A 576,716-nucleotide genomic window follows, 5' to 3' on the forward strand; every position below is an offset into this window, starting at 1 on the left:
GAAGACAGAAATAGGGGTAAGGAGTGAGAATCAGTCCAAGAAGCATTCTTGGAGAAATCTGGAATAATCTTTAAATGAGGGATCATTAAGTGAGTTCTGAGAAGACAACTACACTTGTAACAGTAATTGTAATTGTAATAATACCATTCCTTTCTTCCAGGCTTCCTTCTGACAAATTTCCGAATTGCATGTTATCCTGACATACTTGTAGAAACACGGCATAAAGATGCCAAGTGGTTAATCTTGCATTGAATAAGCCAGCAATGGACCCAGATTTTGATCCCCATATGCAGGATTCCCTGTGACACTACTGCACTACTGATGTTCTTCTATCAAGAAGAAAAGGTCCAGCAAGTCTTTACTTCAATTAGTAAAGAACTCCTTAAAAGTAGTAATGAAACATTCCTTAAAAGTATCTGCCCTGAATCTAGGAAGTGCTGAAGCAGAAGGTAGTATTTTTCTCAGAAGGAGCTGAAAGTGCTGCACGGGTCTCAGTGGCTCCAGATGAAGTACAGCGATACAAAAAGCATGTGGCACCTCCAACTACTTGATGACAGATACTCTCTTGTGTTTGGCCATACACTTAGAATACATTTATTCTTGGGATTATGTCATTGAGCATGAACTGCTTTCAGGCATTAGATCATATACCTGGTCCTTCCCCAAATGCTGTTGTAACCATTTGCTGAAAGCACCAGTTGAAAGAATGATTTGGCTAAGTGACTAATTTGACTGAATGCCTATAACACTTGTAAACTACTTTTAAGCCATTTAAAGGGCTTTCTCAGATACATTTGTGCAAAAGCTGCATAAATTGTGAGTCAATACAAAGCAGCAATTCACAGATGGGCCTCTGTAAAAATAAAAATAATAAAATAAAAGTCAGTTTTTTGAGGTATTTGCTCCTGTACCAACTCCAGCTAGTACTATACCCTTTCTTTGCTTTCATGTATAGAATAGGCAACACTTTCAAAAGAAAATACATTAGGAAATTAGGTTCGAATGGGAGGTTTGCAAAGATACAAAGGAGAGTTATGCCTTTATAGGGAATTTAATACTTATATTATCTCCTTTTTTAACCACTGTGTAAATAATACACATAGTAACCTGGATAAAAATGTTTGAATGGTTCTAAGTAACAGTTATTCCTGTGCAGCCACTCATTACTGCTTTCCTTTGCCTGAAATAAATGTCACCCCATTTTTAACTTGGAGTAGTCATATTCTGCTGGTGCCACTATCCGTTTAGCATCCACATTGATTACACAGATGCTAATACCTGACAGCCATGTTCCATTGATTCTGTGGGGTTTATATAACAAAGTATGTGGCACCCAGGGGATCAGGCCCAGCCAGCATGGGTTCATGAAAGGCAGGTCACGCTTGACCAACCTCATCTCCTTCTACGACTGGGTGACCAGTGTGGTAAACAAGGGGAAGGATGGATCGCTGGGCTGAGGTGAATGGGATGAGGTTCAACAAGGCCAAGTGCAGGATTCTGCACTTTGGCCACAACAACCCCATGCAGCGCTACAGGCTTGGGGACGAGTGGCTGGATGAATGTGAAGAGGAAAGGGACAGAGGGCATTGATTGATGTTCAGCTTAACATGAGCCGACAGTGTGCCCAGGTGGCCAAGAGGGCCAACGGCATCCTGGCCTGCATTAGAAATAGTGTGGCCAGCAGGAGCAAGGAGGTGATCATCCCTCTGTACTCAGCACTGGTGAGGCCGCACCTCGAGTACTGTGTTCAGTTTTGGGCCCCTCACTACAAAAAAGACATTGAGGCCCTGGAGCGTGTCCAGAGAAGGGCAACGAAACTGGTGAGGGGTCTGGAGCACAAGTCTTATAAGGAGCGGCTGAGGGAGCTGGGACGTTTAGTTTGGAAGAGGAGGCTCAGGGGAGACCTCATTGCACTCTACAACTTCCTGAAGGGAGGTTGTGGTGACGAGGGGTTTGGCCTCTTCTCCCAGGCAACAAGCAGGACCCAGGGAAATGGCCGCAAGTTGTGCCAGAGGAGGTTTAGGTTAGACATAAGGAAGAACGTTTTCTCTCAGAGAGTGGTCAGGCCCTGCCCAGGCAGGTGGCGGATTCACCGTCCCTGGCAGCGTTCAGGAGGCATCTGGATGAAGAGCTATGAGACATGGTTTAGTGCTTGTGGTAGCAATGGTAATGAGAAGACGGTTGGACTAGATGATCTTGTCATTTTCAACCTTGTGATTCTATGATTCTGTAAGGGAGACATGGAGTAACAAACAACCAGTTGCTTTAAAAACAGGTACTTGATTTCTAGCAGTGGGCAGGATAGCAAGAAAGCCTTTCATTTGAGCCTTTGAATATATCCATGAGACTTAAAGTACCAGCCCGAGAGGAATGTGCTGACAGTTCTGCATTATCTTTAACAGCCCTGAGATGCCACAAGAAAGAAAATCTAAGCGCATGTCCATTTTAATGGAGAACCTTCCCATTACATCCACTGAAGCTGCCCTTCTGGATGCTGGTCCAGGGAACCCTTTCTGAATGGCCGGTTTCCACAGTAAGAGAGAACCTGTACTACCTAAACTGTGTGTTATTTATACTGCAGTTTTGCACAAAGAAATTCAGAATGGTTTTACATGCTTGTGTAAGCAGAATGACGAGTGACTCAAATGCAGAAACTGATTGTACTACAGAAACATCACCAAGTAAAATGCAAAGTGTCTATCTTTAGGGATCTGACATGGAACAAGTTACAGACAGTCAAACGACATGGATTGTGAAGTGACTGCAGGAAATTTCTAGAAATTTATTAATACCATCTCTAGATATAAAATAAAGAAATAGAAATAAACTAGAAATAAACTTTCCAGACCAAACTGTGCAGAGAAGAACAAGCACATGCATTCAGCTCAGAGCTTATTCTTTTTGAGGAATTCCGTATTTTCAAGAGGTAGGGGATGCACCTTACATACCACAGAAGCAGCTATGGGGCAATTGCAGCTCTATATTTATGTTCACTGGGATGCAAAATACAGGGAGCTTTTATTTTTCCATTATTTCTCATTTTCAGAAGCAATCTAGAATGAAAACGGCAGATTTTATTCTTCATGCAGGGGACACTTGGGGAAATCCCGGTCTAAGCAGACAGCTTAAACAGCTGTGTTAGTTTCTGAAGTGACTGTTACTCCCAAGCAAGACACAAGAGAGAAAAAATTAGGTCCCGACAATACATGAAGTAGATTTCTAAAAGGTTTTTCCTTCCAGCTCAAATATTTTATGGAACTGAAGAAATATCAGACTCAACTTGTAAAAAGAATAAAATAAGAGGATAATGTGAGGAACAGAGAGAAAGACTACAATGAGACCATGTCAGAAGAAAGATCTGAAAGAAGGAGAAGCGTCCCAGATTAACCCATCCATTATCTTCAAGATTCCACAAGCCCCGAGGTTAGGCAGTTACCCTCTACCAACAGTAAGCAGCAATATTAATTTACCAGCTTTATTGCTCACTCAAACCATTAATCACTACAAATAGGCTTCAAAAATATGGAGGACATTGAGACTCATGAAAGGGCACAGATCGTCTCAATATACAAGTGACTGCTTTTTGTTTACCTGGCACCCTAGGTCCTTGTTTTATCAGCTGCTTCAGAGAGTAAGTGGGCTTAGATTCTTGATGTAGTTGTACAAATCAGATTTTGTTTGGGTATTGTTTCCAGATGAAAGCCTCTTCTTTATTCCAGTGGTAGGAGACTTTCTTCCTATTAAATGCTTCAATGGCGGATTTAAATATTTAGAGGATCCACATTACAGGAGGACTGTCTGAGAGCATCACAAAGAAACCATTAGTTAAATCCATTAAGGATCTACTTAAGTGGAATTCCCTGCTGTTATCTACATGATAGCCACATAAAAAGATACTGTGCAGAGAAAATGTTGGGGAAAATATTCCTCCTCTTACATTTTATCTCTGAAAAATCAAATCCAACTGAAGGATCCTTTTTTGATCCTCTCAAGATTTCAGCTGGGAACTGACATTCTTTCAGCTGAATTAGAGTAGGGGGAACAATATGGCTTGGTTTCAGTTGTGCTTTTGCCCCTCTCCTTTTCAAGTACACTCAGTTCAGACAAATTCTTTTGTTGGAGCAGAACGTATGGGAACTCTTTGTTTTGGACACTGCATAAACGATCAAAGTTGTATTCACTGTGCAAGACACATAAGGAATACACAGAGTCTTTGTGTTGTCTATTTTTAAATACACGTAAGTGGTAGCGGTATGGATAAGATGTTCTTTCCTCCAACTCCTGGAGAAAGGCACATGAGCTGTTTACGTTTTAAAACTTACACTGTCTTTCAGGATGCTCTCGTTTTTACAAAGCAGAAAAACTTGAACTCCATGAACTTGTTTTTCCATTCCCTACAATCATGGGTTTGAAACACGCCCAAGAAGGCAGTCATATTCTTCAGAATCTTTCTGTTCTTCATCAGTTATGTAACATTTCCTATTTTAAAATGCTCGGGAATCTCTGATGTGATTTAGGCTTATGGATAAGATGAAGGCACTAAAGGCAGTACATACAATGCATAAACATCCATATTGGTTGTAATATTTATATCCCTAATCTATCTGTAAATCAGCATATAGTGTCTCTGATCATTGATTTTCTCTCTGGCCCCCATTCTGAGTACATTTTATAAAACCCAAGAGAGAAAGCCCTGTTCTTTAGTCAGAATAACATAGAGCTATTCTATAGACATAGGAAATTTGTTTCTAAGTCCTTTAAGTATTTTGTATTGGAGGATAAGATGCTCAGAAGTTGTGCTCCATGCATAAATGTAGATGCACAGAGAATCATGCAGTAACCCCACTTTGTCCTCTCACTTTGTCTGTACCTCATAGGTACATTCTAAGAAGAACCACCTCAGCAGATCGCTCACTACAGAGTCAGTAACCTACAGAAGGGTGGAAACATCACACAGGCTGCTCGCGACTGGCACAAAGAGAGGACAGCAGTGTGAGCCACAGTGATTTGAGAAAGATGTCCATGACAGGTTCCTGGCATCAGAAGCCTGGACACTGGGAGAGCAGTGCGTTGTCACTCACACTACGTGCCTGTCCACACAAAGTCAGTAAATCAAGACATACTCCAGTGTTAGGTACTACTGTCAAACAAATGGCATAACCAGGAATCAGATCCCTTCTTAAGTCCAATATGGAAGCAGTAACTGTAAGCACCTCCTGACACTCCAGCCATTGAAAAATGTACTTCAGCAATTTCATATCTACAAACACAGAAATTTCTTAATATTTTTTTTTTTTTCCCAAGACTGCAGAACAGTGGGTTGCTATGAAGCATCACCCATCTAGACTGTTGTTGTAACTTTACCAGTAAAGTCATACAACAGTGGCAACATAAGACAAGGCTGCCCTGTGGAGCTGTGGGATCACAGCTTCTTCCTCATCTCTCCCAGGAGAAACATCAGGAAGTAATCTCCATCAGGTGGGGAAGTGAGCAGTGAGACACCACAGCCCTTTGAGGTCTTGGGACAAAATTGTTTCATTGCCACAGGGCCACACATTGTTCTGAGAATGCTGGTTAGCAAGGGTCTTGCTGTATACTTACAAACTTTGCATTCAAGATGTGATGAAACCAACACTCTTGTTTAATATCTCTATTGATTTTGCACTGGGGTTTACAACCCTTTGAAAATTTCACTTCTGTGCTCTTTATACCCTATAGAAAATAACTCTTTTGCTATTTTCTCCTTTTATATTCCTTCAGAGTAACTGGGTGATGTATAATAACTCCTACAGGTATTTCCCTGCTGACATTAAATTTGCTAAGCTTGCTGGGTCCCATTACACAGAACTCAAATGGCAAATCTGTTATAAAAACATTTACTTTTGAGATGACTAAGAGGTGCAGGCACGGGTGAGGAGGAAGATGTTATGAAAATAAAAATTAAAAAACCTGGAGGGCAGTGTCACCAGGTGAGCAGGCGGCACAAGGCACTGCACATCCATCCACTAGCGGTAACCTGGGACACCAGATACTCTGAATATAGAAAGAGGGCAATCATGTAACATGTGTGAAGTGTTTCATCTCTGGTCCAGCGCGATTACGACAGGACAAGCACGCGTATAGAGACTTAGCGCCCAGCCCCCACAAGCGGGACGAGGCGGGAACAAGCACCTCCTGGCCCGGCCCGCACCCTGCGGTGCGCGACATGGCTGCCGCTCCCGGCAGGCACCGCGGCGCTCCTCCGCGAGGCACGGGCTGCCACCACGGGGCGGGCGGCCACAAGATGGCGCTCGGCAGAGCTGCTCCGGGGCCTGTGGGTGTCTGGCGCTGGCGCGGCGTTTTCCTCGGTTAATTTATTGTTGTGTGTAGAGTGCGCTGGGCTCGGAGTAAACACCACCAGATCCGGGGCAGCCTTGTCGCGGTGGATTGAATTAGTTTAAAGATGCACGCTTATTTGCCCACTAAACTCAGGACTGCTGCACATACTATGTGTATTATGATAGTCTGGGATCTATGTTGTTCACACTCCCCAAACCTTTGTGTTAAAATGACGTTTTTTGTAGAGGAAATTTACAACACAAGGGTCTATGTGATACTTGAATTCACTGTTTCAGCTTGTGGCTTGTTCTATTAATCATGATCTCATATTGCAGTGAAAGCAAACACAGCTCCAGCAGAGCAGCACTTTGGCTTCTGACAGAGATCCTTGCAAATGCCCAGAAACCCATTCACGGCCCAGGTGTCCCAACGCAGCCGCGTGGAGCTGGCAGCCTGAGCCTGAAGCCGCTCACCCACGGAGCCACCCAGCACAGCCCTGCCAGGGTCTGCTCCCTCACCTTCAGGATTTGGCTCTGCTGGGTCTCCGGGCTGCCTCCAGTCAGAGCTGTGGGGCTGGGAACAGGGAGAAGTGAACCACTGTGATGGGTGAGTGCTGCTCCGCAAGGTGCTGAGGGGTCAGCAGCAAAGGAGTGAGATGCAAGAAGCAGTGAGAGCAGCAAGGGTGCTGCGTTTCCCCCATGCCATCACACCTAGCTCTATACACGTGTTCCCCAGCTTGAAAATGCATCCCCAGGCTTGAAAACACATTCCTAATCGTTCCATGATCATCTCTGAATTGTTTCTGGATCCCCTGAGGTCTGGCCTTTGAGTCTTGTTCCTTCCTGCCAAGTGCTGAGGAAGGAGAACGAAACTCCAGAGGTGAGGGTGACAGCTCTAGGCAGCCAGGCACCGTTTTGGCCAGAGGAATCGCCGCTACAAGCTCTAGAAGCGGTGAAGGAGAAAAGCTGTGTCAGAGAACCAGGAGGCTTAAAGAATTTTATTGAGAAGAAAAAAAAAAAAAAAAGTAAGGACATGGAACGTTGTAAAATGCTGTTAATATAGAGTAAAGGTTGATTAGTGGTCATGCCCTTCCAAAATAAGCACTGCCTAGACATGAACTGTGAAAAGCAAGAACTGCGCTTACGCATGCCAGCTCCATACACTGCATCTGCCAGGCTGGTGCCAGAGCTGCATGCCATATCCTGGGGGCCCTCTGGAAGTGGAGCCCACGAGCACAGCTGAGTGAAGAGCAGCACCTGTGCAAACAAGGCTTGTGAGCAGGTCATACAGTCTGACCAGGACCAGTTCATCTGGCCTACACAAAAAGACCAAAGTTTTTACATTCCTTCTTCATCCCCTGCTCCTGGATAGTGCGCTGTTGACACCCTTCACCTTTTCCCCTTGGGTCTCTTCTGAGAGCTAATTTACACCACAAGAGATTTTCTATATACATATAGCTGTAATTACTGAAACTATGAAGGCAGTGCAATTTATTCTATTGTCATTTTTGCTGGTATTGACAAACCTGTGCTCCAAATGACAGAATCTATTATAGAAAAATAACTTTTTCATTACACATTGTTTCTTCTGCCTATATTCAGTCTGATCTTTTCACAGTACTCCATGACATAACTTTTTGGCAAACAGATTTAGCCCGGTCTTCTCCTGAAACTCTCTCTGCATTCTCCCAGTATGTAATGCTTTCACATGTGGTACCTCAAAGCTGACAGTAACCAGGGCCAGTTTCATGCCCTGTTTCTAACAATACCAACAAAATTGATTGGTTTAGGAATTGCTGAAGGGAGTGCTTTGCTGTGAATAATAAAATCCTAGGCAGTTTAGTGTGGATACTTCTATTAGTAGCGAAACAATATTTTCTGCTAGTAGAATAAAACTATCTCCCACCGCTGGCATAAAATATTATTGGTAAAAATATAGTTTTACTGGCACAACTGTGTCTATACCAGAGGCTTCTGTTGAACAGCTATGCCTGTCAGGGCTGGCATATCTTTACAGATATGCTAGATGTCAGGCCTGTAAACATGGTCTCGGTTTCTCAGAACCCACGTTCACCTCTTCTCAGCTCAGTGACAACCCTGTCCCACAACTGTGTTCAGTACAGTTACTTGTAAGACAGTAAATGCAAATAAAGATGCAAATGCATGTTGTAATTCAAATTAGTGAGACAACATTCTATTCTGTCATTCCTTCCTTACAGCTACTTAATGTAGATTGTAGATTCATCAAATTTAAGGTCAGAAGATACCTTTAGGTCATACAAATGGAGGTATGACACAGGTCAGGCAATTTTATGCAATTAACCTTAATGATTCATAGATGAGCAAGCATCTTCCAGAAACCATTTTTAAGTCAAAGATACCAAGTGAAGAAATCAGCATTTTCCTTACTAGCCTATTAACTTTTGCCTCACATTACCAAATCCAGGGTCATAATAAGACATTTTGACACCTGTGATGCCCTCTTCTGTGAGCGTACCTCTCCTTGGAGCTCCTCCTCTCTCTGATCCTTTCCTTGATCATTCTTACACCCTTTCTAGCTGCAGTCCTCTAGGTAACATTGCATTATCTTTTCCAGCAGCAAACCTGCAATGCCCCCCCCCCACCCCAGAGCAGCAAAAAAACAGCCAGTTGAAGCACAGACAGACAACTAATCCAACACTTTCTTTTATCTTCTGCAGTGAGTGGGTGAACTCCCTAGTGAAAGAATCATTCTCAGTGGGTACCATCAGCTCTGTGAGGAAGGTTGGAATACCATCAGTTGGGTGGTGCTTATTTCTATTTTATATTTTCTGGTGGCCAAGTATGCATAATGCACTGATTTCTATGCTCTGTAAAGGTAATAAGCATGCCTGGGCAATAATATTTGTTAGGGCTGGGGATATTTCACAGATATAAATCTTAATAAGTTTATTTTAAAATAGAGAGTTAGGGTTTTGACTGATGTGTATTTGTAGGTACAAATGTACACTTCATATTAAATTCATATTATTAAAGCACTTACAAGAGAATCAGCCAAGCAGAAGATGACAAGCTTAAAAGAGATACCATTGCTATGACAGAAACAAGAAAAACAAACAAAATTCCCCTTTTACTTTCATTCTTTCTATCCCATAAAGTGTTTATGAGCGTCTCAGTTTAACTATTCCTATCTTCTCTGAAGTAATCAATAAAGGAATACCTTGTGTAGAGAAGCATGCACTTTTGCATTTCCAGCTAAACAGTACAGATCTGAACAAATTCCTCAGGATACACTTTTATTACTAGAGAAGAGGCTGAATTTTTTTGCTTTGCGAATAACCAGCTGAATAGCCTGTAACTCGATTTTTATTAACATCCAGTTGTCTGTCACATACCTCAGTGTCCAAGTGCCCCTCTGTATAGTGTTCATGAGTACTTGACATCAGACAGCTGGTAATTTTCTCAATATGATGTATAACAAGAGACTTTATTGTGATAATTTAGGACAGACCCTTTAGAACATGTAAAAGAGTTCTTGGCTGGGAGCTGTTTCTCCAAATCTATCTGAGAAATGGCTTGCAATCTTACTCATCTTCACAGGTGTTTGATGCTATTGATTTACAATTTTATATTGCAATTCTAGCAGGTTTGCTGAAATAGAACATACACGTACAAAGGACATTAAAGAGTCCAATATCTCCAGCTCAAGAGAATGAGATAGTTCCCTTTCCCATTTAATCATAAATGTTTCTTTAGTGGGCAATAAAGAAAAAGCAATGGCTTTATACAATCACCCTACAATGTTCGGAGATTCGTTGCGAAGGAATAAGATTTGTTCAGATAAAAAGGATTCTCTAATACAAGTGAGTTTAACGTCAGGCTGAATAAAGGAACTCCTGAACTGGAAGTAAAGAAACAAAAAGAGAAGTCTAGCATGTTACACCTCAGTTGTATGTCTAAGTGAAACATGAATTTGTTTTTAATGAATAATTGAGATAAATATTTCAAAACGCTGATATCAGTCGGTTTTGTGGTCTTCAAAGAAAATAGGCACAAAATGTATGCAAACACACATACAAGCACACATACAAAGAAAAAAAAAGCAGGTTACTTTTAAGCTGGTACAGTCGTCACCCTATGAACAGAGATCTTGGATTCAGGTCTGTTCCATAAGAACAGAAGTTTCACACCAGCCAGCTCATGATTCCTCTGCTTTCAAAATTTAGAAAATCATTTCCCTTAGCTAAGTAGTAAGCTGGATTTATAATTTGTAATAGAATCGACTGTACTCAAGAGGTTGCATAGTGCTTTTAATGATTCCCTTTCCTGCCCAAGTAAAGTTAGTAATAAGCCTTTTAAGCAGGATGAAGCACTGAATGGGGTGAAGATCACAATAGTGAACTTCAAAACAGACATAAAATAGAGATGACCTAATTCATTCATACTGATCCAACCCAATTAATCAGGAGTGCTTTTCAAATACATGGCTCAACAGAGCTGTGCAAATAGGATCCCTGTATAAAAACGATACATATTAAAATTAAATCAGAAAAGTGTTTAGTATTGGCCTCACTTCACTCCTGCTGAACTCTAATTCTGCTGTCACGAGGTACTTTGAAAATGCCTGTTCAGTAGGACCAGCCTCTCAGGGAAAAGCAAAAAGAAAACAATTTTGATGATTTTATGTATTGTGTCCTTTTCTGAGAATGAGTGCAGTCCCTGATTTCTATCTGGTGAGAATCACCATGGATAGCACTTCCCAAATTAGGCTCCTTTCTTCTTGGACATATGCACAGTAAGTTTACACCCAGCGTAGAATGGTGTGGCAATTTAAATTTAAATGTAGTTAAATGAAAACCACGTTTGTCCAATCCTCTGGGTGAGAAGAAAAACAGCTGTAACATGGCAAAAAGATCTGCACACATTTCATTTTTTATGAAGTCCGCTGAAAAGACAAAATTGAGATTAGAAAAATCTTAATAAAATTTGTCTATTACTTTTTAAAGAGAGAAGCTGGTATTTTGTCGTTCACCTACAATGTCCCTAACATCCACCAAGAGAGATAAAATGATAGGGATGGCCTGTTTGGAATGAAAAACAAATAGCAGAAAATTAATTAGTATACAAAGCAAGCTTTATGTCAGTCCCTGAGTCTTTGCTGCCTCTGACTATAGCATCTGGATTTGTTAATGCAGATGACTCATGTTGTTAAGCCTTTGTTAAATAAGTAGTTGATATTTTGGATTAATGAAATGGTCGTTCTAATTTTAATAACATTGCTTTTTAAATTTACACAAGAAGAAACAGATGTTTTAAACAGACCAGTCCTCACCACATGATTTGGTCACTAAATGTTATAGTTTAACAGGAGCAAGGACTCCAGGAATCACTAAGCATTGGGGATCAGACCCTGCACAGGTAACACGCTGAGATTTTATAGAGATGTGTATCTTGAAGTGGTTTACATCCACTCTTCTCTCAGCACAGTTCATCTCTCAGCTGGAGCAGGGAACCAACCATGGGAGTTGCTCTCATAGCAAGGACTTGGCTGTGGCTTTGGCAGTCAGATGTGTTGTGGCAGAGAGGATGTGAAAGCAAAGCACTCGGATGGCAGTTGGTGGTGACGTCCTGTCTGCTGGGACAGGAGGCCTTGGGGAAGGTCTGTATAACTGACAACAGGTATTTTAGCTGCCGCCTGATGGTCCAGCAGGATGCCTTACGTGCACCCTACTCTGCATCGCCATGGTCAACATTTAAAGCCTAGAGGGATGCACTCTCCATAAACATTGTGCTTACTGCCACATATCAGCCATTTTTTGTCCCTCTGCCAGAGTCAGCTGTCTCCTCAGATCTGCTGGTTGACTTATCCTAATCTTATTTGGGCAAATGGGTCTGAGGTAATGCAGAGTAAGTCCAGTAACCTGGCTCGTTTAATCTGAGATGTGCTTGGGAACACACATAATAGCACCTGCACTGCCAGATGCGAGGAGCATTCGTATTTGGTTGGGGTAATGCTGGCAAAAAAAAAAAAAAAGGGGGGGGACAGTAATTTTTACTGGCTCTGCTGGGCTTTGGGAGAGAGTGGCTTTTAATAATATTAGGACATCACATATCCTTTGGCCATATTGCTGGTTGGACAGGCCCTATTTATCTCTCCCTGCCTCCGGGCCTCCTCACAGTGCCAGGCAGAAAGAAACAGGTAACGTCATGTGTGTTTGGTCCCATCTCGTCCCCCTTCCTGTTATGCTGAAGCTGAGCCATTGGGTGAGTCAGTGCAAGGATCTGGATAAAAATAAATTATTTCTACCTCCTTGAGTAACTGGCACAGGTGCAGCTGCATCACAGTTGCTCCAGCAGCCCAAAAGTCCATGCCAGAAGGGTACAGCAGTCACTTGGAGCTGCTGGAGCTGAGAGAAATGTTGGTGCACCCAGCCTTCCTCCCACCTGGTCTCAGTTCCTCAATGGTGAAGTAGGGACAACTGGAATTATCAGTATGATGGTGTGCTTAAAGCATAAATGTGTCAAAGCTGGAACTCTCAAGCCAGGATGTGGTTCACTTGGGAAATCAAGGGGTGGCTGGGATGGAGAAGTCTTGAGGAAGCTTTATCTGGGCTTTCCCTCCTCCTCTTCCAGCCTTTGCAGTGCCTCCCTCTCTTAATTTGGCGTCTCCTGTGTATAGAGGCCACAGGAAAATGGCACCGGGAGTAGCTTTGCTGAAACTCGAAAGGTAGGACTCATTCAGAGAGAAAGCAACAGCATGAGTAACTTGTCTAGCAATTAAGGGAGGTTGAGACAATCAAAAATCAGCCTTCTGGAATATGGGGTTATCCAGAGTGTGAATGTGCATGTACATGCAAAAGAGTGAGGACTGAAGATAGGTGTGGGAAGGAGGGAATTAATAACCATTGCAAAAGGGGAAGGTGGGGCTCCACCTAAAGGACTTAGAGGTGTTGGAATAGAGATTGTGAATGGTCAACTACTACAGAAATGGGTTAGAAATACAGTACATCAGGCAAAAATTTTACTTTTTACTCCCTTCCTCCTCAGAATTGCATATCAGCTATGAAACATAGGAAAGGAAATTCAGTTTGCAAAGGAAAAAAAAAAGTGCTATCTCCTACTGAAATCCATGCATTTCCAACTGTACATACAAATATTCTACAAAAACTTATTTTTCTTGGTGAAGACATAGAAGCCACTGTAATCCGGTCCTAGAAACAGCAGTTGATAAATATTATAGACTATAGATAATGCTTGCATTGTGCCATATAAAAAACGCTCCAGAAAAAGGTTAGGAAAAGACTACTTCTTTAGTCCTGGAAGATGCAACTTATTTACAACTAAGTTACTAATCTTGTTTATTTTATGCATCTGAAAACTGTGTGTTAAGAGTCTGACTGTTTCTTCTATGCATCAGCCAGGCCAGCCCGCTACAGCTGGCAAAAGAAAGAATGTCTGACCAATGTGCAGCTAATGGCAAATATTTTTTTTGCTTTCCCAATGGGTTAGTTCTGTCTCTTGCACATCAGCAAAGAAAAGATTCATAAAAGACAGAAAAATTAGAAAAAAAAAATAGCAGAGAACTCTGTGATAACCACTGCACTGAATCTTGCTTAAGATTTCCCCTTTAAACGTGAACAAGACCATCCATTTTTCATTTAAAGGAAGGCTGCCCTTTTCCTAGGCTTCCCCAGAATTCACTATTCTCAGACAATGACAAAAGATCCAGAAATGTTGATGAAATTCAGTTTAAAGGCTCAAATTTCAGCAGTGGGTAAAGGCAGAAATCAACACCACCTCCTCTCTCACTGCCAAGTAGATTTTGGTTTGATTTAGAAAAGCACTTGGGCTGCTATCTCACCAAAGTAGACTCTGGAGCTGTTGTTCCTGGAGGCCTTGGTCTGCAGAAGCACTTAATCAGGGCTTAACTTTAAGGAAGTGAGTGATCTTATTGACTTCAATGGATGATGTGCATTTGTAAAACTGCGGGATTTAAACATTCTGTTCAAGTGGTCCAAATCCTGCAAGGTGAAAAATGGCTAATGTTGCATTTCCTTAATAAAATCATGTGTGACATTCTTGAGATGGAGATGGTGGTGTTTTGAAGTCCTTTTGTTTTCACATTGACAGAAGAAAAAAAATTAATTAAATTGCCTGGGATTAGTGGCTGCTAAAGAATGGATTTTAATTAAATGGTAGAATGTGTCACTCTGTACACGTTTTAGGCCACAATCTGTTGGCATAAACTGTGTTTTTTCCAAGTGCATTATGACCAGCCGAAATAAAATGATTACACTTCACAAGCAGCCTTTACACCTAACAGATTCTTGCTTATCAGCTGGGTATCAACTGCAATAGTTTACATATTCCATTTGCGACTGAAATGTAAATATTACATAATAAAGAAAATACTGCTATGTTACATTTATGTGTGTGTCGACCACATAAAGGTTCTCTTAAGGGGAAAATCCCATTACTGGAGCTCAAATACCGAGCTAAAGCATAAAGTTAGAGCTTGGAGCTGGCTGCTTACTTTTCTGTGATCTGATTTATGGGTTATTGAAATCAATTAAAAGATTTGCACTGACTTCGGAACAATTTGAATTGGGTGCTTAACTAGTAAAAGAAGCGATAGTTTAATAAAAGCCCACATATTTCTTTCTTTTTTGCTCATTAACTCTAATGCCAGTCTAAAGGAGGAAATTGAGAATTACAGTGAATTTGACAACTGTTTCATCTAACCGCACAGTGGATTTAAACAGAAAGCAAAACAAGAACCAAACAATAAGGGATAAAGGGATTTTTAAGGCTCTTGTAGATACTCAGATCAGATGCAACAGGCTCCTAAACCTCTGCCTGTGTTCTCACATGACACATATATGTATGCACAACACATAAATATAAATTAAGCAGCTCAACAATGCTGTTTCTTCTAGTGTCTCCAAAATAACACCTTGGAGCTCTTAAACCACTGGTTTGCATTCTGTATCTCTCTTTGCTGTCACAATGTGTGACTTAAAAGCTACTACAATGACCCAACAGGGACACTGTGCTAACTTTCACCAGGGCTCAGGGGCCTGTGCAGACATGACAGCCAATGTTGCACACCAATGGCCAACAACACGTTCAGAAAATTTTACTGTTTATCCTGGAAAATGATCCCAGAGCACAGGAGTTTGTAATTCATCAGGGAAGAAATTGAGAAAGGAATCCATGCCTGGACAACGTTGGTGTATAGAAAATAATTACATTGAAGAAACAATGAAAACAGAATGAAAGTTGAAACTGCTTGTGGTATCAAATATCAACGCAATCATTTTGCAGCAGATAATATGCATGGCAATTAGAGCTTTCTTACATTATAATAAATTCATAATTCATGCATACAACGAGAGCTTTTGGAAAGGAGGCTTTGAATTTAACAAACACTACCACTCATCATCTGAGCAAAGATGGCAAAAGGAATTTCAACATTATTTGTGATCTTCAAAATCGAACCATCGCTGCTTTGTGTTGTGCTTCCCGTGCACAGACTGCAGTGCCTTCTGTCTGCTTGAGGGTGTGGCATCTGCCATTGGGGAGGAAAACTGGCATGTGTTGCCTTTTATAGCAGCCTGATTGCTTTGTGCTGGGGGCCTCTATTTCAGAGGCTCTTCGTTCCAATCCTGCAGCCGAGTTGCTGAAACACATGGAAGGAACAGGAGTGGTACCAACTCCTTGGTTTAAAGCATCTTTTTTTATTTTTTTTTTTTTTTTACTGGAGAGAACATTTCAAAGTAAATCTCTGTTAAACTTTGTGGGTTATTTTCCTGATTGTGAGTTGGGGAGCACATTGGGAAGTTCTGAGCCACTGCTGAGGTGCTATCAGTAGATGTTATCGGGGCTTAAATGTATATATTTTTGCTCAGCTAAAATTGTGTATAAATGTGTAGTCCATTTAAAATTTTATTTTAGAGCACACATGTAAATAAATGCACACAAGTAGACATCTATATTTGTATTTGCATATGAAAGGCTACAAAAAATCAGTGTATGCGATTTAATGTGTATAATTAGCGAGCATTTGAATGTAAAAAAGAAGAAAATCCAGGAGAAAATGTCAAAAAGGCTCGCTAACAAAGATGTAGTATTCTCCTGGCAAAAGCTGATGAATGATCTGGCATGAATTCACCATACAGTTCTGTTATTCTCTCTCCTACAAAGATGATATACCCCTTTCGAGCAGTTTGCATAGAACTGCAATTTGTTGTCGTTACTGGCCATAATGACCCCTGGGTACACACCTGATTCCCCCCGCTACAGTCACTCACCATTTTTTCGCCACTCTCTTTTCTAGTAGCTGTATAACGTCTTGGCACTTGCAAACTTGCTTTCTTTGCAAAAGCAAGCAAAAAATACGGTTCTAACAGATGTGTGAGTGCGATGTGCTTGATGAACATTGAGACTTTTCAAACCTGGCTCCATAATGGAGTATTTCTGAGTACTTCTGACTTTTCAGACAGAACTGAAATTAATAAGAGATTGGAACACTGTTCGTACTGGATCAATAATCACAGCATGTTACTCAATGTCAGGGCATGATGCTTCTGTTCTTTAATGCTTTCACAATGGGAATGATAAAGTCCACCTGCAGTCCACCTGCTCGTGACAGCATCTTCCATGACATGCTGCATTTCTCTACCAGTATCACTGAGTTTCCTATTTATCTACTCTGAAATTTGAAAATGTGATGATCATAAACAGTATGCATAGAAATATTCATTTAAAACAGTGCTCTTAGGCCCTAGCTACACTGAAAACACTGCTAACATCTCAGTTTGTTAGGTGCTTCCTTAGTAGAGTATTTGACCTCGAGATGCTTTCATTAGTTTAATGTAGTGTGTAACATTTACTTTTTCTTATGCTGGGGTACTTTTTGTATCAGAATAGTTATAAAAAATCCCCCAAACCATTCTGAAGGATGCTTTAAAAATGTAGGTCATCTGCAACAACTTTTCATGTGCTATTTGGATGACATATTTGGATTTTTGTTCTGGTACTGCTGTGTTTTCACGAGTGTCCTGTGCATACGGGAAATTACATTGTTTGGGGAAACAATTACGAGACTATATGCCTCTCTCTTCTTGATCATCTCCCATTATCTGCAAATAAGTACAGAGAACATATTGAGAACAGCCCTATATATAAAAGCATCATCAGCGCAAATGACCATTAGAATTTGGAGACAGCTGGGCAATGTGGACAATGGCACCAATGGTACAGCTGCAGAATTTAAGTTACATTTTATAGATGTCAGCACTGAAAATTTCGGGGGGGGGGGGGGGGGAAAGAAAGAAAAAGGCAGGGGGTTGGGGGGGGGAAGGGAAAAATAAAATAAGAAAAAGAGAGAAGAGAAAGCAGAGCTTTTCTGCGAAACAGCAAGCATTTCTCTGCCAGAGGAACGGAACGGAGCTCCTTTCCAGACCTCCGAACTCTGACCGCCGCCTGAGGAGCCCCGAGGCCGGGCGCGGGGCAGCGCGCTAGGGGCCGCCCGCTCCTTTCCTCCCTTCCCTCGGGACAGCGCCCGCGGGCGGCCACGGCCCGGCCGCTCCGCCGCCGGCCCCGTCCCTGCAGCGCCGAGCGGCCGCGGGGCAGCGCGATCCGCGGCCCCGCGTCGCTCCAGGTGCCGGCGCGGAGAGCGGGCGCCGGGGCCGGCAGAGTCCAGTCCGCGTTTTGCGAGTGCGCTGGGCGCGGAGCGCGGAGGGGGCGATGTGGCTGCCGGGGCTCGCCTACCCGCCCGCCCGCCGCTGCCATGCTGGGCCAGCGCGGCTCAGCCAGACGTGCGCGTACCCATATCCGGGTTAGAGAGGAAAGGAGGAAAAAAAAAAAAAAAAAAAAAAAAAAAAAAAGTTTCATTTAAACCCGAACAAAAAACTTCCAACATGAAGTCACACAGCGGGAGCGGGCGCGCAGCGTAAGGCGCTCTTACCATTTCTCGGCCACGGACTCGAGGAGGGGATTTTTGCGGAGCGGAGCGGCCCGCAGGGACGCCCCGGCCCGGCCGAGCCCTCTCGCCCCGCTCGTCTCCCCCTCCCCCCGGCTCTCCCCCCTCTCTGAGCGCGGGGGCCGAACTCCGTCTGTTTTTTTGCCCGATTTTTGGTCTTTTCGGTCCCAACGCCAGTCCCTCCAACCTCGCGATGTGGCGGTGATCATGGCCGCGCAAGTGGCGGCGGCTCCGGCGGGGGCGAACAACAACCAGGGCAAGGCGCCGGGCCCGCCGGAGCGCGGCCCGGGGGGGGGGCCCTCCGCCGAGCAGCAGCACCCCGCGCCGGCCCGGCGGCAGCACGGCGAGCCGGCCATGGCCCACCGCGCCGCTCCCAGCGGCGGCAGCACGGCCGGCGGCCCCTCCTCGGAGCCGGCGCTGAAGGAGGCCGGCGGCGGCTCCGCGGCGCGCTCCTCGTCGTCCTCGCCGCCTTCCTCCTCCTCCTCCTCCTCCTCCTCCTCCTCCTCCACCCCGAGCTCGGCCATGGAGACGGGGCTGCTCCCCAACCACAAGCTGAAGAGCGTCGGAGGCGATCGCCCCGCCGCGCCGCCCCACCACCACCGTGCCCACCACCCGCACCACCATGCCCACCACCACCATGCCCACCGCCCGCACCACCGCCACCACGCTCCGCCGCAGCCGCTGAACCCCTTCCCGCCGCCGCCGCCGCAGCAGCCGCCGCCTCAGCACCATCCCGCGCAGAATAGCAGCGGCAGCCTCGGCGGCGGCGGCGGCGGCAACAACAACGGCGGCGGCGGTGGCGGCGCTGCGCAGCCCGGCGCAGACATGGAGCAGCAGCAACATGGAGGAAAAGACGGCGTCCTGGGCGCTCCGGCCGAGCCGCCGCAGCAGCCGCCGCAGCAGATGCTGAATAAAGGCGCCGACGAGGAGGAGATGCCCGGCAAAATGGGCGAGCCCATCGGCGGCCGCTACGAGCACCCCGGCTTGGGACCCCTGGGCGGACAGCAGCAGCCCCAGCAGCCGCCCCCGAGCGCCGGGAGCGGCGGCGGCCTCGGCGGCGGTGGCGGCGGGGGAGGCGGTGGCGGCGGCCCCTCCGCGGTGGGTGTCTCGGAGTTCAACAGCTATTATGGCAACGCTGCCCCTGCCGCTGCCAGCAGCGCTACGGCGAGCCGCGCCGGGCCTTGCTTTGATCAACATGGCGGACAACAAAGCCCCGGGATGGGGATAATGCACCCCGCGGCGGCCCCCAACAGCATGGACCCCCTGCAGAACTCGCACGAAGGGTACCCCAACAGCCAGTACAACCACTACCCGCCCTACGGCCGCGGGCCCGGCGGCGGCGGCGGCGGCGCGGGCGGCGGCGGCGCGGGAGCCGTGGCGGCGGCGGCGGCGGGAGCCGTGGCGGGCGGCGGCGGCGGCTACGGGGGCTCGGCGGCGGGCTACGGGGTACTGGGTTCGCCCCGGCAGCCGGGCGGCGGCATGATGATGGGCCCCGGCGGCGGGGCCGGCCTCGGCAAGGCTGCCTCCGGCGCGGCGGCGGCGGCCGGCGGCTTCGCGCGGTTCTCGGGGCAGAACCAGCACCCGTCCGGGGCCACCCCGACCCTCAACCAGCTGCTCACGTCGCCCAGCCCCATGATGCGGAGCTACGGCGGCGGATACCCCGACTACGGCGGCCCCGGCGCCCCGCCGCAGCCCCAGCCCCAGCCCCAGGCGGCGCCGGCCGCCCCGGGCAGCCAGCAGGCAGCGGGCATGGGCATGGGCAAGGACATGGGCGCGCAGTACGGGGCGGCCAGCCCGGCCTGGGCTGCGGCGCAACAAAGGAACCATCCGGCGATGAGCCCCGGCAGCACCGCGCAGCCCATCGGCAGGACGCAGGTAAGCCCCGCGGCGCCCGCTTCGGGGCCCGCGCACCGCTCGCGGGTCCCCACGCCGCTTTTTGCTTTCTTTATTTTTATTTGGATTTTATTTCTCCCCTCTCTCCTCCCCCCCACCCCCCTCCCCGTGGGTCGCTCCCGCTGCTCGCTGCCCCCCTCCCGGCACCCGCCGTGCTGCGGGCACGGGCTCCAGCCGGGCCTCACCGCGCCGCGCGGCTCTGGGGCCGCGTCGCTCCTCGGAGCGGCGGCGGAGGGCCCGGCAGGAGCGGCCCGGCCGAGCGGGCGCCGCGCGGCCGCGTTGTGCGGGGTCAGTGCGTTCCCGTGGGGCTTTCCGTTGCGCTTCTCTCTCTCTTTGTAACAGCCCGGGGTTTATTTTTATTTCCGAACAGAGCGAGTTGTCCGCAAATTAGTTTGTCATTAACGCGGAGTTACCGCAGTGCACACCGCTCAGCGCAGCTCGGGTGTGTGTGTGTGCTGGTTTTTTTCCCCCCCCCCTTTTTTTTTTTTTTTTTTTTTTTTTTTTTTTTTTTTTCTCCTCTCTCTCTCTCTCTCTGTGGGAAGAGCGCGTGTGTGCGCGCTGCTGTGCGCCTGACTCACGGCGCTTCGCCCCGGCCCCAGCGCCGCGCTTCGCCCCTCGCACCCTCAGGGCGCTGGGCCCGTCCCGGCGGGTCGGGGCCTGGGGGGGGGCGTTAAGGCACGGGGCGCTGCTGAGAGCCGCCCCTCCGCCCTCGTTCCGGTGGGGAACCGCCGAGCGTCGCCGCCGGGGCCGAAGCTCGTTGGCGAGGAGCGGCTCCGCTTCTCCTCCGCAAGGTTTGGAATTTGAATTGTGGAGGTAAACGGGCTGCAACAGTCTCCAGACAGCTGCCTCCGAGTTGACATCTAATCTGCCATCTGATTGGCTCCCCGCTCGCCATTGGGCACTTCGCGCCGCTGATGTAAATAGCAGCGCCGAGCAGCGATGCCGGCACCCACGGCCCCGCCGCCACGGAGCGGCCGCGCGGGCGGGGTGGGGGGTGCGGCTGCGCGGGAGCGAGCGAGGAGGGGGGAAAGTGCGCCGCGCGGGACCGGGGGCGAGGAGGCCCTCCCGCCCTCCGTCGTCCTTCCCGTTGCCGGCCCTACGTGGGTTTCGGTGGTCTTTGGGCTCCGCGCTAACGGGACGTGCTGGGGAGGCGGCCCCTGAGAGCCGCTTTCGAGTTGCGCGCGTGGAAGCTTTGTGCTCCTGAAGCGCTTCGCAGCGCTGCGGGTGTTATGCAAGGGGTGAGGGCTGTGCGAAAACAGAATACGTACTTTGTTTTTATACATCTAGGTGGGTATTAAAACCCTATCGTAAACTTGACGCCGTCGGTGTGGGCTCTTGCCCGGCTCAGGCTCCCGTTGCACCCCTCGCTGTGCGCAGCGGTGCCGTGAGGGGACGGCGGGCGCCGTACAAAGGAGCGAGCGGCGCCGTGCCTCCGCGTGGCATGAGCGGGGCCGGAGTGCTGCGGGAACGGCGGGAGGAGCCCCTCGTGCTGCTCCGCTGGGAGGCCACGCTCCAGTTCCCTACAGGACGGCGAATGGTGTTAGGTGGAGCAGTGCGCTAGGACGTCGTGGCTTGCTTTTCCCTTCAGCGAGACCTTGCAGTTAAAGAGCTGTTAAATCCGGTAATAGCTTTTAGCAGAGAGCACCGGCGAGAGCGAACGCGGGCGTACATGTTTGGGCGCTCCGACGGCGGGGCGTGCCCGTACAGGGCGTTCTTCAAGCAACAGAACACGGAGAAAAGACGGGGTGATACTGTGGGAGAGGCGTGGAGCATAAAAAATAGTAGCAGAAGCCCGGGCTGCGTCTGCCTGCTGCCTCCTGAGCGCTCTTTTCTGTCTGCAGGTCTCATTCCACCTCCTTTTATTTTTTTCCACAGAAATCAGATGCCTTTTGAAGCGTCGATTCTTACCTGATTTTTGCACTGATAAAAGGGTCCCTGGGAGCCACAGGGGAATGAGGCTCCTTGTGCATACTCTTTTGTAATTTGTGTAAGGACACCGCGTTGTTTGCTTGCTTTTAAACACAGGCAGTTTGGAATCCATGGCTTTTAAAGCTGGGAAAATCGTGATCTGAGCGGCACAGCGCATGGCTCTTCAGAGTGCTATTTCTTATGGCACGAATTGTTAAAAGTATTTTATTTTTATTGGCATGAGAGTAAATTCATTATGTCCTCAGTATGACCCTTAGAAATACTTCCTTATATTTATGGGTTTATGTCCCCTTTCACAGATTTTTTTTTCCCCTAGTACCATAGGAAATAAGATGCAGCTCACAAAGAGCTGCCTGCCAAGGATGCTATTCTTTCTATTTTTATTTTTTTCTCAAAATAACAGTAATAAAGGCAGCTCGTCAGTTCTTTGTACTGAGATTTTTTTCCATCTAAGCATTCCGGTTGAAATAAGAATTTTTCTTAGCTTTTAGATGAATATTTTTAACATAGAAAATGGGTTGTATCAAATATTTTAAAAAAAAAAAAAAAAAAAATACTTGCCGTTAGCTTACAGAACACAGTTATTTCTGTCGTTACCTTTTACTGTTAATTCCCAAGCGTCCATCTCCAGGTGCACTTGATCAGTAGAGAAATGGAGGCTTTTTAAAAGAGCAGAAGGTAAGATCCAGTCCAGCAGTTGAACATGAGGCTTCTCTTATTTTTTTTTTTTTTTTTAATAGTCACCTGTGCGTAAGCTGTGTGCATGTACTCATGCATTAGAAAACACTCAGTTGTCATGTGTCTTTGCAAAGCAGGCGGTGATTGGCCCCCACACCTATAGGAACTGCTGTGCCTTGAGCAGAGAGCTGGGCTGCCAGGGGCACCTAGCACCGAGATGCTCATGCAGGGGGTTCCTGCCTCAGTGAGCAGCTTGGTGGCTGTGGAGCCCCATTCTGCACTGAGTTCTGTGTTTGTACAGCCTATTAAATTATTTAAGGAAATTTTGCTTCAGTTTCATTTAATCTCCATACCCAATAGTGAGAGGAAATGTCAGCTGGAAGAAGAGGCTGCCTGTTTCTGAAGAAATGCATGCTTCCAAAGCAGATTGTTGCTGCTGTGTGCTGCAGCTGTGGAGGGGTTTTGTGGTGCCAGCACAAAGCCTGGTGACCCCGCTATTTGGGTTGCTAGTGGACTAGTCAGCAATGCACAAATAGTACCATCCTGAGGCTCCTGTCATTCTCCTGCTCCGATGCGTGCTGCAGCAGCTGAGCTCATCGGGCTGTCTGTGCCGTATGTACCTCTTCTCCTTTGTGCGTGTGTGTGATGTTCACGCACACCTCCGCTCACACAGAACGTGGGTCTCTCTGGGAATGCCTGCGGGGCATGGGCTGCTGACCGGTGTTGGAGAAAATCTGCCGAGCTGCTCTGAGTTGGTGTGCACATGGCTCAGCCGTCTGTTTTGCAACAGGGAAACTGAGTATGCCCCATCATTCTGTAGCTCTCTTTGTGCCAAACTGGCTGCCTGTGCTGGGAGCTCTGGTTAAGGGCTGCGGAGCCCCGACCTGTGTGTATCTGAAGGCCGTTAGCAGCTGTTGGTGTGGCAAATAGATTCTTGATGTCTCGGTGGGAGAATGAAATTTTTTTCCTGTGTGTTTTTGAATAAACAGCTTACTACTCACATAGCCTCCATTTAGAAGCAAATAGTTTTCTCAGTCATTAGCATCTCTCTCTCTATATATACATATATATAATGACTGTGTTTGACATGTTGCGGTTTGGTGCTCAGTCCTGGGTTTCTGTAGTAGCACTTGTGCCTACATGTCAAACAGCAGGACCCTGTCTGAAAGGTACGGTGAGGGAAGGGAGATGCAGGCTTGCCTGCTGTCCTGCCAGCTCTGCCATGGAACAGTTCTGCCACCAAGTTGTCGGCAACAGGCTTTTGGCATTCTGATCCAAATCCACAGGGAGAAAAACTAACTTGCTTGATCTGCTGCTATCTCTTTCAGTTGCACATATAAAATTTTCAAAATTACTCAGCATGCTCTGTTAGGTGTTTGTGTTTCATTCTGAAATACTGTCTTACCTAAAACTAGATGAAATTCATGCAATGAAAACAAGTTACAGCTGCTGTTGGATCTTTTTCTTTCTTACATTTGTGCCTCAAACATTTTATCATAGGTATTTGAGATTCCCATTGCCTGTGTGAGGATGGCAGTCGTTTATTTATCGTTGTGTCCTTAGGATTGTACCTGTGTCCTAGCAAGTTACATTTCATTACTTTTTCAAAACGTGCCATTTATCAGGAGGCTTGGAGGATTCTCTGTGGATATGTAAAGCAGTGTTGCCACACTCGCTGTGCATGCATGCTCAAGGCTTTACAATCTCAGCAGCATGTGTTTGTGGTAGGCTTGCTTGCTGGAATGTATTTTAGAATTGTGATTATTAAGGTACTTGGGAAAAAAAACCTTTTTTTTTCTTTCAATTTTGGGGCTATTTACACAGTGCTAAATACATGTTTTGGTAGGATTGAATGAGGACTTTAATTAAACTTAAATTAGAAGTATACCTTAGTGGTTTTCGAATTTGTTTTGAAAACCAGTTGTAGAGAAGTGGTATTGAGCAGCAATTGTTTTTATATTGCAGAGAGAGGCAAATACATTTAATACATGAAAATCTTGTGGAGGCAATCATATCCGGATAAAAATTATTTTACAGAAGCCTCACCTGTAAGTCTAAATGTTTTTCTGTAAAACTGGAAAGTTTCTGTCCATCAGATTTGTATTTTGGTGTTCTGATTGTAAGGTTACCCTCTGAATTCCTGTAATGTGTTCCTGCTGCCTAATGGTGCACATCTTCATTCAGCATTACATGGCAGGGCTGGCACAGTGCTGCGATGCAGGAGGTGCAGGTGGGCTGGGGGTTGATTTCCTTTTCCCTCCAGTTCTGAAGCTGTGACCCACTGGGAGCAGGTTGGGTCCAAAAGAGCCCACCTGCCTGAGATGGTGTTCCCCTGTTGCCAGTTCCTCAGGAACTGGGTTGTGTCAGGATACTCATGCAGCGCTGGACACAGGAGACCCCTGGTGCTTACAGAACTCTGCTGACTTTGGTTCCTCAGTAACAGCAGAGATCCCGCCTGACCCACTGAGCATGGCGGCACAGCGCGGTGCTCCATGTGCAGGGCGGGACATGGGGCCTTGCAAGATGCACTTTCAGGTGGGCGGATGCACCTTGGTGCAGCTGCAGGCTGGGGTAAACAGGGCTTTGGCGCTGTGAGTGTTAGCTTTGAGTACATGCAGTCTTGCTGCAGTTGAGTTCTGTTCTGGGGGATGTCAGCATTACAGGCATTTATGTAGTTTCTTTGTACAGATGGCTGAAAAGGCTGAGTGCAGCTGAGGATTGGCCTGTAGTGTCAGTGCAGGCTCCCCTGCAACCAGGCACTGGCACCTGAAATACTGGCATTCCTTGTGTTCAGAAGAACCCTACAGCAGTGCAGTGTCATCTCTGTAAAGCCACTGGATTTCTCACAGAATTAATCTCTAAGCAAAAGGGGGTTGAACACGTGCTGGGTGTGGGGAAGGTTCTGCAGAGAGTGGCTCCGATGAGCGCGGTATGAGAACACCCTGTGCATGGGGTTTCCCCTGCCATCAGGGCTGCGTGCTTTACTCACAGGCAGTCTGCCGTCCTTAAAGGGAGCAGTCCCGGGCCAGAGTGTTTGGGATGTGATGAATGCACAGCACAAGAACGTGATAAACAACTTCTCAAAGCAAAGCTGCACTTTATCAGAGGTGCTACTAATCTTCTGACTGGGAAATTACGAGAAGGTGTCCTCCTGTGCTGTGTTGCGTGTATGGCCTTTTTAAAGAGAAATTCTGCTGACTGTGCCTGTGGAAAAAGCTCAAAGGGACCTTGTGTTTTCAACCCTGTCATGTAGGGGACAACACCGAGTGTCTGCTAGTCCCCCTCCAGTTCTGATCTTTCAGAAGAGGCAGGGTTTTCGTTCATAGATGAGTTTCTTTGTCTTGCCTAAGGATTGTTTTTCACCTGTGAATTGTCCTTACTGTGATGGTACAGTACCTTTTAGCTTCATCTGGAGGGCCCCTGCAACTATTTGGAAGATAGTGTAGTAAAGGATCATTATCCTGATGCTGGTATCAAAACGTTTCATTTATGTGTTTATTAAAACAGAAATGGAATCTGTGTAAGAGTGTTCAGCAAATGCGGTTTGGAAGAGTACTGATACACAGTGCTCCTAGTCTGGTGGAAATATTTGTTCTCTGACAACTACTGTGCCACATCGTGGGGCCGCAGTTCCTGAATGGCAGCAGCCCATCTGGGGTTGTGCAGTGGAGCTGGATGGCTCTGCAGGGCATGCTGCTTTCAGTACGGAGCTATCAGGGTTTGATCTACTTTCATATTGCTTCTTGCATTTGAGTCATGGTGGGTTTGGTAGCCGTGTCAAAGGGGTGGAGCATGCATAGAGGTGTGTAATCTATTTATTCCTATCCTTTTTGCAATTTCAAGAGCTATCAGTCAGTTGTCTTTTGCACCTGGACTTGCCGAACTGCCCAATGGTGCTCTGCCTTTAAGAGCTCGCTGTTGCCTTGGGCACGTGCCTGCCCTGGGGCCTCCTCAGGCTCAGAGGCACTGTGTGTGGGTTGGTGATGTTGCGGCTGTGTGAGACACTGCTGTAAGCCACAGCCCCTCTGAGCCCATTGCTCTCCCTGCCATCCCAGCGGCCCTCTCTCTGACCTGTGGAGCCACTGTTGAGCTGGGGGGAAGAAATCTCTTGTCTTTTTTCTGCCTTTTTTTTTTTTTTTTTTTTTCTTTTTAAATAGATCAGATAGCTGTGGGATTTTTGCTTGTTACTTGTATCCTTCAAAGTGTTTGCTTAGAGGGGGGGGGGAACAAGAAAACAAACCTGGGTAAAACTCTCAATGTAAAACTACAGATAGGGTCTTGTAAACTACTGCTCCAAACTGTTACACAAAGAATTTTTTCCTTGAGAACTTTGTTTGGAATTTATTTTAGTTATCTGCTTACTCAGAAGCCATTCTGTGGCAGGTTATTGTTGAATGACATTGGTTTTTTTTTTTGCCTGCGTTAGTTACAAAACCGTGTTGCTTATGCAAGGTTATTGTATAGGGTTACTTGCCTGTTGAAGGCCATGTGGCCGAGTTGCACTGCTGCACTTGGGCTTAGGGCACTGAGGGCACCCTTGGCTGCCAGCACAGCCCTTTCATTTTGGGGTGCTGGCTCTGCCCTGGGTAATGTTTGCCTTCCGTAATAGCTAGGAGTCAGTGTGCTGAAATGATCAGTGCCACGTGGGATAGTGAAGTGCCCAAATGCTGCATGTGGGGCTGTGGGTGTCCCACTGCCTTCCCGCTGTCTGGGTGGATCTGGGCAGCGCTTGGATGCGCCTGCTGGTGGGTGGGCACTGAGGTGTCAGCTCTGAGCATCTCCTTGGGGAGCAAACGGACAGGATTCATGGTTCTTACGTTTTATTCTTTTGAAGTTAAAAATGAAGATAGGGAGGTTTGTTTTGACAGCCTGAAAGGCACAGGCTGCTTTATTTGCAGCTTTTGATTTAGACAGAATTTAAATTCTGTATTTATTTATTTCTTCTGTGTAGCAATTTGTGTTGTGAATATCTTGGACATTCTGTTTATATGAAATACTGATGTTGATACCTTGCTTTCAGGTATCATTTACGGGAAAATAACTACCTTTGCGATACGTATATAAATTCACCATGCAGCAGTTACTTGAAATTTCTCTGTCAAGAAGAAGGAGCTGCTCCCGCGTTGGGACTCTTGAAGGTGGCGGCGGGCACCGCTGACCAGAAGGCGCACCCGGACAAACGCGGGGGGCGGGGCGGGGCGCGGCGCTCTGCAGCGGGCGGGGGTGGGGACGAGAGTCGGCGCGGCCGCTGCGGTTCCGCTCGGTCCGCGCCCTTCGCCCCGCGGGTTGCGCTGCTCCGCCGCAGGAGATGAGGCCGCTCTGAGGAGCCGGGTATAAACGCGATATTTGTAGCGTCTGTAAAAGTTTCCCACGTGCGGCAAACTAGTCCGTTTGTGTCGCGTCACATGATCAAAATATTCCACCCTTCCCCCCTCCCCCCCGGCCGTTACCAGCAGCGTTCTATCGCTGCTCCACCATCGCGCTGCCGGGCGGCTCGCCAGGACGCGGGCACGGCTCCGAACCGCGCCGTTCCCCGGCCGCGCTGCGGGACAGCGCTGCGCCCAGGTGCCTGCGGCAGGTGCTGCGGGCCGGAGGCGCTGCCCGTTGTCTGCGAGGGGCGCCGCTTCCATGCTTGCACTGTGCTTCGGTTACGGTGTGTATATTTTCTGCAGTAAGGAGACTATCGTGTATCACTTGCCGTCCCCCTCCCGGCGCAGAGGCAGTTTTTCTGCGAGGGAACCCTCAGAGCTGCTATTTCCGTGATAGCTCTGAAATTTTGACTTTCTGTGAAATGCTGTTTGTTGTTGTTGTTGAACATGTGGTATGCAAATACAGGGAAAGAGCAACTGCAAAGTATTTTGTTGTGGTTCTTTTAAGTATTAAAAACACATTTTGTTTTTCTAATAAACCCCATAACCAGACCTTTTAATGTTTTGATATAAATAGCAATTACACTAACTGAGATCCAACCACAAAGAGAAAGAAGACATTTAAAATCATTCAGAAGAAGAATTCCTGCCTTAATTGAGCTCTTCCTTTGATGAGGGGACTGATGGCACATCTGTAGCGAGCTCTCTGGTGTTTTGGAGCAGCGTCTGCTGTGCTCTCCAACATTTGAGTGGAAAAAAGCTATTTCACAGGTTAGGAAGGGCTCCGAGTGTGCTGCAGCCTGAGCTGTCAGGAGTTCTGTGTGCAAGGACCGCTGACAGCCAGAGCTTCGTGAGGCCCTCTGCAAGGTTGGGGTTTAGATACACAGGTTGGTTGGCTCATAGGTTAGGGATTGGGTTGTATGTGAGGGACTGCCTGCCCCATGGAAATCTTGCATTGCCCCCGTTCCTATGTTCAATTCTTCAGAGCTCATTTCTTGTAATGGAGGGGGGAAGGGCCACAGGAGGCTGTGGGCAGCAGCAGGGCCCTGGGTGCCTGTTCTTCCCTTTTGCTGAGGATGCCACGCTGCTTTATGTCAGCTGCACTATGGAATACAGTTGCTCAGGGCTTTTCCTGCTTTGTGTTCTGCAAGGAGAGTGAAGTGTGTTTGTCAAGTACTTTCTTCTATCTCATTTCGTTCCTTACCAAAGATTTCTTTTGTCCGAACATTGTGATTGTTGTTCTTGTTGTTCCTTTGTCTTGTTTGATGCGTCTTTAAAAATGTAATGTTACCTTTGAATTCATCTTTCTCGCTTTCTAACCCATCAGGGTGATGGAAGACATCCCATTGGAAGTCTTCTCCCATTTTACAGTTGTGCGAGAGCAAGAAGTGTGAGCACACATCTCAATAGAGATGGCTTTTGAGCCATCCTGATACCCATCGCCACCTGTGACTTGTGTTGCTTCTCTCTTCTCGAGGGGATCTCTCACAGTTGTTAGGGGAAGGATGGCAGCAGGGAAGGTGTTGGCCAGGCAGTTCCCCATGTAGGCTGCTTTCCTTGCGCGTTATGTGGTGTTTGTGGAAAAAAACCAAACCCTAATAGGATTAGGAGGAATCAAACATCTGAAGGTTAGGGCGTAGAAAGAAGCAAGCTGCCAGTGATGTTTGCCTGTTATTCCCCCATGCCGTATTTTCTCAGGGGATGCAGCTCATTAAGATGGTGAATAAAGCTGTTCTTCTAGGAAGATACCTTAACAATTCAAATAGGAGCAGAGGCCAATTCCTCCTTGTGTGGTGATTTCTAAGTTCTGCTTTGCCCCTAAAGTACTGAGATATAAGTTCACAACACTTGTTTGTTAGAAAAATCTCAGGTTTGCCTGTGGTAGTTACTGGTCTTTTGGCTTTGAAAAAGCTGAACTTGACTCATCCTGTTTGCTCCTGCTCTATGCTCTTGCTTTGGTTTGACTTTTTTCTTTGCTTTGGGTCAATGCATTCCCTTGAAGTGATGGAGAAGGAAAGTAGATACTTTTCTGTTTAAGACTACAGCTGGTCATGGTAGCATGACAGAAGATCTAAACAATTCAGATTTCAGGTGGTGTATTTCCTTTTTAGAAGTCCTTGAACTCACATGTAGTTGCACTACTATAGCAAGTTGCCTCAGACAGGGTGCCAAGAGTAGGCAGAACTGTAATTATTCTTGAAAATAGAAGAGTTATGTCTAACTTTTTAGATGGTGGGAGACAATATACTGTTTGTTTGTTTGTTTTATTTTTCCCCTCCAAGTCCACATCTGATCTAGAGCATTCAGTGGCATGATTTGCCTGTCACTTTAGATTCATGCTTGGAAATAAGCAAGGAATTTTTCTTTTTAATAGAGTTCAATCTTTAGATACTTATCAGAAGATCCAGTGGATATTCCTCAAAAAGAAGGCTTTTTGTTCCTTTTGACTTTCAAGGATCAGGGGCTGAAAGTAAGAGCAAATAAGCAGATGAAAGACTGATGCACATAAGTGTATTGAACAAAGCAGGCATGTGCCTTTTGTGTGGATATCAAGCCAGAATTTTATTTTATTTTTTCTTTCCCCAAAGATGGTAATTGGAGAGAATGTATTGACTGTAGTGGCTGAATGAGCATTCAGAATCTTTGAAAAAGCCAGCTTCGAAGGTTGGGACTCATCTGACTGTATGTATTGCAGGCATTTATATCTGATCTTATTGTGAGGGCTTGTCTTGTCTTAGGTGCAGGGAAACAGTCATTTCTGGGTAAGAATTGTCTCATCTTAAAGCAGATGTGGTGTGTGGGTCTGATGAGTTGCACCTCTAATTTCCACCTTATCCCACTCACTGTAAAGAAAGTATTGAGCAGACAGACTTAAGTGTTGGTGTTAAAGGGCAGGCAAAATTAATTCGTTCCGCTGTTTGTAGTGTTTTCAAATCATACAGGCAAGTGAACCCAGCTTTCTGTTTGGAGTTCTGGACTAACCTTTCTCATCATCGTCCTGGTAAAACTAATGTTTTAATAGTAATTTCTTGCTAAGCTTGTTAAGATACATTTCTTCTTGTTCTTTTTATAATACCTGGTCAGGGTTTTTACTGTTGCTTTTCTTACGTTATGTTACATTTTTTCATGTAAGAACTGTCAACGCTTCTTTTGAAGCACATCTGTAGACAGGAGTCATACTGGCAGATTTGAAAACAGTAGAATGAATTTTCAGAGTAGTTGACCTGAACGCTTAGGGATGCTGTTCCTGTGCACAGGTGCCAGCTTTGGAAAAAGGATCTTGTCAGGCAGGTGTTGCTTCATGATCCATTGCAAAGCTCTGTGTGGTTGCAACTAGACAGCCCCTTCTCTGCAGGCGCTGCCCACATTGGTGCTCCTGCTCTCCAGCCCTTCCAACAGAGCTCCATTTTTAAGAGATCTTTCTGATAAAGAGAGAATTTGTTTTAAACTTGAGTTTTTTGAGCTCTATATACTCTGAAAAGTTGAATATTTTTCGAAAGAGGCTTTTACAGTTAGAAGTTCAACTGGTGGCACACTTTTTTTAGATGTACTTTCTTCCTTCCCCCATGAATGAGGGTAGGAGGAAGCATGGCCTCCTCAGGGTTGGCTGAAATGCTTTAACTTCTACAGCAAGGAAGGTGAGAATGGAATTGTCAAAAGAATGGGACTAAATTACTGAAACACTGACTGTTTAAAGTAGCTTCAGTGTGCTATAAAAGGCATGATTCTTAACAGTTAGATGGATAAACAGCACCACGTTCTCTCCTTGAACCTGATTTCTCACCACTCGCTTTATGTTATGGGAGCCTGAATCAGTATGGGAGAGATCACAGCCATTCTCAGAGTGTTAGTTTACGATGCCTCTGCCAGAAGAATAATCTGTCACCATATAGGATAGTAGAGAGAGAGGCACTTACAGGGAAGATTAATTGAAGTAATTCATCACTTTAAAATGAAGAAGGTTCATCACACAAAAATAAAAGCTAAGTATTTCATGTGCCTCTATTGGAATTTGATAACCATTTGTTTTGCTACGAAATCTATGTGAACTGGGCACCTAATGCTTGTCTACAGAAGGAAATTTACCAGTACAACTACATGCTATAATTATATGCTATAATTATACCAGTATAACTCCCTACGGAGACCCTCTTACTCCAGAATAAGAGTTTTTGTGGTTTATCTCATTCTGCTTCCAAAGCACGTAGGCTTCAGTGGAGAAGGGTACTCTTACACCGGAGTAAGTTTCCACTCTGAGTTAGTTATATTGGTATAATTATGCATATGTAGACAAGCCCCTAGTGTCTTTTCAGCTTTGAACTTTAGTTAAGAATTTCTTGGTCATGATAAGTGTCTAAGCATTTACTTAGTACATTTTTGTGATGGAGCTTGGGTTTTTAACCAATTACTTAGGCCAATTAACAGGTTCCTGGGTCGTGGATAACAATAGGATATAAAAAGGGATCAAAATTCATGTTCCTTGCTGCTTGGATATATCTGCAGTTTTTCCCCTTCTGTGGTTTTACAAGTACTTGGCGTACAGCACAACAGGTGGAGTTGTCTGTGGCTGAATAATGAGTTCTGCGTTGGACACTTTTTGTCTCCTGTTCCTCATTATTCCTTGAGCTCTGTTGTGCTGCGCCTCTAATTGCATGCATCTCTGTGGATCTCTGAAAGTGGCTTCCTTGATGAAGTTGAAAAAAACGCTCCCAAAAATGTTAATTGTTTGGAGAATTAGTGAAATTTACTGATCTTCACACAAGGCAGATAGGACCATAATTGATGCGCTAGGCACAAGCTGTGCAAGGGCCCCTCAAACTGGATGCAGAGGGAAGGCAGGGTGTAGATACTCTTCTGGATGTGATGCGCTCCAAGGAAGGGTGGAGATGTGCAGAAGGTGTCTGATAGGGTTGGTCTCTCTCTAGAAGCGGGTACCTAGAGCTGGGCACTGATGTGGATACCGCTTTGACGCTAGCTGCGTGCTCTGGCTCTCTTCTGCCAATGTCTTCATTACTGCCTAGAACGCACCTCACTCATCTTCATCTGCACGCCTCCCTCAGAGTAGAATAATGAACTCTTCTTATTTAAGCAGTTTCTGCAAACAGCAACGTCAGTGTTTTAGAAGTGTCTTTTTAACCTTTTTTACTTCTTAGGAAATAACTAGTTTGAAAACATACTTTCTTTTCATCCCCTTAACTTTCTTTTATCAATATTTCTAGTATGCTGGTAGCGTTATAAATTCCGTGTTGTCTCATTATGCCAGAAGTTGAAGTTTATGACTTCAAATGAAAAGCAAATTGCAGAAGCAGGAGAAGCCTTAAAATAAAGATGATGTAATAATCACCAAATCATAGAATAGCATGACTGGAAGGGACATCAAGAGGTCATTTAATCCTTCCCTCTGCTCTGAGGCAGAATGAGGCAGACATAAACCGCTCATGACAGATGTTGCTGTATCCTGTTGTCATGTAGTAGTAAAACACTGATCAAAAAGGAATGCTGAAAATTATTTATATGTATGCTTTTACCCCCTCGAAGCTCAGTGTGAGATGAACTTGCCATAGAATTAGTGTGAGAGGATATGGAGATTCATACAGGATTATTTTAAGTATACGAGTTGTTTTTCTGGTTTTTGGAAACAATTCTTTCTGTCAGAATAGTCTAATTATGTTTGTGTAGTGTTGAATATAATACCCATTTCTAAAAATAAGCAGTGCTGTGCTTTTCAGGTGTATTTCTTGCTGAAATTGCTCTTGTTCTGTGTTGGCTTTAACTGATGTCTCATCTTCTTGGGCACTAGGAGATTTACTTTAAAAATGTGTAACATTTTCTTTTCATATTTGACAGTACTTCTGGTGTATAATTAGTTTTGGTTTTCCTTCTTTATTCATTTTCTTGTGTGAAAGAGATGAGCAAAAAAACCCCAACAACTCAGGGTAGGAGTGTAATGGGAGAAGAGCAAGTGCTGGGCTTAGCTAGAATGCCAGGTTAGATATGAAGTGGATAATGTGGCTTTAAGAAACAATTTTTTTTTTCCTTGAAGAAAAAATAGAATGTACGTTTCAGGATTTTACACATGGTATCTGTATCCCTTTAATCCCAAATTGAAGTTTGCAAATGAGTGTCAGATGAATAATATCTTTCTAAATTGAACAATACGTAAAATTGGAATTGCAGATACCCTGTTGATAAAATGAGTCTTCGGGCTTGTTTGCTCTGTGTTTCCTTCCAGTTATATCGGCTGAGAAACATCTGTCTCTGCTGCTAAATGACCTGCTCTGACTAGGCCAAGTGGTTCTGACAGGATGAGCCATCTCCAGCCCTCATCAGCTGCAGGAGGAGATGGCTGTACGTTGCAGCCTTGGAGAAGGGAGAAAGATTAGATGTAAATGCACTCAAATTGCCGTTTCCCTCAGAAATTGCTTACTCAGACACACAGGAGAGATTCCCTGCACGTGTGCTGCCTCGGTGTTTTGAAAGCAGTCATTTCTTTATGTTTAATTTGGTTGTTGATTGCTAACTTCATTTGGGATTTGGTAATTTTTAAGAAGCTGCAAATACATTATCTTGGGTTGTGGCCGAACGGGACTCATTAGCTCTGGGTATCCTCTCTGGCAAGAAAAGGACTTTCTCTGAAGTGCCAATAGGAAATCTGCATTGGTATTTTCACACTATGGCTGCTGTGGGCTCTCGTAAAGACTGGGAAATAAGAGATGGGCGTAGAGGTGGACAGAAGCCAAGAGTTTTCAGGCAGACAAAATCTGTAAATAATGGTTTCTACTGTGGGACAGAGAAGGAAATCCTATCAATATGGCTTATTCAGATTTCCTTTTAAGGTGTTTTTTTTTTTTTTAATGACAAATACCGGCAAACTGGATCAGCTGTTCTGTTTTTACACTTCTCAAACCATATATGACTTGCATGTTGATTTCTCATGTAATGTGGTGTGATATTAGAAGTGGATTATGTTTTTGGAAAATACATCATTTTTGTACATACGTGAATTTTTTTGATTGTAGGTACACTAAAACCACATTTAATTTGGATCATCTGGGATGACTTACTGCAGAGTTGTTCATATCTCTGATGAGTTCCACTTCCCTGTTTCTACTCTTATCCATATGTATGTGCTGTATGTATGTGCTTCCTTGTGCTGAGGTGCTCTAAATGATTTCGTAGTCTGCTCGTGGTTATGAAGGAATCATCTGTCCCTTCTGGAGAGACGGCAGAAAGCACTGAGGACCTGCTGAGCAGCCTGTGAAGTCACCAGGGTTAAAGGAGAGTGGTCTCTTTTAAACCCAGCTCAGAATTTTTTCCAAAGTAAGCCACAGGGAACTTTGTGTTAATATGCAAATAAGTTTTTGGAGGTCTTTTCTGTACAGTTCTCTGGAAGTGCTTCTCAAACCTCTGAGAATTTTTTGTAAGTTCAGAACCTGTGAGTTTTGGAGCTGGTAATCTTTTAAACCAGCAAAGCTTTATTTATTTTTTTTTCAAGTTATTTATTTTGCTTACAGAGTATGTTTCAACAAATACATCTACATTAATCTAAAGATCTGTATTGTTGGTTTTTGTTTTGTTTTGTTTTTTCTTCCCCTTGAGGAATTCAAAGTTTGAGTCTGTGAACAGAATATCTGCATTTGCGACTTGCTGTGTGCATCTTGGTAGGGCTGCCACATGGTGAGGTGCGCTCCTCTTTCTGTTCAGATTTACAGTGCTGCAGGCAGTTCTCCCACCACCACCTTTAAAGGGAAATTTATAACTCCTGTAATATCTGTCCTTTTAATTCTAAAATCCAGATGAAGCATAATCCCAGGAGTGCCGTTTCCCTGTTGCAATGTAATCTTTTTCAGATGATACATGATTTACTCAGGAACAAATTAGCAGCTATGCATGCCTAAAGAAAGCAATTTAATAAACAAGATTTTTGTAAGACCTAATCAGAATTGTAAAATGATACTTGGGAATCAGTTACATTATACAAAAGAGCTGGTGTGAATTCATGGTTTCCAATCACATTGTTCTCTCAAGTAGTACAGAGGCTTTGACCTTCATTCTGCTGTTTCGTCTGATTTATTACTTAACTATTAAATGTTTTCAATCAATGATGAAAACTTCCGCTCATAACTGTGGTTTGTTCTGGTGATTTTTTTTTTTTATTTATTTTTTTTTTTTTGTAAGCTACTGAAAAGAGCTATTTCCTTTTCTAATGATTTAAATCACCTGCTGCTGTTGAATGTGTTTGTTCTGCTTCTTCACAGAAAGTTAGTTCCGTGCTCCTGACAGTGCCTGTGTTGATGAGGACGATCATTATAAATGCAAAATAGTCCCAGGCAGAACTGAGCAGAATGGCATTGCTGCAGCTCCACAGTTAGGGTGCCGGGCCCCAGGCTTGCTGCCTCTCTCTGGCTGACCCTTGGACTGAGAGCTGCTGGCATGTTTCTGCCTAGGACGGGGATTTTGTGGCATTCCACCAGTGTGATACAGATCCATTGTGGCACAAAAGATATTTTAAAAAACAGAACCGGTTAGTTTCCAGATAATTATTAATGTTTTGTGCTATTTACAACAAGTTTTTCCAGTCTCTGCAGGAAGCAGTTTTAACATAGAAAATATGTTACAGGAGCAACAGTTTCTTGGCATTTGGAGAAGTGACAGGGCTTCTGTTATAGATCCGAATTTGCCTTCTAATTATCCCCATCCTAAATATATCCTTCAAGAATTTTGTGTGTATTGGCTCTGGCTAGGGGCTTTCCCCTGATTTCTTACTTAATTAAAACAATTTCTTACATAATGGAGGGAAAAAAAAAAAGCCTTGAAAAGAGGAAAAGCTGGTTTAATATTTAAGCTACCTGCTAAGAGGCTAGAAACAAGTGAATACATGAAGCCAATGCTTTACGCTTCTTTTTAACATCCCAGTCTATCAATGCAAGCTGGGCAGCTGATTTTTCTTTTTCTGATCTTCTCTTCCTGGTGTGTCAGAGGGATGTAACTCTCTGGTAACCATTTCTCAGTGGGGGCAGAACTTTCTGAACTTCCTCCAGCTGCAATCTTACCTTACTGTTGTGAACGAGGAGTGCAATTTACTGCTGTGTTTGCCTGGTAGAGTCTTCCTTTCTGTTATCCTGTGATGCCTCTTTATCTCAATATCCTTTCTATTTTGCAAATTTGATACTGTTTTTGTTTGTTCTTTTTTTTTTCTTTCTGATTTCATTCATCATGTACTCAGAGACCTGCAAAAAGAGATGGGAATTGCATCATTCTGCTTGTATCAAAGCAACCTGCACTGTGTGCGTGGCAGGGCACTGCAGAGAGCTGTGCCAGGTGATCTTTGCCAGCAGTCAGGGATAAGAGTAGGAGCTTGGGGGTGTGGGTTGTGTTTTCTGGAATATCCAGAATGGATATTCCAGTGTTATCTAGTCTGTCAGTTATCCTGGTGAAGTCCATTGCAAAAGCCAACAGTATGTACAATTCATTTTGGAAGAGCTGTCATTTGCTTTTTTCTGTATAATACTGTAGTCTCAGAGCATGGCATTCTTACATTTTACATTTGTTTCATTGAGGAATACTTGAAGCAGTCTAATACATATGGTTGAATCTGAGAAGTCGAGGAGCTTATTTTTGGAGTTACCTCAGAAATGGCTTTGTCTCTCAAAGGCATTAATAGCATTCTAGCTGAAGCTTAAACTTTCTTTAATACAAGTAGAGACCTTTTTCCTTTTGGAGGTACTTTTCCGAAAGTCTGGAGCGTGTTGTTAGAGCCCATGGTGTGATTTCTCCTTTTAAAACCTTTCAGAGGTATTTTTCTCCCATAGCCTACCCATTCCTGACTCCTAAGCCTGTTTCTTGTTGACGATAACTGACATCAGCCTCCTCAAAATCTTAAAAATCTTCACATCTTGTTCCCTGTTCAGAGCGCATATAGTACTTGCTATAACGAGAGTGCAAACCCAGTCACAGAAAGGTGAAGTTGTGCCTGTGTTTGCATAGCAGGTCAGCTGCTGAGCCAGGAATAGCAGCCCAGTCTCATGACTCAGTGCCCCAGCCGCTGGCCCGTACGGCCGCCCTGCAGCAGCAGCCTTCTCCAGGAATGCGGCCCTATGGGCGAAGAGGCGGCTGTGGTGAGGGCAGGAGCTGTGCTTCCAGATCCTGCGGGGCTTCAGGTCTCCTGCATGAACTAAAATACTGAGGAAGGGAAAAAAAAAACAACAAAACACTGTACTGGAGGCCCTAGATAAGAAGCTCTGTGAAGGTATGGTTTGTTTTGCTCCATTCAGAAGCACAACATCTAGCTGAAAATAACTTTCCAGAAGGTTGTGGATGGGGAAGAAGTTTCATGCGTTTCAAAGTCAAACTCTGTTCCATAAACAACCTTGGAGTGGCATGTGATTAAATCTCGTGTATATTCAACAACAAACTCATTTTATGCAACCACTGATAAAATTGAATTAAATGGACGTGCTTCTAAGAAAAGAGGCTGAATAGCTGAGTGCTGCATTATTCAATGAATGGAAAACGAGGAGGCTGTCTGAAACTCATAGGAAATGGTTTTAACATTCTATCAGGCTAGAGAGCAATTCGGTGAAATCACTGTATTTGTTTTCTCCCCCCCCCACCTCCCCGCCCTCAATTTTTAAATAGCAGTGCTCTTCATACTGTCAGAATTCTGTGTTGTGACACCCCTACTCAAAAGTTATGACAGCAGTGTAATGACAGCTACTGCCTCTTGAGAATCAATCAGGCAATTAATTTTGTAAATGAAATGCTGATTATACAAAGCTTCACATGAGAGGCCCAGTGATTAAAATCAATTTAACAAATTGTTTCAGGTGGGACTTGATTAATAATTTGCCATAAATGCTGAGGATATATGACCAGCATACCTTTTTTTGTGTGTGTGCTAGTGTAAAACTATATATAATGCTCAGAACAGAAAAAACAACCTGTGCCTACCTGCAGTAAGTACTTCTGCCTTCTGACCTACTTGTTACGGGCTGCACATTTTTGGGAGTCCACTGTTTCCCCCAGTGTTGGTAATGTCACTTTCTCAGCTAGTGCTCACCCCAGCAATTAGATGCGTCTAACCTGTAATTATTATGATTATTTTTATTGAAAAGACCAAGTAACTGAGAAAGTCTGTTCAAATCCATTTGGATATTTGTTAGGCATAGGAAGATTTTTCCTTAAAATCTGAAGTTGATGTGGATTTATTTTATTTTCTATTTTTTGTCACTTACTGGACTTTGCTTTTTCCCCTCCTACTTCAGGACATCTCTGCAGGGAGCCTTCCATTCGAGGCTGCTTGCTGTTCCTTGCCTGACAGACACTATTTTTAGTACATCCTTTTCTGTCCATCTAACCCTGTGTTTGTGTAAGAGCTGTACAAAGTAGGTAAGGGAATTTTTTTTTTTTTTTTTTTTTTTGAGTTCCAGATGGCAGCCGTGCACAGAGAGTGAAGGTGTTTACTTGTCTAGGAAGCTGAGAACCTCATTGCCAGACAAAATAGAAGTAACTGGTATTCTGGGTGGAGTTCTGCTTTTTTTAACCTACAATTTTCTGGGTTTATGAATGGATTTCCTCTTCCCTGTTGAGCTGCAACATTGGCTGCTGAGGAGGCCTTAGGGCTGTGATGCCTCCTCTGATGAATCTAGCCTGAAAACTTCAAGATACCATTTCTCCTGGCTATCTGCCTTGCTCTCCTGCCAAGGGTTGCAATTTCAGTAGTAGAAATGTTAGAATGAGTAGTAGAAATGTTAGCAGTAGAAATGTTAGTACCCGTGTCTCACGCACAAAGCTGTGCCAAAGCTGTTGATTTGGTGCAAACCCACCCTGTGATGCTGATTTTAAATTCAGATGCTGGACTGTGAATGGAAGTGGCTAACACCTGGCTGTGATCTGGCAGCAGATGGGACAGGCAGTTGGAAGTGATGGCGTGTTGGGTGGTTGCAGATGGCTTCTCTGAAAGACATCTGTGAAGCCTCATAAGTTCTGCTGCAGTAGAAATTACCAATATGTTGTTATAGAGTGCTTTTACAGCAGGAAATGAGAACTTCTGCATGCCTGAAGGAAGGTGGTCTCCATTTAGGAACATTCAAGGGGATGGGATGGGGGTGGGGAGGTGGGAAAATAGTTCCCAAATCCTTCTGGAAGAAGTTTGGAATTGGGAAAGTAGGTTATAGAAGAGGATGAGGCTGTGGGTGTAGTGGGGAAGGATGATGCGTCTTGAGTTGACCTGTATGTCAGCAGCTGGCAATGGCAAAAATGAGTTGAAGGGCAGCACTTCTGAGTTGTATAACCATGTGAACTTGTCGGTGACAAGGGATTGTTTTGGTCTTCAGGTGTGATAAATGTGTATAATGACTTTTTGATGTTGTCTTAACCTTTTTTTGCACTCATAGTGGCAACATGAAGAGATTACTTGTGCGTTGTTCATTAAAAACAGATTTATTTGCCTTGTTTTTGTTCTTTCAGTCGTCGTTTTAGGTTTATCTGTCCACAAAACAATAACCAGAGGATGGTTGTCTCTTTGACCTTTCAGTTTTTAAGCTAAGGGGAGCCAGGAGGAAAACTGGGTAGTAAGCATACATATGTCCTTCTTCCTGGTCACGCAGAGACGCTTGTGTGTATTAATTTTTTTGTGAAAGTTCTAATGGAGAAGTAGCTGATTTTTTGGTGGGGCACAGCTTTGCTTTTCTCCTTTACCTCTTTTTAATTATATACTTTCTGTTCTGAGTGGAAATTCTTTCTGCTGTCTCCTTGCATCTGAAATAATATACAGCACCTTCGAGACAATGGCAAAATTTCTGTTAAATCTCCACTAGTAAATGCTTCTTCATTGACTGATTTTCCTTGTTCCTTGCTGTATTTGTGCAACTGACTTCTTCTGAAGTTTTTCTGAATCACAGGTAGTACGTTTCCTGTTTGAAAAAGAAACAGGAAGCGTATTTGCCAGTCACCTCTCAGATTTTAATGCTAACATAAGGAAGATTTTAATAATGTGCATACATCTTGTTGTTTGCATCTTTTTTTAAAAATAGTTACTTGAAATATGTAGCAAGAGTTGTGTTTTGATACTCATGCTTTTGTTGTGTAAAAATGTTGGCTGAGGAGCCCTTGTACGTGTTCATACAAATGATGGCATTATCTAGGAATGGATTATCTTTTCCCCAGTTGCGACCTCATGCCAGCTGTGTCATTGTGTTATGGTGAATACTCGTGATTATCTCTAGCGATAAATTTGTAACTGGGTACCTGACCTGGAGCTGCGAGCTCCATGCCCATCTTTTTTGGAATGTTGGTAGCTGATTGTCAGCTGTCTTTATTATGAGGTCTCAAAGCTTCAGTATTTAAAAAAAAAAAAAAAAAAAAAAAGCTTCTTTATTATTTATTTATTTTGTAACGCAGAGACAGAAGCTTTGGCTGTAGATCAATGAATAAACAAAGAGTTATTGTGTTCAGTAGCCCTAGGAGTTTGAGGGCAAGCTTATTTGAGAGTGTTGAGTTCACGTCAGACACAAATGATGTAGCACTAGTTGTTGGGATGCGGCGTGGCTTATAGGCGCTTTATGTTGCCGCATTTGCTGCTGTCAGCCAAACTGGTGCTTCTTTCACTTATTTTATTTCTTTAAACAAAAAATAATGCACACCTTCTTTCTGCAGAGTAGTTGTAGCTCGTGTGAATACTCTCGTCTTGCAGTGAATTGCTGTATCTTCTGAATGTGACCTTTGTAATGTCTCCTGCTCTTCCCTGCCCTAAGACTTCACTGGCGGGGTTCTTTGTGACATCTTTAAATAATTAAGTTCTATTTTGGGACTGTGACCAATGTTGTTCATATTTGTAAATGTCTTTCAAATAAAAACTGTGGCATTAGAAGTGAAACACACAGTGGTGACTCAGTAGTATATTTAATGCTTAATGTAAAAGAAAGAGCCAATGTATCTTGATCAGCCAGCTGCTGAAGTTACTCTAGTATGCACTGTACTTTAGAGCTGAGATATCTGGGAAAACACTGGTTAAATGGCAAAGAGAACAGTAACTTTTTCTCTTACTGTAGAAGAGGTAAAACTGAATCCCCAGATACTTTGTGGAGAAGGAGATTTATTTGATATGTTTTGCCTAGGAGGTGAGTGGAAGTGGTGGTAATACTGAGTTTACAACTGTAGATACTAATTTTTCCACTTGTGCTTACAGCAGTGATGCGGAGTTGATGCTTTCCTTTGTGCAAAACACTGAAGGAAGGAACGTGTTACAGAAAAGGTTTGTTGGTTACTGTCTGTAGGCAGTGTAAGCTTTTCTTCTTGTCTTAATGGTGACACTATCAATCCAAAGAGTAGGAATGAAACCTTGGCCCTGTTGAAATCATTAGCAAAGCTTCTTTTCAGTGTTTTAATGTGCTCACAAGGCGCACAATGGGCAAGGTCTTTTATGAAGCACTCTGTTTTCACAAAGCCTGGTAGTACGTGTGCAAATGAATCCGATAGTGATGTAAGATAGGCACTGCAATAAAGAAGGTACGAATTGTATTACTGCAGACCGAAGCAAAGAGCAAAACTGAGGTATTTTGAGGAACTACAGATCTGTGCAAAGTTTAAATGAAATGCAGCAAGTTGGAAAGGAGGTGCAGAGTCAGAATCAAAATGCCAAATCTGCTCAGGCTTGTGTGGCGGAATATGGCAGTAGAAATTAGGGTGAGCAAACTAAATTGGCCGCAAGTTAGTGTCAGGGAAAGAGACGGATACTGATAGTTGCAATGAAACTAAAATAATTATATTAAATGCTATATTTTAGTTTTATTTACTTATCAGTTTTAAGTAAATGCGTAGAAGGTGTGGAAAAAATAAACAACATCCATTCAGGATAATATAAGTCCACTGGGGTGTAGGAAAATTCACTGAATGTCAGCAGCACTCGTTCTGAAAAGCATTTGTGTGCAGGTGTGGGGTGGTTGGTTGTTGATCCCTAGAACATGCAGATTGACACTTTCATCGTGATTCTGTTGCCCTAAAGTTGTCTTTGAAAACTTTCAAAACTAATGCGAAAAAGAAAATATTCAAACTTAACAAATGTTAAAGGAACCTTCGTGTAGGAAGATGTAAGATGTATTTCTGAAATAAGAACTTTAACTTTTCAAAACATTGTGAGTGAGAAAAACTCCTTCTCTAAAGAAGAAACTTTAAAAGAATGCTGAAGCTGAAAACTGTGCACATGATAAAGTTAGAAAAAGTTATAATTAAATTTCTAACTCCGCTGTACAGTACACTCGATACTCAGTGAGCACCGTTTCCTTTGTTAAGCGTATGGCTCCAGGTCTTTCTTACCATACGATGTTCTGAAGACAAAATCTGCTCTTTATTGAGAGAGTTTTGTATGGTATTGATCACTGTCATATTAAATTTTAAAATCACCTCTCTAGTGAAGATGTAATGATTTTATTTTTTTCCCCACTTTTGCAGTTAGGAAACTGAGGCATTACAGTAGGAAGTTTGAGTAGCTTGTAAGTGATCTGTCTGTGATGGCTGTAGGTCCAATTTTCTGCAATGCATAACTTCTCAAAAGGTCTCCAAATCATATCTCATCAAGTTCAAAAGTAGTTCAGTTGGTAAATATGAAGCATTTCTACATGTAAAATCCTATGACTTCAAGACAGGGAATGAGGGATGCCTTAAACTGATATATGTTGAAAATTCATTGTTTTAGTAAGTTTATTCAGCTTTAAGTAAAAACCATGATAGATGGAGGGTAGGATGCTTCCTCCATAGGGACCAGCCAGCACAAAGAGTGACTTGTGTCTTCATTGGGTTACATGTAGCAGTTCTCTGCTAGAAGATTCCTGGGAGTTTGCTTACACTTAAGTTTCTTTTCAGGCTATGGTTTTTTGTGTGGTATTTCCAATAGTGTGTTCCCCACCTGTGGGAGAGGCCTCCCTGTCTATACCTGAGCGTGCTCAAGTGTTCACAGTGCTGAGTTGGTCTTAGTATCTCCTTTATGACCGTCTGCCTCCTCATGCTTCTCAGGACAAGAAATCAAGATGGCTAAAATGGACCATCCTTCTCTTCCATGGCTTTGAATACTTAATACCAGAGTCTTACTTCTCCGCCTAATGATGATCCAGAGGACTTTATTGTACTATTTCTTACCATTTCCCCGAGGCTATGAAGGGAGCAAGCAGCATTAGCACCAAGGGCAGGTATCTCTGGCTTGTCCTGCCCTTTGATTCTGGTGCATCACTGGCAGGGTCCAGTGTAAGCTCTGAGTATGCCCAGGTCCCTCTTCACCCGTGCCGTTGTTACTTGTGTCTGGTGATCACAGCATGGCATAGGTCACCTATAGGCCCCAGTGACTGGAGCTCTTTCTCAGTCTTTATCTCACCAGAGGGAAGGAGAGTAGGGTCTCCAGGGTAGGACAGGGAGAAGTGAGAGCTAAAGGGAGACAGTGGGCTGGGGAGAGGAAAGGAGAGAAGGATGGAATGTCAGGGAAGCTCACTCCCAAACCACCTAATGAACAAGCAGAAAACCTCCACTGCTTGGAGGTCACTGGTTCCAGTGGATGAAGACTATTTAGCCTGTATTAATTTAACCTCCTGACCTTTTTTTCTCCTCTTCCTTCTACCTCTTCTGCCCCAGTTCTGTCTCCACTGCTTTTTTTAACCTGTTGTCCTTTCTTTGTCTGGTAAATTTCAGGCCACCTCTTTACACCTCATAACTCCTTTGATCCGGTCTCGCTGTGCTCTGCAGCTTGCACTCTCTGTTTTTCCTCCACTCCTAGGAAGCCGTGAAGTTCAGGGATTCTTAGGGCTACACATCTTGTATTTCTCTAAAATCCATTGTCACTCTGGCAAATTAAAATCCTCCACCCCAAAGCATGGTATTCAAGCAGTATTTTTAAGTATTTTATGTAAGAACATAAATGATGTATTCTTCTGTGACCTCATTCTAAGACATAGCTGAACTGCTTCAGTTGAATTTTCCAGAGAATTTCAGCCTCAGGCATACATATGGCCTGGAAAATTTCAGCCTAAATGCTTGAAGTTTGGCAAGGTTTATATGCACCTGAAAATAGTCTTCCTAATGGAAAGTATCAAACTGTTTTAGATGTAATTATCCACATTGTTTTGTAGTTCTATTTAAGTATTGGATGGGGAGCAGAAAATATTAAGCTCAAAATTAATGAGAATTTGAGTAAATGTTGTTATAGGAAGTGAGACTAAGAAACAGTGCTCTGGATCAGAAGATGGTGCAATAAGCAGTGCTGTTAGGCTTCATGAGCATCTCATGAAGGAAACCCAAAACTTTCATTAAGCAAGGATTTATATTTGAGGAGAGGAATACAACAGGTGGTATGCAAGAATGAACATTAAAACACAGAAATAAACACAGAGAAAGTATCTTGGCCTGCAGAAAGGGAATTTAACTTGTCCCCTGTGAGCCTATAATACGGCGTCTCTGGTTCATCTTCTGAGCCCTTACATGGGTCTGTTTTCAGTTAAGAGTGTGATGACAGTGCTTGATGGTCGAAGAAAAACTGAGTGTGTTGCTAGGGATCAGGTGGCCTAACGTGGTTTGGGAACCATCGATTTTTAAAAGTGTGAAATATAAATAGTAAATTATCCAGGGATGTTTAGTGGTGAAAAAATAGAAACTTCAAATCCGGCCACGAAAAAAGCCAAATAATAAAGAGAAAATTGCTGAGTAATAGTTAGCCAAAATTAGAATTGAATGTGCAGTTTGCTGCGGTGGCAAAAAAAAAAAAAAAAAGAGAGAGAGAGAGAGAAAAAAAAAAAGGGAAAAAGGGCAGCCCACTGAAATGAATGGAGCTGTCATATGAGAATGAGGTTACGGTTTCCACCAACGCATTGACTGCATTTGGAAAACTGTGCTCTTTTTGGTCACATTGCTCACAAATAGGTATTGGTAGAGATGGGGGAAACGGATGGAAAAAATAAGAAGCTTTGAGTTCTTCACTTTCAAGGAAGAAATAGTAAGAACAACATATTGTTTGTTGAGCATGACTAGAGGGGGGGCACATCTGTCTGTACTGGTAGGAAGAATAGCGTTTTAGGAGTACAAACTAACAACAAAAAGAAATACGGACGGGGAGAAAAAGTAATTTGTTCTCACAAGAGCTGTTATGTCAGAATATAGTATCCAAAAAGGCCTTGTAGAAGTGTGCTACGTAGGAGACTTAAAAATGAAGTTTTCTGTAGGAAAACAAGTACCAAGTATTCCATGAGAAAGACTCCTGGAGTGGGGGTAGGTGAGGTTCTTTTGGGAGGAGGAATATCTCATTCAGATGAGATTCTGATAGACTCCTTAAGTTTTCTTGTTTGAATATAACTGTTTGTCAGTCAGGAGTTAAGAAATGGTTGCCATATAAGCAATACAGTACTTCTGCTATTGGAGTAGTATGGTGTTTTTTTCTAGTTCAGTTCTCAGTAATAAAACGGGAGAGTAATGGCACACGATGGTTGACACCCATCTTGAAACTGTTAAGGTGCTTGGTAAGTCCTGCCAAAAAGTCTAAAAGTAAAACTTCCCCTCCCCCCTGCATAAGTGATTTCAGTTTGGATTTTCTGAAGTCTGTTAAAAAGGCAAATAGCCATCCATGTAAATTGTGGGTTATGACTTACCTTATGATCTGGAAGCTTATTAAAGCACGTGCTAGCGATACGAGAGCACTGAAATACAGCACTCTGTAAGCATTGCACTTGTTGGGAAGTTCCTTTTCTTCACGTTTTCCTGATTTTTATTTATTTATTTATTTATTTTTTCCTGAAAGAAAGCAAACAGACACTTTCTCAAGTTTGAATTACTTGCCCATTAGTTATATCTCTCTTGGCAGACATTCTTCTATGCATGTTTACACACTGAAGGCAGTGTACAACAGTCTATTCACTTGTTTTGTAAGCTGGAACTTGCTGGGAAATTACTATACCTGTCTTTTTGTACGTGACAGATATAGTCTAAATTTGACTGTAGTTTACTTATTTCTAAATGTAGTGGAAGTCTCAAACTTACCATTCAGAAACTCATCCAATTAATGGAAGCCATAATATGGTACTGTGCCTGTTTTTATGTCAGATCTATTTTTGATGAGTTTGTAAAAATGTTGTAAAAGCATTGAGAAGATACCTGCATGCTTTGCTCGTGATGAGCGTGACTGTTCTGACCTGTTTCTTGCAGCATTTCTTAATGAGTTCTTTGTTTGTGTTCATTAACAGGGCAGCCCAATGGATCCAATGGTCATGAAGAGACCCCAGCTATATGGCATGGGCAATAACCCTCACTCCCAGGCGCAGCAGAGCAGCCCCTACCCTGGGCAGTCCTACGGCCCTCCCGGCCCCCAGCGCTACCCAGTGGGGATGCAGGGACGAGCCCCGGCAGCCATGGGAGGAATGCAGTATCCACAGCAACAGGTTTGTGGAGGGCTTTTCTCTGTTCCTTTCGGTTCTCTGCTTTCAGACATTGTGGTAGTGCCGAGGGGTGCAAGAACAAAATTCATAGATAAGCATGCCTCCTCTACAAAGAGGGTGAGAGACTGTTTTAAAAGTAAATGTCTTGTGTTGACAGCGTAAATGTTTTCTGAAACTCCATACAGTCACAAAAGAGCTTAGTGTCTTGCTAGTATCTTTTTGGAGAGAGAAATGTGTCAAACACCATCCATTTTCTTTTTTCTCAATTGACGTCACTTAGCCTTGTGTATTTACTTTATATGTTTTTAATTCTCTCTGGTTCAGGTTTACTTATCTGTAAGATGAAAACCTAAAGCTGCCATTAGCACAGTAAGACTAGTGTTGTCCAGAGCATACACATCTATATAAACATATTTGCATATTGATATCAACAGTTTTTTCTTTTTTTTTCCCTTTCTCCTTTTGATAGAAGTTTTCTTTAATTTTTCCTATTTTTTTTTCCCCTGATCAGCTCTCAAAGGTCAGCCTGGTTTTTGGCTATCAGAGGACATGAGAATGTCCTCCAATTCCAATGGGAATCTCTGTTAATCTAGTTGGGCTTCGTTGTTGATGACAGTCTTGTCCGCATTTTTTCCAGCCCTTTTAAAACAAAGTCAGTTACAGTGTTCATAATGTGTATACAAAGTAACACAGTATCTTTCTAGAAAAGAAAGAAATTTCTCCAGGAATGATGTTGTCAAATTTCTACTATATTTTTTATTTAGAGTTGTGAATGTTGGCAGTTGGAGTTGCAGACTTTGTTGTGAGCATTGCAAGCTAGTAACTTGATGGTGGATGGAAAGCAGAGTTTTGTTTTGTGCTACAGAATAACTGCAGATCAGTTTCTTTTTATGTCATTTGTTGTCAAATTTAGAGAAGAAAAGAAAGTTATGGAGTCCCAGACAGATAGGTGCTTGGCTAATTACTACTCACCCTCCAGTGCAGGATCTTCATCAAGTGATCGGTTAACTAACAGTTTCAGATAGTTGAGCAAATAGTACCTTTATGAACAGTTTCCAGTTTTGATCTTTCCTGTTGTTAAATATTTTCTTGCAAGGGAGAGGCCGTTTTTGCTAAGAAGTATAAAATGATAGATCTGGTTGCTATCTGAAGACAGCAGAGCATTTTATCAGTCGTGTATGGGAGGAAAAACTGGAAGAAGATGGCTGTCTGTGTGGCTGTTTGGCTGTGTGGCCAAATAAAGTTATTAAAACATATTTTTAATTTTAAAATGAGTTATTCTATGCTCTGTGGAGATGAGTGTTGAATTTTCACTTCATTTGCTAATTGCTTGATAATTGTGAATTATCCATCAGCAGGCAGTGACCTGGCATAGTGATTGGCTGCCGGCCCTATCTGTCTTCTAACAGCATTAATGTAATTGGCTGAGCAGTGGCACAGTTCTGAGCACTAATGCTCTTTGGGGAAAAAGTGAGAGGATAATTATGACATTGAATTTTTATTGAACGGACATCACCACCTAGGCATGATTTTGTTTTGGACTGCCTCCAAAGACTCGCGTGTTCAGTTTGTGAACCTCTAATGATCTGAATCCAGTTCTTTTCATATTGCTCATACATTACCACCTTTCTACAAAGGATTAAAATGCAGGAATGCAGGTTTGTAAATTGAATTGCCAACTTACCAGCTGAGTGGTAAGTTGTCTTTGGCACAGGATGCCACAGTTTGATTCCTGGCTGGATTTTTACTCCTGTGACATGAATATTAAATAAGGAGAGCCTAGCTATGCTTGTTAAAATCAGCTGCATAGCATGTGCCTACTTCTAGGTGTAATATATACAAAATAAATAATATTGCAAAAGTTTCAAAAGATGAATCTCAGCACATTTTGAAAATCGTAGTCTTTTACAGAGTCACATTGAGTTAATGAAAACCACAAGGGACTTCTGAAAATGTGATTGGTTAATAAAAATACTAGGCCTGCTTAAAATATATCTTTTTTATTTATTTTTTTAAACTGAAGTATCATGCAGAAAGGGCATTGGGTAGGTGGATTATGAGAGTGGAAGTGCCACACTGTAGGAAGGCAGGGAAACATTTACGAGGGAGGTTATTATTTTAAGCTGTAGTTTGCTGTTGCCCGAAGACAGCTGGGATTGTCAGTTCTGTTTCCTTGGATGAAACTAGCAGGCTATGTTAGGTTGTGAAGATATCTGCATTTTGAAGACTTTAAAATGTTAAGTCTGGCTCTTTGTCAGTCAGTTCCACTGCTTGAGGTTAGTACTATGGGACTTGACAGATTTTAACTTGCAGGTTCTGCTGCAGGACAATGCAAATGGAGAAGCAGATGAAAAACAACACCCTAGTGATCCATCTAAAATTAAGGAAATGTTGAAAATGAAGTTAATTGCCTAGATGAAGGTAGCTGGTGTATGTCATGCTGCAAGAGGGAATAGTGTATTCCTGTTGGAAGCCCAGTGCTGCAGCCCAGAGGTGCAGGAGAGACTCATGAAGAAGGGAGGCCTCTGGCATAAGAACAATTAAATAGACATGGAAAAGACAAAGTGTTGTCAGGTGCAGTCATCCTGTCTGCCTGCAGTATGAGTGTTAGCATAGCCTGCTAACCTGTTGAGAAAGCCATCTCCATGTAGTGCTGTAAGCATTCTCCTAAAACTTCTTCTATGTCTCCTAATCACAGAATCATACAATCATTAAGGTTGGAAAAGGCCACTAAGGTCATCTAGTCCAACTGTCACCCCGTCATCATCATACCACTGAACTATGTTCTAGGCATGCTTGGTGCCAAACAGGAAGGTTCAAATAAGACACAAATTTCCTTAGAATTCTGTGTCAAGTTGTTGAAGAAAGTGTGGTAAGTACATATGGGATATATTCTATGTAGTAGTTACAAACAGTGCTATGAAGAGAAAAAACAGAGCTTCAAAAGGATTTGAACTTGGAACGTGTCTCTCAGGAGTTAATCAATACAAGCCACAGTAACAAAACACTAAACTGTATTTGAAATGTGGATGATTTTTTTTTTTTCATTACTAACATAACTAAGGATAAAAGGCTGGTGTGTGTGTGTGTGTGTGTGTGTGTGTATATGTGTGTATATACATATATACACACATAAGCATGTAGGAAGGAGAAGGAAAGCTGTTACAGTAACTTGGTTATCTCTTTCTTCCTAATGCTTGACAGCAGGGATCCATAATGAGCATGTGAAGATGCATGGTAGCCTGTTGCAACACAGTGCTTAGCAATTTGGAGAATGCCACAGCATTTTGTCAGATGTTAAGGGAACATCCAGTTAATTCAGTATCAGTAAATATGTAAAGCATTTGGACTGATTTCTGTAAGATTGTCTCAATGGCTAAGGAGATTAAAAATCAAATGATTTTCTAAGAGTGTGTGCGTAAGAAGGCAAGTGTAAGAAGGGAAGATATTACTGGAAGAATCATGTATTTTATTTATAGGATACAGACTTGACAGCGTGTCTCTCCTTTGGCAGTAGGCAGTACTTGTGGTCAATGAATTACTTAACGAATATGACTTCTTGATGTTATTTGGAAGCTTAGTTTTTCTTCCCTCTATATTCAATAGGTGAAGAAGGAAAAGGGGAGGCAAGGAAGAGCTGGCAGCAAGTTCATCTGTGTCTATGTTGTCAGTTTTCAACATGATAGAAACACAAGTTGCAACAAGGCCAGCATTGGTATCTCAGGGTTTTAAAATGCTGGTTTTGCATTTAAATCTCAGTGTTACTACCTCATGTACTCTTTCTCCTGTTTTGCATAGGAGGAATGTGGTTTTCAGGATTCATAGCACTCCTTTCCCAGAACATCAGAGAGATAATAGTACATACATAAAAACAGAACACAAAAACATCCTTTCAGGTTTAACTTTCTAAACTTTCAGATGTTTCTTGGTATTATAAAGGGGTGATGTGAAAATTAAGAAGCTTAGTGTGTAGGAATACTTAGCATCAGCATACTGTGCAATGTGTTTTGTTCCAGAGTGAATAAGATTGAAGTATAAAGATAGTAATTTCCTTTTTATTTATATTCCCCACCTTTTGTACCTTTAGCTGAGCCAGCTGTGATGCCCTAATCATTCAGCTCTCCGTTTTTAAAATTCTGATGCCCTTTGAAAGTGTTTCTGTGCTCCTGTGCTGTGTGTTTTGGGAAGTTTTCTGATATTTCATAAAAACGTTTGTGAGAGGAATAAAAACTCCTAAGTCTATCTTCAAAAACAAAAGTTTTCAGCTGTTGTCTGAGATGTTAGTGTTTCATGTTAATAGCATGTAACATTTCAGTTTGTGCAGAATTTCATTAAGGTTAAAAATCAGTTCCTTGAAATATGAGTGGATAGGTTTTGGATGTTTGCAGCGAAGTCTGAAGGCTTCGATTTACGAATATGCTTGAAAGAATTGAGTAGCACAATGTGTCTGTTTAATCAGATGATCGATGCCTGATCAATCTTTTTTTTTTTTTTTTTTTTTTGGATGCATTAAAAATTCTTGTATACTTGATGGACTGGAACAACAGATCATTGTGTAAATAGGATTGTGTTGCTATAACACATAATAAATTCCTTTATGAAGGATAGTTGCATGGATTTGTACAATAGCCGTTCCTAATAGCTATTTTAAATGCAATATATCAATACTTTTCCAATACTGATTGTGTGCTGGTCTGAGAGGTTTGAGCCTGACTGTACTAAGGTTTGAGCATCGGTCTTTTTTTCTTTTTTGCTGTATAAATATGTAGAGTCAAAGTGTGCTACTTGTCCTTTCACATTTCTTGTATTCTTGATCTGCAGAATGTAAACTTGTACAAGTTTTTTTGAGGATTAAGTATGGAAAACTTGCTGCTTCTTTTTTTTTTTTTTTTTTTTTTTTTGTCTTATATGACAGGTTTCAACTTGGAGTAACTTTTTTTTGAAGGTGCAAGAAAGTTTTATAAAACCTCCGGGAATGTGCTGCAAAGATTTATTGTAATGGAAACTGCAAGTCAACCAGAACTATAGCAGCACCAATGTGATTACCTCATTTAGGAATGGGTTTACAGTCCTCATATTGGGTAATGTCCCAGATTGGAAATGTCGACTTTACGCCAAGGCAATCAATTGACTGTTGGCTTGGCAGGTAGTTTTAAAGCTAGCAAGTACGAATGTGTTTACTGTTTGGTGGCTGGTTGTATGTGGTCCTTTCTGAAATTGTTTTTATTCTAGAAGATTGAAATATGCCAAGAAAATGAGGCCGACTGTTTCGCGGTGAACTATTAACGTCAGTGTAGTGCATGTGTACAGTGAGCGCTAGTCAAGTGATACATTTGTTGTCTTGTGCGTGTAATTGCCCTCACATGCTAAAGCTAAAGAATACTGAATAGATTGCAGTTTTTTGTGCTCCTCAGTAGCTTTCAGCACAGACAATGTTGCTATTGGTTAAGGGAGCAGATACACAAAATAAGCAGGATTTTTGTTTTTTAGCCTATTTATTTTGCAAAGATGGAGAATGAATCTCAAGAACAGCCAGCAGAGGACAAAATAGTAAGATGTGTTGCCTTCTACAGACTGATAGCTGCATTTCATACATGTACATAAAAAATGATTGTAAACCTTTGATCATCATACACTTCAGAATATTCCCCTCTTCCCCCCCCCCCCCCAGGATTTTTGTTTGATTTGCTGTAGGTGTGGTTTTATTGTTTGTTTATTTTGTTTTGCTTTTTTTCTTGGTATTTAGTTGAGGCTCCCATTAGGAGCTTAAGAGCCTTCTTAGAAATTCCTGAGAAGCAGAGGCTGAAACTCTTAACAGTGAATCTTGTTCCAGTTTCTTCATCTATTAAAAACATGTAAATATTTTAAATTAAAGATAATTTCTCGTAGTATTTTCTTTAATGATGTATCTGCTGTTCTGTCAGATAAACTTGCTGCAAAAAAAGCCGTAGATAAAGTGAATCCTTCCTTTTATGAATTAGAGAGAGGGACAAGAAGTCACGGCTATTTGTTTTCCTTGTAAGGTCATCTTTAAGAACGGGTCTTGTGATGATCAGGTGTTAATAATGGCAAAGAACAGTTGGTTCTCTTTGTCATGTAATGAAACAGGGTTTTAAAATAATAGATTTCAGAAAATACTAAATACTATGCCTGTGCAGACTGTAGGAAGATGTTTAGTGTGGTTCTTTCTTTTGGATATACTAAGCCTCATTGAGTAAATTGAAAAAAGGAGGCAGCTGCTTTAGTTTGTGGCAGCATAGGGCTTTATGTTGTATTGTTTCCATTAGAATTATCCCTTCCATTGAGTGTGATTCACTCTATAGAGGGAGGTGAGCACAGATTACAGATAATCACAGAATCAAATTTGACATAAGTTTCGGGTCTTTATGGTAGCTTAGCTCTTCATCTTAATGCTGGTCATCTGAGATTGTTTACTGAAGAAAATCCCTGAAGTAGCGGAATTGCATTATTATGGTAAATAGAAACATTTCAGTAGCTTCTATCATTTCTTTGAAATGGTTCTGAAAAAACATAGGTTGAAAAGGAAAAAAGAACTGATGCTTCCTCTGCTGATAGACTGCCTGGAAATGAGACGGGGTCAACATTTTTGTCTCTTCGCTTACTGATGTTCAGTAAATGCTAATTTTTACATCTGTCCTGGAGTAAATGGCTATGTTTGGTCTACGTTTATATAGAAAGCATGTCACAATCATTGACGCACTACGGCAAATAGAAATTCATTTTTGTTACTGCTAAATGATTGTACTTCACGTTGAATGCTTAATAGCTGTAATCACATCTGCTGTTCTGCTTGGAAGTGGGGCCATGAGAGAGGAAAAGCAAAGCCTGTGGGTTGGTCCTTTGAAAATAGTTGCTGTTACGGAAGCACTGGTTGTTCTGTTATTGAGAAATTTGTTTGCTGAAAGTATTAGCTGTCAGCCTAAATTGGATTTGGAGAGGAAATAAATTTTGGTCATCAGAAGTGAGAGAACAGAGAGGGTATTTGCATTTGCACCAGCAAGATACAAAACCATTTACTTGTGAACAGTTCGTTTTACATGGCAGCACGAGACATGAGTTTATTTACATTTGAAATAAAATAAGCATTATGCTTTAAGAAGAGTCTGCTGCATTACTCTATTCAACAGCTGCCGTGCAGTGACTGTGCCAGGAGGAATAATTAACTGTTTCTCTTGATAGTATATTCATAGCAGTTTTCTGTTAATAATATTCATCAAATAATACACTCATAATGAAATAATAATTTGCACCCCGAACTACCAAAATTACATCCAAAACCCATCGTGCACACATTAGGATTTTTGTAACCATACTTTCTGTAGCATCCCTGGGGGGCAACTCAGCATTTCTTGGGAAGTCCTGATATAAGTTTCTCAGAAGATAGTATCAGTTGCCCATGAATTTGATCTTGCTTAGAGGATGCAAGGGAGGCAGTAGAATTTCCCTTTTAAAAATAGGGAGTATGTTTCCCACTGCTGAAAATAGGGCTGAAGATAAGGTGAAACTTAACTGAAGTCAGTGAGAAATTTCCTGTGACTTCAGCGGAGCCATGATTTCCTCAGTTTCTGCATAGTTGGGGTTATAGGTGAGCAGTCTTTGGTTGATAGCAGCGTAGGCAGAGTCGGCCCCTTAAGTGTAGCACTTAACACTGTTTCACAATGGAACACAGGTCAGCATCCTTCACTTGGTGACTGTGGGATGGAACCAGGTAACTTTCTTCTTGGGATAACTGACCTTTCAGGAATACCTGATGTTTCAGGAGTTCAAAATAAGACTCTCAGTGCTTCCACCAATTTTTTTGTTGTTGTTCTTTTTTAAAAATAAACTGAAATTTGTTACATTTACCTTCAGATAAAACTATGTAAAATGCTACTCTAAGTGTACCATTTTTTTGAGTGTCCCGAAAAATGGAAAGCATTTTCCATGCCTTTTTTTGTGTGTCCATTTTAAATAACATGGATCTCATGTTAGTATAATCAAAGCTTGTTCATTAACATGTTTCAGTGTTTTATTTTTTATCACTTAAAACATTAAGCTTTTTTTGAGGACAGATGAACTATAAAATTTATTATTATTAAAAAAAAAACCACAAACTTCAATGTGTTCAAACTGCTAACATACTCCTTAGGTCACTATTTTTAAAACCAATTGTATTGCTTCTTATGACAATACTAACTAGAGGCATATAAAGATCCTAGGGTGAATATTTTAATCTTTTGGTCTTTTACTGTTTTTCAAGAACAATGAAAGAAGACTTTAAGAACTTAAGGAATAACTTAAAGCTACAGATCATTCCATTTCTGTAGGCTTTTATTCTTCTCTTACCTTGTGTGACCCCGTTTTTAGGTGCTTCTCTAGTACTTGGGCTTTTTATTCCTTGCTTTGCTTGGAATAGAAAAACGTGTTAAATGTTCACGTTGTTAAATGCTGGCATTCTAGCTGGTAAGTGTTTGATCTCTGAAGCTTATAATGCATTTTGGAGGTGTGGAAAAGGAGTGAGGAGGAAATCAGTGTCTGTTCTATTTTTTGTGAGCTTGATCCTTTTCCTCTTCTGAATATTGTTACCTAATGCCTTTTGCATTCACGTGTTAAGAGCAAATGCATAACATAGTAATTTAGTGAGCGAGCAATATTAAAAAGCATATTTGCATCTTATATTCAAACATGCCTTTGGGAAAGTGTGAATTTGGCTTTGTTGTGTATGTCAAAGGGACAAATTACACTTGGTATTAGTATGTTTCACAAAGCAATGATGAAGAGATTTCTGCTTATTTCTTGGCAAACTGTAATATAACTTGTCTTTTGAGACACAAATCCAATCAAAATAAACAAGGTTTATATAGCCACTAAGGAAGATGTTGTTTTAATTACAGAAGAGACATTACTTATCTTGAGTCTACGTACATGTTTGTTTTACAGGCCTGATTTGGCAAATGCGGGCTTTACAGGACAGGTTAACAAAACTGCCTTGTTCTTTGCAGTGGGTCACCTCTATCTCTAAACTCTGTTAATTCTGTGCAAGTGCTGTTCAGTGAAAAATAAGGAGGTGAGAATTGATGCCAAGAACACATTGAATCTGTGCCTGGAGGAAGAAGAATGGAGTTCCTTGGGAAGCAGCTGTGCTGCTTGGAGCAGTTTGTAGAATCACAGAATCATAGAAGTTGAAGCCTAGGTTGAAAAGGACCAGAATGCTCATCTAGTTTCAACTCCTGCTATGTGCAGGGTCACCAACCACCAGAGCAGGCTGCCCAGAGCCACATCCAGCCTGGCCGTGAATGCCTCCAGGGATGGGGCATCCACAGCCTCCTTGGACAACCTGTTGCAGAGCGTCACCGACCTCTGTTTGAAAATCGTCATCCTAATATTTAACCTAAACCTCCCCTGTCTCAGTTTAAAACCATTCCCCCTTTTTACTATCCCTATCCACCCCCATAAACAGTGGTTCCCCTTCCTGTTTATATTCAGTTCAGGGATGCCACTGCATGTCTCTGCTCCTGCTCCTAACTTTCTCATCTGGCAGAACTGAATTTGATGTTTTCTAACTCTTCCAACTTTCTAGTGAGTATTTAAATGACGTGTATTGACTGGCTGATATTTTTTTTCATTCGTTTTGTTTTATTACTGGTTGGCAAAACTGAAGAGTATCAGAGGCCAACGTATCCCTCCACAGATTTGAGAAGTGTGTATTTAATAGATTTATGGTCTTTTTATGTTTGAAAAGTTGTCCTAGAGAGGAAACTATCATTTTTAAAACCAACCTTCAGTTTTGCAGAAAAGTATACTTCAGACTTTGTGGAAAACGTTCCTGATATTAGAGAGCATGCAAGTGGTTTTTCAGTCCTTTGGGGTGATGCTGGGAGAAATCCCATGTATCCTTCTCAAACGGAAGATTGTTTTATGACCTGAGTAAATGGTGAAGAGTAGATTCAGTAAATGCCAAGTCTGTGTGGATACTTGGCCTTCCTTTTTCACATTACAGGAAAAGTAATGTTTTCTAACGTCACTTTAGGCCTATAACTCAGGAGTTACAAGCGGAATATAACCGCAAAAAGTAATTTAAGAATAACCGGGAAAAGATTATATATTCTTCGGGTGTAGGCTTTTCTTTGTTCTTTCTCTTTCTGGTTCTGTCATCTCTTTTTTATCTTTCATATATATATAAGTGTCTATAAATATGCCCCTTTCCTTGGCATGCATTCTGATTCATGATCAAAATAAAAACCTGACTAAATATCACAGCCCTGTGTACATATGAGTTGCTTTAGATTTGTCTGCAGGAACTCTGAAACTTCTGCGCTCTGTCAAACTGGTTTAAAAAAAAAAAATAGCCCAGAGGATAAAAATTAGTTATTGTTACGAAACCTGGTTGTAAGGCTGTTGTTTATAAGAACATGGGAAGATGCACACTGTGCAGTGTTTTGCTTAGTGAGGAAAACATGTTTTTACTTGAGAAGTATTTCTTAAATGTGGGCTTGATCTCATGTATTCAGCTTGCTGTCATAGGCAGAAATGGTTGTGCCCTAAATCTTTGCGTCTAATAAAGTTGTGTCCTCAAGATTTATAAAATATTTGCTGAAAGAAAGGATGAAACATTTTGACATTTGTTAATCCTGTAGTAATAAAATGCTATCGATATCTTTTTACTGCATCATCTTGCTGAGCACTCTTTATTGTCTCCGAGAGGCAAAATTTCACTGGATGGTACTGGAAGTCTCTGAAGTAGGGGGTGCTGTGTCTTAAACAGCAGATTTGGGAGAAAATCAAAAGGGGAAAGGGGCCAGTGGGTGAGCAGTGTCAGCAGCGCTAGCACCGATTATGTAAGGAATGATCACCTGCTCTGTGCGTGTGTGTCAATAAAAATGCAGGAGAGCACCTTTCTTGACACAGAGGTTGCTGAAACATCACTGCTGTCTCTTTTTGTAATACTCTTGTGGATGTTTTTGCACAAAGTGGTATCTGTCAGAGCTTGAAACCTTGTGCAGCTCCCTTTGAACAGGTAGCGCGGGACAAGTTCCAGCACATCGTTACCTGACAGTTGGGCCGCCTACTGTGGGCAGGGAGTGCCTTGTGAGCCTACGTCTGAGCTGGTGTGCTGAGAGCTTTGCCTGACACTTTGCTGTGCAAATATTGGCCTGCTAATAATTACTGAACTTCCATTTTGAATCATGGTTTTCTTCTTTTTTTCCTCCTCTGTTAAAGGGAGACAGTAGTAGTGGGAAACAGTGAGGGTACAGGAAGAGTCTGTGATTAGCCTGGAGACATTTTTGCACTGAATAATGAGATAAATCTGTATGTTTTCATTGCCATGCTGTCTTTGTTTTTGAAACACGCTATTTGTTGTTTCCAGTAGTAAGTACAGTTAATCTAGTAATGCACATGGTGTGGAGTATGTCAAATTACAGATGAAAACAGATGTTGGGAGTGACTCACCTAAAGGATGCAGTAGGAGTATTATGACTGAGTATTTTTCATCAGAGATAACTTTTATTTGTTATGTTCGTGCACCGGGTGAAAGATTGTGGCTGGTATTTGAGCAGTGGCTGAATAAAGCTTGGTCTTGTTTTAGCTCATTTGTGGAGTTCTTTATCTCTGCTTTACCATCTTCTTTTGCAAATTGAGATATTCAGACTCTGGAATGGGATATTCTGTGGAGATCCCAGTTGTGCTGAAAAAGGAAGAATGAATTGGGTGACAGAGGCCTCCAAAAGAACATCCCGTAATTTTTCCTACAACCGAAGTCAGCATAACTGCTTATTGGAAACAAGGCACGATGGTGTATTTGCATGCCATTACCTTGATGGACTTTTCACATCTTTTTTTTTTCTTCAAGTTACTCTGACTTGGGGCAACTTTCTCCATTTAGTTGCAGGTGGAATTAGCCTTGCAAATCTATTTATCAGCTGAGGCAGAGGTTTACTTATTTACCCTTACTGCAATGTTAATATTGTTAGTTACACTCTGTTTACTTGTGGAGGAAAATGTAAGCAAATCCTGAACGTCTGCAACCACCTTCTGCACAGAGTTGTGGGCACTTTGTCAGTGCTGTGTTTGCTCTCCCCTCTGCGTGAGGAATGGTGATTGCTGGGGGCAGGGGGGAATAACCCTGTGAAGCCCTCATTGTGCTGGGGAATGCCACCCTTCAGCCCTTGGTTTCCATGGCTTCCAATGAAATTTGCCTAAGGTTGTGTGATTCCTGTCAGTTTTGTCTTTGTGACTTCAGTTCAACCAGTTGCACTGGAGGCTTTCTGTGTTCACAGGCATTGGGGGAGAGGCTGCCATTGCCTACACTTCCTGTGGCAATCTGCTTTTGGGGTTACTCAGTTAAAGTTAAAGCTGTGTTTGTTGTCAGCTGATGCATCCCAAAGGGCTGCGCATCCCCTTCTGCGTGTGGCAGTCTAGGTAACATGGTGACAGTAGGATGTGGGAAAAATAGAAACCTGCATTACAAGAAATGCATCTCCATGCAGACGTAGAACGGCAGTCATTTTGATGGAGCTGGAGTTTGATAGCTATTCAGAAAAAGGACTACTGTGTGAAGATAAGTATGGGAATCTAGATCTTAGAGAAAAGATTAGTGATAATCCTCCTGAATGAAGCTGGTGTCAGCATATGGCTTTCTGGACACTGAAGTTCATTCTCTTCATCTGGATTTGACTCTGTGTCCCATCTTCAGATACAGTGCTGTACTGCTGATGCGGAGTATTAAATCTCCTGAGACCATGCGATATATCGAGGCAGTGACTTCTTATTCCTGGTACAGAAAAAGGGTGGAGTACTTCAGGCAATTTTCAAGGCAGAAGAAATAAGTGGATGAAATCCATGTTGAGGGATTACAGGGCTTTGTAGGAGTGAACTGCTTTCAAATTGCCCCATTGAGCAGAAAATACACCTAGCCAGGCTTTTTCTGACTTAAGGAAAGTACGGCTCACACTCTGGAGAACTGGTGGGATTTCCAGAAGATTATGTTCAAGGGACATTCCCAAGTCTCAGAATGTCACATGAAATGGAAGAAAATCAACTTCTCCCCGTAGGTGGAAGAAACTTAAGCAACAACCCTAATCCCCATCTTCAGAAGCTGCTTTTGATGGTCTAGTCTGTCAGCTCTTTGGATGAATTCACATCAGGAAGGTAGGTTTGTGGTGCTAGTTGTCTGGAAGCAGAAGGTTTTTTTAAGAGAATTTATCCAACTGTGCTTGAAAAACCTTTTAAATAGAGTAGAAACCAAGATGAAAGATTCTGGAGTTGACCCACTGGTAGGGTAAACCAAGCAGCTGAGAAACCGTGGGGGGTTTGGAGAAGCTAGTTACCATCTGTAAGAAGGGAGTGTGCTGGTCTGGGACCCTCCTGTAGGTGGAAGGGCCTTTGCAGAGGCCTCAGCAGGTGGAAGAACTCCAGACTGGAGCAATAAGAGTGGAGGGTAAAACTAAAGCAGAGGTAGAAAAACACACATTGAAATCTACATCATGGCTTTATGAGCAAAAGTGATCAAGGTACTCAGACATGACAGGGAGGGAAAAAACGTACTTAATTGCTTATATTCTAATGCTAGCAGCCAGGGTAATAAACAAGGGGAGCTGAAATTTCTCATTCGCGATTATAAATTTCATCTACTTGGTATTACTTGAAATCTAGTGGGAAGGTTCACAGGATTGGAATGTTAAAATAAATGGTTATAACCTATTTAGAGAGAATTGAATGTGTAGAAGTGGAGGGAAAGTGGTACTCTATATCCAGAGTGATATTATGTATTTCTGAATCACTGAGTACTCAAAAGCAAATGATCTTAAATGTGTCTGAGTTATTGTCCTGGCAAAGAAGGCATGAGATCAGAGTGCTAGCTACTAGCAGCAGATGCAGGATGACCAGACTTGTGTTGGGGAGGGCAGGGGAAGCAGGGACTGAACCCCTTGTGCTGCCGCTATTGAAGCCTTAACTGATTTTTTATAAAAATGGTGTGTGTAAAGGCAGGTGACAGCTTACTTTAAAATACTGCTTTCAGTGCTGAAAGGCTTAAAGTCAAATGAAGAACTTGTTACAGAGCTTCCTTAATTAAGGACCACAGATTGATTCAGCTGTGCTGTATGCAGAAAGAATTGAGCTTAAAAAAGCAAAAAAATAAATAAATTAAAAGAAAATAAAGATCATTGTTGCATGTAGATTGGTAGATACATTCTGTACACATGCCAACATGTCTATTAGTTTCAGAGCAACAGCTACACAAAGATGAGAAATATAAGCTGTTTATAAGCTAAATCAGTTGGGAGGAAGTTTTTTGTTCAAATTCTATAGGCATCGCTTGGAAATGGCTTAAAAGTATTTTACTAAAAAGAATAATTGAGGAAAAACTTAATTTTTTCCCGCTGTTTCTGTCTTCAGTGTTTGGCAGAATTTTAAAACTAGTAGGAAAAAATACTGTCAGTCCTTGAAGCTATTTCTTGTTTTGTTTAAAGATATTTTGAATGTGGATCAAGTTTATTTTAAAGTGGTTTCTTTAGTAATGAAGATCCGTTTTTAAAGAGAGTCAAATTGCTTCAACTGAATGAGCAATAATTGTGAATGAAAAAAATGACCTGCTAAGAAATGTTATGTTTACCATTTTTCTAATGTAATAAGTGTGTTAAGCTTAAGATCTGAATAAATATTTGTCTTAGTGCATAATTGCTTAAATAAGTGTGTGCGGACACTTGAATGTGTTTTTCTGGTTAGCAAAAAAGCCTGCTGAGCATAGTGGGAAAGCTATAGCTAATAATAAAACAAAATCCAATATTTATCAACCAGCGCTACTAAACCTTCCTTTAAAAGGGTAACCAAAAAAAAATTAATGCAAAACAAGATTAGAATATATGACTCATGCCAGATTTTCCTGCTTGCCAATTTAAATAAGACTGGACGAATACCCAATACCTTGATTTGAATCAGCCCTCTGTGATCTAGGAACTGAACCACAGGTCTCGCTTACCTCAGGATATCTCTTTCCTCAGGAAAGCAGTGACAGAGAAAGCTTTGAAGGTCATGGTAGATAATCCGTTGAATGCAGGTTTCTTCTTGCACAATCCTGCAGTTTAAAAGCATTAATATGAGATATTTGGCTGAGTAAAAAGAAAGTGATACCAGAAAACTGAATCTAGTTTTGGATCCTTCATAGTGGCTGTTGGAGATGGAACGCAGACAAAAAGCTACAATGGCTTCAGTGAACGGGGCAACATTGTCCATCATTTAGAGATTACAAGAATCGTTAAGAGACATCCTTTTAGATTGGGAAATGGGTGATTCGGATCTGTTGGCCCAAATTTTTGTATGTCTAAATCTGTGGAACAGAAATTATTAAGAAGAATTATTCAGTCCAACTTTCAAGTATGCAGCATGCATACTGTACTTTCACAGGAAAGGAAAGCACATTGATTGGAGAACTGTGGTCACATGCAGGAGCTGCATGAGGCATGCTGTCTTCATCAAATATTACAGGATATCTCCATGTGATCAAAAATAACTCCAGAAGATCTGAAAATTAGCTTGGCCTTCAAAGTGTTAAGTGATGTATATGTGAAATCACTTTCTTTCTACATTATTGCAGTCAGAGTGTGTGAATCTCACATTCCAGTAGTGTGGTCAGTTTATTAAATGTGTAACACGTTGTTATGCCTTGAGAAACCAGGAACTTTAATTACTGAAAATAACGTAAAGTGGTTGTTAATTTTGCAGAGGAAAAGGGAGTACTTTTTATGCAGTCTGCTTCTCTGTGCTTGAGATGTTTGCCATCAGGCAAGGATTTTATTTTAAAATGCATGTAGACGGTATGAAAATCCTGGGGATTTAATACATTTTTACTTGTTTTAAAATACTCCATGTACATTAGAGGAATTCAGAAGGCATAGGAATGCTGTTTTGTGGCTCGCTTGAAATCATGAGCAGATTAATATCTGCATCACTTAGGAGAAAAAACAGCTTGATTCTCCATGCTTGGTAAGCTAGGAAGAGAAGCACACGCACACACACAAAAGGACAAACACAAGCTTACTTTACCAAGGGTGTATGTAAGAATGTAGGCGAATGTGCACATGCTGAGTATTCTCTGTACCTGTTCTTATCTGTTGTCACATACACTGGAGTAGTTCACTTAATACTGTTTGAGCGACAATTTGCTTTCCAAAGCTGACCACAAGGAAGCAAGTTAAACAAATTCATGGAACTGTACAGTAGATTAAGCTATGATTTAATCATATCAGTTTAGTCTGGTTCTATTAATAGCTAATAAATTGTTTTATATTTTTTTAATGCCTGGGAGCCATGTTACAAAATACTCAAGTTATTATTTCAGATAATAATGTCTAGTTCTAGTAGGCAGTGAATAGGCAGTTATTACTGTTTTTTTTTTAATATTAAAAGTAATTCTTCATTTTGAACTTTTTCCCCCAGTATTTTAGAGAATAAATTAAGTGTAATATGCAATTTATTACAAATTTACATGTAAGTTTTGTTCTTAGCAGTTCAGTTTCCTTTCAAATGTCTGTAAATCTAATAAAAATGTAACTGTAGTTATATATTTATGATAATTTCATTTGCTTGTGCTTTTAGAGATGCATGTATACTAAATACTAATGAGCAAATGAGATAACACATTAGAGATGGAATATAGAAAGAATCCTGGTAATTAGGGTGCTTGGGTACAAATTTTGACTCTGCTGCTGAACTGTTATGCTAATTTATTATAAAATGCATGATACTTGCAAATAAATGATGAAATAGCTACCTGGTGCTGCATATTCAGTAACATTTTATTCAAATAATGTTTACTGAGCAAAAATCATGTTCTCGCCAACTATGGAACTGAAATACAACTTCAAAACATGCTGGAATTCTACCACGCTTTGGAGAAGTGTGCTTTTATATATTAGGTGGAAACACTTGTGTTGTAGATGGAAGAAAAAAAATTAATTACTTTTATCACAGCAGTTAATTTGGGGTGTGTGTGTGTGTGTGTGTGTGTGTGTGTGCATGCAGTCTTGCTTTGAACTCTTCTCAGCCTCAGCTGACATGATGGGCAAAAATGTGCCTGTTTCCTATCAAGAGGAACTGCCCCTGTCCAGCACCAGGGTTCTGCATTGGCTTTCAGAGCAGCTTGGTTTTGTTGTGCTGCATACAAGTTCATCCTTAACCTCATAGCGGTAAAGGAGGGCATCTGGAGATGAGCTGAGGAGACCTTTTAAGATGCGTGCATGTGCTTGTAATGTGTTAGAGCAGTATGTGTAAAAAGAAGTTTTACAAGTTATATTTAGTTAAGTAGTGTTGATTGTTTTTATGGCTGTTTAAGGAAGAAAAAAACCACAAAACAGTCTGAGAAGCGAAAGGGTGGCTTAAGCATAAAATTTCAAGCAGGTTCCAATTAGTTGTCAGCAAGTAAGTTACTTGTGCACCTTTTGAATAGGTAGTAATCCTAAAAGCTGACAAGCAGAAAGCCATCTTGGAAAGAAGGATAGATAGGAAAAGGTTGGGATGAGGGAGAAGGCATCTCCTTCAAGCAGTACTGTTGATCAGTAGTTCCCTAAGAACAATTTATCATGTATTTCTATCTTATCAACTGGTCCCAGTTTTGCTACATTTCGTCTTTAATGTTACATTATAGCACTGGCTGTTCTTGGCTCCGCAGCAGGCTGGGTGATGCTTTAAATCAGGGATTTGCTGTCACAATTAAATACAGACCATGTACAGCTCACAAATCCACCTCTTCCGTAACCCCAGATATTGATTTATTTGATGGGACAGTTGGGGAATGATTCAGCATTTTCTGTGGAGCCAGCAGCATTTTGAAATCAGTCATTATTAGCGTTGAAATGATTTATTGCTTCTTATCTTCAAAATCGTTTGGAGTTTGAGGGTTCCTCTGACATTGCATAAATCTCTAGGTAGCGGTGGGTGTTTAAACAAATTTTATGCAGTCTGCTTATTCGTTTTAAATTTTCAAAACAAGTGTTCAGAAGCCGCTTCATTCGAAAGGACAGAGTGGAGTTTTCACAGCTTACCAGGCTACAGATTTAATACCAATGAGCTTCAGAGAGGCTTTTGCCAGGACAAGCGCTTGCATCTTTGCATTCTTACACAATTTGGTGGTTTAGCTTAGGAATAAATTGTAAATGTCAGATCTGAAGAAGGGTTCGTGTGACTGTACATTTGTATGTGGTTTTTTTCCCAGGGTTAGCCTAGTAAGACATCTCTCCCTACACACGCTTTGCTTTATTTATTCCATGTGAGCTGTTATTTGTTTATTTATGTATTTATTTTTAAGTATCGTTTATATTCCGGTCTAAATGTGCTTGAAAATTACCATCTGCTCCCCTGCTATTTAGATAGGGCATACTACAACCGAGGTGAAGAGCTGTCACATCAAATATTTTCACTTTAGCTTTCACACCTTTGATATCTGGTTACGCGTCTGCAGAGCAGGACGGTTTCCAGGGATTCCTTCTTTCTTTTTTAACCCTCCCCTGACTCCCCCTAGTCTTCAGTGAGTTTTGTTGCCTTTTTCCAGTGAGGATGTAAGTCTTCCTGCAAGTCTTGGGGTGGCAGACGCCGGGACTCTGTATACAGCCCTGCTGCTTCTGGTGACATGCTGAAACTCAGCAGAATAAGCAGGAATAGAAGAACAGAATATGCCTGTTGACGGTACAAGAAGTTTATATGCAAATAAACATAAAACATTCTAGATTGGAGTGGAATGATGTATGTGGCATTTTTGTTTGTTAGCTTGTTGGTTTTCTCCCCTCCCCCCCTTAATTCTTCGTCCTAAAGTAACATAAAGCAGTTCCATTAAACACCATGCGCTGGATGCATTGTCTAATGCCAAGGTGAGGCTGCTCATGTTTCTTCCAGTTCTGAGTTTTGTTAGTCTTCTGAGTTCAAATAGGAGGGGAGGTGGGAACTACTGCCAGCAGTAGATTATTATAAAAACGAACAGATCATCTGTATTCACACTGACAGTCGCTTTGGGTGGAATTGGAATAAGCTGACAGAAGATGGTGTTTGGAAATGAAACATGATGGAGAGCAGTTAGCGTAAGCTGCCCAATAATTTCTCATGGTCAGGAAAAGAACACCGTTAGGAAGTGGGGCTTGTGCCAATAAAAAGGCAGTAAGGTAAATTAATGGCCATACAGTATGGAGCAATAATGTCAGAGCGCGTCATCGGTTGTCCTCCTTCCCTCCCACCCCGACTGACTCTGCAGTACCATACCATGGTTGTAACCATTTAGTAGGCACAGACCTGGGAGAAAGTAAGCAGCCGGTGTGTGAGCTCCAACTTGTAGGTGTTTTTCTCCTGGAGGTGGGAGTTTATTTTTCCAGTGTTTAAGCATTCTGTTTTCCAGATGCTGCATATCTATCTTGTTGGGCCTGCTGGCACTCTGTCAGTCGGCATTATTCTGTAGGAGCATAGTGGCCATCCAGTACCATAGCCCCGTGTCCTGAGGCTGCTGTGTCAATGCCACGTGCAGTTGTGTTCAAGGCATTGCTGAAATCTGTTCCCAGAGCAGTTATATATTTGCAGTACTACCTTGAGATTGGTCTTTCACTGGAAAACAAAAGCATTATTCAGCCTCTCTCCGCTGATTAATTCTCTTTTTCTGCAAGAGGAATTGAGCGTGGGGAAAACATGTGCCTAACCACTAGGAGCTAGGTCTGTTCCCTTAAATCTAATCCTCCTCCTTCTAGCAAGGACTGCGCTTGTGGTAATGGAATGGGCTGCAGGGTACATCGGGAGTTGTAGTCTTTCAGTGTTCAGTGCTCTGAAGATTAATAATCTTGCAGCCCTCTGAGGGAGACAAAGAGAAGATGTTCTCTGACAAATTGTTATCTTGTATTTCAGAAATGTGCTTTGAGCACAGAGCGTACCTTCAATTCATCCCTTCAGTTTTTACCTTGATATCCTTAGCAATGGCAATATATTAAACATCCAAGCTTGTCTTCCTCCTTCATTCCTCCTTGTTTTCTGCCACTGCTGTGGATTGTTTTGGAGACGTTTCACCTACGAGACAGTTGCATCTTTCACAAAACTGCTCTTGAAACGGGAAAATGTTAAGCATGCTGCTGAGTTTTGTAACCGTGTAGACACACAAGGCTCTGATTGGATAAATTACATGCCAGCCTTTTATTTCTGAAGGGCAATATCTCAGTTGAAGGGTTTCAAAGAACAGTTTCTCTCTGACTTTCAGATCATTTTTGGCTTTCCTCTGCCAGTGGTTTTGGCAGGCTTTTGTTACGAAGTTTTTGGGTTTGTTAAATTTTTGGGTTTGGTTCAGTTGCTGGAATAAGCTGTTGCTGAATAGCTGGTGCCAACCGAATGCCGAGTTCAGGGAGCAGCCAGGAGGTGACCATTGGGCTTCCTTGGCTGCAGTGGGCTGCAGAGATTTGCAGGGTTTACAGAAAAGCTACAAATTCTGTATTGTTTCTGTTCTTCAAATGCATACTTAAAAGTGTCTAGGAATGCGTGCAAGTGCTTGGTACAATGTAACTTCAGGCTGGTAGGCTGAACCAAGAGCTCTTAAAGCCTTATTTGTTTTTCTTAGCACCTTTCTATATCCGGTAAGGTACTTCGTGACTTTGGATTATATATGTGCGTTGACTACTTAAGTGTGTCAAAAACGACTGAGTGCTAGGTGTGCTGCAGTGTATGTGGAAGAAAGGAAATGGGGAAAAATATTTAGTCAACTGTATCATTAGAAAATGAACAGGCAAAATGTAATTCTGTATAGGAGAGCTTGTTCTTTAACACTTGGAGTAAGGGTCGAGTTTTATAGCTCTGCCACAGGTTTCAAGGCAAAATCTATTATGTTGTCTTCTGAAGTGCTAACACTGGCTTCACCAGTATGTTTTGTGGTTTGTTATGCATTACTGAAGATTTTACAGAAGAAAGACTAATCACTAAGAAAACAACATGATGTCTGTGTTAAGCATACGTGTGTATATAATATGTAATATATTTTGGATATTGGGGTATTTTTTTGTTTCTGAGATTTTCTTATGCGCCTTGTCCTTTGCATGATGCAAAGTACAGCATGCTCCAGTCACGTTGCTGTTGCATGGCATTTTGATGGCGTTACTAATCTGACTCAGAGTCTGGGTGCTATGGGAAGCAGCCTTCTATATTTTGGACAGTTTTCTCTTCTGTACTGAACACGTTGATTGAGTTTGGATCTCTTGCCTTCCGTGTGGATGATGCATAGAGGTACAGTGCCTAATATGAGTAAAGTTTAGCAGTGCTTTGCTGAACTGACAGGAGACTTGGCTTTTTTGGTGGGGAAGGAAGGGAGGATGTTCAGTTTTCTGCTGGTTATGCATGCTGAAATGGCTCAGGCTGGTGCCAGGATGGCACAGAAAGATGAAGAGGGAGGTGAGCCTGTGGCACCTGGCAGTCAGATCAGCGTGCCTTGCTGCATTTCCACAGTCAGAACAATTTGAAAGAAGCAGTAATTTGCTAGTTAGAGTTCAAGTCCTTGTGTAAAGCTGTGGGTGGGTCTGCCAAAGCTGTACGGTGATGCCATGTGTTCTTCTGTCCAGAAATTCCATTCAGGACCTAATGAATGTTTAAAAGAAATTGATGTTTTTCTGTTATTTTTTTAAATGTTCTTACAGAACAGCATTTTGTAAAGATGCTTTGTCCGACTGTTCTCAGACCAGATGTATTCAGAGGGATGACTGACTGATAGCTATTATAAAATACATTAGCATAGGACTTCTGTTTGACAGTCCCGTTTCAGAAGCAGTGAGGTCACTGCAGAGTTTTGGCTATAATTTGGCATGTTTTGGCAGGCTGCTATAGAAGCATTCTTTAGATAGGCATTCCTTGCAGTTAAACTAGTAGATTTCCTTTGTGTCATCTGTGCACTCTCACATTTCAGTAACACTCAGCTTGCAAACCTGTCTCTGTACAGGGGATACACTTAAAAGTTTTCTGCCCCGTCTGCCTATTCGAAATGTTTTTCTCTCCTTAATTTTGAGAAGAATCTGTGCAACGTTTATCACAGAGGTAAAATAACGAGGGTAAAAATCCTAGTAGTTGGCTCTCCTGTTGCAGTCTTTGTAGACAAGTAGTGGCTATCCTACACCAAAAGGAAAAATTGTTGACTGTATGCTAACTGCATCAGCATGCGGTCTGGTGTCTGTTACAAAAGCGGGCAAATAAAGTCCTTAAAAATCATGTATGTGTTCATTTTCTCATAATGTGCAACATGCGTTAGCATATTAAGTTCCTCAAGAGTGTTTGGAAAACTTGATTTCTTTTTATTGCGTTTCCTAAATAATGAGACTAAACATCAAGCAGACTGTTATTTGACATGAATTTGTTGTCATATTCCATATCTGCTTTGGATTGCAGAAGAATCGATTTCATGAAAGCTCTTCGTACTTCTCATTTCTCTCTTTTTAAATGGCACTCCATCAAATGTTGTCCAAAATCTGACTCACTGCTGAAGAAAGTCGTAAAAAAAAGACAGATGGAGAAAGCAAATGTTGTTAAAAATGTTGTCTGCAGTATTATAGCTGTACTAATAGTCACTTTTTTGTCATAATCGGTGCACAGTTTTTTTAAAATCTGCTTCTCGTTCCTCACTGTTTCTTAGGGGAGAGGTAGCATACAGCTCTACAGTACTACTGTTATGGCCATGCAATAGCCAATACATTGCTGTGGGATTTCTTAGTTAACCAATATAAAATGAGAGATTCTGCATCGCAGGAGAACAGATGTAAAACATTTCTTCAAAGAGAGATTGCAGTTTGCCTCCTAGAGTTTTTACTGTTCTTCTTTTTAAACTGCCAGCCTGTAATGAAATTTGTGGATAACCTTAAACATCTAAAAATTCTTAATTAGAGTATCTCATAGATGTACACAGTGTGATTTCTTATTAAATTCACAGTACTGTGGGGAAATGTATAATTGAGATTTAAAGTGTGTGTGGGGGGGGGGCAATTGGTAACACTGTTCTGTTGCAGTTAGTTTATTAGTTGTTACAGATTCTGCACATCTGTCTTACTCTATTGATTTTTAAAAGAACAGCAGTAGGATCTTTCTTTTATTCACACAGATAGTGTTTTCAGTCAGGAATATTTCTCGACTGTGATGTTCTTTTCAATTATAAAATAGTATTCTACTTTTATAGCTGAGCATTAAATAAATTTAAAAATAGAATCACCGTGACTGAAATAAGATCTTTTTGTCAAGATTTATGTGTGTGCATACAGAAATACTGCATTTCTGAATATGGAAAATATTTCAAATCCGAGCCACAAAATCAGAATGTAGATGGATCCCTGCAGTGCATGTATTTCATTGTTACTTTCCCAGTGATTTCTCTTTCACATAGATTGACATAAAGACAAATATGTACTTTGCTATAGATATCAAACCCTCTATCTCACCTGCAAGGGACTGTAAAATTATATCTCTTTAAAAGAGGAGACATCAATCTACAAAAAAATTGCATTTTCAAGACAAAGTCTTCCTTATTTCTCTGTTCTTAAGCATATTCAGAAACAAAGAGAAAGATAAAGATTTAAGTCAGTCTGAAGATGGCATCAAATACCAGGAGCCCTTCAGTTTTGCTGTGCAGTCATGTAGTATATTCACTTTTTTCCACTCTTCTTTGGCCCATAAAGCAAAGAGACATTTGTTTTGTGAGTATCTATTCAACTAGTGTGAGTTTTTTGTTTTTCTTTCTTAAAGGACCTACATCAGTGGTTTTTAGCACAAACTTAAAAAGATGTGATGCGATACCGCATTTTATTAAATAAAGAGTAGAAGAAGCAGCTTCTAGCATTGGGTCTTTTTGGTGGGGAAAAATGTTTAACTTGAAGATGTAGCTAGTAGTTCTTAACGGTAATTTACTACTATTCTAGTAAGGGTTTACACAGGGTGTTAATTGAAGTAACTCAGCGCAGACTTTGCAGTAATAGGCAGTAACTGCCGTCTATTCATGGGGTTTTTTTGTGTATGTGTTTTTGTTTTTTCTTCTTTTTTTTTTTTTTAAACAAATTAATTCTATCTATCGTTAATTCACCGCCTAGCATGCATTTGCAGAACATCCTAAAACCTGAAACATTCCTTGTGGTAGCTGAATGCCTAGGACTGGCTTAGTTTTTCAGTGATACCCTTAATCTAGAAACAGTTTTATGGCTTAATATTACAGTTTTCTATAAATGAAATAACTTTTTTGAGTTGCAAGCGCTGTAGCCTTGTCACTGACTCCATTCTCCCACACCATTGGAGCCATTGCCTTTCTGTCATACCATTAATGAAAGCAAGGTCATAGCATGGAAGGCAGTGACTCCAGTGTGTCTCAACTGGGTTAGGTACACACTGAGGACAGCCATTCCCTTCTACAGCTGCTCACCGCAGTGGAGCTCTTAGTAGCCCAGCCCATTGCACAGATTAGGTTAGGGGAGGGTACAGGGTCGGGAGCTTCTGGATACTGTCCTTACAGCTTGAAATCCTTCCGTGTGTAGGCATGTGTGGATTAGAAGCACCGTATCTGGGTATTGTAACACCTGATTGGCCAGGTGTTCAGGGGATATTCTAGAGGCGGTTTTGTGGCTGTGGGACGGGAGAAACAGTGGCTTTTGAGGCTTTGTTCTGCTCAGTGCTCACAGTTCAGCTGAAATCTCCTCTGTGAAAAACCCATCAGCTCTGCTGCCCAAATATCGAGTGTCAGGCTGCATGATTTCTGATCTAAAAACAGTTTTCACCAGTGCCACTCGAGGCTTGCCTTTGATTTCAGAGTTTTTTTGGGCAGAGAGGGTGCCAGATCTGTAGTGTAATCATAACTTGGTTTCCATTAACTTTGTGAGAACGATTCCTTCAATTAATATTACTGATGTCTAAGTGCCTGAAATGGAAAGAAATGGTGTTAGAACAGGCCTATGAACGTGGAGCTGCTGCAGACAGGAAATGTGTTTTCCCATGTTACGATTGTAACGTCAAAGAAAGTCACGTTCCACTCGGACACAGTTCATTGTCTGTCTGCAGGTTTACAGAGACACCTTTAAACTACTGTGAGGTCTGTGAATTTAAGTCAGCGTGCTTAGTTTCGTGCTGCTTGCTGTATATCATGAGCCTGTATTAATTTTATCTGTATTAAGTGCTTATTCATTTTGAATATAGCTGAATTTTACTTAAGTAGGATGGTGCACAGTGGTACATCAAAAGGAATGCTTGTAAACTGCTGTAAAAATGTAGACAGTTCATTTTCTGTCAGACAGCAATTTTTTGTCAAATGACCTTTGAAAGAAAATTTATTTTCAGAAGAAATATTTGGAGTGGAAGGAAGTTGAAAAGTTTCTGGTTTTTGTTTTTTCTCCAGAACATATTTTTGGTGATTCTTTTCAGTCATAATGTATAAGTTGTTTGTTCTTGACAATTATGGTCGAATCTAAATATTCATTTTTTTCTAACTTCTTCAGATTTTTTTTGGCAGACTTTATGGGTTGGTTTTTTTTATATATATACCTAGGATTCGCATTAATTTCTGTGTGAAATCTTCCCAAAACTCCATTAGTAATTTCTGCCATGCTTTCATAATGCACATTTAAAAAAAAAAACAAAAAAAACCCAAAAAAAACCAAAAAAAAACAAACAACCCTCGGCAGTTCTCATGTCTGCATATCAGACACTGAAATCTGCATCCATGCAACTTAAAATTTTAATTTCTAGGAAAAGTGTTATTTGCATTTTTTTTTTAATCTTGACATGTCAAGGTATCTTTTCCTGTACCCCCATCCCCTATTTGTCATGCACTTTGCATTGCTCTGAAGGTATTATTACTTTTCAGTGGTGTTTTTCACATTTCCTAAGCCTCTGTGAAAGCTCCTGCATTTTTGAATTGGGATTCCTATCTCTTTTTGCCAACTTTCTTTAATGTGGTCAAGTGGGGAGAGAGAATGGCAAAAGGAGAGTGGCTCTGCCTACGGCTCACAGGGATTCTCTCCAGTAGCTGTGCTGCGTTCCCCTCCCTGTCTGAGGCAAGGCAGGATGTGATAGATCTGCTAATATGAGCATCATCTTCCAACATAGAGCATGGGAATGGATTAGCCTAGAGGGTACAAGAGTAATTCTCTAAGACAGCATTTTAAGGAGGACGTTGCTCGATTTCTCCTTCAGATTCAGTTCTCTTGTGTTTTTCCACTACTGTTCTGTATATGTATTTGGATCTTTTAAACAATTTCCTACTGTTAGATGTTAAAATAACTTAAGAATACATTTATTCATTTTTGATTTGCTCTTAATCTAATCCTTTCAGATGACGTACTGCCTGCTTATATGAAAAACAATTAGGGAACAATTTAAATGGATTTGTTTGGGTTTTTTCCCTGAGTCAGAGGAGCTTTCTTCTGGTATTTTGGTGTCCATAGTTCTGAAATAAATTCTTAGTAATTAACCACAAAAAGAAGGCAGGAGGTTAGTAATTGTGTGTCTTCAACTGGAAGTTGTGCTGGAATATGAAGTTCTCAGGCAAAACAAATTCAGAAGTAAAAATATGCCTCTGGAGCAGAGCTTAGTCTGTAGTACAGCTTACAGAAGTCTTGCATCTGAAGTGCTTGGAGACACTGAAAAGAAGTGAAGGGTGGGAGATTGTAATGTGCTGGAATTCTTAAGGAAAAAAATGGTTTATTGCTTTTTTTCTGAAAATTCTTCATTGCCATAAAAAATATCTAATTTTTTTTTTTTAAAGAAAGAAAAACAAAGCAACTTTTAGTTAGTGAAATGCAAATTCTGTTACGTAAAACATAAATTATGTGTGATTAAATAAATCTTTACAAGCAAATCATATTATGAATTGCTGCTCTGGCTGGTAGTTATTTCTCAGTGGGGAAGAAATTGTCACTGACTGAGCTGCAGTGTCTGATCAGGACCCTTGACCTAGCAGCTATTTTGAATGGCTGCCTAATGATAATCTCCCCTTCTTGTTGAGTCTGTTGTTGCGGAAGGCTGCAGATCATAGGGAGGTCTTCTAAGTATTTTTTTATTTTTTTTTTTTAATTAATAAACATGTAAATGGAAGAGTAAAACAAATGAGAAGAGGAGAATACGATACCAGAGAAGCTATGGATGCCCATCCATGGAAGTGCTCAAAGCTCAAAGCCAGATTGGATAGGGCTCTGGGCAGCTTGAGCTGGTGGAGGGCAGAGCATTGGAACTGGATGGTCTTTTAAGGTCCCTTCCAACCCAAGCTGTTCTGTGACTACAAAATAAATTGAAGGAGACCATGTCCAGAGACCTGCAGAATGACGAGAACAGAGAGATGAGTAGAGGAGCTGCCTTAAAGTCAGCAGTGGGCACCTTCTGTCCCAGCAGTGCCCTGCACTGATGGGCTGCAGCTGGGTGGTGGCACGCAGCATGCTGGGTCAGGCCAGCACTCCTCAGCAGAGAGCTTCTGTCTGGGCACTGATCAGCTGAAGCCTGCAAGAGGAAGCTAGACTTCCTTGGCTCCATGTTAGCTTGTGGCTGTGCCTGCTGCACTGCCAGACTGCACTGGGCAGGCCAAGCAGCCCTGCTGTGGCCATAGGTGAGCTGCCTGTGGAGTGGGGCCCATGCCCTCTGCGTGCGCTCCCCCAGTGCTCTCTGGTATTCTCAGTTCTTCTTTTTGGGATATAGGTCACCGTTGTTCTGTGTAACTCCTTTTCCCTTCAAGAAGTGCAATAAAAGCACTGCTTTTATTAATATTTCTGAGGTGTTTTAGTGCACTGGTGGCAGTGGTTACAAGACTACTGTGTTTTGACCAACAAATGCAATAAATGTGATGAAAATTCCCCCGTGTTTTACATTTCACTGCATAACGTGTTTATATAACGTGTTAAACACTTCTGCCTAAAGAATGGCTTTCTGCAAAGGTAAAACGTATTTTCCATGGTGCCTTTTAGAATTACTGTGGGAAGCGGTAATTCCTCCTCGCTTCCCTTTCTCTCCGCGTATCTAAATCTCCATTTTCCAGTATTTGAAAATACACGTTTCCTTATTCTGCTGTCTCCCTTTGAAGTTGGATGTTTCAGCGTCTCTGGGTTTTACGAGGTGTGAGGCCACTGCCCAGAGGATACGGCATTGGCGGCACCGGGCGATTGCAAACACGCCGTGCCGAGCGCGCCGCGTGCGGTTGTGCGAGTGCTAATTTGGCTTTTTGTATTCTTGTCCTGTCCTGTTTGTGGTATTTAATGCTCTAACATCTCTCTGGTTGGGTGAGCCCATATGTCATTCAGATGGGAACCTGTGCGCTGCCATTGGCCTGACAGCCAGTCAGCCATGGAGTACAATGATAAAATTATGAAAACTGTGTCTCTGTTCATTGGACCAGGGGAATTTACAAGCGTTTTTTCCTAGATGTGCCTAAACACTGTATTGCCATGCCTTGGCTCACGTGGCAGTTTTTTCTGGATTATAAGCCTTGCTAATAGTATGAAAGCTCACTTGTGTCTTCCCCAGCCTCCCCCTTCTTCTTCCTCTTTATTTATAGATTCGTGCTCCTTATAGATGAAATCAGAAGTCAGCTGCCAGAATTCTTTGATGGTTACAAAAATAGCAATTTTGTTTGTATATTTAAAATAAAAGCAGGGATATTTTTACGATAAGCAGCATTTTGCTGCTGCTTGGTTCTGTCAGTGTATTTAACAGTCAATATGAGAAATGTTATTTATACACTGTTTACTTCAGCATTATTTATAAAGCGGTTCTGTGTGATGGTAAAGGCATGTCTGTAAGGTCATGTTTTGCTTCGTGTCTTCCTTCTTGTTGTATGGTACACATTACACATACGTAATTCAAACATAAATGTTATTTGACATAAGGGAATAAAACTATTTTCAGATCATGAAAAAAAATCCCTTTACTATGAACTTGAAAAGCTATTTCTCAAAATCACCACCGTCAAACTCATAGAAAATTTCTGCTGTAGTGTGGCTTTGCTTTCTCGCATGTGGTTAAAATGTCATGTTAATAATCAGTTCAGCTTCTTAAAGTTGCTGATATGCTTGCTAATACGTGGCAGTCAATCCAAACTCTACAATCCTCACGTGTTAGCAAGGTATAAATTTTGTTGAAAGTGCTTTGATTTTTGTTTCCGTGTACCTTGCTTGCTTTGTGTACCTCATTATTGGTTCAGTTCAGAAATCCGTGACCAGAGTGCCAATAATTATAATTATCAAGACAGAATTTGCTGTGCTCTTTGTAAATGAGGAACAAACTTACTCAAGACTGGAAATGGTCTTGAATGTCTACTGCAGTATATATGCTGAAATTTCAGAAAAAAAAAACCCAAGATTGCTTTATTACTTTTTTCCTGGATAGTGCCTTTGTTTTTTCCCCTCCTTATATTAAATGAATAAGCCTGAAAGTAGGAAAAATGTAAGCAAAGAATAGTTAGTGTTGTTGTCTTTTTTTTTTTAGTAGTAGTATAGTTGCTTTTATGTTATTGGAATCACCTTGCTTTCATCAAAAGCAGGAAAAAACACTTGAGAATGGCTAGCAGGGAAAAAGATGGTTCCTGCTTCATCTTCCAAATAATTGCAAATGTCTTGTATTGTAGCTCATGTAGTGCCATTCCTGACTTCCTCATCATCACAGGAAATAATTGTGAAGATTCTTGTAACCTGATTCATGACAGAGCTTATTCTGGGCTTTCTCATATACCTCTTGGGCTCACTGATAGGAGTGTATTGGTGGCTTTCTTTCGCATCCATGATCTGTGAATATTTTAAAACTGAAATCTTTGTTTATGTGCTCTTTGCTGACAGAATCATGTGTGCTTCTTTGTGAAATGTAAACAACTCCATATTCCTTGCCCCAAGGATATTGCAGCATAAATCCTCGGTTCATACATTTGTGTGTGCATCACCAGTTGTGCTAGTATTATGGGCACCATTGAGCTCCATGGCACCATTAGTACAATTAAAATTTAAAAATGTATAGCAGTTTATTGAATAATGTGTAAGGAAAATAAATAAGGATGTGGGTGTCAGAGATGTATAGGAAAGGTTTTAGATTGCACTGAGTTTGTAGGACTTCTTTGGAAACCTACGCATTTCACCTGGGATTTCCTTGATGGTTTTCCTTATATTATAAACTTTAATAAATTATAAGACCTACAGAGCGACTGCTTTGAGTTCATTCGTTTCGTGAATCCAGCTGTAATGTGCTCTGTGCGGTTCTGCAAAGCACTGCTCTACGTTGTGTTCCTGCCCTGTTGATGTACTGAATTTCTTTCCTACTCCTTTTATATTACTGCACTTGAGAGAGTTTTCACTTGCTTGTTGGAACAGAAGCTGAAGGGGATCTTTAGGAAAGCACAGTCAAGCAGACATAATAAATTTTGAAAGGCATAAAAACCTGCCTCCCAATTGAGGGAGGTAAAGATTTACAGTACATCATAGAAGTAGGTTTTTTTTGGTGGAGCAAAAATTTCTGACTTTGCCAAGCTTTTCTCGTAGAAAGACACTGGAAGAGCCACTCACAATGTTGCAAGTTGCTTTCTTTTTTGACTTGACGATGAAATTTATTTTCAGATCATGAGCAACAAAGTGCTTTTAAATTGGTGCCCCTTTTATATGCAGAACGGTTGGATTGGGTGCTAATTATTTGATTATATTCCTTTTCTTCTGAAAAGATGCTGCACTAAAACAAACTGTCTTTTCTCAAGTGAGCAGACCCACAATGAAGTGCTCCTCAGGAAGAAGAAAAACACTGAACCAACTAAACTCCTAAACTCACACACGTTTTAAGATTGCGTCTACTATCACTTCTCTTATGCTGTGAGACTGTAAATTTGAGTTGTGTTAAGAGTCCTAGTTAATAGCTTCCTTAAAAAGAATAAACAAACAAAGCTCCCCCAAAACCTAACTCAAAATATTGAGAATGCTTTTTCTTAATATTTCCGAATTTCTAATCTAAACAGAACACACACATTTTAAGTTTGAAGTCAGCTTCTTTTTGTAGGTTTATAACTTAAGGGCATTCATCAATCACTAATCAGAACTGTTGAGAGAATTGAATTATAAAGATTTGTAGATCACTTTTAACAACTTAGACTATGAATTTATTTTACCTTTTTAACATTCCTGTTCATTTTAAAGAGCTATTATATTTTATCATAAAGCATTCCTGCTTTCTCTGCAAAAGTATATTTATTACTGCTTCTCTGTGGTGACATCATCTTTTCCCGTCAATTTTAGCTGTAGTAGAACAGATTCATTTTGCAAGCACGCTGCTGCTGTATGTGAAGAGATGAAAAAAAAAAAAAGGTTGTCATAAAAATAAATGAATAGTTTTGTAGTAGTTTCTTATGCAATAGAGACTTCCTTTACTGTCCTTACTGTAATGTAGCCAGAAATGTACTTGTCTCATCTAAGTAAAAAAAAATCCCAATTTTAAATCCTCAGTTAAAATTCTTCTAAAATTCTTCTGAAGTTATTCCTCGGTAGTAGTATTTTTATTAACCACTGAGGGTGTTTGTGTTCATTGTCTTTGTGGGTTGGTTCAGTTATTACTGTTTTGAATGTTGATCTTGGTTTTAAATCACAATTGTTTTACACATTTCTTAGCTTAGTAAATCTCCTCAGATATCATGACCTTGGTGAGTAAATAGTATCACACGTCATAGATTTTTACTTTTATCTGTTCTTTGTAAAATTGCAGCATTTGAAAGACTCTTGATAATTTTAAACTGAGGAGATTTCGTTTTGCCTTTTTTTTTTAACCTATTGAGAAGACAAAAGCTGAAGAGAAGTTGAAAAACTAGACTGTGAAAAAGCATAGGCTTTGTTATGTATTTGTTGATCTTTGTTGTTGTTTATTTGTCTTTAAATTTCCAGTGTTCCTGTTCCTCTCCCTTTTGTTTCGCTGCTCAGTCCTTGCCTCCCCCCAGCTCCTGTGCTGAATATTTAAACTGGAGGTCAGTTTGGCTCCGTGCGTTGTTTAAAATACACTGCAACTGAACTGTTAAATGAAACGATGGTATCAGCATAAAATGCACAGAGTGTATTCGGTCTGAGAAGACGGCAGTGAGCATAGGTTATCAACAAATACTGAAATCAAAGTAAGCTTTCTCTATAGATGTATTTTTTCATAGTGAAATAACAGTGGTTTTGAGCTCCAGTCCCCTTCTCATCACAGAGTAATGATCCCAGTTTACGCTGCTCGTGTTTTCTCCTTTTCTTTCTTCCAACTCCCATAGCACAGCTTTTTCAATCCAGCATTCACTGCACATGTTCCAGTCATGAGGTTACAAAGCTGACATTGCAGTCTCAGCAGAGGTTATCTCTTTAAAATTCCCTAAAATTCCCCTTTGGCACATCCAGTTCGGCAGCTGGGTTTCTGTAGGAAACTGATGGAGCCACCCCCTCCCCTTATGTCCTTTATAAAAATAGAAATCTATTAAATCTCTGGCCAGAAGGGCAGATGGGTAAGTACTCCCTCCAAAACAGACAGTGCTTCTTCCTCAGCTTTTCTCCCCAGTTTTATACTCTCAAAAATCAGCTTTACATATTTCAGAGCCAGCAAAGTCATGAAAATATCTGCTTTTAAAATTAAAATGCAACTTGCCTCTTATCGTTTGGAGCACGTGAACTCTCTGCTCTGAAGCTATGTACAGCCACTGAAAAATATTGACCTGTTGTTTGAAATATTTGGAATAGGTACACAGTGTCAAAATCAGAAGCTTGATTTAAACTTACAAACTCATTCCTGAACAGTGTTGCAGCCAGCAAGAAAACGTTGCTGAACCAAATGATACCTACATCTCTAACTGCCAACATGCAGTTGTGATCACTATACAAAAACTAATTAAAACGGGTATTATCTACTCACATTTTTAAAGTGGCTTTACTGTCATGATAAAAATGTCCCTGAAATGCATTAATTATTTGTTTCTTCTTTCTGCAAGGCAGGAGAGAAGAGTTATGTGTGCGTGTCCCTCCCCTTGGGTGCCATCCTTGGTGAGAGCTGCAATGACTGCTCTGCTGCATAAAATGGGCTGTATTTTATTGCAGAATGGCTGTGTCTGAGTTTGAGGATACCTGAAAAGCCAATGTCCTTCTTAAAAGCCAAGGAGAGAGGCTTCTCCTGCAGCTTAGCTTTGAATTGCAATGTTCTTGTGGCACGGCATCTCTCTTCTGGTGCTGGAAGATGTTATGTTGTGCTTTTTTTGGAAAGTGAAAGTTGTGGATTTGGATGCGCAGGATCAGGAGAGCCCAGGAAAACCAAAACTAAGGACTCCGCAGTTCAGTAGCAACCAAAACCAACCCACCTGGTAGCTGCAGCGCCACTTCTCTTGTGTCACCTCTGGGTTCGGCAGACCATGTTGAGTTGTCTCTGTGCTCTAAGCCAGCAAAGCAGAAGGCTGTCCATAACTTTTCCGCTCAAAGCTGTAAGTGTGATACAGTGACTTGGTAGGAGAATTGGACAAATTCTAGGGCCAGCCATGGGAGACTGATGGGCTGGGGGAAAAAAAGAAGGCAGCAGGCCCTCTGGAGCCACAGTTGGGTTAGTCTACTGCTGTAGGCCAGGTGTCTCAGTGTTCCAGTCTCTGATGTGCTGTACAAAAGCTGGACAACCCTTGCTGCATCTTGTTGTGTTTTCAGAAGAGGTGTCCTGCATTTTGTGGTGCCACCTTGCCTGTCAGGCATCACCTTTCTGCTTTGGGCCACCATGCGTTTTGGTGGGCAGGAGGTATTCCTGAGGTGGGAACTCATGCTGTGGGGTGGGTGTAGAGCTCAGGGACATTTCTGCATCCAGCTGCTTACTGTGCTGTGGCTTTGAATGGCTCTCTCCTGAGAATGTGGGCTTTTTTAATTACTTCTGGAAGAGTTTACCACCCAGACCCTGAGAAGAAATACAAGAGCAACTTCTGTATTTTGGCTGGTGCTTGGGACTGTGGCTCTACTGTAGGCTCTCCTCATCTCTTTGGTCATCTCCCATGTGATTTGTGCAGAGCACCAATTTTTTTCTCCGTAGTTGCCATGTGCATTTTCTTCTTTCCACTGAGGAAAGTGTTTGCTAATGTGGCTCAACCACATCATCATCTTCGTATCATCCTGAAGCTCTTTTCTTTGTATTTTGTTCCTTAATGCAGTGAAGTATCTACTTTATAGTTATGTTTGCAATTTTTGTAATTCCAACTTTCCCAACCTCTTACTTCTTAAGAACTTGATATTACGTTTATCATAAGAAACAACTAAAATCATGTTGTCTCTATCTTCCTCTCTGTTCCTGGGAGTTTGTATTTAAAAACAAACAAACAAACTAGAATTCACAGAGTAAACTAAACAGTGCAGGAATTTGTGCATTTAAATCGATCTGGATGAAAAAGCATGGCACATCATGTCAGCACTTGCAATGCATATCTGTGCGAAGTCATATGGGTTTTGTTTCCTTTGTTTACCACATACACAGAGAAATGTGTTTATGCAACAAACAAACAAAAAGTCACCTCATGCAGCCTTGTTTTTGTTTTTTCTTAATAAGCTTCTTTTAACACACTCAAAGAATACATGGGGGGGTTAAGATCATTTTGGGAGTGAAATGAGGAAGATGCAGAGTCCTCGCTGGAACGGTACAGACATCCTTAAGCACTTTACTGAACCAGCTTAGTGTGGGTCCCTTTTGTAGTAAGCAGTGTAAGACAAAGCTACCCGGGACACCTTTATTACACAAAAGTAAAATGAACTTCTTGTTTTCCTGCTTAGCTGTTACTCTTGGTGAAGTGCACTGCACCAGACGGCTTCCACTGTTCCTTACAATCTGGATGTTTTGGAATAAAAAGCCAAAGTTGATGTAGTTTTTTTCATTTTTAAGTGAAAAATTTCCCCTTAATGCAGCAGTTTTGACAGAAGATGCTCTTTCAGACTTTGTAGTTTGGAGGTATTGACTGCTCCTAATAAATCCGTTAAAATGTTTTAAAGTGCATAATTGGGGCACTTGAGCATAAAACTACAATTATACACTTGTGTATTAATCTTGTTTACGGATATGTACGACTTCAGCCTGGCCATAAATGAGAAGGAAGCATTTTACTTTTCATGTAAGAATTTGTTTTGTGAACGCTCAAAAACAAAAACAGGTGTTCAGATAGCGGCACGAAATGACCAGACTTGCTTGGGTTTTTTTTAAGCTTCCATGAAAGGGAAGGAGCATGTGTAGGTACACTGGAGGTGCTTGAATGTCTAGAAAGAACAGTAGATATTATAAAGATTGACTGATAAAATGTAACATTTGAGTTGAGGTTGATCAAGAAAAAAAAAAAAGAATTTAAGTAGCTTGGCACAAGGAATGAACTGGATGGTTGATTCTTAAGTGGGCAGTTTCCAGTCTGTCAGAACTCGTCCTTTGGTGAGTGATGTTGCAGTTACAAAGTTTCTTGTTTGTTTTTCTGTTCCATTTTGAGGACAATGTTACATGAATTGGATTATCTGTAATCAGATACTTATATTTAGCAGATGTTTCTAAGACTTACTTGTGATAACAGATAGGAGGAATAATTTACAATAATCATCTTATTCTGAGTATAATAAAAATGTAATTATTTAAGGAATTATTATGTGCTATATGGTTTCAACTGTGAATTTATAAGATTGATGTCTTTGATGTTTCTGTCAGGGTTCTTTTGATGTTTTCCAGTGCTAAGTAATAGGTCAAATTAAATAATAGAAGTAGAATAATTCAAATATCTGAACTCTTTGAGCACAGGGAAGAGGCTGAAAATTTTCTTTTAAAAATACTTCCAGCAATATTTGAAGTCATAGCTGTATTATAATTTTAAGATGTAGCGTTCAGGCCATTATGTAAGTGATCTTATTTAAGAGACTGACTTGTTTTTTATCTGTTCCCAATAGAAAGGGGAAGAAAAAAAAAAAAAAAAAAGCACAAAGATTTACATCTTTGAATCTTCCTCTGCATATGAAGGTTTTGGGATAGAGGCTTTTTTTGCCTTTCTTTCCTTTTTTTTTTTTTTTTTTTCTTCCAAAAAAGCATTAGTACTTCAGAGTTTTTGCCAATATTGGTAGGAATATCGGTGCTAAGGGATAGTACTGTAGGAATAAAATCCTGATCTTAGGCAGTTAATTTATCATCATTCCACAGAGCATTATACCAGGCTGGTAGAGACATAATCAAATTTTCTTTTCCAGTTGGTTCAGCCAATCGTTCTGTTTGCCTCAGAATTCCTTGCTGTGGGGAATTTTTAGTGTCCACATGGCAAGTATGATTTTGATCTTGCTTTAGTGAAGGAACTAGCAGAACTTGGACTGTACAAATAACTGCGTTTGTCACAGAAATTGCTAAAACTAAATTATAGCTTTGGGAGGTTATGTCTTTCGTGTTGACCTCCTATGCTGTGAACACTATTTGGGGATTGATATCCATAATGAGAACAAAAAAGGTTGTAAATCTTTTCTCCTGCTGCATGGACATAGCAAGTTTTTCATGTTTAGAAGGCTGATATCCCGTAGAAAAGTGAACTGGCAATGACAACAACCTGCTGCTCCAGAGGCTGGCCCAGGAGACAGAGCTAACCCAAACATGTCGATCTCATTAAAAGAAACTGGGCCCAAACCAGAGGAATTCTCTGTTCAACACCAAAAACTGGATGTCTCTTTTGGAATTTCATACCAGTACACTAAATTGAGGTATATTAAGGGCAGCTTCACACCATTAAATCAGAATCTTAGAGTGGTTGAGGTAGGAGGGGATCTCTGGAGGTCATCTGGTCCAACAGTCCTGCAGGGTCACTTAGAACAGGATGGAGATTCAACAATGTTTCTGATGTTCAGAGAGAACCTCCTGTGTTTCAGTTTGTGTCAACTCCACTTGTCCTGGCACTGGCCATCACTGAAAAGAGCCTTAGCGTGTTGTCTTTGCACCTTTCTGATACTTACATTGATGAGCTTCTCTCTGAGACTTCTCTTCTCCAGGCTGAACAGTCTCAACTGCAGTCTCTTCATAATCCTTATGGCCCTTTGTTGATCTCTTTCTAGTAGCTTTGTGTTTCTTATCCTGAGGAGCCCAGAACTGATGTGACATCACTTGTGCCGGATAGATAGAACACAGAATTTCAGACTGGTTGAGGTGGAAAGAGACTTCTGTGTCCATTTGGTCCCATCTCTGCTCAAACAGGGCTACTCAGAGCAGGGTGCCCAGAACCATATCCAGTTGACTTCTGATATCTGCAAGGATGAAGATTCTGTAATATCTCTGGACAGCTTGTACCAGTGATCTGTCATCCGCACAGTATAGAAGTGTTTCTTGATGTTAAGATGGAATCTCCCTTGTGTTCCAATTCATTCCCATTGCTTCTTGTCCTGGGATGGGGCTTAGTTGAAAATAGCCTAGCTCACTTTGTCTTTGCATCATCTGTTGCATCTTTCATGGTCCCCAAGGCTACCTTCAATCTTCACATCATCAGCAAGCCCCTTCTCATTGATGAGCATGAGATCTAGCAGAGGACCTCTACTTTTTGTCAAGATGTTGTCACTAATGCTGTCACCCATACTGGTCCGATATTCAGTCTTTGCCCCTCATTATCCATTTTCGGGCAGAGCTCCATACTTTTTTCAGCTGTTCTCTCAAATAAAGGTCAGCTTTCTCTCCTCACCTTCCCACCCTGCCCTTCCTAAAAAGTCTGTGTCCTTCCTTTGCAATCATTGGAGCCATACCCCCACTTATCCATGATGTCAACACATGCAGCTGCACCAACATCTCTTATCTGATCATATTTTTTTCCACGTGCTGCATGCATTTGTGTGCAGGCACTTGAGAGAGGCACCCTGGCATGATGATTTCCCAGAACTGATCTGTGGATTTTTAATGTTACATTCAACTTACCTTTCAAGGAACTTGGAGCCCCAGGAGGATGGAAACTGAAGTTCTGGAACATCAAAAGTGAGATATTAGAATAAGCAAACACATCCATCACCACAGATCTACTCAAATGGACCAGAGTGGAGTAGGGGAGTAGAGAGACAGAGGAATAAATAAAGGAGATAATAAGCAGCTGTAGGAGGGCGAGTGCATGCACTGTGAAGGTCCATGACACCCCATAGTGTAGTGAAACTCAACAATTTTGGGTAGGAAGAGAAGAAGGGCGTGAATTGCTAAAGATTCACTGTATCACTCCCCGTGGAAAACATTTTATATGCTTCTCTTGCTGTTTTTAAGAGGTACAGTGAAGGGCTCTAAATGATTTCAGATGATTTAGCTCTGATAGCCATTGAACTTCGATATGGCGAGGACAATATTCATCAAGATGGAGAAGCACGTAAGTGAATTAGAAAGCACTCTTCTTCAATCTTGAAAGAGACGGGAAGAAAGAAGGGAAACTCGAGGGTGTGCAAGATGCTGGGGAAGCAGTGGTAAACAAGGCGTGTGCGTTTCTCCTTTTTTCACTGCTGCAATTAAGTAATAGTATTTGCATTTCTTCCAGCTACCAAGATTGTGTATGAGAAGAAATGTAGAAAGAAAGAGATTTTTCAGTTTCCAATACCTGTGTCGGGCCTCTGTATAAATGTATAAAAATGGAAAATTACTCATGCAGTTAGATTACCTGCTATTCAGATTCAACCCATACCTCTCATTTGTGTTCTTTGCTTTAGAAGATTTGAATGGCACTGCACAGCTTGTCTGAAGAAAAAATTTCAATGCGTGTGTATTTTTTTAAACTCATTTATTTAACCATCAGTTATGAAATAGTGGTCTAGCTGTTGCTGCATTCTGTCCTGCAAAATAAATGGCAAATAGTGGATTTGGGAACCAAAGATTGCTGGATAGTTTGTACATGTGCGAGAATTTCCATAAAATATTCTGTATATGATTAAAAATTAGGTTGAACACAAGCTTTTGTGTTTCTCTTTAGCTAATGGCTGACACTTCATAGGTGAGTTTCACGCTATTAATGCTGTGAGGAATAAGGTTTCTTTACGCTTATTAATGAAGCACCGTTGGAGACACTGTAGAGATCAGGAAGGCTGGCACTGGTTGCGGCAGTTCTGATGTGCTCTTTTAATGTTGATTTGTAAAATGGAAACTTAAGCAGATTACATGATCCCATTTGTTTTTATCATTTAAAAAAAAAAAAAAAAAGGGGGAAAAGGAAAGCAGTTATAAGAATAGATATGTGACTCATTTAACTGTGTGTGTGTGTATATAGATGCTATGATTTCGCTGTACTTATAATACAACACACCAAAATAGCTCTTCTGAAAAAAAAAATACTGCCAAGTTTTAATATTCTCTGTGGTATTGGTCCGAAGGGATGGATATAATGATATGGAATTCTGTTGCTAGAGATCATCATATTTTCATCTCTTCCTTTACAAAAAGGACCAAATGTTGTATTAGTACCAACTAAATTAGTGTACAAATCAGCAATATCAATCTCTTAAGTAAGAAAAAAATCTTCCTATTTTTTTTAGATTCAGCTGTTTACTTCTCCCTTGAAACTAATTTTAGCTCATCTAAAACATGCAGACTTTTTTTTTTTTTTTGCTTTTGTTTGTTTGCTGTTTTTAGGGGAAGGTAGGGGCAGGAGGTGGTTCTGATAGTGGCATAGATTTAGCATTTACAGCAGAGGTAGTTTTCATCAATTTCTGACAAGGGAATCAAAGTGTTCTTTTTTGGAAGGCGAGATATTGCTTTTCCTTATAAATGATTGAGTATTTTGTGGTGGTAGTCTTTATTTATTTGGCTCTCATCGTGAAGAATAGCAAACTTATTCAAAACCTCAGTACATCAAAAATATGTCAATACATAAAACATAAGTACTATTCCATACTACAGTCTATGCAAAAAGCTATGTTAATAAGATGTGAAGGTTGCACAGCTAAGAAGTCAGAAAACATAAATGATAAGATTCCAGCGGCCACATTAACTGAGCCACATTTCACATCCTCTATATTTTATGAAATGTCTTTGACAACATAAATCAGAAATAGAAGGTGCTATATACGTGCAGCATGGCTCAGTTAATGTTGCTTTTGGAACCGTAACTTCTGTATTTTCTGACTGGAGAAATTTTTAATCATGTAATCTTAGTAGTTTTTTACATTCTGTTTTTTTTATAGTTTCTCTTTTTTTTTTTTTTGATAGAGAGGAAAATTGCCTGTACTAATAAGGATTAGCTCACGTTGCTTTTATTTAAACTACAGTATAAGATGGTATATAGAGAGCACCTCGTGACAAGTGTGTATTTGATGGCGTGTACACTGCTCTGACAGCTGGTGTAATCGCATGCTGCTGGGCACCTTTTGAAGAAAAGGGAACTATAGACACGTGTTTGAAGTCCTGTCCTTTCCGTCCTGCACATTACAGTAGTACAGGCTGTGACTGCATTGCAGACTGCAGCGCAGTGTGAAGACACTCGAGCTGCCTTTTTAAACTAAGTGGCTTGTGTACAGGAAGCATCCTGTCTGCAAGAGCGTGATCCTCCTCATGACCTATTTCACCCTTCAGCAGAGGAAGGTGAATTAACGTAGCGTGGATTTTGGTATAGGCTTCTTCCTGTATCTGAGCTGGTTTGCAGATCGGCATACTGCACTGCAGTCTTCGACATAGACTTACATTTAATGACTCAGCAAAATCTGCTCCCTTGCGCATTCTGGAGTCAGGATTATTGTGCTGTGACATAAATGTGATTTCTACCCCTTTGTTTTCTGCTTCTGGGTCAGGGTAGGCTCCTTTCAGACCTGATGTTAATATTTTAAAGTCTCTAATATGATCTTTAAGTTCACACAGAAATGTGAAGGCAGGTAGTCTAGGAAAGGCAGTAACGTGAGTGAGTGTTGTAACCAATATCTTGTCAGAGGTCAAAGATATAAGTGATAAGTAGTAATAGAATTTGCAGACTGTTGAATAAAATGCCTTAGCATCAGGGTTTCTTACATACTTCTCATTAATAATCCTGACATTAACACAGCTTCTTACTTGATTTCCTTGTAGATTTTTTTTTGCCGTTGTGAGAAAAATTTGTATGTGCACAAGCACAGTAGGGTTGGATGCAGTTCTACAGTGTACTAACTGTGCTAGAGTCTTCACTGCCACTGAATGTGTGCCAGAGGATTTTCCTGTGCTGCAAGCGTGTTCTATTCTCCTCTTACTGTAATGCAGCTAAATGCACTATTCAGCCTTGTGCTTATGTGAACTTGAAAGTTCTAGATAGGAACGGAATTTGTATAAGTGTGTGAAAGGGAAATTTTCCTTATGACTATTCCTATTCAAATGTAAGGAGAAATGCCTGGTTTAAATTTATGGGGGAAAATTCTTACATTTTGGTGGATGCTCGACTTTGGACTTTTAAGATTGAAGGGGCAGATATTTCAGAAGGTGACCAGAGTTTTATTTGATGTTTTAATGGGAACTGTGTAACAACTGCTTTATAGTTAGTACTGAAGTCACCCCTGTAAAATTAAGATAATTAAAAATAAATTTGGATATGACATTTTCTTGGCTGCACAAATGTACTACTTCAGTTCTTAGAGTGAATTATAGGGTGTACCTCCCTGGGAATCCCAATTGCTAACCATTTTGTATTTTACCTTCTACGTGATTACAGTGTTACAGTTAATAGGAAAGTGGAATGTTAGTGATGATTGCTTCTGAAAACAGTACTTATTTCACAGTGTTGGAGTTTGTTTCACTGTTTCTCAGCAAAGCACGTTGTTGCATCAAGTGCAGTCACTACAGTCGCCCTTTCCTCTGACTATCTCCTTTCCTATTGGAGTTCTCTTTCTGTAAATGTGGCTTAATGCCACCCTTTGTTCACATTTTTATATTATGAATGTACACTTCAAGTCTAATGAGCTGTGCTGATGCCTGCTACTGAAGTTGAGCAGGGCCTGCCTTCCTATTTTGAGCACCAGAGAGACTGCAGGTAGAAGCATTGCAATGGCCAGTGCTGCCAGGGCTGTTTCCTTGGTATGTGCATTTCATGTTCATGTTCATGTTCAGGCGAGACCCAAAGTGGCTTGGTGGAGCTGTTTGTCATAGGGAACATATGTAGTCCCTTCCGTTATTGACTGGACCTAGCCATTAGGATGGCTTAGAAGTGCAGTAGCTGCGTATTGCTGGTATTATGAGTGTACTTGTGCTAACACACTAATTCTGTTACATTTTAATTTTAAAAATTATGAGGACTGTAATGTCATCTAACGGTCCTTCTCCTATGACATTAGCTATGGATTATGCATGCAAAAATTGCTTAAAACTTCCATTACTATGAAGGCATTTCCTGGACAAAGAATATCTGCCACAAGATCCCTTTTTCAAGCAAGAGTTAAAGATAATGGGATAAGTTGTAGGTTTAATTGGGTTTCACTCACCTCCTCATTCTGTCTGCCATTTTTATTCTTCCTTTCTTCTACTCCTTTCTTTCTTGGCCATCAGACTAGCTTAATCACAGTGGTCAGTCATACTTCTCCCAGAATAATGCTACTTGTACTCTGCAAGTCCAATAGGACAGAAAACAATTATTACAGTTTCTGTGCTTGCACAGAGATATATTCAAACTCATTCTCACTGTACTGTCCCAAGAACTATGTCTTACCACAGGTATGCTGAAGTTTCCCAAATCCTGGTCTGCTGTACTGTGTACATCATAACAAATGTGGGTGTAAGGCAGAAAGGGAGGGAACTATTACCTTAAGAAGAAAGATGATGCTTGGGTCATTCACTCCAGGCATTGTAAGTAATTGGCTTCAGATTTGTTTTGTTCTGGGGAGATTTTAATTAAGCTTCTTTATATGCTGTTTAATAAACATTTGTCCATAAGCGGTATCTTGTGATCCACATCAATAAAGCAGGAGGATTAATTTGCATGTTGTTGTTCGTTATTTATTTAAATAGCCACAGAAATTATACGGAGTGTTCCACTATGGCATTAGTGATGGGTCGCTGCACTGTCTGTATGACATCCAAAAGTATCAGGATTGTTGTGTGTGAGGTTTTGTTGTTCTTGTTGTATTGTTGTTGTTGTTTTTCTTAAAAACAAAACAAAAACCAAAAAGCAAAACATAAACAAAAACTTAGATTGAAAGAATATGGAGGAAAAATTTAATGTAAGTGAGTGATACCTAAGGTCAGAAGGAGAATCCAGTACCGTATTTTATATCACTGTCTGGAAGCAGAACGCTAGAGAAAATATTTATAAACTTGGAGCGGTCCCCCAGCTGTTGGCAGTGAAGGTGTTATTTCCCCTTCAGGTTACTTAATTTATTACTGAGGTATCCTGCAGGTCAATGTTCCCTTGCTTTTTTCCCCCTTGCAGGAGAGAAACGCGCTTTGCAAAGAGACGGGTAGAACATGGGGATGGCTGCACTGGGTCAGATCAAGGTTTCATGTAGCCTGTATCCCATCTCCAGCAGACGCTCTAATTGGATGCCCGGAGAAGAGTTGGAACAAAGCAAGCATATGATACTTCCCCCAGCACTTTTCAAGCCTCCAGCTCTTTTCAGCTCAGAATCTTCCTGAGCCAGATGTGGCTCTGTATATTTGGTAACCCTCCGAGGATGTATCTTCTCTGAAATTGTCCAGTCTTTGCTGCAGTCCGCGTAAACTTTGATCTTTCAAAACATTGTTTGGCAAGAAGTTTAAAACATCACCTACCCCTGTGATTAGAGAACCTTCCTGTATCTCATTCTGAAGTTTGCTTTTTCTAGCTTCATCTAATACCTTCTAGTTGTGGTGGATGCAATGATTTTGTAACTTTCCATTATATTCTCATTTCCTGCTGTCTTTTCTAGTCTTGAAGGGTTCTAGCTTTGTACCCCCTGTTCCACGTCTTTGATCATTCTCGTTGCATTTCTTGGAACCCTTGCATTTGATCCTTTCTAATAAATCTAAGAAGTCTGAAGAGAGAGATTCTTCCTTTGGAAAGTCATGTTTGTTAATTCGCATCTTCATTCTTGCTTGTACTGGATAAATGAGTGCAAGCCATCAATTCTTTGCAGTCTTAATTTTCTTTTTAAACTGTTCTTCATTTCTTGCATACCAAAGCATCTCTGAATGAGAGGTTACATACCACCATTTATAATTCAGATATTTCGTTCTTGAGTCCATTTAGATCTATGGAGTGCGTCATCTTTAGCAGTACTTACTGTTCATTTGTCAGTTTGCTCCATGATTAGTTCCATCATAGTCAGACTCATTCTTTGAGTCACTCATGAAGAGGGATTCCAGCGACTCCCAAGGTTTTTCCACAGTGCATGCTAATGCAAAGCAAAAATAAATAAATTAAAAAAAAAAAATCATTAAGCTTTTCTGTGATATCCCTGTTTTCTCTAATCTCCTTGTATACCTTGACCATCACTTGGCACTTCAGACTCTCTGGCAGACCTTCTGCTCCTGACTTGTTTGAAGAAATGACTCACTGCTCCTTTGTTTCCCTTTTCTAGCTGTTCTTCCAATTCCTTCTGTCCTGCCTTATTACATTTGAAGTGCCAGAGTTTACAGTCTTTTTTGTTTTCTACATTTGGGCTTGGTGTTGACTTACCAAAGGATGCCTTTTAATTGTGGAAACCAACTATGAGCCATGCTGATGTCCCTTTGCTCTTCTTGGGTCTTTAATAGGTTGTGAATATTGGTTCTCTGCTTTCCATGTGGTTATTGTTAAGCAGCTTTGATGCTGCCAGTCAGATTTTAGTTCTCCTAGCTGTCTGTTCGAGCTTCCTTTTAACAAGCTTTCTCCTTTTTATGTGTAGGTAGACTCTTTGAAGTTAAGAACAACAACAGGAGACTCCTGAGTTTTCATCGTTCCTGTAGGGATGCTCAATTTAGCTGTGTTGTGGTCACTGATACCTTGTGGTTCTGCAGCTGTAGACTTGGAACAAGATGATTCCTGCAGCTCAGGACTCAGCCAAAAGCATTGGCTCTTTGTGCGGCCTTTCTTAGCCGCAGCTCTGTGGAACAGCCTTCAGCACTGATCTCATACTTCAGGCTCTGCGCTGTATTCCGCTTGTTCAGTTTACAGGCAAGAAGTTGAAATCCATCTTCCATTTGCCTGTGATCCTTCATAGCACAATGTTGTCAGTGTAGCCATAGTCTGTCCATGCCTGGCAGTCCCAACACTTGTTCTTCCTGATGAGAACAAACTCCAGGCCCCTGCTACTTCAAGAGGTGGAGTTCTGTTTTCCTTAATGTCTGACTTTGTCATCAGCTGTCTTTCATTTGTATTTGTTTCCTGGGATGATGCAAAAGTGTCCTGCTAATTGACTTCATTTTTGGGATTTGCCATAGGACTTTGGTTGGTGCTTTAGTCTGAGGCTTAATATTCCAGTGATCCAGTTTCTCTACCACTTTCACCCTTTGTGTAGAAGGCAATTTATTGTTGGGTTTACTACTCATCACCCTGATCAATCTACATCCTGTGTGCCTGTTTTCATTATTTCATTCTTCTCACCAGCTTCGCTCAATAACCCTGAATCTTCATGTCTTCATTTGCAGTAGCATGGTTCATGCTTTTGAACCACGTAGTCTTCTTAAGTCATCCCTTCAGTTTAAAAATATTCATTGAAAGGTTTAACATGGTAACACAAACATTTTGGTGAAGTAGTGCCAAAGGAACTGATGTGCAAGGAGAAAAAGTTGGGTTCAAGTGTTGAGTTTAGAAGCTACCAAGATGTAGGACTACCAGCTCCTGGCAAAAGTTGTAAAAACAGATGAAGTTGTGATAGTTTAAATAAACCAAACAGCTAAACATGTGTTTAAATTTGACTTTATATTATTATTATTATTGCCCAGTAAATATCACTGTATTGTTGAGTGAATATAGTAAGCTAACTTTAGGTAGAATAGGTATGTATTTATGTGTTGAGTAAACAGATTTATCAGAGTATCAGAGACTCAGTGGGAACAATTATAAGATCAAAGCATTTCACAGGCACTCAGGTATTCGAGATATTTGCTTAAGGCAGAGATGTGCAGGACCAATTGGAGATCTATTTCAGTTAGGAGAAATCCTGTGTTGCATGTAGCATTCATGTAAAATAATATAAATAATACTATTGTCTGTGGGAGAGAACAAATACCTAAAATGGGTAATACAGACAGAATTGGGCTTGTTGCATGTCTGCTCTTTTAAATATCTCAAGAAATGTCAATATCTATTGATAGAAAGCTTACCACCTAAACTGCTATAGAAAATTCATATAACAAAATGTAATTGACTTGATTTTGTTTATAACTTTAATTCTCTGTGTGGGGAGGATTTCTCAATGTATAATACATGCACATATTTGTCCATTCATAGGACTTTTAATGGTTTACTTTATGCTGTGCTCTTTTTGGGTTTGTTTGTTGTTAAAAATGATTTATCGTAGTAGGTGTAGGAGAAAGAGATCAAACTTTCTAAAAACTAAGTCTCTCCAAACCCTAAGTTTTTCCTGTAAAGCTTAAATGCTCTCGTACATCTGAAAGCTAAAAACCTGAGGGTTACGGACAGAAAAAAAAAAAAATTCACAAAGATGAGTACTTTCTTGCTCTGGAAAAGATGGTATTTCTCTTTCATTGTCTGTTTTCGAGTTGTGCTGCTACATCCAGTTCTGCTTTTGGGTCATTGCAGCAGAATGATTCTTCTGTAGATGTGCCTCAATAGTGTGCCTATGGAGAGCAAACATTTAAAATAACTGCCTGTGTGTTTTAAGCTTGAACATTATGGGATTGTGATGTTCAGAAGGATGGCGTTTTCCTTAGAAGTCCTCCCTGAAATGGGAGACTAGAGAGAGTGCTCTAGCTTGCTTCTCTTGCTTAGGCAGGAGGATCTAAGAGCTGATGTTGACTGTTGAGTATGAGATTGGTACGGGGGGTGAGGGCTGTAGCTGAGGATTATGCCTCCAGGCTGGTTAGCCTACAGATACAACTAAACTCAGCGCTGTGTCTTGACTCACCATTTGCTTTGCTTGGCTCTCCTAACAGATACCGCCGCAGTATGGTCAGCAAGGCGTGAGTGGCTACTGCCAGCAGGGCCAGCAGCCGTACTACAACCAGCAGCCGCAGCACCTGCCGCCCCAGGCACAGTATCTGTCACAGGCCCAGCAGAGATACCAGGCCCAGCAGGTAAGCCCTGTCCTGGAGCATGAAACGTTCTGTGCGTGGCGAGCAGAGCCTGCCTGACCTCTTTTCAGGATTATGCTGGTGCAAACAAAATGAAATACACGGAGTCACTCAACATCCTTCCAAAAAGTCTTGGAGGATATGCACATGGATGCACACTTTTGGGGTTTTTTAGTATCAGCTTTTTTGAGCGTGGCTGGTATTCATACTCCGGAAACTACTAATTCTGTATTCAAAAACGAGTATGGATCAGATGATGGTGGAGCTTGAGGGAGTTTTCTTTTGTTTCGTTTTGTTTTCCCTCACAAAACAGATGTCCTGCACCTAACATGGTCAGTGTTGTTTTGTTCTTAGTGTTGGTTCATTTTTTAGGACAGATGATTTGAGGGCATTTTGCAGCTGCATTATCACTGGGAGTTTTCTAAGAAATATTTTTATAATTGATATTACAGCTTTTACTTTGATTATTTACTTTGCCCAACAGGTTAGTAAAAACCCATAATTCAATATGCATTTCAGTTCTTGAATTCTATCTTATGTGCTAGCTATTAGAATTCATTTTAAATGATTCTGTTTTTAACTAAGATCAGAAGTGGCAGTGTCCTAGAGCTTGAGAAATACTTGGATTTTAGATACTGAACAAAATGGACGTTTGTAGCCGATAAAGCTGCATGTGTAAGCTGAGGTCTGTCTGCAGCCTCTGCTCTGTTAATCACAGAGAGCTGGTCTGGAAAGGAAGGATGAAGCTAAAGCTTGCTTGCCATTCTGGGAAATATAAGAAAAGTGAGTTGTGCTCAAGACTGGTATTAATGAAAGCATCAGCACTTGCTTCAGATCACTAGGAGAAATTCAGTCAGGTGTGGTTGATTAATTTTTTGAATAATGCTGGTACAATGTAGAAATCTCAGTTTGGAATAAAAATATTATGCAAAGTAAACTTAACAAAAGATGTTGTAAGTAGCAGTGATGCAGGAGACTCCTCTCCTTTGATTTTAAAATTAAACTGAGGTGATTTCACTGTGTAATTACATGTTAATTTTGCTTCATCTACTTTTTAAAATTCCATTGAGAGTGTTAACTTGTTTTTCATTAAAATGCTGGATCATTTATTAAATAGAATTTTTAATTGTATTTGTGATATTCTTGTAAATGTTATATCTTTTCATCTCTTGTTGTAGGAGTCAGCTATAGGTAACTGACTTCAAGTTATAATGGACTCAGTTATAGGCAACTGACTTCAAATATTGTACTTGACTTCAATTTTCTCCATTCTTAGTTTGGCATTAAATGCTTGAATTGTCTATAACTTGAAAGTAATGTTCATAGGCATCTTGGTAAAATTTTAGTAGATGAATTCTTAGTAATACAGCCTGTGAGAGAGAAGAAAAACAGCTCTTCTGGTCTACATATCACAGTTTGTGAAATTGAAGTAGGTTTGCTGCCTTGGACACTTCTTCATATTTTAAATACTGTCAGTTGAATGGATTGAGTATTCTAGTTTAGAGGTATAGAATACATGCTGACTATACAGGACTTATGAAATAACAAGATACTGATAAATCTGCTGATATTCATCCCAACTTTTGTTGTTGTTGTTATCCTAGACTGTGAAGTGAGAGTTTGTGAAGCGGAGAGTATTGTAGAAGAGCAGGAATCATAGAAGAGGGTAAAGGCAAAATGGGAATAAAACCTCCCATATAGTACAGACTTCAGGGATATTAGATGAAGAAGAAAGCAGGGAGAGATTCACAGGTAGAAGATAGCAGCCTTGTTGTATCCAAACTACTACTCTGAGGATCTGGTTGTCTAAATCCAGGCACCAAGCATGAAACTGTGGTCTCTGCATTTTTGCCTGAATCTGCAAATGCAGATTGTTGGTAAGGAGTAATGACACAGCATTGCATTTGGTAATCTTCAGTCTCGGAATTACACCTGAAATTTTTCATGGCATGCAAATGGCTTTGATTATCCTGTTCAACTTCCTGTTCAACAGTAATGTTCAACTTCCTTTAAATGCTGGACTTCAATCCCTGAATTACACAGGCTTCTCCAGGAGTTTTTATGTGTAGATGCAACTATTTCATATAAAAGTAAAAATCTAATATAGTTATTTCACAGAATCACAGAATGGCCAAGGTTGGAAGGGACCTCAAGAATCATGAATCTCCAACCCCCTCCCACATGCAGGGCCACCAACCTCCCCATTTAATACTAGACCAGGCTGCCCAGGGCCCCATCCAATCTGGCCTTGAACACCTCTAGGAATGGGGCATCCACAACCTCTCTGGGCAGCCTGTCTCCTGTTCCTTGTTGTTGAGCCTCATGAGAGATAAAAGCAGTAGTTTGTAACACCTTTGGTCTTGCTTCTTTTCTTTTCCCTATCTCCAGATTGGCTTCATGGCTGTTTTAATATTAGTTTCATATATTCTAATTTAAAAATAAACTATAAAACCATACAATGTCAGTTGCACCAGTTAGTGTATTTTGATTTCTCTCCCCGCTCTTAAAACACCATTTCCTGTTTATCTAATACTGTCAATTAGAAAATGCGAGGCAATCTCAATCTTACAAGGACTAATTATTAGTTCTTAACATTAGTTCTTAACATCCTTAGTTCTATTCTTCTTTTTGGCTTGCAAATGAATTTAATTCCTGTCTTCTGTACTCTGCTAACCGCTTTTAAAAAATCTTGGTTCTTGTTGCTGTGATCAAAATTGGCATTAGCAAGTCCTACTACTGAATTTTACCAATTCTGAGGAATGTACAAGTTGATACTTTCAGCATGTTGGCCTGGAGAAGGGAACGTGGCCTCTGAAGACATTTTTGCTACATACTGGCTAGTCGGAATCATAGGTAAGCTGTAAACTACAAGTATTCATCCTAGAGAGTATGACCAATAATAAAGAAGTAGCTCCTGGGAGCCTCATCTGTGGCTTAGTACATTATTATCCAAAGTGTACTACAAAACAACAAAAAAGGTTGTCTTTTCCTCCAAAACGTTTACAGCTTAAATATTAAATATGGCAACAGATGAAGTTATATCAGTAAGGAGATATGAATAAAAGGACAGTGCTGCTCAAGGTAGCTAGTAACATGAAAGGCATTCATTTAGTTGACTGTCATATTAGGATATTCCTTTCATTCTGTTGCTACAGTGGAAAACTGAATTTGAAGACCATTTACGTGGTTCATGATCCATTCCTTGAATGATGCCCAAATGCTCATTAACTTTAAAATGAGGTATTCTTTTATTTCCCAGTCTTGGAAAATGCTTACTGTGATTGCCTGCCTTCTTGACAAGGAAAATGATTTTGAAGAGGAAAAAAAAAAAAAAGTATTAATTTAGGAAAAAGAATACAATTATTGTGAACGATTATTGAAATTTGGGTGGCACAAAGTCTCCCAGTTAGAAACAGGTAAACAGAAATTATTTTTCACTCCACTTTATGGTCAGGGAGAAACACGATTTGTTTACTTGTAGGTACTGAGGTAGGAGAAAATGCCTAAGAGGATCCTTCTCATTCACTTGCTGTCAGAAAAAAAAGTTGCACACTCTACTCTCCTCAAGACATGTAGATTGACTGAGCTGATTAGAAAATTCAATTCCGAAACTTTTAATAAGTCTTAACTGATATTGAAGTATTCTCAAATGCAAATAAGAGTATGCCCTGTGCAATTTGATCAGCTTTCCTGACTCAGTCTGTGTAGGCATCTGTGAATCCTATTCAGTTCCTTACAGACTGAAACTTGCTTGTAACAGGAGCAGTTGTGAGTTGCAGAAGTTTAATGTCCTATTTCAGGGTAAATAAGCCATCCCCGTGACTACATACTTTGTGATGGAAGTGTAATTCAGCAGGTTTTATTTCCAGATAACAGAGTCCAGACTAGAGAAAGGGGACTGCTCAGTAATTTGCCTTCTTTTTCCTACTGTATTTTCTGTTTCCCTTGTAGGCTTATGCCAGTGTGTTTGTTTTGGAGACCATCAAACTGGAAGTAGGGTTTATTCTGGGTTGATGGTGGGCTTTTATGTGCCACCAGTTTCATTTTATGTGAAATCCTGCAGTGTGTTGAATTGACTATTTTATTATGTGAAGAAAACTGATACCAACTTTCATACAGATAATGTTGTATTTTTGCACTATTAGAATGTGAGTGAGCTGCTGCAGTCAGGTATAATTCTTTGTGTTGTGCCTTTGAATTGGTTCTCATCTCCATTTCTCACGTATTGTGGATGTATGAGGCTATTGCTCCTTTTCTTTGACTCACTTGGATGCAATATGCAATCTTGTCAATAAAAGTAAACGGATAAAATAATTTCTGGGTCTGCTCCAGCGACTAGTGGCTTCTCATTCTTGAGATAAATATAGAGAGGAAGAAGGAGAATGGAATTTATTTGAATGTTTAAACTATAAGTTGTTCAGATCTTTGTAAAATGGATCGCTTGGTGGCAGAAAGGAAGTTTCTTAAGGGATGATTTGATACTAATACTGGCATAGTTTATTACAGAGCTGTATTGTAAGCCAGACTCAGTCATCTCCTCTTCAAATCAGGACCTGCTGTGTAAAACACATTAAAGGAAGAGCTTTATTTTTAAGCATATTTATTGAAGGAGCATCAGATTCATTGATCATTAGATATTGCCAGTAGATGTAGGTATTTCCGTGCTTTTTAACACTTTTTTTTTTAGCCTTTAGTGCTCTTTAAAAGAAAAAAAAGAGAAGGATGTGTTATACTACTAGAGTGTTGCCCTTGGCAGGGTTTTTCATCTTGAAATAGCATATAAATGAATAAACGCTTCAGCTGTTTTCGCAGTTTTAAATCTTTTGCCATAACTAGTAGTGCTGTTTTTTTCTCAAGGATGTAATGTAATCGCAAGCTTAAACTGTCATCATTAAACATTATTTTGTTAAGATAGTTTGATGTATATTTTGGGTTATTATACTTTCCAAGTAGCTTTGAAATAGCTGTGTTATATATTGTTTTATGTAGCATGTATTTGTATGTATTGAGAAAGGATCATACCTTACAGATTTAATATGTTGTTCTATGAGTTGGGACCCTATCATTTATTTTTTTTTGACAGAAAAAGCAGAACTGAAAAAATAATTATGATCTCAACCTTGTTACAACAAAAATGGTGATTTTATTCTACATCCATTACTGTTACCCTGAAGTCATCTTTTGTTTGAAGCATTCCTGGAAGTTTTCTTCTCACTGATTTTCAGGTTGGAGCAAAAATTATGCTGATCCTTGTTCTCAGAGGCAAGTATCAGACTGAAAGGAGAAAAAGGTGTGGCAGATCCTTAACGTGGATCAGGTGCTTGAACCTTTATGCAGCATTGCTCTTCCTGGTTAAGTGTGCACAAAGAGCTATGTGTGTGTCGTTTTAAACCATTCCTTTGTGGTTACTGTGACTTTTAAAAAATGCCTTAAAGGAACAGCCAGGTCCTTCAGGCTCATTTTAAATAAAAGGATAAAATGTTTTATAAACAAGCAAACAAACAAGATGCCCTTGCTAACACATTTTATTTAAATAAGTTCTAAAAGCTGACCCAAACCCTAGAGCTTATAGTGGAGAGCCGTCTTTCCCATCTGTGTTAACTCAATGCTCATGTCCACTGGGCAAAGGGAAGAGAAATCATAGAATTGCAGAATGATTTAGGCTGCAAGGGACCTTAAAGTCCGCCCAGTCCCAACCGCACTGCCATGGGCAGGGCTGTCCCCCCACCAGCTCAGGCTGCCCATCCAACCCGGCCCTGAGCACCTTCAGGGGTGGGGCACCACAGCTTCTCTGAACAGCCTGTGCTGGTGCCTCACTGCCCTCTGAGTAAAGAATTTGCCCTTAACAGCTAACTTAAATCTCCTCTCTCTTAGTTTAAAGCCATTTTCCCATGCCCTATCACTGTTTGCCCATGTAAATGCATTAACACACACGTGCCTTGCTTGGGCACTACCCCAGAGACTCTCCAGAAGGAAGCTCTATCCTGTGGGGTCGCAGATATTCTGTGATGTGGTATCCTGTGTGGATCAGCACATTCTTCCAGTGCCCTACAGACAGCTTTCTGCACATAGAAAGCAGGAGTCAGAGCAGGATGGGGACTGCTGTCTTCTGCTGAGGCCTGCACGCGACAGACCTCTGTTCTATTCAGGTGTAACCCTGTGCAGAAAGCCCAGGCTTAGGGCCACAGGGGTGGGAAAACAGCGATGGGGTGATGCTCTGCAGGCTGCTACGAGAGGACATACATTGGACAGATCTCTTGTAGGAGCCATGTTGTTCTTCATAAAATGTTTGTTTCAGTACTAATGACTGGAATAAATTGACTTGGTTCTGTTCAGGGGGCTCTGAGAGCCATAAATCTCAGGTCTGTTTCTGAACTGGCAGCATGGTTTGAGCTGGTCTCAGTCGGCAGCCTGAGACTGTTGTGGAAATGTTCCCTGCGGACATCTGTTTGTAGCGCTGAGTCAGTGCAAGGTGGGACAGAGACAGCATTACCCCCGTTTGAAACAGTCTTTGAAAATGTGAACAAAATGTGAAACTAATTAATCTGTTTTCATGTCCAAGCTGTATGACTGTCATGAAAACAGAACAAACTGTATTGTGGCAAAATGCGTCAAATTATTGAAGTGATTTTGGTACCATGAGGCTGAAGTTTTGTTTTCCAATTTCACACGAGCTGCTAAAGTTCCTGTAACAGTGAAATAAGCAGCACAGTAATTAATGCTGGCAAGCTGTTTTGGGGTGTAATAGTACAAAAAATGCCATTGTTGTAAGTTAGGAGTAATAGCGTGGCATGCAAATATCAAAATACATTAGTATTTTTTATGTATAGTAAGAACACAGATAGTTCTCAACGAGTACAAATTAAAGCTATATACCTAAACTCAATTATTCTTCTTAATAAAATCCCCACTCTTTTATTAGAAACTGACACAAAATTAGCATTCGACTGTACCATAGTTCAGTTTGACCTCCTGCAGAATTTAGACGTGGGGCTTACATGTAACATGCAGCTGCCCAAGGCTTAAAGTTATAATAAGGATTGTTTGTCCTTCTGTCCTCTAACTCTTGTGTTGTACTCATCCACCACTAGATGAGTGGCTGCTCTTAGCATTTGTTGTGTTATGAACCACAGGAAATCTGGAAAAGATCACGCCTGTGTGTTAAATTGACGTTTGCTGCCAACCATGTAGGAAAGCATTCTTTGTGAATGTTGGCTATTATAGTTATATGAGAACCCATAAGCAAGTTTAATGTTCAGAAGAGATTGGTGCCTGCCATCATGAACAGCAAGTGGCAACTGCTTCTTGTGCACCATAAATCCTTCATGGCTTCCGTTCTCTTCACAGCAGAGGTGTCTAGTGCCTCTTCGCATGCTGTTCTGAAACGCTGGGCTTATTTTCTGTTTAAAAGTAATAATTTTCTTGCCAATGTAGAAAAAAAAGTACAAGGAAGTTATTCCTTTAAACTATTCAACTCCAAATCTGTAGCTTTAAGAACTCTTATTTCTGTTGGATCTTTGTTGGTTGGCTTGTACAAGATAGATCTGAGAGTGCATAGCAAGCAGAGAAATCTTGGACAAGCAAGTGGCTGGGTCGAAGTCATCATACATTACTATTCTATAACTACTTCTCCTTTCTTTTCCAGCTTCCTCTCCATGGGGCCTGAATTTAGAGTCATGGAAAAAAAAACAGTATAAGTTCTTTTTTTTTAATAAAGACATCTGCCTTGGTACACTGAGCACTTTGTTGCTAATCTGCTTTAGGGATATCAGACAGATATCAAAAATCGGGATACAGCTTTGATTTTTGTATCTGTAATGAAACTTGGATAGACCTGTGAGGAGGAAGGAGTGGAGAAGCAGGATTTCAGCGATAGGCTTCCAAACTCACACACCAGCATTCAAATCTTGACTTCCAGGCAAGCTAGCAATGGCCAAACCTCCAAAAAAAAGTAGCCTCTTTACCTTGCTAAACAGTGCTGTGATTTAAAAAAAAAAAAAGGAAAAAGAGAGAGAAAAATTTAGGAACAGTATTTGTACATAAAGTTAATTTTTACCTTTTTATTTTTTTTATTTTTATTTTTTTCCTTTCTTAAGTATGTAATGTTTTCGGGGAACGGCAAATGACGTTTGAACTGGTATGCATTCAGTGAATGCTCAACTGATATCTTTGCCAGCTAGTCTAATTTTTGCTTTTGTAAAGTCTTATCTTGTAAGCATGATGCTATAGTAACACCAAGTTAGTGCTGAGCCTGTGACTGTTTATCTCTGGCTGAGCTTACTTAATCAGCCCAGGAGTTTGGTGAAACTGTGACTCCTGCTGAGCTACATCTTCTCCCATTGGTGGGAATAGCTGCTTGTTGTCCATCTGGGGAAGGTGCTGTTTGTTCTGTGCAGTTTGTCTCATTCCAGGAAGAGTGTCAAAACCCTCTCTTTTTTTCCCTAGTGGTTTGTATCTCGATTTATAATTGGTGTTAATTTTTCAGACTTGGAGAATTTTTTTATTTTTTGTAGTTCTGAACTTGGTAAGCATGTATCACAGCTCATTGGCTTTTAAGATGAATGATACAGAGGCCCTAGTCCTGATCAGGGATTTTTTTTGTTCTTGTACTGAAATGAAGTTAGTGCACAGTATCGTCAAGAACCACAGGCAATATGAGCCTCCTCTTTGCTAAACTGGGAAAAGAGCAAATTAGTCTGGGGGAAGAGGGAAGTCTTAACTCCTGTTCTCTACTTCTTTGTAAGCAGCCAATTGCTTGCATGCAACGAGTTTGTAGGTTCAGTGAACAGTAACAAAAAATCTCTGCAGCTCAAAAGCAGCTCCTATTTTTTACCAACTCAAGAGAATAGTATTTATAAGTAAATAATCCTGAATGGAAAGACTTCTCACCTCAGCTACAAAAACTTATGTGAAATCTGTCAGGGATGTGGTATGTTCTGTGTAGAAAAGTGTGTTCTGTCTTTTTCAAGGTTACAAATATAGTGAGGTGCACATGCGTAAATGTGCTTTTCAGTGTTCTCACATCAGTTAGTGGTTTGGCTTTGATCCACAGAATGGTAGTATTGTTGTTGTTACAATGGTATTGTTTAAAGTTTCTAAATTCTGATTTCTTTCAGTATTTAAATCACAGAAGGTTAATTAAAGCAGTTCTTTATTCTACAACTGCTTGGGAATATTAACCTCACAAAGCCTGCATTAAATCATTGAAGTGATAGAATTGCATTTGCTTTATAAAATAACCTTACAAGAGCAAAGACAAAGCCATTTATAGTTCAATGCCATTAACTGCTTGGCATTTAGATATTAGTGTAGGAGTCTATTAATTAACTTGATAGTAAAACTCTTGGAATGCAGACTGATAAAAAAAACTATTTTGTTTTAGGAGATGAGTGATCATGACTAGTGTTGTTCCTCTTATAACTCTCCTTATTATTAAATGAGTATTTTACTGTTATTCTAAGATCAAAATTAATATCCCAGAAATAATTTTATCTGTACCTTTGAAACTTGGTTGTAAGTTAACCAGAATAGTACGTTTTTCAAAAGTTACCTGATCACATAATAACCATTTACTTTATGATCCATTAATCTAATGGGTGTTCATAGACAAGTGTGCATATGCAAATATTTTATAATGTAAGTGCGCAAACCCTGTTCTAAGAAAAAAATTGAAATATAATTGAGACAGTACAGTGAATTAAGTAATGAAGTTATGAAGTCTGAAAATCTAGATGATTTATTTTTCTATAAGAGCAATGTATATTCCAAATTTTAGTGGTCTTGTAAATCATACCTTACGGTCAGTTGCAATGCAGCAGTGTTCTTTTATGGTCTTTAAATTAACACATATTATTTTCCTCAGAGGTGGGGAAAATAAGTGTGTTAATATTTCCTGGCATAAAACTTACTACCGTATTTCTTCACTGCTCATATTTTCTCTAGTATGCAAATATGTTTGCAGTACATACATTTGGTTTATTTTTTGCATTTTGAGTTGGGATTCTGCTGCTAAGACAATGTTATCTGAATATAGGTCAGCATTTATGTTATGTACAGACACAGGGAAGGAAGTCCATTCCAGTACTTCCCTTTTACTGCATTTCTATTACAGTGCAATTTAGAACAGCTTTTGGAATGCTGTTCCTCAGTAATCAGGCGACGGAAAAGTCCAGCCTCATCCTCACACTTCTCCCTGATGGCTGAGTGCCCATCTTCAGCCTGTCTTTTGCATACATATTTTTAGATAAAAAATGAAATGTAGGTATAAAGGGTTTATGTTTTTTGGCTCTCTGCCTACAGAGTTCACAAAGGTCTTGCTTTGTCATTTTCACAAAGAGAGATTCTTGTTCTTATATTTCCTAGAAATCCTTTGCCAACATTTAGTGAATGTCACAGTTTTGGTTTGATTTTTTTTGCTTTGTTTTTCATTGATGTGTTAAAGACCAGTGGTCTGGTCACAGAAGAGGTTTAAGTTTTCACAGTTTGCTCTCCACATCCTCCCATTCTTGGCTACTCCCAACAGCAGCCCACTTGGGAATACTCTGTCTTGAAAACACTGTGGTTGTGGTGATGGTGTTGAAGGCTTTTCTATCATAAAGATGAAAGAAATAGTTTGCTTGTGCTGGCCTATACTGTTGTGTTGTGCAGTCCATTGAATTGCTTCTGTTGCTAGATGCTTCCACCTTTAAACTGTTGTTCTCTTTCTGCAAGTTTCTGCACACTTTCTACTCCTTGGAGTAGAACTGTTCCATGTGGTGGCTGGATTTAAGGGTTCTTGTGTTCGTATGGTCCTCTTTTTCCACAGTCTGCAGAGCTAGAGAGGACAGTAATGTAGTTAATGCTCTGCTTCCAGCAGCCCCAAATGTGCCATGCTAACCCTCTTACATTTCAACAATTTCAGTCAACCCAGATAGTAGGTTTGGGCTGAGAAAACCCTGCATGCCAAAATTACTACAGGCTTTTCTTCATCTTAATTTCGGTTCCGTTTCTTAGGATTCTTCTGTTGTTGAACAGTAGTCAAACCTCACGCCAGTCATTTCTTTTAAGAGGCTCTGTGGTGGAGTACTGGGGAAAAACCCGATGCACTAACTAGTGTTAGACAGGTGTTGCCTGTAACATAATATAGGCGTATATTTAGGGAAGGAAAACAAACAAAAGAACAGACAAACAACCAGAGCTCTTCATCATTCCCTGTTTGATGTGACCACAGTGTAATGTTGTCAGTGCTGCTCGCAACTCTTCCTTACAGAGTCGCAGGTTTTCATGAGCCTTCGGGTAAAGTCTTGGTTCATAAAGATAGGCCCCAAAGAAAATGCTGCAAAGATGTTTCTCAGCCTGAAGCACGGAAGTCCTTTCTCTGGGTCCCTCGCTCTGTTCGCCTGGAGGTAGCAGCTGCTCTCAGTGCAGCTTTTCTCTTTATTCCGTAAGCTGGCTGCAGGATTTCAGCTTGCGGTAAGCTGCGGGCAGTCCCCTGACCTGGTTTCTGCCAGCCAGCCGTATGCTCCCAGAGCCTCCTCCACCCCAACAGGCGTCTGGGGATGACTCTTGCCCACTTCAGCCCTCCATTTGCTCCACTTGCTGCTCCACTTCAGCCCTCTATTGCTTTCAGCTCGGTCTTGGGTTCACTGCACTCCTCTGGGGCTGGCAACCCCCTTCAGTGCCTTGGGCCTGCTGAAGAGCTCAGAGCATTAGGAAGGGCAGGGCAGGACACCAAGTGGCACGAGAGCTTGTGTGGTGGTTCATCCTGAAAGAAAGAATAGGACACATGAAAGTTGCCAGCACTCTTTTCTTTGTTCATTCTTCTTTTAAGTATAGCTTTGTCACTTAAAGGATGGGCAGGGAAAGGAAATAGTGGGTGTAGAAAATGAAAGCGTGATTGCATGGTCTGGTCTTGTATGGTTTTTTAGGAAAAGTTCAAAAAGCTCTGTAAACATGAGAAAATTCGTGGAAATAAAATACTTGCTTTACCCAAGTTATATTTGTATTTCCCAGATCACATCTTCAGGTTTGCTATCATCTCTTTATTCACGCTTGAATTTTACGTCTGTAGAAAAAGGAGAAGCTCTACTGTTGTGTTTTTTTTGCCTGTAAATTAAAAATTGAAAGCCATTTATCAGGCTGTGCAATGTGAAAGTCACATTCTAATACAAACATCAAACTTGGGGTGTTTTTTTTTCATGTGGAATGTTACAAGTATGAGAGAAGAAAACTAGAAGAAATGTCTTGTTTCTGATTAAATCCACTACTGATATGCTCTGTGATCCGTGGAATGCAGCAGTGGGGGAAGGAGAATAGCAAGATAAGGGTTTCAGAGAATGATTTCATCTTCGAGCTCTTCCTGCATCACTAGCTTAATGTGGCTCCTGGAGGCCATATAGACAAGACGTATGTAAAAATGGACTAGAATGTTTAGGAAGAGGGACTCATCTTTCATGTTAGTTGTCTCAGATTACCTGATATGTGACTTAAACTAATCTGTCCAAACAAATAACTTCCTTCCTCTAGGATGAGGGACGCTATTTTTGACCCTGTGTGTGTTCGGTGCATTTTCAGTGTATTCTACTGGGAAAAAACCTTCCATAGTTAAATAGTCTGAGTTTCTAATAGCTTCTTGAGTAGATGGCATATGGACTTAGCCTTAATCATGTATTTGCTTAATTAAGGTAACTATAATTTGTAACAGTTGAGGCAAGAAGTACTTTTTTTTTTTTTCTTTTTCCCTCCTGTGTCTTGAGGCTTAGCTTGGTTGTCATTCTGTGGTAACAGGGATCATGAAGGGAAAAAAATAATGTTCCCATTGTAGGTTATATGTGAATTAGCTTAAAAAAGTGATCTAGGAAACAGTAAGTTGTCAGAATGCAAGTGAAGATATCCTAGAAGAGATGGCATTAAGTACATTGGGGAAGATTGGGAAGCTGTCTTTCTGATGATGACTGGTCTGCATCTCAAGTATCCAAAGTAGCAGGTTTTCCAAATTTCTTCAGGTACTCAGTGTACCTCAGGACAACTGTCTCCATTCTGGTGGTGGTAGCAGTTTGGCTTGAAAAGATCTAGGTATTCTGATAATGAGCAGAGTTTATTTCAGCACCTAAATATGCACTGTTACGCTGAAGGAGATTACTGTTTTGCACTTGTAATCAACCTACAGTGTGGCACCTACCAAGCCTTTCTTTCCTGGCATCACCTGTTTATTCTGTGCAGTTAAGAGACTTGGTTGCTGACTTGAACACAGTGCTCTTCAGCTGCAAGATACCAGTTTCCTTTTCTCTAAGGCTTTAGTTGTTTTCTATTTTTCCCCCCCTTTCTGACTCATTAACTTCAAAGTTCAAGGCACATGGATGTATTTCTTCTTGACCCAGGATCTTCTGCAGGAATCCATCTATGCCCCGTAGGACCTCTGCAGACCATCTGCCTGGCATTCAGGTGAAGTTCTCTACTTCTTTGTCCTTTGTGGACCATTTCTCACAGGGCTGCATTCTGTTGCCTGCTTCCATGAACTTCAGTGTTGCATGTGCCCCAGGCATAACATTTTTTCCTGAGTGCAGTGCAGCCTTACCTGCAGTATTCCTCTAACAGGTTGGCTGTCCTTTGCTGCTTTTCTTGTGCTGTCAAACAGTGAGCAACTTGGGAGTTGATGTTTTAGGTATTAGGATTGAGCTCAAGGTTGGTTGTATGGGGATATAGTACCATTTAGGTGAGGAATATTTTTTTTATTGTAGCTTTTTGCATGAGGATGAAAATAAAGAGAAATGTCTTGATCTTTATTTAATGACACAGCACACAAGGATACTTTGGTAAGTGATAACAAGGTACGTCTTTCTATAGCCATTAACATATCACTTGCCTTTTTTTCTATTCCATAGTGTCACATCAGAGATGAGTAAAATAATCTTATATGGTAGAGCTGTATATTTATCTTGAGTGTTTAACTGAGCCCTGAGCTCCATTCTCAGGTGGTGTGGGAGAAAAAAAAAACACATTTGGTTTCAATTTTGCTGTTGTCACATTGCTGTAGAATTCAGTGCTCTCATAGTTGAAGTCTTCTACGGATAAACTAACTAAAACAAGAATACAAGCACTAGCATAGTTTTTAATGAGCTTTTGAAATGTAAAGAGTACTATATATATTCCATAAATTATTTTGCTTCAATTTAACCGTCGTGGTACGTACCTTCCTGAGTGGCCATGTTATTCCTCTGCAGTTTGCTGCAATAGAAGTGGATGAAGCCTGAGTGATATTTCTCACTCAGCCTTTCTTTAAATGTGGTTTCCCTAAAGCGTTAATGATTTTACTATGTTTTCATTACCCATTTTAAAAAAATTCAAACTGTATCATAATTAGATCTTATCTCTTTATCAGAACTTAAAACAAGTGTGTGTTTCATCTACATGGCTTTGCACATTCCTAGTGCTACATTCATTCAGTTTTGCAGAGAAAACATAGATGTGTACAGATTCAGTTTTTTTAAACTAGGTCCAGCTAGAGATCAAAAGCATTATACTAATTTTGCTCATCACAAAGGGAAAGGTTGTCTATCTGTGGCTGTCTCCAGAAGGTTGCTGTGCAGTTGACTTGAGCTGCAATTTGGTGACTGGTAGAAACACCCAACTTTCCCAGGCCAGTCCTGCTCAATGAACAAAGCTGGGAGGCAGGGAGTTTATCTTTGGCAAGCTTTAAGTTGCGCCTTTTCACAGAGTGACCGTGTGAAGACCCAGCACAGTAAGATGTTGGTACCCAGCTACAAGACTGGGGAAAGTAAGAACAGGAGTCTTTGACGTCCCTGCAACCCAGTTTTTTCACTTGAAACCTCTGGCTTAGTGACACTCCATACCAGAACTAAAGACAGAAAGTTTAAAAAATAAATACAATATCAGAGAGCAAGAGCTAAGAAAATACCTTTCTCTTTCTTCTTCATCATGAGGATACACATCATGAGCTCCATACACCACTGCAATATGTAGCCAAGCTAAAAATACATGTGAGCAAGAGGTAAATAACTGGCTCTGTGGATGATAAGGAGTTGGTTATTGTTATTGTCCATAATCATACAGTGATTATTAATGATTGATATCTGGACAACTTAACCAATATGTAGGTTTTAGGCTGTGTATACACAGGCATATTCATTTTTTTCCTTCTTCCTTTTTTTGGCTTACCTATTTCACAGTATAAAGATTTTTTTAAACACAGGTTATACTTCAGATATTGTAGAGTACATGTTTATGACTTGCTGATTATTTCTCCCAGCGCCTTTTATAAAATCTGATGGGGGAAACCCTGCTTTTAGTTATTTTACAACTCTGTTGACAGTTTGCACTATACCAGCTATGATATGATTGGATTGGTGCCAGTTTGGGAAGTTCTGAGTGGAAACTTGTAGCCTTCTGTTTATGAAAGCTTGGATTCCTCTATGTTGTACTCATACATACTTGTCTTCCATGGGCAGAAGGATTTTCTGTGATTGATTAAAAAAAAATCACAGCTTTGAAAGATGGTATCACTGATGGATAAAATACTGGAAGTCAAAGGAAAAAATCAGGGATCTTGGGAGAAGATGAGTTCTGATATCAGTAGGGGACTTTTAGCCATGTCTGTAGCACACATAGCATTATGTTCCCTGTTCCCTTAATTTCCCTCCCGTCATTTGCTGATAAATCCATCCCTAGATGCTAGAAAGAAAAATGACCTTTCTAAACTGAAAGAGAGAATGTGCATTTCTTCAGTGATGGACAATTTACCCTAACACCTCTGTCCTTATGTTTTATTTCTTTCTCAAAATCCATTTTATCTATTCAGTAATATGCTGCATGTTAACGTTTTCCAACATGAAGAACTGAAGGAAAGCACTAGGGATTTTCTCTCTCCTGTTTTTCAGAGGGGATGAAACTAAACACTACATTGGTTATGAAACCAACCTCTTAGTGTAACGTGCTATGATTTAACTGTCATCATGTTTATTATGTAAGTTGACTGTTTTTATTGGACAGCACATATGTATAAACACAGAAAGCTGTACACACAATCCCATGCACATTTCCTCAGGAAGATTCCTGTGCCTCAAGCTTAGAGAGCAAACCAGTTTTTCATTTCTCAAGAGCCACTTCCCAAGTTTGCAGTCATCAAAGCATCTAGTGGCGTTACAGTGAGTGTGGGCAGTAGTTGTGTGGTCTCAGTCTCGTTTGGAGCGCGCAGGTATCCTCATCATAACAACCACTGCAGTATTTGCTTCCAAACCTAATCTAGAACTGAGCAAATCAATTTGATTTTTTGACAGTCAGAAAGAAAGGCATTATGGAAGTTGTGCAATTAAAAAGACAAAGGCTGTAATGTTCACATTCTTTTATGTGCACTTCAGTATGTGGAAAGACATCTCAAAGCGTTCAGTACTCAGGTAAAAGTAAATTCCATTCAACGTGTGATATTTCTTATGAAAAACTGTGCTCTTTACTCTCCTCTTCCTCTCCCGTGGAAATTTAAGTAGGGAGTGAGGTTTCAAGTAAAATTTAGCAAATGGGAAATCCATGCTTGGTACTTGGTGAGGAATTAAAGGCTCCTCGCTTTTCTTTTCATTCTCAGAAAAACTGTCCTAAGCCTGTAGTGGCTCTTTAGAAAAAGGAGTAATTGTGTTTCCAGAATGATGTCTCCCAAGCAAATATTACATTTATCTTTTTTTTGTTAACCGCTTCTGTTGTTTCTGGATAATTTTTGCTTTTGTTTCTGTTGCTGTTCCAAGAAATGGTTCTTGTTCGGTGTTTTTTCATCTGTAAAGAATTAGAGAAGCGCACAGAAAGGTGACCTGGAAGCCTGGATCTCCGTGGTGGGGTTTGTTACAGGCATCTGCACAGGGACAACAGCCGTGCGCGTGTGCGCGAGTGCGCGCGTGTGTTTTGAAATGAGGGGGAAAGCAGAGGTTTGCTCATTTGTTTGCCTATTGTGAAGCTGTCCTGCACCTTTCTCCTCCTTTGTGGCAGGGTGAAGGCTGCTGAATGGCGGCCTTGTGCCGTTTGTTGGTTTTAAACCTCGCCACTAATCCACAGGAACCTGCTGGTGCGCGCAGCAGGAGAGCTGTGTGACAAGTGGCGGTCTGGGCGGAGGGCATGCGGGGGGTCACAGGGGATAATCATCATTCAGCCATCAGCCTTTGTCACCCCTAAGCCTAATTGTTACCCTCTGCTGGTAACCACATTGAAGTGCTGGCCTTTTAAGTGCTTCTTGATTTGGCTTGGCACAGGCTTGCGGATCGGATCTCTCGTTGTTGGGTTTACATCCGACCAGCTTTGCTGGGTTTTGTTTTATGAGCCTCGCTGAGTTTTCTGCATCCCTTGAAGTAACTCAGGAGAGCTCAAAGCAATGGAAGGAGCTGAATGGAAGCAGTGTGGCTGTTAACAAATGTCTCTGTCAGCAGCGGGGCTCAGAATGAGACGGAACGCTTTCCTGCTCTTCAAGGCGACTGGTCTGTGCAGGCTGTGTGCGAGCAATGACTTGTGTGGATGCGGACACCTGACTGCAAGAGCAGCCTCTGCAAGCAGCAGCAGTGTGATCGCATGGTGCAGGTGGGGGTGGCACAGAGAAAGCTCCTTGTCCCTTCCTGTTCTCCCCTGCCTGGCCTCTTGTGGGCGTCAATAGAAGCATTAGATGCAAGGGGATGACTGGAGCAAATTAACCTCCAGTGTGCTTGGGAAGGGGAAAAGAGAATCGAAAAACTTAGAAACAACAAAGAGAAACCTTTAAGGTGTGATATCTTTTTCTAGCAGTCAAGAACTGGTTTTTCAGCTTTCCCTGCCAGTTACCCATGCTGAAGGAGGTACTGTGCTTTCAGTTGTTTTCCTTGCTCAGTTAGTGTAGAAGCTGCCAATGTGAAATATAGCAGCTACAATGAAGCCTGAATCTAGGGCTTTGTAATAGGCAACTATCTTGCATGTCAAGTAAGTTTGTGCTGTGGGATATGGGGTGGGAGAGGGTTTTTTGGCCCCCACTGGCCCCTTTGCAGCAAGGCTGGTGCCAGACCATTACCTAAGACTGCTTGGGCTTGCACTGGGAGGAAGATCCCTCAGTTGCTGGTACAGGCTTTGGAGCGGCTTTCAATTAAATATTTCCTTCTAAGCCATTGGATGCAACACATCTCCAGCAGATGTGATCTTTACCACCACTTGATAGGCAGCTTTTGAAAGCCATCTCAGTCATAGTGTTGGTAAATCCAGGATTGTTACAGGCATCTGATGACACAGCAGGGTTACAACTTTATTTGCAGTCTAGTCCTTCTACCTGGCTCAGTATTTCATCAGAAGGCTTGGTAACTCATCTAAGAGTAGGATGAAAGTTTTGACTACTTTGTGCTCATGCCTCTTTTGCAGTATAGCGGGTCATTGGTTGAGAAGGTTTGTTGTTTTTTTGGCATGTGTTAGTCTGCCTACCAGTGGTCTGATTCCATGCCACCTGTAGGCACATCTGTCTGCCACTCTATCAGTTTTCTTCAAAAACTGTGTTAGTTATACTGGTACCTGTGGATATTTTCCAAGGAGATTTAACTACCAAAAACTTGGTGTTTATTTTTTGATTTTTTCATTGCAGCATTATATTTTCACCCTTATGTGAAGTTAATTTAATTGTAATTACTGAATCAAGTTAATAATTCTTTTACAACTATTTTTGCAGGACATGTCTCAGGAAGGCTATGGAACCAGATCTCAACCCCCTATGGCCCCAGGAAAGCCTAACCATGAAGACTTGAACCTAATCCAGCAAGAACGACCATCGAGCTTACCAGTAAGAAATTAATGTTTTTCTTTGAGTTCAGTATTTTTAAATTATAAACAAGGTTGTTCACAAGCTGATGAGAACCTGTATATGAGTGGTGGACTTAGCTTAGGGGTTGTACTGATTCAAAATGTCACTATCCACATCCATGTTTTGTATTTGTGCACATTTATATCTGCACAGAGGAAATAGATCAATATTTCTTTTGGGCTTTAGGAATTCTGTACTTGCACGAAACAATCTGATGAGGAAGAGGCTTTTTTCTGTGCAGTTTTCCAAGGATTTCAGTATATTTTGATTTAGAATGCTGACACCATGAGTTATTTGTTCCAAACCTTAAGCATAAATAATGAGTTTGACATGTTAATTCTGCAGTGGTCTACTACCACAGACAGAAGTGTAGTAGTGGGTATGGTAGTGATACTTGGGCAAGGTTGATTGTTTGGTTGGGAGATTATTGTGGAATAACCTTTCTTTGTTTTCTGAGCTCTCTGCATTCTGCTGTGGGGGAAAACAGCACACATTAATACACTTTACAGAGATACTGCAGCTACTTGTGTTATTGAAGGTCTTATTTTACTGTAATTGCCAAAGTGCTCTGGCTCTGTATTCTGTTGCTGGTTTGGAGATTTTCTTGTTTGTTGTTAGAACAACAGCCTGAATTTCAACCAACAAGAAGACATTGCATTCAGCTTAAAAGGTGGAAACTGTTTATATGCTCTGTGACATTTAGCTTGGAATAATGTACTGCAAACCTACAGAATGTTTTCGCAGGTTTACTGGGTATTAATTTCCAGTTAGCAGAGAGATTCTTCTGAAGAGTTTACCTATCAAAACACCAAATGTATGTGTGAAGTCTGGCAGTTTGTTGTGTATTTTTCCTCTGACACATGGCGCTATTGTCAGTTCTTAAAAGTAGGGTAATAAACATCTTCACAGCATTTAAAGTTATATCTTAGGCACCCAGGAGAGTACATACGCCACAAATTCTTTACATGATGTTTGAGACATGCCTGCTTCAGGAGAACTATGAAAACCGGTGTGAGAAGAGCTATCTGTTTACTTTGAACCAGTGTTAATTTGACAGGAAAACTTTTTTTAAGAAGACCAGTTTCTCTGAACTCGTCTCAAAAATGAGTGCTGGCAATTACTTTAAAAATAGGAGGCAACTGCTATTTAAACTCTTTAGGCAGCAGCTATTTAAAAAAAAAAAAACAAAAAACAATTAAATTAAAATGAACTTCTTACCTCAATTTTTCATGAACAGTGTTTATTAGGATAGATAGAACTAGTTATTTATTAAATAATGTTCTAATTTGCCAGCAATTTTTCTTAAACAATCGTCCTACTTTTAATCCATGCTCTGTCCTACCTCTGTCACCACAGTATCTAAGCAGACTGTTGGGTATTATCTGTGTCCCTAAGTGTTCGGTATATTTAGTAGCTCATTATTATTCTAGGTATGAGTAAGCTGGTGGTATTAACAATGAATGTTAACCATTGTGGCAATGTAGCTTATACTGTAGTTTTGTTGTAAATGCTGTTGTTCAGAGCCTTCGCTTCTGGAAAGCTTACATACCGAACACCCCAACCTCCATTTGGATAGGGAGGAGAATGTGAGGCAGTATAGTTTGCCAAATTGAAGACCATCTGGAACCTTTCATATATTGTGACATTGTCTTTGTGGTACTGTGAGCAAACTCACCTACTTCCAAAGGAAATGCCTTAGAATTGAGGAATGGCCCATGCATTCGAAGTACAGTGAGCGTGATGAAGACCTGAATGCTTAGTACTGGGGGTAAGGACAGCTTGACCATTTAAACAATTTTTTCCCCTTGAGCAAGAGGCCTGCATTCAATTTTCAGCTGGTTATGAAATTCAGTGATCACTATTTCTCATTTAGTATTCCTAGTTATAGTGTCATTTTGGGATGCTAAATGTGGCTTCCTAAGCTTGTTTTCAAGATAATGCTGTTCTCGAGGGTAGTCAGTAAGTCTTTGTATATTAAAGCTTGAAATGAGAGCAGTGGTGTTACGCTTTTAATAAAATTTGGGTATGTTTTGTTTCATGGTATTCTGATATTTATACAGTTTGCCCGTTATCTTTTTATTTCTTAAGGGCATTGTGTAAAATCACAGCAGCTACATAGCAAGCTTATACGAATCTCTAAAAACAACAAAAGAGATGTAATACTAAATGCTGAATGGTGTTCTCTGATGTGGCTTTGAAAAAAAGAGTTTCCCTTTGATGGATTTGAAGAGGAGCTGGCCACTTTTTGCAGCACTGAATGCTGACTTGTGTCATCCTTTTAGAGAGTTTTTTCAGCAGGTTTGTGTCACAGTAAGCACAGCTAAACAGCTCAATGGTTGTTCCGTTTCCTTCACACGTTGTATATAAAAGTCCTGGCATGAATGTTCCCATAAAGTTCAAAGCAGACAAATTTGTAATGTGGGTTGGTAACAAATGGCTACAAACAAAATATGGCTTTATTAGCTACTTCTAATGGCCTGTCAGATTCTATACAATGCTTCCTTTCCTTCTCCTAAATGCTCTGATATCTGAAGGGTTTGACCCGGAGGTCTTTTACCATGTGGAGTCACCGAGAGCCCAAATGAAAAGTTGCATAGAATAGTGCTCTGAGCACTTTTGTTGGGGTCACAATTAGAAGGAAATCTCAAGCTTTTGAGAAAACATGGGAGTTGGGTACTCTGTGAAGGAAAGGAAGTAATAAACAGAAACTGTTCCCTATTAGAGTGGAAGAATAAAGGGGGAGAAGCCTGAATGCAATTGTCTGGAGAACAGCTTCTACAGAATATATTTACTGAGGTTTAAGGGATAATACAAAATACACACTTCTGCTGTTGTGGGAAAGATAGAGCAGACTTGCAGGAAAAATCTTCTGAACAATGTATCTGCAAGTTTGCTCTCGCAAGAAAGGAGCTTATGTCAGCACTGGTTGTGTGTGTGTGCCTGCAAAGACAAATACTTTGTTTTGCCATAATGAGTAATTTGGTCCATGTTCATGTTGGATTGTGGTGGTAGAATGAAGAAGACATGGATGAATTTAGTTTTTACTGGTATCACTACGAAAGTCATTTCAGATAGATGTTGGGGTTTTTTAGTTTGTTCTGTTTTAATATAGTCCTTTTTTTTCTTTCTTTCTTTCTTTCTTTGCTCAGTGCTAGTTGTGCTTGTTGTTTGATGTGTGAGGTCAAATGGCCTACCCAAGGTTGCCGAGTTTCTGAAACCAGTGTTTCTGCTGATTTCTTCTGGTTGCTGCCTATAGGTGAGGTCCTGCAGCTGCTTGGCTTTGCTGTAAGTTAGTTTGGTTGCAGCCCTGCCATGTGCCCACAGCGTGCCATCTGCGCCTTCTCACATCCTCCGCTGTCAGCGCTGTGACTCAGGGAGCCGACCTAGCTAAGAAATAATTCTTTTTATTTCTGGGTTAGTTTGGGGCTGAATCACTGCGTAATTGCTCATGTGATACTGAAGGCAGAAAGTTGTATCTGAAGTGGAGGGAACTGGTGCCTTGGTAGATCGCTCACACTTGGAGCGCTTACACATTAATTCTACGTCGTCACTTTTTCACTGCGTCTTCACATGGAGGCACAAGAATTTTCATGTGAAGCAAAACAATAGCTGGCACAGAGGTAGAACACTCTTTGTATCACGTGCAGTACTATGACTTGTCAAGTTTCACTCTAGCTGGCTCTGGTTTGGTGTATGAGCTTCAAAGTAAGGTGGGCCTCAAATAGTACGTACTGTTGTTTGAAACCTTTTAAGATGTGTTGTTTCGTTATGCTTGGCACTGTGGGAAGCGGTACTTCAGCAATTCCTACCCAACTTCATTAGCCACTTCACAGTTGTGTTTCACATCATTTTTAGAGAGCCTTTGTAGGATGTATGGAGTGCTGGATGTTCATTCTTCTGTGCGGCATGCTTTTCTCATTGTAGATTTCAGAAGGCCTCTGTTGAGAACTAGTGATGAGCTATAAATACAAGACTAGATATACTTGGCTCATGGATCAACATCATTTTGGATGTATCTTAATAGTTGCTGGCTGTGAGGAAAAGCATGGAATGGTTTGACAATTCACATTCCTTGTGTAACTTCTAGAATACAGAGTAGCTTGGAAAATCATCTCCAGCCAGGGGAGTTCTCCCTGAACAAGTGTTGTTTATGGTTGAAGTCTTAAGCCAGGAAAAGAATTCCCAGCATAGTTTGAGAAACTGTAGCTGACAGTTAGGAAATACCTCCTCTTTTCCTGGGACAAGGGACTCTGGTGACATTCATGAAAAGCTTAGCTCAGAATCCTTGATGGTTGAGGATGTGGGCACAACCACAGTGTAAATATTAATGAGGACTGTAACCCTTTCGGTAAGGAAAAATGAGTATTAAAGGAGAGATGGTGCAGCAGCCCTCTCATTTTATAGACAGTGTTGGATTGTTTGCAGATAAGCAAATTAGAAAATTCAAACTGAAGTGGTGTTGTAAAATTCAGGATGTTGTTTCCAGTTTAAGAAAAAAGGAGGTTTGTGTGGACATGGAAACCTGTAAATGAATTCCTGGTAATTCTTGGGAGGTAAAAGCAGTGGGCAGTTCATAGATGTATGTGTAAGTTCTGTCCTGTGGTTACTTGTTTCTGTGCATGTCTCCATCTGCAAATAACTGGGAGTAGGTTAAATATGAACAAAAAGGAAATGTAAGTAATACTTGTGAATTAAATTTTCCATTGTTTTTCCATCAAGTAGAGTAAGACTAGTATGCCTCTTTCCCACTTACTTTTCTTCTTCTGCCGTGTTGTAAAATAACTGAATGATCTTGTTTTCCTTTGTTTGGGTCAAGAAATTTTAGCTGAAAATTGTTACTCTCTGAAAGAAGATTATTGACTCAACAAGCCTTCAATTTTCAGTGAATAACACTCCCACCCTCTAGCTTCAGGAACATGTGGTGCATGCATTCTATTTTAAAGTACAGACTGTAATTTAAGACTGAGGCAGTTTGATGCCCCACTGAACTTTGTTTAAGCCTGGAATAAAAGGAAAAAAGCTTCAAGTTGCAAAGAAGTGACTAAGCTTTCTCAAATGCTTTTCTTAGCCATTATGCATAGAGTTGGAAAAAGTTGCTGTTCTCTCCAAGTCATTTTAATTCTGGATCAAGTGCAGTTGCTAGCTTGTTTCTTTTTTTGTCTTGTCATTCCATGTAATAAACCTGTAGTGCAAATAAGTTTCATGCAACTCATATGTATAGAGGTATTGAGTGTATGTATTTCTGAGGTGCAAAGCATTGGTTGGTACTTGTGTTCATACAGATTCTGTATCTAACAATCTGTTTATGGCCCGGAGTGGGTCTGCATAGTGAGACAGATCCTTTATGAGCCACTGAAGCTCCTCTGAAATAATATCCCTTCTGTGATATCATTGGAGGAATGACTTTACATGTAATGTTGTGGTATTGAAGATCCTGGCCCACTCAACATACATGTATTTTTACATTTGATTTCAGTGGGGCCAAGTTTTCACATAGGTGATCAGATGGATTCCCTGAGAAAGTCAACTTTTACATTCACTTTGGAGCAAAAGTGTGATTAAAGTAGTGCCATGCTGCCCTGAGCACGTGCTGTGTGTGTAGGGATGAACTGATGCAGTGAATCAAAGTTGTTGATTCTTGAATTGACTATCTTGCTATTAAAATTAAGCTTTGTAATGTGAAAAGAAAGTCCTGTTGTTAATCACTTGTGTTTTGAGCTTTACAGAATTGCTTGGTTTTCCTTGCTGGAATGATGATATTTATATTAAAAATGGTGTTGAGGCTGCTACTGATGTATTAAAACTGATTTTATTAGATACTGTTAAAAAAGAAAAAAAAAAGATGCTTGGTTATTCCATAAAGTTTTCCATTTTCAAAATACTTCAGAGTGTATTTAGTATACTTGTAATAACAAAATCACTCATTTAGGATCTAGAAAAATTTAGAAATGTGAAAAGAAATACTTAGCTTGACCTCTATGTGAAATTTACTTGGGAAACCTGATAAGAGATTATAGATCCCAGTAGTGGATAACGTTGCAAAAACTTGTGTTTAAATAGGCCAATATTGTCTTGGGTGGAATATTAAGGTCTTAGTAGTTTTTTCCTGCAGTGTCTTTTGAAGCCATTAGCAATTGCCTCAATGTACTTTGCAGCTCCAAATGCCAGAACAGTATTGGTGTTGACTTGAGAACTGAAGAAACAAGGTTGAATTTGGGTGGTTGAAGCATTTTTCCCCTCTAGCTGTTGCCCCTCTGGAGGCTGCTGTCCCCTCAGAAGGGGCAACCAACTGTGCTTGAAGGGGCACTAGCTGTCCTTGTAGTCTGCCTCCACTTCCAAGTCAGCACTTTTAGGTTATGCATTTGAGAAACTAATTCTAAACTGGTTCAGACTTTTGAATTCCTGGAGGGTGGTTGTTTTTGTTTTTTTTTTGGATTTGGGGAATATTTTATTTTTATTTTTTTGAACATTTTGCGCACCATGTGTAGATACATACAGCATTTTAAAAGGCGCATAAACCTCAAAATGGGTTTGGCTGTTTGTAAAGTTTGAGTTGATAGCATACTATAAATTGCAAAATGTGATATATTCACTGGTCCATATCTTTGTTCATATCTGTTGGAACCTTGGGGTCCTTTGTGTCCTTTGGCACACAAAATAAGACAAAAGACTGTTTGTTGTTTAGTCGGATACCATTTCAGGAAGTACTTGAGACACTGTAAATGTTTTTTCTTTACTTTATTTTTACCTGAAGTATTCCTGTAAGATAGGATATATTTTTTTCCCAGAATGGCTCCTTTACACGGGTACACCAGCCATCCTGAAAGGTGACCTTGGCTTCATAATCTTGACTAAACACAGCACCTCCCTACAGCCAGCAACATCTGAAGCCTAGCAGTAGATCCCTTCTTTTTTCTTCTAGCGTCCATTCCTGCTTGCTTGGGAATGTGCTGGCTTCTGGTGCTATTAATACAACTTTCCTTTTTTAAAAGAAAAAACAAAACAAAACAAAAAACCAACCAAACAAGACCATGATTAGTCTTTATTAGAAACTGGCTTCTAGTGGTCCTGTTGCTGTGTAAGCAGATGTCCATGCGGTCACTGCTCACAGCATTAAGCTTAGGCCAGGTTTCACAATGCTTTGTCTGATTGTTTATGGTCCATCCGTTATTGCTGGGGATTCTGCACCATCGTAGCACAAGTGCTAAGCGTCTGTTGTGTGTTGCTTGTTTTGTAGTGCTATGCTGGAATCCCAGTGAAGTCAGGCCTGTAGTGTGGGAGGCTATTCTGGTTTTCCTTTCTTGAAGTTTGAAACAGTTTCAAAAATTTCTCTCAGATATTAGATTGCAAGAAAACATCTTCTGTAATGCTTAATTCTCTGAAACCTTCCTTCCCTGGCTGGAGCTGTGTGTTAGATTCACTGTGAAGTCTTCCCTTGAAGAAGACAAATCATGATGGCTTTTGTAGAATTTGTGCATATGAAAAGTGCTTCTGATGTGTGTTTGCTACGTGTAAATAAGCTACTGCTATCAATTTACCTTGAACATATATAGACAGATAAAAATACCGAGTGAAGGCCTTTTTCTTCATTTGTCTTTGTTAACGCTGTAACTCATTGCATTGGTTTTCCTGAACGCCATGCAAATCAATATGTGCCATTTCCTCCATAATGCCAAATACGGTTCCAGTCTCACAGGACTTGGTACAAGAGGGTCTTGTTTGAATTGGCAATGTAATTTCAGGGGGTGAAGCATCGTAGAGGGTTGAAATCAAGATAGAAAAGCTGGTAACATCAGGAAAAGGCTACTTGCAGAGCCCCAGTGTTTAGGCTTTTGATCTCTTTCCTTCCAGGCAAACAATTGCAGCTGACCCTCTTAATCATCTCGACCTATGAAATGAGACCTACTGTGCTAAATTAGAACTAGGGCCTGAATTTTGAGGCACGTTTGAAGAACTGCATTAGTATAGGAAAATATGTCATTCTGGATCATTTATTTCACATCTTAGTTAAGTGGCATGAATTTATAAATGAACATGCTATTTTTTTTCCCCTCGACAGAGAAATTCACTTCATAGTGCGTCTTCCACCATGTTATTTAAGCTAACATTTGGGGAAGTAATATAAAGATAAGCAAACATGAGAGTATAAGTTTATGTGTTTGCTTGTAGTAATACTTTATGCATCCGTAAGCTTTAGTACGGTTTGCTGAATGCACAGTTGTGGACCTAGTTAGGAGAACAAAGCTTGTTTCATGTCATAGCACTGGAAAGGGGGAGCTTGCATTTACATTTATAGTATCATAGATGACAAATTTTGCCAACGCACGTTGCACTACAAGTAATGAAAGAAGTTTAAAACATTCTTGCTGTTATTTAACTGCAAATAGACTCTGGCCAGCACTAGTTTTCAGGAAATAAAGGAATTGCAAACATAGATTTACTTGTAAAATCACAGTAACTTCACAAGATTATATAGGTAAACGGTGTATGGATTACGTGCAGACAGTAGCCTTATTCAACTAATTCATTATGATATGGAAGGTAGCTTAATTCCAAATGTTACCCTTCCATTTTGACTTTTATAATTAACTGAAAGCCTTACCAGTTTTTCATAGAGTACTGCAGTGGAGACAGAAGAAAAACTCCAGATCTCTCTTTCCCTTGTTTAATTTACAGACTGTGTCAGGATTTTAATAATAGTGCTTAATGAAAACTTCATAAAAGCTTTTTTTTTCCCTCATCCTCTTTGTTTATTGTATCATTAGATGCCTACATGAAAGCAGGGAAAAAAAAGGAAAGTTGTTCAGTGCAATTTTCAGCACAGTTCTTCAAGATTTATTGAAACAGGGCTATAAAATTTTAGGATCTGTGTTTTGGTTTTTTTTTAATAACGTCTCATAGTTGTTGCTTCATTTGGATCGTCTTATAGTCCATTTTTCCTCTGTCCTCACTCTTCCTTTGTTTTGTTTGTGCTTTTAAAGAAGGTTTAGGAAGGCTGCATACACACCATACTGTTGTTTTTAAATGACTGCTGATTCTTCCAGCATGGCTCGTTAGACATTTTGTCTTGCTGAAAATCACAGTAACAGCCTTTTTGTTCCTTTTCTGAGGTATGACAAAGTAGAGAATATTTTTGGCTCTAAGTCTTCCTCTGCCTCTGGCCAGAGGGCTCTTTAGTGCTCTGTCAGCAGCTTGGAGTGCAAGTGGCCATTTGGGCTGCCATGGAGCGATCTTCCTCAGCTGCAAAGAGGCAGAGGTCGCATACCAGATCCCATGAAAGGCACTTCTTACATGCACTTTAGCTCTTCTGTTTTTACTGGTTAGTTTACAGAAGAACCTGTCACAAAAACAAAACAAACAAAACAAAAACCCAATAAGTGCCTGCTTTTTAAAGCCTATTTTCACAGCAGTACAGGCCAGACTGAAGTAAATCCTGCAGAACCTTTACCTTATTTTTGCCAGAAAAACGACGAACTTTCACCTCTTGTATAATAATGTTGATTGCTTGACCTCCATTTCCATGGAGATGTGGTCAGAGGGCTGCAGTCAGCTAGCCACGCAGAGTGAGCGCTGTCTTCTGTCACTTACAGTCTGCAGTGACACTATGGGTTTGAAGAGTAATTAAGAGCACCTATAGACTGACACTTTTTTTTTCTCACCACCCACATCCATGTAAAGTGTAATTTGGAAACAAAACACCATCAGCTATATGTTCAAGTTTAAAAAAAAAAAAAACAAACAAAAACAAACAGAATCCCAACCCTGTTTATATTTAGTCTTTTAAAAGAATTGTTTTCCTAGCAGTCTAAGACATTTTGCGTACCTTTTGTGTGCATCTGAATGTCTCACTGGCTCTAGATTCCAGCATACTCTGGTATAGACGCCATGGGCTCAGTTTTGTCAAAAGCTGGATTTTTGTAGCCCACAACCCACATACACTTGTGATCAACCAAGAGCAGATCAGGCTGCTGCTGCCCCTCCAAACTCAGTTGGGTACTTGCTTAGTCTCGAGCACTGGACTCAGCTCAAGCATGTGTGTGTGACAGCCTTAAAGGGGTAGGTGGCAAAAGCTAACAGCAAGCGCTGCCTTGGATTGTGCCTTAGCTGGGAAGAGTTGCGTGGTTCAACCACGCAGTGTGCTGTGCTCCAGTGGCAAAAAGGAGCAGGTGTGCTCCTTATGGTGCTGTTAGGGATGTGGATGACCGAACAGGGCCCTGTCAGAGGGAATCTGCCTTTCTGGTGAGGGCAGGAACGTCAGGGTGGTGGAGAAGGACGCGAAGGGGCTGATTCCTGCACTCCCTGGTTGAGATGAGCAGCAGCGGTTCCAAGGGAAGCAGGCCAAGGGACGAGAGCTGCACCACCCGATGGAGGGCAGGCAAGGCGGGCTGGCAGCAGCCATAACCAAGCTGGTGGCTGCCAGGCAGCATGCCCTCCTGCTGCTGGGTTGCAGGGCCACTCCACACGTTGATTTCTAAGTATGTAGTGATGTCGTGCTTGGTAAGAGCGTGTTGATGAGGCAAGAGTGCATGAGCTGAGGCAATCTCTCTCTATTACTGTTTGTCTTTACTGCTGGGATCTGCACAGCGGCAAAATCTGAAGGCCAGCTTCCTCGTTCCCTGCGACAGTTTTCTCCTAATCAGTATTGCTCTTTGAATCTGGAACAAAAAAGTGAAGACTACTTTCCCTCTCCTTTGCTGACTCGCCGCTAGCCCGCAGGACGGCGGAACTGCCCCGAGAGCCGTCCGTGTATTTTTGTCGCTGGGGCCGCCCGGGCAGGTCCCCTTACCGCTCCCTCTGGCTGCTGGCAGGCTGACATTACAGCCGTGCCTTTGAAGTCGGGCTCACTGTTAGCGTCGCCATGACGACGGGGCGGGTAATGGCCTCCGCTGAGCCGGGCTGGTATGTAGCGCCCGGCAGCAGCGCGGCTCGGGGGCCGCGGGGCCGACACCGGGCGGGCAGCGCTCCGGGCCGCGCTGCTGCGAGGTGTCGCGGATTGATAGCCACGGCGTGTTTCGTTCGAACTGCGGGGATAAAGCGCCATTCCATTAAACGAGGAGCTCCCCCCCTCCTCCCCCCTTTGGTTTATGCATTATTAACACAAGCTTTCCTGTTTTGCTTGTAACATTTTATAGGCTTTTTCAAACGTGTAGTCAGATTTGCTGTTGCTCTTTTATTTTTGGGGATTAACCCTTTCTCTGCTCGATCTTCAAAAAACTTGGAGGGAAACCTTGAGCACTTCCCACAGCTCCCATTTAAAATTTTAAGAACTGAAATTTTTCAAGGCTTTCTTTTTTCTTCTTTTTAACTGTTGTTTGTTTGTTTGGTTGTTTTTTCTTCAAGAATTCGTGTTTTTGAAGCATTCTAGAATGCAGCACAGCTTGCTGTGGTGCCATCATGTCACTGAAGCAAATACCAAAGTCAGCACGTGAGCTGTGGTACAGCTGCAAAGGTTTTGAGTCAAGGACGCTTTCTGGGATCGTGTTTTAATGTGCATGCCCATTTTATCTTCTCCTCTCAGTGGTGTTGTCCCATTCTCTGCATACATGGAGTTTTGTTAGCAGCCTTAAAACAAGATGCACCTCCAGGACAAATAAATCTGGAACAATCCTGAGGATACAGAGTTTACCTTCCTCTTTAATGCAGAGCTGGTGAAGTACATCTAGATAGGTAGAAATATTATTATAAACACAAGCTGTGGGCTTTGTTTTGCTTTTCCAGAACTGTAAAATATAGCTTTCATTTTAGCTTCTAGTAGGAGGCATATATCCAAGTGCCGTCAAGTGCTGTGTCTGCAGTTGTCCCTGCAGACACAGTCTCTGTATAAAAACTTAAAGGCTAATAAGTAAACACAGCACTGATAATTCCCCCTAACGCCCTTGGTTTCAGGTTTTGGAGTTGCGGATTTGTTGTTCTGAGAGGTACTTACGAATATCTAAGGACCTTACGTTGTTCCTCTGAATCTAGCACGAATCCTGCTTGCTCAAGCACTTCCAAGCACTTCTCAGGAAAAGGAAGTCCTCAGTTTTTGTCCCTTTTCAATGATATTTTGTAGTGATTGTGGTGTAAACAATACTTCCACCTTCAATGCTCACTGTCTCAAAGAACGGCGTTGGTTGCCGCATTTGTTCCCATTCGGCTGTGTGAAGCCAGCAGGCATCTTCAGTAAATGCCGGCTGGAAAAACTCAAGCAAAATACATTTCCTAGCTAAGGGGAGCAGTGGGGGAGATAAAGGATGGATGGTCGCCTGCAACCAGCACAAAGCCTGTCCCCACTCTTGGCCTATAGCAGCTGTGGGCTGTGTTGTGGCGCAGCTTGGAGTTAATGTTATGTAGTGTTGAAGAATGTGGCGATGACATGTTTTCAAAAGCTTTTCTTTTATATACCTGGGTTTGTTTTGTTTTTAAAAAAAGTCTTTTAAATCCACTCCATGTGGTTATTGTACAACTGCATATGTTAAGTAGGCTGGACTAGATTTGTACTCTCATTTCCAGGTATTGTGGAGATAAATTTCATCCTTTGAGTTACATTCCCCTTGAATGTGTGAATTTTAGGAAAATTGGAGAAAACAGTTTACATTCCATTAAGAAGAAATTACTAATTGCTTATAAAACAGGTGTATCTTTATCTGCACAGGGCTTTTCAAAGTTGCTGCTTAATCTTTTTTCTATTTTAATCACTAAACAAACATGTCTCAGCAGTTGCCGCATGTGAAACCAAAACCTAGACGTGGACAAAAAGCAAACACACTACACTCATTTTCATCAGCATCTCCTATCTCCTAGAGCATTTATTTTTTCATCTCCTTGTAAATTGATTTTTCACATGCTTGTGACTGATATTTGAACCGTGTGTTTGTAGTAACTGCTAGGTCCTGGTCTCCCAACATGCATATATTATGGAAGTGACCTGGCGAATCCACAGTTAAGGCTGCGTAGAGATTTCACTTACAGCAATGTTTAAATCCCTTAATTAAACATTAAGACTCGCACAAATTCTCAAACATGGACTGTTTCAATAAAGAGGATAAACTTTAATTATTTAGGTACTCGATGTTCTTCTTAGTGCTGTATTTGCAGAATTCAGAACAACTTAAAATTATTCTTGCCTCAGATTTTTCCAGAATTCCTAGTATTTTCATTTTCTTTGTTCTCTTAACTGTTTTGGCTAAGACTCTGATTGATACAAGTTTTCATATCTTTGCTGACTTCATGGAACTGTAACAGTTTACCTAAAATTACTTGAATAAAACTGGATTGTTTTTAATTATAGTAATTCATAGTACAGAAGAATGTGTAGAAGATATGAGAACAGCATATTGGTTATTTGTAACCGATACTAGTCTTTGAGACCTAGTGATTTGGAGTCAAAAGAACAGACTGGGGAGCCTATTTAAAAGAGAAATACCACATGGAGTCAAGATCCAGACTTGTACTTAAAATAATTATTTCTAAATCAGCCAACAAACAACTATAGTAGTACCAATCTGGTGTATGCTTCCCTCTGCTTTCCTCTATCTATTTATTCCTTGATGTCCCAGTTCAAACTTCATTGAAATCAGCCTTTTCCTTGAGTTCTGGATTAGGCCCATTAATTCTTATGTTCATGCTGCCCAGTTCTTACCTTGCTCCTCTGCATTAACATCTGTTCTGGGCTTTTTTCTTTGGGCAGGGTCTGTAAACCTGGTTTCCTGCTGCACGTGTTATACCTGTAGTGACCAGCAAGTGCAGCTCCCATTTGTTCTTAACACTTGAGCCTTCTGGCTGAGCTATAATCGCACTCCTCAGCGCAGGTGGAAGTCCTGCTGCAAACAGTATATTTTCAAACCATTCATAAATGAAGAATTCCTTTAGAAACCAGTATTACCTATATAAGTAGTGTCTGTATTCAGACTCCTTAGCCTCCAGCAATTTTTCTAACTAGCTGGAAGTACAGACAAAATGGAGAGGAAAAAACTGTCCTCATTAGCTTGCAGTCTGTGGGAAGTTTTTTTGTTTAAGTCTTTTAGGCCAAGATGTCTGTTTTCCCATCATTTTTAGCTCACTGCCACTGTGGTCACACATGCTTATTAGTTCAGGTCTCCTGTCCATTAAAACACTGCAGCTAGTACTTATTTTTTGAACAAATTCTTGCCCTCTTACCAGCAGCAAATATCGTCTGCAAAAATACTTACTTGAGAAAAAATTGTTTCAGAGAGTATGCTAGTTCTTGAATTTTGGAAAATGCAAGTGCTGTATTGTGAGATTTCTCACCAATAGCATAAAAAATTCAAAATTATGGAGTGACTTGAGGAATTGCTTATTACTTCAGGCACTAGATGAAGAGTGAAATTCACTGGAAGTGCTTGTTGTCTTCAGCATATGAGTAGATTCTCAAGTTCCTCCAGAGTAGGGATTGAAGTGTTGGAAGTGAAGAGGGCCGCGCGTTGCAAGGTTTGTGTAGAAAGGCAAGTGAAAGAAGGTGCTGGGCCTGAAATGTTCCTGCTTTTAACTGACTATTCTATGTGTGGGTAGCCTGAAACAAAGTATGTAGAAGGATATATGAGGGCACCTACAACTGAAATAATGTGGATAGTTTTAATTTTCATGGGTTAGAATTTTTGGCACTGTTTCCATATCAGCTCCGTTAGCCTGTGCACGTTCTTCTCATCGTTTTGTGGTAGGGGATGTTTAAAAACTGGATCCAAGCACAGTGTATGCTTTGTGAGAGCAAGGGGTTAAAGAGACGTAATTGTGCATTCTTCAGGAAGTGCTCTGCAGTCAGCAATACAGCAAGGATTTTATAGAAGCTTTAAAAAAAATAAAAAGAAAAGAGATGACGGAGGGAGAATGTGGAGAGAAGGTCAGATCCAAGGATTCTCCTAGGGTTTTCTCATGTTTGCTCTTCCTTTGCGCCTCATTATGCTCTCTCCTGGTAGAAGCAGAAGAAAGCATTATGGCCTGTTGGTTCCTCCTACTGATAATGTACATTTGATCTTTTTGCTTTGTGATACTGGTGGAGGTGAATTTATGGATTTAGTTTTTGAAGGAGTTCTGAGCCATCCTGGTGCCTGCCATGATCCTTTGTATATTCCTCAGCTCTTTTTTATTGTAAGAAGAGCATTGCAGTCCTGTGAACACCAAATTATTTCTTGGCTGTGATTTCCCCATTTTTAGAGGATTTGAATTTTCAGCAAATCTATCTACTGGAAACAGTTTGTTTTGCACTCTTTGGGGGTGATTCAGCTGGGTGAATGGAAGTTCTTGCAGTCAGTATTTCACACTGACCTGACTAGTGAAGGTAAGCTTTCATTACTGATGACTAAGCCTTTGAGGTACGTGGTTAAGACTTTTTTTTCCCTACAGCCCACAATCCTGCTGTTATTCTTCCAGGTGGAATAGGAGGTTGTGGGTTGCTCTGGAATGGTTGAAGCAGCAAAGCTGCACAGCACTCAGAGCAGACAGGACAGGGTGCTTGGGACGTGGGCTGCCTCGCACTCTGTCCTGGGAGCCAGCCCGAGCTCTGGCATGCTGAGTCACTCAGTGCACCAGATCCTTCCTTAATATTGAAATGACTTGATTTGCAGTTGGATTTCAACATAGCAGGAAGGCCTTTCTGTGTGATATTTGTGTGTTTGGTTAAACGGTTGTCTGACAGACTTTCCTTTTTTTCTTCTTTTCCTTTTTTTTTTTCCTGCTTTTACTTAATGCATTTTTTCCTTTGTGTACTACTTTTCCCATTTAATTTTATGGGGAGAACTGCAAGCAGTTAAATGAACAGGATTTCTTGCTTCATCCTTCCCTGAGAAAAAAGAAAAACGTAGCAATCCCTTCCTCCCCCCCCCCCCCCCCCCCAACAGTTGCTCTTCCGGGTTAAGGAGCCGTAGACTTGCCATTGACCTTACTGGGATGGGCCCTCCTTGGGTCCTCCTTAGTGAGGCCAGGGAGAGTTTGTAAGGGTGTGGAGTGCCTGGCAGTGAGAGCTGCTAGGTTAAGTTAGTTGCAAGGATCTTCTGCAACCTAGCATTAGCAGTCGACCCTTAATGACAAAGGAAACTTTTCTTCCCACCCTTGTTAAATGCTGGTTTGAAGCCATCGATTTCTTTCCCCTAGAAAAATAAAAGTTAACTCTCATCTCATGCTTTTCCTCTCCTGTGTCTTTATCATTTTAACACTTCAAAATTCTGAAAAGATTGCTGTGAGGAGGAAGGATAGCCTGATAAGTGTATTTTCTAAAGCTTTTGGTCTTTCAAGGCTTCTCTTACGGTAAGGTTGAACCGTGCCTACATCTTGGATTGAGACGACAGGGGAGTAGTGTGTAATACTTTCTGTTTCCGATAGCTCTTTGTTGATCTAAGAGGGAGCACTTAGAGAGTGGTAGGTCATTTATGTGATTATGAAGAGCACTTGGTTCTCTCTTATTCAAGATGGAAAAATAATAGTTTTCGAATAAGAGGTCGCTGTCAAGATGACATTGAATGTGACTTCCCTTCCCTCTTCATTCCCTCCCCCATTAAAAGAAAAGCAGTGCTGAGTAGTGCTGAGGGTAGCGCCCTGATTTTTCTAACTCTTTGTGACTTTTTGCTTTTCTTATGTTCTTTTTTTTTTCATTTTATTCCTTACCATTTCCTCTATTTGTACTTTTTGGTGCCTGGATATTTATGGGATCTAGAAATATACAAATAAATGTAACGCATGTAAGATTTTATGTGTTGTTATAAGTCCTGTTTTTCCACATGCGGAATTAAGCAGTGAATGTGTGATGTGGTATCTGCTCGGGTGACAGATGTCCATTCCTGAATGATGCTGTGCTCCCTTTGTGCTTTATTTATGGAGTAATTTGCTTCTAAAATAATCTCTTAATCTTTTCCAAACTACATTTCTGTATATGCTCTTTTTACATATGCCATCATTTAGGATAACAGGCTGAAAACTGAAATTACTTCTAAATGCTTCATTTCTAAAGCTAATAATAGTGATATAACATTGTCATTTTGGTTTGATGTGTCCTTTCAGAAGTAGGTTAAGTGTGTAGTTTGGTTTTGCTTTGGTGTTTTTTGTGCATTTGTTTGCTCTAGCACTGCCATAATGAAATTGTATTTTAATTTCACTCAGTTACCAAATGAAAAGACAACGCTAATTTGTCTCTTTTTCATGTTAGTTTTGCTTTTATACCTCAGAAAAGAAGCTGTAACCCCAAATTAGGATGAAATTGCTCAGAGTACAGAACAAAATAGATATTTTATGAAACTGATTAACAGTTACTCAAGGGTTCATTTACTTAAGCAGGTGTTGAACATCTGTAAATGTTCCATTTCAACACAGATTTCCTTTTAGTAAAATTCATGAAACATGGTTTAAGCTTGGAGGAGGGCTTTGCATGAAAGACCTTTTTACTTTCTCTTATTTGCAGCCTAAAATCAGTCTGCATACAGTGTGTTGAGATGTTTATCTGTTGACACAACAAAAAGAACTCAGCTGTATTTTTGAAATTCTGTGATTTGGAAAACCGAAACAGTTTTAGAACCAATCTGGTGAAAGACAACACTGGGTGCTTCCTTATGTTTTCTTGCTGAACGAATACTTTTGCATAGCATATTTTTGAACAAATGCAGGCATTAGAAATGAAACACAATTTGAATTTCTGATCAAGACGTGTCAGTTAAATGAGAAGTGTTGAGAACATCAGTCAAAAACCAAAAAATGGCAGGAAATTGTGTGAAAGCCTGAAGAAGAAGAGTGGTGCCATTGGTGCTGGGTTCAGATGGTTGGTATTGAGCTACGGGCACCGAACAGGCTGCAGCACATCACTTCTTTCTGGACTGCTGGCTATGCTGTGGAGGCTGAAATGAACCATCTTGTTTGCAGTATTTCTGGAAATCTGTTTGGCTCCTTGAAGACCTTCCCTCCCAAAAGCTGGCCTTGCCCTGTCACTGGCGGCTGGATCTGTTTGATTTGTGTCGGTGTTGGAGTGCAGCTGGATGAACCTCTCACTTGTATCAGAGCAGGCTTTTGAAGAGGCTCTCTCAGTTGAGCCCTGCTACCAGGTGTCAATCCGTCTAAGCCAGCGGCCCGGTGCACACCCAGTTCCTTCTGGATGAAACGAAACTACAAGAACGTGCCCTGGAGTCTTCCTAGCTTGCTATGGGTGCTCGGTCTCTGGACCTGTGCCAGGGCTCTGGGATGGCGTGAGTAGCAGCCACCTCCGTGGCCAGCGTGGCACGGCCTTCCCTCTGCACCAGAGGTGCCGACAGGCTGCCGCTCAGCATTGCACCTCGCGTCTGGATCCAAGTCCTTTGAAGTCTTTGAGTGACTTGCATTGACTTTAATAGGTTTTGTGGCAGGCCCTAATGATTTGGTTGTGATCTGAAAAGGGATGTGTGGAGGCTTTCATAGAATGAGAAAATGTTACTTCTAAAGAGCCAGGTTCAAACAGGCTGATCGGTTCTCGAGTGGAAGTGAGCTCCTTCCTGTCTCCTGGAATCCTTTTGTCCCTTTCAAAAAAGCGTCAGAAAATTAGTACTCATTTCGCAAGTAAGGTCCAGGGTTGGAATTAGTGGAGGAGGTTTAAGTCATGGGTTGAACAGCGCTGACAAGCAGTGGAGGGATTTGCACAGTACAGCTGTGTGCAGCTCTCAGAATTGTGCGCTAAGCCCCTCGATCTCGTGAGCGGTCGCTTTGTTGGCGGTTTTGAAGTAAAAAAGGCAGGAGAGAGGAAGGAAATAACCGTGCTGAACGTTCATTTGCACTGATGCTGCTCTAAGTGATGCCATAGGACTAAACATCGTGACTAATTAAAAATCACAAGTTTGTCTTTAGAGGAAAGGATGAAGCGGAAGACGTTTCTCTGTCCTACCAACACTGTAACAAGAATACCACTTCTTTCTATTCCCTGCATCTCGCAGATTCATCCGTTAATTCTTTTCAAGAAAAGTTTCTCAAATTATTTTGTTTAGTTACATTTTTTTTTTTAATGTCAGGTATTCTGTTTGATCAATATCCAGGAAAGCTTTCCATTCAGCTTCCTCAGAATCCTTTCATGTGAGCTAGGAAATCAATGTGTGGCTCTAATGAATGTGGGCAGCTTGGATCTGTTGAACTTCTGTTTCTTTATTTACTGTTTTGTTTATGAAATCTTTGTCTCCTCTAAATTAAAAGATCTGTCCCTTTTTTTTTCTCCTTTCTGTCGTAATCACATTTAAACAATCTAATAGTAAATGGTCGGGAACAAAGCATGGCTCCATTTGGTCACTGGGCACAGAGATCTAGTGGAATATGTATTTACAATTATATGCAATTGTGTGCGTCTTCCTATAATTTCTGTCTTAATGTTTTTATTTGTACGTGTTTTGAGGCATGGAAGAGTTCCTCTGGATTTGCACCGGGACTGATTTATTGCAGTGATCATCCTTGTTTTACATCTGTGTAATTGCTTTGAAATCACTGAACTTACGCTGATACAAAATTGCAGGAATGGTGAATTAGGGTGGCTCTTTTGATAGTGCCTTTTATTCTGGTTGAAATGTTTTACGGATCCAGGTGAGGATGAAATGTTGTACTGAGCTGCAAGACATTTTCCTGATTGGATTCATGCTGCTTATCTGTCAGCACTTCCGTTCTTAGAAGCTGTATTTAATGCGGTTGTTGCTGCGTGCCTTGGAAATGCAAAGGGGGAGGGAAGTTAAATCAAGATCCCTTGGTTTTCTACCATTTGTGCCCTAGCTGTAGCTGAGCTAGGTGGTCCTGCCCTGAGTTTTTTGGTAGTGGTACTCTTCCATCCTGCGTCTGGAATACAGTGGTGAGTTAACTGTAATAAAATAAAAAGCCAGAGACCTTTGTTAAACTCCTCTCATTTTTCGCATGTCTTGAAGCCATGAATTAGCTTGTTAATAGCAAGGTATCAGCCAGCATTATCAGAAGGTGGAGAGGGGCACTCAGAATGAATAAATGCGCTGTGTGCCCAGGAAATGGGGCATCTGAGCCGTTTGCGGTGCTCCTCTCTTGTCCTTGAACCTTGATGGAAGGAGGCTGGCTGCCAGCCCTGAGCCAGCCCTGCCGCCCACCCCGGTCCGCTCCCCAGCTCCCTGTGTTGCACATGGCCGTGCAGGCCTGAGCTGCGTTGCTGGGTGCTGTGGCCTGGTGCTGTGGAGGCCTGTAGCGGTGCTGTCAGCTCCAGGTGGGACCTCTGGCTGCTAGGCCAGCCTTCCCTGTTCCGCCAGGCCCAGGAAAGTTGGTGCTGAGTCTCATTGGCAGAATTTATTGTTGGCTCTTGCTGGTGCTTTAGAGACCACTCTGCTTACCCACCTAATAGCCAAATGCGAGCTAATAGTCTGTACAGGCCATTGAAGCCTAAAATCCTGCTAATTCCTTCCTCTAATGAATAATCCTTGATCTCGGTGTGTGCCTTGACTGCGGAAGGGCTGATTATGAAATTCATTGTAAGGAAAACTTGGAACTCATGCTTTCCGTGACTGGGATTTATAAAGTAAATAATGTCTGCGTGTGTACGGTGTACAAAGTATAGCATTTGCATGAAAAATTAGATATCCCCAAAATACTCAATGAAAATAAGTGGGATTGTGTTGCTCTTCGCTGTTTACTGAATGAATCGTTCCTAGTTTAGGGAACGGGCTGGCAGTTCTGTCTGGAAAGGTCACTTGTCCTAATCCTGAGGAGAGACATTGGACCTGCTGCTGCTGAGCAAATGTATGGATCACTGTGGAGAGCAAAGCTGGTGAGCAGGAGGATTCTGAGTGGGACCTGGGAAGTCACTTCTCTGGTTTCGGAGGGCTTTTGCTCTCCCCTGCAGATTATTCAGAACAGATGTTACCGTGGCATGTTTGGAAGCCTTGGAGGATGGTAAATCTGGTTCTTTGGGTTTAAGGAATGCTTCTAAGAAACAGTGATTTTCATTTGAGTGTTAGAAATGGGAGGAAAATATCTAAGCAACGAAAGTACTGGGGTAGAGTTTGTTGCATAAATTATAATGAGCACCAGAGGACACAGGATGTGCTCATTCCCAAGCTGCATGATTATTTCGTGTTGCGAAGGGTTAGCTTTTCAATTGCAAAGCTTAATCACTTTTCAGATGAATATTTCATAACAGTTATTTTTTCATCAAATATACAACGACATGCTTATTTTGTGCCTCATGTGGTAGACATTAGGTTTCTGCAGCTTTAAATTCCTTTTATTTTCCCTTTCTTGTTTCCAGCCATGGATGGGCTGAAAACTGTTCTTTAGTATGTCCTGACGAGTGGCCAATCTTATGTCTAGTAGATAGGGAAAGCCCAGAAAACAAATATCTTAAGAATTCTAATGTAATTGGTGCTGAGAGCAGCCTTTGTGACTTATGTAAAATATTTTAAACTTAATTTACAATGAAAACACAACTATTGGAGATCTCTGCTTCTGTTGGTAAATGCTGTTCAGTGATACATCACAGCTGTAGTACTCATTAGCTTTTGTTCCTGCACAATGAAAGTTATCATAAAAAGGCAAATGGCTGATTACTCTTAGTACAGCTTCTTCTTTCTTGAGGAGCTGCATGAAGTATGTGTAATGGGCTGTATGGGTATTTGAGAATTGTGCTGGTTTAGGGCATATTTTGGATAGCAAAGCAGCGATGTGCTTGCTCTACTACATTTCTGTTACATACAGACTGGAGGGAGTTTCTGTAGCGGTGTTATGTTGTCTCATGGCTGCTTTCTAGACTTCCTGGGTGCTTTGGCAGATAGGTGAAAAATACATAATCTTGGAAGTTTTAAATTACAGTAATGGGCCGAGCTGGCTCAGAAATCGGAGATACGCAAAGCTGACCTAAGGCACCCTCACTGCTTTTTCTATTCCTGTATTCAAGAATTCTTTGGTACTCACCTGTCCAGCCTGCTGCTGAAAATGAAAATGCGTTTTTCTTTGAAGTACGCAATAAAAGAAATATTTATAAAAATATCAAGTGTTGTTTTGACTAGACAGAATACTTATTCTTTTTGTCTAGCTAGTTTATTCGCATGCCTTACATTGTATTTCATTGTGCACTTTGAAGCATGGAAAACAAAGTATTTCTGGTTCTTCCTTCAAAACAGAAAGAATAAAGCAGACTTATTGTATCGTTTATATAAGGGACAAGATAGCCTGGAATGAAGAGTAGTGAAGTGCACTGCGTCTGCACCTGTGTATACTGAAACCAGTGGCCTGAATGTAAGACTGAAGCCCTCAAAGCTACATTCAGTTGATGTTCTTTATGGAAAGGGGATTTTCAGCTGGTCTGGATGGAGCAGTTATGTTTGAAATTGAAGTTTGTTCAAGCCTTTCAGATCTTGGATGGTCTATTCGATGGCTGTCAGATCAAAGTTGTCTTCCTGCACTTCCTTGTGTTCTGCCTCCTTCCCCTGCACACATAGTGGAGCCGTGTTTGCCTGCATGGCCTGCATTAGTCTTCTTTAGGTGAGTGCAGGACCTATAAACTCATGGTGAAGTCACTCTCTTCTGTGTTCCTGTAAGCAGGAGGCATTTCCTTCTGTCCATGGGGTTGAAGTTGGCAGTGGGACCATCTTAAAAAGCAATCGTTTTTTTTTCCTGTTCAATTCTCAGTTAATATAGAAACCTGTGAAAAATTGGCTACTTTTTTGATCAGTTTACAGCCCCATACTGTTAAACTTTGTTGCTATAGGCCTGCTTTAGAAGAACTTCTCTTTAACTTTGATTTACAGATTATTGTAGCAGCCACTCCCCTTGTCTTTCAGTGAATGTAGGCAGATATCTTGTATGCTAAGTCCATTTGTGATCTCCATTTTTTTTCCGTACGTTATGCTGTCTCGTTCTCTAAATTCTTTCTCTTCTCTGTTAGTTTTGAATTTTGTGTTATTTTTGGTTGTGTATATACTTAAACATTTTCTGCATGTGAAATAAGTATCTTGTAGATGCCACAGATGCAAATACTTTTCTAGTCAAGCACACAGATATCTGATAAAGGCTTAGGAATTACTGGTGCTTTCAGCTTTGCATTATGTAGGATGGTCATAAGCTCAAGTACGTAATGTACCCTTACTGTACTTTGTCATGCAATTAATTCAGGTTTCTTTAGAATTTCAGGTTCTTCAGTGTATAAAACAATCTGTAAAATAGCTGCCCTGCTATTTAGGAATTAGTGTCATTAGTGCTCTGGAATTGTGAAAAAGTAGACAGTGATCTGTATGGCCTAAGAGGTGGGGAGCTGGCCTCACAAGCACTAGTGAATTTCTTCTCACAACAGTTCTGGGAGGTAGGAACTTGTATTATTATGTCTGTTATTACCATCCCTGCTGAGTATCTGTGGCACAAAAAAATGAATTGATTTGCCCAAGGTCAAAGAGGAAGCCTGAGGCAGAGGTGGAATTGTATCGAGATACTCCCCATCCCGGTCAGACGCCTGAATCACATGCCTGTGACTGTGCTTGTTTGGCTGCCTGTCTTATAGTGGTTCTGAAAGCCTCATTCTGCCTCAGTGCAATCCTTACCTGGTGCGTGCTTTGTCCTGAATGGAGACACAGTAAAAAATGGTTTTTAGGGACCCCAGGTTTAAGTGCTGTCTATTCTTTTATATATATGGCTTTTAAAATTATAGGTAGCCATGCTTTGTTCCATTGAGTAAGTCAGACTGCTGAACATGCAATATAAGCAAAATAGATATTTTTTTAAATTAATATATTTCCTCCCCTGTGTTTCTGTGGGAGAGAATTCATCATAATAAATGATTAAACTGTCAAAAGAATATTAGCTGGTAGTAGCCAGCTGATCCATTATGTGCCTTCATGTGCTCGGCGTCATTGTGCTCCACGGCAAGCAGGGGATGCGGCTGTCCGAGGGGAGCACCACAGTGACCATTAGCAGCTGATTAAAAGGGAATCGTATGCAGCGAGGAGCTGCTCGTAAATTGTTGTTCCAGCTGGAGTTTATCTGTGTAACAGGGCTGCCAGCATCCTTATTTGTTCATTTGGCACCTGAAAATGTGTATGTAGTGCAAAGCAGTTGGTCATGCTCTGTAATAAATGGCTGCATGCATGCTCACCTTGCATATACTGAGCGTACATGCGCTGCTTATGAGGAGCCCTGTCCCTCGGTGAGTCCTTGGAGACCGGCACGCAGAGCAGCTGCATGCGAGCACATATCTTGGCTTGCCCCAAGCTCTAACTGTTCGTGGGCTCAAAGAAGAGGCTTGGTCTTTCCTATTTAGGCCGTGAGTGATTTGGCTGTGGGGAAATCTGCATGAAGGCTTTGCAGCTCGTGGTCAAAGTAGGTTTTCAATCACTAGCCCAAGGCACGCGCTTAATATATGAAGGGCCTTGATGTGGTGCCCTGCTTTGCCACAGATGCTTTTGAACCTCAAAGAAATCTCCTAACGCTATAGATGTTAGAGAACAATAATGTTGAATGATTTTTTTTTCCTTCATTCAGTATTTATATTCAGTTTCCCTTTAGACTAAAAAGAAAGGACTGAAAAGTTACATGAAGTGAATTCCAGTCAAAGGTGCTTAACGTATGTGAAGGAAATGAAGCTTAGATTTCAAGCAGTGATCAATGAAGTATAGTATTGTATGATCATTACCAAGCAATAAAGCAGGGAAGGAATTATCACAAGGATGTATGTGCCATTCATCATACCTTTTTAATACCTCTTCTTCTTGCTTGCTTTCTTTTTATTGTCTCCAGTGTTTCATATTCTTTGATCCTATATTTGGTACCAAGTTCCCTCCTCCTTTCTGACATTTTCACCTACTGTTACACAATGCAAGCTCAGAAAGGTACTTAGGGATAGAAAGTCTATATACTATGTGCTTTAAAACTTAGGGTAGAATTAAAATACCTTATGCTTCAGGTTTTGCAAATTTTATGAGAAATACTGCTGTGCTGCCTTTATTCTGTGTGCTGTCAGAAAGTTAGTGGCTTTGCTGAAGAACAAACGTATTGAAAACAATAAAATGTCAGCATCATATGGTTGCTCTAGATAGTGAAAAATTACACGGTGTCAAAACATGTTGTACCTTATTTGCTATGGAAGGACAATGGAGGAATGCATCGGGGTTTCTTTTATTCTGTTTTCCAGCTTTTTCACTGCAGTTCTTAGTGCCAAGATAGCCTAATGTTTATCACTGTACGTCATGTGAAAGTTGTTTTGAGCCGTGTATATAAAGAGGCTTGAGAGCTTGAGATGAAAAAACGGATGCTATAATGTCTTCCTACGGCCTCGTAGGCCAGTTTTCCCCAAAGATTTATTTTGGCACGCTTCTCTCAGATCTGATGCTGGTATCGTCCATCATCGGTCAGTATCATGGCAACCCTTCTGCAGAGGCCGTGTAGCTAACAGTCATCAATTTAGGGCTTGCAGCATAATCTTACGTAGTGCAAACTATAAGAAACGTAAATTATTCAACTTTATTTGACAATGAGCAAATGCACAGAGCTGTTCTGAGAAGGAGTGGTGACTCAGCCATATTCCTGAATTGATGTATCAGACTTCAGTGACATCCTCAAATTTGACAGCAGGTGTATTAAGGAGAAAAAACAGTGATTTCTCATTTCTGAGATAAATTAGTAGTTAGCATTATACCCTAGAAGTTTTTCCTTCTGGTAAATAACATTTAAAAGATACTTACAGCATCATTTCAAATGAACAGAACTTGGAAGAATCTGTCTTGAAATGTTCTTAATTAAGATGCTGAGAAATTTATCGCAGTGCACTGTGTAGATATCAATCAGTGTAGGTGGAAAATGGGAGCATACGTGATTAGTGATAGTATTTTACCTTTAAACCTTGAAAACTGCTTAAAACGAAACTGTATTAAATCCCTTGTCACTCCCAAACAATATAACACACCATTTTGACTCTCTAATTAACAAGCCTAATTTGTTAATTTCAAAGGGGAACACAGCAACCTATAAAGGCTCGCAGTACTCTTTTGAAAAGAGCAGCGTGGTATAATTAAAATGATCAAGTGGATCTAATTCTGTTTGGGGGGGAGATGTCTTCCCTCGTAAGGTTACTTCAAATTGAATTGGAGTTGGCATATATAGCCTTTAATGAGGTAACATCCCCAGATAAAACATCTGACTTGCTGTTTATTTTAGTCCACGTTTATTTGCAGGCTTTTATAAGTAAGAGGGCTCTGGCTAATGGTCCTACCAACCTGAGTGCAGTTTCCAGTTCAGCAGTCGGTCTGCCGCGTGGCTTTGGGAGAGCATTACGTTCTCGATTGTAAAATTGGTTTATGTACATTTCAGATGCATCCATCACTGTGGCAGTTATGCTCAAATAAAAAGCGAAATGCTGAAGGAATGCTCCTGATGTCCCATTTTTTGGGCAGTGAAAGCTTTGAGCAGGACGCATCCTTCTCCTGTTGACTTCACTGGTGTGCTGCCTTGTAACCAGAGTTAAGCTTCAGTCAGATTTGGAACAGGATTTTCATAGTAAATATTTTCCAGCCATATTTTTGGGGGCTAATGTAAATTTGATTTCTGGTGAACAGCCATCTGACAAAATGTTGCTGTTCATTTAGGAGCTGATACTACCTGGCTGGGGGTGGGCTTTGGGGGCTGGTGTGTTGGCTCTGTTGTTTGTTGGCTTAAATATTTGTTGGTTTAATCCTCTGCTGGCTTGGATTAATGAGTAAATATCATTCTGGGCTTTCAAATTCTATGAATATGGTTCTGTCTGTTGTATTTTAAAAAGAAAAACCCCATAATCTGGATAGCTCCCTAATAAATGCACTATAGATTGACTGCAGTAGGAAGTTTCTTGTTTTGCCTTAGCTCTTCTGGGTGTTTTATCTTACAAAGCCCTCTAATAATAAATCTGTATGAATCCTCAACTTATTATTCATTTTCCTTAGTGTGTCACAAAGGAGGCATTAAAGAGACTAGCATTTTAAAGTAAACCATTACGTATAAAGCTTGAAGTTTCTCTTGTAAGAAGTCCTGCAGGCTGGCAGGAAGAGGGAGATTGGGATGAATAGCAGAGTCCCTTTTGTTCCCAAGTAGGGCTTCATGCCTGCCAACCTGTCCACATACAGGCATCATACTGGTCTGTATGCTGGTGGAGCAGGTGGGTTGGAACTAACAGAGATGAGTCCTGAAGAGGCAGCAGTGAGGGAGTGACAGTGCCTGCCTTTCTAGCTTAGTGGTTGTTTTGTACGGAGAGGCAGCGCTAATGTTGCGACTGGTTGGTATCACCTGGGAGAGCAGAGGTTCATGTTTCAAAGGAGGAGGAAAAGCTGTTCGTATGCAAGTGACATTGAAAGGAGATACGAATATTTTAATACCCGTGGTCAAGGCCAGCGGGTTACACTAGGTGCACATGTTCCATTTTGCTGGACCCCTTCTGAGCTGCAGTTGTCTGAATGGTGGAGACATAGCAGAGGCCTACTTTAACACGCACACCATAATGCTCCTTGCTTTCTTTCCACATGTGCACAGTAAAACTTCCACAAGAGAAGGGGCAAGAAAGAATTTTATAAAGATGTATGGCCTTTTACCATAATCATCTTAGTGAGAGATTGTTGCCTGTGATGTCTGAAGGAGTGGTAAACCAACACTGCGCTGCTGAGATGGGCCGGCACGTGCTTGTCGTCGGAATTGCCAGCATCTGTAAAGGCTTCAGGGTTGTTCCTAATATTTTTGTTTCTGTTGATCTTAAACAACGTTAGTAGCATTTATGACAGAAAACAAATCAAGAGTAAGTATGAAAAGGAGCACTCCTGCTTTTGCATTATTTTTCTTTTGGGGGTTGGACTCGACGATCTCTGGAGGTCCCTTCCAACCCCTACAATTCTGTGTTTCTGTGATTCTGTGATTCTTCCCTAGCTTGCTTTTACTGTATTGCACTCAAGAAAGACACATTTAACAAAGCAAGGATTCTGTCTACAGCATTCTGAAATAATTACTTTCCCACTGCTCAATAAAAAGCTGAAATAGGTTGCTCCATTAAAACAAAAATAAGTTGGGAGAATATTAGTAAACATATCTAATATGCCAGCCTGCATCCATCAGCCACTTACTTGAAGCCTTTGATGTCCAGCATTTTCCAAATTATTTATGTAAAATGTTCGAAAGGAAAAGGACTACAGTTGAACGGAGATGGAAAGTGTAAATTATAAGACAGAAATATATTTTAAAAAAGCATATAAATTAGAGATAATGTTTAGTGGATTTATAATACAGTTGTAGATGTGTAATTTAGTGTAATGTAATTAGTTGTGCATTCTGTATTTTTTTCATTTCTTGCGTGCAAATGGATGTGGATAATAACAAGAATAACGTTCCGAACTCTGCTACTTAACAGCATAAAGCTTCGTTTGTTGGTAGGAAAAATGTGGTGTAAAAAAGTGGATTACGCAAATGTTGGAAATCTTTTCTTGTTTCTTTAACATGTCTAGCAACTACTGAGCCAAATATGTAGAAGCCTTTACCCTCCTAGGTCAGATTCCAGCAATGTCTTGTTGCTTTTATAGAATAATGCCATACGGCAAACTGACTCAGCTTTAAGCGCTGCATATGGTCCCGAGGGGAGAAATTACCCATCCAAATGACGGGTGGATGGCAGGCAGGCAAGTCGGGATGTAGCTGCAGCGTGCTCATATTCTGTTTCACTAGGATTGCAAACATTCAAAACAGCTACTCAGTGTGTTTGAATTTCATCCTCATAACAGTAAGGAGTGTAAGGGGACTAGAAATAAAATAAGAACAATAGCTATTTATCTTTACACTGCTTCTGTGGAGTACTTTCGATACGTTGAAGAGAATTAATGTGTTTTGGCATGGTTTATTTCATTTTCCAAAGTGAATCTGGTGAGTGAATGAGAATCAAATGCAATTATAATAACCTAGTTCTCTTTCCCGAATAAAGTTTGGTTTGCTCATATTAACTCATATGTCAGTAGTTGCGTAGCTCACATGAGTCAAAGTCGGTCTACAGCAGTTACGAATTGGACTTTATTTTCTCATACTCAAGTTTTTCTTGGGAATCTACACAGCTGTGAAGAATTACAGTTGAATTTTAGTCTACATTAAATGAGTAGGCTAGCAGAAAGTGAATGTACATCTTCTGTGCTTTTAAAAGAGACAAGATGTAAACCATGAGCATTAAAAGATGTGTTCCAAAACAGAAGATGTTTGGGGGGAAGAATCTGTTAATTTCACATTTCTGTAAAATTTCTGTAATATAGCTTATAGCTGCTGTGAAATCTGAGTCAAGCCTGTAGTGTCGTTCGATTAGCTTGTTAGCTGAAGCACATGCATGGTATCTGCTCTGCAGTCTCAAAGTTTTCAAACCTGCCTGTCCTTCCTCTTGGTTTATTTTAAAATAACTGTTGGACCTTCTATCTGTATGCTTACAATTTGGGTGAGTAAACAAGGAGATTATTGGTCTCAGGGCTACTAGGCTTCAGCCAGCGGCAGTCAGTGCAGGACTACTGTGAGAGACAGAGCTGAGACCTTAGTTGATTCATCACCAAGAAGGTGATGAAGCTGTTCCACGAGGGCTGCCATTTGCCCTCTGTCTAATTGGGATGGCCTTTCCCTCTCTGTTTTATCCTCTGTAGCCTTGGACTCACGTCTCATTCCCTGTGGTAAAACTTTGTGAGGCTGTGAAATGGACTGTGGCTGGTTTCCTCCTGTCACAGCCGCAGCCACATCTTTCAACTGATCTCAGCTTTGAGGAGCAGTATATTGAAGAACCAGTAGGTTGCTCTGTTTTACTTGCTGCTTTTTAATTTCCTGCTCGTCCAGTTTTGATTTTTATAGCCAGGCATACTGACAAGTGAAATCCTTGATTTTAGTTGCACAGATAGCAACGTTGACTCCTCCCAAAATCTTGGAAAGTGTAAAAGCTGCAGAGTACTGTCTATACTGTTTCAGGTTTCTAAGAATTTCTCTGCATATGATAGTAGTGCTGAAATACTAGAGTTTGCATCATCCGAATCTACTGCAGGATGATAGATAATGTGCTAATTATATTACCTTGGTTTTTAGCTAGAGAAAGGCTTTTTGTGTTTTATGTGTGACACGGACTACTAGTATTGGCAAATCCTAGAGCTAACTGAGAATGAAGATATTTCAGTTTGCAAAGATTTGTACAGAAATGAGATATTTGGAGGTATTGTAGGGAGTAGCACAGGTTTTCGTGCAACCTGAGCTATTATCATACTCATATTCATAGTCTTGATTTAGTAGCTGAAGCATGCTGGGAACTTTGTGAATAAATAGATCTAACTGGGGGAAAAAAAAAAAAAAGAAAAAAAAAAGATTGTACATCTGGACAAACTTTCTGTTTTCACTGTTTATAAAGCTAACAAATTTTTCCCAAATTTCATATGCTATGTTTCCTGTGAAATGAGCAAATTTATGAAATAATTTCATTGTACGCAAAATAGATTTTAAGTGATTCTGTTCAGGCTGTGATAATCATTTAATACCCTTTTTTCCACCAAGTTGTTTGCTATGTAGTTCCTGCAAGTGCTAATGGTATTTGTTACTGCAACTGCAAAGTTTTCAGATTCTTCCACATCTGTTCTTGAATAGACCTCCTGTATCATCAGTGCTTGTTCTTCCTTTGAGGAAAAAAATACTCAGTTCTTCAATTTCAGTATACCACTAGCTTGAAGTAGTGTATTTTCTTACTGAAGTAAGGCTAAAAGCTGATAAGAGAAGTCTTTAAAATCCTATTTTAGACAGAGTACTAGATTATATGCTTGAAAGGAAGTGAATAGGTATCTTTTACTGATGACAACCAGGACAGATGGAATTCACATTCTGGGCTAACCTAGTTTTTCAGGTTGCATTCAAAAAACATTGCACTTGCAGTCATTTGGATATCCCTGACCAAATCCATGCAAGGGAAAATAACTTGTATAAAAAGTCACAATAGGAAGTTACTGTTTAAAACAAAACAAAACAGAAAAACCCAACACATTATTGGGTATTTATTTTTTTTTAATTTAATTTTTTCTTTAATTTGATTTCATCTACTGCTTCAACTTGAGTCACTGGGACCTGAGAACATTCTGTGTGGGCTATTGATTATTCCATTTAAATTTAAACTGATGGTGGGGGGAGAGGAGCGAGGCAGTCTGTATAAACTGCAGAATGAGATAGAGGAATTTGGTAGTTCTGGTGTAAGATCTGCGTTGAATATCTGCATGTTTTAACTTCCAAGCACCTTAGAGTTCTGTGAGCTTACTGGATTGCTAGTACCGATGCTTTTGTACATTCAGAGAGTACTTACTGCATTTGTCCGATGGTCACTATGATCACTGCTTCTGCTTCCTCTCCCACCCTGAGAGCAGACTGGTAGTGTCAGAGCTTTTGGTCTGCATGTTCATATTTCCAGTCATAAGAAGCTGTGAGATAAAAGCCAGTTATAGCTGGATTCAACAGCAGCTGAGAGAGAGAGGAGTGAGAAATGTAAGAGAAAGCTGTGCAGACACAGAGTTCAGTGCAGAAGGAGGGCAGGCAGGAGGTGCTCCAAACACTCCCTGCAGCCCAGGAGAGGCCCACAGAGGAGCAGGCTGTCCCTCTGCAGCCCATGGGGACTGCACAGAGGTCTCCACGTGCAGCCATGCAGGAGCCCGTGGCGCAGCAGTGGATGAGGCCTGAAGGAGGTACAGCCCTTGGATACCCCGCAGGAACAGTTTGGGCTGAAGCTGCAGCCCACAGAGAGGGCTTACAGTAGCGCAGGGCTGGGGGAGCTGCTGCCCATGGCAACCTGTGCTGGAGCACTGCCTGAAGGGTGGGCTGTGTACAGGGTACAGAGCCGTGTAGGAACAGTGCGGAGAGCTGTGGCCTGTGGTAAGCCCTCATAGGATCAACTGGGGAAAGACCACGTCCTGTGAGAGGGACCCCATGTGGAGCAAGGGACTGGAGTGACCATGTAGGAGCAGCAGAGACAAAGTGTTCTGGACTGACTGCAGTCTGCATTCCCCTGCGCTCCTTGGGAGGAGGAGGTGAGGTAGAGGAAGGTTGACAGAAGGAAGGTGCTTTTAGTTTGCTTTTGATTCTCACTGCTTTGGTCTGTGATCAGTAGACAAAAACTTATTTGAATCTCCCTATGACGAGTCTGTTTTGCCCATGACAGTGTTCAGTGTGTGATCTCTGACTGTACCTCAACCCACAAACTTTAATTCAGATTTTTTCGCCACATCCTTCTAAGGTGGGGAATGTGAGAGCAGTATGGTGGTACATAGCTGCCCATCACTTGCCCACCACAACACCTGATCAAGAATTTCATTTGTCTAAACTTTCCCACATTTCTGAATGTGGGAATATGTTCTGAATTCACAAAATGCATTTCCTTCATTTATTTATTTATTTATTTATTTATTTATTAAGAGGCATTATCATTTCTTATTCTGAAAAGGGCTGGAGACTAAACTTCGAGCAAGTTATATTGAGTTTCCGTCTTCTCCTTCCTCGTTATTGGGAGCTGAAAGAAGGCTACTAGTATACTCTCTTTGTCCTCTTCCTATACTGGTAATATTCTTCCCAAATCTTGCAGAGCAGGTCTTTTTCTTGGAAACTTGAAATGATAAAAGTCCTTTTTGAAGTGTCAGGCATAAGCAATACATATCAGCTCTTGTGTGTTTTCAGGAAGGCCAGTCCCCGAAACATACATCTCTGTCATCCTCTGATGTCTTTTGGTGGGTAGTGGGTATACCTTATTTCTGTTCTACCCTAACTACTGTGTAGTCCTTATTTTCAAGGTGTTTACACAAATGCTGAGCAGTTGTCGGATCTGGATCTCCGTCAGATGACTTCTAATTTGCATTTACATAAAGGATTCAATGTTGAACAGCTTGTTTTTGTGGTTGAGAGAACTAGGAACCTGATTGTCTGGGTCTGGTGGTGAATTCACAGGGAATTTATTTTGTTTCCTGTTAGTAGAAAGCTCGTTTATTACCAGTACTAGTGTTTGCCTTTTGTACATTGCATTATGACTGTTGACTAAATCGCGGAAGTGGTGTTCTAGTCCCTTACTCATGAGTTTTCTGAGTTGGTGCTTCATGTGAAAACTTGGTACCTTTGATCCAGTGTTACTATGGAATGTGAAACAGTTCTGCTGACTTTAGGAAGTGAAGTCTTTGCAACAGTTATGGTTCTTGAGCTAGGAATATGTTTTCATGTAAAATTATTTCCTAGCAATAGAATACCTTTAAAGATGTTCTTGTACATATGGCTTATGTTCAGCTGGCCAAAATTTCAGTTTGAGGGGCTGAAGAGTTATGCATTGTATACATATACATGTATATGTATTTTAAGAGTTATCTTAAAAAAAAGTGTTTTTTTAAGAATATCGGGAATCCCTGCCTTGACATTCGCAAGCTCAGTGCTATTCGAAGGGTGTTCCTCACCTTGAAGTAGGGATTGCATAAACATCCTGCCTTGCTCTGCGGGGTAACAGTGTCTATACAAGTATGCCAAGCAGGAGTCTGAGAACATCTTTCCTAAACTAGGTTGCTTCTCTGACTGTGTTAGACAAATTTGAACCTTCCTGTTCCAAGAAAGGAATCAATAAAATCAAATTAAGTAATGATCTGTTTAAAAATATACTTGTTGAGGTGTTTGGAAAAGCCAAGAAAAAAAACAACCTCACTCCCCTACCCCCTAAATGGGGAAGAGTCGTGGTCTTAAGCACTGTCCATACTTCCACTGGCACAGTAAGTAACTTGGCTCTTGAACTTGTTTATGGATGCAGAAAGGTGAAGGGCCAGAACTGACAGTAAAGTCATTTTCTTTATTTTGACACGTGGAAAGAAAGGAGTTGTGAACACTGTTTCATTTCAATGAAAAGACCATCCTTTGGTGCTGTGTTGTCTTCTTAAAGAAGAGCTCTGACACCATCCTATGTGGATAGGCCCCATGAGGCCAATTTAGCTAGAATAGCTGGATGTAGTTCACTTCCCTTATGCTGGAAAAAGAAAGGCAGTATTAGTATGAAAATTAGAAAAGCAAAACAAAAAAAAACCAACACCTAAATCCACCTGTCTCTGCAGATTGGTCCCTGTGTATATTGTATGAACACTTGTTAGCGTTGACATTTTGCCATGTGAATATTTTATGTGAACATTGTGCAGTGGCCAGCAATTGACTTTCATGTCCTGTAGTTTGGTACATTTTACCTGTTCTCTTCAAATTTAAATTTTTGAAGACAGGAGAAGGAACATTATTGTCTGTGGGTGTTCTGGCCATTGTTTTTTGTGTGTGGCTAAGAAGGCATGTAAGAGTTGAAATCCACGTATCTTCTTGGTCATCCTCAGGCTCTGTATTTTTAGACCACAGCTGTCTGTGAATTCCATTCAGTAAGCATCATTGAGAGGTAGGGCACCAAAGGAAACCTTCTTACCAATTACTTTTTGCTTCAGACTTGCATCTGTGGGAGGACCTTTTGTATTGCCAGCAAAACATGGTGAATGTGCACTACCAGTCATTTCAAATGTTTCAAGATTTTAAGCTGTGGAGTATTTTTGGAGTGAAGAGCTATAGGCAAGAGATTGTCTCCCATTCAGCATATGGTTTCATCTGATTACAGATTCATTCATTAGATTACAGTTTGACCATAAGAAAAGGTAGGACTGTTGGATCACTGCTAGTATTTTCCAGTTTGGAAATAAAAATGACATCAAGGAGAAAGAAATCTGAAATTTCTGAGTTGCGACAATGCATGTAACAAAATCTAAGCTTAAGGAATGTAAGGAAACACATGTTTTTGTGAGGACAATATAAACCTTAGAAGCAGCAGAAATAAATCTTTGAAGTGTAATTGCAAGGCAGTCTTATCCCATTTAATTGATATTTAAACATTGGGTAACGTGGATCTTTGCCATTTAACTGACATTAATGACCTCGGTTAACTTTTGGTTTTGAGCTTTTTATTTTATTGCACTGGTTTATTTGTTTTATGTTAATTTCACTTTAGTGCTTGGATCCTTGTAAAATAGGTTTTTTCGCTCTCTAAAAACAAACATCAAACATCCCGAATATCTGTTTTGTTTTAATATTTAAACATTTACACACATCTTGGGCATAATTTTACATGCATTTTATAGCATGAAAAGGCGAACCATACTGATTGTAAATCTTAAACATCTGCATTGCAAACTAAAACCGTACTTTTTTTCTGCACCTTGCTTTTTCTGAGTTTTTCTTCTCATCATAATTTAAATACTCAATTTCTGTTAAATAATTGCTGGTGTTCCTTTTGGCTATCACATGCCTTTTTTATTATCTTATTCCTTCAAACCTTTTCTCTCCATCTGTTCCTCAGCATTGATCCCTTGTTTGGAATAAACAAACCTTAAAACAGAATTTTTTGAACACAGTTCTATTGCTGGTGGACTCATGCAATTGCAGAGAGCAGATTGCAGCAGCTGAGGATGCTTCTGGTTGGGCTGAGTGGCCTGTTAGGCATCTGGGCACTTCCCTGCTCCCACGTAGAGACACACTGAGTTTCCATGAGGCAACTGAGGGCAGGAACTTGCGACTGATTCCCCATCTGTTGTCCCAGTGATGCATCACACTGTTAGCAGTGCTACTCTCGGTCCTCAGCAGAGAAGGGCCAATGGCTCTTCTTGCACTGCAACTTACTCGTGTGTCCACGCTTTCCTTTCTAGGGCTGGACATTGGAATTTCATTAGGTGGCTTCTAATTGTGTTTCAGTGGGCAGAGAGAAGTGCTTTCTGCACTGAATACAGTATACCACCTTATTGTGTTGATATCACTGAGATGTAAATGTTAGTGACAGCTGTATTTCAGATGCATTAGGAGACCACTGACAAAAGATTAACCCTCTAACATGAGTTTGTATTTTAATTTTTCTGTAAAGCAATCCAGATGTTTACTACTTCTGGTTTCAGCAAGCTTTGGGATTGCCACAGTATTTTAAGTAGCTGAGAAAGTGTTCATTACAAAGGAAATAGCTGCACATAAAGCTTGTTCACATCAGGTTAACTGCCTCACAACAGCAGTAACATCCTGCTGCCTTGTGCTGTTCAAGGAAAGTGCTGGTCCAAAATTTGCTGGGAACTAAACACACCCTCATTTGTTCTGTATTTATCCAGTCATCATCTTCTCCGTTGGTTGAGTTGATCCATCAGTGATAGCAATTGTGGTTGAATTTCTGGTGATACAATTGCATTTTCATATTATCTGTTTTTCACCTATGGTTTTAGGGGCTTTGCTTCTGCTGATAATATGTATAGATTTTTATATGTAGCTGTAACTGTCAGCCACAGTGACCTACAGCAGGAGAGAGGACATCAGAGCGCTGCCACTGCTCATTTCACATATGGGTCAGGTTATGATGGAATATCTCATGAAGTTGCCACACAACAGAACAGCTTTAGTACTGCCTAAAGAGATTTCATTATCTGTCATTTCTCCTTTCCTCATGATCTTCTGCAAGCTTATTCTATTACTTAAAATGACATAAAAGCCTGTTTTGAACCACTTAGACACCCAGGCATGAGGACATCATGTTCAGACATGCTGCACTTGCTGTTGCAGTGGAAGAGTGAGAAACCAGGGACCACTGTAGGCAGCTAGTTCACATAGGCCTCTTCACAAACTGGTTGAGCTCCATCTTAAGTCTGATTGCCTTCTTGCACCTGCTCTGCTCTGTTTGGATAGCTGCTCCAATATTTGCCCAAACTGTCTTCTCTTTTTTTGCTTTTCTTTCCCTGCATTTGTCTTTGAAGTAGACTCGACTGAGCTATCTGCAGCCTTCACTGTGAGCTATTGTCTGTCAGTGCTAATTAGGCCTCTGTGACAAGAATTAGAGAGCATCTGGACTTGGAACATTATAAGTGATGCAACTGTGTGGGTCAATTCTGGATGTTTGATGTGTCAGTGGCAGAGAACTACTATCTTTTATGTTGTTGCTTAGTTCTTTCGTCATGAAAGCTGTGTGTCCCTCCTCTGCTGCATTTTTTGGCTGTGTTTCTTAGTGTTGCTGTCAAATGTAACTAGGTCAGCGTACTACAAACAAACATTAGGGGGCATGAAATGTGGATAGACAGCAGTCTCCAGCACTTACAACCACTTGCTCCCCAAAAGAAAAAGGGGGAAGAAAAAGAAAACAACAAACCAAAGGAGAACCCACCCCAAACTCTTCCATTTGAAGTTATTTGCTTAGCAGCATTCATAAATTCCACGGCGTTGCAAAATTAAAAAAAGAGAGAGAATGGCCAACAACTACAGATAATGTGTCTTGAAAGCACCCATGTCTTTGGATACTTTGTATCAGGAAATATATATGCAAAGCAATGAGGTGATGAGAAGTTTGGGGAGAACACCCTAGTTCAAATCTGAAGCTTTTGTTTTTAGGTGATGAACTCTTTATTCTGTTCAAAACAACTTTGGAAAGACTTTGTAAGTGCCACATTTTCAAATGTTGTTTACATATGATTTACATGTCTCCCAGTGCATTTGTGCCCACACTGGCTTTCATGGCTGTGAGAAATATTCAAATGTTGATTTGAACTTAGCAGTATTTAAGCACAATAATGCACAATTTTAAGTAGATAATAAATACACATTTTTGCATGGGAATGTAACAGATGTATTAAAATCTCCCTTCAAGTGTTCCCTTTGATTGTGAATGTACCATAAAGAATTATGTAGTTTCTGGCCTGAGATGTCAAGTTGCTGTAAATTCCTTTTTCTTCTTTACTCCGACTTTTTTCATTGAGCAATAGGTTTTATTTTTCAGGAGATACTTTGTAAGATTCTGTATAAATTTTTGTGTAATTTGCTGAAGCAGTGTTGATCTGTGTTCAGAACGAAGTTGTTGTTGGTTCTTTTTAAGGAGTTGGTTGCTCAATTGCCTAAGTAAATCCATAGTCTTGTTTCCTTTATATTGAAGACAGTTAATTTAATTTTTGGGGAACGCATCATAAGAAAACTGCCCTCAACATGTAGTTACATTAAAATGCAACAATCATTGTCTTTAAATGTTAAAAAAAAAAAAAAAAAAAAAAAAAAGTGAGATTTGAGTAGAATTAATGATTTATAAATGTTTGTAGATATCTTGGCTCAGTGGAAATTCCAACAGGTTCCACTGCAGTACTTCTTAGTAGTTCTCTGGTTTTTTTTTAATGCACTGGTTTGACTTTTTTAATGCAGTAAATGTTTCCAAGGTGTAAGTAGGTTAAAATTAGTTTGACTATGCATTATCTGACTGGGAACTATATTTTAGAGATCTTTGTGGGCAGAAATGGAGTGCTGATGTAGAGAATCCTTGATTGTTAGAAGGCTGATTTTGAGTTCTAACAGAAATTTATGTATGGAAGTAAAAATTAAAGTTGATTCTTCCCACAGTGCAAGTGTAACTTGGGTAAACAGTATCTTAGATCCTTTGTTTGCTTAAAGGTAGACAGCTTTTTTGAGTTGCAAGACTTTTTCCTAGGTGAAGCAGTTTTGGTTAGGTTGGAACATGCCTTTCTGTGATGCTCATTCACAGAGCGAGATAGAGAAAACTTTTACATACCAGGCTGGCAAACTGCAGCATTTTTTTTCTGAATATTGTTCACCTTTCTGCTTGTGGCAAACAGAAGTTAACTGTGTTGGCTCACATGACATACTATGGGAGAAACTATATATATATGAATCTGTAATGCCTGGTTTGTTACAGCATCCCTACAAATACATGCAAAGACTGCTATTGTCCCCACTGAGCTTTTACCTGGCTACATGGCAATCTGTTGAGAGTTTTATAAGTAATTGTGATGTGATTTCCCTGTTTTGTACTGCTGTGCATAAGTGTAGCATGTACTTCAATGTGGCACAGCCACCAGGAAGGTTATTTTTTTCTGACAGTTAATAGGTATTTTCCCTTTAGTCTGTTTTCTATTTCTGATATTTGAAAGGATTTTTAAGTTTCATGAATACAAATAGCAACAATAGAGTCAGAGTTTTTTGGACACGCTGCAACACTTTGTCTCAGGTATACTACCAAATAACTAAGTGTGTATTTAATGGTATCTGCTTCATACAGAAGTGCCAATTTCTGCTGGGTAGAGCTGAGGTACTCAATTTTAAAACACCTGTAACTTTCATATTTATAGCTACCCCAGGAGAAAATAAATCCACGTGAGCTCATCTCCACAGTTCCTTTGCCACAGCACAAGGCCCTTCACACAGCAGGCCAGCACAGGGCCTCCACAGTGGATGCCCATTTGTTGGGACTGGCAGCAGCTGGCTTGGAGAGCTGCTAATCCATTTGTCCTAGCAGTGGGCCCACAACAACTTTGGGGCTCAGGGACTATGGGGCTTGTCTGTGGGCCTGCGGCCTTTTTATTAGACCCACAAAGAAGCATCACGTCAGGATGCATGCAGTCCAGTCAAGAGGCTGGTGCAACAGCCCCACAGTGCTGTGCCGACACAGAGCCAATGTCTCCCATTGTAATTGGCCTTTTGTGCCTTCCCTGACAACTGTTTTCACAGTTGAAGTGATTGCTGCAGACGGGAAAAATTACTGTGTTGCTTGGAAAGGAATTGTAAAGCCCAGAGATATTTTGCTCATACAACATCTCATAATTAGCTGCTGGAACATCGTGGTGGCACTGGCAACCATGAGAGACCATGGCTCTAAGTGGTGTCTTCCCTAATGCTTTCTGGTGTAAGCACACTGTGGCTGGTATGAAGAATTCACGAGTGCAGTGGTTATTTAAAACCATGAAGTTGGTTGTATTTCCCTCTCCTATCAAGGCAGCATGACTTGTTAACTAAAAAAGTAGTGATACGACTCATGCCCTAAAAATTTACTGTCTTCTGTGCTTAAAATCTGTTGTTGAACGTGAAACATTGGAGAGGAGTATTGCTGAGAGCAGGCAGATGTGGCATAAGATAAAAAGCTCAGAAAAAGAAATGAATAGGAAGATGAGTGTGGAACATACATGTGGCCGAGCAGCATTAGGAGCCCACTGAGGGCTATTAGCTTTTTAGAAGAGATAGGCAAGGTATGAGGGGTGGGAGAGGTGCCCTCTATGTTGAAAAGTGGATAGGCTACAAGGAGCTTTCTCTGAGAAACAGTTGGGAACAAGTCGAGAGCCTAAGGGTTAAGATCAGGGATAGGACCAATAAAGGACAGCTGGTGGTCAGGTTCTACTACAGGCCACCCTGATCAAGGGGAGCCTTTTAATGAGGCTTTCTTCCTTCAGCTGCAAGAGGTATAGCATTCACAGACTCTTATCCTATCGGGTGATTTCAATCAACCAGATCAGACATCTCATCTGACGGTGAGATGCAAGCAATCCAGGAGACTCCTGGAGACCATCAGCAATGACTTTCTGATTCAGGTATCAGACAGATCAGCCAGAGGTGAAGCACTGCTGGACCTGATGCTCACCAGTGTGGAGGAAGTCATTAAAGACATTAAGATCAGAGGCAGCACGAGCTGCAGCGGCCATGCCCTGGTTGAGTTCGTGATCTGAATGAACGTGGGCCTGGCAAAGAGCAGAGTCAGGACTGTGAACTGGGAGAGCAAACTTCAGGCTGTTTAAGGAATTACTGGATGAGATCTTCTTAGAAGCTGTACTCAGAGACAAAGGAGTGGAGGAAACTGGTTACTCAAGGATGCCTTCCTGAGGACACAAGAGCCGTCTGTCAGGAAATCACCATGGCTCAAGAAGGAGACCTGCTGATCAAACAGGGAAAAGAAGGGCAGTTACTGGCAGTGGAAATAAGGACATGCCACCTGGGAAGAAGGCAGGGATGCTGTCTGGACATGCAGAGATGGGATTAGGAATACCAAGACATAGATAGAACTGAACCTGGTGAGGGATGTTAAAAACGAGAAGGGGTTCTGTAGGTACATTGATCAGAAGAGACAGGCCAAAGAGAGCGTATCTCTGATAAATGAGAAAGGAGAACTGGCTACAACTGATATGGAAAAGGCTGAGGTACTCAATGAGTTCTTTGCTTCAGTGTTCACTGGCAGCTAGGGTTGTATATCTCACATCCCTGGATGTCTTGGTGGGGTACTGAGGAAGTGCCTTTGAGTTTACCAGAGTCTCAGTCTGATGATTGGCCTAAGTTGCAACAAACACCTTCAGGGTAGTCCAGAAGCAAACTGGACACACTGCTGCTGCTTGATTTGATTCCCCAGTTGATGCCTGACATGACATTCAGTGCTTATGACATGTTAGAAGATGCATGTCACAGCAATTTAAACTGACAAAGAAGATGCAGCATAAACAAAATCAAACAAAAACTGCTCAAAGCTGCGTCATAAGTTTTATACACCGAAGTTTTGTGGCAGAAAGTTGTAGGGGCTACCAGAAAAGCAATATCATGTTCAAAACCATCTTCATTTGAACTGAGAGGTAGCTCATCTTCACAGATGAATTGCTTTAAAACTGTTTTTAGATGAATATATATACAAAGACAAAGAATAAATGGATTTTGTTCTCTCTTTGTGGTGAGATCATTCTTGAGAAAGTATATTTTAAATTAATCATTGTATTGAAGTCATCAGAAAGGAAGATTCAACTGCACAAAAAACACAAATGGATCAAGCAATTCAAAATCTGAGAGCATGAGCTAGGTAAAGAAAATCGTGTTCACTGAACTCCATTTTTTTAATAGCACTACAATGAGCCCAGCTCTGATTTGTTTGAAATGCGGAAATCTACCTGAAGTAGCTACACTGAAGTCAAGACTTATATGAACAGTTACACTCTCAGTACCTTAAGTACACTGTGGAAATACAGATAGATGAAAGTGAATGTTAGATAAAATTGGATTTGGCGTAGTAAATTTATATAGACTTTTTAGGTCTGTGCTATTTCTGTGGGATGCTGTTCTGTTTTGAATCTAATTTTAGTGTGGAGAACTCATTTGATTTCCTTTTTCACATCCATATGTGCTCATATGGTGAATTTATAGTCTTTTTACTAGGTTTTCATTATGTTAACTCTAATTATTATAGCACTTTTGAAGCAATGCTGTAGTACATATTGAGATATAAGTTCTTCTGTTTAGTCAGTGAAAGTATTTTTATTTTTATTTAAACATTACATTATCAGAAATGGTGAGTTGAAAACGGTGTTGTTTTTTATTAATGTAAACGGATGCCGGAGGAAGGCATGATAAAGTCTGCAAATAACATTTTTTTCCTAAATGAATCAAATAATTAAGGATGTACTAAAATTTACTGAAATTTAAACCTGGCACTTAAATAAAATCGACATGCTCTGCAGATGTTGAGAGACACTATTTAAGCGAAACAATTTAAAAACAACTGAAAATAGCATCTTCAAAGTATGTGGCCCTCTCTTCTCTTTTAGTGGTGTGATGGCTCATATTACAACTTTTCATATAGGTGTATGTGACCTTCCTGCTTGGGTCTTTCTGTTGTGCACGTCCGTATTCTTTCTTGTCGTCCTCTTCTATCGTTAGGGTGAGGCTGGAGTGAGAGCTGCAGCTCTGGCAGTGGTTTTGACTGAGATCTCAGAGCTAAGGATTACATTTCAAGTGCTCTTTGAAATGTGGCGTTCTGCGGAGAGTCTGTTATGAAAAGCGCAGAATGTATACAAATGCACACACTTATATGTCTCCCTGACAAAACTGGCTACTTTCTCTCTACTTCTGTGATCTTCCTGAGGTGGTGGTGTTGCCCTCCCAGAGATGTCAGGTCTCACTGTGCAAAATGCCACATCCAAGCTTCACAGATTTCTTTCCAAGAGACAGCAAAATGGGAAGCAGCCCTTGCAGAAGCATGCCAGAGGTGTTGCAGGAGGTGGGATCAGCATGGAGGAGGGCTGGGCGCCTGTGTGTGGAGCGGACCAGGAAGGATGGCAGTGTTTGGGGCTTTGAGGGAGGAACTTCAGAGAAGAGGTTGAGTTGAGGTCAAACGGCAGAAAAAAGCTTGTATAGAACAAAAGAAGGGTGAAAATGGTGGTGTTCTCACAACATGGGAAGTCGTTTTGAAAGCGTGCTTGCTGATGAATGAGAGCTGTGAAGTGAGGTGCTAGCTGATGAAGTTGCCTGGTAATTTTATTTGTTCTTCATGTTTCGGGAGAATATATCGCCTGTCTGTTGTGAGGACTCCTGTACAATTTCTTTCTAATATTGGATAATTCTTCTTTGTGGTCTCTGGCCTCGCAGATATATCTGTGAAATCTCTCCCAGCTGTATTGCTGCTGGTGCTTGCATTCTGGCGTTTTTATTGAATCGTTTTGTGACTTGCCGTAAACAGGCCACGTGGTATGATGGTAATAATGTCCGAGTGCTGCCTGTGCCAGAACTCCTGTCACACAGAGCATAATGAAGGCAGGTTTTAATAAGGAAATGGCAATGCGCTGGCAGACTGTGTCAAGATAGTGCGTGTCACATATTTTATAGTGGTGTTTTGATACCCCAGTGGTCTGTCTGTTTGTGCAGGTCATTTTTATAGCTAAACACTGGGATAAGTGTTAATAGATGAGCATTCCTATTTAGGGTACTTCTGGGCCACCATAGCAATCTTTTTTGGCCTTGTAGTTGCTTCTTCCTCAGCAATATGTGGGGAAAAAAAAGTCTTTATCATCAGCTTTTCCTTTGCAGTGAAGAAGTAGGTGCAGGAAAATATAATTGCATAATTTGCTGGACAGGCTTTGACCTGAGCTTGAAGGTTTAAATGACTAGAAAAAAAACCTACCTATTGGCTGTGCGTGTTTGTTTTTTAATTAAAAACACGTGAATGGAACATATATCCTCTCCTGCTGCATAATCAACAAAATATGCTTAGCCTGAAGTGTAATAGAACATTAATGGATGAACAGAAAGAGAAACATCAGCTCTTGCAAAGAAGTCACTGAGGGCTCCTGTTGTTTCTTGTGTAAAAGGAAACTGGTGTAGTAGAAATAGATTAGCTTTTATTCTGAGGCTGATCTTTTTACCATTCAGAACTTTTTAAGAGGATCCTCAGCGTGCCTTTGAGGAAGGACAAACAGAATAAAGTTGGATGCATCATTTTTACATTAATTAAAAAATAAAATTTGTCTGTAGAAGTATGGGCAACCATACTCTATTCTTGAAATAATACATGTAATTCAGGTTGTATGATGTCAAGTTTGCTTGAGATATTTTCTTATTTTATTTCCCCATGCTCTTTTCTCACCCACCTCCTTAACCTTCTACCTCCTCTCCCACCCCCTGCAAAGAAAAGGGGAAAAAAAAAGAGAGATGAGGAGAAAGAAACAGAAAATAAATTTCTGCAATGTCAGACATGCTCCCTATCCATGTGGGACAAATGGAGAACTTTAAGCTGGATTCAAGTAAGGCCAGAGAAGATCCTTTCACTTGGGTCTGCGCATAGCACACTGCGCTATCTCATGCAGAACATGGAGCTTCTTGAGTTCATTACTATGACTGGAAGATGGCTCCATTACTTAGGAAGTTTTTGCTCACTTCCAGCTTAAATGCAGTTCTGATTGGGAGTTGATTTTCATTTCTGCTTGTGCTTTTCTCTTCCTTAACTATCTTCCCTGTTGTATTTATCTCCTGATGCATTTGCCAGGCATGATTTTAATTTAGGTAGTTCATTTCACTGTAAGTTTTTTTAACGGTATGCTTCATTTGTAACAAGCGAGGTACATAAAAAATAGCAGCCTAATTTTTCTGTGGATTAGAAGTAGCTCTCTGTACAGTAATAGTTTCGGAAACCATTCGTAACACAACATCCATTATTTCAGAGCCGCTCAACTTCTGACATCCTTTTTGCTGTCCATGGTTATTATGTTGTTATTTATAGCATCTGAATTCCAAACTGTTAAAATTTATTATACCTTGAGAAGTCGTGTGGATTAAATGTGAAGAAATATATTTTTATATATAATCTTTTCTCTTCCCCTGCAGTGATACTGTGTAGTAAGTGCACACCAATTACATCAGCAGAGACCCAAGTTTTTGCCTCTTACATTTTTAGAGTATATGCAATGTCAGATACATGGGTCTGGCACACCATTATCAAAAGTAACTGTACGTTTTGAACCCTCCAAACTCCTTTTTTTCTTTTTAATTTTTCACCTCCTTTTGGTTGTTTCATTAGAGTGTCTTCACATAAATAGAAAATACTTTGCTGATGTTAAGTTGCTTTACAGATAATTTTCATACTCCATGCAGTATATGAGTTACCTAAAACAGATATTTCATTGACCTGAAGAGGAATGAATTGAACACTTGGCTGCTCTGATTCTCGGCCTTTGAGGTAAAAGGCTGGTTTATGTCTTCTGATCTTGTGGTTTCTTGTTTCATACAGCTGTGAGAGCATCCCACAGATGCTTTTTTTGTCTTAAGGTGGGCAAGACCATTTCTAATTCCAAATTGTCTCTTTGTCTGCTACAGTGAGCTGCTTAACTAAGCTGTCCTTATCTTGGGAATTCAGTCTTCCTCACTTTATGTGAGCAAATGCTTGATGAAAGACTCTTCCAGCCTTCCTATAATAGTGTTTTATATCTTAACAGTTGGAAGTATGAAGATGAGAGCAAACAACCAACAGCTTAACTTCCACCCAGGCTTTAAAGGTCATTGTAGAGGCAGGATTCAGTGGCTCAAAGGTCTTTGTGTGGCAGGATAGATTTTAGGCTAAGTTTTGTTTGTCTTGGCTTCCTGACTTTTTTTCCTGCTGATACAGTTCTGCTAAGTCCTTCTGAGCCATGTAGCTTCATAAATGGACCTGGAACCTAAAATCCTGGATTTGCGCTCTTTTCTGCTTTGTGAGGAATGGTTCCCTTGGTATGTGCAGACAGCTCATGGACAACTGGTCCATCCCTCAATAAAGAAGTCTTTTCCTCAGGATTGGACAGCCCTAACGTTGGAAACAGTTCCTCTCTGCCTGGCTAAGGTCTGTTGTGACAGATACTGCATTTGTAACTAAGGAACACATTTTGGCTCTGAGCATGTGAGGCTGAGGGAGTGGAATTTCTTACTCCTGTCCTTGATGGCAAGATCATGTGAAATGAACAGGCATTTCTAGCTCATTTTAAAAAGGATCTTGTTTGTGTGGTGATAGATAAAACCACCCCTCTGTGCTCTCTGTCAGTTCTTTTGGCCTACCTTGCAAGCCACAAGAATGTTTCTTCTCACGTAACTGTGAAGGTGACCTTCCTTATGCAGGTACCTTCTCCAGGGAGGTGGAAGAAATCCTAGCAGCTGCTGCAGATTGTTCCAGGCAATGTCCTTGCTGGGCAGTGTGGTTCTGTGCCCTCTTTGGAATTTCTACACAGTGTGTTTTTGAATTCTGCTTAACTCCCGCTGTGTAACGTGGAGCCAGGCTGTTTGCTTCTGCTGCCAAGGCCCCTCCTCATATCCACCATGTCTGAAGGTGCTTTTGCACTTAGTGGCAGAAGCATATCAGTCCATAGGGATACTGGTAGCAAATAATGAGATCATGCCCATGTAGAAACAGCTGGATGTTTTAAAGTCTCTTACAAGATCACTAGGGTGAAACCCCTGCTGTCTTGACAGTGAACTTGAGCTACTTCTGTGGTCCCACTGAACCATGCAACCATTCCTGATCTCTTACAAGTTCCCCTTGGACCACTCTGCCCCAAACTTCATGGAGCTCAGCTGTGTCTCAGGCTTCACAGGCTTAAATGGTATGCTGGGAGGGAAGGCCACAGTAGGTCTCTACCTGAAAATCTCATTGACCGCTGCTGACTGTGTGAACATGCACGGGTATTTCTCCTGGACCTCTCCACTTATACCCTATGTACATGTAATGATGGGCTTGAAAACAGATAAGCTTCTGTTAACTGGAGTTCTTCACAGCACATTGCCCACATGAGCATTCATTTTTTGCATTCCTTTTCCCTTCCCTTCCCTCTGCTACCTGACAGTTCTTTGGAAATTCCTGCATTGCAGTGGGATCAGAAGCCACAGTGGCATGGAGCATGCCCTGTCCCATAGGGAATAATCATGGGGGATGACGTATTGATGTGCCAGACAGGAACAGTGACAGGGTGCATCTGGACCTGCTGTGGGAGAGTTCCTATGAGCTGTGCATATCAAAGGACTGAAATTGCTATATATAACCTTTCTTTTTCTCCTGAAATCTCTCTTTGTTGTTTCCAATTATCTTCAGGGAAGTTTTGCTGTGCTCAAGTTTTAAGTTCGGGCAAATCTGTCAACAATGGTTAAAAAGTTGGATTGATTTTAAAACAAGGTTCCCTCTTGTTCAGAAACACACTGTCCCATTTACTCTTAACATGCCTAGCCATGTTTCATAAGCTTTGCTCATGTTCTTCTAAATGAAAATGTCACACTTCCTTTTCCAGAGAACTTGTGAAACTGGTCAAACTAGCCTGACACAGCAGCATAATACCGCGCTCACTTCTTCAGCTTTGTAGACAAAATGCAACCCTAACAATGCCTGTGTCTGGCTCGGGTAGATTAAAGCGTGTGCTTTCTTGTAGGATAAATGATGTGGAAATCTAACTCACCTTGATGTGTCCTTTCTGCTTTTTTCTTTCTCTATTTTCCTCTCTCCCTCTCTTTTTTCACTGCCCCTATCTCTTTTAGTGGAGAGAAGTTCAAAGAGATGAGGCTCGCTGTTCCGCCTTGTGGAGTGAATACGGAGTGATAGCTGGGGGAATGGGGAAAGACAAACATGGCTGAAGTGCTGACATTGAGATGGCGGCTCTGTCTACCCCAGGCTTTTGGAGCCTGCAAAAGATGGAGGAGATAGCCCATTTGAAGGGGGGGGAAATCTAACACGGGTCACTTGAGAGCCAGCGTACTGTGAAGTAGTTTGGGATGTTCAGATTTGTTGCATTCTTGCAAATGCTATTTACACAATTTTCCTTTTTGACTGCATAGCCCAGGAAGGTGAAGGTCAGAGGAGTGATTACCATCTGCAGCCCCCTCATTTCCCATTTATATGAAAGAACAGCTTCTGGGTTTCAGAAGCTGATTCCAAACCACTTCCAACCATATATAATGAATTTCTTTATAACTTGCCCGTTGTCTTCCATTCTCTCCAGCATACTTTCTCAATGCGCCCTGATGTTCCCCTTTGTCCTCACCTGCCCAGCAATATGTACCTGTGCTCATCTGTAACGCAGCAGTAAGCTGGAAACAAGTGTTAATGATGCAATAATAAAATGAGCTGAGATGTCACTTCTAATTACAAATATCTTACATAAATTTAAATGTTTAAGAATGTTAGAAATTGCTTACTTAGCTATGGTGCATAGGAGTGTAGGCATCAATGTTAACCATGCTATAGAAATGGAGGCAGGGAGGAAGTAAAAATAAATCTGCAGTTCTGAGGACAGAATCTAGAACAAGTTTCACAAAACAGCAGCATCTTCTTACATGTGGTGGTCAAAATGGCGACTGCAGGGACATTTTTAATTGCCCAATTTATAAACTGAAGAGTGACTATGACAAATAGCTTCTAGGATTATGAAGCTTACTGTAGAATATCTTTTCTTGTAGATAAAAACAAAAAAGGCAGTCTTCTGTCTAGTTCCAGGCTATTAAAAAAAAAAAAATAAAAAAGGGTAGATACAAAGGGTATTGAATTGCAAATATGCTACATTCATGTATTTGAAGTTTATGCAAAAAATAATGCTATATTCTCCCCTTTATTTTCACTTCAGGGTAATAGTAAATAAGAAATCAGGCTTTCGGTCCTATGTTGTAGTTTATTAAAATTTATAAAAGCTAAATACTGTTTCTTGCTGTTTGTTTCATGTTCCCAGAGCTGGTTTGTTTATCCCCAGGAAGAGGTGGGAGTGTCTCTAGGGATGCTGGCCTCACAGCCTGAGTCTGGGAACAAATTCATCTAACACAGCACTCTGAAATTAAAAGAAGAGTTACTGGTTGGTGGTTATGGAAATCTGTTTTGGTAAAGTTACACCACGAGATCCAAATGTAATTTAGAAATAATATGAGCAGGTGCAATAGCGCTAATATTCAGGGTATCTGACATTTCCTATTGTAAGAGCTTGGTTTAAGGTGCTTACAGAGATATTTTCTTTAAGCATAAAATATTTCACAAAAATAGCTTTTCTTAAAAATGACTTTAAAGAAAAATCTGTTTATCGTATTTTTAAAAAGCCAAACATAACAACAAAACCCACAACCCAATCTCTTCAAGCCAATTCTTCAAATGCCATTGTTTTTAGCAAAAATGTAAAACAAAACCAAACAGATCCACCGCTTTGCCTGTGGTCCAGTGTGCGGGATGGAGCACTTACCATTGCCATGAATTTGTGTGGAAGTTGTGTTGGTTCATGCCAGCACTACTGCTGAATTCCTCAGGTTCTGGGCACAGCCCTTCTGTGCCTCAGCCACGGGCCTGTGGACAGGGAGAGCTCCCACAGTTGCTCTGAGGAGCAAGGCCTGAGCTGAGGATGAGGCACGGAGCTGCAGGGAGGGCAGGAAGAGCGACAGCTGGCAGGAGGAAGGGGCAGAGGTAGGAGGAAGAAAGCCAAGATCTGACAAGCAGCTGAGGACATGAGCAAATAGGAGGCAGTGGGGAAATAAGACCGTATCTGAGTTGATATCAGCAACATTGACTTTCATGTCTTAACTTCTGATCCTGTTCTGGTGACTTAATGCATTGTTCTAACAGACTCTGTGTATGTGTGGGCATTAAAATACAGTATCCTTACTGTATGAGCGTCTGTAAAAATGCAGCCTGATTTCATGAAGTACATATTGGGCATCCATGGCCTCCAGTCGTTGTATTCTGAACAGTTGTGATGCATCTAGAGATTTGTGATTTTGTTTTTTTAAGAAGAGTTTGGAGAAATAAGCTGACTTACGTATCTGAAATTTTCCTCACGAGAGCTGCACGGCATCTTTCTATTGCAGAACTTCAGGTTTGGTTGGCTGTATCTATTATGTTGCTTGTGAAGCAGTGAACGTGGTATTGAGATGCTTTTTGGAGATGGGAAAGCTATGTTAAATGTGATGATTAGACTTACTGGTACCACTTCCCAAGCTAGTTATGAATCCTACTTTATACCATGCTCCCCCAGCTTTTAGTAGGACTTTGGCACATAAAGAAACCTTTTGTAAAAAAAGGTAGGATTTCATACTGGCTTTTTTCCTTTCTTCCAAATGTTAATATAGTTCCTTTCACCTCTTAATAAAAAATTTAAATATCTTAACCATTCTGCTGATAGTCTGTTATTCACACTGGGAGCCAAAATAATCTGCACTCTTGAAAGCTCACTGAAGCAAATAAATGCTTTTATCAGGAATGAGTTTGGACTCGAGAGTTAACTGCTGTCTCTGCTAACACCTGTTATATCGTGCAAAGGGAGAAAACCTGATCAGTTTTGACTACAAGCTTTTACGCAGCAAAAAATGTTCTGCCTTTTTACAGAGGTTTTTTTCTCTTTTACTCTTAAAGTACCTGAGTTTAAAGGGGATATCTGAATGTCTCTCCGTGGAGACTTAAAACAGCCTTTGTGCAGGTATGTTGAGCAGTGTTAATAACAATGGTTTCTGGCAATTGCGAAGTGGGATCTGACCAATTTTAGTAAAATAGTGGCACTGAACCCACAGAGCTTGCTTTTGAAATAGTGTTTCAGTTGGAAGTGAATTGAAGTGATGTTTTATGAACAGTTTCACACCTTGCTGTAAATGACAGACAGCTGCTAGAGGAGGTAATAATCTGTCTTCATGTTTGATGCCTTCTTTTATCAGGCTCAGGCTTCTCACTGAGTCAAATCTATTGATTAGCATTAGTTTACTTCCCAGGCAGCCTGCTTTGCATGGAAATGTCATGGGCTGGGGATACTAAATGCATGCCAAGCAAGAGCTTGAACTCTGTCTAATGCTGCCTGGCAAATTACATGTTTGCAGAATGTTTAGTGAGGGTAATAGCTTTGCAACCCCAAAAATGTTAAATGGGGTCATTTTTATCTCCTGCGAACAAATATTGGGGAAGAAAATAACGGGGTCACATGGAAGTTATCCTATGCTTCTCTTTGCTTTATGGAGTATAAGTTATATGGAATAGCAGTGTGACTGGAACTCAGAAAGTCTGGGCTGAAATCAGCTTCACAGCAATAGTTGTGTGTATGGTCAAAAGAATGAAAATAGAAGAGTGGGAGGAGGAAGGGGATCTGCATCATTACTAGTAATGAAATTAAGTTGCCTCTTCAGGAAAGAAAAAAAAAAAAAAGAAAAAAAAAGTTGTAAATGAAAGAATGAAAGAACACAGAAACAACTTGGAGAGACAAGAATTTGGTTGAATGCGATGTTAATCTAAAATACTGGGGGGCTTGTTTTGATTTTCCTGTTGTGCTTGCAGGGTTCCAGGTGCAACACTGTAAACATATATGGTCACTTTGAAAGCAGAAGCTTAAATCTATTGCTGCTCAGTAATTATATTAACTGCATTGATGGAAGTTAGCAGAATGCTAATTGTAACCTTGGGGAAGAGGAAAATACTCCGGATATATTTAGCAAAACTTTTACCAATGCATTATTTTACATTAATTGTAACATTTTGAAATATATGTATTAAAATTATATACAATAGATTAAAAAAAAAAAGCAAACAAAAACCCCTAAACTTTCTGGATGCTTACTGTCAGAAAGGCTGCAGTGTTAAGGTTACTAGTCAGTGATTTGATCTGGTGCTCTTTTACTCTGTTGTAATTCTTGTGTATTCTTCAGGTAGCTCCCCCCCAAACGCTGTTCTCCCTTCATGTGCTTTCATGTGTTTCTCTAGCTTCTGTTTCCATACAAGGTTAATACTTCTCCATACCATTCTGAAACTTCATAGATCGAATCAATACCTAATGCATGCTTTTCCTGCTACTTGCAGATAAAACTAACATTTCTTTTAACATTTTAATTTCTTTCATGCTATAGAAAATATGCTTTGTTTAGCTGGTCATTAGAAAAGACTTACTTAGGATGCACGGTAGGTGATAATCATTTCTTGAAGTTTCTGGTATTCGTATTCCACATACACCCCTTTAAATACCAGCATTACTATTAGAAACAATTCAGAATATAATTCAAGTTCCAAAGGAAAAGAAAAAAAAGGGAGGGGGGGAGGGGAGGGCAATTTAATCTAAAGATAATGTTTATTTTAAAGTCTCAGCATCCTGTGAGTGTGTGGTTTTTCTGTGTGCAATGTTTGTAGCCATTTCTGAGAACAATGCTGTATGTTGTACAAACATGCAGTGATTGCTTGTAAAAGAATTTGCTTTATTTCATATTTAATTTTAAGCAATGAAGGACATAGTGTTATTTAATTCACAGATAACATCATCCGAGAAAGGTGGCTATTAATTTCAAAGACAGAATGTGATCAAAATAGAGGAGGAAAAGGGGGGGGGGGGGGGGAGCATCTCGTGATGGTTCTTGAAAGAAGATGAAACCCAGTCTGTATATCTTTGGAGAAAACAATCTGTAAATGCTGAAATTTGCTAACAGTTTTAAAGTAGAGCTAATGTGTGGCATGCTTTGGCAAGCTCTATCTTGCCAATTTTTCTTCATCCCCTCAAGCATATGCCTTGCTTGCATAACCGGTTTGTAGCCACATGGATTCAGCGTTCCATGCTGCACGGAGGCTGTGCAAATTTATCAGTAATACTAAAAGAACATTCATGTGAGGTTGTTTTGAACAGCAAATGAGATCTAAAAATTCTCACATATTACTTCTTAAAGTAAAAAAGATGACCTGATGAGAGGTGCAGATGCTCTGCTGTGTATGTCACACGGCTCTGCACACCCCAGTTCAGCGCTCCATCGGGGGAGGGGAGATGTCTCTGTTATGAGGAAAGTCCCCCTGCATAAACTACTGCTAAATGGTCTTCAGCTTGGCCAGAATGTGGAAGGCCATATGGCCCCATAACGTCCTGTTAATACTTTTCCAGATCTTAGTAAAAGCCTTTCTTCCTAGCAATGCTAGTATCTTGACTGAATAAAATTGAATTTTAGTTCCATGAAAGAAAATGTTATCAGCCTTCCTAGCAGCTGTGAGAATTGCGCTACGCTGATTAGATGTGACACGTAGAAGAAAAACTGCTCTAGCAAGTACAGCTGCCTCTGACCCCGTCCTTCAGAGGAGATATAAAACTGAAGTCGAGCCACCTGTAGTCAGGATGAGTTCCATAGCAAAGTAGCAGCAGAAGAGAGGAGGCTGTCCCAGCACGCAGGTGTGATTTCTGGAGGGATGCGGGCTGGCAGGTGTGGGCACAGCCCTGTGCCTGCCCCAGGCCTGCTGTGCGGCCGCTTCCCAGGCTCGGCCTGCAGACCAGAGGTTCCCCCGCACCTGGCAGGACAAAAACTATTCTGAAAGTCCTTTTTCATTGTTTTACAAATGACAGTAGGCTGCATAAACTGAAGAATTTTCAGAGTGTTGTGTGAAGTGCCGTTAGACTCTGTTTTGTTTGTGCTTTGTTTGTTTCGATTTTGTTTTCTGGCTGGAAAATGCGAAGTGTCAGCGAGCTGCTAGTTGTGAGATGCTCAGATGTGCACTGAAGTGCAGTTGGTAGCTATTGCAGAACAGCAAAGGAAGCTGAAGTATGTATTTTATAGGAAGCTATTAATCTTCCTCCCGAATACACTACGCAATCAGGAATTTTTCTGAAAGTCGAGTAAAATGTGCTTACTGTATGGTCAAGAAGGAAAGGCTAGTATGAGTTCAAAAGGCATATATAATAGCAAGGGGATTCAGTATTCTTACAGAAGATTATACTGTCACATATTACAGCACTTGAGTATCTCGAAGATTAAAGCTTATTTTGTTACATTCAATACAGAGTATATGTGACTTACCAGGAGTCTGTAAAAGACTTTTTAGAAATGCAGCTCAGCAGTGCTGCAAAGAAAGCATCAGGCTTGTACTTGAATTTTCAAGGATATTCCTCCTTCCTCTCCCCAAACTTGATGCCACTGAACTGCTCCTGGCAGTGGAGGATGGGTGGATTCTATCCCATCATTGTTTTTTGAGCTAGGCTTAAATCTGGCAGGCAATGCAAAAAAGCACTGTGCTGGGAATGATTTTTTTTTTTTTTTTTAATTTATTATTGCAGAAACTTAGCTGTATTTTAACACTTAGCATTTTATTATTTACTATAGTCAGTAATGGTGAGTGATCTTCTGAGCTCTGGTTCCATGGACATGGAGATTTTTCAGACAGATTTCATACATAACTTCTAAAAAATGTCGTAATAAAATGTTCATTTTTTGCTAATCTGACTAAAACCAAGGCATGGAAAGAGGTAACAAGTGAAGGGAGAGGGGGGATGAAGGAAAAGAGATGAACGATACTCTGTTGTGAACCAAAACATAGTTAAATGGATGTACTCCTGTGTAAATTAAGTCATGTTTATTAAAATCTAGGATAGGAAAATGGTGCACAGAGTCAAAGCGTCTTTTTTCTGCTCCCACTTGCACGCATGCTTGCATCATGGTTTATTTCCATAGTCACAGTGTTGTTTCCTAGCAGAAGACCAAATAGAGTCATGGTCGCTCTTCACAGATGAGTCTGAAGTCCTAAATTGCTGTCCAGTTCTGCACACCATGCATGCCGTACCCACCGTCCTGTCCATGCGAATAACCATGTATTTCAGATGCAGCCTAGCTTCCCATCAGTTTAGTTAAAGCAGCTTGTGCAAATTTATCTAAACTAAGCATGTGTATAAGCGTGTGCATGTGTGAAAATGAAAAATCTTGTCTCTGTGCAGCTAATCCTCAGTGGTGGGGGACTGAGCACGATTTCTGTTCTTTTTTCTATGAAAAATAATCAGTAGTGTTTCCCTATAGGCCATTTTCCAAATGCTGGGGAAGAAAGGAAACATCATATTCCTTTCCCCACTGTCTCTTCTTTTCTAGCATATTGTTATTGCTGCTGCTGCTGCTAACAAGTACAAATAACAGTGTTACATTATTTGGCTGCTTTGGCTTTTTAGGAAATCTACAAGTGATGAATAATCTCTGTTCTTTGGTATTAAAAAATAACCAACAAGAAAAATCCAAACCCCAAAGAAGCAAACAAAGCATTCAGCCTGGTTACCTGCTAATTGCTCTCTGTTTTTTCCACAGCCTGAAGAAGGCCCCAAGGCTAACATGCCACTTGCAAGAGCTGGCTTTCAACTTGCAATATGTCTTACAAGCCTGTCTTCCTATTCCCTTTTCATTTTCTTGCCTCTTTGCTGATGCAACACAACTGTTGAGCTAGCTTCTTTGGGGGCTGTGGTGTGGGAGATACCAATATGAGATTTTTATTTCTTTTTTAAGGTAGACTGTTCTGTTGTTGTTTTTTTTCATTAGAGTTACCAGAGTAAGGAATTAAATCTGACAGAGAGCAAGTAGGATTTTATCCCTGTAATTTTGGAATATGGAATCTCTGACAGCCAAGGCATAGCAAGAGTTCTGATTTACATCAGCTCCTTCATATAGAGCAGGCTGAATGGGAAATCTGGAGAGGAGCACTGAAAGTAAGCCCTGCTGAGTGTACATTGCAGCACTGGGCCCCACAGTGCAGGGCTGCTGCAGGCAGAAGTAAATACCTGCACCGTTTGGCCCTATTCAGTCATACTGCAGAATAGAATGTGTAAGTGGGAGGTCAGGCATAGAAGTTGTGATTATACTGAACTATTCGGAAAACATTTCTTTGGGACTTTGGGATGAGTATTTAAAGAAATCCAGAATGGTTACTGCCAGCAAATTTTCATTTATTAATTACATACACTTACAGCTTAGATAACATGGCTATTTTGGTAATTCCAAAGACAAACAGCTGTCCAGCAGCCTGTCATTCTGCATGAAAACATAAATACGTTGTGCTCTTCTGAGTGGAATTAAGTATATAACTTCTAATATATTACTGCTTCTGGGAATATGTTTTCTCTACCAAATGCTGTTGAAAAGTGAATATGAGTAAGCTGCAATCTTCCGTTAACCCAGTCTCTCTGTTTTCCTTCTTTCATTCATGGACTGTTGAGTTAGGTGCTGTGTGCTGGTCACTGAAGTGCACCAGCTGCGGAGTGTGTGTGAAATGAGAACTGAGATGTTGATGTTGTTGATGTCCAGAAACAAAACTGTATCGTTAGCAGACCCTTCCCTTCTTTTGCTCTTCTGGATGTTTGTGTAAAATGGAAATGGGAGCAAAAGGAATTTTCATCAGGCTTGATTCACTAAAACCTTGTAACTGTCCAAGTACCATCCGTCAGGAGAAGAGACTCTGTGTGTGTATGCAGAAAACTGGAGGGCATGGGAAAGTCTGAGTGCATCTTGCAAAACTGTATTCTATTACTTTCATATGTACCAAAGCAAAAAAAAACAAAACAAAACAAACAACAAAAAAAAAAGTGCAGGTATGAAGAGATTTAGTTACATTCATGTTTTGCATCTCATTCTGAGTTATTTTAAACATAACTGCTTTTGTAAATTGGACAATTTATTTTTCTTGTATTTACAACCAAAACAGGACTGAATTAGATGGAGTCTTTCTTATTAGTTGGATATGCATTTTTTTTCCTGTGTTATGCAAACAAAAACTGTTTTTACACAAGTTTATTTAAGACTGCAACACACACACTCTATAAAAAAGTAGTGTTTACTGCTGATATTTGTAAAATGCAGGAGATGCAAGACAGCCATCCCAATGTTTGACCCTATGGAAGCGTAGTGTGGAGCCCTGTGTGCTGAAACATGCACACATTGCAAGCTACAGCTCTTTATTAAATATGATGCTGTCTACACTGTAGAACTGTGGATCTCAATTTGCTTGCTCATGGTTTTGAGATTTTGCTTTTGTGACACAGAAGCCTGGATAGTTTTTCAGTAAGGTAACGGGGACTTACACAATTATTATTAAGAGAGAACAAAAGCTATAGTTCCACAAAAGCAAAGGTTTGTACATCATGTTAACTGAGATCTGTGGAAGAGAACTACATCTAGAAGTATGTAATATATATACGTAAAGCTATTTTACCAAGAACGTAACGTTTTCTGTTCTTTGTGTTCTGACTGATGTCAGAATTTGCACTGAAGCATGGATGCAACAAGGCTAGGGAGCCAAATCTAATCGGGCCAAATGCAGATTATTCCCATAAAACTGAGACTCAAAAAGGCTTTATTTGTAATGTTAGTGTCAGCCGCCTCTTGTGAAGACAAGTAAATTATGTGCCCAATACAACAGAAATGATTTTCCACTGAAAAGTAGTTTATAAGATCCAAAGCCTAAATCTATGTAAATCTGTTTCACCTTTGCAGTAGTCATCCTTCTCTGCCTAAAATAACTTCCAACTCATGTAGTGCTTTGAACGGTAGCTTCTGTTAAAGAATTGCATTAAGAAATTATTTTTACACCCATATATATATAGATACATAGTTGCTAATGCTGTGGAGGTGAGAAGACATCTGCCTGATAGCTCTGAGCTGTCATAGCCGGCTTTGAATTAACAGTTTCAGTAGTAGAAGTTGCCATGTATTTTACTCCTGTTTTGAAGACTTTGTCTTCATTATTATCCCAAGAAGTCTGACCACATCGTGCACTAGTTACTTGACCAGTCTAAAATGGGATTAGACTCATTGTCTTCAAGCAACAAAAGAAGAGGCCAGAGCAAGTTGTCCTTTCCTGCTACTTAACATGAGCTATCAACTTAAAAAGTTATTGTAGTTACTCTTGATAAAACTATAACATGAGGGAGGAGGGACTCAAGATGAAAGAAAAAAAAGATCCCTGTTAACTTTTTAACAACTTGCTCACAACTACAGCCTATCTCAATTGATAGAGCGATAAACCTTTTTTTTTTTTTCTTTTAAGGTGATCTTAATGGCTTTGATTTGTCTGAAGTTACTTTTTCTTCAAAATAAAAAAAAAAAAGGTGTATCTTGAAAAGGAGTGAAATATTGGCAGTCATTTCAAAATTTTTGCTGATACCTTAACAGTTATTTATCTCACTTTACAAATAATGCTGACTACATGTTTTCAGAATTAGGTATGTAAGTATATAAACACAGTAAATTGTATTCTGCATTTAGTCAGTTAGTACATGTTTCACCAAGATATTCCAGCATTCCTCCTCCAGTAACGTAAGCGCAAATTAGAGAATATAGCAAGTTAAAATAATTATTCACTCCTTCTCTTAAGGCAAAGGGTAAGAAAATGTTGTTTTATCTCAAATACCAAAGAGATTTAACCTTTCAAAGCGTACTTTCCAATTTGGATAGCCTGGCTTTTCAGGAAGAGGCTTCCTGTACACAGATTCTGTCCAGCGGTGCCTTTTAGGACAACATAATGTTGACTCCCCACCCCCTCCACCCCAGCTACTTTTTGGCATGTGTTTTGGGCACTCAGCTTGTAATAGCAACATCAAAGTGTCGTGGCATCAGTTTCGATGTTTGCAGTTTGTTGCTCTGGCCCGTCTTAGTAACAAAAATAAGTGACAGGAGCAGGAACTGTGCAGCACTGGGAAACCTCTGATTCCCACTTGACATCTTCACAGGAACATGTACCCTGCTTTTATTTTTTTATATATATACACACATGTATTGTGTGTTGCATCTGTATTTGGGTGACTGGTTGTAGGGGATTTTTCTGAAGGATGTCTATTGCTTTGGGATTCACATTTGCATTCTGAGACTAAATGTGCACGTGCAAAAATTGTATGCTGAGGTGCCATTTCAGAAACACTTGCAAATTCCAGATACCTTCTAAAGCAAGGTAGCATACTGAAAGTAAATCTCCAGTTAAGCTGTAGATGTCTGCTGCAGGATGTTGCAGATGATGAAAAAAAGTATATGGGTTCACAATAAATTGGACAAATTGGTGGAAGAAAACTTTCATCAAATATTAATGCAAAAGTGTGACCTCTGGTTCAGAAAGTCTTAACTTAAAAGTCACCAAAGATAGGAAATATATCTTAAATGAATGAATATAGCCAAATAAACCACAGTTCAAGCTTGGTGGGTGGCTAAAGTTGTGAGTGAACCCATATGCATGCAAAGAAAGCCAGAAAAATGTATTTCCTCAGCAGTATCTGCAGCGGAACAAAACAAACATGACCCCTGGTTTAGGTTGCTCTGCCCAGTATTGCGGATTACTTGCTTGAGCTGAAGAGAAGAGGGGCTCTGTTAATTAAGTTTGCTCAGGCTGTGCGTGCTCTCCTGCTCTGCCTGGAACTCCCAAGTAGTGATTTTTTGGTGCTAACTCATCCCACCCTGTGGAGATCTCTGAAGGACCTGTACTCAGGCTGAGGAGCAGTTCCTTCAGTGAAATGTCAGTATCATCCTTACGTTCTGGATTACTCATCAGTTACAGCCAGTGTCCACCTACCCTATCTGCTATTTCTACAAAGAAGCCGATGGTCTTCATCATGTCTATATCATTTTGGCCAAAAATGAGAGTAGAGATCAGGGCCTCACAGGGAACCATTACTTACTTTTTAGGACAATGTAAATTCTAGGACATGAGCTAAGTTTTTTTCCCTGAGGCAGTGTCACAACTCCATTTGAGTCCCAGGGGTTTCCGTGTTCATGTTTTCATCCTAGGGTCCAAGGCTTCCTTTTATGTCTTACACATTGTGTAATCAAGTAAAAAAATATATGTATATTAAGAGCACTCCTGCAGCTTTCTGGATCTGTGACTAGAATATCTTAGTGTCTGGTGTTCTGAACTCAGAGGCTGTCACTAGTTAGATGATGTAGTAAGGATAAGGTCAGTTACAAAAGGTGCATGACGACCTAAGTGTGTTTCACCATACCTCAGGCAACGCCAGCAGATTTTCTCAAGTTGTAGAGATATCACCCAGAATTTTTTCATATATTTACCAAGTACTACATGCTGTTGGAGCCTCAGCGATTGATGCCAGTTTTGTGAGAGCTTCCATTTCCCATGGCCTTTGGAACCTTCCATTAGGTTAATGGTATTTGATGAGAACTGCAACTTGGAACTTCTAAGGAGAGGCATTTAAAAGGAGAAGAGTTGTTTACTGTTCTGTTACTGAGCCATTCTGTTACTGAGCCATGTTACTGTCACAAACCATCCTGTTACCTCTCTCCTAGGAATCCCTTAGAAAAAAAAATACTGGATTAGGAATCAAAGAGGAGGAGCACCCACCATTGATGTCGCAGCAGTATGCAGGGCACATGGAGGGGGTCATGTTTGTCTTCCTCCTCTGCAGATACTTCTGAGATTATAAAATTCTTGGGCTTTCTGTGCTTGCACATGTTTTCACTCACAATGAGAATGTACACATAGACAGTATGTATACAAGAACAGTTACCTGTACTGTAAAAAATGCAGTTCAGAAGAATTACTGAAGAATTTTATGCTTGAGCATTTTCAAACAAAAGCCATGTTTATGAAAGGTTGTGGGGAACCTAATGAAAGATATTTCATTCTAATGGGATAAATTAGCTTTGTTACAGGTTTCTAGTTTCAGAAATTGGTCCCACTGCACTATGGAGCATGTGGAGCTCTGTTTGTAAATCTCTTGATGCGTGGTGAAAGATCAGAACTTCAGTAGGCTGTTGAATCACCAAGCTGAAGCTTCTTCAGCTTTCTTCATATCCATTTGGGTGCCTAGTTTTTGTACAGAACTAAGACAGTCGCAGTTTTCCAGTTTCTAGACAACTTTCTCCAGTGATCATGAATTCTCACTGTTGTCCACATCTGCTACAACAGATTTCTTTTCAGAAAAACCCTTCTAAGGAATCTTTGTAGTCCATATAAAGATTTTTCTTGCATACGGCAGATTGCTGTGATCTGCAACTAAACGGCTTGTTTGTGTTTTGGAGACTTTTTCTCCCCTCATGCGAACACTGTTGATGACATTAGTTCAAGGGGGGGAGAGAGGAAGAAGATAACCAGAACCAGTGGCAGTTCATCTTAAAGTTAGTCTTAAAATTTAAGAGTACAATGTTGTAGTCTCCTAACCTATCTACTTCTTTTCAGCAGATAATTCATTACTGAAGAACTCTGAGATGCTTAAACTGAGTTATAAATAATGCATTTCATGTTTCTTCTTTACCACTGCCGTCATGAGATGTAGATTTTCAGTGTTCTGTATGGTGAAGCAAATATCTTCGCTACTTTTTTTTCCTTCAAGAATTGTTGCCTGGTAGTTACGTAGGCTTCCCTTCCTCTAGAAGATGCGCAACAGCTTTCAAACATTTTTCTTCTGATAAGGGTTGCATTTGGAGGACTGCATTAACTGGCTTAGTCTTCTGTTTCAATCTTGCTTTATCAAGTTGATGATATTGGGACTGACGCTTTGCTAATGACAATTTCATTTAGTGGTAAAAGGAAGGGGATGGAAGGCAGTGCTCATCTAATCATGCAGGCATTCGTCTGCATTGGCTCCTTTCGCATGTTCTGTATTTTCCTATGTTTTAAGAGGACTGGACCAGAATGTCAAACATTTATTACATATCTACCTTATTTTCTCTCTCAAGTGTTCATTCCACAGCATGGAGAAAGATGTCAATAATTCCTAGGAGGCAACAGAGACCTTCTTAGAACTTCTGTTTGAAAGGAATTCTTTTTTTCAGAGCTTTGTGATTGTATGTTAAACGTTGCTATTGGATTTTGGAAGATCTAGTTGCCAGCAAGGGAATTTTCTTGCTTTTCTAGAGCTTTGGAAAGCTGTTTGCAAGGAATGTGGGGTCACTTTCTGTTTAACAGGCACTGAGGATGGGATGGCATTTATTTCTTCATTGGCTGTTTTTTATTGTTGAGTTTTTTTGTGCTTTCTATCTTGCAATGGTCTTGCTGACAGTTACAGATAGTCATACATACAAAGAATTAGTGTTTTCATTTGAAAGGGTTGTAAGCCAATACAGTCTATGTAAAAGGTGTCTGATTTTTCTAGTATAAACAGTCCATTTGCTTTCTGTGAGCTGTAGTGCATGATTTTTAGTTGTTGTTACTGACTTGTTTCAGTACAAGACTGAAAAAGAAGCATATTCTGTCCTATTTAAAAGTCATATCTGCTGCTTACAAGTTACTGTGGCTGAGTTTATTCTTGTCCATATTAAAGTACTGATGAAGTGTGTTTTTTTCAAGAGGTGGTGGACGTTCTTTTGTGATCTTTCTCCTACATCAGAGTATGAGATTTTTTTTTTTCACTTTTCATATTCTTCTGTACCTGAAACTTTACTGTTTTTTTGTTTTGTATTTCCCCAAACCTCAACACTGGCCATTAGTTCAGATAGTCTAAGAGAGCCTGCAGAAACACATAAAGTGACAGATCATCATTCTTGCAGGGTTTCCCACAGCTGTTGGGGGTAAAGCAAGTAGGGTGGATGGGATTGGCCAGCGTGCCTGCAAGGGCTGGCCATCAAAGAGCAGCATTCTAAGCAAGACAAGCGTGAGATACTTAATTGGGTTTTTCAAGCAATTTGGAAGGTCAAGGTAACCCTTAGGTTTCTCAAAGGAATTTCATCTTTGTTAAATGATTTAAAGACTACACGGTGGTGGCTAGTTTTACCTTGTGTTGGCCATCCTGAATGGAAGCACGGAACTGGCCTTTGCTAGCCACCATCCCTGGCTGCAGTAGTGCTGGGTCAGCATTCCCAGAGGGAAACTGCAAAACTGTCTCCTGCAGTCTGCGCGCCCAAAGGCCTTCTAACAAAGAGCTCTAGCACTCTTCAGCCACTGCAGCATATTTCTCCCTGCACAGATGACATAGAGGAAGCTACATAATACCTATGGACCCCATCAGGGGACAGGTTCCCATTTTCTGGTGAGCATGGCAGCAGGCATGGCCACTGGCAACATCCCAGATGGGCTGAGGCAGAAGCCTGCCTCCTCTGGGAGACCTCAGCTGCCTGCTCCCTGTGCCTCTTGGCTTGGGAAGCTGCTTAAGGGTTTTCATTTCAGGGCAGAGGGGAACAGATGAGGATAGAACAGGGACTGGATTTTTCTTTCTTTGACTATTTGAAAACAAAAACAACAGAAAAAAAAAAAAAGAAAAAAAAGAAAGAAAAAAAAAACCCTTCAAGCCTCAGCATTCCAGTGCTTGTAGGGGGGCATTTTTTAGCTCTTGTAAAATGAGGGGGGAGGGATGTGAAAATAATCATGTAAGTACCTATTTACAGGTTCAGGAGCTGTATAAAAGAGAATTTGAACTCATTTCCAAAAAGCTCCAGGTTTTGTAAAGCTTTTCATTTTCCTTGTTTAGAGCCTGAACTCAGGATTTTTGAGTGCTTCCACTTGGTGGTAAAATTTACTCCGGTTTTGGCAAAAGGCAAGAAACATGATTATTTTGGGCATTTCTCAAGAATCTTTTTTTCCGCTATTTCTAATACAAGTCTTCAGAGCCACCCCTGTGCCTTCCCCGAGCTCACAGAAAAGTTCATTTCAAATGGTGGGAAAACAGCCCTAGTGCAGCTACAAGTAACAACTGCATTCGATTACTGCAGCAAGATATACGCTCAGTCCTTAACCAGTTTGCCTTTCCTCCTCTTTAAAGCAGAGGAGGTATTCTTTTCTTGAATTCCTTTGTGGGAAAATGTGCATTAAGTGTGATTAATATGGCCAAAGGTTTTGGGTCAGTCCCGACAATTTGTAAATGGGGGCTTTGTTTTCTGTGGGGTGGGGGTTGTTTATATTAACCTTTTCCACAGCAATAACTGGAACGAGTCTAAGAAACAAATTCAAGTGGAGCTTTGAGTATTTTTTTTTCATGTAATTGTCATGTGGTTTCTGTGGCGTTAGATACTGTCACCCAATAAATACATCCCTTCCCTTTCTAATCACCCCATATTGAACGTTGAGTAATTATGGCAGTATTTGGATGTGTCATAGTTTGAAGACTTTTATTTCTGCTTCAGAGGTAGAGACAGAATCTTCAAACGCAGGTCAATTGTGGATGCATGGTAGCCTGATTTTCAGAGAAGTGAAATAGAAAATGTGAGCGCCGATCATTTTTGAAAATTAGGCCAATTATTTCAGTGACTACATATGAGTGTAGGTATCTGATAGCAGGCAATCCAGTTTGAGCATCAGTAACGTTAGCTGTTGTATGTGGGAATCAATGCTGTGCTTGTCTACGCGATCTCAAGTGCCAAACATTGGTGAAATTAATTTGTTACAGTGCGCGCACAGGAAAACATTTGGACACTTTAATCTCCTGTAGCTGTTTAGTTTTAAAGTTTTATCTGACACTTTTAGTATCAGAACAAAGAGCAGCAAGCATTACTTTCATCTCCCACCTTCGCCTATTAGAGTCAATTAATACTTTATTTACTGAACTTAGCAGAAGCCTTCCTGTGCGCACGTTATCTGGCCTTCGTTCTCCCGTCCTCGTCGGAACGGAGCTGCTTCCCTCTTTTTAGCGGGTGTTTATGAGGGGGACCGGAGGGCAGCTCTCAAGTTCCTGACGCCGAGCACCTGACCCAGGCACGGCGCGGTGGCTGCGCCGCGAGCCCAAGCAGGAGGCAGCCGGCGGAGCCTCCCCGCTCGGGCCCCCAGCCTCCCCGCCCCGCCGCGCGCTCGCTCCCCCTTCTCTTTCCGCGCCGGCCCGCGCGTCAGCCCAGAGTTTATCGCTCGGCAGCACGAGGATTTATCTATTTTTACGGGTTGCCAGGCCCGGGTTCCGCGCAAGAGCTCGGGAACTGGGAGGGAGAAAGGCCGGCCCCCGCCCGCCGCGCTCATCCCGTCCCATCGCTATCGCGCTGGAGATCTGCCGGCTGCGCGCGGCCGGAATGCCTGGCGTTAACCGTTTGCCTCTCAGCGCGCTGAGCGGCGGGGACGTTTTTCGAGGGGAAAACCGAAGAGCGAGGAGGCTCGGTGAAGCGGGGTGCTTCCCGTGCGTTGGCAGGATTAAAAGGGACTTTTGGTCGAGGCGGGAGCGCGACGGCGCTGGGCCGCGCGGTACAAAGGCCGCCTTTAAACGACGCCCGCCGCAGCGCGGACGGTGATTGCGACACGGCAGGCAGCGCCGGGCCGGGCCCTTCCCGGCAGCCCCCGCGCCGCCCCTCCCCTCCCCCGCGCCCCCCGAGGCTCTGCTGTGGCGCGGCCTCTCCTCCCCCCGCCGCTGCGCTCCCCTCCCCCGCACGTAGGCGCTTGGAAAGGGAAGGGAAAAAAAAAAATCCTTCCCTCTCCTCTCCCGGCCCGACTAGAAAATCAGCCTTGTTTCCTCAGAAACCGCAGCTGCTGCGAGCGGCGAACACGTCAGGCGGCCCTCCGGCACGCACAGATGTGCCTTTGTGCGGCCGGCCCGAGGCCGCCCGCCCCTCGCGGCGCTGCGCCGCGCCGCGCCGCGCCGAGGCAGTGCCGGGCCGCTCCCCGCCCTGCGCCGCTCTTTCGGGGGCTGCGGGCCGGTGGAACCCTGGGGCGGACCAGCGCCGGCAACTTGGAAACTTGAACGGGGGCTGCCCGGCGCTCGGGCCCGCCGTGCGCTCCGAGGAGCCGGGGGCACCGCTGCCCTTGAGGTGCTCCTGCCTACCCCGGGAAAGCTTCAAATAAAGCGCTGCGTTAACACTGAGGCCGACTCCGGCTTCGCCCCCGCTCTCCCCGCTTTCCCTCTGCCCCTTCCCCGCGCTCCCGCTCGCTCCTTTAGCACGACTTTGGGGCTGGATGCGTTGCGACTCGCTCCGCGTAATTAAAACGAGCGGCTGATGGCTGCGCGGGATGGAAACCAGGCCGGGGGGGTATGGGGGGGGAGGGAGGAAGCGGCGCGGCCGCGCTGCTGAGGCAGACAAAAACAGGTCTGGTCGCGCCGCGCGGGGGAGGGGCGAGCGGGCCGCCATTGGCGCGAGGCGAGAGCGGGCACAGCTGCGGGAGCGGGCGCGGGGCGGCAGTTGTGCGCGGCGCGGCCATTGCTCTCTCGGGCGGCCGCGCGGGAAGGCGCGCTCGAGGCCTTCGTGCTTCTCCCCCAACCCCCCACCCCCCCCCCCCCCCACCCCCCCCACCCTTTCAGTAACACAAACGAGGCTCGCAAAGCAACTCCCCCTCACCCTTCCCCCCCAAGCCCGTGTTGTTTACTTCCCTCTCTTAACAATGGCTTTACAGAACTGTTGTACGTTATTTTGGTACTTCCTGCAAATCTGCCCGTGATGGCTCACTCGGAAAAATATTTCTTCCTTTTAATGAAATCTGGCATATCCCGGAAAGTGCAAATCGTGCACGGAAAGCCCAAGCCTGGTTGCATGCGTTGTTTTTGACAGTTTAGTTGTGAGATGGCACAAGTGACCTTTTTTTTTTTTTTCTTAAAGAAAAAATTAAGTCCGGTTTTTCCTTTTCCGGAGTCTGTCAGGAACAAGCTCTACCATCCCTACAGCCACAGCCAGTGGTTTCTCACCCAGCTAACGTGGCTGGCATCCCTTCATGGCGTTGGTGAGAGGACTTGTGCTGTCACCTGGCGTGCTGTCACCTCCCTGCCCTCGACACGGCAGGGCACCCCGCTCCCAACTGGAGGTGCCTGCCCCTGCATCTCATTAGGCCCTGCACTGCCTCTGGGTGTTTGTTTTCATTGCGAGTGGAAACGAGTGGAAATAAAGGATCTCTGCATTTTGGACACCGGCACAGCTCTTGCTTTCAGGAAGCCATTGCTTGCTGGTACGGAAATAAGTTTTCAAATCGAGCTCTGCTGCATAGGCAGCTTATTTTTTCCTCCACTAAATCTGAACACAACTGGGGTCTCTCCTTTTCTTACCTCCCCATGTGCTTCCCTGCCCCCACCCATGCAATGCGTAGGAGGGACACAAGCAGCGACGGGGCAGGTACTGATTAGCTGCTGTCAGTCTGCACAGATTAACGCCTATTTTTAGGTTTTTGAACCTCTTGAGTAATAGTAGTTAAATTGGCACAGGTTAATAAGTTGGGGTCCGCAGAGCCTCTTAACTGTTTGCTGTGAAATGTGAATTAAAGAGACAGTCCCACTTTCTTGGAGCAAGGAGAGAGGTTTACGTGCCTGACATGTACTGCCTGTCTGCGTTTGTGTGCGTGTGCTCGTACACAGCACGCATAGGTCTGGAAAACAAAAACTGAAATCGGACACTTTGGGCATGCAGACACAAACATGCACAGAGTTAGAGGCTCCCCACAGAATACGCCACTGGTGAAACATATTCTTTGTTCTTCTTTACATATATGTGGCATTTAAAAATAAAGCTTAATCTACATTTCTTCTTGCTTTTTCTCCCCTTCCTCCCCCCCTTATATCATTATACTGTAACACTGACACCCACTGGTAAAAGTTGATCTGAGATCATGAGTGTAAACTGAGCTTCATGATGAAAGGACAGCTATTATTCCTGAACGAAAAATAAGGACGGAAGAATTGCTCCTTTCCTTCTCCCACTGAAAAAAGCTGTGGAAATTAAGGCCATTTATTTTTATTTGATTTTATTTTGTGAGGAGTAGGTGTGTGGGTACCGCACATGTAAGAGAGGAGGCCTCAGTGTTTTTTTCTAAAAATGCAAGAGACAGAAATAAGTGCACTAGCTAGAAGCAGTTTTCCTATATGTGGACAACAGGGTGGCATAGAAGAGAGAAGGAAAAAATTAATAATATGTTAGTAGCTGTGTTTAACACCATTTCCCAGGTAAAACAACTTGAAGAAAAACAGAAATAATGGACACACAAGCAATATGTTTGTGCAGGCACTGACCTGATTGTATCAAAGCAGAGATGAATGCCAGTGCTGTGCAAGTCTTATTTCGTCTGTTAACTATTTAATTCAAAGTCGTCAGTGGTCTTGAAAGCCACTTGTGTTGAAGAAACAAGGCTCATTTTATTGAAATCCACCACTGCACCAAAATCTGTTCTGCAGTTCCATAGCCCTGCCTAGCACAAGAACAATACCGTGCAATTACACTGTTCCAGGCTCTGAAATAGGCTTTCTTCCAAAACGCCCTCCCCTTATATTATGAGATGTGTTCCTGTTAATGCAGTGATTGATTGAAAATCTTCCCATGTTTACCTCGTTTGAGCAGCAGTAGCTTGGATTTCCCCTCTGGTCTAAAATTGTATCCAGTGGAGATGGGGGACAGCTGTTTGTAAACTCTGAGTGGGACATCAGAAATGAGCTAGGACAGAAGCTGTCAATGACTGGCTTTCTTGTAAATGCAGTGGTAGGTTCTTTGTTCAGGGGGGAAGGGGAACCTCAGCAGAAACACATACAGAAAGAAACAAAATGGACTCCACAGAGCTCGAATGTTAGAAAAGACCTGCCAGGGCTGTGCAGTTCAGAAATTAGAACTCCAGCCTTTCACCTTTGAGATTACAGTTCATGCGTTTTCTTTACGTTCTGAGCAAAATGAGCATAAATAAATATAAAAACCAGCCTCTGGGGTTGCAAACTGTTAACAGTTGGTGCACATACTGTAATTGGAAAACAGTTCTGTGGGAGAAATTATGGGAAGAATTGTTGGTCAGATTCTTGCTGTATCTTAGTCTGCTCAATTAACCTGCGCAAGAAGAAACCTTCACAAGAATGACTGTCCAAGTTTAAGATTAATGCAAGGTTCTCGTGCCTGAACATGTACCAGTGCATGGGATATTGCCTTATATGCACACTGTCATGCTGAAATGCTAAGTTTAGAAAGCTGCACGAGGCTGTTAGCAATTGATTTGTTTTGCTGCTTTACCTTGAATAATAATACAAGCGTGAACAGGGGGGGTACTTAGAAATTGAGGCAGGCTGGAAAAAAAAAAAGCCTGTATCTGTAATTATCCAGAAACACCCTTGTAGACCCAGAACAAGACTCACCAACAGGCACGGAGCACAATGAAGAATCAGAGTTTGTGAGGAGGTGGAGTGCCAGTGGCCTGCCACATCCTCTCATCTCCTCTGTCCCTCAGCGTCACGCCTGTACTGCCTGCATGAAGGAACGGCAGCAAACAAATGAGAGAGAAGGGAGGTGGGAGCAGGAAAAACAGCATTTTTAGTTCCTATTACAGTATTCAAATAAAACATTGAAAATGCTATAAACAGTTTTATGGTCATTGTTTATGGACTCGAGAATTTTTAATATTTGAATGTAACTGAATTTTGAAGCCAAGGTTCTGCAATTAATCAGGCTTTTATAAGCAAGCTGCCATTTGCTGGAGGTAACTTTGAGAAGAATTTAATTTTTTTGTTCTGTGGGCATAAATGCTGAAGTGTTCTGCAGAATTGTACATTGTGCGCTCACTCGCTTCGCTGAGTAAAAGTCCCAATTTGTGCAAGTAGTTCAGGCATTTGGGAAACCTAATTGTTTGATTCATGTATGCAAATTCAGGCTTTGTGTATGTGAATTGTGGAACGTGTGTTTTTGGAGGACGTGTTTTCAGCGCCGTATTCAGTTTTCCCTACTACAATGGATAGAGAACTTGAGTAAAATGGAGTAAGAACACAAACAATTTGTCCGTTTATCTGGGCTCTTATTATGCTGGGCCCTTCTTAGGGCTGAAGTGACTCCTAGGAATGTTTTTATTTTTGCCTGCCCCATTGAAATGTTCAGCGCAGGGTTGGGCTGGAGCTGTGAGCTTTTTTTCCCTTCGTTTCTGAGGCAGTGTTTTGCTGTTCTGAGCACAGAGGAGTTATGGCAGTGACTGGACTACTTGCTTTCCTTCCCAGTAAACTCCTAAATCCTGATACCAGAAGGGTCAAAAACTGGCCAGCTGTGACATCTGAATAATTTTCAAAGCAGTTAATCCAGACAGAGTATTTATCAATCTTTGTATCTTGTGGGGACGCGACGAGGGTGCAGCTTAAAACAACTGAAGAAAGAAGTTCAGATCACTGGCAGAAATAATTCAGTTCCTCTGAGTCCCGCTGCGCAGATTTACCCTTTCAAGTTAGAGTGTGAAATACGGAACGTCGCCCAGGGGATGCCTCCTGTGTGATTCTCTGGCAGGTGTGTTGATACTTTGTTGTGGAAACCATCCCTTCCAAACCTGCACCCTCGGTCTGACGATGCCCAGATGATGCCCGAGTGAATTTCCCAGATGCTGTCGGCATTAGCCACCCTCTATATATGGTCAGATATTGATACGGCAGGAGCGGGCGTTGGGAAGAACTTGCTGACGGGTGGTGAGGTTGGGATCGCGTTCTCAGGGCTGGTGGCATCGCTGCTGGCAGTTGCATGGGCCACGTTCCCTGCAGTTTACAGTGGCGCGGCCGCCGTGGTTCTCTTCTTGGTCACATCACACTCCCATATCCGGCATCTTTTTTAGGGTGTTTTAATGATCTTCAAAGGAATGTATTTCAGCCTTTTTTGTACGAAGATGGAGGCTTCTGTTGCTTTTAATTGCTATTCGTCTCCCTTCTTATCTGTTCCAATTTTTTTTTTTTTTTCAGATGAAATGAAAAGGGTCATTTTTGTGTTAACCAGTTTTCTCAGAATCACACTTTGGAAAGTTCTGATTTATCGGTCCTACGAGAGAAAGTGGAGATGGGGCATAGGGGCGTAATGAAGAATCAGGTTTTTTTCCTGACTCAGAATTAGGTTGTGAGCGAGTAGAACCACATATGATCTAGAAAGAAAATTAATAAGAACGTAAGCTTTATTTAGGGTAGGTCCTCTGGTGACAAGTTTTGCCTCAGTGTGATTTTTTGCATATTCGTTTTATTCTCAAAAAGTACCTTTTTTTTTTTTTTTCCTTCCAGATAAAGCAAAGGAAAAAACGAGGCAATCGTTGTAGGGCAGGAGTTGAAAGTACTGCGGAGATTGTGCTAAATTACAAAAAGATGCTTAAGAAGGTGTTCTTTTCCTGTTATTTTTGGGATTCGGCTGGGTTGTGTAAGTCACCCATTGCATTAGAAGCAGGAATAAAGAATTTAATTTACGGTTGGAATCGGTTGTGAGACGCAGCAAAGGTTTTGAAGTTAAAGCCACGTTTCTGAAGCAGCGCTCTCTACATTGTGTTACCTCCTCGGCTAAAAAAATCTTTTTAGCCCACGTACCCAAAATAATGTTGTCTAAGGTGCAGGGAAGCTTTTTCTCCTGAGCACAATAGGAACGTGTTGAATCTTTTGAAAACAGTTTCTGTTTTTCAAACACCTTTTCTTTTTCAGCATAGATAATTAACGCCTTCTTCACAGTGCTCGGTGCCCTTGATACATCTGTTACCTTTGACAGATCCTTTCTGTTTGCCACCTCTTCCTAACATGCTTCCAATATTTTCAGCACAAAATAGCTTAGTATCTTTGATGTTGGGTGTATACTGGCTCAATTAAATAAGAAAGCTGCTGACAGAATGGTGTAGAGTGGAAACTTAAAGCTTTGTTTCTGTGAAGATTTTGTCCTTGGTCACTTATCTCCAGTTTTGCCGTGAACAGTTAGGCTTCGCCCAGGCAAGGTTGTTGTTTCAGACGTGCGGTTTTACCCAGGGCTTGTATTTGCCCTCACGTTTCGAGGCGGTACGTACGGATGTCCAGAGAGGCAAGCAGGGCAGCAAGGGGTGCAGCCCTTGCAGCCTTACAAAGCAGAGGCCCTCCCTGATGGCAAGAGTGGCACTGAAATTCCCCCCAGTGCCCCGGGGGAACTGTCTGGAATTCCTAAAAAGATGTCAGCGCTGCAGCTGATCATCACCACAGCTTAGGTGCTGGTGAAGGGCATCTCCTGTTTGCAGCAAGCAACCTGTGTCTGAAAAGGATTATTGGGGCGTGTTTGGGTGGGGAGAGGAGCCTCCAGCCCTGCGAGGACAGGCAGTTATGCTTTAACCATTTCTGGTGCTTTCTGTAGCTTGTCGCTCTGCAGGCTGACGGTGTCATGGTGCGTGTACCGGCTGCTCATACGTGCCTGTGCAGTGCGCTTTGGGAGGCAAGGTTCTGTGGTTCACAATTTTAGAACCGCTGAATTAAAAAGAAGTAACAGGATTCAACAAAGAGTAAGAAATATGAATGGGTTAGAAAAGATGCAGATGCAATACCTAAATAAAGGCTTAACGCTTGCAGTAATTGATACCCCTTATGTCATATGGCGTGATGACAGCTTTTCAGGATTTTCCACATATTAGAATGCTTGCAGGTGAAAGGTTGGATTTTATGTTTAATAATATCTACCACCCTTTCTTAAGATCATTTAAATAGTGACTGCTCCTGGATTTCAGCATTGGTACAGAAATCATTTTGATCTCTACACTGTCAAACAAATAAATATCAAAAGGTAATGTTCGGTGCAGTTACACTGTTTCATGCAGCATTCTGCTCTGTGAGAACTAATTGCATGTTATTTATCTTTGCATATATATGAAAAACAGTGTCTGGCCAAAAAAAATAGAAAAGATTTGAACTGTAACTATGCTAATAATAGATTCCATGTGCGTGGGTATGGCTGCGAATGTACCTTGCCTCTTTCATCTTCTAACAGCAAGCGCAAGGTAGATGTGTTACTGCTGTGAATTTGCTGCTCATCAGTTGTCTGTGGTAAGTGTGGAGGAACAAGTGACCTCAGGACTGGGAGGGAGAGGAGCACACTCAGATAGTCCTCGTAGGTCCCCTGCAGCCACTCGGGAGTGTACACAAATTGTACATGTGCACAATCTCTGATGTCAATCCAGCATTCATAAGGGCTGTTACCCGGTGCTGATCTCTGTCTGTCTCTGGCTTTTTGAGGTTACAAGTATTGTCCCATTCCCCTGTGACCCACATTTGCTTCTCCCCATTTGCTTCTAATATATACAGTGCTATGGTAAATATTGCATCCCACAAGGCTGATGGCTATTGCTTTTAGTTAGCTCATACCTAGAGTCTGTTTTTTTGCTTCTTAGGGGTTGGCCTTGTTCCCAGGATTTTGCAAAATATTTGCACTGGGAAACTAAAACAGCAGGTTGGTCAATATCATGGCCAAGAAAGTGGATTAGACACAGTGTTGAAGATGTGAATGATCTTGATTTTAGTTTTGGTTGTTTTTTGTTTTTTGTTTTTTAATTATACACCAGCTTCCACGAAAACCTTGACATTAAAAAAGAAAAAAAAAAAAAAAAAAGAAGGTTTAAAAATATGAGGAGGGCAGATCTGCTCCACTATACAGCTTTGAAGAACATGAGGCATCATTGTGCTTTATCTCTAACGCTGGCTGACCAAGCACAGAGCTGCTTCAGCGAGCTGTGTCCTTGAGCCACTGTGTTGTCTGTACATGCTAATAAGGAGAATGAGGAGAATTAATAAGCAAGTTTAAAATGCAGCATACTTTCTGAAAAACCTTTCAAACCTTTTTAGCACAAAATAGCACACAGTTACTCAGTCGTTTATAAAGAGATCATTTTGTTGTTTAATGTGCATTTCTGGAGCTAGAAGTTGCGGGTGCAGAAATTTGAACACTGATCTTCATTTTTTTAGGCTCGGTGAACCAAGAGATAAATGATTGATACCACAAATAACAGAGAAAGGGAAAGCTTAGGAAAAAGTAGGTGCTAGATTTAAAGAACAATTTTCCTGAACTGGGTCACATAACATCCAATTTTTGCACAGGTCAGACTGTAAGGACATGGCATTTACTTAACCAAAGGGCCTTGACTAAGTAGTTTCGATGGATTTTGTATGAAAAGTGAGGAAATGTCATCTCTCCTTAATTCATGGGGTTGATACTGTGCAACTGTCCTGCTTTGTTTCAGACACAGATTCAGGGTTATAGCAAAGGTGTGTCTTTGTACGTTTGTTTCAGGGATTGCTCAGGGAACACGCCCATCCTCCCTTGCTACAGGAGCCTGTCTTAAAGTACATGCATGATAACCATTAAAAATAAACTTGTGGCAGTTAGCAGAGGAAAGGGGAAGGAAAGGTTGTCTCAGTTACCAGCGTTTATTCCTGCGTAGTCCTGCATACGTTTGAAGCAGTGTACGCCTCAGTGAGTCCTTGAAGAATTGCCAAAAACTAGTGTGGGTCATGCAGGTTTGTCCCTGCTCCCATGAGAAGCGTGGCGACCATGTTCTACAACTGTTGAATCCTAAATTGCTTTAAAAGGCAGGCAACGAATGCAGATGTTACAGCTATGCAGGCTGGATTTCTCAAAGATACAAACAACTATAGCAATAGTCATCTTTCAGAGAAACTTTCTAATGACTTTCAGAAATGAAAGCAGGATTGTGTGTGTGTCCCTCTTGTTTAAAAAAAGGAGAGATCAGGAGGGGATTCCACAGTAATTCAGGAGACAACCCTGCATCTCCTCCTTCTGTTATGATTTTGTTGTCGAAGGGAAGAGTCCTTGCTGATCTGCTTGATCTTTACAGTGAATACAGAAGTATTACAAAATGTGCATTTACATGCACATGTATTTTGTTTTGAACATATTTTAGAAGTGCCAGAGGCATGCCTTTATAGTGAGCAGGCACTTGGCAAAACCCCTCTAGGTATCAGAAAGGCCACGAGCTATAATTTTTCTAGAGTAATAGTGTCAGAAAAATGACAGTAGAAAGCAGTGAAATTTGCAGCCAGCTGGGCAAATTCTCATATGAGCCCAGCAGAAACTGCAGGCGCGTTCTGCGTATTTTGGCGGGCTATGTTGCACCAGCCTGCGTGTTCCTTGCTGTAGCAAGTAGTGACGTGGTTGGGCTCGGGCTCTTCAGAGAGGCTGAAAACAGCTCTAAGTGTGCCTTGGACCAGCAGGTTTTGCTTGGCGGATAAATGCAGGTTGAAGATCCTTTGCAGCAGTAATGTTAACAAGATACTGTATGGGAGTCCATATATGCCTGAAATGTTTGTTAGTGCTCATTTTCAGGTTTCAGAAGAAAAAAAAATGCAGAGGAATACATTCTATGACCCACATTTTCTGTGAGTTAGTTATTTTGTCCGTGAGTACTTGCCACTTCACATTCTCTTGTTTGGATAACAGTGAGTACTAAACATAGCTGTCATTCATTCTTTTTTTTATTAATGCCATTCCACTTCCTGTGGATCTTGCTCAGTTTCTGCTAATCCTAACTCAAATACAGCCTTGATGGGCCGGAAAGGAGTTGGAGAGAATCAAGGTGCAAATCACTGCTGAGTTTGGCTTTGGAGATGGCCACGTTATTGTAATTCCTTGTGTCATCTAATTGTAAGGCTGTATAACTCTTTTCAGAGAGGTATTGTTTAGCATTGCTCCTCAAGGTTTTGGTGTGTTACAAATCCTTTTTTTCTCTGCATGATTTATTTTAAATCTTACGGTTGTGATGCAGTGTGGTTTCTCAGACTAGGGACTCTGAGTCCTGTAAGAGCAAGACAAAAATACTTCATGCCATTTATTTGAATAAAAAGAGACTCAAGGCTTCTCCCAACTTGCTTTAGGGTACTCCAAACGTTCTAGAGGATCTCTCGCAGCTTATCAAGTTCTTCCATCCTGTAATTAATTAGCAAGTATTAAATGCTACTGTTTTCTGCTCTGAACACCTAGAATGTTACATAAGTATTAGTGGCGATGGCCACGGCTGCCCAGGTCACCCATTGCAGAGACTGGGTGGACTGTGAAGGTGGAATGCTGGTCATGTATGGGGGTTGGGCTGCTCTGAAAGTTATGTCTCCTGTTTTATGATGTTGGCCCACAACATCAGAGGTGAATGTTGATGGGTGTGACAGTGAAGGATGAACTTTTACGCCAGTATTCTGCTACATCTTGCTGCCATGTGACAGCTGGCAGCAGAGGGGCAGTCCGACAAAATGACATGTGTCATGGAAGTACGTATGAAGTAAAGATGTGCTACTGAATTCCTCCATGCAGAAAAGGTGGCACCCATTGGCATTCATTGGCACATGCTGAACACATATGGAGACCAAACAGTGAATGTGAGCACAGTGAGGCAGCGGGTGCATTTCAGCAGTGGAGTCAGTGACAGCGGGTCACCTCCGCTCGTGCAGATTTTTACAAGCACAGTGTGCAGGCTCTTGGTCAGCGCTGGTGAAAATGATGGTGACTGTTGAAAAATTGTGTTATGTCACTAAGAATTTGCTCTTTCAAATAGCGTTATTGTGCTCTTTGCATCTGTTTTTAGTTCCCATAAGAGGAGGTATTACTTCGGAGCAATCTACTGAAATACATGCATTTCTACATATATTTTTACAAAACATCTACAAAATATACATTTTTAATATTTATATAATTATAAATATTGCAGAAATACACACACATTATATATAAATATAAAACTGATGAGAGGCTGCTCTTGTTAGGTGCTGGAAGGGCTGTGGTGCTACCTGGCCCCATCCTGCTCAGCCCATGGCTGCCCAGAACAGCTCCCTGCTTCCTGGAGTTGGGTGTGGAAGGAGTGGGATACCCAGGCAGGACAGGGATGGTCCAGTAGTGAGATGCTCCTGCTTCAACACGAGGCAGGCTAGCAGACATGTGACTGTAACACAGAGAAGCGGACCATGTGGATGTGATGGAGGGTGTTCAGCAGAGGTACAGAGCAGCACCAGGTGAAGTTGGTATGTTGTGGTGCAGGCACATGGAACGAGCAATGTGTCATTTGAGAACCAAGCCCACTTTTTTAACAATGCAGTGAAATATACAAGGAAAATAACCCCTCTCCCAGGCTTGTGTATTTACGTATTTACAGTCAGGCAACTTAAATGGAAAATGTTTAACTGCCACAAATAAGTATATAATCAGAAGTTCTTCATTAATGTCTGATTATCTTGAAACAGTAATGAATCTGTTTTTGTTTGTGTTTTTGTTTTTTGAATGAAAGTGATATATTTTGGAGAAGATTAAGAGAAAAGATGGTACTTGCCTGATTCTTAAGGGCACATTTTCTGTTCCTTCTGGGTAATGTGGGTGTTACTTGAAGTACACTCCGATTCCCACTAGAGGGGGGTCCTCTCAGACTAGCTTGTAATGCATTTTGTGGGTTGTTTTTTTTTTCTTTCTTTTTTTTTTTTTTTTTTTTTGAAATTCAGCATGAGAAAAACATTGCAGTGTTGCACAGCTTGTTTCAATACTTTATGTCATGTATCTTACAGTGTCAGCAGTTACTTGTCTCTTACTGCATTTTATACGGAGGTGAAGACCAAAATGAATGGATCAATATGGTAATGCAGGAGTAAACACAGTAGTAACTAAGCATACAGAGTGTGTTTTATTGCACCATCCTCAACATGAGATTTTATCACAGAAATGATGTGATTGCTCTTGGAAAAACAGAAGTGGTATTATCAGACTGTTCAATAACATTTTTTGTTAGAATTACCATCTATACCAGTAGCAGCAATCTGAACCATTTTATTGTCTCTGTGAGCCTTACATTTCTAAGCATTAAACAAAAAAAAATCCTACCTATAAAAGAGAGCACAGAAACACAAACTTCTGTTTTGCTGTCTGATGTCACAGTCTGTTCCTCTTCACAACATCCTGGTGAAAGAAAAGAGACCTGACTTTGGTAAACATGCTGTCTTAATTTTTGCATTTTGAACTATTTGTTCATCACTGAGTGACCAGGAGCTTAATTAGCACAGCCCACGTGCTGACAGTGCCACTTCCCTGCGTGGTGACGTCCCAGTGAAGTGAGGTGGCCTCCCCACAGGTTGGACAAAGGATGGATACCCAACAAAGACCACTTTGGGTTGATCTTTGCAGGAGTTTTATGCCATCTGTGCTGTGTTCCAACACCGGGAGCGCCGAATGTGGAGCAGTGCAGAGAGGAGCAACTCTGGGGAGGTTCTGTGAGCCAATAGCCTGGCTGGGGCCACAGGGAGAGCAGAGGATGAGGAAGGGACCGCAGGGCAAAGCAGACAGGGTGAGCTGTGGTCATCAGCATAGCTGGATCCAAGGAGGGACCAAAGAAGGAGCCAGTGGCACAAGGAAGGTTCTGCTTTCATTAGTGAGTCTCATGATAACCAGTGACCAGCTCCATTTGGAACCAGTGCAGTAGGATGGCATCTAAGATAGATGAACAGCACAGTATGGGGTAGAGATAACGGGGTAGAGATAACTGAGTAGATTTTGAACAAGGTTGTTTAGAGTTTTGCTGTGCATGTAGTTGCTGAAGCAAGATGTTATACCAAAGCAGCCTGCTGACACTGAACACTCAGTTTAGATAGGTATCATGTTAACCCTAGGTGGACTGCTTCTGACACTGCAATTAGCTTCCTTCAGAAGCAACTTGAGGGACTGAATTGGGGATGGTATACTAACAGGTCATTCTTCTACTTCCAATCCAGTGTCTGATTATTCTTTTTGGCCCTGGGCAAGTCACTTAACCCTCTGTCTGTTTCTTCATCTGTAAAATATATTATGGATATTTATCAGTCTCACCAGGACTGATTGTTTAATATTTATAAAGTGCCTAAAGGATTAGAAGCTTAATCTAAGTAGCTATTACATATCATCTCAGATTGGTTTTATTTACTTGGATATTTTTTTTTCTGCCTCCTATTCAGTGAGATGTTGTTTTGTAGCCTCTTACTGCCTTTCCTAATCAGTTGGACAGGTCACAATTAGGTAACTTCAGGTTCGTTTTCTTCTTTTTACTCTTAGTTCCTATAAATGCTTCTTCTCTTCTCCCCCCCCCCCCCCGCCCCACCCTTTTCTTCCCTTTTTTAATTTAGAGATGAAGAGATACCATATGTTACTAGATCATGACATAAATATATTTAAGTGCTGCCATCATTGTTAGTTTATCAGCCTTTCCATTATAAACCCTCTTGTTCAGGGGTTTATAACTCTGGCATTATAATGTGCTTCGGGCTGAAACTTGACATTCATTTTTTCTGTCTTGATTTGCTTTAAATCCTTCACTCTTCTTAAGTTAAACTGGAGATTAGATACATTAGTTATAGTTATACTAGTTATATAAATTATAATGCAGCAGTAGGCATTTTAAATAGGATGTAAATCAGAGAAATAGAGAATTTCCTAGTTGTTCAACTATGAGCCTGGGAGTAGAAATCTGGGATTCTTTTCCTGAGTCACGTCCCCTGTTTGGCACATGACTGCTAAGAAATTACTTAACCTCTTTCTGCCTCACTCTGTTTTCTTTATATTGGGATGATGACATTTTCCTACCTCACTGGTGTATTGGGAAGCTTAATTAATTAGAATTCATAAAAGCACTGAGGTTCTCAGGTGAAAGGTGCTGAAGTGTGAAGTATTTTTAAGGAGACTAATGAAAAATCGGTGTGCCTGTTTTTCTGTGTCTGTTGTCTCAGATTAATGCGTATCAGCTCTTGGAACAGTGGCTACATGGCAACCAGCAAGGTGTGCTGGATTTGGGGCATCGCTAGGTCACTTCACAGCTTGCAGTCCTCAAGCTTTCAGATGCTTGCTGTATTGTGCTTCTGGATAGTCTTGGCCTCTGGGCAGTTCATCTTCCCTCAGCGCTATGATTCTTAAAGAATTTGCTTTGCTGAAGGCAGGAAAGGGGCCTGTGAGTGAAACTTGGGCCAAGGAGCTTCCAACTGGTGCTGATGCAGGCCTCATCAGGTGGTAATGCAAAGGGAAGAGCTCAGCTGTTGCCAGTCTTTAATTTTACACGATGTTGTCACAGCAGGTGGTGCAGGTTGTGCTCAGGGAGTTTTTTGGTGTAACCAGAAGTCACCTGAAGAGCAGTGTTCCAGTTGTGCTCCATTATATGTTGGGGTACTGACACATAGATACTTTCCACACCATTTAGGTTGAGCTTCTACTTCCTTTCTTTTGAGATTTTGTTGGCAGCTAATAGTTCAGCACGTCCCGTTCTACGTAGATTTTCCTTGGGCTGGTCCAAGCTGATGTCCTTTGTGGAAAACTGTTCTGCCTGGACTGTGGTGCTATGCAACAGGAGAGGTTGCTGGTAGTGGCTACGTTTGAAATGATCTTTCTCCTTATAATTGCAGGTTGAAGTCTTGGCCTCCGAGGATGCTACATTTGGACACAAGGTCTGTAGTTTAATGCAGTTTTGCTCTGTAGGTCCCATCTGTTCAAATTGCTGGATGTGATGTCACGAAAGGTGGTAATTGTCAGCCTAAGAGTTGAGCATCCTGTGACTTACATCCACCAATTTGAAAAGCTTCCTCTAGGTGTGGTGTTCTGAGGTGGGCATGTGGGCTCTGTTACTCTGTATGGAGCACTTGAGCAGATATTACTTGGGGAAGGCCATGTGGAAACAGGGAACTTCTGCTTCGTAGTCACTTTTAAGCTGTCTCATTGTTGAGTCTGTTGGTGTTTGGTAGATTTACACTTAAAAATCCCACTTCTTACCTGCTTTGAAGTCTGTTGAGTAAGCTACTTTGTTCTCAGTCCTTTTTCACAGTGCATCACAAATAGAAAGTAGTATGTTGAACAGCCGCTTCACCCTGTGTGCAGTTGTAGATCAGCGTATGGTATACGGCACGCGTGTTGGAGAGAACACTTGAAACCTGCTCTGCAAAGTGGGTAGGCAGTACCCTAGTTATTGCCTGAATTTCTTTGGCCAGCGAGCCTTACGGCAGTGAGTGTGGTTTTAATTGAACATTATTAGCAGATGATTTTAGGAAAAGGCAGATTGTGTGTAGGCTACATCTATTTAACTAGGAAGAGAGTGGGTATGGAAGGGGAAGGAGGAGATTAGAGGAACAGTAGGCTAAAGCATGACAACGAAGAGTTTCCTGCTGCTGAGTGTCCCCATGCTGTGATACTACAGCAAGTGAGAAAATAACAGTGCTATTACTTAATGCCAAAGTGAAAAAAAATCAAGAAAAGATGAAATGAGTTTTCCAAGTTTATGCAAGAATACCCTAAGCAAAATTAACCCACAGGAAAAAAAAAACCAAACCTTTAAAAGCATCTAAATATTCATGATGCCAGAATTTACAGTTGCATCTATATTGTATATTTTTATGTTGATATGTGATAAAGTGATTTAAAAGAATTATTATGAACTGTGCTACTCTGGTATTATTTGAAATATTTAATGTATAATATTCTGCAGCATTTTCTGGTTTTTGTTTTTTTATTATTATTTAATACCCAGCATGTGTACAGAATATTTGTTGAATATTTAATAAAATTCAAGAGTCAGTTTTTGTGCAGTTATCTCCATAATCCTTCAGACTAGATGGGTAAACAGCAGTATTACTGAAGCTGGTTGATACAGCTAGTGATTCTTACAACTGAAACACTGTGGAGGAGGCTTCTTGCTGGTTTTTTATGGTTAAACTTGCAGGGTGTATTTCAGTCTTCCAGTTGTCTTCGTCATTTGAAGCTCCTTCCTATTACCAAAGGCTTTAAGAGTGTTCTGTTGCTAAGCTTTAGTTTTTCAAAACTAAATCAATACTACTGCTAACTCTTTACATCATATTCTGGAGTCCCAAGGAAATTGTGAGATTCAGTTTCAGAATGACCTGGGTCATTTTACTCTCAAAAAGAAGTATTCTTTTGCTGTGTAACAAACTAGATATATCTAGGAACTTTGTATGTGTTTTTTTCCTCAATTAAGAAAAGGTAAGTGTATCATTCTAAATTCATTAATCTCAGAATTTATCTTAGTTGTCTACTTAGGCATTCTGTGAAAGCCTCCTCTCCCTTAAGAAACACTTCCTCTCCCGTCTGTCGCGATGAGACATAAGCACTAGTAACTCTGTTCTACTGGTATGCCCATGGAGAATGCATGCAAACACAATTTTTAGAAAGACAAGTGTTTTTTATTTTTTAAGTTGGAAAACAAGTTTGTATGAAAAATGTCATACAGCATAATTGAGGAATATGTAAGGTCATAGTTTTTCATCTTTCTTCGATACAAGCTTTTAGCCTGAATTTCTTTTCCAGGTTTAATGTAGGCAGTTGGGGGCCTTATCTTGACAGTTTTGGGTTGAGATCTGGCTCAGCAGCTAATATTTCAAGTCCAGTCTGTATGCACATGCAGAAACATAATTTGTGGCAGAGGGTGTCTGGTCTCTTGACTATACCCGTTCCACCAATCCGTGAACACTTATAACTTAGTTTTAGGCTGTGTTTCCTGTAGATGATGGAATACTGTTTTTGAAAAGGAGTATTTCTAGAATGCAGAAAGAGGTTACAATTTCTTATTTATCTCTTAGTCTTAAATTCTCCTTCACTGCTTACTGGTAGTGAATGGGGCCATTTCCCAGGAACACGTGCTGAATGAGACAGCATAACATTCACCCTCACCATAGTTGTTGGCTGCGAAGGGAAGATCTGGATGATGTAGTCTTTTGAGTCAGTGATGATCAGGAGGATAAGCGCACACAGAAATCAGCTACAGGGTGTATTTGATGTAGGATGTGCATTTGGATTGGACAAAATAGACTTTTATTTTAGCAAAGAAAGTTGAAACAAAAGCTATTGTTTCTCACTGTAAATAAGCCCAGGGAAGAGGTACCTTGAAGTGCCAAGTCTTGTTTTCACTCTGTAAACACAGAACAGGTGCAAACTGCAGACTGTTAGTAATTGTCCTTCAGAATGTTCCCTCCATCTCACTATTTTAATAAGAAAGCAATCTTTCCAAAACAAAGGTAGAATATAAGGCAAAATGGAGTAAAAAAGGTATTTTTAATACAGACCCCTCTCCCCCCCCTTTGTGTGTGTGTGTGCACGCGCGCGCATATGTAAGATCAGGACTCTTTTATGGCTCATAGAAGTTTAAGCCATGGAAATAAGAAATGATGTTTGATAAGTATGAATATGCGCAAATTTGATATTGTTACTGTCCTTTGGTTGAATGATAGAGAAACAAAGGCACTCTGTTTGTTTGTTTATTGCAATTAGTCTTGCTAATTTTGTCAGCTTGCCATAGTAGCATTTTTGAAGGTGGTACATGGGGCATTCAGTTTTACTTACGTATGCATTTTTGTGTGCGTATGTATGTATCATAAAGAAAAAAATACCCAGTTTTTGGCTTATCTTTTGGTACTTAAAATGGTTGCGATATGCATGGTTGTTGATGGAGAGATGTTGGTGAAATGACCACCTAGCAAATCATGGGCAGTTGATGGGTGATGTGGGACAGACTTGCCAGTTGCGCACACTGCATTCAATTCTGCTGAGTATTAGCTCATACATGCAGCGTTTCTTTGGAACTGTACTTGTGGAGAACCTCACATAGCGTGACTGGATAGAGCAGTGTCTGCCTGAGTCTGCAGTCAGCACACAAGAATGTATTTAAAAGTTGGAAGTTCTTTCAGCCTAATGATGATGTGTAAAATACAAACAGTGCCGATTTGTTTTGTGTTGATTTTAGCTGGAATAGGAAGGTAGATTTTGGCAGATGGAACCAGCGCTGCCAGGTGGTAAAGAAAGTTAGGAGGGATATGAAGATGTGAAAAAGAAGAAGGAGTAAGGTGTGCAGAGCAGTAATGGGAGGTGAAAGGCTTGACTGTTTTGAGTGATACCAATTTAAACACCAAGGCAGTAAACAAAAATAATGGTGTCTGTCTGAGGTGTTTAAATCCTAGGAAATTCAGATGCTCAATTATAGTTAGAATTGAACTTATTAGTCTGAAAGGTTGGTTATCGTGTAAAGATTTAACCAGCGTTGCTATGGGAGTCTGGTGTTGGTGTTGGTCGGCGTTACGGTGCGGAAAGCAGTGGTAAATATTTCAGACGGGTTGAAAACTCTGTTTGGCCCTATGGAGAGAATGAGACGCTCCGCTTCTTTCCTCTTTGTGCTCCGTTTTCTATCCCTTCTTCCCCTTCCTTCCCCAGGCAGGGCCCATGCTGCCAGCACCAACCTGACCCACATACCGTGGCGGAGGTGGCTTTACCCGGCAGGACAGACCGGGATCCGCTCGCCCACGCGGCCGTCTGGCTGCAGCCATGTCGGTGCCGTGCACTCGGGGCCGGCCGCGTGGTGCTCGCACAGACCCGTGCTCGTGGCAACCGGCGGCTGCGTGTCGGCGGGAAAAGAGACGCTGGTGTCCCCGCAGTGGGAGAGCTCGCAGAGAGCACGGCTCTCCTGCTCGGGAGCCGGCTTTAATCCTCCCATTGTGTGTACTTTTAAGCTGTGTTGTGATGTAATTGGCTTAATCATTACTATTATGTCGCTTTGCACAAGTAAAGATTGTAATTTGACATATGGAAATAAACGGCAACTGGATTAGTGATGTGCAGGTGTCACTTGGAAACGGGGCAGGCGAGAGCCCCGCGGTGTTTGGCAGGGGTGCTGGTAGCGCATCGAGGCACGTTCCCGCAGCGCTGTGCTCGGGCATAAGACCAGCCGCACCTGGGGGCCGTGCTGCTGGTGCTGCGGGACCGCTGCTGAGCCCCGCGGGATGTGCTCGCTGCTGGGTGACCTTATGTTTCCTCGGGGAGGAGAAGTACAGGAGGAAGATTTCTCTTCGGTGGGGGTGCAGCTCTGGTAAACAAGTGCCTTGGAGGTGGCATTTCTGGTGCGGCTCCGTCAGCCTGGTGGAGCTTCTGGTGGTGTTGGTGGAAGTGGCCGCAGTGTTGTTCTGTGGCACAGCGTGAAGCGGTGACCTCATCACCGTCACTTAATAATTCTGCAGGTTATCGACGGAGTCTATTCCTAAGACTTTTTAAATGTCTGCTGCTGGGTTGTGTTTTTTTAATGCTCTTTCTTTGACACAGGATATACAGTTTTAAGAATCGTGCTCAGGACTAAAATCTCTTTTCCCCTCCTACCCCATACTGCTTTTGCACAAGCTTACTAAGATTTTGTTTTGCTTTTGTCCGCCTTGCAAATGCTGCTTTATTCCAGTACTCAGAGCATTACAGTGCATTTCTGCTGCCTGCTTGCTTCCACACTCCAGGTACCAGAAGTTCAGATCCCGAGGGAAAGCACAGCTGCATGGTGTAAGTGCGTGCCTGCTCCATGATTTGAAGTGAAGGACACCAAAGAGGATACATTTGGTGACTGATTGTGAGTTATAACTGTGCAAATCCAGAAGGAAACTGTTGTTCTGGCAGTATCCATAGTACAGAAGCCCTGAGCTGCGAGATGGAGTAGAGATGCCATTTGAGAAAACGTCTTCTCAGGAGACTGTTGTGTTGGTTAATTGTATTTTTTTTTTTTTTTTTTGGAGGAGTTTATTAGATTGATTGGCACAAAATAGTGTTTCTTGGAAAGCAGGAAGAGGGAAGCCACATGAGAAGAAAAGTAAGCATAAAAATTGTTTTCTTCTAATGTATACCTTTTTAAAACAGCTTTCTTTTGTTGGAGACTCTCATTGCCTCTGCTTCTGCCATCTGGTGGTTGCTTACAGCAGTTGCATCTTGAAAGGCAAATAAAATTGTTCTGAATTAATCCTTCTCAGAAGAGGATGTTTTGAAGTGTCTGAATTAGCTCTGTCTTGATATGTTGACATTTGGAATGTCTATGTGTGTTTTTAGTATGTAAGAACGTATAGAGAAATGAGCCCTGATTTAGATCTGTGCACTGTTGACTTAGGAATCTTGAGGGCTATAAATAAGTTCTTGGACTTATTGCAGCTTAAAAAGAATAGATATTCATATTAGCCTCCATTAGCTTCTGTTTCGCTGCTCAGAGCAGAATTAGGATTACATGTTTCACCAGCTCTGTTCTTGCTGTTTTCTTTGTGGAGTTGTTTTATCTGAGGTGTTCAGAAACAATTAAAAGGATTTTCCAGTCTTCTTTGAGTCATTTTGAAAGCAATGTTTTAGGATTGCTGAAGTCTTCTGAGTGCTGCGTGTTTGCTGAGAGGAGGGAAGAAGGTATTCTTTTGGTGTGCTCTTTTAGGGCTCTCAGTAGGAGCATTTTGCACTGGTGAGTAGCAGTGACTTTAGCATGTTTTGCCTGGGCCTATTCAGATCACTGCTTGGTATTCAGGACAACTAAACACAGAACTGAACAGCTATGATAATGTTTTAGGAAAATTTCACCTACATAACCAGTAGTTCTTTACATTGGGTAATTTCAGTCTCAGTAAATCTAATTTTCTGATTAGTTTTATAGAAATTAAGAGGTAATACCAACAGATGAGATGGGTGGAGAGGAACTTGGAGCTCTCGTACTCCAGCTCTGTCCTGAGGGCTGCAGAGCAGTGTATCTGACCACCTGGAGTCTGGAGGATGTTGTCAGACTAGGAGTGCGGTGCCCCATCAAAACCCACTCCCCAAGCACCTGCTTGTCGCAGTGCCCTGCTCCTTCCAGCTCCTTCCTACTTCTAATGCTAGACTTCCCCCAGTGACTGAAGTGCTGGTAAATAGTGTGAAGCAGCTTGTGGTGTTTGACAAGTAAATGCTGCAGGCCTCAGGATTAGGCTTGGGGACCAGGATTGGGAAGCAGTTGTTTCCAAAGTTGCAGAGCATTGTGGAGGGCTAGTGTGAGCAAAGTGGGAATGTCGTGCCTGCCTCCCAGCACTTGAAACTTGCAGGCTCGTGGTTTGCGATCAGATAGAATCAGCAAAGTGCAGCCTTTAATGATGGTTTTGTGATGGCAATATGCTTCAGCTCAAGGAACTGATGGAACTCTCAATTTCATACCAATTGCTACAATGCAGTGTGAATTACCACACACACACAAAAAAAGAAAAAAAAAAAAAAAAAAAAAAAAAGTATTATTTTCTCGGTCTGTCTTCTGTTACTCTACATTTGTAGTTGGTGGTGGTGCTGAGGCTTTGCAGCCCTGCATTTCTGCGTGGGTTTGCCAGAATTGGGCCCAGCCTTCTGTTAATGGTTGTCTCCGGCTGAATTTCAGGCTGTTAAAATGTAACCAGTACGCTGTTCTGCAGTGCTGCAGGTCCTCCACGGTTCTGTGTGGCCCGTTTGATTTATGCAGTTGTTTTGAACTTGGAGGGAATATCAGATTTGCTGAGAACTCATTTGACAACTGGAACGCAGCGCCTGCTTGTAAATACCTGCACATTTTAAGTGTTTAGGCAGGTGGTCTCTTTGTTTGGGGGTGGGAAGAGGGCAGGACCGAGGGTTTGCAAATAGTTTGCTGTTCTTTCTTGATTGGGAGAGCAGGTTAGACCTGCTTTCTTTTTCTTCTGCAAGTTGTACCTGGCTGCGCAACTGGTGCGACCAGAACCGCCGCCTGGGGCCAGAGCCCCACCTAGTGCGGGAAGCAGGTGCCCATTCACACTGCGCCTCAAAGCAACAAGGAACAAAACAACAAAGGAACCGCAGCTTTGAAAATTTCCCTCCTGTTTATTCCTTTGCTTTTTTGGATATTATTTCTTTCTAACAACACAAACCAGGAATGCACGCATGGAACGAGATTGAGCTTTTTGCAGTGTGGCTGCTTAAACCGATTGCATGGTCAGCTTGTTAGAACTAATGCTGGTTTGAAGAATAGAAATTGCTGGGGAGCATGAGAAAGTTGTTGGGTGTGAGGGAGGACCTTAGTTCTCTTTTTTCTGAAACAGGGTCAGGTGTGTATCATGCATGCTTCAGAGTGTACTTTGCAAGAAAAAGTGGATTTCAAGGGGAAAAAAACAATGCCAGTAGCTTAGAAGCTTGGGATTCACTGAATGCACATGTCTTTTGCAAAAGGATCATCTTGTAACTTGAAATCTTCAATTATTCAGTTCTTTTTTTTTTTTTTCTTTTTTTTAAGGAAATTCTTCATATGAGATGGGTTTTCTATTGAATTGGAGATTTTGATGGATAATTGTGTTGGGTTAGAATGACACTGGAAAATTTTGTTTTTCAAGGTCATTTCTTTGATTTTTCTCAGTGAACAGTTAATTATTCTGTATCTTAGTAACGTATTTTAGTAGAAAGATCAAAATTACATATGGTTTTGGTGTAATTTCTGTACTATCCCAATGCTTTTAATTGCTTAACATGATGTGCACACAAATTTCTAGTGCAGTGATCTTGCGATTCTATTACAGAGTCCCTGGTATTACCCGGAATAGAAAGCAGGCAGATTTATAATCTCTGTAGTAAAATTTACCTTAACGTTTTAATCTGGAACAGAATAAGCATCAGCACCACTGCTCAGCATCAATGTAACGTGTCTGTTTTCATTCCACCAGCTGATTCCTTTCCACCTCCCCCCCTCCTTTTTCAAGATCTATTTGAATCTTCCTGAGCCTTCTGTGATACGTTCTCACAGCGCTATTCCTTGTGTCAGAACAGATGTACTGATTACCTCGTAAATGTAACCTATATCTGGGGCGGTTTTACAGCTCTAATCCTTGTGCAAGGGCTGTGCGCTGGTGGAGGGAGGCACGCCCTCAAAGTGCTTGTGAGAACAACACGGAATACATACTAATTTAAAAATTAATAAAGATATTGTGAGCTGCTGTTTATGAAGGAGAGCAATGATGTGAATCGTGTGGAACTGGCTTTTGTAGCATCTAAGTAACTTAATATCATTATAACACATATGATTGCATGCAGAAGCTTTACAGTAGTGTAACTGTGGGTGTTTATATGGTTATTAACTCCTAGTTTTTAGCTCTGGTGTGTGCAGAATGCTGCCAAGGTCAGAGTTGTTAAGCTGCCCCAAATAGTGCTGAGGAAAGAGTTATGTTAGCTGAAGCTTCATCTGTTTTGTTTTAAGCAATTCTATTTTTTATATATATATATATATATTTTTAACCGGAGCATTATGGAAGAGAATCTTGAAGGAGAAATTTGGGAATGCTGGGCTTAGAAATGGCATGAAATTAAGGAAATTAAATAGCATTAGAATTGGTTTCTATGATGGAACAAATGTTGCAAACATTGATGATACTCTTTGGATCCTGGGTGCTACCAGGCTTAGTTATACAAAGGTTTGAAAGTGAGAAGTAGCAGTTTAAACTTGATACAGTGAGCGAGGGAAAGCTAATGGAGCACATTAAAAATGCAAGCTGACCTAGATATACAGCTGAATGGTGCCATGTGGTGTGCAGCTCTGTCTGGAAGGCTGCAGTATCTTGTTGACCAGAGAAAAGGTAAAAATAAAATAAATAAATAAAAGCTGAAAAATACGGTAAGGCAAATACAAAGGCGAGGTTTAAGAATTGGGCCATTCCATTCTGATTTACATGTGATGTTAGGGGGGAAAAAAAAAAAAACCATCATTAGGGCTTTTCACTGTGAAAGCTGCTATTGATTTCTGTTAAGTGTATGCAACGCGTGTTTAAAAAATAATCTACAGAAATTATTTCCAGGGTATGATTAATGTGCATGCCCCATTGCCACAAGTGTTCGTACTTTCTGGTCTCTTCTATCTAGACTGTGTGTATGCAGAGCCCTGAAAGATGCAAGAAAAACAAGTTTTATGTTAGGGGTTGGTTGATCAGAACTGAGTGCTGAAATTCTTTCTGGAATACAGTGATGTTGAGTATGTGAAAGTCTAGCAGAATCCGGCCACTACTTTTGCAGTACTTTTAATTTCATATTAACTTTGGAGAACTATCTAAGAGATGTCAAAGTATCAGAAAATGTTAATATGATTTTTTTTTTCTATGGATAATGAATATTAAAATAGCTTTTAGCTGCTGTTTGAAATTTGATGGGAAGTCATTCTTTTGGTATTTAGACAGCTTCAACTGCAAATGATTATCTTAGCTTATTGATAAATAGCAAGAAAGGTTACAGAGAAAAGGTTGACCTTCCCTTCCCACTCCCCTTTGCATCTGTCTTCCTCAGCCTCTGCTGCAACTGCATGAATGCCAGCATGAACGATTGGGATAGTATGTATTTTTGTAAGACTAGGAGGTTTAAAGCAGGTATATTTTTTTCCAAGTCTGTTAGTTATAACGTGTTTTCATTTGGAACAATAATAATAAAAAAGGCTTGCGTGTACCTGTGATGCATTTGATTCCTCCCTGCAGTGACTCATTGTGGATCTCTCTTACAGCTAAGTGCTTGTTCCTTGTGATCAGAGGAAAATGCTACACACCTTCTGCTTCGTGCCTATTAAATTCAAGTTGCTATTGTAGGCAGCATTACACAGCTATCCCGGAGAATTAAAGGGGGGGGGAATCAAGAACATAGCTGAATTGGAAATTTCAAAAGCCACTTTGTTCCCCTTCAGCCTTAATATTGATTTCTACTGCATTTCTGTGTACATGCTTGCTTCTTCCAAATTTACAAATTTTTTTTCCTTCTTGTCCAGAAAAACCGTTTTTGGTAGCTTGTTGAAATTAGTGAATGTGATGGTGATTGTCTTTCTTCTCTCCAGTAGAACTTGAATGATGGATACCAGCCATTTTAATCTCATTGTATTAAACAGAACATATAGTTCCTTTATGCAGACCAGTATTTCGAGCTGAAGAGAGGACTGTTTTCTCCTTTCTGTTACCTTTTTCCCCCTCGACTCTTTCATTCCCTTGGGGAATGGTCTGGAGAACAAAGTGTCCGTGTTCCTTGAAACAGAAATAGAACGATCCATTCATTATTTAGTGATCTATTTCTGCTTGGCAAAGTTAAGCACATGCTTAACTTCAGGTCTGTGATTAAATCTCACTGACTTCAGTATGACTTAAATGCTTTGCAAAACTGTGGCTTTTATTCCCATCTCCCCATCACACCACTGCTCTTTTTTTTTTTTTTTCCCTCCTTTGCAACATTGCAAGTTGACTATGCTTAGTGTCAGCAGTTTATGTTCTGCATGTTTAATGAAGGCCACGGCTCAGCTCAGCATAGCCCTTCCCCTTACGCTAACAGAATTTTGATAAATGAGATTTCCTTGCGTGGAGAGCAGAGAATGGGCTTTGACAGGAAAAGGCAGGGCATGAAATCAGCAGGTGTCAGGGTGTGCAAATTATGGCTGTTTTAAAACAAAAACAAAATAAAGAGCTTGCTATGATCAACCATCTTCAAAACGTATATTGTGCTATGAAGCACAAAAAAAAGATTTAAGTAATATACTAGCAAAGCAAAAGCAAATTCGGTAAGTGGTAATCTGAATCAACACATTTCTGCCTTCTTTTTTGCTCCATATTCCCCGTGCCTGCTACCTTAATAGTCAGAGTATGCTATACAAGCAAGTGGATGGCAGTAATCATTGCTGAATTTAGCACGTGGAAATCCATTTTGTGTTTTATATCCTGCGTTGATCTAAGTCATTAAAAATTTTCTGTTTTGTACCTATTCAGATTGTTGATTGTGGTAGGTTAACTAGTAGTACCGGTAAAAAACTGCCAGCAGATATTGCTAGAAACCTTTTCAACAAAGCTAAATTCCTGTGGTCCTTCCTTCTTCGATTCTGCTTTCGTTTTCCTGATACTGTGTACTGCATCCCACCCCCTCCTCCCCCCAGCTCATTTGGTCTTTCTCCTTCATGCAGATTTAGCTTGTTCTGTGACTGATCTCTGATAGTCAGTGCCTATTGCTGCGTAATTTGAAAAAAATAAAAAAATCTGGTGGTGTGCTTGCGTGTGCCAGTGAGGTACTGGATTGTTTGCATAATGCAGTCCTCTTTCCTGGAGATTATAATCTGACACAAATGATTGAGGGCCAGAACTGGATACTACAGATCTAAAGCTGGAGCTATTTTATTACCTTATGTAACGTTTCATAAAAGTTTCTGCAGCTGGAGTGGATTAGGAATGAATTGTTTTTATTGGAGAGATGAAGGGAAGGGACAGTTGGTTTGCTTATAATAATTAATAAATAGCACAGTTAATTACTGTGCAGGCTCGCCAGTATGCTCAGAGGTTAATTTAAATCAATTTGTGCTCATTTCTATTAAAACCCTCGAAATTGTATTTTTACACAAATACGCAAACATATATATGCAGAACTGTGTATTTCTGTACACATATCTGTATATAATTTTAATTCCTATGCATTTATATTTAAATTTATAGTCTCATTTTTTTTGGCAGGATTTTAAAATGGACTGAAAGCAGGGATAATTGCCGATCTCACCATGTTTTCCTAGGCTGGTTTATGCCCATTGGACCCTCCCATAAGATACACAGGGAGTTTCTCAGGGTCTTGTGCTTGCTACCCCATTCTGATGGGGACCTACACAGATGCAGGCCCCCAGCATGGCACAGGCACCATGGGTGTCCTGCTCACAGCAAAGCCCCACAGGTTTGAACCACTGCAGCACCTTGGTGCACTTTGCTTTGTGTCACAGTTATGAAGCTGAAATGGAGGGGTGCAGAGCAGTATGAGTGGCATTATCATTAAGGCCTGTGCATACAGATGTGCTCGGTGTGTCAGACCTGTCCAGGTGTGCTGAGCTGTGTGATCTATGAACAGCTGACTCCACTGGCTTCACCAGGGAGTCGGCATCGTTTGAAGTAACTCCTGGATCTGTTGTAGTTGTACTTTGCCCTGGCAGTGTGTGTTGGGCTGATGGGACAACTGGAAGAAGAAAGCACCACTCACTTGGCACATGGGGCAAGGAGCCCACCAGCCCTCTGTCTGCAGGGCCTGTGCTCACTGGAGCTAGTGCTAGAAACAGCTTTCGTAGGTCATATTTCTTTTGCCATGCAATGTTGGGAGAAGAGAGATTTCTTTTAAAAAAACAAAAACAAAACACAGTCTCCCTCCTGACTAACCCCCAGTAGCTGAGGCCGAGGCAGACTCCCTTCCCCTGAGTGCCACAGGTTTCCTGCAAGCTGCCAGGCAGAACCGCATCTTCAGTCCAGGAGAGAGACGTTTCACAGGTCTGCAGTGCGTTCTTTTTGCAGGGATTCCTGGAGTATCAGATTACCTTGTGATATAATTGCAAGTAATTAAGAACAATATTATGTGCTGTCATCTGGTGCCTTTTCTCGTTTTTTTTTCAGTGAGCTATTGCTCACTGTTTCTTTACTAAGCACAGGGCCTGTGGGACACTCCCCAGTCACTGCCCAGCTCCAAAGTGCTCAGAGCACTGTGTGGGCAGCATTCAGTCACTGTGAGGAGGCAGGGATTTTTCTCACACTGTGCTGTAGTTGGGTCAGTCAGATGCTTTTGTTACTACTTTGCAGAGCTTGCTGTTCTGACTTTTTTTTTTTTTTTTTTTAAGAGGATTTCTGTCTTGTTGGTTTCTTACATCCTGTGCTGCCCTTTTATTCCTCTTTGTAGGCTTGTGTGGTTTTTATCTGATGAGTAGCTAGCATGTCTAGCTCATGTCGTGCTTTGGGTCTTCATTTTCCCCTTCAAACAGCCTCAAAGCATTGTGCTCCTACTTAGCCGAAAGGCAGCAGCTCTCAGTTGGAGGTATTTTTCAAATGCTGAAAGTTATGGGGAACCTGAAGTTTTCCTAAACTTGGGGGCCACAGTATGCTGAATTTGAAACAGACCTTTGGTGAGGCCCATTGCTCTGCTTACAAGAAGAGAAAAATTAGTATTCTGGTTCTTCCTACTGGCTCATATTTAAGGTAACACAAAAAGCCTCTGTGATCTGCACAGACTTCCAGATCTTTCTCCTGGTTAAAATTGTCTCTTCTTTTTTTAGTCTTGCATTTCCAGTTTTACCCTGCAAAGTTATTTGAGTTCAGTGTGTTCTAATTTAAAAGTGAAAGATGGTTTTTGCTACACTGAAATACATGTGATCAAATGAGTGCAGTCTCCTTGCATACCTCCACAGGCTTGGTCGGTCTCACTCAGGGTTTGTTTCCCTTAAGGCTCCTCTCTTCTCCAGGTTTTGGTAAGGAGATGAGAGGTACAGAGAAGGGCTGATGTTTGATGCAAGTTTGTTGTCTTGATCTTTGATTTATGGCCTTATCCAGGTGTAGTATTTTTTTATGCAGAAATATTTTACTGATTTAAAGGAAAGAGCTGTGAAATAATATCTTTTCCTAAATTTAATTTTTCAAATGCCAAAAAGCTTTGTACATTCTGGGACATGCAACCTCAATCACAGAGAGTTTGAGTGAGCCACTTGCCTATGTAAATTGATCAAACTCCAGTCAGTGGATTGAAGTGTACGTATTTGCATATGTACACTTGTATATGACACTTGGACTAAAAGAGAGAGTGGATTTGCTTTGCTGGAAAGATATTCAGTGAAAGTGAATGTGACTGTTTTGACATCAGACTAATCAATTTAAGAGCAGGTTGCCTTGTTTTTGTAATTGTTCTTGCCCCCTTATCGTTTTATTGTCAAAAACTGTATTAAAAAAAAAAAAGGAGGAGGCACCTCCAAATAATGAGAAAAACAGTTTCAAATTAGTTTTGTCTGTTAGAGTTTCAAAGTTATAGCCCTCCGCTATATACTGTAGAACATGGAAAATCTGAGTTGGTTTTTGTCAATTTTCTAAACTTGATTATACATATATTCTAAATTTTCATGCTTTCATTAAGAAGATCTTAGGAGAGGCTGAGGTGTACAAAGTTCTTTTCAGTATCTGTAGAGCTGTGTATGTGCAACCTGAAGTAACACGATCAGAAATTTTTGTATACTTTGGGTCCATTTTGTACCTACCGGTACTGTGGATGGCAATAGTCTAAATTCTAACGTGAAAATAAAGAAGCTCCTGAGATTGTCACTGTAGATACACATCAGCAACAAGCAATGCTGTAGGCTGATTGCTGAGCTCAAACGAAGAGCATAATCAATTTAGGAGGAGTATTTTGCATGCCTGCTGAGAGTTTTAGAAGGGCTGCTCAATGTTTTGGTGCTTGTCTTCATCTCAGAGCTGGCACTTGTCATAGAGGGGCAGAGAAGAAAAGCTCTCCGTTTTGAGGCATTGTGAAACAACAGAAAGATAGCTTCCTTTAAGTGCAGTTTGAATGCAAGTTTGATATTTGGAGTATATTCAAAATCACATAGTATTTCTGGGTTTCAAAATGCATTACCTTATAATTATTAATATAAATATCTCTAATACATTCCCATCAAGGAAGTACTATTAAAGGGATTACAAATGGTTTATGCTCTTAAATGAATGTGATCTTGTAAATCAGAAAGCAACCAATATTTTAAGAAGAGGTTTTAAAAGGGGCCTACGTTACTATTTATTCCATAGCTTGTGTATCATCTTCACTAACTCAAAAATATTTGATTACACCTGGAACCAGCCTGTGAGGAAGTTATAAGGTAACCCGTGTGAGGAGCAGGCATCTAATTCCAAAATGTTATCCCAACATCATCGGAGCCGTGGGATATTTTTCAAAGAAGAGCTCATGAGCAGTTTTTAGCAGTTCCATCCAGAGAAAGCATTTGTTGTGACCATTCCCTGAATTCAGTTATCTTATCGATTTTCCTATTTCTTTAATATTGTTACAGAAGAAAACAATAGTAATTTTGCTAACCTTTCTTTAAGGTTATACAAGTTATTTAATAATATGAATTTTGAAAGCTCTGGATAGCTGAAGATTATATCATTTCCTTGGTAATGAAATAACCACGTGTCTGCTTTCCCATTTCATTCATGCGCATGTGGAAAGGGGATGAGACGAGCTATGTGTGGAATTGATTGCTCAGCATGTATTTAGAGCAATTCTTGTGATAAGGGGAACTCTAATCCTGTTTTGGTGACCATCAGAGGTTTTCTTAAAATCTTCCAAGCTGTAACTAAAACATGGAGTATTTCATTCTTTAGTAAGACCTCAAAACAACTTTATTTTGTCTTGGATGGAAAATGCTGTTACTTTTGAGGCATTGGTATCCCCATGTCATAGGTGTGGTTGTGCTGAAAAAGCTATGGAAAAAATGAGGCATCTTTCCTGGTAATGGTAGAATACAGCTAGCACAAAAGTTCTTCTAAATAGCAGGAGGATCCTGTTGTTTCCAACCTTCTCATATTTGAGGATTTGGGGGCTGGAAGAGAAATGCATATTTTGCCTGCTCTGCCCCTCTCTCCTCCCAGAGAAAGGAGCAGGAAAGTTTGTTTAATTCACAGTGGGAAAACAAAATTCTGGCAAAGGAATTTATACTCCAAGCTTTGCCTCACTGATTCTGTTTCACTCCAGGAAAGTAGTAGCTGAGTGTTGCGACGACATTACATCTATGCAATTTATCAAAGCTTATGGGGATTTTACTTGGGTTACAGAAGGCTCATTAGTTGTCAAGTCAATTGAACATAGGTCATAATTATTACACTATTAGAGCATTCTTGAAAAAGATAAATAAGCGTTAGGGTTGTAAAATCTGTTAGAATAAAAGGAAGAAAAGTATTTTAATAAAAATGTCAGTATTTTAACATTTCTCAAGTCTATGAAACAAATGCAAACCTGACTTTCAAATAAATTATAGCTCTACAACGATCATAAAAGTTCAGTGATAAAGAGATACTGCTGCCTCACTTGTTATACATAAGCCAGTGCAGTTGTGAAGCAGGGAGCGTGTTTCTTTGTTTCTCTAAGACCATCCATAGTGAGGACGTGAAGAGTGCACCTGGAAAGGAATTGCTCTGTTATTAGACACCTTTGCAAATCCGTACTAGTCTTCAAGTTCTATTGTGAATCACAGGTTGTGGTTCTTTACTAAGCACTTCAAAGAATGCATCTTCCCGTCAGCTCTTAGATTCATCTTGCTTGCCTTCTCTGCAGACCAGTCTTTGGCACTCGAACACCACAGTGATGCTTATTACCAGAGCAGTGTTCTGAGAAGCAAAGACTCATATGCAGAATTCCTTGGTGTTGCTGCAGAGCTGAGATTGGTGATAGGCACTTTTTTTCCCCCCAAGCTTGCTTCTCTGACTACAGTGCTACATAGCTTATGTCTCTGTTTTCATAGTCTGGCAGACAGGCATTGTCCAAAAGGACACGAATGTATCTCATAATGTGCAAAGCAGCTGCAACATGTCACATTTGCACTTTCTAAACCTCAACACTGAAATTCCCTTGCATCTTGAAGGCATTAAAATGCTGCGTCTCTAGGAAATGGAGGTGGAATTTCATCTATTTGTTGCTTACAGAATCATGGTCTTGGATGAAAGGAAATGTTCCTTCCAAAGTTCAGTTGTTGGTTGTCCAAATAATAGAGCTTTGGAAACGTATTTTTAAGCAGTTTTACATTACAGGTGTCGTTGGAAGGATTTCTATAGTATGTTCACTGTCCATACAAAGTTATGGGATCTTGTCTTAGAAGCTGCCATTTCCAGAGCCTTTATTATTGCAGAGCCTTTATTCGCCCATGGTTTTAGAAATTGTTATGAGATGAATTACTCCTTTATCAGAAATAAGACGTGCGATCATGCCATTAAGGAGGTGACACACAGAGCTTAGGCTAACGTTGTGATGGCACCGTGCAATGAGCCTCCTTTTGTGTGCTTCTTACAATGAGCCAACATCAGTCAGTGTAACGCAGTGCTGGTGAGTGCGAGTTCTGTGGTTTTGAGGATCTTTGCATGTTTTAGATCAGGTACCTACCGGGAGGTGTTTTGACAAATGTTATGGCACATGTGCAGGGTGTTACCACACCCAACTACTGACTGCAGCGGCTGCCAAACTTAAGACAGATGGAGATAAGCTGCAGTAGTCCAGAGAATCACAAATCATAGCTTGAAACATGGATTCGGTTTGGGTTCAAGCACATCAGGGGCATGTTTTCATTCTCTTGTAATGATTTTTCTGTAAAAGCAGCAAAGTGATGAGGTAGATAGCTGGAACTACTCAGAACTGTCCCAGCTAGATCTGTTGTAATTTTTGTGAGGCACAGGAACAGGGCTGCTTGCACCTCAAACCTCGTCTGCTCATGGAAGAACTTCCTGTCATGAGCTACCAAATCCCACGCTTTTTGTTTTTTTCCACATACATGTATTTAGAAATTCTTCTGATGCACTTCTGCAAAATTATTTGGTCACTTAGTGGATTTCTTCACAGAGAAGTTGTTAATTTCATAAAACGACATGGTGATCTTCAGGATAACAGAAAGATGAAAGGAAAAATAAGAACAGAGAAGGTGCCTTTCTTTGCACAGAGAGATGTGAAGGGCAGCATTGGTAAAGCTTGTTGAGTGATGCTATGCTTTTCTTACATGAGAGAAATGAAGAGGCCTCTTCTCAGTAGCAATTGAACACATTTTATGAGCAGTAAATGCACTGTAGAAATAAAAAGCAATGTCTGTAGGCCTTTATAAAGGTTCTGTAACAGCATCTAACTTAGGTGGGTTGGTTGGTTTTTTTTGACATAACTTGTTATGAACTAGTTCACTGGGTTTTGTACAGAAGAGGAGTGAAATCGGCGATCAGAGGAGTGGGAAAAAAAAAAAAAAAAAAATTTCTATCAGTTCAAAGCCAGGATTCAAAGCCAGTTTTTAATGGCTTTTTTTTTTTTTTTTTTTTTTTAATTGGCTTCTCCCCAGGTCTCATCATTTTCCATGAATCTTTTGAGAGTAGCATAGTGCCTGACATAAGGGGTAGTAAGTTGGAGTCTGGAAGAATCATCTCCGTATTTGTATAGAGTGAGCAGATTTGGAGATGTAACAGAGTAACACTGGGACTTAAAAAAACAGTGAAAATTGCATTTGTATAGCTACTCTGTGCTTATTTTTAAGCAAAAATGAGAATGAGAAAAACTTGAGATGATAGGAGTTGGAATGGTACAGCTTGTATGCCTTTTGCTCTTCAGCACTTAGCAGAAGAGACAGGCTTTGGCCCTGGGAGGCTCCTCAGTAGCACAAAAGAAAGAAGCAGTTCTGAAAGCTGAGTAATTGCCTCATCTTCATGGACACTCATCTCCATCGAGGGGGAGGAATCTGAGAATCCTCCACTAGCATTTCCATAATGTCAGACAGCTGCAAGCCTCTTCCCCCCTCTTGCTGTGCTCTGTGGCAGCAGCAGGCTGTGCATGGCAAGGTGTTGCTCTGTAGGTTGGGCTTTATGGAAGGTGTGTGTGTGTGTATTAAGGAAAGTCTTTGTACTATGAATACACAAGCTTTTGTTCTTTGCTCTCTGACATTGCTGCAGTGGTTCAGTACCAAACTGTTTGCCTGGCTTCACTGTATGGCAGTGCTGGCACACGGAGCTGTATGATGAGACATTGTACAAGATGAGATGTTCTTTTTTTAAAAAATAAAAAGCCCTTGTCTTGTTCAGCTCTATTTTGGGAAGCAGCAATGGGACTGTCACCACTGATCAAATGTATTTGATGCAGTTCTGTTGGTTACAAAGAAGTTGCAACAAGGTACGGGGAATGTTATTTTTAACCTCTTCTCCCCCCATAACTAGGGGAAGAAAATGAAGCAGTGAAAGCTGTGTTCATGTTACAGTGTTGTGCTCTAGCTGAACCATTTAGTAGAAGCAGGTGGAAGCAACCCCCTCCCTTTAGACTGAAACAACCCTGGGCAGCCTGATGTAGTGGGTGGCAGCCCTGCCCACAGCAGCAGGTTGGGACTGTATGATTTTTAAGGTCTCTTCCATCTCAAACCATTCTGTGATATTTTGAAACACATACATGACTTTCCTAAACCTTGCTTCCGGAAAGTCTTCTCCTTGTTAGCACGACTTAACCTTGTAGTGAGTAGAACTGGTGGTTACGCGTAATCTTGAACAGGCAGCAGGAGGTTGCTGCACTGATGGCTGTAAGTCTCACCGACCTTTTTTTTTTTTTTTTTTTTTTTTTTTTTTTCCAGTAGCATTTCATTCTGTCTTTGGCAAATGACAGATAAATCATGTAAATACGCACAATCAAAACAATCAAAATGTGCTACCACTGATGCCAACAGTGTGCATTTAATAAATCTCACTTAGAATTTCAAAGAAGAGAATTTGGCCATCGGATTCCAGACAGCTTTCCCCACCTTTGTAACACATTTGAAAATTTCAGCCATCCTGAGGAAGTATTATCAAAGACTCTTCTGTATGCATGCCCTGGTTTTCCCTGAGATGTTTATGTGCTTTAAGCTTTCTTCCACCCAGGGGACCCTGGGCCGTATGGGGCTGTCAGTGAGCAGTGCCAAGGAGCACGCATGGGGCTTGGGCAGTGCCACCCCACCGCCATGAGTGTTGATGCACCCATTGGCTCACACTGAGCACAGGAGACAGCAATTTGATGTTAATTTGCTCATGTTTGTTTGTTTAACAAATGAAGCATTTGTTTTATGTTCAAATGTATGTATGCTGTATTTGAAGCTAGATGTTTTAAACAGGCAACAAATAAAAATGATGCTTTGTGGGCATCTTGCTAGCGCAGGAAAACAGGAGGCTACTGTCTGCAGTAAGCATTGCCATCTAAAGCAGCGTCTAACTGTGTTAGATCTACTAAAACCTTTATACTTAAAGGAAAAGAAAGGCTGCTTGCTCTAACATGAAATGTAAAAGTTTCCACCTCAAGCTACAAACCCATCTGTCAAAGCTAGTCTGTAAAGCAGAGCCCGCCTGGATGATCTGAAGGGCAGAAAATAGACGCTCTGCGTTACGAGCTTGCATTTTGCTGTTAGCAAACAGCGTTTTGGTAATTTTTATCAACCTGCGTGGCTCTCCTTTAAGGGAAACCAAATGAGTTGTGCGTGGATGCAGTGTGAAGTTTAGCCCTGAAAAATAAGTTTTTAAAAGGCAGAAAGAAATGGAGACCTGCCAAGCTTGTTGGCTGGAGTCATGGACAAGAGCAAGGCCTGTCTGAACTGCCACTCAGTTTTTATTCTGCGAGTTTGCAGGGTTGGTGATTAGAGTGGCTTTCGCCCAATTATGCTGTGATTATTCCGCTGCACTGTAATTGACTGGGGAGATATGCTAATACCTGTCATTTGGGATGATAAAAGATGAGCGGAGGACGCAATGCATTATTTAGCTGGCTGTGTGATAGATGAGGGATGCGCAGAGTGCTTTAATTGCTGAGAAGAGAGGTTAAGCTGAACGAACGGATGAATTAGAAATGAGGTTTTTTATGGCTTGTGGAAAAGTGAAATAAAGGAAAATGTGCTTTAAAACTGTAGCAGCAGATAGAAGGAAACACAACAAGACAAGATCTTCCACTCAGCTTACTCCCTTCATTTAAATATATAAGACAAAGCACAGTTACTGTTCAGTAAATAATATTAGTAATAATGATTAGAAATGCTCTGTGAGTTCATATCCTTGGGAAAAAAAAAAGAAAGAAAGAAAGAAAGAAAGAAAAAAAGTTATTAAAAGAGCTGTTTTTATCTGAGGTGATTTTTTTGTAATTTGGAGCCATTTCAATTTCTCTTGCAGCTCCTTATTTCTGAGGACTGCCATACCACTGCTGGATACTGTGTTTCGTGTGCACAGGCCTGATGCAGATTTACATAAATAAATAACATCGTGCACAGATATATGTATGTGCACATGTAAAATCTCTTGAGGATATGTGTTATGTGGTTAATAAGTGCACACACAGAGGAGTGAGATAAAATGAATATTCATAATGATTGGAGGAGTGCAGCAATACAATTAGCAAGAGTATACAAATAACTCATGAGTGATAAAGCTCTTACCCTTTGGATGGGAAGGTCATTAGGAACTGAATCTTCCTCTAAAAAAAAATACCTTGTGAAATACAGTGAAGGGAACTGTAGCAATTTTTTGTTTGTGGCATTCTTTCCATGTATAAGGCTGGGACTCAGGCTCATGATTGAAGAAAACATTTGTAGTCCAACCTGTGAACGCATGTGGTGCGGCACAGGGTTTTGAGAAGGGCTTCAAGTTTGCAGCTTTGTGTGTGCATCCTGTTAGAGACACTTTGTCATCATCATCCAACGTGCAGTCAAAAGAACGACCTCCTAAGTTCCATGAAGATGGATGCATAAATAAATGAAGGTTCTATAGAAGCAGAAGCAGTGAGGCTTCCAATACTATTACTGGGGGGAAAAAAAAAACAAACAAAACTAAAATGGAGTATGCAAGTCCATGATTAACCCACTGTATTTCAGTAGTGATGTTGTAGAAAAAATAAGGCATATGAAACTTCATAAAATGGAGCCAGTGGAACAGCGTGAAGCTGCTGCTTGCCCACTGTAGAACATTTTTTCAGAAAATGACCTCTCTTAAACCTTTGTTACTGAATGATAATGGATTTGAGTGGAGTATCGTGCCAGTGTTAGATGGACTTATTGCTCTGCTGCTAAGGTAGAGACTACAGGGTCTGGTCACCCCTCCCTTCTTCCAGATGCAATCATCACCTTGTCTTCTACTTTCTACAATTCACCGAAATTCCTTTATGGCTGCTTTTCATCATCTTAGGGATTGGCAACTTATTTTACAGCTGTGCAGCCTATTGTTAACTTAATTTTTTTTTTTGTTAAGTTGGTTTTAAAAGAGCAGTTTATAAGGCAGTATGCTGCTTTTATGGAGCGATTTATATTGCTATGTGCTGCTTAATATAATTTTTGTAAAATGACCACTCGGATTTCGAAATGCGAGTGCTTCTGGTTGCGCCTTGGCTCCTTTCCATTAGTTGAATGGATGCAGCTCTCAGGAAAGCTGTGTATCTTTGAAGAAAGAAGTAGTAAAACGTTCTAATGTTATTGTTTTATGGAGTGTTATATAGAAAAATCTAACTTTTTAAAATCCCTTATTAGCCATTTTTAAAGATGTTATAAGAGAAAGTTTATTCTACATGACTTGGTTTGTAATAGCATGTGTAATGTAAGCAGGGCCTTTTTCATCCAGAAAGCGTTGCCTGAGGCGCAGTGCCCAGCCATTGGGAGTGCGGCAGCAGAGCTGTCTGAATGCGGGGCCTGCTGGATCTGGCAGCTTCTAATGCAGCAAATAACGCTTTGGGAGTGGGGGAGGCTGAATCCTTCTGCCTTTTTTGTAGGTTTGCGATCTTTCACGTTGGCTATAGCGGCCTGGGTAACTGCCCCCCTGGAATGGGAGGAGTGGGGCCCCATCCTGCAGCCCTGTCAGTTGTGCCTGCAGCCCCTGAAGTCACCTTGTCTGTGTGTGTGCAGTGAGAGGTTTGTGTGCTTCCTCATCAGTGTGTGGAGATACAGCCAGGCAGGACTTCTAACTTTCTTTGTCCATCTAGCCCGAATTCAGTGGGAAGCATCATTTTCACTTGCTGCATTACGCTGCGTTCAGAGCACTGGAGGACTTGCAGCATGTTATAACTATGAAGTCAGCATGTGCTATAAAGGAATTTCATACTGATTGAACAATAACTTTTAACTTACCAAATAAAACAAAAATATGGTACAGTAGCAAAGCTGCAAAAGACACATTTTTCAGTACCCACCTCTGCCAATTAAAAGATTTGTCATTGTTACATATGCAGGCTGCTCTGAAAGTAATGCCTCTTACATTATTATGTTGGCCCATAATGTCAGAGACAGGTGTTGGTGATACGGCGGTAGGGTCTTCCCACCAATATCTCATTACAGTTTGTTGCCGTGTGACAGATGGCAGCAGAAGGGTAGTCTGGCAAATGGCATCCGACATGGAAATGCGTATGAAGTAAAGGTGTGGAACGGAATTTCTCCTTGCAGAAAAAATGGCGTTTGTTGACACTTGCTGAACACTGATGGAGATCAAATAGTGGATGTGAGCACAGTGAGGCAGTGGGTGATGCATTTCAGTGGTGGCTGCAGGCGACATGAAAGACAAGCCATGTTCCAAGATTTTTGAGTGTAGCATGCAGGCTCTTGTTCGTCAGGGGCAAAAATGCACAGCTAATGGTGATGACTGTTAGAAAAATAGCATTTTGTAGCTGAAATTTGCTATATCAAGTAGTGCTATTGTGAGGTACCTACCACAGGTACAGATGGGAAGATAAACTTGAAACAAAGAACAGAATACTTGAACTAAACACCTTGCTTGTGATCAGCTGAAATTAATTTTAGGAAGGAACGCTATGTTAATTCATAATAGTCTCTGTTGTTTTGATTTTACAGTACATTATTAGGTCAATTGGAAAACATTATTCCTCAGTTGTTGTTTGGCATAGTGTTATTTCTCTACATTTAAGTATCTATAATTTAGATTCCATGGCAAAAATAACTTTTCTGATAGAAGATGAAACATGTTTGACTGACGTTGGAAGTAAGCAATAAGAAACTTTTAACAGTTCTATCAATCAAAACAATGGTTTTATTTCTTGTGTTATTAGCTCCCAGGGCTTTGCTGCAGTGCATGGGAGATAATTTCTTACTGTACACTTTTCTTACTGTGCACTAGATATACTTCTGGGGTGGGCGGTGAAAGCTGTACATTTTATTTTGTTTTCAGTGTTTCAGTCATAAGGTTTTGATGATCTCAGCTTGTTCCTTTAGTAGTTATGTCTGGGTATGATCTAAGGAATCTTCAAAACCCACTAAGGCAATAAGAAACAGAGGTCATGAGAGAACTAAGTAATTTTTTTGGCTTGAAAACATTGGGGGAATGGGGAGGGAGCAGGACTGATCTTATAATACTTTATAAAAGCAAACCAACACCAAGTCTTGAGAATTTCAAAGCATCCTTTCCTTTTCATCGTTTTCTGTCAGGGCTCTATATACACTTTATGGCACGGCTGTAGGCTCCATTTGTGAAGTTCATTCCGAATTATGAGAGTTATACTTCTGTTGGTTTTTGATCCTTAGATCAATCCCGGTTGTGGGAGTTTATTGAAGCCTCTAGTGGGTGAAATGCAGGATGAGGAAGCTGAAGCTGCTTTGATTATGCCTAGATTGCTAATTAGAAGAGGTAGCAGTTCATCCAGAAGAAGTTATGTGGGAACCACTGGGCACGGGAGTGGGGAAAGCACTTTCCTTGAGTCATCTAACGAACATGGAGCTTGTGTAGGTTTTTCTTTTGAGAGACAGAGGGAATTCCTCACCCACCGTTTTTTTTTAAAATAATTCTGAAAAGCTTTGGCTCAGATCCCTTTTATTTTTAATTTGAAATTATTTAGCTACATTAAAATGGACAGTGCTGTGTCTAAATCCGGAGTCATGATTCCAAATCCTTGGTTTGCAGAAAAACAGGAGCTCTGCATTCTGGAGCCCTTCTCCTGTGTGGATCCGTTGATTCTTTCAGATAGTTCCAACCATGTTTACCATTAACATATATTATAAACTGTAATGAAAGTAATCTCAGTAGATGAAGGTTTTTCTATGGATTTCAAAGCATATAATGTGAAAGTTTAGATTTTAAGCACAATAATTACTTTCTCATGTCAGTGTCCAGCTGTTTTTTCATTCTTAATTTCTTGTTAAAGTGAACTTGAATTTTACTGGACTTTAGAAGCCAGTGTTTGCCTCTTCTCATTACTAACCAAAGCTAACCAAATGATAGTATGACATTATACTAGAACTTACGGTGTTGTTAATATGGTGGAAAGCATGCAAGTGAAAACTGAAGAATTTCCACATCTGCGATGGAAAAAGGCTTTTGTGTTTACAGAAAGTAAAAACTAGTGTACAGTGTAGGACACTAAATCCAAGGTTTGGGGCAGATATGTTATTCTGAATTGATGAGAACAACTATGAATTAGGAATTGATGTACAGGGAGAGTGAAAAATTGCCGTTTGTCTCTGGCAAACAGTACCTATTTAAAATTCTGAACGCAGAGAACAATGTAAAATCTTCCAGTGCAATGAGTGTTACATTAGCTGGCTTTACTTCATACTTTAAAAAAAAAAAAAAAAAGTGTTAAACATACTTCAGAGGTTACTCAGTGATTTGGTATGTACTGAATAATGTTTCTCAGAAGCAGTTGCTGAGTCATGGTACAAAGTTGGTATTTTGGTGGGAGATTGAAGGGGAGTATGAACATGCTGTGTTTGCGGCTTGGAAAAAAATGTTCCTGCAGTTCTCACCAGACAGCCTCTGGAGCTGGTGAGCAGAAAATGCTATTGTTTGGAGGTCTGAAATTCTGAGTTCTCATTTATTTTCAATGTTTCATTGGTAATAAAACACTTTCTAGGAGTCTAAATGAGATGTAATGAATTTGATTTTAGGGGGAAGGGAATTTATTTCTGTGGTTGTTGCTTAATCAACATCTATTCTGCCACTTCACATCAGCTTCTGTTCTTTCCAAGTGAATTAGTTCTTTGGGCAGCACGTTAAAAGGAAGTGTATTGTTCTTGGCAGGGCGCTTGAATTTCTAATTACCAGATTCCTGCCTTAATTGCAATTACCTGGACACCCAGGCAGGGTGAACTTTTGGAAAAGAATGTAATTAGAGCAGAAGAAACCTTGCTGCCAACTGTTTGTCCGGATGTCTACACTAAGGAGAACTCTGATAAGTTCACATCTCCACAGACAAGCTGTCAATCCACAGAGAAGATGCCCAAATGCTGTACAAGCCTGTTGTAACACGTATGATTGCTGCATGGCCTCAGACCTGCTATGGAGAAAAAAGAAACAGTTTGCTATTCTCTTCCCATCCTAACTGAGGGATCAAGGGGAACTTGTACGAGGGCAAGGTCTTTGGTTTCTCTGTTGTGTGTGCTCAACAATACGGTTCATCAGGTGCACAATTTGTTTAAATGAATGGCTATAGTAAATTGTCGTCTGCGTGAGATAAACAAGGTGCACAGAGAATAATTTAATTCCAGTAAAAACAAACAAATTAGGTCATTTCTTTCGATAATGCTTGTAGCGTGCCATTCTTTGCATGCAACTACAAAAGCAAAACATTACCAGGCCCCAAGAAATAACACAAAACCTCACTGAAGAGTAGAAATGATAGTAAGGGTGTTTCTGAATACAGGTTGTATCCTGATTGTAAGCTGCAGTCGCTTGGCTTAATGGCCTACAGAAAAGTATTGTATCAGGCTGCTATTCTTAGATACCTTGTGTTGGCTCTCAGGGAAAATAAATAATGGAAAAAAAATTGAAGTGTTACTATTTTAAAATACATAAATTACTGAAAACTTGTCTTTCTCTAATTATGTCTTTCTACTAATTCAGCTTTCAAATAATGTCACTGACATGGATATTTAAAAAAAAATTTTAAATTGCATCAGGCTTGAGTGGTTTAGGGAGGTGATTATTGATCTTCATTAATTTAAAAATAAAGAAAAAAAAAACATAAACACATTAATGTGTTTGATTCCTGTGAGATCAGGGTTGGACCGACTCCAGAGGTTGTAGCATGCTAGTGTCACTTATTGTTGGACTGAAAATAAGAGAAGGCATCATGTGTGCCTTCTGTTTTTATTGAGAAGAGTTGTAAAGCTGCTTTGTTCTTTCAGAGAAGTAGTTAAGAGCACTTCAAATGAGTTGCTCAAATGCTAGGCTCCCCAAGCTCATGTAATGTGAAAAGGTTGTAATGGGAAGAGTGGTGGTGTAAAACTATTTCAGCTGCTTTTTAACAGTGTAGGGGTGGAGGAGATGGAGGAGGTAGGTTGGTAGAGCCAAATGTGTAGTTACCTGGTTTAAGTTCAATCACCGTGTTCAAATCGTTAACAAGCACATCAATGTGGCTTTTATTAACAGAAGGTTTCCTGCCACATATGGAATGGTTGGCAGCAAGGCCTTATTCTCAGCCAGCCCAGTCACATATACAAAACCCATTCAATTAGATTCCAGGGTTTGTTGCCCTTTCCTCAGTTTTGCCAAAACAAGAGTGAAAATGGTAAATGATTAAGGAGATAATTCATGAGATTCAAGGTCAGCAAGCCTGATGGGCAGGCTCAATACCAGGGGTTTTATGTAACTTTTACGTTTTTTATATGTAAACAGAAGGTGCTTTGGAAAGTTGAGATGTTGCATTGTTTTCATTATCTCTCTGCTCCCAGTCTGAATTTAGCATTTACTCTTACCGATCTTTTTTTTTTTCCAGATGTAGTGTTGGGGAGAGGCACGTTAGAAAGGTGTTGTTTTCTTTTTTTTTTCTCACTCTCTCTGTTTTAGTCACAAATTTATCTGTTTCTTGTGCTAGAAGATAATAGGCAGATAATGGTATTGGGCAAAATAGTGGAGAGAGTAATACTTGTGCAAAAATGTTCAAAAACAAATTTTGGTTTTCAGCTGCTGATGCTGAAACTCTATGGATAAGTCCTTTCTTTTCAGGTTTCTTGTACTCTTGGGAAGTCAAAGGTTTCTTACGGGATCTCAATCATCATTCTGTTTGAGAAGTCTTAGCAAGAAGCACGGCTAACAAGCACTTAATTTTGAACACTGGGTAAACTGTTCTTCCAGTTCTTAAAATAGACAAGGAAGGAAAATGTGAATATGTTGAAAGACTGGTATATAAAAAATGTCACTATGGAGTTTCTTCCATGTCTATATTTTAGTTCTTATAACTGTAATACTGAAAGAGTTGCATGTGTGGCTACAGCTACCCTTTCTTATTGTTACATGTGATCTGCATTTACTAGATCAAAGCTCAGTGCACAGAAGCCATGGCCATAGCTTCTAAATATTGGTATCAACCAAGCTGTTACTGTGGCCTTGCCTGATTGCTTCATGCAGGCTTTTGGATAGTGAGGATCTTCCTAAGAGTCATTTTTATCATTCTTTTATTTTAGCTTGCATGTTTGGAGGTAGGAAGAGGCCTAATTCTCTTTGCTTCTCCATCTTCATTAGGAGCAAACACATGTTATCTTTGATATTCTTTAGTGTTCATATTTCTGTGCCTTTATTGCATCTCCTCTTGTACTGATAAATCTATTTCCTCATGCATTTATTTTATATGTGAATATATATGTGTGTGTGTGTGTGTATAACCCACATTTTAAATTCCACTGTTGAGGACCACTGGAAAAAAATATTTGTAATGTGCATCTGTTCTAATATCTGCCAGAAAATGCATGGATAAAGCAGCAGTACTTGTAAGTGATAATTTTGTTCTTTCCTATAAAGGTAAATTAGGGCACAGATTCAAAACAGTAAAGTGAAATGACATCTGGATGATCTTTTCAGTATAGGAAGCCTTAATATTTCCAGCTAGAGTCACCAGGTATTGAAGTATTGATCAATTCATATTCTGAGTATGCAGCAGAAGCTTTTTAGAAATCAAGTAGTGAATCCTTTTCACTTTCCAGTTGCTGAAAGTGATAGAAAGGCCATCTGATCTGAGAATGAGCTGGGATTGTTTGTTCTGGGATGATTGCTGGTTCTGCACCTAGGCTAAAATAAATCTCTAGCGTTTGTATCTGTGCTGCTGAAGTGAGCAGGGTAGACATTATGATTTGCACTTTGCTTCTTTTTGTTTTGAATTCAAAGGCCACCCCTAATTGATGGAGGTTTCCTTTACAATGCACTTATTCTCAAATCCATCACGCGGTGCTTGTGCTGCCCCTTGTCTTCATGGATGAGCTGGTCTTTGACCCAGAACTGGTAAATGAACCCTGCAGGAAAATCATTAGAGAATTGGAATGGTTGTAGTGGAGGGACCAAGGGTCAAACCATTACCTCCCTGCAGGACCGTCAACTTAAATTGGACTTCTTGCTTTTCTGAAGCAGGTCAAGTGTCAGGGACAGCTGAAGTGGTCAGGTACAAACCAATACAGATCATAGATATAGCTCAGGCTTTTTTTTTTTTTTTTTTTTTTTTTTTTTTGTTAAGCTTAAAAAATTAAGGTAGGTGAGACAGACCTCAGCTTCTCTCCTCTCTCTGCCCTTTAAAAAGTAAAATTAAATTCCTGAGAAGTCAACAGGAGCCCACGCTGTGACACTAATGTGCTCTTTGTGATCTTTTGGCACATTCATAATTTCTTAGAGTGGTTAGTTCACCTTTTTAGTCTGTCCTTGTAGTTTTCTTTGACAGAAAAGTAACAAACGATATTTGGTAACAAGAAAATACCTCCATAATTTCTGTGAGAAATATACCTCTGTTCTTTTTTTATTTTCTCAATTGTTCTTTGCATAATTTTTTCACTCTCAAACTCAACAGGAATGTAAAATGACCTTTTTCAGAGTGTATGTAATAAATATTTCCTGCTTCTAGAGAAAAAACTCCTCCGTAGAACGTATATGGCAATGAAATATAACATTTAACATGAGAAAGTATTTAATGATTTCATTTATAAATCTGTAGCCCTTAAAATGTTTTGGGTTTGGTTTTTTTTTCCTAACGGGAAAATTCAAAGCATGGTAAACTTAAAAGTAAAATAAAAATAAGCATAAAATACCAAAAAGCTGCGAGTGTCATACTACTGAAAGATGACCACAAACACTGAACAACAAAACAGTTTGTACTGGGGATAAAAAAAAAAAAAAAAAAAGATTAATGTGTAAGACCTGAATTTCTTTTCACTGACTTCAAAGCACTCACTCTGCAGCCACGAGCTGCTGTGCAGGATGATTCAGAGCCCGCGCTGGGTTCCTGCCTTCAATAGCTCCTGCAGAGGGGAAATTTCCCTCTGCTGATTAGAAACTGGCCCCTGTGTGCCTGCAATTACCGGGTGGAAAGATCCTGTGCTTATGCTCCAGACTTAAGAGGCTGAAGCTGCTCCCGTACTTCTTGTGTGTGGGGTTGTTCCCTTCTGGAATTATGTATGAGGCAGGAAAGAATTAGCACTACCGCGCATTTGAGTTAGTGGGCCAAAAGCTAGCTCTTGTGTTGAAATCAGTGGCAGACTGATTTCTAGAGGAATAAACATGTCTTGATCAGAGGAGATGAATTACTTGCAGCGTGACTGACAGGTAAATGCTTTAAAATATTAATGAGGAAAAAATAAAGGGGAAAACATATAGGTGCTTTTTGATTAGGGTATCCCACCCTGTCCTGAGCTGCTTGAGACCTGCAAGCCAGAGAGATGCAGAGCTCTGCTGTGGCCATGCCATTCCTGGCCATGAGTTCATTCTGTGTGCCTTCACAGCAGGGCTGTCCTCTCAGTGAGGGCTCCTTGTTAAGGCTAGTGCCTTTGAATATTATGGGCTTTTTCTTCCCTTAGATGACACATTAATCTTTTGTTACGTGGAGGGTTCTTGTAGTTATGGCTAATGATTAAGAAAGTAAAGAGAAAATCTGAGTGACTATGGGAGACTGAGCTCCCAGCCCCAGCTAGTGCAGGCCTGCACCCAAAGGTGCTGCGGGCACGGCCATGCAAGAGCTGCCTCAGGGAGCTGTGCCCTGGGAGCAGGGCGGTGCCGGAGGGCCTGGGGCAGGGCGCTGGGCAGTCAGGGAACCTGGGAGCGGCTTTGAAAAGAAGACAGTGGGAATAAAAACAAGTCTCTGTTTCTGTGCTTGCAGAGAGGATTACAGCGCATCTTGTGCTCTGGCTGCACCTTGTCTGGTGATAGAGGGAGGCTGAGAAATAACCAGCTGGAATCAATTATCTTTTATTCCAGCTTCTTTCACTTCCAGCAGCTCTCTCCTCTCCAGCAGACTAGAGCCGAGAGTACACAATTGCCGGTGCGCAGAAAGAAATCTGCTGTTGTAACACCTCCGGTATTGTGTCTGGTAGAAGCCAGCTTTAAAGGGTAAGCAATCTGGAAAATAGCTCCTCGCGCCACAGCATGCGGGAGGGCGAGGCCTGCCCCACTCGGGTGGGCTGGAGCGGCTGCTGGGGGAGCACCGAGCTGCTTGGAGCACCAGTGGGAGGAGGACAGCCCGCCGACAGGCTGCGAAAGTAAATATGGAGAATTTCCACTCGCAGGAGCTGCTCTGGCTTTTGATGTTTATGATGATGAATGATGTGTAATGAACAGCCACACAGCTGAGAGGAGCAGCTCTTTGAACACGGCTTTTCCGTTGTAACGCATCAGTACTAACAGCCCGGCTTCCTTTGATAGGAGATGGTGGGGCAGGAAGCAAGCTGGAAGGAAAATTATTTTCCTCAGCTCCTCTCTGGAGCATCAGGCCTTTATCTTGTCAGTCGTGCAATTTATTTTGAAAAGTGAGGATTTTAGATCTCACAGGTGGTAGGAGCAGTCACGGTCAAATTTTAGCCTGCTGGTATGATAGTTGTGGCTGTTTCATTATGTCCAGGGAAGCTGAAGCACACATTAGTGTTTGGTACCATGCACAGAGGAAGCAGTGCTTTGGTTTCCCCAGCAGGTGGGTAATTATGTCCTCTACCACTTCCTGTGCTGGAAGGGACTGTGACACAGCAGAGCTCTGCCTATAGTCGGGCATCCTGAGCTACCTGCTCCATAATACTTGAGCAGACATGCTGTACATACGGCCTGTTGTTTTACACAGTGGTGCTATTTTCAAAGTTGTGAACCTTTGGGCTTTCTTCAAGTCTTTACAATTATATCCCAGCATAATAAATAGAAAATAAATATTCTCAAGACAGCATTGCTGACATCCACGTTTAACATCATATTCTGAAAAGTTCTAAGTATGCATCTTGAAATCAGTATGCATTATGTTATAGTGTTAATTTATTTAAATTATATCTAGTTTTTACACACATCTCACTGTTCAGCCTTGTAAGTGTGTATATATACAGACAGGTATGTATATATATATATATATATATATGGAAGAGGTAAGATGTTTTCAGTTGCCTTCTGACAGAAGATAAAGGACTAGCATTTGAAACATTAAGAACTTTTAGCTTCCCTCTTTGCCTGTTCATAAACCCTAGAATTACAGATGCTGTCCTCTCTCTGCTTTAAAATTGAGCAACAAAAGAAAGTTAACACTAAATGTCATTTTATAATTGCAGTAATGATCACACAGCTGTGCTTCCCTCATTTTATAATGCACGTCAGGATCAGTTTAGGAGCTCAGACTCATTTCCTCTCCAGACATAATTCTAGTGACCATTATTACAGTAAGTAAGTTCTTCTCGTTCATTATGGCTGAAGTCAGACGGATGCCTGGGCAGTGTATGGAAGGCCAGTCTGAAAGGATGCTGCACTTCTGGGCTGACTGTGTTAGTTTTCAGTCAGTTCAGGAAGCACGCGTAGAGGTGTATGGACAGAGTGGCTACAGGAAGCTAAGGCATTTGTACCTCTATGCATCAGAAAAACAGTGAAAGAAAAAAACCCAACTTGGTTGTGTTATTCTTTCATGAGTTAAGAAATGTTTTCGTTATTTATGAGTACGTGAAATTCTGAGGAGGAGCTATTACACTTAAATGAACCTGTGAGCAGCCCATAGAAAAGCAAGTGCCTGCAGCGCTAATAATGAGAACTGACAAGGCAATCCTGCTGTGTTTATTTATGACCTTCTGCCTTTGTTAGCTCTTGTGAGAAATTCCTTTCTAACCATAACAATATTGCTGGAGTTTGGCACTGTGCTGAGAAATCCTACGGAGCCCTGAGGCCCACTAACTGGCAGTGGTACAGCTCCTAACAGATTGGCACGATGGTTGAAATGTTTATACTTATTTATTTATTTACTTACTTACTGACTTACTTAATTCATAAAATTGTTTTTTCCTTTAGAACATTCATTTATTCTGACAAGCCCATTCAGAATTATTTCGGGACTTTGTGAAGATCTCAAATTACTGATGTGGGTTTTTTTCCCCATTTTTGGTGGTCTGTCTGCTGAATAGCTCAGAAGATGAAAAGCTTCTTTGGGTAGTTCATCAGTTAGATCTTGGAAGTCATGAGGTAGATGTTGTTGTGTTTTGTTTTTACAGAACGACAACAGTGTAGAAATGATGCCTCTATCTGTAATATTTACTGTGTGGAAGAACATGAATGCAGACTGGAGTGAGTGCTGCAAGTAAGCACCATTGACTTCACAAGTCACATGGAAAACTAAGAACCATACTCTTTTCAGACCATGATGTGATGCACTTGGCTCTTTCCCCATCTTCCTGTCACACACATGCCCCTGTAGACCACTCAGCCCTGCTCCCTAAGCTGTGTTACAGTGCTTAAACAGATTTGATAGTTAGAGCTTCAGCAAGAGAGAGGGCAGCAGTACCTGAAGTTCTTGTAGGGCTGAATGAAGTCTCTCGTTGCTTCATCTTGCAACAACCCATGTGGCTGTGGACAAGAACAGTGGTTCAGCAGTTTGCTGTATGCAACATGCAGGCGTCCGAGTGGAAACTCCAGCAGAGGAAGGGAAATGACCGCTGCCTTACAAGGTCCTGTTAGGCCATTTTTCAGAAGAGTTTCCAAAGCAGCCTGCCCATTTCCATTTTGACACGTTAGCTGTCATGTTATTACCTGTGTATGAACACCTTCAAAATTGAGGATGGCTAGAATAGAGATCGGATGGGAAAACATTCTCTGTTACTCCATTTGAAAATATGTCATACTAGTAACTTCCAGATGTGGGCTTTGTGGTACTACAGTGGTACTTGCTGGAGGAAACCACAGTAGGTCTGCAGCCTGGCAGATGTGTTGGGGAAGGAGAACTGGCACATCAGGTCAAGGGCTAGGTAACACGCAGTACCCACTCATGGCAGTCCGTGGAGCAGCAGCCACATTTTGGCTGGTGCAATACAATGCACATCCTACTGTTGATTTCTTGGAGTGTTTTCATAGCTTGTTTATTAGAACTGCCATGCTCCTCCCTCATGCCAACAAAAACTCTGGAGGAGCAATCTAATTGAAAGCTTTATCTAGAAAATCTGGGCCCCTCTGTATTTCCTCTGAGGAAAACAGGCTGCAACTTTCAAACATGCTGAGACAATCAAAAACTCACAAAAACCTGTCTTCCACAATTCACTGTGGAAGTCTTTTCTTTTTGTAATCTAAGAAACAGTAGCAATTGGTATATGGCTTTTTCTGTAGACTGCAGTCTATATGGTTTAAGGCATCCGTAGGGACTTGTCATTTTTCTCCTCAATTGTTGGAATTTACAGACCTGCTGGATAAGGTTTAGCTTAATGCACTCAAAGATCAGGACAATGATTGTGTTATCTTAGCCTCAAGAAAAACCTTTCCACTCCAAAAACAAAATTTGTATACCATGGCTTGGACAGCATGCTTAACAGGAGTCAGAGGGGGCATTGGCATTTGAGATTTTTTTCTTGAAGCTTAATTGAAGGAAGCATGACAAGCTATCCTTCCTACTAGTGTAATCAGGATACTATTTCAAAAGAAATCTGAGGCTGAGACACCTTTCTTAGATTTCAAAAGCCTTTTGAAATTTATACAGAGGTTTCTGAAACAGAAGTTTTACCCAAGTCTGTTAAAACCGTATCATCTCAAAATATCATGTTCTCTTGCAGCTCAATTATTTTGCACAATAGTGTGCCCAGCCAGTACTGAATTACTGTGAGGAGATGTGAACTCTGGAATTTGGGGTGATTAGGGAATCTGGTTCTAGCTAGTGTATGTGAGAAAAGAACTGAAAGTTTATTTTCTGCTTTATTACTGCCTTGGATTTCATTTCCCATCCTTTTCCCAGGTTACTCGGAAATGAAAAGGTAGGAGGGGTGAGTGAACAGCTCTTGAAGCATAATCATTTGATTTTGCTGCTATGGCCCATAAACCTCAGAAAGGAGAAAGCAGTTTGTGTACATATGGATGTGGGCGAAGCAAAGCAGTCAGAATAATCATAGCCTTGTTTGTTTGCGCTTTACTGGATGTTGAACTATGCACTGCTGGAGTCGTGCTAGGTTCAAAAAAATGAAAGAAAACCCAGGAGGGAGGAGGATGAGAGAATCCTGCATGATTCTGGAGTAGCAAATGTAGCTGAATTTATTGCAGCAAACATTGTGGCACTCGTTCGTGCCTGATCCCCGAGTATAACAGCATATCTGGGTTTCTTAAATAAAACTTTGTAAATACTGCTCTCTGGGGCAAGTCTCCTTATTCCATCTCTTCTGAAACAGGAATTTCTAACTTATGCCACTATTGCGGGCATATACGTTTTTCTCTTACTTTCAGCATGTGATTATAGAGGAAGAGAGGGAAAGTTATTGGGGCACCTGTGTTTTTGAAGTTTAAGATGTGTCTGTGGCTTGTTTACCATCTCATGTAATTGTGGTATTTGGTTACACAGATTTGTGGGGGAGAGAGAGAAGCAGCACAATATGATGCATGCACAATCCCTGAGCTAATGAAAAACTGCGTTTTGTAGGTCTTTATTCTCACGCTAACCTGCTGGGACATCTCCTTTATCAAACTATGCCTGCTACAGAGGGTATTAATATGCCAAATAAAAGACAAGCACTGTAGAACAAGAGCTTTGAAACCTTATGTGTACTGATTCATTGGTTGGTTTGCCCTTTATTGTGGTCCACGTATAGCTTTGGGCTATCAGAACAACTAGTTATCAACTTGCCTAATTTACTAATCTACTGTGGGAAGAAAAGAGCTGTTTTCAGTGATGAGAAGGCGATTGGTTGTTGGACCAACACTTCTTCTGTTTTCTCAACTCCAGTCTCAAATAGTGTTGTAAATGTAAACTTTTTTTTAGCAGCCTGGCTGATGCCTTCTGAATGCAGTACGGGGTAATCTGAGAAGCACATATGGAAAGCCATTAGCTTTTAATTGCAAGATGGGTGTGTTGAGACTCAGTAGGAAACAGTAGTAGTAAACAGTAAGGTATGCTGAACTGTGTGAGATTGTGTGGCTATAATTAAAGAGCTTCTCCTACATGAGCTACTCTTCATAGACCAGTTGAGAACCTCTGCATTGCAATCAAGTGTAGACATACTGCATCATAGGCACATTGTGAATTTTATCACGTTTTATTTTACGGTATCCTGAAGAGATGTTTGCTTCTTGCTTGAGCTGCACCTGTGAAATCTCAGGTTTTTGAATGTGTACCTCAGGATAGATGACTTGTTTCTGACTTCACGTGCACTTCATTTCCCCAAGTATGGAAGCCACAGTAAATGTAAAGGGAGTAAGCAGTAATTACTAGTTCATACTGCTGCTGCTCCTGCTGAAGTTTTAGATGTTTTTCAAATCTACTGACCCATACATTCTTTTTGGAATGTCTTATTCTTCTCTTATCCTTTTGTCCAAACTCGTATTTGTCTGTCTTGTGATTGAGTATTCATCTTGTGTACTTGCTCAGAATTCTTTCAAACCCAGTTACAAAAACAGATAAAGTAGACAATGTGAGAGGAAGAAGGGGGTGTGCTGTGTTTTCCTTGCGGCTTTGTGGTGGTCAGTTCAGTGTAAACTGTTGCAGTCAGAAACATACCTAGAGAAGCAGATTGGACTGACCGGCAGTGAGTTGTCTGATGGCTGTGAAAATTCCAAGCATACTGAAGAAAGCAAGAAGGATGGTGGTCTCCAAAATAGAAAGCTCCTGAGAGCTTGAAAGATTCTAGACTAATGCATATTTACCTTCAATCTTCTTCCTTTCTGCTCTGTGTAACTGATTTAGTCTGTCTTTTCCCCAGGGAAGTAGTACGTGGTCTGGAAAATGATTGTATCCCAAAGAGGTTCAATAAAAGGAGGTTCTTTTGTCTTATTTAATTGCTCTCTAAATGAGAAAACTTAGCTTTAGTGGAAGGGACTTCACATTTATGTTATTGACACTGAGGAAACTGAAAGAGTAGTAGTATGGGTATGACTGGATTTTCTTTGGTTGCTGTTAGGCAAATATAACTTTTCTTTCCTAGGCCTGGGGGCAATTTGTTGTGTTTTCCATTGATTTGATTGTTTTAAATGTTGATAATTTATTTATTTATATAGCTGCAAGAGTTGTTGGCAGAGAATTTTTCTTTGATACAATACTGAGGAAACAAATGGCTCCTAAGGGTTCCTGGCTTTCTATTTTTTAAATTTTATGCCCAGAAATTCTACGTGCTAAGCATTCTGCTTCAGAGGTAAACAGTGGAGTTTGTATCCTGAGAGATGCAATGTTACTGTTTTCCTGTTCCGGAGATTTACTGTTTACTTCTGACATAAAAAAGTATTGCTGCCAGACGAGCTCTGTGTCTTACCTGTTTACAGTCTTTGCTAGACTTTGTCAATTTGCTCTGATAGCGCATGGGTCATTAGTATTTATTGCTTTATGCATGGGAGTCGATGTTTGTGAAGTATCAACTTTTTTATGCCGTTAGGAGATTTCTTGATGCAGCAAGAGACCCGGGACTCCCCTTCCCATTACCTGTCAGGGAATTGCAGACTTCATAATGACTGGCGCTCAACTCTGTCAGTGAGGAGCGAAGCTGTTGGTGTTTTCACGTGTTTTTTGAGGCTACTGTGTCAGTTTTGAATTTCTAATTCTTCTAAGTTGTTTCTGCTGTAGAGCTCTTGTCTGGATGAGCAAGGAAGATCCCTTTGTGGAGTGAGTGCAAGCACAGAAGTATGGCTGTATCTGTCTTAGCAACTTCTAATCTTGTGTCTGACAGATATAGATCTATCTGATTAGATTGCTGTTGTGTGGTACTTGATCGATTTGAATGGGTTTGGATATGCTGGAACCACAAGGATATGAACCAGTCATATGTCATCTGAAAAAAATTGAGAGAAATTATCAACAGTTTAAAATAGCTTAAAATACATAAACGTAATGTTTGTCCTGAATATACACAATGCTATGCTAGGATTAATTCCTAGAAAAATAACGGACTTTTTGAAATCTTTATGCTTTTCCTAAAAACTATGTTTTCTGTACAGCTTTAATCAGAGAGATTTTTTTTAAGGCTGGGAATTAATTTCATATCCAAATGAAAAGTAAGAACTGTTCAAGGCAGTCCTTTGCTCAGTGATTAACGAAGTGATTAGTGAGCTGTGACTTGAATCTGGTTTTTCAGGTTGTCTTTTTGTGGATAATTTCTTGAATACTGATGTGATTCCAGAACCACACTGGTTGAGAAGACACAAGGCAGAGCACTGGCACTGCATTATTTGCTTATACTTTTACTCAGTTGCTTAAGTGACTATTGGGCTTTTGGGAAAGGTTTTGCATTCTTGTGGGACTTCCCAGTGTCACTTCTCAGAGGAGTTATTGGGTGCTGATAGGAGCCCTTTCCACAAAGGTCAGTATCTGGGGTGTTTTGAAGAGGCACGTGAGGTTCCTTCCTTACTCATGTCTCAGTAAACATGAACGTTTGAGGATGTGCATGAAGCAGGACTGCCGTGCCTAGCTGAGGTCTGCAGCATCTCAGTGTAGGAGGAGTAGCGGGGTCTGCTGGGCATGAGGGGGTTTCCCTGGCACTCCCCATGGCCCCGGTGCCTGCGCCTTCTCCCAGTGGTGTGGGAAATGGAGGCTGTTAGCTCAGTGCCCTCTAGACAATGTGAGCAGCAGGGCCTTTGGAAGGCTTCTTGAAACGTGCTATTATAGGCGGCTTTGTGATGAAAAGAGGTCTTACAAATATCTTCAAATTTAAGCAGCAGCATTGTGGGATTTTTCTTTGTGTGCGGGTGTGTGTTTGTCAGCCAAATCATTTGTTCAAAGTTAATCTCAATTACAGAGTATATTGTTCATAATCCCCCACGGTCCCAAAACAATAGCAGAGTGGATGTCTACTTGAATGTATATTTACATACTTAAATGTAAAATATGTTGGTGCGTATATATAATTTCACGTTCAAAGTGGTGATCCGTTTTGAAGAGATGGATATTTCCTGCGGGATTCTGCCTTGTAAGCAGTACCGCCCTCCATCCCAACAATCCCGGAGGCCTGAGCCAGGTGACAACAGCTCTGACCTCTCAGGCAGCCCTCCAGTACAGCCTTGTGCTGGGATCTGTGCTGCTACAAAGCTGAGGGCCAGCAGGCCGTGGTCCTTAGCTTATTTGAGACCACGGGTGCTGTGCGTCTTTGCTTGTAGACCTTGGCTTTCCTTCTGCTCTTTGAGCAAAAAGAGACTGATAGGCAATAGCCTGGAAGTTGAAGTAATTCCCAGGGTGTACACACTATGTAGAAGCCCCCAGACCGTAGCAATCTGTCAGTGAATTTAGCTAACATTTAGCAACGTAGGACTTACTTAATGAGATCCTGGATGTCTGTTGGACCTGTTGTACACTTCTCTGTTTTGCTGACCTCACAGAAGGTTCTCATCATTTTTCAGCTGTAGGTATCAAGCAGGGGATTCCTTTAGTAAAGTCTCATTTATGTTTTATGGCTGCTGGGACACTCTTGAGCAAAACCAGCAGCTGCACAAGGTGTTCACAGTGTACATTTTTGCTTCACAGTGAGTGCTCTTTTCCTGTTGCGCTGTGTAAAATCATGGTGTTGTTAGCAAGTTACTGTCGTCTCCTTTTTGCCGTTTATTGAATCTACGCCTATTTCTTGGGTAGGTTACTGTATTGTATTATTGCGTGGAAGTTTCTGTGTTTTCCTTGTCCTTTGCTTGTCAGCAACTTTGGGTTTCGTGACTGTGTGCAGTTAACTTCCTTCTACTCCTTACTGGCTGCACTGCCAGTAAGTAAATTGGTGTGCTGTTGTGAGTGGCTCTCTTGTCAGGCTGATAAGATCACACCACCAGGAAAGCATAACATTATAATCCTGTGCACAATGTGATCCTGTTCATTTTAGCTCTTGTACTTGTCAGAAAGACAAGAATAAAGATTGTGTATGGGTGAAAAGTGAAGCTAGAAGTGAAGATAGTGGAAGATAAAACATTTAGCTGAACAAGAGAAATCCTGTGCTGGGACATTCTCATTTCTAATCAAAGTATTGCCTAGAAATGAACTTGGAAAGCTGATTGGGGTGTCCTGAATAATACAGAACATAACACTGACTGAGAATACAGAATGTTGATAAGGATTCATGACAGAGTGGGGGAAAAAATACGTCCTCTATTTTTCCTTAGATTTGGTATCACATTTGAAAATACAGTCATAACAACAGGCAGAAGTACTAAGATTATTCTGCAAGAAATAGGTCTGTATAGCAAGGTTTCTGGTAATTCCAGACTTGCTATATTTTACTCAAAAAAAATGAGTGCTTTCCAGATAGGACCTCTGAAAAGAGACAAAATTTAAGACGTGCCTTAGGGTAAGGGGACTTCAGCCCCTTAAAAGAATCCCTGCAATTACCTAACCTGCCAACTTTCCAACAAGATAAATGGAGGCACTGTAGCTTGAAGGTGCCTTGGTTTGAATGAGATGCAATAAGTAAGGTCTCTCTGTTCTTACAGGAATCGTAGATCTGATAGTACTTATAAAAGAAGAATAGAGTTGGTGCCCTGCTGACTAAATTGTCCTCTAGAGGAGTATTAGTTACAGAGCTTCTTTGTTAACTAGGCTGTATGCTTAAACCACTGTGAATTTCTCTTATTAGCAGGATTTTTAATAGCTTTACATACGGATATACTAAGTAAATGCAGGTATATCCATATAATTTATGCATATGATGTGTACACGTACAGTATTTTCTATATTAATAAAAGTTTGTGAAGTAGAAATTGCACGATTTCATTACTGTTGTGCTACACTAAAGAAAAACACAAGCATTAGAATACTGATATTAGGAGAACGATAAGCCAACTTTTGCTCTTTCAGTCTGGGAGCTTCCCATAAGGTCTTTCTTCCTCTTCACTTTAATTTCCCAATTAGCTCTCGTGGATAACAGAGGTGTTTCTTATGCTAGGTGTTTTTATGCTAGAAATTTCCCAGTTGCTCACCTACTGATACTTTTACCTTGAAAGATGAAGTAAGTCCATGAAGTGCATGTTTGTAAAGAGTACACAGTAATGGTTTGCAAACCACCCTGGACAGAATGGCTGATAATGCTCATTTACCCCATGGCAACACAAAGTAAATGTTGTATAGTATAGCCCAGGTGCCTAAATGGACAGCAGACCTTTCATACAGTCCTGGGAGCAACCTTATTATCAGCTGTCACAGTTGATGTGATCAATACCGTTGCTATGATAACCTCCTTGGCAGAGGAGCTGGATGGATGGCCGTGTCGATGTTCTCTCCCCAGCCTCAAAAGGACATCCTGCTGCACGCATGCATGCAGCACAATAGGGCCTGTGCTCATTGCAGGAGGGTGGCACAGCCCCGTGCTGGCATCCTGTGAGCTTCCTTCTTTCTTTTCTGCTTTTATGAATGAGTTGCATCAGGTTTGCGAGGAAATCCCTTGAAGGCATGCACTTGAGGAAATGCCTGGGACATGTCAGTCACTCCACCCCCACGGGAGATTAGCAAAATGAGAAGTCATAATGCGACCTGATGGAAAAATGAACTTAGTTCTTGTCCCTGCGTTCTTGCACACACACGCTCAGCATGTCAGGGAGGTGCTGGGGGGAACTGTCAAGTTGTGCCTTGATCCCTGAACGACCGATAATTTTCATCACGGATGCTGCTAACTGCTTCATGGTTTTTTTTTCGTTTTGGTTTGTTTGTTTTTCATGCACTTTGTGGCTTACCGAAGCAAATGAAAGCTTTAGTCCAAACACCACTTAAAAAACTTAGCTATTCTAAATGCAAAGCTGTGTGTTTTCTGTATCTTTTATCAGCTGGGTGCCTATCTACTTTTTTACACAGAATTCGTATTCATTTTGAATAGGCCCTTTTCTGCTGCATTCGGGTTTTGGAGTTTGATTATATGCTTTTCAGCAGCATTTGTTTTATCAGCACTTCCTGCAGCATTCGTTACACATTACGACAGCAGAGATTTGATTCCATTTAAGAGTACCGTATGATGTATGGAAAAGCAGTAATTGCTTACCTGTTTGTCAGTTGCATTCTACTGTGAACACTTCCAGCGTTACTCTACGTAGTATCAAGCAGTGTTATTTCTTGTTTACATTTTCTACAGCAAACAGTTTCAAAAAAGAAACAATGAAAATAGTTTATTGCCAGCACCACATCACAATTAAATTTCCATTTATAGGGACTTGGAACTGTTCTCTGGTGAACGCTGAGTTCACACATAAATTAAGTTTGAAAACTTCAATCTTTGTTTTCTATACGCCTAATGAAATGCAAATACAATTTTGTGCTTGTCAGAAAAAGGAAAATTAACCTGTAGTGAGAGTTGTGCCTGGAGTATTGTGTTCAATGCACGTTTGGGAGTAGGGGCTGTGAGGTGTCCTGTAGAGAGCTAAGTTGGGCAAGTTGTATTTATGTACACCTTTATGTAGAGGAGGAATAACACATAACATTCTAGGTGGCTTTTTATGAATGTTACTGGTGCCTGAAGTGCTAATCCTACTATTTCTGTGCCTTGGAAGACTGACTGTCTATTAGGGGAGGCTAGCTGTGAGCCTCTTGTGATGGAGATCAGGCAGCATTCTTACTCTGAATACACCACTTTGAATTTTGTCCAAGTTCTGTAATTTCTAAAAATAACTTTATTTTTGTTATGAAAATTAGACAGCAGTTAGTCCTTACTTCTTGAGCTCTTTGCCCAAGCAGAGCCCAGCTGTCTTTGTGTTCCTCAGATGCCTGGCCCCTTGTCTCCAGAGGAACTGCTGGCATGAGTCAGACAAATGAAATCACTGTCAACTAGAGTAGCATGCTCTGTGTCATCCCAATTATTTGAAGCCCCAAAGGTCAATTCATGACTTGTTTTATATGTGAAATAGCTCTCTGCCTTAATTCACTAATAGAAATAGCAGTATGCTCCTTGGCTTGCGTCTTGCCAAGTACTGACAGAAGCACAGCTACCTGCGATCTTCTTGTCATGCTTAGGAATTAATATTTTTGTCCTGAAAGTTAGAGGGCGCATCACAACATTCCTATTTTTTCACATCTGATTTTACAGTGATTTAAAACCAAACTACTCCCACAGATCCAAAGATAGATGTTACTAGCTTTATGAGATATGCCCAGCAACTTGTAGTTAGAATTTGGAAGTGCATTGACCAGTGAAGGAGATTCCTCATTGAAAACATTGAAAATTGCAGCATTTTTGAAGTGAAATGGAGCAGCTGTTTTGAGGTATACTCAGATGAAATTGAAGAGAAACTGTGAACTGGATGCTGGTCAAACTGGTGTTGGATGGAAATAAAGAAGCAGCCTTCCTTACTCTCAGGTGGCCAATGGGTTTCTGGATTGCTGGTGAGGGCAGGGCGTTGTTGTTTTCCCTCTGCTGGAAGGTGAAGGAGCTGAATGCGAATATTATAAGGGCTGTGTATTTTACACTTTTCTTCTGTCATTTTGATGATGGTTTAAAGAGTGAAGTATATAAGCTGTGATTCTAACGGGAACAATCCCAAACATGAAATACTGTGTTGAAGTGAAATTGATAACTCATTTTTATTAGCCTTCATATGCTCAGGTAGAATTTGTGGGATTAATTCTGAAAGCTTAATCCAGATGGAAAAGGTTAAATTCAATGCTGAGGGAATTTGATACCAATTCATTTGTTACCATTGCTGCTTCTTTTTCTCAAAAGAATTAGAGATTAAGTGGAGAATTGTGCATACTATCCTAATTTACTGACATCGTTTAACTACATGAACCAGCATTAAAGAAAACCTCTTAGTTAGCTACTATAGTAAGTAAACAAGGAGATGTGGTCACCGTGCCAGTTTTTACATCTTGTGGCTCATGTATTAGTTCTTGCAACTAATGCACCTTTTCCTTTTTCTTCAGGATTTGTCTGGATCCATTGACGATTTGCCGACTGGAACTGAAGCAACGCTGAGCTCAGCTGTTAGCGCATCAGGCTCTACAAGCAGCCAAGGGGAGCAGAGCAACCCTGCACAGTCTCCATTCTCCCCTCATGCTTCACCACATCTCTCTGGCATCCCCGGGGGCCCATCGCCTTCCCCTGTGGGCTCTCCTGTTGGAAGCAACCAGTCTAGGTCTGGTCCCATTTCTCCAGCAAGTATTCCAGGTAAGCTTGTTGCAACAAATGCAATTAATAGATTTATAATTGTATATTAAAATTACTTCTAGATTGATAATTCTTAATTCTAGGAGAATTCTGCATTTTTAGTGTCTTCTTCTCTTAAGAAATGCATAAATAAAGCAGGGATAATTTCAGCTTCCAAGTCCTCAGAGCTCTCAAAATTCTGAACTTGACTCCACGAGTATATTTCTTAAATGTCTTTTTCATGGCCCAGTTCATGCAACTAATGCTATTTTTATGTGTTTGGTTCATGATCATCTATCTATCACATATTTACAGGATCCCTTTTCTATTTTTACATTGTGTTTTTGTTGTCTTTGTCTCTTGGAGTTCTGTGGTGACTTGTGACCCTTAGTTTGAGGCATACTTTTTTCAACTTCGTTTTTTAAAAATGGAGTTCAGGAAATGAATGTGAAATTTCTTATGAGATCTTATTTAATACTTGCAAAGATCAACACATTACTAGGAATCCAGACCCCATAGTATTTTAAACAACAGTATTATGTTTGCCACTCGCACTTCTTTGGCAGTGTTGGTACAATATCATCCATGTATATTCAGAAATTTGTGAAAACCTTCCAACATACTCAGAAGAAAAAGAAAAAAAAAAAATTTGGTATTTTACATGAGTTTGTTCTCTTTTAGATGCTCAATTCTTGTATTGTTTTCTGACATTTTGAATGCTAGAGAAACTCGAAGTAGTTGGACAGTACTGGCATTACTCTGAGGTGACATCAGTTGCTGACAAAAGCACAACAAATCAGTGTGAAACTTGGTTGAAAGAAAGAGAAATTGCAACTTTTTATCATTAGATGTGTTGTGGACCAAATGCAAGTTAAGATGCAGTGAGCAGTATGTTTTTTGGTATTCCATATAAAGGTTAAACCGGGGAAATGTACGTGCCTATCTGTACACAGAGGTCGAACTAGATAAGCAAAGGTGAGTAAGCTCAGTGCACTCATGCTGGTTGCATCTGAAATGAGTGTGTCAAGCCCTGATGCAGCATGTATGCCCCACAGTCATTTCTTCTTCCCTCCAGCCTCTCTAGCTGGCAGCATGTGCTCAGGTGGAGCAGGAACAGCAGGAAAAGTGACAAGACAGAAGCCTCTGTATTACAGGCAGGATGGTGACCTTGTATTTGCTGTGCATCTCAAATTGCGCAGTGTAGAAACCCTTCCCTGTTATTGAGTGAAGTCAAAGAGTCCACCCAGCTGGAAAGGTAGCTGTTCCCACAGTCTAAGCCAATCCTTGCACTTTGCAATCAGGACCCAATTCGGTGGCTTTATGGGAAATCTTGACTTCCTTCCTGTATTGTCTTAGGTTGTAAACTGAGGTTGTGATTTCTTGGAAAGCTCTCAGCTTGGTTCAGTTTTGACTATCTCTAAACAGTCAGATTTGGACAAACAAGTTGATTGATATTTTAGCTGCCTGGTTGCTGAGTAGAGGAGGAGTGTTGTGAAGGTGAAAATAGTTTTACTGTAGCCATGACAGAAAAGGGTGTGAGCAGGATGATTTGTAGGAAGAAGTAATAACTTTTATCGAATTAATTTCTTTGGGGTAAAAAGAGGTGTGGGCTGAAAGGTCAGAATCAAAGTCACTTCTCTTCAGCTGAGCCCAAACTTTTGTTTCTGTTGCTGACCTAGTGAAAAGTGTTAGCTCTTCATAGAAAATGTGTCAGTTTGAATGCAAATTTTCTAGTCTGTTGTGGTAACACGAAAGACATATTAGGAAGTCTTTTCATGAATGGCAATAAATCAGAATTGCCTGCCACTGATTTCCCTGGTTTGGGCAACCTTCTTATCTACCTGTTTTGATAAAGGTGAGCTCTCAGTTGTGAACTAGTGCACTGCCATCTTATGAGGAAAACCGGGCAGCTTCATTAGCTCTGCTGCTGCTGTTGCGTTTCTCAAGCTACAAAATGGAATGAGTAAAACTGCTATTTAAAACCCGGTGACTAGTGGGACACTGTTGGATGCTCGGGTTTCCAGGCCATGTGAACTCCACTGTGCTCATCATTTCTCCCCATTCACCTGCTTTCCCACCATTGTGCTTAATTACTAGGATTTTATAGGCTTCTTCATCTGCTGTAGTCACAGGACACTGGCAAAAAGTAATAGAGCTTGTTTGCATTTCTCTGGGCTGCTTGCAGTGTTCAGGTTGTGGCTGTTTTTTGCACATATACTGAGTAGTCTGGCGTCTCTCCTTTAACAATTTTGTTCCACTCCTATTTTCCTCTTTCTTCTCACCCTACCCTTGTTTGTTCTGACCTCATTCCTCTCCTATTACCTCCTGCAATGTTGTGCCACAGCTTCTCCATGTGACATAGATTGGCTCTTTCAATCATTCTCTCTCCAGCAAGTCATTGTAAAATGAGCAGCTGTTGTGTTGCTGATAGCTACAGCTAGGGAAAGCCAAAATGTTGCAGGGGGTTCTTGGTGGGAAGGCCTTTAAAATAAAGGTGTTGCTTTCCCAGGGTTCACTGGAAGAGAAGCATCCTTTTCCTCATGCCTCCTTCATTGCAACAAAATTGACGACTAATTTAACATCAAAAGGGCAGGAAAACAGACAACCCCCTATTAAACCTCCCAAATGGCTGATTCAGTTCCATTGCCTGTTTAAGCTGCTTCCTCACTCCACTGCAAGTCTGCCTTGCCGTATTGCTTTCTGTCACACGTTGTGAATTTCATGGGAATGGACTGGTGCTGGCAACACTGACATTGGCACATCCCTAGCTCAGTGGGCATTTCCTTTCTGTACTCTGAAATACTGAACGGATATTTTGTGCAGTAAGTGGCACACGTATACAGCCTTTTGTCTCCATTTATATAACAAGAATAGATCAGGGAAATTAATCTCTAAGAGTAGAAAAAGCAACTTCGGCATGTTTTGTTTTGAGAGGGTTTTATCTCAAAAGGGTTAACACTTCTCTTTCTGACACACTTTTGTTACAGGACTGAAATCTTACTCTTTTACAATTTTTAATGATGTAAAATGATATTCTGATGTCCTAATAAGTGATTCACTATTCTACTTTGCCAGAATTCCTGATCTCTTTATTTTGTAGCCATCTTCATAATTAGGGTTCATGTTCTTCCAAAAGATGAGATGCGATGCCCTGCACTGCTTTAGGTCTTTAGCCGTGCCTGATTCAATCCTAAACCATTAGTGGAAGCTGACACAGCACATCATCAAAATGCACTGCTGTTGCCAGAAGACCTAGTGGATGTTAATTTCACCTTTTTTTTTTTTTTTTTTTTTTTTTAGCTTCCTGCCCAACCATTCCGGTTTACCAACAAAGCAAAAATGTAAATACACTAAACTCCACTTTCTCCCCCTCCCACATCTCCAGTTTTGATCTCGGTGGCCAAAGGCTTTTGTCAGCTCTTTCTCCCTTGTGGTGTAAGCAGCAAAAATTTTTAATATTAAGAGTTGTGTTGAAGATTGCTGATAAGCCAGGGTTCGCTTAACATGTGATGGATGAGCAGATTTTGTGTGAGTTAATAGATTATATTATTTTAAAACCCCTGCAGTAATTTGTATTTGTATAGAAAATAAGAGTACGTTATACTAATAATTAACAGCAAATGCTGCCTTCAGAAATTATGGTGTACAAGTATCTTTTTACGTACATCAGTATTTTTTACATACACTTTCAATGTATTTTAGGTTACCCTCTGAACGAACAAGCTTATTTTCACTCTGTAAAGCATAAGCTGCACTGCAGTTTTTACTGTTACAATTATATCAATGTCTTCTTTTATAAAGGAGTCTTCTTTTTCATAAAGGAGTTAGAATATTCAGGAAGAAATCCATGTGTGGATACTCTTACCTAGGAATGCCGTTGTCAGTCTTCTCGATTTATTCTGCCCAGTGGTCAGCACCCTCCTCTGATTAAAATTACCCCAGACACTTAATGCTTGTAATTATATGAGGCAGTGGGTGTGTTCCATTCTGTGATCAGCTCTGCTCTCTTCAGACCGGGGATCTTTCCTTCCTAAAGTGGTCAGAATTACAATAGCACTAGAGGAAAAAATGGAGGAGGGAAATGGGGGTGCTCAGAGAGTGCTGTAATAAGAATTCTTCCCCTAGTGTACATGTAAGTCAGTGTGTGGGCTGACTAATGGTGTAAACAGTGACAGAAAAGAAAAAAAAGAAAAAAAAAAAAAGAATAGTGGTTAGTCTATCATAGTCTTAAAGTTATTACTAGAATCTGAGTAGGGCAGTGGTTTATTTTGTGCTATATAAAAGGAGAAATCATAGATTTGTACTGTTTGCAGAAGTGGCTGCAGCAAGACAAGCTGATGACACTGGTTGTGCTTTAAACAAGAATTCGGAAAAAATTTTCTTGGCATGGAACTGTTCCACATGCTTGCTCTGTTGACCTCCACTACTGGTATATTATAGAGCATGGACTCTTCTCAAACATTGAGGGAGAGAAGAGTACCATACAAAAGTGAATTTATAATGCTGTATTCTTTGCTGAAGTTTTACAGATACCTCCCCATAATTGCAAAACAAGAAAGAGGATTATATCCTTTTGAAATGGACGTGGTCCCCCTGTCTAGAAAGATTATTTTAACACATACATCAATATTTTCCCCCTCGGCTTCTCCGGAGGCAAAAACCTTGCAACAAGCTGTTGCAAGGAAGATGCATGCTGTTCATTGGCATCCACACCAGAAAAAAATACAAAACACAAAATGCCATTGACGTAGCTGTGTTCTTAATCACTGCTACTGCACAAAATATCCATTCAGCAGTTTTGCAATTCTAAAATGCTTACAAATGAAATACATGAACGTTTCATGTAACGATTTGTTAAACCTCTTTCTTTGAAAGTTTGAACATTTCTAATTTTTCTTTTTTTTTTTTAAGAGGAAGTAAAATAGGTAAATTGCAGACCCTCTTTCTGGAGAAAATTTTGACTCTGGGATATGAAGCAGCTGATCTATGTTTTCTATTACAATTCAGCCTGGGTCACCACTGATTAACAATCTGTTGTCCCAAGGCATCATGAAAAAGGCAAACAGTCTCAGTTGAATTTCCTGAGAAGAACCCGTGCTCCAGAAGGTGCTGTGAGAGCTGCTCTTCTGCTCCAGCCTGGCCAGAGAGATCAGGGAGGGCGGGGGGCCTCTCTGCAGAGGTGTTCTTCCCAGAACAGGTGCAGGAAATGAAATGAGACACAGACATGCTGTTCAAGTTCCTCCTGTTGTATTTTCTTTACGACAGAGGGTTTTGTATTCCAGAACCACCAGCCTGCTGTTTTTCATCATCTTGGAGTTAAGCTTCAGATAAAAAAGCAACAAAAAGATCGCCAAACTCAGTGTGCCCTGGGTGTGGTGGTTATTAGGGATAGTTTTTATTTTTCAGTTTGCGATGTTTTCATTTGCTTAATACCTGATCTACCAGCTTTTGTATTTCATAGTCAGACATTTCAGTGATTTCCGTGTTGGGCTGTAATTGCTGTGCAAGAGAGTGATGAAGAACCAAAGCCCCATCGACAGATCATCCTGCAGGCTCACAGAGCACAGCATCCAGCACCCTACAAACCCTTCATATGAATGTGACCCAGAGGGACGCACATCCCGTGGCTGTGCTTTGTCCCTTGCACTGTTTGTCTCCTTTTGCCCCTGCTGGAGCTGTTTCCATCACCCTGGCCATATGCCCTGGCAGCATGCACGGGGCAGGCCACCTCCTGCAGCCCCACTTGCCCTGCGCTTATGCACATTCACCTGGAGAAAGGAGGCTGTTGAAATCCAATTAAAATCTTTGCATAATTATGCATGTGCTCTGGTTCACACATTAAAATTCAACCATACTTAGCAGAGCTGACAGGATTTAGCAGGTTTATTTAGTTTTAGCTTTAGATGTGTGCTTTAAGGCCATCATTGTTTTATTGTTGTTTACATTTTAATGTACCTTTTTTTCTTATTATTTTCTACTTAGATTTTTTGCAAGAAATTTAAGATAACATGTATTTGTTTCTTGAAGTGTGACTTTTTTCTTTTTCTGTGGTTGTTATTTGGCCATACATAGTACTACTTTTCCTGCAAATAGTTGCAAATAGTGCATTCAGTACTATCATAAGTGAACAAGTTGTCTTTCACTCCCTTACCCATTGCGATATTAGGCAGTGATGAATGAATGGGAAAAGCCTCTCACATGCTGTTCATATTCACAGGTAGTTGTTATGCCCAGGCAAAATGCGGCATAAATGCAGCCTGCCCCACGGTGAGGTGGGTTTTTAGAGCTTTTGGTGTTGGTGGGGACTGTGTATCTCTGCCCTCAGGCATATGAATAGCAACCTTTGTACCTTAGAGTCAGGGTCAGAACTGCCTGGACAAGAACATGGCACAGCTCTCCTTAGAGAAGGAACCTCAGCAACTGCAAAGGCAGCTTGAGTTACATTCAGCTACAAAAGAGTCATTTAACTTCAAAAAGAGAACATTTCCAATACTTCCAGGTAATATTTTTAAAAGATTAATGAAAAGCAAGGCATTCTCTTTAGGGACAGAGTTTATGCAGGTTGAGCTATGGAGAGCTTCAACCAGCTCTGTAACAGCTCCATTCTGCAGGTGGATACAAAGCTCGAGATGCCAAATGGGCCTTCATAAAGTAAGCAGAGAACATCAGTGGTCCACGACTGCTAACGTTCCTGTTTGCTCCCTGTCTCCAGATAGCAGTGGACTCAAATTATTGTGATGTGTTGATTGATTACAGCCGTTAAGTTTCTTAGTAATCAGTTTCATCACTTATTCTCAATTCACACTTGCACCTTTGATTTCTCTTCCACAACAGGGTGATGTGGGTTGTCGTTGACTAATGAAGAACAGAATTGGTTTCGGCATGAGACAAACGGAATGCCGACACCAATCCCAAAATGCATTAATCTTTAATAATCCACATCTGCATGTTTATAAATGATAGAACCAGGGGTTGCTAATGCTGATCGTCCTCCTTCCAAACAGAAAGTGACACAGCAGCGGTGGCTGTGGGCTGGGTGCTCAGCTGCCAGCCACCCGCCTGACCTTCAGAACCATAGGGAAGTTGTGAGCTGTTGAAATGCATGAGGAGTCGCTTCCACACTGGTGTGCAGAGCTCTTTGCTGCTGGGCAGGCCAAAGTGTGGCAGAATGGATCTTGTCTGTGGGGAGAGCAGCCCCAGCATTGGTGGAGGCAGGTTGCCTCCAGGTGCCTTCAGCCTTTGTGCTTGCGCGTCGCCATTTTCTTTCTCAAAAGCAGCACTGGCTGTGCTGTGTGCATTTTAATTCAGAACGAAGTGCGGATCAGCTGAAAAGAGTTTGATCCTTTTGAGGATAGCATTAATGAGAGCACATGCATTTTACTACTAAAATGCCTATTAATCACAGGTGATGGAGTAGTACAAGAGGTAGCAGGCAGGCCGAGCAAAATAGCTCATTGCCACATACAGCTCTGCTCCACTTTCCACCTACCTGCCTGAACTTGAGAGGCTTGGGAGCAGGGAGGAGTGAAACGCACCAGAGCCAACACCACCAGATGATTAATATTGATCTTGAACAACTCTTACACGGAGCAGGGTCAAGGAAAAAGAAATACAGATAAGAAACAGCACTTTCATTTCCTATTTACCTTTTCTTTGGTATCTTGCATGATTTTACAGTAGAAATACTATAAATGAAAAGTTGAGAAACAGTTTTGTTAAAATTTGGCAATGCTGAAATGAGGACTGAAGGTTTCTATCAGATGGCAGATACTGGAAGTGTATTTCTGCTACATTTCTCATGCTTCTCAGGCTCCACAAGAAGCAGACAACATGAGGAATGGTTTGGAGAAAAATTCTATTTGTAGTTACGACTGCAGTGCAGAGAATGAACACTGATAATGGAAAATTATTTCTTTGGGAACTTGGATTTATTTCCTAAATTGAATTATTATGTTTTTAATTTCAGGTGCGTGACAAGATAGGTTTCATTTCTGGAAGAAATGAGCAAAATATAGTGAGGAAATGTACCCAGTCCTTTGTTGAGAGCTTTGGGTTTTTTAGTACTTGTATCAATAACAATTTAACATTCTGGTTAATTGACATTTTATAAAAAAATTGAGAATGTTTTTTCTCTAGCTGAAGCATATGTTTTTTGTATTAACAAACATGTAATGTCACGTCCCGAGTAATTACGAATGACTAAATCTAAGCAGTCGTTCAGTCTAAATGCAAGCTATGCTATCATTTTTGTGAAAGGCTTAAAGGGACAGCGTAAAAAATACAGTATGTTTACAGGATTGGGATCATTCACTGAAGAACATAAGCACTTTTTCTTGATGTTTTACACAAATTTCAGAGAACAGGACCCCAGAAAAAGTCTGGGGTCTACAGAGATGGGAGAGAATGCACTGAGTGAGTTGCTGCCTTGGCCCCTGCGGTCCCTCCTGGCCCAATTTGCTCCGTGCTCTGGAGGGAGGTGGTGGCACAAAGTGCAAAACATGCAGGGGGGTTGTTGAATGAGACTTGGGGAAAAAAATGAAGTCGGAGGCTGAGCTTTGAAGAGGTTTCTCTAGTGAGGAGCAGCGAGTGAGTGGGGAAGAAAGGAGCGAGCGCCTCATCTAATCTTTCTCATGGGGACCCAGGTGGACAAATTGGCAACCCTGTTCACAACCCTCCCCCTCTCTCCTTTGTACCGTAAGAACTGCTAATCGGATCCATGCTGCTGCAACTGTGGTTAGTTATTAGCAGAATAAAAGCAGATTTCTTCAAAAGAACGGGTTGGGGAAAACGGCTATACAAAATTGCAAGGTTGTTAGAATCTTAAATGCACAGCGGTCGATTTTTTCCTATTCTGAATTATACGCTGAATACAGTCTTTCATCTGTCACTGTGCCCGTTTCTTCAGAAGGCAGCCAAACATTAAGCTTCTCAAACAAAAAAAGTGTTTGAAAGAGGAAAAATATTGGGGAGGTGGAAGAATAGGGAAACGAGGAGGAGAATTCAGGTTTTGTTTTTATTAATTTGGCCTAGTGAGAGAAATAGGAGTTTGCTGCTTCTATTCAGCTGCTGTGCCCCAGCCTCCATCAGCCACCATTTCTGAATGCGGGGATTAGGGAAGACTTAACTGGTTGCTATCCTGGGCTGCGTGGTTCTGGATTGGCCTCCAGCAGAAATCGTGTGCTGCGAGCTCTCCTGAGCTTAATGGAAATAACGCATCAAATGAATGTGGAGTTAGGCAGAGAGGGGAGAGCCGAAAGAATTTGATCCCCCGAAATGAAACTTCTCATAACTGTAAAGTGAAATTAAAGGGCGAGGGTGGGTGTTATTGAGGATGGAGAAGCCGTGATCCCTGGCTTTAAGCTGACTTATGCCTTCACTTATAAAAATAAATGTGGTGTCCTTAATTCTGTGGGGCTCCAGTGCCTTCCTGGTTTGCAGCAGGATTTTGAAATTTGTTGGAGAGGATCCTTTTTGTTGGGCAGACAGGTGCTCTCTGGGGACTTTGAAAATCCGCTTGTATTTGGATGAATCGCGCTCTTTTGAAAATTTCCATTGACAGCCAACTTTGGGCTTCTTGCCAAAATCTCAGGGAAGGAGAATCTGTGATGCGGGAGCGCGATGCTCCAGTCCAAACGCTGAGGTGGCTCCTGGATGGGACACGGATAAAACGGGGCCTCCTGCTGCCACCACTGCTGCTCCCTTCCCTCCCTTCCCTCCATCCAAAGATGCCTTTGCTTTCAGGGCAGTACTCACTTTCCTGCAACTTGACACTCAGCCCACTCAGCCTACTCAGGTAGTGCTAGCAATTATTTCAGTTTATACTAGGGTGTTTCTTGCAAGTCTCCATGCCTTACTCAGGGGTTACACAGCCTGGGAATAGAATTTGTATGTCCAATTTGCCAGATTCCATTTTTCCTTTCTGTTTTTCCTTTTTTCTCTAATAAAACACAAAAACACAAAGATCCATAATACAATGACTTATTCTGTAGTGAGGGTGACATTTGGATGGTGTTCCGTAAGTAATACCTTGGGACCACACACTGAATAATGAGGATGAAACAAGATATCAGATAGCTACCTCATCCTGTCAGTGTCATCTTTGTTTTAGAATTGAATGTTATATCGTGTCAAACAAGTAGCTTCTGCTATTGAAATAAAGATGTTTATCCTGTTGCATATATGCAAAGAAAAATTGGATCAGAGGTCCTGCAGGCCCCCTTAACTCAGTGTTGCACATTTTTTAATGCAGATTTTAGAAGAATTTAGCACTTCGGTTACGGTGACCTTGTGGAACTTGTTCAGAACCTAGTTCTTGGTATGTTGAATATAATACAAATTAGCAAAATAATGTAGAGTGTGAATTCTAAGGATAGCTGTCAGGAAATTGTGCACTTGAAGAACAGGACTTTTTGGTGATTTTATTGTGGCTTGTATGTGATACTGGTATATGTTAGCTAAGCCTGCGTCTTTGGAGAATAATGCATTTGTTAAGAGACACTATGGCAAATCAGGACCTGGTCTAACAATATCTCCAATAACTTTGCAGTGCAGAGCATCCATGGATTTAGCTTGACAATCCTCACACTGAAAGAGCATCTTTGCACCGCTGCAGAAGAACAAAGCAACTGCTTATGGTCTCATTTCTAGAAAGCAGTGCATTCTGTGGCCAAACTATCCCAAGGCTGGAGGGCCATGGGCTTGTCTGAACTCCCAGGTCTCAGAAAATGCCTTAGTGAGAATTGCCAGAGCTGCTGTTGCTTGCAAGGGCTGTTAGCTGCATTGTGGTACTGAGCGGGGCCAGGAGGCCTGGTTCAGGCACAGGTGCCTGCATTGCACTCTGAGGTGGTCAGCAATGCCCCAGCTGTTTGGGTAGCCAGAGTATGGGCCTGGAAATCTGAATGGTTTCCCGTGCTGCTGGCTTTCTGAAGTATCTCTTACCATATGAAAATGAGGAGAGTATTAATGTTTTGTGAATCTTAATTTGAGGGATATTCAGACAACCGTTGTTTATTATTCAGATGAGTAAGTTGCTTTAAAAATACTACTGGTACAACAGAAAGCTTGGTTACAATGTATAAATTAAGGAAGAAAATTATCTTTCTTTTTTAGGGGTCATAGGCTTTGTAAGATGAAAGAGATAACACAAACCACATGACCAGCCTGCCTTTATGCTGCCCATAGAAGAACTTCTTTCCTTTGGGGTCATTTGCACCTCACTTCCAATTTCCTGAAAAGCCCATTTAAAACAATCCCATACAGAAGCCTATTTATGATCTGATGTAGGGATCTGAAACCAAGTGTCCTTTCCGGCCTGTGGGCCTCTACTGTCACATTAACTGTGATATAATCCCATTATTTTATCAGATTTCATCTTAGTACTCACTAGGTTTCCTGGACCTCATTATTCCTAAGAGGAAGTTGTTTCAAATTCCAATAATGGTCTGATTATCATCCTAAACACTGTGCTCTTTTTCCTCCTTGATATTTGGCCACAGATATATTTTTAAAACAAAGTCACAAAATTGGAGCTTTACTTTTTGTCATGCTAAATAATATGCATGCCTTTGGTCTCCTGTCATGCACATAGACATTCTCAGTTCCCATTCCAGTTAGCGTTGGGCCTTTTTGGTTTTCATAGATTCACCAGAGTTGGAAAAGGCCTCCAAGGTCCTCTAGTCCAAGTTTTATGTGCTTGAAGGCTCATTAGTAGCACATCAGTTTCCTTACCTTTGCTAGAAATAATTCTCTTAATTCATCCTAGTAATATATTTGTTTGATTCAGGGTCACAGTAAGTGTTTAGTTGTAATCATCAACAAATAGCTCAGTTTTTTCCGGTTTGCCTTTCCCAATTTCTAATTGATAATCCTATAGCTTTTCAATTAGAAAATGCCTCTTTCTTATTTGTAAGTACAGATTTTTGCATTTTTGTTACTCCAGCATTAAACTTGTTCCAGTTTCCTAGGTAGTATTTTGACCATCTGTTGTATTGACCGTACTTGCCTATTTTGTAGTTAACCAATGTCATTAATACAGTTCTAGGGCTTAATTCCTAAATTAGATTGAGAATTGGCCCAAAGACAGCCCACAAGACCTTTAACTACTGACTTTCCTGCAGCCCGAGCCTGTTGTTCCCCTTTCAGCACAGTCTGTTTCTGTGATCTGTCCCCCTGATCCCCATTTCCTCATCTTGAAATTCCTGTACTGATATCCATCCTTTCCTCCTTAACCAGTAATTTCCCAGGGGGAAACTGTTATCACTGAAGTGCTTTCTTGATTCAATTGTTCAGGCGCAATTCCGTGAGGTATTGTCCAGAGCAGTACAGAGTACTGCTGCTGAGCATCCTCCAGTGTCATTACATTGATGGAAGCAGAGAGCCCTCAGCATGTTTCAAAACGTTACTGATTTGGGCAGTAATTCATCACAAGGACCCCTCCTCAGCAGGATATCAAAGGTCTGCTCTTTCTTGCTATGTTGGCTCTAAGGAATTTACTTTTTACACTTTAACTGCGGATTTCATGGCTATAGTCATAATGCAGTCACCATTTAGTACTTTTCATAGATCACCTTTTTCCAGAAGCACAATGAAGTCTCTTCTATTTCAAGCATAGATTTTAAAAGTCTCATACAAAATGTTTAAAGGCATTTCTAATGTAATTTCAAGAATAGAAATAAAGCTTATAGCTAAGTTATTTAGTAGTTTAGATTCTCTCACTTCTTTAGCTGACTTAGTTTAAAAAAAAAAATCTGTTTTAATAACTAATTTTAAGATAACTCTATACATTCTGAAATAATTTAGCTCGTATGTTAAATCTAGGTAAATGAACAAGTATGGCATTACATATCATTTTAACATGCGTTTGCTGTGATCTTGCATAATTGAAATACTGTGAAATATCTGTGGTGCTCACTTTGTGTAAGCCTTAGCAGGTACATTATCTCACCAATGTGCCAACAATACTATACAAAAAATGGGAAAAGGTCATTCCTGTTTAAACTTCCGTCTGTGTATCATGGGGTCAAAGGAGGCAGTAGCCTGTCGGTGGAAAAAAATGTATTGTTTTTTAATTCTCTTAAAAAGCTGTAGAATTCATGTTTAAAAAGAAAAGAGGTTGTTTTTTTGTTGTAGGGTTTTTTGTTTTTTGTTTTTTTTTTTTGGTAGAAGTTTTCCTTCCCAAATAAAATACAGAAGTCTGTTCATGTATTATTTAAAGTGACTTCCAAGGATACCAACTACAATACTGGTTGAAAGGGAGGAGGATTAATATCATTTAAAGGAAAGAAATGAAAAATCTTTAAGGTCATTTCTTTTCTTGACAAAGAAACTTAAAAAGCGTGGTGGACAGGATCTTCAAAGTCCTGTCATCCTCTTCCAATCAATAGGAGTTAGATACCCAAATTAAGAGTTCAGTTCAAGCCTTCAAAGGTATTTAGGTGCTTAACATCCTTTTACCTCTCACATCACTTCTAAGGATAAAACGGCAGGTTTTCTGAAAATATTTTTGTGCAATACTTGGCATGTCCAGAGTCTGGATAATTTGTAGCACCCCGTGATCATTAGCATAATGGCCACTTGTGTTGCGTGTTAATTCCTTCTTAGAGTATATGTGGAGGTGATTGTCTTGTTTATGAAATTGTTTTCTTTTGTGAAATAAAATCTTAGGCCTCCAGTTTCTTTCAATTAAAAAAAAAAAAACAAAAACACCAAAATCAGAATGCAAGCTTTAAAAAGTGAACTGAAAAAGAGCATGAATATTTACAGAGGCTGTAGAGAATTCCACTGAATTTGTAGAGTGTGTATTTCCAAGATTGCAGATGGAGATGATTTCTCTGTAACGTGTCGTATGTGCTCAGCTCTAGAGCTCGACTTTCCCTGTCTGTGCTTGCACATCTGCATGTGTAGGATAGGGCTCCTGCCAGGTAATTGAACTTAATACCAATGTAAAAAATTGAACACCTGCTATAAATGTATTTGGAGTATGTTGCCTAGCATGTATCTTCTGCATTATATTAATGCCTCCTAAGCTTGGCCAAGCCACCATCAGACAGGATCCCACTGGGAGTTGTGGGGTGCAGTCAGGAGTACCTCTGCATCTACCAATAGCATTAAGTATTTTAAAAGTCTTCAATGGTTCTTGGGAAAAACAATGACAAAAGCAGTTGAGATTTTCTTGTAGCATGCTGCCTGGTAGTGGTGCCGCAGGCATGGCCGCAGTTGTGCATTTGTCGGTGCACAGACACATCAGCTGGTACTGGTTACACAATCACATTTCATGGGTTTTCCTTTTGTTCATTACGCTTCTCTCTTTTTTTTTTTTTTTTGTGTCAGTGTGCAGGCTGGCCATAGGTGGTGGCCATGACTCTGGGAAGCAAGCGGGGCACTGCCCCTTTCCTCAGTTCACTTCCAGCTTCGGGCCTTCTTAGCTCTAAAGAAAGAGCAACCCCTGCTGGCTCTTCTTGAGCTGGGCTCCCAGCTCCAGAAATAACCACAGGAACCTCGCCTCAGCCATTAAAAAAGGGTGGCTGCTAAGCACGAGGAAATGATTCTCAGCAGGCACAAATCTATTTCATGTGTTTTTATTCTTTCCATTTCTTTTAAACGGAAAACAATCTGAGCAGTTTCTGAGGATGAGGGATATAAATCTGTCTGCTGCTATTTATAACATGCTCGTCACTGCAGTGGCTAAGTGCTTAAAATATATATTTGTTGCCTAACCTGAGGTGGTCTTCAAATGCCTTTGGCTATTGAAAGCAGCCACATCTCAAAGCAGGAGTCCAGAAGCCGTCCTGCCCCAGTCCTCCCCCTGCCCAGGCTGCAGCAGGCTGGATGCTGGGCATGGTAGCACTGTTAGGGTGGAAGGACAGATGCAGGGTTGGATGGAGACCCAGAGATGTGACTCTGTGATCTCTTCAACCAGTGCAGTGAGCTCCAGCATTAAGCATCACGTAGCCTATTGAAAGGGGAGATTTAGTGTCCTACACCTCACAGACAGCATTATGGGTGCCATTCTTCCTCTGTGGGTGGATGGACATGTGTGTGTCTTCTGAACGAGGCCGTAGAAATGAGTCTGTCTGTTCTGGGTGGATATTTCAGCAAGCTAATATCTTTCTTTTGCCTTTACTTGAATAATAAGACACCCCTTTTCTGTCTGATCCCTTTCAAATATGCTTCATGTTTACCATATACATCTGCGCATTACTCTTTATTCCCAAGTTCTACATGGACAGTCAAATAATATTAAAACCACTGATTCATTGAAATACTTTTTAAACTGTTGTTGTTAGTCATTTTTGTATTGACTGAATTTTTGGTTGGTAATATTGTTGGCGGCAGGCCATGTCTGCCTGGCAGGAGGCCAGTTTAAGCTCGGCAGGATGGGCCCTATTGTTCAGCAGACTTGAATTTTCTTAAACTCTCTAACAGAAATAAGTGTCAGGAGATTTGCAGCTATAAATTGGATCATGTCAGTGAGGTTGGGAACTTGCTCAATGCAAAATTGTACATTTCACCATGCCTGTTGCTAAATATGTTTATGCGTGTTTCCTCCTTGGGTTTCTAAAGTATCCTGAAAAAAGCCAGACCTGTAGGACTCTGTCTTTGACTTATACAGCTGGTACTTTCTTTGTTGTTGAGTGGTTCAAAAATGCAGCAAGGCTTCGTTTTGTGCACTGTAATGTTAAAAGCAAGTCTGTTTTCCCTTTTTTTTTCTCTGTGTGTTACAGGCAGTCAGATGCCACCACAGCCTCCTGGCAGCCAGTCAGAATCCAGCTCCCACCCTGCTTTGAGCCAGTCACCAATGCCACAGGACCGAGGTTTGTTAGGTGTTTGGGTCTTTTTATGCTGGTGTCAAATGTAGCCTTCATTTCAAGTTGTGCATTAACAATGTGAGATTTGCTAGTATTTATGTTCCTTTTCCCAAAGAAAATAATGACAGTCCTTGTTGCCTGAGTGTTTTCTTTTATGTGCAAAGAGCAATTGAATATCAGGTTTTACCAAAACATAATTGGAAACGGGGCTTTCTTAAAATACAGTGAATTCTTACAAGTATAAAAACAGTTTGCTGTAGATGCTTGATTTATGTTCTAGAAAATTCACCTTTTCGTTGTCTGTCTTGGAATTGAGATCTATGGAAAGTATTGTAGAAATAGTAGTAGCTGCAAGTACTGTGGTTTGATCCTGTTCTTACAATTCTCTAACGTCTTTGCATGGACATGATAGCTTGTCCTCTAGGCCAGTTCTGGAAATAAAAATATCTTTAAGTGTAAAGGGAAATCAGCTATTTAGGTCAAATGGCTCAAAGATTTGGAATTTCCAAAGAAAAACCTTGCAGGCAACAGCACTGTTCTGAAACATAACTTCCTAGCAAGTGCTCACCAAAATAAACAGAGGGTTATTTTCTCTTAATATTACTGTTTATAAACTTCAAACTTTTTTCCTTTCACCTCCTTCCTTCCTAGCTTATGAAAAGAGAATTATCACAGCTTTTTCACATGGCCATATGATTAACTTCTGTAAACTGGGCACCCTGTCCATGCAGTGGTTAACATGTGCCCGCAGCAAGCTTGCAAAACAGACACATGATAACTGTGATAAACATGGAGTTATTTATGAAATGCCCCTCCTAAAATGTCTTGCTACCAGAAATATTCCAAGTAGCACCATATGGGGATACCATAAATACTGGAAGTTTTCTCACAGTGAAACAAGTTGAACTCACAGAATGACAAATTTCTGGGACAGCATCCAGAAAGAACTAAGAGGATTCACAAAGAGGAGGAAAGAGTCCTGATTTCTGCTGTTTTTCTGTGCTGGATGTTACCTCCTCCAGGAATGCTGATAAATGAGAACATTAAATAGAAAATTCCACACTCAATTTGTTTGTTCTATTTCATTTTCAGGTCATTCTCCATACACAGTTATTAGTGCAGGAACCGATTTTCCCTTTAAAATTGTTTTAGAGTAACGTGTATGCTTTGTGGAAATAGAATGACCTCAGTACTCGATGCAAATGTGTTATGTTTTGTAGGACAGAATGTCACAAGACAGTGGGAGTGGATCAGCTTGAGGCTTTGAAGACCCAAACACTTCAGAAAGATGCGCGCGTTTCTTGGCATGATTGGGTCTTGGCACAAAATGTGATGCTGCTCAGTAATAGTGAGGAACAGTGTTGTGTTCTTCACCTGGCTTTGGGGGAATGAGCTAGGTGTATCTGACAAAGCTGTAAAGTTTGGCTAAACCTTTTGATTGCTGTTACAGAACAAAACTTGGGTGTTGGTTATACGGTCAGAGAAGACAGAGAAGATAGCTACCATAACTGGGAAGTCAATCAAGTAAATAACAGTGAGGGAAAATAAAATTTACAAGCTGATACAGTCTTGTATCAATCATCTTTTGAGGGGAAGGATTCTGGGTATGTTCTTAGATGAAATTATTTAGGAATGTTAATACAATTTTTGCACCTTTCATATTAAAATCTGGTGTAACACACAATCCTTGTGACCCAGCTTGTACAAGAAATCTATTTGTTTCATGTAAAAGATATGAAATTTGTAACTAGCTAGGTCATATTGATTTTGCAGAACGTGTTCCCCAAAGCTTCTTTCTGTAAGTCTGTGCTGCACGCGCATAAACATGCGTGCATTCCCTTTTGCGCCCTGTCATTGATTAGAGGCTCCTTTGAAATGGAAAACTTCACCTTTTAAAAAGGCTGTTACATTAGTTGATTCCTTTGCTTGCTTGAACTGGTTTCCACTGAACTTGAAGAAAGGAAGGAGGGGGAGTGATGGAGACTCAAAGGAAAGGTGCTTGTCATTTACTGATAAAAACCTGAGCAGAAAATCGTTTCTGCTAAGGACATCTGATCCATAGGCATCTGTTACAGTAATTTAAACTCGTGGCTTACTGATACACTTTCTACCAAAAAAAGAAAAAAAAAAGAAAAGAAAATGAAAACAAAAAGCCTAGAGACCCTCCATATGATAAGGTAAAGTCATTTGGTTTAGTACTTTGTATAACATTTCTTTCCTTATTTAGAGAGATAACTGAATGAGCAGGCTGCTAATCGTTTCCTGAATAGAATCCTTCGCTCTCAATACTTATCTTACTTATCGGCTATTGTGAAATTTGATTATCAGGTGGAGTCTGAGCTGTAGCACTTCTGGATGTTAAACCACTACTTTGAACCATTAGGTTTACACACCTTTATTTTATTATTTAAGTATTTGATTATATTTTGTCCTACTTTCCATGGTTACTCAGCACCTAGCTGGGATCTTTTATGTTTGCCTGCCTAAGGCTATACATCCCTGTCATACAGTGCAGTATGAATCAGTGAATGTATTTTTACATGTGCATTCTGTGTGAGAGGAGGAGGAAGAGCGGTAAAATACATATGTATGTATAGTAATAGGAATTTCTTGGGACTCTGGACTGGATTTTCTGTTCTCTTTTATGTCTTATATAGCTTGCATGCTTTTCATAACGATAGCATAAAAATACTTACATATAATTTTTTTTTAATTTTTAATTTTTTAGTTTTTTTCATGTTTATCTAGTACATTTCGATCTGGAACATGCTGCTATAGGAATCCCACTTCTCGTGAGAATAGCAGTTTCCAGTCACTGATATTTGATGTCCACTAAACAAAACTTTTTCAGTTCTACCAACATGCCTTATCTATGTAGGCAGTATGAAATTCTTCGTATTTTTTGGTATAACCTATGTCTCAGCTCACAAGTCTTTGAATGGACTGATAGTTGAAGTAAGTCCCGTATTACTTAACCGTTGGGAAATGGAGAGCTGTGGAGATAGAGGGAGCAAGATGTGCTGGATGGGAGTCAGATGTCTCTTGGAGAAGCTGGTGAGCCATGCCAGCTTACCTACTTGTGCATTTTACTGCTTCTGAATCCTAGCAGTGACCATTGCTCAGGCATAACACATGAAAATCTGATCAAAAGCAGAGTTTTTATTTTTTGAATTTCTTGAAGTCGAAGCTCTTTATAAACTTTAGTTACAGACCCTACAGGTAAGGAAGCAGTGATACTTCAGCTGTCATCCACTTGGAGAATTCTTGAAGTAGGTGGGTCACTCCAAAAGTAATGCCTCCTGTTTATTTCGATGGAAACAACAACAGATGCAAAGAGCACAGGGACACTATTTGATTTAGCAAATTCTCAGTTACAAAACACTATTTTTCAACATAGTCACTATCATTATCCATGTATTTTTGCCAGCAATAAACAAGAGCTTGCATGCTGCATTTGTAATAATGTGCACCAGCAGAGGTGATCTATTGTTTCACAGCTGCTGTAGTGGCATTGTTGCTAAGAAAATGTTGCCCACACAGTTTATCTTGCATCAGCCTAAACAGATGGAAGTCAAAAGGTGCCGTATCTGGACTACGTGGTGGGTGTGGTAGGATAGTCCGGCCAATATTGCCAGTGTGCTCCACAGCCTTCAAACTAGCATGAGGATCTGGTGTTACTGCGTCACAAGAGAAAGGTTATCTCCTTCTCTGTCCTGACTCAGGAAGTTTGAGCCTTCAGCTTAGTTGGCCTCATGATGTAGCACTGAGAGTTGATTGTTTGTCCAGGTTCTAAGAAATCCAGAATAGTCACCCCTTTCCTATCCCAAAAAGCAGCACTCATCACTTTACCCACTGAAAGCTACTTCTTGAACTTTTACTTTGATGTGGAATTCATGTCACCACTCCATGGAATGCTGTTTTGACTCTGGCTTATAGTGGTGACACCATCGTCAGCAGTAATGATGCCATCCAGGAAACTGCCATCTGTCACACAGCAACAAAATGTGATGGAATATTGGTGGGAAGGTTGAATCTCTACTGCCACATCACCCACATCCACTTCTGACATCCTGGACCAACAAAAGAAAATGGGAGGCTTTACTTTTGGAGCAACCCTCATAAGTAGTCTCTTGAGTTCCTTGTTGTTGACTGTACCAACCTATGTCATCTGTTTGAGTTTTGGAAGCTGCAGTTTGACAGTGTGCTCAGTAGCCAAAACTGCTTTCTGGGCCAAAAAAATATCTCTATGGATAAAGTAGAAACTAGCATTTCTAAATTACACCATGGAACTAGTTTTTTTTCCTGAAGCTCTTAGCTGAAAAAGAATTCTTCTATCCTGACCATTAGCTTATAGTCCTACTCCTATGTTTGCAGGCCAATGGAGATGCATATTGGTAGTCATATATGTAAACACTAACAGAAGAAAACATGTCACTACAGTGTTGAAACAGACACTTTCACTCCCGGAGAACTGAGTCGTTCCATACCTAGTTTAGAAAAAGCTTCCAAAATGTACCAGTTTAAAGTAACATTTTTCATACTTGCGTATGCACACATCATGTTTCAGTCTTATATTAAAATAGTGAATTGGGAGCTCCCGAAAACCATTGAATTTAATGGAAACAGTTAATGACTTCATGTTATTACTCTGGCAAGCACTCTCATAATGGGGATACTTAAAGAAGCCTTATTTATTAGTGCAAATGTATATGGGTCAGAATTAATTTTTAAAAAATCTTTAATTGTTTTCCCCTTATAATTTTCACAGCGGTATGTAGTTAAATATTCATGATAATGCTGATGATATGCTAAAGGTCTGAAATAGATCTGGAGCCTCAAAATCAACACAGGTTATTTAACCCTTTTCATCTAATGCACCATTGGGGACTTGCTCAGTGAAATCCCAGAGCACTGGAATAATTAGAAGATAGTAATGAGGATTTAATTAGTCCTTGAGATATGCTGAAATAGGACCACTGAGAACTTTTCTGTTTGGACATGGATTGCAAGCAGAATTGATGCAGCTGCTGTGATGTGCTGGAAAATGTATTCCATTGCTGGAGGCAGTTTCATGGCACCATTCTGTGCTTGTCAGATCTGTGTGGAAAGTGCCCGGAGTAAGCACCTCCAAAATTGTTGAATAGTAGCCTTCCTCCACTCCATCACCTCCTCCTCACGGTACCTTTTTTTTTTTTTTTTTGCCTTTTTTTTTTTTTTAAATCATTTTTTGCATTCTGGCTTTCCTTCTTTTTGTTGCTGACACGATGCAGCTTATGAGGATTGTTGTACAGTTATATGCTCTATTAAAAATGTATCACAAACATGGACAGGGAGTAAGAAACTATAGGCTTGTAGAAGCACAAGTGTTATACTAAGCAAAACTAGAATCTTTTTGATACAGGTACTTGTAAGCTTTATCATTAGATCTAGACCTTATTTAGTATTGGATCTTCACAGAAGTGATATTTATCAGTAGTTACAATGTAGTAAATTTAAATGGCTTTTTTGGCAGCTAAGATGTTATCCAGGAAGAGGTAGTAACAGATGGGATGTGATCAGGCATTTTGATGTTCTCTTTCTGCTTCCCTATAAAGGCTAAGTAGCAACTGAATTTCTGTAACTACAGTTTCCTAATTTGCCCATTAGATTTCATATAGGTGTTTTTATCCCTTCGAACAGTTTTGCGGGCACACTTTTTTGTACATGGTTATCACATAAATTCCACCACCATATATTTTCTTCTAACAAAATATAAATGTTTCTGCTACATAAAGGACACAATGCCAATCTGGTATTTTGCCCCCAATTCCTGACCATATTTACATTTTAATACTGACATTTGAATTAGAAATTCTTTGCCCTGAAATCTGTTTTCTTCTATAAAAAAAGAAACCAGAAGGAAGAAAATAGATCAAACTGTTATTATTACAACAGAAAAGTTACTGCAAGTTGCTTTTAGATCTTAAGAAGACTTTTTCCCTGAGAATACATTTTTTGCTCTCATCTGGGGATTTGGGATCTATTCAGAGCACTGAGGAGCTAGAGAATAAAATGATTCTCGTCATTAAAATTCTTCTGCTTGCAGTGTTAACGATGACACCACTTAAGGTTAAATCAGACTTGGTAATAAGTTTACTTGATGTAGACTGAAGTATTTCAGGCTCTTAAAGAAAGGTGCTTGAGACATGCACTGAGTGCAAAGCCACAGGTATGTTTGAGTGCCTCTTTTGCACTCCAAGTGGGTCAGTGCAGGGAAGCTGAGTTCAGCTGGTACGTAGAAACATCATGGCAGGTTGGGAGAAAATCTCATGCCCATAAAACTAGAACTGGGTGAATTGTGCCCTGAACAGCTAGAAGAGTGCTTCCTGTAAGGAGGAGAAGCAGTCTGCAGTTGAAGCTGTCACTCATCTTTAGAAGGAATTATTTCATTACAAGGTTAGCTGTGTAAAGCATCTCTTTAATCGCAAGTGACGTGGCAGACCGAATCAGCACTCCCATCCCCGCTTTGCTAAAGGATGCACAGAAACTGCAGAGTAGATGTGTCTGTGAAGGCAGAGCCATGCACTGAACCATGAGCTTCAGTGTCTCAAAAAGTTATGTTCTCAATTCAATGAGCACTAAATTTATCAACAGTCTTTATAAGGATCTGGCCATCATAGTTTTTTTATTGCTGCTTTTTATTTTTTAATTTGATTGTAAATGTCTTGATGCCTTAAGTTGGATATAAAAAAGTCATTTAATTTTCCTTTGATTCAGAAAGTTGTGTTGGTCTGATGAGCAGTCTTGTGATTTTATTTTATTTTTTATTTTTTTGCTGTAAACACACTACTCTTCTTTGCTATTTTTGTTGTGGTAGCACCCAGGAGCCCTATTTTTGTACCTATTTTAATGTACTACACCATGTACCAGTGTGCAGCAGAAAGCTTACATCTCCCTTATGATGAGTAATGGAGATCTTTCAAATAAAAGGTTACTGATTCTCACACTGAGCTGTGGGAGAGAATAGTATAGTGCCAGTTTGTCTAGTGTGCACTGAAGAAAAGCATGCATTTCTTGCTTTGAAAGTATTTGAAATTATACAAATTATATATATGTGCCAAACTAGGTTAATTCTTAAAGGAATCACTTGCCATTTGAGGATGTTGGCTGTAGTCTGTACTTGGATTTCAGACATACACCAGCCAGAGTCAGCTGGGGGTTGATCTGATTAGTTGTGGCATGCACTAAATATACAGCAGTGTTGGCCATCTGCACGAAGAGCTGCAAGAGGACGGGTATGATTTACATGTGATAAGCCACTATGGGAGAAAGCAAAACTGCAGAAATAGTATTCGAAGGAGATAATATCTGTACAATCAAAATCCGGAGTCAGGTCTCCAAAGTAAATTTTGTATACTAGCAGCTGGTCATTGCTTTCTTCTTGCTGATGCTAAATCTTGTTATACTTGGGGATGATCTTTATTTCATTTTTTAAACTAAATTGGAGATTCTCTTTTTGAGTTTAGGAAGTAGAATTGAATCATTCTGAGAGAGTTTATACAGTTGCTGGCACAGAGACTTCTCAAAAGTTTCCACTGACTTCATTTGATAGAGTTCAGATTCCCTGCCTCTGGCTCAGGGACTGAAATAAGCTGTAAGCAGTCATTGATGGAGGACTTGACAAAGTGTCACTCAATGTTCCTGTCACCAGGTTCAGTCTAAAGTTGTGAGTGCAGTCCCTGTCCCAGGTGCAGCTTCCCATCACAGTGTATAAACTCCAAGCTCAGCCTGCTCAATGGCGTCATCACTTCAAGGGCGCTCTGCTCCCTCAGTACCTAAGTTAACCTTTTTATGAAGCTTCTCTAAAAATAAAGAACTTCTTGTCTAAGGTCCTTTATGCCTTTTAAAGTTCACATGTAGGGCAGTGAGCTGAAATCTATATAATAATGTGTGTATTAATAGCTAGCACCAGATAGTTCTTTCCATCCCAAAGGATCCCAAAAGGCTGCAGAATAAACACTCGTCAGGGAACAGCTGCAAATCAAGGCATGGAAGAATCAGTCGAATCATAATTCATGGTAAAATAAAACCGAGACAAAGACATTTGTGATTGAGGACAACGTGCTGATTTTGTATTTTTGAAAAATATTATGATTTATTTTACTAGCATCCAAGACAGAAATGAGATATTGTGTATATTTTAGTTCTGTCCACAACATCCATATCCCGTGGTATTCAGTGTATTTACTTCATGAAAAGGAAGATCTGAGTTGAGCTGTGGAATCTTTGAACAGGAGTCTCAGGGGAGGTTAAATTTTTCAAACCTGAAATTTAGACCATTAAGCCTGCAGGCCTTGTGCATTACACACTGAAAAATGCTGTTCCTTCTTTTGCTCTCCTCCATGATTTTCATAAGTATGCATGTTATTAGGGAAACTTAGACAAATGTTGATTGTACAAAGCAGGCAGGCTCCTCAGGTTTTTCATGTTGCTACTCAGATTAAATCCAGCAGCCCAAGCTACCCAGTGAAATTGAGGATTTGCTTCAAGTTCAGATGGAGTGGAGGGGGAGCTGTAAGGGTGCTTTTGTACTGCAGTTCACCATTACCCTGATTTTCCAAGCACCATAGTAAAAGCATTTTGTTTAAGACATACTACAGTAACAAATTATGTGTAAGATAGTAGACAAGCAGTGTGTCTTTGCTCTGTTTATCAACTTCTCCACAAATGTCTTTCCTTCTCTGCACTTAAAATTTACATCAGAGAACATTAGGTAAGGTTTGCATTACGAAAGGTTTGATATTTCTTCTGTAGCTACCATATGGGTAATCTGTCTGATTCTTCCCCAGATTCTAATTTATCAGTGATGGATTATATGAATTTCAAGGGTAGGCAGTAGCTGAGGGAAGTTAGGGGTGTGAAAAATTTAAACGTTATTGCATGCTATACATAGAGAGGGTTTTGTAGTATCAAAGAGAAAGGGGAGAGATTCAGCCAGTTAACCTAATAGCACAGCTGGTAAAACACTAGGGGGTCTGGGTTAAAACCTTAGCTAGGTCATTAGTTTCCATCTTCCCCAAAGCTATTCACATTGTGAAGAGAAGCAGTCGGACAAATAAACAGTAGACTGTGAAATAGATAGTATAGCATAATAAGAGAGTGTTTTAAAATAAGTAAAGCCAAGCCAGTGCTTTTTCTTAAATAGAGTATTGGTCCTTTTGTGAAAAGGAGAAATAACCTCAGTATTCTTTGCGGGAAGCACTGATTTTGCTAAAGTGATGCTTTCCATAATATGTACGCAAAAAAAATCTGTGTGGAATACTTGGGAAAAACGTGACAATCAACAGCAGATACTGGCTGATGCCAATGTGTCCAAGTACCGTAGAGAATCCATGTAGCTGTTACTCTAGTTCAGAGAACTTCAGATGTTTTTATGAGAAGGAAAGGCGTTATGTTTCCTGAATAAATTGCTCAGTGTGGAAATCAAGATTTTTTTCACAGTAAATCATAAAAATTACAATGAAAAGATGTTTGGGATTCTTTATAAAATAGATGTGATTGGAGAAAGATGTGAGGACTTAAAAATCTTTTCTTTTTTGAAAGTTAAAAAAAAAATCAAGATTGTTAGCCTTATGATTAGAGGCTAAAGGATAAGTATTTAAATTTCTCCTGTGTCAGTCGTCTCCATGCATTCTTCAATACCGTTGCTCTTCAGTTGAATGAGTTCTTCTCACTCAGTAGCTGGGGCACTAGCGGAGGGTTAGTGTAGTCATTACCTGTGTATTACCCGTGTCAGTGTTGCTGCTTGAAACTTGGCTAAAAGTCCCATACTGGAGCCATCCAAAGATATTTTATTGGCAGAGTGCTGTAGCTTAGCTGTGCTAAATGGAGTCGAAGTCTTGTTTGCCATCTGTTTGTGAAGATGTTTTGTTGTTGTTTTTTTTTTTTAACCAGCCTATAAACTGGACAGAAATACTGAGAATTGGTATTTATATCATCTAAATGAGGTTTCCACTTCACAAGCTAATCTGTTCATGCCATCATTCTGTTGTGCATATTACTGAGCTGTAGGTTCCAGGCATGACAAGTGTGGGTTTCATATGTGGTGTTGCCAGTTACTTGTTTTAATAAGGCTATCTTCAAAAAAGTAAGAGCTGAGAAAAGTACATCCTCTTTAACGTGAAGAAATTTTTTGCCTGCTTGCTGTGGAGGCCACCCACATGATTACACTTGGGATTTACTTGAATTCTGGTACATTGGTCAAACCTTTCCCAGTTTTTTCATTGCTGTTATTTGTTTAGACTTGAATACAACTTTTGGCTCCTTGGATTTTTTTTCTGATATCTAAGCATTCCTCACTGTGTCTTTTCCAATGACCACACACTCATTGCAGTGCCACTGTCCATTTGTGCAGACAACTGGTTTCATACTCGGAGTCCTGATATCTCTGTAACAAATTCTTCTTCTTGTTACTGAAACTCTTCGTTAGTGTTTGAAACTTACACTATTGGATGGTTCCTCATGGTGCTCTCAGGTATAGACCTGTTTGGCTGAGTGCTAACCCAGAAGTGGTTCACCAGTCCAAAGACCTCTTCAGCTGGGATGCCATCTGAGATGGGCACATTAGGAAGAGTTTCAAGCTAGGTGCGTATTCCTGAACATCCTGCTGTGCTGACAGCTTGTTGCATTTTATTATATTCGTTGCACAGAGTAGTCTTTTTCGTTTGCTCAGCTCTGTCCTGCTACTTCCAACACAGAGTTGTTTACCTATGAGCAGTCTGCAGTTAGGAGTTGCTGCTTTAGATCATCTCAGTTCTGTTGTAGTCTCTGATGGAAATCCTGAGATAGTGAATACGACCCATATGGTTGCCTGAGGAAGGAATGTCTGCCAGAAACTGTGTCATGAGTGTGCAAACATTTATTATCTTTTTCTCCAGGGTACAGGAATGTACCTTGCTAATATGTCAAGTATTGGAAATTTGTGTGACTTCCTCCCTACGCTTCCTGAAAGTTTTTCCTTATAGATAGCAAAAAACAGCTCTATTTTTATTAGTTCTTTTGAGCTGTCTTGTAGGAATTTTGATGAATGGAAAATATATACAATATGTTTCTTCTTTTTTCACTCCATGATTTCCAGAGCGATAACCAGGTCTAGCTCCTTCTTTAGTGTCTGCCCTTGAACAAGAGGAGCTTTCCTGTTTCCTATCCTGAAGAACTGCTGAGTTTTTTTGGTCCAATACTCTTCTGCCAGCCATTCCTTTCTAAAAATGGCATTATCCTGACATAATTTTTCCTCACATAAGCTCTTTTTTTGCAAAGTACCATGGCAAGTTTTATCTGTCCTTATTTTTTATTTATCAAATGTGTAATTTAATTATGATCTCCTATTGCTGTAAACATCAAAGTGTTCTTGAGCTTAAAATGGGTAAGTGTTCTGTGTGTTTTCAGGTTTGATTCATTCATAAAAATCAATGAAGTACTCCTGGCTAAATCAAAAGGTCTCTCATTGACTGTGGGTTAAGTATGCCAGTAGATAGTTACTGTCTATCAGCTGATACGCAATAACTCCTTACTTTGCAGTCACTCCTTTTGTATTTGAACTCCTGCTTTCCTGGAAGGGCTTTTTCATATTCAAACCAAGATGAAAATATCAGGAGAATCCATTTCAGACTTTACAGCAACAGCCAGTTGTATAGGGTTTTATTGTGGTTAAAGCCAAAGAGATAGTATTCAGCAAATTATTTTGTATTGGTCATTGTGCAGATGAAATTGAAAGCCTTGGTGCATAATTCTCTTTTAAGTACGTATAGGCATAAGGAAAAAAACCAAGATTTTAGGTGTTTTACAAAGGCATCATACATTATATGAGCTGTATGTATGCTACAAGATTTTAGTAATATAAATTACAATGGGAAGTTCATGTTTGTATTTTTATCGAAGGAGAAGAAACACTTCCATCATAGACAGAATAATTTTTGCTTATTTTGTATTATATCCCTGTGTTTTGTTAAAAAAGAAAGAAAAATGTGATGCTGCCTGACTTTTTTGAAAATTTGCATGTATGTTCTGTTTGAATGTGGGAGCACATGGTTGTCGTAGCAGTGAGCTAATTGTTAATAATATGCTACTGTCATACTGTCGCCTAAAAAAAAAAAACAAAGATGACTACAGTTTCAATTGGGTTTCAATAAAAGAGATCATTCTTTAGCTGTGTAAATATAGTATAAAAATAGCTCAAACACAAGAGTAATTTTGGAAGGCTCAGTATATTCATCTATTCCTGAAATAGCTTAGTTTGCTGAATTCTGCTCAAGTTTTTTCTCAGTAAGTAATCTCTTGTTGTGATGGCAAGTAAAGCATCATCTGTACCTCTTTTATCACTAATATTAGAGGAAGGGTGTAGGTTTGTTCTGTGATGAGCATGTTGTCATTGCAATTTTTAAAGTCTTAACTCATGGCTGTTTCCTAGCAATTTATTTCGAAAAAAGCAACAACAAAAAACCACCCCGTTGTCATAGGGGCTGACATGTCAGATGTAGACTGGCTGTTTAATCATTCCACTGCCTTTACTCCAGTGCATTTCTAATGCAATCCTAGTTCCCTTTTTTACAAAAGCAAGCTTTATCTTACATCTAATTTTCTGGAAAGAAAATTTATTTCTGTTTGTATCGGTTATAAAATGAAGTTGAACACTGGGGAAAATGTGTGTAAATAAAGAAAAATGAATGTATGCCAGCTGCTCCCTTTCGTTTCTGATCAAATTTATAGAATTGATGTTGTTTTCTCTTTCTGATGAAAGCATGTTAATGTCTTGACCACGAATCCTCTTCCTCTCTAAGAGGTCTGAGCGTTCTGCAAATGCTTGAAGCACTTCAGACTTACGCACTGATCTCTGAAGATGCAAGCTGCTCTCACTGAGCTAGATAAGGACAGACGCATCTTTGTTTTAAGGGAATTTTGATTGTATTAAGACCTGATCTCACCTTCTTCTCCATATCTTCAGTTACATTTGTAACTGAAATGACTCCTTTCCTTTCTGAGAAGAAGTTGGAACATATCCTATTTTAAGGCTACATTTCAACATACCATACAGACAATAATAGAAGATAGTGTGGCACAGATACTCTTCCTGCATATTGGGCTTCATTTTTCCTTAGTTCTTTCCTTGTTCATGCTCCAAATATGGCAGAGTCAACGTTATTTGAGAGTGATCTCACATTCTTTGGGGTGGTGGCACAAGCTTTTAAGGAGTCTGTTCTGTTCTTGTGTTAATCCAATTCCCAAGCTCACCTGCTGCATGTCTGCTGCAGCATCTTTATAAACTGAAGTCAGAGAATGAGTTCAGGTACTGTTGCACGGTTATCTTTGCTGTGTAATTTCTGGCATGATCCAGGGCATGGCTTTATCCAATGCTGATGAGCGCTCCATGAGACACAGCCCAGACATGGATGAGGCAGCATGAGGGAATGCTACAAGAGATGTGGATGAGACTGCCAGGACTGAGTGGGAAGGGTTAGCTGGACGGACACACGTATCCCACACCACTCTCTATGCCAGGGAGTGGTCCTGGCATGTTTTATTCATGACTGTACACATGGCCAGACAGTTCATTCCACAGCATGGATTAGTTTGGAAGCAGATTAGAAGTTTCCTGAAGAAGAGTTCATTTGAGTGGAAATATTTATTTCACTTATTGCTCCAGTCCCCTTAGGAGCTGCTCTGACCACAGGAGATCTGGCCAAAACTGTTGTCCATGCTCCCTACTAGACTCAATAACCAGCAATTCCTCAGCATCACAACTGGAAATCATTACAACTCATGCAAGCAGCAGCTTGTTAACGTGTCATCTACTCTTGTGGTGTTAAGGAAAGTACTGCCTCTGAATAACTACTTGTCTGAAAACCCTTTGTGTCCAGAACAACGTTTGTAGAGTTATCTCATTTAGATTAGAAGGCTCATGGTGAGCAGAAAACCCTCAGTTCTTACTAGATACAGGACTAAATTTGCCATCTTTACGATAAAAAATTTAGTGTGACCGGTACAAAATGTTTCATTTAAATGGATCCCATGAGTGTGATATATATGGGTGTATGTGTGTGTGTCTGGAATGCAAGCATTTATTTCACAAAGACGTACGATTGTATTAGGTTTTTAAATTAGTTACAGTACTGTCAGAAGCAGACATAGACTTTGTAATAAGATTTGTGTGAGAGTGGAACTAGTTTAAAAATAGAGGGGTCTGTCTCAAAATCAAGCTAAGTGGAGAATTTCTTATGAGCTTTTCTTGCAGAAGGCTGGGGCTTCCCAGCTGATATTTGTTAGCTCCCAGGCCACCATTCCTCATTCATTTACTTGGCTCGCTGCATCCCAGTGCACATGGTTGGGCTTCCTCCAGAGCAGGTGTTGAGCTTTGACTTCACAGTTCAAGTGTGATCAAATCAGCTGTCTTAGGGCCCCACAGGGGTCAGGAAAACTCTATGTATTCTGCTAAAACTTAAAGTTGTTTGAGTTTTAGCATGTTATGAGTTGAACTGTTTATAGTTCGAAAGAACTGGGCACAAGGGAATGTGAGACCATCTTAGTGCTTGTTTTTTTCTTTACAACCTGCAGCATTGAGCTTATTGTCTCTGTTACGGAATAAAGATTTATGGAGGGCTCAAAAGCTTTTTATATGTCTTTGGACTCAAAACCTAATTCCTAGTCATGCACTCACCGCTTTTCATTTGTACAACCTGGAGATACTGTCTGTCCCCTTCCGCAAAGCACTTTGTCGCCGGTTTGCAAAGAGGGAAGAGGCGATGTGGAGAAATCAGGGAAAATACATTTCAGCCCTCCACAGTCACAAAGCAGCGTGCCTGGGCCAGCCAAGAGGCTGCCAAAAGGCAGATTTGCTCCTGCATGTTTTCCTGCCTGGCAGCAGCACATCGTATCTCACGCACCCCCAGGCAGGGGTGAGCTGCTGGCCGCTGCACCCCCTCTCAGGAGGCTGTTGTGGAGCCACCTGCAGCCTCAGTGTTGTCCCTCAGTACAACCATGTTTTGCTCTACAGAAATAGATGGAATTTAACATGTAGAGAACAGAAAAGAAAGCAGTTTTCCTCAAATCAGGAAATAATTTGCTGTCGTTTTAGTACATCTTCTGCAACATTGAAAGCTGTACTAACGCATTTCAGAGCAAAATATTACAAAACCAGCATCCTCCCATACATGGTTAGTGGGCAGGATTTTGCTGCATTTTTCTCATTTTATGAAATCTTAAAAAACAAACGAACAAAAAAAAAACCCACAAAACCTTTATTTTACCTCCCATTTAATAGGCATAGTTCTATTTCTTTATATGAAGCTTCCAGGTTTTGTAGCATTTTACTAGGTTTCTTGCTGCAGTTTTTGAAACATAAGTTAAATTGAGATGAATTAATACATTTATGAAAGGGGAAAAAGAGAGAAGTCAGTACAGACATAGTGGTAACAGAGTGGTAGAAGGACCTAGAGCACAGATACAGACCAAAGTGACCTTTTTTTCCGGCTTGTTTGGCTGGTCTGAACATAAAGGGAAATTTTAGCTCCCGAGAGTGTGCAGACTATAGGACTGTTTACAGTGGACTTTTATATGTCAAATGTGTATACTTCGGTAGCAACCTATAATTTTGGAATTTACAGTACTCCTACCATCAATCATCAGGCAAATTCATTACTATTTTTTAGTTAGTCCAGATGATTGCCATTAACGTTTTTTTCTAAAGATCATTTTAGTTTTAAAATCAGCAGCCATTTGTAACTAAGCATGACTCTCCCTCTTTCTTTTACAAATAAAAGCCTGTGAGCATTCTGTACAGGTTGTGGATTTTGAGGCAGCTTTGCTGACTTTAGGGTGCCTTTACTTCTTTAATGGGAATCCAGTTTTCTGGGTATCTTTAGTCTGCAAAAAGCTAAGGCAGGTTTGAGGTTGGCATGTTTTTTGGGGTTTTTTTTTTGGAATGTCAGAGATTTGTTAAATAAAGAACAGTCATCTGAATATAAATCTTACTTTGGTGCTTTTTCCCTTTAGGTTTTATGGCAGGCATACAGAGGAACCCCCAAATGTCACAGTATGGACCTCAACAAACTGGACCTTCCATGTCACCACACCCCTCACCTGGTGGCCAAGTGCATCCTGGAATTGGTAGCTTTCAGCAGAGTAATTCAAGTGGTACTTATGGGCCTCAGATGAGCCAGTATGGACCACAAGGTAAAATTCTTGTTAATACATACATCTATGTATATACACACCCACATATATATATATATGTAAATTTAAAAAAATATATGTATTACATATGTAAATAGGCAAATATACAGGTGTGTGACTGCTTGAAATAAAAAAGACATAAAAAAACACACACGAACATTCCCATGTCCTCCTCTAAAAAAAAATGTCACAGGTGAAACTAATTCAGAGGTGGAGCTACACCTTGTGGAAGAGGTTACTTTTATTATTGGCACTTTTGTGTAAAAATAGTGATCATAAATTGGACAAGGAAATTACAAATCTGTTGGATTGCCATTTGTTCAGGAGGCTGAGGATGTCATATCTGCAGTGAGGATGAGTTTGGCCAAGCATGGAAGAAGGGTCACAGCACTGATCTCAAAATAGGACTTACATTCTTAGATGGAATCCCAAAGCCAGTGTGAGATTGCATAGCGACTGCGAGGGTTAAAGTCTCCTAACAAGCATAATAATACAGTGGCTACTATGGGAATATAATATTGAGCACTCATGCATACGGTTTGTGAATTTTAACCAACCTTTCAGACTGAGAAAGACAGTTCCTTTTATTATGCTGTTTGACAGAATTGTTGGAGAACTAAGACAAAAATAGAAGTAACAGTCCCTGCCCCTGGACATTCAATGCTTACAACCTTGAACTTGTCTATTGTTTTGTCTTTAATGGATAACCTTTATAAAGCATGCATGTGTTTAGGGGTTTAATGAACTTAGAGTCAGAGTATATGAGGGACAGTGTTTCTTTAAACATACATCTATAAGCTCTTCTATTTCAGCACTTCCTACTAATGCTTTCTTACTTAAAATCCTCAAAAAGGATTGGAGCCAGCTGTGGGAAATTCTGTAAGGGCTCATTGGCTTGCACACGCTAGCAAGGATGGTTATTTTAGTCTCCAGGGTTTCTGAGAACTAGTTCTGTTGTTTGTTTGAAGGGAGTCTTGCTGCCCTATGCAGTGTTCCTTTCTTTTTCATCTCTGGGTCACATTTGTTTTAGTTGTCTGAGCACAGGGCTAGAAGCCAAGATCTCCTGCTTAGTAATTTTGGCTCTGCCTTTTACTCCATCTTTCAGCTTAGGCAAGTAGATTCGTTTCTCTGCTTTGCTTTCTTTAACTGTAAGATGGAGCTAGTAATGCCTTATAGCCATGTGTGAAGATTAATTACCTAACTCCAGTTGACTGGCGCTTTCCTTTTATTTGAAAAGCATTTTGTGGCCATAAAACGCTGTCCAAGTACTTATTTTTATCTGCACAGAGAGCAACTAGCTTAACTGGTAAAAATCCAGTGGATTTATGATGTGCTATTCTGACTTCCAGCTGTACTGCTGAGATTCCAAACCATGGGAATAGTGGGTGTCAAGTGCAGTAAAACATTAGCCATCCACGCTGATTGAGTGGAGAAGTTTTTGTACTAAATCAATGCATTTAAGTAACACGCCGAATACTACTTTATTTTTTGTTTTAGTTCAGCAGTTCTTTCCCTCTCACTGTAGATGAAAGTGCCTATGTAATGATTTTATGGGTCGCGGTCAGGAAGAAACTGCTATTAAAAAGTGAACTTGAGGGGCAGGAAGAAAATGAGCATCATTGTCATTAAGAGGCCATTTCAGAGGGGTCTGCTGAATAGTGTGATGGATGAAAAGCATGTTCTTCTGCCAGCTCTCAGACAGTAGTGTTGATCCCATGCACTGGTCATGATAAAATTAGCGCCCTGCAGTATTTAAGCACCACAGGTAACAAATAGAGCAGAAGGATACTGCTTTTTCACTGGGCTAATGTGACCATTCATAATATACTGGGATGAATATGGTGATATTTCAAAGTCATGTATTTACTTGGATTTAAGATTTTAATAGCGTTTTTCATTTTTTATGAAAGTAATCTGTAATTGCATCTCTTAACATACCGTCTTACGAAGCACAATTACATGCCAGCAATGATGAATATATAATAATGTTACTCCATTTGCTTTTTATTGCCGAAATAACAAATATATTAAAAATCACCTGGGATGCAAACTAGTTCTTACATTATTAAACTACAGTAATTGTCAAGGATTCGTTTGCGTTCCTCATTTTGTTCATATAAGCCTTCCTCTAGAATATTGCTAAGCAGAGGCTACAGTGGACAGGACCACTTTCATTTTTATATTTGTTGAATTATTCTGTGACGTTAAGCTTGCATGATGAGTTTAAACATAACCTAAATATTCTGTTTCACTGCATGCTCAGTGTAAGCCTGTAAGCCTTTGCTCAATGCTGGTGGTGTCTTTCTCTGCAATAGAACTGCTCACTGTGGTAAAGATTACACCGGTAAGTTTGGGCTGGAAGAATTAGCCTGCAGTTTTCAGGAGCAGAATGATCCATCAAATGCATATAGTTGATCTGTATTTCACGTGTTTACGTGACACTTACAGATCTGTAAGAGTAAAATGTATTTGTCCAGGAAACAATTCTGTACTGGGGACCTAGGGCAATGCTGTGAAAGCATTTCCCAGAAAAATAAAAAATGATGTTGGCTGCGCATTTCTGTATGTCTCTGATATAAACCAGGAGCATACAGTACAGAACGTTAATTTTAGTTTTTTGTTAACCCCTGGCATTTTCCTGTCCATAAGAATAAAGAGACACAGAGTGAGCTTGGAAGTTGTTTTTGAAGCAGTCTTTCTGTTCGGTATTTGGGAAACATCTAGCTGGTGAGCTAACAAAGAAACTCTGGTCTGTGACCCCAAGCATCGAACTGCAGAATGGCCCTTAAGCGCTCTCTCAGGAGAGCAGTCAAACACTGCAGTCAGTTGGATCTTTTAAGACTGATGCAGAAAAAAACTCACTGCAAATCAATGAGGGGTGTCAGAAACACATCCTAACTCCCTAACTTTTCCTACTGAATTCAGCAGTAACACTTCTGTTTGAGTGTAACAGAGAGATAAACTTACAGAATACATTTGAGCCTCAACCCCAAAACTTCACAGAAAATTAAACCCCCTCATGTTTGCAGTAGAGATGAGTATCTGTGCTTTATAACCCTTAATGTTGGAATTAAAGTTGTTTCACAGAAGCACTTTGGTATCTTGCTCCCCTGATTTCAGGAGCCTAGGTTTTAAATGGTAGCACCTTACTGATGAGCTCCCCTAAGTGTCCTGAGAGTCTGGGCCTCAGAGTCCAGTCCCACCTGTGCTGTGGTATGTGGGGTGAAAACATGAAGACTTAAATATTAACCACGCCTATTGAGTGAGTTTCAGAGGAATTCAGTACAACGTATTTAAATTGCCTGTATCCCTAAAGATTGGAGGGGGAATGACTTAACGGTTAAGTGAACATGTAAACAATTTTAAAATGTCTTTAAGATACTATTTTTAATACCACAAATCTGACCTATGTCCCTAAAGCAGAGAGTAAAACTAGCAGGCAGCTCTCACATTTCCTTCTTTTTGGCTTGCCTAGAAATGGCAAGGCATCAGAGCACTTGTTCAGAAAACCTGGACAAAGTGGATTGAAGTTCAGCAGTAAGCATGAACATCTGTCTTTGGCAGGTTGTTAGTAGGCTTTTTTATATTATATCCTTGCTACAGTTCTTTTTTTTTTCCTGATTCCAGTTACCACATTGTTTTTTTTCTGGTGAATTTGAGACGCTGTGTCTGTGGGCACAATTCTGCTCCGGCTGGGGAGAGCTGGAATCAAAAATCCCTTGGATACGGAGGGGAGGAGCTGTTAGACGGTATTGTGCAGCCACTGCTGCCAGGCCTGTACCCACTTGAAAAGTGTGGGCTCTTGGACTTGGCTGGCTGACACGTCCAGCTGATGTGGGCTGGCCTAGCATCTGCTGCATTCATTGTGTTTAATGCTGCATCCATCTGTTTTCTGTCAAAGCCAGTGCCAACAAATTACTAATCTATTAGAGAAACACGGAAATAAGATTGCACTCCTCATTCCTGGCAATTCCTCTTGTATTTCACTTGGCTTTTATTTTGCCTTTTTTTGTGATCTAGGAAAGGTATATGAATAGCTAGTACTTGAGGTATATTGAGGAAACGCTTAGGAAAAAAATACGTGGATACGTGGACACATGGAAAAACATTGGAACTTGTTTTCCATACTGAGAAAATAGCACTTCCCTGTGCTCTTAGACATGTATCCCTGGAGATGAATGATTAGGAGCTATTTTAACTCAGCCACATATTTCTGTGGAGAAGATTCCACTGCTTTTTTTTTCTGTGTTGTGCTTACACTGGAGAAGCCAAACATGAAAGAAGAGATTTTTTTGTCCCAATTCAAAATAGCATCAAAACAGCAATAGTATTTAGCATTGGTGTTTGCTCCTCCAAGTGTGCTGCTGAACTGTACTTTGTAGAGGCAAACTGACAAAACAAATTGGCTTAATGTAAATCGGACTGACAGTAGCTCCCAGTGATTATGGATATCAGCTCTGCTAGTGCAGGGAGTGAATTTGCTTCACTTTGGAAGCAGTGTTTCTACTAGCGTGTACATAAACGGGCTAACAGTCCTTGAGCCCACATACACTCCATCTTACTGTATTGCCCTTTTCTTGCAGATAGAACAGGGAAACGAGCAACATCTGAGTTCTGTGTTGAACACTGGTTGAATGCACTGAATGCAGGTCGAACACTGAGCAGAACAATATGAAACCAATGAGCCCTTCAGTTTGTGGGCACAGCTGTTGGGTTGGAGGTGTGGCTAGAGTAGGTCTCAGCAGACAAAACCGGCTGCGAGCAGTGGCTCGCTGAATGGAAAATGGTCAGTAAGCAGCAGCCTCTGAGCCTGGAGGAGGAGGAGGAGAAATGACAGGGCGGTCTGACGGCAGCAAACAGCTGAGTCTGAAGCCTTTCATCTCTGCTAAACCACATATCGGGGATCCTTCTGTGAAAAAGCCGCACGCACAATTTGGGTTTCTAAAACAGAAATGAAGCATTGTTCCATTTCCTTGGAAAGCATAGGTCACACATGTTTTTGCTGAAGAGAACTTGTACCAGAGTGAGTCAGTTGCTGGGTGGGGAGGAGGGGAGAATTCGCCAAAGCACAGCAGCAGGAGCGTATGAATTAATTATGCGTGTGTTCAAATGCCAAATGCATATATTTACTTTAAATATAAACAGGAGTTGCATGCCAGCAACTCCTCTGCCTGGTAGCTCAGGCCTGAGGAGAGAGGAGGCTGATTTCCACGCTCAGGAAGTCTGTTGCCTGCTGCCTTCACATGAGCGTGGGAATAGCTGGGAGCACTCAGGAAACTGCTCAGTGGCATCCCGCAGGGGGGGAATGGGTCGTGTTTCCACTAAGCTGGATGAGATGGAAATAAAGACAAGCCAGAACGGATGACTGAAGCAGTGTAATACAATCCATTTCTTAAAATACTTTTCTGTCATATCTTTGCTTTTTTTTTTCCTTTCTCATGCTGTTTGAGTTTGTTTCTAAAACAGAATACCAAACACTGGCTTTTTCTTAGCTTTCAATATGATAAGAAAGTCAGTACTCACATTATTTAAGCTGCTGCTGTGAGTGGTGCAGTTTGTTCCTGTCACAACAGAGATTGGGCTCAGGCAGGTTTTCAAGCCATCCTCTATAGTGAAGCACCTGTTTATATTATCAGCTTTGGGGTATTGATGATTACTTTTTTTAACACCAGCTTTCCCACAAGAGGTGCGCAGTGAGCTAACCCACCTCCTGCTGGCAGAGCCAGGCTTTGCACTTAACGGGGAAGGGAGGGAGAGGGACTATTCCTAGGGGCCTGGCAAGTGGTCAATCTGAAGCGTCTCTGGCAGAAATGGAGAAAATGACTAGGTGCAAGGATCCAGTGAGTATAACCCATTGCAGAAATGGCAGGAAGATGAAGAATGAGAACATGAAATTACAAAAATAAGGTTCTCTCTTGAGCTTTTGTAATGGGTTCTTACAAGCCACACATCTCTGCTGTACAAAGCATTTTTTACTGTGTGCTGTGTTGTTAAACCTCTGGAGGCTGTGGTTTTCTGTATTTGCTGTTATCCCATGACATTTATTAGGCAGAAAATGCTTCAGGGTACGTGAAAGTCAGGTCATGGGATAATTCAGATTGAAAGGGTGCTCAGATTTTCTAGGCCAACCTTTTATTGAAATTAGGGTCAGGCATAAGACCAGAGCAGGTTACTCAGGCTTTATCCTGCTCTTGAAAACCATCAAGGAGGAAGTCTGAACAACCTCTTTGGGTTGCCTCTTCCATTGTGTGCCTGTCCTCACAGTGAAAAAGCTGTACTGTATGGTTCACTTCAATTCATGTGTGTAACTTTCACAGCTACTAACTCCCTAAACAGAAATAGTTGCTCAAAAATTTAATGCTGTTCTCTGTACTTTTTATCATTTTGTTCAGGAAACTACTCCAGACCACCAACATACAGTGGTGTGCCCAACACAAGCTACAGTGGCCCTGGACCCGGCATGGGTATAAATGCCAACAGCCAGATGCATGGCCAGGGGCCAAGCCAGCCCTGTGGTACCATGCCCCTCGGACGGATGCCATCAACTGGGATGCAGAGCAGACCATTTCCTGGAAACATGAGCAGTATGACCCCCAACTCTCCTGGCATGTCTCAGCAGGGAGGCCCCGGGATGGGCCCACCCATGCCAACTGTGAACCGTAAGGCACAGGAGGCGGCTGCTGCAGTGATGCAGGCTGCTGCAAACTCCGCTCAGAGCAGGTATGCAACCAGGTGAAAGGAGCTGAAATGAATGGCAACGTTTTTCTCACCATTTCTGAAGTAACTGCTGTAGAGGTGCATGCATATGCATTTAAAGATGTTTTGTCTGTGCCCACCTCTGGGAGAAGCAGGTGTATGGGAGGAATACTTTTCTTTAAATGCAAGGGGAAAGCATACTATTGTGCAGTTGAATTTGTCAAAAAACAGCTGTGACAATGAAGATGACAACTACTTTCATGTTGATTCTTGGCACAGTAGACTTAAAAAAAACCCACAAGGTTGTGGTGACATTAGGAGCTGAAAACAAGTTGTATACAACCTGAAACCGATGAGCTGTGTATTTGTGTTTGATCTATGGCAGGAAGAGGTCAGCATGTCCTCTGTAGTTATCTGGTGTTGGTCACTGCCACTTATGCATCCATAAAAGAGAACCTGTACTTTTAGACTTACGGAGAGGGGAGCCACTGTCTGGCTTCTTGTCTCCCTTTCTCACAGCATAAGCTCCGTGTTGCCACTTGTGCGTGGATTTTGGCAATGGCATTTTTCTGTTCATGGCTATTCTTAAGATGACTGAATACTGAATACTTGTGAAATCATATTTCCTGGGAAATTTTTCAGATGAAGTAATTTCCGCATTTCTCTGGAATTAAATAATTCCTGGTGTATTTATTATCTTTTTTTTTTTTTCTTTTTCTTTTTTTCCTGTTGAGAGAAGTTCGATTACATTTGAGATTACACAGAGCTGGTTCCATTGTTCTGGTAAACATGTCCATGTGTGTATACTGAGCATCTTGCATTTATTTATGCGTACACATACACTTATACGGATACAGGTATAGGGAGCCTACAGGAAAGCTGGGGAGGGACTTTTTATAAGGTTCTTTATAATTTTGGAAGTAGCAGCAGGATGAAGGGAAATGGTTTTAAAATAATAGAGGCAGATTTAGACTAGATATTTGGAAGAAATTATTTACTGTGAGGGTGGTAAGACACTGGAACAGGTTGCCCAGAGAGGTTGTGGGTGCCCCCTGCCTGGAAGCATTCAAGGTCAGGCTAGATGGGGCTTTGAGCAACCTGGTCTGGTTGCCAAATAGCAGGGGGTTGGAACTAGATGATCTTAAAGGTCCCTTCCGACTCAAAGCATTCTGTGTGATTTATCGATCAAGGCCATTGTTCCTGGACACAAGAGTTTATGAGATTCCAGGACACAGTATAGAAATAAAAATAGGAAGCAAATGCATCCCTCTCTCTGTTGCTTTCTTGTTTATAAGTTTGGAAGGCAGGTGGCTTCCACTGATAAGCAATAGGAAACTTCTGAAGCGCTAACAGTAAATTTAGCATACCTCGTATTCTTCAGTAAGCATCACACTCCCTTAAAACCGACACTGTGCCTGTAGATACCTGTGAAGCAAAAGTTATCTCTAGTTTGTTGGCTTTCAGTGAATCTGTCTAGTCGAGTTTACAGAACTCTGTTTCTGGACTGCCTGTTAGGCTGCAAACTGATAGGTCAGGCTGGAAGGAATAAATGGGCCATTGCTTTAGCTGCAGGTTTAGATGTGTAATCACATAATGAGGAAAAGGACACATCTTTACAAGACTTGGTTTGTTCTTAGTGTAAGGTGTTCAGTTGTGATTCAGCTTACACTGAGCATAGTGTGTTGTTCGATCAAAAACTAAATTAAGAGATCACCATACCTATCTCACATCTTCATTTCAAGTCAGTTTTGTAAAGATACTTTTGGATTCTAGCTTTGTGTGGGCAAAAGTGCACCATTTCAGAGCCATGTCATCACATAATGCCCGTTCCAGTGATCTAGCACTTGTTAATGGACTGCAGTCATCAAATATCTATTGCAAATACTGGCAAAAGGGTTATTAGTAAACTGCAAATTTCGTGAAGCCCCTCTAATGCCACAAGTACACTGTTTTCCCCTTGATCTCTAGTCAAATGCAGGTGAGAAAGCAATAAAGGCTTTCAGCTGTTCCTGCAAGTCCTCCTTCCATTGTTTATGGAAGGAATGTACTTGACAGCAATTCGTATTTCTGATACAGAGCAAATCTGAAGAGGATGTTTTTTGTTCTGCTTTAGGCCACCATACATTAAGTTCCTAGCTTACCCCAGTCAATCTGGGGCTGGCAGATGCCCCATGTTTTTTTCACAGCATGCCAACATTGGCTATGCTCAGATTCCCTTGAGGCACCAGCCTGACCAGTACAGGCTCATGTTTACAGGTCATGTAAACTGGACTTGCTTCATGACCCTGGCAATGTCTTTAATATTTATGAGCATGCAGTCTGTCAGCTGAAGAAATATAAAAATCGTGTGATTCACAGATACTTGCGTTATAGAAGGGATTTTCATTTTTCGTTTTCTTTTTACTAAATTCACTTATTCACATGTTGTATGTAGTTTTCAGCATTTGTCTTTATTTCTTGCCTGAGAAGGAAATGAAGACGCTTGTCACTGAGAAAGAATGGGGTGTCCTTCTCTCCTCATCCTCCCCTCCATCCAACATCTCTCCTCGCAGCTGTACTGCACGATGTCATTCTTCTGACTTCTTCCTGCTGTTGTCACTGGGGCCTCAGTGATCCACTCCCCCAAAGTGTGATGCCTTTCTGACTGGTGATTTACTGCCAAAGTGATTACGGGATTTCTTAATGGGATTTTCAGAGAAGTTTTATTATGCTGTAATTGAGCATACTTGTGTTTGAAATATTTGTTAGTCACTAGAAGGATTTTAAGAAGCACCAAGTATTCAGTCCAAAAAATTCCCTGAAACATAGCTACTTTTTTGTTCAGCAGTGTCCTTCCCACTGTTGTATCTGTAGCAGTATTATGAGTTAAATGACTAGGAAAATATAACTGTAGTGGCCTATTGCTTGCTTATGACCTAGTCTAGCTTCAACTGAGATTTGGTTTTCATGGACTTGACCATCATCATGTTACTTCAGTTACTGCTTCCCTAGGAAATGTCTAACATCCAACCTACTGCTGCCTTCATAGTTATCAACAAGTTTTAATCACCAGTGTTTTATTGCTGCTTTTGTTTGTGTCACTTTTTTTTCATTAATAACATTATTCAGGTATGTGTACATGATAAAGTGAAAAGCAAAACAAAAAATTAGAACAGAAGTCTACTGGCTCTTTGGTTTAAAAAGCAAAAGTCAGTGAAATGGGAGAAGATTTACACCGTACTATTTTCTCTTAATGGAAAGATGTCTTCTTTTATATGCCAAAACACATTAATAGCATCCGACCTTTTTATTCCTAAGTTGATAAGTTGATAAGATTCAGCTTTGAAGTTCACAAACTGTTGGGGTGTTACTACCATAAAACACACCCCTCTGTGTACACTTGAAGGGAAGACAAAATGGTTGTGTTTGAGTCATGGTTACACAGCATCTGTATAAGATGGTTGTGATCCCCTTCAGGGTCAAGTTGTTGAATCAGTAGCCAAGTATCAATAAGGGAAAGTAGTTTATCTTCAGCTGCTAATCCACAAATCTGTCCTTTACCAGCACAGGATTCTCATGTAGACACAGAAAGCTGTTTTGCCTCTGCATTGCCAAGCCACATTAAGTAGCTGTGTAGAATGAATTTAAAAGGCATGCATCAGAACGAAATCGCTTTCACTGGGGCTGAAAATCACTGTCATTTAACCAGGGCTAAATGATCAAAATGTGTGTCAACTGGTTATACCTAGAGTATCATTCTCTGCAGGCTGCCACCAATTTAATTAGGAAAGATAAAAACATGAAAATAGAAACAGTAGCTGTGGAAGATAGTAGGTTTACACCATTTGAGTTAGCCTTTGACCTCATCAGGAGATCAGTTCTACGTTAAGCTTGGATTACTTCCTACAGCTACAGAATACTTTTCCTGTAACCTAAAATCTTGCAATGTACTAACATACACAGGGCAGCATTTCCAAATGAGATTTCACTTATCAGGCTAAAAGAACGAGAAGTCTTTCTTTCAGAAATCTCTTTGTTGAACCAGTAGTATCTGTGGCATCACAAAGATCTATGTTGCATCACAAAGATGTATGCTTAGTCTGGCTAACATTTTATATTAGGAAAGCAAAATAACTAATACACTGTGTTTAAATTCTCATTTACAAGAAGGCAGTCTAGAAGAGCTGCAAGATAGTGTTTTTCATATTGTATCTGTCTTAGTCACAATACATCCGTTTACTGATAAGGACTGTATCCACTGAACTTGGAGGAGAGACTTTTGTTAGCTTATGTGAGCACTGCCCAGGGTACCAGGGCTGGTTCTGCTGGTGGACGTTACAGCTCAGTGGAGATCTCTGAAGTCTAGATGGTATCAAAATACTGTCTGTTAGCACATTATAGTTCTTACAACAATAGATGTATTTATAGTGATAGATAAGTATTTTTGTATGTACAGATCTGCAACACAACGAGTCTTCAGTAAAAGTAAGCAATTTTAAGCAAACAAGATAGCGTTTTCTCTGCTAATGGGGATGTGAAAGGCAACAAAATTAGTCTATATCTTCACAAAATTCTAGTCAGTTTTGAGTTCCTCAGTATGTCCATCTTGAAACTTTTGGGGACTTTGTGGTCACTGTCTGCAAGCTTTTGCTTTTACTACAGCAGTGCAGACCTCAGAGAATGATTAGGTTGACACTTGAAGTCAATAGACATTTTTGGAGCTGTATGCTTGTCACCGTCATTTTCACTATCTCTCACCAGCAAGGAGTTCGTTCAGAGCATGTTTTCTAAGCAGTTGGAGATGGGACTCTTTGAATGCAGTGCCTGTGAACTCAGTGTACCTTGCCTTAATATGCTTCTTGGGATTGCATATTCCAATTTTGTAAATTAAAGCAATTTTTTTTTAAAGATTGAATTTAGAATTCAATTTCATTGATTTTAGAGAATACAATTTAGACAGAATAGTTTATTAAACTGAGGAATTGGGACCCAGCTTAGATAGTTGCAATCTCTGGCCATTTTAAATCCTGGTCTCCAAGCTGCTAAATCTAAGGTACATATTTACATGATTGTTTGCTGCTCCCTGTGCCACCTGGGAAATGGTGTTCAGTTTCTGTAGTAATGTACAGTGTAGCATTGCTTTGACGTATTTTTCGGCACTTTAAGATGTGGCTCTGTCTCAACTGCTCAGCAGTTGTTTCAGCATAATGTGAGCAAAGTGGGTTGCAAAGGGGTGGGTAATCATAGGCGTGACACGTACATGTGTGTGCTTTCTGTGATTCTTAAACACAAAAACTCTGAAGTTTCAGGGTAGCTAGAAGGAAGCAAAATTCATAATTCTCAGATTTTTAGCTCACCTGTTGCTTTCCCAGACAAATCCTTAGGAATGTAGAGGCCTGGGCAGTCTGCTACTTTAAGGCTTCCCAGAGCCACACGACTGACTCTGACTTGAGCTATTCTCCCGAATTCAGGAACAACAAAAGCTTTAGGATCGTTCTAGATATGGTGAGTAGAGAGCTCACATCGTAAGGGAAGAGGTATTTGGGGCTTACTTACAAAGTGTGTGTGCAGCTGTGTATGAATAGGTTTTACATCCATCTTTTTATAAAATGAAATCTTAAAATATTTAAGTTAGAGGTAAATATACAGATGAAGTGTATTAAGTTACAAATATTTTTTCTCCGGTGAAAAGGTACACTGTTTTGTCCACTGCTAATGGATAGTTGAGCCCATAGTGTCTGCATTTGCTGGTGAATGGCTGGTTCCCAGTACATGTTCAGTTCAGTGAGAGTAGCTACTACAGCCTCGTCGTTTTGAACTCAAAAGAATATGGATTAGTTTGCATTCTGTCCCCAGACTGATCTGAAACAGCTACGGTGATACTAGAGGATTTCTGTTGTACTGAGAAACGTTTAAAATTAGCATAAATGAGATAGAACATATATTTTATGTCTTCTTTTTAGCCTGTGCGTGTAAATACGCGCATTCACACTTGTGCGCATATATAGACTAACCTTCCCTCAGCATTTCTCTACTGCTATGTATGTATAATTCATACTCCGTGTTGCTGGTGCCAGCAAAGCACTTTTTCCGTATTATGTTCTCCAACAGCAGGGTAATGCAGCACTTCTGATGGACTAGAAGGTACTGGTGAGGAAATATAGTAATGGACATGGTGCATTAAAATGTCAGAAGGAAAAAGAATGAGGCAGAAATTGTGAATAAATTTTTTAAAAAGAATAATAATATAAATAAAAGACCAAACTCTTCCAGGTATTTTACATCCTAGATCCTGTCAACTCCTATGCAGCATTTTCCAGTCTAGCCTTTTTGATCTTGATACTTTGAGTTTAAAATTCTAATTGTGATTTTAAAAAGCTGTGGTTAAGTAGCAGGAAGACTTCAAGTGCTACTGTAAAACTTCGTGTCTTTAATCCCTGGAGAGAGCATATATTTTCTATTGTTTTCTCTCCTTCCCTTAAACTCTGAGGTGCTGTTCTCTGCTGGGAAGTGCAGTGGAGTGCAGGAAGGTTAAGTACTCATTCAGGTCTCTTTGCTTATTCAAAGCAGGCTACTTCTAGATGAAGTGCTGCCAACTGTGAAATCCCCAAAGTAAACGAGGCTAAGATTAGGACTAGGAGGCATAATTGGAGCCAATGCTGGGGTGCGTTATCTGTTGCCTTTGAAATAGGCCAGTAGCAGAAAGGCTCTTTCTGCCCAGTCTTTTATTTAACATTCTGTATACAGTTAGCGAGAAGGAATCACTCCTGTCCAAATTCAGCCCATTCCCAATTCTTAAGTCTCAAAACATAGGTTATTTCTCCCCAACACCTCACTCTTCCAAAGAGCTGTGATTTCTTTTAGGGATCCTGACAGATCGCAATGAAATGAGTCCCACCTTGCTTTCTTGTAGTGCGTTTTGAAATTCAGTTGGTGAAATTCCATTGTGGCCTCCAAATTAAAAAAAAAAAATAAGGCTCCGTATAGTTTCAGCTGGACGAAGCAGTATTGCTTCTTGGCCAAAGTGACTGCATGGTGATGCTATGAGCTCTGAGGAGCTGCTGCGCTCACACCACCTGAAGCTGGCTACATTTCAGCAACCAGTGGAATATTTTCTTCCTATGCCAAGTTTGTGAGATCTAAGTTTGAGAGAGGTTAAAGTCCAGATATCAGCGATTCCTTTAATTGTAATTTCTAATGGGGTTATTAACCAGTATTGACGTTTTTTCTTCAAAAGGTCCCATGCCTCTTCCCTCATAATGAGAAATAGTCATTTGTATCAAGCTGGTTTTTGTATTTGTTCTTTTTTTTAAAAAAAAAAAGGGGGGGGGACTTCTTTTCCTCAGGTTTTACTTTTTAGAGCAGACCCATATTTGGATTTTTTCTGAAATGTGTTAGGAGGAGTGAAGTGTAACTTAGCTTGTATGCACTTGCTGTATTAAAGGGAGAGCTGAAAACCACTCTTTCACTACTATGTTTTTTTTTTAATGGAGATGCATTTTGTGGATCAACTCAAAATTGCTGATAAAATTCTGTAAGGATAGGAAGAATCTTTACATGCTGAGCTCACCAAAGCCATTTCTTGTGGGAGACTGAGAGAAATATGTTTTTATCTGGAATTTTGTTTCACTAAAAGGTAAATCCATCATTTTGGAGCCCTGGATGTCACCATGCTGCAGAGCTCATGCAGGCAACCAGTGATTTGGGGATATGTTTTTTTTCTTTTTTGGTTACTCATCAATCAAGTAGACTGCTGAATGCTGTTCATGCCATTAGAGATTAACCAGAGACCTCAAGTCCTACTCCTTTCCTCCCTTGGAAAGTAACAATTAGTTTGTGGAAGTGTATTGGGAAGGAGGGCTGATTTTCAGAATCACAGAATTTTTCGTCATCTAAAGCCTATTCTAATTTGATTATTATTGTGTCATGATTGTTTTTGGCTTTATTTGGTTATCTAGGAGAGCTGTGGAAGAAGTATTTTGTAACAGAATTGTGCTGTAGTTCATTAACATTCTGCCTTAGAATCAGATGCTACATAGGAATTCTGAACTTCAAAATGTGATCTTTAAAGTGTATTGATGTTTTTTTTTCAATACAGAAATAAAGAACAAAGGAGGATTTTAGATTGAGTGCTCGTTTTAGTCTGGCAAGAAATATTTAAGGTTAAAAAGCCAGATTTTCACTTTTGTCTATTTGCCAGAAGATCTACTAGTTTAAATTGCTGAAGTAGTCAGAAGAAAACAGGAGAATAGCCATCTGTTTAATGGGATTCATGAAGAAAACCAGTGCCACAACCGCCGTGTGTGATTTGGCGCGTATATTGTGCAAGTACAAGACTGTGACTGAACAGACTTGGATTTTTGTGAAAGTGAGAGACATAAAAAATGTTAGGCAGATTTCGGGTTTTAGAGCAGTTTTAAGCTTTTTACAATGGTGATGGTTGAGAGAAAATTAAATAATTTTTAGCAGTGTTGCGTGGGGAAATGTGAATGGAAAGAGCCCTTAACTATAGTAATGGAGCTCAAAATGGAGCATCTGTTCTAACTGGCCATACAAGTAACATTGTAAGAGTCATTTTAAACAGTAACAGCAGTAGGGTGGTGGTGTTGTTTTTTTTTCTAATGAGAGCCGCCACTGCCTCTAACACATTAATTAAATACCTGTTGCAGTTGTCACGGTAGGTTTCAGGCATCTCCTGAGCCAAAAATGAAGAAAAGAGCCAGCTGAAACTATACTGACATATGCACCATTCTGCTGCTGTGAAACTGTCTGGAGTGCCAAAATGCCGAGACTGACGGTAATAGTGGTAGTAATAATATTGATAAACATGTAATAGCTCCAGGCTATTGGGCAAAGATAGGTAAGTGAAAATGTGTCTGCTGGGAAATCCCTTTGGAGAACTTCCTCTCCATGCTGCTGCACATGCACAGTTGCGTTCAGCATGCTGTCAGCCAGATGACATTTACTATGAAAAGATACATTGAGGAGCTGCCATGAAATGATCAGGATTTTATTAGATTTTCAGCTGATTGCCAGCACAGTGAGCTCAGTGGAGCTGAGTGGTGCTCAAAAGCAGTGCGAGAGTGTGACTGAGCATTGCAAGGAGGGAGGTGAGAGGCAGCGAGAGAATTGCATCCCCAGATGAAAGAGCAGGGAGCACTGGAGTCAGGCCACGCCCAAGGAAATTGGAGCGATGAGATACACACTGTGTCCCTAGCTTCCTGCAGCTTTTTAGCACCACACTTTGGTGACCTCTGGGCTATGAGTGTACTGGGAACATACTTACCCACTTTCAAGTCATCATTCTGGGAGAGAGTTCATAGGGCCTTCCGACTTTTTAGTAAAGCTATTTATAACGTGCACAAAAATAGAAGGTACATAGTGAGAGAGTCATATGAGTCATTCCTAACTTTGGTATCAAGTCACACAGGGCTAAAGCACCCTTTGCAGTGCTCTCATTGATCTTGGCTGCATTATGTTGTACAGGACTATTATTATTATTTTTTTTTTCTAGAAACCCGGCTCATGCATGCTTTTGCTTGCTGTACACATCCCTCTTTTACCCAGCACACACTCCTCTTGGACTCAGAAACAGGTCTCCTTTTAGTGCTGCGATATTCTATCTGATGGGGACAGCATGCCAGCTGCTGCCCTGAGAGCTGCTGTTTAAATCTGCATTGTCAGGCAGGTAGGCAGGGGTCACTAAGGGCAGCGCTTCAGCGGGATTACAAGCCATTTCACTTGGCCCGCTTTGCAGTAGTCCTGTGTTTTCTGTCACACAGGATTATATTGCATTTATCTAGCACAGGTTGCAGTGACTACAGAGGACTTAATTTGTTCTTATACAAATAAATTCAAGTGTGAAGGTCTGGCTGCAATTGTAAGAATACTGTTTAATAAGGGCATTTCAGGTAATCCCTCTGGGTTTAAAGACTAGTGACCAAGTGCTGTGGTCACTGTGAAATTTGGACCACCAAGGTTTTAATTAATGCAGAAGGAGCTTTATAAAATAAAGGGGAATAGTTGTTACATTAAAAATTAAAAAAAAAAAAAAAAAGAATACTGCAGCATTTCACTTAATATCCTTCATGACTTTCAGGCACACAACGATATGGGGTATGGGATCATATCACAGGATCACAGAATTGCAGGGGTTGGAAGGGACTTCAAGAGATCATCAAATCCAGCCCCCCTACTAAAGCAGGTTCCCTGCAAAAGGTTGCACAGACAGACAGGTCTTGAATGTCTCCATAGAAGGAGACTCCACAACCTCTCCAGGAACCTGTTCCTGTGCTCTGTCACTCTTACTGTAAAGAAGTTCTTCCACATATTATTACAGAACTTCCTATGTTCAAGTTTGTCCTGTAGCTACACACCACCGAGAAGAGCCTGGCCTCATCCATTTGCCTCCCACCTCCCTGTAAATATTTATATACATTTATCAGATCCCTACTCAGTCTTCTCCTCCCCAGGTTGAACAGACTCAGGTTTCTCATCCTTTCCTCATATGGGAGACGCTCTAGACCCTTTATCATCCTTGTGGCCCTCCAGCGGACTCCTTCTAGGAGATTCCTGTTTTTTTTGAACTGGGGAGCCCAGAACTGGGCACAGGAGTCTAAATGTGGCCTCACCAGTGTAGAGCAGAGGGAGAAGATCACGTTCCTTGACCTGCTGAATGAAGTTAAGAGTTTATTTTTGCAGGCTTGTGCTGTTTTCCTCCTTGTATTCAACTGTTTTATAATTCTTTTTGCCTTATTTTGAAGATCACTACTAATCTTGGATTTCTTCCTCAGTTTTTGTTATCTATAAAATAGGATAGAGACATTTATTATGATTTCAACCCGCATTCGGCAGTACAGATGTTGCGTGGCCATCTTGCATTAGCACCAGCATTCATGAATTACATATGCCTCTGGTGTTCCTCTTCCCATGTTTGGTGTCAGGCATAAGTTTACATTGCAGAAATGTTTAACGTCATGATAATAGCATAAGGTTTTGTGCCTGCTTTTCTAGGAGGCTGAGCAGGTCCGATTGGAGCAATTTTTTTTTAGTTTCCCCTTCTCCTTGGTAGTTTTTTAGTAAGATATATGTAATGGTGATGATGCTAAAGGCAGAAGTATTTACGTAATCAGAAGAAAAATGAGTATATTTAGAAAAGCAATCTCTGTTATTCTTCCCAAAAAGTATGCCATGTAATAATCTTTAGATCAGCCAGACTAACAGAACAGGCAGTGCATTTGGTCAGATTGCAGTGGATTGCAAGGTGATGTGCACTATCATGTAATAATGATGCTAGAAAATGATTCCCCATTTTAGCATTGCCTCTTAGGCCTGGTTGATGCACAGAACAGTCCAGTGCTTAATCTGCGTGTTGAATGTCAGCAGACACACACACACACAGACCGCAAATCTGGATGATTTTTCATTTTTGTTTCATGTTTTTTTTTCAGCATCGCATGCATTGCAGAGCCTTGGCCTCTCTTGTCATACATGCACACACATAGGCGTAACATTCTCTTTCTCCTTCTGAAAAATGAATTTCATCCAAGCCTTCATGGCAGAGCTAACACCTGCCACATCACCATGGTTGCTTGTCTAAAACTTGTTACTGTGATGGTGAGCTTCCCTGCCCAACAAAGGGAGGAAATGGAAATTCCGGTTAGCACATCTATAGCAGCAGCTAACATGTGAGAGAGATATTTTGATTTCATACATAGTGATTTTGAATTTGTGTTATTTGCATGGGAATTGCCTTTAATGCCTTTTTATAGTTTTTCGAGCCAGTATTTGGATTTTGTGTGTACTGGCCTTTGCTAACAGCGATGACTCACTGATGAATTTCCCATCAGAGCAAAACAAGTGATGTTACTGTGTACTTTCCCTTGCTTTCTTCTCCCTCCTCCAGTTCTCCCATGTCCCCTGATGACAGAAACAATTTCTCCAGGGAAGCTCGTGGTGTTATATCACTAAGGAAAACCCATAACAAAAGAGCATATGTATCTGCATGCACATGTTTATGTGTGAATTCTCCAGGGAAAAGGCATTTGCCGGTCTCACTCCTGAATTACTCTCATTATAATAATCCGTTTGGTGTCAAAGTATGACAGATTATAAGTGCTTTAAGGCTAGTCCCAGCTCAAGACAGATTTAAATGAAGTACTTCTGGTTATTGTGCAGGTCAGTGTGTTTAAATAACAACCCCCCAAATCATAGTCTGACATTTAAAAGAGAGAGGAAATGCTGTCATGCTGCATACCTGGCACAGATAAGCACAGGGCAATTTGGTCAGTATGCTGTGATTTGTGAGTGCAGGCTAACAGTGATTTTCACAGTTTGCAATCAGGTAGCCACCTTAGCAGCATGTCAGCATTAAAAAAAAAAAAAAAGTTCCTTTTAAAATGTTTACACAAATTGCTCCCCAGAGACAGTGTGTTTGCTGCAAAACTGATGTAGGTTAAAGACCTGGAGTGAGAATGGCAGACTTCCATGAGCTCATGTTGTGGACCTTTTTTTAATTTCCTCCACCATCCAGTTGCTCCAGTGGCCAGGCAAGCTTGTGGCTACCAGGATATGTGTGACTCGGTGACAGTTCTTCCTGACCTGAGCTCACACCTGCAGATCTGCCTGGTGTTGTCCCCTGCCTGCCCATCATAGAGGCTGGGACAAGAACCACCCATCCCCATTTTCTCCAGCCATTCCCTGTTGCCAGAGCACTGTCAGCTTCACAGAGACCACAGCCATGTCTTTCCAACCCCCCTGGCTGCTGAGGCAGTTCTGGCTCCCATGTTCCTCCAGCACCTTTCTTTCACCTCACTGTCACATGCTGCCAGCCTCGGTCTTGCCATGCTGGGGACCTGAGCTGTGGAGCTGCAGGAAGGCACATGTCATAGCACCCTGCTTTTGAGATTCCCCTCTGAACCCCTCCTGTCCTGTGGGCAGACCTGTCTAAGAGGCCCTACATCTGCTGGAGGGCCCTCCCCTGCATTTGCTCTGGGAATGACAGTTCTCTGTCAGAGAATGTTCCTCTTTCTATTATTCCATTTCTTCTTCCTCTGATGCACCCACCACCCTCCCCTCCGTTAACACCCTTTAGACACCTCATAACAATACTCCCAATCCTTGTGGTTTGTTCTTCTTTTTCCACCTACTCTATTTCCGTCTTCTCTGTCCCAAACTCCTCACCTCCAGCCCACCTAGACCCTCCACTTCTTAAGCCTTCAGCTGTACACTACAGGTCTTAGTGCTTGACATCCCATGTTCTGGCTGCCGCAGGGCTCGTTTCAGGAACTGGATCAGTTTTTCTGACTATGTAAAGGGCTTTGCTCCAGTCTTACAGTCTAGATTGAGAGGAGAGTGCAGAGATCCTAATTCATGCCGGAAAATTTACATTAAGTCAGAGAACTTGATCCCTCTGCTCACAGCCAAAGCTTGGGCTTGGATGTGTTTCCATGTAAAAGGTTGTGTCTTCATTTCTTCTTCTGAGAAGCTTAGCCCACTTTCATTGTTGTCCACAACTATAGTGGACTCACCTCTGAATTTCATTTTGCAGTCAATTGTCTGTTCAAATCTGAGGAAGACAGCAATAAAAACTTTCATCAGATGGCAGCTCTGAGGGGGACCTAAATCACATACCAGCAAGTACATAACGTGAGGTCTCAGTGCTGCAGAGTGACTTCTTTGTAGCAGTCATAGACAGCACAGTAACCTACTGGTGACTTCAGATCCAATTAAAGAAAGACATCTCCATATAGGAGACACTGCTTAGCAGCTGTGATCACTTGTGTGCTTCTTTGTACTGTCAGTGCTCTTTTTTCTCATTATTTCTTTGTTCTGCTTTTTAATGATGACCAGATCTTGCATGTCATCCCCTCTTTTCAAATATGTGGACTTCTGCATTAGCTCAGAAGACACAATTAGATCTGCTGCTACTTATTTTACAGAGAAAAGAGATTAAGTGCAAATTAAGCTTTGTGTAGATTGCAGACGAAGGAAAACAAAAGTGCAGAGCATGACCTTCTTAAAAGGGAATGTTTTGAATTTGACCAGTTTTATTTTGGACCTGATAGTGTATATCAGACCATCGACAGCACAGCAAAGGTGTAGTTTAGGATCACAGGGTCATTCATGCTGGAACAGACTTCAGTACATCTCTGTTCTGACCTCTTCTTCACTGCAGGCTCACCTGAGAGTTCAGTGCTTTATCCATTTGGGTCTTGAAAACATCTAAGAACGGAGAGACCCTGTCAAATCATTGTTTTCACTGGAAAAAATGGCTTCCTTATTTCCAGTCTTCTCATATTTTAACTATTGTCTGTTGTCTTGTGTCTTCCCACCCTGCCCCACTGTGAAGAACACATCTCTGTCTTCTTGCTGACTTTCTTGTAGGTGCTGGGGAACTGCTCTTACATCTCCCAAAGCTGCGTCTTCTTCAGGCTGAACCAGCCCTGGTAGCTTAGCCCCTCCAGAGCAAGTACTACAGCCTTCCTAAGGACTCTCTGTGAACGTTACTCCAGTTTATTGTTCTTTCCCTTACTGGGGGTCCTAAACAGAACGTGATACCCTAGATGCCATCTGATGAATGCTGACTAAAGGAGATGATCATTTTGCTCAATCTCTGGTTCTTTAAAATCTCCAGGTCACACAGCCCAAGATGTTGTTTGTTCTCTTTGCTGCCAGGGCATGCGGCTGGCTCCTGCTCAGCTCCCGGTTTGCCAGCACCCCTAGAGCCTTTTCAGCAAAGCTGCTCCACTCAGTCAAGCGCTAGCCACACAGCTGCAGGGGGCTCACTCTTCCCTGCATGGTGTACCTGTCGTTGAATTTCATGAGGTTCCCATCAGCACATTCCTCTAGCCTTTCTGGGTCTCCCTGGGTGGTAGGCCTTTCCTCGAGCATATCAACTGGCTCTGACATTATGCAAGTGCTGTAAATTAGTACATTCTCAACAGAGTAGTAATCAGATTCCTCCCTTTCCCATTTTTAATCTCTTCCATTTGCAGAATACTTGGAGGTGTACTTGTAACAGTAGAGCAGAAAGAAGAAACATGTATGCTTAAGTGTGGTGTTTAAACTGATAGCATAATCCTAAATTTATATTAGCTAGATATTTTTTCTTCTAAATGCAGAAAAATATATGATCTGGAATCACTGTATAAGACAAGTTACACCTGGAAAATATCTGACAGATCATCTGGTACATATGTAATGCAGGATTTCTCTGACCAGTGCATTTTCTGATGTGGTGTGTGTGTGTGTGTGTGCATGTCAGGTACTGGGATTTCATTCACTCCCTCAGAAGGCAACTGCATCTCACCATTCAGATGTTTTTAATTATACTCAACATAAATGTTTCTTTTCTTAATTTCTAGCTGTAGGTGTTCCAATTCATTGTAGGGAAGTTCTACTAGATGACCTTTAAAGATCCCTTCCAACTCAGATGATTCTATGAGTCTGTGATACTGTGGAATCATATACTTAACTGGGTTTGTTAAGCCGTAGAATTCATAGGCAGTCACTTGAATTTTTGCCATTAGATGTCACTACATGTACAGCAAACAGTTTTTGAAAGTATTTATTTTTGTTTAGCCTCCCAGAAAAATGGAGGAGGGAATTGGAAGATGTAGAAGAGAATATAGTAGTATATTTTTGAGGTAACTACTTCTTAAATAGTACATTGGATATTCCTTTACTCAAAAGCAGCACAGAAGGAAACATAAGATTTTTGACTTAACTCCAACAACCAACAGATGATGCTGTGACCTTAAGCATATATAAATATGTTTAGCAGCTGCTATGTAACATATTTATAAGTGTTTAGTGACCTGGAGGTTAATCAGAATGAATTTGGTGATCTCAGCTCAGTTCTTAATGGACTCCACTTCATATTACAGCACTGATGCAGCACAATTTGTCACAGTCGGCAGTCTTTACTCAAAGGAGGCTCACTGTGGAATGAGAATTAAAGGCTGAAGTAATACCTGATTATTTCTCCCTTAAGAAACTTTCCATTCCAGGCCATCACAGAGCAGAATAATATGTGTAGAAGCTCTGTTCTGCACACTGTACCCAATCTCAGAATAAAATAACTTTTACAGGATGTCACCTTTCGAAGTTGCTGAGTTAGCTCTTGCATACTCTAGGTTCGTGCATTCATGGGGAGGGGGGAAGAGCAGGGTTGTGCAAGGATGGTGCTGAGTCCATCACTTGCAGAGCTCTTTCCAGAGACAGAGTGGTATCCCTTCTAAATGTGACATTACATGGGAGTATGACAAGGAAAGGCATTGCCTAACTAGATAAAATTTTAAAACGAGGTTCTGCCATTCAGATCTTTCAGGGTACAGAAGCAATTTTGTAGACTTTGGTTGTTTTCTCCCTGTCCTGGCCAAAGCTACTATATTCCTTATATTTAATTTACACTCTGTCTCAACTGGAAATAGTTTCCTACTTTTTGATTTAAAGCTGTTGTGCAGCAGAGTGCTTTCATGAACTACAATTGAGATTGGTATCCAAAGTGGGTAACATGAAATAGGTTGTACTTCAGTTTGAGACAAAGAACAGGCCCACAGCTTAGAAGATGTACATGTTATAGGAAGTAATAGTGTTGAAATATTAGTAGATTGAGACCAATTTCAGCTTACCTGCAAGGTACAATACTCCTGTGTATTTTTTTAAGCAAATTAAGGACATTGGAGAGGCAGATACCTGTGGAGACATCTGTCTTTTCCAGAATCCCATCTTCAGTCCATAAAAGAACCTTTCAAGATCTATTATTCCTTTTTTAAAATGTAAAAATGCACATATACACTTTCTTCATCTTCGTTCATATCTTTGCCCTGTAATGGGAAGAATCTCACTTATCCAGCATGGAAAGAACTTTTCAATTCACAGCATTTATTGAGATATAGAATTTTTTTACTAAATTAAAAGGGGGAGGAGGGTGTTAAGATACAATATTTACATAATAAAAGCTTGCTTGTATGACTGAAATCTCTTAAAGCTGTTGCCAAATGGTCCTGCTTTTCTCTTTTCCCTTTGTAACTTTCCCTTGGAGCATTGTACCACTGTGCATTTTAAATCTTTTCCCTCCGCTATGCATTACCAGCTTCATCAGGGAAATGACATTGTATGGCAGTTGTCTCCTTCATATCAAAAGAGAGCCTTTGCCTCTTCGCAAGAGTGAAGAAAAGTTTGTCTTTAGAGAGCAGAGGACAAAACTGACTTGGAAAAATATGCTTTATTTAGATAACACACTCTCTCTTCCTTTGAAGAAATTCACAGTGTGTCAAGAAAAATTAGGCCAAATATTGCTTTAATGGTCTTCCTCCTCTACCTCATAAAAAAAAAAAATTATTTCAACCAATTGTGTTAAGAATCTGCCATGAGTTTGGGGATGACAAGAAGCCATTGAAGTTACTCAGGATTGTTGGCTTGGGGTTTTTTCTGCTTTGATTGAAATAACTGTAATAATGAAAAGCAGGATTTATAGAAAAACTGCATCTTGATACAAGGACATGCAATTTGCACCATCTATATAGTAAAATTAAATGCTCTCTTTTTCTTGGAGGAAGACAAAAAGCAGACAGGTACCGAAGCTATGGAAGAGAAAATGTGGCTGCTTCCTTTTTTATCTTATGTATTTGAAAAACAGCATAAGTTCACAAGGGCACAGTGAAGAAAGATGTCTGATTTTTTTTATTTTCCTATGCGTGCTATTGATATTCAAATAAGTATATTTGTGCTTTTATTTATAGATACAATTTTGTATGTGTAGCCATATGCCCATATACATGTCATATAATGTGCAGTCTTCAATGATGCCAAGAAAAGGTAGATAAATGAATAGCAGATTAAAAGAATAAAAGGCTATTCTTGAAGTTGGATTAAGCATTACAAATACTGAAAAGCATCTGAAGTTATGTCTTTAAAAATATTTTTGAGAATTCTTCCAGTTTTCCAGACAAAGATGAATCTCAATTGTGGAAGTATTTTATAGACACACAATTAAGTTTCAAAACCAAAATAGTTTTGTTGAGGCTTCTTGTTTTGACAGTGTATAGTATGTACAGAGTTTTTTGAAAGATTGGACCTAAACAGCACGTACAATGAAATGGACGTTTTGTTCAATGCTGCAGTCACGTCTTTGGTCACTTTAATGGTATTTGCTAAATAACTATGACTTTGGGCCCTAAATCAATACTGGAAACAGGAACATCTGTTGTGTGATTAAAAAAAGAAACACAAAACAAAAACATCCACACACAAAATCTGTTTTGAAGGAAAAACGAAGCAGGAAGTTACATTTTTATGATTTCATTGGGACTTCTGTGAACGCCACTTTTGGTCATGAATCACATTCAAGGCAGACATGCAGTTGGTTTTCTCTTTTGAAACCTGAGTCTGGAAGTGTTTACAGGAAACAAGGTGTGTTTGATAACATCAGACAAACAAATCTGTAACAGATTCCATGGCACCAATTTTTCTCCTGGTCATTTCACTGTGTTCTGACCCGTGGCAGGTGAGGACTTGTATTATATGGTCAAAATTTTCATTCACTCCGAAATTTTTTTATGCCTAGGCTGTAATTTTGACTCACATTGTTCTCTACTTACACAATAAATAATATGACCTATATTTTTGTGTTGATAGATTGTGACTATAAGCACCCCACATACTGTGTATTTCAGTGTCTTGAAATTTGTGTTCCGTCCAGTTCTTAGATGTACAGTAACTGATTCAAGACTAATAGCTCCCAATGTAGGTAAGGTGAACTAATCGCGTGCCTTCTCCTTTGCAATTTGCAAACATTAGGAGATGTACTTTTTGACAAACCACAGCACCTTCTTCAGTGAGATTCGTAATGAAACATTGTGTGTGTGTTTTTTCTTCTTGTAGGCAAGGCAATTTTCCTGCCATGAATCAGAGTGGTATTATGGGTTCCAGCTCCCCCTACACTCAGCCAATGAACAACAGCTCAGGCTTGATGAACCCACAGGCTCCTCCATACAGCATGGCGCCTAACATGGTGAACAGTTCAACAGGTAATGGTGGGTAACCTTTCAGGAGTGACCTTTCTCCAAAAAATCTGTTTAAAGTTACCAGCCCTGAGCTGATGGCAGAGGATAATGTTCTTCATTTGATTCACCCCCTGCTGGGGTAGTTTGGAGTGATTTGAAACTAGGCTGAGATAGTCTTGTTTTTTGTACAGTAACACATTTTTCATGAAGTCCTTCGCACAGCACGTAGGTGAGGACAGTGTTTTGAAAGTTACAGTGGCACTCGGACCCAGTTTGACATAGGTGTTGACTCACAAGTAGATGTGTATTTTTGTGCGTGTCTGCAAGAGAGGGAAAGAGAAGAAAAACCTCTTCTTTGAAGAGGCTGCTATTTGCTTTTCAGTGTCTTTCTTCCTAAGGTTGCAATTTCAGATATTTAATGTGATGCTGGTTTAAAGAAACAGTGTGCACCTGCTCTGACTTGAAGATGCTGTAAGTTGGACACTTACAATAATTACTCTGTTCTGAAAATATAGGCCATATTTACTGGGTTTCCAGAATTTGTATAACCATCTATAGGGTTTCTTCATTTACTTATTTAAATATCAGTGTTGAAATTTAATCATAGCTTCCTTCTGCAAACAAAGCATATTTAGCATAGCTGTTGGGTTTATCTTTCTCACTGTGACTTGTGAATTTAGAGTTCTTTGCAGATTTGTGTGCAAGTTCAAAGACAGCAAATATGCTTTATAATCCATATTCAGCTTGGCTTCCTAACAATTACCTTTCTGGTCTTCAGTAAAGACCAGTTCTTTCACTGGGAGGGTTCAGATGGAGTTTCAGTACTCTACAGTGGTTCTTTCAAAATACTTACTGCAGTCACGGAGGTTTTGTGCATGCTTTACTGATTGCATTAGACCTTTTTGAAAGCTGTTTTTTTAGATTTTTTTTTTAAGTTGAATTTCTACTTTTTGCTTTTATTTAGTTAATTTCTTTCTTTAAAGATACCTTACTATTTAAATCGTATCTTACCAAGAGCGTGTGTTTCAGTATCTTACTGCTTAGCCTGTTTCATTCCTTCATCCTTTGCCTTCTTTCCAGCTTTCCCTTCTTGTCAATTTTATGTTCCCCTGCTTCTCAGACAGAAAATGATCATATGAAATTCTGGTGTCCAGTGTGATCAGAGCATTTCTTTGCTGTGTATAGGAGCTCCTGAAATACTTAAGAGTTGTCTTATCTTTCAAGAATACTGTTACATTTTTGTTAGCTGAAGAAACTGAATAGAAGTTGTTAATCAGCAAGCTTTAAAAAGGAAAAAAAAAAAAAAAAGAAAAAAAAAAAAAAGGCCTTTTCCAGTCTATCTTGAAAGCTCTTGGTTAGTCCAGACAGCACGCTTCTACCATCTGAACGAAGAGGGAAAAGGTATTGAAAAGACCATTAGATAATAGCTGGCTCTTCCCCCACCAGAGCTGTCCCAGGTAATATTATGTTTTGTTTGTGTAGTTATGTGTTTTGTCTGGCTTGCTGAAATAAAATTACTTCTGAGCATTGAAACTGTGCTATAAATTCTGTTTTGCTATTAGCAGAAGTAATTTTTCCCCCTTTTCCTTCGGCCCCCAGAGCTGCAAAAATAACCAACAGCAAACAGATGGCAGAGTGCCCTGCCTAAGAAGATTTATGTATTCCTAAGGAATAACCAGTTTAAAGGAAGATTCACAGAGGTTTTTTTGTTCAGATAATTCAGCCATTCGTTATTTCATACAGTGGAAATCTGTTCAATGCAAGGCCATTTATCCTAGCAGTCTTTTGTATGGGGTAGTCATACTCTTTTTATTGTGTTATGCATTCTGAAATATTGGATTTTTAATAATTTAAACATTTATCAGGGTTTTTTTTTTCTGCCAGTGCATTTGTGAGGTTTTCTTTTGTTCCACTTTTATTAATTCAAAGGTTACCCAATAGAAAATAAGCACAAAATGAACTGGAGGAGCTCAGCGCACCTCTTCTCCTCTGTGTGTGAGCAGACATGCATCTAGATTATACTGTGTCACTTTTGCAGACTCCATCAGCACACAGAGTATGTTGGTACAGGGGGGAAAAGAGAAAATGTGGCATGAGTACACCATTGGGGCACATGCAGTGGGAGTGCTGCCATTCCCTATGTGCTGACTTGTTCTGCCTGGGCCAAAGAAACGAAGGGCTGAGTTTTAAGAGAAGTGTCACTACTGCACTTCAAATGATATTGGCTTGTGCAGAGTGGGCACTGCAGGGTCTGCTCTCATCCAGGCGCTGCATGCTGTGAGGTAGAGAACGTGCAGATGGTGCCTGCATATAGGTTAAAAATGGTGTTATCTGTGACACAAGGAGCAACTCCATTGCCTGGCTCCTGAGCCCTCCACTAGTATAAAGCCATGTCAATCAGAAAAAAACAGGGTTCAGTCAGTGTGTAGGGCCAAAAAAAAGCAATTGAGTAGCTGCTGGTGGAGTCAAGTGAGAGGGTTAACTTGCTGGCAAGCACTGAGCATGCATACCTGTTGTTTCAATCACAGGTCAATGCAAAAATAAGGTAAGCAACAGGGAATGATTGCTTTCTTGTTGGTTTTCTGGGTTTTTGAGAGTGCAGTTGCCTGTTTTGGAGGTGGAAGGTGGAAGGTAGGTTTTGGTTTATTTGTAATGAAATGCAATTGTAGGTTTTGCTTTATGAAGTAGAAGAAGATGCAGATACTGTTTGGAATTGTTTTTACACGGTTGCAGAGCTTCTGTACAACTTGCATGTAATGCTTCTTGCCACCTGTTTTTATTATTGTTTATAACTCCTTAATACCAGTTAATTTTTTTATTATTATTTTGCTGTCTTTTTTTTTTTAATTGATGTAACAATCAAAAGGAATATGATGTTGCAGTTCTGCATCCTGATATTTCAGGAGCCGCTGTTGGTCAAACAGCACATCAGCAGCTTTTGCTGAGATAGAGCAGTTTTGGAGCACAGAAATTATGAGGTTAATGTAGTTGAGTCCTTCTAATAGAGTATCCCACCCATAATACTGAAAGTTTCAAGCCAGGATCCCTTCACAATTACAGAACAAACTGCCACACAGAAAAACGGTAAAAACCTCCACTGTCTTTGTGTTATATGAGGGTTCACATTCCCATATTTATTTTATATCCTTTTTCCCTCCGTTTTTCTAATTCAGGCTTTAAAAAATATAATGAAAAGGAACTTACAAATCCAACATCAATTAAAAAAATATATTCATGTGAACCTTGGAAATTCAAGTGAAAACTAGCTTGAAAGACAAGTAATATGGAGTCTACATTTTGAGGATTTCCATATTGTACTCATACCCCTTTCTACCTCTGAAGGTGAACAAAACAGTCAAAAGACATTCATCTCCTTACTGCTGCCACCTCTGCTGTACTAAAACCTTTTATTTTTCTGAGTTTTGTTATTCCCAATAAATCTCTTAATGTAGGAATACTTAACATAAAATGTGAAGTTCTAAGAAAAGTTATTTGTGCTGAAGAAATTAAAAGGATTCTCTTAAAAGTAGAACACTTACATTTTCATTTATATTATGTTTTTGACTTTGTATTTATTTGGCTGGACCTCTGAGAGAGAAAGTGATTATATTTATAAATGTGAAGCATTTTTTAGAAGTGTGAATTGTTGTTCTCTATTTTGTAGCTTGGTTGGTTTTCATTTTTCAGACTAATGAAGACCTCCATTTATTTTCCTTTTTCTTTCTTTTTTGCCCTAATATATGCCTTCATATAAGCAATTATTTAAAGTCCGTTTAAATAAAACTTTCAGAGGGCACCAGCAGTTGTAACGCCTGAAGTAACACATCCCCTAGACTGTAAATGGGCAATGACTGTAACCTGATGGTCAGTGTGACCACAAATCAGTCAGCTCTTGGAGTTCACTTGCCCACATCCCCAGCCACGTGCCTGGGTCACCCCTCAGGCAAAAGGTTGGATAGGCATGTGGAGAGCACAGTGCTGACATCCTGGCTGCCCAAGTGCCTGTCTCAGAAACAGAGGCCAAGTGTCCCAGGCTGTGCTTTGACCCACAGGGGAATGGCCGTTCATGGGAGGATATGAGGCAATGCTGTTGTCCCTGTTCTGTTTTTTTTTTTGTGGGTATTAAAGCAGTGGGGATTCTTTTGCCAGCTTCACGAGTCATAAATTTTCTGCTTTTCTTTTTTCTTGTTCTTTTTTTTTTTTTTTTTCCTTTTTGGAGGGAGAGTGCTAGGGGCAGGAGGGAGGGAGAAGTGTCTTACAAAGGATGCAATATTCTGTTTTGTAGAGTGTGATTTGTTATTGCGCTAGCAATAAAGAGAAAAACAATGTTTGTGTATTGCTGCTCTTACAGTATTTCATCATCTTCTGAGACTGATAGCACAGCCTTTAGCAAAAAAGAATACTTTGCTGCAGTTTCACTCATGTCAATATATACCTTTGAGTACATTAAATTCAGTGTGGAATAGTTAATTCAGGACCTTGACCCATACTTGCTTTTTGAAACCATTCTAGCTCTTAAATTCTGATAATAAGCCAGAGGCTAGTACTTGAAACCTATCCACAGTGCACTACAGCACTTTCTGAGTCAAGGTTTTCCTGTTACCCTCTTCTCTAAAATGTTTTCTCTTTCGGTTTGCACTTCACACGCAGAATTATCAGTGCCTATGTAGAAAGAGAGCATGTCTTAATTTAGCAGTTTCGTGACAATAACAGTATTCTGCTGCTCAGAAAGGGTCAAAACAATGTTCTGGCTGTACTGCTCTGCTGAAAAGTGAAGGAGTGTCTGTTTGCAAATCACTGGAGAGTACATTTGCAAGAAGTTATGAAACAGCATTTCAGCAGTGGATGGAAAGTAGCTGTGGAAATGTGTTGGATAAAAGCTATAGGGAGACCTTACCATTTGGTAGTCAAACCCCTGCAGTTCTCCTCTTTAGGATAGAAGCAAATTACGTATGTGAAGCAAATAGTTTAGAACACAAAGTGAAAAAGAATTTGGAAAGCTTCATTTGTCTTTTGTTTGTAATTTTCTCCAACTCCTGATAGTTGGAGACCAAATTATATATGCATATGCACAAAACAAGAAATCTGCAGTACACAAAATGAGTTAGTGTTTTTGTATTCCCAAATATAATTAATGCAGTCAGGGTGTGTTTTGTTGCAGCCTAGAGTTCTTGCCCTTTACATGAGATCTTAGTTGAAACCTCATTGAAAAAGAGATTTTGTAAAGGAGCTCTGGTGGAAATAGGGCTGCCAGGAATAGGCAGAAATATTTTGTTCTTTGTAACAGAAAAGTCATGTGCCAGCGTCGTAACAGGGAGAGACCAGCAGAGGATTTGGCCATGCTGAATTCCAGTGAAGAAACATGATTTTTAACGTTACTTTGTTTGACCTTTCTAAAATTGCTTTAGAGGGGAAGGGTCACTTTTGGTTTGCTTTTAACTAAAACTGAGATGTCTTCTTCAGTGCTTTCACAGCATGAAATGTGTTAAAAAGGATTTTGTGTAACAGTTTTGCATCCCAGTTTGAAACCAGACTGTGGCATACATTTGACCATTTTGTATTTAAAAAACATATCTGAAAGAAAAGTAACTTTTTTTTTTTTAAACTCTAGATCTCAAAACTAAAATGTGTTAAGCTGACATCCTTCACTTCATAATACCCCAGTTCTTCAAGCACTGTAAGGGCAAAATGCATACAAATCACACGCTTAGTGGATGCTGGCTTCCCAGTATAATATTGCTTGGCTGTTTTGTTGAGGTTTCACACACATACATAAAAATAACAGCATTTTTAGCTGATCCCAATAGATTTTCTCTGCAGCTGCATCACTTGAAAAAAAGTCTTTGTTCCAATTCTTGAAATCTTAAGTATTGCAAGTATATTTTTTTTAAATATCAATTATGATTTATGTGCAGTGAAGACTTTAACGGTTTGATTGGGCTACTAATGTACTGTGAAAAAAAAACAAGAAAATGTGCCCATGAAAAACACTGGCCGTTCAAAGCTGAATATTGAGCATACAGTTGTAAACTCACATGGCACATGGCTGGGTAGGTTTTTTTGGCAGACCCATAGTCTCAACCTGCAGTGATGCTAAAGATATTAGCAAATTAGCACTGCAAAGCTTGCCAGCGTATTCACCAGAGTCCTGCTCATGCTCTCACTGCTGTAATTAAAACTAATTATTTTCTAAAACATAGTAATACATGAATATGTGCAATAATCATTTTGTAGTGGGCAATCTGTGAAGCATTTTTAAGCTTCTTTTCCCCCTCCTCTCTTTGGCTTGCTATGCAGCATGCCTGCTGCCTTGTGTGAGCCAGCATTGTCATTTAGCAGAGGCACACTAGTCTGGTAATGATCACATTTCTGTGTTGTTTTTTTTTTAAGAAATGTTTTTTTGCTGATTCTTAGAATTTGTGAGTTTGGGATATGTATTTTTTCCTTTTTCATTGCCCTGTAGGTTATTCTAGCCTATGTTTTTATTTCTCTCTGATCTTTCTTTGAAAGCAGGGCATGAGGGGAGTAAAAAAAGAGGGAGAGGGAGGGAAGATAATCCAGTCTTTCACAAATGCTGAGCACATGTTTTTCTTGCAGAAAAGAAGTGCCTGGTGTCTCGCTCTTGTTCTTTGGTCATTTGCATTGATTCAGTATCATGGCACCTCCTAGCACCTGCACTGACCAGTATTTTCTGTGCATTTATCTGAATGTTTCTTGTATCTTTCTAGAAGTCCATGAAGCCAGCAGCAATAACACTACACTTAGCACTTGAAATGAAGAAAAAATTAAAAAAAAACCCTTAAACCCCTCACGGCTCTGAGAAGTTAACTGCATTGCACTATCAGAGCAAGATATTTGTGTGTTCATTACAGTCCTACCTCATTTTGGCACAAGAGGAAAAGTTGACTGCCACTTCTCTAACAGAGCAGAGTTTGCAGCTCGTAATTCTGTAGTTCAGGCTCACAAGGCTGAACAACGTACCCTGAAGATAGGGACAGTGATCATCTCCTGGACACCAGTTATAATACAGAAGAATTTCAGCCTTTTCCTCAGATTCAAAATTGCAAGCAAAGTCTGCATTGTTTTCATCTATCTTAGTCTATTACTAAAAGAAAAGTGGAGTAGTTAGTAGGGTAGATTCTTGGCCTGGTAAAATGTAGTGGTCAGATCCATAGACAGCTGTAGACCACCAGTGGTGTGAAAAATGATTTTCTGCATAAAGTGTTTTTTATTGTTGTTGTGTGGCGCTTGCATTCTTCCCGTGTTCATTTCTTTTGTTTCCTCGCTTCAACTGAAGAGGTGTGCAGGTTTCTGGATGCCAAAATGAAAGGACAGAGGTGGGATAACCTCTGCTTCACGTGTCACCACAGTCTGGCAGCAGGAAGCCTTTTTTTCCTAGCAAACCGAACACAGTCGTGCTTAACTGTTTCTCCTGTTTTCGATTAGCACCTATGGGTCTTGCAGATATGATGACACCTGGTGAGTCCAAACTACCCCTTCCTCTCAAAGCAGATGGCAAAGAAGAAGGAGCCCCTCAACCTGAGAGCAAATCAAAGGTATTTACCACTCCGCACGTGGTGTTGGTTCAGCCCGCAGGACTCTGCTGTGTTGTCGTCCATCTTCTGGTTTTGGCCTACCCACTTCTGTTCTTTCCTGCATGCGTTTCCATTCACGTGCAATTTCTTTGTTTGTTTCTTCTTTTTTTTTTTCCTTTTTTCCTTCATTGTGTGGATCTGAAAGTTACTAGTTCTTACGGCATTTTAACTTGCGGGGGCAAAGCTACCCAAGCCAAAAGTTGCGTGGGGATTCGGCTGTGCCAGGTGGGTGGGGAAGAAGGGTCTTGCCTGATTTCAATACTTGCAGCCATTTTTCTCTGCCTTCAGTTATGGCTTCCTGTTTTGGCTGGCTCAGCAGCAGCAACATACTTTAATATTTTGCTTTCTTGCCTTATTTGATAAAATAAGGTGAACAGCTTGTTGTTTTTCTTTCTTTCATAAGGGGAAACCCATGCTTAGCATTCCATGTGAGCTTGAAATAAGCATGGTGGCTTAGTGACTTTAGCCAAGCATCCAGCAAACTTTCCAAATTATACTAATTAACAATGTTGTTTTAATACTTTATATATATATATAAATATATTTATATATGTGTGTGTTTTCTGTATGTGTCTCTCTGTTTATATATATTTTATATATAAAAAATTGGTCACTCTGTTAAACTGGATGTATTTTTTTTGTTTTTAATAAAGTTTTCCCTGCTTTGTCATATTATTTTTTTTTTATTCCTCTACCACAGGATAGCTACAGCTCTCAGGGTATTTCTCAGCCCCCAACCCCAGGCAACCTGCCAGTCCCTTCCCCAATGTCCCCAAGCTCTGCTAGCATCTCCTCATTTCATGGAGATGAAAGTGATAGCATTAGCAGCCCAGGCTGGCCAAAGACTCCATCAAGCCCTGTAAGTGGCTCTGATTTTTTTGGTTTTTGTTTATTTTTTTTGTAATTAATTCTATTTTAATGCTTGCTTGTTTGTTTTATAAATTCCTTTTCTTCATTATTTATCCACTAAACAGTTATCTTTCTTTGTAACACTGGGTACAAATTCTGCTCTTGGACACATGGCTGTAAGTTCCACTGCCTGGCTTCAGTGGGGCCTGAGCATGCTTTTCCAAGGGCAAAATTTGTCCCAACCGTACTTTAAAATAAGAAAGAGTAAAATCGTGTGCATCATGCAAATGTGCTGTCTGGTAATACAGCAGTTGTTGTGAAGAAAACATCCTGTAATGCATCAGCTTCCAAGCATGCCGACTGTGTTGTTAAGGACAATTCCATTTCTGTTCCTGGGCCCAAACTCCTTCACACAACTGATTTCACTCTGGTTGCTGCACTTGTCTTTGCTAGTGTTATTTAGGAAAAATAAAAAATGAAAAAAAAAATCCCACACAACAAAAACTAAGATCCAGCAACACTTGAATTGTAGCTTTAGTGCCACAAAAAAAGCTGCCGTGTGTATTTTTGAAGCATTTTTAATTTTGAATTGTGTATTTTGAAATATGATTATTGAGTTCTCAGGGCACAATCTAAAACAGAATTGTTTCTGATTTGCTTCATTCAGTTGTTTTGAAATAACCCAGATTGTGGGTAGAAAAAAAAAATGGTATGTGTAAGTTTTTAGAAAGCTGTTTTTAGGTGAATCATGTTTAATTATTCTCTTCCAGGAAAAACCTGAGAGAGATGCATGGAGCTAAAATATAAATGGCATATATTTATACATGCACACAGAAAAATCTGTGTACATGTATATACATACAGAAAAAAAGAGAATGCAGAATATGTGGCTTCTGCAGAGCAAGTGTCCACTTAGCCATTTTTGCTTTTTTTCTTTTTTATAATCAGGAAAATGTATGTAGTTCCTATTCTTTCTACTAAAAATAATGATCATATTTTCTCACTTGAGAAAAATATTGCAACAGATTTTTGTGACGAATATCAAGTTTTTTCTTCCTGTGCTAACATGCACGTAAAATGCCAACAATTCGTTGGTAATTTTCACAAAGTTTTATGTTGAAGAGTGTGTCTTGGAAAATAGAGGAAGGCCAATTGGAGGAAAAAAGGTCTTCCCTTCAGAAAGCCAGACATTAACGAATGCCCTGAGCAGAGAAGCAGCATGGCATGAAGTGCACCACCTGGATGTTTTGATGTTTATTTGGCAGCAACTTTGAGTCTCAGAAGGCAGCTGGTGTTACTTGTTCCCACAAAATCTTATTTGTTCTTAACAGCATTTATAAGGGGGGTGGGACACAAAAATATGGGGTTAGTTTTGGTTGTAGTAATGTTTTGACTGTTGCTTCTCTGGGAGGAAAGCAAGGCTACTGCACAAGTTATCTAACCTATCAAATTCTTTTACAGCGCGTTCCTGAGCTCATTGTATGAATTACATAATAAATCCTAGAGCCACCATTGAATATTTTCCATGTAAATATAGCAAGTATAGTGTTGGAAAAAACAAATGGACAAAGTTTGTGCTTTCAGTGTAAAAAGCTTCTCTTCTGAATGCCCTTCTGTTCAAATGCTGCTGCATTTTTAGCTTCACTTAGCTTCTTGGTGCACAGGTTGGGATAAATACAGTGCTTTAGAATGATGGAAAAATAAGTGCTGTAAATTAGCCGATCTCTTTTTACCTATGAAAGCCAGTGTATTGGATAACTTCATCGACCTTAACAGCAGCCTGACATAGACTGGAAGATTGATTGCAGTCGTTTTATTACACTTGGAAACAGACCAGATTTGTTCATTAAATCCCAAAGCAGCTTTCTTGTGCTACAACTTCTCCATTTCAGCAGAGGGTAAAAGCAAGGGTGAATGGTCTCACGATGTACCTGTGATCCTACAAAGTGAGTCCTCTCTTTGAGTAGTTCTATATGGAATTGAGGCATAAGAAAATGTAGAGAAGGAATTGTTCACCATTATGTTGTGAAGGCTCTTAAGTGTTAAGATAAAAGTTCACTTTTGCTGTGTGAATTTTGTACTTAGCCTGTGTCCCTTACAGTGGCTAAGCGTCTTTAAAATTCTTTAAAAGAGAATTTGAAAATGAGTATGCACTGTGCGTAGTCACTGCAACATGAGTAAAACACTAGGTTATGAAAATCCCATAAAATGTTGTCTGTTGTTTGTAATTACATGTGCACATGGCAGTAGAGACGCCTGAGTAGCACTGTCTCTGTGGTGCTAGCTTTGAGGGGGTTTGCGGAGTCCTTCAGGATATATCTTGGCAGAGGATTGTGTCCTGTAACAGCCTCTGTCTGAGATTGGCCTGCAGCTGTTTTGCTGTATTTGCAGCTGTATTGCTGCCTGTGTATGCATACTGTTCTGTAGTGAAAGAGCACTGTGTAATAAGTGTAGTGTTGGCAAATCCTTTACTGAAGTGGGGAAAGTGAACAGTAGATAGTTCTATAAATACAGGTAGCTAGGGAGATGTGCAGCAATAACTATCACTGCCCTGATGTGAAAATTTCACATTAAGTTTTTGTTGCTCTGGATTAGGTAGCTTCACCGTGCCACAGTCTGTATTAAAGCTGCACAACTTCAATAGGGGATAGATATATTGAAAATAAAGTATGGGGTTAAGCAAATTTAATAGAGGAATTGGCTTTGGCATCTGTATTCTTTGTTGGGTTTTTTTTGTTGTGGTTTTTTTTTTTTTTATCATCCATTTAAAGATGGATAGTAACATCTGTAGAATAGCTGGGAATTGAGGGCAGAGTAGGATACAGCTAAGTTAATGAAGGTCTATGCAACAGGATTGCACCGGTATTTTTTACTAGAATTATCAACAAATCAAAGAAAAGCTCATCATCTGTTTTCTTTCAGCATTGTCTTGCTTGCACTCACTTCAGCTAAGGATCTGTTAATTATGTCATCTTGTAATAAACCTGTATTTTCTTGTAGTTAACATTGACCTATAGGCAGATTTAGGCTTCCAGCTGAATGCACCCTTGTGGATCTGAAGTTTGTGTGTAGACTAGTTTGCACACATCTGTCATTTTTACATGTTTACATTTATAAAAACAGAGAAGAGAAAAAGATCTTTACTCTTGAGGAATAGCATTTTTCCCACCAGTGCATTCTTCTAAAGTTAACATTTCATTTTAGAAGAAAATTGTGCCCATTTTACAAAGCCTGACAACCTGAAAGCTAACACAGTAAGAAACACTTCTTACCTTCTGTAAGCTGTGAAAAGTTTTCAGATTATACTGTCATTTTAGAGCCTGCTGCCGCATTGCTGGAAAGCAGCATTATTTGAGACCCACAGGAGAAGAGCACGGAATGAAAAATTCTTTACTGGCTTCCATTCTGCTGAGTCTGATTTGAAAAAGAGAATCTTACCATATAAAAACCAAGGCATAAAACTGGTAAATCTGAACGTTCTTAATGCTGAACTACCATAAATTTGAAATAGAATCTTCTTTGTTGCCTTACATGTTAAAATACGAGGGCATATAATATTTACTGGGTAAAAGGTGAAATTTCCTACCCTCATTTTTACTGGAGTTCCTTGGCTTCCTAAGTGCAAATTAAAATTAATGGTAATGCTGATGAACAGTAATGTAGCTTTGTTATTATTACTGCAGTTGGTAGAGTAGCATCAATTTACTCTGCTGTTTGAATCTACAATCATCTATCTGCTTACATTACAAAATCATATTAGTAGCAAGATGACTTGTCTACAGCCCTCACTGCACCCTCCACCAAAAAATCTATATTGAAAAAAATTCTCTTGAACACTTAAATACATAGCAAGTGATGTTTTGAGTAAAGTGTTTGCCATTGCAGAGTCAGTTTGTGCTTCCATTGCATAATCAAAATCTGCAGGACATATCAGAATACTTTCTTGCCAGCCACTTAATATTAGTAAAACAAATTCAGCCTTGACTTTACTATGATTTCTAATGCAAGTGAATCTGACCCAAGTAAATTAAAGGCAGTATCTTGTTGCTAAGTGAAGAAGGTAATATTATCCGTCTGTAGGAAGGACTACTGCAAGGGAGTTGCAGGAAGTAAAGCAGAAAACTTTATGGGAGGCTATTTATTTAATTAAAATGAATATCCATTCACTGGAAAGAACAGCAGTGGCTCATGGAACTGTTGGATCACACTCTCTTGGCTTCGGGTTTCTTTTCTCCTGGCTCTCCTCCAGTATTGCCAAGTTTCAGCTGGAGGGAGATACAGAGCCTGTCATATTTTCCAGGCTAATGTGCAAGATGAATGGTGGCAATGCTTTTAAAATCATTGGCAGTTGGATGCTACTATGCTGCATCTTTCGTGGTGTCAGGTGCCAGCACTCACCATCACAGTGTGGGGGCATGCACAAGTGGCTGGTGCTGTAGCACCCATGGTACACTTCTAGAGTCTTGTTTAGAAGTGTTCAACTAGAATTAAGGTATTCTTAAGAGCAGCACTGTCTCCTGTTCAAAGTAAGGAAAGGCAAAGGAGGAAAAGAGTGGTTGACTAGATGATTTTGATGTGTCTTCTGCAGTCAACGAGCAAGTTTAGGATTTTACTGTATAGAGAGTATGTTTCCCTTCATATACTTGGCTCCTTTCCCAAAGCTTTATATCAGTCTTTCTCTCTTGTGTTTAGTTCTAAGCCACTCCATCTTCCAGTGCAGGGCAAATCACTTCACCCTGTGCAAGTGGGAGGGTCTGCCATCAGTGGTAACAGCTCCACTCTGCTGTCCGATCAGAGGCCTTAGACGGTGTGTGGTCCATCCACACATGGCACAGAGCCCAGCTTACAGATGCAAGAAGAGGATATGATGAGAAGTTATGTGTTCTAGCTTGTGTAGCAGCCTCAGTGCTTTCACTGTCCCTAGAAAAAAAAAGAAAAGGATATCGAGATAGCGTGAGCTTTTGTTAGCTGTCAAGTCAGAGTAGCAGCAAGAGAAAGGGTTCAGGCGTGCAATTCTGCTTTTTCCACTTCTTTCACTTTTCCTGATAGTGCTTCAGCTCTGATTGCTGTGAATCCTGTTTTTCCCCAGGTCATAATACACATTCTCTTCCCAAGGCAGGACATGTGAAATGACCATCTTCTGTTGTCCTTTTAAGAGAGGAGAGTATTATCTACTCCTGAGCATTATTGACTCAGACAGCTGATTCACAGTTCTCAAAGAGTATTGCCACCAATCTCCTTGTACTGTGGGCACTCTTAATTATCTTTCTCTTGGCCAACAGTAGTGCAAACAGACAGTAAAGCAATACCATTTATGACTCTCTAAATTGGGTACCACTCCCCAGGGTACTAGATTTTTGTAATCCATGCGTTAGGCTATCTTCGTGCAATTCCTGTTCTGTTGAAACACTTCTGGGTCTTCTAGCCCTTTTTAAGGTGGAAAGGGAGAATGTTCATTAGTTTGTTTTTAGTATATGCTGTGTGGGACAAATGTGTTTTCAATTTTGCCAAAATTACTGCTTGCAAAGCACTTTGAGATAAGTGGATGAGAAGCACTATGTGAGAGATATTTGTTATTAAAATGAAATGAGGCAACATCAGAAACTTGCCTTCTGGGATCCAAAGTTCAAATTGGTGAAAGAAACATGAGAATGGGGAGTTTGGGCCCTTTTAATTAAAAAGCTGAATTTTCAGTATATGGACAGAATGTACTGTTTGTGCCTGAACTAGTAGCCTTCATTCCTGACTGTTGTGTGATAGCTTTAGTTTGTTTGACATCTTCTCTTTATCAGTGTTGTGAGTTTCTTACTTTCTTTTCCCTCCCCTTCCCACCCTTCCCCCAACTCTTGTTTCTTTTTGCCATTCAGAAATCAAGTTCCTCTACCACAACTGGAGAGAAGATCACGAAAGTCTATGAACTTGGCAATGAACCAGAGCGCAAGATGTGGGTAGACCGGTATCTCACGTTCATGGAGGAGAGGGGCACCCCTGTGGCCAGTCTGCCAGCTGTGGGCAAGAAGCCCTTGGACCTGTTCAGGCTGTATGTCTGCGTCAAAGAGATTGGAGGTTTAGCGCAGGTGAGAGGTGCCTCACAGCAAAGCTTTGCAGAAGTCAGCACACCATTTTCTAGAATATTTCCTGCTGGTTATGCAATTGCATTTACAGCCCTGAAAACAGAATTAAGTAGAGTTTGATCATATTTATGCTTTTATGTTTGTCTGGAAGTCATCTTGGGCTACGTGACTGCTCTAAAAGTCTACAGTTTGAAAGAAAATTGATCATTGCTGTAGACAGTTCATTGTTGTTGCATATTCACAGTATTCCAGTAATGCTGCTAAGAGAAGGGGAGAGGAAAAGGCCATTGCATCAAATTCACCTGTGAAAGCAGATGATAGAACTGAAAGGAAATATCTGAAAGAAAAGAGATTTGGAAATCCATTCTTCCCAGACAGATGTACTGCCTCTGAGACAAATCAGTTCATTTCTCCAGAAAAGTTTTATTCTTTAATAAATTTAAATTTTAAAGGTAGATTTATTCTTAAAAACAGTCTCCTTCATCTCCAATTCTCCTTGTTTTCCAATTGTCTCTATACAGTGCACTTGTGTCTTAGACTTGTGTCACAGACTGTGCTTTTCCTGTCTTTGGAAAACGTTTACAGGATATTTTGGTTTGCAATGCAAACATAATCATTACAAAGAAAAGATGAATTTCTTAGTTGTGAAGAAGGGAAATGAAAGTAGGAAGAGCTGAGAATAAAAAAGTGCTATATTAGAATAGAGAATGTGCAATATCTGTGGCCTTATTCTTCCTGAGCATATTTGTTATGCCACAGATGGAAGAAGCTTTCATTTTTGTATTCACAGTCAGCTGGAACTTTAGCAAAGGAGTGCATGGAAATAACATACATAGGGTTCTGTATGACTGACCTCCACAGAGCAAAACTACGTGTTCCTTTGTCTACAATATCAAAAGTTAGTAAATCGTCAGTATTTGCAAAGTTAGATTTTGTATTTGACATTAGTTCTCCTTTCCTAATGCTTACAAAGCATCCTTTTCATCTACAGGGTCAGTCTGGCCAGGTGCTAGAAGCTACTGTGAAACGCTGAGATCCTTATTTTCTGTGAATTCAAGAGCATTTGTGCATATTTGCAAGACAAGGGCTTAAAGATAGGGGTATAGATAGATGTTTATGCAGTATTTAATATTTAAATACATATCATATTACAATAATTAGAAAATATTATCTCAAAAATGTAGTAAGTCAAATTAGCTCCTTAGAAAATGAGCACATTTTAATGATCTATCTGGTTAGCTCAAGAAAGAAACTTCCAACATTAATTAATACCATTATCACTGCTGTTATTAATAGTACGCTTCACAACACAGGACTTGACTGCTGAATTAAATCACTGATCCAAGTCCAGAAATGTTAGCTATTCCTGTTATTAGAGGAAGGCAGAGAAACCTAATACACTTCACCTTGCCTGTTGTTAAATGCTATATATGGGCAAGAGACGGTATCCTGACATTTTTAGTGATCAGCTCATGCCCCCCAGCATCATAAAGATTTGATTACTTTTAGCTGAGAAACTTTATTACAGGTAAATCGTATCATGCAGCTGCTCTGCCTCATACACCATGATTGTGCCCACAGCATGACTCTTAGAATGAAAAATAAAGCAGGGGGGACAAATGGGATGTTCTAGAGAGTTGTTGGTGTTTGCTTATCACATGGAAATTTATTTTATTTGGGGGCACTCGGTGTTAATTTGCAATGACAGTCATTATGCATTGCCGAAGAGTAGATGCTGTTCACTTACACTGATTTTTGAAGGATCTTGAGTTACAAAATTGTGTGCTACAGAACTGATAAGAATTGACACTGAAAGTAAGGGCTCTTGGTTTTGCTGTATGCCCACATGAATGATCACCATGTTTATCTGTTTGGGCCTACTGTGAGGGAAAGTGCTTTGCTTGATGAGATTTATTTAAATGCATCTGAGTGACGCTCTCCTAAAAAGTTGTTACTCCAGCTGCTACACTGCACCATCTCCTGATTCTGCCCAGAGAGTGACAGGGAACGTCGCTGTGCAGCAGCAGTACGTGCTCTCCGAATACGTGCTTTTGATGGGATCCCAATATGAGCAGACCAGCTGTTGGCAGCCTTCTTTTAAATGCCAATATAGTGGGCATTTAGGCATGAATATTTCTGTTTGCATTATGCAATGTGTTCATTATGTACCACTTAGCTGAACGTCAGTAGGCACAAAGGGCTGTGTAGCTGGGTTTCAAGCCTCGGCAGGGGCAATTTATGGAAAATATCTTTTTTAACTCTTGGGTTCTTGGGGGATCTACCAGAGAAATAAAAACACTTTGCATAGCCATGCAAATCTGCCTGCTATCCTCAGAAGTCTGGCAGCAGTATTGATGTTATTAAACACAGAGAGAAATCTAAGAAATATTTCTTTTGCTGTCAGAAGGGCGTAGGAACAGTATGGCTAATGATAACCTTTATGACTAGTGAAATTGAGTTGGAATCATAGAATCTCAGGCCTCAGGACAAGTACAAAGCATCATGGCATGCAAGAATCAGGATTTTTCCTCAACAAAGGCCCAGATGCTCAAAGCCCATTTATGTCATGCTCCCTCCCATCCTTGGACCATACCTAACAATTGCACAACTGGTTGAATGAACTTTAGGGCATCAGATTATACAGCAAAAACAATACTCTGTCTGATATAGGTGCATGAGCCAGTGGCATCATCCAAGATGACAAATGAACTAAGCTGGTACTACAGATCAGCTGTGTTTGAGGAATTCAGGAAGAGAATCTTTGGATATTCTCAGCCTTGCATTGCAAACAAGACTCACAGCAGAGTTGTGCAGTCAGCACCGCAGTACAGGGTGTTGCTGGACTAGCCCTGTGTGTTTGAAGTCTGCCATAATTAATTAAAGGGCCTCACTCCACTCTGCATCTCATCTAGCCAAAGGATCATTGATCTGTCCCTGCAAGATGCTGTGAAGTGAAAGGACTCAAACCAGGAATTATAGGCTAAACTGTCTGACAGCTGGTGGCTATTCTGGAGAAAAAAATATTTTTCATATCAGTGCTCAAACGCATAAATTGCAGAATAATGCTGTTGTTGCTTTTTAAATTAGTTTTCAGAAGCTGCTTTTTAATTAGAATGGGGTGGGTGTGGGTGGGTGTCAGAGTGAGAGTGAGTGTGCATTTGCTTGGAGATAAATTGCTAAATGAAGAGCAGAGGCCCTGGAAGAGTGCAGGGCATTTAAAAGATGCACCATGCAGAAGACTTTGAACAAAGCTTTTTATGTAGCTATCAGCAGGTTCCTGAATGGTTTTGTAACTGTAAATGCTGTCTATGCATTACTGCGTGTGGGCGTAATGAGCATTAGTTAGAAGAGAAAAATAAAAAAAGTAAACCAAGACGTTAAGTACTTTATTTTTTTAACTTTTTTTTTTTTTTTTTCTCCTGACTTTTAAACAAACCACTTTGCTGCAAACCAATGATTCTGTCATTTATTTTGCTAGGTTAATAAAAACAAGAAGTGGCGCGAGCTTGCAACAACATTGAACGTTGGCACTTCGAGCAGTGCAGCCAGCTCCCTGAAAAAACAGTACATTCAGTACCTGTTTGCCTTCGAGTGCAAGATAGAGCGAGGGGAGGAGCCCCCTCCAGAAGTCTTCAGCACTGGAGATACTAAGAAACAACCTAAGATTCAGCCGCCATCTCCTGGTAAGCAAAAAAAAATGCAGCCTCTTACACAACCATTTTTTAAACGCAGAAGATACTCACTGGGTTGCCGTTTATATCTTTAGAAACATGTCTTGCTAATATTAGACAAACCGTGAGAATAAGTACATTGTTTTTAAACTTGATCTGGTTCCTGAATTGAGTCAGATTAGATATGTGACCCAGTTATATCGCTGCTCAAGATGTTTCTGCCAGCATACCCTTAAGATTCAGAGTTACGTTGTTTTAGACAAAGTGAAAGAATTCTGCAAGGATGTGCTTGTGCTGTGTGACGTGAGGCAGCCAACGCTAGGATTGTCCATTTGTCTAAAGATGAGATCCTCTTGCCTGCACACTGATTACCACGACTCTGAAGCTGCGTTTTCAGCATGGCTGTTGTTCAGTACAACTTCAGTTGGAGGCAGGATGGCAGGTGCTGGGCTAATGAGTGGATCTCAGATGGTTGCTCTGATGTGGCTCATGTTGAATGTATGGCAGATGGAGAGAGCTGAGAGCGTGGTGTATCCCCACTGCCAGACATTGTAGTCTGGAGGCACACACGCTCTTTATTCTATTGTTGTTAATCCTGTATGCCAGATAAGTTGTTAGCATTACCGTTTTCATCTTCTCTGAAACATCAAAACTGGAAATGATTAATTTTGGCTGATCTTTATGTGTACAGTGTGGTGTTTGGAACCACACAGTTTTCTTCCTAAATTAATTTAATTTAAGACTCAAAAGATTTCATAGTCATGACTGAAGGGAAAATCTTTAGCAGTGACAAATTTAAGCACTTACGAAAAGGTGTAGTAGGTATTATACTATTACATTGACATCTAGACTGCCCGTGGAAGAGGAAAATTTTCCTTTGATTTGCTGGTTATTAGACTTTTCTGAGCATCACAAGTGCTGTTAGGCAGATCACCTTGTGTTAATGCCAAGAGAACGTAATTCCTGGAATGTTTACAGCAGTTCCCTGTGAAAGGCAATAACAGAAAAGTATTTAATAACTTCTGTTATTTCACTTCACTGGCAGAAAATAGGAAGTTGAGAGTCAGGGACCCATCAACCTCTCCAGGGATTTGCAGGCTGTATTGTACTACTTTGAGATTTCCTATTGTGCATTCCAGAAAATTCAAAAACCCTTATCAGGTAAAAAAGCTTTGGCCATTTCATATGATAGTGCTTTGTCCTTTACAGAAGAAGATAAAGGTGATAACGCTTAGATCTTTTTGTGTATTTTTCAGCTTGAGGATTTGGGAAAGTGTTGTTAAAATCTTCCTAGCTACATTTCCTTGTGTAAATCCTTAAATAATTCCTCTCCCCCATTAGCATTTAGACTTATCAGGTACCCCAGTGCTGATTGCCTAACACATAAGATAAGTAGATGACTTTGTAAGGTGAGTTCAGAAGATGGAGAAATACACTCAGCACAAAAAGAGAAACCTGTAGTCCGAATGTTTATTGATCTGAAATGAGCATGTATGTCTAGAATATTTCCCAGTGCAAAAATTAAAAGGTGTTGTGTTTACCTGTCATTCCTGACAAGACAGTTAAGGGGCAAGAAACTGTTCAGGCTTACAAAGGAGGGTGATGAGGAAATTCATCTCTTTCTAAAACAGCAGTTTTAGAAGCAGCAGCAGTACTGAAAATGAAAGGATGTTGTGCTTTGCGTTATCCTCCCTTGCCCATCCCCCTCCAGCACTGCTCTCAGCAGTTTGTTCAGGGACAATCGTTGTGAATCAGCTGAAGTTTGAGCTAAAGAATCCTTATTTAAATACATAGGCAGGAAACAAAGAAACACCAGATGTACCATTTTACTGAGTCCTTTGTATCAGGGCACTGCAGATGAAAATGACAAAGTCCAAGTTTAAATTTATCATAACATTCAAGGAAGCCGTCTATGAGGGGAACTGAAACTATTTTTCTAAAATAAAAACACAGCAGGACATAGAGACTAGTACAGGAGGAAGCAAGCAAAGATCTCAAGATTTGTTTTGTTGGCTAGAAAAGAACTCGTGTCACTGAATGGACTGCACTTCTCTACAGAGAAAGGCTTTCCCAGTGTGTTTCAGCTTCAGTACATGAAATCCCGCTGAGGTATAGACGCTGCAGAGAGTACAGGCCTGTTCTCTCTAATACTCAGCTTTTTTTCTTGCTCCTTTTTCTTCAGTATATGCCAACATTAGCTGCACAAAAGAAGTAGAGTTGTGGATGTATTTTAGATAATCTGTTACTCTTGGGCATTCAGAGGAAACAGGAGCCCAATACAACAAGAAACAGTGGCCTCAGAGGGTCCTCGCTTTAACCATTCACCTCTGTTGTGCAGCTAGCTCAGCACAGGCAAAACAGCTTTGAAGCCAAATCCTTGTGCAGAGAGCTAGTGGCAGTGTTACTGCTTTGGGAATTTTGGTTAAAAAAAAAAAAGCAGGGAGGCTTGTCTCAGAGAGGGGCTGTTGTATTTTGTCCAGTTCTACAGCTGATGCTACAAGATCTGGGTCACAAGAGTTTAAAAACCAGCTGATCTTCATAAAATTTCTGAAAATAAATATTTTAACTGCTCTGTGCCAACCTTCTTGGTATGGAGGAGAATCGAGTTCCTGTTTAGTGTAGATGCTCAGGAAGGTACAAGCAGAAGCACAGGGTCAGAGCAAGTTGGTTCTTGTGGATGTCCCTCATCCAAAGGGTGGCTGTGTGGCTGCCTCAGAGGTGACTCTTGGGGCATTGTAGTGCGCACGCTAGAAATATAGTGTGACAACTGGAGCAGGCAGGTGCCAGCAGGAGGACCCACCCCTCAAGGGAAAGATGTGATGTGCAAGTTGAACTTAGGGGACTGTGATGCAGTGGTCTGGGTTCGTGTGTTAGTCCATTTTCTTGTAACACGATGGTTGGGATTTCCCATCACTACTATCAGCAGCAAATGCACTGTGAATTTTTGGCTGCATTGTGCAGTTTGTGTGACTCTGAAAAATGCAGACTGAGGTATTTACCCTGTGCCAAAGGAGTGGGATAGGTTCTGAGGCACAGCTGGGAGGGGGGATGCTCCTGAGTAACACAGAGCTGCTGGCCCCGGTATCAGCAGAGGCTGAGTCACAATAGACCTGGAGAACACGTGCATGTTCTGGGAGGAGAGCAAAGGAGCGTTTCCTTGGCAGCAGAGAAACAAGACTTGGGGAGGGGACAGCGGGGACATGGCACTCCATAGCCTTTTGATGGGTGCCTCTGTAACCAAACCCGTCCGTCTTGGCTGACTGACTGAAGTGCTATTCTTAGCAGACAGGTGATGTCATGCGAGCGGTGAGGCCAGCCAGGGAATCCCCACGGAAGATGGATGGGTGAGGGCTTGGAGGAGGGGGGCAGGCAGAGGCACCCCGCTCGCACCAGGAGGGACTCTGCCGTAGCCGATGCCCCCAGCCGGCCAGAGTGGGGCACTGGGTTTGTGCCGTGTAAATTACCCTCCCAGTGTGGCGGCTGGCTGCTGGGCTGGAGTGTGTGAATATGCTTAACCCTCAGTAACCTTTCCATTGTTTACTTTAGAGTATACATTTGTAGCTTCTGGCAAAAGGTAGGCATATCCTAGAGAGCATGTCAGGCCTCATATTAATGGCGTTTCAAGAGGTTGCTGGGTTTTTTCTTTTCCTAGAGGGAAAAAATTGCTGGCAAGAAAATGCTTCTTTCAATGTTTGGGTTTGTTTTTTTTTAATCTGCGTGTTTCTGTTCTGGTAAATAAAGGGTCTTTCCTGAAAGCAGCCCGCACTGCCATGTAGGCTTTGCAAGGAAAAAAACAAGCAGTGCTGTGATTCTGTCCCTGAGTGAACGGCGTGTAGGGCTTCAGTTCTCACTGATGACCTACCTCTATTTGTGCCACTGTCTTCAATCAGACTCAAACAGAGAACTATAACTTCACTCCTTGTTTTTTTCTCTTGGTCTTCATTACAACTGCGTATGAAGTCTATAAAATAGTTAATCAGCCTTTGCAGTAGCAACTGAAGAGAAAAAGGAGTGTGATTCCCATTCTATAGATAAGAAAAACCAAGAAAAACCACCGAGACATTTAGGTCATGAATATCATTCTGAGTGACAGTTTTCTAAGTTTTGCCATGTATTGCCCTTTGTATGATCTCTCCTGTTCTGCCCAGACACAAATCAGCATTTCAGACTCTCTGAAAAAGGACCACACATCTAAGAACTCTTGTAAAAAGTTTGATTTCACTCATATGCCCGGTACTGTGTAGAATTTTTTTAGAGGACTAAGAAAAAAAAAAAAGAGCTTGAGAAGATCCATCTGGTTAACTTCCTTGTGATTGGCTGAAACACTGCAAAGCTTTAAGTAACTGAAAATGACATCCTACAAGGAAAAGAGTTACGTTACTTAAAAATTATATCTGCTCTACCAGTAGTAAACATTTCAAGTATGCACTTAGATTATTCTTCCTCAAGGATGTGCTTTTTCCACTGACACTAATATTGGAATTAACTACTCAGTGAGCTATGAGCATATGACATGGATAGATATGTATATCCACACTTGAGCTCTTCTTGGTGGCTAATGACCTAATCCAGAGGTTGACACATTTGCAGTCCCTTCTCTATAGGAGTGTGCCTCACCCAGCAAAGGCCTAGAGCAAAGTTCATTAACTAAACAGTACCAGAAACTTTGCACTTTTTATAAATAGTATTTGCCTTCAATTTTTCATATGTTTGTTAGCAGTCATTTAGAAAAGTGTCAGGGTGGTGGGGAACAACTATAACTACCACCAAGCAGATAGAAATGTAGCTTGCAGGTTCTCAGTTGGATATCTTCTTTTCGTTCTTTCCTTGTAAAAAAGGCATCTAAAAATAATGTTATGTGTAAGAAAGATTCTGAATATTTACACAGCCCATTAATAGTGAAAAGTATTTTACTTGTTTTATTTAGATTTACTTTAGATATTAATTAATTTCTTTGCTCAGGTAGAATAGGGAAGAACTTAATTGCTGCTTAAAAGCCAATCATCAGAGAAATGTGCAGGGTGATGCAATATCATTTTTTACTGTAAGTATATGGGTAAAGTAAGATGTTTGCTTACATGGTTCTGATATAACAAGATGATGGCGTGTGACAACTCAGAAATGCTTTCAAGCTTTTTAGAAGTAATCTAGCATTGTGTTTAAAGTGCAGCAGACCTTAGAATACAAAAAGGCAGGAAAATGATCCTGTCTCACCCAGGGGTCTTATATACAAAAGGCTCATTTTACATGAACATGATGATTTTCTTTATTATTTTACATATATGTTTTATTACGGCACTAAAGCCCTCAGTCAGCTGTAGCATTAACTGTTGCACGTTGTGGTAACTGTATTAATGCTATTAGAGAGCTTTTCTTGAAGTTTTTTGAACCTCATTACAAGGTGAATATAATCCAAACACACCTTAGAAAGGTGAGGACAGGAGCAATATGGTCTACAAAATGTGCATTTTACGTATGCTCTTGCTACTCAGACTGATTTCCAATAGTGGAACATGTGTTACAGATATAAATGAAACACATAAAAAGGGTGTTCTTCAGTTAAAAACAAGCTCTGCCTGTCAGGGTGATGTGTGTTCTAGGATTCTGAGTCAATTATAAACTACTCTCTCTTTCACATAGAGAAGAACAGCATATGCTGCTGCTTCCAGTTTTTCCTCTAACGGTAATTTATAAAGTTTTGTTAATTAGTTGTTGGATGACAATAGTCAGGCATTTAAAAATGCTCGCATGAAGGTTTGTAGAATCAAAAACACCTCTCAAGCCATTGCCATGTCTTTCTAAGTTTATTAGGTATGTGATTTTTTCTGTTTGAAAATAGCATCCAAAGACTTGATCCTACACTTTCTTGGGAAGAATTCCTGCTTCAAACACCAAAGTAGACATTGCAGTCTGATACAAAGCTTAGGCACTGTTACTGATGCCCATTTATCACCTTCTAAATCAGAAAAAATGCCACATCATATGTTGGAGGAGGACTTTCTCAGTATTTGTATGAAAATAGAAACTGCACTGTCTACTTTAAAAGACTGTTCTGAATGTAATTTATCATTAGCTTATGTGATATATTCATTTAATGTCCTTATTACTGCTCAGTCTCTTTAGAGTAGAACATTACATGCTTCTCTCCATTTATCGCCACATCAAAAATGTAGCTATTTCCAGCTTGGGATATTCTGTGATTCTGTTCGCCATAGTTAAGGAGGCCAGTAGTGCATGTACTCTACTGCTGTCTGAGATCTCAGCATAAAAATTTTTGCAGAATTGACCTGATCTTGTTACACGTGCTCTACAGTGATCCTAGGTGCATTTTGTTAAGTTGTCCATTACTATTTTTACAATGTTATGCTTTCTTCTTACCCCCTAATGGCCCTCTAAATTTCTTGAATTCAGTCTTTTGCCACATTGTCTCAAAGATGGCATAGGTTGCAGTGTGCCCCTAACTATTAGCCATGTTTCATCTCAGAAATGCCTGCGTTTTAGTAGTAAAATAGATTATGTTCTTATATTAATACAGTGGTTTAAATTTGTAGAAGAAGCTTCTGGTTGAAATTTGCTTTATAAATATCTGTATTGTAGTGATCATATATATAAAGAAGCTGTGCCAAAGAACAACTTTCATCTACTCTGTTGTAAACTATAGACAATTAACTTTGTACCTCTGACCTCTGATTTAAATGATCCTTCATCTAGATGATTTCTATTCATGTTGCTTCAGGCAGCGATTTAAATTTGTGGTTCTAGGAAAGATGATGGCTATTACCTCATAGCATATCCTGGTCTCAGAGGATTTTATGGAAGTTACAAAGTAGAGATGCATGGTATAAGCAGGCCGATGGGGGAAACAACCAGTTTCTCTCACTGATTGTTATTATTTCTGCAATAATTTGGTTACTACCTTCTAATATTTCCTTTTTCTTTAATCTTCCAGCTAATTCTGGTTCCTTGCAAGGCCCACAGACTCCACAGTCTACTGGCAGTAATTCCATGACAGAAGTGCCAGGCGATTTGAAGCCTCCAACACCAGCATCAACACCTCATGGACAGATGACACCTATGCAGGGTGGCAGGTATGAAATAGGCTTTGCTTCATTTTCTCTTATGCTGTTATTCTATAGCAGTTAGTTTTTCTCAACTATACAGGCACACATCTGATTCTGTGTTGAGCCAACCCAACCTTAGGAGTGGCAAAAAACCATCTCTTTCTGGAGGGAAGAGAAGGAAAGGGAGGAAGGATTAGGATCTGCGTTATCAGAGAAGGATCAAACAAGCAGTAGTGCAATCTAGAGCGTGTGAATATGTGAAGATTGGGGTGGGAGGTTGAAACCAGTAGCATCATCTTAGAACCTTATATATGTAGCTTTCTTTCCTGGGTGCACAGATTCAGAGTATTATCAAAAAAGTATTATAGTAACAGTGAGATAACAGAGAATTCAGCTGGATGGACCAAGAGATCCCTTTCAGAAATGATATTAGGAAGGTAAATCAAGTAGCTGTTTAGTCTTTAGGAGGAATATATGAAACAGATAAAAAATAATACTAATTTGACGCAGCATATGAAGCTTGTGTGTTTGTGAGGAACACAGCTTTGTGAAATTTCAGAAAAGTTTAGACTTTTACATGGCTAATAGGAACATGCACAGTTAGGTGAAAAACCCCTGTCATTCAGGTAAGTATCCAGATAAGCTTGGAGAAAAAAAAGTTAGATTTTTTAATGATTGTGAAAGTTGTTTGCTTCTTCCTCAGGTGTATCCTGTGGTGATCACTGACAAATGCAGCAGTGTTTTGTAGGCTGGTCTGTTTTCACATTTCTTATGAATACAGGATGATGTTAATGCCTCCTTTTTCTCATCTGCTAGAAACAGCGCAGTTAGTGTGCATGATCCCTTTTCTGATGTAAGTGATTCAGCATTCCCGAAGCGAAACTCCATGACGCCAAATGCACCGTACCAGCAGGGAATAAACATGCCAGATATGATGGGAAGGATGCCATACGAGCCGAATAAAGATCCTTTTGGTGGAATGAGAAAAGGTATTTTCTTTGTGGCGTCTTCTTCCCTACTCACATAAATGTTATCAGGGCACTCTAGTCATCAGAATGAGCTGCATGTCCAGCTGATTCTGTTGGCAAAACAGCGGAATTCTTGCTGCAAAAACAGCTACATTCTTGTAGCAGAAAGGCAGATCCAGTGCAATTGTTCAATTCTGGTCATATTTTCCCTTCTCAGGGTCATGCTGTGTATTTTAGACTTAACTATTTCCTAAACCTGCTTATAGGAACAAATTTCAGGAACAATGGCATAAATTCCTAGGGATGGATTTTATGCAGTGCAGTATGCTTTATGAATGTGGGTAGCAACTCTGCCTATCAGATGCTGGACTTCGATGCTAGAAGAAGAAGCTGTGAAGAAATAGACCTGATTGTGGTACAGCTGGACACTGTGTGCAACTGAGCAAATCTCCTAATGCTGTCGTAATTTACATATTTTTCAGCATAGGAAAACTAACTCTGTTCTCATTTGGACAACCCCTGACAAGAGGTGATAAACACGCTATTTTTAGAAAGCAAAAACCAAAACTAATGTCAAGCCTGACTCTTGTCCCTTGGGGCAATTAACTTACAGATGTTTGTGTGTATATTGTAAAATGTGCTTAAAGTGAATCTGTCTTGTATACCATGTACGTAGGAAAGTGGGAAGTCAGAATATAAGTAGGACTCACACTGGCTGCAAAGAGAAGAGCAGATGAAGGAGGTGGAATTAAGAAGTGGAAATTGAAGGAAAGCAAAAGGGAGAGACAGGAAGAAGAGGTCCAGAAATCAAAGGAAGAGGGAACCAGACCAGACCAAACTAGACTAGACTAGACTATAACAGTTCAGTTGGAAGGGACTTACCAAGATCAAGGTGCCTCATATGTGTTGCAGTGAGGAGATAGCTAGCTATCCTGATACAATTTTTTCAAACCTTTCCTTTAAATTATGTTACCTGAACTGTAGTCACTAGTAAAACACATTTGGAATAAGAGGAAGGTCTCTCTGTCTTAGATTAATTTTAATTATTGTATCCACATGAGATTAAGTGGGTTTATTGCACTTTGTCATTCTTATCATATTTACCTTTAGTCAAAACAGAAATGTCTGTCTGTTTAGTATCTACAAGAAAGGACTAAAGGATAGAGTCACTTCCTCTGTCTGTTTTGGGGATTTATATGAAATATAGTACTACATGTGCCTTTTCTTGGACCTTTAGAATATGCCCATCCTGCTCAAGCAGCTACTTTAGGATACTTGCCTTTCTGTAAGCAAGTCTATATATATATATATATATATATATATATATATATATATGAGTGCTTTATAGGAAAAAAGAAGAGCCTGATTCCTGCAGCTTTATAATCCAAACTATGAGATTTATCTGTTCTGTAAGGTTTATGTTTGAATTCATATTTAGCATTCTTGGGGGTGAAAAGAGCAAGAGCAAGTTCATCTTCAGCTATAAAGACCTCAGGGAAGAAGCTGCCTCAGTGCCTGATGAGCTTGGTTTGGTATGATAAGATTATGCTCTTCACTTGCAGCTCCTATATATTATTATAACCATCATCTTAGTAGTGGTAGTACTTCATGAGTTTTCATCAGGCCCTGGAGAGCTTGTCAGACACCAGCTAATTCTCCTTGGCAGTGTTAGAAATCTGAACATTATTTTAAAATATATCATTTAATAGAAAGATATCTTCAAACCCCCAGAATAATGTATTTAATTTCCTTTACTGTTGTAGTGCCTGGAAGCAACGAGCCTTTCATGACCCCTGGACAAATGCCTAACAGTGGAATACAGGAAATGTATAACCAGAATCCATCTGGAGCCATGTCGAACATGAGCATGAGCCAGCGACAGCAGTTCTCTTATGGAAGTGGCTATGACAGGAGGTGAGTTTTTCTTCAGGAAAAAGCAAAGACCGTTAGTGAAAGCCATCATCTCCCCTCTCATTTTCCCATCTCACATTGCAGAGAACGTGGCAGCCTGTATTTCCTACAGCATTGTACTAAGTCACTGGAAGTTAAACCGTTGGTAATGACTGCATCTAGCTGTTCACAGGAATTAATGAGGAGGAATTGTTAAACTTTCTAAATCACTCAAGCTGCAGCAGATCAGCAAGTGGATATGTTTGACAGCTGCCTTCAGCTGGCTGTTGTGTTGGGCTGTGATGGCAGAAAGTAGCACTTGAGTATTCTTGCCATGTTTTCACCTAAACAGTTGTTGGTGGGCTTTTTCTGAAAAACAAAATGCACAGCCTGTGTTTGGTTTGTGGTCTGTTAGTGAATTGTCTTTAGAGATTCTGGAGTCTGTTGTCTGAGGGGCAGTAGTATTTCAGTGTATCTGTCAGGACCCTCATAAGTTTGCTTTCAGTGAAGTAAGCAAAAATAAATTTGGTTCTCTTTGTTTATCCCAGGAAAGCCTTTGGAATAATAAAAAAAAAGAAAAAGAAAGAATGAAACATCTGACAACTGAACACTGTTATAGCAAGCAGAGATGTTGGAGAATGTTTGGATTATATTAAGTATTAGAGTAGCTTTTGCAGCTCTGGCAATGTTCCCACTTTTACTTTCATTAGCTTGTGTACCCTAGCTTCCCTTTTTGTTTCCTTGTGGCAGCCAAAGTTACGCAGTGTGAGTCTTTCAAGTGCAGCAGAGGAACAAAGTTTTTTCTCGTAGTTTGAAGTAGTAGGTGTGTGGAGTAACACAACTGTAATGCTGCTCAACAGCTCATGTGCTGGGAAGTCTGATTAAAGTGGAAGATGATAAGTCAAGAGAATATTTTCTTTAAGGGATATGATTTTGGAGAATAAGTACTTTTTACAGAATGGGGTTTCCTTTGTCATTTTTTAGGTCGGATCATGGGCTGGGTCCTGAAGGCAGTATGGGACCACCTGGTCAAAGCAACATGGTGCCTTCAAACAGTGACCCAAGCATGTACTCTCCTAATCGTTACCCTGGCCAGCAAAGGTGAACATTGATTTCTCTGTTTGTAATATCTTCAATAACCAGCTAATGAGTGCTAGCAGACTCTATGAGGGCACATAGAATATGCAACTTCTTGGTGTTGCTTATGCTTTGCCTGCTCTGATTTAGGTTTTTACCATCGGTTCAGTTTCTGGAGTGTAACAGAGGATTGGGAAAATTGGTTGACTTTGTGTAGCTATAGAATCATAGATGTTAAAAAAGGAGCATGCATACTGCCTTGTGTATCTCCTTGCCAACACTGAACTGTATGTACAGGCCAAAGTTCTTCAGGGCAGCATTGAATGACACGTATTCTGAAGCTTCCACAGTTTCTTTTGGATTGTGGTTATCCTGTACCTAACCAAACTAACATTCAGAAAGTTTCCTTGTATATATATATATATAGTACATGTACCTTAGCCCAGTTTCATCTAATTATACATCCAATCTTGGATGAGTGTAAGCAATTCCTTTCGGTTATATGGTTCGTTTAACTGGTATTTTCATCTGCATCAACGTTTTAGGAGATACTGAAAAACTATTGCTTTACTCTCATCAAGGCATAAAAATACATTTATTTTCTCTGCTTTTGAAAAAGCCATGTCTCATCAGTTCATTTAACACATCGGGTTCTCTAATCCTGTTTTGTTTCTTAGACTGTCTGTGATATATTATTCCCATTCTTATACTCAAATAGGTAAGTTCTTACTGGTTATGTACAGAGTGTAATTACTCATGTACTGGTCTGCAAGACAGTGTTAATGTTTTAGTCTTAATACTTTCCAAGTACTTCATTTCCACAAACAAAATTTCATTCAGATGTGCTAAAAATACTGCAGTTACACTGCAGTGCCCCTCAGAGGTCATAAGAGGCCACAGGTAAGTTTCCAAGTGCAGCTCAGCTCTGCCTCTTGTGTATGTGACATTATGTAGCTTTAGTTAAAAATTACATGACTGTACATGATTGATTACAAAATTGTTAGACCACTGTTTTTACTCAGTAAAGATGTGTTTAAATGCTACATACCGTAGCACATATCACCATTTAGAATCTTAGAATTTCTCTTCAAATTAGCAGTTAGGTATTGATTGAGTACTTAACCTATATACCTATATATTTATTACATTCTTAATCCAGAAAGTAGTCTTCTTGGAAACCTGTGCTGTAAAAAACAAGAATCTTGACATGCTCAACCTTTGAGCTATATACATCAGGAATTTATCCTGCTATGACTGGTTCCTAGTGTCACTGCAGCTGCCTTTCTTACCTCTTTGCTGACCGTACACTATTCCCATTTCTAACACTACTCCTAAATCTCTCCCCTGCATCTTCATTGCTTCTTTCCTTCTATCTGCTTTGCTTTCCTCCTTCCACTGCTCCAGCAGAGCTTACTGTATTAGTCTCTGGACCATCCCACACCATGTCTTCACCACGATTCCAAATGGCAAGTGTCTTCAAGGTGCAAGATCGTGAGAGCAGTGTCCTTTCTCTGGTATCTTAAAAACTCCAGCAGCTCTAAGTGTTGATGTGAATGCTTCATTTTAGGCATGAACCATATGGGCAGCAGTATCCAGGACAAGGACCTCCCTCAGGACAGCCACCGTATGGAGGACATCAACCTGGAATGTATCCACAGCAGCAGGTAGGAGAAGGGAAAACAGCTACATTCATAATATTTTTTTAATAAATGCCGCTCAAAAATTCTGTATACACTCAAAACTTTGTTGATGGAATGTATGTCTTTTGGCACAGAGGAGCACTGTAGTTCGGTCAGAATCACAGCCCATAAGGATAAGCAGCACATATACAGCTATAGGAGGTTATTTCTTTACACCTGGAAGGGCATAAATTTTAACAGAAGTTCTAGAAGTTTTGTGGCTTTGAATGTGTATCAAGTGAATGTCCCAAGCTAATGATCAGCAGAGTGGGAAAGTATAATTAATAGGCTAGTGGAGTGATGCTGCCTCACTTTCAGAGGCAAATTGGAAAGTATTGCTTGACTGGCAGATTGACTCAAATTATGTCAAGTAGCCAAGTGAACCAACAGAAAACTAGAACAGAGTAAAACATGCAGTACTGCCAGTTACTTAGAATGCTGTGGTGGGTCACCTGAGTTACGTATCTTTAATATGTAGCGGATGGCATTTTCCCTGTATCTTGTCTCTAGTAATATGTTACAACTACACAAGAAAAATGTTTTAGTGTTAATAATAGTTTAAACATTTCTACATTTCAATCTCTGTTTATAAAATCTTTGTAAATACAAATGATACTAATAATTAAGGTTTTTGTAAGATGTATCGTTACTGCTTTGTGGGCAAAATAACATCTTGTAAGTTAATGACAAAACTCTGATGACTTCAACAAGGTTTTAGTTTCATTCTGCATGTTATGAAGTCAGTTCTAGTCACAGAATAATTACTGCTAGCTTCCAAAATAGAAAGCATTTCCTTGTGATACAGTTATCAAAATGCACTTGTTTTCAGCTACTTACAGGTAGTCCTTTTCTGTCTGGGTTAGTGTTTCACTTCTCCGAGCCAGTGGTCAGCTGCTGGAATGGACTGCCCAGGGAGGTGGTGGAATCACCACCCCTGGAGGTGTTCAAGAAGTGTTTAGATGTTGTACTGAGGGGTGTGGTTTAGTGGAAAATATTGGTGACAAGGAGGATGGTTGGACTGTGGATGATCTTAGGGGCCTTTTCCAAGGTTGGTGATACTATGATTCACTAGGAAATTCAGACTTAAAAAAGAAAAAAGAAAAAAAATGGAGATCTTAGGTTACATTGTACTAAAAATGTTTACAAAGTTTGACTTCTTGCCTATCTCTTTAGTTCATAGGGTCTCTGAAATAGTGTAATCAAAAGACTTTTGTTGTTCTTTATTGTGAACATATATGAGCAGCCAAGGTGATTTAGTGGGGAAATTGCAAAGATGCATAATAGAAGAGTTAGTGATACTCCATGCTAAAATATGTAGGTTGTATGTGAACTACATATTTGTTAAAGCAAAGAGACAACTAGAATTTGGGAAAGGATACATTGGGCCCTGTCTCTGTTGCTGTTTATATGCTTTGTATAATGGCTCTTGAATGCATAATGCATTCAAGCACGAATGCAAAAAAACATAGAAGAGTGAAGGGTGAGAATCCTGACCTTGGCCCTCCCCCAGAGGGGGCTTCCACACCCGGAGCATTCCCCTTTTTGACCTAGCTAAAGACCAGGTTGCTCCCACAATATTCTTTCAATTTCCTGGGTTTCACACTGTAGTGGTTCAAGAAGAATGTGAAAAATAACCTTTTCAGAGTTTTATCCATAGCCTGAAGGCTAGGGAATGGCAGGAAAGAAGGTGCTTTGTGCATGAACCCCTGGGGCTAGCAAAGCACTTTGAGCCAGTTTTTCAGTTCTTGTATGAATGCTTACAGGCTGAGTTGTTACACGGCAGGTTACCAGTGTTAGTGTATTTTTTTCTTCTGCAAGGTCTCACAACTCCCCTTTCCCAGTGGAGAGACACACATTGTGCAGCCTTGGTCACCTGCTGAACCCTCACACAGGAGTAGGAATTGAGGTGCATCACTGTCCTCAGCACTTGGTTGCCATTAAGCATCTTGCCACTGCATAGACACAGCTCTGATCTGCCTTTAAAAAGGCACTTGCTTCATTCCCCGGTGTCTGCTTTAAGCATGTGGAATCACTGTAGCAAAAAAAGCACCTTCTTTTTAGGTGTGGCAACTACTGAGTCAGTTCTTAATGTATAAATTGGCCCAAAGCGTGAGATTTACCACAGCAAGTTGTTTATGTAAGACTGAAAATAGGTTTTTCTTAGGTAGCCAGGCAGCTCTATAGCAAGTTAAAAATACATATACTTTCAAGCAATTCAGCAGTTGCAGTTTTATGTGCACCAAATTTGGAAGATGAGTTTATGAATCCCAGAGCTGTTTTAACTGACCCATATAGAATACATACAGAATTTTATCTATATGTAGATATAGATACCATGGGAACCATAACTTTGAATTTACCACACATCATATATTCAGAAATTGCCAATTTAATTCAAACGTTTTTTGCTTGAGAGCATTTGAGGTAGTTTGAACTGTGCATCAGACTCCCTGAAGATCTAAGGACCCCTGCAAACTTTACCACTTACTTTCTCCTCAAAACACAACCCATCTTTTTTGTCTTGCTGTCTTAAATGCCGACAAGTTGTATGATTTATTAACAGCCCAACTCCCCTGACTATATAACAGCTTACCTCACACAGCATTCCCCAATTGAGAGGGTGAAAAACAAGAGGGGAATGTTGCTTCATTCATTACTGATCAGCAGTGTAAGAACCTGCATAAGTCAGAATAGAACATTTCGATGTGAGCAGTTGCTACAATAATCTCGCAGTAAATTCAGTGTGTTTAGAATGATTTTGGAAGGAGGGCTGGTTGCCCAAGCAGGTGTGTTTCAGAGGATTATGTGGAGTAACAAAGGCAGGGGAATGTTTTCTCCCATTGGTAAATATATTGTGTGTCCATTATGCACTGTCATAATATCCAGCATTGAGACATGCATGCTTGCAACGTATCTTGTTATTTTAAGAGTTCACTCAGTGTTTGTCCCTTTAAGAGATAAAGTCATTGAGTAGTTTTGACTTTTTTTTAAATCTGTCTTCTTAGCAGACTGAGCATAAAAAAGGAATGAAAGTATCTTGTTGGTGAGGATTGTTGCCTTTTCATGCATGTCTTAAGTGGCCAATGGAATTTCTTCTGACAGACAGAATAGGAAAGGGAAAGGAGGGAACACAAGAGCAAGCATAAAAAAATTTAGCCCAAGGATAAGTTTCCTTTTCAAATTAAGTTATAAATGCAGCACAACAGAGGCTAAAATAGAAAGCCTCGATCACAGCAATGTGTGCCTGACTGGAATCAGCACAAGCCCTCCAGAGCTAGGAGCCTTCAGCTTTTTAAATGAGCTTGCAGCCAATCGCTATTATTGTGTATGTAGTAAAAGTGACAAATTTTATTTCTGATTTTTCTTTTCAGAACTACAAGCGACACATGGACGGCATGTATGGGCCTCCAGCCAAGCGCCATGAAGGGGATATGTATAACATGCAGTATGGCAACCAGCAACAAGAAATGTATAACCAGTACAGCAATGCTTACTCTGGGCCTGATAGGAGGCCTATGCAGGGACAGTATCCGTATCCGTATAACAGGGAGAGGATGCAGGGCCCAGGACAAATGCAGCAGCATGGAATACCTCCCCAAATGATTGGTGGCCCCATGCAGTCATCATCCTCCACTGAAGGTCCTCAGCAGAACATGTGGCCAACACGAAACGATATGCCTTACCCTTACCAGAATAGGCAAGGTCCAGGAGGCCCTGCACAGGCCCCACCGTATCCAGGGATGAATCGCACTGATGATATGATGGTACCTGACCAGAGGATAAACCACGAGAGTCAGTGGCCTTCTCATGTCAACCAACGTCAGCCTTCTTATATGTCATCCTCAGCCTCCATGCAGCCTATCACTCGGCCTCCTCAGTCATCCTACCAGACACCACCCTCTATGCCAAATCACATCTCTAGAGCTCCGAGTCCAGCATCCTTCCAGCGCTCTTTGGAAAACCGTATGTCTCCAAGCAAGTCTCCTTTCCTACCCTCCATGAAGATGCAAAAGGTTATACCCACAGTTCCAGTGTCACAGGTCACAGGACCTCCACCCCAACCACCACCGATTAGGCGAGAAATCACCTTCCCCCCAGGCTCCGTAGAAGCATCGCAACCAGTCTTAAAACCAAGACGAAAGATTACCTCAAAAGATATTGGTAAGTATAAAAACAAATGCCAAAACAAGTTGGGAGAAAGGAACTTTGGTTTCTGTTTTCTTTTACATGGTAAGACTGCTTTGACAAGTAATTAACTTTGGTAACTATTATGTGTTCACTAAAAATGTAGTAGCAAATGTATCAGTGTGGGTGACAAATCTTATACGAGCAAGTTCAACATTATATGAAATCAGTTTTCTATATGGAGACCTGAGTTCTCAAAAAGTGTAACATCACATTAAAAATAAAGCTTGTCTCGGGCTTCCAAATGCTATTTGTTGAAAGATCCATCGGAATATCTGTTAAATCACCGGTGCAACATTTAGGTGAGCAAAGATTTCCACATTCTCAATCCATGGAAGCTCACAACAGAGTTATTGGCTCTGTGTCCTTACAGCATCTGCCTTACTCAAGTAGCCCATTTTTTCGGGCCACATTATTTGTCACTTTTGTTTCTCTCCAAATTCTTTCCTAAGTATCTTCTTATCTTGAATTCCCGTTGCATTTCACACATTCAAGTTCCCATACCTCAGGTTCCCATATTCATGGCTTGTACTACATTCTACTTGTATTTATGTACTGTTTGTTATAGCCAGCTTCTCAGAAGTTTGTAAGATAATTTCTTCTGCAAGGTCAGGAAGAATGGCCCATTAAAATGCTCTCCAGAATTAGCACTAAGTAAGAGTTACAGAAAAGCATAACAGGGCTAAGCGGCAAAACCATGGTCTTAAGCAGTGTTTCAGTAACTATTCAGTAACCATTTCCTATATATTTTGCATCCTCAGAATGTCGCAGTTTATTCTTTCAAAACTTACCAAGTTTTCAACGCTCAAAGGTTGCACTAATGCTGTTTTATGCTTATCCTTTCTTTCTCCAGTAACTCCTGAGGCCTGGAGAGTGATGATGTCTCTTAAATCTGGTCTTTTGGCTGAAAGTACCTGGGCGCTAGACACTATTAATATTCTTCTATATGATGATAGCACTGTCGCTACGTTCAACCTCTCTCAGGTAGGTGGGAAAGCATTACAGCTCTAAACTTTCCAAGGAAAGAAAATGCTAATAAGATAGATATGAAAATGCTTAAGTCTCTTAAAATATATTAATATAAGTCAGAATACAGCAAAACTTCAATTTGTAATGATCAGTAACAGTGAGTAGCAAAATGTACTTGAGGGTGGAATTGGGGAAATAGTAAGCTTAAAAGGAGAGCATCTTTCGTGGAAAGGGATACATGGGAATGTAAGAATTTTAACACTGGCAAAAGACTAATGTGTAAATTCAGATTTGTTGTTGAATGAGAATAATCCCAGAAAATAGCAGCATGTTAGTAATTTTGCCTAAAAGAAGATTCAGAAAAAATTATTGCAGAATGATGTTAGATTTGAGACTGTCTTTCAGTTGCTATCCGTCTTATTCATTAGTCCTGTGCTAGGCTGTGAGATACTTTGTTGGGTTTTTTGTTCCTTTTTCCCACAAAGTAAACTTGTACAAAAATACTAGGTTTATCGAACAGTTAAAAGGCTAAAATCCACTGTCTGTCCACAGGTTAGTTACATACGATTTAACAGGGTATGCTTTTGCCTCTCTTCCTCCCAGCATTTTTCAACTCTGCTCTACCTATCAGCCTGTTAGGTGGTTGTTATAGATGGCGTGTTGGTAATGCACATAATCTAAAATTTGCGCAGTTTCTCTGCTCCACTCATTCCCTGGCTACTAACAGTATAACTCATCTGTTTTAAAATATAATGACCTTTTTTTAAAAAAATACAGACACAGATGATACATTTCATCCCACCTAACTTTATAACTAGGGATATCTGTAGCATAATTCATCTCATCCTACAATAGAGATCTAAAGTAGGTCGGATGAATCATAGCCCAGAAATGGCCTCTAAAAGATCGTTGATTATAAAAAGAATCTAGACAATTAGGTTTGTAACTGTTGCAGGTGTTTGGAGTTAAGGGAGATGAGTCTCCTCTGAATTCTGTTAGAGTCTGCACTAATACACCTTGTGCAAATTGCACAGAATATCAGATTATTTTAGATTTTGGAGGTTGCTTTTGCCTTGAACTTGATTTCCAGTGTCAGTCAGGACTCCATATGATGATTGATAATTCCTGCAGTTTATAAGCGCCTGTTTGTTCTCATTTCTTTGGGATTTTTGGCAATGGTAAGAATACAGAATGGGCGAAAGGATACATTTTGCTAAACACCTATTAACCCAAAATTAAAACAACTATTAAAAGGCAGGCAATTGGGCTGAATGTATCATAGCAGTAAAGAATTTTTAATAATAAAGCCACTGAGGGTAAATTAGTACCGAGTCAAATACTGCCTTTCCATGAGAAAGTGATAACAAGTTAATTAAGAGGATTAAAGCTAAATGAAAACTGTTTCTGAAGGATAACTTGCACCACCAGGCTCCAGTGACAATTGTTAAATATTGCCAGGCAAAAAGAGAGCCATGCCAATAGAGATGGGTTATTAATCTGGAGTATCAGTGCCTTGAACCTGAACTGCAGATTCTAACGGAACAGTTGATTTTAGAGACTGAGAGACAAAGGAAGAGTTGAAGAATTCTCAACTTCCGGAATGTAATAAATATACAATTCAGAAAAGCAAAGAGGGTTAGAAACTCTGAAGAGACAATAAATTATATTAGGCATTTCCCAGGATGGAGCAACTAGGCTAAGTGGTAGCTAAGGTGCTAGTGCATATGAATAAAAGTACTGTGCTTTTCATACCTGTTACAATTTAAACAAATGGAATCATGATGTTCTGGTGTTACATACTGGTTGGACAGAAACTAGAAAAATTTCATTTGATTAACTTCTGCCATACAGGACCTAGCCACAAGTCCACAGCAAAAGGAAGGAAGTTGTACATTTCCATATGAAATTCTATGCAGTCAAAAATATTTGGTTTTTTATGTTGTTGTTTGTTTGTTTGTTTTTCTCCCCTTAGTTGTCTGGATTTCTTGAGCTTTTAGTAGAATATTTTAGAAAATGCCTGATTGACATTTTTGGAATCCTTATGGAATATGAAGTGGGAGATCCAGGTCACAAAGCACTTGATCACAAATCAGCCAAGAAAGATGATAGCCAGTCCTTGGCAGAGGCTACTGGAAAAGAGGAGAACGACGAATGTATTGACTGTTTTGATGAAGAGGAGGAGGAGGGGGATGATGAAAACGTAGAAGGAGAAGAAAAGAGCATTGTTTTTTCCACTCCTGGTGCCATTGCTGATCCAAGCGAAAGGCCAAAACAAGCCAGTAAATTTGACAAGCTGCCAATAAAGATTGTAAAGAAAAATAATCTATTTGTTGTTGATCGATCTGACAAACTTGGACGTGTTCAGGAATTTGATAGTGGACTTCTCCACTGGCAGCTTGGTGGTGGTGACACAACTGAGCATATCCAGACTCACTTTGAAAGCAAGATGGAGATTCCTCCACGCAGGAAAGCCCCTCCTCCCTCAAACTCTCCAAGTAAAAAGAAAGACCTCGAGGGGAAAGGTGAATTTGAGGAACAACAAGAAAAAAGTATAACGGCAACCATTGATGATGTCCTCTCAGCTCGGCCAGGAGCATTGCCAGAAGACTCAAACTCTGGTTCCCAAACAGAGAGCAGTAAATTTCCCTTTGGGATCCATCAAGCCAAAAGCCACCGGAATATTAAACTGCTAGAGGATGAGCCAAGGAGCCGGGATGAGACTCCTCTATGCACCATAACTCACTGGCAAGACTCCTTGGCCAAACGCTGCATCTGTGTGTCAAACATCGTCCGTAGCTTGTCTTTTGTGCCTGGCAACGACACCGAAATGTCCAAACATCCAGGCTTGGTGCTGATCCTGGGAAAGCTGATCCTTCTTCACCATGAGCATCCAGAAAGAAAGCGAGCACCGCAGACTTATGAGAAGGAGGAAGAGGAGGACAAAGGGGTGGCCTGCAGCAAGGATGAGTGGTGGTGGGACTGCCTCGAGGTCTTGAGGGATAATACATTGGTCACATTAGCCAACATTTCTGGGCAGCTAGACTTGTCTGCTTACACAGAAAGCATCTGTTTGCCAATTTTGGATGGCTTGCTGCACTGGATGGTGTGCCCATCTGCAGAGGCACAGGATCCTTTTCCAACCGTGGGGCCCAACTCAGTTCTTTCGCCTCAGAGACTTGTGCTGGAGACCCTGTGTAAGCTCAGTATCCAGGACAATAATGTGGACCTTATCTTGGCCACCCCCCCGTTCAGTCGTCAGGAGAAACTCTACGCTACTTTAGTTAGGTACGTTGGAGACCGCAAAAACCCGGTCTGCCGAGAAATGTCCATGGCGCTCTTATCGAACCTTGCCCAGGGGGACACATTAGCAGCAAGGGCAATAGCTGTGCAGAAGGGAAGCATCGGAAACTTGATAAGCTTCCTGGAGGATGGGGTCACTATGGCCCAGTACCAGCAGAGCCAGCATAACCTCATGCACATGCAGCCTCCGCCTCTGGAGCCACCTAGCGTAGACATGATGTGCAGGGCAGCCAAGGCCTTGCTGGCCATGGCTAGAGTGGACGAGAACCGCTCAGAGTTCCTTTTGCACGAGGGTCGTTTGCTGGATATCTCAATATCTGCTGTCCTGAACTCTCTGGTTGCATCTGTCATCTGTGATGTACTTTTTCAGATTGGGCAGTTATGACATAAGTGAGAAGCCAAGCATGTGTGAGTGGAGATTAGAGGGTCACATATAACTGGCTGTTTTCTGTTCTTGTTTATCCAACGTAGGAAGAAGGTTAAAAAAAAAAAAAAAAAGAATCTTTGCTCCTCTGCCCCATTCACTATTTACCAATTGGGAATTAAAGAAATTATTAATTTGAACAGTTACGAAATTAATATTTGCTGTCTATGTGTATAAGTACATCTTTTTATTTTATTTTTTTTTTAACCAAAGTTGCTGTCTAGTACATTCAAAGGTCACACTTTTTTTTTTTTTTTTTTTTTCCATAGATTATCCTTTTCAATGTTCTTTTCCATGTTTGTATTGCATATTTTTTGGGAAGCGAACTAGTGACTTTTTAAAAAAAAAATGTTACAGCAAACCATTGTATGATGGAAAGAATCTCACCACTTTGAAACAAAAAGGTGAAAAGTAACCAACGTACCAAGTTCCTGTGTGTTTTATTTTTTCAAATAAGGAAAAAATTAAAAAAAACTTGTATACCATCACCCAAAGCTCTGTGCAATAGAAGATTCTAGTGATGTAGGTGTAGGGGATCAAGGAGGGTGTCAGTCAGTAGTCAGAATACAAAACGATACTGGTTTCTCCTCTGGAGAAATGGTAACATTAGGCTAGGAGCAAAACAAAACAAAAAGTTCAAGTTGAAAGATTTTGAAACAAAACCTAATGATAAACATCAATTGCTTCCTCACCAGAACTGTCTTGTCTACATCTGGTTTTTTTTTTTTGACCTTCCACAATGACAGTTCTTCACAATTCCTTTAATCATTTTTTAAAATATTTTTTTATTGCCTAAGGGCCGTGATGTATATAGAAGTTGTACATTAAACATACCCTCTTTTTTTTTTTTTTTTTTTTTTTTTTTTTTTTAAGTACGAAGTTTTTTGTTTCTTTTTCATGATGTGGTATCTACAAAGTGATAGTAGAATTATTTTTCTTTCATTTGGGCCATATCTCCAAAAAATAATTAAAAAAAAAAAAAAGAAAAAAAGAAAAACCCAACACAGAAAATCAACAACTGAGGGTAATGTACAAGTTTCTGTATGTATAAAGTCATGCTCTATTTCGGGAGAGCAGCCGATCACAATTTGCTTTATAAATCAAGGTGTGGAAATGGTTACGTATGGATTGATTTAAGAAAATGGTTACCAGTCTACAGACAAAAAAATATATACAGGAAAAAAAGGAAGAAACACAACTTCAAAGATTTTTCAGTGACAAGAATCTGCATTTGTATTTCAAGATAATGTAGTTAAAAAAGAAAAAACTTGATGTAAATTCCTCCTTTTCCTCTGGCTTAATGAATTTCATTTATTCAGTATAAAATCTTTATATGTTCCACATGTTAAGAATAAATGTACATTAAATCTTGTTAAGCACTGTGATGGGTGTTCTTGAATAATGTTCTAGTTGCAATGTGGGATATCAGAAAGCAAACTAATTACAAGAAAGAGCAGTAATGATTATTCTCTTTCCCCTACTTTATTATTATGACCTTCAAAAATATTACTCTATTGTTCAAGTATTGCAGCAACTTGTTCTCCTTTTAGAAGAACCTTCTCACAGCACAGAGAAGCGTTTTTAATTATTATTTATAAAACCACAGAGCCTCAGAGGGGAAGACATAGCTGGCAAACGATAGTTCTGACTATGCAGATATCCAGTCTCATTGCTGTGTCTGGGGGGGGCTAAAGATGGATGTTAGAAAAAGTGACAGAAGATTTTGTTAAAGCAATAACCAACTTGAAGAAACTGATCTGTATTCACTACCTGTAATTCTCTCTGTTGGTTAAAGGTGCAAATACCCCCGTGATGTGGGTATTTAGAATAAACACCCACCCGCTTCTCCATACTGTATGTGTCATTGCATACTTACATGGCCTCTCATCCTGGGATTCCCCCATTAAAGTGGATCAGGCTTTAACAGAGCACATCCATCACTGTAATTGGTGGGAGATGGCCGTTGCAGTTTCAGGAACTATGTGGTTTCAGATACATCCACTCTCACCTGGTGATACCTTGTTGCTGAATGCTGTTCAAGCACTAATTTTTGCTGTTTCATCTTGGATCATTAACTTTGTTATCGTGATCATAGAAAGATAATAATAATCAGCTTCCCTGGAATTGCCATATAATTACACTGTTAGTGGACATCCTCCTCCCCTCTCCAATTGAGTGCAGAGGTGCTTGAAAATTACAACCCCATTGGCACACTGCCCATCCTGTTCATATGATTGCTATAACATTCATATATGTGTGAGAGTTTCCAAGACAGCTGAAGCACATACAGTTATCAGGCAAGTTAGAAACGTGACTCCCTGGTGTCACAAGGAGTAATTTCGCTTTCTAGCATTCCTTACTCAGTAATCTCTCTCCTCCCACACTGCTGCTGCAGCAGTCTTTCTTCCCTTGCATAACAATGTACCCAGAAATACATGGCAAATTATGACTCGCTTGTAAGTCTTCATCACAGAAGGAGTCATATTTCAGGGATGATTTTTACTGCTGAATATGGGGCAGTGTAGAAGTAGTATCCCGTACTAAGCCTATTTCTTACTAACACTTTACTACTTGATAGTACCCCATGGATACAGGCAAGCTGTTGGATAAACCCTCTGCAGGGCGGTAATGCCCTCTCTTAAGGACATCTCGCACCTCCTCTTCTGCATTCAGACCCAGAGTCCTCCAGGGGAAGCTACACCTGTGGCAAAGCACTCAGTTGTCACAGCCAGAGCTTCAGTGGTATTCAGAGCTGCTCTGAGCCCAGTTTAACAGTGTGGTGGGAAAGAAAAAAAAGACACCAGCCAGCTGTATGAATGTCCATGTGTATGTAACCTCGCTGCTGCTTTTCCAGGTGGACCAAGTAATAGAACTAGCTGGGGAACTGGAAAAGCAGAGAGGAAAGGTTACTGACACAGATACTACCTGAACATGATTTATAATAGTAACAGTAATTATCAAAATCACTGGTTAATAATATTACAACACATTTGTTGGAAGAAAAGTGAAGCATGAGAACTCCAGTTCACTCTGTTGTCTGTGTATGGTTTCACCTCTCCCACTAATGTTTTCTCAAGCCTTTGGAGAAGACCTGCTCGTGGAACTTGTGAACTTACTGTGTTCTGCCTGAAACCTGAGCAAGTTGAGCTGCTGTTGGTACTGTTCCTGCAAGAGGGATTTAGTGTTTCCAGTTTTAAAAAATCTGTATTGTGCTGGTGCAATCATGTGTAGTGTATAGCGAAACTCAGAAGTTTAAGAACTGATGAGAGGGTGCAATATTTGAAATTCTAAACCCACAAGTTACAGAGGGGAAAGCAGCCTGTTAGTATTCTAGGCAATAATCAAGCCCCCAGATATTTAATTGTATCAATCAGCTACATGTTGTTGGACAGGACCAAGCAACAGATTGCTTACAGATTAAAATAGCAGCAATAAGATAAATGGAATCCCTGTATCTTCCTGACCTTTAGTGTCACATTGGGAACTAAGAGACAACTGTCCCTTTTGGCAGGAAAACAGGTTTTCATTTAGCAGGGGTCAGGTCGATGGATAGACTTGTTGATCTGGAAGGTCTTTTCCCAACCTAAATGATTTCTATGATTCTGTAATTCCCTACAATATCCTTAAAAAATAAGTAAAAAATAAAAACCTGCTCAGAATCGCCACGTTTTGAACTGCCCAAAAGGAAGGATGCAGAAGAAAAATCGATCCACATTTAAAAGCCATTATTGTAACCGTTTGTGCTTTACTCAGCTATTTCATTCTGAAGCTGCTGTTCATTGTTAATTGGTACCAAGGAAGAAATTGCTCACTGTCTCCTCCTTCTTCCATGTGAAAGAGAAGGAGCTGTAGATGTCCATAGTGCCAATGTCTGAGGCAACTTGGAAATGAACAGGAACTCGGCGCTGAAGTGAGGTGGCGCACACAGGGCCTGTTCAGCCTTACAAGAAGCTGTACTGTGTGCTGGTTTATTACTTTGCAAGTAGTAGTATGGGTGTATTCAAAGAACCAATGCACACCTACTGCCCAAATTCTGCAATAGCACAATTGTAATCACAGAGTTCAGTTCTCTGTATTTTAAACAGGAGATCAATCTCAAATTTTGAAACAAGAATTCTCCAGAGAGGGATGATGACTGCTATTTTTATCACCACTGATGTGGTGTTACCACGCTGGGGAAACATGGGGAAACCACACACAGCAGCACACAGCAGTCCCTGCTCCAAACAGTTTGTGTTCCAAGTCATGAATAAGTAACTGCAAGTGGACACATGGGGGAAAATGGAAAGAAAAAACAAAACAAAACAGTAAACTTAAAATATGAGAACCACATATAGAGTGAAATTATGAAGATCTAGAATTAAAGTCCCATACCACTCTCGAGATTTGTTTTCCCAGGATAACTTGCAACATTTCTGAGGGCTCCCCAACTTGCTTTTTCTCATCTTGAAATCTAACACTTCCCGTGCCCAATTCCTTTCCTCCTATCCATTGCAAGGATATTTTTAAGGACAGTTTAATCTGAAGGGAGAGAGGAACAAGAAGCCATTTGGAAAAAGGAGGCAGAGTATGAAAACAAAGCTGAAAGAAAAGCATTCCTGTGTCCCAGCTGCATTGCTTAGCTTTCACATTTGGGTCATTCCAAAGAAACAAATGAACCAAGCTAGAGGAATTTGGCATTTCACTGGTGGTTGGTACAAAGAAAAAGGAAGTTAAAAGAGATTTTAAAAGGTAGAAGGAGTAGGGAAAGGGAAAGAGAAGGAAAATAGAAGCTTCCACAGGCTGGTAAATTTAACTTTTCTTTAATTACATCACGTCTAACTTTAAATTACATTTAATTTTCAAATCCCCAGTACAGCATGAATGGGGAAGGATTAATATTGACTTTGTTGTTGAGTTCACATTCATGTATTTATTCGTGCACCATCAGAAAAGTGCTTTCAAAGTTTGTCCTTCCTTTCTGTAACTGTAGCTGCAGACATTTTGGACTGCATGTGAGATTTAGCTAGCTCCATGTCTGAGTGGCTTGGTTTCTGCTTCCAGCTATTTATTGTAACAGACATCTGGAATGTATTTCATTTCAGCACTGTTGTACAGCATAAAAACTGTGTTTTTTTACTTAACGTTGTTTTTTTAGCTGACCTAAACTAATGAGATGAAGGGGGAAGATCTCCACCAAATGCCTTCAGCGGAGCTACAACATCTTGCCCTGACTTTGTTAATTTGCTCAGTCTATCATTACTTCTAGTATATATTGCATCTCCATTAATTAAGGATAGTTATTTACATTGAAAGGTGATGGGGTGGAATTGCCTTGCTGGTAAAGTGAATCCCAAATGGCTCAGGCATCTCCGTATTGTTTATCCATGTCTGCAGAGAGACTCCTGAAGGACAAACATTCTGACTTCTGCTCCCCTGCATAGTATTTTAAGAAGGCTAGTCTATATATAACCATGCCAGGACAAAGAGAAATTATCTAACACAGAAAACTGTTGACATGTTAGAAAATGCTTACTCTGTGATGCAGTTCTTCTCCACTTGTAGCAAATTGCTTCTCAGTTTTATGTATACATTTGCAACTGAGAAGAACGAAGAAAAATAACTGAATCTAGTACATTTTGTGTTCGTTCTAGCATAAAACTATGAAGTCAACTACTATATCTCTCCTTGTCTAAGAGAATTTGCAAAGAAATAGTGTTCCATTGGTTTATCACTGCTACTAAAGCTTACAGTGAATTCTTCAGCAAAAGTTCTTTTAGGTTTTTGGTTTTTATATAAAACGCGAAGCTCTGTAAGGAAGAAACAGTGAGCAAAAAATATCAAGACTTATGTACAGCGTGGCTTCTTTAGCAGAACTGGCTTTGTACATTGTGTACACTGCTAAGGAAGACTGAGTTGTGTTAACAGCCTATTTGTTATTGATATCTTGTAGCCATCCACAAAAGTCTACATATTTCCATCTGAGTGCTTTGTATAGTCATGCATTTTTCACTGGCACACCTAACTGAGCACTGCAGGAGAAGTGCTTCCTTTTCATTCCTTTTCTTGCCTAACATTTACTCCCTAAGCCATTCATGTAGCTTCCTTCCCTTCCCCTATGCATTAGTGTCAAATGCTGCTCTTTTAAGTAACTGAATTGCCTGGAGTTTGTCTGTTATTGATACCTTTTGGTATACAGAAGGATTTGTTCATTGTGCTGAATTTTATAACCAATTTTTGAGACAGCAACATCTCCTGAGGGTTCTCATCCTGCAGGAAAAAGTGACTACAGTCATTCCCCAACCCTAGCAGTGTGGAGGTGGTTGAGATCTGTCAAGGAGAGATAAAGAAGAAACGGCTTTGTCATACACTCCTACATGCTTCAAAACACAGGCATGTTACTTATTTGCGGTGAGCAGGAATAACCAACCTTTCCAGTGAGAAGTTATACTCCCCTCAGCTTTTCTGTTATACAGGGTCTTCTGAGTAAATAGTTGTCTTTGAATTTCAATAAAACTGCCAATTTAGAAGCACTTAAATGCTTGACTGTTGTACACCATGAAAATAACATTATGGCTCCTGTGTCAACTCTGCCATTGTTCTGTGCCCCATATGGCTCATCCATATCTATCAGCCCAGCACATTCCTGCCTTTCTCCATATGTATCCCTTTCCTGGACAAGGCAGCCCACAGAGCAAGGCACTAACTGGTGGGCCATCACTGGAGAGATATTTTTTGTGTAGGGCATGAAGAGGAAAATATACCCACATGTAACACATACACAAAGATCAATTCCATTAAATACCTTCTTCTATACTGAAAACCATGAAGTCCAAATATGCCCTGAGTCACTGTGCTCATCTCCACCAGTAGGTAAAAAGGCGGTCCATAGTAAAGCACAGGTGTTGCTGGTGGCATCGTTTTGACACAAAGGAGGCCACAGCTAGAGGCACTGCCTGAATAGCTGGAATCAGGTTTAGTGTTCCTAGCCACGTGACATGCCACTCATCCCCTGTAGAAGCCTGGGGACATGTGCTGACCTACACCAGCAGCAGAGCTTGCCCTACATGTGGAGGGGGAAAGCTCATCTGTTTGCTTATACTGGGCCCCCACCCACATGATTTGCTTCACTCCACAGGAGAGGCTCGTAATGCTTTGCAGTAACTGCAAACAGAGCACGGGTGCTCACACTGAAGATGTTCTCCTGTGTCCTGCTTTTCTTGATCTGCAGTTAGAACCTTTCTGTGGTTCTGGCCCCAGACCTGAGATAAATCTCAGAATGTATCACTTTCCCTACGTTTGAACCCAGAAGTTACATAGCATAATGGAATTGAGCATTAGCGTTTATTCACATAAAAATAGCAGGCATTCTCTTCTGTAAGTTTATTTTCTCTTGCTGCAGTCAGAATGATCTCCTGGCTGAGACTGTACCTGAGTGAGAGAGTGGCTGTCCTCAGCCCACTCCTGCAAACACAACAGCTGCTGCTCATGGTGCTGTTTCTAAACCCAGTTAGGGCAGAATGAGTTAAGTGCTGGGTGCATTTAGGTGTTGGGTTTGCTTGGTTTTGTCACCCACGACAATTTGACAGCTGCCATGATTGTACACTCAGAGAGTTGCTCTCAGGGCTGGCAGCAGGGGCAGCCGTGTGGCACCAGGGCATTGTGTGACCTGAAGGACTCTCTGGGGAGCCCCAGTGTTGTGCAGTGTGCGTTTTCCCCTTAAGACTGTGTTTCAGCTGTGCTTAATAATTCATATTCATAATTCAATTACTGTAAGCTTAAATTCATTGTTTGAAATAGTACTTGGGTTTAACGCTATTTCAATACATCTTTGTTATTTGAAATCAATTCATAAAACTCTTTACATCTACTATTTACATTAACCTTAATTCAAAGTCTTAGCTGAATCAATATTTAGTAGGTTTCAGCAATCTGTCCAAGTCTATTTACATAGGGAAAATACTGCTTGCACCACTGTGTTTGAAGCATGAGCACCAGCAGAGCCTGTGAGAGCTGCCAGGGCAGGGGTGACAGGCTCTGGGAGTGACAGGCCCCAGGTCAGCACTGTGCTGCTGCTGGGCTCTGTCAGCACACACACCCGCAATGCACCTCCTAGCTGCTTACTGTACAGCTCTGATCCACCTTTTTAATCAAATTTCATCTGTTGAATAACATCAGTGATTTCCCGAAAAGTCAATACTATTTTATTTTATGCAGAACAGAAGCAAGTTAAGGGGAATGTTTGTTCGCAGCAACTCATAATGGGGAGGTGAGTATAAAAGCATATGTGTATCTTGGAATGATTTTTTTTCCTTTCACACGAGACCTCTATTTATGAACAAAGCTTTTTTCATTGGCCTTTGTTAACACTGCAATTAATACACTATGTCAAACTTAAGCGCACAGAAAATCAGGTTGTTCTAATTTTGAAGAATTCCTTTATATCCTAACAAAAGAAATAGGAGAAGTCTTTGTCTGAAAGAACCACTTAAGAACCACCCTTAAACCATTAAAAATTGGGTATCTTACCTCATGTTTCTAAGTATCTGATAATACTTAATGCTTTACAACCTTTTCAGTGGCACAATGATACATTATAGACAAACCTTTTCATTTTAATGGACTCAAATGTCGACCGAAACATCTCCTGTTGTTCCAAAGCTCTTCAACTGGTAAGGGAAAAGCAACAGGTAACATTCATTGTGCAACACCCAAGATCAAACAGGGATTTTGCCACACTTAATTACGAAGAATGTAAACAGAACAATCAACACAAGCTGTCATTCCTAATTAGCTGTTAGGCAGGGGGATTTACCACAGCCAGTATTGGTGTTACCACTTTGTTGTAGAAATGCCAAGTCATGGCCTGAAATAGTGATTGAACACGTGGTGGGAAGGTAGGGCCAACACAGGGAAGCTCAGATGCATGTAACGCCCCTGAGTGACTAGATGGGATGAAGCAAGGATCTACCCCTTCCCATACCTCATTTAGGGCTGGCAGTGGAGGCCAAAGTATCTCATTGTGGTTCTCTATGCGTTTGAGGTCTTTTGATGGTAAGTAGCCTCTTTCGGTTTTTTTTGTTTTTTTTTTTTTTTGTTTTGTTTTTGTTTTTTTTTTTTTAGTGTTTATTGCTGTTGTATTTGAGCAAGTAGCCTTGCTGTAGCCTGAGTTCTTGTTGTTCTGTAGTTATTACTGTGCTTTCCTTTGTGTTATGTACCTGTAGTTAAGTCAAAGTTTAAAAACGAATGGTATTCCTATGTCTTCATTGTTTTGTACACTTTTTTCAATTTCAGTGCTGTTTCAAAAGTTAGTTAGTAATGACTACTTCACCCTTTGACTGTATGGTAATAAACAAAGTGGTGTTGTATTTTGGTATTCTGACAGCTTGAGGCGTTGGTGGTCTCAGGGTAAGATATTGAGCATATCTTTATTTTGTTTACTAGAAATAAAATGACTTGCAGCAACATTTACCATCAAAAATGGTAGAAATTGACTAAGTAAATATTTAAAAACTGGCTGGAATAACAAAGGTCTCTAGATGGGAAAAGTAGGCTGGCTGCTTTCTATCTAAACTTTCTCCTCAGCAATGTAATCTAAGAAAGCATAAACAGGCACTGATCAGTCTTCACATACTGCGTGGAAACTGCAGAGCTGGATGCTTTTAGCCGAAGGACTCTGTATAGACTGGCTATCCGCATGACTCTTAAGGAGCAGTCAAAAGATGTGTAGTGCTGTGAGCCCCTCTCTTTCCTTCTTCAGCCTGAAGAAAGGTTGATAAGATTTTAAAGGACCCCAGGGCCTATGCTGGGCTGTGACCTGCTGACTGCTCATAAGTGTGCCTGTGTATGCTTGTACAGTGCTACTGCCATTGTTAAATTAAATGTGTTAAGTGAAACCAGCCGGCATGGCACTCACCCTGGGGGCTGTGGGTGCTTTGGACTTGAGTCAGATACTGTATCTCTCACATTAAGGAAACCTTCTGTATTTCATTAATTTGTCATGAAGTAAGAGAAAGCTGGATCTAACAAACTTGGGCCGAGCAACAGTAAGCAGAAACAGTGACCAAGCTTCCAGCACAGAGACTTTGGTAAATGAGGTTTTTATAACTAGAAGAAAAAATGGTTGATTCTACCTTCTCGTATTCCAGAGCTTTTTCAAATTCTGAACCAACTCTCAGACAAGGTAGAAAGTTGTTCTACTAAAGCAGAGGTTGCAATGTTTCCTAAGGTCTCTCCTTTCTGTACTCCCCCCAAAAATGATAGCTGCTAATTCAAGCAAATGAACGTTGCGGTGGGGTGGATAAAGTGAAGTGTGCTATCAGCAAGGCATTGCTATTTTTCTAGGAGATTCCTATCAGCTGCGTGAGCAATTCTGGTCACACTGGCAGAGCAGCTGGTAACCAGCTGTCCTTTTGCTTCACCTGGAGCAGTGTTAGGGAGCTCAGAGCTCTACAGCACCTTGCTGGCAGGGACCCTCTGTCTCACTGGCACAGTAACTCAGGTCTGGCTTGCCATATATTTCAATCTAGCTGACATATGGCGGTAAAATTAATCAATAGCCAATGACTCCACTGAAGTGATGTTAAAATGTGCAGTGTGCCATTATAGAGCACCTGATTTGCTGCTGCCCTTTAGGTAGGGCCATGAGAACTCGCTTTCACCATCGCGCACGTGCATCTCCATGCTAGGCTGGGAGCTGTGGGGAGGCAGCCACATGCTGACCAAAAAGTAATGCTGTGGTATGTTGGGGCAAACTCATGTCAGTGTTGAGCACATCCTACAGTCACGTATCTGTGGGCTGAATTCAATCTTATTTCTGGAATCCAGTATTTACTTTAAGAAGTTAATGAATTTGACTAATATGCAGAAAGCTTTAAAGATGCCCAGTGTTTCTTCTCCATCCTTCTGCCCACAGGTGATAGTTGTGGCAGCTGAACACCTTTAGGCATCCTGACCTTAGGAAGTATTTCCCCATTTATGTCATTTTCAAATGATTTGGCATAATAAAACAGCAAGTCATGTCCGTTTTGTTTTTTACTTTTTTGGACTTGTTCTTTCAGCAGGCTTTTTAGGGTGTGTATTAAGTACTCTTGCTTCTGCCTTCTTACTTTACTTATGACTCTTTGTCCCTGAATTTCAAATGTGATCTTTGATAGTATCGAAATAGTATCGTAATAAAGGGAAAAAAACCTTTGAACCTCAATCAGCAGGTGAGAACTTATGATTATTGTTGTTTCCTTTTTGAAAAATAAAAAAAAAAGTCTCCAAAAAGAAAAAGGAATATAAAAAGAGACATTAAGTCCAAAATACTTGTGTTTTTTTTTTGTTTTTTTTTTTTTTTTTTTTTTTTTTTGCAGCATAGAAATAGTTTTCAAATGCTTTGTTCTCAGCTAAGTAATACATGGCATTTAAGTAACTAAAAATATAAATAATAAACATTTTGTAATTCTGATTCTGAAATAGCAATGCTGAAGGAAACTCTTTGAAGTGTGGATAGTCTTCCCCCCCCCCCCCCCCCCCCAACCATGGCCTCTTCCCCCTGAATCTTCATCAGATCTCACAGAACACTTCGCTGATTCCCCAGAGACGCTTTTGGTTCAGTGAAGATTCTAGCTAGAGTAAATAAAGATGTTTTTAGCTGAGTTTCTGGGATAGTGCTATATTGAAATTGTACATGGTTCAGTTTTCCAGTTTTTCACTGCTCTGTTATTTAAGCTTCAAAGTTCAGTACACTGAAGATCCATTCATAATTTATAGCTCAACTGAGTATCTCTTTCCCTTATTTAAGTTCTCAGACAAGTAGAAGAGACAGATGCTTTGAGCAGCATGTACATATTCACAGTGCTTGTGGAAACAACCTCAGGCAAGGTATCCAAGCCTGACCAGTAGGTTAGCGGTCTTCTCTTCTGGAAAGCCCATCTGGAAGGAGCTGGGCCCTTTAGAAGGTCAGCTGCAATGAAACAGTTGGCACCTAAAAGGTTTTATGTTGGCACCTAAAACCTTTCCTGGAGGTGGTTCTCCAGTATTTATCTACAGACCAAGTCACCTCCTGGGAGTTATTGTACTAACCAGTAAGTGTGCTTCAGGTTGTGATAGTGGAAAGTCAGTCTGTAGACTAAAAGGGAGTTTTTGCATCTATTTTTCCTAAATTTTCAGAGTCTGTCAACTGCGTGACAACATGGGAATGGAGCACACAGGAGGGAGGAGGTTATGAGATGTGAACTCCCGTTGTTCAGGAGTGAGGTTCCAATCATAAAGTTCTTGATTCTTGCTAGTAGGGCAGATGCCTGTGTAAAGCCCCATTTGAGATAATGGGATTTTGTGTCGGTCGATGAACCTGCATTTGTACATCAATATCATGAGATCAGAGTCTGACATTTCTCCTTGGAAAAAGGTACTCTGGGCTATTAAACACCCTCAGCCACCCAGGCCCAATGACCTGTACTTTTCAGTACCCATGCAAATACCAGCAAGCTGACCTTTATTATTTGCTGGATTAGAAATAATTCAGAAGAGCAAGATTTTTTTATTTGAAAGTGTCAGGATAGAAAGGCTTTTAGGAGAAGTGTTATAAGAAAGAGCAAATCCATAGAATATTAACATTACCGATTAGTTTAAAACATCAAGTAGAATAATCCATTATTTTAATTAGTTTTCCAGATTGCTGGCAAAAATAACAGAGGTACTATCTGTGGAGAAGTAAATGCTTCCTTGTAATTGTTTTGGATTTTGCTCTAACCTTTAATGAATTTATTCTTGTAATGAGAAGAACATCATTTTTATTCCTGCACTTATGTTAAGGAAGTTCACATCAAAGAATGAGGCATCTGGGAACTCAGCAGAGTTTTGCTTTGACAAATGACCTCATTGACTACGTTGACAAACACTGACTGTACTGACAAATGGCCAGAGCACAGCTGTTCTCCTAGCTGGCAGTGCTGATTCCAGCCATCACTGCCTCTATCCACTGTTGCTGCCCCACTGGGGAAATGTGTGTGAGCTCTCTCATCTGCAACAGACAAAACAAGAAAGGAAAAATTGTACTGCGTATTTCAACTGCTTACTGATTTCATTTTATTTTATTTTTTACCTCAACTAAGGTATCTCACCCTTACAGGTCCCAGGGCCCTCCTGTGTGTGTCCTGGGAGGGATGAGGAGGGAGATAGAACGTGTAGAAGTGAGTGACAGAGGGAAGTCAAACCCAAAGGTGGCCTTTTTGTAAAAATACAGTTGTCATTGTGAAGGTGTCCACATGCAAGGAGTACTTTGCTCCAGAAGTGAACAAATGCTGGAATTGCCTTCTGTTATGCAAAATAACAGTGTGGCTAACATTGGTTTTGATGCAATTCAATTGCTTAGTTTCCCAGTGGCTGCTTTATGATAAAGAAAATGATGTAGGGAAAAGTCTTTTGGTATGCATTTGTGCATTCACATAAGCACCAAATGAAAGCCAGCTATTCCATGGATTCTCTCTGTTTAAATATAGCATTGTGATTTCAGGATTTGGATTTTTTTTTTTTAACTCAAAAATTGCAAAATTTCATTGGTAAATAGCTCTCTCATATTATGAAAGCATTGGTTTGGATGTAGATGTTACCCTGTGGGTTTCAGAGAGATGGGGAGGGGAGAGAGGGTGAAAGAATTGCTGTCTGGGGGAAGAGAAAAGCAGATTTAAGATACTGAGGATGGCATGCATATATAATATAGCCAGGGAGAAGGAGATAGAGGAGTAAAAGTATGCATGAGAGGGAAGCTCATTTAATGTTGGTCCTGTTGATTTTTGCCCTGTATTTAATCTGAGGAGCACTGGCTTTTTCCTTTGGTGTTTAGTGCAAGGTCAGTGATTTTTAAAATGCTGTCTGTGAAACTTCTCTCAGTTGCCATCCTCCTCTCAGCTTCTGCACTCTGAACTCTGGTCTGCTTCAGCCTCCTGCCAACCCTGTTCATCTATTTCATATTTTAGTGCCTGTTGGTGATTTTTGCCCTTGACAGGTGGCATGCAGACAGTAAAATCTGTTTTTTCCCATTCTTGCTTACTCATGTCTTTGTTCGGGCTGTCTGACAATGCTTCAGAACAAATAGTAATAGTATAGATCATTACAAATCTTGAAAACAAAGCATGTCAGAAATTAAATCAATGCAAATAGTCTTTCTGTGGGAATAACTCTCCTCACCCCAAAGCAATTTTCAGCCTTTCTTTCTATTTATCGATCTCTTCCTTACGCCATTAATTTGCACTGTCATAATGTCCTGTTACTCTTGTGCTGTATTTTTAATCTGATTTAGGATAATATTCAGAGCATCTGAATACAGATAACAGGATCTATATACATGTGGGTGCCATACTGGGGTATGTTACCAGAGAGTAAAACTTACTCCTGAAGCTACTCACTGTGATGTGAGTAACAGAGTGTAGTGCATGGTCATAAATCTTGCTTCACTTCTTGCAAGCTTTGTCAGTATTAGGAGTTTTCAATGCTACAATTACTTCAGTGCAGTGTGAATTTACCTTGTGTTCCAGGCCCTGTAGGATCAAGGGGCAAGTATCCACATCTTTTTTTCTGGACAGCGAAGTACCATGCACATCTTGGGCAAGTTTAAACAATAAATGGCAGCCTTCCCTGTTTCCTTCTCCCAAAGCGTAACAGACCTGCATCTATAGTCACATGTATCTTCCAATGTGTTCTACCCTCATTGTGACAAAAGTACTCATCTTTTTGGTTCACTAACCTTAATAATATGCAAGGCGATATTTAGAGACATAAGTGTTTTTATAAACATACATAGCATATCATTACTCTGAAACTGATTTCACAGCATTCATAACGTGTGGTATCACAAAAGCTCCACTGAGATAGTGTTAGAAGAGAGGTTTTGTGTTGGCATCAATTTGAGGAGAAATGGGAGTCATAGGAATAGAAAAGCAATAAGGAAACAAGAGGCTGAGCTTAGAGACTGCAGATAGATTAGCCTTGTAAATGGCTGGATGGAGAGTACTGTGCTCTTCTCATGTGAAAGAATAATCTGAAAACAGCCTTTAGACTTCCAATGATATAAAATGTACAGGCAGTCGACAATAGGAAATGGGAATTTGCTGGTCAGTATTACACAAATTCACTACTTTCTGTTTAGAGAAGCTCCGGAAAAGCTCTGATGGCAAAACATGATCTTGGGTCACTTATCAAGGGAGGGACATGCCGATTCCAAACAGTTCCTGATACAGTACTTGTGAATATGAGGAAATGAAATACTGTCTGTAAGAACGTGTGGCTTATGTTGTTCATTTGCACCCTACTCAGGTCTCAAATCTATTAACGCATCTCCAGGAAATCTCTAATTTCAAATGTCTGACTGCATTGAGCTTTGCACTTGACTAATCAACTCAAATATTGTCTGCTAATCAGATTTACAGATGTGAAACTGTCAGCATGTAGGAATAGGCCACATAAACGTGGAGAGAGATTCAGATAGTTGCCCAGCAGTATCCGGAATTACAACCTGATGAGAGAGCAACTGCAGGATTCCTAGGTTTCAAGCACACTGATACAGGAATTAAGAGAATTACCCACATTTCCTTCCACATTCACATTCCTACCTTCAGGTAACTAGTACTTTAAAAGCCTGTTCATTGGGGGTGGGGGGGATCTTCATGGAGTTCATATACTTGGATGCTCTGTACTTCCAAATACGTTCAGAATTAGAAGAAAAAAAAAAAAAAAGGAACTGTTAATGAAGGAAGAAAAGGTTATGGAGAAGCTGTGAAGGAGGTGGCCCTCCAGGATAAACTTCCTCTTGTAGTATTTGCACACAGATACTGACTAGGATCTGAATTTTTTACAGGTAACCTGGGAGTTATATATGTGACAGTATGATAACTGAATCCCATCTAGATACTTCCATGCTTCTCTTCCTAACTGCATCTCATAAAAAACAAGTGATTTTCTGCAAACAGAATTCATTTTGGTTAGGTACTTCAGATGCTTAATCAGAATTTGGCCTACAGATGATGCAGTCATACAAAAAATGTGTTAATACTTTTTGAAAGCAGATGAAGACATATCTACCTTAAAATATTTACAGAAACATCCATAATAGGGCAAAGTATGCTGATTCAAGCTCCACTTATAGTTACCTTTGATCGCACTACTGTGTGATCAAACAAATGTTTTAATAGCTACACATTACAAATCACATATGTAGTGGAGAGGAGCAATGTTGCCTTCCTACTCCATGTGCATCACAAGGTGATCACAAAGATGCTGATCTAGAAGGAGAGCAAATGTCATGGGTTCTGTGAGGCATTGAGAAGTGCCCCCCTCAGTGAGCAGAGTGATTAGGTTTGGTTCTGTGTAAAACATATTTCTAGAAAATGTTCCTGGGCTTAGACATGGTTCTGTTGTGTGGACAAAGCTTACAGGTGGGATAGAATTAAAGACACCTCCTCTGTGTTTTTCAAAGGCTTGAAGGGTTTAATTATTCTGTGGCTGCCCTTCCCCCCAGTACTGCACATAGTGTTGTTTCTCTTTCCCTATAAAGTTGGTTTTTCCTGAGAGAGAGAGAGCCCATACTTTTATGACTGCTGTCGGTATTTTAAAAGTGAATTCTTCCAACACATGTTGTCAGCAGCCCAGGAAGCTAATGGTGCACAGGGGTGAGGGCCTGCTATTGCAGAGAGGTCAAAACACATTTCCTTTGCACTCCATCTTCAAGGCTAGCTTATCCCTGGCAGGGCATACAGTAGAACAGCCCCATTATGGGCTGAAAGTTTGTTCTGTTGCAAACTCCAGAATTTGAGCAGTTTTTCCCTAGAGCAGTTCAAACAGAACCTGTGCTTTGCTCTGTAACAACCTTTTATGGAATGTTGGCTTTTTTTATCATACAGAATTTAATCTACTGAGATCTGAGACATTTCAGCATCTCCTCCAGGAAATGTATAAATTGCAAGTTTAATTGAAAAAGACTGATCCCTAGAATTATTATGACTAATTACATTTCTCCTTTCGTAATTACCAGACTCTGATATATTTTACACATTAGGTGTTTGCCCTCAGTTCCAATGTGTATTAAAAAAAAAATAATAATCTGGGGGACAAAAATAAGAATTAAGACTGCATTTGATGTCTCTCATGGTATAATTATTTGCTCGGCATTTATAACTATAGTTTTGTTTAAAGTTTGGGGAAATCTAGCTAGGGATGATATTGCTTATGTCATATTTCTCCACAGCATTACTGGACCAATAATTTTGCAAACCATATGTTTTCCCTTGCACAGTTTCCCAGCATTTAGAAAGGTGTGTTAACAAAGATTGTTCATGCTTTAAGGAAAAAAAGCAAAAAACACTGTTCTGCATTTAAAAAGTTGCAGTTGTACAACACCAAAATTGAAGATGTAACCTTGGCCCAATAGTGACGAACTTAGACCTGAGTGAATGTATAAAACCACCACAGCTTTGTGCAGTGTTTGTCTCAATGCTCTGAACTGCACAGCCTGACAACCTGATGATTTAAGTTCACACCTTGAGTTCTCCCTTTTCCCTCTGTAGATCTACAGCCTAGAGAAGAAACACCTACTACTTATTTATTAATTTGAACATTAAGTGGGTCAGCTATTCTGTAACAAGCACTGATTCTGCAGCCTGTTCCTTTAACCAGCTGTAATTGGAATGGAGAACTGTTCAGGTGGAGGTAATCTTGTTAATTTAGTGAATTTAACCCAGTGGGCCAAGCCTCTGTGGGGAGATTTTACCTCTTTGCTGAAAGGCTGGAGAGGAGCTGTGGACACCTGAACATAGTTCAGAGTAAATGCTTGGAGCTGAGGGGATGTGGGCAGCAGGTGTACGTGTGCTGTGCATGGTGCTGTGGGGTTGATGACTATCCCTTGAGCTAGTCAGGGTGCCAACATTGTGGGCTGTTATGAACCCAGTGGTGGAGCAGGAGAAAGTGTGCTGCTTCACCTCCCGGAGTGAGGAAAATGACAGGAGGTAACTTCCAAATGAGAAACTGCTAAATCAGGTTAATTTAGTCTAGGGCAGTAATGCCTAAAACTGGTGCTAATCCAGATCAATGAACTTGTGTCAGATGCAAAGAAGTGGATGGGGAGTTGCTCCTTTTCTAATCTGAGGAGCAGGTGCTGCTGCTAGAGCTAGCAAATGGCTGATTGAAAACAAGATGTGATGCTTTTTCACTTAGTGTTATAGCCTAGACCTCCTTGGCCTCATATAGCAGTCAGAAGTTTCTGTGAGTTCAAAAAGCAATTAGCCAGATTCCTGCAAGAGGCGTTTGTGATGCTACCTCTGGCTTTCCAAGTACCTGTGTTGTTACATTCTGCCCTAGGCAACTGCCATTAACTGATAGTATTGTATGCTAGACAGATTTCTCTGATGTTCTCTCAGTGCTGCTTCTCTTAAGGTGCAATTGTAGCCTGCAGTTCAGATACACAATTGCAGTGTGATAGTAACTACAACCTCACAGGGTTTGACATAGGCTGCTGGGCCCATCAGGGGTCCTACATGATATCTGGCAGCAGAAAGCTCCTACCTGCAGGGGCTGCAGTTAAGCCTATGCAGTGTAGTGTGCCTGAGTGAGTTCAGCAGGCAGGCCTGGCCCGGGAGGGCAGAGCCAGCCTAGGTCATGTCCTGCCATCATGGCATGGGCCTCCAGTGGTGGTGCTGAGCTGATGTGGGAGTGTGAGATGTTCTTTGGTGATTCCTGACAAAAAGCTGCATCCAGACATGTTGGGGGGGGGGGGGAGGGAAAGGCATGCCGAGCTGCTATGGCTGGCTTTTTTTGGATCTGTCAGCTCCTGTGAATGTGAATGGTCTACATGAGTGCTCCTTTCGGGAAATTGCTTCTGCAATACCTTGTAAGATTTTGATTGCTCCAGAAAAAGGGCTAACTCTTAAGATTATGTAGGCTTGTTTTTGTTGTTATTCATGGGATGCTGACTTGAAGTAACATACCTAGTTTCTTTGTGTGTTACAGTGTTCCACAGGGGGGAAATGAGTCAGCTCTTTCCTAAACCTAGATGTGTCTTAACTATCTGCTGACCCTTCTGTGCTTGCAGATCTGCCATAGTTTGTTGTGGTTTTTTTGCCATGAGATACTGGGGAACAGGCTGATACTGACTGCAGATTGACCAGAAGCGGTTCTCGCGCTTTCACTTCTCTTGCATGTTATCAGTTTTCATCTGATTCTTTTGAGAATCTGTAATGTGAAAATTCGCTTGGTTGACTTTAACCTCCTGAGCTGATATACCATTTAAGAGATAAACTGTGCCTCAGTAGCTACTATATATCTTTTTCTGCAGAATGATACCAATTTGCTGTAGTGGATTTCAGAAGAGTCAGTTAATAAACCATTTAGATACATCTTACTAGTAATCTCACAGGCTCAAAATCTGAGAGAAGACAAGGTCTTAAGGGAACTATTTACCTGGCCAAGAATAAGCACGTTGTTAAATGTACAATACAAAAAGATTTTCCAAGAAAGACAGTAATTGCTGAGCTGATCATATTTGTGATTCTGCGACACTTCTATATAGGGGAAAAATACGTGGCCATCACCACACAAAGCCAAACATCCCCATTTCCCTTGTCACTTTGCCTGATGCTGGGCCCAAGCCATCATTCAGGCATATCACCTTGGGCACCTCCTTCAATCCAATTTTCCTGCATCTGAAATAACAGTAACCTACCCACAGGATACTTGGCTGATCCATACAAATGTGTTATTACTTGCTCAGTATTTATTTTCTTATTGTAAAAGAGGTGACATTAAATTTATGGTGTTTGGTGATAATTTGTGCAACTAATTAAAAACTGGGGTAGGTTATATGGCTTTTTGAAATGCTTAATCAGTCACCCAAACGCTACCTCCATTCATGAAAACAAACAGCTTCTGATAATTTATGTTTGAAAAGAATAAAAAGCCCAAAGAAGTTAAGTGTCAACCTAATGTTAACTTTCAGTACAAAACAGTTTGCTGAAACCAGGATGCAATTAAAACATACTGTTTTATGGAGTCCTTTATAGCACGATAGTTTTTATAGGTCTATGTCTGTGCTTTTTGGGAGGGTGAGCCACAGTTCAGCTTTGCCCAGGAAATAACAAATGGTATTAAAAACACATCAAAAAGTGTAGATGTTTTCAAGAGAAAAGTGGGGGGGTGGGGAAGGGGAGGGGGCTGTTAACTGGGGAATGGTGAGGTGAACAAATTCAGCAAGCAAAGATTCCAAATTGATTAAGGAGGGGATTTCTTCCCCTTTGGGGCCTCCAGAGTACTCCACTGTGTTCATATCTCACATGTCCTGGCTCATCCAAGGTGTCCTTGCACTGAGGGCATGGTTTTGCAGTACACCTATGTCCCAGAGCTAGGCTCTTGCCCTTTTTACCTGCTGCCTTTACTTAAAAAAAAAAAAAAATAAACATATCAACTCTACTTCTCAAGAGATGCATAAGAATAAACATAAATCTGATAATGCTAATAAATATGAAAATCACACAAGCCGCATGCCAGGTATAATTCCTTTTTATTTTTCCCCTTTAACACATCTCTTACTCATGCAGGGAGCCAGTGTTTTCTATGAATTTATACTTCTGGTATATGCTTTTCTTGATAGGACCCCTACAGGAACAAAAGGGCTTTGAAATGAAATCATACATGGTATTGTAGCTGGATATGATACAGCTGTGTTGGAAAGTGTCAGTGACTGCTGTCAAGCAAGCTGGAGCTGTAAAGCAAGGCTGTGATCTCTAGGCCATGACAGCTTTAGATAAAGGTGTACTGAAAAACTGTGATTCTAGCTAAGGGGAAGGTTCTATAAACCCCATCATATAAATGAAATATCTGGAAAGAATAGAATTCCCTTTGCTAGCAAAAGGCTGCATGTTAGGACCTGATTCGCATTTAGGCTGTATGCTATGAGGATTTCTCCGACAATAGGTAGATGTACTAGGTGCTTGCTTGGCCTTAATGGGGAGCAGAGGAAAGGAGGAGACTTGGTGGGGCACGGGACAGTCTGGGAGGATGGATTTCACAATTGAGAGTGTATGTATGGCTTATGTGTGTTTTATGTTTGGAATAGAGATTTGCATGTTTTCTAAATAGCAAAGCATTAGAAAACGTAACTGATTGTACCACTCCTCTCTCCTTTTATCAGAAGGGGTTTTTTGATTTCCCTTAGCTGCCAGCACTAACGTGTCCCTTGGGCCAGGCACTATGTGCAAATACAAGTGATTGTGTAAACTTTCAGACTATTTCAGAGTATATTGAAATAATTTGTGTTGAAATTAATTGGAAACATGTTTGCTGCTAGTAAATAATCACTCAGTGTGAGATTCAGGGAAAGCCCATAATCTTTGTACAGAATACAGAGGCTTTCCAAACTTGCCCTGCAATTGAAGCATGCTGGGTACAGTACATTGCTTCAATTTGAGATCCTTTGCAGTGGAGAAATGAAAGGAAAAGAAGGAGTACAGTTCTGAAGGAGAGCATTTTGTTCCACATTTGAGGTAATTAAAGCTAGCTTAAACAATTGTATGATGACACTCCTTTTCACTTCAATTTCTAAATTGGAGCACAGGTGTAATTGTTGTCAGGACCTTAAGAATAAATAAGTAAAAAATCCAATTTCAGAATTCCACTTTACATAAAATATATGTAATATATTATATAAAATAGTAGGCAGGGAAAAAATGTTACTTTCAGGAAAGTTTTGTTTTGTTTTGTTTTGTTTTGCTGCTTCAGGTATGTTAGAGCAGCATCTAAACATTTCAATGTGGCTTTCAATGGCCAGCCCTACGCTCTTCCAATGAACGCCTCAAGCAACAATCAGTGAGGTGATCAAACCTGTAAGGAGACTTGCTCCTTTTAATTTCCTTCATTCATAGTGTATGGTAACCTAACATTACTGTGCTAATAGCAGGGACTACTCTGCAACATACAGCAATAGGAAGGCAGAGAACAGCAAGAGCAGAGCACATTGAAGCCAATTTGCAAAAGACCACTGAGACAGAGCAGGTGTCAGCATCTCTTAAAGCTCTCTTTTTGTAGCAAAGCTGAAGAGAGCACTCTTCAGACTTCTCACTTGAATTTTGTTCTTCATTTTTATTTGAAAGTATGTTGCAGAGAAAAGGACCAACGTGAAAAAGACAATGCATGTGAATTAAAGCAGGTGCGATAGAGTATTGCAACAGCATAATTGTGAGCTCCTTAACTATGACCAATGAAAGCTTTCCTATTTTGAATTGTTCTTAATGTTACGAATTTTACACATCTTGATGAGCTGAAAGCCTTCTTCAAACACTGAGGAGAATGACATGTAGCAACACACTGGCATAGCAGTGCTAGTGGCTGGCTTGGCCTGGAAGTGTGAGCCGTTTGTTTTAATGAGACTGCTCAGATGAAAATGTACATAACAATGCATACAGATTAACATATCTAAGAGTCAAATTAAAAAAGAATGATGAGACAAACAATGAAGAACTGTGCATTACAGAATATTTGAAGTTGACACCTTTTTCTAATCTCATATTTTAAGGATAAGGATGGAGTTGTCTGCTCCACGGGAAGTTTCACACATCCTTTTCTTAAAACATCAGATCTGATGCTGTTAAAGACTTATTTTACAAGCCTGAAGATTCAGTGACCCATTCTTATCAAGGATTTGGATCATACTTGTTTGCTTTAGGATTTTGTATTGATGTTTCAATTATCTATCTTCTCTGGTTCCTAATCTAAATAAATAAAAAAATTAAAATGTTTGTGTATATTTTAATAATGGCTAAGAAACATTCTTGGAGGAAAATACCATCACTGACATTATTTTCATAGGAACGAACAGCAAGGGAGAAATTGTGACAACAATAGATCAGTTTTGTGTTTTTGATAATTTATTGCATTTTTCGTGGATCACTCTCTCTGGCATCCTCATAACAACTCACTTGGCATGCAGCTTTGCAATCAATCTCATCTCTCTTCTTCCTGACATCATACACTTAAAAAGGGGTTTAGTTTCCAAGAAGTGCTTTGCCAGGTGTACAATCCAAAGGCTCATCTTTAAAATTGCTAACACTCGTGATCCCTTTTGTGCAGGTTAACAGTTATTTCACTTTTATATTATATGGACAGGACATTGGAAATTATCGTAGGGTTAACAACTGTGTGTGGTTATGCTGATGAGCTAATTTAATCCCTTGGAAGGGGGATAATGGGGTAATAAAGCACTAAGGGATAATCTTAATCATGTCTTTCTGGTAGTCTGACAATTGCATCCTCTTCTAAAGCAGTTTCCTGCAAAGCCACCGAAGTAAAAATGCCTGTAGTTGTCAACTGCACGGATGAAGGAAGCGTCCATGGCTGTGTCAGTCACTTTAATGAGTCACAGGAGGAGGGAAAGTGGAGGAACAAATTAAAAACAACAGTATTTTTCTCTCTTCCCCCTCCCGACAGAAGAAAGTGAGAATAGTTGCAATTTCATTTGCTTTTAAAGCACAGCACTTGGGTAATAAACGTCCCCTGCAAATGTGCTGAGCAAACACCTCCACATTCATCAATATGCGGGAGCTGTTTATTGCCTCATAAACTTGGAAGCAAGTGATATTGTCTCTTAAATCAATGGCTGCATGGACATACTAGGCACTGTAGGAGAACAGTACATCCAGACGCTGCTGATACTTAAATTAATGGCTCTAGTAATGACTGAAATGTGCTTCGTCACTATGAAAAAAGTTAAACATAGATTAAAAGTATGCCACAGTCACAATGTATGTATGTTGTGGTAGGGATGTGTGTTTGTGTGCCTCATTACAGTTTTTATTACTTTGGCATAAAAGCAAGATATTCTGTGTTGCTTTGATTTTTAACTGTGGGTTGGGTTGCCAATTCCAGCTAGACTTGGTTTAAACAGAGCTCGCATACAAACTCATCTTCTGAATCTGTAGGGAAGATGGCTTGGCCTGTGAAACCGATAGCTTTACCAACTTCAAACCAGATTAAAGAGCCAGTAAGAAGCTGATTTCTATGGCATCTCTGATCTGAAAATGATTTAGAAAAACTAAGGAATTAAATAATGTTGCACTGCACGTTTCTCATCTACAGAGCACCTCAATGTGATTGTGTTGTCTTTATCTGAAAGGAAGAGAATGGTGCAGCTGAAAGGCATTGCTTCTGGTCTGCAACTGCTAGTATTCAAAGTTGAAAGTCAGTGTAGGAAAAGATGTGGCAAGGATCACAGAAGGACTGGCTGATCAAGCACTGTTTCTGTGTGCTGACAGTGTCTATACTGCAACAATGATGAGCAACTGTAACTTTTACAGTGGTGAAATGCAGTGGAATGTGAGTTAGACTTCATGCAAGCAAGCCATCTGACTGCATACCATGGGTCCCAGGCAATGTGAATAGCTGAATAGCTGGCAGTGTTGCCCATGTTGTTGGGGGAAGCTAATTTAGCAGCAGCATCACTACATTTATATGATTTTTTTCAAGGCAACTGTGCGTGCTGCTAAAGCATCCTACTTTTTCGAGCGGAATAGTACGAAGATACTGAAGGAAGAAACATTCCTTCTTCACCCCTCCTCATCTTTTACCTCCAATGGCATATAAAAACTACTGAAGCAGTTTGTACTATAGTGGATGTTTCCCCATCTGTAAGTTGTTCTGGCCATGTCCTGTTTTCTACATCTAAAGGTAGAATAGTATAAAGCACTGTGGCTGTAAGAATAGGACTGTATTTGAAGCCAACTGTACGTACTTATTTCTGGAGGATTTTTTTCCTCTGTAAACTATGTTTCAAAAGACCAATCTGTTTACTCTAAGAACTTATAATTTTGTATGCAACAATATACTGCTAATAATGTGCCAGGAGAGTGCTGTATGAAGTCTTTACAAAGCCTATGTACAATCCCAATTTTAATCTTTTAATCTCAAATTCTTTTTGAATTAGCCTGCTCCATTGGAACATTAGGATTGTTTACTAATTAGTAAAAAAAAAAAAAAAAAAAAAAAGTGTTTCTTTTGTTCAGGTAGCTTAAGATCTAAGCAGGCTTTTTTTTAAGCTGTGTGAAGCGAAAACTTGATTTCCATTAGCTCCAAAAGGTAAATATTTTGCTGAATTTCAGATCTCTCATAATATAATGGCATTAAAAAAAAAAAAAAAAAAAAAAAAAAAAAAAAAAAAAAAAAACCAATTTTGTTTTCTGGGTGAAGTCCTCAGTAGCCCAATTCAGATTTCAGAATTTTTTAATGACATCATTACCAGCATTCAAGCGGTGCTCAGGAAAGGGTGTAAATCAGCTGAACAGCTTTATACCACCATCTTCCATATTGTTAAGATGTACTAGTGAACAGAAAATTAAGCATGCATATGTAACATAACACAGTAGCAATGAAGTGTAGCATAATTTCAGGCTGCATCTGCAAAAGCTGTGCATCACTGAGCACTGGCTTAATAGCCCTCTGTGTGTGGTTCTGTTGTAGCCTGGCTGGAGGACGAGGTATGTGTTCATTCAGCATGTTGCTGGAGTACAATCAATAAACTGAGGGAAATCCTGAGAAAGAACAACAGGAAGACAAAGCAGCCTGGATGTATTAACAGAACAGTGTCTAGGCAGCTTTGTGAAAGAGTAACTGAGATGACATCTAAGTTGTGGATGTTTAAAGAATGTAAACACTAAAGAATTGTCTTACTGTAAAGCAGAGACATCAGGAGTAAGGGAATGTACTCCAGGGAGTAGCAGGTGACCTGTCCACTGGCAGTTTAAACTAGCTTTGACAGGCAATAAGAAATGAACATCAAACACACTCCTCTGTTATTGAGATTTGGTTTTGAAGGTGCAACAGTTTTTCCTCTTGCTACCTCTCAGGGAGTGAAATTAGTGCTGTATTAGCACTTCCCCATTACAGAGAAGAAAGTAATTTAATAGGTTACTATTACCTAGTGAAGTAGCAACCTAATATTTGTATTTCTGCTTGGAGAAGCACCACAAGGTTTTGAAGAGGTGAAACGTAGCTTTTCACACGGCAGTTACTGCTGGTGTCACCTGCTTAACCTGGAGAAGACAGTCTAGAGATAGACCTCTTGTGTGGCTCCTTTCTTGTGCAGGGGAAGAGCCACAAATGCTGAATGTTTAAGATGTACAGAAATTTCATAATTTGGGGGTTGGGGAGGGCGGGTGTTACAGGAAGCAGACAGATTTTAAAGTTAACAAAGTGAGCTTTGACAATATCGTGTCAGATGTCCAGCACAAGTGCAGAATGCTTCTCCTTTTACAGACATACCAAGTTTGACTGCCTCTGTCAGGGCCTTCAGTTCAGCCCACTTGATGGAAACAGAATCTGGTTTGTTTAGAGTGGCTCAGAGCTGTTACCTATCTCTTTCTATCAAATCTGTAGCCCATGACAATTCTGATTCTCTTCTATTCCTTTCCCGTTCCTGTCTGGATTCTTTCTCCCCTGCTCTCCTGTTTCTGGTCCTTCCATGATCTTGCTGTGCCTGTAGTTTCTCCATCATTCCTACCCTAATATTCATTAGTTTTGAGGCTTTTTCCTCTGGTGTTTTAACCCATGTAAATCAGGTGCAATCACAAAGACTGCATTCAGCCAGCTCCCTTTAGGTTAGAAACCAGCTTTTGTTAGCACTGCAGCAGCTAAATGGAAGTACTGCCTTTGACTTTGGTGGGGCCAGGATTTCAAGCTCGCACTTCTCACATTTAGCTGTCTTGAAAGCAAAAAATTATTGGATCCACAAATGAAAGAGATACTCTGATTTGTGCCATGTAAACATCTTGCATGGTTATAAGACTACTACTTGCCTGGCTGTTCACAACTATCCAAATACTTTGGCAGGCTTTCTGTAAGGTTAATGGAAGTTAGATAAATAAAGAGTTGGTATGTCCCCAAATAATGTGTCTCATGGTATCTGTGCATTCAGCCAGAAATAAGCTGGTCACGTTTCTGTCTAATTTCTAAATGCTGGCATGCTCAGTATAATCAAGGTGTTCCTTTTAACAGGATTGATTTCACGGAGCTGAATAGAGCTCCATATTCCTTGCAGCCTCAGGGTCCTTCAAGAATGAAGGAGCATTGAAATGGGGAGTGAAAATAGTAGCGATATCATTTACCCCTGGGTTTTCTGTTCTTCTCCCATGTTCTTCATGGGAATCTTCTCTCCCTTCTCTTCCTTTCATAACTGATATTACCTCATCCTTCCTCATGCTTGAAGGTTCTGTGCTTTGCAAAGAAATTCGTAAATAAATTGTGTAATGTAATGCAAGGCCCTGGTTACCTCCTGGTCACCTAATGTCCATTTTGATGCCTGTATAAATTGAAGATCACTCTGCTTTCTATATCTCTTTCCTGTTCCCGAGTGGAATGGAGGTGTCAATTTTCCCCACTGGTCAGTAGGTGACTACCTAGACAATCTGTATTCTTGGTCCTTCTACAGATCAGAAGATTTCACTTTCAGTCAAGCAGAAGGGAAGTTTTTCTATGGGCAACAGAAGAGATAAGGAATTTTCTAACAAAGATTTCATTTCTCACTGAAATAAACATCCACGAAGTCAGGAAGCAGGTTGAAGGCATACAGTCAGCAGATAAATTCTCCAGCTCTACTTTCCTTATCCATCTCTGCAGCACAATGCATTGAGTTGTCATCTGCCATTTGTGTATTCATTCTAATTCTTTCTGCCTTGTTATTCTGTCAATTTCTTAATCTATTTACACTGACTTTATTTTCAGTGTCTATTGTGACAGCAAATCCTAGAATTGCCTTGGGTGTTGTCTGAAAATGGCCATTATCAAATCATAATGCCTACCCAGATGAGGAACTGTAAAGGCCTCAGGCATCAGTAGGAGTCTTTAGCAGCTGCCTGCAGTTTAGACCTGCATATCAATTTCTACCTTAGAGGATCTGCTGCTGTATTATAAGGTGAATAGGAACTGGGGGTATTAAAATTTGGATTAGTGGTTCAGCCAAAATGTTCACCTTTCCTTCTCTTTCTTTCTCATTCTCTTTTTCATTTTAATAAACTTGCTATCTCCATCTTTTGTTGGTAAACTATATAAAAATGCAAATGATCCAGAATCCAATTAATTTCTGGAAGGTTGCAGCTGTTTTGGGCCCTATTCACAAAGACATGTGGTGTGCGTGCGTTTGTGTGTGTATATGCATGTGTATGCATCTGATTGCTAAGAAAATCAGGCCTTATTATTGAAGCCTTGACTCTCAAAATTTGAACTATTGTTTATTGCCAGCACTGATGCAAACAGATAATTTCCAAATTGTACTTCACGTTTATTAAAGTGGTAAAAAATGTGGCTTATTTCAGACAAAGCTAAGAGAAAGTGGAGCTTGAGAGCTGAAATAGGAGATCTGGGAAATCTGTTTCTATTACAACAAATAAAAGTTTATCTAATATCTCAAAAAGCATTAATTACTGTGAGGCACAGGTGAACACATTGTGGATTTCTTCATTGGTTTTGTCATTCTTCATTGCTTTGTTCTAATGCTGTGACTTGTTTGGCTTCATTTCATGCTTTGTTGGTTTGGTGTCAGGTTTTTTTTGTTTGTTTGTTTGTTCTTTGTTTTGCTCATGTCTGATGTGTAGTTGTGAAACTGAGACCATTCTGAGAATATCTTTCATTATCCCAGCTCACGCTTGGAACAGAAATTTATCTAGATCAGGCAGTTTGAAGAAATGTATGTAATTCTCCTGTTACTGCTTGAACTTGAGCAACATATTCAGGACTGATTATTAATCCATATTATATTAAAAGCCTATATTCATGGCTGCATTTGGAACAAATATCACAGCACACAAAACTACCATCACTGTGACCAGTGGGTCTTGGTCTCCTGTGTGTCTGCCCCCCATAACAATATTATCCATGAGCAACAAAAGCAGTCGTGTTTGATTTTCTGTGATTCGTCTTCCTATGCTCCTTTTTGTCTTCTCTACTATTTAATATGGGTCAAACGTGTATCTGCCAGTGGGATATTAATAATCTCTCTCCTACCTAGTGGAACTCAAAGTAGCTTAATATCTATGAGAACACTCCCCCTGTGTCTTTCTTCCTATTAATTTAAGTTGAGCAATTGTACAAAATTTTTGCAAAGGAATGGAGCCATGGCTGACAACAGCATGATTGTACATCAGACAGAAATGAGGATGGCTTCTTTAGTTGTAAGTGACCCAGGAATCCTAATACATTTCTTCTCAAAATAAGAAAAATAGCAAAACCTTCTAGATTTGTCAGAGAAGCACAGGTATTTCTGACTATGAGAGCTGATCTTGCAAATGCTGTTTGTCTTTTTTTATTGTGCTACACGCATTCAGGGAAATTTTAGCCATTATGGAAATCCATGGAACATTTAAGGTACGTACTACTACAGATGTGCGTAGAACAAGTCCTCCTCGATTCATTATAGTCAGCAATTTCAGCAGCAAGTCCATACAAGGCTAAATTTAACCTTGTGCTGAAAACTTGTGTCAGGTCAAAGCACTATTTAAACCCCCCTTGGACTCCAAAAATAGGATTCCGAAGTGGAATTGAAAGCCTTGAGATGGCTTCTAGTACAAGGAAGTATTTTATAAGGAGGAGATGGTTTTTGCCAAGGCTGTGATACTTTTTCTAAATAGTCTAGGAAGTGTTGATCCATAAAGGCAGCAACTAGCTCAGTTTCACTGAGCATGGCAATTCACTGAATAGTGTGCTGAGGTGCCTTGATTAATAAGAACAGGCTTCTCTATGGGCAATAAACCCAAGGCTGCTCTCTCCCTGGGAAATAGCCAAAGCTTTTGATCAGATAAGCTAGGTTTTTAAGTTCACTATTTTATAGTGGGAGCTTTTCTTCATTTGGCTTTGTTGTAAATGATAATGCAGAGATAACGCATATTGGGAGTACTGATAACAGAAAGAATAAGCAGATCTATAGCAAGAAAAATGGGAGAGAGTCTCCCATCTCAAGCACTGTTCTGGAAAGACTGGGCAGAGAGATATCTTGATAAGGTTATGTGTGGCTCAGCAACAACTGCATGTCTTGCTGCCAAAGCAGCACTGTACATTAGAGCTTTGCAGGTGATCTCATCATTACAGGATAAAATCAGTGTGGCAGGCCCTGGGTATAGTCCTTCTGCAGGATGCTTTATTTCCACTGTACTCGTAGTCTCTTTCTACAAAGAGTAGTCAGGGTTCAGGCAATTTCTTCATTCAGGAGCTGTGAGAAAAATCAGTTCTCAGATTAGCAGGTCTGTATAACAGAGGGAGAACTGCCTTGCTGCTTGCCACAGTCTAGTGTACAAAAATTATTTTGTGGATGTATGCAGCATATTACAGAATGGCCAGGGTTGGAAGGGACCTCAAGGATCATGAATCTCCAACTCCCTCACTGCAGGCAGGGCCACCAACCTCCACATTTAATACTAGACCAGGCTGCCCAGGACCCCGTCCAGTCTGGCCTTGAACACCTCCAGGGATGGTGCATCCACAACCTCTCTGGGCAGCCTGTTCCAGCACCTCACCACTCCCTCTGTAAAGAACTTCCCCCTGACATCCAACCTAAATCTCCCCTCCCTCAACTTAAAACCATTTCCCCTTGTCCTGCAGCTATCAACCCTTTACAAAGAGTTGACTCCCCTCCTGTTTGTAGGCTCCCTTTAGGTACTGAAAGGCTGCAATGAGGTCACCCCGCAGCCTTCTTTTCTCCAGGCTGAACAAGCCCAGCTCCCTCAGCCTGTCTTCATAGGGGAGGTGCTCCAGTCCCCTGATCATCTTTGTGGCTCTCCTCTGGACCCTCTCCAACAGCTCCCTGTCTTTCTTGTACTGGGGGCTCCAGACCTGGACACAGTACTCCAGATGGGGCCTCACAAGAGCAGAGTAGAGGGTAACAATCACCTCCCTGTCCCTGCTGGCCACCCCTCTTCTGATGGAGTCCAGGATACCATATAGGGTCTTAAAGTTCAGAGGGTTCTGAATGTAAAGAATAATAATTTAGAAAAGTATAAATATCAGTTCTATCCAGTGGTGTCATAGAATCACAGAATCATTAAGGTTGGAAAGACCACTAAGATCACTTAGTCCAACCATAAACAGCAATGTATGTGAATCTCTTTTATATAGCCCCCCCTAGCTCAGTCTCCTTTCAAATTGAGATCCTTTCTTCTTTCCCAGCTGGATCCATTATCTAAAGTCATTTGGATTTCATTATGGTGAATGCAGTATAAATGTTTAAGAAGAAGACAGCACTAGAACGTTTCGGGACAGCCTGAGAAATTGTCATAGATTACTAGGAGGAAATGATCTCTGTTATAACTCCCTGGAAGGTAGAGGGTGGGAAAGTAACTCTCAGGTATAAGAAATGGCTTGTTAAGGTAATCAAAGAAAATAAGAGATTGATTGATGTGAGTTAAGGAGCTTCATGTATTTCTTAAAGGACCTACTTCTGCTGTTCATTGACTTCTGCCAGCTATCAGTTATCCTCAATCTGTATTGACAAAAGGTTAGAGAAACCTACCACCTCTGAGTCGCATAGCATGTGTTTCTCACTCCCTCATCTTAGTCAGCCAATCATATTTTGAATAATGCAGATGGGGCAATCTGATAGAAGATAAGATCACACTAAGACCAAAGACCCATCTAGTCCAGCATCTGTTTCTACATGATGCTTCTTCTCGCTGCTCTACCAGCTTCCAACTATGCCCAGTTCAAAGGATTTTCTTTAGATGTAGTCTTATTTTGCTAAGTCTCCTACCTAACTAGTTCCCTCCCTTATCACCCATTCATTCATACATCACAGCCACAGTGAGTGTACCTCCTACTGTACAAAGAAGTTTGTACCTTCTTTGTTTTACATTCCTTAGTTCTCATGTGGGATGGCTCAAGATCCATTCTCTTCATTCTGTTCATGATTTCTCAGACTCGTGTCATGCTGTAGAATCATGGAATGATTTGGTTGGAAGGGACCTTTTAAGATCATCTAGTTCCAACCCCCCTTTTACAAGTAGGGACACCTCCCTCTAGAGCAGGTTGCACAGAACCCCACCCAGCCTGGCCTTGAATGCTTCCAGGAAGGGGACATTTGCAACCTCACTGGGCAACCTGTTCCGTTGTCTTATCACGCTTGCAGTAAAGAATTTCTTCCTAATATCTAATTGAAATCTACCCTCTTCCAGTTTAAAACCATTTACCCTCACTCTGTCACTACGTATCCTCTCAAAAATTCCTCCCCAGATTTCCTGTAGACTCCCTTCATGTACTGGAAAGCCACTATAAGGTCTCCTCAGAGCTTTGTCTTCTGCAGGTTGCAGAGCCCCCAGCTCAGCCTGTCCTCATAGGGCAAGTGCTCCAGCTTTGCCCTGGTCCAAAAACAGATGCATGTTAAGTGTAGAATGGCTTGAGAGCAGACCTGAGGAGAAGAATTTGTTCTTACAGACCACCTGAGACCACCTGTTTTCCAGGAATAAGTGTACCAACATCCTCTGAGGTACTTGCTGAGTAGATTTTCTTGAAAGTTCTGAGCTTCAGTTGTCACCCTTTTTGCTTTCCTCTGAAACATCTTATTTTACCTGCATTCTTTTGAAAGATGGAGATATTCAGCACAAAAAGAGGTTGAATGATGCTTTCCTGCTGCAACATAATCATTTTCTCTGTTTTGTTCTCAATATGTATCCAAAACATTTCTAACATCTGGTTTTCCTTCTTGACTGCTATTAAGCATCGGCTTGATATCTTCATAGGACTGTCTAGCATGAGCCTAGATCTGCCTCCTAAGTGGTAATGATCAATTCCATCATACTAGTATATGGAGTTGAAGCTGCTCTGTGTGCACTATTCTCCATTTCTCTATGTTGAATTTCACTTGAATATTGCTTAGCCACTTGGTTTCATAAGGCTCATTTATACAATTTTTTTGGTCACTGCTTGTCCTTGCTATCTTGCTATCATCATCAAACTTCTGTGACTCACTACTCACCCACTTTCCCAAGTGATTTATGAATACATTAAGCACCTCAGGTACCAGCTCAGATCTCGCAGGAATTTGAAGGGTGGAACACACAACTTTGCAAAGACTGTCCATTTGGTGTTTGTCTCTGCCTTATCTTTTAACTACTTATTTATACACACAGCTGTCTTCCCCTTTTTCCATCACCACTTAGATTTCTTTAAAAACTTTAGTGAATGATTTTGTCCAAGTCCCTTGGAAGTCCAAGTAGATTATGACAGCTGAATTAACACCAGCCATTTATGGGTTTATCTCTAGAGACCTCTTGTAAATTTGGAAGATAGAACTCTTCATTATAAAAGCAATGCCGACTTTTTTCCCAAGTGAATTCAAGTTATTACTAGTCCTTCCTTAGGCTAATACTGATTTTCTCAGTAGGTAAACATGATGTCTTCAAAGCTATTCCAACAAACGTTGCTTTAACCTTTATCCAAGAAGGACAGTAATATGTTAGCTGATATATATGTTTTCTCCATATTGAACCCAGTACTATTTACTGTGTTACAAATCCCACAAGGAAGAATAGATGAGGCAGATGTTGGTTGTATAGCAGTAGAGGTTGAACCTTCCCACCAGTATTCCCTTAAGTTATGTTGCCATGTGACAGATGGTAGTAGAGTGGAAGTTTGACAAAACAATATCTTACATGGAAATATGCATGAAGCAAGGTCATTAAATTTTTCCATGAGGAAGAAATGGAATCCACTGATATTCATTCACAGTAGATGTGAGCACAGTGAGGTGATGAGTGGTGTGTTTCAGCAGTGGCAACATGGAAGACAAGCCACATTCTGGATGGTCATGTAGGTTTTTGAATGTGGCATGTGGGCTCTTGTTTATCACTGGTGAAAATGCATAGCTAATAGTGGTGATCGTCAAAAAAGAGTGTCTTGTAGTTGAGAATTTGTTCTAGCAAGTAGTATACTTCATATGCTATGGGCATGGGACAGAGTAGCTGGGAGATGGTACAGAGGAAATGGATCTAGGTATATTGGTCAATGCTTGGCCAAACGTGAGTCAGCAGTGTGCCCAGGTGGCATTCTGGCTTGCATCAGAAATAGTGTTGTCAGCAGGAGCAGGGAAGTGATCATCCCACTGTTCTCGAAGGTACACTGCACTAGTGAGGCTGCACCTCCAGTACTCTGCTCAGTTTAGTACAATCCCTCACTAGAAGAAAGACTTTGAGGCCCTGGAGTGTGTTCAGAGGAGAGCAACAAAGCTGTGAGGGGTCTGGAGCACAAGTCTTATGAGGAGTGGCTGAGGGAACTGGGATTGACTTGACTAGAGGAGGCTCAGGGGTGACCTTTTTGCTCTCTACAACTGCCTGAAGGGAGGCTGTGCTGAGGTGGGAGTTGGCACCTTCTCCTATGTAACTAGCAATAGGACTAGAGTGAGTGGCCTCAAGTTGCGCTGGGGAGATTCAGGTAGGACAGTGGGAAGTACTACTTATCCAAAAGAGTGGTCAGGCACTGAAACAGGCTGCTGAGGGATGGAGTGGTGTCACCATCCCTGGAGATGTTCCAGAAACATTCAGTTGTAGTACTGAGGGATGTGGTTTACTGGGAGATGTTGGTGACATATGGACAGTTGGACTGGATAATCATAGAGATCTTTTCCAATGTTGGTGATTCTATGAGTCTGTTACTGTGCTCTTAGTATCTGTCGTAGTTTAAATGGAAATAAATAAGAGGAGTTACTTCTGCTGTGATCCATGTACGAGTACGAGTGAATGGAGATATTTACTGTAGTAATGACAGCTTGTTGTCATGTGCTTTGGTGATTCCATGTCAGAGCTGCAGTCCAGAAAGATGGTCATCTTGAAAGTTCAAGTGACTTCTGTTATCACTTAAAGTAATAATAAGGCAGTGGTACAACGGGTGAGGTAAAAATCTACCTAAAATGGTCACTTGCAATCTGTGCACTGTTATGCTAAATATTTGAGCTTTACAAGTGCTGTCACTTTATTTATTTACTTCATTTACTTTGCACATAATTTGATGCACATAATAGAAATAACCTATTGATTTGCTATGATACAAAGTTTAGCATTAGTTAAATCTACCATCATTGTATTCAGCCTGGCAGGAAAGACATAGGAATACTGGTGAAAAACAGCAAAAACAGAAGGGCAGAAGGTTAGTTTTTATTCTGTGTATGTGTGTCACCTTATTAACGTGTCACCTGCTTCTAGGACATAGATTAATTTGCTATTTCAGTGTTCTAACATGCTTACTTTTTTTCCCCTCCTCAAAAGTCACAAAGGAACTAAACATAGATTTACTTACAATTCTAGGGAAAGAGGCGGTCCTTGCCCTAGACACAACTGTTCTCTTGATTTTGATAGCATTACCACTAGCATTAAATATAATTTACTTTATCTGATGACAGTTTGCTGAACAAGATCTTAAGTTTTAATAGGATCAGGACATAGATAGTAAGCAGAGAGAAGAGAAAAGCATTGTGGGTGGAATTCATCCCACCCCATTACCCCTTTCTTAACTAAGAACAAATTGAGCACAAATAAGAGATAACGTGGTCTCCAGGAGGTGGGCTGAGTTAGAGGGCAGCAGCGCATCCAGTTTCCAGGCTGGAACAGAGTTTGACACCCTGCTGTATTTCTCCTGGTGCTTTGTTGCCCTGTTGTAGTACAGTTGTGAACTCATTACTCAGATATATGCTTCTCTCTATTCACCATTGCACTCTTAATTACCCTCTAGTTTATGATAGCTAGTGCAGGCTCACGCAGTTCTGAGATTACCTATTCCATAAGCCATCCACTCTTTTCACAGCAGAACCTTTTTTTTTATGTATCTCATACTATCATGGGCAAATTTCATAGTACGATAAAGCCCTTCACCAATCAAAACATCTAGTGTTAGAGGAGAAATTGGTTTCTCATTCAGAGTTATGGGACTATTATGACCTCCCACATTACTGCTGGTTCATTTGCAATCAGCTTTTTCATTATCTTTCAGCTACACAGGACCAGAATTATGTTAATTGCCCATTAACTACAGTTGGGTGATTCATTTATTCTTCTAATTTAGAGTATCGAAAATGGATCTAACCTCTATTTTGCTTTTAAAACTTTCTGATACAATGTGTGCCATTGCAAAGGTGAAAGCAAAAAAACAAGATACCAAGAAAGCCTTATCCTTCACAGTGCATGGTGTCTCCATGGACAGCGTAAGATGTATTTCTTGCTTCTCTCCACAAGGTGTTCTGCAAGCAATGACAAATAAGTTTATCAGAAGAGTTTATTTCTTACCTCCTTCTCTACTGGAGTAGATTTTCCTCTGTGTGTACCGAAGTTCCTTAATTTTGTTTTTCCCTTTGTAATTTCTGACTATTAAGGAGGGTTGTGCTTCAATGCTTAAATCATCCTCTACCTAGAAAAAAAATCAGATAAGATTTCTGTATTGCAACCTTATTGAACATCTGTGGAGTTTGCTGCAGGTGGGTTGTACAGCAAGTATCATCCACAGTACAATTCCAACTTTTTTTCCTACTGTTGGGATTCTTGAGGTTTGTATTCATTTGTGGGGAAAAAGGGGAGAACTGAATATTTTTATTTCAAATGTTTTTTCCTTGAATGTTTCAGGATTGTGGACTTGGGAGTGTTTTCATCTCTATTTTCTATAACAGATTGTAATTTAATTTCAGTTTTCTCCTGTAGCAGAATGTAGGTGTTTGTGATAATTGTTGAAGGCAGAGTTCTCTGTGGAAGCGTAGCATCAGTCCTTCAAATACTTAAGTATAACTTTACTCAAGTGAATTAGCCTAATTGATATGACTCTAGCACTTACATGAATGAATGTATCGTTTAGAAGGATGAACATATTCATCCTTAACTAATTGCAGTCTTGGAAAGAATAACTTTCTACACTTTCCCAATAGACTATTTGTACGATCATAGCAATGCCTAGGAAATTTAACCAAGGATGCAGGCATGACTTTTTTCAATACTGTACGGGTAAGTAAGAAAGAATGCATGCGGACACTCTGAAGGCTCGTACTCCAAATGTGTTAAGGCAAAGAAATGTGATAGAACAGGCAAAGGGTTTTGGGGACAGGAGGGGCACAAAGTGAGAGTGGGCATTTTTGCCCTTGTGCACTGGAAAGTAGCTGAGAGGGCCCTCAGGTGAGGAACCCCAGAGTGCCTAAAAAGAAGGATGAAAAACAGACTGAAAGTGCGTTTGGGGGAAGCCAGTTGTCCATGTGGGGATGGAGTCATTAAGGCAACTGGAAGGCTTGGGGAATGAAACTTTGAATTACAACAGGAGGAAAAAATGAAGGTCTCTGATATTTTATTGTAGGCAGGGCAAGATTTCTTGACTGAACTGTTATCTTTCATTGGACCAGTTGGAACTGGAAGAATTGGCTGAGATTCTGGGGGCAAGAGTGAACCAGAAGAACTGAACAAAAAAGTCGACATCTGAGCATGACAATTTCTTTCTTCTTTTTTGGAGTTCTTATGGAAGTAAAAGTAGGAAGTAGTGCTGGAGTATGAAAGAAACAAATAAGTAGTATTTTCATTTATCATGTTGGAGTGATTTAAAACTACTTCTGTGACTATTAGATTACAAATACTAAACACTTTAAATAGAGAATGAAATAACACTTTTTGTGTTGCAGTGACAGTCTTTTTTAGCTGATAGACAAATGTATTTATGAAACACATCTAAATTCCCCAAATTATACCAAATTCTGTATTTTGTTTTCACCCTTTTTTTCCTCCCTTTTTTAGTAATTTGGCTTACCTTCTTTTGCTTTTTGCATGCTTTTGTTGTCAATCTTTCTCTGACATCTTTTTTTTTTTTTTTTTTTTTTCAACTAACTCCTAATTTTCCTTCTCTATCCACTCTTAAGCTTTGATTTTGTAAGCCCTGGTACAAGACTGTTCACCCTGAAATCAACAGTGATTTTGATATATGGGCAAATTAAGTGCTGCAGGTTTAGGAATAAAATATCACTGACCTGGATATTAAACCTTAGTGTTTCAACAGATCTTTTTCTGTCTTAGAAACAGCAGAAGTGCGTAAACCTTTATTATTCTGAATACTGAAGGGGAGCATACACAGCCAATTGAATTTTTGAGGGTTTTTCAAATCTATATCTTATCAGAAAGACACAGAGCAGAAATCCATTTCATGCTGTATTCTCATCTCCACAGGTTGCACTGTGATTCATGTTTTATCATGATTTTGCAGTATGGCAAAAACCACAAGATCGGTGAATTTGATAGTCAGTGTCGCAAAACCATACATAAAATACATACGTACATAAAATTCACTGTTTTTTTTCTCTACTCAGTCAGTCAGATTCTACCCATTACCATGAATTCCATCTATGGAAAGCAGGTGTGACAGAGTGAAAAATCTCACACAGTTATGGGTGCGCTCCTGAAGCCCGGAGGTTAATTTAGCATCTTAAAACATGGCTGCTGATTTCAGCATCCCTTTGACTTCTGTTTATGTAGTAGCCCTTCCCCAAACCTTTTTTTTCATCTCCTAATCGCAGATGTCATCTTGGAGAGGGTGGCAGCCTTGTAGATCAGTCGTCCGTGTGCTGTGACTGGAACATTCAAACTGTCTGCCTGCCTTCTAGTATCTTTGTATTGCATGGCACTGAGCTGTTTGTAAAGCTAAGCACTATCACATTGGAAAAACAAATTTAGACAAATGAACAGCTAGAAGAAAGGCTACACAGGCAAGCAGAGTAGCTCCAGCACGGCTCAGCCTCTATACGTAGGCTGCTTTCTTCCAGGTACCATATACTAATGCAACCAGATGAAATGACTGAAAGGATGAAACTGTGAAGATGAATTGTGGTAGAAGAATTGGTTTCAGGAATCATAATAATTGAGTTATCTTCCTGCTCCCCTTTCCTGAAAAACAGGAGCCTCAGGCACGTGTCTGCTGGAACACGCATTGTCTCATTGATTTTACACACACACATGTACACACAGTGTTCAACACCTTCTTATTTGAGGTCCCCTTCTCTGATTGGGATTGATTTAGAAGCTCCTAATTCGTCTGTATTTAATCAATATCATAATACTTCTTGCATTCTAAAATATGCAGAATGCAAGATACAGATGGAGTTCATGTCAACTTTGCTTCTGGAATATTAATTATTTCATTGCTGATAATTTTTATTTAAATATGTAATCTTAAATCTTGACTTAACTTTTTAATATGGTACTTTTCCATATTTTTTTAAAATATTCAGAGTTGAATGATTGGATGATGAGTTCATCTACCTATGAACTAATTAGAAGGGAGAAGTCTGAGATTCCTAGCTGTTGTAAAAGATGCGTAGAAAGTATTTTTTTTTTTTTTTTAAGAGATGCAATCATTTTTTTTTTCCACATACGAATGCTACCCTCTGCTGGAAAGCTGATACATTACAGCTTAATATTCAGCATTACTCTCTGAATGACTTCTCCCGGTCTGACTGCAGGTGACAATGGCATAGGTTTACCGTCCCGCTGCCCAGCTTTCCTTGCTCTGAATGCCAGCTGCAACGGTTCCCCAAGCTGCCCTACCTGCAAAGATACGGCATTTGAGAAGTACCTCTGACTTCTTTGCAAGGCAAACAAAGCATGAGATGGTTATCTCTCACGGGGGTTGCTAAATTTGATTCTGTATCTGGCAGGTAGCATGGCTGCCTGCATTTTTCTCCTGAGAAGCAAGTCTTTGCTGTGCCCAGGGAGAGTGGTTCTGGGAGAAGGATGGAGGTGACACTGCATGTGGCCCTTCATCTCAGCCCTGCACTGTCAGAACAAGCTGATCCAAATGCTTGCTTTCCTGCTTCTGATGTTTACTTGCATTGAAGGGACATATTTGGATCTGAATTCACTTCTAGTTTTCATTCTTCTCCCTTAGAATATTTCCAGTCTGTCCTCATGGCAGCCTACTATTTTGAGGGTGACTGACTAGTCTGGAAGAAAGGAGATGAGTGGACTTAGATGTAAGATTAACCAGCCATTGGAATATCTGTCTGACACATAAAGATTTCACTGTTCCCAATTTAAGTCTAAAACGATGACATTTCAGTTATGATGTAGAGGGTAAGAATAGAGTACAGCCATGAGAGAATGTAATGCAACATAACCAACATACCAGAAAGCCAGAAGAAAGTGTAATTTACGCCAAGTTGTACTACCTTGATGGATTAGTCCAGCTGAATATATTAACAAATGATACTTCTACAAGTTCCTGGTGGCATCTGCTATTATTTAATGTATAATTATGCCTTTAGTATTGAATAATAAAGGATGGTTTAAAAAGCTGAAGAATGTATCTCAGAATTAGTTATCTCTATTGATCCCAATTATGTTTCAGAGAGTCCTGTTGGTTTTTTTTTTTTCTTCTTTTAATAAAGGAGTATTTCAATCTGGTTTACAGACTTTGTAAGCAGAAAGGCTCTAGTGCCATCAGCCATATTAACCACCCTGCTGTAATATGAATTTCTCATACTGGGCAGAAATAAGGCAGGATATTTACTATGTAAGGACTCATAACTTGAAAAGGTACAAAATTCTTGTTTGTATTTTCAGATGAAAATTCAGTTTCTGTTTTTGCTGTAACCACAGAGCAGTCCGCTCTGTTGCAGGATTCAGATCTGATATTGAATCAGCCTGAGTTGTTTTGGTTTACCTCAAAGCCTATGTGACATTTGTCATCATAAAATGCACAAAATATGGCAGTTGCTAGTTTGTAAATAAAAATTGATGGGGATTAAGCCACAGGAAGAAATATGCTCTATAATTAGTAGGAAAAAGTAGAAATAATTCTACTTCTTTAGAGCAGAGAAAATTTGCTCCCCTTATAGCTTTGTTATTAGTAAAAAAGCAAGTGCTCCTGTTATTGCTGTCGAAGTTTTTGTTATCCTTTGATTTATCAAAGTATTGGAACATAACTACTTACACCACTCAAGACTAACACTTGCAAAGAATCAGTAGATTCAAAAACTGAGGGATTACTTCTATGGTATGAAAGATGCTTTTCAGGCCTTTTAAGTGTAACTTAAATTACTGTGAACATTTCATAGTGTTTTGAGCTGTGGTGAATCTTGAGCCTTATTTGTTTATCTTCAAATAAAGATAAGACTGCATTATAGTGTTTTGTTGCCAGTTGTATAAGGGTATTCTGGAACCTCAAGTACACATCAGGTAAAGAAGTATATTTCACAACACCCTCAAAATTTAGTAATGCACAGATGATTGATGAAAATAATAAAAAGTAATAGACATACTACATTAATGCAGGATTATAATGGGATCAAGAATGAAGAAGTGTTTTTAATAAAATATTAGAGGAAGTTAGAATAGGAAACCTATTTTTTGTTTAGTGTTCAGTTTTTCCGGGGGGAAAAATTGGATTAATTTTATTTGAGAGTGTAGTTTCGTGTGTGTTTGCTATGGATATATTCATAGCCTTTTAGCACAGACATTTGATTTCATACCTAGCCTGAAAATAAGCACATGAATTTTTTTTTTTTTAATTCCGAGGCAAAATACATATTAGTATTAAAGCCAGGCCAGCTTATACAAGTACAGGATCTCATCACATTTATAATATTCTCTTGTTTCACTCCCTTTTTTGTTAAAATGTCTCTTGAAGCAGTGTTGTGGTTTTTTTGTGTGTGAAAGAAAGATAAATGCACTGATTTAAAAAAAAAAAAAAAAAAAATCAGATTTCAGTACAAATGGGCAGAGGTTAGCTATGAATACACTGAGGCTGGAAATCAGAAGACAAATTCCAGTTAGGAGGGAAGCCTATTGGAACAGCTTTCCCAAAGGAGTGAGAGTAGTGAAAATAGAGGCAACAAAAATCCCTGATTTAGGAAATATGGAATATAATGTGGCCCTTGCTAACACAGGGTCTTGAGAACCCAGGAGGTTTCTTCTACTGCTGTGTTCCTAGAAATAGCATGTAGTTGTAGTTGACTGTAAATTGCCCTGAAAACTCTCTGAAAGAAAGATAGTTCTAACATTTAATCTTGGCACCATGTTTCTTAAAGTTTCCCTCCGCATCTTTTTCTATATGTAGCCACTTCTCTTAGAACAGCTTTCTGGCATCCATGGATCTTGGTATCTACCCTTAGAACCACAGCTTAGACCACTGAGTTATATAGACCACAGCATCTGACAGTACATATGTATATCCTCATTACAGATGTTTTCTCTAAAACTACTTGAGGTATTTGCTCCTAATGGTCACTATTTCAATATCAGAACAGAGCGGATTTCTTAGATCTCTATGGAATGGTGTCCTCTGACTGAGTTGAGCATACTTCTTCCCTTGGATTTCCTGATCGACTGTGAATCCCAGTAGCACCATTGGAACCCAGCTTTGGAACCTTATCTATCAGCGCTCCTTTTTCATCGTGTAAAGTACAAAATGACGAATGAGCTGCCTTTTTGGTTTTGGAAGGTACTGGCAGAAGCATCCCCCGGTATGATGCAGAATAATCTCTTGCTCTGAAACTGCATCAGCTATAAAACCTTGATCTGGATATTCGTTTCCTCCTGTGGCCCATTTTGTGGTGGTTGCAAGATAGATAGTAAGATGGAGCCTATCTTTATATCGTCTTTCTTTTTCCCATCTGCATTCTAACAGATTTGAGCAGGCCTAAAGGTCACTCTGCATGTAGCCACAGTAGCTTTTTAAAAATCTTTGAGTGTTAATCCAGCTCTGTACTGCTTTACATTTGCATATTTGCTTAATCAGAAGTGTGTAAGGTCAGCATGGGAGCTTCATTAAGATATTCATGGCTAAAATTGCTCTCCTCATCACTTCCCTTACAACTCTCAGCCAAGCTCTGCACAGGTTGCAGACCTCCCTTGTGCCCCTGCTGGGAGTGGCAGCAGGGATAAAAACAGATGCATAAATAAGTGGGGTGGCTGGAATGTTCCAGCAAGCAGGGGGTCTGAGAAGCTTGTATTGTGCTAGCCATGTTTTAATTTGTGCTCTGTTTTCTTGAGAAGACACCATGAAATCTATTAAAGAAAGTAAAAGAACAAATCTGCAAAGCTAAGGCATGCAAGTTTGGGGGAGCAAATTGTGTCGTAGGAATTTTAACTGTTAGACTGTAATGATGCAAGAATACAGTGATCGCTGTTCTGGGGAGCCTGTTCCATGCTCATCATCCTCTGGTGAAGAACCTTTTCCTAACACCCGGCCTGACCTTCCCCTGACACAGCCCCATGCCGCTCCCTCATGTCCTGCTGCTGTGACAAAAAAGCAGAGCTCAGCACTCCCCCTGTGCTGCAGGAGCTGCAGCCAACAGAGGCCTCCCCCTCAGCCTCCTCTGGGCTGGATGAACAAACCCAGGGACCTTGGCCTCTCCTCATACATCTTGTCATACAGGCCTTTCATCACCTCTGTAGCACTTCTTCAGACACTGGAAAGGATGCAGATGGTGGCCTTTCTAAAGATGTTGGTCTTACCGGGGCCTTCTGTTCTTCCATGTTCTTCACCCACTGCAAACACCCATTTCTTCTTTCTTCTGTTGTTTCTACCCTTGTTTCTGCTACTAACCACAGGTGCAGAGCCTAACTGCCTAAATATTTTACTTCAAAAATAAGAGAATTTAGATTTGGGGTTAATAAAATGGTAAAAGATATATTAAGGGAGACAACTGCCTGCCTATTTTAGGAAGATTAAAACTTATTAATGTCAGGAAGCATTCTGCTGCAGTGTATGTTTGACCTCCTTTACCTCTACCTATCATATGGGAGGCACGCACCCCGTATGTTCTATTTGGCTGGCAGGACAACAAATAGCATTCTGAAATACTTCCCTTACTTGTTATACTGTTAACGCACGTTGACTTCTATCACAAGATACAAAATAGCAGAAAAACTATTTCAGGGCAAGTGCAAGTAGTATCGTATATATATTTCATACTCAAATTTTTCCTTACCGCATTATAACCAACCCATTTCTTTTGTGGCAGCTTGGAGCTATTAAAGCTAGCTAAGGCTTTCAACTTTATATTTCAAAATGAATAGGTGCTCCAGGGGTTACAGCTACTGCCCATTAGGGATACTGCAGAGGCTATTTTGTGAGGATGTTTAAATACTATTTTGTCAAAGTAGGAAAACGCCAGTAGAAGCTTTCAATTCAAATTTCAAGAGGATGCTACAGGCACTGTGGAGGTAATGTAAGAAAACTTGTAATTCCCATTAGTAGAGTTAAGAGGAATTACAGAACATACATGTAGAAAGCTGAACATCTGCTACGGATGAGAAGGCTTTTTAAATGGAAAGTGTAATAATGCTAACAGATTGCCAGCAGGATGATAAAAATAAAAAGTAAAAGTTAATTCCAGGCATTGTATTATAAGATGAGACTCTAGTGCTCATCCCATAATACTTTGGTCAGATTTATTTTTCAAAATGACTTTCTGAAAATTAATTATTGTGTCTCTGCCACTGTCATGTCTTTCTCCCCTCCTTACCACTCACTCTTGCTCAGTTCAGCCTTATGTTCCAGCATATCAAGCTTTCCTTTCATTGAGGCTTCACTGACTACAGAAGTTTTCGTAAAAGTGATTAAAGCCTGCAGAATTTTGCTCAATGTAAACATGCAGAACTGTAATGAGTTTTCCTGTTTATTAGGGTCATGATTTTTACAGTCAAGGGCTCCATCCAGGTCTGTCTTCACTAAAGTTATTGTTTGTCTAGCATTTCATTGCTGCTCAAAAACAGTCTCCATCTGTGCCCTACCATGTATTCTGTGCCAGCGCAGGGAACTGGGATGCTCTTGGTCAGGGAAACAGAGCAGCTGTGAAATAAAACTCTGGGGGGAAATAGTCTTTCAGTTTGAATCTTCTCTGATTGGCTCTCAGCACAACTGCTGCTGCTAGCTCAGCAGAGGCAATGATGAGGTGTATGCGGCTTCATGAAGAGGAGGCTTGGGGGCTGCTTTTCCCTACAGCCACATCCCCTTCAACTAATGTCCTTTTAAAACTAGTAGGAATTTTAATAAGGATTAAGCAAATGATTCAAGATTGGCACATCACTAGAGCGGTCATGAGTACGCTCTGACCCAAACCAACTCATTTGTTAGAACCTAACTTGGAAGTGGTCTATTTTCTTTGGATTTAAAGCAACATGTAATAGGAAAAATCATTGCTCTGGAAGGATTTTTTCTTTGAAAACATTTGGGCTGAAGCTCTTGCAAACAATTGGTGTGTTCATTATTATTGCACTCAATCTCTTTTTGTAATTTAGTTTTGAATTTGAGCAGACAAAGACTACCTGTGAATGTTACCCACTGGTGACCCAAGCACTGCCTCCCCTACCTTTGAGCTGATGCAAGTTCTCTGCATCTGACTAATGAGGCAGATTGGATGAGTTGTGCCTATAGCAGGATCTAGATTTATAAACCTTGATTTTTTGGCTAAAGAATTACTTTATAATGATGAGTTATCAACAAATAAAAGTTTTTAAAAATCTGAATAATATATTTTGCCCCTCAATTTCTTTGATTACAACAGTATTCTTATTGTGCATTTCAGGGATCTCTGGTGATCAACAAGGCACCATGAAATACAGCCAAAAATATTTTTTAAAGGATAAATAGGTAAAAATGGAAGTTCTACTGTTGGGTACTTTGTAAATTTCTTTTATAGTGGCTCTAGTATATAACACCAGTATCCCTCATACAAGAGGCTCCCTAGATTTCTTTTGTTTTTGTTTTTTAGAGGGAGCATGGGCTTCTCTATTAAAAAACACAGGCAATAGTGCAATAAGCTGCTTGTGTAAGAAGGGATTTTCAGAAATGTGTCTGTCTCTAGTTTAAGGCAATGGAGCTTACAACAGCTAAGGTTCTGGCAACTCACAAAATTTTCTGTCTGTCTACAGCTCAGCAAGGAAGACAGTTCTAAAATAGAAATCTTTTGATCTTCAAATGACAAGATCTGAATAGTAAAACCCCTCTCATAAGAAACACAGGCTGTAATTATGGCACATCTATTATTCAAAATGTTCTTGAAAATTCACGTAAAATCTGTTCAAAACAAACTGCAGCATTAGGTCAGGAAGTGGTCTGTAACACAGAGAGTATTTTTTTAATGCATTTCAGGCTTTACTCAAGCAAGCATTTGCTTGCAATATTTCCTGTTGAATACGTAGAGTGTTTGGTCCAAATGGGTCGATCCTTTCCCTGTAAAAATAGATTCTAATTTATTCTGTTTTACTTTATAGAAGATCCTATATGTGTGCAAATTTTCTGAAGAGGCTCAGGTCCTTCCTTTCCTAATCCCTCTCCTCCATGTACAGCTGAGCTATGTTTGTGCCTGACAGTGAGCAAATCTGGCAACACAAATAGCTGTGTTAGCCACAGCTATTATTAAGAAAATTCTGCAATGTAACCATCTTGCAGCCAACATCAAATAACTGAGGAAAACAAGTGAGCTGGAGCTTAGTCATATTTGTTAATTAATGCGTGATGATTTCCAACTAAAATTAATTTAGTGATGGAGTAAAGCATATGGAATAATGCTTAAGCTTACATCAAAGGCAAATATTGAATACATTAAGATACATTATCTCTACTCTTTCTGGAGTACATTATGTTCTATTAAGACGTGATGTTCTGAATTTCTGCCTGGGCTTCTCTGAGAATTTGTGCAATGGTTCACAAATGCGTTCCCCAGTGCCCTCCTCTCTAGCACTCTTCCAATTCAGCTACCATTTTTTTGTTTCAGAGGAAGCATTAGCACTCATTATCTGTCAGCAGAATAAAAAAGAAAACAAAACAAAACCAAAAAGACCCAATAACACCTTTTTTTTTTTTTTTTTTTTTTTTTTTTTTTTTTTTTAAGATGACACATCTTTCTTGGGTGATGCTTCTGATGTTATCAGTAGGAAAAGCCTTCAAAGAAAATGAGTATCAAGCCTGAAACATTACATAACGCTGAGTTGAAAGACAAAGTGTTTTCTGGAATTCTAAATTTTTTTAAGCAGCTGCCTTTAAGTGAACACAGCCATCACTGTTATAAAATATTCAAAGCCTCATACATATCAAACAGACAGAGTTACTAGGGCAAACAATCTCATGTATCAGTTAAACAAACATTTGGAATTTTTCCTAAGCCCGCTCTAGGTCCTTAAGATGCTTCTAGTTTTAATAGATTTTATCTAGCGCCCATTTGTTTTCTGTTTTTTGTCTTTTTTTAAGACAATTTCTAACTTTGCAGAACCCTGCTGGCTTTCTGGCAGAGTAGATTGGCATGCAGTTCTGGAAGCCTGAGATTAAAGGACTTCTCTGTGTTAGGTCATTAGCCATTCCACTCACTGTAGTGGAGCTCGTTTTCCCATTCCTAATTGATCACTTCATTGATCAGACATTATGGAGATGGCTTAGTAACCTAAGCTTTAGCTTTGAAATGCAGTAGAGATTGCAATTACCTGAAAGTCTTCAAGGGTGCCTGCAATTTTCAGACAGTTGGAGGCTCAGCTAATCAAAGATTCTGGCTAATGGAAAGGAGAGAGAAGAGCTGTTTCAGCTGGGCTCCCTAAGGCCAAGAGAGATCCAGAGAGAGCACACAAATGTGCCTATAAAATTTTTCCATGCCAAAGCAGGATGCCAGTGCATGTGTGGAGGAGGTGCTGTTCTGAAGTTCCCCTGTTCTGAAGATGGGTCAGTGTAACTCAGCACTTGCTGAGCTGTTACAGTCATGAGGAGTTTGAAATGGGGCTCAGAGGGCTGTTCTGCCTCTTGGAATCAAATGTTCTGCTTTGTCCCCACATGTACTGTTGGTCTTGCAGGATCTTGAAATGTAGAGGGGTATGGGGACGTTTGCAGTGTGGAAAGCTGAGGAACGTAGGTGCTCGTGTGTAGAAACTGTCTGGATCCTGTGTCTTTTCCTCTTGGAATATTTTCCAGGGCAAAAACTTTAAGGCAGTCTCAAACAAACTGAATATAATGGCCAATTGGGACTGAGGGAGTGACTGGGACTGAGGTGACAGTGCAGACATGCTGCCCTTGTAGTTAGTATGAATCTCTCTCAGATGCCTTTCTTTTCAGTTTAGGTAAATGTGCCATTAAAAACTGAGGTCTTTACTATTTTCTCTGGTGTTACAACTCCTCCCAAGTAATATATTCTTCACTATCTGCTAATTATTCTCCTACTGCTTGTTAATATACATTATGCTACGGGTCATCATCTACTCTGAAGGCTGGTTTTCAGTGGTGTGCACGTTGTGATATAGAGGATAAGAGATTTCTCTTTGAAGGCAGTTTATAAATCTTATTGGTCTCCTTCATGATGAAAGGCACTATAGATATATAAGAGATCAAAGCTGTATAAAGATCAGTCGTGTTTGTTTGCATGAGCTTTCTTTTTCTGTTCCTTCTGAGGATTTTGAGCTTCAAAGTTTTAGCTTTAAAGAAACTGAAAAGAACCCCACAAAAGAACCCCTAACAACCCACCACACTGCAGCTGGTTTGAGGTCAGGCCAGCCAAGTGCTATACAATTTTGACCCGGACTCACACCCTCTTCTTCAACGTTCTTCTATCTACCAGTGATAGCTAGCTCAGAGAAAACCTGTGGTGTTTTTAATGACAGTGATGGCCCAGAGCAGTAAGTTTTGGAGAGGAGGAATGTTGCTTAGCAATAAAGGGGGAAAAGAAGTTTAACTCAAAACATAAGTGTTTCTATTGTGACTTTTCAGTCTGCTAGCAATATTATTATTCATTTGTGAGTATACATTAGCAATTGGCCTAAAAACATATGCAGTTAATCATACTGTTTCTGGTGCTTTTTCTTTTTTCTTTCTTTCTTTTTTTTTTTTTTTTTTTTGGTACGCTTTACATTGAAATTCGGAATTCTTAAACATTTGATTTAAGTGCAAAGTATGCTTCTTTCAATGTCTGTAGGAATTGGTAGCATAAATCTAGTGCATTCATTGAAAAGAAGTGGCTGCATGCCATGTCCTGTGATATTAGGGTACTGTTTAGCATAAAGTGGTCTGTGATATGTGAGCTTTTATTTTTCAGCTGAACAACTGCAAATTATTTTTTTTCAACATAGGGTGTTCTCATAAATGACATCAAAATAAACTTGTGACCCACAAAAATACCTTTCAAATGAGAAGCATACTGTGGTCACGTACAGATAGACATATTGCATCATGTAATAAACCAAAATTAAAAATAAATTTTAAAAAAATAAACAACAAGAAGGGAAAGTGACCCTGCCTGCTCAGTCCAAAAATCCTTCTCCTTTAAAGTTCTGCAAAAGGAGTGAGTCAATATTATTTGGTTAACTGGCAGCACAAGCATCCAAAATCCACACATCTAAAGTCACTTATCCTTTTTTCCCCATTCTATTTAAAGCAAAAATAATCTAAATTAAAGGAGAAGTACTAAGAACTGGTATGGATCTATGTAGGTCTCTGTAGAGTAATTTAGAATGAAAGCGATGAGCCAGATCTAGATATATGAGTGAATCCCAGACTTTCTGCATATTATCCACATGCTACTCCAGAGATAAGTCATAGCAAACAATAAAGAAGCTGTGTAGCCAAGCAGAGTAGAGAACAATAACCTGTCTGGTACACTTTATCAGTATAAAGTCATAGTACAACAGCCAAGGGAAAGTATAGGAATTGGGAACTGGGTTAAATAAGTTTCTACGGCTTGCAAGACCTCCAGGGGCCGTATGGACAAGAAGAATGTAAATAAAGTCCAGTGGCACAGGATTAAAAAAATTCAGTCTTCAATGGAAAAATGTTTCTTTTTAAGGATAGCAGAGGAAATGTTTCCATACTAGAAGAATCCAGCCAACCATGAAAGCAAATGTTTCCAATCTTTGTTATTTGCTCTACTTCTATATGTATATATTTAAGGCAAAAGCACAAAATAAGAGCAAAGCAGGAAACATTAAGTCCCAGTTTAGGACAGTAGGCATTGGTTATCAACTTAAACAGAAAAGAAACAAACAGCATGTATGCATCTGTTGTGCTTGGCCTAACGACTACTGGTACAAACCAGTAACAGCTGCCTCCCTATCAGGAGAGAGAAGCCTTGCACCCCTGCATGGGTGCAAGCACAGAGGTGGGTCCTGGGGACAAGAAGGATGCACAAGGCTGCTGCAGAAAGGTTTACATCCCCTCCTTGCTCTATGAGTGTGCCAGCCTGCAGGTGCCAGCAGCCTTTCCTGAGACCAAACCTCTCAGGGCATTAAGAAACTCTCACATCTCTGGAGTTGTAGATTTTATAGCCGTATGATGCCATTGTGAGCTTCCACAAAATACATTCCTGAAAAGAGATTTCAGTTCCCGCTCTATGCAATCCATACGAGTCCTCTCGCTTCACTGCCATCTCTCCCCTATCCACAGTGAATCCAATCTGGAGGAATTGGAGAAATAGCAGAGGGCTGTGGGACCATCACCACTTTTGTAATGGGCAAATTCAGGTGGCAAAATTCAACTTTGATTTAGTTTCCTCGTCCAATCCGTAGAGAGAAGGGTTAAAATACCAGAAGTAAATTGTGAGAGGCCTTATTCTGTTGTCCATATTTCTGTGTGTCAAAAAAAAATGTTCTCGTGGTTTTACCTTATTCTCTGGTGTCACTTTCTCAGTGGTTAAGTACTGGTACAAGGCACTGTAATCAATGCTGACATTCAAAAAGTAAATGCTTGTCTTATCATAACCTGCTAAAGGCAGTTCTGCCTTCTCACAGTTGTTATTTTGCAGTTTCGGGCTAGAACTGTTCCCAGACCCAAAGTGTTAATTGTTAATTGTTAGCTTTGCTGACAATCAGGAACACACATCAAACTGGAAGGAAAGCAGGATTCTCAGCTGCCAGACTGATGAATAACTGAACCGTTCTCATGAGTATCCAATAATAGCAAAACTGCTTTCATAAAAATGTGTTCAACCACACATAAAAGGATGATTTTTGGACGTGGAGGATTAAAACTTTCTCTTACACTTTCAGTATTACAGTCTACAAAAGCCAATTTCCCTGCTTCTTTCCAGAATTCCAGGATTAATCTGTGAGTATGCTTGACTAAAGTCTCTTCAAAAAGCTTTATTTAGATGTGAAAGGAAAAACAACTTGTCTCGTTTGCTCTGGTCTAAGCTTCTATTGCTCAGCGCTCATGAATTGCATTGTGTATAGGGAAATAATGTCAATTTTGTGCCTTCAACATTTGTGAAAAATGTCACCCTGCTTAATAGGTTGATTAAAACTCTATATGCTCCAGAAAATAAATATGGTTGTTTATCATACTTGCCTAAGATAATGACAGTAAAGAAGGTTGAAATGCTGTATGATTTCCTCTCTTCTGCATCCAGGGACATTCAGCACACAGATGGTGTTCCACATAAAGGATTGAGTTAACTGTTAAACATTTTTTCTTCCCATTAGCTCATTTAACAATATGCCCCTGCTATTAACAAAATAGACAAATCACAGAAAACTTGTCAGCTTAATCCTGACTGCTAAAACAGACCATTAGCCCAGATGGGATTGTTTCCTGGCCTATCAGGCTCAAAACATCTAAAAATTTTGCAGCCACCAGCCCAGACTCCAGCAGTGTTGATTCAGCTCTTCAGCCTTAATTGATTTTCAGGCACTTAACTCTCCAGAGATTTTTGAATGGCAGCTTAAATATTGAAAGCTACTCTTCTCTGCGTGTATACTAGGTCACCTGAATTTTCAGAAGTGATGAGCTCTGAGGAGCCTTAAGTCAGCAGATGCCATCAGTGACGAAAATCATGGCAAAAACCCCTGAGACACTTTTGCCAGAGGGGGCAGTGTAGCAAATAAAGCAAGCATTTCCAGCTTGTTTTCATTTGTCGCCTTCTGCAGCAAAAGCACTCTTGCAGACCTTGGGGCTGGTGGCGTTGTGGAGGCTTCCATCCTAACTGTGAGAAGGGAGCTCTGCCTGCACATCACTGCTTCCTGCATAGCTGTGCCTATTCTGCTCTCTTCATCTCCATTTTCCCACATCTCCTTTTGCTTCTATGAAATACAATAAGAAGGGAGCTTATTAATAGTATCAGCCTATAGGCTAATTTTAGCAACACACGTGACCTCTGCTATTCTTATAACTAATTGTGATCAGAAAGTTGGTGAAAAACACTGTAAATGAAACACAGTGGCCTGCTCAAACTCGTTATGCTGTGAAGGCTGCTCTGAAAGAAGTGCCTCCTATTTTATAATGTTGGCCTAGGCTTCCAAGGCAGATGTCGATGGTATGGCAATAGAGGTTGAAACTTCCTGTCAATATTCCATCACTTTTTTTTGCTGCGTGACAGATGGTGTCTGACACGGAAGAGCGTATAAAGCTAAACTGTATCACTGGATTCCTCTCTGTGGAAAAAATAGCACCCACTGATGTTCATCAGCACTTGCTGAATGGTCATGGAGATTAACAGTGAATGTGAGCACAGTGAGGCAGTGGGTGGTGTGTTTCAGCTGTGGTGACAGTAGCAGTGGGTCATCTCCACTGGTTCAAATTGTTACGAGAGTAGCATGCAGGCTCTTGCTCATTGCTGGGAAAAAATACATGGCTAATGGTGGTGACTGTTGACAAATAGTGTTTTGTAGCTGAGAAACTGCTCTATCAAATAGTGTTATTATACTCTTTGTATCTGTTGTAGTTTCCATGGAAATAAACAAGGAATCATTATTTTTAGAGTAACTCATGTACATTACCCAGTTTTAATTGTAGGGCTGCAAGCATCTCATTATTTAGCATAACTCTTTGCACAGGAAAAGCTGATAATGAACCTCCTCTTCCATGTTTTATTCTCGTACTCCCTTGATGCGGAAAGAAAGTAAAAGGTAAGATTTTTTTTAAAATAAATGAGCAATTGAGTAGTCGCTAGACCCATCGACTTTTTGGTTCAATGTCTGCTTGCAGAATTTAAGTCTTGAAACCTGATTCATTTATTTATTTATTTTTGTCTGTTGCTGTTTGCTCAGTTGCATTAACTACACACATTAAGGTATCTAGCTACTACTGATACACTATGTGCTTTTTCCTTCTATCTGTACAGAGAATGGCACATTTTCTAGTGTTTTGTTGTGGTTTAGGGTAACTGTGCTAAAAGTTTTCATAAAAAGAGCAGTATCCAAAGCCGACAAAATTTTCACCTAGTGAAGAAGAGTTGCACAGTGCAAAGATTAAAATTCTTGTGGATTTCAGCATGAGACTTGATTTACTTTTAAATTATGATTGTACTCATTTATATGAGCCTTTATCCAGAGAAAACCCATTTATAGCCAAAATCACACAATAGAGCTTGGAATAATATAATGATCTATGAATTTCTCATTCTTTGGAAGATGTCTTATGCAAAGCCTTTTATCTTAGCACTGGTTTACTACATCATTCTGTACGTGTACTGTATATGTGATTTTGTTTTAAAGGTTTGTTTGCAAATTTCACTAGTTTCTATTTTTTTTGAAAAAAAGTAATCTGATAAGGCTGTACAACTTGGGACACTGCCAGATTTAATTCATACTGTGTGCTGTATGGGAAATTTTTTATTATATAGTCAAACCAATATAGTGGTTAACTGTTACCAGAAGTGACAGCTCTCTTCTGCCAGGACTAATACTCATTCAGCCTTTAGAACTCAAAAGTGCTAGAAAACTACTCATTTTTCTTAAGGATTGCTTCTAAACTGTGTTCTCACACAGTCACTGTGCTGATGGGAGGCAAGCAAGAGTGATGCTTTTCACAGGCAGCTGTCACGGTTCACACGATTTGTTAAATTCCAGGACTGGTCATTCACTGTAGCACAAAGTAAGTCACTCTCTGACCACTCCTGTCTTTCTCCATTGATGGTACAGAGAGCTTGGATGACTAATTCAGATGAGATTTTACTGAAAGTTAATTTAACAGATAAATCCAAGTCACTTGAGTTCCACCTTAAAAACTAAAATTGGCCAACTTTAAGAGCATAATAAGACTTGTATTTATTGAATTTAATTCAGTACCTGATCAGTTTTAATGGCACGGACCCATGTTAAACTTGATGACTCAGCACTAACATGCATAAGCATAGGCACTACAGGCAATCCCCATGCACACCAACAGAAATATGGAAATAGTACCATTGCTCATGTGCATAGGATAGAAATATTCACCACAATGTATTTAATACTGGATTACAATAATCAAACTATGGAAAAGATGTCATCATCTTTATTATACTTCAATTGTGTTAAAGATATTATTATAGTGCTGTCATGTTTCATAGGAAAACCACACTTCTCTATTTTTCATCTGACATTTAAAGGTTTTTTTTTTTTTAACGTTCTTTCCGAGAAATATAAAGATTTAATCACAAAAGACAGGTTCTAGGCGGACTTTATTAAATCTGGCAGCTGTCTTAATTGGACTGTGTGCAACTGATAAAAAAATCCCTGATAACTGGGCATTCACTCAACAAAGAATTGTTCACTGATAGTAATTTATTTTTTTATTTCTGCAATTTTACAGATCTACAGTTCTGCAAATACAGTATTTGAGTGCAACATATTATTCTTCCTAGTTATGCCTACGCCTCATGCGATTACTGCAGTGTGGGAGAATGACACATTGCTTCTCCTGATAGAAGAGCCACAGGAACCACTAAATAACACCCCCCAGAAAACACACACTTTGTTTGCTGAAAATATCTGTTGCGTAGGACAGGCTGGACATAACACTATTGTATATATTTTTCACTTACGTTGTTCATACAAATATAGTAGAAGATTTTATACAATCGGTCAGATTCACAATTGTGGGATCCAATAAAAAAGCTACTACTGAAAAAAGAGTGACTTCATTGAGGTCTCTACTGCTGCTCTGTAGAGGAGCTTAGCAAGTCATTACCTCTGTATTTGATGTTTTAAACTTTCCAATCAGACAAAAACAGCTTGGTTTATACACTTTCTTTGATACAACTTTAAATATCTCCTTTATTTTTAGAAGAGTGCACTGTAACCTTTATCTCCAGGCTCACTGATGGACCTTTTATAATTATCTTGATATTTACATTCCTAATGATGCATGTAAATGGCACTGAAAGTAGTGTTCTTTGTTTCCTACAGAAATAACCTAAAATTACTCTTTAAAGGCAGGATGGGGTAAACGTTTATTGAGGTTCTGTCCTTATATATTAACAATTAAAATTGTTGATTTTTTTTTAAGTCCTCATAATGCACAGCCTTTTTTCAAGTTGGAACCAACTTACCTTGGAAGGTTCATTTTCTCACAAATCAACCATACCAAACACGCTGAAGAAATACAGTATAAATTATTATTTTAATTATCTTGCCCCTGAGATGTTAACTGGCATCCCCAGGTTCAGTGAACTCAATTGGTAACTTGCTCAATCTGATTTATTTTCTCTTTCATTCAGATGAGACGCTTCTGATGCTTCTGCTCCTTTTCTTGCTGAAAAAGCCATCTCCAAATGCTTCTGATTCTTTCACTTTGATTTAAGTAAGTCTTCCCATTCAACGGTGGACTCACTATTTTTAGGTATTGCTGGAAACAGTGACTGCATTTTAGTTCGGAATTCTTTCATCTATAAAAGAGGTTAAGAAATAAAAGTAGTCAACTATTAATAAGAGGCTCATTCCACAAAATATAGTTGTTTGAGGTAAAGAAGACGGAAAAAGGCCTTAAAAATAACAGCAAAGTAAGATATTCTCTTTAATTATACTGGTTCAATTAATTAAGTGGGAAAAAAAAGTATGAAAGAGACAAACTACAATCCCCACATCTAAAGAATCACACTGGGTATCTAACTTGGAACCACTTGTCTGAATGATTCACAACTATTATATGAGCTATTGTGTGAATATATATACATATAAATATTAATATTTTTTTGTTTGATGTAAAATTACTTCAATAGAATTCAGCCATATTTTCAATGCAGTGCCTTATTCTGCACTTTCTCTAGATTGAAGATCTGTTATAATAGCTCTATTTGAGGATTTTAGAACAAGATTAAAGAAAATGTTCAGCTCTGACAGTTTTAGTTTATCCAACAGTATAGATACAGGTGATTAAACAAAATCTTATTAAAATTTATTTATTAATAGACAGGAAAAGAAAATTCATTATTATCCATAGGACCATGCTTTTCTTTCTTTATTGATAAATTAAAGTGTGTGCTTTGAAAAGAAAGATTGCTGTCTTTATATTCTATGTATTAATGCATTAAAACCAAACACCAAATCTATATTTATGGTAATCATTTTAAGACCAATGGCTGATTCTATTGTCTTGATAGGACAGAACTGAGAATTAATTTCATTAAAAACCACTTCTTTATAAAGTTGCTGTTTAGATTTAATGGGTTCTTTTCTTCCAATATTTTTATATACAAGGGCTGCTCCAATTATCTCCTATTTTATTATGTTGGTCCACAATGCACAAAGCAAGCTTGACTAGAAAATAAAATATTACAAGTCTATTATGAAAGAAAAAAAGTTTCTAGAAAGCACCAAAACATTGCTATCAACTGTAGATTTAAGAATACTCAGACTTCTCTCAGAATGCTAACTTATTTTCTGCAGGTAAAAGCAATTCATTTTCTGGAAAAGCAATTTTCCTTTAGCACATAGATAGAATTTGAAATATTTAATGCCTTTTTTTTGTTCATTTTTAAGACCCTGTGATAAATTTCTTCAGCCCTATCTTCTTAGATTCCAATGCTTTTTTGTAAAACCATTTTGCAAGCGATGCCAGACTTAATGCCATTACTTTGCTCTTGCAAGCATCCACATCTTTTTCCATGACCCGTCTCTATACAAAACATTTTTAATTGCAGTTCACAGGCTTGACTGTTCTACATTTTTCTCCAGACTTTCTTCTTTTGTGATTCCCATGCTGAACAGTGAACTACTTTAATAAATCATAACACTAAGTTGATCACCAGCGTGGATTGACTTTTCAACATAATGCATTATGTTGTCAGCTATTTAGGAAAAGCGTTCTCTACAGTGTCTGCCCAGTGGGCCTAAGAAGTACCTGATATCTTCTTGGTGTGTCTAACCGGGGTGAATTTGTTGACAATACAAACATCATAGCTACTATTACTTGACATTTTCATTTCTGTGCAACTTAAAAATCCTATATCCTACTATTTCTCTCCACAATAGTTTTTGAGTAATACATTAAGCAATGTAACTGGTACTATGCACATACTTTTATTCTTTTTTCTCTCTCTTCCCAGTAAGAAAGTGCAGTAGGGTTTCACTAGAGCTTTGAATAGATTTCTAAGGTATTTCCTTCTCATCAGCACCACTAATGCCCTCAGCTTTTGAGTTTCTTCCTCCATTTCCAAGTTGTGCTAGTTACACAAACTCAATGCATTTTCAAATCCTGGCCACTGTCCTCCCAGTACTCAAAGCTCCTTTACAGCTCCCTAGCCACATTGCCAAAAAGCACGGAGAAGGCTTCAAAAAAGCCTTTCTCTGATGGAGTGGGACCAGCGTACATAGACATAAATCACAATGGAAACTGCAACACAGTTCCTTCCCTCCCGGTGTCAATGTCTGCTGCTTGTGAATCCTTCTAGTATCAAATTTTAAGCTGTGACTTCTCTCAGTCATTGACCATGCGCTTTGTACCTTGGCTGTTGAATGACCAACCTGTATTTAGTATAAATTTGGCCTCCAAACTAACTCACGCTGGCCTCACACTTGTTCTTGTTTTCATTTGGTTGGTAACATCATCCCAGGCCTACTGCAACCTCAGAGGATCCCTGTTTTTCAGCAGATACAAATGAGCTATCCTTCCGTGAACTGGATTTCCTGGTATCCAGTCAGCCTCACGCACTGGAGTGAGCTTCTTGTGAAGATGACTAACCTGGCTTTATATTATTTGAATACTGCACCCTGATTAATGGGGGAAACCTTGCAATTCAGAACCCATGTCATGCCTTGCCTTTTTTTCAGAGATAAATTGCTTGGAAGGTCTCTTCTCTCTCCAACCCAGAAACCTCCTGTATTTCTTCCAGATTCTGTAATACACACGCCAGTAGTCTCAAATCAACAAGCATTAATTTAATTAGAAAAGGTAATATGCCTACGTACCAAATACTGGAACGCTTAGAAATAATTTAATGTAGTAGCTGCTTTTTTATGATTGTCAGACACACTGACCTTGGGGCAGTCAGCTCAACTGTGATGTCTCCAATTAATACTGTAGTAAACTGCATGCTAAAAGCTGAATGTATTCTACCTCTTTTGGCTGCCTTCCTGATCACAGACCACTCTTTCAAACCCTGCTTCTGAACCCAGTGGCACATGAATGATTTGTAGCACATTTCTTGCTTTAACATTCCTGCATCCTCCATTCCCGGAGGCGACTCTCAAAAGCTAATTTCACTCAAGTGATTTTTTTATTTTTAATCACAGACATTGCAAAGCTTGATACTGTTTTTCCTGCCAAATAAATTCCAGTAACTGTTCCACCTTGACTGTCAGGCTTCTTTCTAAAAGGGTATCATCTACCTTGCTGCATTAAATAATCTGTAATAGCTACAGATCACTGTTATTTTCCTATCTTAACCTAATGATCCTGCCTCAGGTGGCAAAAATATAGGGACCTAAAAGCATCTTGCAGTTAATAATGTCTTTTTAATGTACATCGTTGACAGAATGTCACACAAAAATTGGGATAGCGCTATTACTGAGAGCACTTATGTGGCCGTTCATATTAAAATGAATGGAAGAGAGACTAAAAAAAGTCTGTTTGAATCCTAGAATGAAAGTTTTGCAAAGAAATGTTCTCTTTAAAGTCTGACATTCATAATAGGCCAACCCAAATTCTAGGAATTATTAGTTTCCTATTTTAGTACTTGTACCAGTAAGAACTGCTTACATTATCTTCCAAGTGAAATGAGGTTAGATCCCCTGAACTGGAATACTGACTGAGAGCACAACACAGCATGTCCACGTCTTATATTCTCATCAGTCACCTTTCACCTCACAGGGAACCAAGATGAGGCAGGCTGCCTTGGATTTAAGAACATCAGAGAGGATTGTTCTTGCTACCTTTTCCCAAATCTCAAAGTGATTACTGTTGCTCTTGTCAGCTAGAGCTTACCAAGGTCTGCATACAGAAATAGCAGGTTATTTGTGGAAAGCAGCATGCACTGAACCTTTACAGCACTCCAAGAGCAGAGCAGACAGCCCACTGGCTGAAGGCAATTCTCTGACTGCCACGGTAAAATGGAGTGATTGTTGCAGGTCACCTTGTACCAGCTTGCACACTGACCTCTACAGTAAGCACAGAAAGTAGCGCTCTGGTTCATATTCTTAGATCTTATACTCCATTGGCAAAGGTGTTCAGGTTACCCAGAGTCTATGCATCTCTCACTGGTAAGGCACCTGCCCTACATCACGAGCACGTTGCAGTAGCTTCACTCCAGTCTAATTTCTGAGTGAATGGCACTTAGCTTTCAATATTGGGATTGTTAACTGGTAGCTTGGAAGTCTGTTTCTACACCTCTCTAGTAAAAGAAAAAAGATGCTAGACCAGTAGAAAAGCCTAAAAAAAAAAAGAAAGCTGCTGTGATTACTCTGAATTAAATAATAATAATAATAATAATAATAATAATATTTTTTTAAAAAAGGAGAGTTACTTCCTTACACTTAGAGCTCTATGAGTATGCCTTAAAATTATATGAATGACTAATATGATTTCTCTGAAATACAAGGCCAAGAGCTTAAGTTGTTCTAGTGGATGATATCTCAAAGCAGACAATGTTAGTGTTCCACCCTCAAGCTTGCACCTATGATGGTTGGACTGGATGATCTTGAAGGTCTTTTCCAACCTTCGTGATTCTGTGATTCTGTGATTCTATTGATTTCACCAGGTGCTGGTGCAGATCTGGATGCTGCACGAGACTGCCAAACAAAAATAACAGTACAATACAGTAGTGTTTGAACTACGCTGTCTTGTTGCAAAAGGCTTTCATGTGATGCAGAATAATTGAGTGATTTTTCTTTAAACCATTGGAGAACATTCCATTTCTTTCTGCGGAGTCTTACTTTCAAATCTGGGTGCCTGAAAAGGACATCTACATGATTAGTCTTCTATGGTGTATTACTCATTTCTTCTTAGTCATCTTGCACAATTTGAAAAATTAATGTAATCTACAATTTAAAACAGTTATATATAAAAATGTATGAAGCATGCTAGTTAATGGACCCAAAGCATCAGGATGAGCATTCCCACTGCACAAGCTCTTGTGTGCTGTAATTTGGATTTCTGAACTGAATGGAAAACATGAATTGTCTGCAAGTTCGCAGTTCTTTCAAAAGGTAAACAGAGTAATTCTTTCCTCCGTATGACCAGGAATTCCCAGTATGCGTTATCCAGAAATGAGGGCCATGGCTGAGAAAACCAGACAGTACAAATCGAAGCCTCAGCCTTAAGCAATTCACAAGCCTTGATGCCCGGAATGGGACTGAATTGCGTGCAGGCCACACGTTGGAGCTCTTGCTGCACACAGAGCCAGAATGCAGACAACCATGCACTTTCAGTCAAGCAGAGCAACCTGCATGAAAACAGGAGCACATGACGAGGATGATCATGCTGCCACACTTGAAGATGTCATGGTACTGAGATGCAACATAAAAACACCAATCAGGTAAGCTTTTATTCAGATTTTTGTTATACATTTGTAGTTTGCATCACACAGAGACAAGGAGTGTGCTGATCCACTTGCCCCCTTCCAGAAACCCACAATGCTCCTGAAGCAACATCTGATCAAAGGCTGAGTGTTGTTTTATTCCATCATGGAATCACAGAATGACTTAGGTTGAAAGGCACCTTAAAGCCCACCCAGTTCCAACCCTCTGCCACAGGCAGGGCTGCTCCCCATCAGCTCAGGCTGCTCAGGGCCCATCCAACCTGGCCTCGAGCTCCTCCAGGAATAGGACACCCCAGCTTCTCTGGGCAGCCTGTGTTAATGCCTCACTGCCCTCTGAGTGAAGAATTTCTGCATAAGATCTAACTTAAACTTCCTCTCTTTTAGTTTAAAGTAATTTTCCCTTGTCCTACCATTATTACATTGTGTAAAAAGTCAGTCTCCCTCCTGTTTATAAGCTCCCTTCAAGAACTGAAAGGCCTATCGAACTTCCCATCAGTTTGCTGTCAGCTGACATTGACGAGTCTCTTCCAAGACAATGAAACAATTCCCCAAGAGAGCTACAGTTACTGTTTTCCTATGTTCTTCAAACTCTTTCTTACAGCTGTTCTATAGACAATGCAGATGTAGCAGCTTTCCACTAAGAAAAAGATGATCTTATTCCCTGAATAAGCACTCTGCGTTATCAAGTACGAGCAAAGTTCACAGGTTCCTTGTTTATATCTTCTAGTCCTTGTGCAAAATAAAGGCAGTACATATGTGTGGAGGCAATTCTTCTCCACACCAAACTAATTAGGTAATACAAGCAGTACAGACAATATGTGTATAAACAAAAGGCGGAAGTGCTAATTTGTATTGGTGCTAAATCTTCCTTGAATTTAAGTAAGTACTGAGGAAGTAAAACAACGCTAAATGCTGAGCAGACTTGAATTATTTTGAATTCTATGACAATGAAGTAAGAAAGAAAAGATGATTTTATTGTGCAGTCAAGTATGCATAATAAATCAAACATGATAAGGAATAGAAACAATATGAATAGGTGAGGATTAAATAAAACTAAAATTTAAAATAACAGCAATAAAAACATCTAGGATGATCCTAGAATGATTTTAGAAGATACACTGCTTTCAAGCAGCATTTGGACATCTACAAAACAGTATAAAAATTTAAGCTTCTGCAAAATGTCAGCATTTGATTGAGATCTGTAGATCTTAGTATTACTTATGGATGCTAAAAATTTGTGAAGACTCTGCACTTGCATTTTATTTTTTTTAAATCATCTATCCTTAGACTCAATACTGATTTGTATTTATAATGTACTTGTGACTTTAGTCTCAAAAATATTATCAAATATCTCCCAAAATAGATGGGATGATGTTAGTATTGTTTTGCTTAAAATGAGTATTCAGAAGTTAGATTTCCTCTAGATAAAAGCACCTTGCGTAGGAATTGTCCTTACCAACAAAACCATAGTAAGTATATAATCTCTGTATTGTTTTTAATTGCTTTAGATGTCTCTACACAGCTGTGCAATTCTGTTAGATTGTTAATATTTTAAACGTTAAGATCAATGAAAAAGGATATTTCATCAGGAGTCACTATAAAAATGATAACTAATATTTTGTATCTATATTAGTCATCTATATTAGTTCTCAGTATTTTTCAGCTTTCCATAGAACAGATATATAAGCAACAAACCTACATATGAATCATACTGGCCCTCTTCCCTTGGGAGGACAAATGCTTTCATTTCTGAGGAAATTTATTGAGGGCATGAAGAGCAAAAGGGCTCTTAAAGCATAATTTACCTCACTTATTAATTGTTCCGTGGCTCAGGGTGCCAGTATTGAAACACTGTTCTGCTTTTAAAATAATGTTCATAATCCCTGCTATTAAAAAAAAAAAAAAAATTAATTCAAAAGGAACAACAAGCTTTCATAGATATGTTCTAATATCTGTCAAGTATTCTATTGCTTCAAATTTTTAATTTAAAGAAAAGCTGCTTATCTAAAGTGAGGATTTACAACTTAACTGTGACTTCTAGAAAACTGAAATATTTTTGGTCCTGTTGACAAATGGCAATCAAACTGTAAGCAAACTGGAATTCAGCTTAATAGGATTATCGACATCAGTTATTCCTGTAAAATAAGCACACTGAATGCAAAACAAGTTTAAACAATATACTGCTGACAGTCAGCTATGTGAGAATCACTCTGCAACTCTCCACAGTCAGCAGGTTGAGGATTAAGAAGAATGAAACACTTGGGGATAGAGGGATAGGTCAGGAAGACCTTTTCAAAAAACAAGGAATAATTTATATCACAAAGTTAGACCCTATGCATTTTACTCATTAAATAAAGCAAGGGGTCACCATGGTGTGTATCTTGCTTGTACAGACAGGCTATGTTTCTGCCTTTCAAAAAACATCAGTTTAAGCAGCAAAGGAAAAGGCAGGAGACCAGATAAATCACTCCAACTGCAACTCTGCTTTGCTTTAAGCTTTTAATTTATTGTTTTACAATAACTTTAGCTTAATTAAAGATCAAAATGAAGGAATATTACAGAAATAAAGCAACAGAATTTGGGCCTTGTTCAGAGACAAAATAATGTATTTTTCCTCCATTTCCAGGACTATGCTGTAACCATAAATTTCTTCAAGTACTGTAACTGCAGGTCCCCTTTAATCCTCGCAGACACAGCTCTCTCATCACTGCAAATGGCAGAGCTCTATGTGCTTCCAAGGACATACGTGAGACTAGAACTGCCTAAGTGCCACTAAGTTTGGACAATTTATCATCAGAAAATAATTTATGAAGGACTATGTGTCCTTTAATTTCTGATTAGTTCCCTCTTACTTCTGATAACGTTATGCTTATAAATACATTGTCTGGGCAGCTAGTAATGCAGGAGGAGGAATCACAATTTTATCAGGTGTGACCACTGGTCTGAACATGAAACCACTGCTACAGTATGTTACAATATTTATTAAATCATACATTCATATCATAGAATCACAGACTCATTTGAGTTGGAAGGAACCTTTAAAGGTCATCTAGTTCAACTCCCCTGCAACGAACAGGGACACTCACAGCCCCTCCAGCCTGACCTTGAATGTCTCCGGGGATGGGGGATCCACCACCTCTCTGGACAACCAGTTCCAGTGCTTTGCCATTCTTACTGTAAAAAAATATTTCTTATATTCAGACTAAATTTCCCCTCTTTCAGTTTAAAGTATTTCCCCTTGTACTCTCACTATTGATCCTATTGAAGAGTCTGTTCCCTTTCTTTCTTATAGCCCCTCTTTTAACATATGCCTAAGTTTAAGCACATACCTTAAAACTTTTGTTGGATCAAGGCTAGTCTCTACTGCTCTACTGCCTAATGATTCAAATTAAGATATAATGTTGGTCAAACTAAATTACATTACACCATCTGAACTCATTTTAATACAGACTCTGAACTGTGACGTACAAACAACAAAAAGGTATGGCAGATCATAGCATCTGTAAAACAGAGACACAAAATCAGAAAGGTTTCATTTTTTAATAAAAACTTCTCATTCAAGTTGACTGAAATAACAAGGTTTTAAGATTTTTTTTTTATTTCTTTACTTACAAAAGTTTTTATTTAGTGAAACATAATCTTAAACTAAAGATTTCAAACTTCATGAAGTATTTTGTATAGAGAGTAATAAAATAAGATGCCTCAAATATGACTTCTTAGATATCATGAAATGAAAAACATGCCAAACCCATTATTTTCTACAAAATTACTTTCAACACGTTTGTGTAATCCCTCAGGATACAGTCAGCTCACTGTACCAGGAGTCTAAAAGATAATGCCACGATATAAAAGTTATTAGATAGTAAATATACTTGTTCAAAGTTACATGTCAACTGTTAGGCATGTGTTTAATATTACATACGTTCTTCTGTTCTATGAAGTGCCTCATAGTGGGAGGCTGCAGGCATGTTTAAGTGAACAGTGGAGTTCAGACCAGGAATGTGCTTTGGTTTGAATCTACCAGTTGTCCATACAGGGAATGAGCTGAACAGACTCACAACACCCCAGATGGATGTCTTTAGAGTGAAACAAAACTGGAGGTATGTGCTAGGAGCACATCTAGTGTATTCCAGCTGCAAACAGATATTCACATCGTGGGACAGGGCTAGAGTCAGCTCAAATTTAAAATATCCCCTGGAATGGTTGTAGATATTAGAGCCCCAGGCCCAAACTGCTTCATTGGCCCAGTGCTGCTGGCCACTTGCTTACACCGACAGAAGTGCTGGACCTTAACATCATCAAAGATGGACTGCTTTCTTAAGAGTTCACTGGAAGTTAGTTAAAAAGTCATGCTAATGACATATTAATGACATTTTAACAACATCTGGATAATGTCTGCATGGGGCCCAATGTACATGAAAATAGAAAACCATCAGTTCCTAGGTTCTGAAAATGAAGATTTCTCTTTTACATTAATGAAAAATAGAATTTAAACTATTATCAAACCAAGTCCTCACTGACCCATCGCTTCTCATTTTAGGGATAGGAGCTCACTGAAATTTAGTAGGGTTTATTACTTAGTAGCCTATTAGAAGATGACAACAGCAACAACTGCAGTCAGGGGATATTAACAACCCATCCTGAGACTGCATAAAATTTTTTGTATCCCTTACCAAGGCATAAAGATCAGTTTCTTACCATCATTCCTGAGTTTTCATGCTAGCATAAAAATTGGTAGGCTAACCACTCTTATCAATAAAGCCATTTAAGAGCTAGAAGGAGGCCTTGTGACAGCAATGTTTTAAGAACATATTGAATATAGTGGCTTTCTCTTCTGCTACCAGCAGATGTAGCTGCAGTGCAGAACAAACTACAAACACATCCTCAAGCCTTTTGGCCCTGTGTACGAGGGTCACATCCCCTGCCCCTCTCGCACCAAGTCTGCCTTGTCCTGGCAGGTGTAGCAGATAGGTGTCTGATAATATAGACTTTTTTTCTTAAAAAGAAAACACAACAACTACACATCGCATTGTAGCAGTCCCATCACTGGGTTTAGTTTTGTCCTTTGCTCACCACCTCTTCCTATGTGGCAGCTATGAAAGGTCTCACAGCAGGCACATTGATTAGCGTCCATTCACACCAGTTCAGCAGTGCACGGTTTCAAACCAGACTGTGGCTAAAGTGAGCAGGGTTCAAGGGGCACGGAACACATTGTTGGCTGCACTTCTCCAAATTTACTGCCCAGCTTTGCCCTTCTTCTCATTTAGAGTCAAAGCAAGCTGTGGTATGCATGACCTTCAGCAGTTCACATGGGTTGATCAGTCAGAGGTGGAACTGCTCAGTAGGCCAGCTGGCTAGCCAGCCACTCCTATGAGATCTCCGACCCATCACATCTGATTTTCCACTGTGGCTTCTTGTCATGATTTACTTCCTGAGACAGTATTAGACAGTAAACAACACAGCAGCTTAGTTTCACTAGACTCAGAGCTCTCCTCCAGACTGTACGTGAAAGCAGTTCTCTGCTCACTGGGAACATGCCAAGCCATCCACAAGGACAGAGCATGGCAATGGATTAGAGAACACACTGGAATTAATGTACTTTTATGTGTGACAGATGAAACATTTTTGTTTGCTAAATTAAACATCTGTGGTGTTTACAATTAAAATTTTATTATGCCTAACAATATTGAAACACCATATGAGCTGTTGATAATGTTGTTATCATTATTACCAGAAGCTCTTAAACAACTGAAGTCAGTGCCCAGCTGAGAGAGGACAGCATCAGGGGCAGACCACTAATTAACACATCCCAAAGGCAGTTGGTTACTGCTGAAGGCAGTAAGGTGAAGGAACAGGGCAGCAAGCTCTTCTTCTTGTTCAGCTGCCAAAAGTTTAGTTATTAAGATCACAAAAGTTCCAGGCATCAAGATGAACTGAAGTTTCTCTAAGGTCATGTACAAAACAGCACTTTCAGAGACTAACATTTGCTTTAACGTCAGAGCTTTCAAATATACATACAGTGTGCTTAGCTTGGAATTGTAACTTCAAATTCTTCACAGCTGTGGTATGGGGAACCTGCAATTGTTACTGAGTAATGGAGTTCACAGAATTAAACTGGGCTGAAGAATCAAAATATTTATATTCAGCTGAACCTACAACAGATTTTTCTCAAGTTGTTCAACTGAAATTAAAATGTTCATTTGAAAATGTTGAGACGAACATGAAACCTGCAGTAGCTTTTGTCTAAAAGTTAATGTTTGAAGAAATTTTATTTTACCATAACTCCAGTAAATATTTTCACACAAAATTAAACTTATTTTTGTGACTATGTAACAATTATTAGTTTTAACAAATATATTTTGCATGTCCCTAAAAGTTAGCATTGGAATTGACTGATTGCTAGCATATTATTGCTGTCACAGAAGCAGAGATAAAGAACTTTCAAAACTATTGTGCTTCTCTGAAATGGGAAAACCCTTTCTCAGAATTAAAATATACCTAGGAATCCAGAACTAATGATGTGCCAGCCAGCTTGTAACACTTACTTAACCTCAGGTGCTCATGAATATGATACTTAATGCACAAAAGTAACATTTTCCGTGACATATAGTATTTCCTCCTGAGTGTTATTTTAAAGCAGCATGCAAAGTGTCAAAAACAATCAAAAATTACTTGTTCTTTAGAATTACATTTCTAGAGTCCCTTTTCTCGGGTCAGAATATTTCATCTTTAACACACTTCTGCTTTTGTACTTCTAACAATTTTAAACATATATTTAACACATACAGTAAAACAGGATGAAGAAATGCATGGCAGAAACTTACAAATGTAAATTTGCATTTATGCTGTAATGAGTAGTGCTATCATATGATTTTCCTTCTTCCAACTGGAACTTAAATCCATAGCAAAAGCAATAAATATGTCAGTGAAAAGCAGAGGAAGAGTGCGGTTCAAAATTATTTGTAGCCTCAGCCTCTTGACAGAAAACCACTTCCTTCAGTGTCTCCAGTTCTAACCATGCCATGCTGTTAAACAAAAGCACTCTACATAAAGAAACCAATACCAAAAGGTGTTTGCAAGAGCCTCTTAAGTTTGCCCTATCTTCTTTCAACACTAAGGCAACACAGAATATAACAAAGAATGACTTTCTGATGATAAATGGTTAGGTACTTGCTAAAATGCCATGTACTGCTGCTGTGCCCTTATGACATGAGATCCTGCTGTGAAACTGTGACATTTCCTGTACTTAGCTACCTCAAGCGTGTGTTCTTCTTCCCTGTCATATAGTCTCGGTGAAAGCAGCCTCATAACAAAACCAAGCAGCTGTGTGTCCAGGTCAGCATCTTCTAAGGAAATAAAAATTAAGCTTACTGACAAACTGTTAAAGTAAGTTGCTGACTAGCATCATAGTGTCCTTCAGCAGGACCAGAAGTACTCTGAGTGAAAACAAGAATCAGCAGCATGGTGTGAAGTGAATCCTTTTGGCTGATGATGTAAGTGAGTAAATTCAGCAGACTACTAGATTGCTGTAGCTCAGCACACAGAGAGTATAAGTTGACATGCCTGCTCTTCTTTCTTTGCTATTCCTCTACTGCCTAACAAGCGGGACTTGAGTATAAACAAAATGCATTGTAGCTACATCTTACATCCTGCTTTCCTTTATTGGTTCTTACTGAGAATCAACATTAGAAACTAAAGAATTGGTGCATGCTGGGATCAGTATGGTAACTGTTGAGTCAGGGCCTGAACCACTGATTGAGCACCTGGGGAAAGGACCTGCTCAACTCTGTGAGCACAGATGAAGGCAATTTAGCTATCTGACTGGAATGGGTGGAGCCTGGCTGCACCTCTCTTAGACCTCATTTAAGGGCTGACTGCCACGGGGGAAGGATCTCTGGTTGGAGATCCCTTCCCTGTGGAGTTTCTGTTGTGAGCCTAGATCTTCAGAGATGGGTGAGCATTTTTTTTTTTTTAACACCTTTCTATTGCGCAAGTCCCTTTATCATCATACCTCTTGTATTACTATTCTATTGCGTTGGTGTTTCTGATTGCTACAGGAAACAAATGGCTAACTCACAGGATTCACTAGCAGAGTGGATAGGAAGTGTGAACTTGAATTAAGGTATTAATGAGAATAGTATTAGGGTGGAGCAATATATTGCTGCTTTTAGTGTTGGGAGATCACAAAATGTTCTGCTGGAGATAAAAGTAATTTTTCACAGAAAGTAAGGGAAGTCTATTCATTCCTACTCTTTAAAAGGAAGTGGAGTTCTGCCAGCTGCAGGGTCTCTCTTCAGTTATGGCTCATTAGTGGGGGCAAGCCAAAACGCTTACATGAACTCCAGTGTTCACACTCAACACAGTGAGATAGTGGAACATGAGAACTTTATTCAAGATAGCCTTTGCGCCTTGGAGCATGCAGATGCTTCCCACGTTTCTTTGCCTTGATGTGGCGCATCATGGAACACCACTCTGTTACGCTCAAATCCTCTAACTTCTGCTCCTTACAGAAATGCACTAGGGGAAGAAAGCTATCTTCACCCCAATTTTTCTTACATCCTTAATGTCCTGATGTAGAAAATAGGACTTAGACAAATAGACATCTATAAAAAGAGGATTTGGGGGTAGTGTTCTATTCAATAAGCAAAGAATGCAGAATTTGCAGCCACTATTTTAATCTCTAAAGTAGAACACTGACTCTTGAAGAATTTGAAATGTGTGTAAATAAACACGAGCAGGACAGAACTGTTCTTCCCCCTAAACTGTCTCCTCCACAATATCACACTTACAAAAGAGGCAAAAATGACTTTTCAGTCTGCACAGGCCTCTGGTTAGTCACTGTACGTGTTGAGAACCAAGGGTACTGCCAGTTGAAGTGGTACAGAATATGATGAATTCTGGAAAAAAAAAAAAAAACAGTATTTGGAGAATCATATTTGCTACTCACGCTGTGAACACCCAGAGCCTTCCAGATGGCAAAACTTAGTAATCCAACTCCACACCATGCATACAGAGAGCCCCATCCTAGGGCACGTAAGGCCAGTGATGTGCCGCTCTCAGGTAGTGCAGCTGTAGCAGTAATACCCTAGGGGGGAAAAAAAAGACTGATCAAGACAAAGTGAACAATAACTGGAAAAAAGAAAAATAGAAATGAAAGAAGTTAACTTTTACTCTAGAAATTTTCTTCCCTTGCCAGTTTATGTGATGTCATAGAAACTCTTGCTATGGATGCCAGCAGGCCCAAAGTGCCAAGCAAGTGGGTATATTAGCTGCTTTCTCACCAGGAACAACTTTCAAGTCTGCCAGTAGCATTTGGGGAGTTTTAATATCTGAAGATGCTGAAATAAACTGTTCAATAGGCACAAGAATCTGATAGTTATCCTGCCACTCAAAAGCTGCAACTGGCTCAAAAACAAGACAGCTGCACTGGAACACAATCCTTCTATAGAATTGATTTTGGTATGATTTTTTCAGGAGTGGTGTGAGTGGGGCATGACCATTAGCCTATAAGCCTTCATCCAAGCTCCTGTAAAAGTAGATTGGGAAACTAGAGGAACTTATGCATCTTTCAGCTTGATGTAGGATGTAACAGTGACTGAGAGACCAATTTTGAGATGCTGCAACTCTGAAGGAATTCTAGAAGCTGTTTAGGAAAACTTTGAAAATAACAAATAGCAACATTAAGCCTCATTTCCCTGCAGAGTTCACTAAGTGGCAACAAAGATAGCTCTATTCCATTTTCACACTTCCCATTTCCGTCAGAAATAACAGTGGGTGTTTTTTGAGATTCTGCTGCTTGAGTCTTCCATTAGAAGTGTTGCAAAAATACAAAAGACTTGGGAAAGTCATCTCAGGCCAAGAGGAGTGGAGTCTTGACCATGACAGACTCCCAGCCACAATGGAAACTTTTTTGTCACAGCACATCAGTATAGGGTGCAGCTATGAAGGGCTCAAACACATGGTGGTTCACATCAGTCAGTTCACACCACGTGTTTGCTGCTAGCCAGCCATTCTTGGACAGCAATGCCCCCTGCACTGTATTTAGCTGCTACAGGGCAGCTTCAGTCCATTTCATTTTCTTTCTTCTTCGATGTAACTAAACACATGTACAGTGTCTATCAGAATGGTATATGGCCAGTGAAAAAGCATCAGTAGTGCTTGCTTTTTTTTTTTTTTTTTCCTCTTGGCTTTGTATTCATCAAAATGTTAAAATGATCTTCGGACAGTGCCCAGTATTAACATTTGTCCTTTGGATATAGTTCTGGGCAGTTACCCAAGGACAAGCACCAATGTACAAAGGACACAACTAAAATCCATTTTATTCCTCATAGGTTCTGATTTGGACATCCCAAAGTGGAAGCTGTAAAGTGTTCACAGTGTGTATATACACATAGATAAACAGACACAAACAATAGCTCTCTAACCACACTGTTAAACAGAGTTCTACTATTTCCTTCCTGCAGCTAATGAACTTTTCTAACTCTTTCAGTAGAGATTGTATTGAGTAGATTTAAAGATGCTGATGATTTCTGATATTTTCCTGCTTCAATAGTCTACACATATACAACATGTAGAATTTCCATTTGGAAGATGGAAAAAGAATGGATGAAAATATCCTCTACATAGAATCTTTAAATAGGAGTCATTATCTGTGAAAACTGCTGGCAAAAATAACTTGACCACTATTTAAATGCTAGATTATCTCAAAAAAAAAAAAAAAAAAAGTGCTATGTGGAAGCGGTTGATTTGGTTTCACTGACAGCAGTCAAAAAGTGTTCTGTTCCAAGCTGACTGCTGAGGGATGTTAAGTATAAAGATAGGGGATTTCTGTAAACACCAGTTTGTCATAAGATTATCCGATATGCTGTTCAGAGCATCAAGAAAGCTGATTAAGAAATGCCAAAAAAATAAGAGGAGAACAGTAGAATACTATGACAGCATGGGGGGGAAAAGGGTGTAACTACAAAAAGAACATTTTTAGGAGAACAATTTCAATCATGAGCCTGTTACTGTATACGTTGTTTCCTCCCTGTTACTGCTCTAATACTGGGGGGGGGAGAACCTCTCTGATTTGAAAAAATAAGCTATTGAACAATGCTCAAATCTTCTTACAAAAAAAAAAAAAAAAAAAAGAGGCCAGGAGAATACAGTGCAGGATTTACCGGTTTGTTTCCCAAAATACATGCTTCACACTTAATTTATTTTATTTCTGGAGGACACAGGAGAAATGATAAAGGCCTCAATTTTCCGACTATCTCCTTGTGGACAAGAATGTGTCTGAAAGGAAACTGTGCCTAAAATAAATACGTTCAACTTCATCAGTTTATTGTATTGAGCGCATTCACATGGCCTAAACCATTCTAAAACTAAACACCTGGAAAAATTCTGATAAAACTGAACATTTCTCACAAGAAGGCTGCTGCATCTGAGCACTTTAAATTTAATATACATTTCCCCCTTCCCAAAAGATGTTTTAAATGAAAGTCTCTGCAGTGGTTCATCACAAAACAGGATTACGTAATCTCAGTTCTAAGTAAATTTGGGCTCTGGTTCTATAAATGCTTACTTAATTTCAGTAACGTGGAAGAAGTTCATTTTCAGCTTTATCGCTCCCCAGTAACACTGATGCTGTTCTGTAAGACAAGTCTTGTTGTAATGGTCTGAAAGCAATCATGAAGTGAAGATGATGTGATGCTACATCTTTCTTTTCAAATTGCTATTTACTTTTTTTCTCTGATTCATCTATTTTAATTGGTCACAGACTGCATTGTGTTTGTTTCTTATTTCTACTCTGACTCCCGTGCTGCAGTTTCACTGACGCGAAAGCTGGCACAAGCCAGCAAAGATGGTGAAAGAAGGAGTCTTGCATTTCTTCCCAGCATTAATTCTGGGATAGCTGGACTACTTCTTTGATCAGCAGTGCTGGCTTATGTTTACTTGAAGTATCTGTCAAGCTATGGCCTCATCCTAAATGGAAGACTTATTATTTTGGGGTCGAATGTCTAATATGGATGCGATTACCCTTAGTTATTTATAGTTACAATTCTGTTACTGAAATAATGTGTTATTTTTAATAACAGGCAATGACCTATACTAACTGTAAATTTAAGTATCTTTACCTCTTTGATGGCAAAACCTCAGAGATCCCCTATAGGCAGTTACATAATTTGCAAAGTTTAGCCTTCCCTTCTGAAATCACTCACCTATCACACCTTCACAAAAAAGTATCATTTCCTTTCTACACTTTGCAGTATTTAAGTTGAGCAACGTAGAAATCATACGCTATTCCTAGCAAACGTTTAACCTACTCCTACTGACTTGAAGTCTAGTGCTCTGGCCATCAGCTTTGCACAGCCAAACTGTACCTATATCATTATTACTACAAAGCACTTTATGCGTTGTTTTTTCCTGTGTATCACAACTGGAAAACAGTTTAAATGAACAAACCTTATTGAACCAGTTTGGGTTCTTCTTTTTTGCCATGGCAAGCGTGGTGCCAAAACCTGCTATCATTCCTGCTGTAGCAACTGTACCTAGAAAAATTCCACCTGCCAAGAAAAGTTTAAGACATAAAAATTAAATTGATATTAATCACTGCAAGTGATATCAACATGTCACATTCTGGGACTGCTGTATATATCTCCCATCTTATTGAGGTGTGCACGCCTTTTTATAGAGAATACAATTATCTGTGGTTCTGTGAAATTAAGATCTTGTCTCCTAGAAGGAGAAAAAACAAAAAATAATCTGTTTTGAAAGCAGCACCTGAAAAAGAAAGGTCTGTAAACATATGCTGAGGGAAAAGGAACAGTTTTCCAAGTTATTTATATTATTTCCTCCTTACCATAGCTAATTAATATCTTGAAATGGAGCCTTTTGAAAACAAATAGCAAGCATCTATTTGCAAGCTGCACAAGGCAGAAGTCATCCACATCCCAGGATGCCTTTTCACAGCACTTCCAAATTTTCATGCTCCCTCTGCAGCCTCACTCCAGAATCAGGATGCTAAAATCAGCCCTGTGTTACAAGATGATGTGCTTCTCCTGCTGCACCACTGGTGACTTCGAACAGCCATCTGAAAACCTACTTCAGAACACCATTCTGTAAGTAACACATTCTCTTTGGCATTGTCAGCTTTATGTTCTAATGATCTATTTAAAAAACAAACAAACAAAAAAACCTCAACAAACCTAAAAACCAACAAAACCATGTGAGCTTCCTTGAGATACAAAGCACTCCTTGCTGCCAGCTCTTCTGCAGCCACTTGGGAGCTTCTTCTTGCATCAGAAAGGGATCTGCAGCCATATCAGACCACTTGTAAGAAAAGGCCTCCTATGGACCCTGAGTGCACTATGCAGCATCTGGCTCACACCAAAATGCCCTCAGTAGAGGCAACAAGCTCTGCCTTTGCACCTGTTGGGTAAAAAAGTTTAAATATACATATCATTAGAGTAGGAAGCAAGAATCAAAATCCCCTTATGTCAGGTCTCGCTTTCTAAAACTTGGTTATGGTATTACTGTGATTGAGAAGTTTGCTGTAGCCATGTCAGTGAGATGTGTGGAGGACATGCAGCCTGGGAACAGGAGGACCTCCAACACCCTGACAGAACAGAGGGTGCCCCCTGCATTTTACACTTCAAGGTCCACTCAGTAGCAACGTTTTCCCGATTTCAGAAATAGCAATTGGTTTTTAATTAATGTCTGCCAAAAGGAGTTTAATGCACAGCCTCCAGCCATGGGACTTGGGCCGGCAAGCACTACAACGTGGAGAAGCACCCTGAGGCAGTGACTGTGCACCCTCCGCCCAGGACGCGTCTCCCGGCTCCCGCAGCCCGCGAGTTCACGGCGCTCCAGGGTTCGGCCACGCACGCCCCACGTGCTGCCGCCCGCCTGTGACCCGAGTGGGGAGTGGAGGAGAAGGGAGGCGCTTCCAGCACCTTTAATGAGGAAGAGCTTGTCCTGGGAGGCCGCAGTGTTCCCGCGGCCCCGGGGAAGAGGCCTCCCCAGCGCGGGGTCCAGCGGAGCCGCAGTTTGCGGGGAATCCCCCATGGCCGGGCAGCGGGAGGACGCGGAGGCAGCGGCAGCTAACCCGGAAGAAAAAGGAGCGGAGCAGGCGGCACGGCCGCCTTTCCTCTTCCATTTCCTCCACCTCCTCCTTCTGGGCTGCGCAGCCGCTGTGGGTGCCGGTGTATGTGGGGTAACTCAGGGCTGAATGGGCAGAAGTCACAGCCTCTCGCAGAACGCGGCTATACTAGCGCACTTGGAAGGGATTTCTATGTAAATCTCAATGACGATGTGATGGACTTCACTAAACGAAACTGAAATCTTTGCTCCCAATGAATTTCACTGAGCTGTCTTGACGGATGTCGTTGCTTTCAAATACGTTTTGAGGTTCCAGATTGCATCTCCCGTTTTAAACACCGTGGCAGAATCACAGTGTCGGTGTGCGCTGCTTCCCACAGCAGTGTGGGTGACTGACGTACGGCTCGGATCTGGCACCACGTTGAGAGAAAAAACATGCATCTAAACAGAGCACAAGCGTTTCTTCCTCACTTTCTTTGAACCTCTTCGTCATCATTTATAGTGCGTATCTAGGGGTCTGATTGCAGGGGATTGGGTTGCTAGGCAAAAATTCAGTATTTTGGGAAACTTCCTGGTCGTGGTACTTCTGCAAACCAATGGGAAGCCTCTAATGCATGTGCATTACACACATCTCACACAGCAAAGCAGCAGTGGTTGTGGAATACAGTTGTTACTGTCATACAGCTGACTCATCAGCCCCAGCTCCGCTTTTCAGAGCACCTCACTAACTACCAGTCTTCCTCCATTGGGAGAAAGCACCCCAGGTTCCCATATGTGAAAGGGACCTGGGTGAACTGGTGGGCAGTTGGCTGAATATGAGCCAGCAGTGTGCCCAGGTTGCCAAGAAGGCCAACGGCATCCCGGCTTGTATCAGGAATGCTGTGGTGAGCAGGACTAGGGAAGTAATCCTGCCCCTGTACTTGGTACTGGTGAGGCTTCACCTCGAGTGCTGTGTTCAGTTTTGGGCACCTCAGTATAGAAAGGACATTGAGGTGCTGGAGCAGGTCCAAAGAAGGGCAACAAGGCTTGTGAAGGGCTTGGAGAATATGCCCTACGAGGGGAGACTGAAGGAACTGGGGCTGTTTAGTCTGGGAAAAGGAGGCTGAGGGAAGACCTTATTGCTCTCTTCCAATATCTAAAAGGTGCTTACAGCGAGAGCGGGGTTGGTCTCTTATCAGTGGTGACAGGTGACAGGATGAGGGAAAATGGCCTCAAGTTGCATTGGGGTAACTTTAGGTTGGATATCAGGAAACACTTCTTTACAGAAAGCGTTGTTAAGCACGGGAATAGGCTCCCTAGGGAGCTGGTTGGGTCACCATCCCTGGACGTGTTTAAAATCCATTTGGATGTGGTGTTAGAGTTAGGGTAGTATGCTTAAGCTGTGGTTGGACTTGGTGATTTTTAAGGTCTTTTCCAATCTGAGCAATTCTATCGTTCTATGATTCTGTGTGTTTTGGAGTAGCATTAGGACTGTAGTTCTTTCTGATTCCAGCACAAATAATAAAACTTCTTGGAAAAAGTGGTCTTGGAATTTTAAACAGCACGGTGACAACACTAAGGGGAGATATACCACTTTTTGTTTTATCTGAAGGCTGCAGCAAATAGGATATAAATATGGGGCTCCGGGCAGCCTGATCTAGTGGGTGGCTACTGCCCACAGCAGGAGGGTTGGAGCTCAGTGGTCTTTAAGGTGACTTCCAGCCTATTAATCTGTTCTGTGATTCTAAATACTATGTATTAATATTTAGATGTTGTTAGTAAGCATAAAGCTGAAACAATGACATGCATACATTTTGACTGTAAACTGGGCCAAGACCACCACTGTTTCTGCAAGAGGAATCATTGAACTGTGAGAGATAATAATTTGCTTTTTATCTTTGATGATAAAATCCTAGATTTTCTTCTTCTTAGGATAGTTTTTTGAGTTCACATCAATCAATAAGTCACTTTCTTTCAAATCTCCAGGACTAGGAAGAAGGAGATGAGAAAAAGGAATAATAACGTTATTTAATCTTGATTTGAACAGTGCCAAGAATCTACATTTAAGATAGTCAGATAAGATCTGTCTCTATTAATCATTCACAAAGACTTAAAGTAGGGCATAAAACCTATGAAATCCACTGTGTCTTTCTGAGGAACTTAAAATTCTCAGTGTTATAAAACAAATTGTCATGCTTTAAAAAAGAGAGAGAGAGATGTTCAGCAAAATTATGTCCATTGAAATTGTTATATAACTTAATGTAATTCTTTCAAGTACAATTTACACAAGAGCTTTGCATTATCTCTTCTTCTTCCTTCTCTTTCACTGTTACAGTACACAAGCAAACAGAGCAATCTACATATAGCTACCAGCTATGTTTTCTAAAATTCAGTTATCTCTTCCTGAAATTAGACACATTTTTATTCGAAAGACCAATTTTAATGATTCTGGTATCAAATATTCAAAGGTTCTTAAAATGAGGCCATGAAAATATATATGCAAGTAAGTAAACATGCATTGCTTGTACTAATTTAATTTGACTACAGATAAAAGTTTGGACAGAATTATTAAATTGTGAGTGCTGAGTTCATGCATTGTTTACTTTGTGTTGAGGTTTGCAATGGCCAGGATGCAGAATTTCACAGCAAAGCAATTGTGGCTGGTAGACTTCCTTCAGTGGGCCTCTTTTATTGTTTAAAAGAAAGAAAAATAAATTTAAGAAAAATACAAAAGAAACAAGTTTGCATAAACACATTCCCTAAGCTTGTTTGTTTGTTTGTTTGTTTTAATAATCCTCATGAATACGTGGCATTCCTTCCCATAAGCAGCTCAAGAAATACAATCACTATGTACAGACTTCTTAATATAATGCTGATCTGTGTTTCTCCTGCTCCTGACTTCTTATGAGCAGACAACTAACTGCAGGACTGCAGAGAATGCTGGCAATTCACAGTCAAGACTGGTTTCACTTCAGGACTAAGATTGAAATCAGGTCTTCAGTGGAGAAAGGGTTAGTTTGTAAGTGCACTGTGGCATAATAAATATGTTTACTGAGTTATTGAGGTGTCTGATAGAATGTATCCAGAGCAGTCTTCAGTGCCACTGCAGAGACAGTTGGCAGATAAAGCACAGCATCAGTTGTGGAGATAGAAAATCCAATTCAAAACATGCAGGATGTTGATTTGAATACTTGTTAAAATGACATATTCAGTTAACAGAATTTGATTATGTAAAAGAATTTGGGAGAGCCAAATGCTGGTTTTGGAAGGAGAGAAGATAAAGCATTTGAGCTGTTCTTCTGCTCTTGGGAGAACTGGGTTTTACTCTTTGATCGAGTCGGATCATCTCCTATACTTCTGAAGGCTTTGATATTTGAAAGTACGGGGCACCTATACACCCTCTGTGTACATGAGGAAGCTGTGTAAGTATTTCAGAACAAATTTCTGGTCTGCTGGACAAGAAATTGAAGCATTCTGAGTCTATGATTTTGTTTCTAACAGTACTGTCTGTCTTTATGATAAGAAACTGCTTACTGTTGTGCCCTTCTTAAGAATCAGGTGTATGAAATTCCCACACTGGGAGTAAATTCTCAGATCTTTTCTAGAAAAAGTCTGGTCACTGAATAATGATTTATAGCATTTAGCCACAGAAATACTGACAAGATCAGTGATCATCTATCAGACACAAGAACAATTATAGTAAGAGCTTTGCATCTGAAAAAGAGAAGACATTTTAAAAATATTGATTGAGCTATCTTCAAAGATTTATGTGAGGGGTATTTTTCCATTTAGAGAAGAGGAAATGAAGAAATCAATCAGTTTGTGCAGTTCTGCTTTAGTATTTTTTGGCGTAGGCACAGGCTTGGAGGATGGATCTCTGGATGCCCAGTCATCTCCTTCAGCACAGGCCCACCTTTCTGTTTTAACAGTAACTTCTTTTTTTTTATTTCACTTTTCCATTTGTTTATTCAGTAGGTAATGCTTGACCTAGGACAAGACTAGCTGTGTGTGAATGTTACACTGACACCAGAGCTCTGTATGGCCAGAGCCTGGCCACAGTTCAGTAGATGGCAGAAGTTCCAATGGCAGCGGGACCAGAGTTCCAGTTGTAAATCCCAAATTAGCACTCATACATGATGACATTAGGGCAAGTCAGAGGCGAGTTTCAGAGATGTTATTGTGCATCAAGGCTGCCCGGTGCCCTGGACTATGTTCATGTGACTCTGCAGAGATGGGGATGCTTGGGGAGCTCCTGAGGAAAACTGACTGATGTTTGTGGGGAAGCTGCAGGAGATGGCATGTTTCTGTGGGATGCTTCTCAGAATGTTGGAGGGGTTTCCTGCACGTATGTGTATCTACTTATTTTATAATCTTAGCTCTTACTAAATTTCATGTTTTATTACCTTCTCAGTGGTTGAAGTATTCTCTCTGTGTAAGTGAAATATATTTGCATCTCTATGTCTGTGCCCACATTCCTTCCTTAACTAGAGAGGCAAATGCTAGACCTCTTCCCAATGCCTGTGATACTGCTACTGCTTTAGAATCTTAGTAAATACGTTTATGAAGTTGATTTGTTTTGTTTTGTTTTTTACTGGATATTGTGTCCTTAAGGATTTCAGTATGTATTTCATTGTAGAATAGTACTCTATCACCTTTTAGTAGTTATTTTGCTGTACTACAAACACCTTTATCATGATCCAGAGAAAATTTATTTCTGACAAAATTCAAAAAACTTAACAGCAAAGAAAAAAAAGTGGTTGTACCAGGGTGCCTTTAAATTATGGCCTGGGACTTCAGAGTCAGCCGGTCTGCCTGGACGTCTGACCTGAGATAGCAGAGGTGGTCTTGAACCACCAGTTAGGTTATGACCTATTGCCAACCTGTTCTTCATGTCTCAGATGGGCAGAATTGGAAACTTCCAAATTTACAGTTGGCAAGACGGAGGCCTGTTGGTGGCAGCTCAGTACATGGATTTGTCTACCCCATGTGTCTCCTGCTGTGGGCTTCACGAGATACTTGGTAGCCTGTAGCTCAAACATCTCCCCAAAACTGTCCTCCCAGAGTACAGCTGGGCTCAGATCAGGTTGCACACAGAGGCTGTGCCATCTCATTTCTGCGTTTTGCAGAGCTGTCTGTTTAAAGCTGTTCAGACCTAGTCTGAACTCATGGCTGACTCTGTTTTGAAGAGGAGGTTGGACCGGGGACCTCCTGAATTTTTCCTCAGCGCGACTGATGTGGTATGGGTGGGCAGATTCCCCCACAAATCCAGTGTGAATTAATCAGAGGGTCTGGGTAAGCGTGATGTCAAACATGGTTTGCTTTTGACTGACTCAGATCGAACTCACCAAGTTATGATGGCTCTCAGAGGCGGAGAGAAATATTACTAGCATCTTCAGCATCATTTTTAGAAGCTGCTCTGTCAGATGCCCGAATGGACCAGGAGAGCTGCGGTGCCCAGCCCTTGCCACTTGGTGTCCTCATGAGGCCAACTACACTGGTCTGGGGAGCTTTAGCAATGGCATATGTTGCAAAACACTGGGAAAAGAAATGGGACTAGTATTTTATTTATCGTTGGGAGTTGGCCAATATAAAATCGGTTCAAATATAATACGTCACCTACTTGAGAAATCCAGCCACGGAATTAATTGGCATGAATATGAAGTGTATACTTATCTTTATCAGCTCCAGAGACAATTGTATCCAAAGGCCCTTCTTGCGGTCATTCACAGAGCTTAATTGCTATGGTTAATGTTACAATTAAAAAAGACCTGGAAGGAGAGCTGAATATTATCATCACGATAAATGATAATTATCACTTTGTGCAGATGGATGATAAACATTTCTAATTAAATTACTCTTGTAACATAAATGAATTGTATGATCTGGATAAAGTACTTCTGATTTCACATTTAGGATATTTCTAAGGGCAACAAGTTTGTGCCAGAATTTCAGTCTGCAGGTCAATCTGTCTTTTAAAAATATCCAACTGTTCAATGAACATAGCTGCTTACTGCAGTTTTTTGCAGTGAAGAAGTTCTGCAATAAACAAATAGTTCAAACATGGTGGGAGAATAAAATAAACTATGCACCTGACATAATATCTTAGTTCTTTTTGCTGGGTAATTCATCAGCTATCGTGTTTTACTCCTATATTATTTTCTTCTCTGAGGATTTTTGCAAGACACAAACCATTAAGCTAATACTCTACAAACAGGAAAGCTCATTAAGAGCTCTATGTAAGGGGGTGAGTGAGATGGGTGATGAAGGTGCCAGTCATTAAGGTTTGAGAGAGAAGGAACTGTGAAATTTGTTAGGAATAATTACATGCAGTCTGTCTGTGCTATGTAAAGATCCAGTTGATTTTGTATACCTCACATTCCTTTCTAATCAGTGAGAGGTGCAGTGAGTAATGCAAACTGCACTTCAGGCAGTGAATTACAGTTGATGACTCTCAGATGACCAGTAGCTTCATGGCTTATTATATACATGTTGACAGCAGCAACATGTCCTTTCTACCAGGCCCCGTTAGACATTCACTTAGAGTTTTTAAAGCAACAGCCCTTGACTGCAACAGGCAATTTTTGAAGGTTGTAAGCGGGAGACAGATGGCCACTTTCTGTCAAGAGATAATGGGAATTTTGTGCCAAAACCCTCTCTGTGCCTATGGAAGAACTAACCCTGAGATTTTCTGCATGCATGCCTTTGTGTGTAGGCACTACATTAGTGCTTATTGTATATATCAAAATTTGGCACTGCCATCTCTCTCTAAACATCACATTAATCCATCTGTCTGTCACCATAGTAACAAGGCTCCCTATTGATGACCAAAGAAGAGCTGAACCATTATACCTAAATGTGCCTGGTTAAAAAAAAAAAAAAAAGAAAAAAAAAAAAAAAAGAAAAAAAAAAAAAAGAAAAAGAGTAAACCCACTTTGTGTGAACTACAGAGACACCATGGACAATGTGTGGTAGAAAATGGGCAACTTACTATTTCCTACGTAGTATTTTTATTCGTGCATGAACACCTGAAATAAACTAACTGCAAAAGCAATCCTCAAATCTGATCTTTGCTTGCTCACATCTTCTTATTACATTTTTTTAAAAACTCAATTTTTGAAATGTGTATTTTCTTCAGGAGAAGTTACATGTTCTGTGGAACATATTTGTCCCCGGGGTGGAAAGATGAAATGAATAACTTAAAGATTCTAAGTACAAAGCATACCAGGGATGTTTCTCAGTATTTCGCTGCACATATTCTCTTCCTCTCTCACTTCCACACTTGTAACATTGCCAAAGTGGAATGCAAGTATTCATTAAAGGATCAATGTCTAACTGAGCACTGTTAGTTGGACCTGGGATTTTTTGAGAACCACAATGTCGTGGAAACTCTGACATGAATTACTGAACTTCATAAATCATTCTTAGACAATGAATTTCCATTTTTTTTTTTATTACAGTGGCGCCATGCATGCTATTAATGGTAGACTCAAGTCTATAATTCTATTAGACTATAAAGAGGTCTTTGGTTTTAGACCAGAAATAAAGCTTAAAACTAACCATTGGCTTCTCTTCTCCTTCTGCATTCATTGGGCAGTGCTTTTTATTCTCCAGAATATATTTTTGTCCTGCTGCAGCTTTTCTTTTCTAAGCCACTCTGCTTTGGTCACAAAGTTAATACTAATAAGAGCTACAAAGTAGATAAAAAGAGGGAGTGGAGGAAGAAACAGGGATATTTAATTTTAGAAGTGCTTTGCTGTGTTCAAAGAGCTGAAAGTACAATTAATATTTTTACAGCTCTTTGCTATCTGGTTTATGCTATGGCCCTGATCTTCCAACAGGCTGCAAATATGTGGTGGAAATGTGCTGCATGCACATGCACATATACTGGATGTATGCATATCAGGCAGATTTTATGATATCTGGTGTCATCTGGGCAGACAGGCATTTTGCTCTGCCAGAGGGTATCTGAACCCCTGGAAGGTCAGCTGGATCTATTTGGCAAAACAGAGACACAGATGTTACCAACCTGCTGAGGGTTTCTGATTCACAGCTGACATTTAAAATGATTTCAGCTGAGTAAAAAGGAGAAAACAAATATATAAACCTCTTCAGGTGAAGAAAGGTGACCCCTTGAACTGACAGAAAGGAATATTGCAAAAAAAGAAGATTCATTTTGGAGTTTGTAATATCAGGGCTGTGGCATTCATTGCTCTGGGTGACAGAGATGTGACAAAAATGATCAAATGCCTTAAATGGGACACTTGATTGATTGATACCCCCTCAATTGGGGGTATTAAAGCAGCACCTGGCCATGCAGATGATGACCACCTGTGATGCACACTATAACCTCATTTGCCTTTGTTCCAGATGGTACCTCCATCACCACCTCCATCACCAAGTGCAGCAGGCCTTCCAAGACAGCAAAGAGCAGCAGCCACAACAAAAGGATTTCTCAGAGCTCCTGTACTTAGCATAGCTTTCTAAAATTTGAAGAAGTTCGTTATCAATACAATGCACTCTGTTTTCCCACATGGTAAAACAGCAGTATAATACTTTTCTCTCACAAAATGAATTTGAGTTTAGTTTACAGAGAATTTTACAGTGCAATCAAATGCATTTCCTAAGGATGGGAAGAGCTTTGATTTTTAATTACAAATTATATATTTTAGTAACCTTTTAACTAAAACATAAAATTCAAAACATAAAAGGCTAACCTGCTAAAAAAATAATCTCTCTCTAATTAATATTGAAAATAGCATTTTTTAAAAAGCATTATTTTTTTTTAATGATCTGTAGAAATTAAAATTTCTCTTTTTCTTTTCCAAGCTAAATTCTGCACAATCTGGATTTTCTCTCTGATTAATTCCTTTCCCTCTTGAAAACTTATGAAATCTAAAAGCTTCCTTAAAAAAAAAAAAAAAAAAAAGTGATTGCAATAAAAGCTTGGTTCAAGTCTGGACCTAGCACAAGAGAGTTATCTCCTTGCCAGCTGTATTTCTGTCTTCAAGGTTTGCAGTAACTATGCCCTCTCAGTAGATATGAGAGAAATCCCAGTGTCTATAGAGGACATGCTTCTACCCTGCCCATATGTCTGTCTGGCTGCTATTCATATAGGATAGAGCACGTTCAACCCCACTTCAATTCTCAGCCACTCAGCAGAAACAAAGCATTTCATGATCAAAGATTTTATCAGTGACACAGTGCTGCTCTTTTTATACTTGGTTTTTGGCCAGCTGGCATTCTTGATGTAGCATTCCTATGTTCTCAGCTGTCACATGTTGATGCCCTTCCCAAAAATTTAATTTCATCCACATGCTATATGAATTATACTCCAAAAACACATGGAAGCATCTCTGGCTCATTTCAGGTAAATGTTCAGGATGAGAGTTTGTGATCTCTTCCAGGCATGTGCTAGACTTCAGGACCCACACCATCTCTTCCCACCTGAAAGAGAAGCCTCTGCTTTAACAGTGTCTACCAGAGCTGCAAGCAACATGTTCTAGGTAGGTACCAGGTGAGGCCTTGGAGGATTCTCTGTATTTCCTCCCCTGATCTCAGTTCCAGGTCTGGTGTCCTTGAGTGAGATGGTAATGTTCTGCCTCCGTCTGGAGGGGATATGGACAGGCAACCAAGCACTGAGATACAGTCCACCTGCTTGAGAGAGCATGGGTTTTGTTTGTGTATGAGCCGTTGGCACTGCCCTGTGCAAAGAGCACTCCTGAACCAGCCACCTGCTCAGAGAGAGGAGTGGAGTTCAGTTCTTAAGGAGATGGAGTACAATTGCAGTAGATTGGTAAAAAGGAGCAAAACTAGTGCTCTTCTTGACTTTGGAAGGAGGTGGGAAAATGAAGTGGGAGGGCTGAGGATGGAGATGGTCCTTTTGTGTAAATAGGAACAGAAAAGTCTTGCTTTTGTCTTCTGAGATGTGAAGGAAGGAAATCAGAGGAAATCAGTGCTTTTTTTGGCTATGCATAGAGAAAAACTCTGTTCTGTGAGCGCAGGTGTTAATGGACATTAATTAAAGCAGCATCTTTCTGGCCCTACAAACCCAAGTGCTGCCTGTGAGGACATGCCCTTACTGACACCCACTTGCCTTGCTGTCCTAGTGCTCTGGATAGCTTGGAGACAGCAGCAGTGCTGAGAGGGATACAGACACACTGAAAACCATAATCTTATAGGAATAATCCACACTTAAGGGCTCACCACCTCCTTAGTACAGAGAGAGGTGCATCAGGTCATAGGATTTTTGCAGAACGTAGGAATTAACGTCCTCTGTATCTTAGCAGGCTTCACGGGTAGCAAGCTGAGGGCATGGTCCCTTGCAGCACTGCACATGTGAAGCTTGGCTGGGCAGGGGCACTTCATTTGAGATAAAAAGCTCCAGAGTCTAAAATAAACATAGGCTCCCTAGCCGTGCAGAAGCCCAGGTTCTGCAAAGGGAGAGAGAGTGCCAGCTACCCACTTTGGATGAGTGAAGAGCTGAAAATTACAGTGATAGCTTTTCTCTAAGTGTAATTATAAGAACCGTATAGAGACAGCCTTTGGGAACATGAATCTCATATTTTGCTTCCTGCAATGGGGAAATCCACACAGGGAAAAGAGCTGACAGTATTTTCACTGTTGCTGGAGAAGATTATAGGGGTATACAGGCTTTGGAGAATGGCTTTGAAGATCTTGACTGCAAACAGCCCCACCTCAGATTTGTCAAAGCTGAACTGCACCAGCTGCCTCCTGAATATGCATGGGAGCCCAGATTGCCAGCACTGAACGGCAGGTGCTAACTCATACAGACAGGCATCTTGCTTGTGGTTTCCTGTAGCCAAGAATTCCTGATTATCTGCTGCTCATCTCAGATGCAGAGCAGAGTGTGGTGCCATAGGAAAAGTTGGTCTCCACGATGCAAAACCTCTTAAGTCATAAAGTATTGGTTGTTGTCTTTGAAATAATAAATAAATATACAGATAAATTCAACTTCATGCAAATCTAGAAGTTTCGGCAACATGTTGAGGGATGACATCTAGAGATGGCTTAACCTGGCCCTTGCAGCCTGGAAGAGGCCTGGTGGGCCTGTTACAATTTCCTGAGCTGTTGCACGAGCAGCAGATGCAGTGGCTCTTACAGCAAGCAAAACAACAGCAGGTAGAAATTGTTCACAGAGTATGCTGTGCAAAGGTTACCAGTGTGTGTTAGTCTTATTCTGAGCATCGTGTTGTGGTTAGGTATTGTGGTTAGAGGCAGACAATCGATGAGCGTTTTGCACGGTGCCTAATAAGGCTGTGGTATGCAGACAAAAAATGTAGGAGATGACTTTTGCACTGAAATATGCTTTCCTCCATGTGAAAAAGGATAAAGATGAAGCTGGTCTGCTCAGGGAAGCCCTAGCTTTGATATGTGTGCTGAAATAGCCTGCACCAGTTGGCCTGCATGAGAATCACCAAAAAAATAAAAAGAGGCCAAAGTAGGTTCTCATAAATCCCATCTCATAAATCTTCGTGCTACTGGCAATTTTCCTCTTGTTAGCATTCCTCTGTGGAGAAATTGGTTGCGCTTACCTTGAAAGTGGAGAAATGCAGGTTTTTACAGATGATTTCCCTTGACAGGATGCTATTTTGAGTAAGGTAATCCTAAAAATCCACCTGCAGTTTATGTCATGAACAGCAGGTACTTAATTTTTCCCCTCCATATGTCACCATCCTCAGCTCTGAGCATCCATTTGAAGCTTCAGCCATCGATTTTATTGAGTATCCATCATCTTGCAGGGACCTAGGGTTGATGCTGTTTGCTTGAAGGTCTCAGGCTTCTCACTATATTTATTTGGATGCTTCCTTCTTCTATGCATACACAGTTTATAAATTTCTTCATGTAAATACCTATCAAATTATCACAAAATTATATTAAAGTTAAGAGCAGATCTTATTTACTAGTAACTGAAGTTCTTCAAGCTCAGATATTCACACAAGCACTCCTCTTCTGTTGTTTTCCTGTCTAGTATTGCTGGTTCTGTGGCTGAAGGGGCACACAGAGTGTCCCACTTCATGCGCATGGAGCAGGATAGAAGGCAGGTCTGCATGTACTCTGCTATGGGTCACAGAATCACAGAATAGTTTGGGTTGAAAGGGACCTTAAATATCATCTAGTTAGAGATTGGTTACTGGTAAGCACTTCAATTGCCTTTCTATCAAGCCTGAGTTTAAAATTTTACCCCAAGCTTTTTTTTTTCTTTTTTTTTGCTGAAGCTAAGATGTATTTTTTTTACTGTTATATTCCTGTTAGTATTCTATACCTACAGTCCTGCAAATAAAACAGACAAATTCATAAAGCTCCAATGACTAATCTTTGCATATTATTTATGGCATGAATAATTTCCTGCAGAATTCTGAATGAATTTCTTGGATTTTCTGGTTACAGCTTTATTGGTTTAATATGTGATTATGCTACAGGCTGCGATTTGCTCATCAGAAGTCATTTATATGAATGCTATTAGATTAGTATATGGTAATTCTACAAAAATTCAGATTTATGAACTCATTCTTCTATTTTGGTGTTGAAAGCATATGTTCTAAAGCCTTTGCAAGTCACTCTGAGAATCTTGGTCAAAACCTTGTATTAACCATGCAAATAATCACAGATTTACCTTTCCTACCATTCCTTATTATTATCATTATTATTGTCATTTATTTATTTATTTTTATTCTTACTGGAAAAAATAGAAATATGTCTTATGAAGCCCACTTGGGTATATTTGAAGAATGCAAACTTCTGAGAACATTTAAAAGTGAGCCACCACATTAATTGTGGTATGGAAAAAAACTTTATGAATTTAAAAGCACATTTCCATCTGAAGATGTTGCACCCACAACCAGAACAAGTAATTGTTTGTACTCTGATGCCATAAATGTGTGCCAAGCTTTTGAGAAGAGCAAAGCTCATCCACCTAAGTATTCACAGAAATATGGGTACAATTACTACAGTAAGCAAATGAACATAGAGGGAAAAATATGTCTGTTTTATGTCTCTGACCACACTTGTATATCATCAGTGACACACTTCTGTTCTCTACCGCAGTGTTGTCAGCCATATGATTTGTGAGTCATACCTAGTCCTTTGTTTACAGGACTCATTGAATATTCAGATTCTAGAGTATACATTATCAAGTAAATGAAATAAGTTTCCTATCTTTTTTTGCAGGCAAGAGGGAAGGAACCTAGGCCTTCCAAATTGGACATTAATTCTGTCCTTGATGAGCTGCAAACCTGAGTCTGTCAGGACTTATTGTCCTGGAAACAATAGCTCAAAGGTGTAACATGACCCGCTCTTCCTTACTGGTTTTGCTCACTGTTTTATGGCCCGAAAAGAAGTGAGTATGAAAACAGACTTTGCTATTTTCTGGAGGAAAGTACATGCAGCAGGAGAGGAGGACGTGGGAGGGACACAAAAACAAGCTGTAGGCAGGAAAAGGAGTATGGGAAAGAAAAAAAGGGAGCAAGAGAGAGGCAATGATATAATGTTAAATCTTCCTGGTTAATGATGTCGGATAGTGACAATGAAGCATTAAAGAGATTTTCAAAAGCAGTTAGCTCTGTTTTCAGATGGCCTAGTTAAGTGTGCAATGATGCAGATAGCCTCCCACCGGGATTTTCAGAAGTCTCTAATGGCCTAATTCCTACAGGAAAACTATTATGTATTTTATGTTTCTCCACATAAACACATCGTGGATGTGTTCCTCTGCCAGCAATGGCTGCTTGAAGTATGTAGTCCAAAACAGTGTAACAGCCCACGACTGTAATTATAATGAAGTCTTCTCACAAAACGAGTGTCACGCTCCTGCGTGAGCTGGGTGACAGCCTTTTCTTGTGCTCTACTGCAGAAAATGAGCTCCTGCTTTTCCATAGTGCTGCAAGAGGCTGTTTGCTATGACAGCAGAGAAGAGAAAGAAAGCCACAGTCAGGAAATATGCAGAGGTGAGGGGAAAAGGTTGTATATGAGATAAACTTGAGCATATTTCAGGCTAAAGGAGCTGGGCTTGTTCAGCCTGGAAAAGAGAAGGCTCTAGGGAGACCTCATTGTGGCCTGACAACACTTAAAGTGAGCTTATAATCAGAAAGGAGACAGACTTTTTACATGTTGTGATAGTGATAGGACAAGGAGAGGCAATTTTAAGCTGAAAAGGGGGAGATTTAGATTAGATGTGCAGGAGAATTGGAAGCTGATGATCTTTAAGGCCTCTTCCAGCCCAGGCTATTCTATGATTCATTGTTTGCAGTTATTCTTTCATCTACTAAGAGTCCGATCCCTTCTACAGCTCACAGTAAGACAGCAAAAAAAAGATCTATAAAAGCCGTATTATTTTAAGTGGGAGATACTGTTTAAAGAACTCTAACTCAAGGCATTTTTACTATTTTAATAAGTTAATTAAAATAATTGCCACTGACAGCATCCTTTTAATTACATGAGCGTTTGCAGGTGTGTAATACATTGTTGGGGTTTCTTTTGTTTGTTTTGTTTCCTATAAGGACTTGCACAATGGTTTAAAGTGTCAGTGAGACTTCCCTTCCATTTCTAAAGAAAGGCTTTGGAAATCGCTTGGCTAAATAGGAAAGATGGTAGCAATTTCAAGTAGAATTAAATTCTTAAATGTTTCTTGAAAAATCAATGAAAGAGGGAAAAAAAAAAAACCCTTAATGCCAACACTGTGGGAAGAACTCGGTCACTATATATTGCTCTCCCCAGGAAGTCTTAATAAGAAAGCTTGAGCTTATTTAACAGTTCATCACTACCCAACAGGAGAACGTTTTGCTCCCAATTCCTTTTCTGCCTTCAAGCTGCTTGTTTGTCTCCTCTCACTTTCTGCCAGCTCTTGCACTTAGCTGATGCCTCTGTGAGCAGATGCGGTTGAGCCTGAAGTTCAGTGGCAGCTTATCCAAATCTAACTGCTGGCTGCAGGCATGCAGCCTGTCCCTTTGTTTTTCTCTCTCCTCTTTCACTTTCCTTTTGCTGGCCAACGCGTTCCTCCTGCCCCTCCCTTGTGATGCTTTGTCATGTCCTCTGCTGAATTGTTCTAGCATAATAACATTGCAGAAAATGAACTGGTGTGCACTGAATATTAAAATGGGAGGAGCTGTTGGCTTCTTTGAGGCTAGAAAGTCCTTACAGGGAGATGTTGATAAACTAGATGACTGGGCAATCACCAACCAGATGAAGTTTAAAAAGAGCAAGTGCCGGATTCTGCACCTGGGATGGAGCAGTCCTGGATACATATACTGACTGGGGGACGAGAGCCTGGAGCAGCCTCATGGAAAGGGATATTGGGGGTTCTGGCTGACAACAAGTTGAATGTGTAGTCAGAGGAGTGCCCTGGCAGCCAAAAGAAAGCAGATGTGCCATACAGATGGGTATGACCTGTGATCACATGCTTATTTCTCTGAAACACTAAGCTCATTTCCTGTATGTATTGTGGGAAAGAAAGAAAAAAGAAAAAGAAAAAAAAAAAAGAAGTGGCTTTAAAGAGGAAGTTCACTGTGTGAAAAGGAACGGTTTGGTGAACTGGGATTAGGATAAAGCTGTATGAACCACTTTAACCAAGAACTGGTAATATATAGCCATATTACAGACCTTTGCTGTACAGAAATTTCTGTACAGTACCAGACAATAACCAGACAATGCAGCTCTGCATCAAGTGATGAAGAATGCAAAACTCTTCACGTGCAAGCAAAACAGCAAACAAACTGTAATCCACTGCACTGTTCAGACACTGTATGATACTACAGCAGGTTTTAAGACTGAGGAAAGTTGTTTCTTGGCTCCCATGAGGGAATGTTTTACGTGCTCCAAGACTGACAACATTGGAAATTTTTTTCTTCCTCAATTAACTGTACTTTTTTGGCCCTTTCTTTTGGTTTGCTCGTGATGTACAAGAACTTTCCAGAATTAACAATTTTTTATTCTTTCCTTTGCTCAAATTAGAGCAAGCAGGAGTGTTAAGTAGGTTAAAATACCACAGTGACGATCTCATACAATACTTGTGTTTGGGGTTTTTTCCATTTTCTTTTTAATTGAAATTGTAAAATTTTGTGGCCATATCTCCTAAACTTTGGAAGTAGTCACTGAACATAGGAAACATACCCAATTCTGAAAACTTCTGGATTTCAATTGCACTCCTAAGTACAGTTATGGTCTGGATTAAATCAAAATATCCATAGATTCTGACTTTTACCCAAAGCAGTGAATCTATATGTTAAGAAGCCAAAGTTGTGTTTAGAGAGAGCTTCTGATATGCATCCACTTTTTCTTTATTTTCTCCCTTTTTTACAGTTCATATGGATAATATTATCTAGTCTTTTAGGACTTACTGTGCTGACAAGTTAAAAGTCAACAGTCTGAAGCTGGACAATTTTCTCTGAACAACAAATCTGTCATTTCAAAGGAGGTCATTGATGCTAGTGCTTAAGTAATACGTAATTTCAGTTCTCTTGGCAAAACCCACAGAAAAGTTATTTTATATTTTGCAAAATATGTACATTTCTAGAGACAGGTAATGATTTAAACAACACTAAGCAAAACTAAGCTGTTTAAAATAAATGAAATGACAATAAAATTAGAAAACTGAAATGTTTAACTTGTTGGAGGAGTAATGAGCAAAAGCAAAACCCTTCAAAGCTATTTGACAACTTTTGTGAAATTTAGTAATATTTTCAGTTTTATCCAAAGCCTTTTTTTAAGGAAATGAAGCACTTCCAAGTTGGTACTAATAAGACTGTTAAAGAATGGCTCATTGGCCAAGCAGTGGTAGAAATTACTTTTGAAAAGCACCAAAGTGGAAAAGTATTTGATAAGGAAGAATGTTATACTGTAGAAAACTCTTATTATGTGAATGCTACTGCCATGCAACTGCCATGTATGGTGTACTTCTGTACTCCTGAACTTGCAGAGCTTCCTTCAGTGTCTTACAAGTCAAAGGTAATATCACTGCTTTTCTTGATTGTTAATTTTTCCAAAATCACTTGCGAAAGATTTGGAAAATGTGCCCAGAAAACATGACTGTGGCACTCCATTTTATTCCACCTCTGAGAATATTAGATCTTTCAGTTCAATACCTGTTACTTCTTCCTTTTTTTCATTAGAAGCAATTGATTTGGCAAAGTAGAGTGCATGCAGTACAGATATGTTCAAAATGATACAATTTTCTAGTTTATGTTTATTTAATCACTTAAGTAAATTGATAATGCTTATACCATAGTGAAGCTGATCCTGTAATCAAGTATGGTAACAGATGTTCTACATATGTGAGGTGACGTGTCGTCTCAGCAATTGAGCTTCCCTGTTGTTTTAAGACTTGCCCTTTTGATGCCTCCAGACAGAGTCAGAGATAGTAACTCTCAGGGGTAACAGCTCATTCGTTAGTACTCTCCTAACAAAAAAGATAATATTCGAAAAAAAACATATGTAAATATGATGTAAATGTTGCTGCAACATATTCTCCCATTGCATGAGATCAATCTGAGTCACAGGTAAGAAATCAGAGAAGTACACACCAGGACACATGATGATACAAAGTTTTATGAAGAGACAATTGACTCATCTTAGGTATTGTGTTTATGGTGTAATCTGTTTGATGTTCCAAAGCAATTTCCATTAATATTGTGTGTGAATTCTAACAAGTGCTTTCAATACTATTGACAAGAGTCAAATAGTGTGAAATATTAAATGCATAAGGTATTTTTGTATGGCATTTTCAAAAGGTTCTAAAGGCAGCTTTAAGAAGGTGCTGATAACATTTGCAAAACAACACCAATAATATCTTGAATTCCAGTGCAGGACTGATAGTGATTAGGCACTAGAGCTGTGTGAAAAGTACCATGTGCAGTGCTGGGTGATCCCGATAGAGTCAAAGTACGTTGGCTATTGAAAGTAAAAGTTTGACTTTCACTCTGAGTTTTTTAGTATTATTTGTTCGGGCACTATGATTTTTTTATTTTATTTCTTTCTGCTAACATGACTGACAATCACTTTACAACCAGAGTGTCTCGGAAAAAAAGAACCAGGATACCATGGAGTAAAACAGCAGCTTGAATGAGGTGCTGGCATTGTTTAACAAATGCTTTGTTTCTGAAGAGTTTTTCTGAAATTAGCCTGTGTTCTACCAGTGAAGATAAGCTGACAATGACATTTTCCTATAAACTGTTCTGTTTTCTGAATGTCTAAAATATTTCATAATCTCAGGAGAGAATCTTTACACATCTTACAATCATTAATATTGTCAGAGTGCAGGCAGTGTGCTAATAAAAACCTGATAAAGATTAAAAACGCATGTTGGTGAACCACAACATTTGTCAGCAGCCTTCTGCTGCCATGTATTGATGCTGTATTCATGAAGATAGAATGAAAAAACGTTTCAAAGAATAAAACTGCTGTGACAACAAGCGCTGGGGGGGGTGGGGGGGAGGAGAAGGGCGATATGGAAAGAATAATGCAGCAGCACCATTACATGTGAGGGAAAAATTAAAAGATGTCATTGCATTTGCACAGGAGATGGTATCAGCAACTGGTTTTACATTTTGCTGCCTGCTGACTCCTGGCAGAAGGTGAGACCCCTCCATGCTTTCCCTGTGTGGTATTAGCATTTCCCAGGTAACAGCAATAGGACAAGAAGTAATGGCTTTTATTCATGCTGGGGAGATTCAGGTTGGATATTAGGAAATATTTATTCTCAGAAAAAGTGATGAGGCATTGACACGGGCTGCCCAGGGACGTGGTGGACTTACCATCCATGGAGGTGTTCAAGAGCTGTGTGGATGTGGCACTGAGGGACATGGTTAGTGGGCGCGGTGGGAATGGGTTGGACTTGATGATCTTAGAGGTCTTTCCAACCTTCACGATTCACTGATTTCTAAAATAATTCTTTTATATCAACAAATAACCACTCAGCATGAGGGTACCAGGCCACTATTGAGATATCAAAGTAATTATCTCCTCCAAGGAAGAGGAAATATCCATTAGTGGTCAGTCTATTCCAGAGTTCCTTTGGTATCAGTCAGCGTTTATGGAGAAATAATTAGTTTGTTGTAGTACACAGAAGGGATGAATATGTCACTGTAAAACTAGAAATGAAGTTAAGAAGACAGAAAACATACCACCTACATATTAGAATTCAGCTGCATCCTCACGTACCTATTTCTCTGGTGCCTCCCGCCAGGACAGCATCCAACCACAAAAGACGCAAGCTGACTGTAATGTGTTGTCATTCATCTAGAAATCCGACCAGCACGGGAGCGGCAGGGCTGATTCCCACCACATCTCCCGAGCTGGTCCATTCTCCTTTTGTGAGTTGCAGAACTCTGTAAACGATACCGCTGTTAAATTTGCTTGCGCCGCGCACAGAGGGCGGATCAGAGGACAGCCCCCGCGCTCTCACCACAGACCGCCGACCGCTCCGCGGCTCTGCCAACACTCCCGCGGTCCGGTGGGCCGCCCTGCCCCCTGCCTCGGGGAATGCTCCCACGGCATGCTGGGATTTGTAGTCCCTTCCCCGCCCTTAACTTGCACGGAGCAGCTCGGCGGAGGGGGGCGGCAAAACTACAACTCCCAGCGGCAGGAGGGGCGCGCCCTGAGCCCGCCCGGCGAAGGAGGGCGGTCCCGTTGGGTCGGGCCGCGTGGGCAGGGCTTCTCGCTGCCTATCGCTCCCCCGCAGAAGTCGTTTGCCTTCGGCCCGGGAGCTCGGGCCGGTAGGACGAGCCCGGGGCGGACGGGAAGCATCGCTTGGGGCTCGGCGGCGCGAGCCCGTGGCGCTCGCGTGGGCAGGGGGAGGCGAGGGCTGAACGGGCCGCCGGCAACGGGCCCGCAGCGCGGGCGCTCGGCGTCCCTGCGAGCGCTCGGAGCGGGAGCCGCCTGTCCCCCGGCCGGGGAGGGGCGGCCTGAGGGCGGCGGGGTGCGCGCCGTGCGGTCCCTGCTCGCCGCTTCCCGCTGGAGATGAGGAGGCGGCCGCTGCTGCCTCCGGGTCTGGCTGCGGGGGATAAGCCTGGGTAAAGGCTCCACCGATATCTTTTAACGGAGGCGGGGGTGAAGCGAGGTCCCGGCGTGCGGAGGGGCTCTGGGCAGAGCGAGGGCCGGGGGCCGGGAGGATGGTAAGGGGCCGGCGGGGTCCCGGCACAGCTCTCGCCCTTCGCCCCTCTGCCGCTCAGCCCCGCCGCCTCCCCGCGTGCGCGGGACCGAGGCGGCGGCGGGGACCTGTTGTGCCGGGGGAGGCGGGGGCTGCGGCGGCCGGCGCCGCCCGGGGCGCGGGGCGGGGACGCGGTTCCGCTCGGCGCCGCGGCGGAGAGGGGGGGATGAGGCGCTGCCGCCCGGCTGCCCGCCGGCCGTCCGCCCGGCCCCGGCCCTGAGCCAGAGGCCGCCGCTCCTCCCCGGCCGGAGGGGAGAGCCGGGAGGGAGCTGCAGCTGGAGCCGCGCCGCGCGCGCTGCTTGCTTTTTCTTTCTTTAATGATTTGTTACGCGTGTCTCTTGGGGGAGCGTTTTAGCAATGGTCATTTTTAGCAGTGAAATCTGCTGCGCGAAGGAGGATTATACCAAATCGCTATGAATGATAGACTCGATTGCTAAACCTTGCCTTGGCCAACCTCCTGACCCGCGGAGAGAGCTCTCAGGGTGTGCGTGGGAAGGAAGAAGCACCCTCCCCTTCGAAAATAAACTCGGAGAAGAAAAAGACTGATTTTTTTTTTTTTTTTTTTTTAATTTTATTTTTGGACAGCTGAGCTGCTTTATAATTTTTTTTTTTTTTTTTTCTTTTTGGTCTCGTTTTGTCAAAATTTGCTTTACAAAGGATTCCCCTACATGATGGTTTTGTAATTGGTGGAGGAAGGAAGGACCCCTTGGAAGCGTTTGTGATATGACATCTTTGGTAACTGAAGAATTAACCCGTGTGTGCATAGTGCCCCTATTGCTGCTGTGGTAGCAGAACTCATTTTTTTTAAGTGGGACTGGAGGAGAGCTCTGCCTCGGTCAGCAGGAGCTTTGCACAGATTTATATCGCGTGTACTTCTTGGTGGGGTTCTCCCCACACAGTACTCTCTCTTGATGACACCTGGAGGTGGCAGTGGGCCCATGAAAGACTGCGAATACAGCCAGATCAGCACACACAGCTCTTCGTCTCCCATGGAGTCTCCCCATAAGAAAAAGAAGACAGCTCCCAAGAGAAAATGGGAGGTTTTTCCTGGAAGGAACAAATTCTTCTGCAATGGGAGGATCATGATGGCTCGGCAGACCGGAGTCTTCTACCTGACTCTCGTGCTCATCCTGGTCACCAGCGGGCTGTTCTTTGCATTTGAGTAAGTGACATTAAAGTCTTCATATCTTCACACTTTGCCTGTTATTATTTATCTGCTGTCTGAAAGCAGTAAGTGGGTGTTTATCCAGATGTCATAGAGAGTGCTGGCTGACATTGGCTAACGTTGATTTATGTAACTGAAAATATAATCCGGTAAGATGTTGAGTGTTATGCGCTGCTGTTCTGCTCTGTGCAAAACTGAGGTTTGATGCTGAGTGTGGTAGGGCTTTTGTGCTGCAGATTTCCAGCTCCTGTTGCAGGAGGAGTGTACAACAGGTTTGGGACATTGAGACAAGAGATAGCTGCTTGTCCCTCACTTGTTCTTCTGAGAATCAAAGCTGACAGATGTAAAAATACCGGCCCGTTGTCACAGAGCCAAGCACAAGAGAAGCAGTATCTTTTCGTTAGTTCATAAATGAGCCAGTTTTTATTTTTCCCTCTTGAAGTCATTTAACAACGTGGGGACAAGATTTCCAGATTAGCAGGAAATAGGCAGAGCTGTACAATTCTATACCTACATAGCTGTCTGCCAGTAACAGTGTTACTTTCAGTGTATGATGGTAACAGCGGGCTATGAGTTTGATCTTATTGAAACTTACATTTGCTTTAGATTTTTAGATTTATTTTGTAAGCATACTTCTAGTGTCCTCTTAAGGCCTTTTTCTGTGAATCTTTAGGAATCCTTCCTGTCACTGTCAAGTGGACATGCAGCTATAGCAAATCCAAAGTGCTGATTATTTTTTTTGTACTTATGTTGGGATGGCATAATTAAGGATGCACGATGATAAAGAATTAGGTACTTGATATAAGAAATGCCATTCATCTTTTTTTATTCTAAAGCTCAGAATGCAAAGGTGCTCCACCTGCTAAAATACTTTACTGCAAGAATTACTGAATTCCTTTTGAAGCGCTAGTCCTACTGCAACTTAAAACAACTGTAGCTTGTTTTGTGGTTTGTGGCTGAGAAAACAGAGGTAGGCTTGAACAGCCTAGATTACTATGTGGTGTCTTTTAAAGAAGATAGTGATGCTAGTGAACTCTAAATTGTGCTGGTTAAACAGACATCCTCTAAATGAACGAGTAACGTTTGAGAAGATAAAAATGCTCAGCATGTGACCAGGGGCTAAATATATATACATGAGCTTCACAGATGAATTGCCTTCTGTGGGCTCCGGATGACTTTAGGGGGATTTGTTCATTGTAAATCTTCTGTAGACATTGTGGAACTTCTTGAGTATCCTCTGAGTAGTTGGAATAACATGGTTGATGTTGTGTCTGCTTATTGCAAGTGTGCTTACTTTCCTGTTTTTAAGGAGGTATCAAATGTACCTGCTGATGGTACTGCATCAGGAGTGGGTACTGCTCTCTCCTGTTTGGTGTGGTTGGGCCTCATTTTGGAAACAAGGGCTGACACCTGCCTCTGTATGCAGTCTCATAATCATCAGTGAACCCTCTGAGGGGAAGTTCTGGACTTTGGCAAATACCAGAATGTAAATGTAGGATCGGAACTGTAATGCTTTATAGTCATGGTTGTAAAACTTATTTGTTAAGCAACAGCTTACAGTTTTTTTTTAAATGTATTTTAAGAGTTGAATCTTTCAGAGATAAAGGTTCTCTGCAGTTGCATGACTCAGAACTGTTAATGCAGGAACAGCTGGTAGCTGATTTAATTACTGCTGCTGGTTATGCACTCTGCCAGAGTCAAACACCACCACTGTGTTTATATTATGGCATTTTGGTATAAAATTGCTAGAAGTCTTGAAGCAAAGACAAATCTTTGGCTTCTTATAATTATGTAAAATTCTGTGCATGTATACTGCTCTTTGGTCACTCTTGCATTACTTGCATTCTCATTTTAAGGAGAAGAGTAAAATGAAGAGAGTATGGCAATGATACTTAATTTTTGTCACAATAAAGTAGGCTTGGTCTTTAAGTGGTACTTAGACTGAAATTATACCTGTCTTCTGAAGACTAAATCAAAAGCAACCACACCTACCACCACTTCAGCCTTAAGACTGAGAAGTGTCCAGCATGCTTGTGGTTTTTGAACTAAGACAGGTTGATAACCTCATAGAAGAAAAAGGGAGCTTCTTGTTTAGGCAGTTATTGTTCGTGTTATTCTGAAGCAGTTTATAACTGTATCATTTGTTAGAGGTCTGAAGTTGCTGTTTAATGATAGGTTGAGAACATCTTGAGTTAAATGTCACTTCTGTTACTTGAGTGATTGATTGGATTAGGAAGCTGCTACAGAATGGGATGGAAATGTTTCACTCCTTTGTGTACATATGGACCCAAGTGATTTCTAAACAGATGTATGCCTTGTTTATTTGAACTGTTAGGTGAAGCTGTCATTGAAGAGAAAGATACGGTGTATATTCTTGTGATTGATCTTCTTGCTACTATTGGGAGAAATGATTTTGCTCACTTAGGTTGTAGAAACTGGAAAATGCATACTAACTTCCAAAGTCATTCCCCATTTGCAGATAGAACAGGGGGAGGAGGAAGGAGATGAATATGACAGCTTAGTTCTGAGAAAGTGTTGTGCTGACACAAACACTTGATCCCTTATCCTTTTGGTTTCATTTGTTCCCCTAACATCGTTTTCTCATACCTCTTGTTTTACTCTGACACCCATTCATCCTGAGCTGTCTCATGCTTTTGACTCATCGCCAGGATAGAAATGCGTTTCTCTGAATCAACAAATTGTAGCTCTCCAAAAGCAAACATACATAATACATTTTGACCTGTATAGCTTTTGACATGTAACCATGCCTTTGAAATCTTCACGTTTCTTCACGTTTGTGCTTCTGTGCTTTTTCCTGCTTGCTTTTTTTCCAAGCTCCTGCTTTGTTGTTTTTATTCCTTTTTCTCAGTTGGTATTTCTCTCAAATATTCCAAGTATGTCACAACTTCTTCCTTTTATCAGTTCACTCTTTCTCATTTTCAAAGAGGTAAGCCAGAACATGCTTTTTTTTAAAAAAAAAAAAAAAAAAACCAACAAAAAAACAAACAAAAAACAACAACAACAACAACAAAAAAACAAATAAATAGAAATCTTCCAACACAATAAGCTTTCCATCTGCAAAAATATAATTGCTGCCCCTGGCCCCTTCCGAAGTAAGAGAATGCAAATAAGCAATTTCATCTGTGTAATCTGTCTATTAAATGTAACATGGTATACTGCAAGTACTTTTGGGACTCAACAGAGATGCTGTGCTTGAGGTACTCCTACAATTTACATGTTCTAAAATCCATAAGATTAAAAGACTAGGCATCACAATTTACTTGTCTTTAAATTTTGAGTATGTTATTTTATCTTGGAATTACAATTCCTGACTCTATCAGCATGGTGTGGTTTTTTTTTTTATCATTTTGGCTTTTTGTTGTACTTCCCCTTGCCTTGCACCACTATACAGAGGCACGTTTTTATAGGAAACTAATTGGTTCTCATGTGGAAGTATCTGCATGACCAGCTTGGAAAACAAATTCATTTCCCTAGAGCAAAGGCAGCATCAGTAACCAAAGGGCAGATAGTACTGCTGTGCCAGGCCCATCCAACCACTGCATTTACACTTATGTAAAGTCCTTTATTGGTGCAATAAAAGCAGGTGAAATTAAGGCACTTCATATTTACTGCTTTTATTCAGGTAGGTATGCATACTTGCAGCAAGAGGGAAGAAACCATCATGCTTGGGGTTATTCAGGTTACTGATTTTTTTTATTTTTGTTAAAATAAAGCAAAATGGAGGCTGAATGGTCTACTTAAGACAGTAGGATGTATAAAACAGACATCTTATTGAATGGCAAATATCATATAGATGCAGAAACTTCAAGAATTTGGAGCTGCAGTAGATTGGCTTTGCTGCCGGGAGCCACCCTTGGCTGCCAGCACAGCTCCTTCATGGAGCAGGCATGGGAGGGAACATGCCTGTACCCGGGCTGCTTCATATGAAGTTTCCAGTTGCAGGTGGATGTAAGTGAAGATGCTGTTCAGGCACAGTCAGGTTTTCTCCTGTCAGCTCGGTTGCGGGGTCAGTAGCTCCGGGAGGAGGTTGGAGCAGATGGCTGGGTGCCGGCAGGGTTGAGGCAGTGCCACGCTCTTCTCTGTAAATGTGAGCCAGAGCCCCATCACTTCTGATATAATGTGACACTTGCACTGATTCAACCAACTAGAGATTTTCTGAGCTAGTTAAAACTTGATTTTTGTAAGCATTTGTGTAATTGCACTGTTTTCCCAAAGACAGATGCTGGAAAATTATTTAAACTGAGATTGAGCATGTGCATATGTGTGTACTAATCATTGCTTCCTATCTGCTCGTATGGTTGCTGGCAGCTCCTCCCAGGCCTCCCACTTTGAAAGCCAGCGCGACTGGAGGACATCCATGAGTCATGCTTTCTGATGTGCTCTAGATGGTTCAATATTGGATTTCTATAGCATGCGTTATGGTAAAGCAGTGCCACTTGCTGCTGCTCTCTGTGATGAGCTTCAGTGTGTAAACACTGATGTTAGCAAGCTGAGTGCTTTCACCAGGGTATCGATGAGCATCTTATGACAGGATTTCTGCTCTTGTGAGGTGAATTCTTGGTATGAGGTTGTATCCAAGGAAGTGGAATGTCCTCCATCTCATAACCCCCCTTTATTTCTCTTCCTCTGCTTCTAAGATGAGCAGGTTACTTGCATCTTACAATGACCATGTCCTTCAGCTGCGTGTTGCTGCGTGCTACTGGTTGTGACTTCAGCTGTTAAGGCAACTGTAAGCCTGAAGAGCACTTCCTGATGAAGGTGTCAAGATGGCTTTTAAAGTAAAAACTGATGTAAACTTAAATGTCTGTGCAACGGAAAACTCCATCCTTTCCTCTATGGAAGGCAGTGAGTGCTTGATAATGCATACTGTCAAGTTTTCCCCTAGCTTTTTTGCTCAAAAAAACATTGTTAAAAAGTAAACAGCAATATTTGTTTGTCCCTTTGCTGTGTTAGTGAAGAAGATTTGCAATACAATAAACCTAATCTATTGGGTTAATTTCTTTTACTTAGTTTATATTATCTACTGAATGATACAGCACGTTCATAATGCATTCTGACCAGATGTTGTCTATTCTTTATGCTTAATTTACCATGAAAACGTTATCTGTCAGAATCAAACATCTTTCAGAGCCAAGATGTATTTAATACTTGTTTTCCTTGACAAGTGACTTTCCTTTCCTTGGTCACGAACAGCTTCCTTAGTTCATCTGTTTCTCATGGATCTGTGCAGGTATATTCCCTGTAGTGAACGGTTCTGTTCTAGTCTGTTTTAGAGCAGCACTTCACTGGGCAGGTACATTTGTTTAAGCTTTTAAATTTGTTTTGAATGAATTAAATGATATAAACCAAAATCCTTTTACTCAGAAGAGCACTAATAGCATTTGATATTAGGTCATGCACTTCTGTGTTTCAAGGCTTGGTCATTTTATCTGCAAGTGGATAATTATTCTTATAATTATTCTTCATTTTTCAGAGTAAAATTTGAGGATAATCAAAGTGTAACCTCTCCTATATTTTGAAAGTTGTACCTTTAGTTCCTTTGAAACTGCAGAGGCATTTTATGGTTTTGTAACCATAAGTGAAGTGTTACATGTTGTTTTTTTTTTTTTTTTTTTTTTTTGTTTTTTTTTTTTTGTTTTTTTTTTTTTTTTTTTTTTTTTTTTTTTTGCATGCTTTGGATGGCCTCATACTGCTCCATGGAGAAATCAAATTTTAAAAGACCAAAAATTATGTTTAAGGTACTTCTTTCTCACGTACAGTTCTACTTACATCTCAGCTTCATCTCCACTTTCTTCCCCACCCCACACTTTGTGGGAGTGGAAGTATATGAAAATAGAAAGTATAACTGTGTGTAGGAAGTAATGTTGGCTTTGAAGATGGAATGTCCCCTAAAGACCCTGAGGAACTCTCTGTACGGCTTGGGATTGTTCATGTATGTGCTTCTGTGGAGTAAAATGGGAAGGTTTGTGGCATTAGGCAAAAAAGGACCAGTCTTCCTCCGCAGTGGTCTGATGGGGAATAGTGCACTACTCTTGTTGTAGCTCAGTTTGATTGCTGTAGAGAGTTGTAAATTCTCACCTTTGATACTTGCTATCCCTTTCAGAATGATAAGCAGGTGACTTCAAAAGTTTAGTTAATTTTCTTACCTTTATGTAGTGGAAATGCTGTCACAGCCTGAAGCAGTGATTGAGCACCTGCTGGGAAGGTAATATTTTTAGTGTTCTTTTACTCATTTTTAAATTTGGACTCATTGTGGGAAAAATCTGTGGTGCTATATGATTTATTTTCTGTAATAAATGTGTTGCATTACTATTTTGTGATTATACTTTGTTTTGTAAGAAATGCTATATGTGATTAGCTTGCCTTTGGTTGAATACAAAGTTATCTTTTAGAATGAGAAGGTATTAGGACTAGAACAAAACTGTTCCTTTCACTCCTTTTTTGAGCAGGAAAAGAAATTGTTAATGTCTGGACTTGTTTGTAGATTCCATAGAAACTGACATGAAGTTTGAACTGGATGCTCTAAAATATAAATACCCTTCTAATGACTAAGTTAAACCTTTTAGGTATGTAGCATCAAAGCAAAGCCTTTTAATGTTCCCTTTTGTATGGTAAGGGTCTATATTGTAGCACAACTTTAAGCTGTTAGCGTGAGCATCCAAATATGAGCAAGTAATAATGAAAAACGGAAGATGACTTCGGTAGAAAACTGAGAATATTTTTAACTTTCAAAGCTATGTGATTGTTTGAAAATAGCCCAGTTAAGAAGTAATGAACAGCAACAAAACAAAAAACGAACAAACAAAAAAAACCCACAGCCATCAAACACTGGCTTGAAATACTGGGATATTTTAAAAATGCTTAAAATGTAATCATCTAGGAAATTTCTGTCACTGTGGTTGATGATTATTTAAGTGAGGCAGTGGTACTTGATGCTCACTTGAGTTCTAGGCTGCCTATAAGGATTTGTGCATGACAGTGCTGCTCATCTTTTAGTGAAGCTGATGGAAAAATGCCCTGAAGTCAGATAGGATGGATAAAGTTTTATTAAACTTTGAAAAGATGGGCTGTAATTATATAGAGCTTAATAAAAAAAAAAAAAAAAAAAAGGTGCTGTAAAGTGATTGAACTCTTTACAAATCAAGGAGATGAAGATGGAACCAACATGTAATAGACAAAAAGAATTTTCTTTGTATTTTTCATGTTGTTGAAGTATTAAAGGTTATTAGCATAAAAATTCAGAGCACTTCTTAGGCCAAATAATAAGATGGAAACCAAAGCATTTTGGAGTTTCAGTTTTGTTCTAGGCAACCTTTTCCTTATTCATATTCCTATATGAGTATATTATGTGTTTTCTGTACGTATTTCTTCTGGAAGAGAGGCTATGATCACCTGGCGATCCTGTCTGTATTGCTGTCATTAGGCAAAGGGTGTTCTGTGCTTAGATGTCTGGCCATGGCATTTCAGCAGTGTGCAGGGCTGTGCTTTGCCCAGTTTGATTGCATTACTCTAACTGCTGGGGTGATGGTGAGCTGTAGGGCAATATGAATATTTGGCTTTTGGGTTTGTGATTGCTTCCTTTTCATTAGTGTCTACAGGGTTTATTCACATTATTGTGGGATGGTGGCTAATGAGGTCTTACATAATGAGCTTGGCTAATGAGATCACAGCTGTTTTTGTTTTCCACTCCTGCCCTCCTCTTAAGTTGGTTACTGCAATGAACACCAGCAGCACACATTTGTTGTGATGAATACACAGTCACCTTCTCTTCTAATTTAAGTTATAATACTTTGCAATAGGAATACTTTGCAAAGCAGGAAGTTCAACAGAATACTGAGGATTAAGTTGAAAACGGAGAAGTTAAGACAAGCAAAATCTGTAGCTTGTGAGCTTTATGTTAAATGCAGTTAACAGTTACGTTGTCTGCACTGAGTTTATATATTCACTTTAAAGTTATGGATGTGGGTTTTTTAAAATATATTCTTGTTACTTAAAACAATAACATATTTTTATAAATAAATATATATATATATATATATACACACACACATATATATGGATGCATTCCTAAGAATGGAGAAGCAGGAAAAAGATGTACCAGAGCTTGTTATTTTGGCATAATCACTCGGTATATTACTAGGTTTTATGAATGTAGATTAAATAACATTGGCAGAGGGCTGAACTTTGTAGTTTTGTTTTCATGTTCCATTAGAAAAGTAACAGACACGAGACCATATAAAACTTTCATTTCTGATTGCAATAAATTTTACATACCCTCCTCCCTGCTGAGATTCAGGCAGCTCAGAGAATATCAGTCCTGCTTGTGTATGTTCAGTATGCTTGTAAGCTAGCCCACTGGTTGTGAATTGCTTCTGTCCTCAGATAGTGCCAGCGTCAGACTGTACTTCAGGTGTGCTGGTGTGCTTATTTGTGCTCATGATACGAGTTTCATGATGTGGCTGTTTATGCATGCATTTCTTAGTAAATATGTCTTGCTGGCAAACATGTCTTTCTAGTGTGGAAGAGTTGAATTTTTTCCTTAAATGAAACTACATGAAGCAGTTAAAAGCATAAAAAAAAAAAGTAGTAGAAGCTACAGAGTAGTGATGACTTGCATCAGTATCGAAACTATAATTTTCTTGTGTGAGTTATTCAGGACTGCTGCTCATAATACATCTATATAGTGACAAAATACAACTTCTAAGATACTTCAGCACTGGATAGGATTTGAACTCTCCTGCACCCAGTATGCGCTGTGTGTGGCCATTGCTGCTGGTACATAAAATGTATGCTGTAAGGATTGGTGTGTGCTGTGTGAAGAGTTGTGTATTCACTTCTGGTTTTATTGTTGAGTTACTTTGGAGAAAAGGGGGTCAGGGCTATTGGTGTGTAAATACCTGACTGTAGCAGGGGGAGTTAAACAAAAAAAATCCACCAAACAATAAAAAAACATGAGTAGTTTTTTGTTTGGTGGGTGAGTTTTGTGTTTTTTTTTTTATATTGCTGTTTTTATGTTTGTACACTCTGAGCCTAGAAGGGTTGTGGAGTTGCTTAAACCTATGTGGTACAGCCCCGAGGAGCTTCCACCATGCTTTGAGCAGGGGGTTTGGAGTGGGTAATCTCCTGGGGTTGGTACCATTTTGTCATCTGTGATAATTCTGAGCATGTCTTCCTATAAGACAGCAGAAGATATATGTAGGAAGATAACCTTAATCTTGTTTTAGTGGCCCACTTATTACATGCTTGCTTCAAGGGAACTTACTTCAGCATTATATAGTCTTAAGATTTAAACTTGAAGCTTCAGTCCGCTAGCATTTAGAAATTTAGGAGGGAAATAGGCAGTATAGATGAAGGTTAAATACAGTGGTTTTTTTCCTTTGTCTTGAGAGGGGGGGATATGTACCCTTCTTTTCCCCATGAGTAACTGTGATTTATATTGCATTTGCCTAACGTTATGAATTATTGTGCAGCTGTGTAAAATGGAGTCATCTTTCTCCTTGTGCTTGGGCCAGGTCAAAAAGTTGTTCCTGTCCTTGTCTGGGGAATGGGAAACCTTTCTCTTATTCTCCATCAAGGGAGAAGCAGGTTGCTGCTGAACTGCTCCAGCTTCAGGCTGTCTTGCACCTTAATAGATGCCATATTCCAGCTTCTGTAGTCGTAGACAGAAAAGGTCAAATGGTTTGTCTGAAAAGCTGTGAGCACTGGTTTCGTTATCATTGGATACTACCTTGCATGCCAGGTTATTCCAAACTCCCTTTAAACACTGATTTGCTTGAAAAAGAATAAGTAATTGCAGTAAGGCAGGTATGCGTTTCTGGATTATAAAGTGGGAACAATTATGAGAGGAGTAAGTGTAAATGAAGCAGAGCATATTTTATTTTGGTGAAATAGATCTGAACCTCTGCATCCTTTGGCAGAAGCCAAAGCCATATCTCTCTGTACCACATTGAAAGTACGTTTGTTTTTTTTTTTTTTTGAAGTGAACTTCATGCTTGTAGACACATCTGCTTTTTTTTTTTTTTTTTTTTTTTTTTTTTTTTTTGTTGGGTCAGGATTGCATCCACTTGTAAATTCAAGCAAAATTTTAGAGCACATCTTAGGAACGTCCTTCCTGTTTAACTGGTTCACTTGCAGTGAGACCAGTCTAATGGTCACAGGCGGCTGAGAAAAAGGATGGAGCTGCCTCTTCCTTTTTCCCAGACTTTAGTTGTTTCTCTTGCCTGATTCTGCTCTTTACCCTGCCCAACAGTGAACCAGTTCAGGGAGTTCCTTATTGCAGAAAGCTGATCCATCTCCTCTGCCTACAGAAAGAAAAGCTGTCTGCTGGTTTATGACCCTGAGTTGACGCCCTGAAAAGCCAGAAGCACGTTATTCCTAGTGCAAGGAACTGGGGAAGTGAGGAGGAGGAGATTGCCAAATCACCGTAGCTGTGGTTTGCAACTATACCCTGTCCTGAGGAACCTTACTGTGTAGTCCTATTTTATTTGGCATCTGTGAGAGTGCCAACAGCACCTCTATAGGCTGTTGGTTGTTTATAGACTCTGTTAGAGACTGCAAGAATTTTGACATCTTAACCGCATTTTACTTCTGAATCACAGTTAACAAAACTTGAATTGCACTGTCTTTTAAATAACACATTAAGGGTTTTTTAGTTGTTCATCTTTTTTCTATTTTTTTTTTTTTCTAAAATAGCCGTTATACCCAATTTGGTAGCAGCACAGAGGCAGTAACTGATGCTATTGTTCTTGCATCCCTGCCTGTGTAGCCTTTCATCCCTTTCTGTGTTGCCTTCAGTTGGACTGTGGAGCCGATGTATTGCCTTGCTTCAATGAGAGAACCTAAGGAAAGAGCTCCTAGAGTGCTTCACCTGTTTTTGTGTGAGAACAGCTGAGTTAGCTACAAATATACTGAACAAGGAAAAGGAATATTCTCAAAATCCTTGCAATTTCTGCCACGCTTCAGCTGAGATGGCAATTTCCTCAGGTTATTTGCTTGTTTCTTTGTAGTCTCATTCAGCTGCATACTTGGATGTTTTGTTTTCTTTGGTATTGTAAATGTTGAAAGTTTCAGTGTGGTAGGATGCAGGAGGAATCATAAAGCAGTTACTGGAAAATTGAATGGTTTGCATGCAAGAGACAGTTGGAGTGAATGTCTCTATTCAACATATGGTAAAAGGATTGGCCTTCAAAATGATATGGTTAGATAAGACACCTAAAACTAATCGGAGCAGAAGGAATTGTCTTCCTTCAGAGCTGAAGACAAGGAAGGAGCTGTGTACTGAAATGTGACAGAGATGAATCTAATTCAATATAAGACCTTGAGAGGATAATCATTCTTCTACAAGGCATGACACTAAGAAGGCTCTCTTTTCTTTAGCTTAGGTTGGAGAGGCTGAAGTGTTCCAGTCACCACTGTGAATGTTCACCTTCAAAGTAAAACGTGTTTTTGCTCTGACATAGCAAACCACAGACTCTTCTAAGGACAGAATACATTGCATATTGGTTTTTAATGCCATTTGTTGGAAGCTGGAATGTTGTTTCCAGTACTTGAGTAAACCAAACAAGTGTGCTGGGGCAGAAAGGCATTTCAGAGGAAAGTGTATAGAGATTGAGTGGGATAGGAATGTTGCTTTTCTATTCAGCTCACACTCAAGGAGTTTGGGAAGCAGGCAGTTGGCTGTGAATGAGAAAAACAGTCTGATATAAGAGAGGCAGCTGACGGGTTTGGATCTCGGTAGGTGAAACTGTTGTGTGCCAACATCCAACTTGACTGAAAGATAAACATGCCCTTCCCAATGCACATACCTTTCTGTTATTACCTCCTAGAAAACTTTAACCAACAGTTTGAGTTGCTAAATGATAAACTGGAGGTGCAGTATTACCTCGTGGTTGCTTATTCTTGGCAAAAGTAAATTTATTTTCTATTCTGAAAGCTCTTTTCTAAACAGTTTTTGGCACTAATCCTTGTTACAGCAAAGGAATGATATTTGTGGAAGGAAAATATGGGTTCATCACTTCTTAAGTCTATGCAAAGAAATTAATTGAAGTGACATCTGTTGCAAAGGTAATTCACTGTCAAAATAAGCTGTTAAGAATACTTGTAATCAAGTTCATCTTTGACTACAAAATAAAGGTCAAAGACTTAAGGAGCATGGAAATTTGCAACCAAGGTTGATTTCTACTGATAAGTGTTATGTTATGCTTCCAGAATGAGTGCGTCTAGTTCAGCTGTGCTTGCCTTCATATTCTGAATAAGTGTGGCACTAGGAATTTCTGAAGATATTTCAGTGCATAGAGAAAACTTTGAAGGGAAAAAACAAGGAGTGGGCAGAAACTGAAGTGTCTGCTGCTGTGTTTGCTTCTGAAAATTAATTTCAGTTACTCTAAGGACAGGTGCATGTCTATAAGGAAACTCATAATAACTTTTGGCATACATATGGACTTTTCTAGTTATTATCAATGTATCCAGTGGTGTTGGACTACACAGGAAGATAATTCAATTGTACAGCTCCCTGAAATGCTAATATATATTGTATTCTACCAACACTTTATTAGGTAGAGGCTGAAAATGAAAAATCAATATGTGGGTAATAGACTTGTGCATAAGAAAGAAGATGTTACCATAAGATATAAATGTGGTATCAGTCAAAAACTACTATATTAATGCAGAAAACAAACAAAATGTTTTCTCTGGTACTCATTACAGTGTAGAAAGTACCTCAGTAAAGAGTATAGGCTGATAGTTGGTAAGATTAAGTGAAAGACTTTTCCTTACTTTTGTTTGTGATATGGTTTTTAATGACTAAAATGCAAATACTGCCTAGTTTTAAAAATTGTATGTTAGTGAGTTATGTAATACATACTGCATGTGTACAATATTGTATACATGATGCATTTCATATTAAAGGATGAAATAACTGTTCGAAGGAAAAATCCAGTCAAATAAAATGAGATGGTAGAAAACGTTCTAAAGACATGATATTACAGAAAAGCAGAAGTGCCAGATCAGATTTGGCTCCCAAATGTGTGTTGTGTTTGTCGGAAGTAGTTTTCTTGTGTAAGAATTCTTTGTGGTATAAGCCTTGTAGAATTGTTTTTAGCACATGGAAGCTGAATGCAGTTGACATATTTTCATTGCCAGTTAAGTTGAAGCATGAGGAATTGATTAAAATGGAGATGATCTTAAAAATTTATAACTTGTCTTAGTGTTTTCTAGCACTACTGGCTTTCTGGATAGGGAGAAGAACATATGTTTGATGGAGATCCTGCCAAGAAAAGGTTAAATAGATCCTTTTAACTTCTTGCTGTGGGCATAAGTTATGAGATGCTGATGCAGTTCACGGGGATACACTGACAGTCCTTGTTTATCAGCACAGATTTAAGAATGCAAGGAGTAACAGCATAATACATAGATCTTAATTACTTTTCTCTTCCTGGAGTCTGGTTTTATTCATGTGTGTGTATATGTGTATATATGTAAAAAATGAGTATTATCTTAAGAGTAGGTCAGAAATGACAGCTGTTAGGGATGGTAATACCAGTAGTGCCTTAAAGTTTCAAAATGTTTGTGGTGTTTTTCAGTCCAGAAATACTTTTCCGTTTTCTTACTGTTTGTAATTTCTCTTGTGCTCATGTTTCATAACAGTGAAGCTCTGTGGCTCTGGCCAAAGATGTCCTGATAAGGGGCAGGCCCAGAAGACAGGCTTGTGGATTACATACTGATGAGGTAGTGAGTTATTCTGCATCTTTAGTATATGCAGGCAGGAGTATGCAGACCTTTGTCTTTCACTCTTAATTGAGAGTGCATTTCTTTGACCTTGTGTTCCTTAAGATGCAGCAGTATGCACGCTTTCTGTGCAACTCACCAGATGGGATGTGACTGTTCAGTGCTCTATCTCATGATGGGATAAAAGCATAAAGGCAAAATAAATATAATTGGAGTACTTTGACTTCTGGCAGTTTACAGTTTATAGAACAAACACGGTAGTATTTGCAGAACAATAGACAAGCCTGATTTCAAGTTAAATAACACTTTCTGTTAGAAAATCCGGTATTAGCTTAGTTAGAGTTTACTAAATTTACTGAAGAAAGATATGGCTAAAATAAAGTTCAAAACCCTGACAGAGGATGAAAAAGTCAACCTAAATAGTTAAACTGTTTTTATGAATGAAATGATGAACATTAGTGTGTTTGTTGATGGATGACAGAGAGGTCTTATATTTTAAACTGGTAGAGGCTTCTTTCGAAGGTGAGGGCAACTTGTTTCTGTCGTATGTTATGGTTCTAAATTTTTCTCTTGGTAAGATGACTCCACCTTCTGTTGGCTGAAATGGAGTAAAGTTCATTTGCTGGTGGAGGCAATGAAGGAGGTCAGCTTAGTTCTCCAGTGACAGCATTGATCTAGCATGTGTGGGGGGGGAAAAAAACTATAAACAACTCCAAGTAATGTTTAACAGTATGTGGTAGTTATAAAAAGACCAGGTGCTGATGATGCATCTCAGAGGTCTGTGGTCAAGCATATACACCACAGACATGCTGTGTGATTATTTTTGCTTCAGAAAAGATTTTCTTCAGCTGCGCTAAGTCCCAAGAACTAGTTTTTACTAAACAGCTGGCAGGATGGAGAATATGTCTTTACAACTTTAGCTTTGCTGTTTATTATTATTCATTGCATTATTGCAGTATGACTTAGAGTAACGTTGGGGTTCTTTTGGTGTGTTCTTTAGTTTTATGTGGAACTTTTTTTGATTTGTTATTCAGTAAAATTGGCACAGGCTTATTCCTTAGCTAGTTATCAAGGCTGCTTGTAATGTGTAGCTTATTTTTCTTGGGGCAAAAAAAAAAACCTGTGCTCTGAAGGTTATGATGTCCACACTTCCTTTTGACCAGTGGGAGTGAAAGTGTTTCAAAACTTCTGACCTTTCATATATAATATTGTGCTACTGCCTGCCCTCATTTAAAGCAGGGACCCTCAGGATGCTGAGGAGGTTTCAGCAGCAGTGGAAATGAAAGAGGAGCATAGACAAAGGTAGCGGAATGCATCTTGTGCTGGCAGGTTCCACCAAAACTTTTTTTGCAACAAAAACATTGAGAAACAAACCTTTCTCTCTATTTAACTTTCTCTCTATTTAACAACAGTTTTGAAGGGGCTGTCTTGTTCTTACGGTGAGATATCAATGAAATTTAATCAGTATCTGTAACTTGCTTTGAAATGAGAAGATGGCTTCTAGGAGGGCTTGCATCCAATCTTCATCCCTTTCTTGAGATCTCATGTTATGTTTATGTGTACAGTTATGTCACCACTTTATTAAAGGAATACCTGTAGACTGGAATTTGATATGAGTGAATCTTTTCAAAGAAGGTAAGGACCACTGCAAGCACAGCCCCGGTAATATGTGTATATTTTTTTCTGCAGGGCTGAGAAGTACATCCTTTATCTGTTTATTATCTGAATCTGTTAGAGATGACTGGACTTCACTTTCAGTATTGCTGTTATGATCAATGTGGCATTAAGAACATATGCAGAGACCATATTAGATAAAATTATGCTTTTCAGATTTGAGTGCAGTTCTCTTAAACAACTGAACTGAAATCTTAACGTATTTTAAAGAGATCACAGGCCGTGTTTATGATGTATACAAACAAAGTTAAATGTTGTTAGTGTCCGTGTAAAATGTTGCTTGTAGATCAGAACTGGCATGTACTTAATTACATGAACATGTGCTTGTTTCTGTTGCTTTTGCAGGAGAATTGCCTCATTCTTTACAGTTCTTATGCTTGGGGTGATTTGTAAGGGCCATATAGTGAAGGATGATGCCTTCCCTTGAGTATTGCTTCCCTTCAGTAGGTGATAAATTAGCTTGTTAAACTGAGAAATGACATGAACTTCTGAATTTAAATTTTCCGAACCTCTTCCCTTCTACATTTCTTAAAATTAGAGAAGTTGTCAAAGAAACTGCCAGTTTTACTTGTAAGAATTTCTTCCTTCTCTTCCCCTTCCTTCCTGCCACCCCATGAACCTCAGAGAAGTCATGACTCTTGAAAACTTGGAATTTCTTTTATGAACAGTGCTGGAAGAATCATGATCTCCTTTCCCCCTCACAGTGTGGAAGGAAGGAATGCCATTTAGTGGGACCTCAACAGACTTGAGAGGTGTGCCTGGGTGAACCTAATGAGGCTCAACATAACAAAGTGCAATGTTTTGCACTTGGGCCGGAGGAATCCAAGGCAATTAAACAGACTGGAAGGAGCGGTCCTTGAGAGCAGCCCTGCAGAGAGGGACCTGGGGGTCCTGATGATTAAAAAACTTAACATGAGCCAGCGGTGTGCTCTTGCAGCATGGAAGGCAAGTGGTATCCTGGGCTCCATCAGAAGAAGGTTGGCCAGCAGGGACAGGGAGGTGATTGTCCCCCTCTACTCTGCTTTTTTGAGGCCCCATCTGGAGTACTGTGCAGGTTTGGAGCCCCCAGTACAAAAAAGACTGTTGGAGAGGGTCCAGAGGAGAGCCACGAAGATGATCAGGGACCTGGAGCACCTCCCCTGCGAAGACAGGCTGAGGGAGCTGGGCTTGTTCAGCCTGAAGAAAAGAAGGCTACAGGGTGACCTCATTGCAGCCTTTCAGTACCTAAAGGGAGCCTACAAACAGGAGGGGAATCAACTCTCTGTAAAGAGTTGATAACTGCAGGACAAGGGGAAATGGTTTTAAGTTGAGGGAGGGGAGATTGAGGTTGGATGTCAGGGGGAAATTCTTTACAGAGAGAGTGGTGAGGTGCTGGAACAGGCTGCCCAGAGAGGCTGTGGATGCCCCGTCCCTGGAGGTGTTCAAGGCCAGACTGGATGGGGCCCTGGGCAGCCTGGTCTAGTATTAAATGGGGAGGTTGGTGGCCCTGCATGTGGCAGGGGGATTGGAGATTCACAATCCTTGAGGTCCCTTCCAACCATTCTGTGATTCATTGGGTATGTAGAAGAGTGATGATAAATATATCACGTTGCTCAAGATGTGGGAGGAAGTTCTGACTTGCAGAAGTTGTAGCAGGGAAATATTCAGGTTAGAGGTTTGAGGCTAGAGAGAAAGAACCCTTTCTAAGCATAAGGATGGATAAAAACTGAAATTTCCTCAGAGACTGTGGAGTTTTCAACATTAAACTTCCATAAAGCAAGCTAGACAAAGCTGTCTGAGGTGGTTCTGAGGTAGTTATTTTCTTTGAGATGGGTGACTTCAAAGGCTGTTGTTAGTATTACTCAAGATTTCATCTATGAAACTCTAGGAGGCTATTAGCTTGTTCTTTATTGTGTCTTAATTAATAATGCAGCATTTTTGAATGTAGGGAGACAGGAATCTATTTGGGGTTTTGAGGAAAATGTAATATGTCAATTCCTGCATTTGTTCCAACTGTTAAGGTGCACATGCAGTGTTACAGAGGACTTTTTAACTCCTCAAGGGAGGGGGAGGACTACTGGGTACTCTAAAATATTTTGAAAAGGATGCTAAAACCTTGAGCTCAGAGTTGTCATAAACAATTTATATGGGAATAAATTAACTTGAAAATAGTCACTGTCTTCAGAAAGGTAATTAATGAAGAGTGATGTGAAAAATTTACAAGGTTATTAAACTGACCAGATGATGTTTTCCAGTTCTGCTGCATGCAAAAAACTCTTGGTTTTCATATAAGTTAACTAGTAAATTTTTCTTTCTAGTAGGAAAAAAACATACTGCAGTAGCAAACGGTTTACTTATTGCCTACTAAGATAATACATCAATCCATTTTCTGCAAATCCTGAGGACTTTTTATAAATAAATGGTACTGAACTTTTGGGCTTCATGTTTACCGGAGGAAAGATGTTAGCTGTGAAATATCTAGTCATAATACGGAATGATTGAACCTGCACATTTGCCTTTCAAGAAGAATGGCAGATGGGAACAGTTCGCTAGTACTTGCAGTTTCTTTAGTGGATGGGGATAGATTGGAATAAGTAAATGGAGACTGGTGTTTAGTTTCTGCCTACCTGATTTCTCAGGTAGTGCATGCATAGTTCCAGAGTTGCTGTTTATGAGCATACCAATTATTTTGACACGTAGCAGGAAACACGTGGCTATTAGTTGCAGCTGTTGTCTGCCACGGGAGAAGCACATCGCTTCTGCTGAAGTGCCTGAATGATCCAGCACCTTAAATATATTGAACCAAAACAGAAGATGGGACTTGACACCTGAAAAACTTGGAAAACACTTTATGTGGTTCATGGGATACACTGAGCTTGAAATGTGGACTTCTTAATTGCAGTATGTATTATGATCATGCGTACATAAGTTTCAGTAGCATTGCTGAGGGAGAGATCAAAACCGAAGTGTGTAAAGCCATGAATGTTTATTTTGGCTTACATCAAACAGTCTTGGAGTCCAGTCTTCTAATGGTTGTTTGAAGTACTGAACATCTGAATTATGATGAACTGTTACTTAGGATTTTTTTTAACATGTCTGAGCGGGTTTACCAATCTGATGTTAACGTTGGAATGAGAATAAATAATAGTAACCTCAATTTTACAAGGCACCTGTGAGTTAGGGGAGTACAAGCAATGAAAGCATTTGCAAAAAAAAAAAAAAAAAAAAAAAAAAAAAAAAAAAAAAAAAAAAAAAAACAAACAAAACCAAAAAACAAACAAACAAAAAAAACAAGGCCAGAATGGGCCACTGACTGGGAAGATAGTAGGCTGGTTCTTAACAGCAGAAGGAGAGCTAGCTTCTCTCTTAAACTGCTGAAGTATATTCGAGACAAGTTGCTGGAGTTTTTATGGGAAATAACCTCTTATGCTGCTGTTAGAGCAAGTGGGCAGTGAGAGGACACTGGATCTCGTGGCATGAATAATTATTATACGCAATTTTCACAATCTAATAGTAATTTGGACAGTTGAGCTATCACCTCTGGATCTCTTATTTTGCAGAGATCTTTGAGATCTCAGGTTTCTCCTGTGCAGTTGAGTTTCTGCATTCAGTACTGTTGACAGGCTCTTCAGTGCTTAATAAGCAAACAGCTGACTCCTTCCATTTAATTGGAGTTAACTTGCGAGTTGTTTTCCAGCATGTGGAGTCCTGCTCCTCAGACATACTTTGTTTTCTGTTCCTTTGTTAGCAAAGGAGAAAGCTGAGCTTCAGAATACATTGAGAACAGGCAAGTTCACAAAGGCCAGTCTTGAAAGAGAGTTTTAATCCTTCATGTGGAGAATGGGGTTGGTGAGTCTCACCAGGACTGCTAATGGTTTCAGGTCCCGTGTCTCTACCCTTAGACCCCAGCAAAGGCTGTAAATCACAATGGGGAGAGAAGTGGTCTTTTTGATTGGAGGAGGTGTGTGTGCTGAATTATTTAAATCTGTATGTTACTGTTACATTGTGGCTGTTACGTGTAGTTTTATACTGTGGAAAAAGAATGGTGTTTCACGTTAAGGGAACTGTATGGGAGTTGTGTGGAGCTGAAACTTCAAACTTCAAATCTTTCATAATCGAATGCTAAAAATCTGCAAGATAGGGATGGGTTATAGCTGCCTGGTCTTTGCCCTGCTATACTCTTTGTGGTAAAGACCAGAAATGCGTGGCAACTACTGTTACCTTTTTTTCTGTTTTCAGTTTTGGCAGTGTAATTGATTGTAGGTTTTGCAGAGGTAACGTGCAGAAACAAAAATTCTGTGATGCTAAAGGAATTGAACTGTCTGTTGTTACCATGACCGCCTTCTGTTGAGTCTTTCCAAAAGTTTATAACTTTTATGTGAAAATGTGATGCAAAACTTATACTGTAATTATCACGTGAATGTATTTAAAGGTTAGCAAGAAGGGATGTTGCTGTTGTCTGGAGAACATCTTCCTTCAGCTGCAGTTTGCTTACAAATGTACGTTTTTTACATCTTTGTTACTGACGAAGAAAGATTGTTGTCACAGATATCAGAAAACAACATACAGAAGAAAAATATAAAACACTTTAATATAAATTACTCATAGTTTATTTTTAAATTCATGATTAGCTTTGCATTGAGTCTGTGTGCTTTACTGTGAGAATGTTGTATGTATTCAGTGTTATATTTTTACTTCTATTAATGATTTGAAACTCTTACTGTTCAAATGCATGATAGAAGATGCTTCAGATTTTCTGAGACTCTATGAATATTTAGTCACAAATTTCCAAAACTAGAAATATTTGTTACTGTAAAGTCTACTTAAAAAAAAGAGAAAAAATGACCAATGAAGTAGATTTAAAAAAATAAAAAAATAAAAAAATCTGTAACATTTCCTTTTGATGGAAAGAAAATTGTGGTACTTTTTTTTTTTTTTTTTTTTTTTGTACAGAGATGTTCTGAAATATATTATCTCAAGTCGTATATAACTTCAGGGATGAAAACTCACTGTTTTTTTAAGATATTTTGGTCTACTTTAAATCATTAGGGGGTTGTTTGTTAAAACCTATTTCCTTTTATACTCCGCTTTTTTAATGCAAGAATTAAATAACTACCATAAATCTGACTGGCATGTGATTTAGAGCATGTTATGGTTCATTGCAAGTCAGCTTTATTTATTCTGCTTTATTAACTGTATTTCCACATTGCTTTATTTTAACTGTCGTTCCTGTTTTAGGAGTGAATAATGTGGTTGGTAAAATTCATGGAGAATCTTCTGTGTTGTTTCATAGTGGTAGAATTGTGTCTTCATTATTTCAGATAGAAAATTTAGTCACCAGTATGGCTATTTAATCTTCCTCTTTTGACAGCCTTTGGGTGTTATGTGTGAGGTTTACCAATAGGGCATAGTTTCAATTCTGGAGGGTGAGTAACAGCACTAGGCTGGTTTGGAGACTGACATGCCGTTTGTTCTCCTTTGATTATCATTAAATGCTTTCTGAAACATTTATTTAAAAAACCACCATTTTCTTTCACAGTAATATAGAAGTTATAAAGTATAGTGTCACTTGAATGTTACCCAGTTTCATTTTCATGTAAAACTGCAAAGATTTCCTTGAGTCCTCAGATATTTGCAAAAAGAGGGATTTGTGTCCTTTGTAGGACAGGAGGTTATGAAACCAACAACATGTGGTGGTTATTTTTATTATAATCTGTCATTGCGAAACTGAAGTTGTTGGTTAGGTTTATAATGGGTAAGCACTGACACATCCAAGGCAGAACCACGGACCTTTTGGTGAGGACATGGATGCTGTTTGTTCTTGCCGCCTTCTGAAATCTTGTATCAATCTTGCCTAACTGTAATTGTTTTGCCTTAAATAACTTTTTGTATGTTGCCAAAATGAGATACATTTGGATGTGGAAGCTTTGATACTCAGTCTATGATAGAGTCCTTGCTGAATACCTGGGGAGTGGACAATAAAATACTAAAAAATGCTGCTGGATTTTTTTTTCCACACAAGTACAAAGCTAAACTTTCCTCCAGGTTTATCTTTGGGATTTGTTTTACACTAATTTGGTTGTGACTTCATGAGAGCTGCAGCACAATGTGAGGCAGTTGAATTCAAGGAGTTCTCTTGTATAAATCTGTGGTTTTTTTTGTTGTTGGTACTTCAGCATGATCTGAAATGAAGTGGTATAGGTACCTGCAGAACATTTGGGTAATCTGATCAGCATCTGCTTTCAGTATTTTTTCAAAATGGCTTTCAAAGGCCTGAACTGTATGTAGATTGTCCTGTTGCTTTTGTAATTGGTCTTTGAGGAGATCTTGTGCTTTGGATCTTGGCTGGCTGAGCAAGTTCTATTGTGTGGATATTTGATTTGAGTCTTCCTTTCTAGCAGATAATGAGGATTATATTAAATCAGCTCTGAAATCTTTGCAAATGCCCAAATATCTTACTTCCTTACCAATGGAGGGATAAATTGATATCTCATTATAAGTTTTATTTTTTGATGCTAGTTAATTAGTAGCATGTTTGCTATTTGTATTCTAATGTGCCTCTTCTAAGAGGTTTCCAGGAAGAGGCTCCTAAAACAAGGCAAATTCTTGCAGCTGTTTTGTTTATTTTGTCCTGCCAGCAGCTTTTACAGTCCATACTGCTTTCAATTCTTTGCCATGGATGAAATAATCAAAAGATAATAAACAGAGAACAAAATAGAGGATGAGAATGGTTCCCTTCAAAACCTCAACAGGTACCTTAATGAGTTAGAACTGGAAGTAAATGAAGTCATGGAAAAATGCAAAATACCATGAAGCCTGCTGCTGCTATTCTTGTGGTTTCAGTAGTTCATATACATCTGCCAGTGCAGCCCCTAACCTCAGGTGCCTAAACTGATGGCTTGGGCTCTCTTTTTCTTATGGTTCTGTAACTGTCAGCTCAGGCTTAGCTTGACTAAACAAAGCACCATCTCCTCTCAGCACTTCCTCTTCGAACACTACTTAGCAGTAAATGTACTTCCTGCGGGTTTCTAGTTTGTTGGTATTGAGTGATGGTCGCTGTAAATCAGCTGTCACAAATGCAGTTCTCCAATTTGTTTTCTCATATGTGATGGCAGTAACAGTAGGAGGGTTTGATTTTTGCATACGTGCAAAGAGGAATACTCAGGTAATTGAGTGCTTTGTTTCTGTGGCCCATAGCTGTCTTGCTGTTTGCATAGTAGTTTACTTTGGGTGCCTGTCAGAAGCCTGCTGGGATTTAGACATCTATAGATGAAGGGTTTGTAAAATGCCTGCTGTAAACTCATGGAAAGGTACACAGGAAATGTCTTTGTAGAAGGCATTCTCTATATTTTGCAGAATAGTGCTTCTTTGAACACTTGAGTGTACAGATACATGTTTGGACATGAAAGAAAACTCAGCTTTTGGCTGCTTTGACTGCTCTTTGCAGGGCTTGTTGTCTGGTTGCAGGTTCTTGTGCAGTCCTGAGTTAATCGGTAGTGCCTAGTCAGGACTGAAGGATGCTAAAGCAAACCTAGTTAAATATCAAGTGGATAATACAATCTTGTGGAGCATCTGTAATATTTCTAGGTTTTCTTGAAAGACTTCCAGGTACCTTGAGTGTGAAAAGTCTAGATCCTTGAGTTCTTCTGAGTACTCTAATTATAAAAATCTGCTCTTGGGTACTTGCTTATGTGAAAAAGCAAATGCTTTACGTTGTTATAGTCAGCAGAGATGCGAAAGGCTCCTGCCAAATTAGAAATCACTCCAATTTATTTTTGGGGGAATGTCAGTCATTTCTAGAGAGTAAGTGAAGAATGGTTTCCTTAGTTCTTCAGAAATGTTAAGCCTCGTCATCAATTCCTTGCAGTGCAAGGAGTTACCTAAAATAAACTTAACAAATTCAGCAGAAGTTGTAACTGTATTTCCTAAATTTCACAATAAATGAAATCACAGTAGGTTTTACATATCTAATCAACTTATTTTTTAATTATTAACAGGACTTCCATTGTTTATAATACATATGCTCTGAAGAAACATTTCTTCTAAAAGTTTTGATTTATTTTTCAGTCTTTATTTTTAAGCAAAGAGAAGTTCTGTCTTTCGCCTGTTGGAAGGAATACTAATTAATACATATATTGCATAGACTATTAATGTAAATTATTTGTAGAAGAGCTTAGATAGTCTTGATAGTTAAGAGAGTCTATGTGGATTATAGTCACATTAAGAGCTCATTTAATACAAATACTGGAAACAGAAGTTTGCTTTCCTTTTTTGTTTTCTTTTAATTTCCTTTTTCATTGACTCACAGAACGGTTTGGGTTGGAAGGGACTTTTAAGATCACCCCTTGCTTTAGGCAGGGACACCTACCTCTAGACCAGGTTGCTCAGAAGCCCCATCCACCCTGGCCTTGGATGCTTCCAGGGAGGGGACATTGACAACCTCACCTCACAGGGCAACCTGTTCTAGGGTCTCACCGCCTCACAGTAAAGAATTTCTTCCTAATATCTAGTCTAAATCTACCCTCTTCCAGTTTAAAACCATTTCCCCTTGTCCTGTTGCTACATGCCCTTCTAAAAAAGTCCCTCCCCAGCTTTCCTGTTGGCCCTCTTTAAGTACTGGAAGGCTGCTATAAGGTCTCCTCACAGCCTTCCCTTCTCCAGGCTGAAGAGCCCCAGCTCCCAGCCTGCCCTCATAATGAAGGTGCTCCAGTCTTCTTGTCATCTTTGTGGCCCTCCTGGACCTGCTCCAGTGGAAAGGTAAGATGAAGATCAACTGAGAATGGTAAAATGAAAACAAATGCTGGGAGAGGTGGCAGATTAAATACTCAGTGTTAGGCTACGTGAAATAAACTTTCCTCCTTCTCACAAAAACTGTATTTGCTTTTGGATGTTTCTTTATATAAAGTCTAAATTAATCTAAACTAACATTTGTGTCTGAGACCTTGATAATTGCACAGCTGACTAGACACAGAATCCTATGGTTGTTGCAAAGACTGTACTGGTGATTTTAGTAACTACTGTAGCTGACTGGCACAGAGTGTTTTCTTGGAATTTATAATTGCCTTTTTTGATAGGAATTGTGCAGTGTCAGTCCTTTTCAGATTATTCTTTCCTGTGTTTGAAGCACTTAATCTCCAGACTGCCACAAGAATGTTCAAAGCTTGCATGTATGTATAGTATACAGTTAATATACAGCTAAACAGTGTTATGCAGATTCTTGTTGGTTTTTTTTTTTTTTTTTTTTTTACACTACAGTTCACTGGCATTGAGCTCTGTGGAGGATAGAGGAATTGACAAGTTTGTTTTCAGTGAATGTACGTCATCCACTTAACCCAAACAGGATTCTTACACTTTTTTTTTTTTTTTTTTTAAGCACAGTTGCCTGTACTTTTGGTGTCTTCAGATATGTAAGCTCCTGGCTGTGGAGCACTGAGATTTCTCTTGGAAAGAAAAGATCTCTCAAGTCATACTACTTCTACAGAGTAACAAAACTAGCTGTTTTGTTTTGTAATAAAATTGATTTGTGAGATTCAAGTACAAGTAGACTCTGCACAAAGGCATTCAGATATCTGGCATCCTGCTGGAATCAGATACCAAGCTTAAAAAGGTACTTAAAATAACAAGTACTCTAAATCACTTTTAGGCCCAATGATTGCTTTTTTTTTCTGAAGAAACTTAAGTTTTGACAGAGACATTTATATACTACTTTATATCACAGAGAATACTGTGGAAATTAATTGTTTCAAAACTATTATCTAGCTTTGAATACAGTTGTCTTTACTTGCGAACAGCATGGATGCTGTTATAGCATAGATGTTCTCTAGGATAGCTTGATTTGCTTTGGGAGCTGAGGCAGTCACTGTTTTGATGAATAGATGTGGTTTGCCTATTACAGTAGTGTATCAGAATCATTTAGGTTTGAAAAGAGCTAAGGAGAATATCAGGTACAACCACCAGCTATCATCACTACCACCAAATTCACCACTAAACCATGTTCCTAAGTGTCATGTCTACGTGTAAGTTGGCTGTTGACAGAGAATATTCTAATTGGGAAAGTAAAGAAAAACAAAAACAATTTATCCTTAATGTTTTTTGTTTTTTGTTTTTTTTTTAAAAGAAGAGCTGTGTGCATGAGAGTTTAAGTTGAAGGGGGCAAGTTCAAGTACATTCATTTGAAAGTGAGGAATAAAGAAGGAGGGCATAGGCTGTTCATCCAGCTATTCTGTCATGTGATAATGCCTCCAGAGAAGAGTGAAGAAGAGGGGTGAGGGTCACTTAGATTAGTGAGTGCAATCATGGTTTAATTTATGATAATGTGTTTATTGTATGGCTTCCTTTGAGAGAATTCTTGATAATGTTTGAGTCTAGAAGAGACTATTAAGCCATCTGGTCTGCCCTCCTTTACATACTGCAGGTCTTTATTTTATCCAGCTGTTACAACAATGACCCTTTTGACTTAATTGACTAAAACGTATTCGTGCTGAGCTAAGGATATGTATCCTTCATTTAAATATATTAAGGGATGAAAAAAGTGCTAGTTTGTGTTAGTTTTTTTCTAATGACTGTTTGATTTCCTTGTTTAAAATAAAAGTCCTGAATTATGACTAAAATTGATCCTTCATTGATTCTTGGGCAGGTAACAATTTTGCAGCTGTATTTGTCCTTAAAATGTGTATGTCTAAAAGCAGCTGAATATTCTTAGTTTTAATTCCACTTAATGTTTTTTTGTTTCAGATAGTCCTTTGACGTATATGCGGTATGCAGATACAGAAAAATCCCGAACTGATTGAAATATTTTGTTGTAGTTTTATTTAATGCAAGCTTTCTACAAAATTCTAGAGATTAATAAGATGATGCATTCAGACTTTCCTCTTAAATGCCTTTGTCTCTAAAACAAAGTTGATGAAAGATTTAATGTGAGCTGGCAGTGTGCTCCTGCTGCCCAGAATGCTGTACCTGAAGGAGGCCTACAGGAAAGCTGGGGAGGGATTTTTTAGAAGGGCATGTAGTGACAGGACAAGGGGAAATAGTTTTAAGCTGTAAGAGAGTTGATTTAGGCTAGATATTAGGAAGAAATTCTTTACTGTGAGGGTGTTGAGACACTGTAACAGGTTGCCCAGTAAGATTGTGGATGCCTTTCTTCCTGGAAGTATTCAAGGCCAGGCTGCATGGAGCTCTGAGCAACCTGGTCTAGTGGGGGGTGCCCTTCCTGTAGAGGGCTGGAACTAGATGATCGTCAGTGTCCCTCCCAGCCCAGATCATTCTGTGACCTGAAACCTCTCTAGCTTATGTTTTCCATATTCTTTTATGAAAGTGGTTGTTTTTTTTTAGTCTGCATTTCTGCTGAGTGGAATTATATGGTAGTTAGCATTTCCCACACTATGTATGTACTGAAAAAGAAGTCATGTAAACTGGCATGCCTTGCTGCTGCTTTGCATCTTCCTATGACATTTGATAGTTTTTGTGTTCTTTAAACGTGCCTAGCATGGTAGTAATACAGCTTCAGATTTGGTGTATTTTCCATTCTTCATAGAAAAGGACCAGAATGCTCATCTAGTTTCAACCCCCCTGCTATGTGCAGGGTCACCAACCACCAGACCAGGCTGCGCAGAGCCACATCTAGCCTGGCCTTGAATGCTTTCAGGGATGGGGCATCCACAGCCTCCTTGGGCCAGTGCGTCACCAACCTCTGTTTGAACAACTTCCTCCTAATATCTAACCTAAATCTCCCCCGTCTCAGTTTAAAACCATTTCTTTCCTTGTCCCATCACTATCCATACTTGTAAACAGCCATTCCCCCTCCTGTTTGTATGTTCCCTTAAGTATTGGAAGCCTGCAATGAGGTCTCCCCGGAGCCTTCTTTTCTCCAAGCTAAACAAATCCAGTTCCCTGAACCTTTCCTCATAGGAGAGGTGCTCCAGCCCTCTGATCATCTTAGTGGCCCTCATCTGGATCTGCTCCAAGAGCTCCACATCCTTCCTGTTCTGGGGCCCCAGGCCTGGACGCAGTACTCCAGATGGGGCCTCACAAGAGCTGATTAGTGGGGGACAAGGGGGGCAATCACCTGCCTCTCCCTGCTGGCCAAACCTTTTTTTTCTAATGCAGCCCAGAACACAGTTGGCTGCAAGCACACACGGCTGGTTCATGTCCATCTTCTTGTCCACCAGGCCCCCTTCTTTGCAGGGCTGCTCTCGAGGAGATCTTCCCCAGTTTGTATAAATACCTGGGATTGCCCTGACCTAAGTACCGCACTGTGCACTTGGCCTTATTGAACCTCATTAGATTTTCATGGGCCTGCTTTTCCAGCTTGTCCAGGTCCCTCTTGATGGCTTCCTTTCAATGTATTGACTGCACCACGCAACTTGGTGATTCATTAGGTTGCTGTTTGACATATGATTGCATTGAAATGCAAAATTGCTTTTAGGGTGTAGGTTTTGATACACAGGACTCTAGTTTTGTGTGCTGTCTTCCCCCCTCAGACTCTGGTTAGAAAATTTCAGCCTTTCTTACGTGAGCTTCTTATTTTTAGTTTGGTGACCTACATTTTTTTTTTTTTTTTTTTTTTTTGGTCCAAGTATTTATTTGAGGAGCTTGGAACTACCAGCTATATCATTGACTTGACTTTAGAATTTAATTACAGAGTAACGCTTAGTGTTATGTTGAGAGCTGGACTGCATTCCTACCCTTTCCAGTTTTCTTACAGTGAATCACTTCAAAATCAGAGTTTCTGTCAATGGTTGCTAATTATTTTTATTTTGGTTCAGTTGAAGAACATGGAATTTAGACTTGCAAAGGTGCTATTTTCTCTCAGGTGACATTGAATTCATGGTAATTTTTTGTTGATTTAAAAAGAAAAAAGCACACAAAAGAACTTCTATATTTAGTGAAAATACTGTGTGAGGCTTTTTAGTCTGGGAAATATTCTGCTAGATGCTTCAGTTTGTCATCCACAACTCTTGAATATTTTTTGCCTTTCTTTGCCTGAATTTTTCCATGTCAGATCTTGGAGCACGCTTTATAGATTTCATGGATGTCCTTTGAGGACAGTGTTTTGCAATATGCTAATTTAAAATAATATGGTACATCGTGGAGACCATACCAGGAAGGAGAGGATTCCACCTTCACAGAAATGACTGAATAGTGTTCAGTAAATAAGGCCTTGGGCTGTACTTTGAATGCCCAGAGGAAAATAAAATATTGAGTAGTTGCTCAACAAATGTATTGAGGCTTTGTTGTTGTTTGCTTTTTTGTTTGTTTTTCAAATGGATCAGTTGATTTAAGTCATAATGTGTGTGCACAGGGCAAGCTAAGGTTCCCAGACATTTTGCACGTTGTTTCTGGCAATGCATTTGACATTTGTTGATTTCAGAGAGCTTGATCTTGAAATGTAATGTTCTTTGGGCCTAGCTTTATTCATACTTGTGTAACTCTGGTAATAGCTGACGAAACCTTTAACATTGCTGAAACATGGTGCAGGCCAGGCTTTAAGGCTTTATTTTGACAAGGTATTTTGTTGGTTTGAAAAGGAATGGGTCATACCAGGAAAAAAAGGATCAATGTTTGTACACGATGGTAAATCTTTGCTGTGGACAATCCATAACTTATATGCCAGTGCGGAAAAGGAACATGAAATTTCCTTGGAATGAACAGGGTAGTGTGGGAGCTGTTCGTTGGAGTCCGAGTGTCGGAAGGTCATGGGAAGAGATTTGTAAAATTTTCATAATTCCAGAAATAACTCCTTCGGCATCTCAAAAGAAACTTGAGCATTTAGAAAGGGCCCGCCATCCATCTGATGCCATCCTGTGGGCTGCTCGCTGTGGTGGAGGCTGCACCCAGCTGGGCCCTGTGCTGCTGCATCCCGCTTCCTGCTGGGGGGTGGGATGTGTGCGTTCTGTGCATGGCAGGCAGGGCTTCTTCCCTCTGCTGCTACTCTCTCTCCTTTTGATTGTGCTACTTGCTATGCAGACTGCCACTGTACTTCAGAGGCTCTGTATTAATCCTGCTGTTAATTAAGTTCTGAGAAATTTTTCCCAGCAGGAGGTTTTTTAGCTGGGGAGATGCAAAGTGGCATTCTCACGTAGAGCATCCTACTGTTAACATGCTGTGCTTTTGGGCAAACCCAGCATATCTAAGATGTCAGAAAAGCAAGATATTCAGGAGCCTTTTAATTAATATTTTCCCCCTTTGGTAGATAGGTGTATTGTCGTAAAATAATTGTTTTGTTGCTCCAATTATCTTCGTCTCTGTTCAGTATACTCCTGGCCCCTTCTTGTCCCTACTTCTAACCCCATGGTCTTTTCCCAAGTTGTTCTCCCAGTATCTTTTTTCAAGTTGCCATTCTTAAGCTATAATCATTCTATTATTAAAGATAAGAAAATGAAGTAGATTCCAGAGTTTTTTCTTGGATTAAGTGCATCGAGATGCGGAATACTCAGCTACTTGTTACAAATTTATGAACTGCCTTTGAAAAATTGAGCTTTAGAAGAGATTAGTATGTGGGAATCAATGTTCTATTTTACTCAGACTTTTCTCCTCCCCTCGGAGTTGAACCAGTTGTTGTTATCAGCATTAATTCAAGTGATAGCAAAGAATAAGTCTTTGTCCTAAAATAATAGTAGTAGGAATAATTTAGTTTCTTTTATTTAAAGTGAAGTATATGGTATTTTAATATGGAAAAAGATACAGCAAAATTTCTGATTTCAAGTCGAAAGCTTTATGCACAAGATTCACTGCACTTGCAAGAAGCTGCTTGCAAAAATTGCCTGTATTTTTTTTTTTCTTTTTATGGCTGTGCTTATACAAGTCCATAGCGTAATGTGTGTGCAGTGTCAGATAAATGAACCCTTGCTATGTAATTTGTAGGTCAATATAAATCTTTCAGGGAAGGATTTGATTGCAGTAGGCAACACTACCATAAATAAATCCTCTAACAAGTTCCAGATCAGCACTGTGTTGGTCTCTTCCTGCCAGATTTTTTAACTGGCTTTTTGGATAAGACCTTATTGTTTGTTGTTGTAACAAGGTGGGCAGATGCTGGAGTTAATTCAAGAGCATCTTTGGGTCTTTCCTTGCAGTTTTCATAGTTGGAAAAGAACCAGTGTATAACATGTTTTAAAAATACACTTTTCTCCATCATTAGAAGCTGTTATATAATGTGTACAAAAAATAAGAATTTTTAAGAAAAGGTGTAAGAGTTAGAAATTTAGTTTAAAATGGAAAGCCAGCAAGGCTACATTTCACCAAGATATCTCAAAGGCTTTTAGTGAAGTCATTTGAAAATAAAGATCACAGCAAAGAAAAGCTTCACTTTTCAGTAAGGGTTAAAATGTGCATGTGTATGTGGGGAGATTGGTTGTTTTGAATAATAATACATAGTATTACACTTATGTTTTGAATTATGCCTGCATTGGCAGACCTTTCATCCATCTGCATCCGGTTTCATCTTCTACTTGATGCAGTGTGCCGTGTTTACCCTTCTGTTTTCATAATACAGGGTTTAGCTTGGCAATTTTTTTTTTGTCTTGTTTAGTGCATTGTTTCTGGTATTTGATACTTCTCAGGAAAAGATTGGCACAAATTTAGTAATGCCTTATCTGAAGGACTGCTTTATAGAGGAGGTGTAAAATTACAGTCAGATGTTAATGCTGGATATGTTTACATAGATGGCAGCTTTAGATGTAATGATATCTTGATATCCCTAGACTACTGAAAAAGAGGAAAATGGCAATTCTTCGTCTGAATTAGCAGACCCCAGGAAGTGCTGTGTAATGGTATTCTTGATGATTCACAGTGCATTTATTTTTAGCCAAAAAAAAAAAAAAAAGATAGCACAACCTGGGGGTGTTTTGGAAAGCTATAATAATAAAAGAAACCAAAATGTTTGTTCTGGAATTCGTAAGTTCTTATTCCAAAGTAAATATGATTTTAAGTTCTCATTAGTGGATGTAGTTTCTTATAGGTCTTGATCTTTGTAGTATTCATCTTCTACACTTCCATCCTGCTTGAAGATGAATGTTATTATGGGACAAGTGTTGAGTGGACTTTTTAAAGCTCAAAGAATATGACTTATGTGACTTGTAATGTCACGCTGTCAATTCTGCTTCCTTTTATTTGCATTGAAGCTGTTATGTAGCAAATTTACTCTTTTCAAGGGACCTCTGGAGATCAAGTCCCACACCCCTGCTAAAGAGGTTCCCCACAGCAGGTAGCTTAGGAAAGTGTCCAGGTAGGTTTTGAATATCTGCAGAGAAGGAGACTCTCTGGGAAGCTCATTCCATTGTTCTGTCACCCTCACAGTAAAGAACTTTGTATGGAACTTCCTGCGTTCCAGTTCGTTCAGTCATTGTATGCTGCTGAAAAGAGCCTGGCCCCATCCACTTTATTCCTGCCCTTTAGATATATAGAAGTGTTGATACAATCCCAACACAGCCTTCTCTTCAGCAGGCTGCACAGTCCCAGATCTTTCAGCCTTTCCTTATAATGGAGATTCTCCAGGCCCCTAAGCACCTTTGTGCTTCTCTGCTGGGCTCTCTCCCATCTTTCTTGAGCTAAGAACCTAGAATTGGACCAAGTACTCACATGTGGCCTCACCAGGGCAGAGTACAGGGGAAGGGCGGTAAGTCTGGCCATTTCCTTGGAGCTAAGATTTACATATGCAACCATTTCAGAAGAGTTCAGAGATGTGATTTTAATTCACACTTTGCACAGGGTGATGGTTCTTTTTGCAAAAAGTCTGTTTTCGTTGCCTGTCTTGCCAAGGCAGCTGGCCTGTTATGGGGATCACTGAATATGGTTGTCGGGAATTGGAAGTTCTGTAATCTTGGCCATCACCTGTGGAAGATTCATCTTAATTAACACTTACATAGCTGAGAAGCTCTTCAAGATTTGATGATGTTTCGGTTAACATACTACGCTGTGCTGTATTTGGTGTACGTTTTTTTTTAATCTGGTGTATGGTTGTTAGCTTTTCTGATTGTGTTGCTTTTACTATGATGTAATGCAGTGTTGAGAGTGAAAGTATTATTTACATTTAACATGTTTTTCTGAGCTCTCTCTAGGAATACCAGGAGCAAGAATACCATTTTGAAGTGGTTTTGAAGAAACAAAAGAATTGAAGAAAAATATTACTTAATTTCATATTGCTTTAAAATGGTGATAGCTGCTACAGCTAGATCTCCTTAATTACAAGTGAGATAACATCTCACTTTTACATTTTGGGGGAAAAAAAAGGCTTAAAATGCTGTTAGTATTTTATTGTGATTGTTTGGGGTGAATTTCATGCTCAGTGGGAGAATATAAAAATGAGTGACTGTAAAGAAGTCATACAAAGCCTTGGCAAAGATTAAGTATGAAAATAAAAGTTGAAAGAAGCAGGATGGAGAGAAAAGAGTAGTTAACCAACCAAGTAGAAAGCATAATATCTTGCTTTGAAAAAGTAAGGCTATTCAGTTTATTCAGTAGAAGAAATTGTCTATTATTAGATGACTTTTACCAGAAGACCTTTCTAATCCAATCCTGCTCCTGTGGACGTGGTACTGTTCTCTCCTGTACTCCAGTTGTGATGCTTTGGGACCAGTCCCTGGTTTGTCCCAATTCACTAAGTGGCAGGAAGTGACCTTCCTGTCTGGTTGAGGGGTGACAGGGAGCTCCTTGGGAGCACTGACACAAATGCACATTGGGCCTTGCATAGTGTATGAGTGAGATTGTACAGCTGCAGAGCATGTGGGCAGAGTGGAACAAGCTGATTGCTTCCATCACAGAGTGAGACCTTGTCTGTAACAGGCTTCCATATATTTGTCTGTACTTCTTACCATAAAGCAGTCATTTTCTAAATGCAGCCTACATTCAAGTTCTTATTTTGCCCATGTTGATACTATATTGCTGGGCATAGCATCATAGAACAACCCAGATTAGAAAGGATGCCAAAAGACCTTATGGTCTGCCTTTTCATATAGAGAGGTAGCCTAGATGACATTATCTAGGTGAGATTAGGTAGGAGACTTAAGTTACTCCATGGATATTAGGAAAAATTTATTCTCAGAAGCATTGATAATGCATTGGAGTAGGCTGCTCGGGGAAGTGGTGTACAAGAAACCCTTGATGTTTCTTGTCCTTGGAGGTATGCAATAAATGTATAGCATGACACTGAGAGACTTGGTTAGTGAGCATATTTAGGATGGGTTGATGGTTGGACTTAATGGTCTTAGAGGTCTTTTCCAACCTTAATGACTCTGACTTAGCACCTTGCCCAATCATGTCTTGAAAAGTTGCATTGGTGGTGATTCTGCTATGTCCTTAAAGATGTTATTAAAGTAATTGGTTGTTCTCAATGGAAAAACAAAAAATCTTCTATCAGTAAAAGCTCTCCAAATTCAGCTTGTGCCTATTGCACTGTCTTCTTCCTTGTGACTCCTTGTAAACAGAGAACCTCTGTCCCCTTTCTTGTCCTTTAAGTACTGGAATACTCTGAGATCCCTCCAGAGCGTTGTCTTCTCCAAGGTGGAAAGACCACGCTCCATCAGTATTGCCCCACAGTGAAGGTTCTTCAACCCACTGATAATCTTTGTGGCCATCCTTTGGACACTTTGTACCTTTTTTCAGTTGTGGGGATCAGAACTAGACACAGTACTGCTGTGTGTGGGACCTGGCTTTCTAGCCTTCATGTTTTGCATAATACCTACTGGTATGCTTATTGTATTGAATGGGATTGTAACAAAGTGTGGAAATCCTTTCTCAAAAAGCTTTCCCTTTAAGATGTTAACATAACATTCTGTCAGAGCTCCTTGTTGAACATGACTCTAAGTCATGTCCTTCTGTTAGTCTATATATTAATATTGGTTTTCTATAAATTAAGTAATTTGGGTGAGAGTATTTCTTTTGGTTAAACTAAAGGTATGTAAATGTACAGTTTTAACATCATGCTTGCATGTTTCTTAGAGGCAACATTTTTCTCTTTTTGTACAATTTAATCATTGTTAAGATTGCTATTTCATATCACTTTTTTTTCAGTTCAAGATATACTTTTATGATTGCAAAATGTAGTTCTAAATATCTGTAATCAAGTTGAGCATCTTCCTAACTCCTTACTTTATGTACTGTGTATTAGAAATACTGACATTTTTAACTGTCAGTTTTGAGGTACTTTACAAGATATATTGTTTTTCATAGTTTTTGGCCTGCTTTACATTATGTATAAATCTTTCTTGTCTGTAATTACTTAGTAATGAGAAAATATTATTCTTCACAATTTTTCTTCTGTATGAAAACGGATTTAAACAGCTCTTTCTAGCGATGTTCACTGCTGTTCATTTAAATCAACTTTATCTTATAACAGACTTGCAAAGCAGTAATCTAGGATTAGTAATCTGCTGTAAAAAAAAAAAAAAAAAAAAAAAAAAGTACTAATTTAAGACAAGATTGTTGAAGCAGAGTGTCAAGTATATTGTCACGATTTCTACACTGAATTTTTTCATGCTTTGTGTGGAAAACTGAAATTGCAAAAGCAACTGTAGTTAAAATGTGATTGTATGCAATAATAAATGGTGTTCTTTTTCCTGCTAATCTCCTCTAATTGGTAAGCTCATGGCAGTGTCTTTTAATATGTAATTCTCCTGATGTGAGCGTCTATTACGATTTAGGAGAGGTACCGATTTCCGGCAAGTTTTAGCAGCATAAAGTTTTGAGATAGTGTGTAGGTCTTGGAAAGGAGGTGTGATTTGGAGCTACCTGTGAGTAGTTTCTGCAGTGTGAGTGGTAAATCTGGATAGGACAAGGAATGTCTTTGTTAGTTTTAATGGTGACCAATCCTCATTAATGGAAGTCAATGTGTGTGTTGACTTCATTGTCATTGCTTCAACTCAGCTGAGGAGGAAATGGAATGGTAACGGTGTGAGACAGAACTCTTGTCCCATTTCTATTTTGGGTGAGTTACACGATGGTCAGTACCATTTTGAATATTTGTCCTGTTTTCAGCTCTCCTTAAGTCCTTGTTCTGTACCCAGTGAGCATCTGAATGTTTAAATTAAGTCTTGTAGATAGAAAGAAAACAAGAGCCCCTTGGTTTACAGCCATGTATATTTTTATTTCTCCAATTGAATGTTTATAGGCATGTCTCTGTATTCTGTGTAGGAATACTAAAACCTGCAGTTACTTCAGTGGTTTGGTGCAATTCTGTTTATCTGAAATGCTTTTGAAGTTCATTACCGAAAGGTTCACCCAGAGATAAGTGGTTAGCTGTTTGTTAGGTGTCAACTGAATGGTCTGACTGTATCACAGCAAAGAAGGAAGGAAAACATTTCTGCTATTGGGTTATTTGAAATGAGAATGATTTATTCCTTCCTATTTCCTCAAATACACCATCTGCAGTTTCATATCTCACTATCTGTTATTGCGCTTCGTGAACTCAACAATTTAAAATATGTGAATAGCAAACCTCCTTTTCTTCCAAGTAGTGTGAACAACAGTAAGTGTTCTTTTCAGAGTAGCATGTGACCATGGTGTTATGCTAGCCTGATGCTAGCTCAGCAATGTGAACAGTTACACGTGGGGGCGAACACAGACACCTGAGAGCACAGATGGGGCACACTGAAAGTAACTGTAGCAGACATATTTGTAAGCTGTCTATTTTTTAGTTCTTTTTTTTTTTTTTGTCTAGTCTCAGTGAGTACTTTTTATAACCTGTGCTAGAGCCTTGGTGTCATCTTTCTCAGGCTTTTGGGAAATTGGCTGTATTTATGAAAAGATTTTTCATATCTGCTGTAGCAAGGGATTAACTTCTAAGAAGCTACAAATTAGATACAGTATGCACTAAAAGTTGGTATGCCTATGATGGAAAAACAAGGATCTGATATTTGAAACTATAAAAGTTAAATTTCTTTTTCTGGCTTCATTGTCATACAAATACCACTCTAAGGCTTAATAAAACTCTGTGTAGTGCTGCCTCCTTCCAACTATGTGAAACTGAATACAAAATTATGTTAAAAGAAACATTGAATATAAAGAGGGAAGTCCTGTTTTCAGGATAACAGAAATGAGCAGCTTTTAGGAGATCACTAAAACTCACTTGAAGTTGGATTCTGAAGTGCAAAAAATCACTTTTGCAGAGTTATACACTGCCAGTTAATAAATTTTCACTCTTAAATGAAGCGGGACTTCTGCTTCATTGTAATTGCCCCACTTCCTGTATGGTTTTTATTATGCCACATGACAGCTGCCATTGCTTCTACCAGTTGGTGGATTTTAGAGTTCAGAGTGAAAAAGGCAAATTAGAGAAGAGATGCTTAACTAGTGATCTCTGTCCATCAGAGCTTTTAACAGCAGTTGTATCGCAACCCATCCTGTGAGCTCTAAGAGAGGAAATGTCTGTTCATAGTCCTTTTTTCCTGACTGTCCCAAGGGACTTTCTGATGATATGAATTCATCTGAACTGTAGATGCCCAAATTCATTGCAGTATTCCAGTATCACCAGTGCCACGCATAGGTCTTCGTGTCATTTCCCTGCTCGTCTGCCATCACATTTGGTGCCTTCATGGCTACATTGTCATTGATGGCCCAGAGGCATCCTGTATTCTCAGTCACTGCCATTTCTAGTTCATGAGTCACCACAGCACGGCAGAATTATTTTCATTGCTCTCTGTGTGAATTACCCCAACCTTTGTGCTGTAATAATTAATTTCCCTGTGCTTAATATCTGGTCCTCTGGAGTGTTCTGTGCACTAGAAACACTTAGCTTACATGCTCCAATTTTATTATATCAATGAAGCTGTTCCTGTGCTCTACAAGTATCCTTGCTCAGACTTAATGATTCACCTTATGGTGTCACCATTATTCTCTCCCTATCAAGTTTTTCACCCCTTTTCTCTCCCCTCCCTCCACTGTTGTACTTTTCTTTCAAGTGATGTTATATCATACTCTTTTTATAAACTGAAGTCCAGAAAGACTAACTGGGACTGCATTTGCTTCATCTAGATGTTTTTTCTCATCAGAGGTAAATGTTGAGTACAATGTTGTAGTCTATCATCATTTACTTTCTATTTTTTGCATTATTTTGTTAAAAATGCATCTTAAAGCTTTTTAATAGAATTTAAAGCAAATTTAGTGCTTTATATTTGTCTAAATTATTTTCATAAGTTCAATTATTTGCTACTTCTAGTCATATGGTCGCATACAGCTAACATCATAGTTTTAAGATCTTCCTATGTTATTTCTGCTTTAATACGCTGCTTTTTCAGCATGTGCGCTTTATTTTGTTACCTCCTTCCTACTGTCTAAAACCAGATCTAAATTAACTTTGCTTCTTTGCTAGAGCAGTGCTTTTTCATTGAGGAAGTCTTTGGCTGTCAGAAGTGCTGTGGTTGATACTAATCTTTGTTCTAATCTGTTTGTGAAGATGGTCTTTCCTAGATGATATTTTAGTTCTAATAATCTCTTAGCCCAATTATTGTGAGCCCTCAGCAGTACTCTATGTACAGGATTTTAAACTATCATTTCCCTGAATGACTCTGAGCAAAACTAATTCTGCCTTATCCAAGGAATTGTTATTTCTACTTAATAGCGTATTACTAATAACTTCATTGTCTGACTGTCCTCTTCTCCCTGCTTTCCTGAATACCATATACGCTTCAGCTTTGACTTAGATATTCTAGCATTTTTCTCCAGTCTTTTTATCACTGTGGATTTAATGTCCTAACCCAATATTTTTAATTTTTCACTTTGCATCTTTTTGAGTTTTTGCATTCAAGTCAGTCTGTCTCCTGAATGAACCGGTTCAGGTTCAGCTTTTTCATGAACTGCTGCTGTGACGACAGCTCCCATCAGCATCAGGACAACTTCTTGTGCTCTCCTTGCAGAATTCTTCAGCCCTCTATTGTATTCCTGCCATGTCTTGGGTGTGGAACCCAAAAATCCCTTGGGACTCTTAGAATCTAAAATTCCAAAAATCTTCCAAGCTACTGACTTCATGTGAAAACAGATTTATGTTTCAACTTGCATACATAGGGTGTTTCCGTACTTAATACCTAATTGCTGTTTAAAAACATTTTTGCTTTGGTCTAGCAAATTACACAAATTAGCTTTTGCTGAAAAGAACTACATCTTATTTGAAAGAACTTCTGAGTGGATTGGTTATTTACCTATAGGGTATAAGCAAGTTGAAGCAGTTTTAAAATCCTGCATTTAATTAAGATGATGCAACTCTAAGTACAGATGAGAACTCATTAAAATCCGTAGTGCAATTGATGATGTATTTCCATTCTCTATTGTAAAAACAAGAAAAAAAAGAGTGCCTGAAAAATTATTACTGAAGTTGAAATAATTTACAAAGCTTGCCTGAGCATCATCTGTATAGCATACAAAATTCATAATCAGAAATTTTATTTTTTTATGAAGTATATTTTTTATACTTGATCAACAGGACAGTACTTGCTGATCATATTCATTGTGCTGACCCAATTCAATTAATATCATGTCACTTAAAACAGTAGTGGTGGTATGCAGATAGCCAGGGAATCTTGACAAAGGATTGTCTCTCTTGAATGTTTGCATTTGTTCAGGGATCTTACTTTTCTTGTTTTGAAGCTCGAGGCTGTATGAGGACATATATTTTTGTATGGCATTCATCACTCTGCAATGTCACTTTTTTCTCTTTTTTCTTTTCCATTTAAGACTTTGTCATTGATTGCACAGTCACAGAGTGAGCTTCAGGGCAGAGAGGGAAATGTACTTTTCTGTCGCTCAGAATTTGCTTTTGTTGGAGACGGAAGTGGTGCTGAAAGGAACAAAAATGAAGCATTCAGAGCTGCATTGAAAATGTCTTCAAAAAAAAAAAAAACCCACCTGATTTTTCTCTTCTCATTATAGGTTTATAACGCTGGCATATAGTTCTTCCCTGCCAGATCGGGATCATTAAAACTGTAGAATTATGACATCTTCATCTATAAAGAGCCTCTGAAGTGTAGTCATCTCTTCAGCTGTTTCTCTGTTGAGCAGAAAGAATGGCCCCCTGGTTGGAGACTGCACTGTTGGAGTGCAGAAGTATTTGTCAGGTGCTGAGGTAGGCTAACTAGGAAGGGAAAAAAAAGTCTGAATTTTTCTTTGTAAGAATTGATTTTTCAGGATGCTTCCCTAGAGAGAACTGTCTTGTAATCTCCTGACAACTTATTTCACCATGAACAAGTCAGTTTTTAAAGGCTGCTATCCATGCGCTATAGCTGATGCGCAGAGGGGATAGAAGGGCATCACTTGGGACTCTCATATGCTAGTTGGGAGGACTGATCTCTTCACAGACAGTGAAGTCCAGTTTGTGCAACGGGCTGTGAAGTAAGATTTGGATAATTTCCTTAGTAATTCAAATCTTAGTGTACAGAAAGTACTGCTTTATAAATAATTTTAATAGGCTTTATTAATATCTGCTTTTTTTCCTTCAGACACTTTGGATTATTTGATTCTTCCAGGTACAGTGTTTATGGGAAAGTGCTTCAGGGAAATTGTAGCTGTACCTTACAGTGTTGCTGCGCAGTATGTAATGCATTGTGTAGTAAGGTTGTAGTCAGTCCTGTAGCGTATCTCAAATTGGAGTTGCCTCAGTATTTCAGTTTCTTTGCTAATAGGTATGTTTACAGTTTTCATGAAAATAAATTCAGATCTTTGAAGAGCGGTGATCATTCTAAAATAAGAAACAGACAAAACTAAAAGAACAAAAGCCAACATTTTTTCAAAAAGCCACATAACTTCTTGCTCCAGTGCATTTTCTGCTCTTCATTTTTTCCTTGCGAGGGTATCAGTCAGAACTGTTTCCTACTGTTCACCATGTAGCTGTAAAAACATACGTGTCAGCACAAGGGAGGGGTGGAAATGACTGGGCTGAATGAGAGGAAAAGGAGCTTAAGCTGGCACTGTCAACAGAATTCCTCACTGTCAGCGTGCGGGTGGAGGAAATTGCTTTGGTCTGTAGGGACCGCATTTGCTCTTCATGGCGGCAAACAGTTAATACTTGATTGCTTCAAGGCTCAGATACTGTAATTCAGGAATTTCTGGGCGTTTTCTTATGCAGATAACTTCTTGGAATATGTATATTTCTCAAGATCATTCATTTCATGCAAAAAAAGAAATAATTATAGTATCTCAAGAAACATTTTTGGACATTGTGTTGAGGGATATGGTTTAGTGAGAATTATTGGTGATAGGTGGATAGTTGGAAAGGATCATCTTGGAGGTCTTTTCCAACCTTGGTGTTTCTGTGATTCTGTGATTTTTTTTATTTTTTTTTTTATTTTTTCCCTCCCCATTCCCTCCTTCTCTCCTCCCGAACTTAGATGACTTCTGTAGAACTTGTCTAAAATGTTTGACAGACATATGCTGACTGTATTTGGAAATAAACTATTGCTAACATAGCTGTCAACATCAGACTTCTACTTATTGCATTTGCAAACTTTCTGAGGTTTTTGAGCTTCTTGTTAGAAGGGGCTGAAACACTTCTGATTTCATGTATTTTCCTTTTATTTTGTAAGCACAGTATTTTTTCTAAGACAGTTAATAATCAGCATAGTAACATATGGAATTACTCATTTAAGTTATCTTTTTGTTGTTGTTGTTGTTCCTATTGTGTAAGCCAAGCTGTATATCCTGCAAGCAATTATTTGTATTTCACTATTGCCTGGAGATTCCATCTGATCTGCTTGTTGCTCAGTGTTTTTATACAGCAGAGTCCAAAACAGTGATCAGGATGAATTGACTGCAAAAGAAATGAAAAACAAAACAAAACACAACTATAGTGGTATGGAGTTCAACACATAATTATTCTGTCTCACTTGTCTTGGATAGGTATACACTGTATAAAAGTGAAGGGAATATATCTGGACTGACACACAACAGCTTCCTGGCTGATCAGAGAAAAGAACTAGATTCCTGGTCCTGTTCTGTCCTCTGAACTGCTTCTGACCTTTCTCGTAATGGGCTTCTCTTAAGTTAATCCATCTCTCTTTTGAGAGAAAATAAATATTACTTCATCAACCAAAATTGAAGTCCAAAGCCTACATTCTCCACCCTTCAAGAGAGACAAAAGAAGCAGAAATGGATATTGTATTTAGCAACAGAGGACACAGTATTGTTTGTGCAATACTTTTAGGGTCTCCAGAGATTCTTTTCTAAGAACAGAAAGGCGAGGAAGTGGACTTGTTGGCGTGGTGTTGAAGCAGCTGTAGGGGACTGGCTGAACTACAAGCGTCTGAGTACAGAGTAGGTCAAAAAATAAGGAATGCTTCTTTGTTGTTTGGAAATATATAGCTTTAGCTATTTTTAGCCTGAGTGGTATAATGTGATACACAAAGTAGAGGTGATTGCAGTGTAGGATGCGCGCAGGAAGCATGCAAACAACTGGTGTTAAAGCCATACACTTGCAATACTTTTTAAAACTTATTTCTGTAATGTAGGCAGTTTCTCGTAGCAATTTGACTGCATCAGACCATCTCTGGCCAGCTGTGCTTCCAAGGCCTTGGTAAACGGTTTGCTTACTCTTGTTGGCTTTCCTTAGCATGGAGAATTTTCTTTTACTTGGTTCTAAGAGCATGTCCACAATTTGATGTTCCACTTCTGAGTATTCCAATTATCAGTTGTGTGTATGCATGTTTCCAGAAAATGGAGAGAAGTAAGCTAGTAAAGAATGAATTAATAAATCTCTCTCAAATATTAGATTTAAATTGGCATCTAGGTCCCATTGCAGTCAGTAGTAATTATGTGCCTAGACTCTGTTTTTCTGAAACTGGGACCTTATCCCACTTTAGGGCAGGCTTGGAGAATAAATATTTACATCTCTTAGATTGCTGATCCAAATGCAGCTGAAGATGCTGTGAATAATTATAACTGCTAGGGAGAAACAACACAGTGCGTTGGCTATGAAGAGTGAGATTTGTGCTGTCCTGGGGATGTTCAGAGAGTTGTTCATACCCTTCTGTGCATTCATGAGCCTGAAACACAGGCCTGGAACTCGTGGTTAGCAGATGTGGACCTATTATTTCATAACTACTGTTATAACAGATTTGAAAAATTGTGGAGAGCTAGTTTCTTGGTATTTCTCAGTGCAGGTGAGTATTTGGACACCAATAACAGGCCTCATATGCATTAATGTCTATGAATTTTAGTTCCAAGATGGTTATATTGGAATTCTTGTTGGGAACAGGACATAAAGTTGAGATCTACCAACAGTTTGGCTTTTAGCATGCTGCTTGCAACTCTTAGACTTGGAGCTTTTCTGAATAGAGAACTGCACTCTGTGTTCTTGCATACTTCAGTTCCCCCCTCCGTCCTCAATAGTTCCTGCATGTTTTAGGCAGTGTAATAAATGGCTAGTATATATTTCAACGTTGATGGTATTCATGCTGTTTTGCAATCCAGGATAAAATGCAGTGTTTAGAATTGTGATTAGCATATGTTTGAAATATTAATTTCTCACCAGATCAGCGTGTGGTTTAGGATCATGTCTGTTGTTATTTTTAAGCCATGTAATCTTTAGTCCTTTTTTCATCCTTTCAACAAAATCTTATTAGAATCTTTTGTCCTCTAGTAAGAAGCTTTGACTCAGTAGACAGAATGGAAATGTATCTGACACAGTGTCAAACAGGAGAAATGCATGGAAGTAGTCCAGGACTGAGGAATAGTTTGGTTTATTTCTTTAAGATGTGAAATTAGAAAACAAAACAAAAAACAAGAATTCAGTACTCAGTTCATCACATAAGAAGCTCATTTGCCTGGCGTTGCCTCTGGATTTTGATTTGTGAGTATGTTGATAGTGATAATTTTTCAGTGTGTTCATCATACCAGTGAACCTTTTGAGTGTTTGATACGCTTTAGGATAACGACACTGGGTAACATCATATTATTTAATATGAAAAATGAATATTTGTTTTCAAGTGTAAGAGGACAGAATATTGCTCTTGGAGGAATAAGTGCACGTAATATTATTTAAGCTTATAATGTGAAGTTCAATGGACCTGAAATTGGATTTCCAGCTGTGTTTTGATTTAAAATCACTTGTGTGACACTCCATTCTTCCTCACTCTTCTTTCTTTTTGGTTCAGTTTTTTTCCTCTTCAGACAAAGCAGAGTATTGGAATAAAGAATATAGCCCTTCAGTTGCAAAGCAGAATATTTACTTGTGCTTTGAGAGGAAAAGGATTTTTTTATACTTGCGAAAAAATAGAATGTGCTCATGGTTTTTTATTTGTAAATAGGAAATACTTCTGCTGCTCCCTGTTGTACGTGTCTTTTGTACACTTCGCTTAATCACATACTTGAGAGAATTTGCTTAATGCTTGTAAGCACTAAAAATTATATATCCTGTCACTTTTGACATACAACATCTACTGTGTTTTACAAAACTTTTATTTATGCATTAGTGGCCTCAATCTTTCTATGGGTTTTGCTTTCAAATGACAGCCCTTAATAACTACTATGTAGATCTTATTTTTAAAAATGAAATTGAATAAAAATTTGTAAGTTTTGATGGGCACTATTTTTGGAAGGCACAAAGTGAATATGAAGTTATCCTAAGACTTTTATTTCCAAGTGTTTCTTTAAAAAACAACAACGAAAAATAAATGACCTCGACTCTCGCAGTATTTGACATACAGACTCCAAGAATATTTTCAGGTGTGAAATCTGATGTGTGTCTGCTGCTGACTTTTGTCTGCGTAAAGCTTTCCTTCATATATAGAGACGCCCTGTAACCAGGAGCGTGACGCACCAAGGTCTCTGCTTTCTGGAAGTGGATAGACAGAATGCTATAAATCCCTATTATGGCAGGCTTTTACCTTGGAAATCTGTCAAAATATGAGGTGCAGTACCTGACCTCACCTGATCTTTGTAGTCATGCTTGTAGGGGTGCAAGAAGGTGCAGGAACTTGCTGGGTGATTACCATGAATTATTAAATTAATGAAATAACAATGTTAATATCAATTAACTGTATAATTCTTTAATCATTAGTCATTAATGATTGTTAATTATTAATTTTATTGAATTACCATCACATTTATGTTTACATGTAAGTCATATCTTTGTGGTATTTTCTTCTCCAAACTTACAAACCATGGAAAATGGACTTATCAGAAGCCAGACTAAAGGAAAACAGTAATGACTGCAGAAAATTCCCGAGCTGTGGCACTTCTGGTTAGGATCAGTGACTGCTTTGAGTCTGGGAGAGGCTGGAGTAAAGGAAGGTATGGCAAGCCTGGATGAAGGCAGACCACTGGTAAAAGAGAGGGCTTGTGAGGCCAGTACTTGTAAGACTCAATGTTTTATGCTGTCAGATGTCCATTTCTATCTGACTGCGTGCTCTGAGGGTTTCTTGTGCTTATGAATGTGTTACAGTGGAGCCTGAGCATTATAGTTGTGTTTGTGTAGTTGAGGGTGTTTGGAAGAACTGTTTGCACGGGAGCAGCATCAAATACTGGGTGGGCAACAGAACGTGGTGGTCCATGGCAAGCCAGAGAGCAAATTTGTGTTTCCAAGTATGTTCTAGAAACAGTGTTGCAGCTGAGCTTTGCTGTTTTTCAAAGCTGGCTTTCCTTAGGAATAGAGATTGTTCTGTCACTTAAAAAATCGTCTACTATATGTCAGTATTGAGTAGAGGCAAAATAAATTGCCTTTCAGTGGGGTTTGGGGTTGTAATGTATAGACAATAACAGATTGTGCAATTAAAATGTTGAAAAGGTTGAAATTTCCAGTCGCAATAGATGTGGTAGCACAGACCTTTCTCACTTTGCATCGCCTTTTTGATAGTTTGACGAAAGTGCATGTTAAGTTGAAGAAGTAACTTGTGCTTCAGAGAAGGTGTAGTAGTTTGTTATTATTGTGTTCCTTGTTTGCTTGACGTGAGAATTTGGGTTTTGTAACTACTGAACAGAATTGCAGTAATAACTAGGAAAAATTTAATATTAGAAAGTAAAAAAAAAAAAAAAAAAAAAAAAAAATCCATAGGAAATGATTTAAGTACTTGAGTGCATGAGAATTTTAAATGTAAAGTTGAGAAATGGTGCAGAAGCTGGGCATTTCTTCAGTGTTAGTCTTTGGGTCCTGTGTATGCATCATCAGTAAAAATATTTAGCTTCTGTGCTCAACTGCCTGTAAAGCACTTGTGGTTCCTAAGCGACTGATGTTTTTATGAAGAAAATTATTCTTCCAAATGTGGCTTTTTTTTTTTTTTTTTTTTTGTGCTGTTGAGCTTTCCACAGAATCTTCTGTGATGTCAGTGATTTTGATTCCATATCTACTCTTAAAAACATTTCTTTTATAACTTAGATGTATTTTTCCATTGTATGTTTTTCTTGATTTACTGGGCTTATGAGAAAATGTTTCCCATATTTAAACTTCATAACCTGTGATGAATTATACTAGTGTCCAGGAAGGGAATATGAATGAAAGATTTCAGTCAGCGCCTTTGTCAGGAACGGTCTGTTTTTTATTTAGTTTCGAAACTATAGAGAAAAGTGTGATGTGATAAAGCCACTGATTTTAAATTTGAGTGTGCTTATTTAGGGTGTGTAAGAGCGTATTTGACATAAAAGTCTTTGCAGAGCATTTTATGTCTTCAAGCAACAATCTTTAAACAAACAAAGCTGAAAAATTCAGATAAATATTTCTGTACTCAGTTTAATCTTTTCTCCATGCTTTTCTGGAGATAATGAAATGCAATGAGATTGCTAACACTGGTGACTTAGAAACAATTTTGCAAAGTACGGTATTTCTTAGTTTTAATGCCTGGACTCACATGACCCAAATCTCAATTGTAATTCAAAACAAAAGTACTGTTACTGGTTTAAATTACGTTGCTAACCAAGCTAATTGCAGCTTTATGTGTAGGTGGAGCACTGCATGCATTACTTGTTCCATAAAAGAAAAGACTTACCTTAAACTGATTTTGCATCTTATATCCAAATTGATTCATTTTTTTGATACGGAGAGCTGGCACTGCTTTGCCATAATGTGCCGATTAAGGGGATTTTTTCTCTAAATTTGAAGTAGCTTGCAGTATACTAGCGTGTTTGTCCACTGAACACTTAGTCTGAAGTAAGAGAATAGCAGTGATGCTTTGAGCATGCAGTGGGGACAAGAAGAGAATGCCATTTCAGATAAAACTGAATGCCTGCGGAAACTCATGTCTCTGAAGTACTGCAAATTCCAAGCTGGTGGAGTTGGTACAAATATGCCTGTAAAGACTGTTAGACTCACAGAGCAGTAACTACTTAACCCTGCTTCTTTTGGGAGAAGTCGAGGTTAAAACTCTTCTGCTTATTGTGCTCCTCCTTGTTCTGGCTCTCAGTTGCTTTATTTATAACAATACATTGGATACTTCTGATATGGAATATGGGCAGGATTGTCAGTCCTCTATTTTTTATTTTAACTTCGTGAATAAAGGAGCCCCAGGAAGTGCTGTATCTTAGCTCTGTTTTCCATTGAAGTGCCAAAACTTATATTTTAGTGCATTTCACTGAATAATTGAAGTTTTAATCCATTTTTCTCTGTGTTTTAGACTGCAGTTATTTTTTGTGTTTTATGCAGAAGACTCACAATACGCGGAACTGAGAGGAAAAAGACACAGATAAATAAAATAAAAATCCCTGTAGGATACTGGATCTGATGTTAGTGGGCTTTTATGAATTTGTCTGGGATTGCATTTTATGGCTAACTCACCAAGTACTTGAATGTATCTGAAAATGGAAGTTCAACTCATCCTTCATTTTGTGTTTCTACCTGCTGACTGGCACTCATTTCATCATGTGGTAATGTTGGAAAAATGGCAGGAAATAATGTGGTGTTTTTTGTTTTAGGTTGTGGTTTTTTTTTTTTTGTTTTGTTTTTTTTTTTTCAGGAAGAGGAAGGAGCTGAGAGCAATTCCTTTGTTCAAAATAACCTTTCTTGGCCTTTTCAGTCTTCATTGAAGGGAAGTGATAGAGTGCAGCCACAGGATTGCACTGAAAGGTCTTTGCCCTCTAGCAAGAGTTAAGCTTTATATCTCTGTCTTCTAGACGTCACCAATTGTGCTAGGCGAACACCAAGTGCTACTTATTGACAGCTCAGTGCCTGCTGTCTGGTAGCAGCTTCCTTGCAAAAGTTTTCATTTCCAGAGAATCCAGTGGAAAACCACCTGGCAGTTTGTTTTCCTTCAGGGCCTGTGTTTGTGGCACAAGGCGCTTCCCTTTGCTGTAGCCCAGTTTTTGTTTCTTTTCGGATGTATTTAGGATTAACCAGATGGTTTAATTAAGAAATGACATAACAGGAAATAATAAGAAATAATAAGGAAGTTAATATGGAGCATAACAGGAAAAAGAGTTCTATATGAGCTGTTTGAAACCAATTGTGAGCTTGTGTTTGTAGTAGAATTTGTTAATCAGTACTCTTACTGTGGAAACTTGACCTTTTGCAGCATGCAAAAACAGAAAGTACAAGCGTATTTCTGTCTTTTTAAGCAAATCTCTTAGTGAGTAGAAATTGCAGTAACGAAAGTCTCTTTTAACTTTGTTTGCCTCCTTACTTTCTATCCTCCCTATCCTACTTTCTAGGATATTTCATTTGCATAGGCTTTCTATAAAGAAACTGATTATTTGATAAGACACAGGCTCTAGGTGTTGCAGTTTGTTAGCTATTTCCCATTTTCTAGCTATTTCACTTGGGAATTTCTGTCCAACAGTTGATGCAGTCTTTCTTTTAAAAAATTGAGTTCAGTAAAACAAAAGAGACTCCTTCCCTGTATAACAAAGTAAAATGTAATTGCCTTTGTAGGAGCTTCAGTAAGCACATCTGTTTTGCAGACAGGCTTTTTTTGTTTTATGTTATGTATTTTATCTATCCCATCTTTGAAGCTGAGATAGTACAGTGAATCCTTAGGGGTGATTCATGGAGCAGTGAAAACTGGGAGATCGCACAGGCTATCACCTTGACTGTTGCGTATCTGCTATGATAGATGCTATGACAGACCCATAAGACCTTTACTTGTAGAGGGAGCTTACATTTGTCTTATACAATGTCATAAGCTGCACTGTGTGCTTAGCTTTATCCAAACTCCTCCATTGAAATTCAGCCAGAGTAAGTCTGATTTAATTGGTGGTGTGCTGTAATTAAATGGAATCAGTGCTGTTCACTGTTCCAGTGAAGAGTTGCTGGTTTGAGCAAGGGGGAGTGAGGTGCCTGCAGCCTTTCACTCTCAGAAATTGCTTAAGTTTTGACATTGGTATTAAAGGTCAAATTGTCAGGTTTTTATACGGACTTTGAAGACTGGCTGTTGAGCTTTTGCTATTCAAGATAACATTAATCTTATTTTTTCTCAGTAGATTTGAGAGAACTTCTAAAATACTTAATTTATAAGGGTTAAGTTCATGCTGTTATGTAATCTGCATGATTTCACCATATTGATCTTTATTAAGTAATTTATAGGCGCTTTAGGAGCTGTGATGCTTATATACACCATATAATTACTGTTATTCTGTGTGTTCCCACTTAAAAATAATTTTGAATTAGAATTAAGTGGAATAACCCTTGAGCAATATAATGAATAGAGAATCTAAGGTATATTCAGTATCTTAGCATATAGAACAAACAGCAGTACATTCAAGCTAGGTTAAATGCTTCTTGTTTGAAACCATTCAATAGATTTCTGCATTTATGATTGGGGTAAAATGTATTTTACCCTTAAGATAACTTCTTTAATCCTAATTCTTTCCTTTCCTGATGAAATTCTATTTTTTTGCTTGTTTGCTAACTGTTATATTTTCTGTAGCATTTACATGATTGCAGCATTCCAAATGCTAGGAGTGATATTTGTTGTGTAATTTATCAAATAAGTTTTTGACTGATTGATCCTTCTGAAATGAAGGAATATGGTAAATTTACCAGAGAACCTGTGGAGTCTCCTCCTTGGGGATCTTCAAAAGCCACCTGGATATGGTCCTGGGCAGCATGCTCTGGGTGCCCCTACTTGGGCAGGGGTTGAGCTCTATACCCTTCTGACCTCAACCAATCTGTGATTCTGTGATTTTATAAAACAGTTTAAAACGCAAAGATGAAGAATGAAATAATTTTAGGCATATTTCAAATCCCACTGAGCCTAATCCCTGGCTTCCCTTAATCTTTTGAAGATTCAAATAGGAATTGTAAAGGTTGTGCAAAAGTATCAGACAAATGTAGGAAACCAGTGTGGAACTTCGCTAGCTAATCTTGTTATGTATTTCATGTAACGCTGCTTGGACTTAACCTATACTCAATTTATATCACATATTCTGTATGCTAAGAGCATGCTTGAGAAGACTTAAGCATAAACTGGTTGATGCACAGCAAATTGTTTCCCACTACTGCTTTCTTGTTGTGCCTCTGAAGAGTTTGTTCACCTTAACATTAAAATAAGGTCTTTAAAAAAGCTAGAGGTGAAAATATGAGCATCCCAGAAAATACTAACTGAAGATGTCATACCTTCAAACTTCATGATAAATCTTGGATTTCCAATCTGTGTAGAAAAACTTTCTTGTTCTTCATCACTTCTAGAAATAACAATGGAGAGAGATGCAATAAAAGTTAGAACTACCTCATCTAAAGGAGAGTTATGTATTTAATGTTTTAAGATAGCTTTGGCATTTTCTGTAGTAAATTATTTTGGCAATCTTCTTACATCTATTTGCATTTGATTTTACTTACCATCTTGACTGTTAGCAACAATGTCTGTGCCAGAATGATTTTTTTCTACAGAAATATGCTGTTCTTGTTGCATAGGTTAAACTTGGGGGGCAGAGAAAAAAGGGAGGGAGGAGTGGAAAGATGGGCTTCTCAACACTTATCAGACAGTGTGTTAGCATAAATGCAGCCTTCATAGCACAGGTGTGAAACTTCTTGTGTGATGTCACCCAGTCATCTCATGCAGAGCCTTTCTACAGATGGATTCTTGGGTTCTGTCAGAGCCCTGAGAACACCAATAGGCCCTAATAATAAGCCTCACCTTGGGTCTCTCTTTTATCTCCATGGTCTCAAGAGCTTTACTTAAGCACAGACTGGGGACTTTAGTCCTGCTGTGTTGTTTGTCAGAGAAGTATTGGTCTCCAGCTCAGCCACAGTCATGCTTGTGCCTGGCCATGAAGCCCAGTTGATCCAGACCTCAGCTCACCTCCCAGCCTGATTGCAGCTCACCTTCATTGCTGTGATCCTTCTGATAGCTACTGGATCTCATCAAAACTGGTGAAAAGCAAGGCAAAAGAAATAAACATCCAAACCATAAAGCAGTGAAACTTCACAATGATCATTCTTTATATCTCCATTTGTCTTCCTATAGTCTTTGTCAGGGGACAGCCTTCAAGGTTCTTTCTGTACCCTCATATTTTGCCCATCCTCAAATCTTCTGCTGTCTGTGTCGTGGTCTGCATGCACATCTTCAGCTACTTTGAACTTGTCATTAGAAAATTAGATTATAAGTCATTTTTGTTCTCCTAATTCAGAGCCTGGATGTGCTTTTTTGATCTAACTATGTGTTCTGTTGCCATCTGTAAATTGAAAGAGATGAATATTTTGAAAGAGGCAGCAGTCTGAATGAAAACCTCACTAACTGCTGAGATTGAAGTTTCTTCTCTCTATTGCAGCTTCCCTTTCCTGGTGTATTTTTCACCTGCCTGATGCTAACAGCCCATGCATGTGAGACCCTTCCAGGAGCATATGTGATTTATCAGAGACAGATTTCAACAAGATGGTATAGTTTTCTTACATCTTAGTAAACTAACTTGTCTCACAAAAGAAGGTGACAGAAATTCGTGTTGGCATCCAGTCAGAAGTTTAGGACCAGGTGGCTTTGAGCAGTGATGCTGTGGATGTGAAAGGGAGGTGAAGTTGAGAGAAGCTATGAATAAAAGTGGAAGGACAAGAAAACGTTTTGGGTTAATTTAAAGAAAACAGCGTGTTCTCAGCTTGTAACATATCAAACGGAACGGAGTGCAAATTTTTTCTCTTAGTATTGGACAGCACCCACACAGTAACAATTAACTAAATAGGCAACACTCGCTGAAACAATTTCAATTTATGCATAAAAATGGTCAGTTAGTAATTTATTTTCATGGTGCACTGCTGGTTCTACTATACTTATTACATTATGCTGTTCCTGGAGTGCGTATTTTTTTTTTTAATATCGGCTCCATAGAGTTTGGTGTCAGTGCAAAACTTGATATATAGCATCGCTGGTCTCACCAGTTGAGCTATGGATTTCTTTTATTTTTTAATTACACTAATTGTGATAGCTATATCTTTGTGTAATACCTCTATTTTTATTGATCTGCCAGCTTAGCAAATGGTGTGCAAGACCTCTCATTTCTTAGATATAAATCCCACCAGTGAGTAATGACTACCTGTGAACTGTTCAGGAAAGTCTTTGTTTCCAGTACAGACCAAGAGTAGGCCTCTTTTGTTTTTCCCTTTTCTAGTTAAAGAGCTTGAAGATGATAGGATTTTCAGTGTACACTCACTTCAATACTTTTACAAGTATTTATCTGCTCATCTTGGTAGCCACAGGGAGTGTGGTTATCCAGTTAAGAGAGCTGCTGGCTGATGAAAATTACTTTTGTTGCTCTTCTGTATCCTTCAGTCATAGGCATGATAATTATCCCTTAAATGCCAGTATGTTTTTATTTTTATCTAGCTGTGACAGACGAGTCTTCCAGCAGATTTTATTTCCCTCCTACGCTTGCACAAACTTTCACATGATGCTTCAAAAAAGGATCTGAGATGCCAGGCAAAACCCAGAGCTGATTTGTTTAAAGCCTTAATTAAAAACCTTATTAAATAAATTGAAAGTTTAAGTTATATTACTGGTGTGCAAACCAAACATTGTTCTCTAAGGAAGCTATTTACACAATGGGATTTTTAGTGGGATCTTTTGTCACATAATATGTCCTAAAAATGTATATTCTGAAATAGCCTAAGTACTTGTTTTGTGCTATCACTACAGATACTGTTAAGGCCAGTTATTTTCCTGCGTCTAAGAGAGAAAGTGATGTCTAAGATATAAAGTTCACATGTATTAAGGACAAAGAGATGACGAAATGTGTGACTAGGGAGGTGATTCTGCCACTCTACTCTGCTCTCATGTGACCCTACCTGGAGTACTGTGTCCAGTTCTGGAACCCTCATTGCAAGAAGGACATGGCGTTGTTGGAGCGGGTCCAGGGGAGGGCCACAAAGGTGATGACAGAAAGCTGAAGCACCTCCCCTATGAGGACAGGCTGAGAGCTGGGGTTCTTCAGCTGGAGAAGAGAAGGCTTGAAAGAGATCTTATAAGGCCTTCCAGTATATGAAGGGAATCTACAGGAAAGCTGGGGAGGGATTTTTTTAAGGGTATGTATGCAACAGGACAAGAGGAAATGGTTTTAAACAGGTAGAGAGTAGATTTAGACTAGATATTAGGAAGAAATTCCTTACTGTGAGGGTGGTGAGATACTGGAACAGGTTGCCCAGCGAGGTTGTGGATGCTCCCTCCCTGGCAACATTCAAGGCCAGGCTGGGGCTTCTGAGCATTGTGGTTTGGAGGGAGATGTCCCTGCCTATAGCAGGGAAGTTTGGAACTGTATGATCTTAAAGGCCCCTTCCAACCCAAACCATTCTGTGAATCTATGATGTAAAAAAGTTGGTTGCTACTTGCTGTGCAGATGTGTGTGTAACAACTATGGAGCTCCACGTGGCTCTGTGAGTGATGGTGCTGTCCGTGAACTTGCATTTCCAGAGTAATCTATCATAGAATCATTAAAGTTGGAGAACACTTCTAAGGTCATCTAGTCCAACCATCAACTTGTCCCCTAACTGTGTCCTTTAGTGCTACATCCATGCATTTCTTGAACAGCTCCCTGGGCAGGCTGTGCCAATGCCTCGCACCACTCTCTGTGAAGAAATTTTTCCTAACCTCCAATCCGAACCTTTCCTGTCACAACTTGATGCCATTCCCCCTTATCCTGTCTTTGTTTCTTTCACTACAGCCTGCTTTCAGGCAGTTGCAGAGAGCAATAAGGTTTCCCCTGAGCCTTTTCTTCTCCAGACTGAGCAATCCCAGTTCCCTTATCCTCTCCCTGCAAGACAGACTCCAGACCCTTCACAGCTTTGTTGTCCTTCTCTGGACATGTTGTTGTATACCTTTCTTATAGTGAGGAGCTCACAGCTGAGCACAGTTCTTGAAGAGTGACCTCAACAGGGCTGGAGACTGAGGGACGATCACTTTTCTGCTACTGCTGGCATTACTATTTCTGATACAAGCCAGGATGCCATTGGCCTTCTGTAGGGCCTCCCTACCATTAGGCAGAGAAGCACTCCCTCCCAACTTGGTATCATCTCTAAACTTACTGAGGGTGCACTCAATCCCCTTGTCCAGATCATCATTAAAGATATTAAACAGAATGAGCCCCAGTACTGGCCCTTGGGGGGAATATCACTCATGACTGGTCTCCAGCTGGATTTAACTCCATTCACCACCATTCTCTGCATCTGGCTATCTCGCTAGTTTTTTTTTTTTCACCCAGTGAAGAGTACACATGTCCAAACACTGGGCTGCTAACTTCTTCAGGAGAATGCTGTGTGAGACAGTCAGGAACCTTACTGTAGTCTAAGTAGGCTATAGACGCAGACTCCCCCTCATCCACAAGGCAGGTCACCTGGTCAAAGAAGGAGATCAGTTTGGTCAAGCAGGACCTGAATTTTGTGAACCTGTGCTGGCTACATCAGATCCCCTAGTTATCCTGCACATTACCTCTCACCATCTGTCTGTGCACTTATTCGCAGATGGTTATTATTGCCAAAGGTCACATCTTTTGTCTTTTTTATAGACATAATCTGCTGAAGTGATTCCAAGTCAAGTTTGTAAAATTCAGGGCATTCACACTCTGAAAACACACTTAAGGGAAGCAGGTTATCTTACCATTTGGTGAAAAGTGTACAGAGCTTTGGGAGTGTTTTGTCATTGCTGATGGATTGTAGTTTTAGCAAGACATAGACATCTTCTGTTGTAGTAAAGTCATCCCTTCACAGCAGTGCAGGGCTTTTACAGTATTTGAGCATAGGAACTGGTTCTAGGAATTGGCTCCTTCACCAATTCTGTATGATGTAATGGGTGAAACAAAGCACTCTACTGTTGTGATAGCTTTTCGGTTTCTGTTCTTTGTACATCACTGAGATGTTTAAATGTAAGTTGCTTAGGTGGAACATACTGCTGTTCTTAGGTCAGTATCTAAATTGTATTGTACCTACCATGCTACCCCATGATTACCTCCTGGTGCCTTTCATATACTTACAGCTCTTGTTGTTTGGTCAACAGACTTCAGCACAGATGCAGTTCTTTTGGTATGTGTCGTGAATAATGCAATAGAGGAATAATAACGCTGCTATATTTAGTTTTCATTAACGTATAAGGTCCCTCTAATCCTTTTAAAGATATGCTGCAAGAGCATATTTGTACTCTTGTCTGAGCATATTACAGTAGTTTTGATTTCAGTGATCCTTTGTGACAAGAAATAAATTGAGCAGTACAGTGTTTGTGTACTGTGAAAGCTTCTGTTTGGTTATTCCTTCTGACTGGCTTCTCTGACATTAAGGAAATGAGACCTACAGATACCAGCTGTATTGCTGCTTCCTTTAGATCTGATTTCAGGGATCTAGCTCTTGAAAATGGGTTTCTGAAAAGTGTGCATTTTGAAGTATATCCAATCATTTAAACTCTTTTTCTGTCTGTGAAATGGCTCCACCCTCTTATTTTTTTTCTTCAGAGCCGGTAGGCTTGTTAATTTTTTTGTAAAGTGTTGTGCCTATAGTAGTACATTCATGTAGGTTAAAAGGATGATCCATCACAGGGGTGACGTGATGTGCTTTGTAATGCATTTTGACTTGCTGCCTCCATTAAATGCACTGTGTTCAATGAAATAACCAAGTGCGTTGAACAGCGTTGTGCTGGGTGATCAATGCTTGGTATGCTGTAGCTGGTCTATTCCATCCCCATCCTGTCAGCTGAAGTGATAGCAGTAGAGTTGATGTTGTCATCGCTTCCTCAGAGTTAACAGTGAGGATAACACATGGTGTAAAAGCTGGCACATCTGAATCATCATTTAAGGCAGCCTGCAGAAATAAGACTACGTTAATTAAACTTGATTGATACCTAGAAACTGTAGACAAAGCCCTAAGGCCTAGAACTTATTGGTTTTAGGCTTATGTTTTGACTTCTCATGCAAGCATCAGAAATACATGAAGCAATCTGTGTGTTGCCCACTCTGCCTACTGGAAGACCTATGAAGAGAGTTTTCAGTCTGCGTTTTCTGAGATGACTCCACAGAGCTTATTACAATGATTCAGATTCACCAGTAGTGTGCTGTGTAACATCTGAGCATTCATGTAACCTTTTACACAGCCATGAAGATGTATTTATATTTTGTGTTGCTTAGATTCAAGTGTTTGTGTCCTTTCTGGTTTTATTGCATGTGAAATATAGAGGTGAATCACTAACTGTTGTAAACCTAAAGCCTGCAATTATATTGTAAATCTGGTTACTACAGAGCCAGTGGTAAAGGGCTGTCAATGCTGCCCAAAACCAGCAGTGTACTATCATTATAATTACTTCACTTTATGAGTAAGTTTATTCAGCTGCAAGAAATGGATTTAAAGAATCAGTAGGCTTTGAGATACCATCTACTCTATTATATAATATTGATATATAGTAAAGCTATTAGAGGATTGTGCCACAGGTGTAAGTTTTTAAGCACTTTCTTTTTGATGAACTGTATTTTCACTTTATAGATTGATGTCTTTAGCATAAATGATTTCCTCATTTTAACAGCTTTAGTTTTCATTACAGAATGCTTTTAGGTTATTTCTTCCCCTCCATATTTCCTTCATGTAAGTGGGCAATAGATGAATAAGTATGTGAGCTCAAAATATCCTGTATGAAAAATATTTTCTTATGTAAACGCACATATTACATATTAGTGAAATCACTGTTGTGGTGTTTGGAGCTTTATATTACTACACGGATTGAGAAATTTCAGAAGTGTAATGAACACGTAAAGAAGAAATTTCAGCTTTCATAAATATTCCAAGAAATTTATCTGCCTGAGAAAGTGAGTTCTTGATACACATTTATAATGATGAACAGTTTTTGAGAACAATTTGAATTGTTTGATGATTGATTGCTTAATATATTTTTTTCCTTTTCCAGCTGTCCATATTTATCAGAGAAGATTACACCTGCTATACCTGCAATTGGTGGGATACTTTTCTTTTTCGTGATGGGGACCCTGCTGCGTACTAGTTTCAGTGATCCTGGTGTCCTCCCCCGTGCAACACCAGATGAAGCAGCAGATCTAGAGAGACAAATAGGTAACACTGAAGGTCTGTTTTCTCCTCGCTTTCCTCCCGAGGGTTTCTGTGCTATATGAAGGCGATGTGCTGCTCTGTTCCTGGGAGAAGTTACTCCTGTTTTTCCACAGTAATTGTTCTGGAGTTGCTGTGTCCAATGACACTGCAGTTGAGTGATTTCTGTGGAAAGGCGGTTGATCAACTCTTCAAAAAGACAGTAAACAAAATGCTGGTCCTGGAGAGTGATAGTTATTACTGTGAATACTTTTCAGCAGGCATTGTAGAACTCTGACTGTAGTGTGCAAGAGAATTTTTGAAGTGTTTTTGACAAGAAAGCTAATGTTGCAAAGGTTATTAAGTTGTACATCTTTTAAAGTAATGTATCCTCACAGTTTGAAGGAATTTAATTAGATTATGAATTATGTTGTGAAAGGATCAGATAATAATAATATAAGCCTATATTAATGTACAGTGTTGCAATTTGATACAGTCTGGGAAAAGCTGTACTTCAGTTACTAATTGTATGTATTTTTTATCTGTTTAGAGCTGGCACAAGTAAAGGAGAGTGAGCTAGCTTTTAATCACTTGTCAAGTGATTAAAGTGTCAAGTTCTAATTGTGGAATTTCTAAAGCTACAGATGAACTAAATAGCATTTGCTGTCTAGATAAGAAAACACGGGATAAATTTGCAGAGCTACTTCATAAACAGTATTTGCTTATTTTTGTACTAAGCAAGTTTAGTAACAACTACTTCAAAATGATACCCTAGGAATTCGTTTGTTCTGAAGTTGTTTCAGAGAGATTCTCACTCATATAATTGAAAAAATATGTAACAGGTGTATGCAAGCACAGGATGTGTACCTCTATGGTCCTTAATGTTTGCACGCTACAGTGTTCAGTGTTGTCTGAGGATTTTGTACCATGACAAATAATGCTGTAAAATTCTGTAAAAGCAAAAGCTAAAGCTTTTGTTGCCAACGCTCCTACATCTATAATATATGAATTTTAAGGGTTAACTTCAGAAAAGTTTTTGTCTGCTTCTTTAGGGTAATATTCTACACAATGCATTAGTGAAACTGACTGAAGGGCAAAGTCATTTGTTTGGTTATATTATGGAGTAGGGTTGATTTGGTATGTATATGGAGCAGGAGTTCTGGTTTAGTTTCCTCAGAAAGCATTGGTATGAATATGGCACTGAACCATGCCAGTGAGTGGAAATGATAAAGGGTTTTAGTCAAAACACTAAAATGTCACATCAGCATTACATTTGTTTGCTTAAATTTGAATGCAGACGTGATGTAGACATCCTGAAGCTATGCCTTCCACATATAGAAATCTGTTGGACAAAGGAACGTTCTTAAGGGAAAACAAAAAAGCTGATGACTTGAAATCGTTAATTGAGACCTTTTTGAATCTTGAACTCAGAGGAAGGGTAACAAATTCATTTTTAATAGCTTCCATATTTTAGTGGTTGTTTGAATCTCATGGGTTCATTGTTTAAAAAATATATCCTGAAGACTGAGTTTCAGAAAATTGCTCTTGGAGGAACAAGAGTGATGGTTGAGTGCCTTCTGGAAAGGCACATGTTGTCTTTGTTATGGATTATTTTAAGAAGTAGGGTTTCAAAATAGTGATGAGTTTATTGGTTGTCACTACAGCAAGATCATTTTATTTTGCCAGGTTTGGAGTGTTCCGAGCACAGCTGTTACAGTATGCTAAGTCATAAAGTATAAAGGTGTCTGCATAAACAGCATTTAGTATGCTTCAGTGAAGCGAAGTTAATGCATTTGCTACATACTACGTGCAGCAGCTATTTTTACGTGATCCATGTATCCTTTGCATAGATTTGAGATCTTTGGAGCTGTGTAATCATGTAGCAGCTCAGTTTGTTGAACTTGAAGAAGGATTTTTTTTTTTTTTTTACTGTGCATTTGTGAAGTCTGATGCATGTAGTTCACTGATTTTTATGGATCTGGAATAGCTTTCAGTACCAACAGAGCAGTCACATTGGCAGTCACATTTCTGTAAGAAAAGCTGTATTGCTTTTTTTTCTACGCTTGGACTAATTGTGCATAGTCTGGAGCCGTCTGATATGGCCACAAGGGAAGAAGGTTGCATTTGGTCAGTCATGACTTAGCTTTGGCCAAGGACCATACTGTACATAGACACACAGAAGTGCATTGTTAGATTTTAGATGATCCAGGTAGCTCAGTGCTAATGGGTGAATTGGGATATGGCACTTGGCATTATTTCAAAAAAATCTTTGGTCAACCTGGTCTTTACGTTCATAAAGAAGTAAAATCAGAAATGGAAGAAGCATTGTGAAACTATTGTCACTGTAGTGGAATGTGTTTCTATTGAGAAACTGGAGTTGTGTTCAGATACAATGATTCCAGTCCTCTTTTGTGTAAGAGAAGAATTCCTAATTTTTGCAGAATCCAGATATGTGGACAATGAATGATAAAGTTCAAATTCACATTGGGAAACGTTAACAAATATCTGAGGAAGACTGACTTCAGAGCTTATTTTTTTCAGCTTTTAGTACTGCTATCACTGTAGATGTGCTGCATAGAAGTATGTGCAAGTTGCTACAACAGATAATGGCATTAGATTCACAGATGGGAAGGAAAGAATCGAGAGCAATGAAAAAAACATCTCAGAACTATTTGTGATCACGTGGAGGAAAATGATAATTTCCTTCTTCGTTCTCCTTTCCCCCATCAGATTTTTCTCAATAAAGTTATTCTATGTAGGAATTTTTGGAAAGAGGATGGAATTCAAACATATATGTTTCTTCCTCTTTGTATAATGAAACTATTGCAATTTTTAAGATGTAGAGTTTTGTTTTTTAAAAAAGGCATTTTAAAATTGCATTTCCTGTGTAACTTCTATAATTTCTGTGACCACTGTATAGTTTTTTTGTTTTATTAATGCAATGTTAGTAATGCAATATTTGGAGAGCAGAGGACATTCTTCACTAAAAATTTATGATTGGAAGGTAAACATTTTTATTAGATACCTGAAATTATAATGTCTTTCTAATTGAAAACCTTCCTTAAGAAGGAATGTGTTCCCCTGAAGAACCTCTTTAAATCTGCCAGAACAGTTTCTCCTGACTGTTTCATAGTGACAATTCTTTCCAGAAGTCCTGTTTTTTCTCTCCTTGCAGTGAAGTGCAAGTAGCCTTTGTTTGCCAGTCATCATCCTGGTCTCTGCTTTCCTGATGATGAGTTATAGCATCTGAGCTGTTTCCAAAGAATCAGAGTAGATGTTCATAATACCTGATATATCTGTCATAAAGGAAACAGTGCTGCTTTCGAAATTAAAAAAAAAAAAAAAAAAAAAAAGATGAATGGTAATTTCAAAATTAAAAAAACCAAAAGTTGTATATTACAGTTAAATTCAAACTTTATCAAATTTGAGATACAGAGGTATTTTTAAAATGAAATTGTAGCAAATTTTAAGTGATGGTTTAGAAAGGAATTTATTCTTCATCTGTTTCTCCTAACTTACGCAAATGCATTGGTTGTACACATGGAAGTTGGCCTTTTACCTTTTCAGAAAGGCAACTTTACTGGGACACTGCATTGCCTCATTAGAAAAGATTCTCAGTAGGTCTCACCCTCCACTCTGGAGGATGCTGAGTAGAAGCCTGCACTTTGCAAAACATGTTTTAAAACAGTACTAGGAGAAGGGAAGTTGACCAACTGTTGACCAACTGTTTTTCTTTCATTTGTTATATTAACAAATCTAGAATAATTTGCAGGAGTCTGTGTTTATACAGCGAAATGGAAAATTACTACTGTATTGACTCTAAGGTAGAACGTTTTTAAAAGGAAGGAGCAACTTTGTGTTTTTATTGTGTCAAAATGCTATTATTTCCCAAACTAATAAAGTAAAGGCAATAAAGCGTCAGAGAAAAAATGCAATTTTATTAATTTTTCTTTCCATAATCCCCGATTAAGTGAATGATCAAGTCTTGCGGGGTAGAGTATCTGAAGGCTCTCCACAAATGTCTACATTTCTTTAAATATATTTCTTGGCTAAAGATAGGACCTTGTGGTTGGTTAGAAGCCACCTGCAATCACGTCATGGCACTTCTTTCTGCTGGTCTTCACTTTTGTTTTTTTTCTTCTTTGATGAAAAGTACTGAGAATAATTTAGTCCTGTTATAATGTGAGATCGTTGTAAGGAACTTATGTGATGCATTAGATGATGGAAACCATTTTAATTCTGATTAAAGTAAGAATAACCATATCATTGCTTCCTCTGCTGAAAAACGAGTGTGCTGTATAAAAGCAAGCGGTCCTCAGTTTAGAACGGAAAGTCAGGTCTGGTCCTTTGAAGTTGGACCACCTACACTGATGGCTGACAGTTTAACTATAGAAAAATATTACCTATAATTTCTTAAGCTGTTTCAGAAGTAATAAAATCCTCCTGAAGAATGGGAGACTTTCACACCTGCATTTGAGAGGAACAGAGAGGAGGGTAAGAAAAGCTGGAAGGAATAGTAGAATTTAGGTGCTGTCCTATGTTACCTGCCATCTCTGTAGGTGCTTTTTCATTTGTCATTCTTCGAATTTCTTCAGACCCTAAAGGAAACTGAAATTAAAATCCATTAATGAAGGTGCTGCTGGAATTTACTAGCTGATTATCATTGGAAATAATAATGATGGTGCAGTTGAGAGGGGGTAAACTTCAGAACAAAACCTTGTATAATCTGTTCTTTTTATGTAGAGCAGCTCAGCTTTTTAATGGAAATGCACCTTTTCAGTAATTGCATATAAAGATAATGGTGGTGGTCTGCAAAAAGAGATTGCAAACCAGTTGTTGAAGTGTAGCTATTAGGATTTAGCTATTTTGCTGTGACAGGTGTTTTTTAGAACTATATCCAGCTACTTTGTGAAATGCATGAGCATTTTGTAGACCATGTTTTAAATATGCTTTTGTTAAGGGATTTCCCCAATTTAATCACAGCAAATGAATACTTCAGCGTTTATATCCAGTACCCATATATGCAGTTCTTATTTGTATCTATGATTTTTGAATTGCCTTTGGTGTAATAGTCACTTTAGAGATTTTATGATGTGCAGTATAATTATTTATTCTTGTAGTGTGGCAGAAATATAAACAGGCTATGAATATTATCTGGATATGTTCTGGTCCCTATTTAAAGGACAAAGCATTTTGATTGCTTTGTAGTTGGCATGAAAAATGGCTTAGATGTGTTATTTTCATAATCCTGCTCATATAAGCTTCAGAAAGCTTATAAAGATGCAAAAAGAATCCAAAAGGAGAAGATAAATTTTCCATGAATAATAAAAACCTAGACAGATAAGGTTCTCCTGGATGACTGGAGGAAGGGTCACATCACTCCCATTTACAAGAAAGGGAGCAAGGAGGACCCTGGGAACTACAGGCTGGTGAGTTTCACCTCTGTGCCTGGGAAGATCATGGAACAGATCATCCTGGATAACATGCTTGATCACATGAGGAGTGGGTGTGTGATTCGAGACAGCTAGCACGGCTTCACCAGAGGAAGGTCATGCTTGACCAATCTGGTGGCCTTCTGTGATGGAGTGATGGCATCGGTGGACAAGGGAAAGGCAACTGATGTCATTTACCTGGACTTGAGCAAGGCCTTTGACATAGTCCCCCACCACATCCTTATCTCCAAATTGGAGGGATGTGGATTTGATGGGTGGACCACCTGATGGGTAAGAAACTGGTTGAAAGGCTGCAGACAGAGGGTGGTTATCAATGGTTCTGTGTCCAGGTGGAGGCTGGTATCAAGTGGCGTCCCCCAAGGGTCTGTCTTGGGATCAGTGCTCTTTATCAATGACATCAACAATGGAATCAAGTGCACCCTCGGCAAGTTTGCTGATGGCACCAAGCTGAGTGGTGCAGTTGACACGGTAGAAGGAAGGGATGCCATTCAGAGGGACCTTGATAGGCTGGAAAGATGAACCCGGGTGAACCTGATGAGGTTCAACATGGCAAAGTGCAGAGTTTTGCACTTGGGCCGGAGGAATCCCAGGCATCCATACAGACTGGAAGGAGAGGTCCTTGAGAGCAGCCCTGTGGAGAGGGACCTGAGGGTCTTGATAGATGAAAAACTTAACATAAGCCAGCAGTGTGCCCTTGCACCTCAGAAAGCAAATGGTATCCTGGACTCCATCAGAAGAGAGGTGGCCAGCAGGGACAGGGAGGTGATTGTCCCCCTCTATTCCGCTTTTTTGAGGCCCCATCTGGAGTACTGTGTCCAGGTCTGGAGCCCCCAGTACAAGAAGGACAGGGAGCTGTTGGAGAGGGTCCAGAGGAGAGCCACGAAGATGATCAGGGACCTGGAGCACCTCCCCCTACAAAGACAGGCTGAGGGAGCTGGGCTTGTTCATCCTGGAGAAAAGAAGGCTGTGGGGTGACCTCATTGCAGCCTTTCAGTACTTAAAGGGAGCCTACAAACAGGAGGGGAATCAACTCTTTGTAAAGGGTTGATAGCTGCAGGACAAGGGGAAATGGTTTTAAGTTGAGGGAGGGGAGATTGAGGTTGGATGTCAGGGGAAATTCTTTACAGAGTGAGTGGTGAGGTGCTGGAACAGGCTGCCCAGAGAGGTTGTGGATGCCCCGTCCCTGGAGGTGTTCAAGGCCAGACTGGATGGGGCCCTGGGCAGCCTGGTCTAGTATTGAATGTGGAGGTTGGTCACCCTGCATGTGGCAGAGGGGTTGGAGATTCATGATCCTTGAGGTCCCTTCCAACCCTGGCCATTCTGTGATTCTGTGATAAGGCAGATGGCAGCGCTCTAACAGTGCACTTCTTGTTATGGGGCCTTGATGCAGAGACAAGTTGCCATGGGTTGTTCTAAGAAGTTCTTTTGCTTGTTGGTGTCCCTCTGTTTCAGTAATGGGAAGGTGGTGGTCATGTTCAGGATTTGCTATTCAGACGCTATACAAAAAAGACTTCGGGTTTTCTGACCTACAGACAAGTAAAACAGCCAGTGGCTTCTGCTCCAGACATTTTTCAAACTCAGAAGATTCCTGGAGTTCTCCATTGCTTCAGGATTCGATTTAAATTTGGATCCTTATAGTGCTTGCTTCTAGCTGTCGATAGCTTTTGATTCCTTTGGGCTTTATTCACATATTTTTTACTGGTTTCTGTTTATGTAGTTCCCTCAGGCATGGGACCAGAATTGTTTCCCAGATGATTATTAAAGTTTAATTCATTACCTTTATTCTCAAGGGCAGTGAGGGAAAGCATTCTTCGCCGTTGACAGGCTGAGAGAGCTGGGGCTGTTCAGCCTCGAGAAGATAAAGCTTTGTGGTGGTCTGATAGCAGCCTATCAATATCTAAAGGGGAGCTACAGAAAGTAAGGGGACAGACTCTTTAACAAGGTCTGTGGTGACAGAACAGAAGAAATGGCATCAAGCTTAAAGAGGGTAGCTTTAGGTTAGATGTAAGGAGAACTTTTACAGTGAGGGTGGTGAGGCACTGGAACAGATTGCCCAGAGAAGTGGTGGATGCCCCATCCCTGGAGACTTTCAAAGTGTGACTGGATAAAACCCTGGGCAACCTGATGTAGCTGTGATGTCTTTGTTCATTGCAGGGGAGTTGGACTGGATGACCTTTAAAGGTCACTTCCAAATCGGAGGATTCTGTTTCCTCTGGTCTAGATGGCTGGCATCTACCCATCCTAAACTGTTTCCTGTGTTGCTGACAACTTTAATAGTTTCAGAAATTCACTATAAAAATAATGATTTCTTTTATTTAATGAAAAGGCTTCTATGTGAATTTAATATGAAAGCAAAACTACTGTAAAGCACATTAGCTGCCTACAGTAACAGCAGTACATTTAAAGTTTAGAAAGCATTAGCACAATTTTAAGAAGCACTCTAACTTACTTGGACACAACATCCAACATTGAGATGGGCTGTTGTTTCTAAGGGAGCATGAAAACCAGGAGCAGCCTTACCAGATCAGTAGTCCATCTATCCTGATGTCTAATCCGTGACCAGCAGTGGATGTGCACAGAAAGAATACAAATGCCTTGCTGTACCCTTATTGCTTTCCCTAACCTACAGCTTAGGGACTTCTAAGTTAAAGTCTATGCATAATTTTTATAAATGTTTTTTAATGTCTTATTTTTACTGAAGCTGATGAAACTTTGAATACTGCTGTATGTTCTGAGTTTAACTACATTTGAGTTCTGAGATGCTTTTCCATTGTAGTGGCCACAGTAGTTCTGACTTTTTGAAAGACTGTTTTGCAGGCTGTTTATAGTAAAATAATCAGGCTTATTTAGTCCTATATTAATGACGTTGCATTGTCAACACTGAATTTTTCTAGTCTTTGTCACTTGGAATTTTGAAACCTCTTTGCAGTTATGATTTTTGTCTCCTTTAGCTCATTTAGCAGAGGGTAGTCTTCAAAAACTGGAAAACGTTTTTAGATTTCATTAGGGTCTATGAAGTTAAATCTCTGTGGCCAGCGCAACATAGGTATTTCATGGAATTGTTCAATGGTATTAAGAAATACTGCTCACAGATGCAACTTAGGTATGCTTTTCTTCCTGTCCAAAGGTGGGATATGAGATTGATGATCATACCTGGTATTTCATGCTTTAAACAATATTCTTAAAATCTAGTAGAAATATGTTTTTGTATGCCAGCTGAGTCTTTCAGAAAGCTCTTGTGCCATATGCTTTTTTCTTTCAACAAATCACTGACAATTACATCTGTGTCTGGAAGTGAGGTTACATTTCACACAAAACCCTAGACTTAAGGATGGTGATGCAGTTCTACTCTTAAGAAAATAGTGTGCAACATTTTCCGAAATCAAGGCAGTAACACTTTTCTCTAAAGTATGAGCAATACTTGGTCAAGTATTTCTTGTCAGCTTTCAGATAAAGAGTTATGTGTGGAATGCAGTTAGCTGCTACTGGTTGTCCAAGCTGGGTTCCCAGTATTGTTTGTCCCTGAAATTACTGTTTGGAAACAGAGAAATGTTACTTAAGTTCTTATCACTTTTAAAAAAAATAATAATAAAAAAATGAAAAAAACCCTTTTCTTCTTGTATCCCCCTATTGTTAAGTATATAGCTTCAATTTAAGTAGTTAAACACTGAGAATGCTTTTCTTAGAGGAAGCTTATGTTCTTATGGGGTTTCTGTTATTGTTCTTCAGATGTTATAGGTCATACATGAAGATTTTTCATTGCATTATCTGTTTCTCTCAGCAGGAAACATTGGAAGTACTCATAGTTATTAATTTTGCTAATCGTATTGTTTGAAGGTGGAAATTGCATCACAGTAGCAAACCTTGCATGATATGGTCTTGATAAGTTTGTGTAGTGATGATATAGAGAGACCTTCTAGAGGGGGTTTGTTCCTAGTATTGTAGGAAAACTGACCAAAAAGGCAAATGCTTGAGTGGAAGGATCCTGGTGATATGTATACAAAATTCCAGGCTTTGTCTCATACAAACATCGCCCCTCATTAATAATGAATGGAATAATTTGAGCAAAGTGGAATATGTTATTGTGTTAGAAAGAGATTGTGCTGTTTCTCCATTAAATATGTGAAGCAAGTTTTCTTGAAGTCAAATACCTTGGTCCTACAAGGGTATGGATTGTATCTTTGGTGGCTTTTGTTTAGTTTCTTCTAAAATAAATATGCTGGAGCCCCGTCTAGTGCATGAGCACTTAATGCTGCAATAGACAAGTTGTAAACTGTGTCACAGCAAAGTACCAGAAAAGGATTGGTGGCAACTCCATTAGTGGGAGAATTCTATGCTTATTTTATAAAATAGCTTGCCTTGCTATATCATTAATGGGTTGGAAAAGAAAAATGTAGAAAAGCAATGGTCAAACAGATTTATCTGTGGAGGGTAGTTCTGTAAAGGTTAATCTTATTATGCCTTAAAGGAACTGCATATATTTAAAGATTGGCCTGCATTTGAACACAAGTATGAGCAGTCCAATTGAAGCTAACTACAGTCCGAAAATTAGTGAGACCAGGACAAGGCAGGTACAAGGCATGTTTAGCACATTCAAGATAGGTAAGTTTGATTAAATCCAGCACTTTTGGTTTTACTCTCTTGATAGCTCCCAGAAGGACCAAAAAAAAAAAAAAAAAAAAAAGCTAATAAACAATGACTAAGATCGGATTTAATTATTCAGTTAAAGACTGTGGATGAAATTCTGACTGTTGCAAGTCAGCAAGACAGTTTTCATTTCATTTAGTTTGCATCAGCTTTCGCCCATGGATTTTGAGATACATTTTCTTCAGTTAGAGAGCTGGGATTGGCTGTGCCTGTGAACTTGAACTTCACTGCACTGGTTTGGAAGGAAATCTTCTTAGAAAAAACAGTGTTGTAAATGGAACAGGATGGCCAGTAGTCTCCCTTTTGCACCAGAGGCAAGGAAAGTTGCCTTTGAGATTCTGCTAAAGCATGTAAAAATAAAAAGACAAAGCAGGGCACTTCTTAGTGCTTTGGAAATAATGTTTTTTGTGGTTTTTTTTTCAGTTGCTGTGCATTTTCTATGAATAAATATTTCATTAAGGAAAAAAAAAATTCTGAAGGTCTTGGTTGTGATTTGAAAGTCATTTTCTTTTGATGGTTGTACATATTCAATACCTAGGACTTTCTATGAGGAGAAGCTTTTAAATGTTAGTGTTATTAAATTCAATGCACTGGCATTTCTAAGCAGTGTTGAAAGCTACAATTACATAACCATAAATATGAAATGGGAATCATTGGTTTATTAATGAACTAGTAGTCATAAACATGTTTGAATGAAGAGTTAATTGGGGCTAATGACATACATTTGTGTTCAGAACTTAATAGTCTTTCTTAACTCTTAGGTCAAAAATGGATATAACGCTGTGCTTTTTAAGGTCTATGAACTTATATAAAGACTAAGAGTATTACAAGCCTGCTGGTGATTATGTCACTGAAAGTATAATCTGTTGAAGCATATTTGCCTTTTTCAATGATAGCAACTAAAATCAGCAATAGAGGATTTTCATAACCACAACTTTGTACTGTTTTCTCCCCTAAATTTTCTTCCCTAACAGTACTGTATTGCATTATGTGGGTCGGTGCTAGTAAGATGTTATTTCACTGTTTCCCAGTACTTACTAACTTGTAATGTAGAGGGGAAAAAAAAACTGCGTATATGAGAATTGGCCCCAGAATTGTAAGAAACTCTTTCCTGTCTGGATCTAGGAATTGGCCATAACTCTGTTAAATGTTGAACAGCACGAGCACAGTTGTGCTCTGCCCTCAGAAAAGCGTACTTTCAGCTTACTTCTGAAAAAGAAAGCACATAAGAATAGGTTCTCTGTATAACCTGGAGAAATTAAGTCATTCCTTTTGACCTCATCAATTTTCATACCTGCTAGAATGCTTCAAAATCCATCGTTTAAGTAGTTAAGCTTCTTTTAACTAGCATAAACATAAAAATGAATAAATATGAAACTTAAGATAGTGTCTCTATCACATCTTCAGCAACTTTTATTGTGTAGTTACGCTTCAGCATGTAAATAAATACAGTAGTAACTTATGTGCAGCACTTGTTTAGTCATAAATATGATGGTAAGTACTACTGGCTTTGAGGTCAAAATCAGTATTATTGATTGGTATGAGAGCCACACAGTAACCTCTGCTTCCATGGTCATAGGACTTGGCTGAGCATTCCAGGAACAGTGCAGGGTCTGGTTGCAATTCAGTACAACCAAACATCTGACAGGGTCTAACAAGCTGCTTCTGAGCAACTGTTTCTTTAGTACTCACCACTCCTTTCCCGTATGGGATGCTTAGGAGCCTCATGTTTTGATTCTCTCATTTGCATCTATTGCACCTTCTTCCACTTCCTTTCCCAGGAGACTCAGAGGCCAACTTGCTTCAGTCCTCAAGTTTGCAGTGGTGTTCCATAGATACTTCTACTGATGCATGCTTTTGAGTGAGGAGGTTGCACATGAGAACTTCCTAAACTAGATTTGCTAATTCTGTTATTGCACCTTTACTATCAGGTCTACAATTACACTAATTTGAATGCCTTTCTAAGTAGGAGGCATTCTGGTTCCCACCTCCCCCAGACTGACAATGTGTAGATTGTAGGCTGTGCAGATATCCCTGCAGACTTCACAAAAATGGCACCTGGAGTGATATTTGTAATAATTTGACCTCAAACACCAGTCATGGATCTCGGAGTCATCCGGCCATGCCTGCCCAGCATTAAAGTGATAGAGATGACTTAAACATAGTTGTGAAGGTGACCCTGACTTCAAAATGCAGTTGCATTCATGTATGGGGGAAAAAAAAATTGGTTTCATTTCCCTATTGATTTTCCTGTTCTGTGTGTCTGAAAGTAATAAAAAAATATATATTTTTTGTCACTTCTGTGGCCTGATTTGATTGTGATTTCAGAAGAGCAGATAAACTGACAAAGAGGTACTGCTTTTGAAAGAGGTACTTCATTTGAAATAGTCATCTGAAATGTTTTCCCTTTTTAAATGAGCTGATGATCAGTCTGCTTACATGTTCAGAGATGAATATCTTCCTTAGATCAAACTTGTATTTCAAGGTTGAACTGAATAAACTCTGTTGAAAACATTTGTTTATGTTTTCACCATACTGTGCAACTAGCTGTCATTGTTTGTAATGTATTCTCAACAGACTGCTCAGGGGTATGAGATTGTAAGATTTTGGGGCTCAAGGTAGCTGTCAGCATCTGAAACTTTATTTTGGGCATTGCTTTGTCATTTATTTTTTTTTTAATTCAAATTAGTTGGTTGTGGATGCTATTTGTAATTATGTTTCTTCCTATCTTTAAGAGCACTTATTCTAGGAGAATGAGAAGGGTAGAAGCCAGTTCAAGTATATGAATATGAAGTCGATACAAACTTGTAACTGTAGGTCGCCGTCAAGAATGGTTGAGTGCATGCAGCATGGCTCATGTGCAGAGCCTAATGTATTGTGTTTCCCTGTTTAGATATTGCAAATGGCTCCAGTTCAGGAGGATACCGCCCCCCTCCCAGAACAAAAGAAGTGATCATCAATGGACAGACAGTGAAACTAAAATACTGTTTTACTTGCAAGATTTTCCGCCCACCTCGTGCCTCACATTGCAGCCTTTGCGATAACTGCGTAGGTGAGTAAAAAAATATATATATGGCGTATGTTTAGCTTGGTAACGCTATGTATGTATGTATGTTATGAATGCTTCAGAAATCAGAGGGAAAAGAAACTATCAGAGTTAGTGACAGGGTTGCTCATGAGAACACTTGCTGTGTTCATCCTTTTTCCTACAAACTCTGTTAAACGTTAAGAATTTTAGAAGGCAGAATATGAGTAGATTTGACCTAATGCATAAGTTGTGTCTAAGACAGAAAAGAGAAACCTCTCCTATGCATGTGCCTTTCCTATCCTGCTCTGCTAAACAAAGAAGCACCCAAACCAAGTGAGACCATGTGGTATCTGCGATGAAATTTCTAGTGCAGAGGGACAAATCTTTAAAGGAGTCTCAGCATTGTTTCCTTTCCCAAACTAAATTGCAGCCAAGGAGCTGCTTCTCTTGTTAATTTTGGACCAGCTTTGAAAGGCATACTTCTAACAGCTAGAGTTACACAGGGGAATGCACACTGTAGGTAACTCCTGCCTTTGAACAGTTTTAAGGCTAGAAACTTCTGAAGTCAGAATCAGTAAGAAATTACTGAGAAATGTTATTTGGAAAGGAAGTAGATGATGTCAAGGCCTATGGTTATTTTGTGACTATAGGGCTGGTTTTTTTTCCCTCTGAGCATCTTGTCTTTTTTGTGACTGTTTTGTTTGGAGGGCAGGCAAGGTGATTAAGATGCGCTTGGATTTTAAAACAAACTAAAAAACTCACCAATCAAATCCGAGTAGTTTTATAGTTAATTAAATCCCATTTAGAGTTCAGTGCAGCTGATTAGCACACTGTTGAGCCTGGATCTTATGCATTCAAGAAAATAATGTAGCAAGATGTCTCCAGCTGAGAAATGTAATTGCAGCATTCAGTACTGATATTTTTAGATATAAAGCAGTCACTGGAAGTATCATAATTTCATATGTAGATGATACTCGTATAATGAGCATGCTTACATGACAGTGAGAAGTGTAGCCTTTTGGCCCTGTGCCATTAGTTGGTAGCTGTAGATGGTTCCCTGGGTAAATAAGCATTCCTGACGTATTAGGGTTGCGTAAATCTTGTTAAAGCTGTTGAATATGGCAAGGATGTTACAGTTGATTCATCTTCACGAAAGTATCTTATCAAATTTATAACTTGGATGTTACAGTGTGATGCTATTGTCACAAATCTGACAGCTTGAAAATGCAGTTGTTGACCAGTACATAAAAAAAGTAAATATTGAAAAGGTAAATAAAAGGTGGGGGTTGTTATCCTCATCAAGAGAGTGCATAAATGAGAGCAACCCTTACAGATACATCTTGAAATCTATTTAAAAATACTGTTTTGGCTTTTTAAAGTAAATTGCAATGAGGAATTTATTTACAGTTTGTATGTACGCTGATTGTGTCCTTTTAACACTAAATTTGTGAAGCCTACAGTGAGAAGAATTAGTGATGGGAGAGGGAACTTAAAAACAATCTCTGTCTTCTGATTATGTCTGTATTGAAGCAACAGTTGTTAATTTGTCTGAATATATATATATATATATATATATATATATATATTAGAAAAGGGACAGAGTGAGTGTTTTGTACAAGCAGTAATTGTTTCCTATTTTTTTTTTGGTGAGATGATTGTGATTTGTTATTACACAATTGTGATTTAAAGCTACTTGTTTTCAAATAATTCATTTGTTGGAATGAATTCGCTGCAGTTTTCCCCATCAGCCTTTGTAATGGGAATTGTAATGGCTGCTCCAAAAGTAATGCTTCCTAGTTATTCTGTTGGCCCATGATGTCAGGAGCAGATGTTGGCGCTATGGCAGTAGAAGTTGAACCTGCACACCAATATTCCACTGCGTTTTGTTGCTGTGAGACAGGTGGCAGCAGAGGGGCAGTCTGACAGAATGGTGTTTGACATGGAAGTGTGTATGAAGCAAAGGTGTTGAACTGAATTTATCCATACGGGAAAAAATGGTGCCCACTGATGTTCATTAATGCTTGCTGGACGCTGATGGAGACCAAACAGTGGATGTGAGCAGAGTGAGGCAGTGGGTGGTGCATTTCATCAGTGGCAACAGTGATGTAAAAGACAAGCCAGATTCTGGACAGCCATGCTGCTGTCATATCACAAAATAAAGAGCATCTCAGTCAGTTTATCCATATGAATTGGCAGATTATGACCAGGGAACTGTGTCAGATTCAGTGCATTGAGAACAGTAGAGGTAACACTGGAATATCACCGAGTTAGTGTCAGGTGGGTCCCCACAGATGCTCACACAGGAATCGAAAGATGCTATATGGAAGTTTGTCGGGACCTATTGAACCAATATGGGGCTGAAGATGGCAGTTTTCTGGATCACGTTATTACCAGTGATGAGATGTGGGGTCATCAGTACGAGGCAGAGTCAAAACAATAATTCATGGAGTGACAATGTGTGAACTTCCCATTGAAGGAAAAGTTCAAAACTCAGCCCTCAGTGGGTAAAGTGATGTCTTTGGGGATGGAAAGGGGTGATCCTTCTGAATTTCCAGGAACCTGGGCAAACCATTAACTCTGACTGTTACATCGTGACTAAACTAACTGAGCTTGAAGGCTCAAACTTCCAAAGTGATGCCGGAGTAGAAGAAAGCCATTCTTTTGCAACATGGTAACACCAGGACCTGTACCAGTTTGAAGACTGTGGAGCGTATTGCCAGTGGTGGCTGGACTGTTCTACCACACCTGCCGAGTAGCCTAGATTAGCGCCTTCTAACTTCCGTCTGTTCAGGACAGTGTTGAGGACTGCATGGGCAACATTTTCCTAGCAACAGTGCTGTCATAGTGGCTGTGAAACAGTGGATCACCTCCACTGGTGCATATTTTTACAAGCGTAGCATGCAGGCTTTTGTTCATCACTGGTGAAAATGCATAGCTAATGATGGTGACTATTGAAAAAGTGTTTTGTAGCTAAGAAGTAACTCTATCACATGTGTTACTGTGCTCTGTGCATCTGTTGTTTCTGTGGAAATAAATAGGAGGCATTACTTTTGGAGTGACCTATGTACAATTAACTATGACTTTTCAGAGTACATTACTGTTTTTAATTAAAGCGTTTTCATACATGTGTTCGTGTGCATTTATTTCAATAAGGGAAAACCTGTAAGTATCTGTAACTAATTTTCTGTGCAGACTACATGTCAGGAGAGTTGGATTGCTAATGTACTCTGAAAAACTAATGATGCAAGAGTGTACAGTTAATCAGAATGTTATGCACTTAACTCCTACAAGTTAGTGTTGTCTATATGATGATGCTTTTGGTTAGTGAATAAATCGTACGATAGCTTTGAATGTTCTTGTGTCACTATTTCATGGTTCCTTACTATAACTAAAGCAATGCAAAAAATACTCATGTTTCACACACATCTGGATGTTTAAATAATTCATGATTGTGACCTACTTACCAATAAGGTTAATGCATTGTTTTTTACCTTGCGCATTTCCTGCATACCTATAAACTAAGTACAGAGACTGTGGGATAAAAGAATGGAGTTTTTCTTCAAGTCAGCACTCACTATACAGAAGAAACCACTCAGTAATTTTGCCTAAAGGTGTTATGATACTGGGCCAGTGAATGCAGTGTGATAGAGAAGCTCTTTCATTTGGTATTTTCTGTTGGTTCTTTTCATCTTGTAAGGAATCTTCAGTGGTATTGTTAATATTTGAGTACTTCTAAAACTTATTCCCATTTTCCCCTTACATTTAGTTAATACTAAGCGTATATGTTAATTTTTGATCTTGTTTCTGATTTTCATTTCATGACTTTTCCATAGATAGCTATGTAGCTTACTTAAACAAAAGCATGAATTTCCAAAGCTACCTAATTACCGTTCTATATATAGTATCAATTTCAAACTGCTTTAGCTCTACAATGTTTTCATAATAGTATCCAGAAGAATCTGGATTTTCATATAAATGCAGTTTGTTGCATCTTTGTGGAATGCTTTCGGAAATTCTGTGAAATGTTTTCCCACAGATAAACATATTGAATGTATTTCTTTCTTGCTTTCTTTAACTGTCTCTGTGAATGGCAACTAGAAGTTAGCCCCTCAAGGGCTTTCTGTGTACCATATGTTGCTTTAAAATGTAAACAAATTTAAACTAATGTACATGTAAACACAATAGCTAAAGATAGGAATTACCACAGGATTCTCAGCTTGGGCTAGTTATTGTTGAGTTTTGTGAACAGGTTTTTAATGCATTATGTGGTGCTATACTATTGATGTTATGAAGCCAGTAGTCAGATTTGATTCTGAATTGACTTTTAAAATATATATTTAGTCATTTGAACACTAAATCTCTACTTTCTTGATGAATAATTAGAAATTTCTATAATAAAAGATGAATAAGAGGCAATTCACTATTTCCAAACAATTTCCCTAATTATTGTATAGAATGGCTAAGAGAAAACAGTGAATAATGATTAGCAAGCAGTAAATCAACTTAGTCCAGTGAATTAATTGTCTAAAGTCTTCCTTGTATTAACATGTCACAGTTCTGCCTATCAACTAAAGTAACTTGCTTAGACCAAGACAAAAAAGCAGCATGGGTGGAAAAGGACGGCCACTGTTTTTATTCCTCAAAGAGAATTTGGCCGTTTTTATTTTTTAAAAATATATTAGAAGTTCTTATGTGATTCTTATGTGATTGATGGATAAAGATAACTTTTCTTGTCAGATTCTTTCAACTCAAAGGATTGAAAGCTCAAATTTTTGAATATGCTTTGATTTTGAAATGTTTTCATTAGGATTACTAGGAAAGCAGCTTGTTGGGTCTTTTTGTTTGTTGGGTTGTTTTTTGTTGTTGTTTGTTTTTGTGTTCTGTTGTGTGTTTTGTTGTGTTGTTTTTTTTTTAAATGATGAGCATGAGAATGGCATGCAAAGCTGTATAGACCTTTCAGTTGGTGCAGCAGCCTGTTTCCTGCCATGGCCAGAGTGGATCCCCTGGGAAGAAGGGAAGAAGAGGGCAAGCATGCTGATACTTCCTGCAGAATGTTCTCACGCTCTCAGAAATTTTCAGTGTAGTTCTTCCTGAACCCTGGAGGGTTAACACTTTGTTTTCCATAACTCTTGATGGATCCTAGGCAGCCATGTTCATCAATCCTATAGGCGCTTTTCTGTAGATCCTGAACATGAGGCCAAGTGTCAAGATTTTATTAGGTTGGCAGGGGTTTGTTTTTCCAGTTGTTGTTCTTGTGAACAGGTTGCATGTTACATAAAGATACAGATCTAGAAAATTGAAAGATTGTGTTTTAGTTTTTGAGCTTAGTTTATTTTCTTATGACTTTTTAAACTATATATTACACCGTTAGCACAGAGTATTAATTCTTTTATATCCAACTGTAAAACGATGTTGCTTTTTGAGAGTGTTGATGAAAGGGCATTCTGATTTTAGATCTTCATTAGCTTGTTTCTTTTAGTGACTAGCCATTGCAGTGGGAGCGTCTTCGGGGGGAAGAGGGAAAAGAGAAAGATCCTTGGGAGCACAGAGAAACAAAAGCAAGCTTTTTTACTTGACATCAAAACATAATAAAACTACTAGTCCTTCAGTAATCAAAACCACATTTGAATATGTTACATCAATGCTAATTAAATTATCAATAAATTATCAATACAAGGACCACATAGATGGTGAAGGGCCTGGAGCATCTCCCTTATGAAGAAAGGCTAAGTGAACTGGGTCTGTTTAGCCTTGAGAAAAGAAGACAGAGAGGGGACCTGATCCAAGTCTATAAATATCTAAGGTGTAGGGGGCAGAGTGGCAAGGCCAGACTGTTTTCAGTGGTGAGTGGAGACAGGACAAGGGGAAATGGCCAGAAACTGCAGCATAGGAAGTTCCGCACAAATGTGTGCAAGAACTTCTTTACAGTGAGGTGACGGAGCACTGGAACAGGCTGCCCAGGGAGGTGGTGGAGTCTCCTTCTCTGGAGATGTTCAAGACCTGCCTGGATGCCTACCTGTGCGACCTGCTGTAGGGAACCTGCTTTGGCAGGGGGGTTGGACTCGATGATCTCTGGAGGTCCCTTCCAACCCCTGCAATTCTGTGATTCTGTGAAAATATGAATAGTTATCATTTTTAATCTAATATTGGAAAGCTAAGAGTGCATTTTATAAACTCCTTGAACACATATGAAGAAGTCTTTGATTAAAAACTAGTCAAATATAATACAGGTTGGCCTAAGACATTGAGGATATTTCAGTGGTTTTGATGGTTAGGATCAATGGGCATCTAAGGAATACAAAGCAGTGCATTTGGGATAAGCAAGAAAAGTGGGTCCTGTTTAAAACCAACCCAGAAAATATGCTATATTAGAAGTGAATAGACACTACTGTTCCGGTTAAATGATTGCTTCTTTTAAGCATTCTACCTGGGCAATAGATATAGTCTTGTGTCTAATCCTGACCGCATTACATTGATGTATTGTTTTGAAAATACACTCTGTCATGTACCCAGCAGTATTCCAAACAGCAGATTTTTGATAAAAATCAGTTACAGAAAGTAGTTTCCCTTATTAAGCACCAGTGTTGTAAATCTGTTTTCTTCCAATGGGGAATTATTGATTGAAACGCATATGAAATCTAACACACATAAAACAAGACAAAAAGAGCATTACCAGTGAGGTGTGGGAGCACCTCTTCCCTGTACTCATTCCAGACCTCACCATCTTCCACCCTGGAAAACACTAGTTTTTTTCAGAAACAGAGTGGGAACTGGCATTGTCTGTTTGGTTTTAGCAACACTCATGCTGTGTCAGAGTCATTTGCCCATGACTTCCAGGTTCTTTCTAACCAGTGTGCATTTATGTGATGTCAGGACTTCAGGACTTCATTTTGCTTGTGTTCTGTACCAATCTTCCTTTGTTACCTTACTATCTCCCCTTTTGCCTTTACATCCTTTCTTGATCTTTACCTATTTCTTTTCTTATGCTTTCTGGGTTTAGAAAAGCTATGAGATGCTACTCATAGCAGTAAATTATAGAGCAATAAAAGAGTAAATTTTCACTTTATCTGGGTGATTGAACTAGTAAAACGCTAGCTCTAGATCTCTTGGAAAGTGACTCTTTTTAACTTCTAACAGTTGAAACTAAAAGGCTAGCTGCTTTTTTTCCTTTTCCTTTTCCTTTTCCTTTTCCTTTTCCTTTTCCTTTTCCTTTTCCTTTTCCTTTTCCTTTTCCTTTTCCTTTTCCTTTTCCTTTTCCTTTTCCTTTTCCTTTTCCTTTTCCTTTTCCTTTTCCTTTTCCTTTTCCTTCTTTTCCTTTTCCTTCTTTTCCTTTTCCTTCTTTTCCTTTTCCTTCTTTTCCTTTTCCTTCTTTTCCTTTTCCTTCTTTTCCTTTTCCTTCTTTTCCTTTTCCTTCTTTTCCTTTTCCTTCTTTTCCTTTTCCTTCTTTTCCTTTTCCTTCTTTTCCTTTTCCTTCTTTTCCTTTTCCTTCTTTTCCTTTTCCTTCTTTTCCTTTTCCTTCTTTTCCTTTTCCTTTTCTCTCTAGTTTTCATATGTGAGTCACCATCCCTAGAAGTATTCATGAAACATTTAGATTTGATACCAGGGGACATGGTTTAGTGGTGAAATATTGGTGGTAGGTGGACTAAATGATCTTGAAGGTCTTTTTCAATCTTGATGATTCTATGTGAGAATTGGCTTTGGCTCTTTTTGTAGAAGGTGTGCTACCTTCTCAGAGTACCTGAGAGGAGACAGATGGAGCATACTTCCAAATGTTAAGTATTATTTGTTTATTGATTGTTCCATCTGTATACCAGATGTACTTTAGAAGATCGGGGAGCATGGTATGTATGCCAGAGGTGGATGGATTTTGGTTTTTGTGATTTCTGCTTTTTTTCCCCTTTCATGCTTAGGCCAAAGCACTGGGAAATAAGGCAAGTCTTTTAAAAAGAGGTAATTATATTATAGGTTACTTTGGAGAAAAGTTGTAGTTTGTGTTTATCCGCATACGGTTGAAAGAGCAGAGGTGATCAAAATACCAAATCTGCAAGTGATGTAAGTCTCAGAAGACAGAATAAAATTAAAGAGAGAAATTACTAGGAGAAAATACAAAGGACTATCATTAGAAACCGAAATAAATGACCAAATATTTACACTTGGCATGATAACATTTCGAAAGGTAATGAAGAATGTTGGGTGATTTGAGCTTTCCTCCTTTATGATTGAGTGTGTCTGGCAGTTGTGTGGTTCCTAATATTTTTATATATGTATTTATATATATAAATATATATATACACATACATATGCATAGTATGCATAATATACTTTTTCTTGTATGTTCCTACTGCCTACCAGAGAACAGCCATTCTGAACAGCTGCTGCAGCCTTTGAAAATGTCGCTATTATCGTGCATGCTGTCGATGGGATTTGTTGTTCATTAGTCAACATTGACTACTGGAGGAAGCAGTGAAGTGAGCTATGTAACAATAGTTTAATTACTGTGAGCTATCTTAGGGCAATGATTGGATGTTTTCCTAATAAATCTTTTATTAACAAAATTAAGTATGTTCATTTTCTTTTTGAGAACAACATTAGTCTGTCACTACCTAAGTTGACTGACATGGAAGAAGTTGACATTACAACTGATTTTCTTAAAAATGCAGCCAAACAGCAAAACTTGATAGGATAGTACTTCTATGATTGTGAGAATAAAATGTCAAGTATGCCTTGCATTTGCATGTCTGAACATTTGGTATAGATGTACATGCGCATTATTATTTTGTTAATGGAGGCTGTTTTTTCACAGCATTATATTGCTGCTTCACTTTGTGTCGTCTTGTAAAGATTAGCTCAATATCTAGAGTGCAATCTGGTATAAATCATTGGTAGGTGTTTCCTGAATGTAAACTTAAGGCTAGAAGGCTCATTCTGGATTTCGTGGGGGGGGGAGGTTGGGGAGTTGAAGGCGTTTTGTTTTGGGTTTAAAGTATAAAAGTACTAGAGCTTGATAGTTTAAGGAATCCATTGTGTATTGTCCCTAGCAGATGTTCTTAAATAACATCAGCATGCATATAAATGTAAATTGCAATAAGCCCTTTGTTATTCACCCTTTTTGTTTTTTTTAAATCATAAATGTATCTTCTGATTTCAAATTAATTGTAAAGACATTGTACAGGGAATTACTGTCTCACAGGTAAATGTTATGTACATTAAGTGATGCAAATAGATCCATGTTCGTGATTGCTATTACCAGTTGATGGCAAGTCTCATCAGTTTTTTTAGTACTAATGATTTTCTTAGGAATGATAGCATCTAAGTTAGTGGAACCAAACATCTGAGCTAAGGATAAATTTTTAAGAATAAGCTATGAAGGACAAACACAAGATTTTTTTTATTAGTTACATTAAATTGTGAGGAATTCTGAACTGACTGTAAAGGATTTAATGCTGTGGTGATATTTGCTTTTTCCATGCATACATGGTTCGGGCTGTGGGACTGAGCCGTTGTCTTAGAAAAAAAATACTTTTTGTAATTAAAAAAAAAAAAAAATCATTATAGGAATTTTTAAAAACTAACTTTGTTTTCCTTAGCATTTCAAGGGAAAACAAATTCTGAAAATACCCTTTTGTCTTACAAAATGCCAAGTCGAGAAGCCTGAATAGATGTGGTCATATCATGTCATCATAGTCCTACAAAGAGCTTTAATTGTTATTATGGCAAATATATGCTGCAGATGTGTTAGTATCTCCACATAATTGCTCAGTGTGCATCCAGAACAATGGACCAGTGGTCCAATCTTGTCCCTCTACTATAAAAAAGAATTTCAATTAATGCTGGCCCAGTTACTTGAGATGGAATATGTGTATGATTGAACAGTGGGCTGATGGGTATTTGCCATCTTGGTCTCTGTGTTTTTAAGTGTTAAATATTTAGAAGCACAGTAAGCATTCTGTGAATGCCCTAGATCTGTGCATTTCCCATGTAGTGCTTTTAGTTGAATGAGTTGAGGGAATTAGAAAGTGAATTCTGACTTGACTGAAATATGCAATTAATGTGACCTAGATGATTTCGTACCTGTAGATCTGCTGTCATGTTAAGCTTTAGAAAATATGTTGGTATGCAGTGATTCAATTGAGCATATGCGAAAGGAAGCAGCTCATAAATGTGAGGGCTGTTCCAGAAGTAATGTTTCCTATTTTATTCTGTTGGCCCATGATATCAAGGAAGATGGAGGTGGTACAGCAGTACATGTTGAAAACCTTCCTTCAGTACCCTATTATATATTGCTCCCATGCAACAGGTGGCAGTAGAGGGGCAGTCTGACAAATGGTGTTCAATGTAGAAGTGCTTGAGAAGCAAAGGTGCTGAACTGAATTCCTCCATGCAGGAAAAATGGCACCCACTGAGTGCCATTCACCTGACATGCATCAGCACTTGCTAGATGTTGGTGGAGACCAAGCAGTGGATGTGAGCATAGTGAGACAATGGGTGTGCATTTCAGCAGTAGCAACCATGACATAAAAGACAAATCATATTCTGAATGGCCATGCAGGTAAGTGCAGCACACAAGCTGTCGTTCATACTGACAGAAATGCATAATTAATAGTGGTGACTGTTGAAGGATAGCTGAGAAGTTGCTTTGTCAGTTAGTGTTATTGTGCTCTTTGTATCTGCAGTAGTTTCTATGGAAATAAAAAGGAGGCAGTACTTTTGAAGTGACCTACTTAATATATATTTCTGAAATCACTGTGCATACACAAAATGGAAGCTGCAAGCTGAAGGACCAGGCTGGCCTATAAATATTTTTTAATGCTTTTTGTTGTTATTGGTCTTGTTAAGCTAGAAAGCTTTTATTGAGTGTTTTGAAAGAGAAACTTTCAAAGAGAAAGCTTTAGGTCAATTTGTATGTGTTTTCCTGGAGTACAGGGATTGAAGGATAGAAGCTAAACATTTAAGGAGACTGTGTGCTGTGCTGCAGTAAAGTAAAGGTTTGGCTCTTTGAGCAGCAAGTAACGTGCTTCCAGGTGGCTTTTAAAGCAAACATTCTGCATCTGTACAGCCCCAACAGACAACTGATTTTTAAATCGGAAATGTTGTCATTTGTGTTTTTGTCTGTGATATCCAGCAGTTACTGCTTGTTAAGCAAGTTATGAGATCTAAATGTTCTAGAGAAAGGAACTGAGAGATGTGTCTGACGTAGGATGTAATTTGTGTGTTCTATGACACCCATGTCACATATATTAGTGGGTGAGTTTTAATGAGACAGCTGGGTTGTGCCAACAGCTCCCTGCTTCTAAAGTGTCTGAGCCTCCTCTGTTTTTTTTCCCCTACTTGTGTGGTTCTTTCCTTTGTGCTCATTCACGCATATGTTAGTAACGTTCAGCTGCTGGAAAGCCATTTTTACTCACTGGGCAACCAGTAAAGTAACTCCTTTATGCCTTTTCTGCCAGTTCAGTCAGCTGACCTGGTTCAGCAACAGTTCGACATGAAAAGAGGGATGCAGGATGAGATGGGTGGAAGGGCTGCATCTGCCCACCTCTTCCATTATGGCTAAGCTGTAAGTTGGCTCAGGATTTCATTATGGAAGTACTGGTCAACCTCAGCAATTACTACCCGAATTTCAAGTTACAGATCACTTGGGATAAATTGGTAATGTCACTATTGGAGGTTTGCTGACATCTCTTGAGGTTTGTTACATCTTTGATTTTTTTTTTTATAGTCTTTGCAGCAGCACTTTTAATCTTCATTTACTTGTCTCCTTTCTTCATTGATACATCACTTTATAAATTTCATGTGGTTTTTTGAGTCCTTTTTGTTTGTATCAGCTTTTGTTCTCAGATTCTGAAAAGTATATTAAAACTTTTCTTCAAGAGAAAATTATCCTGTTTGAAGTCAGCCTGGCTTTATGAACCAGCATTATTTCCCTCTCCCCCCACCCCCCCGCCCTGTTTGGCCTACAGTGGTCTGGATCTGTGGAAGGAAACCCATGAACACACAGGCAAGGGGTTGTTTTTCAGCAGTAGTTCTCTGTTGTAGGCTGTTACGGCAGAGACACCATCCCACATGCTGAAGCAGATACTTGGGTTATTTTGCTTAAAATTGAGTGCAGGAGGATGATCTGTTACCTCATTGTACCTAGGTTACATTCATAGACGAACTCCATAGCTTTTAGCTTCCTCCCTTGTTGACAGTCCTGACATACTTTATATTAACAAGAGTTTGTAGTCACAATATTTTAATTCCTTTCATTTGCTGCAAATGTTTTTATATTAACCTTGGTGTGAGTGTAGGGTAAATATTAGCTGTCTAGATACCCTGTAAAATCAAACCAAAACCATAGCCATCACCTTCAAACAGTCTGTGATTCTTCTTAACACTTACTGGTTGCATTTATGTTTGTTCTATATTTCAAGTTCACAAGGGCCAGAATTTTTAGTTTCTCTCAGCATCAGAATTCTTTAATTTCTCAGTGAAGGTGAATATTGATTTTGCTGCCAACATTGCCCAGACCAAGTGAAGACATTGGACAAAGCTTCCTTTTCCAGGTTGTTGATCGTTCAGTTTGCAGGCATCTGGATGAGATCTTTGATATCTTGTTATTTCTTCATTAAAACTTATTCAATTAGGACTTTTTGCAAGGAAGAGGAAACAGCTCTGGTCCGAAGAGAGTTTATACTTCAGTCAACAGCGCTAGGAGTTTCAGCTTAGTATGTGACTGTTTTTGCTGGAACTGACTGTTTTCTAATCCCTTGCTATTTAAGATGCTGTTTTGTGGCATTATAGCATAAATGTCACAACCTCTTATTTTATGACTGTCTGGGAAAAATGAGGCCCAGTTTATTCATAACTCACATAAACCCTCTAAAACTTATCTTGTTGGGTTGGGTTTTTTTGGTTTTCGTTTTGGTTGTTTTTTAGACTAGCTTCAAATTTCACACTGTAGTGGGTTTTTCCAACTAGTCTTTTCAGTCTGTTTCTGCTTTTTAAATGTGCTGGGTAGTTACTTGGCTTCACAATGGTTGGTACGGTATTTCCCGAGAAAGCATATCCTTTCAGCTTACACAGAAATTCTGAAGACAGAAAGGGAGAGGAGGAGAAAGTAACAGTCAGTCTCTATTAGGGGATGTTTGTATGTATTTGTGCGTGCCTGTAGATAAGTGCGTTTATTTGTATTTGTGCCTGCATTTATCTGAATTTACCAAATATGTGTCCACATTGGTCTAAATAGTGTTTTTAAGCTTTGAAAATGAGCTTAATATTGGTAGAATTTGATTCCTGCTTTGCGAGCATAGAATAGAATGAATGTGTTTGCATGGAATTCACTTTCCAAAGACATGTAATGATTTTACATTTTTTTATTTCTGAAGCATTGGGGTACAAAAGTACCCTAGTTATGCTTTTTAGAAGTCTGTATAATTGTATTATTCTTTGTGGTATTATTTGCTATGTGTTATGTTAGGTACCCATAAAATGATAATAAAATGGTATTTTTCAGACCATAAGGACTCATTCACAAGCACAAATGTGAAAATCAGCATTGTTCAAATGCTGATGCTACTTATTCAGACAAGTAGCTACTTGTTCTGGGAGGTAATATTGCCCACTCTTTTAGATACTGGAAGTATTTCACTCTTCGTATACTTAGTAATCTCTCTGAATCAAAGCGTTCCTGAAATTTTATCATAAGGAATTCACTAACTTCACCTTTAATAGCTCCACTTGAAACAGATTTGTGTCAGAAACATGTGGTCCAAACAGCTGTCACGCAAAAGCATTAAAGCAAACAAACAAACAAAAAAACCCTGCAAGTCTGGTGAACTCAGAAATCTGTTTTGCATGATGCTTTGATTATTTTTTTATCTTCCCCTTTAATGGAAATAATCCGAAATACATCCTTCAAGGAAAACCTCTCACATAGATATTCAACATAAAGACATAGTTAAAATAAACAGGTATGTTTGAACAGATGTGCCTTTTTAACATAGAGCTTAAGGACTTCAAATTTATAGTTTAACTTCCCAGGGCAATTCCAATTAGTTTATCATATGTCAGCAGAGCCGCGAAAGTCACAGAGAACAAAACAGGATTTCGATGAAAATTGCAGACTGAGTCAGTCGATGTGAGAGCATCTGCCTTGTGTTATGAGCTTGGGTTTCATTAGAAATTGAAAATTCTATCGTTGTGTTGGCATAATCTCTCCAGTTCCAAAAGGCCATTTAGTTTTCTGACAGTTGCTCTGTTTCCATTACCCGTGTTTTGGGACAAGGAGTCTCCTTGCTGCGCGGGGCTGCAGAGCTCACTGATTCAACTGCCGTTTTCCATCATGGGGTTTTTCTTTGGGACTCTGGTTACTGAACTGCTCTGGACTCTTCCTGTCCCATTAATGCTCTAATTTCTCAGGGAAATAAAGGGAGTGAGGTTGGTTTAGTGAAGTATAAACAAATTTTACAAGGTTGTTTAAATCTTAATGCCTGGAAAATGGTTTGTGTGAATTATTTTACTGTTTTGAGTGGTTTTTCATGGCAGTATTCCCCACAGTTGTAAGTGGGAAAATAAGTGGTCTGGAATGAAAAATACATTGCGTAAAGTGATAAAAGAAAACGAGATTGTGAATATTTCGTTTTGCCTAATGGATGAGATGACACTGGGCATAAAAGTCAGATGTGTGATCACGAGAGATGTAAATACAAAAACTCCGATTCTGAGTGGAAACGTCACTGGAAGAAAATCTTGTTTTGGAAAAAGTGGAATTAATTTGGTACTGCTCCATCTAACAGTGGATAAATAAATGCAAGCTTATTGTTCTGACTGTGCAATTCACCAAACAATGCTGCAAGTTTAACAGGGGCTTTCCTCAGCCATGCTTGAATTTCTTTAAAAGCTGTAAGATTTCATTTTAAAGTTCTTTTTTCTTTTCTGTTTTTTTCCCTCCTAAATAAGAGTTTCTCTGGGGATACTTAGCAAATGCCAGTTAAATCTTGAGTTTTAATGCAGTGTTCAGAGAGCTTTTATCCAAGTAAACAGCATTTTATTAATTGTTTTCCATTTTTTTCTTCTGCCTCTCATTTCAGAACGGTTTGATCACCACTGTCCCTGGGTAGGCAACTGTGTGGGGAAAAGAAACTACAGATTTTTTTATATGTTTATTTTATCTCTGTCCTTTCTGACAGTCTTTATATTTGCATTCGTTATCACCCACGTCATTCTTCGTAAGTATGCTGGTGAAATCAGATTACGTATGTAGCCATTTGCTTGAGTTTTTTACTTTTAATTTAATCTTTTAATCATTCAGGGTTTATTTATTTATTTATTTGCCTTTTCTCTAAAGCTTCATAACCCTCAGCAACTCCCATTCTGGTCTCCAGCAGACCCTGGTCATGGTAGTCATTGACTTAACATTGATTTTTCCTTGATACGGTGTTAATTTTCTTGATTTTAATCATTTTGTAGACAGTTTATTGGAAAAGCAGCACACATGACCAAGTTAGCATCATTTTCCCAAAGAGCTTTTGTTCTTAGATCTGAGCTATTTTACACTTTTTTTTGTTGGTTTCATCTTTCTTGACCCTGTTTTTAACATGTTACTTTCATTTGCATAGACATTCTGCGAATGACTACTTTGTAATGTAGTGAATCAGATGAGATATAGGAACGTGAATATTCATAAGTTTGATTTTTGTTTGTGTTCTAGATTGGGTTTAAAGATAGGATATTTTCAAGACTTCTGGGTGATGGGTGTTATTTTTGTTTTTTGTTCCTCTGTGCATACAACAAATTGAGTTAACTCCTATGTGACGATAACCCAATTTGCACTGATAAGTTATGAGTTATCTTTAAAGAATTTCTGTATATTTTGGGAGTTCTAGATCCATTCTCATTAGGAAACTTAAAAGTTTTACTAATTACATAGGATAGTGCTTTGAGCAGTACTTCTTCAGTCATTTTGAAATGTTTGGGTTTTTTTAATTTCTTTATATACTTTATTGCAAAGGAAGCCTGATAGAAATAATTGTAGTTTATAGTTCTTTTATAACGCTAATTTGATAATGGTGATATTTAGAGAATGTTTTACTGGAAAATATGCCAGATTGTTTTCAGTTTCCTTACTTACACTGTGCTGAGATGAAAGTTTGAAAAACAAACTCCTGCTCTTATTCCTGATTCATTAAAGAGTGGTAAAAGTACTGAGTGGCTGTCTGAGATGTAGCATTAGATCCAGAGGCACTGACTTTGGGGAGTCTGGATCAAGTTGTTCTCACTGCCAGACAAAGCATTTTTAATATCAGTTGAAAGAGCAGAGAAAAGACATCCATGTTGGTTTAAAAGGGAAAAGTTACTACTGGAAAGAAAACATTTTCCTCTAATATTCAAATCCTGGCATACGTGAGCATATACATGCGCAGAAGACAGCAGCTCATTTTCTGCCATCTCAGTCTGTTAGAATTCAGTAGTTAAAAATGTGATTGGTCTGACAATGTAAAGCTACTTTTGAAGCTAACCTATCTTTATTTCCCAAAGACAGCAAAGCTTTTTTGCAGATTTCAGTGTGCGAATTACCAGTATTATGCTAGTATTTCAACATTTGTGTCAAGTGGATTTATCCAGTAGATTTTAACTTCACAGTGTCCATATCTAATTCTGTGTGAATTAGACAAAGATCAGAGAAATTATTTGTGCCTCCATGTGGCTGAGAAACGCTACAGCTTTGTATAGGTGTTACAGATAATGTACAGTAAAATTCTAAATGCTGACTTGCCTAAGTGAATCAGCTGTAAAACATTTTCTCACCGTGAAGTTTTATCTATCTTGGATGAGATAGGAAAAACCTCCATAATTCTAAAGACTGATCCTCAAAGGCAATGGAAGTAGGTATGAGCTGTGAGTAGTTACTAGATGTTTTACTATATTTAAGCTTCAAGTTCAGCTTTCAAATTTAAGATTTTCTTTACTGTATCCAGAAAGAAGTTCTTCACAAATGTAGCCCCTGAACTCTTTGCCTACCATGCTTCAGAAACTCTCCTGTTCGTCTTCCTAATAGCAATCAACCGTGAGCTGTCTAGCAGTTATAGTCCTTGAGCTGATGCACAACATTAAGCAGGAGGCTCAGTTGCTTAATCTGAATCTCTGCAGTTTGCACAAAGTGATTTGGTAACACACTGTTAACTTAACTCACATTCAGTTGGCTTGGATAAAGTCTTGAAACCTGGGGCTGCTTTTTTCTGCAGTGTTTCAAAGGTCATTCATAGATATTTCCACATGTCCTGGCCAAATCCTGGATTCCAGAGAAAATCGTGCTGACTTTAGTCAAATCCTGTTCTTAGCCTCTTCCAAAGATGATCCTTGCAGGATTACTGTCCCATCAGCAACACTTCATTTTATATATCCTGAATTATTTTGAGTACCTTCTGACAATAATCTTTTAATAAGGAACCGAGATGTTTATTAGCAACTTGGAGGCATTTATGTTTTTTTTTAATAAGTAAATATGCATTTAATAGTTCATCCTGATAGGAATGGGGAAGTTCCTTCTCTAACCTTGTTGATTACATAGGAAACAATTTTATTCTAAAATCACTTTATACAAATTCATTTTTAATATATCTTACAAGCTGCCATTTTTCTAATTTTTGGTGAACCTAAGTGATGATTAGAAATGAGATGCAGCAAACTTCTTATTTTCTTACAGCCTTATTTTTGAGACCTCCCTTTCAAATGTTTCCCTTCAAGGATTAGGAATCTTTGCACAGAGTATTAAATATGATAAACTGACTTTATCAGTCAGATACTTGAAAGATATATCCTGCAAGATTTTCTTCCATCTCCCCAAGCGTTTCAGTACTAGTATCTATCTACAGATTTTTTCATCTGTTTGAGTTACTACTGTTTCAGGTGTATGTTGCAGTAAGTAACCTTTCTCTTCTGATACGCTGGGAACAGCTTGGAAGAGTGTGAGCAGCAGTAGGGAATAGAGATCACATTTACCTGCTGCCATTGCCATTAAGGATCTTAAAAACAGTAAGAACATAGTGGGATGTTCCAATAGCCTTGTGCCTCAAGGTTAAGGCTAAGGCTATGAGCCTGAAAAGGCTCAGAGACACAAGGTAAGTAACTTTGCCTTTTTAATGGTGAACAGTAAAATTGGCCACACAGATCTCGAGAGGCAGTTGTGTGTGTATAAATATCCACACACTGACATTTCTCATTTGTTGAAAAGTTATCTTAATCAGGATTTTTCTGTTTTCAGACCTGCAGATGGATTTAGCTGAAAGGAAAATTTCAATCTGATGCATTTAAAAAATTTAAATTGCACAGTAAAATGCAAAAAGAATGTGTCTTATGTAATGCTGTTTCTACAGACTAATTCATTTTTGTGTATTTAGTTTCATATTTATCAGCCAATTGTCAAATTGCCCTATTTGGTGAATATCTAATGATTATAGAGCTGAAGTGGATGCCTCTCCATCTGTAGTTCATTTGTGTGTTCAGTTCCGGAGCTCCTTTGGCTGGTAGATATTCTCTTGTTTTCCCAGAGGCAATTAGCATCTATTAGAAAAACCTTCTATGCAGGTGCAGTAGGAAGAGGATTAAAGTCTGGACAACTTTGTTTCCAGAATAAAGTGAGAACTGGTGTTTATGATGTAAATTTTCCAAGTCAAGAAGTTGCTTTTTGAAAACAATATTTCGAAAGAAAGAAGTAGGTTACAATTTTTTTTTTAAGATATTAGGTCTGAAAAGAACAGTGAGAAATCTTGTTCAAGGGAAAGTATGCATGCATCAATTTGGTATTACTGAGAAAATATCCTGCAGATGTTATCCTGATAATATAACCTGAGGTTTTTTTTCTGATGTTGCTGCTAAGTAACATAATCTCAGATTCATATTAGTAAGCTTTATCCTATGATTATTTGATTGCTCTTCAAATACTGTGTGCACCATGGTGAAAACAGCCTTTAGTCTGCTTTCTTACTGAATTGATAATTTGGGTTCTGTTCCTACAGGTTCTCAACAAGCAGGGTTCCTCAATGCCCTGAAGGACAGTCCTGCAAGATATCCTTTCACTGAAAAAGTTTTAGATCTTACAGTAACATCTGAGATGTGTATCTGTGTTCTTGTTTTTGCTGGTTATGCATAGTTGGGATTTTATCAGCTAATCATTTCATCACTTCCTGCACTACAGGATTTCTCGCCGCATATTGGAGGTAGGAAAGGAACTAGCCAATTTGGTTTGTTTGGTTTTTGATTCATCATCTTTTGCAAGTAGTACTCTTAACAAAGCTCTGTAGTTCTCATGTGTGACAGAAATTCACTCAATTTATATGTGATGTAATTCGTGATTACACCTTGCACTGTTCCCATGCTGTGGTTTCATTTAAAATATTGAACAATCTTCTGCTCTCGCAATAGAAATGATGTGAAATGGCCAATTTTTGTCAGGATAGAAAAAACACGTTGTGAAACAACTGAAGTCATAATCTGTCCCTGAAGAGTTCAGTTCCTAGAAATATTCTTACATCAACTTGCTCTTTTTTTAGGTAAGTATTTTCAAGTGTCAACTTCAGTTAGGATATATAAAAATATACATATGAATACAGGGGGGTCTGATATTCTGTAAATGTTCTTTTTACCACTTCAGGTAAGCTTTCTGTATATTTTCTACTCAGTGAGAATGGAAAAAGCTTTCTGATCCTACCTCAAAGCAGCTAATGGGGTAAAGTGGGAAGCTGGCAAAAGTTCTCTAGTTTCTTTCTTATATTTCTGTATAGACTCTTAAGTTTCTCACTTGTTATGCATACATTTTGATTGATTCATGTCAGGATAAGTAGTTTGTACCTCTGACAAAGGTACTGTGAAAATAATTATTTCCCATACTTGTGTCAAGGAAACCTCTTCTGGCCATTGTGCATCATACAGTTTGCTCTTTTTTGACAGTAGATTAAAAAGCAAAAACTCCCTTCCTGTGTGCTCAGCAGTTATTCATAACTATATACAAGGCAGACTACTCTTTCCTGGTCGTTTTTCCAAGTGTTAAATTATCCATACTCTGCAAATACAGTGGTCTGTACTGTATGCTAATCACATAGAGCCACTGAGCTGCAAACTCTTTTTTAAGCAAAACCACTGTTCAAATTTTCCTTTTATACAAATAATTTTACAAATCACAAACAAACTATTCTGAATAGCACAATAGTAGTTTCCAAACAAAACTATTATAATTACTCCTCACAAAAGATTATTTGAATTTATTTTTTTTCAAACTGAGAACAGTTTTCAATTGTCCTTAAATTAGAATCTAATTGACTAAGCATTTGAGAATCCCTGTACAGGAACAATGGGCTTCTCATTCATAATTTGCAGTAAGACTAGTGCCAATTTGAGGGGTTCTGTCATGGGAATACCCTGGTTTGATAGTAACCTGTTGGACAATTTGAAAGCTTGGTTACAATTCACAATAAAGAATGTCTGAATAACTGGGTGTTGCATTGTGTAGGCCGGTCTGTTCAGGCACAGGCAACATTGCTTTGTTATTGCTATGTCTATACTGCTAACGAATTTATGTGAGATACCTGATTATGCTAATATGTTATACTTTACTGAAAAAAGATTTTTTTTTTGTATGTTTTGTATTCAACCTAGCATAATTCCAGCTGCTCTAGAGAACTTTTTGGATCTCAGTTTGGGGAACTGAAGGAAGCTTTTTTTGCATTTTCACTCTGGGGAGTGTAATCATAGTAAGAAACATCCTGTTACTGATGTGCTCAGTTATCTGATGAGGTTGCAGAGAACTTCCCTTTGTTTCAGGCCTTTACTCACCTGGTGGTTCTTCCTCTTGATGCGCAGAATTCACCGAGCAGTGCTCATCATCTGTACAGTCTTTAGTATTTCAGGCCTCTCAAAGCCCAGTTACGTTCACATGGGTTGTGCCTAATGTTTTCAGCTTGTTTTACACCTTCTGACCCCCCTGTTAACAACAGTCTACTTTCATATCCATTCTTACATATTCTTCTTGCGTTAGCTATGGCTGTTACACAACCAGTTGAAACTAATATTCTATCTTGTGTTGGTGTGACTCTCCCCATGGCTTGAGGAGATAACAGCAGTTAGAACATGCTGCTCAGCAATGCACTTTGGAATTTGTCTGCTGTTGAAGCAGACTGAGTCATGAAGCTGGCTTTTTAGCCACTTTAAAGTTATACAGGCAATTTATGTTTCTCCATTGATTTTGTCAGAGCAGACCTGCAAAATCCTGTTAACTGATGTTAGAATATTTCATTGCAATTACTTATGTCTATCCATGCTTTTTCAAGCCCATGTCTCTGTGTAATGGGGAGCTGTCATTTTTCTCTTCTATTGATAGGTTCAATGATAAGGGTGTTGTTTGTATCTTTGAAGGCTGTGTCCTTGCTCTGGAATATTTTGAGTTACTGTTGTCTTGGAAACTGACTTCTCTAAAGGTTAGCATACAGTTAGTATACAGATTATTTTTATCCTGCTCTTTTCCAATTGTTGTCTTCCTGATTTATTCTGTTTTTCTAGGATCCAAAGCCTTTTCTGCTTTTGATTCATGCACCCTAAAAAAAATTACAGTTGAGATGTTGCAGAAAATAGCATTCTATGGCTATTCTATGTAAATGAAACTAAATATAAATTAAAAAAACTGTAAACAGGAAGCCATCTATAGAAAGCTGCATTTTTTTTACTTGAGTGTATAGACTTTAGAAGCAGCTTTGTTGTCTTATTGTTGAGATGGTGACTCCTTTAGAATTAAAGGAATTACATAAACTACAGTAACTGTGTGACACTGGATGCTGGCTGACTTTCCTAGAGACCAACCTCCAGTAGTTTGAAATCAAATAAACAAAAGGAGTAAGATATATATGATTAGAAATTAGTCTAATAATGTAGCCTGTATTTTAATGTTTATGCTAAACTTAGCAAATTCTATGCTTCTTGTCTACACTGCTCCCGCTGCAAGAAATTGAAAACATGACGGTTACTCTTGCACTGAAAAAAACACTCAGTTTATGCAGTGTAAACTAAATCAAGGTTGAGACAATTCATTGATTCATTAATGACATTAATTAGCCAGCAATCAATGAACTATATTCAGGATCAGTACCAGTAATAGAAAGGATAAACACCAACATCTAACGTTTAAGAAATGTTGTGTGGATGCTCTACCAGTTCTTGGCAGTTGCTCGCAGAGTGACTTCTGCGTGCATCAAACCAAGCTTTGCTGCTCTAACTTCTTCAAGAACTTTTCTGCCATTTTTTGCAATTCTCATTTATTCAGACTGATGTTTCCTTCAAACAGTTCCTCAGCTACTGTTTAATAGCAGCACAATCATTTGTAGGTTGACAATATTTCCTCTTTAACATGATTAGTTTGGGGCTAATACTATACATATCTGAGAACTTAAGTATCCCCCAGCTATCCAAGCCTAGCCTAACTAAGGATGGGAGAGTTGGAGTTCTTTATGCTGCAGAAGAGAGGCTCTTACTGTGCTCGTTCAGTACCTAAAGGGAATCTGTATCAAAGATGAAGGGAGGAGAACAGATACTTATATTAATTTGAGACACCTGTAGTAACATGACATGGGGTGATGGTTTTAAGTTAGAGGAGGGTAGATTTATCATAAGATGACTTGAGTTGAAAAGGATCAGAACCCCCCTGCTATGCTGTCCAGAGCCACATCCAGCTTGGCCTTGAATGCCTCCAGGGATAGGGCATCCACAACCTCCTTAGGCAACCTGTTCCAGTGCATCACCAACCTCTGTGTGAAAAACTTCCTCTTAATATCTAGCCTAAAACTCCCCTGTCTTAGTTTTAAACCGTTCCCCCTTGTCCTATCACTGTCCACCCTCATAAACAGTTGTTCTCCCTCTTGTTTATACACTCCTTTCAAATATTGGAAAGCTATAATGAGGTTTTTCTGTGATTCTGTTTTTGCTCAGGCATAACAGGAACTGTTTTCCAGGCTATTTTCCAAGGCTGGGTCATTTAGGCACCCTCACGGTAATAAAGTAGAATATACCCAGTTATTATATATCCAGAGAGATATATTTGAGAAGTCAAGTGGATTTGTATTTCAATTTGGATTAATGCTCTTTGGTGCCAGCTTTGGGATCCCTTTCTGCTTCAGTAACAGAAGACAGACAGGACAATCCAACAGTTAACACACATAACTGAGAGGCAGTTTTCTAGTTAGTTGTGTGAGCACAGATCTAGATCCGTTCACCCTCGCTCAAGACACCTGTTGTACACTAAATATTTTTACAGGTGTCTATTCAGTCTTTGTTATTCAACTAGCCTTGGATAACCAATCTTGTGTTTCCCCAGACCCTTAGATCTGTTACTGTTATTTGTCGCTGTACCTATCTTAATAGAAGTGGCAGCGTTTTCAGAGTGAACATGTAAATTCTAATTTCAGCAGTTGAGATCAGAGCCACTCAATAATTTTTGGCCTTTTTCAGTGCATAGACTCTGAAATATTTTCTTGTCTTGATGGTGTTACATAAACCATACAGCAAAGCATATGGGCAGTAAGTTTAGTGTTTGTTGGGCCCTTTGAAGTAGCCTGAAGATCTCAATAGAGTCGTGGAGTATAAGTTGACTACCCAGAATTTTGTAATTTTAACTATCTATTATTAGATATGTTATCTGTTTGAGTTCTTTTTTTCATTTGCGTGTATTTCCTTGACATTCAATTACTGTGCTGGAAGCTGTGGTGTGCTTTTTCTCCGTATGGTCCATTGTGGGCCTCTCAGGTTTTCACACGTATTTGATCAGCTCCAATCAAACAACAAATGAAGATGTAAGTTCATAGTTTCTACATACATGTTTTTATATGGCAGTGAGATGATTAAAATTCATTGTGTGTTCTTTTCTGTAATTCTTAGACCAATCACAGGTGCATAGTTTTGTAAATGCCAAAGTAGGAAAAAAGGAATAAAATCGGTCACATTTGATTTGAACTGTCAGAAGAGCTCTTTTGGACTGTAGCTGTGGCTTGAAGATATTCTGCTTATACAGTGTGTCCATTATGACTTACACCCACAGGATCTGTATATTGAAAAAGGAAAATACAGAAGAGAGAATGCAAAGAAACAAGTATAATCATACATTTTAATTCAGTAGAAAATTTACCTGGAGTCCTAAATACCATTTGACTCAAAATATTATATACTCCAAAATAAAAATTTTGGAGTATGATGAATTCTCAAAATAATTTTTTCACCTTTTATCATATTTTTTCTAGTTTCCGTGCCATTCTGAGATCTAGGACCTCTAGTGAAGAGTATGTCATTAACTCAAAAGTCAACTTTCTCATTTCTGCACGTGTTTTTTTGTTGTTTTGGTGTAAGATTATATTTAACTTATTTTTTTAATTATTATTAACTGTGTAAAGACTTTTTGTGTCTTTTGCTAACTAACAAGTGAGAGATAGGAAATGAATGAAAGGAGAAAATAAAGCTAGTTAGCTAATGTTAGAAAACATGTTGGAGTTTAGCAGATACTCTAACAAATTACTGCAATATTAAAATTATTGTGATTTTCTGTTGTACCTTTTTAATAGGTATTTTTTAATATAAAAGTAGTATCTTAGAGACTGTCAAATAAATATTTGGTCATTACTTAAGGCAGCAGTTACAGTTATAAACTGGGAAAACTACATACAGAACAGGAAAAACTGCTTGGGCTTGGAATGTATGTCTGTAAGTGTTCAAACAAGAAGGCCTCACATCTCTTTTGGATTGTTGAAAGTCAAACTGCAGGGAATTGCAGCAGTATAACACAAATTAAAGCACACATTTTCAGCTGAATACAGTAAGGCATTTATTTAGTCAGGCTCTCAAGCACCTCACAAGCAGCAAAATAAGGTCGCCTAAAAAAAACCCCATAGAATGGGATAAAAGACAATAATGACTGCAATTGCTTTAATGACTACAATTGCTTCATAATATTTCAGAACCATTTGTGGGCTTTAAGGGAAAATAGTGCTGTGTGGACAGCTTGGAAGTTGCCTAAGAGTATGGGAAACAAGTGCTTTATTGCTGGCTATAACGGTATGTTGCAATTGAACCTCTTCTATGGAACAGGCTGTAATACCTGTAAAATTTAGCTTTGACCATCATGCAAAAAAATGTTTAGAGCTCATATTCCTACTGTGATTATATTTGTCCTTTGAGATTTTTGACTGTCTAAATTTATGGAGGCAGAGCTTGTGCTTACATGTAACAGTTTCCAGCTTTCATAATAGCCCAACGCTGTTAGGGAAGTGCAGTCTTGGGATTTCTCTGGTCTGCTTCTGTGAGCAGCATGCTGCTGTTTTGGGAACCCTTAATTTGCCTCAGTCATTTTCTGTATTGTATTACATCTGATGCAACTTGTTCCTATCTCTTCAGATTAAAGGATCATGGTCAAATAAAAGAGGTAAAGAAAACTATAATCCATACAGTTATGGCAACATCTTTACTAATTGCTGTGCTGCACTCTGTGGGCCCCTCTCTCCAAGGTAAGAGCATCAAAAGTATTGTTAGTGCAAGCGAAGGCACAATGATGATTGATTGGAAAAATATTCTTTCAGATTTCTTGAGTTTACTCAACAAATAATGTTTCTTTTTGCTGTCCTTTAAAAGCATTAATTGAATAGCAAGTTGGTAAACTGTGATTAAACTGAGTTAATGATTGTGTATAGTGATTGGATCCTATAAAATATGTGGATTTAAGGTTGATTTCTGAAATTAAAATAGAATTATTATTTGTTCTTTGTTAAAAACTGCTGGCAGTTAATAATTCTTTGTAATTAAATGTTGCATGATGAGCTATTGGAAGTTAAATAAACTCTTACAAATCTAATGCATGTGACATGAGTCTCTGAGAGAGATATATCTGGGTCTTAGATTCTGTAGCTAGTTTGATAATTATTTATTTTGTCTCTGAACTCTTTTATTTAAATGGATAATAACTTTTCTTAACTTATGCTACTTTTATCATATACAAGATCAGGACAATCTTGGTTCCCTTACACCGAAGTAATTCTAGAAAATCTTTGTGGTTTAATTTCTGACACATATTTCATTTTACAATTCTGCAATATTCTTATTGTCAGAGTTAGATACAGTTCTTTATCTTGATTTAATATGAGACAGAGCTAAGACTAGAGAAAGAATAACTGGCAGCAAGAAGGTCACCATTCTCATCTAACTTCAGTGCCCGGTGATCAGATAGCTGGTCTAATGCGTGTACAGTAGAGGCCCATTTCCCCAGTATGAGATGACTTTCATCTTGTAGATTAATTTTGTGGCGATACTTTTTGGTTGTAGCTTGTTTGCTTTGCCTGAAATGAGGTAAGACCTGAATCTGAACTACTGAGAAAAGAGGAAATGAGTTGATAGTTCAGTGGCTAAGGTGCATCTTTGAACGTGACGTCTCTGTCTTTGCTCTTATGAATACCAGAAACTCTTCCTCAGACTGTTAGGAGGTCAGCAGGAGAGGCTGGCGTCTTTTCCAATGAATGAGATAACTGAGTTATGATTTCTTTGTTCTAGGTTAACACTGTAATTCCTGTGTGGGAAAGAGTAATCCTGCATTTGCTTCTTGACTGTGGTGATTGTGCCTTAGGCCAACCCTGTAACCTTGCTGTTCTGTTTGACATAGAAAAATTTGATGCCTTGCTTCCAAATCTTTTGTTTGACCCTATGTGGAAATAAGTATTAAAGCCATACAAATATCTCTTACTATTTGAAATAACTACTTAGATGGATACAATTAGCCTCACGTGATAGACCAAACTGGCGTTGACTCTTGTGTTTTCACAGAGTTTGTACATTTTTTCCCTGAATTCCATGCACTAATGTAATTTATTTAGATGCTGAAGTACATGCAGAGTTTCTGCAGGGAGGTAGTTTGTGACTGATCAAAAATTTCACTCACTTCACAATGTAACTTATGGCATTGCATTTTTTGTACTTTCTTCCTGGTCTGAAATCAAACAAAGAGTCTAACATACTGTTTCAGAACAAAATTTCTCTGAAATATTTAATCTCAGCTACAACCCAAGTCACTAGATATTCAGATGTAATTTTCCTTAAATTCCAGTAAAGATGCCTTACTAGCAATTGCAACTTAAAATTCAAAATGGAATGTAGAATAAGATAATAATTTAAACTTTTCTCACTGCCATTAAAGATAGTGTTTCTCATTTAAAACTCAGAGAATTCAGAATACACTTCACATATCCTCAGCAGTAACTTTCAAACCTTAATTTGAATCATAGCTGTCAGCATAGGTCTAACTAGAGTTCTGACATAATAAGTCATACGCTATTTTGAAGCAGCTGATTTTTGAAGGAGTGCTTTCCACAAGGCAGATTTTAATTTCAGATGGATTTCTAAGTGTTGTGAGTGTACTTTAAAAATCTGTTCTGCAGATCTTCGTGAGGAGATCTTAAACTGTTTTATGAGTGGTGGAAGCATCATTGACGTTTGAGAGGGGAAATGCCTTAGCTATTTCTATGCATGTGCTTATCTTTCAAAATTGAGGCTATCTTGACTTAGGGATGATCTGGAAGTTCTATAAGTCAGCAAATAGAACTAGTTCCATGCTGACTTTAGCTCTTAGGTTTTTTAAGGCATTCCTGTCTTTTAGCAGCAGGATCTAAAATGCCTATGGTTAAAATTTTTAATCCTGTGGGGTTGTTTTGTTGTTGTTGTTTTCTGGTGGAGGCCAGGAGGAAATTAATTTTATTTAGCATTCTTGACCGATCAAACTTGTAGCTTTCCAGATGGGAAGCAACGCTGTTGATGTCACAGAAAAATACATTTTCATCTAAGACTTTAAAAGAAAAACTGTGAAAATGTAATTGAAACTAATTTAAAAACAAACAACAGCAAAAAAGAATGAATTGAAGCATAAGCTGTTGAAAAGTTCTTGTTTTGTATGGAAGTAGTGAGCTAATGTTCATGTAGATTACTGTATTACAGTCTTTATATTCACCTTTTTGTATGATTATTAACTAGCAGAACTGAAGTAGGGAATGAGTTCTCGAACTGGGGTGAAATTAAATATGGAACTTCAGCAAAATCTTTAACTGCATCAGGTGATTCCAGTTATTGTTCTTTAAAGTCTTATGTATGATTTTGTTTATTTCTATAATTTCCCACAAAACATTTTTTCTTAACATGTTTTTGTAAATACATCACTTTGATAAGAATAGTAGAACACTGAGCAGTTAACAGGTAGCTGTCATGAAGCAGCTGGGAAGTAAGTTGTCTAAACAAAAGCTTATCTTTCTTTCTAAATTTTATGATTAGCTTTTAGGAAATGAGTATTTCTGGAGTCTAACTCTTAATTGAAAGGTGTAAAAACAAAAGAACAAAAGATCCTTTGAAATAGACTCTGATTCAGAGTTTCCTGGTTAGTTTGTAATTTGTTTTCACACCTGTAGTTTAATATGCATATTTTCGAAGTACAGCTTCTAAGTCTTTTGTCCCGTTAAGCCTCCAGAGAAGTAGCCGGACAAATAACTGTACGGAAGGTATTACAAGGAAGCAGTAACTTTGCAGATAGTTAGAAATGAAGTCATGCACTTATTCAGTTGATTAAAAGGTGACATTTGAAGATATTGGTAATATATTAATGTCTGTGGACTGCTGTAAGATTTCTCTTTTGTTTAGAGGAGGTAATTAGTGAACAAGAGTTGTTCTAACTCTCTTTTTCTTTATTTTGATTATTCCATAGCTTAATCGACAGAAGAGGATTTATACAACCAGATACGCCACAATTAGCAGGACCATCAAATGGCATTACTATGTATGGGGCCACACAATCTCAGAGCAACATGGTAGGAATCATCCCATAGTGTTGTTCATCAAGATTCCTGTGAATGTTTTCCTTCTCCACTTTCATGTGAACTAATCAAGTAATAACTAACGGGATACAGCTGACACTGGGTGGAATGACTTCTTTATTAACAGTAAAGAAAGAAGAACATTGTAATGTATGTTTTGCATAGTGTGATAGTTAATGCTCCCGGATTTTGAAAAAGAGAGGCTTTTCTTGCTGTTGCTTTATTGAGTATACTGGTGTTTTGACTTGTGCTCTTGATATGTGCTATGTTTTGAACTGGAATATTCAAGTATTGTAGACTTGCTCTGGTTCATTGGTTCCCAGCTGACTGTTATTTGGTGTAGCACTTTGTGTATTTGTTTCCTTCTTTGCTTGTATGCTGCAGTTTTGCATAGACTAATATGTTTTAAAAAGCAAAGATGAACAAAGGAGTTTCTAAGGGACAAGTACAATGAAGGAAGAGCAGGAGGACAGTGAGCTTTCAGTGAACAAAATATGGCAACTGGATTGTTGCAGCAAAACTTTAAAACATTTTGAAACTGTGCCAATAGTTTTTGCTTTTTTTTTTTTTTTGCTGGTAGCAATTACTATCGTAATGGAAGATAAGATTTCCAGTGCCAAGAAGAAGAGAATAACTCAGAGATCTTTTTCCAAAGGCAAGCATCTTACCTATGTGCCTGTTTTTGAGTTGTTTTCCACATATCCTGAATTTTAAGATTTTGTCAAAGAAGCCGTGAGTTATGTACTCTGCCAACAAAGAGAAGGCCACAAAGCCTTCCAATGTAACTCCAAACAAATTAGTTCCAGCATTGCTAATAAACTGATATAAAATTATTGCTCCAGTTCCTATGCTTTTTCTACTTATTAAGTGAAGGATTCATTGTTTTCCTTTATGAAGAAGTGTATTAGAATCATAGTCTGAATTCTTTGTGAGATTCAGTTGTACAGAACAAGGTAGTGCTCTGTGGAAATTTTACTCAAAAAAATTTAACCCTGGAAAGGAGTTGTTGTCACAGGAGGGTAAAGAAAGCAAAACTCAAGATAGCCCAAGTTCTTTCAGGGACTGCCTGAACTTTCTGACTTTGTGAAGGTGTTTCTTATTTATGATCATAAGCCCTGAATAGGTTCTTTGCATTAAACTTTGTTAACCTTATAGGAATTGAAGTCGCATTGTAAGAAGGCATTGTATGAGTTATTAATGAGCAAATCTTGTACCAGTTTGATTGAAGATTGGCCGAATTTGTCTGCAGAAATGGAGATACCTGTTATACTATTCCTTTAAGTCAAGCAGGTAGCTGTTATGATTTTAGAGTGTAATACTTGTAAATACACAAGTGCATTTCTTCGAGGATTTGAACTCCTTACGTCCTAGGACATTTCATTATCTGAGCCAGGACAGGTTTAGGTTCTTCAACAGTTATCAAAGTCACTTTGAAATGTACAGCTTTCATTCCTGAAAATGATCTCACAGAAGAAGTTTTAAATATGTATCGGGGTCATATTTTATATGGAGGAATCTCTTTGAGACACTGATGCCATTTTATCTCAGGGTAATATTCCTGGTCTGTATCCAAGACCGGTTGGATTCTAGTGGCAGCTGGCTGTTAGCATTACAATTCCTCTAGTGTGCTGCTGCAAGCTTTTAAAGATCTGCTTAGTTTCCTTGTCTCTCTAGCACTGTTTTCTCTTCCCTATTCATATTCTTCTTTCCTGAATTGTTTGGGGTATAGGAAATTATAAACTCATTTCCTACCTGCAGCAGTGCACTGAGATACAACTTCTTAATTGTTCTTGTTTAATGTTTTGCTTTTACTGCGTTCTAAGGTAGTTGACCTTGAACCTATCTTTGTTCTTCTCTCTCCTATTTCTTATCTCACAAAGCATCAAACAAAAAAACTAATTTTCCTAATTCAAAGATCTCCTCCACATATCGGACTCTTTAAAATAAGTTTTGATTCACCTTACTACTTGCTTAGTTGCCTTCAGCCATTCTACTTGGCTTCAAGATTTCCCATTGCTACTTAAATATGACTGGATTAATCAAGTAAAATGTCATCATTCTGTTTAAAACTTTCCCCATGAAGTGACTTGTAATGCTTTTCCCTGCTTTCCATAACCAGTCTCTCTCATCCCAGTATACAATCTTAGTTTCTTCAGAAGTTTGGGGGCAGCAGTGCTGGGAATGCCAACCATTCACTTGGTCTCCCAAAAAAGACTGCTGTAGTTTTTTTGAATGAAAGGCAGTGTATTTCACTTTATGGTAGAGGATAAACAAGGGACATGACATTCAATTTATTTTAGAGAAGGAATTGCTACAAAATTCTCTAGAATTCCTTTTACTCAGAGTTCAGAAGTGGATGTCAGAATTTCCTTTGGAGATTGAAGTTTTCAGTAGTTGACTGGCTCAAGCCCAACACTGCAGTGGATGTGGAACTGGAGAAGGAAAATCTTTGTGGAAGAAAAGTTTTTCTTTTTAACACTTGCTGACAAAGATTAGGCAATACATGGAATGCTATTCTGCCTTCCCTTCTGGAATGTTGCATATCTCTTGGAAGTAAAGGCAGAGACCTACAGTGAAAAATGTGTTCTTAGAGCTGAGGCTGGAAGGTCTCAAAGAAGTGTTTTGAAGGGTGTATATCTGAAACTTCAGCTTGTATTAGTATACATTCAGAAAAGGAGAAATAAAGTGATATTCCTTGACTTAAAATCTAAATCACCAGGGATAATTACGCTATTTTAGCAAGTTGACTGACTGTAGGAAATCAGTTATCAGAAGTCTGAAGTGTATTCTAGTACAGTTTTATAGCAAGACTCCTTTAATTTTTTTCAAGAATACATTACATCTTATGTCTGTATTGAATCTCAAGTTCTAGATATTATCCGCAATATAACAATATTATCCGCAATATACAATCCACTGAATGTGCTAAAATGTCTCTTGCCAATTGATATTAAAGAAAAAATTTAATGAGTGTTTTCTGTCACGCTTTTACTCTCTTTTCCCTCATTCCATTCTCTCCCTCAAATCTTTTACCCATTGACTTTTGGCCCTTTGTAAATAGAATTATTTTGCCTCATCCAAATAGCCTCTGGTCATTTTAAAAATCTTTTTGATACTTCATGTTCTATTTTGCTTGCATTCATTCTAATGTATCTCCTAGCAGAGGTCATTGTTTCTGCATTTAAGTTTAAAAAAAATAATAATAAATCAATCAATCTACATTTGAGCTTGCCAGACACTAGTTTTCAATGCAATACCTTATCTCTTATTCAGGATACCATCTGTGGGGTGCTGTTTTTGTATTTAAATTTTTTTTTGTGATAATTTTTGCCTTTGAGACATGGAATATTTCATATAAGATCTGTTCTGGTTTTTTTATTGACTTTATTTGGCACGACCTCAGAAAGTCGGGGTTTGTTAAAAAAGTTTGTTGTTATCAGTGCTTCAAAGGCCCGTACTACTATTTCTTTTAATTTTATTTTTTAGGTCTTTATATAAAAAGAGCTTTTTCTCCTGTTCTGTCCTTACTGGTTGCCTTATGTTAGTAAGATTTGAAGCTATAATCACTTTTCTGAAGGTCAGTACCACATATAATTTTATTTTCTGAAACATTCCCAGTGCTTTTGATCTCTTTTTCAATATAATTTTAAATTCATTAGCCAACTTCTTAATATTCTTATCCACATGACAGGCATGATTGCTTGGAGCTAATGATGTGTAGATCTAATATTTCCATAGTATTTCCCTATTAGCATTTTATTGCTAATTATTTTTACAAGATCTTCATTAGTTTCATTGCCCAAGTATTTCTCTTCTCATTCTAAAGAAGTGGAGGTTGTGTGAAATGCAGCATCTTAACCATTATGAAATCATTTCTTTGTAAGGTTTGCTTTCTTGTTACTATGGAAAAGTTCTTAATTCTTAAACCCATCAGCTACTATTACCTGAATCTGCTCTTCTGCAGTATTTAGCTTTATCATAAAAGCCTGAGTTGATTCTTGGGTTTTAATTCAGGGTCTTTTCCTTTTTAGTAGTCCATTGTAAAGAAATACAGAATCCATCTCACTCTATGCACTTTTTTTTTTCCTTAAAGAGGAACTTGCTGTGTTTATTTTTACTGTATGTCTTCAGAAATTCTCTAGTGCCTTATTGAAGTGCTACATTTTACTTCTGTCTGCCTTTGTATCAGGACAGGTTCATTTTATAAAGAAATTCACTTATTATCCAGCATTACAGGTATCTCTCTATCAGTGCTCAGATTATCCAGTGCTTGTTATCCAGACTCCCTTATATTCCATTCCCCGTTTCCTCACTGCAAGTTCAGTAGTTAAAGGGTTTATTTTCTCTTTTATTCTATTACAGTGCATGTGCAACTTAAGATTAACTTAAGAAACGTGCAGCAAGTTCCCTCTTGAATGTTCACAGCAGTATTTCTACTACTGTTTTGCAAAAAGGATTCCAGCTGATCCAGGGAATATTTACTCTGACTTGTCCCATTGTTCTTTCCCCTTTGATTTTCATATTCTCATTATTAGAGGTAAATATTTCTACAATGACAATAAGAAGATCAGCAAGGATTGGGGCCCCACTTTGCTCAGAGTTTTACAGATGTGTTCCCTGTAGTACAGTGATTTTTCATGGCCTCAGACAGAACTTGGGGATCTTACCTAGTCAGCGTTTACTGCAGCCAAGCAGAGCAGTATCAGAGTGCACAGACAAGACTTCTTTCAGAGGTTTTGCTCCTGGACTTCCCCCACTATGTTCTAAGCATTCCTGAGCATTCAGTCCACACGAAGAAGCTGTTAACTAGTCTTGAAGTAAAATCCCTGGAAGACTGGAGTAGCCGACCCTTTACGTCTGAGCTGTTTCTCTCCACTGACCACTCTGTTGCACTGCACTTCTTGTTAGTCAAGCTGTCCACTATCTGCTGTGCTCGTGGCTTGGCTGCTGGACATACCATGATGCTGGCTGTGGAATCCTACAGCCCTTGTGAACAGTTACACAGCTCCATCTCTCCACTTTTGCTCATCTGTTATATCTATTTAGTATGATATTTCAGCATCTTTTCTGTTACTGCCTAGCACTGTCATTCAGTGTTGCCAGATGTCTGAACTTTCTGTTTGTACTTCATTCAGAGATGCTCAGATAATTCAACCTATTTTTCCTTCATCTTTGAGGACTGAAAAATTCTTTAATGTTACCAGCATTAGAACAATTTCAACCCAGTTAATTTTAAATTCAAAGTAATTTATCTCCACATTGGCATTAGAAATGCAAAAACAACACTGCCATGTACAAGAGCTTCGTTAACATGTGTTTCATGTAGCTTAGGGAAAAAGCTGATTTTCTAGAGAAAATTAAGACTATTGTTTCAGGCAAAGTTGTTTGTATTTATTTGTGAAATAAACTCACTTTTAGATTGCGTCTAATTTGTTTTGGTTAGTGCTTTTAATGTAAAAAATAAAGTGATGGCTGAAATTTTCATGGGTATATATATTGAAATTCTGTACTTGTAGAATTTATTAAACGTCTTACCTTTGGAATATGCTGTTCCTCTGAAACAGTGGAAATCGCAAGTAGAAAATAAAATCAGTAGATCTGAAGTAAGAAGGTACCGGTGGAATAATTTCTACAGTAGTTTTTAACTATTTAGATTTCAGAGCTTGGCTTCTTTTTTTCTTGTGACTTAACAGCTGGTAGACCTTTGTCCATAGATTGCATTTAGTTAAGAATCATATCCTAAATCTGGGGGGGGGGAAACATGCCAGCCATATAAACAAATCTTTGTTATTTTTTTATTTTTCCTGATTTCCTTGATTCTGATTTCTTTGTTTCTGATTTCTTTGTTTAGTTTACTATTAGTCTACTGGTGTAGTATGTGCTGCTTCTATCACATGTTTTTGAGAGCTTCATTTAACCCATCTACCTAGTTGCTTTTGAAAGTTGATCACAGCCTTTTGTTGCACATGAGGTATTTCGTGATAATAGCTCATTAAAAAAAAATATAGAGGGGAAAAAATAAAGCCTGAAATTGTGTGTCTGAGTAAGATAAGAGGCTTTATGGAAGTCACAGTTGCATGGAAAATGAAGAGATGGACAGCGCCTGAAAAAGTTCTACAGCATTCTGTTTAATGCTGCTTTGTCTTTCTGGTGTTGATTCAGTTGAGATGTGGTAGAGTTCAGTAAAAAGAAAATTAATTCAGACTGTACAAAGAGTTCAAGTAAATTACCTCCAGCTATTTTAAGACTGTGAACTTGTATTGCCTCAACATATTAAATAATGATTTGCTTTTGAAGAACTGTGCTGAAGCTTCACTAAAGCAGTAAGTCAGTTGCTAAAATTGTTTGTTTTCAATGTATGCAGTAGTTATAGGTGTTCCTTTATTTAACATGCTTTTTAGTTACTGTTTTTCAGATAGGATTTTCCAGGGATTTTGTTTGTCTTTTCTGAAGTTTGAAGAGCTGGGTAACAGATTTTTAAGGTCTGTGTAGGAAGGTTGGTTCGAGGGCTGTAGTTTCATTTAAACGAGCAGAATTGCATAACAGCATATTGATCAAGAATAAGTTTTCACAGTGAATTAGTAATTGAAAGCATGACTTCAAAAAGTGCTGAACAATTTTCTCCTTAGGAAGGTACTTAGACAAGTTTTGGCTTTAAGCCTATGAATAATTCCCCTGAAATTATTTGGGACTACTTAAATTGTTCAGCTGGAGCAGTTCAGTATTATGTAGGGAAAAAAAATTGTCTGTAATTTGTGCAAACTCAGTTTATATAAAAGCCAGTTAATTTGTTTTTCTGAAAGAGGAAGTATTGGATAGTGTAAGGATTAGACTTCTGCCTGTCAAGAAGTGTTTGGTCTCAGGGTCCTGAAACACTTAGCTGTGTTTAAAATATGTGCTTATCTACTGAGACTAAGTAGTCAGCTTGCAAGCTTTTGGAATATGATGGCATGTGCATCCATCATCAGGTAGCATCAGAAGACCTGAAAATATCAGAGGAACCACTCATAGTAATGGTTTTCATCATATACTAAAGGAAGCAGAAGACTTTCTGTGAGTTTGCATCACAGTGCAAACATGAATGGGAATTTTCTGTGAATTGCTGTGTCAGTAACACTTAGGTTAGGACTGGAAATATCTTGAACCGATGTTGGATTTGTAATGTCTTTCAGTAATTTGACATAGATTGAAGGAGATAGTCAGAAAGTAGAATATCTTTCTTTAACAGAATCCTTTAATTAAGAATAAACGTGTGTGTGTGCTGTGTGTGTGTGTATACGTAATATCTTGCTTCCAAATTTTCTTTACTGCATTGAATTTATAGCGGTATTATTTATCTTTTGTCTTGCACAACAGAACAGTAGTGGTGCAAATGAATCAAGCAGGATTTTGAAAATCTACTGATGTTATAATTGACGAATTAATACATTTTGACTTTAGAAGCTCTCAAAATCATTCCAGTTAATGTTAAAGAAACCTAATTTGGCAGTAGATGTGCTGGCCCCTTAGTGAGCTGAAACCCCCGCCTGTATTGTCATCTCCGGGAATGAATGACAATTTTATATCAACAGTGTTTGGGAATGATGCAGTGCCAAAAGTGTTCCTGGTAATATTCACTGAACTTAATTGGATTTATATAACGCTGAATTTGTCTTGCTACTGTGGAACTGCTTGCCAGAAAACTTGTAGGCTGACTTGATTCATTATATTATCAAAATTAAGTTGATCAAGAAGCAGCCTAATAACTGTGCAGGTTGTTTTTTTCTATCAATTAATATATAGACAGTGCTGCCTTATTTGCATACATCTTCTAGAGTAAGAATATATTTATTAAATTGGAAAATAAAGTGGGATCACAGAGGTAATGCTGATGCCTGTATTTACATAAAATAATCATCAGCATCCAAAAAATCTGTAGTGCTTTAGTTCTTACTCATAAAGACCAGTAAAATAAAAGACACTTGCCTACTGTTTATGAACATGGGATAAAGTTTGAATTTTGCCTTTGGGCTTCTCTGAACTGCCAAGCACTGCCAGCTGCACAAGTATGAAACAAGTAGAGAGGAAGTGATGTACCTGCCTGTTTCTGTCACAGAATCACAGAATCACAGAATCACAGAATCACCCGGGTTGGAAGGGACCTCAAGGATCATGTAGTTCCAACCCCCCTGCCTAGCAGGGCCACCAAACATACACATTTAGATCAGGTTGCCCAGGACCCCGTCCAACCTGGCCTTGAACACGTCCAAGGACGGGGCATCCACAACCTCCCTGGGCAGCCCGTTCCAGGGCCTAACCACTCTCCTCGTAAAGAACTTCCCCCTAACATCCAACCTAAATCTTCCCTCCTTCAACTTGGATCCATTTCCCCTAGTCCTGCTATTGTCAGCCCTTATGAAGAGTTTACTCCCCTCCTGGGTGTAGGTTCCCTTCAGGTATTGATAGGCTGCAATGAGGTCGCCCCGCAGCCTTCTCTTCTCCAGGCTGAACAAGCCCAACTCCCTCAGCCTGTCCTCATAGGGGAGGTGCTCTAGCCCCCTGATCATCTTAGTCGCCCTCCTCTGGACCCTTTCCAAAATCTCCATGTCTTTCTTGTACTGAGGGCTCCACACCTGGACACAGTACTCCAGATGGGGCCTCACAAGAGCCGAGTAGAGAGGGACAATCACTTCCCTGTCCCTGCTGACCACCCCTCTCCTGATGGAGCCCAGGATCCCATTTGCCTTTCGAGCTGCCAGAGCGCACTGCTGGCTCATGTTGAGTCTCTCGTCCATCAGGACCCCCAGGTCCTTCTCTGCCGAGCTGCTCTCAAGGATCACTCCTCCCAGCTTGTACGGGTGCCTGGGGTTCTTCCGGCCCAAATGCAAAACCTTGCACTTTGCCGTGTTGAACCTCATTAGGTTCACCCGAGCCCAGCTTTCCAGCCTGTCGAGGTCCCTCTGAATGGCATCCCTTCCTTCCACCGTATCAACCGCACCACTCAGCTTGGTGTCGTCTCCAATCAGGCAGGTTTTGCGTGTCCTATGCAGTGAGCTATGCAAGGACTGTTCAGCTTGGTTTTCCAAGTGGCTTCAAACAAGTCTAAGAAAGTATCTGTATTACAATATGTACAAAATACTACTTTGGAGGTAACAAAAAAACCCTTATGTGATCAGTGGAAATAATTTACTTTGATAATAATGCAAAGCCCTGACTTAGCTATGCATGCAGTGGGATTTTTGGATGGCTAACCATAGAATGATACTAATGTCTCTCCTTTTTTCTCTTCACATCCCATCCTTTCCCATACCGTTTGTCCATATTCTTTCTTTCTTTTTTCTGTTTTGTTTGCTTTATGATTTTTACGCCTTTCCGTTCTACAGTGTGACCAAGATCAGTGCATTCAGAGCACTAAATTCGTTTTGCAGGCTGCTGCCACCCCACTACTACAGAGTGAACCCAGCATAACTAGTGAAGAGCTACCTTTACCAGGAAAGACTTCTATCAGTGGGCCTTGTGCAACTCTAACTCTAGGGCAACCAACACCACCATCTTCCATGCCAAATCTCACATCAGACACGGGTTTGACAGACATGATACCCTTGAAAGAGGAACACGAAGGTCATCAGTTTCTTACTCCTGAAGAAGCTCCTTCACCCCCTGGGATGCTGCCAAGCGGAAGTCCTATTACACACAGCCATACAATGCACGTCCTGAGTCTAGCCAGCCAGGATTCTTTGCATGAAGACTCAGTACGTGGTCTTGTGAAGCTTAGCTCAGTTTGAACAGCTTCTTTGAACACTGCACCTTTTCTTGGTGTCTATACAAATCTTTACTTAACAGGAATGACACCGCAGTACCACTGTAAGACTTTGTAACATGGCTATAATGGAAACTTTATTGCATAATGGAGTCTACTAAAAAAAAACAGCTTCTTTTTTTCAGTGGAGCTATGGCATTTTTTTGACCAGGCTGTTAATGGCTATGCTTTGATGGTGACCACATCTCCTTTTTAAGAAAAAACAGAAATGGTCAATATTCTTGTTTCCTGCAGTTTGGGTACAGCAAGTTGGAATTCAGCCTGTAACAAAGACCATGTTCAGTACAAAAGAGAGATTCTTGGATGTAAGTGTCATGCTCTGTGTTCTATGCTCTTGTAATACACACTTGTTAAGGCTTACCACACTTGTGGCCAGAATGATCTGCACTTACATGTTATGCTACTAATATTTGAGATAGAAAAATTACCATTCCGTTTGTTAATACAAAAAAAAAAAAAAAAAAAAAGACTACGGATACGGATTTGCATGCCACGCTACGGTATGTGTTACAGTGGTGTTGGTATTAAGAGAAAGTGCTGCTTTTTTATTTGTGACTTTCAAAGTGCTGTTTCATTTAAAGACAGTGCAAATTAATGGACTATATATTTTTTTCAATTTATTAAAGTTTATTTTAATTTTTTCAGTGGTGCCTGGAAGATGGAGACTTACTGATTTGACCATGTTGCATATCATTTAACCTTCTGTTTTAAGTGTTTAGAATGAGATATTGTGTTGTGCCATACTACAAGATTCTTCCACTCCCTAATGTGATACAATTACCTGTGGACCTCCAATAAAATGACGTCCTCTATTTCTTGGGCACGTGTACAGTTATCCTTGTACAATTCTTCTGGGGAAAGATGGGAAGATTATGATTTATTGACATAGTTTGTGAAGGATATAACTGGAACATGTTAATGAAACCAGAGCTGCGGAGGAAAAGCTGCTTATGATAAGTTTTGCTTCAGCATCTTTCATGGCGTTGTTTGACATGTGTATTTGTTCCCATCACGAGTCTGTATTCGAAAATGGAAGAGTTTGTGTCTGCTTGAACTGTAATTCTATGTTCCGTGTGGCTAAAGGGTGAGGGGCTTTTGATTAAAGACAAAGAGACAGCTTAGTGAAGTAACCGTATCTGTAGCTACCTCCTGGCCATGGTGCTTCAATTATTGGTTTTCTAGTATTTTAAATGGAAATGTGGATTTCGAGCCAGTATTTTCTTTGTTTTGTGTTTTGTTTAAGTAAAGAGCAATTAAAAGGTTAAGAAGATTATTGGTTTTGATGATAGCTGATTGGCTTTTATACTGTATTTACCATACTTTTCAGGATATGGGACCTAGATTCTTCTTTTTCCATGACAAACTGATTTCAGAATGTAGTTTATCTTACGAGGTTATGACATTATAATGTGCACTAGTTCAGAAATGTAGCAGCTTTATATTGTTCACTCGTGGTCATTCTCTGACACCAAGCTAAAAATTAGTTTTTCATTGTTGGTAATGTGGATAATGAGCCTGCAGAAAACCAACCACCCATGCTATTGAAGTATCAAACAAAGATATTGACAGAAACTCTATTCCTTTAAAAATTCACAAGCAATCTGTTTGTATAATTAATTGTGCTAACTTGCGTAGTTCAGCAAGTGGAACATATCAACACCTTCTGACTGTACTGCAGTAGGAGGTCCACCAGTGGAGCTCTAGCAGAGAAGTCTGGCCCAGCTATTTTAGCCAACTTCCCACCACATTTCTGAAGCAGGACAGTCTCAAGTTCTTTCTACAAGCCAAACTACAGTGGCTCACTTGTTTCTGTTGATTGGTCTTCCAGTAATCCTCAAGTATCTACACTTATTTCTGTGTATGCTCTTGAAAATGAGTCATGACGCTCATTGTCTTGATTTCACCTTTCGCTGATGTGGCTTCTCATGTATGAAGCCATGAGCATCTGAATTAAAGGAGATGATGGATTGAGTGTTGGAGATGATTGTCTTGTCGGCCTGGCTAAAGAATCCCAGCTTTGAGTTTGTAGAACAGTACTTGACTGAATCATCATCTCGTAGCGTCTGTCAACTATGGATGCCCATGATACAGAAGGACAAGTCAAATATTCATCGCATGTTATATTTAATTTCCACTTTCCACTCATCAATGATGATGATCTCTGTTTCTAGCAAATTATTCTTTTCAAACTTGTTTTAAAATCCCTGAGGGATTTCATGTTTCCAGGAATACCAGCTTTGTGACAACATTTGTATGTCATTGCCACCAGGGAATAGTGCAGAAAGCTGCTCATCAGCTCTGAGCACACAACAAAGTCTGTGTTGGTTTTAACATGAAACAACAGGAAAAAGAGCAGTAGTATTAGCATGTTTATGCTGCTTTTCCTGTGAAACTTTTCACCATGTTTTTCAAACATTATTTCTTTGTTTATAATTGAGGAATAAGAACAAGCTAACAACACTGGAACAGAAGTTCTGGTGATGTTTTTGCTCACGACTTTAGTTTCTAAGATGACAGCCTTATGTTTTTAGCATTTTCTTTTTGTTTCTTTGTTGTTTTTTTTTTTTTGTTTGGTACTTCAGAGTAATTTAAATACTGATTTGTCTGTCTAGATACGTTTATTCACCCTATTACAACTTTTGTCTTCCTACTCATCTTGGTCTTTTTGAATGGCAACGTCTCTAACCTCTCTGACACAATTGCCTTGTGAGGACATCTGCTGGAAGATTTTGGAATTAAGTCTATTAACCCAAGTGGCGTGGTACTTGCAGTCTTTGATTGACAGCAGACAATGATTTAGCCGCAGGTTGATCGAAGAGGTGCCTCTGAAAGGATTTGGGGGGCCATTCTCCTCACCTCTATCTTGGCGCGTATCAGCTGTGGGAGCTCCCATACTTGGAATTTGAGTGTACATCAGGAGTGAGTCAGCAAAGTAACTTCATCTACTCATCATTCTACAGATCTTTTTGTTGTTTTATTTTTTATGAACTCTGATTACTGAACATTCACTCTAGATATTCAAAATAATAGTCCTAGTCAATATCACAGTGGGATTCTTCATTTCTGTTTTTGTTTGTTTGACAATTGCTATAATAATATTAAATAGTTCTAATGTTCACATGAGTTATAAACGTGACCTCAGTGAAAGTCAATATTTTCAAAAAGTATTCATTTTTCCATAAATCTGAAATCTTTGAATGTGTAGAAACTGGTTGGTTTATCTGATAAAAACTATTTATTCTAATTTGTTTTTCTTTAAATAACATTTTTTTTCCCTCCTAGATAGCTATAGAGCATATGGAGAATGAAGCTGTGCTTCATAAAGTGTTCTTAAAGGCTCTTTATTCTTGTGATTTCTCAAAGACATTTCTGTTTTAAGAAAGAGTTTTATATATTCATACCAGTTTGCCAGTAATGTAATAAATGTCATTTTTAATTGTATTTTTGTATGTCAGTGCATCCCTTAATGAGCTTTTCATCTCTTCTTGTTAATAGAAGGTGCAGGCAGATGTATTTGCATATGAAGTTATTGATGCAGGTTTATGTCTATATAAAGTAGTTAATACACTCAGTGACATTAGTTTTCTAGATGGAAGATCAGCTGCTTCGCTTTTAATTTAGTGAATGATCCTAGAAAAAGAAAACTGATCTCATAAACCGAAGACCTGTGTGGGAGCATATGCTACAAGGAAGAATACCAACTTCTTATGCTGTGGAGACTTCTTATTTGTTTAAATATACATGGGTCATTTTGAATCAACCCTAGCAAAAAGGACTTGGGAGTACTGATGGATGGCAGGCTGGATATGATCCAGCAATGTACCCTCATAGGCCAGAAAGCCAACTATATCCTAAGCCATGGAAAAAAAGCGTGGCCAGCAAGGCCAGGGAGCTGATCCTGCCCTTCTTGCTGGTGAGACCTGACCTAGAATACTTCATCCAGATGTGTAGTCCTCAGTACAGAGGAAACATGTACCTGTGGGAGCGCATCCAGAGGAACGGCACAGAGAGAATCCATGGGGTGGAACACCTTCCCTGCAAGGACAGGCTAAGAGAGCTGGAGTTGTTCGGCCTGAAGAAGAGAAGATTCTGGGAAGACCCGACAGCAGCCTTCGGTATCTATAGGGGGGCATTAAGAAAGAAAGAAAAAGACTCTTCAGCAGGGTCTGTTGTGATAGGACAGGGAAAATGGTTTCAAACTAAAAGAGGAGATTGAGATTGGACATAAGGGAGAAGTTTTTTACGCTGAGGGTCATGAAGCACTGCACTGGAACAGGTTGCCACAGATGCTCGGTGCCTGGAGACATTCAAGGTCAGGCTGGAGAGGTTCTGAGCAACCTGATCTAGCTGTGGGTATCCCTGTTCATTGCAGGGGAGTTGAACTAGATGACATTTAAAGGTCCCTTCCAACTCAAATGATTCTGTGGTTCTATGAAACTAATGCCTCCTCTTTATTTTGTGGAAACTACAACAGATACAAAGAGTTCAATAACAATTTTTATAGAGCAAATTCTTAGCTACAAAGCTATTCTTGAACACCACCATGAGCTATGCATTTTTGCCAGGGATGACCAAGAGGCTGTTATGAGCGTGGCATGCAATCTGTACCAATGTTTGTGACCCACTGTCACCACTGCTGAAATGCACCACACTACTCACCACCTCACTCTGCTTACATCCCACTGTTTGGTCTCCATCAAGGTTTAGGAAGCATCAATGAATATCAATGTGTGCCATTTTTACCATACGGAGGAATTCAGTGACACACCTTTGCTTCATCTGCACTTCCATGTCAGACACCATCTGTCAAACTGCCTCTCTGCTACCATCCTTCATATAGCAACAGCATGTAATGGGACATTGGTGGAAAGATTCAAACTCTACTGCCATATCTCCAACATCTGCCTCTGAAGTCTTAGGCTGATATAATAAAACAGCATGCATTACTTTTGGAGCAGCCCTCATACGTAGTGGGTATAGTATTTCTTGGTAAGTAAATCATTGTCTAATGTTCAAAATACAAAATGAACGAAACTGAGCTTCTGTTTGTCTTTTAGTTCCCAAGATCAGTACAGCTTGAAGAATTCAGCAATGTATGGAGGGATCTGACCCTTCCTTTGATTCTTTTCTGGTGTAAACTTTTTGCATGACATATCATGCAAATATCATTATGTATTTGTTGTTCCTCATCCCCTTGTTATCAGTGGTTCTCAGAGGAGCATGAGCGTAGCATGTTCAGCCTGACTCTTTGTTTTAAAGTTCAGTTGCTGCCCAAATGACGTTTTTCTCAGCCAAAGTGAAATGAAGCAGCATATATTTTCAGATGTGTTCAGAATAAGCCACAGGTATGAATGGAGCATGTTTCAGTTTGTTTAGGTTATAGGTGTAGTTTGTTTAAACTGGTGTTGTCTTATTTTTCAAGATCCATCAGGGTCAGTGCATAACAGCTGTGATTGCCTGCCTGCAAGGACCTTGCAGTTTGACATCTGGCTAAGCACACTGCCTGGAATTTCCAAAGATGGGTTTAGAGCTATTTAAACCTGTGCAAATCTCCATTCAGTCCAAGTTGATGCAGCAGTTCAGCTCTGTCAACAGGAAGCTACTGTCTGTTAACACTGAACTATGTAATGTGAGTGCTCACCACTAACAATGCAGGGTGAAGTGTAGAAAAAATTTTGGATGCTACGAAGAGAAAATAAAAGCTGCTTCTGAGGTAGGTCAGAGGGTACAGGAATAAGAAGATGAAAGGGAGGTGGCTGAGGGAAAGCAGAACAGAGAAGATTAGCAGGTGACAGAGGGAAAAGGGAATTATCTGTAAGCATGGAAAAAAAAAACGAAAGGGAGAAGAGAAAATGGGGGAAAAAAGGGCAATTTCCTCAATGTTATCTGAACAAAATTTTAAAAATGCTCACTGATATTAAAATGTTTTTATTAGAAATGCCTTTAAAAACATTCTGGAAAGAAAAATGTGAGAGAATTAAGGTCAGACTTTGAGAGAAAGAAACTGTAGGAAGGCAACGTGAAAAAAGTTGAATAATTGATCTGCTCTCAATCTCTTCCCTGCTACTGTATTTTCCCTATTTCTGTTTTGAAAACATAAGAAATTTGTACACATTTGTAAACATAAGAACTGTGGTCCATTCATAATTGCTGGGAAGCTTAAAGCACTGGACATATTTAAAGATAGGAAATCTCGTTAGTATTTTGCATTTCCCCACTGATAATTGTTATTAGATTCTGTATTTCCATACTAGAAGTGCCATCACGCTGGAAAACTTGATGGGTATAGTATGATTTTGGAACTCTTTGTGAGTCCTTCATCAAATTTGTTCACTTTTGAATGAAAATGTTGTCCTTAGTAGCAATATAGCCAATTGGACTTAAAACCTGGATTTCAGTCTGTTTCTGTGACTCGTGAAAATATAGATTAAGATCACAATCTAGGTTAACTTTTTATGGTTTACAAACCGAATAGTTCTGTTGCATGGAGATATTTTGCATTGCGGGACATACTCAGGTCAGTTCCACTGGCTAAAAATATGAATGCCAGTACCACTTGGTGTATCGTATGCCTTTCCAGAGTTGAGAATCATTACTTCTTCTGAAAACTAGGGAAAACTAAGTTTAATCTCACTGTAGTTTAGATCTCCTCAAACCTGAAGCTGGTAACTACTGCTGGCAGTTACCTGCGTAGGAGTTACATGTTAGAAATACAAAAGGGCACAAAGGGACTGTTTTAAAAACAGCTTGGCCAGGTGATCTGTGATGTGGGAAGTGTTAGAGCCTATCTTTAGCTCATTTCAAAAGTACCAAATACTCTCCCAGACCATACACAATTGGGAAAAGGGTGTGAATTCAACATGCTAAAAATATTGTTTGGCAACAAGAATGTTAGGTCATAGGATCATAGAACGGTTGGTTTGGAAGGGACCTCAGATCATCAAGCTCCAGCCCCTCTGCCACAGGCAGCGCCACCAACCTCCATGTCTAACACTAGACCAAGCCCAGGGCCCCATCCAACGTGGCCTTGAACATGTCCATGGATGGGACATCCATAACTTCTCTGGGCAGCCTGTTCCAGCACCTCACCACTCCCTCAGTAAACAACTTCCCCCTGACATCTAATCTAAGTCTCCTTTCCTTTAGCCTAAAACCATTCCCTCTTCTCCTATTACTTTCTACCCATGTAGAAAGTTGATTTACTTCATGTTTATAAACTCTCTACCAAAGTGAATAGCGGTTTTATTCTTACATGCTCTTTATTCTGTATCTCAGATTCCTATGTTCCTATGGTCATTTTCATATTGATAACGTCAATCTTTATTATAGTTAGCCTTTAAGAAGGAAACAAGGCTAAATGCTGATTTTCCGTAGCTCCTTGACAAGCAGCTGTTTCTAACATTCTGACTTTTGAATAATTTTTCTCATATCAAAGATTAGAATCCTCTTCCATTCCTAAGTAGATATTTTGTAACATATCATACCATGTTTTCTTGGTTATTTAATTGTCCTAAACCCAATTTATAATATTAAATTGGTGGGAGGGGAAAAAAAATAATACTTGCATCACAAGTCATTACTGCATGATAGCAATAGAATGAGTGCAGATGTTAGGAGAGGACCTGCTCCAGATTCCAGATTTTACTATTTAAAAGGCTTTGTAAAAAAATTGTATTTTTAAATGGTAATGGTAAATGCCTCTGCAGAGATTAAAGCATATATTATTCTAATAGTCCATATGTTATGTCTAACCTATGGCAAGTTTATTCCTCTCTTATCCACTCCAATTTACTTAATAGTCAGTTGCTATGATCTTGTGTTCTTGACATAAAAATTGGTAACCTGATGTCTGAGAACTGCATCCAGACATTGAGTCTAATTGCAGTTGCTTCCTACATGTTTCCACTGGCTGCAGTGATGGTAGCATCCTGCAGAATTTTACAAAAGTATGTTTTGACATAACAAAGGCACAAGATGCTGATGAGAATAGGTACAGAAAATGTCTTAAGGATATGCATTTCTCTCATGACTGTAGGTCACCTACACATAATCTAATGATTACACTCAGGAAAACAGAATCATTCCATATCTTAGATTTGATTTGATCTCACACGAGCACTGTCATATTCATTCATCTGAAACTTGTTTGTGGTTACTACTGTTAGTGGGAATGCAAAACAACGTAAGTTTAAGGAAATAGCATGCAAGCCTTTAGTATCATTTTATCGAGATACCCAGCAAATGGTGAGTAGCACCAGTGCATGACAGACACATCGCATATATGTTATAGGGAAGAGAAGTTGCTGCGTGGAGCCCATTTTATGATTCACAATGACTGTGCAAACTAAGCAGGCAGATAGCCCTCAAAAATTCTGTCTTGTTAGCACTTTATCTTTTGCTCCTGGTTAGCTGTTGACCCAGCATGCTGTTCACATTATTAGTTATCGGTGCATGCACATTCGCATTACAGATGCTTGTTCATATTCAGAATGTTGTACTGAAATAAGTAACCAGTCTCAAAACATAAGGGAACTTCTCTTGCTTTTTCTGAAGCTGGCTTTTCCCAGATTACCTTACACAATGAAAATATAAAAGAAACCAAAGGCATTGCCACGCTGTAGGTCTGAGGTACTGTCCTGTCCTCACAGAGTCAGGCAGTGTTTTGCTTCATTAATTTCAATGATAAATCTTTTTCTAATGGACAGTATGATCAGTCAGTTCTGCACTAGAGGAGCGGGAAATGTTTTCAGGTTTCTTCTGCATCACCTGAGTTGCACAGTTAGCTCTGTGAGTTTGTCATGCATTTTCTTCTAGGTGGCAGTGACCATTTCCCAATGTTTCTCTGTCCTGCTTTGCTTCTTGATGTCAATGGGAGCAGGTGCTCTACTAGGAAGCTTCTTCTAAGCAATGTTTAGACAAGTTCCTCTTTTGATTTCTAATTGCATCTCTAGAGGAGGAATCAGTTCTAAGTGTGGTTTTAGAGTCAGAGAGTATGACATCTGTAGCCTTCAGCTGGGGTGGAGATGTCATTTCCTATTTCACAGGAATGTACATGCTTGCATTGTATGCTTTTTTTTTTTCCCCCCAGCACTAGTAGGTCTTTGTTACAATTTCCTCAGCAAACAGAAGAATTTATAGGTATAGCAAAGATACAGTTACATTTAGGACAACGTGAGCAGATAAATTTTAACTTTCTTGTAATGCATGAACCAAACAAAGGTTTCCCACAATTGTAGAAATTTCAAAGAAATTCAGGTGGGAAAAGAGCTGCTATACATTTATGTGTTATTTTAAATAGTCATTTTCTCTGGCCAGGCTCACCTTTGTCACTTGTCACAACACTTCAGTTAGCGTTTGTAATTGCTTCCTAAACTGAAAACACACCCATCTTGAGTCTGAGCTTGCTGATGGGGAGAATATTTGTCCTTACTTCAAGGCCTATCCATTTCTCAACAGAGAAATGGATATTTTTAATGATTCTTCTCCATCAGCAGTGTGGCAGCCTCCCACAGCCTTCTGATGCTGCTTCCTATGTTACGGCTGGGGGTTGTTGTATTCTGGGTACCAGGCTCTACACTTTTGGCTTTCAGGATCCACAAGGTTATTACTACAATGCTGCACTCTCACACACATACATGACTTCAGCATGATTGTGTAAGTTGATTTTTCCTTAGAAAAACGTCTGAGCAATCAGTTTTGCTTTATGCTTTCCTTTCCTTTCCATGCAGTAGTGTGGTATTTCAGCCATATGCAGCTAATGCTGATATCTACCTTTCTTTTCTGCTCTTAAGAAAATTTTCCATGAAAAGGAGCTGCTCTTGTACTTCTGCAGCTCTCCAATCTGCCTCAGCTTGAACTTGAATAATTCCTTGCATTGACTGGAAAGTCCGCTGAAAGCTTCAAGATAGCAGCTTAATTTCTGTAAGTGGTTTGGTGGACGACTCATCCTATGAATGATTCAGTACCTGTCTTTCCAAAAGGGATGAATTCAAGTTGTGTGTTCTATAATTCAGTGAATTCTTAATGCTTGAGTGAACACATACACAAAAAGAAATTATTCATCCAGTCTTGTAGCAAATCTATCACTTGTAAGTTTTTTCTTCTATCACTGGTTCTATGTTCAATAATACCTGGAGTAGAGCACCAAGAACTAGAAGAGGAGAACAGTGTTTATATGGTTATGCTGAAGCATGTAAAGCTTACTGGATAGGAAAAAAAAGAAACGTGAGGTTTTTATCTTCTTCTAGAATAACTGCTGCTTTCAATGGAGTGCTGGTTCAGTATTGGAGAAGATGTATTGGTTCTTTTCCTGTAAAAAATATGTTGAAAATATCTTTGCTACAAACCAATGTGTGTTTATTGTGTCACCCAGGAGGCCTGGTACTCCATTTGCTTATGTAGATGTTTATTTACTGGTTTATAGTTAATAGCTGCCATCACCTTTAAAAGGAGTGTTCCCAGGCAGATAATATGCCCACTTGTAGCGATACAGGAAGTCTCTACTACAGTTTTTAGTCAGGCTGTTCAGTGGAAAACCACTCTGTGAAGTGGGTTCACACAATGCTTGTGCGTGCCTGTAGTCTCTATCTCTGTATGACTCAGAGACCTTGTTCTCCAAATGGGTGCTTCACAGAGAATTCAATATATTTGCCATTCAAAGGCAAATAATCAACTTTGTCAGCATCTGACCTAAGCAATTCTGCAAAATGTACTCTAGGCAAATTGAGAAGTAAGAGACCACAGAAAACTCACTGCTACTATTCATAACTGTTTTTACAACAGTAGGGAATTAAAAATGAGCTACAGTCCCTTCCAGAGCAGGATTGTTTTTTGTTTGTTTGTTTTTGTTTTTGTTTTTTCCAGGAGGAAAGTATTTTATCTTCTCTTGGCAAGTGTTACAACCCCAAAAGCATGTCTTGACTAAATTACAGTAACAGAGGAATTATTGTTCTTGTTTAAAAAACAAAATGAAATTAGAAGAATTGTTTTTGAGTTGCTAGTATATGGCAGCTATTCAGTGAATGGGAAGGAATTTGTAATCATTCATAAGGCTTTAAAAAAATAATAATAGCACTTCAAAAAGATTAAATTTTGTCTGGTGCCAAGGTCTTCTGAAAGTCTTTTGGTTTTTCTTTTACACTGCAAAATTGGTTAGGCAATTTAGTCTTACCCATTGTATGTAAGAGATATTGGAAACTAACAGATTTAGTTCCAGTGACTTAATCAGACAAGATTTAGGTAAGATTAGCAATTAGAAACTTCACATGACCTCTCCACCTTGGCTGTATCTGCCAAGATTTGAATCATAGTTGCCTCAGGTAAAGGTTTTACAAGAACAGTTGGAATATGTTTACAATGATGCCAAGTTAAATTCTTAAAAGGTAGAATCCGTACCCTGCTACAAGTGTTAGATGGATGCACGCATGAGCTGGTAAGCAGATTACATTTTGATATCTTCTCTTATTTCTTGTTTTAGTGTTGCCTTCAGTAAAATGTGAGATTTGGAGTTCTGATTTGTCTTTCGTTATTTCCAAAAAAGTGAGAAGCTTTTGTGTCTTTGGGGGAATTACCTGATTTTCCTGCTTGAAGCTTCCCAGTCTCAAAATTGGGTACATTTGTTATGATTCAACCCACATCGCAGGCTCTGGGTTTAGCTCTACAACGAAATGTGTTATGTAAGGGTGGTTTTTGTTGTTCTGTCACTCTGATTTTCACTGTGAGAAAGTAAATTAGAGATGTGTGGCCTGGTAAAGAAATTAAACCAACATTAGTTTTGCAGTAGGTTATAGCAGTTCTGCAGTAGGATATTGCCTGAAAGTGTTAATTCAGGGAAGGGTCTTTAAGTAGTATTGCTAGAAGGGACCTTGAAATAATCTAGCCAGTCTTCACATTTCAACAGATACAAATACCTGTTTCTGTAATACCTGATTTAGTTTATACTGTGTGTAATGACTTCTCCAGTCCATACAGCAGAGGCTTATGTTACTCCTTGCCCATTAGAACACTCCCTGTTTTCATAACTACTTGAAGGCCTATTTTCCTTGCTGAAGAACTTGTGCCTAGCAAATTTGAAATGTTTTCTTCTCTCGTACCATGAGACGCTTCAGGCTGCTCTGTAAAAAAGGAATTACTGTACTTGCTGTTCAAGGGAAGATGATTGGGCTTGGGAAATTCCTTCACAGAACATATTCAAGAAGAATCGGAACATCTTACTGAATTTTATTTCCAATGTTTCCAAACAGCTTTTGAAGTGAAGAAAAGGTGAACAAGCAATTAGGTCACACTGTGCTGACCAAAAGCACTGGTGAGGTGATGGAAATTTTTAATGACTTAATTTCAGTGCATGGCATTGTGATACTGTTGGTGGCAGCTACCAACTCTATCAGAATTCGTACGATAACTGGCATGATTCTTCAGAAAGAAATCTTGTTATCATCATCATGCAGTTGCAATGAACTCACAGTACAATACTCCTTGTTCTGGTGCAGGTATTGTGGAGGACTTGTCTCCAAAACTCTTGAGAGTCTGTTGGCAGTGGTTGGATAGGTCTTGCCTTAGTTAGTACTGCACGGTGACAGAAGAGATGTTACATTGGCACAGATCTGTCAGATAACCTCAGTTCTTAGAAAGGCTTCAGAGTTGGATATGTTGTATTGTGTTCCTGATAGTTCCTGTGCTTTGGAGAAGGGATACTTCTGTGAGGCATTTTGTGTGACAGTCTGACCACTCATTCAGTGTCAGTAACATGAATTTCAATCCTCATTTCACAAAGAAATGGAAATCTATAGGAGGGATGATGGGGAACAAGAAGAGGAGAGGAGGGACATGAGAAAAGGAGAAATGTATTTCTTCAGGGATTCACTAACAGCTGTTCTAAATGTGGGTAAGGAGGTTATTTGTACACAGTTCTGCATTTGAGGACGTTTGTGCAAAAACTGTTTGGATCCACAGAGTCTGCTTCAATTTTAGACATGAATTCCGCTTACACAGCACACAGAGTAAACAGGATTTACCCTACGTTTCCATCAGTTCAGTGTTTTCCAAAATAATTTCAATTATTATTTTCAAATGAATTGACGGGATTAAAAATGGTTGCAGAGGAAGAAAGAAGTGTGAAAGTTAAGACTAACCTAGAGTACAAGTCAGACTTTGGTTCAGCTTGGCATTTGGCAGAAAAGTGCTTCTAAAACCATGGGATCTCAGCAGAGATGGAGGTGAAGGTCAGAAATTCGGTATAACTTAATCTTAGAAGAGCAGATCTCTGGACCAGCCACTTGGCTGAAGCTATAGACTGCACAGGAAAGAATATGTGAAGTATGAAACATGAAAGGAATAAAGGCCATTTCTGTGGAAATGTGATGCTTCATGTACACCCTGCCCTTCGTGATTTTAGGTTGTTTCTTTGTATGATTGGAAAGAAGTGAAAGCCTGCATGTGAAACCAGAACAGTAGAACTAAGGACTTGTTTGTTTTATAAGTGTGGACATTTTAAGGTGCATCAGCACAGTAATCGTTGCTGAACTGATCTTGGTGCTCAGTCACTAGAGCCAGTCATCTGGGGTAAGTGTGCCATGTATGCTTACCCATGGTGACTAAGTCGTGGGATTTCGGAAGCTGAATCAGGGACTTGGTGCGTGATCTCAAGCAAGTTGTTTATAGTCATCATGTTTACTGTACCAGATGCTCAACAAACTGCCTGGGTTCATTCTGGGAAATAACACTGTGTTACAAAACAGACACAGTTCCCAGACAGGAAAGTAATTTAGCTTAATCTTCTCTTTCCTCATACATGAAATGTGGCTTCTTGCTTTCCTCCTCTCCCTGGTGAAGGGTTGAGTATTTTCACTAAAATTGCTTACTGCAGTGAAAATCACTACCAGCAGTTTAAAAGTTGTGTATTCTAGGGTTCAGGTTTATCATATTCTACAGTTCCCAGGTGCCCCAGGTTGACGGAATAATATGTGCTGTACTGTGGTTTATGTGTACTCATATATAGAATTAGAGTCATCACAGATCAATTGTTTTTCACTGAATTATAGTCAGGCATTAAGGTGCCTTCATTCCAGGAGAGGTTTACTCTTGTGCCATCCCATAAGGAGGGAAAATAAGAGGATGATGCACTTCAGTCTGTATTTATTTTATTAATGCAAAGTGGCATTATAATGCCTAAGTACAGTGCATTTCCAATGGTGCGCTGCTGAAGGAAACTTTGTGGTGACTTAAGCCATGATATGTTAGAAGCTATACAGAGATCTAATGGTATTATCAGGAGAATAATGTCTAATGGTTCACAAATTCTAGTTCTCAGATCCTCTGTAATTCTTGGACTTTGTGTTGATAGTCCATAAAAGATCAATCACTTGCAGGAGGGAGAATAGTCAGCTTCACAGTCTAGGAACAGAACTGAGAACCTCTGGCTCTCACAGACTTTTCCAGGCAGTGCTTTTTGGTGCTTCTGGCATGAGCATCTGCCAAATCACCTGATTTTACACTCGACTCTACCAGAATTTGCAGACACACATGCTGTCCAGGTTCAAAAGACCTTGGAGTAAATCTGCAGGTCTATTGGCTTCAGTCTCTGTCTTTCAAATTGCTGAGAGCTGCGCAGGGATGCAAACGTGCCAAGATGTTGAAATGCTGAGGCATGTCTGTCTCCCAGCTGCCTTTCGAAGACATAAGAGGCATATAGCTTTCTGAGGAATGTTGCTACCACTGTCCTTATCTTGGAACAGTTCTATGGAGTCCTTATTGCTCACTCTAGAAAGCAAGAGGTGGACAATGCAGATCTAGGGGGAAATTGTGCGAAAGTTACTTCAGACTCTGTGATACCCCACCCAGAGACAGCTGCACACTGCTGCTCTGTGAAAAAATTAGGTGCCATTTATATTTCTGCTGCCCAGGCTTAGCTTCAGAAATCCAGTGCAGCAGAAAAGAGCTGGCCAAGTGCAAGAATCCAGGCATCCTCATCCAAGGGGAACACAGTGCAGATACCACGTGGTTACAGTGTTATTGGAAATTTGTTTTCCAGTGTAGAAACCTTGCAATGACACTAGCCTTAGAGCCTTGCAGCATTGCTGGGGTAGTCCAAAGCAGTTACTGTGCAAGCCAAAATCCAGACCAGTCCTTTTTAAGTAGCACATAGGGTTGGAAGAGAAGAGGGAATATTCTGGCTTTCCATATCTGGGTTGTGGCCCGAGTATATCTCATCGTTGGCACATTCGCTACCGTCTGGCAAACTTGAGTGCTGAGGGACCTGAGAAGCAGTGATAAAGTGGTATTGTCCTAGTGCTAGGGCTGTCCTTACCAGATAGGAAAGGGAAGAAAGGCAAATGTACTTCCACAACAACTTCACAGTTATCCAGAGCTGAATGTTTGCCTGTGCTGGAGCTACCCTTGTTATTAGCCTTCTAGATCTTTTCTTTGACCTCCCAAGAGTGTACAGACCAGTAGTTTCCATGTTTCTGCATAGTACATAGGTCTATATCCTTAAATAGTCTTATTTTTGCACATCTTCCGTCACACGTGCAAACCACATTTCAAGATGATTCAGATATCTTCTTGTTGGCTAAAATTGCAACGCTTTTCAGGGGAAGGCTGTCAAGTTGTAAATTTGTTTTTTTTTTCAGTCCATCATACACATTTTGAAACCCAAATGCTGATTTTCTACGTTGCCACTTTCAGTTTCATCTCTAGTCTTTTGTGGAGAAAAGGTGGGTTTTTTTATTGTTTTGTTTTCCCTTAAGTGAATTTGTTATGAAAAGAAACTGGATGACAGCAGTAGATGCCTGCAATAGACAGAAGGAATGAGGACCAGCTGTAGCTGCTTGGCTTGCAGCCGTTCTCCCAATGCCCACACCAACAAGAAAAGATGTTGACAGTTCAGTAAATTTTATTTCATTTTGAAGCATTGGCTGTTCACAAATTAGCTTACTAATATATACGTCTATTTTCTCTTCAAGCAAAAAGGATAAGAAAGAGCAAAGAACTATTCTAAGTTAAGCACTCACAAAAAAGCTTTTATTTATCTCTTTCACTAGTATGAGTGCAAGAGCTGTTCAGTAGTTTTGATGTAGAGCAGTTTTCTTCCCCTAAGCAATAGCTAATAGATCAATTCTGCTCAAAATAAACTTAATTTACATATTTATTTCCTCTGATTTAACCTCCCTGAGAATAGGAGTGGTGGCATCTGTAGAGTCCTAATAAATGACTTAGATTAAGTCAGTCAGGTCTGGTTTTACATAAGAAGGTTCCCGGAACTGGTTAATTTCTTTATTTGCTTATTAAAGTAATAAGGATACTTGTAATCAGACTGAGTTGTCTCTCTGCAATTAATAAAAATAGGAAGTCAGACCAAGTTCCAGCAGTTGGCTGAATTATAAATTACAACAAGAGAACCACAGTGATTATCGGGTCATCGATCTGTTTAGGTCAGTGACATCAGTTTGCAATGGCCGGAGGGAAAATGCATGATATCCTGCCACAAGGCAGAGAAGAAATGTGCTCTGCTGGGAAGAATAGGCCTAAGATGTGAAGCCTGACTCTTTTCAGCCATTCTGTAACATCCAGGATGGTTGTAATAAAAGTCTTCAGGTGTTTCTGTTGTTTCTTAGAAACATCTGATGCTTTCACTTCCTGCTAAGATCTTGGCATCTGTGATGTGTGTGGTAGTGGGCTTCCCTGTCCAATTACTCATTATACGCCTTTTGATCTCCATATCAAACCTGGTTTTTGTTTTATTTTCCCTGTTGTTTTCTGAGGAAAAGCAAATAGGTGCATTGCCAGACCAGGGATTGTTTATAGCAGTAGCTCCACCACTGACTTTAGGCTCCCATGTGATTTGCTTAGCTGCAGAGATGCAAGCAGTACTTGTAGACCACGCACAGATTCCTCAGCTCTTCCCCTTCTCAAGCACAGCCCAGGACGTCCTGGGCTGCCTTCAGAATCAACGTTCTTTGGCATTCAGGTAAGTCCTTGAAAAAACAAATGTTTTCAGCTGCCAATCTTCATTCTTGAGATTTGCCGCAGGCAAACCCCATAAAAATTCCCAGGCTTTGGAGGACGACTTGAAATATGAAATCAACCAGAGTAATTCCACCCCTAGTCCAGTCAACCAAATAGTTCTGTCAGAACGAATAATGTTTAGTGAATAAAAGCAGAAGAAATGAGTACCCCCAGCATACTCTTTTTAGATTACAGACTGCACTTTTTAGATTATGGACTGCGCTAACAGCACTTACTATACCTTTATTGCCCAACTTAGGTAGTTTGAGGCTTGATCAAGTGTCTGTGCAGAAGTTTCTCCCAAATCGGAGCGCCCAAAAGACCTGTGCTCTGAAATAGCTTTCCTTTAACTTTCCTTTAAGATTGAATGGTGATCTCCTCCTTATCACTTTGCCATGAGCAGTAAAGGAGTGTTTGTCATTTGTGTTTTAGTAATTGTTCTAAAACTTCTCTAGGTTCTTACATAAGGCAGTAGAGAAAGCCATGCTTTCTTATCTTACAAGACAAGACTTTCGGATTTCACCTCATCTAGGTTACAAAGTGTAGACAATAAAATTAGTTGGATCATGCCATATGTTGTACCTTCTCAAGGTGCAGTCAGTGTATGTTGTGTCCTTTCTCTTCAGGATGTACTTACCAGATAGAACCTTAGATTAACAAGGCAGGACCGAAGTTATACCCTGTTTTTACCTTTATGCCTGGTGTTTTGCTTTCTGCCAAACTTGTTTCTTTCCTTTCCTGCTTCAGTCTGACCATGTGCGTTACTGCCTTCCCAAATGTTAAATTCAGTTGAGTAACTACTGCGTCAGTGCCAGCCTGAGCCCTAACAGATTGCAAACCCGCTGTGAGGCAGAATGTCTTTCCGCATGAGGCTTTCATATTCCAGATTGCAGAATTTTTCACATAACAATTCCTGTATTTGGTATGAGTATATGAATTCATGGGGCAGCGTATAGCAGGATTTGTCACGTAAAATTCACGTGATTTAATGCGCATAGCCAATTACTGTGGACACGGTATTAATTAAATCCTTTCCCTGCAGTATGGGCTCTGTGAAGAACAGCTTGTCCCAAACCATACTTCTGAAGCAAAAAGTGAGTTATCTCTCCATGTGACATATTAGTCATCACAAAATCTTTTAATGAGACTTTTAATCAGCATGCTTTGGCTTTTCTTCACCAAAATGTGAGATCTGAAATGTTACCTTAGATCAAATTATTTATTCTGCAAAAAAAGTCCTAGGGGAAACTGAAGGAAAAATGTTCTCTGCCCACAGATTGTAAGTATGTTCCAGGGCTGGGTCAGGACCTGAGGTGCTGCCACATCCCTAAGCAGGAGAAAAGCTCCTCAGACCTCATAAAGGACTCTCTGCTACTCTATAAGAGCTGCCTCCCCATTTTGATTCCCAGAGCTGCAGTTGCTTTGGAATATTTAGATGTTGCTGTGAGGATGTTACTCTGTTAGAGGCATTTGCTGAAATTCACCTGCTGAGTTCCTGTGAAGCATTTGACTTAGGGCAGCGTTGGAGCAGGGAGTTGAGGTAGGCCTTTTAAAGCTGATGTGCTACTTATTGGGCTGGCATTTCTTCTGACCTCTCCTAGAGATGAAAAACAGAGTTAGATATTGTGTTCCTCGCCCAACCCCACTGCACTTGCCTCCCCAAAGCAAGTCCCCAGCACAGCTCTCTGTCTTGTGTCTTGAAAGCATGTAATTAGACCTGCCTATAAATGATGCCCTGAAAGGATGGGATGCGTAGGTCACACGTGTCAGACTTCCTCCTGATTTCCACCCTTGCTGGGCACTTGTCCCTTACTATGTCCCTCTGAGAATGGTAGCAATTACACTCAGCCAGCATTCAAGCTCTGCACAGAACGGCTGTGCTGGCCAGAACTGCTTGGTTCCCTGTCTTATCTTCAGTAAGGCTAAATAGATGTAGAAGAGCACTCCTTAGTTAAAGAGCATTTAGGTTCCTTCACTGGTGCTTTGAAATATTTTCCCATCTCTCTATCTGTTAATATTGGCAAAGGCCTGTGTTGGCAGGTTCTTATGCTGCCAGCTTTCATGCTTTTGTCAAAAGCTATTGAGTTGCTCTGCTAAGCTTCAGCTCCTGCTGCCAAATGATAAATGACAACCTCTAGCCTTGTATTTTGTGGCTGAGGGGGAAATGTCATCGTATCTGAATTTAAAAATCTAGAAACTAGAAAGGAAAATAACTGTTTGTTTATAGTTGTTACAATGGTAATACTGTGCTGTTGTACTTCTATATGCATACGTTATATACGTGTGGAGTATTGCCTCCTCAAAACTACCTATTAAACTGGTTTAGTTCTCTTCAAAAGCTCCTTGCTGAAGATTATAGACTCTAAATTTTATCCCGAGACTTTGCAGGGAGGAATTCTTCACCACATACTGATCCACATGTTCACTCTGCTTTGATTTGGGTACTTGGATAGAACTTCTCTGTCTCTCATGCTGTAGGTTTGTTGGTGTGACCATGGGTATCCACACGGCCCCTTTTTGGGGTATTTTCTGAGGCAGAGAACTTCCCTTTCTTCAGGTGGCTCTCAGGCAGGGCAGAGGTGGGCCTGTCCTTCCTGCTGCCCTTTCTGCCACCCTCTCCTCCCATAGCAGAACAGCCAACCGGCTGCCCTTCTGAGCTGGCAGGATTGCACCACAGCTTCACTTCTATTTAGTGGCAGCTCTGGGGAGCTGTGCTATTGATACCAGGAAAATCATTTCCAGAGGTTCAATATTAGTAACGGTTTACTACAGGTCACAGCCTGGCTCTGGACTTTGCGCCACCTCTGCTGTGGATGCTGTCCTGTAGGGAGAGTTGCTGCTGCTATGCACAGCAGTCTCCAGTTTATTTCCTTTGGGAGAGCTCTCTTGCCGAGTCAAATCCAGCTTTTGTGTGCTTTTCTTCATGAGGGAACTAAAAGCGGAGAAGGTGATGTGAATAAGTAAGGCCAAATCATGAGTCAAAGTGAAACCCAGAAGGCCTTGGCTTCTGTGGCTGTTTTCCCTCCTGCTTGAAGGAAGCTGTGAGACGGGTGCCTGTAAGAGGTACTGTGTGCCGAGGGCTGAATAAATGCTGCTTGTGTGCGAGTGAACACAACCTCATCTGTCTGTGATTGATCCACTGAGAACAAGTTCCATGGATGTTCCTGCGGTTAATTACAGAGCCGGCTTCTCTCCTGCTCTGCAGCTGTGTGGAGCAGGGCGGTCCCACAGCTGGCGCAGCAGGCTGAGGAAGCCTGTCCAGGGCTCACAGTGCTGTGGCGACCTTGTAGGGACCACTGGAAGGCTCATGCCAGGGGAGAAAGAGAGAGGGCTTGTTTGCATCTGCAGAAGCTGTGGGGAGTGAGCTGTGCCACTCATCTGGGCTCTTTGAGGGATTTGAGGTCTGAGAGACTCGTAAGGACAAGAAGAAAACGTGTTGCAGTATTAACTGAACAGATGAGGAGTTGTTGGGTTGTTTGCATTCTTGGCCCTGCCCATACAAGGCTATTTCTTTATCCTCCTTCAGATGCTATTTCTTTATCCTCTGCCTTTTTTTTTTCCAAGATGCTTTTGCCTGTTTCCTGGTTTTGTTAAGTAGCAGCATCCAGTCCTGTCACTGAGCACACAGTCACGAAGGGTGCTGTGCTATATTTGTGCTTTACGCAATATTTGTGTCAAAAAGCCTGTCTAAATAGACCTAATGTCAGTAAAGGATGACCCCGAAACAAATGGTCTGAAGCCCCATATAGCTGCTCTTTCCCTAAAGTGAGTAATGTGAAGCAAATGGAAAAGACCGGTCTTAAATAAGTCAGATCCAGCTCATAAATCTGATTTAAAACATCAATAGCTGAAAATCTAAACCAAATAGAACATTAAACATGTTAAGAGCACATCACACACACACACCAAAAAAAAAAATATCCGGAAACTGGTTCTGTCTTCCATATGGCTTTATCGGAATCTATTATCTGGTATACTGATGTTTTCAGCATCTACATAAATGGAGTACAGTGCTCAGACAACATGTGATGAATTTCTATCCAAAATTACTTTTGTGCCCTTTAATCCAAGCTGGAAATTCCTATCCCTCCTGACTGTCCATCTCAAGATCAAGTGCAGCTGTTTTCCCTGCAACTCTGTCTCCCCTTTCCAGCTGGACTTCTGTACTGCTGATTTTTTTCAGACTTTTTATAGGTCTATCTGTAGTGCTTGGACTGTAAGCTGCACTCTACTTAATCACAGGAAAATAATACTCCAAAACTTCGTATGTGCAGAGTACAAACTGAGGAAGTCTGAAAATACAGCTAGAAGATAAAAAGTCAAGAGAAGGTCATTTCACCCCCCAAAAATATGCTCATTGGTATACCTTAATTCAAATAAATTCATGTTAGCTTGGACATGCAATTCTGAAAAGAGCTGAGACATTTCCTGTGCTTAGTTCAGGAAACAGTACAGTTCTTCTCTGGGCTTAAGATAGCCTTATTTTGGTATCTTAAGTATCTGTGTGCCATCTACCAGTCTGTGTGTGCTACTCAGTCTTACACTGCTAATCAAAATGCATACTAGATTCTTCTGAAAAGGAAATCTGGCTCTTAAGGTGTATGCTGCAATTACTTAACATATCAATAATTTATTATAATCTGCTTCTAAAGATAAATGGATGAATTCTAGCCAAGCTATTGGGTAGAATGTGTGACACCAGCCTAGCAAGAATTATTTTAGAAAAAAATGTAATGTTTCTTTCACAAATAACACAAGGGGCAATCTTGGTGGCACATCTTCAGAAAACCAAGCAGCTTACACTACTTTGATTTGCTGAGGTTCGGGCAGGTGGCCTGACATAGGATTCTCTGAATCGTGAAAGAGGCCAATGCTCTTTCTAGCCGTGATATATTGTGGCAAGATAAAAGTTCTGATTTAGGAGCTGATTTTCAGGAAATTCAATCTCTGTGAGCAGCGCAGGATACAGAGCAGAAGAGTTCAGCAAATCAAAGCTGTATAAAATGTTATATATTAATGCCCATGTCTGGGTTTTAATAATTTACATTAAAAGCATTAGTGGGGCCGCAAAGGGAATTTGCTGCTGGATCCAAGATGATTTCGCAACTCTCCTAATGAAAGAATAGGAACTACTTCAGTTCAATAGCCCTCACTTCTGCCCAATAATTTAGGAGGAAGCAGTGAGGCAGCCCATCACGCAAAGTACAAAGGAATGTATATCCTTGGCTTTTCAGAGGATAGTAAAATAAACTGTATAAAATAAAGAAGTTGCCTCAGACCATATCCATCTGTACTTACTGTCTCCATAGTATGGTTAACCATCTCTCCAGTAGTGATAACAGTTAGGTCCTGATCCCACTGGTATATTTACCCCAAGGCAATGAAATTAAGATTAACGTGATATTGTTCAAAAAATAATTCCATCTCCCCTTTTTTCCTAGGCAAGCAATATAATTCTGACAAGTGGAGAAGGTTAGGAAAGGGAAATGCACTGTTTTATATAGAATAGCGGTCTCTAAATCACAGGATACCATCCATCTTCCCTGGATGTGTCTGACACTGAATTTCCTGTACTGACCCGTGAACAAGAAATACCTTATCAGACATCCTGAATGTTGCTCCTCTTTGGATCTAATTATGTAATCTGCTAGTCAGAGTGTTTCTATGATACTAACATGTGCAGAGGTTGTAGTAGTTGTGAAACTCAATGAAGATCTCTTTCAAAATTAATTTGTAATTATGCAAAAAAATAGTTTGAAACAGATGCATGCAGATACAGCAGTGAGGGTTGATTAAAGGTATGGAAGTCATCAGGGTGACATTTGACATTTGTTGGAGACTGTAGAGTTGTGTGACCTTGCTAGCTGCTTTTCAGAAGAAAAACGTTGACTCTTTCCTAAGAAACTGTTAAACTATTCTTCCTGATGTAAATCTAATTAAAATATAAATTATATAGTTTTCTGTTTTGTACAATGATAACTCCTGCTTCCTCCAAAGTACTTGACAGCAGCTGTCAAGCAGTGGTTTTTCTAAGATTCCCGTGCACTATATGCAAAATTATTTTGAAACCTTTCATTTAGTGTCTACATAAAGGCTGAGCTCATCTGAAAATCTACCTTTGTGTTTATTTAGGGAATTGATGCTGTGCTAGGAGCAGTCAAATATTTCACATAGATAATCCTCATGGAGTCTCTGTGGGTCATCATCTTCAGCAAGAGGCTACAAGGAACAGGGAACAGCCGATGCGTTCTGTAGATGGAGATCAGCACCAAAAACCAAAGAGACACTAGACCTGCATATTTCTCAGAGGTAGGATCTTTCACTATGCTTTTGAGGCTCCTCCTGGCTTTTTTATCACGTTGTCATCATTAGTGACTAGAGTTAATAATTTGTATTATCTGAGAGTGCTGGAGGAAAGATTTGGCAGAGCAGTGTGATTCACTCTAAGGAGAAATTTGGCCAGCAAGTCATTAAAACACACACACCCCACAGCAAAACATGTGATGAACCCAGAGCCAAGTATCTCTAGAGGATGTGTAAATAACAAGTAATGGAGAATCAATTAAATGACAGCTGGCCCGTCAGAGTTAAACAACTGAGAAAAGGAAGTTGCCTACAATTCACAGCAAAGCACATGATGAAACAGCAGCACACTCATGACTTCTGGAATCACTGAGCGGGTAATTCAGCCTTTTCAAGCTGCAGTGGTGAATCACCAAGTGTTTTTCTGGGTGTGAGCCTTCAGGGACAACATTGGCTGGAATGGAGGAGACCTCGACAACAAGCACAGATGTGGGGCATTCCTAAAGCAGAAAGGCAGCAGGTCAAAGGACACAGCTAGGATTTACTTGTGGCTGTAATTAAAGAACCATTCGTCAGGCCTCAAGAATGCAGATCCATTACATGTCTCAGACTAGATAGGTGCTGTTAGCAAATGATAATTACATATGCTACCTTCAATAGAAAAATAATTCAAACTGGAATGTAACCAAGTTGTAAAGGCAGCAGTGACTGGTAAGAACAACCAGTTGATTTTAATTTCTTTGCTATTCCTATAGGTGAGACATTCAGTTTTTGTTTTGAAGGCCTACGATCAAGATTAGTTTTGTTGCAGTATCATTAAAATCAAAGGATTAGCATTCAGGATAGACTTGGTTGTCTGTGTGATCACAGAATGGTGATCAAAGAATTATTAAAACTATAATATTTGAACAAAATGCTAAGAAATTGTAACATGCTCCAGCATCTCTGAAGTGAATACAAGCTTGTGACCGCACAGTAAGTGTGCATATCTGTGTATCTTTGTATTCATTAACTCTCCATGCTAATCTATAGAATAGGTTACCCTGTAATGTTTTAAGGACCTTCAAAATTAAGTTGTTGAAAAGGCAAATGAACAGAGCCAAGCTGAACAGCTGGTACATCAACAGTGCTCCTGAGCTCCAGAAGAACAGGCATCCCTATAGAAAGGAGGCAGAGAAATTGCTCCCTGACTGATTCTTTGTTTCCTGCTGAACTTGGATTTATTTAGGAGTCTCCAGAGCACCAAGACATGAGTGCACTCCTTGGACACATCTCTTTGCTATAGTACTCCGTAATTGTGATGGCAGCCAGTGCCTGGTAGGCTTCATTGCTGTGAAGGAGGGCTCGATTCTCATGAATTTCCATGACTTTGCAGCTGACAGAAGCTCCTGTTGTCTGGGCAGAGCTGCCATCCATGCAGCATGCCAGGTCTATCACGAGGGACGTCCAAGTTTGAAGGACAGTGAAGGGAAACTGTGTTCAAGCTTCACAAATCACTGCTGCCATTCACTGTTACAGGAACTATAAGAAGTCAGAAAATACAGAATTTATCCCTACATACCTCCCAAGCAACCGTGTAGGAGGGGCCACAGACAGCAGCCAGTCTAACTCTTGAAGCCTTCTGCAAAACTGATTGTTTTAAAGGGCAATCAATTTAAACTGTGTAAAAAAGATCTCTCTCTCTGCCTTTTGACGGGCAATGGCTACCTGCTCATTGTACTGAAACCTGTTCCCACCACTGAAGAGAATCCATTGGCCCAGCAACATACAAAGCTTGATCCAAAGCTTCTCCATGGTCAGTAAAGGCCTGCGTGTCGGGAAGACCACAATCATTTTTAATGATGACATGTTGTAATTAAGTAGTACATTATCCTCCACCTTGTGAAATTCTCTTTAAATATTTTCTTCTTGTGCCCAAGGTGTCATTTACATTAATTAACACTTTTCTCTTTGTGAAATTACACAGTGCAGCGTAGCCCCTGTATGTGAACCAAGATGTTCTGGGATAAAATTAATGAGATTTTCCAGTGTAAGTATAAATCATGCAAGATATTTTTGGCTGCAAAAAGGTCCACATAATGTTTAGGCTTTAGAAATCAAGATGTAGAGTGTAGACCTGGATATGGTTTAGGAGTACTCGAGCAGTGTCAGTATAGTAACTAAACAGAGTCAGCTCAAGGATTCCTTTCCTCACCAGCCTCTAACCAGTGTAACATAACAAGCCCCAAACAACTCTATTTATGAAATCATAAAAAAACGGAAAATGAGACATAAAAGAAAATGCAAAGAGGCAGCGTGCAACTTCCTGAAGCTTGAGAAAACTTAAGAAGTGTTATTTAGTCTTGACCAGCTATTTAAGCATAAGAAGAGATTTTCTGGAGTCAGAAATTCTCCCAGGTTTGGTAAATCTCAACATATACATTCCATCAGCTCAGGCAAAGTCAGAAGTGTTTGCAGCTTGGCAGAAGGTTTTCCTAATGAACAAGTAGCATTTATTTCACAAATATAATATTGCTTTGTTTTAGTCTTGTATAGAACAAAAACCAGGCTGAGTTTTAAAAGCCTCCTTAAGAAATTATTACTGTAATAAAAAACGTCCTTCCTTTGCACTTGAGGACAGGGAAAATAGCATGGGGAGGCTGTCTCTGCCCTCATGTGATTCTCCGTCTCTTAGATGACCCAAGATCAAAAAGTACTGCCTCCTACCCTGGTACCTGCCCTAGCATTTTCAGTGACAAGAGAGGACCTTGGAGCGTAGTCTGTGTGGAGACAAGCTATTTGTCAAAAGAGGTGGCTGGAAGGGTGGAGCTGATACAGGGCTCGTTATGCATGTGCTACAGTTCCATGGTTAAGCCACTCTTCATCTTGTAGCACTTGGAATTTAACAGTCACTTTCACAATATTTTTTGCCCATTTTGAAATTCTGCAGTCCTCAATAATATGATTTTTTTTTTGTTTGGAAAGTGAATCAATCCATCAGCATCATAAAATATTACGTGATTCCTACTGTGCATTAGAATATGTTTCCTTCAAAGACCTGGCTAATGATTTTCCTAGGTCAGAACTAGAGACTCTGACTCAGAGGTAGACTCCCTGCACCCCTATTTCCACGTGTTCAATCCAAGCATTCTAGTCCACTGACATCTGTACTGACATGGATGCTGGATAGCAAGAAGTGGTATGTGGGACCAGCTCATCCACCCAATGAAACTACAAATGTCACAGAGAAAAGACTGCACAGACTGAATTTTGATTCCCTACATGGGATCTGCAATTTTGGGTGATGCTTAAGGTAGTGCTCCTTTTTTTTTTTTTTTTTTTCCTGCTCTCTCATTTTTACGCTTCTTTTCACAACTAGATTTTACCCCCAGGAGATGATTTGATATTTTAATGTCATTGGTCTTTTGCTTATTTGATCTGCAGAGGTGCTGAAATCAGCAGGCTACTGCTCGCTTTTCCACATAGGTCTCATATTACCCTGTGTACCAAGCATCTGGGCTGGGCAGTATTATCCTTATTCATGTTGATGAGTAATTACAACACTGACACAAGTGGAGCAAACACCAACCTTAGCAAAGGTTGAAAAATCTCATGCGTACCTCTGCACTTGTGTTAGCTATCAGGAAACTGTTCTCTAACCTCCTAGCTGAGTAGAGTTAGCTAAAATACCTATCAGCCACTGTGGAAGGGTAGTGGACTGACAGCATGAGGTTGTTAGATTCCTTGTGTTGTGTTGCAATGTCCTGTAGCCTCAGGAGAACACTCTCCAAAGCCCAAAACAAGAGACTTCCTCTCAGATGTGAAAAATACTGTGTCAAGGCCAAGTGACTTCTTTCTCATCTACCCTCCTGCAGAGCTTGTCCCTTAGACGAAAATTTGCTTCCGCATTTTTAAAACTCATTAATTTTTTTCCTTGGAATATGTTATCAAAGAGGTGGATGCATTCTGAATGGATTTCAATCAATTTCTCGTTTGCCTGATAGAGTATTTGTTTTTATTTGTTAGTTTCCCCCTGAAAGAAAAAAACAAGCAACAACAGCAACAAACAGGAAAAGAAAACACCAATCTCAAAACAGCAACAAAAGGCATTTTTTTTCTTTGCCCAGTTTAGGAAGACAGATAACGTTTAAAAAGATGTGAGCGAATCTGTTCTTAACACCCCCACCCCAAACAAATTAATCATACATGCTGGCTTACAACAGGTTTAACATATCTCTGAGATTAGGATCAGTCTTTGTCTCTTCCCTAGCCTGGTTGCTTTTAGATGTGACCTCCTTTTCTCATCCAGACACATGCTCTTTGTCTGCTGGGACCGCTCTGCTTTAAATGCATCCTGACAGTTACCTTGCTTCTCAGTCACTCCCAAAGGACCAAGACTATTCCAAGTGGTTTCCTCAGACTATAATTAGCTGCTTCTCTCTTTTCCTTCAGTTTATAATTGATGTTATGCAGCTTTTCTCCCTATTTTCTGCAGTCTCATCCCCCATCCTGTCCTGCTTTGGAATATATGTAAAAGGAAACTACACTACGGGACTAAAAGCACATTGTTTAATGAAGACAAAAATACCAAATTTTATAGCAAAGAATCAATATTTTCTTCCTTTCCCATTAGGCTGCAACGTATCCTCTTGTTACCCAAAATACACATTGCCTGCTTGTTACTGAAATACAACATCCTTTTCATTTTTCTAGTCAATATTATTTCCTTGTTTATTTTTGTAGACAGCACACTGTGTTTTCCCTTCTTGCTCCATTATAGTCCTCTCCCCTGTGGCAAAGTAAATGTATATTAAGTTTTCATCTCTGTTTCTGTCAGTAAAACAGCTTCTGAAAATGTAAATCCAGAAGCAGTTCTCTCACATTCAAAGATTTAACCTAAGATGTGACCTCTTGGCTTATAATGGATTTGAAGCCAAGAAGTCCCCAAAATCTTACAAGCAGAGAAGTTTTCTTACCAAATTTCCATGTCAACATCAGAGATATTACTGTTTGTTTAGTGGAGTTTAGTGTCAGTACTTAGTTTTAAGCTTCCCCCAAAAGAAAATAATCTTCTAACAACCAGCTCTGCAAATTTAAGAAATCCATCTTAGTTAAAACAAATTATGCATCAGCTTTTCAGCTCTTCTCTGCTCAATTATGCAAGTCCAAACGCTTGGTTCACAAAAAAAAAAAAAAAGACTGAAAGGCTATTTTAAGGAATTTTGTGTGTTAGTTTATCCAAGCTTTGAAATCAAAATGTGGTGATTATTAGCATTCCTTTGTGATTTAACACAAATGTATTCCTGTCTTTTTACAAAAGTATTCCTTGGAAATTACTACAAAGGAGAACATTTTACAAAATAATTTTCTAGCCTTTTTGATAGGCTTTGGCAAGTATACTGTGGAACTGCATTTAATGGATATGCAATATAAACAAACATTCAGTTTGTTAAGCAATTCAAACAGCAATTTGGAATTAGTATGGAAGCATAGCAACCAGTTCTTTTGATGATTTTTTTTTTTTAAGTCTTTTTAGCTTATGACATTTTGTAGCTCACCTGTTCACTCTGCTAATGAAAGCAAAAGTCCAAGTGGAATATAGCAGTTTGATATTTCAAAATAGGAAGGAGGTGAAAGCAGGAAAAAAAAAAAAACAGTGAAATTCCAGACCTTCAAACAGAACAGAGAGAATGATTTCCAAAATTCCTATGAACTAGATATTTGCAAAAGCTCTGAATAATTGAAGACAAGAGGATAGGAATTTTCCTCAGAAGAGAATGTTTCCTCTTCAGTAAGTTATAAGATGCTGACTTTTTTTTTAATTAGAGAATCTGAGTGTGTACATTTCACAGAAAGCAGATGTAAAAGAAATTAAGATATCGTTCATTCAAAAAAAACAAAAAAACAAAAAAAAACCAACAGTTCTTTCATTTAAAAACTCAGGGTTCCATTGTCAAAATCCTAAAGCCTACATAACTGCAGTCACATCTGAGTGATTTGGGCCTCACACTGCACGTTCAGAATGACTGCAGATCATTCAGCCTTCAATGCAGGTACCCAAAGCAGTGTGCCAAACATAGGACTTACACCATCCCAAGTCAGCCTTAGTCTTGAGAAACCCAAAATCATTTCCATGCTTCCTTGTTGTCTGTATCAGTTGGACTGTAGGTCTGAAGTCTTTCACGCGTGGAATCCAGCTTCTCCACCCAGTCCAAGGGGTTATAAACTGCATGTTTATATACACCAATTTCCAATTTAATTGCCCTAGCAGAACAGTAGAATAAACACGCACTTAAGTTCTCTGAAGCTACAAATTACAGGCTACACAAATCTTACTTATTTCCTCTCTACTGCACTATAGGAAATCTGGTTCCTTCTTTTCTGCTAAGATTTTGCCCTGACTCAGACTTCAGCCAAACAAAAACTGGCCCAAGTAGCCAGAGATAGAGAAGATGAATTTAAGATACAAGAAGATGGAATACATGAGGAATACAATGATGAGTAAGCAGTGACTGTTATAACTCTAGATAACTCGAGGATGGCTTTATCTGCCTATTGACTACACTTACATTGTTCCAGGCAGCACCTTAGAAAGCTGGGAGCAGTACAGAGAACAGCAATCGAGCAATCAAGGACTGACATATAAAGGCAAGGAATGTTTTCTTCAACAGATGAGGTGTTGGGTAAATGGGGAGCTGATGTATGTGGTGAAATAGAAGCTCCTTATATCAGAATCCCCAAAACAAAGTGAATATCTGCTGAAATTCAGAGCCAGTATATACAAAATCAATGAAAAAAAAAAAATCTCAATTTCTACATTTGAAGAACTCAAAGATTGCTCTCCTTTGAGAAGAATTAGTTTTGTACAACTGCAAAGAACAGCCATCTGCCTGGTGAAAGAAAGGAAGTGATGACAAACAAGCAGTACGGCTTCCCAAATACAAATAGCAAAGAAGAAAATAAGGAAAAAGTCTTTATTAATTAGCATTATCTAGAGGAATTTCTGGTAGGTAGATTGCAGTTAGCTGAACAGGAAACCAATTAGGATATGAGCACACATCATTTCTTAGTTGAAGAAACTTTCTTTGGAAGATTTGTATTAAGAGTGTCCAAATTGTGGTACAGGAACACAAAGCTGGAATCAACGTGCAGAAAAGACACACCACTTTCTACTTTTACTTTTAGATGACCTTCAGCCCCTAATACATCAGGGCACTTCCCAATGCACTGCTGCCACAGCCAGCTGAGGACAAGCCTTAGGGAGCAAAGTGCAGCAGCAGTAGAATGCTGCCAGGCCCCGGCACTGTGCTGGCTCAGGCCATCTCTGTGCCAGCACAGTGTCATCACACAGCCATTAATCTACTGCTGCTTTAAAACACAACTGCATCTCCCCTCCTCACTTGCATGGCTCACTGAAAGCCCACAGCAGAATTTGCTAGTTCAGCTTTCCCAGTGAACAGAACAATCAGCTTACTCTGATACTGCAAAACCTAGCTTATGCTAAGAAGGGAGGGAAAATAATAGATGCTCTTAGCTTACCCTGAACTGCCAATTGGTATTCACGTTGCAGAAGCCAACTCATAAGGACGGCAAATATGCAAGGTCAGTTATTTTTTGAAACTAAATCTGCTGGTTATTGAAGATACCTGAAGAAGGCCTGCTGCCAGGGAAGCTAAGGGAGCAGGCCTCTGAATGAAGGAAGCACGTCTTCCTATCACACGCAGGGAACAGCTTTGGATCCCGGAGGAACAGCCCTTCAGCTGAAGTTCCTCTCTGCCTGTTCATCATCCTCTCCCAGATCACGTGACTGAGAGTCTGGAGAGTTCAATCCTATAAATCATCTGACCTTGAGGATAAGCCTGCCATTACAGCTGCTTTTGTACAAGGATGCTTCAAAGCAGCTGCAGCCTGAAAAAAGCCCCAAAATGTTGCTGCCAGCTAGGTCAGAGCCGCTGTTCAGCAGGGATCACTGGGGACTGCAGGCACAGGGTCAGCACTGGGAGAGGTGGCCTGAAGGTGAGGCCTTGGGTGGGCTTCCACATGCTGGATAAAGCAGCTCAACAGATCGGAAATCCAGAAACACTAGGATGAGGGAGAGCCTTGATTTTGGTCAGTGTTGCAGCTGGAGCACCAACATGGGGCAGTGTTGGTAACAAGGGCTTGACTGGCATGCACAGCAACATGCAACCAATTCAACAACTAAAGCAATATTATGGGGAAAACTCCTGCTATCTGGAAATGAAATGAGCAAATACATTTCTTCAGCCTGAAGTCCCCAACATGCCTTGATAAGGGCAAAAAGAAGTGATACATTTAGTTTTGAAAGGGGGACAGCCAGGCACAGAGCTTGCAGTTGTACTGCTCACAAGTATCTGTTCAAACTGTGGGGGGAAAAAGGGGTGAATGCTGCAGGCTTATGCTGGGAAACAAAGCTTGGAAACAGAAGATTTGCAAACCAAAACTGCAAATATTAGCAGGTTTTCTGCCTCACTGCACTGTGATCAAGGCTTAGGTTTTTTTTGTGTGTTTTTCGTTCTTTTGAATGTCAGATTCCAGTCCCATTTCCTATTTCATTTGTTATGATAACTTTAAAAGAGTATCCTTTCAATTTAATCCTTCTACATCGTTGTCTATAGCAGCAGTATTTTAAATCTTGGACTGATGTAGCAATGACTGGCAAAAGGAGCAAGCTCACTATGAAGAGCCCCTTTAGGATAAAGCCTTCACTGCAGACAAACCAAATGATGTCATGTGGTGGAAAAAAAGGGACATCTCACAGGTAATCACATTGCTGTGAGGTAATTAAAGTTCATCTGCTAGTTGGATGAGATAGGGCTTTTTTATATCTTCACTGACTATTGCTTGTGTCAAGACCAGCTGTGTTCAGTCTTCCTTTTTCCAAACAACAAAAAGGATTAGAGCTCAGAATAATAAAAAAAAAGGCTTTGTGTGGCTAACCACAAACAAGACACATGACTGAGTGCTGTATCTGTTACATCTCTCTCAAGTTGGAAAACTTTGGACAAGGCTATTCTGTAAACTTAAAGGGGAAGTCTCAATTCACAGAATGCATTTCTTGCTCCCTACTGAATTAAGTTTTAGATTTTACTACTTGTCCCCCAGATTCAGAAAATCTGCACTTTGGAAAGGAAGCTGCAGAATTTTTCTCTGTCTGCTTTCTTTAACCTCTGTGCAGAAGTCAGATTTCCTGGAAATTTTTGCAGATTTTTGGACAGCTGCCCTTACAGGAGAAATAAAACCACCCCTAAGGCTGCTTTTGGTAATTCAATGAAGAGAACTATCAGCTAGTGTGAACGAAGATATGAAATGCTTACATCCCAAAGGTATCTTTTTTTTTTAGCTCTGGTAATGAATGAAATGCTTGCGTAGACTTGGTAGTAATAGCAGATTGTCAAAAGGATTTTACAACTCCTGTAAGGAGTCTTGGAACTGTTAAATATAAGTTCAACACTCCTCCTAATGAACTGTCCAAAGTGAAATGATTTTTATTTTTTTTTAAATCCAGATTTGAGTCAGTACTTATAAACAATTTCTTAGATACTTAAAATTTTCTGACCAGCCCACAGTCGCATAATTCCTCAGTAGCAATGCAAGGTATGCAGACTACAAAGCCTGCTTTGTAGACGATCATCTTGCCAGAGGCTTTGCTTTTTTCTTCTGTTGTACAGTATTATCTCCTTACTAGGATAGCATGGCTTTTATTGGCTATGACTTTAAGATACAAAGTATGGTAAAAAGGAACCTCAGGATTCCAAGTTCATTTTTCAAGATAGGAAAAACTATAGAAAAGGAGTACGTCTAGTTACACAATAATGAAATTCGTGAAAGCTACTACTTTTTTCTTTATTCCTTTTTGAGTTTGTCTGGGCTAGATTATGAATTGGAGAACTAACATGGGTTGACATGAGAGAGAAACTTACATGGACTGGAAAGAGGCTTCACAACTCTTTCTCTAGAGAGACAAATAGTCACAGATTCTAGACATTTTTCCCTGCTAAAGAAAGCACAGATGAACAATAGCTCCTAGAAATTGTTACTTTGCATTTGCTTTGTTCTTGGCCTATGTGCATTTAATGTGCATGTGAATCCTGGGAGGTCGATTGCTCTAGAATTTCTTTCTATGGAGTACTTTAATTGTCTAGTATTTCTAAAGGAAATAGCAGTCACGGAGCGATTTAAGGGGTAATGGACAATAGGGCCTGGTTCAATCTTTTGGTCATCTTACCATAAAAATGCCACGGTACTGCATGTGCTGTGCATGGGAACATAGCCAGCCAGTGTGCCACACAATCATGGGTGCCACTGCTCCCACTGTGATAGCTCAAATCCCAGAAGAAGAGGGCTCAAATCCCTAATGTTAGCCCTGTAACCGTCTATCTGTATCTTCAAGACAACTAGCAATCAGAAAGAAATTTGGGTTCTGTCCTCAGCTTTTTAAAGGATCTCGTGTATGTGCACAGTCAGCTGGAGAACAAAGAGCAACTCCATCATTCTCCAGAACTCTTGCACCACCGCAGGAGAAAATGGAAATAAGCCACAGGCACTCAGCACTCCTGACAGACAGAGCCAGCAGTGGTGAGAATCAATAGTGCTGATGGTGCCTCACTTTTGCTGAAGTCAGAAAACAGCATATTTGGAAATAGCGTACTTGTACTTCTTGAATATTCTCTTAACTAAATCATATTCAAGTTTTCAAAAAAGATGAGTTCAAAACCTATTGAGCATAGCAGTCATTGCATTGAGACCCAAATGAATACAAAATATTAAGAAAAATCCAAATGCAGGCTAATAGAAGTGTAAATGCACATACAGCAGTATATATATACATGGTATGCTAACAATCAGTGGACAGGCCTAAAAGGAACATAAAAATTCAGAATGATACTTGTGTCAGGTGGTTCACGTTATCTGTTCCATTCCTTAAACAAAAAAGCCTGGGTTTTTAAATATCATTTATTTCAAATCCTATTCTATGTAACCAGCTTTAATAAAATAAAACAAAAACAGCTCTCAGTGTCCAACAGCATATTGCAAAACCATTTTGTTTCCCATCCTTTTAATTTCTTTTTTTTTTCTTCTTCTTTTCAGGGTATCCTTCTTTACCTCTTTAGCAGTCACCGATTGTTTTCATGGGTTTTTGAAAAAGAAAATTGAATCCAGGAAGTCCAGCACCAGCATGATTTAAAACTGTTGACTTTTACAAAAATGTGTTAAAAAACCCCACATCCCTCAGAGCACAGAATTTTAGCTTAGCACAGCACTTTCCCCCAGTGTAAAGAAAACAATGCATTCATACGCAACACAAAGCCAGTTTTAGCTGTGTATTTATTAAAAATATCATTATGTCAAATCAGGACTTATTAGAAAAATAACAACATAGTATGTCAGGGTTCAGATAATGGCAGTGTTTCATTGCCAGCTCTAAGGATACAAAACCCTGAAGTCCAAAGCAAATGTACAAAGTACAGGTTTTCTCAGAACTGCTTATTCAGGGACGATTTCTGAGAATGAAAAACTGAAAGGAATTTTGGTGCAATTCTGGGTACATTTTTCTATAGCAGCTTTTCAAGCTGGGGAAGTCTTACCCTAACATTCTACCGTATTTCAAGATAGGCTAGTTTCATAGTGACCTTCCAGCCCCAGGTGCAGAGTACTGTTTAAAAGGATCTGCCACAGAGAGTTCCAACTAAATGAGTTTGGGACCTTTATGGTCAAAGACTCAGACCATAATATAAAGGAAAATAATAACATTTTTCCTTGGAATGTTTCAGTAGGTATTTTTTTCATATGAAATTTGCAGATGATGGCACATTGTACAGAGGTATGCATACTGTTTCCAGCTGCTCTCCTGTTGCCTGCGCTCTCTGTGCAGCTAACCTTAGGTTTCATGTATAAGGCTACTCCTATTATTTTCTGTCCAATTTTGGAGAGGGAAGGACAGAGGAAATAGGACAAAGCAATATTTAATTCATATTGCTATCTGGCAAACATCAAAGAAATTGTGTTAACTCCTGTTTAAAGAAACTCTGGTCAGCTGGGAGGAAACACGATGCCTGAAGAACCTGTTGGGGAGTTATGTGAAAACATGCATGCATGGCTTCTGAAGATAAAGAATACCCTACTGTCATTTTTTATCTCCAAGTTAAGCCGTTACTTAAACACTTCATTTGAAGGCTTCAGAAAATGGAAATCTGTGCCCATTTTTATTTAAACATGAAGCATATCAGGTGATAAAGTTACACATGATGATTAAAAAAGGAGCAGAAGAAGTATGAAATATCTTTGTAATTAATTAACCCCTTGTCATTGTTAGGTTTTCATGATCAATTAGTAGTTATAATTGGTTTTCATTCCATAGCTAACAGCACAGAACATGGAGCTAATCTTGTTCACATCTCATTGATAGCCTCTCAACGAGGAAGGAAGAAAAATCACTGCTCACTTCATGAAATACCTCTGAAAATGAAGGCCTGGGACAACATGCTCTCAGTACGTCTCTTACTGAGATTTTGACACTTATGTGTTTGACATTCTGCTGTTCCATTTGCAAAGTTGATGCCACTTAGTTGATGAAAGGTAATTAAATTGTTCAATGAAATGAATACTGAAAAATTCAGTAAGAATAGCCTTTATTGCTAACTCATCAATGCACAGGGATGACCCAGAAAAGATGGGTGATACTGAAAAATTGGTAAATTCCCATGCATTATCTGAGTAGTGCTAAGAGCAGAACCTGCTAGCAGGGAGAAATCCAAGGTGCTCCAACTCAAGGCATGCCTGAGGATAGCAGCTTAGAGACATGCAAGTCATAGTTCTTTCCCTGGATGGTTTTCTGCATGAAGGTTATCTAAATAACACTGTTCTGTTGTTTTTTTATCGTTCCCCTCCAGGCTTGCTGAAGTCAGCACAGCCTTGTATGACAAGGACTGACTTTCAGTTGATGGTGAAACTACAGGCAGGCCTTGCCCAGCAGAGAACAATTTTTGGCAAATATCCTTTCCCAGAGTTCATCTTTAATTTTAAAAATTGCACAGCACTTGGTGGGAGCTTTTCACTTGATTATGGTCTACAACAGATCTCTTCTCAACGAACTCTGTAGCAGCAATTGTTCTTGGAAAATGATGCAGACAGGTTAACAACAAACATACATAGTTGTAATCCATAGAGAACATATTTGAAAAAAAAAGGAACTTATGTGCTCAGTAAAAGATTTTATTTTGTTGTTGATTCTTTTTGTTTTTCTGAGGTTGAGATATTTAACTATTAAAGCCTTTGTTGGGGCTTTGTTACTAAGTGAATAACGAGCCAATTGTGTTTCAAAGCTGATAAGCTCCATGCGGAGCCCTCTGTTTCCAGCCTACAGAAATGCCACTAAGACTTCTTGTATGTCTAGAGCTAAGCAAACATCCAGTCTTAATTAATTAGGACTCAGCTTGGTAGCAGAAAATTAACAAATTTGGAAAATTGGAAATACGACTATTAGTGGCTATTCATTGTTATTTGACCCCTTGTGTTAAGCAACAATAAAGCTTGCAGTAGGAAGAGATGCATTTATTTGTAATTCAAAGTGATTCCTAAGAATGTCTTTGTTAATGCAAGAATCAATGGCAATTAATTGTGAACAATACTGGAAAGAACACATCAAAATAATAGTTCCAGAACATTCTTTCACCTGGAAAGAAATGTTAGCATTTCCTTCATCCCTAAAACTTGTCAAGCAAGAATTATTTTTATGAGTAGTTCACAGTGGAAAACTATAAACTGGAGGTTTTAGGCATATAGAGAGGCTGAATAAATTGTGGCTTTGTTCCTTACTCCCCAGGTGGCCAAGCAGTGTTTGTTAAAGCACGCCAGTTAGCAGCTGTAAATAAAGCTCTTCTGGCAGTTGTCCTGACCACAGGTAAAGAACAACAGGCTCCAACTGATGTGAAAGCCCCAGGTTTATTATAGATCACATAGAAAAACATAACATCAGGTAAATGGAGAAAGGGTGCTTCACATACCTACCTGCTGGCCGGCTCTAAATAAGGCAATGGTGGGTCTCTTGATTTCAGACCTCCGTCATTTTCGTAAAATCCAAGGTTTCCTTAACTATGCATTGGTCCTACAAAATGTGGCCGCACTTTAGCCCCTGTCTATATCAGGTCTAGTCC

General features: G+C 39.9%; 3 protein-coding genes across 3 annotated transcripts; 2 read left to right on the top strand and 1 right to left on the bottom strand.

The window, feature by feature from the left end:
- Window positions 1-18,801: 18,801 nt before the first annotated feature.
- ARID1B (AT-rich interaction domain 1B) lies at window positions 18,802-334,712 on the top strand (the record flags this gene model as incomplete). The annotated part of the gene is made up of 21 exons (XM_079550855.1): window positions 18,802-20,154; window positions 47,363-47,557; window positions 94,490-94,630; window positions 113,283-113,393; window positions 193,040-193,081; window positions 237,090-237,333; window positions 253,035-253,124; window positions 269,145-269,324; window positions 275,717-276,044; window positions 294,888-295,033; window positions 302,456-302,565; window positions 303,305-303,463; window positions 309,321-309,530; window positions 313,006-313,210; window positions 320,148-320,286; window positions 321,076-321,248; window positions 322,991-323,141; window positions 325,762-325,858; window positions 329,245-330,034; window positions 330,912-331,042; window positions 333,000-334,712. The coding sequence occupies 21 exons, from the start codon at window positions 18,802-18,804 to the stop codon at window positions 334,710-334,712; spliced, it is 6,708 nt and encodes a 2,235-aa protein (XP_079406981.1).
- Window positions 334,713-390,186: 55,474 nt separating this feature from the next.
- On the bottom strand, window positions 390,187-409,422 carry TMEM242 (transmembrane protein 242; the record flags this gene model as incomplete). The annotated part of the gene is made up of 4 exons (XM_079550140.1): window positions 390,187-390,285; window positions 404,321-404,458; window positions 407,821-407,921; window positions 409,311-409,422. The coding sequence occupies 4 exons, from the start codon at window positions 409,420-409,422 to the stop codon at window positions 390,187-390,189; spliced, it is 450 nt and encodes a 149-aa protein (XP_079406266.1).
- A 21,078-nt stretch (window positions 409,423-430,500) lies between these two features.
- Window positions 430,501-539,224, top strand: ZDHHC14 (zDHHC palmitoyltransferase 14; the record flags this gene model as incomplete). Its single annotated transcript, XM_079532575.1, has 9 exons — window positions 430,501-430,751; window positions 487,352-487,524; window positions 500,479-500,637; window positions 515,682-515,819; window positions 519,609-519,657; window positions 524,321-524,423; window positions 526,015-526,124; window positions 529,352-529,454; window positions 538,823-539,224. The coding sequence occupies 9 exons, from the start codon at window positions 430,501-430,503 to the stop codon at window positions 539,222-539,224; spliced, it is 1,488 nt and encodes a 495-aa protein (XP_079388701.1).
- Between the last annotated feature and the right edge of the window lie 37,492 nt (window positions 539,225-576,716).

This window comes from Tetrao urogallus (genome assembly GCF_951394365.1).
Source record: "Tetrao urogallus genome assembly, chromosome: 2".
Lineage (NCBI taxonomy): Eukaryota > Metazoa > Chordata > Aves > Galliformes > Phasianidae > Tetrao > Tetrao urogallus.